The sequence below is a fragment of the Saccoglossus kowalevskii genome, chromosome 3 (assembly GCF_978046115.1).
Source record: "Saccoglossus kowalevskii chromosome 3, keSacKowa6.1, whole genome shotgun sequence".
In the NCBI taxonomy this organism is placed as follows: domain Eukaryota; kingdom Metazoa; phylum Hemichordata; class Enteropneusta; family Harrimaniidae; genus Saccoglossus; species Saccoglossus kowalevskii.
The window spans coordinates 39,922,639-40,413,500 of NC_140643.1; the positions used below are offsets into that span (position 1 = coordinate 39,922,639).

The 490,862-nt window shown below is 35.9% G+C and overlaps 27 protein-coding genes, 3 long non-coding RNA genes and 1 pseudogene across 42 annotated transcripts; 14 read left to right on the forward strand and 17 right to left on the reverse strand.

The window, feature by feature from the left end:
* Nucleotides 1–304: 304 nt before the first annotated feature.
* Nucleotides 305–42,137, reverse strand: LOC100369209 (dorsal-ventral patterning tolloid-like protein 1). 2 transcript variants are annotated; one of them, XM_085497193.1, is made up of 11 exons: nt 41,884–42,137; nt 40,713–40,770; nt 35,612–35,820; nt 33,816–34,070; nt 22,106–22,245; nt 9,032–9,323; nt 8,057–8,227; nt 6,837–7,055; nt 4,056–4,175; nt 3,064–3,283; nt 305–2,352 (listed from the first exon to the last, which is right to left on the reverse strand). In XM_085497193.1, the coding sequence occupies exons 3-11, from the start codon at nt 35,796–35,798 to the stop codon at nt 1,851–1,853; spliced, it is 2,106 nt and encodes a 701-aa protein (XP_085353319.1). In that variant the 5' UTR covers nt 35,799–35,820; nt 40,713–40,770; nt 41,884–42,137; the 3' UTR covers nt 305–1,850. The 2 variants fall into 2 exon arrangements, with proteins under 2 accessions (XP_085353319.1, XP_085353318.1); XM_085497192.1 differs by lacking the exon at nt 40,713–40,770.
* LOC146747975 (uncharacterized) lies at nt 15,243–16,468 on the forward strand. The gene has a single exon (XM_085496627.1). It carries the CDS (start codon nt 15,431–15,433, stop codon nt 16,466–16,468), a length of 1,038 nt encoding a protein of 345 aa, XP_085352753.1. The 5' UTR covers nt 15,243–15,430.
* Nucleotides 27,325–28,314, forward strand: LOC146747976 (uncharacterized). The gene is made up of 2 exons (XR_014928899.1): nt 27,325–27,425; nt 28,061–28,314. It is a non-coding gene; the product is annotated as an uncharacterized LOC146747976 (long non-coding RNA).
* A 2,068-nt stretch (nt 42,138–44,205) lies between the features above and the next one.
* Nucleotides 44,206–67,336, reverse strand: LOC100369065 (uncharacterized). 5 transcript variants are annotated; one of them, XM_006811671.3, is made up of 32 exons: nt 67,025–67,336; nt 65,972–66,087; nt 58,843–58,944; nt 56,743–56,811; nt 56,529–56,606; nt 56,332–56,407; nt 55,919–56,128; nt 55,698–55,788; nt 55,393–55,532; nt 54,940–55,210; nt 54,685–54,803; nt 53,872–54,164; nt 53,454–53,703; nt 53,188–53,262; nt 52,901–52,975; nt 52,619–52,714; nt 52,267–52,305; nt 51,628–51,652; nt 51,185–51,466; nt 50,610–50,852; nt 50,176–50,400; nt 48,935–49,084; nt 48,751–48,812; nt 48,203–48,520; nt 47,961–48,092; nt 47,651–47,766; nt 47,440–47,514; nt 46,773–46,858; nt 46,315–46,384; nt 46,045–46,191; nt 45,474–45,739; nt 44,206–45,083 (listed from the first exon to the last, which is right to left on the reverse strand). In XM_006811671.3, exons 1-32 carry the CDS (start codon nt 67,164–67,166, stop codon nt 45,011–45,013), a joined length of 4,512 nt encoding a protein of 1,503 aa, XP_006811734.2. In that variant the 5' UTR covers nt 67,167–67,336; the 3' UTR covers nt 44,206–45,010. The 5 variants fall into 5 exon arrangements, with proteins under 5 accessions (XP_006811734.2, XP_085353320.1, XP_085353321.1 ...); XM_085497194.1 differs by lacking the exon at nt 52,267–52,305; XM_085497195.1 differs by lacking the exons at nt 52,267–52,305; nt 52,901–52,975.
* Nucleotides 67,337–72,065: 4,729 nt separating this feature from the next.
* On the reverse strand, nt 72,066–72,831 carry LOC146747977 (uncharacterized). Its single transcript, XR_014928900.1, has 2 exons — nt 72,735–72,831; nt 72,066–72,240 (listed from the first exon to the last, which is right to left on the reverse strand). It is a non-coding gene; the product is annotated as an uncharacterized LOC146747977 (long non-coding RNA).
* A 6,169-nt stretch (nt 72,832–79,000) lies between these two features.
* Nucleotides 79,001–84,216, reverse strand: LOC100368920 (uncharacterized). 2 transcript variants are annotated; one of them, XR_014928995.1, is made up of 6 exons: nt 83,998–84,216; nt 83,108–83,238; nt 82,125–82,504; nt 80,596–81,123; nt 79,443–80,375; nt 79,001–79,300 (listed from the first exon to the last, which is right to left on the reverse strand). XR_014928995.1 is itself a non-coding variant. In XM_002730870.4 (5 exons), the coding sequence occupies exons 1-5, from the start codon at nt 84,132–84,134 to the stop codon at nt 80,313–80,315; spliced, it is 1,239 nt and encodes a 412-aa protein (XP_002730916.3). In that variant the 5' UTR covers nt 84,135–84,216; the 3' UTR covers nt 79,001–80,312. The 2 variants fall into 2 exon arrangements, 1 of the variants encoding a protein (XP_002730916.3); XM_002730870.4 differs by having other exon boundaries at nt 79,001–80,375.
* LOC102810030 (mitochondrial S-adenosylmethionine carrier protein-like) lies at nt 84,202–110,307 on the forward strand. Its single transcript, XM_085497198.1, has 10 exons — nt 84,202–84,380; nt 87,128–87,284; nt 88,943–89,052; nt 89,597–89,701; nt 96,583–96,630; nt 97,752–97,796; nt 98,937–99,006; nt 106,997–107,061; nt 108,155–108,228; nt 109,512–110,307. The coding sequence occupies exons 1-10, from the start codon at nt 84,315–84,317 to the stop codon at nt 109,606–109,608; spliced, it is 837 nt and encodes a 278-aa protein (XP_085353324.1). The 5' UTR covers nt 84,202–84,314; the 3' UTR covers nt 109,609–110,307.
* Nucleotides 110,308–117,810: 7,503 nt separating this feature from the next.
* LOC144352341 (mitochondrial S-adenosylmethionine carrier protein-like) lies at nt 117,811–123,446 on the forward strand. 2 transcript variants are annotated; one of them, XM_085496600.1, is made up of 10 exons: nt 117,811–117,967; nt 119,409–119,565; nt 119,760–119,869; nt 120,067–120,171; nt 121,047–121,094; nt 121,664–121,708; nt 121,797–121,866; nt 122,091–122,155; nt 123,139–123,212; nt 123,315–123,446. In XM_085496600.1, exons 1-10 carry the CDS (start codon nt 117,908–117,910, stop codon nt 123,415–123,417), a joined length of 837 nt encoding a protein of 278 aa, XP_085352726.1. In that variant the 5' UTR covers nt 117,811–117,907; the 3' UTR covers nt 123,418–123,446. The 2 variants fall into 2 exon arrangements, with proteins under 2 accessions (XP_085352726.1, XP_085352727.1); XM_085496601.1 differs by having other exon boundaries at nt 117,833–117,967; nt 119,409–119,597.
* Nucleotides 123,447–132,548: 9,102 nt separating this feature from the next.
* On the forward strand, nt 132,549–151,415 carry LOC102809927 (mitochondrial S-adenosylmethionine carrier protein-like). Of its 2 annotated transcripts, none has more exons than XM_085496603.1 (10): nt 132,549–132,788; nt 146,833–146,989; nt 147,161–147,270; nt 147,406–147,510; nt 147,805–147,852; nt 148,880–148,924; nt 149,196–149,265; nt 149,452–149,516; nt 150,091–150,155; nt 150,238–151,415. In XM_085496603.1, the coding sequence occupies exons 1-10, from the start codon at nt 132,681–132,683 to the stop codon at nt 150,338–150,340; spliced, it is 876 nt and encodes a 291-aa protein (XP_085352729.1). In that variant the 5' UTR covers nt 132,549–132,680; the 3' UTR covers nt 150,341–151,415. The 2 variants fall into 2 exon arrangements, with proteins under 2 accessions (XP_085352729.1, XP_085352728.1); XM_085496602.1 differs by having other exon boundaries at nt 150,091–150,145.
* Nucleotides 151,416–155,133: 3,718 nt separating this feature from the next.
* LOC102809815 (actin nucleation-promoting factor WASL-like) lies at nt 155,134–170,167 on the reverse strand. Of its 2 annotated transcripts, XR_014928996.1 has the most exons (12): nt 170,012–170,167; nt 168,813–168,950; nt 166,449–166,535; nt 165,957–166,056; nt 164,487–164,561; nt 161,703–161,814; nt 161,169–161,211; nt 160,688–160,859; nt 158,146–158,699; nt 156,682–156,784; nt 156,363–156,513; nt 155,134–155,685 (listed from the first exon to the last, which is right to left on the reverse strand). XR_014928996.1 is itself a non-coding variant. In XM_085497199.1 (11 exons), exons 1-11 carry the CDS (start codon nt 170,123–170,125, stop codon nt 156,461–156,463), a joined length of 1,551 nt encoding a protein of 516 aa, XP_085353325.1. In that variant the 5' UTR covers nt 170,126–170,167; the 3' UTR covers nt 155,134–156,460. The 2 variants fall into 2 exon arrangements, 1 of the variants encoding a protein (XP_085353325.1); XM_085497199.1 differs by having other exon boundaries at nt 155,134–156,513.
* Nucleotides 170,168–175,227: 5,060 nt separating this feature from the next.
* On the reverse strand, nt 175,228–178,961 carry LOC146747978 (creatine kinase M-type pseudogene; annotated as a pseudogene). The gene has a single exon (XR_014928997.1). The product of XR_014928997.1 is annotated as a creatine kinase M-type pseudogene (transcript).
* On the reverse strand, nt 178,888–182,918 carry LOC100368765 (creatine kinase, flagellar-like). The gene is made up of 3 exons (XM_085497497.1): nt 182,900–182,918; nt 178,916–181,149; nt 178,888–178,892 (listed from the first exon to the last, which is right to left on the reverse strand). Exons 2-3 carry the CDS (start codon nt 181,104–181,106, stop codon nt 178,888–178,890), a joined length of 2,196 nt encoding a protein of 731 aa, XP_085353623.1. The 5' UTR covers nt 181,107–181,149; nt 182,900–182,918.
* A 16,620-nt stretch (nt 182,919–199,538) lies between these two features.
* LOC100367401 (non-structural maintenance of chromosomes element 3 homolog) lies at nt 199,539–239,263 on the reverse strand. The gene is made up of 10 exons (XM_002730860.4): nt 239,122–239,263; nt 235,990–236,088; nt 235,835–235,898; nt 233,133–233,215; nt 232,869–232,969; nt 207,651–207,730; nt 206,805–206,847; nt 205,999–206,061; nt 203,715–203,829; nt 199,539–199,712 (listed from the first exon to the last, which is right to left on the reverse strand). The coding sequence occupies exons 1-10, from the start codon at nt 239,170–239,172 to the stop codon at nt 199,608–199,610; spliced, it is 804 nt and encodes a 267-aa protein (XP_002730906.2). The 5' UTR covers nt 239,173–239,263; the 3' UTR covers nt 199,539–199,607.
* Nucleotides 239,264–242,893: 3,630 nt separating this feature from the next.
* On the forward strand, nt 242,894–254,946 carry LOC100368611 (sodium- and chloride-dependent glycine transporter 1-like). Its single transcript, XM_002730868.4, has 14 exons — nt 242,894–243,028; nt 246,268–246,430; nt 246,809–246,940; nt 247,305–247,527; nt 247,775–247,907; nt 249,637–249,771; nt 250,475–250,578; nt 251,737–251,861; nt 252,303–252,415; nt 252,720–252,851; nt 253,124–253,223; nt 253,350–253,450; nt 254,119–254,292; nt 254,580–254,946. Exons 1-14 carry the CDS (start codon nt 242,975–242,977, stop codon nt 254,769–254,771), a joined length of 1,881 nt encoding a protein of 626 aa, XP_002730914.1. The 5' UTR covers nt 242,894–242,974; the 3' UTR covers nt 254,772–254,946.
* Nucleotides 254,947–258,823: 3,877 nt separating this feature from the next.
* Nucleotides 258,824–269,195, reverse strand: LOC100368456 (calcium-activated chloride channel regulator 1-like). Its single transcript, XM_085497200.1, has 11 exons — nt 268,881–269,195; nt 268,012–268,303; nt 267,565–267,839; nt 267,008–267,250; nt 263,980–264,201; nt 263,542–263,832; nt 262,574–262,798; nt 262,083–262,356; nt 261,821–261,991; nt 261,485–261,709; nt 258,824–260,955 (listed from the first exon to the last, which is right to left on the reverse strand). The coding sequence occupies exons 1-11, from the start codon at nt 269,055–269,057 to the stop codon at nt 259,994–259,996; spliced, it is 3,357 nt and encodes a 1,118-aa protein (XP_085353326.1). The 5' UTR covers nt 269,058–269,195; the 3' UTR covers nt 258,824–259,993.
* An 8,900-nt stretch (nt 269,196–278,095) lies between these two features.
* Nucleotides 278,096–284,558, forward strand: LOC100368313 (Y+L amino acid transporter 2-like). The gene is made up of 10 exons (XM_006811676.2): nt 278,096–278,561; nt 278,671–278,796; nt 280,409–280,502; nt 280,891–280,935; nt 281,117–281,240; nt 281,955–282,058; nt 282,324–282,420; nt 283,489–283,638; nt 284,039–284,216; nt 284,415–284,558. The coding sequence occupies exons 1-10, from the start codon at nt 278,096–278,098 to the stop codon at nt 284,477–284,479; spliced, it is 1,449 nt and encodes a 482-aa protein (XP_006811739.1). The 3' UTR covers nt 284,480–284,558.
* Nucleotides 284,559–285,927: 1,369 nt separating this feature from the next.
* LOC100368164 (Y+L amino acid transporter 2-like) lies at nt 285,928–291,427 on the reverse strand. Its single transcript, XM_078009392.1, has 10 exons — nt 290,908–291,427; nt 290,318–290,443; nt 289,461–289,554; nt 288,047–288,091; nt 287,514–287,637; nt 287,308–287,411; nt 286,938–287,034; nt 286,639–286,788; nt 286,185–286,377; nt 285,928–285,974 (listed from the first exon to the last, which is right to left on the reverse strand). The coding sequence occupies exons 1-10, from the start codon at nt 291,425–291,427 to the stop codon at nt 285,928–285,930; spliced, it is 1,500 nt and encodes a 499-aa protein (XP_077865518.1).
* Nucleotides 291,428–292,797: 1,370 nt separating this feature from the next.
* Nucleotides 292,798–299,770, reverse strand: LOC100368014 (Y+L amino acid transporter 2-like). Its single transcript, XM_006811675.3, has 10 exons — nt 299,305–299,770; nt 298,680–298,805; nt 296,682–296,775; nt 295,790–295,834; nt 295,438–295,561; nt 294,785–294,888; nt 294,547–294,643; nt 294,013–294,162; nt 293,591–293,768; nt 292,798–293,293 (listed from the first exon to the last, which is right to left on the reverse strand). Exons 1-10 carry the CDS (start codon nt 299,768–299,770, stop codon nt 293,229–293,231), a joined length of 1,449 nt encoding a protein of 482 aa, XP_006811738.1. The 3' UTR covers nt 292,798–293,228.
* A 2,926-nt stretch (nt 299,771–302,696) lies between these two features.
* Nucleotides 302,697–312,834, forward strand: LOC102808156 (uncharacterized). Of its 2 annotated transcripts, none has more exons than XM_085497202.1 (9): nt 302,697–302,808; nt 303,984–304,087; nt 304,403–304,662; nt 306,598–306,661; nt 307,323–307,453; nt 308,810–308,928; nt 310,543–310,675; nt 311,272–311,368; nt 311,653–312,834. In XM_085497202.1, the coding sequence occupies exons 2-9, from the start codon at nt 303,997–303,999 to the stop codon at nt 311,703–311,705; spliced, it is 948 nt and encodes a 315-aa protein (XP_085353328.1). In that variant the 5' UTR covers nt 302,697–302,808; nt 303,984–303,996; the 3' UTR covers nt 311,706–312,834. The 2 variants fall into 2 exon arrangements, with proteins under 2 accessions (XP_085353328.1, XP_085353329.1); XM_085497203.1 differs by having other exon boundaries at nt 303,987–304,087.
* LOC102809105 (uncharacterized) lies at nt 312,129–337,561 on the reverse strand. Of its 2 annotated transcripts, none has more exons than XM_006811673.3 (8): nt 337,322–337,561; nt 335,126–335,361; nt 319,085–320,164; nt 317,979–318,124; nt 315,333–315,413; nt 314,725–314,826; nt 314,315–314,451; nt 312,129–313,772 (listed from the first exon to the last, which is right to left on the reverse strand). In XM_006811673.3, exons 2-8 carry the CDS (start codon nt 335,340–335,342, stop codon nt 313,685–313,687), a joined length of 1,851 nt encoding a protein of 616 aa, XP_006811736.2. In that variant the 5' UTR covers nt 335,343–335,361; nt 337,322–337,561; the 3' UTR covers nt 312,129–313,684. The 2 variants fall into 2 exon arrangements, with proteins under 2 accessions (XP_006811736.2, XP_085353327.1); XM_085497201.1 differs by lacking the exon at nt 337,322–337,561 and adding an exon at nt 336,719–336,854.
* LOC146747979 (uncharacterized) lies at nt 323,813–327,997 on the forward strand. The gene is made up of 3 exons (XR_014928901.1): nt 323,813–324,097; nt 325,759–325,854; nt 327,687–327,997. It is a non-coding gene; the product is annotated as an uncharacterized LOC146747979 (long non-coding RNA).
* Nucleotides 337,562–342,866: 5,305 nt separating the features above from the next.
* LOC100367859 (mucin-5AC-like) lies at nt 342,867–350,887 on the forward strand. Its single transcript, XM_002730863.4, has 8 exons — nt 342,867–342,949; nt 343,364–343,686; nt 344,437–344,709; nt 345,778–346,068; nt 346,269–346,544; nt 348,225–348,459; nt 350,261–350,307; nt 350,648–350,887. Exons 2-8 carry the CDS (start codon nt 343,377–343,379, stop codon nt 350,698–350,700), a joined length of 1,485 nt encoding a protein of 494 aa, XP_002730909.1. The 5' UTR covers nt 342,867–342,949; nt 343,364–343,376; the 3' UTR covers nt 350,701–350,887.
* Nucleotides 350,888–352,895: 2,008 nt separating this feature from the next.
* LOC100367706 (man(5)GlcNAc(2)-PP-dolichol translocation protein RFT1-like) lies at nt 352,896–365,169 on the forward strand. Its single transcript, XM_002730862.4, has 13 exons — nt 352,896–353,077; nt 354,999–355,084; nt 355,639–355,755; nt 356,149–356,338; nt 356,823–356,924; nt 357,175–357,303; nt 357,820–357,898; nt 358,510–358,691; nt 359,988–360,132; nt 361,509–361,614; nt 362,738–362,866; nt 363,844–363,964; nt 364,689–365,169. The coding sequence occupies exons 1-13, from the start codon at nt 353,009–353,011 to the stop codon at nt 364,863–364,865; spliced, it is 1,632 nt and encodes a 543-aa protein (XP_002730908.1). The 5' UTR covers nt 352,896–353,008; the 3' UTR covers nt 364,866–365,169.
* A 1,431-nt stretch (nt 365,170–366,600) lies between these two features.
* LOC100367556 (uncharacterized) lies at nt 366,601–393,245 on the reverse strand. Its single transcript, XM_085497499.1, has 19 exons — nt 393,110–393,245; nt 388,960–389,074; nt 384,223–386,637; nt 383,787–383,881; nt 383,074–383,326; nt 380,547–380,635; nt 380,019–380,274; nt 379,400–379,503; nt 378,695–378,944; nt 378,087–378,169; nt 376,253–376,487; nt 375,982–376,024; nt 373,452–373,546; nt 372,049–372,298; nt 371,648–371,823; nt 371,074–371,417; nt 370,767–370,916; nt 370,469–370,591; nt 366,601–370,357 (listed from the first exon to the last, which is right to left on the reverse strand). Exons 1-19 carry the CDS (start codon nt 393,128–393,130, stop codon nt 370,217–370,219), a joined length of 5,238 nt encoding a protein of 1,745 aa, XP_085353625.1. The 5' UTR covers nt 393,131–393,245; the 3' UTR covers nt 366,601–370,216.
* A 521-nt stretch (nt 393,246–393,766) lies between these two features.
* On the forward strand, nt 393,767–427,237 carry LOC100371786 (store-operated calcium entry regulator STIMATE-like). The gene is made up of 6 exons (XM_078012562.2): nt 393,767–394,073; nt 411,919–411,967; nt 414,329–414,424; nt 421,644–421,878; nt 423,221–423,304; nt 423,532–427,237. The coding sequence occupies exons 1-6, from the start codon at nt 393,926–393,928 to the stop codon at nt 423,763–423,765; spliced, it is 846 nt and encodes a 281-aa protein (XP_077868688.1). The 5' UTR covers nt 393,767–393,925; the 3' UTR covers nt 423,766–427,237.
* Nucleotides 427,238–429,819: 2,582 nt separating this feature from the next.
* Nucleotides 429,820–437,112, reverse strand: LOC100371634 (NADH dehydrogenase [ubiquinone] 1 alpha subcomplex assembly factor 3-like). The gene is made up of 5 exons (XM_002738633.4): nt 437,004–437,112; nt 431,867–432,065; nt 431,502–431,568; nt 431,231–431,331; nt 429,820–430,434 (listed from the first exon to the last, which is right to left on the reverse strand). Exons 1-5 carry the CDS (start codon nt 437,063–437,065, stop codon nt 430,342–430,344), a joined length of 522 nt encoding a protein of 173 aa, XP_002738679.3. The 5' UTR covers nt 437,066–437,112; the 3' UTR covers nt 429,820–430,341.
* A 1,124-nt stretch (nt 437,113–438,236) lies between these two features.
* LOC100371479 (heparan sulfate glucosamine 3-O-sulfotransferase 1-like) lies at nt 438,237–440,191 on the reverse strand. Its single transcript, XM_002738632.3, has one exon. The coding sequence runs from the start codon at nt 440,138–440,140 to the stop codon at nt 438,995–438,997; it is 1,146 nt and encodes a 381-aa protein (XP_002738678.1). The 5' UTR covers nt 440,141–440,191; the 3' UTR covers nt 438,237–438,994.
* A 2,811-nt stretch (nt 440,192–443,002) lies between these two features.
* On the forward strand, nt 443,003–451,723 carry LOC144359418 (uncharacterized). Its single transcript, XM_078012571.2, has 4 exons — nt 443,003–443,214; nt 445,649–446,060; nt 446,440–446,644; nt 448,870–451,723. Exons 2-4 carry the CDS (start codon nt 445,657–445,659, stop codon nt 450,616–450,618), a joined length of 2,358 nt encoding a protein of 785 aa, XP_077868697.2. The 5' UTR covers nt 443,003–443,214; nt 445,649–445,656; the 3' UTR covers nt 450,619–451,723.
* Nucleotides 451,724–452,683: 960 nt separating this feature from the next.
* On the forward strand, nt 452,684–460,221 carry LOC100371171 (ileal sodium/bile acid cotransporter-like). Its single transcript, XM_002738630.3, has 4 exons — nt 452,684–452,767; nt 456,006–456,392; nt 456,902–457,106; nt 458,598–460,221. Exons 2-4 carry the CDS (start codon nt 456,019–456,021, stop codon nt 459,489–459,491), a joined length of 1,473 nt encoding a protein of 490 aa, XP_002738676.2. The 5' UTR covers nt 452,684–452,767; nt 456,006–456,018; the 3' UTR covers nt 459,492–460,221.
* A 1,671-nt stretch (nt 460,222–461,892) lies between these two features.
* LOC100371020 (ileal sodium/bile acid cotransporter-like) lies at nt 461,893–468,924 on the reverse strand. The gene is made up of 4 exons (XM_002738629.3): nt 468,822–468,924; nt 464,896–465,357; nt 463,902–464,112; nt 461,893–463,706 (listed from the first exon to the last, which is right to left on the reverse strand). Exons 2-4 carry the CDS (start codon nt 465,342–465,344, stop codon nt 463,212–463,214), a joined length of 1,155 nt encoding a protein of 384 aa, XP_002738675.2. The 5' UTR covers nt 465,345–465,357; nt 468,822–468,924; the 3' UTR covers nt 461,893–463,211.
* Nucleotides 468,925–481,098: 12,174 nt separating this feature from the next.
* Nucleotides 481,099–485,228, reverse strand: LOC100370865 (ileal sodium/bile acid cotransporter-like). The gene is made up of 4 exons (XM_002738628.4): nt 485,105–485,228; nt 483,374–483,774; nt 482,650–482,854; nt 481,099–482,309 (listed from the first exon to the last, which is right to left on the reverse strand). The coding sequence occupies exons 2-4, from the start codon at nt 483,748–483,750 to the stop codon at nt 481,443–481,445; spliced, it is 1,449 nt and encodes a 482-aa protein (XP_002738674.4). The 5' UTR covers nt 483,751–483,774; nt 485,105–485,228; the 3' UTR covers nt 481,099–481,442.
* Between the last annotated feature and the right edge of the window lie 5,634 nt (nt 485,229–490,862).

Consider the following 490,862-nt stretch of genomic DNA (forward strand, 5'->3'; position numbering starts at 1 on the left):
AATAACTGCTACAGATAAATAAACCAGGTCAGCAAATATTCACTATTTCGATTGGCAGCCGTAGAATACTAGAATAAACACAGTAGTCCTAACACCGTATTTGTACCACCCCTGAAATATACACAGTAATTTGCATATGAGGAACTACCTGGGTGCCTAGGCAACCAGAGGGTGGGAGAATGTCATAATAATTTAGCACACAATCTTTTGGACCTTAGGTATCACTTTGCAGAAGATAATTCTCACTCAGGGTTGAGTTGTGAGTTTTAAATAATAATAAAAATGAAACAAACATCACACAGCATAGAATATAGATAGATGTATTATTGTAAGAAAGATATTCTTTCAGTAGTAAATAGAATGACATAATATACAAGCAATATATATATATATATATATATACATATTAAACACTGTACACAACCACACAAAGATAGAAAAATTTGTTATAAATTAGTTACATATTTCACACAGATATGGTATTTGTTCTATTGAAAGCAATTCTCTCGCACACATAAACCAAAAATCACATTTGTTGTATACTCAATCAATTTGATATTACTTTTTTTGAAAAGAGAAACACATCTGTAATTTTAAAATATTACGGTACTGAGGTTTACTAAATCATATTAACACAAAACTCTGTGTTGCATTCTGAAATATCTACATAATACCTTATAAACGCAAAATGTAAATGAGTACAACTTGTATGCATGTCATTGACATTATGTCTGAATTAGTTTAGACTTTCAGTACTAATGAAACCATTGAAATACTATTAATGATTCCCATTCCCAAACATTTCTTAACCCTAACTGATTCACTGATTCATCTATGCATTAGAATTGTCTTGTTTTTATTAAAAGCATACAAGAAACCAGTGTTGTAAAAAACAAAAGGTTTTAACCAATTACACTAGAGGGCAGTGTCATAAGTTAGACATTCAACTTAAAAGCAAGCCCTTGTACATATTTTACAATAAATTCTTTTTTACGTAACCAAACATCGTGATCAGAAATTATCTTTTTTTAAAAATCTACATGTATATCTTTTAAAAAGTGAACACAGATGATTTAAAGAAGTACGTAACCATAGACCTTTGAGGTCTATGATGTAACAAAGATTATATACACACAAAACAGAACTATATACACAAATATAATAAGCCAGTAATAATTTGTAAATATGTAAATTAAAGGAAATCAAAAAATAACCAGTACCTCGTGCTGCCTGATATGTTTTATGAGTCAATTCGTGCATAGGAACGTTCATGTTTGTTTTATTCAGAAGTATAAAAGAACTACTTCACCAAAGGATTGTGTTCTTGTCCCAAAACAAGAAATTATATCATCATATTGCTTAAGCAGACTTTGATAATCAAACCAACATATTGGTTATTCCACACTTATTTTATATAACCTGTTATTCCCCTCAAATTAACTGATTTCATTTAACATCACCAATAGCATCCCACTGTACATTTCATTTCAATATATGTATAATTACTTATACATACAACTTGTAATGTCAAGTGTTTCATTTCGTTTCATCTGTAAATATCGCACCATCAATGTGTCAAATAGAAAAAACAAAATTATGTCACGAAATCATGGTCAGAAGCATATACAAAACAAATAAGTAGATAATATGTAAACCATTCCTAACAGAGATAACAATAGTAAATTTTCTTGAGATATTTATCCAACAATAACTGCTTTTTTTTTAGTGTAAACTATTGGAAACAAATTTTAACCTTCAAGCATATTAGTACTTAACCTAACTTGGGAATAACATCCAATTCTGCAGATAAGATTAAGACATATAAAAAATATACAAATGAGAACTCAAAATCATGCATCAGAATGTGGGAGGGGAGGAATATTTCCAAGTGGTGGTAACCTTCCTGGTCCCCTCAATGGGGGTAGGTTCTCCGCCCCATGAATCGTAGCAATGTTATTATTATACAATACCTCACGAGAGGGCAAGTCAACACTTAAAGGGGCACCCCCAAGTGGTGGTAAAGGCTGGTTAGCACCTCTCAACGAGGGCTGAGTAACAGTGCTGTCACCCAAGGATGGTAATGGTTGACTTGGTGGAGACAAAGGAACATGATCACTCTGCAGTAAAGATGCATCTTTTTGTTCAAGTGGAGGAGCTGAAGTATCATTTCCTGTAGCACTGAATGGTTCGATTGGAGACAATGGTGCTGGACTGAAAAAGTTGTTAGCAGGTTGTTGTATCGGCGGTGACATGTCAATTTCAGAGTATTTTGGTGGAACTGGTGGTGCTTGTTCTCCTTCTCTTTGATACAATGGGTTGTCATGTCCCATCGTTGGTTCTGATATTTCCGGGCTGGGAAGAAAATGAGAACCATGCATAATAGCAATTACAATAACTTATTTCATAACTTACAAATTTATGTTACTGTATAGAAATATTAGCTGGGTTTTATTTTTCCTTAATTTAATCATATAGCTACATTTCTTTTTGTACTATGCAGTGAAACTATACAAAGTTAATATTAAGAATTTTTGCTCTAAAACCAATGAACTTTAACATAAAGGATATCCGAAAAAAACATCACATGTGCAAATTAAAAACTGTGAATATTGTACAAGTAACATTTGTATTAACAGTGTTGTTATAGACCTTGGCATGGGCATCAGGATGCATATCATTTTCCAGACAAAGTCACTTTCAATGAAATTAAGAGTAGGGGGTTATTTAGTACCTATATATTTTTTATCATTATTCCTAAAATAAACTTTATTAATATTTCAAAATAACTAATAACAGGAATCAACACTTAAGGTTAAGTATTTAAAAACATATTTTAACATCAAAGACTGATAACAGATTATACATTTGCATTAGTACACTACTCTATCTTTTGTTTGATAATTTTTTGCTCACTTTTGTGTGCTTGTTGAAATCAACATGAAATTTTTGGTTTATTTTTGACTGTGCAAACTGTGAATGAACAATCTTAAAACAATAATCCATACTTCCACTGGATAATAAATAAAGTTGCAGAATTCAAATACAGCTGTTCCATATACTCACCACTCAGTTACAGCGATGTTTGTTAACCGAGACGTAGACAGTGTACGTTGAGATTTCTTGGAGTAACATTTGATAGCAACAAGACAGGATGACGCCATGATAATAGCCCCAACAGCTACGCTTATTCCAACGGTTAAACCAACTTTCAAACCTCCCTTGCTATCTTTATGATTACTTTGACGATTCCGGTCATAATCTGGATCATCTGTCTCTGCAAGTCCTGAAAAAAGGTTCATAAATAATACATCTGAGTTTTAAGAATAGGTTATAAAATGACACGCCCTTTATACATGGTTTTGAAGTCACAAGTGCGAAGCGCCAGTTCAATTCTAACATGGCAACAATTTGCAACAATTTATTTAATTTTATTTTTGTTTTACGCAGTACAGTCAATCTAGATCAGCTGACAAAGCCATGTTCTAACTAACTTCTCTCAATTTATACAGAGAATATAAATCATGAATCCAGCGATCTGATTGGTGGAATAGCACATAGCCATGTTAAAAACCACTGAAAAGCTCTTACCCTGGCTGCATGACCATAACAAATTTTTGTGATTGTCCTTTTGCATGGAGCAACAATATGTATAGTAATTTGGTAAATATATAATTGTATATACATGTATATATCTCATTCAATTTGATGTTTATTGTTGGAAATTATACTAACTTGGTTGAAAACAATGGTGACAGGGTTCTCTGACTCACATATTCACAGCACTGAGAACTACCATGGGACTGGTAAATTTTTCTTTTGACCAATCAGAAACCTGTACTTTGTACTAACTCCTAGACATATTGGCAGGAAAGGGAAATCATTGAAAATATGCTAGCTATATATATGTACAGGTTTACAAACAAAGTCAATACCAATGAAGGCATATTCATACATTGTACTAATGGTTTGGCCTCATAATTAGCATTCAGGTCAAAATAAAAGAATAAACAAAATTCTGGCTTCTTTTTTTCAAGTGTTTTTTTTTTTAAACTTACCACATCCTGTATCTTCATCTGTGTTGTCACCACAATGGTTGTAACCATCACACACCAAGTAATCAGCAATACAACGATCATTTCGACATTGAAAATCACCAGTCTCACAGCCAAATGTATCTAAGATATAATCAAAGGTCTTTTATATGGTCTATATATTATATATATTATTATAGTCTTTATGCAGATGAATTGTTTGAAAGTACAAAACAGCGTTGAGGATCAAAAAGAAATGTTCATTGCAACATTTTTGCAGTTTTCCTTGACGAATGTTTCAAAAATGTGCCGCTCCCTCGCAAATTAAATCAAATTACAATACCATGCACTGCCCAATAATTGAAATGCTGTGTTCTCATTGGTTGATCATTCCTGTCATCAGACAATAATTGAAATGCTGTGTTCTCATTGGTTGATCATTCCTGTCATCAGACAATAACTGGGCAGTACTTGAGGTCAATGCATGAACACACAGATACAAACAAGATTGAGTTTGCCTTAGTTTTTAAACAACAAGTCCTCCATGACTCATTCACATTAGGAAATCATCTAGAAATTACCAGTGTGTTTAGTATGTTGTTAGCTTGTAAACTTATCATACATAAACTGAAATACAAGCGTCTATGACACACTTACAACACTGGTGAATTCTTCCTTCCACCACTGCATGTGTATTAATTTCTTTTTACATTTTGGGTTATTATAATTGAAATAAGGACCCCCCCAGTATTAGGTGTTTTAAATCATCACTATCAAAATTAGAGGTGTTTGTGACATCATAGCTTTAGATTAACACACAATAATGTAAATCTCTATTCATTTCAAGAAACAAGCCATCAATAATGAATCCCCAACAGTGTCATATCTAGATGAGATAATGTGTTAGACTTCACCTCACACATTATTGTGCCATAGACCCTTCTTCTCATTCAATATGGCATTGTGGGGAATTCATTATTGTTTAAATAACAGGGCCTGGATGGAAAAGTTCTCCTACATAATAGACTCAACTGAGTCTCACCCATAATTGTGCATATCCTGTCCTTGCCATGTTTTCATGAAATAATGGACAGCACATTGTCCTTTTTTCTTTAATTGCACTAATTCAGTAACATTGATATAATTTACAGGTAAGGGTAATTTTGGACGTTTTTGTGTGGCCAGCATAAAATTCCATGTGACTATGAAAGGAATGTCAGCTTTTAAATTTGAATAATCAAGTGTAAACAATATAAACAAATAACTTAAGTGAACAATGTCTCATATATGCCAAGTATTCATTACAAATGTGGAATGAAAATAAATGAAGAACAAAATTAATATTGTTGATTAGTTTACAAAAATGATCAAAAATTACCAAATTATATGATTTATTTATATGATATATGCACAGAATGATGTAATAATGGCTTACTGTTAACACAGATCCTCAAATTACGTTTTTATTGATAACATTATGTCTGCATTGCTAAAATGTAGCAAATTTCATTCAATTCATTCAGCTGTAGAAAATGCGTAGTATGCCCCTAGTGGTCAAAATGCAAAGACTTTTTGTTTTCAAATGAAATACATTTCACACTCTCTTTCACACACCTGCTAACATAATAACTTTAACATCCCATATGTCATTCAGAAATATTTAAAATATTAATTTTATCTCACACATTGATATGACTGACACAATTCTAAATCTGACAAAATATTACCAGCATACCAAAACAGTGGACACAAGGTTAACCATATAGACTCAAAAGTCAAAATGACATTATTTTTTTATACCAATTTGGTCAAAACACAACAGCTCAATCACTAGCACTAACATTCAAAACAAAACTGCTCATTTAAGTTTACAGAAGACCATTATGCTATCACAAAGCACAAAACTATGTTGAGAAGATTTACAATAAAGATTAATTGATTAGCACTACAACATAAAACCAACAGAGCAACATTCTAATCTTGGATAACTCGATAACATTATTTCAGTTCACATCTGAAATTTTTTACATGGGAACACTACTGTAACAACATAAAACCACGGAGCAACAATCTGATCATGGACAACTCAATAACATTATTTCAGTTCACATGTGAATTTTTTTACATGGGAATACAGTGTTTGTCAGCCATATGATTTGATAATTGTTAAAAGACACATCCCAATATGAATACAATTCCTATCAGCACAGCTGATTTGATCCATACATTGGTGGATAGAGCACAATGAATGTAACGCATTGTTGGAATACTGAAAACAGCTGTATAATTTGAAAGTGACAATATTTCTTAGTGTTTGACTGTTTTCAAGTTGAATACTAAATAAAGTAGTCATTGTTCTTTGAAAACAAAGGTGAGTACAGCCAACTTTTATTTGCTTTTTGTCATGTACTTGATGGGAACTTTAAGTAGAGCCTCAAACTATCCACATATTTATCCAGAAATTGAGCAGGATATAAAGTTAATAGTTTTGTTTATTATGTACAATGACAAAACCTTTCTAAGCAACATGTTTACAAACATCTTTGGTCACAGTGCCATGACCAATGAAATTTAAAAACAAAAACAAATTCATGATTTTCATTCATAAATTGCTCACGGTCATTTCCAACCTCTCACGTTTGCTGCACAACCGTATTTCAGATATCTGGGATCAAAACTGTATTGTCAAAATAATAATTTCAGTATTTTGACAATATCAACACATGACAAAGGGTTGGCAGCTCAAACAAACAGATGGGAGCTCTGCATGTATATGAGAATAAGGTTATTGTTAAATAGGTTTACCTTCATAAAATACAGTAAAGACAGCTTCAAATCCAGTATGATCCTCTGTCGCTGCCCGGTCAGTAACAAAGTTTAACTGTAAATACATAAATCCAGACACAAACGATTCTTCTTGTCCAGCACAAAGTCTTCCAAGCAAGGTTGGATTGAAGAGACTACGATCACCATCCACTATTTCTATGTAGTCACCTGTCCCTGGCTGACAAGCCCCATCTTGTGCTAAGATGAATAAATTAAATAATTTAGACTATTGGAAAAAATGCAATTTACAGAAAAAAATAAACTAATATAATTTAACAACAATTGGTTACAATCTTCTAAACAAACACCTAAATTCATACAATACTGTAAATACAACAAAGCCAAACCCTTTCATTGGTCGATAAAATAACAATAGAACAATTTATAAATTGTATTCAAATTAAACTTTATAAATATGTATAAAAATGAAATAAACGAGTTTGTTCTGTAAATAATAGGTACAAATTAATGTAATCTTTGAATATTATATTATTTCAATAATATATATTTTAATAATAATGAACCACATATTTTATTTTATTTTTTATTTCCACTAGAGACACAATATGAGCATGTTACAAAATTTAATTATATTTCAGTACAGCCATATATGTAGCTATGAGTACAGGTCTATTACATGTGCTGAAACTAGTCTTCAGTTTACAGTAAAAGTCTAAAGAAACATGTTGTTGGTGCTTTAATTTGTTATTTTTATTTACATTCTATACAGTTTTAAAGTTATTGAATCAGGCACTTTAAATTAATAATTGGTATTGTGCTTAATATAGTTCTATGGTTAAGTTTACAATTAATTTTCTTTTACTGACCAATTACATCACTCGCTGTTTGTCAGTTGTAATTTATACAATAGAGACGAGGTGATGATAGTTTTATTGTACAGTCATTAGAGGCATTTTTTAATCCAAAGTTATTTATACGGTTTGAGAGAGTTCAGCTCCTGTGTTTTTCAACAGTATGTTTTAATTACTTCAGGTCAGGACTTGTGTTTAAGATAATTGATACATAATGTTCTAAGTGAATAATTTATTGAGTAATTTCATAGTCTCATAAAGACTGTTTACATAACAATAAAAATGCCCAGGCAGTTAAATAAGTTTAAAACCAACAATTAACTTTGTTCACCTTATGCGTTTATTAGTTCTAAAAGAGCATATTATATGGTAACATAGTAAACTTACTTGGTTGAAGATCTACAGTCTTAAATGACAAGTAGACTTTCTCAAACATTCTACTGCCAATAATGACCATTATGCACTGAGCAAAGTTTGGATACTGCCCATCGGGGTAATTCTCATGGGATACAATAACACCGCCTCGGTCGGTTACAATAGCTCGGGATATATCACAAACTATAGAGGAGAAAAAAGGTATGCACTTAGAAGGAATACACTTAATAGCGCACACTTTGTAAAATCAATCAGAGGATCGTGTGGAACTTACAATTAATTATCATTTGTATGGGCCATTGTTACTCAGCAACTAGACATTCAAAATGGCGGCCATTGTCAAAGTTTGTCATAACTTATTGTAGGCTGTGATTGTTTTGGAGAGTTTCATGGTTCATCGTTTGAATGGCATTTAATAATTACTGTTACAGACTAAATATAGGTATTTGTACATTTTTGATAGAAGAACATTTTTTTCTTATGTTGGGCAAACAATTTTCCATGGTTAGTAATTTATAATGATGAAAACTTTTGATTTTTCAAAGCCTATACAAATGAAAAAAGATACCTTTTTAATTATATTGAAAAAAATATGGAATATGAAAGCTAAATATAGACTAAATATTGATAATAATCAGTCTGATATGGATATATTGGTTTCACATCAGCTGTACATGTATGTCTCACTCTGAAAAGGATTAAGTTCCATTGAATACATATCACCTCAAGCATTATGATAAGTTCAACACAGAATGATGCACAGAGATAAAATCTACAACGCTGACTAATTTTACTATTGCACAACCAGAACTATACTGATGGAGGCAGAATGCTTGAAAAATCACAGTGGTAGATAAACTGAGAAAGTATGTTAGTTCAGTCAAAAATAGTCAATTCATAGATAACAAGCCATGCACATGCCAAAAGTGACAACATGCCATAAACTAATATTACTGTAACCTACATGTAGATATATAAATATTTTACCTGAGATCTTTTGCGATGATGGCGAAGCACCAGGAGGTGGCAAATCTGGAAATCCGATTTCACTGATTGCATATTCTGCATAGAAACCTTCATAGTGCAAAGATATATCTGAACTGAACAGGACCATCATGGAGTTGCCGGTGGATGACATAATCTGGGGAGGTTTATTTGACGAACCACCACAATATGTACCAATAACAGGTGAATTTACGATATCTCTACCATCAATTACCTCAATAAAGTCAAACTCACAGTAAGGATGGCTCTCAATGTCAAAGGTCGTGAAGTGGAGCTATAAAAGGGGATAAACATAGAGGAAAAAAATAGGATTAATGCATAGCAGTTATTGTTCTGTGTACTGTGTAATCTGGTAATTAGTCAATATTTTGTGTTTTATATTTTCATATTAAACAGAGTTTATATGTTATGGGCAACCTTCTTCTAATATAATATGATAATGTGCTTAGGACAGAGAATTATTGTTGTATTGAAGCCCACAATTTCAAATAATTTAAATGAGATCCATGTTGCATATTTGCAGGTAGCAACAGAAGAAAAATGAGTTTAAAATTGATCTGAGATTTATTCTCAAAAAGTTATGCATATAATTTAATTTATACTATAAATATCTATGCATGTACATCATCAGAAAGTTTAGATATAGACAATACAGTAGTGTATATGCCGTACCAATGTTTGTCTGAGGAATTATGTATACCGATGTATGGCCAATTTCATTGGTCAAAGAATTCTTTATGAGGTTTCCTGCTCCACATTCATGCTAATATATTTATGAGTGGTCATTTCTCTGACATTATTATATGTATCACCCAACTTAGAATTTATTCTAAGGTTGGTAATGAGAAGTAATATAATATGATGTGCTGAAACTAATCTTGTTTATAGCTCCAGAGGTTGCAACAATAGAACTATAAAAAAGCACAGAGTTATACAGTTTTATAAAGCCATTATTAGCCTGAACAATTGGCCCCATGCCCATATTTATTTTAAAATAACTCCCATACTACAATGTTCCGAATTTACATGAGTCCAACGCTTTTCAATCTTTTCATAAATGATTTAAGTACATCATTCAATTCCAGTCATGAACAACTCAATCCAGCCATACTGAATGATAAAACTGTATCATCATTATTATATGCAGATGATTTAGTTCTTATGTCTCAAACAGCACCCGGTTTGCAAAATTTAATAAATATTTTGGAGACATATTGTTCTGAATGGAACCTAGAAATAAATTTATCTAAAACAAAAATCTTAATTTTTAGGAATAAATCATTAAAAACATCTGAATACTTCTATTACAAAAATACAATTATTTGCTGTGTGTCAAGTTATACTTATCTTGGGATAATAATCTCATCATCTGGAAATTTTATAGAAGCAAAGAAAACATTAGCAGAGAAAGCATGCAAAGCTATGTTTATACTGAATAAAACATTGGAAGGGAACACTGACATCAAACTCTTTCTGAAATTATTTCATTCAAACATTAAACCCATTTTACTCTATGGTGCAGATGTCTGGGGATCAGACATTTTAGATTTTGGAAAATGGGAGAAATGTCCAATTGAGAAAACCCACTTAAAATTTTGTAAGAGAACACTTTGTTTAAACAGATATACAAGCAATGCAGCATGTAGGAGCGAAATAGGCGAACTACCACTATTAATAGAAATTAAAAAAATGCTAATAAAATACTGGTTAAGACTAAAAGATATGCCAGAGGATAACCTTGCAAAACAAGCATACTATGAACAACGAAAATCACAGCAACATACATGGTTATCATCAGTAAATAAAATATTAAAAGATAATTATTACACATCATTAATAAATTTTACAACAGGTATTCCAAAAAGAAACATTCATAAGATTATAAATAACATTGAAGCAAATATAAAACAAACATATGTAAACCAGTGGAAGTAACAAATCTCAAATGATAATAGTAAACTTAGAACATTTGCAAAAATCAAATTTAAATACTCTTTTGAGCCGTATTTGACACTACAAAACATTAACCATAGAAATGCATTTAAAATTGAGAACAAGCACACACAAACTTGAAATTGAAAAGGGCAGGTACACACACCCTAAAACACCAGTAAATGAAAGAAAATGCAAACAGTGCAACATGAATGTGATTGAGGATGAATTTCACTTTCTCATGATCTGTCCAAAATATGGAAACTTGCGCCAACAACTTATGTCTGAATTTAATTTTCTATCACATGATGCACACAATACATTCATTCGATTGCTCAGTGCAGATGATTGTGAAATTATAAAAAAGGTTTCACAGTTTATTTACAAAGCCTTTCAAGAAAGAATAGATAGTTGATAGCTTTGAATTATTATTAGTCTTAGTTTTATTATTATTAAACTTATTAGTATTAGTAAAAAATTTAACACATTACATTTTACTTTTATACTTAACATTATAATATTTTCTCTTTCTTTATTATTTCATTATTATTATACTTTTATTGCTACTGTACTGATAGAAATACTGTATTTCTAAAGATGCAATAAATATTATTATTATTATTATTATTGTAACATTCATATCAGAGTTCTGCAAATAATGAACTACATGTACATGTAGAGCTTATTCTTAGGCCAGACTTTTTTTATTCCTCGTTTTGCGAGTTTTTATCAGGCAATTTTTTTGAGGAGGGCGGAAAAAAATTAAATTAATTCTTTTTTTCCCATTAGATTTGTGTGATTCTCAAAGAATTGTAAGTGAGATCATTGATATGAGAAAAGAAATGAAATAAAATTTTATTCCATCATTCCATGTATAACCTTGTTTCTCATCTGCGCGAGACTTTGGTATTTTGATCATGATACTCCCACGAAAATGCAACTTGGATTTGTTATGCGGCAGGCGGCAGGTTCGCGAAACAAGGGATAATAAAAGTCTGGCCTTAATTGAAAAAACTGTGTTACCATATTGTGATTTGTTAGCTGGTGATGTCAACAATTACGTTGACAGTAACTCATTGCTGAGCTGCTTGCTCATAAAATGTGATATTAGAATGAATTTTTAAGCACATACTTCAGGAATATTTTGAATATTGTATCTTTCATTACAGAAAACCTTGTTTCTAATCTTGAGGCTATTCTAAGTTATTTATTCATTGTCACTGACAATACAAACCTTGTTTACAAGACAATATATTTATCAAAGGATAACAGCTTGAGCTGAGTACAGGCTTCTAGATTGCAACCATTTTAGTCGCCATGACAATTAATTTTAATCTATAGGGATTTAAAAATATATTTAGGTCGCCAATTGGTGACTGAAACAAATTCGGACTGGCAACAAAGTCTCTAACAAGCAGATTATACAGATTGTGAACTTTAAATATACACATTTCATTATAAGGCATATTATTGTTATGTAGTTACATATTTTGCAAGTCCATTGATAAACAACACAGTTTGCAGGAGGTGGATATGATTGAAAAAAAGATCTCATCCTGGCAGTGAATCAGTGTTGGCCGCTAATTATACAAGATCTGAATTTTAACATAATTGGTGTTTTTGTGTAGTTTATTTTTAAAACATAATATATTCTGTCAACCAACAATTTTATACCAGGCTACTAAATTTTTTTTCAGTTGGCCACCAACAATATGAATATGCCAATGGCCACTAGAAAAAACAATTAAACTTTGTGGACTGTGTTCTTCACAGAATTTCATGTTTTAATAAAAATCTATGCACTCATTTTAATTTATAACCTTTAAAATAAGTAAAATAACAATTATAGATTTATATGCATAATATATATTCTACATAAGCTAGGGTACTGCACCTTACAAATTTGTAAGCTATTATTGGCATATTGCCAAAATCTCAATACAAAAGTACATTCTTTGTAGTAATAATTGTTCTTCATAGATTAGTTCTGATGGATAGAAGTTGTGCCTTTCACAATATAAATTTTCAGCCACTTACAAATGTGTTTCATGATATGAGTTAAAAACTGCCTGAGAGATTGTGCAGTAATACCTGTGATATCGTATGACAAGATGGTTTCTGCTGAGAAAATTACTCCCAGGATTAAAAAGTTTATACAAGATGGCATAAAAAACTGACTTATATTATTAGCTTTCACAATAGTACCGGTACATACAGGAAGAACTTCTATGTGCTATAGGTATTTATGGAAATGAAAAACTGTGACTAAATATCCCAAAGTAATAGCAAATTCAATTCAAGCTATTAAATAAATTAAAACTTCATATAATCATCCTTCACTATGGCAACATGTACCGTAAAATCTGTATTAGAAGCCGCATCCCTAATAGAAGTCGCACCCATTTTTTTTGAATAATTGAGAACCAAAAATTCATCATTTCTCATATGTGTAGATGCTCTATTAGAAGCCGCATCCCCTCTGTTGCATTGTACCATTTTAATAGAAGCCACGATTTCTAATACAGATTTTACAGTACATGTTTTTGTATTAAGTTGCTTTATCCAAGTTCAAAAGTCAAGAGAATTTAAATACGAAACAAACAGACATGGTAACAATGCACATGTGAATAGAAGACAAGATAGAGATCCATAGTTATACACACAACAGTCTTGCGGCTAAGTCCACAGCTCATGCGAAAAGGAAATACATATTAACCGGTATCCAGGAGTCTTTCAGTTTATATAAATAATGAACATATGTTACATGCAAAAAAGTTGAGGTCTTCAATATTGCATAGTATGTCCCTTTCAATATTGCATAGTATGTCCCTTTCAATATTGCATAGTATGTCCCTTTCAATATTGCATAGTATGTCCCTTTCAATATTGCATAGTATGTCCCTTTCAATATTGCATAGTATGTCCCTTTCAATATTGCATAGTATGTCCCTTTCAATATTGCATAGTATGTCCCTTTCAATATTGCATAGTATGTCCCTTTCAATATTGTGAGGACAAACAATTAAGATATGAATTAAGGTATTTGTGATCATTTGATATTAAAACAGTCATTCTTCAGACACAAGTGTGATGAACAGAGAAGAACTGATTAAGAATTAGAATTGGTATTTGTAAGGATAAGCTCTGTGATGATGATGAGCACATGCAGACATTGCCCATCAGGTTACATTCACAGCTGCAACTGAAATTATCTTTATCAAACATTACCATGGAAACACAAAATAAATAAATAAATAAATAATGAATGAACTGAAAAACGCCTGAACTTTAAGGAGATTAGTGAGATATTGAAATGTTTGATCAATTCAACCGTAGTTTTCCACACAAAAGTGCAGATAATTTTACCTTAAAGTTCAAAAGTGATAATTTTAAAATAAGAACTTTTAGCATATACATGTACAGATATAATTTTGTAATAATGTCAAAGTGTACATCAATTCAGAGTTCTTTCAATGCAGTATTTACAAGTCAACAGTAGCAATAATGCATACAGAATGAAACTGTGAGACATGAAATTGAACACAGCGCCCTCTTGAGACGATTTTTGGTAATTTTGAGATTTTTCTGTGAAATGATTTTTCTGACATTGTAAAGTGCCCTATTGTTGTAATTTCATATCTTTGATAATGCAATGCTTGGATTTAATACTATTTTTATCGGAGAACAATTTCTTTATTTACTTTCTTTTGACCGGTCAAAGGTCATGTTTCAGCATCCGTCCATTTTTAATGTTGTCTTCTGCTAGGTTCGCGGAAGATTCTTCTTCTTTTCTGAGTTAATTTTGGCCATCAATCATTCATTTTGATGCCAATGTCACTGACTGTTAGCTGAAACTGAACTACACTATTTGATTGAAGCTGTTTACAGTGGCGGTTGTCTAGACTGAGTCAGGGTTTTTTTGTTTTTGCTTTTGTTTACACTGGTCCAGAAATAAAAAGAACAGGACATTGCATTAAACTCTACCATCTTGTTTGTGTAATATTCTTGGCGTTACATCATGGCGTAGTCGGCAGGATTTCTGCACCGTGTTATTAAAAACCCTGACTGTTGACGTGAGGACTAACTGTGAAGATCGCAACTGTGTTTCTACTAATGTGAAGTAAGAAAATATACTTACCGTCCATTTCACCGTTGAATGGTGTGAATTATCCAAGAGTACGGAAGATCAACATTGACACTTGTCAGAATTATTTTGTTTTAGTAACAGTGTGATACTCACATGCGTAGTTGTATGTAAACAGGTCTTATATTTTATATTGTACATGTATTTCACTTGTATCTCTGTGATTTTTGTCTAAAATCATTTGCATGGTCCACATATTGAACTGTTATTGTATGATCAATTCTGAGTGTACAGCAATTTTCTTATTGATTGTATTGTATACTGATGCATGCTTGTAAACTGTGTTGATTATTATATGAATTAACATGTCTGACTCAGACACCGAGCAGGAGGTACAAGCTTTAAAGTTGAAGATCCAACAGCTGGAGTCAGTTGTGATGGAAAGAGATGAAGCAGCTGCCCGTGCGATTGCTGAAGCTGAAGTGTCAGATAGAGAAGTGAAACGTCTGGTTGCAGAACTGAGATTGAAACCCAATGTAGAGGTCAGTTCTCCCCCTGTGAATAGTAGTAGTACTGGTCGCATGGTGTATGTTGCCCCCAGCAGGAAACTTGACCGCTTCAGAGGCAAACCAGAAACAGATAGTGATCTGACGGTAAATGACTGGATCGAGGATGCCCAAGCTACTATTACATCCAGAGGTCTTAATGCAAGTGAAAGTGCGAGTTTCCTTATCGAACATCTAGGTGGTAAGGCCAGACACGAAATACTGGGAAGAAATGAAATACAGTACGATGCCCAAAAGATATTTGCTGTACTGTCAAGAGTCTTTGGTGATGGAGATAGTTTGCCCCAGCTTCAACAACGATTTTATTCTTACAAGCAAACCGATGGCGAAGATCTCATTTCCTGTTCCCTAGAATTGGTTAATTTGTATGACCGTATGGTACAACTTGATCCATCCTTTAAATTTGGCAGAGATATTCAGCTGAAAAACCGTCTGTCTGAAGCTGTGTCTGATGAGAGCCTGAAAATGGAGTTGCGTAGACTGAATAGTAACCAGCCTGAGCTTAGTTACTTTGACACACGTGACCGTGTTATGGAGCTGATGGGACAGCGAGGCAAATTTAAAGTAAAGCACAGTGCTGCTGTTCGAGAGGTCAAAGTTGAAGATGACTACCGTGAATTGATCTTGAAGCAGGGTGAACAAATAGCTGCATTACAGAAACAGTTAGAGTCACACATATCCTCGCAGACCAAGCCTGTAAATAGAAAACCTGTTGTTGCACCAGATGGTAAGAGGCACTGTTGGACTTGCGGATCCACAAACCACTTACGCTGTGATTGTCCAGATAAGAAGCCACGCCGCAGAGAGAATGTACCTAAGTCACCAAGTTTAAACTAGTTAAACCTACTGCTGAGAGCCGTGTGGTGGGTGAAACAATTGATGGAGGCTCAGTTATAAGCAAGATTGTTGGAGATTGTCCAGAAGTTGTTGCCAAGTTTGCAGGGACAGCAATAGCATGTTTGATTGACACTGGTGCTGAGGTGTCTACAGTGACTGAACAATTTTTCAGTGAGCACCTCGCTCACGGGGAAAAACTACAGGATGTCACTGCATACATCAAGATTACTGGTTCCCAGGGCCTGGAAATCCCATACTCCGGCTATGTAGAACTTCCTGTGACATTGTTTAACCACACTTTCCATAAATTAGGTTTCTTAGTTGTGCGTGATCCAATAAATACTCCTATTGAATCACGCAAGCGTAGGATACCAGGTGTTTTAGGTTCTAATGTTTTCAGAGATATGAGAATGGTACTTGTAGATAAGCATGGTGAGCAGTTTGTTGAGAAATTAAGTGAGAAGCTGAGACCTGATGAAGTTAAACTTTTGCATATATTGGAGGCTTACAAAACTACAGTCGTGAATCAGGAGACTTGTGTTGTGGAGCCTGAAGTTAGACATGTCAGAGTTGCTGGAAAAAAATCGGTGTTACTGCCTGCTAGATCATTAAGCGTCATTGAAGGGTCAGTTCAACCCAGCCCAAAAGGTTGTGTGCATTATGCAATGCTTGAGAGACATACAGCCCATGCTACAGAACTGCAAAATGGAGTGACTGTTGCTACAGCTTATGTCACAATTGATGATAGTGGTAGAATTCCCATGCAGGTAGCAAATTTCAGCGATAATGATGTTTACTTACTCCCTCGTACTCCAGTTGGTGTGATTGAAACTGCTTCTGTGGAACCATCTATACAATTTCATACAGTAAATGTGAATGAAGTTCAAGTGTCAGAAGCTAATGTGAACACATCATTAGTGAACGAACTTGTTTCAAGAATGAAGGTTGACAAGATTAGTGATGCTGAACAGGTCAGATTAAACAGTCTAATTGTCAAACACTATGACAAATTTAGTAAGGATGAAGATGATATCGGTTACTGTGACCTGGTGAAACACAGAATAATAACCACTGACAACATACCAGTAAAGGTGCCGCATCGCAGAGTATCTCCACATCATTGGGAGGAAGTTCGAGAATACATACGCAAGTCATTGGACAGAGGCATCATACGTGAATCATGCAGTCCCTATGCTTCACCAATAGTTCTTGTGAGGAAAAAGAATGGTAAGATGAGACTCTGTGTCGATTACCGTTCTTTAAATATGAAGACACACAAGGATGCATATCCACTCCCCAGAATAGAAGAGGCATTAGAGGCTCTAGGTGGTGCGAAGTATTTCTGCAGTTTAGATCTTGCCCATGGATTCAACCAACTTCCTGTTGCAGAAGAAGACATTGAAAAAACTGCTTTCCGTACTGGTACAGGTGGTTTATACGAGTATACTAGAATGCCCTTTGGCTTATGCAATGCCCCTGCCACCTTCATGAGACTAATGGACAAGGCTTTTGGTGACCTAAACTTTCAAACTCTTCTGGTGTACTTGGATGATATTCTTGTATTCGGGTCAACATTCGATGAAACTCTTACCAGACTAGATACTGTGCTCACTCGTTTAGGTGAACTGAATCTTAAGGTTAAACCAGAGAAGTGCCATCTCTTTGGTACTAAAGTTCATTACTTGGGTCACATGGTTTCCAGTGAAGGTGTAGCCCCAGATCCTGAGAAGATCCGTGCTGTTCAAGAGTGGTCTAGACCTGAAACTGAACGAGAACTGAGAGGATTCCTTGGACTGAGTGGTTACTATCGAAGGTTTGTTCCAGGGTATGCCAAAATAGCTGCCCCGCTTCATAACTTACTGAAGAAGCCTGATGAATCTGAGAAAGTCTCAAAGACAAAAAGAAAGAGAAAGAAAAGTGCCAAGAACCATTTGTCAGTTGATGTCAAACAACATTGGGATGAATCCTGTGATGTAGCTTTCAATAATTTGAAAAAAGCACTAATTTCCCCTCCAGTCTTAGGTTATCCAGATTTCACTCTACCTTTGATACTTGAGACTGATGCAAGTTTCTTGGGCCTAGGTGCTGTACTTTCACAAAAACAAGGTGACCAGATAGTTGTACTGGCCTACGCTAGTAGAAGTCTAAAGCCAAATGAGAGGAATATGCAGAACTATTCAAGCATGAAGCTTGAATTGTTAGCACTTAAATGGGCAGTGACAGAAAAATTTAGGGATCTGTTGATTGGTGCAGAGTTTGTGATTTATACGGATAACAATCCCCTGAGTTACTTACAAACAACTGCTAGGTTGGGAGCGACTGAGACGCGTTGGGCAGCAGAACTTGCACAGTTCCGGTTTACTACAAAATACCGCTCTGGTAAAAGTAACCAGAATGCTGATTCCCTGAGTAGAAAAACTAGCCATGGTAGCGAACCTCATACAATGTCTGTTAGACTGGAAGAGGTGAGAAGTAGCTGTTTTGCTGAATGTGCTCCAGACGTTAGTTTATCTACTGCACTACCTAACTCTCTCCGTATGAAGGTTCAAAGTATGACTGCTACTGTGTTGCTCAATGAAATACGTGTGAAATCCAAGAAGGTCGAACCAAAAACCATCTCCACTTTACCATCCATATCAAAGGTCGACTTAGCCCAGATGCAGAAAGCAGATAATAACATCTCTAGATTGTGGTTTTATTGGCAGTCAAAACATCCACCCACAACACGTCAGCTGATGAAAGAGTCCAAACCAGTGAGAAAACTACTACGTTCTTGGAAACGCATCAGAGAAGACAATGGTGTACTCTATCGTATAGTACATGCTGATGGCACAGAAGTTAAACAACTGGTTTTGCCAGAGACTCTCCAGGACAAAGTGTTAAGTGCAATCCATGATGAGGCTGGACATCAGGCAGCTGAGAAAACAACAGCTTTAGCACGAACTAGATGTTATTGGCCAGAAATGGTTGTTCAAATTGCAGAGTATTGTCGTAAATGCTCACGATGTACTTTTGCCAAAGCAGGGAAAAGCCTTCACCCCACAATGGGATCCCTGACTGCAACTAAACCGCTAGAGGTACTTGCTATGGATTATACCGTCTTGGAGCCAAGTTCCACAGGTATCGAGAATGTACTTGTATTCACAGATGTATTCACTAAGTTTACACAAGCTATACCAACGCGAGACCAGAAAGCTACAACTGTGGCACGAGTGTTAGTTCGTGATTGGTTTGTCAGATTCGGTGTCCCACGAAGACTACACAGTGACCAAGGACGTAATTTTGAAAGTCAAATAGTGAGAGAACTTTGCAAGGTATATGGCATTACTAAAAGTCGAACCACTGCGTACCACCCAGAAGGGAACGGCCAATGTGAGCGCTTTAATCGGACCCTACACAATCGTTTACGTACCCTCTCTCCTGCCAAGAAACGCAGATGGCCAGATCAGTTACCTGAATTAGTCTATGCATATAATAGCACTCCTCATTCGTCTACTGGTTATACACCTCACTACTTGTTCTTTGGTAGGGAACCAGTACTCCCTATTGATTACCTACTCGGTAATGACACTGTAACGGAAGGTGATGCACAGATGGATGAATGGATTTCTGACCATCATAAGAAACTGACTGAAGCTTTCAAAATGGCCTCACTGAAGACAGAGAAGGAAGCTCTCAGAAGAAGAGTAGCAAATGACCGTAAAGCTGATAAAACTGATCTACAGCTTGGTGCCCGTGTATTCCTGAAGAATAGAAGTGTGAAAGGCCGTAACAAAATCCAGGACAAATGGGACCCAGAACCGTACAGAGTGGTTGATCGGCTTGACACTGGAGGAAACACGTATGTAGTTGAACCTGTTAATGGAGACCTGCCAAGGAAGACGGTACATCGAGCAGAATTGTTAGACTCCAGAATCCTTGCAAAAGGCATGGAGATCAACGATGTTCCTGACAATATTGAGTCTTATGAGCTGTCTAGCAATAACTCTGATGACGAAGAGTACGATATTGGTGTGGATAGTAGGCAGTGGAACGAAATGTGCACCCTAAGTCCACAAGCTGTGTCCTTTACACCAAGGGAATCCACAGGAAATAGACAGGAACCTAGCGATTCAGAAAATGATCAACTGAGGTCTTCAGACAAAGCAGGGAAGCATCCATTTGAACAAACTGCAGGACATACCCATCCTGTAGAAACTCCTGTAGATTCACAACCATTGGTGACAGACGATGCTCCTGTCGTCCCCAGACGCACTACTCGTGCAGCTGCAGGACAACATTCTAACCCCCACCATTTGCCAAAATCTGCCATACAGGAAGCTACTGCCAACATACAACTTGACCCGACAGTGTTAGCTAGCCTTATACAGAGTAACAATAATATTACTCAGACTAATCTTTTGATGATGCAACTGTTTGCCCGAGATACCTAGTTCACTGATAGACCCAAACATTGTATTTGTGATCTTTTGAATATTGTATTTGATAGTATTCAAACATTGTATTTGTGATCTTTTGAATATTGTATTTGATAGTATTCAAACATTGTATTTGTGATCTTACAAGTGTTGTATTTTGAGTTCATTTTTCTGTCATATGACACCGTTTGTATTTCAAGATTGTATTTTGTTTTCATTTGCATAGTTGTTGAGACAACAACTTTAAGCAGGGAAGTGTGTGAGACATGAAATTGAACACAGCGCCCTCTTGAGACGATTTTTGGTAATTTTGAGATTTTTCTGTGAAATGATTTTTCTGACATTGTAAAGTGCCCTATTGTTGTAATTTCATATCTTTGATAATGCAATGCTTGGATTTAATACTATTTTTATCGGAGAACAATTTCTTTATTTACTTTCTTTTGACCGGTCAAAGGTCATGTTTCAGCATCCGTCCATTTTTAATGTTGTCTTCTGCTAGGTTCGCGGAAGATTCTTCTTCTTTTCTGAGTTAATTTTGGCCATCAATCATTCATTTTGATGCCAATGTCACTGACTGTTAGCTGAAACTGAACTACACTATTTGATTGAAGCTGTTTACAGTGGCGGTTGTCTAGACTGAGTCAGGGTTTTTTTGTTTTTGCTTTTGTTTACACTGGTCCAGAAATAAAAAGAACAGGACATTGCATTAAACTCTACCATCTTGTTTGTGTAATATTCTTGGCGTTACAAAACATAGACAACATGATACATATTGTAAGTGTAAGGTTGGTTTTGTCTTTAAAACTTTGTAATAATGAAATATATTGAACTATTTCATTTAGAATACTATAAATTTTTGAAATTTGATATATGGAAATTCATGACTCAATCACTGTCTTAAGAATTCTAAATAAAATATGTTCCCTTGCTGCTACTTCTGTGGCTAATGTAAATAATCTTTACTATTAAATAATAAAAATATATATAATTATGTAGTTTAATTTTTTAATACAGGAAAATATCAACTGACATAATGCTGTAAATAAGGAAAGGCTGTGTGTGCGTCAATTAAGTGACAAGTGTTGAAACCTTTGTCAACGTGCATTACAGTGCGATAAATGAACAGAGAAAGTGACAAAGGAAGTCATTGTATAGAAAAAAAAATTTCAGTTAATTGATTTTTAAACATGCAGTCTTATAATAGAATCCGTCTCACCTCTATTGTTTTTCCAGTATCCACGGTGATTGTAAATATGCAAAATTCATTTTCTTCATAACCATAGGGATACCCGGGTGAACTGAAGACGCCCTGCGTGTCTGTTAATAATCCGCCACACTCACCAATCTCATAGGGTTCTGTGAAAGATTATGAATTAAATGCGTCTTAGCTGGGGTCTACAGGAAATAATAGATTTATTTTTCATAGGGTTAACTATTCAAAGTACAATTTAAATGCACTGAGCAACACAGGACAACAGAATTTAATTGGAACCTTTAGCACCTTTTGTATCGTTAAAATTAGCTCAATTTGCTCCTAAGGTAAATAAGCCACGTTATAATTTATTTAGTTTTGAAAAAATAAAATGTTTTAGTACATGAATGTGATATAAGGTGTATCAAAAAGAAATAAATAGAAAAATATAACTTAACCATGAATTTAAGTGAACCGAGAATCAATGATGCATCACATTTCATTGTTGTACAAGTCAGTATCCTAGTGATTGATGAAAGACAAATGAATGCTCTCTAAAAATAGATAGTTGCTGATACCATGCTTCAATGATAATAGTCTCACAATATTGTAGCATACAAAATGAAGCCACGTGTGTGGAGGGCAACACAATATTGTAGCATACAAAATGAAGCCACCTGTGTGGAGGGCAACACACTATTGTAGCATACAAAATGAAGCCACCTGTGTGGAGGGCAACACAATACTGCGGTATACAGAATGAAGCCAGCGTGGAGGGCAACACAATACTGTAGTATACAAAACAAGTCATTGAAAATGACACAGTCCCCGTTAAGTTCTCTTTGTGCTCGTCATATTAAAGCGGAGGGGTTGTCGCGAGCGTGTCCTTGAAACTTGAGTTCCAAGTGGCGTATACAACAGATTGTTTATTTACATCAAAACACGTGTTCCATGTAGTAGTAATATGGCCAAAAATAAAAACAGTCGTTATTCGACCATCTTTGATCTGATTAAGAAACACACTGATATGTATGATGTATGTGCCAAATACGAATGAAAATGGTACATAAATTGTGGAAATATAAGAGTAAGGCCAAAAAGTCAGATGGCTGTCAATCGGCCATCCTTGACCAGGTTTTGAAACAAATTGTCATGGACATGCATCCTAACATGTATGAAGTACATGTACATTGTATGTGCCAAATTTGAATGAAAACTGACAGAGTACGTCCAAGATACCGCATAAAAAAACAAAAACAAGATGCCTGCCAGTCGACCATCTTTGATCCAATTGCGAAATAAATCATCATGGACATGTATCCTAACATGTATAATCTATGTACCAAGTTTGAATGACAACTGGCAAAGCATGTCCAAAATACAACATTTTCAAAAAACAAGATGGCTGCCAGTCGGCCATTTTGAATCGAATCGCTAAACCACTGCATGTGCATATGTCCCACATAAAGTACTAGGCACATGCAAAGAATGAAAGGAATCGGTCCACAGGATTCTGAAATATGACTCTGGACATACTGACGCACGGACGGACGGACACACAGATGGACAGACTCAGGAACTCACGGATGGTCGGGGACATGTATCCTAACATGTATGATCTATGTACTAAATTTGAATGAAAACTGACAAAGCATGTCCAAAATACGACATTTTTTAAAAAACAAGATGGCTGCCAGTCGGCCATCTTTAATCCAATTCTGAAATAAATTGTCATGGACATGTATTCTAACATGTATAATCTATGTACCAAGTTTGAATGAAAACTGACAAAGCATGTCCAAAATACAACATTTTCAAAAAACAAGATGGCTGCCAGTCGGCCATTTTGAATCGAATCGCTAAACCACTGCATGTGCATATGTCCCACATAAAGTACTAGGCACATGCAAAGAATGAACGAAATCGGTCTAATATTCTGAGATATGACTCCAGACGGACGCACAGATGCACGGACGGAGACCGAATTATAAGTCCCCGTTTTCGGACTTCGTCCGAACGGGGACTAATGAAGCAGTGTGAAGGGCATCACAATACTGTAGCATACAAAATGAAGCCACCTGTGTGGAGTGCAACACAATACTGTGGTATACAGAATGAAGCCAGCGTGGAGGGCAACACAATACAGTAGTATACAGAATGAAGCCAGCGTGGAGGGCAACACAATACTGTGGTATACGGAATGAAGCCAGCGTGGAGGCCAACACAATACTGTGGTATACAGAATGAAGCCAGCGTGGAGGGCAACACAATACTGTGGTATACGGAATGAAGCCAGTGTGGATGGCAACACAATACTGTGGTTTACGGAATGAAGCCAGTGTGGAGGGCAACACAATATTGTAGCATACAAAATGAAGCAGTGTGGAGGGTATCACAATACAGTAGTATACAAAATGAAGCCAGCGTGGAGGGCAACACAATACTGTGGTATACAGAATGAAGCCAGCGTGGAGGGCAACACAATACTGTGGTATACAGAATGAAGCCAGCGTGGAGGGCAACACAATACTGTAGTATACAAAATTAAGCAGTGTGGGGGGCAGCACAATACTGTAGTATACAAAATGAAGCCAGCGTGGAGGGCAACACAATACTGTGGTATACAGAATGAAGCCAGCGTGGAGGGCAACACAATACTGTAGTATACAAAATGAAGCAGTGTGGAGGGCGGCACAATACTGTAGTATACAAAATTAAGCAGTGTTGAGGGCAGCACAATACTGTAGTATACAAAATGAAGCAGTGTGGAGGGCAACACAATATTGTAGTATACAGAATGAAACCAGTGTGGAGGGCAACACAATACTGCAGTATACAGAATGAAGCCAGTGTGGAGGGCAACACAATACTGTAGTATATGTAAAATGAAGCAGTGTCAAGGGCAACACAACACAGTAATATACAAAATGAAGCCAGTTTGGAGGGCAACACAATACTGTAGTATACAATGTACAGAATGAAACCAGTGTGGAGGGCAACACAATACTGTGTTATACGAAATGATGTCAGTGTGGAGGGCAACACAATACTGTGTTATACGAAATGATGTCAGTGTGGAGGGCAACACAATACTGTGTTATACGAAATGAAGTCAGTGTGGAGGGCAACACAATACTGTAGCATACAAAATGAAGCCACCTGTGTGGAGGGCAACACAATACTGTGGTATACAGAATGAAGCCAGCGTGGAGGGCAACACAATACTGTGGTATACGAATTGAAGCAAGTGTGGAGGGCAATACAATACTGTGTTATACGGAATGAAGTCAGTGTGGAGGGCAACACAATACTGTAGTATATGGAATGAAGTCAGTGTGGAGGGCAACACAATACTGTGGTATACGGAATGAAACCAGTGTGGAGGGCAACACAATACTGTAGTATATGGAATGAAGTCAGTGTGGAGGGCAACACAATACTGTGGTATACGGAATGAAACCAGTGTGGAGGGCAACACAACACAGTAATATACAAAATGAAGCCAGTTTGGAGGGCAACACAATACTGTAGTATACAATGTACAGAATGAAACCAGTGTGGAGGGCAACACAATACTGTAGTATACAGAATGAAGCCAGTGTGGAGCGCAACACAATACTGTGTTATACGAAATGAAGTCAGTGTGGAGGGCAACACAATACTGTGTTATACGAAATGAAGTCAGTGTGGAGGGCAACACAATACTGTAGCATACAAAATGAAGCCACCTGTGTGGAGGGCAACACAATACTGTGGTATACAGAATGAAGCCAGCGTGGAGGGCAACACAATACTGTGGTATACGAATTGAAGCAAGTGTGGAGGGCAATACAATACTGTGTTATACGGAATGAAGTCAGTGTGGAGGGCAACACAATACTGTAGTATATGGAATGAAGTCAGTGTGGAGGGCAACACAATACTGTGGTATACTGAATGAAACCAGTGTGGAGGGCAACACAATACTGTAGTATATGGAATGAAGTCAGTGTGGAGGGCAACACAATACTGTGGTATACGGAATGAAACCAGTGTGGAGGCCCTTACCAAACTGTTTTTTTGTGGCAACTAGTTCGCACGCTTGTGGCAAGCATAGCGCAAGCATATTTGATTGCCAGAACATTCTGGCAACTAGTTGCCGATCATTGCCAGTAGTGGCAATCATTCTGGCAACTACTTAGTTATTTGTGGCAACATTGCCACAACACAGAGTAAACATAATTTTGTGGCAACTATGCGGCAAAAGTGGTAATTTATAGAGTGGGCATAAGTGTATGTATATCTTAGCCATAAGTAAAAAAAGTTGTGTGACGTCAACATTGAATATGTATTTAAAATCTTTCTTTATTACGCATCACATTTGACTTACAAATTACAAACTTATACTGAATTCAAAAAATATATTGTCAGAAATTAAATGAATGAAAAATGTACTAGCCCAATATTGTATAAGCATGCAGCCTGTCGGCTGATATAGCTCCACTGCATACTCTGAAAGTAATTTGATCCAAACTGAAGACACTGTTGCAAAATCTTATGGTGGTAAACCCAAGGAATGCACTTACATTAATAAACTATTCAGTTAAGCTGTTTTCAAGAAAATGTGACAAAATTATTCACAAAAATTAAAAAATTCAAGATATTGTCATGAAATGAATTGGTGTGGTTTTATCAATAAGGAAATTATGTGCTAAATTTAAAACCTTGGATGATCTTTATCAACTTGGTTTTAAATTTAATCACCTACTTTTGTGGCAGGGAATTATCGCTGCTCTCCCAGATAATTGTAAAACGTCGGCAATTTGATGTTTTAAAAGCTGGTGCAACTTTTCATGTGAAAACAAAAGTATGCAATTTTTTTTTTCTTGTCAATGTAAGAACATTATATTGTATTGTATTATAAAAAACAAGATTACAGAACAGAAATTAAAGAAAAGCAATCAAAACACAACGTATATCTCCGCTTGCCACGTTCTGTATAATTTTTTTTTTTCAATTTTACGTACGTGCCAAAATCACGGAGTACATTTTTACATCCATAGGCTGTAGATTGAAATATTTTTTTTACCGAAGCATCATACCAGTCGTTATTTTTTCCATGGTCTCAGCATTTTGAATGTCCGAACGGAACAACGGAACACCGTGCAGGCGAACGATGTGGTCTCAGTAACCGCTTTTACTAATCGTTGCAAAATGTTACGACTTTATGTGGAGAAATGAAATTCGCACAAATACAAAAAGGTCAAAGTGCATGGACTGTCTGACTTCGCGCGCGAACTTGTATCGTCTCCTCGCGCACCGGGCCTTGTCAAACGCACGTTGAAAGAGCTGTCACTTTTCACAGGTAAGAATATAATATAAATATATATTAATTTTACTGAGCTAAATATGTTTTGTTTGTGTGAGTCTATGCTGGCCGTAATCGCAATGTCGATTTTGCGTATTTTATTCAGAATGACACAAACGCTGTAATCCAAGGTCATCTGCTGCTTGCATGTCATGATGCGTTACCGATTCGATCGATCTTTTATAAATTAACATTACAATCTTGTTGAATATTGAGTCAATATTTTGACCAATGTTCAGTTTAATTTCCGTGATTTTGGCGAACAATTCAGTTGAATACAGTAGGAATAATGTAGCCAAACAATATCCGAATACACGTCGTCAAAACGAAATTTACAAATTCAAGAACACAAAACAAATGACTGACAAACAAGAAGGTCAAATCCGGGAAATTATATCTATCCCACAGCTCATATCTTGTCTCTTGTTCACACTAACTCATTTCTCACCGTGTGTTGTGTGTCTAAACATCAAGAGTGGCAAAACAGGTCATTTTTTTGTCTCTTCAAAAGTTGTCATTTTCTCCTGTGTACAACAATGTACACCTAATTGCAATTGATTATAGAATATTTATAAGTGACTTTTGTCTTGAACCACAACCAATTGATTAATTTTTGTTTCTTTCTTTTTCAGTGTTTGGCATAAACAAATTACACATGTCAATGTCGTACACATGTCAACGTGTAAGCGAACAGTGTCTTTGGGCCGTGTAATGAGAGAATTCAACCAATCTATATTTTCAAGCTCTGCCGATGTGGAATGTTATGATGGTCATCCAGTGTTATCTTGCAGTGTTTGTATGGTCCTGGAAAATCTTTCTAAATTCACAGCAATGTCATAATTTTTCTGATTTTTAACTGGATGGTTAAAAATAGGTTGCAGAGAAAGTCCTGGATTTTTTTTTGAGGGTTAAGTGTATGAAACTTCGTCTTGTATTCCAATTGCTTTGTTAGTCCCTTTTCAGACATACCACCGGTACTTGTAGACTAAAACAGACCTTACATATTTATGGTTTCTCAATGTTAATGTCACAGAGCTTGAATGTGTCTTGACAGTGATTTGTTCATGATTGGACCTCTCGCATTTTGTAAAGTTAACTTCAGTTTTCTTATTTTAAACTTTATGTTTAAAAATGACAATATCTACTTATTTTTCAAAATTATTAGACTTTAGTATAAAAAAATAATGTCTTGTATTCCAATTGCTTTGTTAAGCCTCGTTCAGACATACTTGTAGGGTGAAACAGACCTGACATATTTATGGTTCCTCAGTGTTTATGTCACAGAGTGGGGATGTGTCATGTGTATTCACTGAGTGGACCTCTCACATTTTGTGAAGTTACCTTCAGTTCTGTTATTTTATATTTTATGTTTAAAAATGATATTATTTATCATTATTTTTCAAAATTATTATTAGACTTTACTATCAAAAATAATATTTTGCACTTTGCAAATCCTGTAAATCACCACTAGTTTAATAAGGCAATTAAAATTTGTTGCTTCACTCAGAATAAATCCATTGTTTGATTTTGTGTTTGTGTTGGTGGGGTTTTGTGCGTGGTGGTAGTGCATGGTGGTTGTGGGGGTGGGGGGATGTGCCTACCTATATTTCCTTACCACAAGCGGTTTTCTGGCAACTGTGCCACAAGCTGGATTCTGGCAGTTTACAAGAAATTGTGGCATACATGCCGCAAACTTTGTGGCAACCTTGCCACATTAGTTGCCACAAGTGCTAATTTGCATGCGAAAATATGCATATGCTGCAAGTGTGCTGCAAATCACTTGTGGTACACACGCCACAAAGTTGTGGCAAGCTTGCCACAAGTATGTGCCAGAAGCCTTGTATTTCCGTAAGGGGGGGCAACACAATACTGTAGTATACAAAATGAAGCAGTGTGGAGGGCAACACAATACTGTGTTATACGAATTGAAGCAGTGTGGAGGGCAACACAATACTGTGGTATGCGAATTGAAGCAGTGTGGAGGGCAACACAAGACTGTAGTATATGGAATGAAGTCAGTGTGGAGGGCAACACAATACTGTGGTATACAGAATGAAGCTACCTGTGTGGAGGGCAACACAATACTGTAGTATACAAAATGAAACAGTGTGGAGGGCAACACAATACTGTGTTATACGAATTGAAGCAGTGTGGAGGGCAACACAATACTGTGGTATACGAATTGAAGCAGTGTGGAGGGCAACACAATACTGTGGTATGCGAATTGAAGCAGTGTGGAGGGCAACACAATACTGTGGTATACGAATTGAAGCAGTGTGGAGGGCAACACAATACTGTGGTATACGAATTGAAGCCAGCGTGGAGGGCAACACAATACTGTGGTATGCGAATTGAAGCAGTGTGGAGGGCAACACAATACTGTGTTATACGGAATGAAGTCAGTGTGGAGGGCAACACAATACTGTGGTATACGGAATGAAGCCAGTGTGGAGGGCAACACAATACTGTGGTATACAAAATGAAGCAGTGTGGAGGGCAACACAATACTGTAGTATACAGAATGAAGTCAGTGTGGAAATTGAAAGTAAAGGAAAATACTTCAAATGATCGAAATAAAGCACCAATATTTTCGCAGGAAGAAGTATGGTATGATTGAGCATGAATTTGAGAATATCGTATTTTGTTTGTCATTATTCTGTACCTTTAACCACTATATACATTGCACCCTTTATATTTTATTTTATCATTTATTTTATAAGATGTCAACTAACAAATGAAAATTTAAGAATTAATTTGAGCAATCTGCATGCGTGCAACCAATCCTAAATATTAGTAGACTGATTATAGTTAAATAAAAATATATTATTCCCACCTGGAAATTAGTATCCGCAATGGAAAATGACAACTAGTGCATCATTAATACTCATTAATTGTTTAAGCCGCAATAACCACAAGCATTTATAACAGTGAATGTACTGTTGTCATGGTTACATAGAAGTGATGGATGTCTGAAACCTTTAGCTACTGATGCAGCATACTGGATTATAATAGTGCTAACAGAATCGTCTGATTAATAACTTAATGTTCCTTAAAAGCTACGTTAGTGAAACAATATCTTGTTTTCCATTGGATTTTTTTCCAAGACGTTTAGGTAATGGTTAATTATGTGTATCTTATCTAAATTTAACAAAGAAAATAAAGAAAATGCATGACAATGTTGAAAATGAGAGTCTGCCACATTTAAAGGAACATGAGCCACATTTAAAGGGACATCAGCCACATTTAAAGGGACATGAGCCACATTTAAAAGGACATGAACCACACTTAAAGGGACATGAGCCACATTTAAAGGGACATGAGCCACATTTAAAGGGACATGAGCAACATTTAAAGGGACATGAGCCACATTTAAAGGGCATGGGCTGCATTTAAAGGGGCATCAGCTACATTTAAAAGGACATGAGCCACATTTAAAAGGACATGAGCCACATTTAAAAGGACATAAGCCACATTTAAAAGGACATGAACCACATTTAAAGGGCATGGGCTGCATTTAAAGGGGCATCAGCTACATTTAAAAGGACATGAGCCACATTTAAAGGGACATTAACCACATTTAAAGGGACATGAGCAACATTTAAAGGGCATGGGCTGCATTTAAAGGGACATGAACCACATTTAAAGGGACATGGGCCACATTTAAAGGGGTATCAGCTACATTTAAAAGGACATGAGCCACATTTAAAGGACATGGGCCACATTTAAAGGGGTATCAGCTACATTTAAAAGGACATGAGCCACATTTAAAAGGACATGAGCCACATTTAAAAGGACATGAGCCACATTTAAAGGGACATGGGCCACATTTAAAGGGGTATCAGCTACATTTAAAGGACATGAGCCACATTTAAAAGGACATGAGCCACATTTAAAGGACATGGGCCACATTTAAAGGGGTATCAGCTACATTTAAAGGACATGAGCCACATTTAAAAGGACATGAGCCACATTTAAAAGGACATGAGCCACATTTAAAGGGACATGAGCCACATTTAAAGGGACATTAACCACATTTAAAGGGACATGAGCAACATTTAAAGGGCATGGGCTGCATTTAAAGGGACATGAACCACATTTAAAGGGGCATCAGCTACATTTAAAAGGACATGAGCCACATTTAAAAGGACATGAGCCACATTTAAAGGGACATTAACCACATTTAAAGGGACATGAGCAACATTTAAAGGGCATGGGCTGTATTTAAAGGGACATGAGCCACATTAAAAGAGGCATCAGCTACATTTAAAGGGACATGAGCCACATTTAAAGGGCATGGGCTGCATTTAAAGAGGGCTTGGACTGCATTTAAAGAGGACATGAGCTACATTTAAAGGGGCATCAGCTACATTTTATGGGGCATGGGCTGCATTTAAAGAGGGCATGAGCCACATTTAAAGAGGCATCAGCTACATTTAAAGGGACATGAGCCACATTTAAAGGGACATGAGCCACATTTAAAGGGCATGGGCTGTATTTAAAGAGGGCATGAGCTACATTTAAAGAGGCATCAGCTACATTTAAAGGGACATGAGCCACATTTAAAGGGCATGGGCTGCATTTGAAGGTACATGAGCCACATTTTGGTGGCCTACCACAGCCAAGATTCTTTCAATATGCAAATTATAGTTGACGACTGTTCACCTTGGCATACATACTGGCAAGTTCTATCAAGGTACCCATGGCATAGAATTTCAAATAATTGTAATGTGAGGCCTGGAGTTCATTTCATTGCAGATTAATGAGATTACTGTGTTTTACAAAAGTGGTTCTGACACGTTAAAAGTTTTCAACCAGCTATTTTGGAGAGGTGCGTCACATCTGTAGGGTTTCAATGACATGCAAGTTCTTAATACTGTAAAACACTTTATCATCGCATGGATATAATTTTCGAGGAAGGTCATTTTGTGTGGAATAAAATTCCAAATGAACAACTAATCAAATGAACGAATGGATGTAGACCAAATATAAGTCCCTGTTTTGAACAGAGACTAATAACAATTTGACATACTTGAACACTTGTTAATATTTACATGTATATTAGTATTCCATTTTATAGTTGTTGTGTGTGTTCATATGTTCTACCGATACATTTAAACATTTTCTTTTATGCTATTGATAAAGAGCCATTGCTCGAAGCGTCTAGCTATTTATAAAAGTTACTTAGGACTACGATTACCAAATATTATCTACTGTACATCATATTTATTGGTTCTAGTGATGATTATTTATTTACTGCTTTTACAATCAAGTCACTGTCAAGTTTACATCTATATTTGTATGCATAAGGACACAAAAGCAGAATGAATGATGTCAAGAAAATGTTTGAAACAAACAAAAATGTATATGTCTCGCCTTTGTACCAAATTTAAACAAAAAAGGGTAGCAGAATAGAAAAATACAACAGAGTGGCTGCAGGGCAGTTGAATTTCATTGAAACTCAAAAATTTGTCAAAAAAACTAATAATTTCCGACTTTAATCATACAATAATAGCTGTGTATCGATTGATTGTTTAGATATCTGTATAGAAACATCTATAAAGCGCGCACACACACAATTATGCATGCAAATACACACAGAGAAAAATATTGACACAATCTACCTTATTTGTAGTCTGCAAACAAAGGCTCCAACTATATTTACACATTGAAAATAAGTCCAAAAATAATTCAGTTGATTCAGCTTTCTCATTATTTTACTTTTAAATTAAACAATAATATTTATATTTCATTAAATTTGTCACTTTTGCATATTCATATTTTAAATTTGTAAGTTTGTTGCATTCGAAGCAATCAAATTGGCAAAAATTCATTTCACCATATACATGTATGCATATTTTAAAACTAACGACTGAAAAAGAGTCATTAGTTTATTAAAATTAAAAGTGATTTTTATATTCAAGGCAAAAACATGTAACTATACAATGAGAAATAGGAATTGTAAAGAATGCACTATGCATACCAAATAGATCCTGTATATACCATATACTGTAAATACATTAATTATTCACTGGGTTTTAATTTCACTATTTTCGCTGATAAGTAAAATCCGCTAATTAAATCTACATGAACTCGTGCTCAAAACATCAAAATCATGAAAATGAATGTCAGTGAAAATTAATAAATATAATATAATAAGTATTCAAGTTTAAATCAACCATGTTCGGATTGCAAAAAAGTAATAAAAAATTAACTCTAGAATATGAATTTAAAATATTCTCATAAATTAAGGTATATTTGTAAACATTAGACATTAATCACTGAGTTAGGAGTCTTTGTTTGTCTATTAAGGTCAGTTACATTGTAGATACATTGTATGTTCATGTAAAAGATAAGTGGTAATGCAACCCAACATAGTGAGCAACTTACCTTGATAAGTTAATGGAACATTCTCTATTCTGGCCACGAATGTCCCTGGTTCAATTGCATCATCACTCACGAATATTATCAGCATTTTATTTGTTGTAGAAACCACCGGCGATGGGAATGTTTGATCACAGAAACGACCAAGATGATGATCCTCCTCGGAGGCTCCATCAAAAAATTCTACATAGTCATAGAAACAAATACTATTCGAACGCCGTTCCAGATAGAACTCTTCAAACTCAACTCGAACCTTGTAACCTTCAAATCCAAAAAAAAAATGTTAATTTTAGTATACATTAATTAATTGGCAATAATGAGTTTGGGGTTCGTAGCTATAGACTGGCACAATTTTACAGCATGAAATTCCATAGACTATTTTTTCATACCGAAAGTATACCATCTTTGCACATTGTTCAATATGTAAATGCCTTCTTAACACATTGCCTGCTACACTGTTTTCATCCATTCATTTTTTGAATACAATTTCCCGAATATGGGTAGTTTAATTGAAATGGATATGCAAGAGTTTTCATCCATATATTAACATAGGGACAAATTATTGAAACTTATCATATCTTTACAAATAATTCTTTACATTCCATATTAATGTTTCTGTAAACAAATTGAATAGTTACATATTTAGATAGAATTGGATAGTTCAACCAAAAAATAGGCCACTAGGCTCAACGGTTTTTGTCAAAAAAAATGGCATTTAATTTAGGAGTAGGGTAGTAATATAATTTATTATTATACATCTGTCACCGTAATGCCATAAGTTACAGCGTGCCGTAATTTTGTGGTATGTTACGGGGTAATTTCATCCTACCATATAAGGAAATTTGAACAAATATGGAATGATTGTGCGCGTAAGCGTCCTCTAATAATAAAAACAAACATGGCTGCCACCAGGGTTTGACCGGACTCCACACAAAGAAGTTCGCTAAATCTGTTTTGGATTTGGGCATTCCCATGATGTACTCCTGGGAGGAAAAGATGTGTTATAAAAATGTTATTACAAGGAGACTGCAAAGTATGCACTCAGACAGTATGCAGATACATCGACCTCCACTGTGCATCGATCGATACTCCTGCTGTACTGTCTTTGTATTTTTCAAGAAGAAGTAGATAAAAAAAGTCGAAAATATCACTTTTTACCAAAAATGAAAAAATTTTCGTCAAAATTAGAGAATTGAAAATATCATCATGATATGAACAAATCTTAGAGAGGTCCACCTGTAATGCCTATATGCGGAGCTAATAAAAAATAGTGTCATGAGATAATCAGATTGAGGTCCACTTGATGTAACCACATACAAGTATCAAAGTAATTGAATTTTTACCAAAATTGACAAAAATATTCACTAAAAATAGAGAATTAAATGTATCTTCACAAAGTGATCAAATCTGAAAGAGAACTACTCAAGATACATTTGTAGTGAGTATGAAAGTTTTAAAGAAGAAGTCCAAATTGTAAAGTTGAGGCTGACAGATGCCAGACGTTGCTGGACAATCACTAATATAATACAGTAGCTTTACTTGAATTAAAAATAAAGTGGATTAAAGAGAAGTGGGCTGGTTTACACAAATATTGCAAATTTATACAACTGAAAGATAAATATTTGTTTCTCCAAAAATTGATTTCTACTCATTTGCATAGACCATAGGAACTGACCATATTTCCCCTTCTTTACTTATTTGAAACCATATAGAGTATTTGAGTGTTATTAAAAAAAATGAATAAATTTGCCAAAGGTTAGCTCATATGTAATCACTGAAAATTTTGAACTGAACTTGCATACCTTCTTTTCCTATAATAGAATATTTACATTCTTGTAATGGTGGATAGTTTTCAGGATATCCAGGAGCTTGTATGTGTTCAACATCATCTCTGCCCGGTATTTCCACCAATTGATCTTCACATCCTGCTATCTCCAATGGTAAAATTGTCAGTAGTATAAACAGGCAACAAATGAATACATTAGCCATACTGTTCAAGGTGCTTTAATATCTGAAATTAAACATAACATTGGGTACGTAACAGGTCCTGTAATTTACAGGTAGAAAATTGACTCCGATTGTACAACAAATAGCCAGTTTGCAAAATACAGTGTTGATGTTTCGTCCCATTATGAAGCAGTGATAAATACAGTGCAACACAAGTAAACATCACAGTGAGGGTGCAGTGGACAGTGCATTAAGGTAATCAGAAGATCTCCAAGGCCAAATAAAAATATGTGTGGTTCTCATAACCTTACGCTACCTAAAATTTATTGCATACCATCAACTTTTATTGGCCAAACATGAACAGGGCAACATCGCTAAGATTTCAGTGAAAATTGAATGAACTAAATTTATATCCAGAATGTTGGTCAAATTGAAAAGACTACTGTAAACACATATCATTAAACACAGATTTTATTAAACAATCAGCAAGCTAAAATAAATGATGTCCAATGAAAGAAATTTAATAACAAAAACAAAATCCCCACCTGTTTATGATTTTTTGGTCCGACAATATGTACAAATGAGCCAGGGATGTGACCGACCATTGGTGTACCACACATGAGGCAAAAGAATAAAATTGAGCCACAGGTTTTCATTTGTACCACAGGTAAGGTTTACCACATGTGAGCCATAGGTTTACCACAGGCGAGCCATAGGTTTACCACAGGCGAGCCATAGGTTTACCACAGGCGAGCCATAGGTTTACCACAGGCGAGCCATAGGTTTACCACAGGCGAGCCATAGGTTTACCACAGGCGAGCCATAGGTTTACCACAGGCGAGCCATAGGTTTACCACAGGCGAGCCATAGGTTTACCACAGGCGAGCCATAGGTTTACCACAGGCGAGCTATAGGTTTACCACAGGCGAGCCATAGGTTTACCACAGGCGAGCCATAGGTTTACCACAGGCGAGCCATAGGTTTACCACAGGCGAGCCATAGGTTTACCACAGGCGAGCCATAGGTTTACCACAGGCGAGCCATAGGTTTACCACATGTGAGCCATAGGTTTACCACATGTGAGCCATAGGTTTACCACAGGCGAGCCATAGGTTTACCACAGGCGAGCCATAGGTTTACCACAGGCGAGCCATAGGTTTACCACATGTGAGCCATAGGTTTACCACAGGTGAGCCATAGGTTTACCACATGTGAGCCATAGGTTTACCACAGGCAAGCCATAGGTTTACCACAGGTGAGCCATAGGTTTACCACATGTGAGCCATAGGTTTACCACATGTGAGCCATAGGTTTACCACAGGTGAGCCATAGGTTTACCACAGGCAAGCCATAGGTTTACCACAGGTGAGCCATAGGTTTACCACAGGCGAGCCATAGGTTTACCACAGGCGAGCCATAGGTTTACCACAGGCGAGCCATAGGTTTACCACAGGCGAGCCATAGGTTTACCACATGTGAGCCATAGGTTTACCACAGGTGAGCCATAGGTTTACCACATGTGAGCCATAGGTTTACCACAGGTGAGCCATAGGTTTACCACAGGTGAGCCATAGGTTTACCACAGGTGAGCCATAGGTTTACCACAGGTGAGCCATAGGTTTACCACAGGTGAGCCATAGGTTTACCACATGTGAGCCTATCTTGATGTTACATGTAACCAATAATGTGAGTTTGAAAATTATTACTTATTATTCAGGTAGCACAAATTATTTACAATTATGTTGACAAGCACATAACTAATTCCTTTCAGTTTATTAGGCAAAGCAACAAGCAGACATTATGTTCAATATATTAAAGTATATGAGTTGTAGGAAGGAAGTGTTTATACTAACCAGTATGTAATTTATATGAACATATATGCGTGATTGCAGGATTGTAATGTCCATTGCATTTACTATTGGTACTAGCATGCGCAGAGTTCAGAGTTCCCTCTACAAGTGTTCAGTCTATTTTGAATGCATTGTACACACAAAGGAATTAAAGTCGTTATTGAACAATAGATACTCTATTCTCTTGGACTCAGACTACTATAGACAAACTAACAATGCCTATTGTTGTAGGTTTTAATTGGGGATTGTGCCTGTAAGATGTGTGCCTTGGCAGACATTGCTGGTAGTTTTCTGACAATCGCATTTACCTGCTTCATGTGTTTTGGTAATGTCATTCTATTGCCAAACGCACAGACGTATACTTTTTGATCTAACCGCAAATGAAATTTGTGCGTTTTGACTATTTTTAATATCTTCTACTTTCGTCTACTATATTTAAGAATATATAATGAGCAAATTTATATTATTATTTCTCATTATTACAATTTTCCCAGAAGATGTGAAAAGGTCAAATGGTGATGTTGACGTTGACATTGTTCCTTTGTGTGGATGCTTTGTAGTTTTTGTGGACAATGCGTTTAAAAACTTGATATGCTCACGCAACTAAGGGATTAAAGTCATTTAATATTCAGTAGGAAGCTGATATTTTAATGGTGCATAAATTTTAGCTATCTCTATGCTTGTTTGGTTCATGGTTACAGAAACATGGAGAATAAACACAAATAACTTACACATGTTTTGTCACATTTGGGAGATTATTTATAAGGATATCGCGTTATTACGTTATAAATGCGTTAGTTGGATTGTTTATTGGATTAAAAAGTTAAGCCCAAAACAAACGTGGCACGCATCTGACCAAAGGAAAAGCTACACTACTAGTCTGTCTGTAGTAGTCTGAGTCTTGGACAAGTAGCAGTTCGATTGAAATGGCTCTAATGTTTGTTATACAAAGTTTCATATTTTGTTTACAACTCATTATGAATGGTCAGTATATGAATTATCAATAACTTAAAGGGACAAAATTATTGCATCCCTAAGTGTTTAATGTGAGACTGTATACAATGTTAACACACAATTTTAGCTAATGTCTGTCTCTGATTAAAACTACTAGCTCCATTTTGTCACCTCTATGCTAATAAAAATAGCTATCATATTTCCTTCACTAAGTGTATTTCTCATATATAGCATGTTTTGAATTGTAAACAAACAGTTGCATTTATTTGTGTATTCGATTATCAAAACATGACTCGTACATGTATAATAATGAGTCTGACACTCAACAATATTCAATAGAAACAACCATCATAGTCATAATACAAAGGGTCAAATGTTTTTTATTTTTTATATTACCATGGTGTACATTCAAGTTATTGTTAGAATACCTGTACAACTCATAAGCCTGTTGTTTTTCTCAAAAATATGAATAGGGAAAGTGAATTAATTTTAATTTGGAATTATTATTTCATAATTTCCTGTAAAGCAATAATCAGGTCAAAATTAATATATTTATGCATGGAACTCTGTGATTCCAGAGAATGAAGTTTTGAGACTCAATACAAGTACATATGCTCTAATGTCAGCAACATACCATAAAAATGACATAACATTAGTAAATCAAATATTCTAAAACGATTATATATACATTTATATTGCAAGAAATCAGATATCCAGGTAACAGCAGTGAGTTGTGGGAGAATAGTTGTTGCTAAAATTTTGAATTTCCAGTTCAAACTTCTGAATGCCAAAGTCAAATTTTGTCTCCAAAATCTTCAAAAATTGGGACTACATGTAGCAACCAATACATGGATGCTGTAAAATATTTTATTTTCGCTTGGAATTAATTTTCGCTATTTTCGCTGAAGCAATGATTCAGTGAAAATAAAATCCAGCAAATATACCTTTTTTCCTATATCTTACATTCAACTCGTCACAAATCAGTGAAAATAAATTCCATACAAAATACCCAAAAAGTCTTTTCAGCAAAAATTAATTCCAGGCTAAAATAAAGTATTTCACAGTATTCATTTTAATAACCCAACCAAGGCAACAAACTGCAATTTTATTGGTCATTCCCAGGTACTCACATATTGCAACAGACAACTGCAGTTTTATTGGTCATTCCCAGGTACTCACATATTGCAACAGACAACTGCAGTTTTATTGGTCATTCCCAGGTACTCACATATTGCAACAGACAACTGCAGTTTTATTGGTCATTCCCAGGTACTCACATATTGCAACAGACAACTGCAGTTTTATTGGTCATTCCCAGGTACTCACATATTGCAACAGACAACTGCAGTTTTATTGGTCATTCCCAGGTACTCACATATTGCAACAGACAACTGCAGTTTTATTGGTCATTCCCAGATTCTCACATATTGCAACAGACAACTGCAGTTTTATTGGTCATTCCCAGGTACTCACATATTGCAACAGACAACTACAGTTTTATTGGTTATTTCCAGGTACTCACATATTGCAACAGACAACTGCAGTTTTATTGGTCATTCCCAGGTACTCACATATTGCAACAGACAACTGCAGTTTTATTGGTCATTCCCAGGTACTCACATATTGCAACAGACAACTGCAGTTTTATTGGTCATTCCCAGGTACTCACATATTGCAACAGACAACTGCAGTTTTATTGGTCATTCCCAGGTACTCACATATTGCAACAGACAACTGCAGTTTTATTGGTCATTCTCAGGTACTCACATATTGCAACAGACAACTGCAGTTTTTTACCATCTTTTTATTTACAATCTGATCTGAAATTTTTAAATTTGGTCAGAAATTGTAGTTCATGACTATATCTATACTATATCTTGTTTGAAGTTTAAAGGAGGGGTTTAAGGCCAACTCAAGACAACGTCACCCAACACTCTCCAACAAAGATGCAACATCACATTGCTTCATCGTAAGCACAAGGCAAACCAATGACAGAGAGCATCAGTGACAGTCTTAGAAAATTAATTTCGTTTAATATTTCAATCCATCAATCAATAGTAGTTTTAGAAATCTTATGTTTTGTGTCACATTGATCATCTAAATTTTGTGATTGAGTGAATGGAATAAATGGAATGCATACGTGCCTACATACCTCATCAAACCATCTTTTCATCAAACTTGCAGAAACCTGAGTTTACCATTAGGCTAATCTATAAATTAGAGTTTAGCAACAATAACAAGGAATAGAAAAAAAATCTCTATGAGCACATACTATATTGAAAACAACTTTCAAATTGGATTGGATTGTGTGGGGCTTGACTGACTGCACATGCCACAAGTAAATATTTTTTCAAAATCATATCTTGTAAAATACTTTTTATTTTAGCTGGAATTAATTTTCACTGAAACGACTTTTTTGGAGTTATGTATGGAATTTATTTTCACTGATTTTTGAAAAGTTAAATGTAAAATATAGTAAAAAAAGTATATTTGCTGGATTTAATTTTCACTGAATCATTCCTTCAGTGAAAATAGTGAAATTGTGCTGTAAATATATGCACTCATTGCCAAAGTTTCTTTATTGTAACTAGTTTTTCATTGTAAGTAGTTTTTCAGACAAAGACCCTAGGAAATGTGTCAAAATGAGAAAACTGAAACCACGTAAAAGGCAGGTTCATGTTGAATTTTCAGTAAATTCAGCAACCATGAATTTTGATTGATGTAAATATTGTAGTTGCCCAACTATTGTGGACTCTGAGTCATATAACTTTAAATGATACAAGGTGAACGAAATAAATATGTTTATAATAATAATGATAGTTAAAAAGACAACCATGCATACTCGCATGTGTACATAACATTTCTGCCCAGAATTTAAAAGCATTATTTGCGTTTTCTCCCCATGTTGTCTATATAAATGTTCACGTGACTTAAACACCTTGACAACAAGTCTTTTCAATATGAGACGTCAGTCTCGGATGACGCGTCGGGTTTTCTGCTATTACCGGACGATCATTATTCAAGAATTATCGTCGGACGACGGTGTCTGAGTTCGTCTTTAGTGTCATAATAAGGACAGGTGACCCCTAAGGACACTGTCCATTCTTTCGCCCCAAACATGGATCTTTTTTAGTTCCATGCCCCAGTCAACACAGAGTAGTATCATAAGACTAGGAGTTTCCTAAACGAAACCACGGATCTCCAGCAGATAGACTGTAACCCGCGTAGTACGATTGCCCGTATGCTATAAAAGCACTTGCGTATAACTACAAAGCTTTGTATAGTAGTGCGACGGTAGAATTTGTTTGTTTACGTTTACTCACCTTTTAGATTTTGCTATTGATATCTGCGAGTCTTGTGGGAAAAACCGAGAGTAAATATACGTACTATCCGTCTTCGTCTTGTCTTAGCGCGTAATGTGACTGTCACCGAATATGTCCATTGTATAATACGTTGGTTACCTCATGTTTTGCAGACAATAACACATTTACGTGGTGGACGGAGAAAGTGTATGTTCTTAATAGGTGACAAGGGTGACAAGCACGACAGTACACTCGCCATTCAACGTTCGCTGTCATATGCAAATTAGAAAATATTGAGGGCGGTATTGCGCGTTGCACTACACTGTCGATTTCGATGAATCGATAGACTGGCAAAGTCGGGACTTCTTTTATGTTTTACAAAAATAAATATAATTAATTGTCAATTTGGCCCATTTAGCGTGATCGCGAAAACTAGCGGCGAGTGGGGAACACATTTATTTTAATTAAAAATTACACCTATGTTTGAAAAAATCGCCCGACTGTGGCCAGTCTAGTGAATCGACAGCGTTAACACAAAATAAACTAACGTACTATTGTGTAATTCCGATTAACACTATCGTTTTTATGAAATATATTCATATAAAAATTGTTTCAATAATGTTATTTTTTGACAGTTTTCTTCCGAAAAATAATTCCTACTTGGAAAATCTGAAACCTCTAGCTCATTGCTGAAGCGCCGCAATTGTGTTTGCCAAACTTTTACCTTGAACCAATATTTTGTTGGGGAGCCTGAGACACACTATTTCCTGGCATAATTGTTCAACAGCGAGCTGTTGACATTAACGGTCAGGGAGCATTAATTCAACAACATAGGCCTGTATATGTAAACGAAATGAGAAAATGAAAATTATTGATTTTGTAACGCGGTCTCGCGTTCACTTTTATTTCTCAGGGCTATATTTTGATAACAATACAACATATTTGGTTACAGAATACGACATTGATGTACTGTAATTTTCCCGTCATGGTGGGGGGGGGGCAATTCAATCGTGACGACTGCAATAATTTCCATTACTATGTTTGGGTATATGGTTTGGGGGAAAATTAGCATTAGGCTTGGGTTTATGCATAGGACTCATACACACATTTCAATAGTTTGGATTAAGTTTCGCCATGGTTTGGGGTTTAACGATGACGATGGTTATTGTTATGATGACTTTTAAACTACGAAGTAACGACTCACATATGTATACATGTATTTACTAAAAGTTTGTTACAAAACAAATTGAAATCAATGAATTAATATAAACCCAGAGACAGCTCTTTAAATTAACTTTACATTTCGCTATAATCCAAATCCCCTCTTGGAAAAGTTGTAACTAGAAATGTTCATATGTACGATGTTTTATAACTTGATTCTATCTAGAACTCAAGTATCAATCTGATCCAGGCATATGTGCGGTTCTGATATATGACAATTGAGGTTCTATCATTGCTTCAGATATCCAAATTACAGGATTACTTTGTGTGTGTCTTTGAGTCAGTGGTTATTACACTTCACATGGAAATCTTTTAATCCAAATAGCGTTGAATGAATTCTTTTTTACAAAACGCTCATTTCACAAAAGTGTCGGAATCATAAACTTCTGATCAAACACAATGTGTAGTATACTCCGACACAGCGCATATTATGCTGGATAAAAATATGAACCATTCCAAACTTCTTTAATTACTGTCCTGCTACGGGACGTGTGGTCGTACCTACCTGAAACTTACGTGTATTTCTTGGTACATATATACTTAGTATACACTTCTTGATTGTGAGATATTTTTAAAACAAATTTCGAGCCTTACAGTTATTGTTCAACTAACCGGGAAGTTGGTGAATTGACGGTGGAAAGGGGACTTGAGTGTTCTGCAAAATTAAAAACACCCCTATTCACTGAATTCTGAATACAAATTTACCTAAATCGTGGTTGGCATCTCAACACATTTCTGCTGAAACCACCGGAATCTAGTAAGATCGAAAGTTTGGTTATGGGTTGGGTCATATGCTCGACAGAACGTAATTTGTAATAGTCGCGTGAAACCTACATAACAGACTGGAGAGTACGTGGAAAATGGCGACAATTACTAAAATAAACGAGCTCTTTCACATTTTTAGAATTAGAATATCTATATTTATATATGTATATTTTTTTCCAAGTTGTACAAGGTAATAGAATAAACAAGGGAACCTGTGTTGTTTGTTATGCATGTCAACTGAGTTCACAGCAGTATTATGATAAATATGTTGATTCCTATCATCAACCAGATTCCATGAAGGGAACCGGGAGGCCACTGCTAAAAAGAATATTAAAAGATGGAAATAAAATATCAACATTAAAATTGAATAAAATGTGTATATTTTTTATTGTAGCACCCGTTACAACGACTTCATGATCATAACGACTTTAGTAAGGACGCTGATTTGTGAATCGTTTTTGCATTATATTTACAAATATATAATAACGTCTGTGAAAACAATTTATTCTTGGCGATAAAATATATTGAATCCGCAAAATCGAACAAAATCATGTACCCCTGTCCAACCCGTCATTTACTGAAGTCAGCTTTAGCTAAACACACTCAAGGGATATTAGTAGAAAACATTGTACAAATTGATATGAAGCTAAACTGTAATACTTCAGACTTCATCACTGGCGAATAATCCCTCAGAACATCAACTATCGATAGCCACATTCATTTTAACCAATTTACGAGGGCAACATTTATAACAAGCTACAAAACAAGATGAAAACTGAAAGAATGTAGTGTTCGTAAATATAATACAAATTAATATAAATTATAAACGTAAGTAAAAGTGGAGGGGTCGCAGTCAATTCGAATAAAACACACACGTATTCTGTATATTACCCTTGCTCTATGAATAGAAAATACAAATTATGACGAAACAAAACTGATTTTCGGGAATATACTGATCGTATTACCAGATTTAATCAGTCACACGTATGAAAAGTGTTAGCATCAATGTGTCTTCTGTCACGTTTTGGCAAATTTAATCCTTATCAACAGAAATATGCAAATAAAATCTCGGCTCTTGCATAGCACCTTTTATTTATAGACATGGACGGAAAGGTGAATTGCACACTGGCCAATCTCCGAGTCAGTTTAAAACTTTACATTTTCAGTCCAGTGACAGAAACATCCGCGACTTCTTTCGTTTTGGTGATCCCTGACGAGAACGTATACTGGGAAGCCTGCAAAGAAACAATGTGATATTCACGTGGTAAAAATGTGGGTTGTGTCGAATTTGTAAATAGCTTGAAATTTTGAATGTATAAATGAAATTTAATTCAAGTACAACAAATTTTTAAAATTATAACACCATGCGAGCATATATAGACGCGATTTACCCGTATATATCACGATATAAGTAAAGTTGTATCTCTTTCATGAATGAGTGTATATGGCAGAATTTTGCATAGTACAAGTCCTAAATGATGACCATAATATTAACTGAAATTGTGCTGTATATGGAATTTTAAATGCACAAGCATAGACCCCGTGTCCATGACACAATACGATGTCGTTTATAATTCGTACTGAATACAGATGTCCGAGAAGAAGACGAAAGTGACCTAGCTTACTTTTTGACCGGCTTTCCGATGAGTTCACCACTTTCTACAAAATCTCTGTTCTGGGCACTTTCTGTGGCACCACCGACAGGGAATACGTTTCGTGGCAATGCTAAGAATTCTCTTTTCATTGGCAATCCTAACGGTACCTGGTCGCGTTGTAAATAATCATCCCGTTTGTGAAGATATTTGAAGGATCGGTCTAGTGGGTTATTCATAATGTTTTCATGCATGGACATAAATAGTGGGATATACGTCATATAGTCGATGAAATTAATCTGAAACAAAACAAAATAATATAGTAATACACTTGACTAATGAATCAATATTGACGAACCTGGGAGTGAGCATCATTATCGGAAAAACACTGAGACAAGACTGTGAACGAATTATATTGAGTATGGTCGACGGAGCGGCACATAATGGAGTGCCTCGCAACCAGACCAGTAGTCCATCATTCTGGAGGGGTCCTACCACGGAATGTAGCCAGATTACCAGGGTATGCCTTGGTCGTATATACAGCTTGGACTGTACCAAACACCACCACGCATACACATAAACTAAATTACCTTCTCACACTTACCTCCCTAAATTCATTGGGTTTCATTTTTGACATAATGTACTCTTCTTGTGCACGATTCAGTCCACCTGCTATTAACTCTATGCGCAAGGATTCGGCTGTGATATAGTTTGGACTTCTGTCAGAATTTACATTGCAGTAAAACATGGCCTGGTGTTGAAGAACAAAAATGCGACACATTAACATGGACATCATCATGTTTCAATGCCACAATTACAAATTTTTTCTTCACCCATATTATAACAATGACGTCCCACCATTATAATTCCTTACCTTGTATAGCGCCATCTTTCGTTCAATATCCATTAGGTTTGTTTGATCTATCAGATTCTTGTCATATGGTCTGGAAAGCAAGTGGATAAATATTATAAAAAATATCTGGTATTTTATGTTCTTTATAATACGGGTATTATAATTATATACACCATGTCTCAAATCGACCTCATTAATTCAAGTGTCAATAATAAACCCTTTAAAATATGTGTTATTTGTTTACTCGTTATTAGAACCATTATAATGACGATCTTGCATAGAGCTGCCAATTACCCCGGTAATGTTTCGAACTCACGTCTTTTTTCAGATGACGGTGCGACATATCCAACTCGGCTAGCCATAAGAAATTCAACTTCACGGAAAGGTACCGGTTTGATGTAATAATATTTGAAACCGAGCAAGAGACACTGAAACGTGTGGTTTTTGATGTTTTGCTCGTTTGTTCATAATTTACTTACTCCATGTTACATATTCGTTCCATTACTGCAGCTACAATTGCAAACATTTTAAATGATATTTTACTGTGTCCATCGATATCGAGTACCTACATGAATATAAACACATGTATTTAATGCTTGGAGAGAGAAAGGGTCAACTTTTATCACGTGTTACCAAATAAACACAACAAACACATGTTTTCCATTTTGTTTATATACAAATTGTTACAAATACCTGTAGGCAACATAACAGACGTGTAAATGATCCAACTTTAAAAACGAAAAATACATCAAAATGTTTTCACTAACATTTTAGCCGTGAAGGGTTGATTTATATATCCTAGGCCAAATTTAAATCCGCATTTAAAATACACTAAATATCATCACTATATTATACCACGTGTCGTGTACACATACACTAATCGATTTAATGCGGCAGCGTCCTATCCCCCGATTCGTCCATCAATACGCCGTTCAACGATAAAAACTGTGTTGTTATAATGATAGTAGAAAAACTGTGCCTGGTTGTGTAGTCGTTAGGTATTTAAAATATCGCAAATCCCTAAAAATGATGTGTGACTATAAACTCTGTGGTAGATCTGTCACCCCATTTATGCCATAGAAGTGCTTCGGCCGCCAGAGAGCGCACCGCACATGGAATGTGTATTGTTGCTGTGTTATCTCTTACTTTTAATGCATAGTCTATCTGTTTCTCTTTGACGTCCTGTGTGGATGGAATGCCATCTAAAGCAATTTTCAGTTCCTAGAGATGTGAAATAAAAATAATGAAATCCGGAATAGGAATTGTGTAATAATAAGCTTAGAGCTATCCGGCTACTTTTAGATATACGTGAAATGCGCCATGTCACAGCGCCCTCCCTGAAAATTAGTTTACCTACCGATGTATCCAAGATCAGATCTTCATTGCTATCTTCAATCACAAACGCTCTAGCAAATGGTTCAACTTTGAACTCCTCTATGAGGCGATAATGTGAAAGAAAATCGATGGAGGAATCTGAAAAAATAAAATAAAAAAATAACTGACCATTTATGAATCAGCTCGTCAGTAGCAAAACTGGTTTTATTTGAACTATGAACTGCTGAATTGCTTGTTTGATATTGTTTACCGTGGTACTGTGCTTCGAATTATTATAATGGACGACACAATTGTGACGTGACAGTCTGCAAATAAACCATTAACTTCCTCACCTTTCTCGTCCACTGCTCCCCTTGTGTCGGTGTCCCGTAAATCTGAGGCAGATTCTAAAACTTTTTGTAAGTGTGTTTGTAAACGTCCTTGGTCCTTGCGGAACGCGGCTTGAACTTTGCGGATCCCAGTAACTAAAAACGAGAAACGACACAAGATAGTCATATAACTCAAAACTGGTATGGTGAACTATACTATTATTTTAGATTGGCCAGTCCTGGCATGTGCGCGCATGCGTACTTACGTTTAATTTTTCCTCCATCGGTAGGCGTCTTAGGTGGTTCAGGTGTCTTGGCAAATCCACTCCATTCATTGTTAAGTAACGTCTTAATTTTAAATGGCCCACTTTGGCTTTGTATCTTTGTCACTGTCTCTGCATCCAGGGTCACGCTTTCAGCATCGCTATCACTGTCTCTTGCCAACGTTCCATCGGCTTTCAGTCGTATCTTGTGTTTTATCTTTCCCTTCGCGTCTAATTTCCCCTCCCGTGTTAGTTTCTTGATTAGACCTTTCTTCATTTTTATTTTCTTTCCATCTGATGTAGTTACCTCAACCTCGGTTCCTAAAATACAGATCAAGACAAATTTATCTGATCGAACGTTACATTTAGAAAAAGATACCCTCGCGATAACATAGCGATAAAACAAAGATAACAAGAATACAGACACATTTGCTAGCCTTAACCCCTCATTCCCAACTCAAAGCAATTAGCACATTTTTGTTTGCATTTTTCAAATAATTCCTTGTTAATTTTGAATCCAATAGAAATAATTGATCCATTTTAGTACTTACCCGAGTCATCAGAATCATCTTCCTCAATCCCTCCCTTTCCTTTCTTCTTTCCTCTTCGTTTACTTTAAAAAGTGTGCATGTAAGATAATTGTTAGACACCACGATGTAGTAAAAAACTTGAAAGTATCACGGCTCTTTCTTCATTTATTTACATAGTAAACATACCGTAGTAATCCGTACTTACCCGTCCTTCATGTCGATTGGACTCAGTCCACGACTACTTCCTTTACCATACTTCACCATGGAGCGTCGTTTCTCCTCGGGAAGGTCATAAAAATCCTGTTTCCCACGTGCGTATGAATCATCACTAGAATAATCATCACCTTCCCGTCTCCTGTGGAAATTAAAACATAATTTAATGTATAATTGTAGTTCGGGGCATGTGGTTCAAAAATAGAGAATGTATGAACAAACGAATGAAACATGTGATAATATCACACCAGGGTTTGGGGAATTTCACATCTTAGTTTTTATTATATTGTGCTATAACACTTAGTAATCCCTCAGTCAAGAATTAATTTAAAACGTAATGTTGGTATAAGAGTATCTTAAATTGTACCAAAAATATAAATCTTCGAATATCAAGAAAGATGTGCTTTGAGGAATTTGAATAATAAAAGGCGGCAGATCAGCCAATCTGATTAAAATAAGATCCTGGTTGGCTTAATTTTTTTTAATTTTTTTTTATATAATTATTATTATTTATTTTAATTATTTACTATAATTATTATTATTATTATTTATTTTAACTATTTTTTAACGTTACAATTATTTTGCTGCAAGAATGGTTTTGTTCGTGAAAGCCACCTGGATCTCCCGGTGGCTTTCACGAACAAAACCATTCTTGCAGCAAAATAATTGTAACGTCAAAAATAATTTAAATAAATAATAATAATAGTAAATAAATAAAATAAAAAATAATTATAGTATTTATATAAAAAAAAAATTAAAAAAAAAAATTAAAAAAAAAATTAAGTCAACCAGGATCTTATTTTAATCAGATTGCAGATCAGCATGACCAGAATACATAAAAGATGTTATTAGGTCGAAAACGTATTTTAACTATATACTTCTGTGTAGACCCAATTGAATTAGTATGATTTATCATAAACTGAAAGTTGTTATTTTTGCAGCACACAACAGTATTCGTTGTATGAAAAATTAAATACACTAATACGCATGTGCAGTGATTGTTATTGTACATGTTAAAACAAAAACAATCAGTGCGCACGCGTATTAGACATTCCAACAAAACTCGGATATGAGCTACTGAAACAGTGTTTCCGGGTCACATGATAAATCATAGCCCAATGTATTCAAATAACAAACACCAATAATCAAAATTACATGTTTTACATCTTTAATGTATATTCTGTGGGGTTTAGAGGCAGAAAATGGTTTATGTAATGGTTTAATATTAGTTACCTCCGCTCTTTCCGCTCTCTTCTCCTTTCTTCTTTTTTCTGTTGTACCTTTTTCTCTTGTTTCACTTTTTGTTTCTCTTCCTTCTTTCGTTGTTTCTTTTTTTCTATCCGTTTTGCCCTTTCACCTTCGCTGTATTCACCATCATCAGTTAAATCAGACAACTCACTGCTGTGGACGCTGCTAACTTCACTGGCGGCGCTCACAGTACTAACGTAACTACGACGCCTACGAAACAAACACATCAAGGTTTGTAATTATTTTATTATGGTATGATGGGATGTATCGGAGTGTTTGGCGACAATTTATTTCATATACATTCAGTATAAAACGAATATAAAGAATACGACTTAAAAAAGACTCATTTATACGCTGTTTTAAAATTCAAGCAACCCAAAACCGAAACATCTCAGGCTCACACAATACAACTGATTTACCTTCTTCGTTCCCGCCTCCTTTCTCGTTTTTCTTGTTTCCGTTTCTGCTCTTTTTGTTCCATTTTTATCTCTTTCTTTTGTTCTTTCAACTTCTTTTTCTTTTCTTCCTTTCGTTTGCGCCTTTCGCCTTCGCTGAAATCGCCAGAAACACTGGACACATCGCTGCTATGCACGCTTGAAACGTCTTCACTTCGGACCGCGCTGACTGGTCTCTCCGAACTACTGCTACTGTAATACCGCCCTCTAAGTACAATAAACACATCACTTTAGACAATATGACGATTCATAATATAATGATTTTTTTCTAATGGTACTGGTAATTATACTAGTTACTAGTATTCTCAGAGAAATTTGTCTTTTCCGTGTTCTCTTCCCTCACACTCATGTTATGCGTTTTGCTCACATTTAGGCTGAGCGCTTAATAGACCTCGATGAGTAAACTTTCACCTCAAGTTAATTAACTTTTAACCTTTCAAGGACAACTTTTCTATAAATAATCACCGTTAACAAAATAAAAATGTTGATCAAGAAAACGCAAAATGTATATAAAAAAAGGAAAAAAAATATGGCATTACCGTCGTCGCTCTCTATCTTTCCGCCGTTCTCTCTTACGTTCCCTTTTCTCCTGCTTCTCTTTGCGTTTCTCCGCTCTCTTTACTTCCCGTATCTCCCTGCGCTGTTCTATTTTCTGCTCTTGTTTCTTCTCCATTTTCTCCTGCATCTTCTTCAGCTTTTTTTCCTGTTTCATGCGTTTGATCTCACTTTCGCTAAAATCGCCATGGATACTTGACAACTCGCTGCTATGGACGCTACTAGCTGCACTGGCAAGGCTTACAACCGAACTTCTTGAGGACGAACTGTATTGATAGGAAGTTACGTAATGTGTTAATATAACTCGTAATATATTTATAATGCCACACGATTGAGTGGATTGAATCGTATTTGGTTTATATAATTTGACACACACGATTTTATTGTTATGACACTTTAATATTTTTTTGTAAAACTATATCCTTACCTGTACGAATCACTGCTATAATAGTCTACAAAATAATTATGAAAACAAGTTTAATTATATAACGCACAGAATGAAATATCACTGCACAAAAAAACTCAAATTGACGTAGGAATAAAATAATTCAACGTTTTCATTGACAATACCACGAGAGGGCGTACGCACAGATCTTATAGATCAATTTTAAATTTTGAACTTAGAAAACTATTCATCGTAACAATATTCAATTTCAATTTGACTAATGTGATAAATGCATATTATATTGGACATACAATTGCGATAAATCATACAAAATATGAAAATATATAAAAACAAGATGAATTCGTCGTGCAACAGCAAAGTGCGCCACCACAGTTAGTGTACAATAGTGCGAAAACTGCAATACCACATTATAAACAGTTAAAGCAACCACCTGTGAAAACGAAAGGTGAATGTTAATTGTGTTAGTTACCACCGATGGCGTAACAACTGAAAATGTAGAATGATGTGTTGATGTATTTCATACTCTGTGATTTCAATTGCTTTGACATGTAGTGAAATGACGCTGTTAAAACTTGAAAAACAAGATGGTCCCTTTTTTTGAAAATGAGAAAAATTAGATTGATGTGACTGCCGCCACCAACGGCATGTTTATGATCGAACCTCTCATGGAAAACGATGTGGATGATTCTCGTGTCAAACCTGCAAATAAAAAACCCAAAATGGCATTATACGAAATTCCATGGTATATAGTCCGCTGTCGCTTTACACGCCCATTAGTTTTTTTTAATATTGTATCTGAGATTAGAATATTACAATGTTCAAGCATGGAATAGGAGCCAACTGCATGCATTACAATGGTTATTGAAAGTTGTTAAAATAACGAAGATATGACCCTGCTACCGAAGCGCATACGAGCATCTAATATTGACGTTTTCAAGGGTTATATTTTTGGGCAATAACATTTATTAAATTTTGAATGATTGAAATGTTGTGTACGCATATAAGTATGTACCATGCCGCCGGCCTCTGCCTCGGCCTCTGCCTCGGCCTCTTCGACGTCGCCCCCGTCTACTGTGGTCGCTATCGTCATCACTGCTACTGTGATCGTCTGAAAATTGAAATATATTATTTTTGGGGGTTAGTGAAACAGATCGATGGATAGTTCAATACCTTTAGGTGGCATGCGATAAGAGACGATCAGAAATAGTATAGTATCAAGATACGTAATAATAAAAGTATAGTCATTTGAAAATATAAGGGAAAATGGTATGCTTAATCAAGCATGTACATATACCATGTCGTCGTCGACCTTTTCGCCTTCGCCCCCGTCTACTCTGGTCACTATCGTCATTACTGCTACTGTAATCGTCTGAAAATTTAAATATATCATTTCGGGGAGATGTGAAACAGATAGATAAATATTTTAGGTAGATATATTACCTTATAAGGTGGCATGCGATAGGAGACGATGAGAAACAGTATAGCATCAAAACACGTAATAATAAAAGTATAGTAATTTAAAAATTAGGAATAAAGAGGACATGCTTAATCTAACATGTATATATGTTTTTTTTTATTTACCATGCCGTCGTCGACCTTTTCGCCTTCGCCTCCGTCTACTGTGGTCACTATCGTCATCACTGCTACTATAATCGTCTGAAAATTGAAATATTCTATTTTTGAGATATAGTTTAGGTGCATGGTTCAAGGGGCCATGCGATTCGATAGGGTATTAGATAATTAAAAGTACAATTTCGAGGAAATAATAAAATTATAGTAGTATATTTAATCATTTAAATTGGAAAATTGGCATGCTTAATCAGATGCTTATACATATATTTACATACCATCGCGTCGCCGACCTCTCCGCCCTCGCCTCCGTCTGCCGTGGTCACTATAATCATCACTGTAGCTGCCTTCACCATCGCTGTAGCTATCTCGACGCCTGCCTCGTCGGCGACGCCTCCCACCTTTACCACCTCGTCGTCTTCCACCATGACGTGAACTCGAAGCATCGCTGAAATCATCTTCATCGTCACTGTAGCGTCGGCGCCGACGACCTTTCCGTCTACCACCACCACCACCATCGCGACTGTCCTGTTTATATACGTAAATCAATAGATTTAATATAGTACACGATGCAAACTGCCACTCCTACATTGAATACAGGAAGTGTCACTACTGACCAAAAGACTCGACATTCAGTAATTAGTTTTAATTACATTGGAACTAAACCACTAAAACGCTGAGTCAAAAATAACTTACATCTGAATAATCGTCAGACGAGTAACTGTGACGTCGACGACGGCGGCCGCCTTTACCACCACGTTTTCCGCCACGTCGTCTCCTGCCACCACCTTCACCATCACTGCCATTATCGCTATAACTGTCGCTGTAACTATCGTAGCTTCTACGTCGATGCCGTCTCCGCCGCCTTCCTTCACCACGGCCTCTTCTGGAATCTCCAGAATATGCACTACCTTCGTCATCACTGTAACTGTAATCACGACGACGCCTACCATGGCGGCGCCTTCCAGAATGTCGGCGCCGTGAATGTCCTAAACAGTAGTTATGTCAATTATTGATGACATTGATATGATATTATACCGTACATACTCAATCGGAAATCGTCAAAGTTAAAGCGACTATTTCACCAAGCTGCGCATGCGTATTTAATACCCTGATGAAGACATTAAAACTCTGACAGTTATTCCTACTTGCCCTAGGTATGTTATAAGTCAGCGCTTGACGCTCGCCATCACCGATGTTCAGCCAACAATCCTGTAATCATGCGATTAATGAGTGAGTAAAACAAGTTAGTACACTATGTTGGAATGAATTGACAATGGGGTGACAACGTGACTCCCAATAAAGGTCTAAAGAATTGTGATCAACATGAAATTGACACCGCATGTTTCATTCCTGACAGCTCCTAATGCTTCCATGAAAAATTAGAAGTTATAATGTTATTAGTGTGGTGAAATTTTATGTTAGTCGTAAGTGCGTGGTTATTTCACTTCAAAACACACACACACACACACACACACACATGCATATAATAATAAATCCAATGCTTACTTCTACTATCCGCGCTTCCTGAGTCACTATCGTATGATCGTCGTCGTCGACGCCGTCCACCCCCACGCCGTCTACGCCCACCACTTCTGCTTCGACTGCTGTAGTCGGATGAGTCGTCCCTGGTGAAAAAATAATTAATATGATCCGACACATTCGTTTGTGGAGTCTATAGTTTTTAAAATATTCTCGTAATAATAATACAAATAACTAATAATATAAACACAATGATATACTAGTGCGTCACTGGCTTTGTACCTGTGTCTACGGTGTCTGCGTCTTGTAGATCTCTCCCTTGATCGATCACTACCCGAACCAGACGAATAACTCCTTCGACGACGTCTCCGACGCCTTCGCCTATCCCGACTATCATGACTATCGTAACTAGAATCTCGACTACCCCCTCTACTGCCGCTACGTCTTCGGCGATGATGGCGACGTCTTCTGTGGTGGCGATCTCCGCTTCCGACGTCTGTGCCACTGTCGTCGCTAGAGTGGTGTCGACGCCCTCTACGCCTATGTCTTCGACCTATAAGACAGTTGAGGAAGCATGAGCATATACTAGTAGAAATACACGGATCAAAAAAGCCAATGATTTCCGGTCCGTGACTTGAAAGGAGCGAGAGTTAATAGAGTTAATAATAATGGGAAGACGCTGTATAAGAGTGGAGTCATGCCCCACAAACCGTCCCCCGTGTTATGTTAACTTACCGCCACGTGACCCATCTCTACTGTCTTCTGAGTCACTAAAAGACCGCGAGCGACGCCGATGGCGACGATGGCGGCGATGCTGGCGTTCCCCGCTGACGATACTACCACCCATACCACTCTCCAGGCTATCATCACTGTATCTGAAAAGTAAATAACGGAGATCGACAAAATACACTTAGTAGATGTATTGTATTGCATTCTCTTCCGATATTCGCATTGTAACAATATGTTTTCTCCTTATCTGGTAAATATGATACTTTGTGAATTACTCAAATTACTTAAAAGTCTCAAAATGAAACAAGTACCTTCGTCGTCTGTGCCGGACGTGCCTGTCTGAGTCATTATCACCATAATCTTCATAAGCACTGTCTTTAACATCGCCTCGACGTTTTCTTGCTGTGAATAACAAGATTTGTTATAAACAACAAAACTTCCAGCGAACAGTTCACATGGTACTGTACTCACACGCCCGCTAGAGTCAATAGACGTAATGTTTGATGACAACGTGACGTCATCGATTACTCACATTTTTTAAATTCACCGGTATCGCTCTGTACATAAACACCCCTAGAAGTACTATAATCTTCCAATTCTTCGCCTTCGCTGAGACCCAACATTTTTCGCGCAGTTTTGTCGTCTTTTTTAAAATCCTTGTATTCATCTTCAGTAAAGTAGTGATACTTCTTGACGACTTTGCCGCTCTTAGTTCGCACGTACGTCTTGACCCGTCGTTTCGCTGTGAATACAATTACATGATGATAGCTCAGTTATAGTAGCTCATTTGCTGATAGCCAGATCCTGATTTTTTTGGCAAAATATAGTATGAACCTGTGCATAGTTTCATATTGTATATTTGGTATTTGGAGAGGGAAACTAATAATATTAAAACAAACAGAAGCAGGATGTATTTTTTTAATGTTACTCCGAATACGAACTTACGTTCTGCTTTTCGGCGACGTTCTTCTTCTTCTTCCTGTAGTTTTTTCATCGCTGCCTGTGCAATGATTCTTTGTTCCTAGATCGTAAGATTAATTCGCATTATATATTCATCGCAAGTTGGCGTGGGACATTGAAAACGGAAAATTGACAATGGTTAGTATACGCACATGATCGTGTAATTATATAACAGCACTTACCTCCTCGATGACATCTAGAATTCCCCGTATGTACCAGTAACTGTGACGAAATCCGCCGCCGATGCGGAGGTACTTGTGCTGATGCAAATATAAGTAGGCATTGTTAGTAAAAATAATAATATCGATGATAAGTATAAAATTATCAGTTTTCAAAGCTACTTTACATGGCCAGGGTTTTGAGTCGGCAAAATACGGATTATAATATACTGAATACCTTCTCGCACTCTACATGTTCTGTATGTAGTTGACATCTGTAACATTCTTCTGGTCCAAGACGCTCTGTCTGTAATAAATATGTGGCGATTAGTGCAGGGAAGGTTTTATGGGAAAATACGTTAGATCATTATTTACCAGCATACACTCTTGGTATGCAGGCGGGCAGCAAGATGATTGTTGTTTGATGATTTGTCTTCCCTCTGTTTATTCTGTGTTGTAAAATATTTGCATCTACGTAGACTCTTTTCATAGGTCGTCGCCCTCACAGTTTTACGTGGGAGAGCCTTAGTAACTCAGAAAGAGGTTCCTGGGCGATTAACTTGTTTTGCTGCATGTACAGGTAAAGGAAACCAATCTTTAGATAGGGAACATTTTATATTTTTTGTTTCTTTTTAATTTAACCCATCAGTGGGTTCATTTATGATATTGTCAATATACTAAAGTTTTCTTTAGAAGCCTCTTTCTGAGTTCCTCTCCCACAGAACACTGGGTATAATGCTGTGACCTTTCCATGCATATTTTCATAAAAGCATGGATATACTAATTCGAAAATCCTCAGATTCTAACTTCACAGAAACCCCCATCCCAAATACTAATCAGAGAAAGCTTAGAAATGAGTCCGGTGTGTTGAGAGTATTGTAAACATTAAAAATGTATTAGCCTCCCAAAGAAGAATCTTGGTAACTGATATTTGTCTGCTATTTGAGATGTACAATGGGAAAACAATGTGATCCACATTATTGAAGTTTATAATACTTACAGAAAATACATTTGATCTGTGGTTTTCATTCTAATTTATTCCAGGGCACCTTTACCACAAGGTCAATTTAAATCTGATTTTTTGAGATACCATCAGCATCCATGTAACCAAGTTTCATTGAAATGATATGATTAGTACTAATTATGCAAATTAGGTATTAATATGCACGGATATTAACCCAAAACTTATCAGGTCTGCGCATTGTCATATGACATTTATGTATAAGGTTCCATTGAAATGTGATGTTTGGTACTTGAGATATTAGTGGAAAAGCCAAAACTAGAGTAATCTTTATGCAAATTAGGTGATTAATATGCATCGATTTTTATTCAAAACTAATTAGGCATGTGCATATAAAATTTATGTACCAAGTTTCATTGAAATGCAATAAATAGAACTTGAAATAGCGGAAAAGCCAAAATTTCACTAATTATGCAAATTAGGTAATTAATAAGAACGGATATTAACCCAAAACTTATCAGGTCTGTGCATTGTCCTATGACATCTATGTACCAGATTTCATTGAAATATGACGATTAATACTTGAGATATCAGTGGAAAGGCCAAAAAAGACTAATGTTCATGCAAATTAGGTGATAAATATGCACAGGTTTGTATTCAAAACTAGTTAGGCATGTGCATAGTTCTGGAAAATCTATGTACCAAGTTTCATTGAAATGCAAATTATGTAATTAATATACATGGATATTATCCCAGAACTTATAAGATCTGTGCATTGTCCTATGACATCTATGTACCAGGTTTCATTGAGATATCAGTTGAAAAGCCAAAAATGACTAATCATTATCAGTTGAAAAACTACAAATTGACTAATCATTATGCAAATTAGGTAATTTATAGACATGAATGTTTCCAAAAAGTAACCAGTTTTATCAAAATCTGATGAGTAGTTCTTTAAATAGTATCAGTGGAACAGCTAATTGAGCTAATCATGTAAATAAGGTAAATAATAAGCATGGATTTAATCCAAATCATAATAAAATCTGTGCATTAGCTTATAGCATTTAAACATTTCATAACAAACAACACATGGTTCTTAAGATATTAGTAGAACAGTCGGACACACGGACACACACATACAAACACGCATACAGACAATCTAACTGCAAAAACTCCCATTGTGTGCTTCGCATGTATGAATACTCGCCAGAGGACACTTAGAACACTTCAACTTTCAAACTGAATTATAATAAAATTTCGTTAAATTAAAACAGTGTCATTTCTCTCTCGGCATTCCTTATTTGAAGAGTCATGGCTTGAAGTCATTATGATTCGATACAAGTATGTGCATAGGTCTAAATAAGATGGTACTTATACCTTTCTAGGTGTATGTTTTGGTCTCTTGCCAGGAGGTCGTCTCTCGATTGGCGGCTGTGAAACGAAGGTTATATACCTCGTGACTTGTTCACCCCGGGAACTCTAAAAGAAAGCAACACAAAATACAAGTTTATTAGAGATCTCCCTCACCTACAATCGGTTAACACACATACCTAAGGGGGACGATGCAAATACATGTATTTAATCACGTGTTGTATATCATTTATAAACTAGACACGTAGTATGTATACATGATGATGTCATTGTGAGGCAAATAGCTAAATATTAGTCGAGTTCACAAGTAGCATGAACAGACAACAATGAATGTGGTTGTTTGTAATTGAAGGAGATACTAACCATACTATACCACAATTATCAGTGTAGTTTTACATTTTGTCTTTCTCGGGTAACCACACAAAGCCATTAATTCAGGTTGAAGAACTGGCTTCGTAATTTAATAGTGAAGAATGCCATTCTGTTGTAGGTTATGACATTCTAGCTTGGAATCATTATTACGTCTGCCAATCGGCGCGACTAATGGCCCGTCTAATCTCAGACATAATAATGGGTTAACACTTGTAACTATGACAACCACTTTAAAAAACATTATCAAGCAAAAACGGCGTTTAAAAATGGCCGACAACAAGTATGGGTGTTATTATGTGTTGCAAACGATTTGGCAATCTAGTTCGACGCGAATTATATTTTGACGGAGCCATGTTTACTTTTTTAGCAAAATTGTCGAATTTTATCTCAAATCACTTGTATGTTATACTTGCGTGATCAGGCTATTAATGTACTAGTATAATGTTTGAAGATTTGTTTCGTCTTATTCGTGCGTCACATTTAAGTACGTACTTGGAAATTCAACACAATACACGCAATACGTGATACTCCAAATATGACAACCGTGCAGCAGACGTCGCCGGGCTTTAACGTCTCCTAGGGCCAATAGTTCACGCAATATTGCAACACCTGGCTTTACTAAAAGCCGCGTGTTTGACTTGGATGTGTTTGTAGATCCGTCGACAACTGTAAATTAGAATGAATTGCAGCAGCATCGTTGATGTTAAAGTTACTACTGTGTATGCTATATGGTGATCTATCATGACGTTGTTGGGTTTTTTGACGCAAGTAAAATCGGTGTTGTCTTCGCTGGGGAGAATTTTGGTCACTGTCAGTCGATGATTTTAATCCTTATTTACCTATTTGCATTTAATTTTAACTTCTGCTGTTAGCGTAATTTTATTGAAGTGATTGTATACTAGGTAATATGTCTTCAATCTGGCTGGTCGTACCGTGTACTCGTGTACAATTATAGTTAACTTGTAGTGAGTTGCATACACCCCGGGGGATCAAAATGCAGGATAAAACGCATTCTAGTCACGATTACAATAATAAACAAGCAACACTGAATTTATAATTAAATACTAGAAGAAAAATAAATACTGATATAGAAAAGTCGAACTGAGCAGAGATTCTCTAATGTTTGCAGGGTTTCTTCATACACAAAACGTCAATGTGAGTCGATCGTATTGGCCGATAAAATAGGTCTATGGAAATCAAATGTGCCCTCTACCTACTACGTATCAACTATTGCGATTGACATCCATTGCATAATGGGGTTTCATAATTGGTAGTCAAATGTACGTATTTTGTAAAATAGATAACTATTATTTAATCTGCAATTGAGCTATGTATATTGTGGTCATTTCAGCTTAATTTGGGCAACGAATTGAATATGACTTGGAAAGAAAGCACTATGGTTGCATTGATACATCCCACAATTTGGTATATACGGCTCCAACCTACTAACTTATGTCTGCGTCAGTCCGCGTTATTCAATATTCGATACACGATGCATAGATACATCATTCATTGTAATCAACTTAATTAACAATTTTCGTGTTTTCTGTCAACAACCAGCCTACAGTACGGGTCATGGGGCAGACATCGATACCCAAGTACCAACCAATATGTCGTCGGTAAAGACGCTTTGAGTGACTTGCTTGAACGCACATTGAATGTGGTAAACATACCAATGTATTGTTAGCCGTTTGACACGAATGACCTTTGTAAGTGCAATCATTACATTCTGCTAACATTTTACTAGGGAGTAGTCAACCGACGAAAACCGGTAGCAAGAAAATAAACAAAGTTGCGGCAAATTGAGTAAAATGTACACGCTAAGGTAATAATAATCCCCATGAACACAATAACCGCGGACACACCGCCGACTTTCAGCCACGGGATACCAAGTGCTCACAACAATTAAAGCCAGCAGGTACTACCCCAAACCTTTGCACATTAAACTTGAAATAATAGAGAATGACTTTTCCCATTGAGACACACGGATTAGGAAAGGTTAAAGGATAGAAAGTATGTTTTTGTGTAAAACCTTAGATACAAGATATTAATGGTGGAACCGGAGGCGATGTCAATACTTGAAAACAACAAGTAACCGTATATTGTTGTTTTCACGAAATCATGTACGGTGTTGGGGGTTTAGGCTGTCAACAATTGGTTGACGTGAATATCAGCACGTTCAAGTTCAGATTTGTTTCAGTGAAGGTATCGTCCCTTTCGTGTGATATCATGGTGGATTCATCTTTAATATCACTATCAGTATTGCCATGCACGTCAAATGATCGTGAATCACAGTTTTGGTTATCTAACAGAATTTCGCAAATAAAACACATACATTATAATTGTATTGAGAGTGAGAAATCCTTCTGGCAGTACCACTCCCACAGCGATTTATTGATTATATCGACATGAATATAAAATAAAACATTATAGTCACTAACCTAAAGAATCATTTTACGAGGAGCGTGTCAAACAAGCAACAGGTGGTTCACAAACACACAGCGGATGTGAGTAAAACACAAACGTTTCAATTATTATCGCAGACTCCTCATTTAAAAGCAAGGGTAGGAATCTGACTTTAAATGTGTACCTTGAATAAATATATTGACATTTGACAAAGGGAACTGGGCTACTTATGGGCCCACTTATGTCAAATTATAAGTAACTTTAGTATGTGTTTATTTGTTATGTGCTGAAGTTGCAGTACCTTGAACTCTCGTCTTTCATGACTCAACTCGACAACTAAATCTATGCGTGATTTGATGTACGCCACCCTCTCGTAATCTTCAGTCCAGTTCAACCAGACTTGGTGTTTGACCAGTATAATATACTGTGCGGTGAATTTTGTTTGGGGCCGCAAAGAGTGAATTTCAAACTAAAAACAAAATTCTTTGGGGGGGGGGGGATGACAGAATATATTTTCAAAAACCCATACATTTAATAGAGGGGTGCAAGAATAATATACAGCGACATATCGTAAAACAAATCTAGCACAGTTGTTCTACCATCTTGTCTCCCCATAAGCCATACTGTCCAACCCCTCTAAATGAAGTCATTCGCCGTAAATCTTTACAATTCAATAAGATCGTGACGTGATATGTTATCTCGCGAGAGCTATAACCGTCGCCTATGATTAGAAATCAAACACGGCATCAGTGTTGTGACAAGTTGTTGCCATGGTTGTTTAAATATGTTATCATTAGCCAGTAAGTAGAATCGAGATGGATAGTTAATATTTATAACAGCAGCGTACAAGTAATAATTTTAAAGATATCAGGACAGCCGTGTAATTAAATTACCCGAGTACAATCTGGTGATTATGTGTTAAATTTCTCGTAATTGTTTTATTTCTATGGACAACCGAATTTCGTGATTGACACCCATTGCACCATGGGTTTGCTTTGATAATGTATAGATTGAAGTGTATTCTTGCTGAAATTGCCGGATACTTTCCTTGGTTATATAAAAGTTCAGATTCAATTTGGTGAACCAAATTACCAACTGAATGACTTGGCTATTTCAGCTACAGTATACTAAGTCAGTTCCCAAAGATTCATAATCACAAAACTTATGGTTTTACAGTGAGTAATAACCGATATTGCCCATCATTACTGATAAATTATAATCCATACGTTGAACAACATAGAATTTTACAACTATGTTATATACCATGATACATACAAGCATCATGTTTATATCTCGGACAATCGAGCAGCGCATAGGAGATTACAAGTAATCTGCGTAACCGATTACAGCCGAGTAGTTCTATGCGCACGACATTTGACAATGGCACAGGAAAACATTAAATAAACATTACATTTTTTCAGTTTAGTGGATTTGAGCATCCGGTTGTAGAATAGTTCCGATTGTAAAGTGTAAACACATAGTTTAAACTTGATCGACATGTACGGTGACTTGAAAAAGGCGTTTTTTCGCCATATTCTTTCATATTTTTCAATCCATGCAATACTAAGCCAACATTGCCCTCGTTGCACAAAATGAATACACACGCCACGTGAAAAAACCTACTATTAAGCTGGGAAATGGATTTTCTTTCCAACTAAAATTAATTGTCAATCTGTCTAAATGTTGGTTATGTCTGCTTAACATGAAAAAAGATGGCGCTGAACTAAATATAGTTTGATTTGATATCACAAAAATCATGTTTGGGCTCATTACATGGATTATACAATTATGAAAAAAGGTAGTTGGTGACCTTTTAAACACTACACGTAGCTGACGTCCACACGTAAACATTCTGACAGCACTGGTAACACCCGATGGCTGGAATTACCGTGCATTGTATTTGTTTACACCACTAAACTACACACAGTACCTCTCGAGTATTTTCACAGATTTCACTGGAAGCGAAACGTGTTTTTCTTTCAGCGTGGCCGTGTAGACGGTGGTGATGGTGGTATGGCAGGCACGGAGCTATGAATTTATTGCAATGCTGTCGCATTATCCAAATCTGGTTGGTTATTTATTACATTTTAGAATCGAACAAATATCGGCAGACTACATTATTTGGACAACCCACTACAATTTATAAACTGCCGATACGCCCTTCTTGTCGCCTTGGTAACTAACGATAATGTCCCTTTTCCGAAACGAAGATCACGTGACGAATGGACTCATTTCTTATACAAAGGTCGTATAACATGAATGACGAGAACTCCTTTAAGAATTACAAATTAATACATCAAACCCACCAGCAAAAGAACTAACTCGCCTTCCGAATTCAACTTGAAAGAATCTCGGTCAATTTAAGCTACACGTGAGTTTCCGCGTCTCTGTGTCTCTATGGTTACGCGCGTTATAAAACATCAATATCATCAAATTATCTGTCGTGACGTAAATGACAGAGTAACCTAGCTGTTTAGAATACTTTCTTTTTGACGCAGTATCATATTAGAGTGATTTATGACGAACTTAAACGTCACTTTTGCTGTGTGCACGTATAAAATAAACATGCTGGATGGTTGATCGACAAAATCATGTCTCCCATTGAAGAATTGTATTGTTAATTAGTTGATTGCATTCGTTATATCAGTATTGTTGTGAGTAGTTAAGCGAGCACACGTGAATCAAGAAGTAGTTATTTTGGTAGTTTTCACATTGATTGAAATCCGGACTAAATGATTGCGATTTAGAAATTGAATACAATGATTCATATAAATTTGTAATTGATTCAATCGATATAAATAATATATACGAGTTCAGCGTTCAAATTACAGGACAACTAATTGTCCTCTATTCATAAACATTTACGTTTTCCTCCCTTTTTCTAGGACTCTCTCACTGCTCGTAACCACTAAACTATTCCGTGACAGAGAACAAAATCGTTGTTTAAATTTAACTACCTATGTACAAAAGGATGATTTATGTTGAACATACAAGTAGTCGATGATTGCATAATTCATGACATTAATTCAGGCACAGGGATAGAGAGACTGTGATTCAGGCAATAGTTGAGACGTTACCGTGGACGTTGGAAATAAATAGGAAGTTTGTTTTCTTTCTTTATACTACCTAGAGTTTTTTTCCTCTCTAGGCTGTCTGCGGTTTCATCCCCTCCCATCTCCTTTCCTCCCCAATATAAATAATTGTGCAAAATTATCATTGGTGAGATTTACTTGATGACTTCCAATCAATTTCCACACAGATGGCTACCAACATTAATATGGCTATGTAAACACATTCTTTTTCTTTCAGGGCGAAAACCCAATGTTCAGCAAGTTCAGTACACGACCCTAACATTCGTAACCGCACACTGTTTTGACGGCGATACCATATGAAAGTCGGCACTATGAATACATACTCTTGGTTTAACCATACATTGTTTCACTCGTTCCTTTTCCCACCACAGAAATGCGAGCACCCCTATCGAGTAACTCGCCTGGTATTATCTTTGCAACCCGACGCCATGATGGACAGCATGGCCGGTTGCCAGGCTCGAATTCTTCAACATGCCATGGTATGTTGTCATATAGGAAAAACGCCGTAATCCATGTAAACTACGTAATGTCGACAAATCAACCTAAAAGTCGTAATTCCCATCAGTAAATCAGCGAATGATATATGTTGCCTTTGTGTGTATGTGTAAGAAAGAACACCATTTGGGAGATGCCCCACGGTAACCTCGAATTGAATGTACTCGCGGGATTTGCATCATTTGCGTCATTAGATAGCCGCAACGTATTGTTTGGTGGTAGTCCTTCTATTGCTACGGCCTTGAATAGAAACAACACTACAGGCACGCTGGGGTAAAACATGTATAGCCAACTTTGTTATTATCACAAACCTTGTTAATCACGGATACACATAAAGCTTCTTTTAACGAGCGAGAATAAAACTACTAGTGGACAAAGTGTGAAATAAAACTTGGGCGTTCGCCCTTTATGGTTTGTGATTTAAACTTCCTCGGGGGACATCTACGTACAACACGGTACGGATTTGCGTGGCCATGTCAGCTTATTGGGTCAGACGGAGACTACACAATTCCATATATTTTTACAACAATATGATTACAGCACATGCATTCAGAGTAAGAAGAATTGAAAAGCACAGTGTCCTATTCTAATTTAAAATAAAGTACCAGTGTAATAACCTTTGAAAATAAATCTAATAATACATAAACAATACACACTCTTTCCCATAAAAAGTGAGAATTCTTTATTTAAAGAGAATAAGCTAATCCCCTTGGTTGAATCGTTTCAATGTCATGGCATTATTGTTTTAAAGGGGGTTTTCAAACACTTACCGCAACTGAGGGATGTATGGGAGGTAGTCGTTCTACGTCGTTCAGTGACGTTCGCAGTAACAAATCGGTTAGCGAGTTAGTGCTGCCATAATGGCTATGTGAGCGGCGTAAAATATCTGCGAAGACAAAACAATATTGTATTGCTAATAATATCGGTAATACAACACAATCTGGTTAGTTATGTCTGTCGATCAGTTGAAACGAATGTGCTATTCGATATTTGGAGGTGACCCCCTGTGGGGTTAGAGATAACAAAGTTATCTGTCGCAATCACTAAAGGGTATCGTAAACAACAAGGTGTTTGTGCATTGTCATCGATCTATTCATCTGTCAATTGACAGGGGCGACGGTATCAAACAATGTCATCAGGTATGGGGGAGCAAAATAAGCCCCATTTTGCATGCATGTGTCAATTAATGTTGATATTCATTTAATGGCATGTCCCGATATCTACGAATAAAATGTCTTTCCCATCAACTATTTTCTCCCGTCTCTGTTTTGTTTATTTCACTGCTAACATGATGTTATATACTAAAGTTTGCAGTGAATATCACATCGACGTTACAAGGTTAATAAAAGCGAGGCACAAAATTACGCGCCATTGTAGTATATTGTGTTCCCTCTAAGAATTACAGAACATAAACATCGTCACAAAATGCCATGTTAGATTCGTAGTTGCTGCGTCAAAATGCTCAAAATAAAAACGGTTTCCCTGAACAAAATGTGTTGACATGGCACGGTCATTTCTGCTCAAATCCACATTATTTTCTCTTCGAAATTTCATATCGTGACATAGTTCTAACCATTACAGTTATTTTCAATTTGATCGTACATACAGTGATTTAAAAAGAAAACAATAAAGGACCAACTATGATCATCGCCACGACTCGATGCGTCCACTACTCAAGATTAATGTACCGAATACAGCAATTCAGAGTTATCAGACTTTGGACGCAAGGTGCTCTAATCTTAAAATGGTGGCGGCGTGAGCTGTAAACCAGGTGAGGTCGTGTTTCGCTGTATCTATGGAGTACAGTAACAGTTCTGACTAACCTGCTATTTCAGGTAGCTGAGAAACGACGGCATCTACGATGTGTTGGTGTTCACGGTTAACTACGGGAACCAGAGCTGAAGCCGAGTCATACCGAGGTTTGGAAGCAATAGGTGGTAAAACAAGTGTGCCAGAATCAGCCATTTTCGTCGTCGGCAATATTATAGTCCATTCTACAGGGCAAGAACAGGTATGTCCATTGCGACTACCTAGGGGTAGAACACTATCTACTGTGATCAAGTGTCTACTATCGTTACGTCTGAATCAGTTTACATTCGCCTTTTGTTTGTCCACCACACTCTCTTCTACACACATATCCAAGACAGTATTGTGTGGCCGTCACGTGACTGATAATGAACAATTGTAGTCAAGAGGGCTTTTGTATTCATTAAGGGGTATGCCAGAAGACGAGTTATAGTTGCCGGAGGGCATTTGGTAACAATCAACGTTTTTCTTCATCTTAATAGTCCTTTAATGCTTGGAACGTAAGCGATGTTCAGTTGAACTCCGACTTCCTGACACTTTAAAACGCACCCCGATGCAGTGTATGGGAATATTGATACATATTAAGCTCACATAGACGGGATGACATGGACATCGGTGATTGAGCCACCTTCCCATGCGACAGAATGGAATGATCCGCTATCCGGATGCAAAGCTATCGATCGCGTGTGCTATGAAACCAAGTCAGTATTCTAAATAGTATGACAGTAGCTTTACCAAATGACTAATAACACATTATATAATAGTTTTTTTTTCTAATATAACTAAATCAATCTTTTTTTTTCAAATTAATATCCTGAGTGCAACTATACTGGTATCACAGTTAATCGCACGTTACAAAGGCACCAGTATTAAACTGATTTACTCTCAAAATGAAATATTGATGAATTCCGTGTTGCCGCAAGCCACTAGTTGCTGATCGTAATTCAGCGGTAATATCGCTCTATGAGGCCAAATTTCCACGTTTAAATCGATGATTTAACTTCGCTCCTGGGCTTCGCTTGCAACTCAAAACAACATATCGTATTGTTAGCGTGTTCAGATCTGTTTTCTGTACCCATTTACGCCGGCGTAAGAGGACAACCGGCGTTTTCAAGTTACGCCATCAAAAATGGACATAAAAAGCAGAGCTGAAAGCCGCATGGAGTTCAGCACTGGCGCAACTATTATGCAACACTTACGTTGACATAAAAACAGATGTGAGCACCGTGACAAAACCGGCCATCACTCGGCGAACATCCGCTGTAGCCTTGTAAGTGAGTGTAAGTCATTGTATTTTGGTGCTATGGTCAGCTGTATTCACCTATGCTTAATTTAAAAGTCGGTACTCACCATAAGTGTCGATTTTTAAGAAAATTTTTGGTTATTTGGATCTGTGTATAATTGTTGAATTTTCTGCTTGGTTTGAACAAATTTATACGTAAGGCGTTTATTATAATGAGATTTAAAATGGACAATAGTTGTGAACCATTGATACTCAATTGCGTCAAAGACATAAATATTAAAAATGCGGGTCAGCACCAGTGTGCATCGGCGGACACCACATTTACATCACTTGTAATAATAATACAAAGAGATTACGAGATCTTATCTTACGCACCGGGTGCAACTTACGCCGGTGAAACTCAAGGCTGTCTATTAAGGACATACTATATACTAGTATTAGATTAAAGTATTTTATTTTAATGGAAGAGAAGTGAAATTAATATTCTATATACGTCAATATTGATAAGTGAGGTTTTATAACGGGTGTACTATTTCACTGAATGTCTCTTAACACACATAAGTCGAATTTAGTAATACAGCTGTGTATATACATAATACTATGATCTACTATAATGGTGGTGGGTGTTTTGATATTTATAAAACTCTGCATGTTATCAAAACAGGGGGTAAATTTGTATTTCAAAATCAGTAGAAAGGGGCTGCATTTGATTTACTCGTATGGCTAACTATATCCGGGCATGCACACATACAGCGGGTGCGTATGTGTAAGTACCTTTAATGTCCGATTCAAACGACCTGTTGCCAGGGTCTAGTATACAACTTGACATGGCCGTCACTGGTTGCACAGACAAGACAGTTGAGGGGTAATCGTACGTAGCGTGTGTAGTCAGGCGACGACGTAATTACTCCTTTGTGTTAAGTTGTGAATCGAACAACACACTATGCGATTAACGCTTTATAGAAAGCCTGGTCAGGGAATATGCCGCATTTAGGCCCACACGATTTATAGGCATATCGACTAGGCGGTCAACCTCGTCTGCGTATTGTAGTGCGTACCGCGATTCAATAGTTTATTGACACTGCGTTGATACAAGTGCACTGAAGCTGTCTTATATTGGATTAATTTCCATGTTCACTGTTTGTACCATTAACCCTACCCTTGACCAGTCTTAGCGCCAGGAGAAGATAATGCATCACGATTCCTTGGAGAGATTGTATTCATTATTTCAAAGATCTTGTTAATAAATTGAAAGTAGAGAGATTGTAAACTGGTGTACGTCTAGAGATGTACTTAAAGAGACCGATAACACGAATCTGTTAGAATATGTCAATACTGAGGGCAGTGGTAATAATGTGCATTTTAGAAATCACCCCAATAATGCTAGAGCGCATAAAGTCACTTTTGTACTATAAACTCAATTGGACACTGGCCGTTTCCCCGTTATCTAAAATATCGGTAATCGACAAGAAACATCCTCTAGTTAATATCGATGACAATAATTATACCATTCAATCGATCAGTTAATTAATTAAAATGAAACGCACACAAAAAATACGACTAAACCTAGCCGCGAAGTCTCAATCGTCACTACTAGACTGAGCAATAGTCTATTCTCAGCTGAGAAAACACAATGGATCACATACCCGACTATTTGCGCATGTTCCTATGTCATTACTAAATTCAAAAGGAATTCAGAAACAGTGGCTTGAGTACAAGGGATATCACTGAATAGAATGATGCATTTAATTCAGGCTAGCATACGTGAAAAATGACCTTAAAATAAGAAACACTTCTGCTCAATGGATACTTTAAATAAAAATGGACAATGAATTAAAGCAAACAGATCATGAAATGATTGAAATGCATTCCGATCACACCATGTAAGGTACAAGATAATCTTATCTATACGCCAAGTTCCAAACTCATTAGTCGATAGGTACCATGTGACCTCCAACGAGACACATTTAAATAAGGTTTATATGTGACCTGTAATATTTTGTATAATTGTGTTCAACAGAATCAAAGAATAGCATTCAACAAACTGTCTCGTATGTGTGGAAATTCTATCACTTCCAAATCATACAACAATGGTCAACATAGATTTCCAGTCCGTGTTGTTATACCGTCCTCAACGGTAGTCATTTCACACAGGTACACAAATTGCAGCGGCTCACTGGGCACTCGATGCTGCCAGTGAGTCACAGTAGCGTAGCGGGAATAAACTGAAACATAATCCATGGTCAATGTAATCAAGTATTATTTCAAAACAAGGTATTGCTAAGCGTCAACAAATTAAACAAACTATAAGTTGTCGTATTCATCGTATATTAGATACTTTATTACTGTGGACACGTTACTAGTAAATCATTATTGCTACATATGCTGAAAGTAAAAAGCAGGGTCCCCAAAGTAGCTTGTTTACTTACTCTTGTCATAGAAAGCAATAGGCAAATGATAAAATATTGGATAAGGTAAGGGATATGCCAGAAAATATACTAATGAGTGAAGCAACTTTAGGTACACAGAATTAGGTATCTAGTGTGATTCAAATATTAAATGAATTGAAACTCAATATTTGGAAAAACAATGAATTAAAACACAGCGAAGCCTTTATAAAAGAAGGTTGTGAAAGACATGAAACTCAATGCCAAAAAGGATGTAACGAATTTATGCACAATGACGACAAAGGCACGAACCATAAAAACAAACTGAGAACGTACAGAAAATTAAAAACAGATTTTTCACTTAGAGAAATAGTACAAAATGTACCTGCATATAATAAAAAAAACTCTATATCGCACTGCAATAACCAAACTGAGGATACGTGCCCATCGCTAACAGATTGAACTTGAACGGTTATAAAGAAAAAGAAAAAAAATGTTCAAGAAACACAACATCTTTCATGACAACGAAACCAATGAACAATTATTAATTAATATTTTAAACAATAAAGACGAAAAACATTATTATAAATGATGTGGTGAAACACATCCATAACTGTTTTAATATATACGAGAAAATTCAATTAAAAGTGAAATGCTTAAACCAGCTGTTTTAGAAAATATAAATTAACTAGTTTTTCTATGTTTTAGCGTCTTATTTGATTTTTTTCCTGTATTGTTAGTTATTTTTTATGTTTTCAAATTTATTACTTTATTGTACTTTTCATCAAAACCTCAAATATGGGGTACGATATCAATAGAGATTCTATTCTATGATCACCTGATAGAGTATTACCCTGTCGTTTGGCCCTGGACATGCATATTAATGTTAATTTAAATTCGTAAAAAAGGTATAATATAAATGTATTGTAAGGGTACGTATAACGCCCAATAGTTAACGGGATTAATGACATAATTCCTGACCAAAGAGTATCAACTTTCAGGTGGCGGGAGTCTCAATCTGATTAAAATCTGATGTAGTGTACGGGCTTTAATTATTTTGGCTATAAACTTATTTTAATTTTATTTTTTATTACTTTTGTTATTAATGCTCTTTTATTTTATTATTTTACTTTGATTTTGTGATTTTTTTTTATTCCGCCCTACCTACATCTGATCCGACGCCTATGTAAGTCCCGTTCAAATCTCGCGTAAGTAACAACCAATCACAGCCCCCCTTTTATACAGGCGATATATAGAAGATAATATTTGATAATATTTGGTATCATATTTATCAGTCCGAGCAGCGTTTATTTATTTATAAACTTTTATACAGGCTGTCGGTTGCTTACTTTTCAGTGTAGCGATACTCTACGGGCAATCTTTCTGTACATTATATTTTGACCACTTGAATAAACCATTAATAGAAAATTGCTAGTATATTTTTTATTTGCAAAAGAAATTCCACAGCATTTTACAATTATTGTCATTACATTGAATATTTTGTTCACTTCCAACAAATGTGTACACTTCCAGATACATCTTCGCCAGCCAAGGTTCGTTCATTCAGTCATCGCTTCAATTTTACATCACTGAGCATAATTATCTAGAATGGAAGCAAAAAAATAAGTAAATCGTAATGATTAGAGCACTGTAAACAGCTATAGTAAACAATGCAAACTGATTTTAAATTGTATAACGGTCACCGGCCCACGGCATCGACGCAGAAAATTGGAGCAAAAAAAAATTTCCTGATCAATTGCGATGTGTTCCAATAAAAAATATTTTATTCCAGTCCAAATCAGCTCAATTACTTTAAAATAGAGTTATTGTATAATGTACAAAATGTTGATACAATTTGATGAATATTTACAGCTACGGCTTCAATACCGTAGACGATGTTGGCCCGATCGTCAACAAAACATCACCCGTCTCCAGGGCAGGCGACTGGAAAAAGACACTGGTGTTCGGTCGAAACGGTGGAAACAAAATCGTCACTCCCAGAATAACTATGCAAAATAACGATCTAAAGTCGAACCATTCGAGCCACAATATTAACATAAAAATGACTTTCGTTGCATTTGACAATGATAAACTTACCGAAAAGCCGTGTTATTCTCGGTCGCTAACGTCGGTATAATCACAGGGAGCCCAGGAACTATAATCAACTGTAATACGCAGTCTCTATGAGCGGGGGGGGGGGGGGTATCGGCTGGTTTCTAGTGTAAGAAATAGACAAGGGATGAAGGCTCCAGCCAGCTCACATTGTTTAAACTCGAAAAAACAGACGAAACAAATAAAAAATAAAATCTAAAAAAAATACCAGGTTGAAGAATATTAGTTGCTCCTTCGAATTTCGCCAAAGCCTTACCTACATTTTACCGATATCTGCAGAATAAATCAAGAAAACTACACAAATTGACTCCATTTAGGAATTCAGATTGCGGGAGTCTAGTAGGCGTTTTTGAAGGTGAAATTCGAATTCAAAATACCGTCAACCTACTGGCGTGGTGGTTCGCCACTACTCACCGACACCGTGATTAGCAGTAATTAAATTTCAGCTGAATTACATTGTGTAATATAAAAATGAAACAAAAATTTGAACTTTTCAGAAATAGTAACTGCAGTGTAACTGCAGGCACATTGCTCTTGGTTTAACTATATATATACAATAATAATTAACAGGTCAATGCAAATGACATTGTCCCCGTCAATAATGATTAGTGGGGTGGCAAAATAAAAAAAAAAATCTGTTGGCATTTTTTAGTACAATATGGCATCCATGCTGAAGTTGTCCCTATTATAGTAGGGAACACTTTTATGGTGGATGCCACATTGGTAACAGCTGTTAAGGGCAGGTACAAAGCTTCTTTGGGGGGGGGGGCGAAAAGACAAAAAAAATCCTTAGATTCGTGAAAAAAAATATTTTAAATTTATTATTTTGCACATCCATGGTAATGAATATTATACAGTGTTTGCTATAATATTTTTAAAAATTCCTGTATAATTAATTTAACCTATTTTTGCTATATTTGTCAATCCAGGTAACTTGGGGAGGGGGTTAATACCTGAACTATATTGGGAATATTAACAAAATATGTAACAAATCAGACTATGTCTCTAAAACCAGAACTTGAATAAGCACATAGCAGAGTATTTTCCGAACGAAAATCAATGTTGAATGTGTAGTGAACGTGTATCATACCTTTTTAGAACCCCCCCCCCCCAGAATACTACATCATAATGGTTTGAAATGAGCATTTGAAGGTGGGCGTCAATTTTACAGAAAAACAATAAATATGAACATAAAGGTTGTACAGACGGGTTATCAAAGTTACATCTTAAAATATATATTTGAATAAGCTATTATATATATAATAGTATAGTTATTTTTTGATAGGTGAACCTTCTTCATAACCAAGGATTTTTTTCATGGTCATTACAGGAATTGAACCAATTGCAATAGAACCTACAACAAGTTTAAAAAGAAAAACGCCAGATTTAAGTACTGTCATTTCAAGATGTTTATTCTGCAAATCTTCTGAAAAGCTAGGGCTAAGGAGTGGAAAAAGTGAAAGTGTTTGTAGAGTTCAAGATATTATTACTCTCAGAAGGAAATATGATGACCCAAATAGAGATTTACTTGATCGTTTAGAGACCATAACTGATTGGAACCAAACATTTGTCTGGCACAAAGATTGTTACTCGTCTTTCACATCATCTAATAAAATAGGTAGATTAAAGCAACACCATGAAGGTCAAAGTAACTCATCAACTGCAATTGATGAGAAAGAAACAACAGAACGACCACGGTCAAGAAGTTCTCTTCCATCAGTAAACTGGGAATTGTGTATATTTTGTCAAGATTTACTACAAGCTGAAGAACATGGTAGACGACTGGTCAAGCGTTTTGTGGAAGACAGATTAACCAATAAGATGGTGTCTCTTTATTCTCCACTTCATCGCAACAATTCTCAAACATTTGGGTCACTCTTGAAAGTAACAGTTCAAAGAAAAGATGAAAGCAAAGTTGTCAAAGCTGACAGAAATTTATTTCATAGATTGCTTGTAGCAACAGATGCAGGGAGGAAGGTTGATCTATCAGCAGTTTTCCAACACGAATTATCGCATGTTCCTCTTTCCTTAGCAGATATAGGCGGAAATCTCCGTTCAACAACAAAATCAAGTCTCTCAGATATCCTTCAAGCTGATATTGATATTAGAATGTCCCTCCCAGAGAATGAGAAGAAGACATGTTTACTTATCGATGGAGCAGCCTTGATACAGGCAATAGGGAAACCATCTGGTGCCAAGAACTTTGGTGACTTGGCTGATCTTTTCTGTGACAGAGTAATCAGACACCTAGGATCAATATACAAAAGAGTTGATGTTTGTTTTGATTGTTATGAAGAATATTCTATAAAGAATGCTACAAGATATAAAAGAGGTGGAAAATCCCGTCATGCGATTAGGAAAGTTATTGATAGCAGAGAAGTACCATTGCCCCAAGTATGGAAGAATTTCTTGGACATGCCTCTGAATAAGGCAAATTTGGCCAGATTTCTTTCCTTACAACTAATTGAACGAATGAATGACCTTCCCGAAGAATGTGAGCTTCTGACAGCAGGTGGATTGTCTGACGGAACACTTGCAGTATCATCAAGTGAATGTGATATTTCAAGCCTTAATGCCAACCATGAAGAAGCAGATACCAGATTGGTTCTACATGCTAAAGATGCTAGATCACAAGATTTTGAAAGAACAGTAATTGAATGCTCTGATACAGATGTAATGGTGCTTCTTATTCATTTCAAAGATAGCCTGACAAAAGAAATATGGTTCAAGAGGGGTAACAAATATATTCCTATACATGACATTGTAATATCACCAATGGTACGAGGGAATATTGTTGCATTCCATGCATTAACAGGTTGCGACACAACCTCAAGCTTCTCTGGAATTGGTAAGAAAACTGCATGGAAAATGTTCATCAAGAATCCACAACATCTAAATGGTCTTGGCTATGGTAATTTGGATCAACATATATCAGGAAGAGTTGAAAGGTTCGTGTGTCTCTTGTATGGATGTGATTGCTCACTGGTGAATGAAGCCCGGCTCACACTGTTTCTTCGTGCAAAGAAAGTTCCTGAAGGATTACCTCCAACTAATGATTCACTTGAGTATCATATGAAACGTGTTCATCATCAGACGACTGTGTGGGTGCAAGAATTAACTACTACCCAGAAAGTTCCTGATCCAGTTGACTCTGGTGGGTGGAGAAAGGATGAGTGTCAGTCATGTCTTCTTCCTGTTCTGATGTCAAAGGAGCCTGTACCAGCAGTTTGTCTCGAAATTATCGCCTGTGGCTGCCGAACAAAGTGTTCTACTTCAAGGTGTAAATGTTATGTTAAAAAACTCATTTGTACAGGGGCGTGTTGATGTGGGGCAGAAGATTACAATAACCCAACTGCAGAATAAGAAGAAAAAGAGCATACAGAGTATCACCCGAAGTACTTAATTTGATGTAGTGTTTCATAGTGTAATTATTTGTAGCATAGTAAAAAATATATACTAGATCTTGCACAATTTATTATTATTGATCAAGGACATATATGACTAACCATTCAATTGTCATAATAGGCAAGGATTTGCAAATGCATCTGTTCGTTGTTATTTCTACGATTATTTATTCAGAAATGTTGCTTTTCATGTTTATTGATGATACTGATGGCGAATTAGGACTCTTAGTATTTTGTAGTTGATTAACTACGAGAAGTCGAACATTAATGATGTATTGCACTAAATCATTTCATCTTCTCAGCCCAATCTAGCGAGCTCCATAGTTAGTTATACAAGGTGACTATATTCGGTGATATTTCCTCATTAGTATATTGAGTGCTAAAGGATAATAAACAATTTCTGAACAAGCAATGTATGTTAAGATGTTTTTTTTAGTATAAGTAATGTTAATGCCAACATGTATTTATAGGAACCTGCATTTGATTGTGATTTCTTGTATCATGCTATCATCTTGACCCCCCTGCAACATGCAAGTACACATTTGTTGCCCAAGTGTTAAGAGGATTTGACCCTCCCCCTCCAGAATATGACATCACCTTGAAATTGTTTGGTTTTATCAAGACAGAATTTATAGCACTCCGTGTTGGACTCAAAAGTTACCTCCATGCATAATATCAACAAAATGTGCTATTACAACAAATTTCCTGGATGTATAATCCTAGTTTTTACTCCTGTAAATTTCGAGCCAAACCACTGGTCTTTCCAATACTAGTATAGAAAATGCCTCTAATTATGGGTGGTTCTAATAAATATTCCGAGCATTTCTACATTGGATAAGCATCCTAATCTCAAAGCATCATTTATTATTTATTTCTAGAGACTTTATTAGTATGCCTGTATTCCCAATTCCTACAATGTAGAGAAGCCCCCCCCCCCTCGAGCTAGCAATGAACCCTTAAAATCCAACTATATGTGTAGTAAACACTCCGAAAATTGTCTCACTGCACTAGCAAAACACATTTCCAGAATATAAATACCATTTGTAACTAAACAGTTCCATTAAATTATTTGTAGAAACTAGCAACCTATATTAGTATGTGCGTTTTCTTATTTCTTACTGATTTTGAGCCCCCCCCCACTTTAGCCAGGTTTATACCCTTAATATGCAGATACATGAGTTGGCATCCACCCTTGTGTTGTTCTACTATATCATGACAACATTTCTAGCATGGATGCCATATTGTACTAAAGAATGCCATCGGAAGTTATTTCCAGCATCTTTTTCAGTTTTTGCCACCCCACTAGATCACGCCTTTGACATTTCGAAATAACAATGGGATAACAATGATTGAGACCCCTTGATATAAAAAGAAAAAGAAATAATTGGAAAACAATGACTAACTTGAACTGGATCTCGAATAAACTAATGTGCACTTTTAAAGCAATTTTTGGCATCACACCAAGTTTTACGATTCAACCAGTTGATCGAACACGCTTAGAGCACACAGCAATATAAATTATATATGCATTTTGTGATGTATTGTTTGTGAAACAGCCATCGACAGAGTGAAACAAAATGATTCATAGTCTGCAATGTTGAATACGATTTCGAAAAAAAATAACATACCACGACCTAATACTAATTGTTATTATACATACTTTGATTTAAATTAGCGCTGTCATCTCTGAAACAATTGTGAACACATTGAAGCAGTGTTAAGATTAAAGACACAATAATGAATGTGCTTACAAAATTAACATGCATACGCATGAAATCGTTTATTCACATGTTTTGTGTCAATTTGGGGAGATAGTGGCCAATGGATTTTAAACTCCACATCTCTAATATACTATCTTACGTTTGAACGGCGTCTGCTAAATCAAAGTTCAGTACTGGCAAATTAAGATAGTTCATTTGAAGTCATTGACATGTTTTTTCCCGTCGAAGCACCCCATATACGGCATTGACGGCATCATTCGGTATAACGACCAATAATGATTGCTACTAAAAATTATATATAAATTATGGTTTTTCAATATTTAACTAATGCATCATAATTAATGTTGTATAAATTTGGTGAACCTCCACGATATTTACAATAACGGCATTTTAATGAGGCGCTATAGTCGTAAATTATGTTGTGCGTCGGCTAGGCCACAATTTGAGGTTAATGCATATTGAAAGTTATTTTACCGCCCGTCAACATAATTACTATTGATAATGGACGATGTTGACGGTCACCAGTGACAGTTACTAGAAGAATTGTAACCGTGGCCAAGTCATACTGATGTATGCCCATATATCGTGTGGGCCTAAATACGGCTTATTCCCCTGATAGACTTTCTATAAAGCGTTAATCGCACAGTGAATTGTTCGATCCAAAAATGAACAAAGGATATAATTATGTTGTCGCATGAGTACACACGCTACGTTAGAATACACCTCAACAGTCTTGACCGTGCAACCAGTGACGGCCATGACAACTTGTATACTTGGCAACAGGTTGATCAGTGACACACACCCGCTATATGACCCTTTCCACTGCCCCATTTTTTGACAATATGCGGACTTTTAGAAAAATCAAAACAAAACTGACAGATACGCTGTCTTTCTGTTGTTGTTTTTTTCTGTGCATTTGATGCGTTTGGTTCAGGTGGAACGTTCAAAACACCAACTTGAAGGTCCACTGACAAAATACTATCTCGTCTTGCCCACCTGCTTGACCTTCGATTAGCTGACAGTCTTTTATAAGATACGGTTTGCAAAATTCGGGATTTCGTTCGAGCGATGTTTGACCTACGAACAAATCCGAACAAATAAAGTAAAGTGACCAAAACACAGTAACTTGAAGTTGAGTGGAAAGTTTTATTTCGCTGAATATTGTTAACAATGAAAAAATATACCATATTTGGCACAGAATTCATGTAGTTAATAAGTATATAACATATAAAAGTAATTTCTTAGACTTAGCTTAGTTTAGTTGCGAACTTGAACAGTAAAATTGACCCATGAGTATGCCCTCTAGTGGTTAAAGTGGCAGATTCTTTCGTAATAAAGTTAATGCTTGTTGTGAACTGTGGGCACAGTGTTCCCCCTTTATCAGTTAACCACATCTATGGTTAATATGAGGTTATTACGAGGATACCTCAACGTATACACGAACAGAGTACAGTGAAAGGATCAACCGACGTGCAGCGGAGGTCAATGCGACGGCATATTGTCTGAGAGCATACTTTGAGGTATCCTCATAATAACCTTATTATTGTACATTTTTTTTTCAAGGATACATCATAGGAATACCGAAATCCAAAAAGTTTATCATCTTGTTCCAAACCCTACCAAGTATCAAAATAATTTAGCTGGTAGTTTTCAAGAAGAACTTGTAAAAGAACAAACACAAGGACAATGTATTCTGAACTGAAAATATTTACACGAAAATAAACAAACCTGTCAAAAGTTAACTCATGGAACATACAAAAAAGTATAGCAATTGAGCTGGTAGTTTTCAATAAGAAGTCAGAAATAACATTTTTTACCAAAGATTATTCAATAAAAATAGAGAATTGAAGATATTGTCATGAAATGAACAATCTAACAGAGGTTTACCAAGTATAAAAGTAATTGAGCTGCTAGTTTTCAAGGAGAAGATGAAAATTTAATTGTTGATGGACATTACCAAAGTGTCATCTATTTTCTGTTTTTTTTTCCGGGGATTATGGGAAAATTCCCTGACACCTTTTTCTTCCTATGGTTCAGATTTACAGCCCATAATATGTGACATTTGAATACATTTGCATGGCTAATAAGCTAAACTGACCAACGAACAAAGAGTATTTTACTTCCCATGGTTTAGGTTTGACAGCCGATGATACGTGAATACATTTGTATTGCTAATAAGACAAACTGAGCATCCGTGCTACATGTAGATGTTTAATGTACACATTCTGCAGATCTCAACAAATGCAGAAATTATAAGCATCGTTTTTAAATTAAAGTGTAATCTTTAAATGTATCCAAATATTCACATGTAATACAACAAAGAACAAAACGATAATACAAGAATTTATTGTTTATTTTTAAGAGCTAGACAGCAGAAAAAATGAAATATACAAAAAATCCTCTAAAAGTAAACAATAAATAATGTCTATCAGAATGTGTTAATCTTTGATTCCAAGAACAGGAAATCTTGTTTCAGTGATTACTCGCAGATGAGGTGGTTTCTGTAACAAAAACAAAGAAATTATTGAAATAAATTACAGTTTTTGAATTTTATCAATTACATGACATTCCACAGTCATGGCAAATAAAACATATCACACCTATTACAATCTTGCTCTAATGAATTCAATAATTTGCTATGCATGACTGAATTGTATTCATGTGTACAGTAATTGTTATTAAATAAGTTTATCAAAATTCATATTAGAAATCTGTACTCACAAGATGATCAGGTCTGTTGTCTTTTCTGATGTTCTTCAGTTTACTTCTAATTTTCTTTCTTTTTGGTTTCATTCTTTCATTACATTTCGGTTGATAATTGGATTGCTGGACGTCATTCACTACTGATAGTTGTTGTTGTTGTGCATTTGTACGAGACTTTTGTTGTTCTGTATCACCCCTAGACAACTGTTTGTCTGGTAATGGATTAGTTAATCCAGTGGATGGTACAACTAAATCAACATGTTTCCTTTTTTTGCTATGCACTTTTGTTTTAGTATGTTTATCTGATTGTTGATGTGTTTTGAGGGCTTTACCAGAATCTCTTGTTCTAAATAATAAAAATTTTCTTTTTCTCTTAAATTTCCTTGTGAGTTGGTGCGTCTTCTCCACGCTAAGTTTTGTTGACTTTAAACTTGTTTCCTCTTTCTTATGTTTTTTCTTCTGAGTTTTAGTCTTGTTCAAGTGACTTGAAGTGACAGCATCCTGAGAAGTCTTAGTGGAGAGAATGAAACCTCTTGACGATGTCATCTAAAAAATAGAAACGAAAAAAAATGAATCTTTGTCCTTCAATAGTAACTAGAGAGACAAAATATTCAATGTTTATTCTGAATTTCTTAGGTGCCAATAAAGAAAAAAATAAATGCTGAAAAAGAACTTGATGCGGTATTGGCTGCATTGATTGTATGCAAATAGATATAGAAATTCTTGAAGAGGTAAGTTGGATGACAATCCCACTGGTCTTGAGATATCAGTAGAAATCTAAAAATTGTCTAATTATTAAGCAAAATAAATAATTTATATGCACACATTCCAATCCCAAACCAATGAAGCTAAGATTATGTAATGTCGTTTTGATTTTTTTGTTTAAATATAACCACATAAAGATCGCTAAATCTTACTGAAATTTTGTTTTAGACACAAATGCATGGGCACAGTAAGCCTACACTAGGCTAATGTAACATAAAATGTGATGCAAAAACTAAGAGTTGAGTAGTTGCCATTTCTTTGAAATTGGTTGTGTGATAAAGTTTGTAAAAAATTGTGATGCGTGACACACACTATTATTGGAAATGACTCATAAAATCTTCAATGGAGAGACCATCAGTGATGTATTGGGAGGTTTTGCCCAGGGTCTTTGTTAGCTTGTCATTCCAAGGATTGCTTGACAAAACTGGATTTCAATAGACAATGCCCTCTGAAGACCTGGACACAATCACATGGCCATATTTTTTCACTTGCAAGTAACTTAATATACAACGTTGATATATAGCATATAGCTTCCATTGTCACATTTAGACATTTTTACCAAAATTCATTCAGTTGAAAATAATAATGCAAATTAACTAGGTGATTAATATGCATAGATTTACTAATTGTCATTGAAATCAAACAATTGGTCCTAGAGATATCAGTGGAACTGACACACATATTTTCACACATATTCTACACACATATACAGAGTAACCACAAAGACTCCCATTGTGTGTTTCGCATACAGAAGACAAAAACAAACCATTAGCATATCATACCTGTTTAGAAATAATTTTCTTGTCTGTTTTCAATTTCTTCTTATTTGATCTTTGTTGGTGTTTCATTTTCTCAGTAATGTCATCCCTGTTTTTCTTCTGTAATTCTTCATTCATGTTATTATAAGCATCGTTGTTCTCACCAGACTTTTTCCCTTTCTCTTCTTCGTGAGAGATTCTTATTGGGTTATGGCCACAACTTTTCTGATCTTTTTGTTGTTTATCAATTCCATCAGTGTTCAATCTTCCTCTTTTTCTATTTCTTTTCCTTCTCTTTTTCTTTACAGTACTTGCTTCCCATGAATCATGCAGCTTTTGTTTCTTAGCAACGATTGCAGTTTTGCTCTCTTCATCCTCATCAGTATTCGTTTGCTGGACTTCTTCTGCAAACAATATAATAAGATACAAGATTTCATTCCAATATTGAGATTTTCACGGATCAAAATTCATGTGTTGCTGTAAGACTCACCCACATGAAGCTATACATTACATCTTAGTAGAAAACTCATTTATGTGTTATGTTGTTCTCAGAGTAGTGTGAGTCAAGTGAGTATTGGTCACCAAATCCATGTAAGCTGAGTCTATTTCTCAGAGTAGTGTGAGTCAAGTGAGTATTGGTCACCAAATCCAGGTAAGCTGAGAGCGTATTTCTCAGAGTAGTGCGAGTCAAGTGAGTATTGGTCACCAAATCCAGGTAATCTGAGAGCGTATTTCTCAGAATAGTGTGAGTCAAGTGAAAATTGGTCACCAAATCCATGTAAGCCGAGAGTCTATTTCTCAGAGTAGTGCGAGTCAAGTGAGTATTGGTCACCAAATCCAGGTAAGCTGAGAGTCTATTTCTCAGAGTAGTGCGAGTCAAGTGAGTCAAATCATCACACGTGGGTTACATTGAGGCTCGTGTATGTACTGCTGGGTCAGGTACATGTATGTGATGTAGGATTAGTTTTGACAATGATGTAAACATTGACCTATAATTCAGTACCTACCATGTTTGTCTTCATGTTGTTTTCTCTTTTTCAGTTTCTTCCTAATAACTGATTCCAAACTGTTTCTAGATTTTACTGTGATCACTGATTGCATAGGTTGTGATTGTTCATCGTTTTGCTGACCACATGACCTATATAGTTGGTAGATTTATTTTATTGCAAAAAGTATAAAAGCCATTTGCCCAAAGATCAAGTACAATTTCACTTAATTATTCTGAGTTTATAAACAAAGGAAAAAAGGAAATAAATTTACTTTTCATTTGTTGTATGAGGAATTACACCAGGTTTCGCGATAGCGTAAAAATTTGTTTTATGGACATTTATAAATATTTATAAAACATACATTCTGAAATACCCTTGCACTGCATTTAACTCCAGAGAAGATGCTTTCAGTGGCGGTAATGCCAATTACCAGCAAGTTTTTTTTTTTTTTTTTTTTTTTCAATCATTGGCCAATTTACTGTAAAACATTGTGATTGGTCGATCTGTCAATTGTTAATTGAATATATATGAAACAAATTCATGCCTTCATGAAACCCGATGTAGTGCACAGCCACTTAGGTAAAAATTTTGTAATACGGCTATGTTGGTAGACCTGGTTGGGGCAGATAGCAATATTTAAATTGAACTGCTGAGGGCAGTATTTGAAGAGAATTCACATATCTCTTTCAACACATGTTAACGTGTATTTTTGTATTTCATAAGAAACTGGCCATGGTAGCAGCCTTTGGTATATTTCAATTAATTGGTAGGTACAACACTTACGGTTTTTTATCTATCAACAACAGCCATTTCACTGTACATAATCGAGTGATTGGTCAACTTTCAAGGTTGCTTTTGTCTGAAAACTGCAAACATAAGTTATTATAGCCCCCAATGAGTGTACCTACCTTATAGGATTTGACTTCTTGGATTTCTCGATATTCCTTGAATTGTCATTTTCAATTTCTGTAGATGACAACTCTGGGAACCAGTCTAAAACAACGCTTCTATAGCTTGGATCGACCTCAAGCAAGCTATCCTCCATACCTTCAACACACTCCAAGCTGACCTCAACTCAATCCGGAAGTGAGTTAAATAACCCGGAAGTAAAACCGTTCGAGCAGGCATATCGGTACACGTGAGATGTCGACTGCTGCTGCATTGCCAGTATAATCATTCAAAATAATGTACATGATACAGCTCCGTTCATTTGACGACGCGAATAATGGAGATAGAAGAAATTGAAGTCCGGCAAGTTGAAGAACCAGTGCCGAGTCACGTCGCATTAATGGTATGTCCTTATTTTTGTATTTGTAGGAGTAACTAAACTAGTATATTTAAAGGTTTATTATAGCACTCCACCTGGCTATATATCATTAGTACAATATAGAGAAAACACTTTGATTACATTTTGTAAAGGACTATTCTCGTCCGCGAACTGACGTCTCATTTTGCCGCAGAAGCATATGACCTTTCACGCGGTAATGATGAAAGCGCGGTGAAACCCTGTGTGCGAAACACGACTGCATGCTGCATGGCTTCACACGCTGATACACTATAAATACACATTCACATTTTAGCAGATTAACATAGACTGTTGTGATCTGAAATAAACACAAATTGCTGCAAGAAATATCATCAATAATCCTATATAGTAATGCAATTTAATTAAAGTTTGTTTAATTGAACTCAAATGAATTGCAATCCTATATAGTAATGCAATTTAATTAAAGTTTGTTTAATTGAACTCAAATGAATTGCAATCCTATATAGTAATGCAATTTAATTAAAGTTTGTTTAATTGAACTCAAATGAATTGCAATCCTATATAGTAATGCAATTTAATTAAAGTTTGTTTAATTGAACTCAAATGAATTGCAATCCTATATAGTAATGCAATTTAATTAAAGTTTGATTAATTGAACTCAAATGAATTGCAATCCTATATAGTAATGCAATTTTATTAAAGTTTGTTTAATTGAACTCAAATGAATTGCAATCCTATATAGTAATGCAATTTAATTAAAGTTTGTTTAATTGAACTCAAATGAATTGCAATCCTATATATAGTAATGCAATTTAATTAAAGTTTGTTTAATTGAACTCAAATGAATTGCAATCCTATATAGTAATGCAATTTAATTAAAGTTTGTTTAATTGAACTCAAATGAATTGCAATCCTATATAGTAATGCAATTTAATTAAAGTTTGTTTAATTGAACTCAAATGAATTGCAATCCTATATAGTAATGCAATTTAATTAAAGTTTGTTTAAATGAACTCAAATGAATTGCAATCCTATATAGTAATGCAATTTAATTAAAGTTTGTTTAATTGAACTCAAATGAATTGCAATCCTATATAGTAATGCAATTTAATTAAGTTTGATTAATTGAACTCAAATGAATTGCAATCCTATATAGTAATGCAATTTTATTAAAGTTTGTTTAATTGAACTCAAATGAATTGCAATCCTATATAGTAATGCAATTTAATTAAAGTTTGTTTAATTGAACTCAAATGAATTGCAATCCTATATAGTAATGCAATTTAATTAAAGTTTGTTTAATTGAACTCAAATGAATTGCAATCCTATATAGTAATGCAATTTAATTAAAGTTTGTTTAATTGAACTCAAATGAATTGCAATCCTATATAGTAATGCAATTTAATTAAAGTTTGTTTAAATGAACTCAATTATATCGCAATCCCTTAAAGTACCTTATGCAATTTAATTAAAAGTTTAATTAAACTCAAATAAATTGCAATCCAATATAGTAATGCAATTTAATTAAAGTTTGTTTAAATGAACTCAATTATATTGCAATCCTATATAGTACCTTATGCAATTTAATTAAAAGTTTAATTAAACTCAAATAAATTGCAAATCTATATAGTAATGAAATTTAATTAAAGTTTGTTTAATTTAACTCAAATAAATTGCAATCCTATATAGTAATGCAATTTAATTAAAGTTTAATTAAACTCAATTAAATTACAATCCTATATATTTCATTACAGTTTAATTAACTTGTCTCACAGTATTCTGGGTTTATGAAGTTGCTAATGTTATCAGTAAAATTGGGACCACTTTGATTGAAACAGTAGATTATAGCAAGCGCAATGAGAACAATCAAAGTCTGCTCATGAAGCAAGCCCTACAAATAATATGTGTATATGGAAGTAATCTATATGCCCTACGAGTTTGAAAATGGTGCACTTTAGGTCAATTTTATTCTCTGCTTGAACTGATTTTGGTATGAACAACACACCTGATGTTTTGTTTTGTTATTTAATATTTTTAGAGCACTTAATAACCCCCCTCCAACATTTGACTTATAATCTATATCTTTCATCATATGTAATTGATACTGTTACAAAAATATTATTAGGGGCTATGTCATTGACAATGACTTGTTTTCATTAAAGGAAATGTAAATCTATAACATATTCAAGGTTGTTTAAAACTATTGATGTTCAATTGCATCAAAAATGACAATAAGGAGAGTGTGCATATTAAGTAGTATGATTTATGAGTGTTTTATAAACTAAATACTGTACAAATGACGGATACCGTGATGGGCGACATTGTTGTACAAAACAACGCCCTTATAAAGAAGTATGAGGTTATGAAGCAAGGGATTGTGGGAGAAGTGATTGATTTCCCTGATATAATTGTGGCTTAACTAAAGCTCAAATACATAAAAATACATACTTCTCCGTAAGTTGTGGATATATACACAACATTCGGAAAATTGCAAGTACTAACTTCACACACGTTTGTTCACAAGGGTCTCTCGTTCACACAACATGTGCAATGATGATAACAATCTACTACAGAATCATAAATGTGGGATAGGTTTACCTTTTCTTTAAATAATAGGAATCACAGTAAAAAACTCTGGATTCGATTCCATGTCAATATTGATGGTATTCTTTGACCTACATGTAGTTCAAAAGAGATTTTGACAATTGCAATTGTCTAATTTTGACAAAATGTCACTTGAGTTATGTTTATTATGTACTTTTGTTCTGCAGGCTGGTGGAGTTGCTGGTACTTCTGTTGACATAGCTTTGTTTCCCATTGATACAATCAAAACACGCTTGCAAAGTGAAGCTGGTTTCTTTAAATCTGGAGGATTTCGAGGAATTTATTCTGGTTTAGGTTCAGCTGCCCTTGGATCAGCTCCTACTGGTAATATTTTTTATGTATACATTGAGACTAATTAATACCACATGGATATAATAGTGCAATATATCATTCACAGTAGTGCATGGTGTTTAATGCAAACAGAGTAACTTATATTATCTGTGTATTGTGGGCTTTGATATGTCTTTGTCATCAAAATTTGAATTCTTTGCTTTGTGAAAACGAAATGTTCTTTTTAAAAGGAGGTGGTCATTACAATGTAAACAAACTTTTTATTTTACGCAGTATATTATATTTGATTAATTTTTATCTGTAATATTCTTTTGTAACCTTTAACCTCCTTTAGTAGGTTGTTATGAGTTAATAAAAAATACTAGTTACTATACAGTTCTCCTAACAACTATAGATTTACAGGGCAATGTTTACGAGCTCAATACGGCGCTAAACTGAGAAGTGAAGAATTGCGGCTTACCAGATTTCCTTCAATAACAGCCAAACAAGGAAACGTCAAATCTTGTCTTGGCTTGTTTATTCTGACAACACAGCTCGTTCATTCATCTGTATTCGTAAAGTACAGTAACTTGCACAAAACACGCTCATAAAAAACTGTGTTGGGCTATGCAGTATCTTCACAAAACAGTTCCCTTTGCGGTTCCAATGGCTTCTAGCTAAAACAAACGATTAACAACTCTGAACTCTAGGTGGCACTCACAAAAAATCTGCAAAAAACCTCAACAGTAGTAAACTCAAAAGTTGTTTATTAGCTCCACTGTCGACAAATTCGACACAGCGGAGCTGTTCATATTACTGATTGTTCGTCTCCGTCTTCATCAACTTTACAATTTCAACTTCTTCTTCGAAACCGCAAGTCAGAATGTTTTCAAATTTGATATGCAAGTACCTTGGATGATTCTTTCTCAGATTTGTTCATTTCATGATGATATCTTCAATTCTCTAATTTTGGTGAATATTTTTGTAATTTTTGGTAAAAAGTGATATTTTTGACTTCTTGTTAAAAACCACAAGTCTGATTGCTTTGATATTACATATATAGGTACTACATGTGGATCTCTCTCAGATTTGTTCATTTTGTGATGATATCGTAAATTTTCTAATTTTGATGAATATTTTTGTCATTTTTGGTAAAAAGTTATATTTTTGACTTCAGGTTAAAAACCACAAGTTTAATTGCTTTGATATTATATATATATATGTACTACATGTGGGCCTCTCTCAGATTTGTTCATTTCATGATGATACCTTCAATTCTCTAATTTTGATGAATATTTTTGTAATTTTTGGTAAAAAGTGATATTTTCGAATTCCTGTAAAAAACCCCAAGTCTTATTGCTTTGATACTATACATATTGTTCATTTTCTAATGATATCTTCAGTTCTTTAATTGAAATGTGCATTGCTAACAGCGGAGCTATCTCAGCCTACAGGTTGCTTGTTTAAGTTTTATAGTATGTTTTTCGGAAAATTTTGTTTGAGACTGACATGTCTTGTTTGCCATGTATGCTACAGTTACAACACTTTGATTGTGTTCAAAATATATATGGAGAAAAATAATTTTTGAATTATAGTGTAAGAAGTTTATTGTTTGCATGATTTGTAGACATTTACTTCTGAATCACTTAATTTTATACACATTCAACTTACGGGAACCAAAAATAACATGTTCTTGGTTGTGTTCCCATCAGCTGCCATATTCTTCTATACTTATGAAGGACTGAAGAAGACCATTGGTGGGGTTGTTTCTGAAAAATACCACCCGTTTGTCCATATGCTAGCTGCATCAGCTAGTGAAGTGGTGAGTATAGTAAATATATTGGTTAAATTATTTATTGTGGACAGAGGTGAGACTATAACATATAGAAAATATTGCTTTCATTTTTGGTGGTATATACCAGTAATCCCACACTGGATTCACATTAAACTCATCCAAGATTCCACCAAATGTGCATCATTGCAAGTCACAACAACCTTATCGTGACAACTAAATTAATTTGCCGGGGCAGGTAGAAATAAACCTCATATATTCAAGGGTCAAAATTAAAAAAAAAATACAAAATTGCTCACATGAACATATGGTTGTCCGATAAAGGTTTTGTGTTTACCTGTTTGAATGTTAATAAATTCAAATATTGTCATCTTTCAAAAAAATCACTTTTTACCTATTTGTTTAACCCTTGCCAAAGTCGGTTTTAATCACATCTAGCCAATGAGAAATTATATCTGTATGGTCCAAAATTAATAAAATATGCAAATGTGATGGTGGTAATATCCATGATGATCAAGTCACAAATAGATGTCTTACCTAATTCTTTGATTTGTTTATTTTCTTAATCTATAAGACAGCATGTGGTATACGAGTGCCTGTGGAAGTGATAAAACAAAGAGCACAGACAAATATACAGTTATCAAGTGTACAAGTACTTAGAATGACCATACGTCAAGAGGTAAAAACTTGTTATGTGCTTTCTAATGCATTGTTCAGCATCAACCTTATAGATAGTACCGTAGTTTCTTTTACACATGTTTTCAAAATGAACTTTTTATATTTTATAGACTCCATAGGTATACCTTATTAGACAATTTCAGAGCTCTATCATGAATGGAACATACATACCTAAAACGGTGAATAAATTTGCATATCTGGATGTATAATTAAATAATTAATAAATTGTACAATCAAACATAAAATAATTTTAAAATATCTTTTGATGCTTATTAACATCTACAATTCACTGAACATTTGTACTTATCAAAGGTTTCATATCCATTTAAAAATCAATGCAACAACTTCACTATTTATCTATTGATGTGAAAATCAGTATATATCTTTGTTTTAATTTAACATCAAAATGATCGATCAAATGAGTTTGATCAGAGGTACATTACTTGGGGTTTGCAACTGGCATAGTACTGTATGGTGACATCATGTCAAGATCCCATTCAAGTCTCTTCTCGTAGATAGCGAGACTGAGGCTACGACCTTCTGACATGACGCATATCAATGTTCAAGGTTTGTAATGAAAAAAATAAACTTTTCTTGTCACTATCATAGTGAAAAATGTAATACATCGAAAATGTACAGAAAATATAGTTCTCGTAATCCGTCATATCGTGGGCAGCTATTTTGCTCCACCTGGACATCCCAGTATCCTAGTTACCTCGGGCATGCGCATTCGCATTTTTTCTGAGTTGGAACGTTTATGCGAGAGCGAGATTGTGACGGGATCTTGGTATCATGTCACCGTAGTTACAAACCCCAAGTAATGTACCTCTGGTTTGATTATAATCAGATTTTTCACAACATTTCAATGCTTGGTTATATTTCAGTGTCAACCCATGCATCATCTTGTGTGTCTTAGCATCTCAATACTTGGTTATATTTCAGTGTCAACCCATGCATCATCTTGTGTGTCTTAGCATCTCAATGCTTGGTTGTATTTCAGTGTCAACCCATGCATCATCTTGTGTGTCTTAGCATCTCAATGCTTGGTTATATTTCAGTGTCAACCCATGCATCATCTTGTGTGTCTTAGCATCTCAATGCTTGGTTGTATTTCAGTGTCAACCCATGCATCATCTTGTGTGTCTTAGCATCTCAATGCTTGGTTATATTTCAGTGTCAACCCATGCATCACCTTGTGTGTCTTAGCATCTCAATGCTTTGTTATATTTCAGTGTTAACCCATGCATCATCTTGTGTGTCTCAGCATCTCAATGCTTGGTTATATTTCAGTGTTAACCCATGCATCATCTTGTGTGTCTTAGCATCTCAATACTTGGTTATATTTCAGTGTTAACCCATGCATCATCTTGTGTGTCTTAGCATCTCAATGCTTGGTTGTATTTCAGTGTCAACCCATGTATCATCTGGTGTGTCTTAGCATCTCAATGCTTGGTTGTATTTCAGTGTCAACCCATGCATCATCTTGTGTGTCTTAGCATCTCAATGCTTGGTTATATTTCAGTGTCAACCCATGCATCATCTTGTGTGTCTTAGCATCTCAATACTTGGTTATATTTCAGTGTCAACCCATGCATCATCTTGTGTGTCTTAGCATCTCAATGCTTGGTTGTATTTCAGTGTCAACCCATGCATCATCTTGTGTGTCTTAGCATCTCAATGCTTGGTTATATTTCAGTGTCAACCCATGCATCATCTTGTGTGTCTTAGCATCTCAATGCTTGGTTGTATTTCAGTGTCAACCCATGCATCATCTTGTGTGTCTTAGCATCTCAATGCTTGGTTGTATTTCAGTGTCAACCCATGTATCATATTGTGTGTCTCAGCATCTCAATGCTTGGTTATATTTCAGTGTCAACCCATGCATCACTCTGTGTGTCTCAGCATCTCAATGCTTGGTTATATTTCAGTGTCAACCCATGTATCATATTGTGTGTCTTAGCATATCAATGCTTGGTTGTATTTCAGTGTCAACCCATGCATCATCTTGTGTGTCTTAGCATCTCAATGCTTGGTTATATTTCAGTGTCAACCCATGCATCACCTTGTGTGTCTTAGCATCTCAATGCTTGGTTATATTTCAGTGTCAACCCATGCATCACCTTGTGTGTCTTAGCATCTCAATGCTTGGTTATATTTCAGTGTTAACCCATGCATCATCTTGTGTGTCTTAGCATCTCAATACTTGGTTATATTTCAGTGTTAACCCATGCATCATCTTGTGTGTCTTAGCATCTCAATGCTTGGTTGTATTTCAGTGTCAACCCATGCATCATCTTGTGTGTCTTAGCATCTCAATGCTTGGTTATATTTCAGTGTCAACCCATGCATCACCTTGTGTGTCTTAGCATCTCAATGCTTGGTTATATTTCAGTGTTAACCCATGCATCATCTTGTGTGTCTTAGCATCTCAATACTTGGTTATATTTCAGTGTTAACCCATGCATCATCTTGTGTGTCTTAGTATCTCAATGCTTGGTTGTATTTCAGTGTCAACCCATGCATCATCTTGTGTGTCTTAGCATCTCAATGCTTGGTTATATTTCAGTGTTAACCCATGTATCATATTGTGTGTCTCAGCATCTCAATGCTTTGTTATATTTCAGTGTCAACCCATGTATCATATTGTGTGTCTTAGCATCTCAATGCTTGGTTATATTTCAGTGTTAACCCATGTATCATATTGTGTGTCTCAGCATCTCAATGCTTTGTTATATTTCAGTGTCAACCCATGTATCATATTGTGTGTCTCAGCATCTCAATGCTTTGTTATATTTCAGTGTCAACCCATGTATCATATTGTGTGTCTCAGCATCTCAATGCTTGGTTATATTTCAGTGTCAACCCATGTATCATATTGTGTGTCTCAGCATCTCAATGCTTGGTTATATTTCAGTGTTAACTCATGTATCATATTGTGTGTCTCAGCATCTCAATGCTTTGTTATATTTCAGTGTCAACGCATGTATCATATTGTGTGTCTCAGCATCTCAATGCTTGGTTATATTTCAGTGTTAACCCATGTATCATATTGTGTGTCTCAGCATCTCAATGCTTTGTTATATTTCAGTGTCAACCCATGTATCATATTGTGTGTCTTAGCATCTCAATGCTTGGTTATATTTCAGTGTCAACCCATGTATCATATTGTGTGTCTTAGCATCTCAATGCTTGGTTGTATTTCAGTGTCAACCCATGTATCATATTGTGTGTCTTAGCATCTCAATGCTTGGTTATATTTCAGTGTCAACCCATGTATCATATTGTGTGTCTTAGCATCTCAATGCTTGGTTGTATTTCAGTGTCAACCCATGCATAATCTTGTGTGTCTTAGCATCTCAATGCTTGGTTGTATTTCAGTGTTAACCCATGTATCATATTGTGTGTCTTAGCATCTCAATGCTTGGTTATATTTCAGTGTTAACCCATGTATCATATTGTGTGTCTCAGCATCTCAATGCTTTGTTATATTTCAGTGTCAACCCATGTATCATATTGTGTGTCTTAGCATCTCAATGCTTGGTTGTATTTCAGTGTCAACCCATGTATCATCTTGTGTGTCTCAGCATTTCAATGCTTGGTTATATTTCAGTGTTAACCCATGTATCATATTGTGTGTCTCAGCATCTCAATGCTTGGTTATATTTCAGGGTCAACCCATGTATCATATTGTGTGTCTCAGCATCTCAATGCTTGGTTATATTTCAGTGTTAACTCATGTATCATATTGTGTGTCTCAGCATCTCAATGCTTTGTTATATTTCAGTGTCAACGCATGTATCATATTGTGTGTCTCAGCATCTCAATGCTTGGTTATATTTCAGTGTTAACCCATGTATCATATTGTGTGTCTCAGCATCTCAATGCTTTGTTATATTTCAGTGTCAACCCATGTATCATATTGTGTGTCTTAGCATCTCAATGCTTGGTTATATTTCAGTGTCAACCCATGTATCATATTGTGTGTCTTAGCATCTCAATGCTTGGTTGTATTTCAGTGTCAACCCATGTATCATATTGTGTGTCTTAGCATCTCAATGCTTGGTTATATTTCAGTGTCAACCCATGTATCATATTGTGTGTCTTAGCATCTCAATGCTTGGTTGTATTTCAGTGTCAACCCATGCATAATCTTGTGTGTCTTAGCATCTCAATGCTTGGTTGTATTTCAGTGTTAACCCATGTATCATATTGTGTGTCTTAGCATCTCAATGCTTGGTTATATTTCAGTGTTAACCCATGTATCATATTGTGTGTCTCAGCATCTCAATGCTTGGTTGTATTTCAGTGTCAACCCATGTATCATCTTGTGTGTCTCAGCATTTCAATGCTTGGTTATATTTCAGTGTTAACCCATGCATCATCTTGTGTGTCTTAGCATCTCAATACTTGGTTATATTTCAGTGCCAACCCATGCATCATCTTGTGTGTCTTAGCATCTCAATACTTGGTTATATTTCAGTGCCAACCCATGCATCATCTTGTGTGTCTCAGCATCTCAATGCTTGGTTATATTTCAGTGTCAACCCATGTATCATATTGTGTGTCTTAGCATCTCAATGCTTGGTTATATTTCAGTGTCAACCCATGTATCATATTGTGTGTCTTAGCATCTCAATGCTTGGTTATATTTCAGTGTCAACCCATGTATCATATTGTGTGTCTTAGCATTTCAATGCCTGGTTATATTTCAGTGTTAACCCATGCATCATCTTGTGTGTCTTAGCATCTCAATGCTTGGTTATATTTCAGTGTCAACCCGTGCATCATCTTGTGTGTCTTAGCATCTCAATGCTTGGTTGTATTTCAGTGTCAACCCATGCATCATCTTGTGTGTCTTAGCATCTCAATGCTTGGTTATATTTCAGTGTCAACCCATGCATCATCTTGTGTGTCTTAGCATCTCAATGCTTGGTTGTATTTCAGTGTCAACCCATGCATCATCTTGTGTGTCTTAGCATCTCAATGCTTGGTTATATTTCAGTGTCAACCCATGTATCATATTGTGTGTCTTAGCATCTCAATGCTTGGTTATATTTCAGTGTCAACCCATGCATCATCTTGTGTGTCTTAGCATCTCAATGCTTGGTTATATTTCAGTGTTAACCCATGTATCATCTTGTGTGTCTCAGCATTTCAATGCTTGGTTATATTTCAGTGTTAACCCATGCATCATATTGTGTGTCTTAGCATCTCAATGCTTGGTTGTATTTCAGTGTCAACCCATGCATCATCTTGTGTGTCTCAGTATCTCAATGCTTGGTTATATTTCAGTGTCAACCCATGTATCATATTGTGTGTCTCAGCATCTCAATGCTTGGTTATATTTCAGTGTTAACCCATGCATCATCTTGTGTGTCTTAGCATCTCAATGCTTGGTTATATTTCAGTGTCAACCCATGTATCATATTGTGTGTCTCAGCATCTCAATGCTTGGTTATATTTCAGTGTCAACCCATGCATCATCTTGTGTGTCTTAGCATCTCAATGCTTGGTTATATTTCAGTGTCAACCCATGTATCATATTGTGTGTCTCAGCATCTCAATGCTTGGTTATATTTCAGTGTTAACCCATGTATCATATTGTGTGTCTCAGCATCTCAATGCTTTGTTATATTTCAGTGTCAACCCATGTATCATATTGTGTGTCTTAGCACCTCAATGCTTGGTTGTATTTCAGTGTCAACCCATGCATCACTCTGTGTGTCTCAGCATCTCAATACTTGGTTATATTTCAGTGTCAACCCATGCATCATCTTGTGTGTCTCAGCATCTCAATGCTTGGTTATATTTCAGTGTCAACCCATGCATAATCTTGTGTGTCTTAGCATCTCAATGCTTGGTTGTATTTCAGTGTTAACCCATGTATCATATTGTGTGTCTTAGCATCTCAATGCTTGGTTATATTTCAGTGTTAACCCATGTATCATATTGTGTGTCTCAGCATCTCAATGCTTTGTTATATTTCAGTGTCAACCCATGTATCATATTGTGTGTCTTAGCATCTCAATGCTTGGTTGTATTTCAGTGTCAACCCATGTATCATATTGTGTGTCTTAGCACCTCAATGCTTGGTTGTATTTCAGTGTCAACCCATGCATCATCTTGTGTGTCTCAGTATCTCAATGCTTGGTTATATTTCAGTGTCAACCCATGTATCATATTGTGTGTCTCAGCATCTCAATGCTTGGTTATATTTCAGTGTTAACCCATGCATCATCTTGTGTGTCTTAGCATCTCAATGCTTGGTTATATTTCAGTGTCAACCCATGTATCATATTGTGTGTCTCAGCATCTCAATGCTTGGTTATATTTCAGTGTCAACCCATGCATCATCTTGTGTGTCTTAGCATCTCAATGCTTGGTTATATTTCAGTGTCAACCCATGTATCATATTGTGTGTCTCAGCATCTCAATGCTTGGTTATATTTCAGTGTCAACCCATGTATCATATTGTGTGTCTTAGCATCTCAATGCTTGGTTGTATTTCAGTGTCAACCCATGTATCATATTGTGTGTCTTAGCATCTCAATGCTTGGTTATATTTCAGTGTCAACCCATGTATCATATTGTGTGTCTTAGCATCTCAATGCTTGGTTGTATTTCAGTGTCAACCCATGCATAATCTTGTGTGTCTTAGCATCTCAATGCTTGGTTATATTTCAGTGTCAACCCATGCATCACCTTGTGTGTCTCAGCATTTCAATGCTTGGTTATATTTCAGTGTCAACCCATGTATCACCTTGTGTGTCTTAGCATCTCAATGCTTGGTTATATTTCAGTGTCAACCCATGCATCATCTTGTGTGTCTCAGTATCTTTACACTTGGTTTCATATTGTCATCACGTATATTACTTTTCCTAGGGATTTTCTGGTTTATACAGAGGATATCTTAGCACTGTGTTGCGAGAGGTAAGAAAATAATAATTATACTTTCTGTTCATCCAATGCCATACTAATCTCCAAATACATCATATGTAATGCAAACATTTGTCTGGTGTTCTGTATTGCCAACGCAACTGATTCCTGTTGAAAAGGTCAAAGGTCATTAGGGGGTTAAATGTCAACCGTTTTTTTAACTGGATTTATTTGATGTATTTTATGTAATGGTCTGGTTGACTGCAGGGTACAGAAATAAGCTTTCTATTTAAAGTTTTACACAAAACATTGTGAAAACCTCATCGCCAACAATACAGGATACTTTGCTGAGCAAATCAAACTCCTATACAGATAACCATCTTGAAAAATATGTGTTGACGAAATGAAATAAATGGCAGAAAAAATATTGTACATAACTAAAAAAAAGTAATACTGTTTCAGCACCAACCTATTTGGTAGAAATGTTCTTGAATCGTGTGTTATTTTTGGTTTGCAGTATTAAAAACACAATTGCCATTACCAGATTTGATTATTTAATAGTAGTGTGTTTTATTTATTTCAGTCAGCTGATGAATATGTAATTTTACTAAAAACAGCATTGAAGTAACTATAAAATGTTGTGAAAAAGATTTGAACAATGTGTTCAGACGATAAAGATATGTTCAATCCAACTCAACTTTGTTGCTGCATTTCCGTAAATTGTTATGAAGGAAGTTTACTGCCTGAACATACCATTACAAAATTATTTTAATAATATATAAATACCATTCTAGTTTTCGATATTGGTGTATTTGTTTTAGTCAAACCACCTCGTTGTACTGTAAAATACTTTTCTTCGCTTAGAATTAAGTTTTCGCTATTTTTGCTGAAGGAATGATTCAGTGAAAATAAAATCCAGCGAATATACCTTTTTTCCTATATTTTACCTTCCAACTCGCCAAAAATCAGTGAAAATAAATCTCATACAAAACACCCAATTTTCAGTGCAAAATTAATTCCAGCTAAAATAAAGTATATTACAGTATATTCAACAGGTGATATTAGTCAATGCTATTAGTATAGCTTTTTGCATTTCTATGTACCAGTGATGAGGATTGTAACTTATTAAGACAGTACATCGCAAGTTGTTGATGTCAAACAGATTTTTTTTTCAGATTCCATTCTCTTTTATCCAAATGCCTGCTTGGGAGATTTTAAAAGTGAGTCTGTATTTACTCTAGATAATTTTAATGACAGTTGTATGATGATCTGCATATTAAATTAATATAGTCAACTTTGCAAAATTGTTGACTCTCATGTGTGAAGCACACAATAGGAGTCTTTGCTGTTCATGCTTCTGTGTGTGTGTCTGTTTCACTTGTATCTCAAGAACCAATTATCAGATTTGAATGAAATGTGGTACATAGAAGTTCTGAGATAATTCTTAGACCTGATTAATTAGTTGCTGGTTGAAATCGGTGCATATTAATTACCTATTTTGCATATTAATTAGCCAATTTTGAGCATTTTTTACATGTTTCTGGAGTACATTTCAACAGATTTTAATGCAATGTCCAAAAGATATATTGTATAAATTTTATTTCGAAAAATTCTTAAAACACAGAACAGATCGGCCCACAGTTGCACATGATTCAGAATAGAATTGAATGCAGGATTAACCAAAATTTAAAATAGGTCAAATATAGGAAAGTAGTTAAAACTTTCCTGACAGTTTTCGTTAAGCCTGCGAGCATATGTAATATTAACAGAACACCTTAATCGAGACATATTTCCTAGTTTTAACTGGGTAATTTCCTTGGTGATTGGAAGACATCAAAGGTGTTGCTGACAGTAATTAGTGCATATTCATTCAGGTCAAAACTTCAATGTTCAACATTCGCAGGACTGTCACCCCCATGGATCGAATGGTATTGTCCTACTGTTAAACGCTAACCAAAATTAGTAAACAACATGGCGGACTCGACTCACTGGAATGCCCGGGCGTCGATCATATAAAGTGCGGATAGCTGCTCGAATTCGCCACTGTTTCAAATTTTGATCATAAACAAATATTATACAGTACAAGGATTGCTGCCGCTGCCCCGCGCGTTAGGTATTCCCCCCTGTTCGCTTCCGCGTGTGCCCGGACACTCCCTCGCGCATCCGCGCGTTAAGTACTAGGACCGTTCAACATACACAACAAATCCCCATTTCACTAAAATCATTATGCTTGACTTGCCGTTATTGCACTGATGACACACCCACTTCCCATGGGGGGATAAATTGAATAACCATGGAAGAATGGTTTTTAGAATATATTTACATTTTGTGCTTTATATTGGTATTAATTGATATTTCAGAAATATTGGTCAAGAAAGAGAGGAAGACTAGTTACCCCATGGGAGTCTGCAGTATGTGGTGCTATAGCAGGTATTATCATACATAGATTGCATAGTCCATTTTGATCCTATAGTAAAAAATAACCTTCATATTTGTCAACACATAAAATATAAAAATATGTGTTTTACTATTTATTTTTTATCTGTTTTATCTGAGTCTCTTCTAGTATTATCTAGGTATTTGTGATTGTTATACAGATCTCTGCTGGTGTTATTCGGACCTCTATGCTAGTATATCCTAGTCTACAATTTTTTGTTGATGTTATTTTGGTCTTTAAAGTCAATGCCAGTGTTTAGTTTGATCTCCAGGTCTCTGCCAGTGTTACCTGGGTCTCCAGGTCTCTGTCTGTGTTATCTGGGTCTCCAGGTCTCTGCCAGTGTTACCTGGGTCTCCAGGCCTCTGCATGTGTTGTTTGGGTCTCCAGGTTTCTGCCTGTGTTATCTGGGTTTCCAGGTCTCTGCCAGTGTTACCTGGGTCTCCAGGTCTCTGCATGTGTTGTTTGGGTCTCCAGGTCTCTGCCAGTGTTATCTGGGTCTCCAGGTCTCTGCCTGTGTTACCTGGGTCTCCAGATCTCTGCATGTGTTGTTTGGGTCTCCAGGTCTCTGCCTGTGTTATCTGGGTCTCCAGGTCTCTGCCAGTGTTACCGGGTCTCTAGGTCTCTGCATGTGTTGTTTGGATCTCAAGGTCTCTGCATGTGTTATCTGGGTTTCTGTGTCTCTGTCAGTGTTATCTGGGTCTCCAGGTCTCTGCATGTGTTATCTGGGTCTCCAGGTTTCTGCCAGTGTTACCTGGGTGTCAGGTCTCTGCATGTGTTGTTTGGGTCTCCAGGTTTCTGCCAGTGTTATCTGGGTCTCCAGGTCTCTGCATGTGTTATCTGGGTCTCCAGGTTTCTGCCAGTGTTACCTGGGTGTCAGGTCTCTGCCTGTGTTATCTGGGTCTCCAGGTCTCTGCCTGCGTTATCTGGGTCTCCAGATTTCTGCCAGTGTTACCTGGGTCTCCAGGTCTCCAGGCCTGTGTTATCTGGGTCTCCAGGTTTCTGCCAGTGTTACCTGGGTGTCAGGTCTCTGCATGTGTTGTTTGGGTCTCCAGGTTTCTGCCAGTGTTACCTGGGTGTCAGGTCTCTGCATGTGTTGTTTGGGTCTCCAGGTCTCTGCCAGTGTTATCTGGGTCTCCAGGTTTCTGCCAGTGTTACCTGGGTGTCAGGTCTCTGCATGTGTTGTTTGGGTCTCCAGGTCTCTGCATGTATTGTTTGGGTCTCCAGGTTTCTGCCAGTGTTACCTGGGTCTCCAGGTCTCTGCCTGTGTTATCTGGGTCTCCAGGTTTCTGCCAGTGTTACCTGGGTGTCAGGTCTCTGCATGTGTTGTTTGGGTCTCCAGGTTTCTGCCAGTGTTACCTGGGTGTCAGGTCTCTGCATGTGTTGTTTGGGTCTCCAGGTCTCTGCCAGTGTTATCTGGGTCTCCAGGTTTCTGCCAGTGTTACCTGGGTGTCAGGTCTCTGCATGTGTTGTTTGGGTCTCCAGGTCTCTGCATGTGTTGTTTGGGTCTCCAGGTTTCTGCCTGTGTTATCTGCGTGTCAGGTCTCTGCATGTGTTGTTTGGGTCTCCAGGTCTCTGCCTGTGTTATCTGGGTCTCCAGGTCTCTGCCTGTGTTACCTGGGTCTCCAGGTCTCTGCCTGTGTTATCTGGGTCTCCAGGTTTCTGCCAGTGTTACCTGGGTGTCAGGTCTCTGCATGTGTTGTTTGGGTCTCCAGGTTTCTGCCAGTGTTACCTGGGTGTCAGGTCTCTGCATGTGTTGTTTGGGTCTCCAGGTTTCTGCCAGTGTTACCTGGGTGTCAGGTCTCTGCCTGTGTTATCTGGGTGTCAGGTCTCTGCCTGTGTTATCTGGGTCTCCATGTTTCTGCCAGTGTTACCTGGGTGTCAGGTCTTTGCATGTGTTGTTTGGGTCTCCAGGTTTCTGCCAGTGTTACCTGGGTGTCAGGTCTCTGCATGTGTTGTTTGGGTCTCCAGGTCTCTGCCAGTGTTATCTGGGTCTCCAGGTTTCTGCCAGTGGTACCTGGGTGTCAGGTCTCTGCATGTGTTGTTTGGGTCTCCAGGTTTCTGCCAGTGTTACCTGGGTGTCAGGTCTCTGCATGTGTTGTTTGGGTCTCCAGGTCTCTGCCAGTGTTATCTGGGTCTCCAGGTTTCTGCCAGTGTTACCTGGGTGTCAGGTCTCTGCATGTGTTGTTTGGGTCTCCAGGTCTCTGCATGTGTTGTTTGGGTCTCCAGGTTTCTGCCAGTGTTACCTGGGTCTCCAGGTCTCTGCCTGTGTTATCTGGGTCTCCAGGTTTCTGCCAGTGTTACCTGGGTGTCAGGTCTCTGCATGTGTTGTTTGGGTCTCTAGGTTTCTGCCAGTGTTACCTGGGTGTCAGGTCTCTGCATGTGTTGTTTGGGTCTCCAGGTCTCTGCCAGTGTTATCTGGGTCTCCAGGTTTCTGCCAGTGTTACCTGGGTGTCAGGTCTCTGCATGTGTTGTTTGGGTCTCCAGGTTTCTGCCTGTGTTATCTGCGTGTCAGGTCTCTGCATGTGTTGTTTGGGTCTCCAGGTCTCTGCCTGTGTTATCTGGGTCTCCAGGTCTCTGCCTGTGTTACCTGGGTCTCCAGGTCTCTGCCTGTGTTACCTGGGTCTCCAGGTCTCTGCCTGTGTTATCTGGGTCTCCAGGTTTCTGCCAGTGTTACCTGGGTGTCAGGTCTCTGCATGTGTTGTTTGGGTCTCCAGGTCTCTGCCAGTGTTACCTGGGTGTCAGGTCTCTGCATGTGTTGTTTGGGTCTCCAGGTTTCTGCCAGTGTTACCTGGGTGTCAGGTCTCTGCATGTGTTGTTTGGGTCTCCAGGTTTCTGCCAGTGTTACCTGGGTGTCAGGTCTCTGCCTGTGTTATCTGGGTGTCAGGTCTCTGCCTGTGTTATCTGGGTCTCCAGGTCTCTGCCTGTGTTATCTGGGTCTCCATGTTTCTGCCAGTGTTACCTGGGTGTCAGGTCTCTGCATGTGTTGTTTGGGTCTCCAGGTTTCTGCCAGTGTTACCTGGGTGTCAGGTCTCTGCATGTGTTGTTTGGGTCTCCAGGTCTCTGCCAGTGTTATCTGGGTCTCCAGGTTTCTGCCAGTGGTACCTGGGTGTCAGGTCTCTGCATGTGTTGTTTGGGTCTCCAGGTCTCTGCATGTGTTGTTTGGGTCTCCAGGTTTCTGCCTGTGTTATCTGGGTGTCAGGTCTCTGCATGTGTTGTTTGGGTCTCCAGGTCTCTGCCTGTGTTATCTGGGTCTCCAGGTCTCTGCCTGTGTTATCTGGGTCTCCAGGTCTCTGCCTGTGTTATCTGGGTCTCCAGGTCTCTACCTGTGTTATCTGGGTCTCCAGGTCTCTGCCTGTGTTATCTGGGTCTCCAGGTTTCTGCCTGTGTTATCTGGGTCTCCAGGTTTCTGCCTGTGTTATCTGGGTCTCCAGGTATCTGCCTGTGTTATCTGGGTCTCCAGGTATCTGCCTGTGTTATCTGGGTCTCCAGGTCTCTGCCTGTGTTATCTGGGTCTCCAGGTCTCTGCCTGTGTTATCTGGATCTCCAGGTTTCTGCCAGTGTTACCTGGGTGTCAGGTCTCTGCATGTGTTGTTTGGGTCTCCAGGTCTCTGCATGTGTTATCTGGGTCTCCAGGTCTCTGCCAGTGTTACCTGGGTGTCAGGTCTCTGCATGTGTTGTTTGGGTCTCCAGGTCTCTGCCAGTGTTATCTGGGTCTCCAGGTTTCTGCCAGTGTTACCTGGGTCTCCAGGTCTCTGCCTGTGTTATCTGGGTCTCCAGGTCTCTGCCTGTGTTATCTGGGTCTCAAGGTCTCTGCCTGTGTTATCTGGGTCTCCAGGTCTCTGCCTGTGTTATCTGGGTCTCCAGGTCTCTGCCTGTGTTATCTGGGTCTCCAGGTTTCTGCCAGTGTTACCTGGGTCTCCAGGTCTCTGCCTGTGTTATCTGGGTCTCCAAGTCTCTGCATGTGTTGTTTGGGTCTCCAGGTTTCTGCCTGTGTTGTTTGGGTCTCCAGGTCTCTGCCTGTGTTATCTGGGTCTCCAGGTTTCTGCCAGTGTTACCTGGGTCTCCAGGTCTCTGCCTGTGTTATCTGGGTCTCCAGGTCTCTGCCTGTGTTATCTGGGTCTCCAGGTCTCTGCCTGTGTTATCTGGGTCTCCAGGTCTCTGCCTGTGTTATCTGGGTCTCCAGGTTTCTGCCTGTGTTATCTGGGTCTCCAGGTCTCTGCCTGTGTTATCTGGGTCTCCAGGTCTCTGCCAGTGTTATCGGGGTCTCCAGGTCTCTGCCTGTGTTATCTGGGTCTCCAGGTCTCTGCCTGTGTTATCTGGATCTCCAGGTTTCTGCCAGTGTTACCTGGGTGTCAGGTCTCTGCATGTGTTGTTTGGGTCTCCAGGTCTCTGCATGTGTTATCTGGGTCTCCAGGTCTCTGCCAGTGTTACCTGGGTGTCAGGTCTCTGCATGTGTTGTTTGGGTCTCCAGGTCTCTGCCTGTGTTATCTGGGTCTCCAGGTCTCTGCCTGTGTTATCTGGATCTCCAGGTTTCTGCCAGTGTTACTTGGGTGTCAGGTCTCTGCATGTGTTGTTTGGGTCTCCAGGTCTCTGCCTGTGTTATCTGGATCTCCAGGTTTCTGCCAGTGTTACCTGGGTGTCAGGTCTCTGCATGTGTTGTTTGGGTCTCCAGGTTTCTGCCAGTGTTACCTGGGTCTCCAGGTCTCTGCCTGTGTTATCTGGATCTCCAGGTTTCTGCCAGTGTTATCTGGGTCTCCAGGTCTCTGCATGTGTTATTTGGGTCTCCAGGTTTCTGCCTGTGTTACCTGGGTCTCCAGGTCTCTGCCTGTGTTACCTGGGTCTCCAGGTCGCTGCCTGTGTTATCTGGGTCTCCAGGTCTCTGCCTGTGTTATCTGGGTCTCCAGGTCTCTGCATGTGTTGTTTTGGTCTCCAGGTCTCTGCCTGTGTTATCTGGGTCTCCAGGTCTCTGCCTGTGTTATCTGGGTCTCCAGGTCTCTGCCTGTGTTATCTGGGTCTCCAGGTCTCTGCCTGTGTTACCTGGGTCTCCAGGTCTCTGCCTGTGTTACCTGGGTCTCCAGGTCTCTGCCTGTGTTATCTGGGTCTCCAGGTTTCTGCCAGTGTTACCTGGGTGTCAGGTCTCTGCATGTGTTGTTTGGGTCTCCAGGTCTCTGCCAGTGTTACCTGGGTGTCAGGTCTCTGCATGTGTTGTTTGGGTCTCCAGGTTTCTGCCAGTGTTACCTGGGTGTCAGGTCTCTGCATGTGTTGTTTGGGTCTCCAGGTTTCTGCCAGTGTTACCTGGGTGTCAGGTCTCTGCCTGTGTTATCTGGGTGTCAGGTCTCTGCCTGTGTTATCTGGGTCTCCAGGTCTCTGCCTGTGTTATCTGGGTCTCCATGTTTCTGCCAGTGTTACCTGGGTGTCAGGTCTCTGCATGTGTTGTTTGGGTCTCCAGGTTTCTGCCAGTGTTACCTGGGTGTCAGGTCTCTGCATGTGTTGTTTGGGTCTCCAGGTCTCTGCCAGTGTTATCTGGGTCTCCAGGTTTCTGCCAGTGGTACCTGGGTGTCAGGTCTCTGCATGTGTTGTTTGGGTCTCCAGGTCTCTGCATGTGTTGTTTGGGTCTCCAGGTTTCTGCCTGTGTTATCTGGGTGTCAGGTCTCTGCATGTGTTGTTTGGGTCTCCAGGTCTCTGCCTGTGTTATCTGGGTCTCCAGGTCTCTACCTGTGTTATCTGGGTCTCCAGGTCTCTGCCTGTGTTATCTGGGTCTCCAGGTTTCTGCCTGTGTTATCTGGGTCTCCAGGTTTCTGCCTGTGTTATCTGGGTCTCCAGGTATCTGCCTGTGTTATCTGGGTCTCCAGGTATCTGCCTGTGTTATCTGGGTCTCCAGGTCTCTGCCTGTGTTATCTGGGTCTCCAGGTCTCTGCCTGTGTTATCTGGATCTCCAGGTTTCTGCCAGTGTTACCTGGGTGTCAGGTCTCTGCATGTGTTGTTTGGGTCTCCAGGTCTCTGCATGTGTTATCTGGGTCTCCAGGTCTCTGCCAGTGTTACCTGGGTGTCAGGTCTCTGCATGTGTTGTTTGGGTCTCCAGGTCTCTGCCAGTGTTATCTGGGTCTCCAGGTTTCTGCCAGTGTTACCTGGGTCTCCAGGTCTCTGCCTGTGTTATCTGGGTCTCCAGGTCTCTGCCTGTGTTATCTGGGTCTCAAGGTCTCTGCCTGTGTTATCTGGGTCTCCAGGTCTCTGCCTGTGTTATCTGGGTCTCCAGGTCTCTGCCTGTGTTATCTGGGTCTCCAGGTTTCTGCCAGTGTTACCTGGGTCTCCAGGTCTCTGCCTGTGTTATCTGGGTCTCCAAGTCTCTGCATGTGTTGTTTGGGTCTCCAGGTTTCTGCCTGTGTTGTTTGGGTCTCCAGGTCTCTGCCTGTGTTATCTGGGTCTCCAGGTTTCTGCCAGTGTTACCTGGGTCTCCAGGTCTCTGCCTGTGTTATCTGGGTCTCCAGGTCTCTGCCTGTGTTATCTGGGTCTCCAGGTCTCTGCCTGTGTTATCTGGGTCTCCAGGTCTCTGCCTGTGTTATCTGGGTCTCCAGGTTTCTGCCTGTGTTATCTGGGTCTCCAGGTCTCTGCCTGTGTTATCTGGGTCTCCAGGTCTCTGCCAGTGTTATCGGGGTCTCCAGGTCTCTGCCTGTGTTATCTGGGTCTCCAGGTCTCTGCCTGTGTTATCTGGATCTCCAGGTTTCTGCCAGTGTTACCTGGGTGTCAGGTCTCTGCATGTGTTGTTTGGGTCTCCAGGTCTCTGCATGTGTTATCTGGGTCTCCAGGTCTCTGCCAGTGTTACCTGGGTGTCAGGTCTCTGCATGTGTTGTTTGGGTCTCCAGGTCTCTGCCTGTGTTATCTGGGTCTCCAGGTCTCTGCCTGTGTTATCTGGATCTCCAGGTTTCTGCCAGTGTTACTTGGGTGTCAGGTCTCTGCATGTGTTGTTTGGGTCTCCAGGTCTCTGCCTGTGTTATCTGGATCTCCAGGTTTCTGCCAGTGTTACCTGGGTGTCAGGTCTATGCATGTGTTGTTTGGGTCTCCAGGTTTCTGCCAGTGTTACCTGGGTCTCCAGGTCTCTGCCTGTGTTATCTGGATCTCCAGGTTTCTGCCAGTGTTATCTGGGTCTCCAGGTCTCTGCATGTGTTATTTGGGTCTCCAGGTTTCTGCCTGTGTTACCTGGGTCTCCAGGTCTCTGCCTGTGTTACCTGGGTCTCCAGGTCGCTGCCTGTGTTATCTGGGTCTCCAGGTCTCTGCCTGTGTTATCTGGGTCTCCAGGTCTCTGCATGTGTTGTTTTGGTCTCCAGGTCTCTGCCTGTGTTATCTGGGTCTCCAGGTCTCTGCCTGTGTTATCTGGGTCTCCAGGTCTCTGCCTGTGTTATCTGGGTCTCCAGGTTTCTGCCAGTGTTACCAGGTCGCTAGGTCTCTGCATGTATTGTTTGGATCTCCAGGTTTCTGCCAGTGTTACCTGGGTTTCAGGTCTCTGCATGTGTTGTTTGGGTCTCCAGGTCTCTGCCTGTGTTATCTGGGTCTCCAGGTTTCTGCCAGTGTTACCTGGGTCTCAAGGTCTCTGTCAGTGTTATCTGGGTCTCCAGGGTTCCGTCTCTGTTATTTGGGTCTCCAGGTCTCTGCCAGTGTTACCAGGTCCTTGGGTCTCTGCCAGTGTTACTGGTCACAAGGTCTCCAGGTCTCACAGTCTGTATTATCTGTTATCTGGGTCTCTAGGTTTCTGCCTGTGTTACCATGGTTTCTAGGGTTCTTTCAGTGCGAAAAATAGCCATGAAGATCAATGCACATGCAAATTTTAAATAAATGAACGAAGAATGACAATATTTGTTCTCAAATATAAGTATTGAAAAATAGAATAACCTTGAATACAAAATGTTTCTTACCTTTTTGCTCTTTTACCAACATAATTTAATTTAATTTAAATTCTTGATAATTTTCACATTTTCTTTATTGTAGGAGGATTTTCTGCAGCCTTGACTACCCCATTTGATGTAGCAAAAACAAGAATAATGTTAGCAGAGGTGAGATAATAATTCATAGCATAATTTTTTTTATTATAGATTAATTAAAGTGCCTGTGATTAAAACACAAATTGGCTTTGTTCTCCCATTCCCTCAGTTGTGGGCCACAAATTTCATTCTGACCCCCATTCACTTTCTGGTAGCCACTTTCAGGCTACCTCTACTCCATGGCACCCCACAGGGTTACCTTCACTCCAAGGTTTGTGGTCTTAACCTTGGCCTGGGATGCCTGACCGAAGGGCCCCCTGTCCATATTAAAGTATTTTAATTTTTATGCTATCTTTAGTTTGTAATTTACTTAAGCTTAGCTATTTTTGACTTTGTTTAATGTTCTTGTTGATTTCTAGTTTTATTGTTTTTAGAACAACCATATGCAAATCAACTGATGGACAACATAATGTTCACCAGAAAACATGTTTAAAAAAAATAGTATGACACAAATACCATAACTACATAACCCAAATGCAATCAGTTGGTAACTCAATACCAGTGATAAGTGATATAATCAATGTTTCGTTAGAGGCACATCTCCAATAGAAGTGTATATGATCAAAAAATTGCATTGGCTAGCTGTTTACTATATTATCAAAATATTACTTACTTTGACTATAGAAAAATCTCTTGTGTATAAGTGCATGCACTACTAATAGAGCAAATACGGTATGAGATAAATACCATAATTGAATGATGCTAATGCATTGCATATGCTAATATATTGATGAGTTGTGTAATAATAATTATCTTTATTGTGGGTTGTATCCCTATTAGGATTTTGAATAAAATGTAATATAGATGTGAATAAAGACAACAAACAATTAAAGTGAGAATAAAATACACACAGGAAAATAAAAAAAAAAATGACAAGCAAATAAAAGTAGAAAAAAAATAATGGTAAAGTAAATTGGATTGTTTTCCATATTTGTGTGAAAAGTGTACTACACATTTCCTTAATTAATTAATCATCAAATTGTCATCATATCTCTATCCCAATTATTTTCCAGCTAAAAGATCTATGCAGTTTACACTTACACTGTTAATAAAATTGAGAATGAGTGAGAATCATTGCATTATAAGTATTTTTTGTCCATTTCAGCAAGGTTCCACAACTGCCAAGAGTAATATATTTCAAGTGCTTCAAAAGGTGGGTCAGCGTGACGGTGTTCGTGGGTAAGTTCAACATTGTAAGTTATTTATGTCATATCTGTATTGTGTTTATACATGTACCCACATGCTGATAGATTCACATAACATCAGGAAGAAACTGAACTTGGATAAGATATAAATAAAAAAAAAATAAGATAATTTAATGAATATTTTATTGTTTTGTAATAAAAATATCTGTGGTGGATGGTTTGTATTAAAGTATGATATAAATAGAAGTAAGCATACCATCACAAGTACCTACTTTAGTATGCAGATACATTTTTTTAAATCCATTCCCTTCATCAAATTCTGTTTTTCTCTGTTAATTACAACAGAAATTGTGAATATGGTATGGTATAGATTACCATCAACCATTGTGAAAATATTAAGGAATGGTAGTGTTATTTCTGATATTTCATAGCGGGATTAAAGTTGTTCACAAACTCAATGAACTGTAATAATTCATCACACTGCTGGAAATAACACCATAACCATCATCAATATACCTCACATTCTGGTTTATTACGCTGAAAAATGAGAAATTCCCTGTTTCAGTAAAAAATATTTAGAATTAAAAGAGAAACAATTGTCATTCAAAACCAATTACGCTAGGCACACCAAAACGTATGTGGGAGGATCCAATTAAACTGCCCTGTTATTAAGAAAATGTTGTTTAGCCAATAACCCATTAGTGTGCGTGATAGATGTACACAGTGATTTTACATCCATAGAAAATACAAATCCTGGAGTAAAATTAAATAACTTTTTTTAGCGTATTAGTAGTGTCACAAACGTATGCAGGCTGTGACAACACAGTAGGTCTCAATATCGAATCTAAATATCGAGCTATGTGCTCAGTCGGGCAATTACCTTGTGAATCTTGGGTAAAAGATAGAAAACCGGTGTTGGATGTGTACTCAATGTAAGAATTTACTTTGGGTAAAACACCATTAGCTGTAAAACCATTAACCACGTCACCTATTTCCTGTTGTATTTCGATGGTGATATCCACATCAAATGGCTGGTAGGAGTTCGTAACTGCCGCTAGGAGTTCGTAAAGTCTCTATGCCAAACTATCACTGCTCCACCTTTAGCAGCTGGCTTTATAACAATGTCATTATGTCGTTACTTTAGAGAATCGAGTATTACATTCCAGATTTGTAATATTTATATAATTTATTTATTTATTTGTTTGTTTGTTTGTTTGTTTGTTTGTTTGTTTGTTTGTTTGTTTGTTCGTTTGTTCGTTCGTTCGTTCATTCATTCATTCATTATTTTATTTATTTATTTGTTTATCCCTATTTCAGACTATTTGCTGGCATAGTGCCAAGAACTATATGGATCAGCGTCGGTGGATGCATATTCTTTGGAATTTATGAAAAGTCAAAATCACTTTTACAGTAAATAGGGTTTGGCTCATTTGTCTTAGTTTAACTACAGCCTTATTCATACTACCGGTAACTTAATTCTTTGTCAATTACCTCTATTTCAATTTTAATGGATCCAATTTTATCTAATTTTTATTACCATACTAGAATTGTGCAATACAAATAACTTAAAAACACTGCATATACATAAAGGGCGGCAGTCGTCGTACCGCGTTCTGTTCGTTATGGGACTCATAGCGATGTATACATTGCGTGTAAAATACATTGTTTGTTTACATGAAATTTGAACACGCGCGACAACCACCGCACTTTAATATCTTTCCTCCCATAATGAAAAATGGTAATTTAATTTTTACTTTTGAATAGATTTTTTGAAAATGTGTTTGAAACGCCCAGTCTCGCCTACATTCAATTGAAATCAATATGAATATATAATGGTTCAAATATTGTATGGAAGAATGCTAATTTTATATTTTGTAAGTTCAAATGTCTAGCTTTACATTGTTATATATTATTCCGTTATTGCATGAAGACCAGTTATTCATTATGTAATATTTTTTTTAAAACAATGTTATTCCTGAGCTTTCTAATTTGAACTATGACATTCTAAAAATTCCATTTGAACATGCTGTCTCTGATTCAACAACCAATTTATTAATAAACACTGATTGTAATGGTACAATAGTATGGCTCTAATATAGCTACAGATAATAAACTGTAAACTATTTTTAATAAGCAATAGATAAATAATTCAATGATTGTATCTATTGGCTACATCATAATGTAATGATCCTTATCACAAATTTAGCATACCTTTTCTATGAGCAAATTGTGACCAAAAACTTTCATTATCTTTATTTTATGTTTTTAGTTTGTTTTTGGTGTCTGGTATATTATTTTAGCTCAGGTATCGTCAAAGATAGAGCAGAGCTATTCATATTTGTGATTGTTCAGCCTAAATACTTTGATACACCTACCTTGGGTGTCCAGATTTGTTCATTTCATGAGGAAGTCATTATTGCTCTATTTTTATATTTATTTTTGTATTGTATTTTGGGGTAAAAATTGATATTTTTAATTTTTCCCTGAAAACTACTTATCTTATGGGTGTACATCACTTGACTTGGCTACCTCAATGTTGTAGGACAGCAGAGCTATTTGGATTGTCAAGTCGCTTGTTTTGTATTTTCTCTGCCCATTCTCAATAGCAAATGTCTTCTATGTTTTACTGATTGTAAAGCTCATACATAATTTTTAGCTCCGCTGTCATCGCAGATGACCCAGCGGAGCTGTTGGTATGTGGGTTACTCCGGCGTTGTCCCTCCTGCATCCCGCATGAAGTTTTCCTTCAAACGACTTCTTCTTCAAAAGTATTTGACCAATTACATTCATATTTGTATTTGTATTTGTTAAATTCGTCTCAAAATATGCAAATTTAGATTTTTAGTGAATATTTTTGTCATTTTTTGGTAAAAAATGTTATTTTCGACAACTAGTCCAAAACCGTAATTCCAAATACTTTTATATTTGCAGCAATGGTACTTAGGGTGGTCCTCTGACCGATTTGTTAAATTTGTGTCAAAATATGCAAATTTGGATTTTTAGTGAATAAATTTTTCATTTTTGGTAAAAAATGTTATTTTCGACAACTACCGCGTAGTCTGAAACCAAAAGTCAAAATGCTTTCATATTTCCAGAAATGATACGTGGGGTGGTTCTCTGTCAGATTTGTTAAAATATGCAAATTTGGATTTTTAGTGAACCTTTTTCTCATATTCTTGTTCCATGATAATGAAGACAGTGGAGCTATTTCGACAGTCAGGTCGATTGTTTTCTTTGTCCATTGATTGTTTTTGTTTTTGTACCCAGACATACACTCTAGAGTATATTAAGTATACTTTTCTGGTTTATAGAATTGTAATCTACAAACAAACAAACAAACAAAATGTAAATAATACATCACAGTTATCACAAGAATTAAACACCTGTTATGGTATGTTATTTATTATAACATTAATAGGATTTAGAGAATGTTCTGACTAATTGTAGTGGCAGTCTTCTTGGGAGTTTTCTGGTGTTTTGTTCTTTATTTCGCTATGTACCATACTATCGAATATAATAAAGCTGTAAACCATTCTTGTATATTATTTTATTTTGTGAAGAAAATGAATTAATGCACTGTTGTGACCTAAAATATCAAATGTATTGAAACATATGCTAGTAGAAATGGGACTTTTCTTGATTGGCTAAATCGTAAATTATATCATTTATACATGACAACACATTGTAGATGTCTGGTCAATATATGTAGATGAAATTTTACTAATACCGGTACAAGAATGAAAGGGTAACGTCATGCAGCTAAACAACTAGCATAATTATAAAGCTTGTGTCCTTGCATTTAATTTTGAACTTGCAATATGTACATTATGTATATGTAAATTGTATAGCTTTATAGAGATTTCAACAAAATACGGTTGACATCAAGCAATAACAATATACATGGGACATAGTAAATTTACACACGCACAAACGCATAATGTGTACAGTTGTACATAAATTACACAAATTGAAATGGTCAGCCTCAGAAAATGAATATATAGACAAAAATGATATATAGACATCAAGGTTAAAGCCAAGAAGTGTGAAAGAAAGTATACCTGTGCTATCGGTAGCATCCACCAATCTAAGTAGTCAATTCATGATGAGATATTTTACTTAGGTCAATTGATGTTAAAACAATCAAAGATTATCAGCGTAAGTGACCTGTCATCTGTTGTCACTAATTCATGACATATGCAATAGAAACACTAGAATGTTAAGATAGGATATTCTCTGAAAAGATCTTGACTTGCTTGGTGGAGGGAGTATATTGAATTGGGAAATGTATACGACCATATGCAGAAGAAAGGAGGTTATTGCTACACAAAATGGGGATAATTGTAAAATCAAAAGTTATCTCCCCTGTCGCACAGTAGGTGTTTAGATATGAGGCAGAATAACTTGATTCTGCAGTTTATTGGATTACAAGTTCAGACGGAGATATGGAAAGACAATTGTTAATGGAAAGTGCTTCAACATACATAAAGGAGAAGTTAAATGATTTGACATTTTGTCTTATGCGATGTCATCTTTTGTATAAAACAGTATCGTTATGGGTAGGGGAATATCTCCCATTTGGCTAGTAGGAACCATACCTGTGCTTGTATTGCGTTTCCTTACACAATGTATCTTAGCAATGTTCTGTGAAGGGAGTCATTATCAGGAATGTTAATACACTGTGTTGCTGAGTTGGAATGACAATTTTTGGTTTCAAATACCCCAGGAAAGTGTTCTATGTTCTTCGAGTAATCGGTTTTATGCCGCATTCAAGATGGCAGCCCCCATATAGTAAATATCGCATTTATTTTATTATCACGTATGCGCCAGCTGACTATGAGCTCATCCATGGGCAATTTATCATAAAGTAAACTTTCGTATTTTAATGGATTCAAAAGATGTTACTTTGGTATTTATTAATGTGCTGTTGAATACACTCGTTACAGTAATGTATTTAATATACTCTCTCTAGTTGGAAAACTGTCCAATCTCACTTGTCACAAACATAACTGTACAATTTATATATTCCTGGCACTGATTGCCAGTGTTTTTCTTTATCCCAAAAAGCAAATTCAGAATATTGATGTATTTCACGTTAAAACAGTAACATGTTCATCAAATGTATCTGATTGATTTTTAATTGGTTGTATACTTCTGTGTTTATGAAAGTGTGAAGAACAATCTTGGCCCATATGTCCATAATAAGTATCATCATTCACATTGGTGTTGAGTTAGCATATTATGTATTGTATGCAATAGTGTACGTATATAACGTATATATGACTTTATTAATCTCGGCCTGTACAGTGGATGTACTAGCCGAGCTTGTAACAAGATCACAAGCTAATATACAAATGTCCGGTATGCAAATATTACGAAAGACATTATAGCAATAGGTTTGTATGTATATGGAGTTTCGGTTTCAACACTTCGGCCTTGTGGTTAGGAGATTGGCAACAAATATCTTGTTTATGGCTAATGTTATAGATGCGGAATAGCTAGTTTTGTATAACGTGAATAAACAACATGATTGTCGTATATTGTCAGTGATGGATTGATTATACGGTCACTAAAACTATTATGAGATCACAGAAACTCTAATAGCCATACAATTCCATTTTACTTTCTGTGACAGTATTACATAACATAAAGTTACAACTTGACAAATTGTTTATAGTTGAATCAGAGAGTATTCTCCGCGTTATTTTAAAAGCAAAGGCAATTTAAGACTCCTTTACTCAAGTCTTCTGTACACTATAAAACACCGCTGTTTGAAACGCAAAGAAAGTGTGTGCATGTATACACAATTCGGCCAATAATATAAAGACAACCCAAAAAGCGATGGAGCGTGAAACGTAATGATATTGAACTTTGGCCAAAATATCAAATCATCTACATAGGTTCTTCACAAAAATGTTTACTATAGCCAATTATTATTATAAAACATATAATTATATAATAATGACTAGTCATATTTGTTTGTAGGGAGTTTTATATAGAGGGTATACGAGTACAGTACTAAAAGTCGTATAGAACTAAATACAGTTTCAAATTTAACTTAAGTATGTATGTATGTGTGTTTGCTTCTTTTTAATGCATGCCGATCTTGTATCACACTATAGGCCAATCAAATACGGCGCTATACGCAATTGGACATTAAACTGATAAGGCATTGACGCTGCAGGTCAACGACACAACGCTGATAGGGTGACAATTACCAATCTCCTTCCCAGAGGCCTTTGCGCTTTACGCAATAGTGCCTCTGCCACAGGCAGCCTTCAATTTTGTGGTCAATCACCTCACTACGCACGGCCATTTTTCCGCGGTTGTTTCATTTGAAACCGAACTACAAAAAGTGGGAAAAAACGTACGTGACATTCGAACTATTTATTAATGTCAGACTTAAGTAAAAACGTAAATACGAACCATTTTATCGCGGATTATGTTTTGCAAGGTAATGTTACTGTAGTGAAATGGCGCACGTGATACACTAAAACTGGGGAGAAAACACGTTCTGTTAACGTATATAGTTGGAAAAGAAACATTAAAGACTAATTTCACTGAAAGGAGTTTCCTAGCCTTTCCGTTTATCTTGTATTCTGGTGAATATTTCAATACTATTTCTGGCTTGAACGGGTTCGATTTTGCGCGTCTAACAGCCATAGAACACAAAGGTTCTAGTACGTTTATAAAGTTAGTCATTTATAGTAGAAACTAATGCTTTGGCATGTGGGACAGGATCGTACTTTTCTAACGCAAGTCTTGTATATTTTAATCTAATTAACTGAACATTTTATTCGGCGTCGGGCGTGAAACGTCTTATTAAAATGATTAAAGTAACCAAGTGATTTACGCCTAACTTTGTTAACCGACTGGGTCTTATAGTTCGAACATATTCGAATATGCAAATGAGTTCTATGCAAATCTGCTTTGTGCAGTGATGATAAGTAACGCGTGTCGAACTGTGCGGAGTTCGGATAATTACTACACTTACTATTTGCATAATATCCGGAACTACTTTCACTCTTGAGATCCATATAACTTTCTCTTAGTGATTAGTTTCTTGTTATAATGCCAAATTCGATTCTTCCATATTTCATTTTTGCCGGATCCCGGTATTGAAATGCTGATTCGAATACGGTAGTGTATTACCTAGTGTTTTTCGTTGTTAGACGTTTTGGGTCCAGAAAAAAGTTAGACCCATTTAAATCAGCCTTGTGTGGTGCTATAGCAGATAATTTTAATAATTTGCATCCCGAAAATAAGTTCAAATGTTCATGATGTCATGAACTTTTGCGATGATAAAATAAAGGTTCCTGGTAAATCATCTTCTGTAAATATCATATCCAATGCTAATATTACTGTGGTATTGTAGGACATGTAATAAAACCATTGGACGTGGAAAAAACGAGAATAATGTTAGCCGAGGTAAGACTGAATATATAAAGTAGTTTTGCTATCACAAATAAAACACAGAAAGATTGGATACAGTTTTTGTGTAACTATGATTGTTAATGTAAATAATACAATTAGTTTCATTGAGCCGAATTGTACAAGCCCTATATTTTGTACTATTATGGATAACAGTGCTTTACTTTAGACCATGATAGATTTTGCATTCTTTCTCGCCAATAATGTACGCCGTCGTTGGTGACCTTCTTAAATCATAGTCATACATGATGTTCAACAACTTACTATAATGCTCTTTTGTGTGACTATCATAAATTATGATATTAAGTAGGCTACCAACATTCTACTTCCGATTTATCAATTATTCCTCAAGCTATAATTGAATACACAAAGTGGGCTATGATGAAATAACGTTCTTCGAATATATACTGGAACAAGGTAGTTACACCACATTATACCAATATTATATATTTTTTTTAAATTTGAAATCGTCGAAGAATTTTTTTATGAGTGTATTTTATTGTTTTATATCTTCTACAAAAATGTACATTCGCAACAACCTCCAAAACACTACTTGTAAAACGCATGGTATGGCGGGAAAGGGATATTCAAGGGTTGAGAAACAATATTAGACATATTTAAGCAATATATTACAATAAGCATTTTTACTGAATATTAAATGGTTTACATTTCAGACTATTTGCTAAAATGGTCCTAAGATTTGTTCGTATTAGTTTGGAATCCTAATTTTTTTTACTGTAATATATGAAACATTTAAATCGACACTCCATACAAGTAACATTTAAAGCAAATACAATTGTTATTTATTATTTTAAACGAATCGCCAGTAACGCTGGCGTTAGCGTTGCTACTAGACTAATACATTGGTTCAAATCAAGCCAAGTATTTTCATATGTAAGTTCTTGCGAATGTGAAGATACATGCGTGGTACAAGTATAAGTAGCGATATTTTCTTGTGCACAGGTATGATTGCATATATACGGATTATGTGGTAAAACGTATCTAGTGTACAACAAAACTATTGTATATAGTGTTCTGTACAACAACATTTGGTGGCATCCATACGTAATGTTTCTCTACTAGATTCAGGTCTAGTTGCCATCCTGGAAATGAATAGAGATTTCAAATAAAGAAGTAAGCAGTATAATTCTCGTAAAATGTCAAAAGACCAAAATAATACAAATCAGTAGGCTCGAATGGACTACTAAAAACAAAACAAAAATAGCTCAATACAACAAAATTTGATTTGATCTGATTTGATTTAAGATGCATAATACCCACTCGTACAATCATTTTTGGTCAACAGGGTGGACCAATAACAGGCTCGGTATGAGAAACGGCACAACTCTAGCATACACGAAAGAAATGCATCGGTTGTACAGCGGAAACAACTACTCATTGCAACAAGAACAACTGGATTGTTTTAGCAGCACTGAAGGTATGAACAGTAAACGGGATAGCTTTAGCATGGCAAGTGGTAGCACTGTTGTGTGTGCAGTCAACCATGATGTGATAGGATGCTCGCAAAATATGCTGAATATTACTAATGTTGTGACTAAACGGTAAGAAATTCCAAATTATTAGACATAACATAATGTATTGCTGGAAATATAACGGCAAACTCTGAATCCTCAGATCCAAACACTCACAATGTTCGCCTCTATAGACTTTAGAACTGTAACGGCAATAAATATAACAGTGTGAGAATTACATGTTACATCATGGTGAATATGTGTATTCTAGTCATGTCAAATCAGTCTGTTATTTCTGTTCCTCAGTCTAAATATATGCTCATATGGACTACTAGTACGTAAATCATCTGTCTTTTTGGCACAATATATATATATCCTGGGTTATATATGCTTTGATCTTTACCAAAATAGATGTAGTAAACATACATATTACAAGCATGTATAATATAATTTTGATAACACATTTCTATTTTGGTTGATAGGTAGTTCACGTGAATGAACAGCACAATGACATACTCTCACTATATTGTAGTATCATAATAAACATATTCGTGGTATGCTTGTGAATAAAAAATGTAAATATTCACAGTGGATGCGTCATCTGCGCATGTGTATCTACATTATTCAAATGAAAGCTAACGTGTTTGTCGGGAATTAAAATAACTGAACCGAGCCTTGTGGCCGGTGTTATTTCAGTTCCCGACAAACACGTACGTTTATTGTTTAATAATTCATCCTAGTTGGCATTTTATCGCAACACAACATTCTGACTACGCAATCACCCATTGACGACTTCTGTGACTTTGATTAGATATGGCTTCAGAATTCCAAGATGGCAATGACAAATCTCCGACGTTCTATGTTGCATTGACGGTAATTATTATTTATTTATTTTGACGAATAGTCATATATGCAATTTTTAGATCTTAAAGCAGATATTTTGTTTCAGTGGCTGTGCGGGAACGAGACATTTTAAGCAGATATTTTATAACCAAGTGACCATTTTAAAATAGTTTAAGTTAAAAAATATTTGGTCTCTTTGTCGTAACCTATCGGTGTTGATGGATTAGAAGTGTGAAAAATAAAATTGTCACCATTGTCTATGGGTGTTAGTGTGAATCTGTTTTGTTGAACGTATTTAGCTGGTACGCACGTGATAATAAAATAAATGCGATTTTTACTACCGGGAAAGTGTTCTATGTTCTTTGTGTAATTAGGTGTTCGTATTTAAGGGATTTTTCCACACAAAAACGACGAATTTTGTTATCGGTTGGCTCAATATTACCCCCCAATGGATCGTATTTCTGTGAAAGATAGGTATTTTGTGTCCTGATTCGTGGGAATCTGAAAAACACGTTTCACAACTTGTCTCTTATTTAGTTTTATGCTGCATTCAAGATGGCCGCCCCCATATAGTAAATATCGCATTTATTTTATTACCACGCGTGCGCTAGCTGACTGTGACTAATAACGGTTCGTGAGCTAAGTACATTTTGTGTTTGCTGATTTACTACTAACTGTGTGGATAATAAGTAATTATCGGACAGGTTTTGTATAAATGTATGGTTGGTTGATTTAAATGAAAAACCTTATCAAACAGTGACGCATGGGTCAACGTAACCTGCTATTATGAATTGTAACGTTATCTATTGTGCACACATGTATGTAGATACATTTACTTACACCACTAAAGTCAACACACATTTTAAAACTGATTCTTTGATTAAAGCACAATATGTTATAAGAATATATTCAAAGTGGCTTACAATTAAGATTCGATCACACGGGCGATATTTTTGTAAATAGTATGTAAATATACAGTGAAAAATGATGAGCACAAAATTGTTGAACTTATAAGCAATAAATTTGATCATTGGTTTTGTCACCTGTATTCGTTATATTGCCATTTAACAACACAAACATGGTTTTACGCCGTCTATATCCATGCTGTAATATAACGTATATCAATATAATTCAGATAATTCATGCTTTAAATTGAAACTTATTTAATCTAGTAGCAGTAACTAATATTTACAACGTAGTTTGTCTTCGTTATGCACTATTATATTCTGGTAAATGTACTTTTCGCAAAAATTCTTCATACGATATCTTAAATGTAGATGAAAATGTACACCTTTATACATAGTAAATGAAGGTGGAAGCTATATACCTTTATTTCTAAATATAATATATAGAAGTGAAAGTGATATACCTTTATCTCTATATATCATGCATGGAAGTGAAAATTGTATATGAATCATACATTCTAGCATAAGTATTGTAATGTTTTTATTTATGCATTTATGCATTTCAGGCTGGTGCATTTGGGGGCATTATAGAATCAGTACTCTTGTTTCCTCTGGACACTTTAAAGACTCGTTTACAGAGTGAAGCTGGATTTTCGAAATCTGGAGGATTCAAAAGATGTTACTCTGGTATTTATCCATGTGTGATTGGATATACTCCGTACAGTACGTGTTTGATATGCTATCTGAGCAAACTGGTCAGTCTCACATAATATGGTTTCACATCTTACAAATCATGTATTCTTGTGTCTGACTACCAGTGTTTCTCGCAATCTTTAGCAATTAATTGTAAATATTAATGTTTCTTATCTGAACACAGTGATATATTTATCAAATGTATTTGATTACATTTTTTTAAGTTGGTGTATACTTCTCTATTTATGAAAGTGTGAAAAACAACCTTGGTGCATGTGTCCATAATAAGTATCACCCTCTGTTACACGCTGGAGCTGGATGTTTAGCTGAAGTAGTAAGTTGATCAGAGTAGTAAATACGAGTGTATATATCGAAAACTATTCGTTAATTTTGCGCACTCTAATATGAATACATACTGAATCAATCAAATGATAATCAGATGAAATAAATGCCTTTTCTACGACTAAATTGTATTAGTTTGTATAATTCATTCATTCATTCGAAGATGACTTCAATTATTTATAATTCCAGATAGCCTGTACAGTGGGTGTGCCAGCCGAGGTTGTAAAGCAAAGAACACAAGCAAATATACAAATGTCCGGTATGCAAATATTGCGAAAGACTTTACAGAAAGAGGTCTGTATGTATATGGAGTGTCGGTTTCAACACTCCACTCTAATATACTGATTTATCAGCAGTCGGCATTTGAGGCAATTTAAGACGTTTTTTCCCCTTTCTGTGTCCATAAACAAATTTTAAGCAAAATATGACTATGGACATAGAAAGGGAAAAATCGTCCTTTTCCCCAAGGGAGATATTAAACATACTTAAATGACATGAACACGACAATACATTTCAATTAGGCAACTAAATATTCGGCATTGTGGTTACGATATCGGCAAGAAATTGCATTTAATGTTTGAGGCGAATATTACAGATGAGGAATAGCTAATTTTGTACAGTTGAATATAAACCATGATTGTCTTATATTGAAAGTGATGACAAATACTGTCATCAATTAGTAAAAATATAATGGGATCACAGAAACACGAATAGCCATACAATTTCATTTCAGTTTGTGTGAATATTATTACATAATATAAAGTTACAATTTGACCAAAACAAATTGTTGATAGTTGCATCTGAGAGTATTCTGCGCATTATCTTAAAAGAAAAGAAAATGTTGCTCACTTACTTAAGATTCTTAGAGACTTACAATATAAAACACACCGTTGTTTGAAAGGCGAAAAGTGTATGCATGTATATGTATGTACATTTCGGTCAATATAATTTAATAAGGAAAAATATGATTTGATGAATTAACACAAACAAACATTGGAAAAGTTGGCGAGTAAAACGTGATGACAATGTCGTTGTCCACCATTTAATCAAAATGTCAAATCGTCTGCACATGTTCTTCACCAACATACGTACAGTTTATTTTTTTACTTTAGCCAGTTATTATTATAAAAAAATATTATCTGATAATAACTCGTCCTATATGTCTATAGGGAGTAAGTGGTTTATATAGAGGGTATACAAGTACAGTACTAAGAGAGGTAACTATCTTCAATTAAAATGTTGCTTGTAGTATTAAACTAAACACAATTTCCAGCTTTATTTTACATACACTCGTTTTTCAACATCTCTATTTACGCTCGTTAGTATAATAAATTGCACTCATTTCAGCATCTTCTTTAGGGTTAGTAAATGGGTGAAGTGTGGTACTTTTTATATTAAATTTGATATAACGCAATTCTATATAGAAATGCAATGTAATGGAGTTTAATTACGCTCCAATTAAATCGCAACCCTATAATGAGTCGCGTCTCAATCTAAAACTTAGCGCAACTATATTAAAAGTAAATTCAACTATATTAAAAGCTAATCCAACTGAGTCCTAGCAATACAAGAATGTGCGTGCGTGTGTGCGTGCGGATGGGTGTTGTATCATAATATAACCCAATACGCCCGGCCCTATACCTAATTGTGTATTGAACTGATGCGACGGACTATACGAGTAAAACAATTTGCGTAATATTTGGTACTAATTCCACTCTAATCTTGAGCTCCATATAAAATTCTCTTTCTTCTTGTTAATATGCCAAATATATTTCACCTTTTCCAGATGCCAGGGTCATGTATTGAAATGCCCATTTGGGAGTTGTTAAAAGTAAGTTATACATAATATTCGCGTTCATTTCAATATGTCAGTGTATTACATTCGTCATAATAATCCTTGGCTTTTTTGCTGATCTTAGACGTTTTGGTCCAGAAGAAAAAGGAGAAAAATCGGTCCATTTGAATCAGCTATGTGTGGTGCCATCTCAGGTAATTATAATAATTTACATTTCTGCCACGTCAAAATAAATTCTAAAATAAATATTGGACAATTTCAATTGTTTGTGATGATAGAAACACCTGGAATAAATGCATTTGTTTGCCTAACTTTCTATAATTAGTTCACTATTTTTCATTATGAAGTAAACTTTCCTGGTCAGTTAACTCGTTCTGCAGATATCGTATCTAATGATAATATTACTGTAATATGACAGGTGCTATTGTAGGTTGCTTAACGACACCATTGGATGTGGCAAAAACAAGAATAATGTTAGCCGAGGTAAGACTGAATATATGTAGTAATTTTGATATAACAAACATATGCATGAAAAGATTTGAATACATTTCTATGTGTGATTTCCCGTCTGTATATTTCAACACTGGTAAGTGACTTTGTAATCTACATAGCTAACGTCAGTTCTTGAGTACCATGGATTCATATATAATATTTAACTGTGTGTTGTGGCTGTGTAGTTATCAGTTGTTTATTGTGGATTGTCTGTCAGACATTTGTTTTGCGAGACTGGACACTTTTACGACAATGGATATCATTTGGGTGTGTTATCACTAATTTACACCTACATAAATACACCGAAATGCAAACATTAATGATCCAAAGAAATTCAATGTCTTGTAAAATCGGTTGTTTCATTAACCCAGATTGTACAAGTCATATAAGTTTTTTTTAATGAATACAGAGCATTACAAGATTGAAAATATGATAAAATAGCATCTTTGAAAATATACTGAAATATTAAACGATGCTATAATACTACATTATACCAATATTAGAATAACAATAGCTGTGATTTTGATAATTTTTTTTAATATAACCACATAAAGATGACCAAATCTTGCCGAAATCAGCGAAATACAAAACACAATTACAAGGTTCACATAAAATGAGATGTGAAAACTAAGGATCGAGTAGTCGCCATTTCTTTGAAATCGGTTCGTGATGGGAGCCATAGAAAATTAGGACGTACGATATAGACACTATGGAAAGTGACTCATACAACCGTCAGAAAGGCTTAGCCTCTTAAGAAAGCGACGTATTTGACATTTCGTTTTGGGCTCCCGGTATAGCATCTTGTACCGTAATCTTACAGGCTCGCTTAAAAAACCTGGATTTCAATAGAAAAAGAAAAATCGGAGAAAACTGAAATATCGATAGTTTAAGCTATTGGAACTGTATATCAATTTTGGAATTATTGCATTATAGGTGTATTTTTATTATTATTCTTTTTCAATGTTGTTCTTCAGAAAGGTACATTCGCTGCAACTTCCAACATACTACTTGTAAAACGCATGGTATGGCGGGAAAAAGGTATTCAAGGGTTAGTATATGCAAATGATTTGTCAGAGAAACAATATTAGACATTTTAAGCAATATATTACAATAAGCATTTTTACTGAATATTAAATGGTTTTCATTTCAGACTTTTTGCTGGGATGGTTCCAAGAGTTGTGCGCATTAGTTTAGGGTCCTACATCTTTTTTGCTGTATATGAAATATTTATATCGGATACATTGTACAACTAACAATTATAATAAATACAAATTTTAATTTATTCATATGATCCATATTTTATTTTGATGAATGGCCAGTAACGCCGAATATTAAACAACCTGTGCCATTAGACATAGCTACTTAATACATTGATTGCCATGGTTACATGATTAAGAATTGGGTTATTTCTCAAATCAAGCCCTATATGAGTGATTAAATATCACCACATATCAAATTTGTTGCAAAGGTAAGTATGTAGTATTTTAATAAACAAAGAAACTGTCAGTGTTTTGTACAGCATTTGCACAATTATTTTATAATGTATGTCGTAACCTACAAACTATCCTGGGCAACATCAAACATTCAATGTAAAATAAACAAAAACAATATTTTCTTTAGTGCCAAGAAAAGAAATTTCACCCTACAAAACGATTTCATTTTTCTTCAGGTGATACATTAATGGAGCATACGTATATACGATTAATTTGACAAAATAAATGGGAGCAGACTTCCCAAATAATTTCACCTTCTACTCAGAACACATATAAATTCTGGTATGTTTTATTTTGGCTTTTTTTTTTATATACAACATAAATTAAATATTCCACCAGTGTTATACACTTATGTTAATTTATAGTAATTAGGGGGAAACTTACGAATATGTTTAATGGTAGTCAATATTTAATCAAGTTTTCAAACAGGCCACATGAACAACAGTGACTACATTTACGATCACGTGGCTGGCTTCAACAAGGAAAAACACTTACAAACCGGAGACTTCCTACACGGTATTTTTGCTTAGGCCAATCAAATAGTTTGCCTTCTTGGAAACTGCACTTTACACATGATGAATACAAACTGTGAACTGTGTTTATCCTTTTATTAGTAGATATCTGACTCTTTGAGATTATAAATTAAATGAATGATATGATATGCATTGTACTTTTACCTTTAATAATACATGTACTACATTAATCTGAATGTTCAGTATAAATAAAGTGCATAACAGTTCCAAAATTGTACAGTAGTATATCTATTAAGCAACATTTTGGTGAGAAAATACGAGAAATGGGAGAAACAACTGTTCATTTTTCTCAACAAAAACATATCTGGTTACTGTGCTATCTATGTAACATTTCTTTAATATGTACTACCGATATTTTGGTCAGCGGAGCAAATTTTCTTTTTTTTATATTTGAAATTTAGACATGCTAGTCACTGTGACAAAGATGAACTTGGTTCATATTCCAATGTTTAATTTTCATTTTAAATTGATCTTAGATACTTATTTTTATGTTATTTTAACAAGGTAGAAAAAACTTTGCTTGTCAAATGCAAATCTGTCTTTATGTGCGTAATGTTGTGAAAATAATAATTACCAGTGTAACGTACAATATATACAGAGAACTAAAGTGAAAACACATACAAAGCTAATGGTTGTAGTAAGTTTCATCCATCTACTTGTTTCGAAAAAAAACGAACAACGTCCAAAGCAGTTCATCCTGTGGCATAAGCAGGAAAAGGTGACGAATACATCCGTAAAATGAGGCTGGAAAAAAGCAATGTAAGTGAATAAGAAGACGCTATTTTATATTCACATATTTCATATCTAAGATAATATATGAGACAAGGAACTGAATATAAACTGTAATTATATATATATAGTTACTCATGGTCAATGAAATGCTAACTTTGCAGTAGTGAGAAAAACAAACGACAGATGAATTCAGATTAAATTAAGCGTATTATAAAGGACAAAGACTAAGACCAGTGTTACACTACAAAGACATGGATATTTGTAGTTTATTTGTGAAAACTCAGCTTATTGTGTTTCATCCAAATACGTTATGCCAAATGAAATGGAAGACTGTTTTCAACTTCACAGGATATTACCTGATTTGGGGAAACATGCAAAGAGTAAGACGATTAAAGGTTTGGGAATGTATGGATGACCATGCATTCCTTATGCTGAACGGTTATGCTGTTTTCTGAACAAGAAGAGGTGTAGCAATAACATATATTAGATATATACTGTATAATTGATTAAACTTGGATTGACCTAATTTATTCTGAGATTTCATGAATTTGGAATAGAACACACTTTCAAAAGGACTGTTCACAGTGGCACAGAGGCTGACACAATTAATATACTATAAGTAATATTTAATCTTGTGCTTGCTTTCATCATAATGTTGTTAATCAACTTACTGACAATGTAAGTAAGATATAAACTTACGTACATCACAATAAGGTGGGGATTGGTAATTAGCGGGCAATTGATTTATTTTTTATACACAAAATATTTCTATGCTATTAAAATCAGGTCATCTACTGAGAAATCTCGTCCTCCCCAAGGACGCACTAAGCTGTTGTAACCCGAACTGTATTAATGACAACCATACTGAGGAGTTGTGTAAATTATATACTAATATAGTGACATCGTTGGTGCAATCGGCCCAGCATTGTATACCAAAATCTAAAATTAGGAAGGATAAAGTAGTTCCGGGGTGGAATGACCAAGTTCGTGATTGTCACCATATTGCGAGAGATTCGTTCAGATTATGGGTGTCGAATGGCAAACCGCGCACTGGTGTAATATATGAACTAATGCGTAAAACACGTGCGCATTTAGGATGTGCAGGAGGAATGATGATCAAATTAAAGCAAACAAAATGGCTAGTAAATTATATCATGATGACACACGTACATTCTGGGATTCGGTCCGAACGGTTACTAATAGATCATGCCCACTACCTACCACTGTAGACGGATGTAATGGCGATTTGTGCTTATCGAGCATGTGGAAACAGCATTATTCATCCCTTCTTAACTGTGTAAATGATTGTGCTAAGAAAAATAACGTGATGACAGCATTACACGACATTGAATTTGACAATGACATGATAGTCACGTCACAGGAAATCGCGCAGGGGGTGAACAGGTTAGAGAAAGGTAAAGCCATGGGTATGGACAATCTGGTCTCTGAACACGTGATACATGCCAATTTAAGCCTTTATTCAATTCTTAGTTTGTGTTTTACTGCATTTCTTGTGCACGGGAAACTGCCTGGTAGTTTGACAAATGCACTTATTGTTCCTATCGTCAAAGACAAGTCCATAGATGTATCGTCAAAAGAAAATTATAGACCAGTGGCAATTGTGTCCGTTTTATCTAAAGTTTTAGAATCGTGTTTGCTAACGCGCCTCGAGAAGTATATTCATACCAGTGACTATCAATTTGGCTTTAAGAAGAGGCACTCCACAGATATGTGTATTTTTGTACTTAAGGAAATTATAGAATTTTATAAGTGCCACCAGTCGCCGGTATTCGCTTGTTTTATGGACGCATCTAAAGCGTTCGATCGGGTGAATCATTGGACATTGTTCAGTAAGTTAATTAATAGAGGTGTTCCATTGTTTATTGTGCGTTTTCTAATGGTTTGGTATAGCAGCCAGCTTTTCTGTGTACGGTGGGCTACGGTGGTTACAAGTAGCTTTAATGTGACTAACGGTGTCCGCCAGGGAAGTATTCTGTCACCAAAATTATTTGCGTTGCATGTAGACGAGCTTAGTGATAAGCTACGTTTGGCAAAAGTGGGATGCCATTTAGCAGGTGTGCCTATAAATCATTTACTTTACGCCGATGACTTGGTGTTAATGTCTCCGTCGGTGAAGGCACTTCGTAAATTGGTTGAAATATGTCAAGAGTATGGTACACGCAATAATATTATATTTCACCCAATAAAAACAAAATGTATGGCTTTTTTCGCAAAATATTGGAAACAAGCCAGAGTTCCTTCTGTATATTTGTATAACAAACCATTACAATTTGTTGATGATATAAAGTACCTTGGATACATAGTGTCAGCCTCTGGAGATGATGCTAGAGACATGCGTAGACAATTCAGGTCAATTCATGCGAGAGCAAATCTTCTTTTGAGGAACTTTGGGAAGTGTTCGGAACATGTGAAATGTACTCTTTTTCGCTCATTTTTATATAGTAACTATTGCTTAAATGTATGGAGCAATTATACTGTTATGCAGATGCGTGCTCTGCATGTAGCGTACAAAATGCACTTCGGTTGATTTTTAAATTAGAGAGGTCGAGTAGTGCAAGTGGTAATTGTGTCAGAAGAAATATTTTCAATTGTTCAACACTTCACAGAAAATCATTGTACAATTTTAAACAGCGATTGTTTCAGAGTGACAATAGTATAATTGATATTTGTATAAATAGTGATTTATTCCTAAGGTCTAGTTTTTGGCGCAATTATAGACGCCTTCTTTATAAATAATGTTATTTCTGTTGTAATTTCTCTATGGACCTTTGAGTCTGAAATACAGTATAATAATAATAATAAAACACTCAACTACAAAACCAACACGCATAGACTAAGTTTCAATGTATAATTAGGCATGGATTAATTATCAGTATTCGTGTAAGTTTCAGTTTATTTGTTGACAGATTGTTGATATGTTGAAGAATTCTAACTACTAGCTACTTTCTCTAAGCATCAAGTAATTCAAAATAATCCGACATAACATAATGTTTATATATATAGCTCGAAATATAACGGCAAACTATGAAACCTTAGATCCAGACACTTACAATGCTCGCCGCTACAGAGAGAATATAGACTCCAAAACTATAAAAAAAATTGTGTGAAGGATTCAAAACTCAAGATGTATGACTGAATATATATATACTACAGCATTGTGAATGTGTGAATTCTAGTCATGTCAAATAAGTTAATTTTAGATCTGCCATCACACATTTTGTTTCAGTGTCCTTATGGGAACGAGACGTGTTAAGCGGATATTTTAACAAGTGAGGAAAGGGGTGAGGTAATTCTGCTTATAGTGACCATTTACAGACAGTTTATTTTAATATTGTTACCATTCTGTCTGCGTATTATTATAAATTAAATACCATAGGAATTGCCATCTACTGTCACTCATACTGTTATTCAAATCTCTAAACAAATCATGTTAGTGATCTAGATCTGTTTCTTCTTGTTTTTCTATCCATGTGGGAATAAAGTATACTAATAACAGTCCATGAGTTAGGTTTTGAGTTTGAGTTTTATGATTTGGTGCTAACTGTGTGTATCATGATGTGTGTTATCACTGGAAAGTTTTGATGGTTGGTTTATATGAGAAGCCTTATTAACTTCAAAGTTTACGCATTCTATTTTTTATCACAAAAAGTTGTTTTACACATTCGGCTATATCTATTAGTAGTATAACGTATATAATTATAATTTAGGGAATTCATACTTCAGACAATTCAGCAAAATATCAGTCCTAAGAATATCAGTTTATCAATATGGCGTACACATCGTACTTATGAAACCTCAGATCATTACACTCGCAATGTTCGTCAGGGAGGATATAGGCTTCACAAATTATATAACAGTGTGGGGATTCAAAACTGACGACTATATATATATACTACAACATGCTGAATGTGCGTATTCATGTAGTGGTCAGTTTTTTTCCCCGGTTCATGTGTAAAAATAAATGTTTATAATTAACAAGAATAATAGCTGTTTTTCAGGGTCATATATACATGCACTAAATTGTGTATGTTTCGATTCCCATAAAAAATAATTATACCCAATAACATGCATACATGCATACATGCATAAAAGATTGTATACTATACTATATGTTTGGTTGGTTGATTGTATGGTCCGTTGGTGTACGTAAAATAACAATACAAAAACATACACTCACTGGTATCGTACTATCACAATGAACACATTTTAATTAGGGATATGCTTGGGAACACAAATGTAAGTATTCAAGGTTGATTTGTTTTCTGCGCATGTGCTTCCGCATTATTCAAATGACTACATGCAAAAACCTGAACCATTCATCGTGGCCGGTGTTATTTTAGTTCTCGACTAACACCTAATCATTTATTTTTTTATTTATTTATCCTCGGAATTTGACAAACCCAATAGTCGTATTAATTTAATTACGCAATTATATATGCACAGTCACGCGTTGGCGAACGTCTTACTTTTCATTGAAATCATGGCAAATACTGGATTTCAAGAAATTAGTGAAAAACTACCAACGTTCTCTGTTGCATTGACTGTAAGTATTAATTATTTATTTCGACAGGTATATGCAATTTTCAGATCTGCCATCACACATTTTGTTTCAGCGGCCATGTGAGAACAAGACGTTTTAAGCGGATATTTCAACACGAAAGGAAAGGGGATATTTCTGCGTGAAGTGATCATTTCAAAAAATTGTTTTGTCATCTATCAGTGGTAAGAACGTCACCAATCAATGGATTAAAAATATTGTGGCCATTTTGTATGTGTATTATTATAGACTGAATACCACAGGAATAATCATCCACAGTCACTCGTACTGGTATGCAATTCTCTGAACAAATCATGTTAGTGATCTGTTTCTTATTGTTTTATCGGACGCATTTCTATCCACGATCTAAAAGAAGACATAACCAAGTGATCATTTCTAAATAGTTTAACTTAATGAGTATTTGGTCTCATTGTTGTAACCTACCGGTGGCAAGAACGCTATCAATGGATTAGAATTGTAGACAATAATATTGTCACCCTTTTGTATGGGTATTAGTGTGAATTACTATAATCTGTTTTGGTGGACATATCTACGTAGAAATGAGGTATACTAATAACTGTCCACGAGTTATGTACATTTAGTGTTTTCTGATTTGGTGCAAACTGTGTGGATAATTACGTGTCTTATCCTTAGAAATGTTATTTTTCAGAAATGTGTGATAGCTGGTTTATATCAGAAGCCTTATTAACATATTTAGGGGTCAAAGTTTACGCATTACCATTTATTGTCACAAAAAGTATACAAACAAGTAGACTGGCAAAATTGTAATCTATAGATGTATTAGAAACACAACGAGAAAGTGTGAGTTTACAAATATACACCCACTGTTTTGGTTAGAGTAAATGGCACGACGGCAATTCACAATATTTGACAATGACCTTTCTAATACTCATTCTCCACAAAACCACCACTAGAAATCCAATAGCTCAATCATTAGAAACTCTATCTGCTATGGTTTATGTTTTGGGTTCGAACACCTTTTTCTTTTCAACATTGTACAAGCTGCTCATTCCAATCCAGGTACAAGGTCTTATTTACAATAGCGGTTTACAAAATATGCCACAGTTACATAACTAAGACAATGGTGGGTTACAAAATATGCCACAGTTACATAACTAAGACAATGTTGGTTTACAAAATATGCCACAGTTACATAACTAAGACAATGTTGGGTTACAAAATATGCCACAGTTACATAACTAAGACAATGGTGGGTTACAAAATATGCAACAGTTACATAACTAAGACAATGGTGGTTTACAAAATATGCCAAAGTTACATAACTAAGACAATGGTGGTTTACAAAATATGCCACAATTACATAGCTTAGACAATGATGGTTTACAAAATATACCACAGTTACGTAGCTAAGACAATGGTGGTTTACAAAATATGCCACAGTTACGTAGCTAAGACAATGGTGGTTTACAAAATATGCCACAATTACATAGCTAAGACAATGGTGGTTTACAAAATATGCCACAGTTACATAACTAAGACAATGGTGGGTTACAAAATATGCAACAGTTACATAACTAAGACAACGATGGTTTACAAAATATTCCAACACGCATAGACTAAGTTTCAATGTATAATTAGGCATGGATTAATTATCAGTATTCGTGTAAGTTTCAGTTTATTTGTTGACAGATTGTTGATATGTTGAAGAATTCTAACTACTAGCTACTTTCTCTAAGCATCAAGTAATTCAAAATAATCCGACATAACATAATGTTTATATATATAGCTCGAAATATAACGGCAAACTATGAAACCTTAGATCCAGACACTTACAATGCTCGCCGCTACAGAGAGAATATAGACTCCAAAACTATAAAAAAAATTGTGTGAAGGATTCAAAACTCAAGATGTATGACTGAATATATATATACTACAGCATTGTGAATGTGTGAATTCTAGTCATGTCAAATAAGTTAATTTTAGATCTGCCATCACACATTTTGTTTCAGTGTCCTTATGGGAACGAGACGTGTTAAGCGGATATTTTAACAAGTGAGGAAAGGGGTGAGGTAATTCTGCTTATAGTGACCATTTACAGACAGTTTATTTTAATATTGTTACCATTCTGTCTGCGTATTATTATAAATTAAATACCATAGGAATTGCCATCTACTGTCACTCATACTGTTATTCAAATCTCCAAACAAATCATGTTAGTGATCTAGATCTGTTTCTTCTTGTTTTTCTATCCATGTGGGAATAAAGTATACTAATAACAGTCCATGAGTTAGGTTTTGAGTTTGAGTTTTATGATTTGGTGCTAACTGTGTGTATCATGATGTGTGTTATCACTGGAAAGTTTTGATGGTTGGTTTATATGAGAAGCCTTATTAACTTCAAAGTTTACGCATTCTATTTTTTATCACAAAAAGTTGTTTTACACATTCGGCTATATCTATTAGTAGTATAACGTATATAATTATAATTTAGGGAATTCATACTTCAGACAATTCAGCAAAATATCAGTCCTAAGAATATCAGTTTATCAATATGGCGTACACATCGTACTTATGAAACCTCAGATCATTACACTCGCAATGTTCGTCAGGGAGGATATAGGCTTCACAAATTATATAACAGTGTGGGGATTCAAAACTGACGACTATATATATATACTACAACATGCTGAATGTGCGTATTCATGTAGTGGTCAGTTTTTTTCCCCGGTTCATGTGTAAAAATAAATGTTTATAATTAACAAGAATAATAGCTGTTTTTCAGGGTCATATATACATGCACTAAATTGTGTATGTTTCGATTCCCATAAAAAATAATTATACCCAATAACATGCATACATGCATACATGCATAAAAGATTGTATACTATACTATATGTTTGGTTGGTTGATTGTATGGTCCGTTGGTGTACGTAAAATAACAATACAAAAACATACACTCACTGGTATCGTACTATCACAATGAACACATTTTAATTAGGGATATGCTTGGGAACACAAATGTAAGTATTCAAGGTTGATTTGTTTTCTGCGCATGTGCTTCCGCATTATTCAAATGACTACATGCAAAAACCTGAACCATTCATCGTGGCCGGTGTTATTTTAGTTCTCGACTAACACCTAATCATTTATTTTTTTATTTATTTATCCTCGGAATTTGACAAACCCAATAGTCGTATTAATTTAATTACGCAATTATATATGCACAGTCACGCGTTGGCGAACGTCTTACTTTTCATTGAAATCATGGCAAATACTGGATTTCAAGAAATTAGTGAAAAACTACCAACGTTCTCTGTTGCATTGACTGTAAGTATTAATTATTTATTTCGACAGGTATATGCAATTTTCAGATCTGCCATCACACATTTTGTTTCAGCGGCCATGTGAGAACAAGACGTTTTAAGCGGATATTTCAACACGAAAGGAAAGGGGATATTTCTGCGTGAAGTGATCATTTCAAAAAATTGTTTTGTCATCTATCAGTGGTAAGAACGTCACCAATCAATGGATTAAAAATATTGTGGCCATTTTGTATGTGTATTATTATAGACTGAATACCACAGGAATAATCATCCACAGTCACTCGTACTGGTATGCAATTCTCTGAACAAATCATGTTAGTGATCTGTTTCTTATTGTTTTATCGGACGCATTTCTATCCACGATCTAAAAGAAGACATAACCAAGTGATCATTTCTAAATAGTTTAACTTAATGAGTATTTGGTCTCATTGTTGTAACCTACCGGTGGCAAGAACGCTATCAATGGATTAGAATTGTAGACAATAATATTGTCACCCTTTTGTATGGGTATTAGTGTGAATTACTATAATCTGTTTTGGTGGACATATCTACGTAGAAATGAGGTATACTAATAACTGTCCACGAGTTATGTACATTTAGTGTTTTCTGATTTGGTGCAAACTGTGTGGATAATTACGTGTCTTATCCTTAGAAATGTTATTTTTCAGAAATGTGTGATAGCTGGTTTATATCAGAAGCCTTATTAACATATTTAGGGGTCAAAGTTTACGCATTACCATTTATTGTCACAAAAAGTATACAAACAAGTAGACTGGCAAAATTGTAATCTATAGATGTATTAGAAACACAACGAGAAAGTGTGAGTTTACAAATATACACCCACTGTTTTGGTTAGAGTAAATGGCACGACGGCAATTCACAATATTTGACAATGACCTTTCTAATACTCATTCTCCACAAAACCACCACTAGAAATCCAATAGCTCAATCATTAGAAACTCTATCTGCTATGGTTTATGTTTTGGGTTCGAACACCTTTTTCTTTTCAACATTGTACAAGCTGCTCATTCCAATCCAGGTACAAGGTCTTATTTACAATAGCGGTTTACAAAATATGCCACAGTTACATAACTAAGACAATGGTGGGTTACAAAATATGCCACAGTTACATAACTAAGACAATGTTGGTTTACAAAATATGCCACAGTTACATAACTAAGACAATGTTGGGTTACAAAATATGCCACAGTTACATAACTAAGACAATGGTGGGTTACAAAATATGCAACAGTTACATAACTAAGACAATGGTGGTTTACAAAATATGCCAAAGTTACATAACTAAGACAATGGTGGTTTACAAAATATGCCACAATTACATAGCTTAGACAATGATGGTTTACAAAATATACCACAGTTACGTAGCTAAGACAATGGTGGTTTACAAAATATGCCACAGTTACGTAGCTAAGACAATGGTGGTTTACAAAATATGCCACAATTACATAGCTAAGACAATGGTGGTTTACAAAATATGCCACAGTTACATAACTAAGACAATGGTGGGTTACAAAATATGCAACAGTTACATAACTAAGACAACGATGGTTTACAAAATATTCCAAAGCTACATAGCTAAGAAAATTGTGGTTTACAAAATATGCTACAGTTACATAACAAAGACAATGTTGGTTTACAAAATATGCCACAGTTACGTAGCTAAGAAAATTGTGGTTTACAAAATATGCTACAGTTACATAACTAAGACAATGGTGGTTTACAAAATATGCCAAAGTTACATAACTAAGACAATGGTGGTTTACAAAATATGCCACAATTACATAGCTTAGACAATGGTGGTTTACAAAATATGCCACAGTTACGTAGCTAAGACAATGGTGGTTTACAAAATATGCCACAGTTACGTAGCTAAGACAATGGTGGTTTACAAAATATGCCACAATTACATAACTAAGACAATGGTGGTTTACAAAATATGCCACAATTACATAGCTAAGACTATGGTGGCTTACAAAATATGCCACAGTTACGTAGCTAAGACAATGGTGGTTTACAAAATATGTCACAGTTACATAGCTAAGACAATGGTGGTTTACAAAATATGCCACAGTTACATAGCTCAGACAATGGTGGTTTACAAAATATGCCACAGTTACATAACTAAGACAATGGTGGTTTACAAAAACATGCCACAGTTACATAGCTAAGACAATGGTGGTTTACAAAATATGCCACAGTTACATAGCTAAGACAATGGTGGTTTACAAAATATGCCACAGTTACGTAGCTAAGACAATAGTGGTTTACAAAATATGCCACAGTTACATAACTAAGACAATGGTGGTTTACAAAATATGCCACAGTTACATAGCTAAGACAATGGTGGCTTACAAAATATGCCACAGTTACGTAGCTAAGACAATGGTGGTTTACAAAATATGCCACAGTTACATAGCTAAGACAATGGTGGTTTACAAAATATGCCACAGTTACATAGCTCAGACAATAGTGGTTTACAAAATATGCCACAGTTACATAACTAAGACAATGGTGGTTTACAAAATATGCCACAGTTACATAACTAAGACAATGGTGGTTTACAAAATATGCCACAGTTACGTAGCTAAGATAATGGTGGTTTACAAAATATGCCACAGTTACATAGCTAAGACAATGGTGGTTTACAAAATATGCCACAGTTGCATAACTAAGACAATGGTGGTTTACAAAACATGCCACAGTTACATAGCTAAGACAATGGTGGGTTACAAAATATGCCACAGTTACATAGCTAAGACAATGGTGGTTTACAAAATATGCTACAGTTACGTTGCTAAGACAATGGTGGTTTACAAAATATGCCACAATTACATAGCTAAGACAATGGTGGTTTACAAAATATGCCACAGTTACATAACTAAGACAATGGTGGTTTACAAAATATGCCACAGTTACGTAGCTAAGACAATGGTGATTTACAAAATATGCCACAGTTACATAGCTAAGACAATGGTGATTTACAAAATGTGCCACAGTTACATAACTAAGACAACGATGGTTTACAAAATATGCCAAAGCTACATAGCTAAGAAAATTGTGGTTTACAAAATATGCTACAGTTACATAACAAAGACAATGTTGGTTTACAAAATATGCCACAGTTACGTAGCTAAGAAAATTGTGGTTTACACAATATGCTACAGTTACATAACTAAGACAATGGTGGTTTACAAAATATGCCAAAGTTACATAACTAAGACAATGGTGGTTTACAAAATATACCACAATTACATAGCTTAGACAATGGTGGTTTACAAAATATGCCACAGTTACGTAGCTAAGACAATGGTGGTTTACAAAATATGCCACAGATACATAACTAAGACAATGGTGGTTTACAAAATATGCCACAATTACATAGCTAAGACAATGGTGGTTTACAAAATATGCCACAGTTACGTAGCTAAGACAATGGTGGTTTACAAAATATGCCACAGTTACATAGCTAAGACAATGGTGGTTTACAAAATATGCCACAGTTACATAGCTAAGACAATGGTGGTTTACAAAATATGCCACAGTTACATAACTAAGACAATGGTGGTTTACAAAAACATGCCACAGTTACATAGCTAAGACAATGGTGGTTTACAAAATATGCCACAGTTACATAGCTAAGATAATGGTGGTTTATAAAATATGCCACAGTTACGTAGCTAAGACAATGGTGGTTTACAAAATATGCCACAGTTACATAACTAAGACAATGGTGGTTTACAAAATATGCCACAGTTACATAACTAAGACAATGGTGGTTTACAAAATATGCCACAGTTACATAGCTAAGACAATGGTGGTTTACAAAATATGCCACAGTTACATAGCTAAGACAATGGTGGTTTACAAAATATGCCACAGTTACATAGCTAAGACAATGGTGGTTTACAAAATATGCCACAGTTACATGACTAAGACAATGGTGGTTTACAAAATATGCCACAATTACATAGCTAAGACAATGGTGGTTTACAAAATATGCCACAGTTACGTAGCTAAGAAAATTGTGGTTTACAAAATATGCTACAGTTACATAACTAAGACAATGGTGGTTTACAAAATATGCCAAAGTTACATAACTAAGACAATGGTGGTTTACAAAATATACCACAATTACATAGCTTAGACAATGGTGGTTTACAAAATATGCCACAGTTACGTAGCTAAGACAATGGTGGTTTACAAAATATGCCACAGTTACGTAGCTAAGACAATGGTGGTTTACAAAATATGCCACAGATACATAACTAAGACAATGGTGGTTTACAAAATATGCCACAATTACATAGCTAAGACAATGGTGGTTTACAAAATATGCCACAGTTACGTAGCTAAGACAATGGTGGTTTACAAAATATGCCACAGTTACATAGCTAAGACAATGGTGGTTTACAAAATATGCCACAGTTACATAGCTAAGACAATGGTGGTTTACAAAATATGCCACAGTTACATAACTAAGACAATGGTGGTTTACAAAAACATGCCACAGTTACATAGCTAAGACAATGGTGGTTTACAAAATATGCCACAGTTACATAGCTAAGACAATGGTGGTTTACAAAATATGCCACAGTTACGTAGCAAAGACAATAGTGGTTTACAAAATATGCCACAGTTACATAACTAAGACAATGGTGGTTTTCAAAATATACCACAGTTACATAACTAAGACAATGGTGGTTTACAAAATATGCCACAGTTACATAGCTAAGACAATGGTGGTTTACAAAATATGCCACAGTTACGTAGCTAAGACAATGGTGGTTTACAAAATATGCCACAGTTACATAGCTAAGACAATGGTGGTTTACAAAATATGCCACAGTTACATAACTAAGACAATGGTGGTTTACAAAATATGCCACAGTTACGTAGCTTAGACAATGTTGGTTTACAATATATGCCACTGTTACGTAGCTAAGACAATGGTGGTTTACAAAATATGCCACAGTTACATAACTAAGACAATGGTGGTTTACAAAATATGCCACAATTACATAGATAAGACAATGGTGGTTTACAAAATATGCCACAGTTACATAACTAAGACAATGGTGGTTTACAAAATATGTCACAGTTACATAGCTAAGACAATGGTGGTTTACAAAATATGCCACAGTACGTAGCTAAGACAATGGTGTTTTACAAAATATGCCACAGTTACATAGCTAAGACAATGGTGATTTACAAAATATGCCACAGTTACATAGCTAAGACAATGGTGGTTTACAAAATATGCCACAGTTACATAGCTTAGACAATGGTGGTTTACAAAATATGCCACAGTTACGTAGCTAAGACAATGGTGGTTTACACAATATGCCACAGATACATAACTAAGACAATGGTGGTTTACAAAATATGCCACAATTACATAGCTAAGACAATGGTGGTTTACAAAATATGCCACAGTTACGTAGCTAAGACAATGGTGGTTTACAAAATATGCCACAGTTACATAGCTAAGACAATGGTGGTTTACAAAATATGCCACAGTTACATAGCTAAGACAATGGTGGTTTACAAAATATGCCACAGTTACATAACTAAGACAATGGTGGTTTACAAAAACATGCCACAGTTACATAGCTAAGACAATGGTGGTTTACAAAATATGCCACAGTTACATAGCTAAGACAATGGTGGTTTACAAAATATGCCACAGTTACGTAGCAAAGACAATAGTGGTTTACAAAATATGCCACAGTTACATAACTAAGACAATGGTGGTTTTCAAAATATACCACAGTTACATAACTAAGACAATGGTGGTTTACAAAATATGCCACAGTTACATAGCTAAGACAATGGTGGTTTACAAAATATGCCACAGTTACGTAGCTAAGACAATGGTGGTTTACAAAATATGCCACAGTTACATAGCTAAGACAATGGTGGTTTACAAAATATGCCACAGTTACATAACTAAGACAATGGTGGTTTACAAAATATGCCACAGTTACGTAGCTTAAACAATGTTGGTTTACAATATATGCCACTGTTACGTAGCTAAGACAATGGTGGTTTACAAAATATGCCACAGTTACATAACTAAGACAATGGTGGTTTACAAAATATGCCACAATTACATAGATAAGACAATGGTGGTTTACAAAATATGCCACAGTTACATAACTAAGACAATGGTGGTTTACAAAATATGTCACAGTTACATAGCTAAGACAATGGTGGTTTACAAAATATGCCACAGTACGTAGCTAAGACAATGGTGATTTACAAAATATGCCACAGTTACATAGCTAAGACAATGGTGATTTACAAAATATGCCACAGTTACATAGCTAAGACAATGGTGGTTTACAAAATATGCCACAGTTACATAGCTAAGACAATGGTGGTTTACAAAATATGCCACAGTTATGTAGCTAAGACAATGGTGATTTACAAAATATGCCACAGTTACACAGCAAAGACAATGGTGGTTTACAAAATATGCCACAGTTACATAGCTAAGACAATGGTGGTTTACAAAATATGCCACAGTTACGTAGCTAAGACAATGGTGCTTTACAAAATATGCCACAGTTACATAGCTAAGACAATGGTGGTTTACAAAATATACCACAGTTACATAGCTAAGACAATGGTGGTTTACAAAATATGCCACAGTTACGTAGCTAAGACAATGGTGGTTTACAAAATATGCCACAGTTACATAACTAAGACAATGGTGGTTTACAAAATATGCCACAGTTACATAGCTAAGACAATGGTGGTTTGCAAAATATGCCACAGTTACGAAGCTAAGACAATGGTGATTTACAAAATATGCCACAGTTACATAGCTAAGACAATGGTGGTTTACAAAATATGCCACAGTTATGTAGCTAAGACAATGGTGATTTACAAAATATGCCACAGTTACATAGCAAAGACAATGGTGGTTTACAAAATATGCCACAGTTACATAGCTAAGACAATGGTGGTTTACAAAATATGCCACAGTTACATAACAAAGACAATGGTGGTTTACAAAATATGCCACAATTACATAGCTAAGACAATGGTGGTTTACGAAATATGCCACAGTTACATAACTAAGACAATGGTGGTTTACAAAATATGCCACAGTTACATAGCTAAGGCAATGGTGGTTTACAAAATATGCCACAGTTACGTAGCTAAGACAATCGTGATTTACAAAATATGCCACAGTTACATAGCTAAGACAATGGTGGTTTACAAAATATGCCACAGTTACATAGCTAAGACAACGGTGGTTTACAAAATATCCCACAGTTACATAACTAAGACAATGGTGGTTTACAAAATATGCCACAGTTACGTAGCTAAGACAATGGTGATTTACAAAATATGCCACAGTTACATAGCTAAGACAAAGGTGATTTACAAAATATGCCACAGTTACATAACTACGACAATGGTTGTTTACAAAATATGCCACAGTTACATAACTAAGACAATGGTGGTTTACAAAATATGCCACAGTTTCATAACTAAGACAATGTTGGTTTACAAAATATGCCACAATTACATATCTAAGACAATGGTGATTTACAAAATATGCCACAATTACATAGCTAAGACAATTGTGGTTTACAAAATATGCCACAGTTACATAACTAAGACAATGGTGGTTTACAAAACATGCCACAGTTACATAACTAAGACAATGGTGGTTTACAAAATATGCCACAGTTACATAGCTAAGACAATGGTGGTTTACAAAATATGCCACAGTTACATAGCTAAGACAATGGTGGTTTACAAAATATGCCACAGTTACATAGCTAAGACAATGGTGGTTTACAAAATATGCCACAGTTACATAACTAAGACAATGGTGGTTTACAAAATATGCCACAATTACATAGCTAAGACAATGATGGTTTACAAAATATGCCACAGTTACGTAGCTAAGAAAATTGTGGTTTACAAAATATGCTACAGTTACATAACTAAGACAATGGTGGTTTACAAAATATGCCAAAGTTACATAACTAAGACAATGGTGGTTTACAAAATATACCACAATTACATAGCTTAGACAATGGTGGTTTACAAAATATGCCACAGTTACGTAGCTAAGACAATGGTGGTTTACAAAATATGCCACAGTTACGTAGCTAAGACAATGGTGGTTTACAAAATATGCCACAGATACATAACTAAGACAATGGTGGTTTACAAAATATGCCACAATTACATAGCTAAGACAATGGTGGTTTACAAAATATGCCACAGTTACGTAGCTAAGACAATGGTGGTTTACAAAATATGCCACAGTTACATAGCTAAGACAATGGTGGTTTACAAAATATGCCACAGTTACATAGCTAAGACAATGGTGGTTTACAAAATATGCCACAGTTACATAACTAAGACAATGGTGGTTTACAAAAACATGCCACAGTTACATAGCTAAGACAATGGTGGTTTACAAAATATGCCACAGTTACATAGCTAAGACAATGGTGGCTTACAAAATATGCCACAGTTACGTAGCAAAGACAATAGTGGTTTACAAAATATGCCACAGTTACATAACTAAGACAATGGTGGTTTTCAAAATATACCACAGTTACATAACTAAGACAATGGTGGTTTACAAAATATGCCACAGTTACATAGCTAAGACAATGGTGGTTTACAAAATATGCCACAGTTACGTAGCTAAGACAATGGTGGTTTACAAAATATGCCACAGTTACATAGCTAAGACAATGGTGGTTTACAAAATATGCCACAGTTACATAACTAAGACAATGGTGGTTTACAAAATATGCCACAGTTACGTAGCTTAGACAATGTTGGTTTACAATATATGCCACTGTTACGTAGCTAAGACAATGGTGGTTTACAAAATATGCCACAGTTACATAACTAAGACAATGGTGGTTTACAAAATATGCCACAATTACATAGATAAGACAATGGTGGTTTACAAAATATGCCACAGTTACATAACTAAGACAATGGTGGTTTACAAAATATGTCACAGTTACATAGCTAAGACAATGGTGGTTTACAAAATATGCCACAGTACGTAGCTAAGACAATGGTGATTTACAAAATATGCCACAGTTACATAGCTAAGACAATGGTGATTTACAAAATATGCCACAGTTACATAGCTAAGACAATGGTGGTTTACAAAATATGCCACAGTTACATAGCTTAGACAATGGTGGTTTACAAAATATGCCACAGTTACGTAGCTAAGACAATGGTGGTTTACAAAATATGCCACAGTTACGTAGCTAAGACAATGGTGGTTTACAAAATATGCCACAGATACATAACTAAGACAATGGTGGTTTACAAAATATGCCACAATTACATAGCTAAGACAATGGTGGTTTACAAAATATGCCACAGTTACGTAGCTAAGACAATGGTGGTTTACAAAATATGCCACAGTTACATAGCTAAGACAATGGTGGTTTACAAAATATGCCACAGTTACATAGCTAAGACAATGGTGGTTTACAAAATATGCCACAGTTACATAACTAAGACAATGGTGGTTTACAAAAACATGCCACAGTTACATAGCTAAGACAATGGTGGTTTACAAAATATGCCACAGTTACATAGCTAAGACAATGGTGGTTTACAAAATATGCCACAGTTACGTAGCAAAGACAATAGTGGTTTACAAAATATGCCACAGTTACATAACTAAGACAATGGTGGTTTTCAAAATATACCACAGTTACATAACTAAGACAATGGTGGTTTACAAAATATGCCACAGTTACATAGCTAAGACAATGGTGGTTTACAAAATATACCACAGTTATGTAGCTAAGACAATGGTGATTTACAAAATATGCCACAGTTACACAGCAAAGACAATGGTGGTTTACAAAATATGCCACAGTTACATAGCTAAGACAATGGTGGTTTACAAAATATGCCACAGTTACGTAGCTAAGACAATGGTGGTTTACAAAATATGCCACAGTTACATAGCTAAGACAATGGTGGTTTACAAAATATACCACAGTTACATAGCTAAGACAATGGTGGTTTACAAAATATGCCACAGTTACGTAGCTAAGACAATGGTGGTTTACAAAATATGCCACAGTTACATAACTAAGACAATGGTGGTTTACAAAATATGCCACAGTTACATAGCTAAGACAATGGTGGTTTGCAAAATATGCCACAGTTACGTAGCTAAGACAATGGTGATTTACAAAATATGCCACAGTTACATAGCTAAGACAATGGTGGTTTACAAAATATGCCACAGTTATGTAGCTAAGACAATGGTGATTTACAAAATATGCCACAGTTACATAGCAAAGACAATGGTGGTTTACAAAATATGCCACAGTTACATAGCTAAGACAATGGTGGTTTACAAAATATGCCACAGTTACATAACAAAGACAATGGTGGTTTACAAAATATGCCACAATTACATAGCTAAGACAATGGTGGTTTACGAAATATGCCACAGTTACATAACTAAGACAATGGTGGTTTACAAAATATGCCACAGTTACATAGCTAAGGCAATGGTGGTTTACAAAATATGCCACAGTTACGTAGCTAAGACAATCGTGATTTACAAAATATGCCACAGTTACATAGCTAAGACAATGGTGGTTTACAAAATATGCCACAGTTACATAGCTAAGACAACGGTGGTTTACAAAATATCCCATAGTTACATAACTAAGACAATGGTGGTTTACAAAATATGCCACAGTTACGTAGCTAAGACAATGGTGATTTACAAAATATGCCACAGTTACATAGCTAAGACAATGGTGATTTACAAAATATGCCACAGTTACATAACTACGACAATGGTTGTTTACAAAATATGCCACAGTTACATAACTAAGACAATGGTGGTTTACAAAATATGCCACAGTTTCATAACTAAGACAATGTTGGTTTACAAAATATGCCACAATTACATATCTAAGACAATGGTGATTTACAAAATATGCCACAATTACATAGCTAAGACAATTGTGGTTTACAAAATATGCCACAGTTACATAACTAAGACAATGGTGGTTTACAAAACATGCCACAGTTACATAGCTAAGACAATGTTGGTTTACAAAATATGCCACAGTTACATAGCTAAGACAATGGTGGTTTACAAAATATGCCACAGTTACATAACTAAGACAACGGTGGTTTACAAAATATGCTACAGTTACATAACTAAGACAATGGTGATTTACAAAATATGCCACAGTTACATAGCTAAGACATTGGTGGTTTACAAAATATGCCACAGTTACATAGCAAAGACAATGGTGGTTTACAAAATATGCCACAGTTACGTAGCTAAGACAATGGTGGTTTATAAAATATGCCACAGTTATGTAGCTAAGACAATGGTGATTTACAAAATATGCCACAGTTACATAGCAAAGACAATGGTGGTTTACAAAATATGCCACAGTTACATAGCTAAGACAATGGTGGTTTACAAAATATGCCACAGTTACATAACAAAGACAATGGTGGTTTACAAAATATGCCACAATTACATAGCTAAGACAATGGCGGTTTACAAAATATGCCACAGTTACATGACTAAGACAATGGTGGTTTACAAAATATGCCACAGTTACATAGCTAAGGCAATGGTGGTTTACAAAATATGCCACAGTTACGTAGCTAAGACAATCGTGATTTACAAAATATGCCACAGTTACATAGCTAAGACAATGGTGGTTTACAAAATATGCCACAGTTACATAGCTAAGACAATGGTGGTTTACAAAATATCCCACAGTTACATAACTAAGACAATGGTGGTTTACAAAATATGCCTCAGTTACGTAGCTAAGACAATGGTGATTTACAAAATATGCCACAGTTACATAGCTAAGACAATGGTGATTTACAAAATATGCCACAGTTACATAACTAAGACAATGGTTGTTTACAAAATATGCCACAGTTACGTAGCTAAGACAATGGTGATTTACAAAATATGCCACAGTTACATAGCTAAGACAATGGTGATTTACAAAATATGCCACAGTTACATAACTACGACAATGGTTGTTTACAAAATATGCCACAGTTACATAACTAAGACAATGGTGGTTTACAAAATATGCCACAGTTTCATAACTAAGACAATGTTGGTTTACAAAATATGCCACAATTACATATCTAAGACAATGGTGATTTACAAAATATGCCACAATTACATAGCTAAGACAATGGTGATTTACAAAATATGCCACAGTTACATAACTAAGACAATGGTGGTTTACAAAACATGCCACAGTTACATAGCTAAGACAATGTTGGTTTACAAAATATGCCACAGTTACATAGCTAAGACAATGGTGGTTTACAAAATATGCCACAGTTACATAACTAAGACAACGGTGGTTTACAAAATATGCTACAGTTACATAACTAAGACAATGGTGATTTACAAAATATGCCACAGTTACATAGCTAAGACATTGGTGGTTTACAAAATATGCCACAGTTACGTAGCTAAGACAATGGTGGTTTATAAAATATGCCACAGTTATGTAGCTAAGACAATGGTGATTTACAAAATATGCCACAGTTACATAGCAAAGACAATGGTGGTTTACAAAATATGCCACAGTTACATAGCTAAGACAATGGTGGTTTACAAAATATGCCACAGTTACATAACAAAGACAATGGTGGTTTACAAAATATGCCACAATTACATAGCTAAGACAATGGCGGTTTACAAAATATGCCACAGTTACATGACTAAGACAATGGTGGTTTACAAAATATGCCACAGTTACATAGCTAAGGCAATGGTGGTTTACAAAATATGCCACAGTTACGTAGCTAAGACAATCGTGATTTACAAAATATGCCACAGTTACATAGCTAAGACAATGGTGGTTTACAAAATATGCCACAGTTACATAGCTAAGACAATGGTGGTTTACAAAATATCCCACAGTTACATAACTAAGACAATGGTGGTTTACAAAATATGCCTCAGTTACGTAGCTAAGACAATGGTGATTTACAAAATATGCCACAGTTACATAGCTAAGACAATGGTGATTTACAAAATATGCCACAGTTACATAACTAAGACAATGGTTGTTTACAAAATATGCCACAGTTACATAACTAAGACAATGGTGGTTTACAAAATATGCCACAGTTTCATAACTAAGACAATGTTGGTTTACAAAATATGCCACAATTACATATCTAAGACAATGGTGATTTACAATATATGCCACAATTACATAGCTAAGACAATGGTGGTTTACAAAATATGCCACAGTTACATAACTAAGGCAATGGTGGTTTACAAAACATGCCACAGTTACATAGCTAAGACAATGTTGGTTTACAAAATATGCCACAGTTACATAGCTAAGACAATGGTGGTTTACAAAATATGCCACAGTTACATAACTAAGACAATGGTGGTTTACAAAATATGCTACAGTTACATAACTAAGACAATGGTGATTTACAAAATATGCCACAGTTACATAGCTAAGACATTGGTGGTTTACAAAATATGCCACAGTTACATAACTAAGACAATGGTGGTTTACAAAATATGCTACAGTTACATAACTAAGACAATGGTGGTTTACTCAATATGCCACAGTTACATATCTAAGACAATGGTGGTTTACAAAATATGCTACAGTTACATAACTAAGACAATGGTGGTTTACAAAATATGCCACAGTTACGTAGCTAAGACAATGGTGATTTACAAAATATGCCACAGTTACATAACTAAGACAATGGTGGTTTACAAAATATGTCACAGTTACATATCTAAGACAATGGTGGTTTACACAATATGCTACATTTACATAACTAAGACAATGGTGGTTTTTCAAAATATGCCACTGTTACATAGCTAAGACAATGGTGGTTTACAAAATATGCCACAGTTACATAGCTAAGACAATGGTGATTTACAAAACATGCCACAGTTACATAATTAAGACAATGTATATTTATTAACACTTTAAAGTGTTTCTTATAATGATATATTTCAGGCTGGTGCATTTGGCGGCATTATAGAATCAGTACTCTTGTTTCCACTGGACACTTTGAAGACTCGTTTACAGAGTGAAGCTGGATTTTCGAAATCTGGGGGATTCAAAAGATGTTACTCTGGTATTTATCCATGTGTGATTGGATATACTCCGTACGGTAATGTGTTTGATATGCTCTCTCAGCAAACTGGTCTGCTCACATAATATGGTTTGACATCTTACAATTCATATATTCTTGGGACTAATTACTGTGTTTCTCGCAATTTTCAACATCTAGTTCTGAATACAGTAACATATTTATTAAATGTATCTGATTATATTATTTAAGTTGGTGTATTCTTCTGTGTTTACGAAAGTGTGAAGAACAAATTTAGTGGATTTGAGCATAATAAGTATCACCCTCTGATACACGCTGGAGCTGGATGTTTAGCTGAAGTAGTAAGTTGATCGGAGTAGTAAATACAAGTGTACATATAGAACAATGATTTCGTTTTGCGCTTATGTCATTTCATCATAAATTCATTCGTAATATACGTATATAACGAAGATGACTTTACTTATTTATAATTCCAGATAGCCTGTACAGTGGGTGTGCCAGCCGAGGTTGTAAAGCAAAGAACACAAGCAAATATACAATTGTCCGGTATGCAAATATTGAGGAAGACTTTACAGAAAGAGGTCTGTATGTATATGGAGTGTCGGTTTCAATTCAGACACTGGTATAATATATTGGACTAGTTTCAGGAAGTACCATTTAAAGTAATTTAGGAAGTTAGTTGATGTACATTACAATACTCGTTTATTAGGACATGGAAAAGGGAAACAATTTGTTTTTCTATTCTCACAACTATACATGCAACTAAATATTCGGCCTTGTGGTTATCGGCAAGAAATATCATTTAATGTTCGCGGCTTGTAAAAATATATAAAACACATCATTATATAATAATAACTCGTTATATCTGTCTATAGGGAGTAAGTGGTTTATATAGAGGATATACAAGTACAGTACTAAGAGAGGTAACTATCTTAAATCAATGGAAAAACAGTTTGCAGCTCTTTTTCTTGTTCGGCAATGTAATTTCACACACAGATTTTGTCTATATTAAATGCTAAATGTAACTAGCCACATCTCTAATTATCTTCGACAATATAGTACAATACATTGCTTCCACGAATTGAAAACCGATATGACTGTTCAACACACGTATTTACTATTGTCAATTTAACTCCATTTACATTTAAAATATTGAACCGTAGCGAATTAAAGAGTCATAATTTTAATAACTGTATTCTGCATTCTCGGTGCTTACAATCTACCGCCATATTATGCATGTCAAGTCAACACTGTGGTAATATACACCTTGGCAATCACTTATATATGTTAAGTTATAATTAACTCAAAGTCGGATTATATCGCACAATAAACATTAGTTATATTTGCGTGATGCGTTGATATACTCACATCGTACATTTATACATCGTTTTAGATTTAATAATAGCAACTTTCTAGTAGACTAACTAAAGTTCAATTGATTGAACCTTATATTGGTGATTGAACAAATACAAATAGAAATATCACCAATGCCTAGTTGATGGTCGAATTCATGAGGAAACTTACAAACCCAAGACCAAAAACAGTAAACAAGAAACATGAGACACACATATATATTTGACAGAGTAATTCTGTAATATAGCCACATGACTACCATTATGTATTTTTAATTCGCGCCACAATATATACGATTCTAAATTATTCCTAAGTACTTGTACTGGAACGATTACCATTAATGCCTTGTGAATTATACATATGTGTTCGCTAGAATTTTAGATCTGTGGGTAATCAAAATCCCGTGATATTTTAAAATGTTTTTATCAAGGAGATGAATGACGTATCTAGAGTTTATCGACAAAACGTCATAATATCAGTTTATTATTTAATAGTATATGGGCCTGTTCATACAACTTTTTCAGTTACTTTTTATTTCGTATACTATCTAATATTTTTGTTATGACGTCATTCTTACACATAGTGCACTCTTTCCAGGTACCAAAGTCATTTATTGAAATGCCAATTTGGGAAATGTTGAAAGTAAGTTATACATTATATTAGCTTTCGTTCCATTGTGATTTATGTTAGCGTTTTACCCCCGCCATTTATTAAACTGTGGGAGTTGATGAAAATACGTTATCCCGGTATACATTATATTAGCTTTCATTCTATCATGTTAGTGTTTCACCCCCGGCAAAATAACACTTATTTAACATTTATTGAAATGCTAATTTGTAAGTAAGTTATACATTATATTTGCTTTCATTTTACCCCGTCATAATAACCCTTTAAATTTTTTTGCTGATCTCAGACGTGTTGGTCTAGAAGAAAGTGTAGAAAGGTCCACTCATTTGAATCAGCAATGTGTGGTGCTATCGCGGGTAATTATAATTATTTTGCATTTCCATGACAGTAATTGAATTCAAATATTAGGTGATTTCAAAATGTGACAATGGAAACATCACACATAAATGAATTCATTTTTCATGATGAAATAAAAACTTCCTAGTCAATCAACTTGTTTCGCTGATATCATATATAATTCTTATACTACTTTAATATGATAGGTGCTATTGTAGGTTGCGTAACGACGCCATTAGATGTGGCAAAAACAAGAATAATGTTAGCCAAGGTGAGATTAGATATAATTTATTTATACATACATAACGTTCTATGCGTACTATGGTGGTGTATTTGTAAGTTGTTTCTCAGCTATCTGTGACGTGCTTGCAGTTACCCTTTACATAAGCTTAGTTATACCAGCCATAGGGATTTTAAGGATTTGGTGTTTAGTCTATATTGTATGTCGTCTTATGCGGCTTAAATCACATACTATATTCATACTTGAACGTCATTAAATACAAGTTTTAATATATCATATTGTACATTTAAGTAGTCCTACATTCCACCTCAATACTTAAATATACATAATTACAAGAGTGAGAATATAGAAAAATAGCATTCTTTAAATAGCAGTGGCGGATCCAGCAAAATGTATTGGGGGGGTCCAAGCTTCGGTTAAGATATACGGAGCGTAAATCGCAGAGAAGCTATGCGTAATCCGGATGATATGAATCGTCATGCGTTGGGGGGAGGGACGTGACACCCCCCCTCTGAATTCGCCACTGCTAAATAGATAGTGAGAAGAAATTGTAACACTAGATCATACTAATAGTAATATTTTCTGCGATTATTTCTTTTTCCAGAACGGTACATTCACTGCAACCTCTACCATATTACACATGGTATGGCGAGAGAAAGGTATCCAAGGGTTAGTATATCAAAGCGATTTTGTGAAACATAACAATGTGAAATATCTGTATTTACTGAATATTAAATTGTTTTCATTTCAGACTCTTTGCTGGAATGCTCCCGAGAGTTTTACGTGTTAGTTTGGGAAACTACATTTTTTTTGCTGCATATGAAACCTTTATATCGAAGGCCATGTACAACTAATACCAGTATTTTGTCAGGGGCGAGATTGTGGGAAATAAAAATGATGTGCGATTTCCAGTAACACATGATTTAATACACCATCACAATATTCTAAAAAAGGTCGTATATTTGTTCTGTGTGTGGAGCCACGGCATTCTCTGTCAATCTGGCAGTCTGGCACAGCTCACAGGAGTTTTACGTTTTCCTTCAAAACGGAACATGAATGAATTTATGTCTCTGAATGATGAACATACCATTGATTGACATGGCATGTTACGATGTAATTGGTCCATAAGCTGCCTTAGCAGCATTTACACCGAATGATGACACCTGCAGCTTGCTATACCAATGTTCTCATTGACCTTGGTTCCATGGACTTTACGATTTGCAGTTTTTGGGTAATATATATTCTGGGATGGCGAGTCATTGTATTATTCAAAACTATGTCCTACAATTGGAAATGCCTGCGTGCAAATACGTACAAAATATATAGCATTCATTGTCGAAACCATTGTTCGTAGTTGGTGCTAGAAGGACCCGGACAATATAATAACATGGGGAATATATATGGTAGCTGTATGGGTAAATATATTATTAAACCTACGAAAGACATATATATATATATATTGGAAGAGGCCACTGATTGGATGTATCTTGAACTGCAACACTTTATATAGGCTACTGATTGGTAGATTGGAACAATACCTGGTGTGCATATTATGGTGTATAATAATATACCGGTAATATAAACATTGGTCTGATGTTACACGTTCCTGATTTGACATTTTGTGTTGTGGACCAATCTTCGGCGGAAGTGCGTGTTTATGCAAGTGAGTCTGTGTGCAGCACTACCATTTGAGGGGAGTCTACCGTGCTAACTACGTCGCCGCCCGTCTATATATACATGAATCCCAACGGTGAATAGTTGAAAGACGTACTGAAGACACCCGGTAACGTGGCAATTAATACACATACACACAGTACTCCACCAGGGTTGCGTTTATTGTAATAAATTGTATTATTTTGAGAGAACTATTTATATTGTAACTTACCATTATTTTGATTTATCCATTAAAATACGTTGTCAGTCAGCATAGTTATCATGTCGTTTAATGTTTGTTTATTTTATGTATACTTGATTGTGTATCCTTGTTCATAATAAATATTCAAATAATTTATGCGGTAACCAAACCAGACACACAACGGTGGACATGCGGTAACCAAACCAGACACACAACGGTGGACATGCGGTAACCAAACCAGACACACAACGGTGGACATGCGGTAACCAAACCAGACACAACGGTGGACATGCGGTAACCAAACCAGACACACAACGGTGGACATGCGGTAACCAAACCAGACACACAACGGTGGACATGCGGTAACCAAACCAGACACACAACGGTGGACATGCGGTAACCAAACCAGACACACAACGGTGGACATGCGGTAACCAAACCAGACACACAACGGTGGACATGCGGTAACCAAACCAGACACACAACGGTGGACATGCGGTAACCAAACCAGACACACAACGGTGGACATGCGGTAACCAAACCAGACACACAACGGTGGACATGCGGTAACCAAACCAGACACACAACGGTGGACATGCGGTAACCAAACCAGACACACAACGGAGAACGTGTATTTCGGTGTCTTTATATTTTCTAACCTCTTTACACCGGGATTCAGTAACAGAATGAGATTTGGGTTTGTTATTTCCCTATGTTGATCAAAAATTCTTTTGGAAAAGGAAAAAGAAAGATAATGGGAAGAGTGGCGAGACATTTTTTTAGAATGATTGTGTTTAACACAATTCGCAAGTCATTTGGTGCAGGAGTGTATATACATGTAAATCTATGTGCTAACCAGGAAGTAAACTTTGTTTAAAAATCACATATGCTTGAAAAAAAGGGTAAATTGTACCCGTGATTGTACATGTACGTCTGGGATTCTTCTCCATTAGTCCCCACAATACCATTACGGGATGTGTGAAAGTGATGGAGAAGCAGACTAGGGTTCAATCTCATTACAAACTGTACCAAAGGGTTATTAACCGCCTGAAAAATACACAACTAAACAGTATTGTTCCCTTGAAAGGTATGTCGTTGTCCTGTGAGAACAAAAGCTGAGCTGTCATGTATTTTTTTTATTCAAAATCACTGTACAAGCTCTTTGAGGTGGCACTGAACACATATTATTCATATTTGAATCTGTCCTGCCCACTGTTCAGAATCAAAAACTGTGGCAAGGTCCATCAAATAGCTCATCGACCAATCAGCATGTCTATAAGCCATGCTATTTGCTGGTACTCAAACATTAGGTTAGATGACGGTTTCCTTTAACAGACCCATGCAAAAAACAGTTTCAAAAATGGTGACTCCACTATTGATCACTTATTATGGTGATTGCAACCAACATGGGTAAGTGATACATCATCCAGTTGTAGGTTTCATGTGATATCTATGTAAGGATAGACGTGCTACTGATGAGCAATTACCAAACCTGGCAGAAAAACACAAAACAATGTTAGTGCTTTGGTGGTGTCAGTGTATGTTTAGTGGTAGTGCCAATCCATTAGAGTGCGAAGAGTGCAGGTAACATATGTGGTCCAAGCAGACAAGCTCTGGATGTTTGCATACAATACCAAGACCCAGTTTTTCCATATACTGAGAAAGCATCTCCAGCAAGGACCAGAATTTGTCTGTTAAACAATATGTTTACTGTATCCAAATAGTGCAAGTAATTGGTAGTGACCAATAAGCAACTGACTAAATCAGTTCCTTCTAATACTAATTGTTACTTGAATCAATATAACTCTTGTATATGCAATTTTTTTTTCATAAAAAATACAGTCATTGATTTTGCTTACACATGATGAAATTAAACAATATATACAAATTATATCTGCACATTACCCAAATGTACCAAGTTTGATCAAAATCTTGTACGTTTTAGATTTTGTATACAGATTGATAGATAATTATGCAAATTAGCTCTTTAATATGCACGGTCATGGTCCAAAAACTAACTATGTCTGAACATTACTCCAAGGTACTTCTGTACAAAGTTTGATTAAAATCCGCTTAGTAGAAATTTTGCTTACACAGGCTATACAAAATGCAAATTAGCTACTTAATACATAGACATGGTCCCAATCATGTATGCACATCACCCCAAAGTACACATGTACCGAATTTGATCGAAACCTGCTCAGCTTTGCTTACACATACTTAGTATTGGAGTTTAATTAAATGCAATGCAATTCAAAATAGAATAGCGTTTTAATTCAAGTTTAATATCCTGTGACTTAACGAGAAATGTTTGTAGGTTTTAGTAAAGGGGGTATATTAGTATAAACAGTACCATACATTTTCCTTTACTAAGCCTAAAACATTAATAATCAAACAAGTCATTGAAAATGACACAGTCCCCGTTAAGTTCTCTTTGTGCTCGTCATATTAAAGCGGAGGGGTTGTCGCGAGCATGTCCTTGAAACTTGAGTTCCAAGTGGCGTATACAACAGATTGTTTATTTACATCAAAACACGTGTTTCGTGTCATAGTAATATGGCCAAAATAAAAACAGTCGTTATTCAGCCATCTTTGATCTGATTATGAAACACACTGATATGTATGATGTGTGTGCCAAATACGAATCAATGAAAATAGTACATAAATTGTGGAAATATAGTAGTAAGGCCAAAAAGTCAGATGGCTGTCAATCGGCCATCCTTGACCAGATTTTGAAACGAATTGTCATGGACATGCATTCTAACATGTATAAAGTACATGTATGTGCCAAATTTGAATGAAAACTGACAGAGCACGTCCAACAAGATACTGCATAAAAAAACAAAAACAAGATGCCTGCCAGTCGACCATCTTTGATCCAATTGCAAAATAAATCGTCATGGACATGTATTCTAACATGTATAATCTATGTACCAAGTTTGAATGACAACTGACAAAGCATGTCCAAAATACAACATTTTCAAAAAACAAGATGGCTGCCAGTCGGCCATTTTGAATTGAATCGCTAAACCACTGCATGTGCATATGTCCCACATAAGGTACTACGCACATGCAAAGAATGAACGGAATCGGTCCACAGGATTCTGAAATATGACGTTGGATAGACTGACACACGGACAGACGGACACACAGACGGTTGGACAGACAAACTCAGGAACTCACGGACGGTCGGGGACATGTATCCTAACATGTATGATCTATGTACTAAATTTGAATGAAAACTGACAAAGCATGTCCAAAATACGACATTTTCAAAACATAAGATGGCTGCCAGTCGGCCATCTTTGATCCAATTGTGAAATAAATCATCATGGACATGTATACTAACATGTATAATCTATGTACCAAGTTTGAATGAAAACTGACAAAGCATGTCCAAAATACAACATTTTTAAAAAACTTGATGGCTGCCAGTCGGCCATTTTGAATCGGATCGCTAAACCACTGCATGTGCATATGTCCCACATAAAGTACTAGACACATGCAAAGAATGAACAGAATCGGTCCAAGGGATTCTGAGATATGACTCCGGACGGACGCACGGACGCACAGACGCACAGACGCACAGACACACGAACGGACGGACGGACGGATGGAGACCGAATTATAAGTCCCCGTTTTCGGACTTCGTCCGAACGGGGACTAATTAACTATTAATATAGCTCATGTTTTCCGAGGACTATGAAAAACATCTTAGGAAGGTGTTATGTCCTCAAAAGTTGATATATATATATATATATATATGCAAGTTTAAGGTAAAACATACAACCCTTGCATGTTAATTGGTATTTTAATCAATTGTCTTACAAATTGTGTACAAATATTTGTCCATTATATAACTTGCAGAACTAAAATTCTGAATTCAAGAGGTAACAATGAATCAAACGAGTCTCACAAATATTACAATATTGCCCAATTGTGTGTTAAATATACTTACATATATACTAACTTTAATAAATTGATTTTAAACTTGAAACTCAAGCAACAGATTTGAACATTTTCCATTTCAAAATATATACAAATGTTAAAATATATCACTTGTCTGTTCATATCTCAAGATTGGGTTGTAACTTTATTCCCAAAGTACTTACAATTTAATGTACTTTGGATTGTACATGTTTATAAACTAAAGTAAGTGTGGACACAAATATTGCACTAAGTTGATCAGAAGTATGCTGCCATACACATTTTGTTACTGTGATTTTGCACATTAAACCTTGAAGCTACAAGTTCACCAATATTCTCTAAAATGGCATGTCGTCTATAGACAAGTCAGTAACTTGGTCATCAGTTGCGTCCTATCTCAGAGTTAAACAAGTATTGCTATGACAAGAAAATAAACAAAAATTGATATCATTTAAATGAACATATAAAAACAGAATGAAAATTAGCCAGTTATAGTAGATAAACAATGATTCATACCAATAAACAGTGCCAAGACCATTACTAGAAATCATAATTAGCAAATTCAATCATGTAAAAATCTGTTAGTGATCAATAATCTCCCTGATAATACATGCAACTGACTAAGAAGTCAAACAATGCTATGGCTACTTCTATGTGACTTATTTCAATATTGAACAAAAATTTAATCATATAACGAAATAAATTAGGAAGGGCCACTGCACATGATTTAACTACAGGATGAACCAGAATCTCCGATGGTGGAAAATGTAAAGTTATCATATATGGTACATGTAATATTGCATTATCTGTAATAATTCAATTCAAAAAGTATGTCAATACATTTACTAAATTGTTCCTGAGATTAAAGTGGTTTGGTCCAAACTGAGTGAACATGTTCATGATGCTATTATTATCACCATCAATCATCTGAAACACTTGGTTAATTTGTTGGAAATGTATCTGGTATAGTGGTTTAGAGAGCTATTACCGGTACAAGTTATTATACAAATCCTGTAAGTGGCCCCATCAAATTTTCTTACTCACCCAGTCAGTATGGTAAGTGCATTTATATAAAATTTTTAACTCAAACTCACATCCGCACTCCCCTCAACCCAATACATGCATGTTATTTATATAGTATTCACAAAAATATGTCAGTAGTTTTAGAGAAGTCACACAGAGATTCAGACATCTAATCACTCCAATCATCATCATCAGTAAACTCATCATCATCGTCATCATCATCTGCATAAGAAGAAAAAAACATCTTCAGTGAAATTTTATAAAATACATGGTGCCCAACACTACAGTGAATCAACTCTTGTGCACAAAGAATAAATAGCTTATTTGCAGGAAAAAACAGAATACTGTTTATTTTTTATCAAGCCACAAACTTTTGGAGGATGTACTTACCCGATGAATGAATGACATCATGTCGCAGTGAGAGGGCAGCAGCTAGAGCAGCAGCCATACCAGTCTGTGGCTCCACTGGGGCTGGGGTATCATCATACTCAACCTGTAAGATCAAAATCAATGATATCAGTGACAGAATTTTAAAATGCAATATTTTTTAAGGAAGCATCTCTCAGTGTATTTTTCAAGACAAACTAGACATGGTTATCCTATGATCCATCTCTTGAAATTGCAAATGTATGATTGCTTTTGGGGGAAATCAGGTCTACCAATCACAAGTCTGTTGCCACTATAATACCATACCAGAGTCAATCTTCCAAAGCACTAATTTATATGCTATAAACAATAAATTTACTGAAGGTATAAAATGAAATACAAGTACAATAAACTATGCCAGCATATTGACATGTTTTCATATAGCTTATACAGAGAAACATAACGTTATTTCCTCCATGATTGCATATTATATTCCCAACACTAAATACTGCAAGCCTGTCAAGTGGGCAGTATATACTCTAGATTTTTCTTTCAATGACTGAGTCTGCATCTGACCTTGGGAGTCAAACCCACAATCTCCCTGATGCTGGGCGGACAGACAATCCATTAAAGAAAAAGTCAACAACATTATACAACAACATAATACTCCCAAACGAAAGAGCTCGGCAAATGTAAGAACATGTAATTTACAGTTTTTTTATATCACTTTTTATCCAGTCCGCTATCCTGATTCTTCAGCAAAGTATTATTATTATAAGCTCCTACATTTGTGGAGCTCTTGCTTTAGGGAGCATTATGTTATTTGGCTTGACTTTTTTCCCTTAAGCAACACATCAAGTCATTATTTTGTGAACAGTGAAGAAATTGAAAACACAGAATGAACATACAGTGAGGAACAGTCAGTCCCATGAAAAAAAAAAAAGGCAGGACAGAAAAATGTTTAAACAAAAATTACATGATTGTATCTTCTAGACCTCAGTTCCCTGAAAAATATCTACATTGCCATAGTAACATGCTTAGTAACTGGTAGAAAATGCCCTAATCACAATTGAATTGTTACTAATCAATGTCACTACCTTGAAGTGAGAGTCAATAACGAGTATTTTTGTGGGTTGTATGAATGAAAGTTGTCAATTTAACAGGTTATATTGTTTACCTACTATTTATGATTGAAACTAATAAATTCTAATTTGATGATTAATAGTGTTTCACCAAAATGAGAACCACATAGACATTGATTGGAATACAAAAAAAATGTCAATTTCAGATTCAATTTTAAACCAGTAGATGGCTAACTTACAAAATCAAACCAACCATATTTGATTGAATTGTGATATGCACACATGTATGCAGACTTTTTCTAATTCTTGTAATTTTAGAGTGATCACTTAATAATGAATGTTGTTCTTGTTGTGCAGACATTGAATTTTAGAAACTATGTGTCATCAGAATTCAATAGAACCTTACAGGTTTGAGTGAGCGTCCCTGTCTTATCTGTGATAATAGATCTCCTCTGGTATCTGAAGGTGCTGCCGCTTTCTGTTCTGAAGGATCCACATGCTTTAGTGATGCACCTAGCTGAATCTGCCCAAGTAGTGCTGATCTCCCAGAAGACGGAGCTGGAGCATCGGGTTCTGAAGGGGGCATAGGAGGTGGCGGTGGTGGTGGGGGTCCACTTGAAGGTGGTGGTGGGGGTCCAGGTGGTGGTGGAGGTGGAGGTCCACCAGGAGGAGGTGGAGGAGCACCATAGGAAGAAGGCGGTGGAGGAGGGCAAGTAGGTGGTGGTGCCCGAGATGACATATTAGGGGGAGGAGGAGGAGGGGCTTGTGAAGGTCCTCGAGAGGGTGGTGGTGGTGGAGGGGCTCCATTCATTCTAGATGGGGGAGGGGGAGGAGGTGGTCCTGTTGCACGTCCAGGTGGAGGGGGTGGAGGTGGGCCACTACGTGATGGAGCTGGAGGGCCTGGACCTCGGGAAGGTGGCAATGGTGGAGGTGGTCCAGCTAATCGTGCAGGACGTTCACCTGTATATTGAAAAAAGAACAACAAAAAAACATTTTTATTTTGTATATGTAATATATGGTATAAAAGTCACAGGGCAATTTATGAGAGCAAAGAGATTTCCTTTGAGAAATTGAGAAATAGAGCAATCTGAGAAGCAGTAGGTAAATTTTATTAAATTTTTTTCAAAAAAAAAAGATAGTTGCATGATGATCTATGGACCATAATAAGTATAACAAGCCATGCATGGCACAGTCCCCGTTAGTTATTTTGTTTATAGTAATATAGTTGCACCATGAACATGTCAGATATAGATCCAGAAGCTGATGCTTGATGATCAAGTCATCTTGTATCTGATCATTAAACAAGTACTTTTCCATATTGAGATAATGCTCAAATAACAGCAAAAATTAAAACGATGGCTACTAAAACAGCATTTAGCAAAAACAAAATGGCACTGAAAAGACCATTATTGGCCATCTTGAATTGGATCATGAAATAAATGCATGTGCATATATATGATATGATGTGAAGTTTGAATGAAATCAGCCCAGGCATGTCTGAGGTACAGGTGCAGAAGTGAAATATTATTACGAGTCATCCTTTTTGGACCATATATGAACAGGAACTAAAAATGCAAGTGAGCAGTGGTTTATCTTAAATGTGTTTTCATAACACAAATACATATTTTCTGTTGGATTCCAATTATTTTTTACATCTTAATAAAATTATTAATATCATAAAATCATCGAGTGAGAAAAAGTTATTTTTGCTTGGACTGTATAATAGTTACTTCATTGATTAATTTGGTTGATGACAAATATTACAGAGACGTCTTAAAACCCTTTCACAAGGTTCATCATGACATATATTACAAGTACCGTAAAATCTGTATTAGAAGCCGCATCCCTAATAGAAGTCGCACCCATTCTTTTTGAACAATTTAGAACCAAACATTCATCATTTCTCATATGTGTAGATGCTCTAATAGAAGCCGCATCCTCTCTGTTGCATTGTACCATTTTAATAGAAGCCGCGGTTTCTAATACAGATTTTACAGTAGTTGTTTTTCACAGCATAAATAGTTGTTTTGACATGCTTACATTCTTGTTTGGTAAGCTGCGTAGACTGACATGACATGATCTCGGCATGACAGTATGTGATGTCTCATTAGCCTGCATATCAAATAGAGAGGCTAAGCTACCATAATGAGTTTGTAGGGTACATTTAATTAGGAGGGAAATGCAATTGGTTGATGTGTACACTGCAGAAGGAATAGCGAGGTTCAGCGAGCGAGACTTTATTGGCTTTTCAGTGGTCAGCCAAGTTGAGGCCAAACAAACATAGTGTTATACTGTTATTATATTCATTGTTGCTACACTTTTATGTAGTTTTATTTGTCAAGCATATTTCTAGCATGAATTGTTACTTAGCCTATTATCTTATATTCCAAAGACATGAACGTCTCCTCCCCTTTTTTAAAGCTAATGTTGTCAGTATCACTGCAGTTACACTTTTACAAACATTTGATTTGTGTGAGTAAGAATCTTTTCAATATATTAATGTGTGAGGCCCATCATTCTCTGTAATATTAAATGGCTTATTTTTGAATTACTGGTATTTGTTTAATGTACTTGAAAAGTACAATTGCAAAGAACAGGGCGACTCGGGCTTGCATTTCATCATTGTTCGTATGCTTATTGCCAGTTGAAAATAAAAATATATAATTATAAAATAAAGTCAAATGGCCAACTCATACACTGGAATAAGATGAATTGTGAAATACTTTATTTTAGCTGGAATTAATTTTCACTTTTTGGGTGTTTTGTATGGAACTGATTTTCACTGATTTTTGACGGGTTGAATGTAAAATACAGAAAAAAAGGTACATTTGATGTATTTTATTTTTACTGAATCATTCTTTTGGCGAAAATAGCAAAAATTAATTCCAAGCTAAAATATAGTATTTTACAGTACGCTAAAAGATACTAACAAAAAAACATTAACTCACCACTTATAGTTCCTTGCCTAATTCTTTCTTGGTCTCTCTTAACAGCCTCCACACCGCCTTGACTCTCAATGAAATCATATATGAATTTAGACATCTCTTTGTCTTTCAATTGCGATTCGGAAATACCAACAGTGTCAAACAAATTCTTCAAATCTGGGTCAAGATTGTCAGTCTGTAATACAGAATAATTATGATAAACTCACAAATCAATGCAGACAGTGTGTTATAGGCAAGGATTTGCATCACAGGTAGAACATTTGAGAAGAAAGACAGATAATAGTTCACTAGAGGGCTAGGAGACAACTGAGTACTGATGAGGGAGTGCGTTACTGGGGAAGGTACGAAAACTGTTGAAAGAAAGATATGTATAAATAAATTATTACTAAGAGGAGTAGACAAAACAAACACACATATGAATATCTACTTTGGGTTAGCTCTTTAAGTAGTTTTACCGGTAATATATTGTAAACGAGAAACTTACATCAAATCCTTTGTCTGGATCCCATCCAACATGCCCTACATGTCTGTGGAAAAATATAAATTCAAGATCAGCTGAGAAAAGAACACTACCGGTACTTTAAAGCACAGGCCATCTGCACACATACAATAATTGAGCCCTAATTGATGATTACAATAAAAACACAAAGGCTCATGGGCAGAAGTTTGTTTGTAAACAAAGACACGCTATGGCTGTCTGTCACATGCGCATACGATGACACCCATGCTTCAATAAAATACATAATAATATAACAGTATACGAAATAAAAATTCTGCATTCGAAAAGCTCATTTAACACATTTATGCTACATGTATTATATGCCATTTGTAGCGACTGTCTGTTGAGGTATTTAGCAGGTGAGGTATTAATCATTCATACGGGCTATGAATGATTTGGTTTACATTCATATCATCAATCATATCATTCAACTGATTTAATGATTTGGTTTACATTTATTTGATTCATTTCAAACAGCATACATACAATCATATTACAGATGAAACAATAACTGCTTGCCTGAAATCACTTGGTAATCCAATATCAGCTTTTGTCAACTTTTTTCCTTTCTCCTTCCCCTTTTTCTTCTTCCTTAAGGTACTGGATTCTGGTTGAGCAGTAGCTATAGAGGCTGAAAAGAAGTACATGTAGTCTGTTAAGTGTTGAGTAAAAATGGCCATCATAACTAGACCAAATATATTCTTGTTTTAATTTTGTTTTTCTGGTAACAGACTAAAAACATAATTTCCAGCTTTATTCAAAGTAATTCAGATATTTTAGTATAAAAACAAATGCCTCATCGCAAAAAAAAAAGTGCTGCATTTAGACGTGAATAGATTCATAAAACATGCAAGATAACAGAAAATTTTAGCTGGCTTTAGTCCAAGTATTTTGTACAGGTGTCTGTCAAAAATTAATGATTTACTGAGACAAATATGAACTGCCTCATTGTGTGACTGCTGTATTATATGAAAAGTAAAAAAAAAACACCCTTTATGAATAGTTATCATGTTGCAAGCTCTGCTTTGTATGCAAATCAACTTAAATAGTTAGTTGGTGTCCAGTGAAGGGAGAAGTCAACAGTACTGTTGCCTCCTGAGAATCTACATCTTCAAACACTGCAATCTTTGAAGTGCGTTTTTAAACCAGTATTATAAAAACTCTATCATTCTGTTCTAATAGCTGAAACATATTCCTGTGAGTTTTCATTTGTCAAATGAACTGTTTGTCAAATACAGAATACATATATTTTAGAACAATTTTCTTTTTAAAATGTGGATGAAATGTTTTGCTTTTTATGTATTTTTAATAATTTTACAATATTTACCATATGATAGTACGACTAAAACATAAAAGAACTATCTAAGTCTTGTCTATTTGTGGCAAGGCAAGTCTGATTTGTAAAGTGAGGTATGTTTAACATCTGTGCTATTTGATATGGTCAGTATGAGCAAGTTGTACAGAAATGTGGCGCACAGTGTTTATTGAATAATATGGATGATTGCTATTTTTAGCAAATTCACGACTACATTTAAAACAATGTGTTCTATTTCAATTTTAAATATGGATTTAATTTAGCAGAATCCTCTTAACAATATGCATGGCTTAAACTATTAAACTCTGTTGATTACCCCAGAGCATCTATGTACCAAGTTTCAATGAAATGTGATGAGATTGTACATAATTTGCAAAATGCAAATCAGGTAATTAGTATGATCAGATTTCAATTCAAAATTATTTAGGTAACTAGCATTTTGCCCAAGCACTTATGTGTTAAGTATTATTGAAATGCAATAATCAGTTTCTAAAACGTCACTGGAAAAGGTAAAAATTGGTTAATTATTATGAAAATTAGATCATTAGTATGCTTAGATTTCAACCCCAAACTAATAAAGATTGTGTATTGTTCCTGGGCACCCATGTACCAAGTTTCATTGAAATGTTCTTGAGATATTGACGCAAGCAAAAACTTGACTTATTTAGAAAATTACCAGTAGGTATTTTTAACCCCAAACTAATCATGTTATTGCATTATCTTAGAGAATTTATGTACCAAGATTCAAACTAATATGTCTGTGCTGTGTTTCATTGAAGTCTGATGATTAGTACTGATTAGTAGATAATAAAATTTGAGCATTAAGAATAATTATACATCTTACAGCATACTTCACAGTTGGTATAAAAGAGAATGCTTGTCTCAATGTCATTAAAATCCTATCAGTTAAGGAACAAAAAAAAGATCATCAACATTTACTTACAAAATTCATACTCTTATTCAAATTGTTTTCCAAAAGAATAATGTATGCAAGCAAAATTTGACATGGAAAAAATTAGCGAAATGTATTACTGACCAAAATTTGGCTGGACAATCAATTCATAAAACATATTTGTTAATGCACTAAATAACAGATCTTTGAGAGTAATGTTCCATTATGAACAATATATGGGTACATGATGAGTTGATGCATTTCAAAGTTGTTACTAAAGTTTTGTCAAAGTGACATGCTATGCTAAGCTAATGCAGATTTTGAAGACACATTTTCACCAATATCTCCAAAAATATAAAAAGCAACATACAAGAATTGAACTGATCTGAGATTATACATTGATTAATGATATACCCAATTTTCAGAACAATCAAAAAAGAATTACTTAAGTTATCAGAGACACAAGTAATTATTACTGATAGACAGGGTAAATCCATATACATCAACAAAAAGACTCAATGGTGAACACTGTCATGTGGTCTGTTTCTGGAGTTGTTAACATAAATATCTGGTGCACATGTTTCTCCATGGAGCTTTTTAGCTCCATGGAGCATCATAGCATTTGTCATCATAGCATCCAAATGGGAAATCTGTCATCTAAGCGTTAGGCCGTCGCTGATTGGCTGCTGTGCTGGAATGCCAATTTTTAGTTTCAAATACCCCGGCTTAGTGTTCCAGGTTCTTCGCGTAATTAGGTGTTCGTATGCAAGAGATTTTTCCACACAAAAACGACGAATTCGGCTGAATTTTGTTATCGGTTGGCTTAATATAACACCAACGGACCGTATTTTTGTGAAATATTGATATTTTTGTCCTGATTTGTACGAATCTGAAAAACGCGTTTCACAACTTGTCTCTTATTTAGTTTTATGCGTCATTCAAGATGGCGCCCCCCCCATATAGTAAATATCGTATTTATTTTATTATCACGTGTGCGCCAGCTGACTGTGATATGTACATACATGGCTATTAACACAGGTCAGAAAGTATCAACTAATACACAAAAACAGAATATAAATATGAGACAGGTACTTACTAGGAATTATTGGTGAAGGCATGGGGGCTGGAGGAGGGGCACCTCGAGGTCTTGCTGGTGCTTGTTTCTTTTTTTCTGTAAAAACAATATTAATAGCAAATTATGTTTACATCATTGGATGGTTATTATCGGTATGTTAGACATATGTGCTGATACTTCTTTCATGTTGCCTTGGTTACCATGGCCTTCTATTCAGTCGCATTAGAGTCTACCAGAGTGAGATCGCACCCAAAAGCTGTTGTTGATGAAGTGACATGAGTTGAATCACAACATTTGCTTTGTACACAGTGTCGCATACGACTTGTTTACCACTTCCGTGTGACTGAGAATGTTCTAGAACCGTACTGTGTCTGGGTGGAATTTTTAGAAGTTGGTTGAATAGGTAATAGGGCACTGTAGAAGGCAATAGAAGGTAATGGAACATTCTAGAAATTTGTAGTAAGTTCCAGACTCATTATGTATGCTGATGTAATGGTCTATTTATAGACAGTGTGGGTATATGTAAGGGAGTTGTTCAGCACTGAGTTCAGATCGGAGATCTCGTTGAATTGTATTGGAGTTTAAGTATCTAGTTATTGGAGTAGTGGAGTTTTACCGCGTTATTGTACTTGATGTTTGCAGAGTATAATAATACCAGTACCAGTTGAAACCTCATCTGTTGGCTCCGTATTCGTATTTTATCATCGCCGCCAGGGAAGTCTTTCTGTTACTGTTGCCATTTTGGTATTTGAACCATCACACCTGTACTATACCAATTACGGTAATATTACGTTGCGTGTGACACACAGTATCATTGTCTGGTGTGCAAATTGGAAGTGTATGTACATTACATATAGATACGGTATTCCATGTTTGGGACTATATATCAGGACTGTGCAAGTGATGAGCATACTACATTTTGCCATATGAACACTTATGTTGGGCTGTATGACCACCTCCCTATCATAATAGCATGGTTTATTCCAATGTCAACCAGAACACCAAAAGTACCAAAGTACCTTAAGCAGAGTCCCACTAAAGTTAAACACTTGTTAGTGAATGAATCTTGATTAGTGACTTAGTGTTCAACCCCATTAGTAGTCCATATAGATGTATATACTGTGGAATACTTTATTTTCGCTGGAATTTATTTTCGCTGAAAAGGCTTTTTGGGCGTTTTGCTTGGAATTTATTTTCACTGATTTTTGATGAGATTAATGTAAAATATAGGAAAAAATGTATATTCACTGGATTTATTTTCACGGAATCATCCCTTTAGCGAAAATAGCGAAAATAAATTCCAAGCAAAAATAAAGTATTCTACAGTATGTTAATGATCAATCAATGTGTCTATGATCATATTTTAAACATTCAGTATATAATAAATGCCTTTTGGGATTTATGTGTGCTTCTCTTGAAATATGCTTTAATAGAATAAATGCAACATACGCTACTAATGATCAGTAGTTATTACTATTCAATTCAGCTTACCTTGCTTTCTTTGCTGCTTCTGTCTGATTTTCTCATTAATTACAGTTTTGAAACCATTGGCCTCGACTTCGTTGGCAAAGTTGAGAGCAACTTGAAAATTCTAAATCACCAATAAAGCACAATAATTATTGAATAATGCATAATATATCAAACTTACTATCCCAAATATAGCACTAAGCATTAGGTTAATTTCACAATATAAATTTATCAATCCGTATTACAGAAATGCATCCTCATTGTCATTGGGTGCAAATAAAGGTGTGGTTACTAGAATCTGGCAAAATACATTGCAGATGCAATAATAGACACAACTGTGGGAATAAATTTGAGAACTGCGAAAAAGAGATATCATACAAAACCATTTGGAAAACAATAGTTTATCAGTATTGCCAGAAATTGGGCTTTGTGTAAACAACCTGTAGATTTTTTCACATGCAGATCCTACAGTTCAGTACAAATTTGCCTTGAAGAAGAACTTGAACTGCAACTTACATCTGTAGCAAAGGTGTGGAAAAAAGATTTAGGTGTACCATACTTAAACTGGTTGTACAACTCTTGTTCCCATACTACATAGCCTTTCTGTAAAACATAAAAGAAAACAACACCTGCCTCAAACCTTTGAATTATCCCAAGATAAAATTTGACAAACATAATAATGATTATCAAGACACTTGCGTAAAAATACAATGCTAACAAGGAAAATATTGATGTGGTTTCTTTCATAAAATGATAATGCCAAAGCCAAATCGGTTTGGTAAGATTTTACTTCAAAATAAAGTCATGATCAGTGGCTGCATGGGCTTGTTCTATGTGAGACAGGACTACCTACTGTGACGTCAATATCGAGAACAAACATTTTCTGATAAAAATGAGCCAGATTCCCTGGAAAAACTCAACAGAGCATAGATAAAGATTAGTTTAAATTTAGTTTTGGTTGTGAATTACAGTGATGTACTTTGAAAGTCTAACAATCACACTGCATTTGTGTTAAAATGGGAAGATTTCATGCATATACCGGATTCTGCCGTGAATTCGCCCAGGGCCGTTAAACGACAGTTCAGGTTTTTAAAAAAACAAGTCATTGTCAATGACACGTCCCTGTTCCGTTCATATTTGAGACAGAGTGACATATACATTCAAAGCAGATCATGACCGAAATGCACCGGCATATGTACAACACATTGTACTAAATCTGAACAAAATCCATCCATGCATGACTGAGATCTGGTTCCGGAATTGTGAAAATACGTGATTTTAATGCATTTTCGGTCTTAAAATGGCCATTCAGCTATTGTTAAGCGGATCATGAAACAAATGCACATATCTATTTGTGACATGATGCACCATGTGTGTGTGAAGTTTGAACTTGATCAATCCAGACATGTCTTGGATACGGATCCAGAACTGAATTCTTTAAGAAAATGGCCGCCAGTCGGCCATTTCGAACTTGATCCGGGAAAAAAAAATGACGTGCATCAAGATCCTATTATGTTTAATGTAAGTACCAAATTTGAACGAAATCTGTCCATGCAGAACTGAGATCCGGGTTCGGAATGGTGAAAATGTGCGATTTCAATGCATTTTCGGCCTTAAAGCGGCCGCCATTTGGCTATCGTTAATGGGATCATGAAACAAATGCACATACATATTTGTGACATGATGTACCTTGTGTGTGTGAAGTTTGAACTTGATCAATCCAGACATGTCTCGGATACGGATCCAGAACTGAATTCTTTAAAACAAAATGGCCGCCAGTCGGCCATTTCAAACTTGATCCGAAAAAAAAAATGACGTGCATCAAGGTCCTATTATGTTTAATGTATGTACCAAATTTGAACGAAATCCGTCCATGCATAACTGAGATCCGGGTCCGGAATGGTGAAAATGTGCGATTTTGATGCATTTTCGGCCTTAAAATGGCCGCTATTCGGCTATTGTTAATCGGATCATGAAAAAAATGCATGTGCATATGTCCCATATAATGTGTGATGTATGAGTGAAGTTTGAACATAATCGGTCCATGCATGTTCGAGATACAGGTGATCATGGACGCACACAGGGCAAAACATAAGTCCCCGTTTTTGGACTCCGTCCGAACGGGGACTACCGTAATAAAAAGGGACCAAGAAACCACCCAGGGCGATTTTTCAGCAGTTTTTTAAGGTGTTATTTTAATCTTTTCTGATGCCTAAAAGTTTCGCCGTAGTCATTGACGCCTATTCAAGAGTATTGATGTTTATTGCGACTAGCATGAATGGGTTAGCTTCTTTTCGACGATGAGCTGTTATCGCTGTAAACAATGTTAAATTATTCTTCAAATGCTCAGTTTCTCTTTTGAAAACAACTATTTTTTTTATTTAAAAACAAATCATGCCGCTCTCCCATCAAAATCCAAGCCAAAAGATTGTACTACAACATCGGCAAATCTCTTCCGCATTGCGTTCAATAACATTAACATATTTAAATGAGCTATGGTAATTTTAACACGTTGGCATCATCCATCGTTTTCATTGGTTAATTATCAATTTGACTTATCAGGTCAAAGAACACCATTTTAGGTCGAAACATGGCGGACATTCATTTCTACAGCATCGAGCGTTGAAAATTTGCATTTCATAACAGATGGGCGAATTTACGGCAGAATCCGGTAATTATAGGCAATATCTCTGAAAATCAGAAAGACCACTAGTGAGGTGGACAGACGGTCAATATTTCTCCGATTGCGTGGCTGGAAATAAAATGGAAATTATCCAGGCAAATTAAACAAGTGGTTGCAAAAGCGAGTGAAAAAAAAATTGAAAAGCGAAAGCAAGCTGGCGGAATAAGTAGTGTATATCATCTGACATTAGTACTTACATGGATATCAAAGATACGTATAAAGTAAGAGCGTTTGGGGTTGTCTTTTACAAAACATGCAACCCCACAGTGTTTTCTGCTCCATCTGTCTCTGTCTGGATGAGCAACATAAAGTTGCACTATTGCTGTTGCTAAAGTCTGTGAACAAAAAAAAAAGTTACTTTGTATAAATCATGGCACACTATGTTCAAAAACGTGAAATTCAAAGATTCATAAAAACCAAAGGAATGCAACCATTAATTATTAAAACTCCTAAGACATAACATCTAATTAATCTAACCAATTTGTGGGTTGTTTTGCAAGGAAAGATGTGTAAGATATAATACTATAATCTGCATATTGAGGTTAATGACTAAGTGCATTAAAATACTTTTATTCAAAGAAAGAATTAAATGTACATATATTTGTACTCATGTGTGTGAACAGGAATAAACATGGCATTAGAAGTCGAAACTCGGTAGATAGAAGTCGAAACTCAAGTTACAAGTCGAAACTCAGAAGTTAGAAGTCGAAACTCGGAAGTTAGATGTCGAAACTCGGAAGTTAGAAGTCGGAAGTTGGAACTGTGAAGTAGGAAGGCCCCTCTCGGCTTTTGTACTAATGCCATGTTTATTCCTGTTCACACACATGAGTACAAATATATGTACATTTAATTCTTTCTTTGAATAAAAGTATTTTAATGCACTTAGTCATTAACCTCAATATGCAGATTATAGTATTATATCTTACACATCTTTCCTTGCAAAACAACCCACAAATTGGTTAGATTAATTAGATGCTATGTCTACATGCATAATTATAGATCAAAAATACAACCTAAAATTGATTGTGTGTGTTTCTGTGTATGCATCATGCTAGCCATACACAGAAACTTTTTCAGATAAATATATTTGGGAATGTATACTATAGAAAATACACCCTTCCACGAACGAAACAATCGAGCCGTTTCTAAATCAATGACACTTTCAACAACGTGTTCATACGTCCGTAGAGAAAAAGAGCCATAAAGTTGTCGGAAAAATACACGTCTGAGCATAGCATGCACTGTATTTACGTCATTTTATCTCAGTTGAATTTCAATACGAGCATGGAGCTAAAAAATAGCTCCATGATACGAGTGAGTCACCCAGAGGAAATAGTGTCAGAACTCACGCCATGGGATATCAGATTCATTTACCCATAAAACCATGGGAACTCACCACACATCTCTTGCCAAGAATATTGAAAAGTTGTTCATTCTCTTGGTGTGTAAGTAGACTCGATGCAACGTTGGTGGGTGCTGACTTCTTAGATTGATTTTGTGAGTTCGACATATTATCAACACTATCAAAATTGTTCCAGCGTTGGTTTGAGTTGAATTCATACTCATTTCGAATACTCGTTTTGATTCCCTGTTTATTTTTAATATCAATAGTGCTCCTCGATTGAAAATAAGTGCTCAAAAAACCAAACATTTCATAAAAGTACTACAATATCGTCAAAATAATAATGAATATGGAGAGAATATGAACTGAAACCGTGAAAATATTTTCGAATTCGAGGTTAATGCGAATCCGAAGCTAACAGTAGCATCGGCGCTTCCGGTAAAGAATGTTTGTTGTCGGTCAGCTTCTCCAGCCTAGTCGACCTTGCGAACCCTGGCATGTTGTGAACCCTTCAACTGTAAATGCGAACGTGGCGATGTGAGGGACATCTCATTTAAAAGTTATGTAAAAGTTATTAAAAAACAATAATAATAATAATAATAATAATTATTGGGTTCAGAATATATAAGTATTCTTCAAAATTGTGTTTATTATTATTTTTTAATATGTTATTGTGTAATTTTATTTTGTGATTTTGTTGATATACCTGGGTTAATTAATATACTTTTCATACAAGATTCCCATTGTAATTTGGACAGACACTTCCAGAAATAGTTGTTTTGTATTGTTATTTATTACCAGATCTTTAACACGAATCCAGTATTTTATCATTTTTTATATCTATTATTATTTGTTGGATATATATTTAGACCAAGCAATTATATTATGAATTTTAGATGATTTTTTTTCTATACTTACCTGGATTATCAACTTCACGTTCCTTAAAAATATGTGACAATAATGTGAAGATAATGAAAACATCTTCCTTGATACTTTAGTATTAAAAATCTTCAATGATTTACTGTATATCAACTGATGTAGGGGTCGACCATTTGAAATCATGAGGGAAGGCTGAAAGATTTGTTTTTTTTTAAAATTGTGGCACATCAAAGGGAAATAAAACATGTACAGATAAGACAGCGTGAAAAAAATAAAACAATGAGTAGTCCAAATTGAATATAGAAAAATAATTACAATATGTAATTATAACTGTCTAATAAAATGGAGCAAAAATCAATTTATTCTCGCAAAACAAAACATATACATTTTTTTAGAAAAGGGCAAGTTTCATAATATTGCAAATATTTTTAAAAACATTATTAACGATGATGAGCTCCGCGTTAATTTACGGTATTTATAATGAATTCGTCATCTGGAATTTTCAATGTATAATGTATTAAAGTAAGTTTATTGCTTCCACACACCAAAGGAATGAACGTGCACGAAACCTTGTGATATAAATTAGGTTTCGTTTTTCTGTAAAATCTTGGAAACTCATGTATCTTTAAAATGTTGAGCTTCATCATCAATTCCATTATATTTAAAAAAAAAAAACATATAACTTTTACTTCATTCCATGATTGTTTCTGTAGAATAATCATTATACAATTGCTTTCCAGATTCTGCTGTGATTTTTTAGAGGGGCTCTCCTTTGTGATACACAAAGAGGCTCGAACCAAAATTGATTAATCAAAGAGTCTGGAACCAACACTCCCGGACCAGTACGCTGTGGGTTTCGTCGCAGTTTATGATCCCGCCCTCAGCGGTGCTTTTTATAGCATATAGAAACGCTTTTTTGAGGCATCTTGCAAAATCACTATATAGCTCAGCAGATCACTATCTGTGTATCTGTGTATCTGTGTATCACAGCTTGGTGTGTGTCACTTTCCGTATTGTGTCCATGTAAGAGAAACACATCCGTCTATCTATAACTGTGGGATGGCGACATAAATCCCATCTGAGTGTTAATATTGCATACTGCATTGAATGAAATGAACAATTTTTATGAAGCAACATCTTCGCCAGCCGAGGTTCATTTATTCGGACGTCTCACCTGGTCTCACTGTAGGGACTGCCAAAGAATTTTGTATTAAATATGAATGTCATTAGTTCCGTTCGGAAGTAGCCCGAAAACCGGGACTTATAATTTCACCCCTGTGCGTTTGTGCGCCCGTCCGCATCTGTAAGTCAGACATACCTGGGCACGTACAATTGCTCTGAAGGAATTAATAATAATAATAATAATAATAATAACAACAATAACAGCGGTAGTATCGACCGACGTGAATGGTGGTCGAATGATAACAAATTTAGTGCTAAAAATCATCAAAGTCACCCCGGGGCAGTTGATACATAGCTGGGTAGGAAGGTGCCCCTAAGTGCTCAAAAGTGTGACCATTTTTATACCTGGCAAAATCTATACCCATATTTATACCAAAGTCACTCAGAGGCTGTTTATTACAAATAAAACAGTTACCGTATTTGCTCTATTAGAAGAGCATCTCCAATAGAAGCACATGTTTCACTGAGAAATGTGCGCCTTTATTTCGTGTTAAATCTCCGTTTAAATGTTGATTGCCTTGTTTAATTTCTGGGATGATGGATATGGTGGAGATATTCGCTCATATAAGTATAATTGACACATTTGTTTCCTTCATAATCCATTCTAATTTTTGTCAACAAATATTGACATTCCAAGCCAGTTTCTATTCAATGAAATTACCTCTTCTGTTTACCGGTAATCTTAATAGTATATACCAGTAGATGCCATATCAAGGGAAACATTCTTTCCAGTATTTGTGTTGTGATCGTCATTTTTGAGAGTCCCAAGCCATTTCTTGGAGATGACTAGGCCAATTTGGATCAAAGTTGGTTGAACATAATACACATCTCCTTTTTTTCAGTGATTCGTCCAAATATGGTTGATTTTCTATTTTAGGGTGTACATGCCAGTTTCCTTTTTAATGCAATGACTGTCTCTATTCTATATTTATAAAAACATCATGCACTTCAAGTTTCTTTACTTTCATTTGTGGTCTTTGTTTTTCTTGTTGTTGAGCACATAGACAATGACGGGGACTATGTCATTATCAATGATTTTTTTTTAATTGATTTCAATAAATATATTTTTAGGTAACAGTATAATTTTGTGTTTATATTCATTTAACACTTTTTATTTTATTTTTAGGATATTTTGATTCACCAATGTAAAACATCTCTGATAAAATAAAAAGCGAGTGTTTACAATTTGCATTGACAGGCAAGTTGCTTTATTACCATGATATAAGTGATATAGATGTTTGTAAAGTGCATCGAATTACTTACATGGTATGAGAGATCGTCACCAACGCAGTCCTTGCAGCACATCATGTGGTGGTGTGAAGTGAAAATGCATCATGCAATACATATACAACAATTAAATAAAACTAATTAAATTAAATAACTGATGCATTTCTCGTTGGTATCAATCAAGCATAACTAAATAGTCCCAGGAGCATACTAAATGTGCATTGTCTGCGTTGAGGTCTCTGAGCATTGACACATGCATCCACACTTTGTGTTGAATTTAAATTAAGAAATGTAATTGTAATATATGATTAAAATCAGATATAAGTATAGGCTTAAATTTTTGTTTATTTATCTATAATTTTCATATTTATTGTTATTTCAGTTTCTTTATAATTATTTTTTTAGTTTTACCTAATTTTTATATTGTATCTAAGGCAGCAAGTAACACCAAAAAAAAAAATCCTAAAAAAAATAACAGTAACTTACTTGCGAACACATATATTTTATTTCCAGTCTTTAGTTTTCTTGTTCATTTGCATAAAAAAGGAACATTTTTTTGACTCAATTACTGCACTTCAATACTTGGAATTATGGACATGTAGAAATTAAATTTGTCTTGCCCAAAACAAGCCCAAGATGTAGACCCTTAGGCACAAGTCTTTACTTGTTCATAGAAATTTAGGACAACCTCATTGGGAAAAAAGTTCTTGGTATTTGGCCGATGATGGAAAAAGAAATACATCATACAACATATACTACTGTAACATTCCACGAACATAACAGTATATATATTTACCAGTTTTGAATATACATTACATTGTATTTGATTTGTTCCCTCAATATTATTGTGATCATCCTGTTCAATATGGGACTCATAGTAATATATACAACTTGTATGTAAAAAATATTGTTTCCATGGAAATTCAAACACACACTGCGTGACAACCACCACCCTTATGCATTATAATTTTCTGTGTTATTTATAGCACAGATATGTCATGTATTTCCACGCTTAACTTACTCACAATACAGTGTGGTTAAAAACAATTTGACAATTACTAATAATTTAACCAGTGTTATGTTATTTTGTCAAATATTTTGTATTTAGGTATTATTAAGTGATGCTGTTCACTATTGAGGAAAATAAGGGCAAGAAATGAACATGTTTGTAGTATTGGCTGAAACATTTGTCAAGCATCTTTAGCAAAAATTTCATCGTATTACATCATTTGCAAGTTTTACAATTGTTGAGTATTACTGTTTGACAATTTCCAAATTGTGTTAATACGATTCACCAGCATCCAAAACAAAAAAATACTGTAATGTTTTTACACAAATGTTGGCACAATATTTATCCTGTACAAATCTGACTGGCTAAGAGTATGGAAATATGCAGTGTTCATACACACCTTTTTTAATGAATCATCTTGTCACCCCAGGATTCTATCTATGTCGTTTTTGGTCTGGCAACACTAGGTTTTTGTAACCGCACCATTTTGTATATTTTGGCCAAATAATTGTCAGGAATTATTAAGTGAATGTTATTTACAAAATAACTGGTTATGAATTGTCTATTTTGGAAAAATGTTTTGTACTCAATGTAGAACCAACTTGTGACCATATCGGTAATTATAACTTAAAATCTCAGTTTTCTACCTTCCCAAATCTCCTTTTACATACATGTAAAAAACATGTCAAATACAGGGGAAGAGGAATTGATGACTTTACACAAATTCCTCATGCTAGGAATATCTAAGCTATGCACTTCTTCTAATTGAACAAATATGGCATGTCAGGAATATTTTAAAAACACAGTAAAATGTTACTGGTCAATTTGTTCCCAAATCAATGTGCACACATTTTATGATTGAGTTTTCGAAAATTTTGACAAAATCTTGTGAAATGCATATTTTTGACTTTTACTATTTTTTGCCTGGGCATCAGATGATCAAGAGTTGAAAAGAAGGAACAGGAGAATGCTATAAATTGTTCAAGAACACTAAGCATTTTATTGCATTCATTTCTCCAAATTTAAATAACATTTTTTTAAAGAATGAATAAAGGTTATTTAAAAACGTTTTCGCAAACATTATGTACAATCAAGCTCAAAATGTATGTAGAAAGACACTTCATGAAGCTAAAAAAAGTGGACGGGATCAGTCAGTTCCGTGGAACTCCTCATCAGTCCTGCAACAAACAGGACTGTACAATGTATAAAAATAGACGTCTCCACAAGATGGGATAAAGAGAAATTTGACCTTAAAATATGAACATTAAATGATTATTTTATCTGAAAATTCTTAAAGCTACAGTAGCACGCTTTTATGAAATGCGTAGTAAAACGAGGTGAATTACATAAGGATACTGATTTTGGAAAAAATTTTATACACCCAAATATTAACAGAGAAATGGTAATACAAATAATTTTCACAATATATACGAGCACAGTCGTGTGTGTATTCAAATTTTGTGTAAATAAACACATTTCTTAAGCTACAAGACAGACCAATAGTTTCATTTTTGCACATGACAAAATGTAAAGATGGGTCACCGACTTTGTTAGTATAAAAATGCTCATTACGAATTTCAAAATATGTTGCAATGAAAAAAGTAAACGACTAAATCACAAACATTTAATCTCCTGATACAAGAGTAAACAGTGAGTCGTACTGAACATTTAGTTCAATTAAATGAGTTTAATAGAACAGCACAAACAGCTTTGCAGAGCATAAATAAAGGTAATGGTCAATCTTGAAACTTTTTCTAAAACTAATAACATTTCAACAGTGCATTGAAATCCAAAACTAATAGTACTAGTGGAAGGGTTCTGTATTTGGTACTGTAAATTTAAACTAGTGAACTGCCTACATAATGAAATATTGTAAATATAATATTGAGATACCACTGTACGACAACAATGAAATATCGTGGGTCACCATTTGACATTCCCATCCAGTCCCTTCATCACATCACTACATTGAGTTTGATGTGAGGCACCACATACAACATGTACTATACAGCAACTGTGTGTTTTAGTTCAATTATCTATTATAATGTACAAAATAATTGAACAGTCGCATTAAGCAGTTAGGATGTTTTATATTACAGACTTACAGCGTACTAATGATTGGTTGGCTGTACACAAGTTGTGAGTGTAGTAAAAATGTATTCAGACATAATTACAGATTTGTTCAAATATAAACTAGGGAGGTAAATAACGTCCCTGTATAAACTCTCCTGAACAAAACATGCATTTTGCATGTGGTAGAAAAAGTACATTTCTTGAAATGTAACCTAGGTCAAATGACCAAATCAGTACAAATTGTAAAGTCATTACCTACTTATGACATGTGTAATCCACCTCAACACTTTCACCACTCTAATTGTTGGGTTCAAAAATTATTCTGAATTTATGAATTAGTCTGCTATAGACAGACTGTTCAACAATGTTTATAAACATTTAAAAAAAGTCAAAGTTGATAATGCTGGCTAATGTTGAAATGGCTTAAGAAAGCATAGTACATGTAAAAACAAATTTTCAAACCACAAAAATTACTTTTACAAACCTCAAAAAATTAGGGTATGCAAGATTTGCAAACAAACTTGTTAGGAAATGGATTTACAACTTACTTGATGAAATTCAAATAACTTTGACAATCGTAAGAATTTAGTGTGTTTTCTTTGTTTTGTCACACCAATGCCATAGAACTGTTTTTTCTTGACATGTTTATGATTTGATGGCAATACAATCATAGAGCTTTAAAGAAGCAATGAATAGAAAATATCTTTTCAAAACAAGTTTGCTGTCAAATTATGTACAATTTATTTGGTAAAATTTAAGTCAACTATGCACAACGCCTTTTTAGTACTTGGAAAGCCTTATCCTTTTAGATTTTCAAACTGAATAATAGTACTCTCAAGATACTAAACTCTATGTAGGTACATTATTTACATAATACAATATATTTAATCTCTAGAACTTACACAAGTTACTACACTTTGGCAAAATCCAAAAAGTGAGGTGTTTTTATCATTTTTTTCAAAAGAATGAAAAAAGGAAATGCAAAAAACTGCAATCTTAAAATAAATGGCAGTCGCTATAATGTCATGGCTAGATTCTAGAAGTATTAGATACTGTAAGCATTTATTCTTTAACTGGTGTAAATTACTTTCAAGAATAGAAATATAGCACCACAAAATCTATGGTTTTAAAAGTACATAAAAGGATGAACCAAACAACTGAACATACACACTTCTGAAGAATTGGCAATGAGTTAAATATAGCACCACACAATCTATGCTAAGTGTAATAAATCTTTTTGATGAAAATGGCATCAATGTTAGTCCTTAAATTAATTAAAACTAAACATTCATAATTATAATTACAATATGTACATTCTATTTATTCATGTTTAGACTGACCACAACATACAGATGTTACATGCTTTCAAATTGGTGACTCAATACTGATCAGCAACAGTTAAAGAAAAAAAATCTTTTATTCAGCAGCCTGCTCTGTTGCTGGTGCCTCTGTAGCTGCAGGTTCATCTTCTAGTTTAACATCATCTGCATTCTTTATCTTCTCTGTTGGAATCAAATCATCAATGGCTTCACCAGCAATCAGCTTCTTCTCCATCTTTATCAATAGATTGACCCCGTTGAGGACCATTTGTACTAGTTCAACTTCAGAGTAGCCAAGACGATCTGCATTTGAAACATCAAAGATACCATTGGTAGAAGCTGTATCAACACCACCAGTGCCACGTTTCTGTAGACGGAGGTTATCCAGCATGTCATTGAACTTCTCATGCTTGCACAGATTTTCCAGTTTAACATGTACCCCTGCACGAAGACCCGTACCCAAGTTAGATGGGCAAGTCAGCACGTAGCCCAAATGCTCATTCCACATGAATTCTTTACCAGATTTCTTTATGGAAGTTTCCACTTTTTGGAGGCCTTCACAGAATCGAGTAAACACACTACGCATATTTCCACCAGTTTCCATTGAAATGACACGAGTGTGGTCTTCTTCATTGACCCAGACAAGAAAGTTCTTGTTATTGTTGTGCCAGATACCACGTGCATCAGGCCAATCACGTGCCATATTTGAGGATAGAAGAAGAGGAGATACTGGTTTATCAAACAAAAAGTGATCTTCAATAAGCTTTTCTTGATCTTTGACAGACATGTTATTCAAAGGATAATATTTTCCCTTGAGTGGACCATCCAGGGTTGCTAATGCAGTGGTAACCAACTTTTCAACAGCTCTGCGCTCTGCCCTGTTATTATGGGGTGGCAAAGGATAACCTCTAATGCAACGACCAGTGCGGACACGAGTCGACAAAACGAATGCTTCATCAAAGACACCATCACCTTTGAGATTGTCAGGATTCAGATCAGTCTTGTGTTTAGCATCTTTTCCATAACCACCATGTCGGGCATCAATGATTGGGTCAAAGAAATCAGCAAACACATCATAACTTTCTTCATCACCTGCAACACAGCCCACAGTCATAATGAATGGATGACCAGGGTTGTCCACACCAGTTTGAATGCAGTCGTCCAATGTAAAACCGGAACTAGTCTTCTTATCTTTCAGGGAGTTGTACATTTCCTCAGTCAGACACTTGGACATGAAGTTATTATGCTTGGAGAGATCTGGGAAGTTACTACTGAAGACCTCTACTTTCTTCTTGGGTTTTGCAGCTTCTGGCAGGAGCTCATCAATAGATTCATCTTTCTCAAGTTTCTTCTCCATTGCAACCAATAGATTGACACCATCAACAACCATCTGTACCAATTCTACCTCAGAGTAACCAAGACGATCAGAGTTTGAGATGTCAAAGGTACCATCAGTAGAAGCAGTATCTACACCACCAGTACCGCGCTTCTGAAGGCGCAATGCATCCAATATGGTGTCAAACTGCTCATGTTTGCTAAGTTTCGGTAATTTGACATGAACACCTGCACGCAGACCTGTACCAAGGTTAGAAGGACAGGTCAATACAAAACCTAAGTGTTCATTCCACATGAATTCTTTGCCTTGATCTTTAATGGCTGCTTCTACTTTGTTTAGACCCTCACAGAAACGAGTGAAGACTTCTTTCATGTTTCCATTACTTTGCATGGAAATGACACGTGTGTGGTCTTCCTCATTGACCCAAAGTAGAAAGTTTTTCTCGTCATTGTGAAAGATACCACGTGCATCAGGCCAATCACGATCCATATTTGATGCAGTTAGCAAAGGTGAGACTGGTTTATCGAACAAAAAGTGGTCTTCAATCAGTTTGTCTTGTGTTTCAGAAGTCATACCCTCTAATGGATAATAAGTGCCTTTGTATGCACCATCTAACTTGGCCAAAGCTTCGGTTGTGATCTTCTCTACTTCCTTTCTCTCTTCTTTAGTGCAATGGGGTGGTAGACTGTATCCTCTTATACTACGACCAGTACGTACACGACAAGACAACACGTATGCTTCATCAAAGGCCTCACCCTTGAGGTTTTCTGCATTTAGATCGGTTTTATGTTTGGCATCTTTTCCATACCCGTTGTGGCGACTATCTATAATTGGATCGAAAAGGTCAGCAAACACCTCATAACTCTCTTCATCACCGGCAACACACCCAACAGTCATAATGAATGGATGACCGGGGTTCTCAACTCCAGTACGAATAACCTGCTCCAAAGTAAATCCACTAGGTGTTTTCAGATCTTTCAGCTTCTTGTATATCTGAGGTGTCAGGCAATTAGCCATATGATTGTTGTGCTTAGATAAATCTGGGTAACCAGCAAGATCAGGATCACGTTTGGCACCAGGAACAAGATCATCTATTGCTTCACCTTTCTCTAACTTCTTTTCCATTTCAACAAGTAATTTGATACCATCAACAACAAGCTGTACTAGTTGGACTTCAGATTTTCCTAAACGATCAAGGTTAGACATATCAAAGATACCATCAGTTGACTCAGTATCAACACCACCAGTACCACGTTTTTGTAAACGAAGCTTCAACAGAATATCATCAAACTTTTTATGCTTGCAGAGGTTGGGCAGCTTGACATGTACACCAGCACGAAGACCAGTACCCAAGTTGGATGGGCAGGTAAGCACATAGCCAAGATGAGGATTCCACATGAACTCGTATCCCTTCTCCTTGATTGAAGCCTCCACTTTGTTGAGCCCATCACAGAAGCGAGTGAAAACTGCTTTCATGTTACCACCCTTTTCCATGGAAATGACACGAGTGTGGTCTTCTTCATTGATCCATACAAGGAAATTCTTTTCGTCATTGTGAAAGATACCACGTGCATCAGGCCAATCACGTGCCATTCTTGATGCAAGGAGTAAAGGAGATACTGGTTTATCAAACAAAAAGTGTTCTTCAATCAGCTTTTCTTGTTCTTCATCTGACATACTATTGAGAGGAAAGTATTTACCTTTCAGTGAACCATCAAGTTTACCTAGTGCATCTACACAGATCTTCTCCACATCTCGTCTCTCTGCACGTGAGCATTGTGGAGGTAAAGCATATCCACGGATACTACGCCCAGTACGCACTCTTGAAGACAAAACATAATTGGGATCCAAATCATCTCCACCACACAAATGATCAGGATTGAGATCAGTTTTGTGCTTAGCATCTTTCCCATAACCATTGAAACGACCATCGATGACTGGGTCAAGTAAATCAGCAAATGTCTTGTAGCTTTCTTCATCACCTGCTACACACCCAACAGTCATGATAAATGGATGACCAGGATTGTCCACACCAGTTTGAATCAACTTGTCTAAAGTAAATCCAGATTCTGTCTTGAGATCTTTCAACTTTGCATAGATGGCAGGTGTCATGCATTTAGACATCCAGTTGTTATGCTTTGATAGATCAGGATAGTTGGGACCAGCTCTGCAATCAAAAAAATAATAAAAATTTAGTGACACAATGAAAATTTAAGTTTATATTGTATATATCTTATTTGCTCTTTATTACTAGCACATATCATTATGTAAATAACAGAGAATGTCTATGGTCAAAACAAAATTGTATTTGTATTCTAAACACAGTTTTTTTCTTATCAGGTATCAGGATTTATAACATTTGTGAAGACAAATTCTGTGAAAATTTGACTCTCACAAAATCCAAACAGTTTACAGTATACTAAAATCATTTGCTTAACATGCTATCATCTACTTGTAAATAGTTAAAGTTACTAAGCTTAATAGGTTTAAATTTGTGACAAAATGTTATTTTATTCAATATTGTGAAACTGCTCCAATAATAGCACACATAAACATAACATTTCTATGGTCAAAACTTGTGACATGCAAAAATTTGCTGTCTGAACGCTCAAAAATACACCCTCAATTTGAGAGAACATATACTGATTCATATGATATGACATGGCGATGGAGGGAACGGCAGCTAGCTTGTCAAGAAAGATATGGTCAGATGATGAAGTAATGAATGAAATGAATGCAGAACATTGTCAGCGACATAAATTTATTTGCTGTTGCAACTGGTTTCTTCTTACAGTGCTAAATCAACATGAAAATACAACTGTTCTTCGAATCATCCTTTGCCGTGCATCAGACACATCGTAAAATAACAAAATCACAAATGAGGGAACAATGAGCATGATCGAGTGGGTCCCAACTAACATGAACTGTATTTGGTGTATTTGCTAACAGTGTTTGTTTGTGACATCATTGACAATAATATTGACTACAACTAATTGTACCAAATGCTATGATAATTATACAGTACATGCATGTAGTAGTGCATTATGGAAACATGCACCAAGAACCAGCCACAATGTCAGAGTGATATATATACATGACATAAACATGCATACAATCTCTGGTTGTTAATAATTATGTTAACCCTATTAGTTTACCAGTATCTGTCAATTTAACAGTGATTATCAGAACTTGATAACAAAAAGTACTCCTCAAAACAAACTATTCAGCTATTTGAGGAACAAAAAAATATCACAAAATTACATTTTCAGATTTTACTGAAAAAACTTTAAGTAACGTGTATTGTTGACATTTACTAAACAAAAGAAATACACATACATGTATCACATATGATTAAAAGTATGGGCAATAAAAGGAATACCTGTTACATTTACACAACAGTATTCTATCAGAGCCAAACTACTACTCTTCCGACCGATTAACAGGAGATTATCTCCAATGAGTTTACATGGTCGGGCCAAACGAGAGCTAAGATCCACTGGAGTTCAATCGTTGGCCTGATGCTTTTACATGGTTGGAGCCGTGTCAGGGTCCAAACATATTAGAGCTCAACCCAGAGGGAGTCGAACTTGACTCAAGTTGAACGTGTATACACAGCCATTTTTGCTGGCTCGAGACATAGGGCTCCGATAAAATACTGTCGTTTAAACGCAGCAATAGGGGGGAACAAAACATTCACAACACAAAAAAAATTTGCGTACTGCCAACAACAAAATTACAATACAATAGTGCCTGCCACATGAACAATACAAATATGTAATTATATTAAAATATACATAATATTGTTGATTAGAAACTGCTTACACTATATATACATGTATATATCATGCTGCATGTACAAAAGATACTGAGATTTACAGTAGCATGCAAATTTACATATAGCAGTTAGCAATACCTACCCCTGTGTGACATCACTATCACCTGTTTTACTAGCATTATTAGAAGCTGGTTTAACATCCCTGTGGCAATACAATGTATTTTGGTTAGGACTAAAGATTAACATTCATACAAATTTTCAGTGTTAAATCAATAACAGTGCTTCCTCTACATATAAACCAAATGGCTAAAGGGGAATCCACCTAATTAGCCATTTGGCTTGACTGCATTTCTACGGTATACACAATTCTTGTCAACCCATAGAATGTCTTGTTTTTAGTTTAAATATTTTAGTCTTTCAAACATAAACTTTGAGAAGATCAAGTCATTATTGTCAGTGAAACAAAAAAACATGTCTGAGTAACAGCTGACATACGTTTTTTGGATGCAAATACTAATTTCGTCAAAACCCCAAAACAGTTTTAAAGAAAATGCAAACACTAACCCTAACAAATTTGAACATATCTGTCTTGGGGGAGAAAGGTAAGAACAGAGAGCGGCCAGTCATACAATTTAAATAAAATCACAAAACAAAATGATGAGCATCAGTAACTCATCATGAGTGATACCAATACCAAATTTGAAATGGTTTATAACATGTTGAAATTTTGTGATCAAGTTTTCTGGTCGATTAAATTTTATTAAAACATACAAACAATAGAAGAGCATAAAGAAACAAATTTCTTTGTCTTGGCGAGAGTGTAAATGAGAAATACAAAATGAAGTGCATCAGTAACCCACCACAATGTTTATACTAAATTTTAAATTGGCTTGGGCATTACAGTGGAACAGTTGACGACATGTTGATGCTTTTTTTTACAAAAATGGCTGCAAGTCAAATGCCAACAAAATGAGAAACAAATTAAAGTACAACGTACAATGCCTATGTATACCATTTTGTCTTGGTCTTGTACCAAGAAATGATGTCTGTCTGACTGTATGGTTTTTGAGACTTCAATAGTGTTACAAGCAGAAATAGAAGTATAGAGGAAACACTGTTATTAATATTACTGACACCAAAAGAATAAAAACAATGCATTCTTACTACATGTACTAACCTGGAGGTTCATTCATGTGAAATGGAGAACTGGTTAGGATTTGAATTGTAAATATTTTGTTAGAAGTACCTAGACAGTCAGTTATGCTATGCTATGAAGAATGCACTTGTTGACAATTTTTTTGGTATCAATACAGTTCAACATAATGTTGTATTTAACCTGTAAAATGCTTACACTTGGTATATTAACAAATGAGTTATAAAATATTCTAGAAATGACTAGCATTCTCTTAAGTAACATGCATAATAAACTGAACTCACAAAAAAGTGCCAATAAAACAAACATATTGAAATAAAATTCTGATCAAGGAAAATCACATATCATTAGGGAATGCAGACAAATTTGACTGCTCTTACTATTGGGACCGTGACATTAGTAGAAAAAAATTGCCTGTGGGGCGGCTTATTAAATTTTATGTGCGAAACTAAGTTTGGAAAGTGCATACTAGCAAACTATTCTAAGCATAGAGCAAAAGTAACAGAAAACAAGAACTTTATATATAACAGAACCAATCCAAAATATTTAAAAATAATTAGTTTTATGCATTTTTTGGAGGAAAGTAGGGTATTTAGGTTTAAAATACAAAACAGTTAAATGATAGAACAAGATGCAAGAAGACTGAGAACTTAAAAGGAAGCACCTACCCAACACCAGATTGAGTGACAGCAGGCTGAAGTGGTTTGTCAGTTTTAGCTGGGGGGTCATGCTTAGATTTTGGTACAATTTTGGATTCTGGTTCAGATTTAGGTTTAGGCACAGGTTCTGGTTTAGGGGGTGGTTTTGGTTGGGATTCGGGTTTAGGACTAGGTTCAGCCTTGGATTTGGGTATAGGCTCTGGCTTCACACTACCAGAAACTGCTTTATTAGTCATTTGTGGTGTAGTGGTTTTCTCTCTGCAATAAGCAATGGTTAACAAATAAAATAGGATAGCTGACAAGAACAAGCCAGAGAAGTTATTGAGTTTCATAGATAGAAGAAATATATAAAAATTAGAAGAAAAATAATGTTAAGAAGTCAGAGAACTGAAATTGCATGGATTATCTGGTAAGAAAAAATAATACTGATTATGCCCTGTATAAAACAGAACATTATAGCTACAATGAAAATAAATACCAAAGTTAACAGCAAAATGATATAAAAAGCAGATATGTATTAGTACACACCTACAGCATAAATAAGCTAATTTGTTATAATTTGTGATTTACAGTAAAATTCTTGAATGTTATCACGATATTTCATATATTTATTCTTTGACATGTTAATCTATATATTTGTTTACTTAGCAAAGTTTATTGTAAATTTTATTTTAAAGACGAAATTAAAAATGTAAAACTTTCTACATGATCGGAATACATTTTTTTTTTATCAATGGTACCTTTTTAAGTGTTGATGAAAACGTATCAAAATATGATTTTCGTAATAAGTTACAACTGAAACATATCTCATATTATTCAAATTATATCAAAGTTCACGAATCATAGAATACACATTTAGGGCTTGAACTTCAGAGTTGAGAAGGTGTCCATTTACAAAGTAAAAATTGATAAAAGTGCCATGATGTATACAAATACTATAGGGAAAATCATAATTTTTCGAATGGCAATATGGCAAACTCTTAGAGCATAGAAGTAATTGCATTTGTTACCTCAATGAAGTTCAAACACTGAACATTCAAAAATATGCATTGCACATATTAGTTGATAAATTCTAGTAAATAGATAGCTTAGTTTTTCTATTAAAAAATTAGATTTTTAAACCAGTATTGTCATGATTCAATACAAATAATAACCATCTCTGAAACCTTCGAAATCATGTGTAGCAGATAGCAGTGTCAAATTAATTAAAATTATTGATTTATCTCTTACAAGAAGGTTTTATTAAAACTTGATTCATGGGCAAAATCTTGGCAATAAACATACAACAGGGATGATGCATGATCCCAAAAAAGTGCTACATCCGGAAATTTTCACTCACAAAAATAACCAACATTTATGTATAATATAGGAAATTATTGCTGCTCTAGGAAGTACCAGGATGTGACCTTTTTGGGAGGTCATGCATGAGGCTTATTCAGCGCAAGTTAATATCAGATTACAAAGACAGCTGTTCATAAAAAAAGGCACATTTTCAAATAAACCCCACTACTTCTAATACATGTCATTGTGTATATAATTTTTAATTGCTTTGTCAGTTCAGTGATTTAGGATTTATTATGACGTACATACATACATCATGCATGATAAAAAAGGAAAATGTGTGAAAAGATCACTGACTCCTTTTCTTTTCTTCAATATTTTGTGTATATTATACAAAATTGCTTAATACATACATACATGCATTACAACTAGTATACAAGGTTTTCCACCAGAAGTAAAGTAAAATGAATATTAATATACAACCCAACATACGCACAAAAAATATTTATCTGTTATTCATTGTACTAAACAGAAATGAAATTCTACCAATAAAAGTAGGAATGCCTTTCTGGATTATGTGATGTCTTTTGGGAGAGAACCTTGTACAGTTATACTGTTACTGTATTTCCTCTATTAGTAGCACATGATCTTATGTATATTACAGTGGTATTTCTATGGTCAAAATAAGTAATAGTTTAATGATTCAAAAACAACAAATGCAATTTTTGGTTTGTATGCGCTTCTGATAGAACAAATACGGTAATTGACATGCAGTACCTTATACAACAACCAGCCAGTTTCAGTTAATTTTTCAAAATCAATCTTGTTAAAAATGTATTCTCTCCCACATGTATACGAGTTTTTGACATACAGGTACTAAGAAACTTTGGTCATAAACCCAAATCAAAGGTTATGGTGTTCACAAGATAGATTGTATATGCAACATCGAATGATTGATTTTGCCATTACCCCCAGTAAGATTTAAAGTACTACCTATTCATGTAAAATCCCAGCATGCATTGCTGTTTAAAATTCTGCGTTTGGTGCTCACTCAATGAGTCTACCAACTCAGAAAGCTTCTGTGTGTGTGTGGGTGTTTGATTAGTTTTGACATAGTGGCAACATTGAAAAGCAAGGAAGATTAATACTATTATTTGTACAGAAAACCGTTGATCGTTGATTGTGCATCATCTTAACAGAAAATACTTCACACAGAATTTTTTATTTGGTGATAAGGCCATCTTCAGATTTCGAGACATAACGACACCCACGAAATACTGAAAATTCATATAAGAATCTTCAGAAAATATGCTTAGTAATTTTGGCCAGAGGCATGAAGCTTTTGACCTAGATATTATCTTGTGAATACCATAACAGAGGCATTTGTAATACAATAGTGACTACTTCATACATGCATGTCAAAGACTTAAATTAAATATATGAGACAATACAGATTTAAAATTTAAATAGAAACTACCGATAGTTTACCTAATTCTTAAGAGGAAATCAATATGAAATTGTAGGATTATGATTTTTACATTATTACAAAACCTACAAACTTTGAAAAATTCAAACTGAATTTTTAATTAAATGTGGAGGCAAGCCTGACATCGGTAGGTATAAGCTAGAGCTACACTATTCAGCCTGCATTGGCAGCCATGCACTCATATCATTATCACATCCATGAATCATTTCCATGTTATACTGGCTGGCAAGCAGATATATGTATGATACTATATTGTATAAACAATAATATGCCACAGACAAATATATTGATTCTCTTATTGTAAGAATAAAAAAAAATCTTAGAAAAAATAATTGATTAAATTTAAATAATTGTGATATTAAAATTGCACATACCCAGCAAGCTCTGAAGTTCTGAAAGAAATTAGGGGAAGCAGATGGAAAAACAGTGGTTAGTACTGAAGGTACGAGTCAAAAGATTACCAGAAACAAGACCAATAGTTTTATTCTTTGTACGTTTGTTAAACATTCACAGAGCCAAATGCAAAAATATACAAGAATTTTTATACAAGGTGGTAAGTATACAAGTAGGTGGTATGCAATCTCACATTTTCCATAGATTTGCCACTTTCTTGCATGTATACAGATATCCATTCAGATATACAGCATGTAGTTGACGAGTGTGAGCTACCAGAAGTATGGTAATTACAGCAGTGAGGATACATTGTAAAAGTAGTTAAAATGTTAGAAGAATTTTAACAGAATTAAGTTAAGACAACAGCACAGATATCACTGATTTTTGGAATGCATATATAGTATATGTTCTCAGAAGAAATATTTATGATTTTTACCATTATCTTTGTCTTTCAAAATAAATGGCTGGAGTAATTCTGAGTGACCAGTTTTCTACCAAATTGTTATAATCCTTAATCAGATTTAGAGGTTATATTATTTTCAGAATTTGTTTAAAAAGTTTTTTCAGTAAACATAAAATAACAAAAAATGTATATTCAATGTAATCTTGAAATAACATAGAAGCTATTGAATGTTCCAGGTTGGGCAAAATTTAGCAGGATTTCCTATTTTGAGGACCAACTGCACATCATTTATTTTTTCCCCAATTGCAATTTCTAAGCAAACACAGAAAAAAAGAATCCACTATATTAAAGGAAGTGCAAATGGGCAAAATCCTGTTTTTTTATATGGGTGGATTAGCATGGTTAATTTGCAAGAAAAGAAATAATATAAGTAGAACAATTTAATTAGCCTAAATTTGGGCAGGCAATGTTACCAGAAACATTGTCTCTCTTTTTTTTCTTGGCTTTACACAACACAAAATGTTCAGTGAAAATAAATTTCAGTTCAACCAATAAGTACACTACGGTTTTTACAATAACTTTATCCACCTAGTACAGTTTATATAATGTTAATTTCATGAAGGCACGACTGTTTACCTAGAAATAAAATATTTATAAAAATATCTTTATTTGAATCAAAAAACATATTTTCATTGGCTATTGATAACTCTCATTTAATTTGAAATTTATAAAACATTTAGAAATATTTTATATAAAAAACAATAGACTATAGGTCTATGAAAAAGCAATTATGCCTTCATAAAATTCAATGCAATAAGTCATACATATTTATAAACACATATCTTATGCATATAAATAAAGTTACAGGGAATTAAATACAATAACAACCCAAAGCGACAAGCTGTAAAAATGTCATGACCTCCAATGTGTTTAATTGTACCCCCTCTACAAAGTTGTACATTACTGTACACTAAACCATACCATACATGTACAAATAACATTACAAATACTGGTAACATTGAATGTTGTTTGGAGATCATGAATGTTATTTCAATTCTTTTATCAGTTAATCAGTATGTTAAAGTGCCTGTGCAATACCCACCCTCACGTTTCCCATTTTAGATCTGTGTCCCACTGAAAAAGGTAGTTATTGATTTTTTTGCTGAAAATGATTACTCGTATCCAAGTAAATTTGGGATATTTCTCGTGTTGTAGCCACGCCCACCTATCGTGAAACGGTCGACTGTTTCCGGATTTCCAACTCTCGCCGAAAGTGCACCACCAAATGACAAAATGTGAGAGGAAGTCATACCCCTGAGCCGTAATAACACTGGTCGTTCAGTGTACTTTTAAACGATATACATTTTTCGGTCGGAGTCTTTTCTTTTTTGTCTATTTTATTTTTTTTGAGAGAGAGAGGTTTTAGATGTTGTGTTGTGGGCAGTTGCAGTGAAACGTATAGCCATAGTGTATGTATTCACACGTTTCTAATCGATCCAAAGGTGCGACATCACTTAACCTTAGATTCATTCAACCACAGTCACTGTACTAGTAGAGTGACTGTGATTCAACTGTCCTCGTTCATAAAAAAAACGTCTAGGTTTAAAGAGAAACGCCGACAACGTAAACCTGGCGCAACACTTTTGAAAGAAATAGATTCCGGACCAGCCCATGATCACCGAGACAAATTTCAGAAGAGAGAGAGACGTCCGGCAAGTGTTTCAAATCAGTTGACTTTTTTTGCGATTCTGATTATCGTTTTATAGAGACCATTTAGTCCCTGTTAAGTAAAAGGTAGCAATAATTTTGACAGTGACACGAAAACAAAGCGTCGGACAAACAGGAAATTACATAGCCCTTACACACTAACTGTTTTCATTTTCGAAGGCTAAAAGTTTCTGAATTGTTTGATGATTGGTGTTGAATGTCGAATTCACACCTCTGTTCTTTTTTACCTCCATGCTTGCAGCTTGATCTGCGTAATAATTTATGAAATAAGAATCCGGGCTTGGTCAATGTGTTTCCACCAAATAAAGTTTTAATACGATGTTATAATTATGACAATCACGCCATGGATCAAGCTAACTCAAATCCACTCTGAATTTATCTGTATGTGTGTCGATCTCGATTATTTTTGTTATCCAATTAAGCGCCGCTTTCAACACACTTGCCCTCGTCGTGATCCGACGCGTTCACCTATTTCAACAAAATGTCAATTTATTTCCACGCGACTGTCATTTATTTAGTAACTGTGATTTGTCGTTTTTTTTAATTATTTTATAGTGATCACTATAGTCTAATGTTTAGAATGTCAAAATATGTTCTCTTTTATTTTAATTTTGAAAGTTTTACTCGGACGATCGATGAAATAAAACAGTGTAGTGACATGCCTAGTAACCTGCTAAATAACGATATAATTCCGACGTCAAATTCTATTTTGTCCAGCAACAGTGTACAAACGTGCGCCGGTGTCGGTGACGATCATGGTGACCAGCTACACCAGAACGGACATATTTCCCATCTAACTCAACCCCATGCAACAAAAATTTATACTATGTGTTCATTATGGTCCATTCTTCCTCGACGAACAAGTACATAAGTGACAATATAGTCAAAGACGAGAAAACTGCACAAGAAATTTGCCTTATTTACACGTATCGGCAATGCAAGCTGCCATGCGACTTCCCCTTCTGACGTCACAAGGGGAATTTCTGTATGCAAATGAGAAGCTAATGAGGAGCCTCGTTTTAAAATACACAAAAATAAAGTTGCCGTAGACTGAGTTTAAAACACATTTTTTCACTTAAAAAAAATAATTCATGCTTAGAAACTTAAAATTAATAATATTTATTTATCAATTGATAATTTTAGGCGTGAAAATAGCAGCCATTTCACAGGCACTTTAAATGAACACAATTCATGGACACTACTGTACTAGTTGTATTGTAGTTCATTACTACAATACAACAAATGACAATAGTACAAGTCACTACAAGTTCAACAGTCATTGTCAATACTGGTTAGGATCTCACAACAGACATGAGTTGTTACATCCTCCCCAATGACAAAGCTTTTATCTGCAGGTAAAATACCTGCAGATAAAAGCCTCATTGAGGGACTATGACTCGATGTAGACAGAATTCAGGCACAACAAACATTTGTTTTAACTCTTGGGGGAAGGGGGCATTATACAGTACACATGACTGGTAAAATATTAAACAAAATCCACGAAAGTGATAGTATTTCATCGTAAATGGAATCGTGGGGGAAGTCAAGGTTACCCCAAAACACCATGATGTTACTGTATCCGCGGAAGCAACTGCTTTACTGGACCGCATTTTGAACCTGCCAAAAGCTTTATAAACGATTGTTATCATTTCTTCCTTGTACATGTACACATGAAGATTCAATTCTACATATATCGATCATTACTCAATGATGACAAAATATTAAAACCTTAAATATGACCGGACTCTGGATCATCGTGGCTCGAAGATTGGTCCAGACACTAAACTTGTAAATATTACAGTATCACAAACTGTCGTTGTATACTTACTTTGCAAGCTCTGCAATTCAAAAGAGAATAAAGACATTGTATTATTCACATGTTGGTTGCATAATAAGACGTTTAATCGCTTGAAAATGTGTGAATCGAAATGGTACGACTTCGTTACATCAATGATATGACATAAAATCAAGTCCACATTGTGATCACGTAGGTATGGTACCAACCGATAAAATGGCGAAGCGCGAACAGGCAGCTGATTATTTGGTTTTGAAAAAAGTTGTGAAAATCATAACATTATGATCACGAGAGAACACTTACCGGACGCAGTATCTGCTTTGGATCCACCGCAACCCATATTTCACAATTACTGACAAATTCTAAGCAAAAAATAAACAGAATGTTCCTTGGACGAGTGCTGCCGACAGTAATGAAACGCTACAACTTGGCATGTAATGAGTTCGGTCGCCTTTCTGCTGTCATAACAACGACTATCGACGCATGCGCGTAGATTGTCTGAGTAAACCACGTGATATTCATGATTGACTCCATTGGTTGTTTCTGTCCTGTTTGTGCAAGTGTATAACAATTGGCGCTAGTTGTGAAGGTGTTTGTCGATTATACTCGGTATTACAGACATGACACGTACACGGCAACACACTTGATGTATCCATTTTATATATATATACACACAAGTACACTTCACAATGTCATTTTACACTGTCATGTTAACAGGAAAAATAGCACAAATAATACGTACAGTAAATATGGCAACATTTTTATTATGAATATTATAAATTAAATTGTATTTGGTAAAGCACGTAGCGTTTGATCGATAATTTTTACTTCAGTGTTTATTTACTGGGCAACGGTAAGCAGTAACCACAACAGAGTGGACACAGCTATTGTCTCTTAATCACCGACATTGTTCTCAAGTGAACTGTGATCCCAGGGAAACCATGTGAAGTGTAGTTAAGTTACTCCTCCCAATTTTAACAGCACGTTCGAGATTTTTGTGTCGGTCAAACAGGAGTCCCGGAACATGTTCAATACTTTTTTCCCATCCACTCTCTTACATCGTGTACATTTTTCGACTACGAGTACTAGAGTGATAATAATATGGCAAATTCTCGAATTGTTTTGGTCAATCCAATTTGACAGACCGTTTATTGTTTTTTCACCATAGTTACAGTAGTTACAACACAACTACCAATCCCCCCATAATAATATCATTTACCTATCTTGTTTTGCAAGATTTAAGCATTCATCTGCCGCTACAAATAAATCGTTTATTATAACACGAAAGATAGTACTGAAGTTAGTTAAGACTACTATTATAATAATGCAATGGCCGATTCTACTGTCTCGGTATGGGACTCGCCAATTTACGGTTGAAGGTTACGATGAACATAATCAAACAAATTCATATATTCGTGTGATAAGAATAACGTTATAAGTCGACTGAATGTTTAATGGTATCTCACAATATAGCAACATGACGTTTAATGCCTGGGCGGGGGCTGCAGCCATACAATGATTTATAAGTTAGATATGACGATTATAATTCACATAAATTGTCATTAATTTTTAATATTTCAGTCATGCAATGTTCTTCTTAGTATTGTGACCGCAATCTATAAAAGTGTGTTTTCAGTTTTTGCAACATGAGAGGCATTGCCTTTAATCTACCCATTCGGAAATTTACGAGATGCATCAACGTTGCCACCACTGCAAAGCATCTTGGTCAGGTCCAACTCAACGTTCCAGTGACTAGTTTTTACATCTTTGTCACATTATACATGGAGTATTTTTTTATCTGAATTTGTTTTCAACACATAACATTGCGCATATTACAAACCTCGAAACCAAACTTGAACGCGACAAAAATGGCCAAAACAAAAAGTGTTTTATATCAAAAAGTATACGTGGTACACATTCCATGGCGATCTTTGTCCCAATTGGGTTGCTGACAACACAGTCAATGAAGCATATTTGATATTTGATGGTTCGCCGTACCGTGACTGCAACCCCTGGGGACAAAAATATGCATTGGGAACATACACACTATTACATAGTCTATGGTTATTCAAACATTATTTAAATTACATAAAACTGATAAAGTTGTCTAAAATCGGGTTTTATTTTTACAACTTAGAATTGAGCTTTGAAAGAAATTATAGTCTATTTACAATTAAGAAAGCAAATATCATGATTTATATTTCAGTCAGTTTGACAGTGGTTGCCATGACATATACTGATAAAGGTTAATGACAAGACCAGATGGCGAGCTGGTCGAAATCAACCAAAAACATCTTATGACTCTGCAGTTTTTAAGATACAATACAGTAGCTGTAATTCTAAACCAATTTTGTTTGCGATTTTAACTAAGGTGGTATCTTTGTGGAATGTTAGTGCGAGACTATTACCCCATCAATATTAGTTAGTGTTGACAATATATAGAAGTGTTTTTTCTAGACAGCTTGACGAGTAATTAATTGATTATGATGTGTAAAACTTTCATGTGATTGGTTGTTTGTTGGAAGGCAAGGCCTTGGAGTCTCTTATACTGATTGTAATTGGTTAAGGGGTGACAAGAAATAAAGATGGATTTAATGCTGTCTCGGGTGAAAACCAGGGACTTGGCAGAGAATCGTTTTGGGAACATGAACGAAGCTTGTGTGTGTCTTTGGTCAGCCTAGCGTGGAAACGACCGAATCCTGGTTACCTAAGTGAAAGGTTTTTAACCATCAAAAATACCTATCACACAAATACAATCGTTGAATGCCAATGAGCTGCTTGTCACGGTTGACAGATGTTTTGAATTCATCACACGCACTGTAGAGAAAACAGAAAAATAAAATGAGAACCTCGTTTTCCGTTAAAACTAACTGTATTTCTACTAGTTGTCTGAGCGACATTGGTACAGGTCATGTGACTCGCCATAATACCCTGTATTACGGTGAAAATAAGTACACCTACTGTACCAATAAACCAACACTGTATAAGATATTCACCCCTCCCGTCCCGATAATTATGAACCACTAGTATTGAACACTGTCTGCTTTTTTCTTTTATCACACTATGAATTCCAAAATCATAAATACCATTTTTGCAAAATATATTTTCTATATTCTTGATTTGTTTTGTTATTATTGGACATAACTCAAGGTTACTTTGGTTCGTTCCAAATAACATTATTATACATCTGTCACCGTTACGCCATAAGTTACATCATTTACCTCGATGGTTACATCGTGCCGTAATTCCCATGATGTATCGTTAGATGGAAAAGATGTATAATAATAAGGTTATTACGAGGATACATCAAAGTATGCACTCAGTACACTGTCGCATGGACCTCCGCTGTGCGTCGGTCGATACTCCTGCCGTACTGTCTTCGTGCATATTTTGAGGTATCCTCGTAATAACCTTATATTATTTGATTAGTAAAGTATTATTGCCGCTACTGTGATACAGTAGGTCAGTAACAATGCCGCGAAGAGAGTACGCAGGGGACCAGTTATTACAATGGCAACCGGCATTCCACAATACCATTCTCGATCAACTAAACATCACATCCGTGCTGGCGGCATGACAACCGTGCCGGGAGCCAACAAGCTGTGTAATACAAGCGCCCAACTGAACGCGGGACTTTGAAAGGCATTTCCATATTAATGAATTGGGGGGGGGGGCAACCCTTGACTTCAGGTACTACAACTTTTCACTGGACAAAAAGATGGTCCCGATACTAGGAAACAACGTGGTCTGATCCCCAAGGATCTGGTATGCAAGTTTATAGGCACTCGTTCAAAACTTGAGTGTACGGGGAAAGTACTTTATTACCACTTTTTATTTTCTTTATTATTATACTTGATAAAGAATGTAGCTCGTGATCTAGTTTGCTAAAAAAAATGTTCAAATACCAGGTTATATTCAGTGTAGAAATAGCCAAAGAAGGAGTAAATCTACTAAGTTATTTAGGAATAAATCGAAATGTTCCAAATCAACTGTTAAATGATTAATAGTAAACACATTGTCACTACAGACACCTATGAATCTAACTAAATCAGGTAAAGCTACTGGTTCAGAAGATATTCCTAATGAATTTCTCAAACAGTGGTCAAGCTTTTGCTCATGAGTCTCTAGCTTCACTTTTCTGGAAATCAATGAAATCCCACAGGCGTGGAAGCAAGTAATAAAACCTATTCATAAAAATTACCCCAAAGCCCTAAATAACAAGCCATTTATGGCACAGTCCCTGTTAGTTATCAAATTTAAGATATATAGTTTTGTTTTGAACATAAACATGTCAGAGACATGGATCCAGAAGGCGATGCTTGATTATGATTTTTTAACATTAAAATGATTGACATTCAGATATCTTGTATCTGATCGTACTTGTTCATATTGAGAGATGTTGCTCTGAAACAGCATTTATTAAAACAAAATGGCCACCGGTCGGCCATTTTGAATCAGATTGTCAAACCCATATATCTGTACATTTATGACTAGATGTATAATGAAAGTTAGCAGAAAACAAAGCACCGGGCCCAGATGGATTTATTCCACAATTCTTTAATCGTTCACTAACTTTTATATCTCCTTATCTATGTAGTCTCTTTAATGCTATTATGAATTCCAAGGTGTACCCGAGTGAATGGTGCAAGGGTATTATCCAACCTATTTATAAAAAGGGTTCTCGTTTCGATGTTAATAATTACAGAGACATCTCACTATTACCTATTGTAAGCAAAACTTTTACCAGTATTTTTGAACAATCGTTTTTATGATTGGGCCACTGAAAATGCTATTATTATTGAAGAAGGGGGGACGCATGTATATAATATTTTCGATAGGATAAATCATAATAAATTGTGGCACAGATTGATTACAAAAGGCATACGTGGTAGCATTTTGAGGGTTCTTCGCTCAATGTACTCCCAATAAAGTCTTGTGTTCGTTTTAATGGTTCCCTTACTGAATATTTATAGTTGAACTGTGGGAACAAGGCAAGGATGTATTTTAAGCCCCTTTCTTTTTTTCTCTATTTTTATTAACGAGTTGGCTAATTGTATGGATTTAGAACCAGGGGGTGGTTTTTATGTTACCGAGGACTGTCCATCAGTCAGTATACTTTTATATGAAGATTACGTAGCAGATGGAGCTGACATGCCAATTTATTTACAAAGTAAATTAAATAAGTTAGAGTTATTCTGTCAACACTTGGATATGCAGGTGAACCTTGATAAGACAAAAATAATAGTATTTCGTAATGGCGGGTTCCTCTAGACTGGTATGGACTCTAGCTAAAAAAAATCTAGCTGTGCGGGGTGGCAATGCATGGCCACCATTCGACCATTTTGAATCATATTGTCAAACTAATAGATCTGTATATCTATAAAATGATGTATAATGATTATATAAAATTTGAACATAATCAGTCAAAGCATGTCAGAGATATGGCCTTAGAACCACATTCATTAAAACAAAATGACCGCCAGTCAGCCATTTTGAAACAGATCAGAATAAAAAAATCACATGCATCAGGGACCCATGTCTAATGTATTGACCGAGACATGTCTAAGATACAAATCCGCACGCATAGAGGTCAATTATAAGTCCCTGTTTTTGGACGTCATCCGAACGAGGACTAATTATAGAAGCAGAACTCTAACTCGTGTATATCAAAATTTTAAGGGATAGGGGGTCATTTGTAGAACATAATTGAAAATGTATATAATAAGGTTAACTTTAATGAACTTGAAACATTTTGAAATCATTGAAAGAGTTAAGTAGGGATATGTCTCGAGTCCATTACTTTTCTCAATATACATTACTGAGTTTGCAAAATGTTATTGAATTCACAGTTAGGTGCTATGATAAGTAAAAAAAAAAAACAATTCCAGGACTATTATGGGCAGATGATGTAGCATTGATTGCCAACAACTTAGAAAGCATGCTAAATGTAGCAGCTAATTTTGGACTCTTAAAAGACTTAGATTTTTCTTTCTATTTAGTGATAAATTATGGGCACTGAACAATACTCTTTGCAGAGAAACATCAGAAAATTCATCAAGACAATTTGGGTCTCAAATAGTTTTGTTCAAATAATGTTATTATTTTCTTATTGTTTATGTTGTTATGTTTCTTGTATTTGTAAGCATCTTCCATATCAAAGGCAAATAGTTTTATTACTTTACTTGTCTACCCATATATCACAGTAAAGTACAAACATTTCCACTTAAAGGGGAAGGCCGTGCAAACAGCATACTGCTCCCAGAAGAAAGAGCTCCACAAATTGTACAATCACTAAAGTCAGACCACAGCTTTCTCATACCACTTTGCTACATTTTATAGGCTAGTGTATTGTGACGTCATTTCTGAGAACAAAATCTTGCGCACAGATCAGAATTAGCTTGCGATCTGCTGTGATAGTGTCAATAATTTGTTTTATAAACCGGGACACTTGCATATATATAACAGCATTCTTTTACCTTCAGATGTGAATGACTGATTCTAATTGGCAACATGAAAAAGGAGAGACAGTAAAAATTTCAGGTAATTGAAATGAAATTAAACACAGCAGAATACCATATCACTCCCTCATGACAACTGAGGAATTATTAGTGTTCATAGCAACCATATGCATGCTCTAAAAATTATAGACACACAGACACAAAACTACTAGTATAAAAGCCTGTTTCCTAACAGGAAGCTAAAAAGTGAGTAGTTGATTCTTTTTATTTAACAAACATGAAAAATTCAATATGTAAATATTATCAAGAGAACATCATTTCTTTGATGAAAACTGAGAATAATGTTTGTAACACATGGTATTGCTGTGTACAGTGCAAATAGTATGCATTTATAATATTTCTACTTCCATATAGGATGTGCAATATACTACAGTCAGATATGTGTATAGCAACCACCCAAGAAACAAGGAAATTGTCTGGAGGTTGGATTATTTTTTTTATGAATCACAAACTAGTAGATTTGACATACCATTTGTCCAGAAAATAATTAGATGATACTGTTGCACCAAAAACACAAATAAGTTTGACTTGAGAAAATGAAAAATTGTTCTATAAAGATTGCTAATTCTTATTTTGGTCATTAAACAAAGACAAACTACAAATTATTGCTGAAAGAGAGGTCACATAAGACATAAGGTGTCTTTCTACACAGGTTGTTCATACGTTATCAATCAATCTAATATTTGTATTCACCTGGAGTGCTATGTGATGCATAACCAACTTGAAGTTGCATGAATTGAGAGGTTATCATCAATGCAAAACAAACATACATGTCTACAAATATTAAATTGCAAATGAGTGACTGGTTGGTGTTCATCTCAAGTCCTTAGTGCTCTTGTGTATTCACAAACTCTTTTTTAACCGAGATGTGTTTTTGAACAATAAACTTGTTCTGTTCTGTTTCCACAATCAAATCTTTTTAAGCATTTCATTCTGTGATGGCTATTGGTCAGAAGGATTTTGAATGCCCTTGGAACATTTGCATATCACCATACATGTGTCATCAAGATTGTATACTCTTATCTTATGAATCCTTGGTAGCACATATCTTTGAACTGCAGCATCTTTCACCTTGACGTTTTTTTGGTAAACACATAATAACATGCAAATAGCTGGAAAAGTAATTTTTTACCAACCAGCATTTTTTTTCAGCTTTCTATGTGGGAGATATTTGCAGATGTGTGACTTAAACATAGTTGTAACATTAGGATACAATGTATAACTCTTTGTTTATAATATGAAGGTTCAGTACCTAAATATCCGCTAATCATTTTGACGTCATTGGCTAACTTGGAAGTCATTACCAGGTATTCACGCAGTTTATACATGTCATCTTGCTCTTCTTTCACTTCCAAAAAAATGAGATGCCTCAAACAAAATTTATTCTGTTGTAATGTATCAAAAGCGAGTAGAAATTCAATAGATACGATGTTTCTAAATTCCATTTTTCGCTACACCAGGTGTTAGTTTTCCTTCTGATCTTAAAACTTCTTTATATTGTGATTTCCATGAATCTACTTGCATTTCTTTACCATACATCTATAATAAGAACAAAGAACTATCATCAGAACAAGACTTGTCATTTGAAAATAATGGAAGGAGAGTTAATATCTCGCATGAATACAGTAATTAAGGTGAGTGATTAGGAAAACCATGCTATTAAATCTTTTGAAAATGGGCTAAATTGCGAGTGATACTATTATTAGCTATCATGGGTCTTGGTTTGCTCAAGTGACAGGCGGGTGAAGGAATCACTCTTCTCAAATGATATGCTCTGTATGAAGTAATAAACAAAATGACGTACAATGTATATACCAAGTTTGAACAAAATCTGTGCATGCATAATAATCGGAATTGCAGAAGTGCATGATTTTGATGAATTTTTAACATTTATTTATTTATTTATTTATTTATTTATTTATTTATTTATTTGTTTACTTATTGACTCTTACACAATCCCCGAAGGGAAAGAAAATGGTTACAAAGTACAAGGAGAAAAATATATATAAAAATAAAACAAAAACACAATATACTAAATAACAAATACAATCACTAAATTACTAAATAATACAAAATCTCTAAATTACTAACTATAAATATAAAATTACAAAATTGACAGCAGGCATTAAGACCCTGCTTCCTGACTTCGAAGCTTTTACTTATGAACTGTGCTACTGGTATAAATAACCTTTTCATTCTGTAACAATTCCATGAATTTTTTCTCTGCAAGTTTATTTTCAAATGCTGGGATCATATTCTTAGCTTTATTGAAAAGATTGGTACGCAACTCATTATATTTGTTGCATTCCAGCAGAAAATGCATTTCATTATCAATTAGACCTTTGTTACACATGTCACAAACCCTGTTGTTTAATGGGATTTTTTTATGACAACCCATTTCAATTTTGAGACTATGGTCACTAAGACGAAATTTGGTAAGCACACTATGCAGTTCAAAGTTTTTTAGCTTGACTAAATATGGCTCAAGTTTTAAATCTGATTTGATTAGCCGATATGTTCTTAGTTTGTTTTTCTCATTTGCTTTGGTGCGGTTATCATTATAGACCTCACCTTTCCATCTTGTTAGAAATAAATCCTTGATGCCCAAATCAATTTGTTTCATTTGTGCCGAGGTTAATTTATCACAGTTGTTAACTGAATGATATAGTTGGATATTGTTTAATAATGATGTCACTTCTAGATACCATTTACTTTTAATGTTTTGGTTAACCACAAAAGCTTCCTTGAGTAACGCATTATTAGAATTCATGGCCCGACTGTAATATTTAATTATTTGTTTTTTTATAATTACGTCTAGGGGGTATCTGCCTAACTCGCTATACATGGCCATAATTGGTGTGTGTTGTGACACCCCCAGTAGATACAGACAATAACTTAATTGAACGTCTTCAATAGGTGATTTAGTGGAGAACTCATCACCCCAAACATCACAACCATAAATGAGGATAGGTCTGATAAGTTTGTCAAAAAGGGAAATTGAAACTTTATTTATACTTATGTTTTGAATTGAGCCAAGCTTTGCTTTCATTGAAAACAGAGCTTCTTGAGCCTTACGTTTAAGGTTTTTTAGGCCATCCTTAAACCTACCATTGGCACTAATGACTAGTCCCAGATAGTTATAAGATTTAACTGTATCAAGTTCGATACCTCCAAGAAAAAATGTATCATAATTCAAACGTCTGTTTGATTTATTGAAAATTAAAATTTTGGTTTTGTCAGTGTTGACAGAGAGCTTCCACGTTTTAGCATACAATGCCAAACTATCAAGACATGTCTGTAATCCCTGTTTAGTTTTAGAAAGTATCACAATATCATCGGCATAGAGTAGACAGCTGACATGCGAGTTTTCTAAATAAGGAGGATCACAGATATTAGGATTGAAAATAGTGGGCAGGTCATTTAAACAAGCAGCCTATCGGCTGAGATAGCTCCGCTGTTAGCAATGCACATTTCAATTAAAGAACTGAAGACATCATTAGAAAATGAACAATATGAATAGTATCAAAGCAATCGGACTTACAGTTTTTAACAAGAAGTCGAAAATATCACTTTTTACCAAAAATTACAAAAATATTCACCAAAATAAATTAATTAGAGAATTGAAGATATCATCACGAAATAAACAAATCTGAGAGAGGTCCACATGTAGTACCTATATATGTAATATCAAAGCAATTGGACTTGCGGTTTTTAACAAGAAGTCGAAAATATCACTTTTCACCAAAAAATGACAAAAATATTCACCAAAATTAGAGAATTAAAGATATCATTACAAAATGAACAAATCTGAAAGAGGTCCACATGTAGTACCTATATATGTAATATCAAAGCATTTGCACTTGCGGTTTTTAACAAGAAGTCGAAAATATCAGTTTTTACCAAAAATGACAAAAATATTCACCAAAATTAGAAAATTAAAGATACCATTACAAAATGAACAAATCTGAGAGAGGTCCACATGTAGTACCTATATATGTAATATCAAAGCAATTGCACTTGTGGTTTTTAACAAGAAGTCGAAAATATCAGTGTTTACCAAAAATGACAAAAATATTCACCAAAATTAGAGAATTAAAGATATCATTACAAAATGAACAAATCTGAGAGAGGTCCACATGTAGTACCTATATATGTAATATCAAAGCAATTGCACTTGCGGTTTTTAACAAGAAGTCGAAAATATCAGTTTTTACCAAAAATATTCACCAAAATTAGAGAATTGAAGATATCATCACGAAATGAACAAATCTGAGAGAGGTCCACATGTAGTACCTATATATGTAGTATCAAAGCAATTGGACTTGCGGTTTTTAACAAGAAGTCGAAAATATCAGTTTTTACCAAAAATGACAAAAATATTCACCAAAATTAAAGAATTAAAGATATCATTACAAAATTAACAAATCTGAGAGAGGTCCACATGTAGTACCTATAGATGTAATATCAAAGCAATTGCGCTTGCGGTTTTTAACAAGAAGTCGAAAATATCAGTTTTTACCAAAAATGACAAAAATATTCACCAAAATTAGAGAATTAAAGATATCAACATGAAATGAACAAATCTAAGAGAGGTCTACCCAAGGTACATATACACCAAGTATCAAAGCATTTAGGCTTGTAGTTTTCAAGAAGAAGTCGAAAAAGTAAAACATTGACACGGACGACGACGACGGACAATCACTCATATGATAAGCTCCGCTCGACAAAGTCGACAGCGGAGCTAAAAAAGATTGAAGAGAGTTGGACTAAGATTACATCCCTGTTCAACACCAATATTGAACTGAAATTGTTTTGTTAAGCCTTCTTTATATTTTACTTTACTGTACATGTTTTTGATAGTTTTATACATTTTCCCTGTTATACCATATTTGATTAACTTTTTGAATAGACCATCATGCCAGACACTGTCAAAGGCCTTTCTAAGGTCAATAAAGCAGGCATATAATTTTTTTGATTTTTTAATATTTGTGTTATTTTGTTTATTGGCGCTCTCTGACTTACCACTGTAGAGATATTTATTTACCAGGGTTTTTAGTATGAAAAGATTGTCTGTAGTTCGACAATCATGCCTGAATCCGAACCGTTGACCGGAAAGAATGTTATTAGAGTCTAAAAATGATGTCAGCCTAATATTGAAATGGCCACAATTCAGCAATCTTGTATCACATTGAAAAAACAAATAAATGTGCATATATGTGACATGATGTATGACGTAAATATATAGTTCAAACGTGATCAAGGCATGTCAGAGATATAGATCTGGAACAGCATTCTTTAAAACAAAATGGCCACCAGTCTACCATTTTGAATCTTAGCAAAATGCATGCATGATTTGGGTCCCATAATGTCCAAAGTAAGTATCAAGTTTGAAGGAAGTCTGTCCATACACAACTAAAATCCGGTTTTTAACATTAAAATGACTGCCATTCAGCTAAATCTGTGATTAAAACAATATGACATGCTTCAAGACTCAATGAAATGATCAACGCTGTTCAATCCTTTGATTGATATGTGTGGTACCTTTGTGACAAATTCTAAAACACTTCTTTTTGATATTTCTTTATGAGCCCTTGAACCCCATTGAAACTGATAAGATGGTGGGTCCGAGTTCAGAACTCTGTTATAGTCCAAGTACCTGGAAATAATGAAAGAGTGAATAACAACTGTTAGATACAATACAATCACTTTCACAAAGACCTTTTAATTTATACATTTAGAATGATGATCAAATAAAAATACCATTGACCAATCAGAGCCTTATCAGCCCATTATTGCGAGATAAGTGAGTCACCCGGCGATTCCAGCTTCAATAAACAGGTTTAGACTACTGTCATCTGCTGTTTATTATGGCCCGAGCAGCTGATCGCATACATTCAATGAACCCTGTCGCATATCGCGTGAGATACTCCTTCACGTTTGACAAATCAGAACGTGCCATTTCAATATACGGCAATGCACGGCATTATAATACCAACCAAAATTATTATTATATAATACAAACCGCCATTTTGACTTCTGACCTAAAAATATAATCTCCCAGAAACTCAAAATAAATTTGTTTATTAATTTTAAGGTTCTGCCCCCAAGCAGTTGTGTTGATAGTAATTATTCTATTCAAAATATATATATCTGCGAACAATTAAATTAAAGAGTTATGAAAGTATTTTCTGTGTCAGTCATGATTGGAGGAATGACAAAGATATTTACAGGTAATATGACAAAATGCCCAGGCCTCAGCCTCATGTTTGTTGGGTAAGCAATGCAGTGTATTCATGAGTGATGCAGTGTATCCTGTGGTCATATATTCATGAGTGATGCAGCGTATTCTGTGGTCATATATTCATGAGTGATGCAGTGTATTCTGTGGTCATATATTCATGAGTGATGCAGTGTATTCTGTGGTCATATATTCATGAGTGATGCAGTGTATCCTGTGGTCATATATTCATGAGTGATGCAGTGTATTCTGTGGTCATATATTCATGAGTGACGCAGTGTATTCTGTGGTCATATATTCATGAGTGATGCAGTGTATTCTGTGGTCATATATTCATGAGTGATGCAGTGTATCCTGTGGTCATATATTCATGAGTGATGCAGTGTATTCTGTGGTCATATATTCATGAGTGATGCAGTGTATCCTGTGGTCATATATTCATGAGTGATGCAGTGTATTCTGTGGTCATATATTCATGAGTGATGCAGTGTATCCTGTGGTCATATATTCATGAGTGATGCAGTGTATTCTGTGGTCATATATTCATGTGTGATACAGTGTATCCTGTGGTCATATATTCATGAGTGATGCAGTGTATTATGTGGTCATATATTCATGAGTGATGCAATGTATCCAGTGGTCATATATTCATGAGTGATGCAGTGTATTCTGTGGTCATATATTCATGAGTGATGCAGTGTATCCTGTGGTCATATATTCATGTGTGATACAGTGTATCCTGTGGTCATATATTCATGAGTGATGCAGTGTATCCTGTGGTCATATATTCATGAGTGATGCAGTGTATTCTGTGGTCATATATTCATGTGTGATACAGTGTATTCTGTGGTTATATATTCATGTGTGATACAGTGTATCCTGTGGTCATATATTCATGAGTGATGCAGTGTATCCTGTGGTCATATATTCATGAGTGATGCAGTGTATTCTGTGGTCATATATTCATGTGTGATACAGTGTATTCTGTGGTCATATATTCATGAGTGATGCAGTGTATTCTGTGGTCATATATTCATGAGTGATGCAGTGTATTCTGTAGTCATATATTCATGAGTGATGCAGTGTATTCTGTGGTCATATATTCATGAGTGATGCAGTGTATTCTGTGGTCATATATTCATGAGTGATGCAATGTATCCAGTGGTCATATATTCATGAGTGATGCAGTGTATTCTGTGGTCATATATTCATGAGTGATGCAGTGTATCCTGTGGTCATATATTCATGTGTGATACAGTGTATCTTGTGGTCATATATTCATGAGTGATGCAGTGTATTCTGTAGTCATATATTCATGAGTGATGCAGTGAGTGAAAGTAAAGCATGTATACACTGCATATGAGTGTTCTACATGAAAAATATAAATGAATAATTGAACACATTGCAAAATCAAAGTCATTATTTTTAACAAAACGGAAAAAAACATTAAACCATTTGTCATGGTCCTCCTGAATCTAAATTCACAGAAATTCACATCCAGTATGGCAGCTGAAAATATCGTCCTCCCTGTGTACATAGCAAGAATCATATCTTGTACATAAAATATGATGACAACTATTTACTCACGTTTGTCTGGTAAATTCCTGAGTCAACAATTTCTTCACATCTCCAAATACTTCATGACTTTTACTGGATGCAATTAGAAATAAACAAATTTATGGGTATAATACTGTCATATGAATACAATACCGGTACTCAATCATAGATACAATACTCATCCACATGGATACAATACTCAATCACATGGATAAAATACTCACATGGATAAAATACTCACTCACATAGATACAATACTCAATCACATGGATAAAATACTCACTCACATGAATACACTACTCACTCACATGAATACACTACTCACTCACATGAATACAAAACTCACTAACATGGATACAATACTCACTCATATGGATACAATACTCACTCACTTGGATACATTACTTACTCACATGAATACAAAACTCACTCACATGGACACAAACTCACTCACATAGATACAATACTCACCCACATAAATACAAAACCTACCCACATGAGTACAAAATTCACTCACATGGATACAATACTCATTTCACATGGATACACAACTCACTCACATGGACACAAAACTCACTCACATAGATACAATACTCACTCACGAAAATACAAAACTCATTCACATAGATACAAAATTCACACTCACATCGGTACATTACTCTCACATGAGTACAATATTCACAAACATGATTACAAAATTCAATACTCACCAACACAGGTACAAAACTCACTTACATGGTTACAATACTCACTCACATGGGTACAATATTCACTCACATGGATACAATACTCACTCACATGAATACAATATTCACTCACATAGATACAATACTCACTCTTTATAAATTCCAAGTTTCTTTAATGAATGCCAAAGTGAAACTGCGAAAAAAAGAACAATATTACCACCATTTTGTTGACATAAGAAAGCAAACATGTTGGCTTTATGTATGCATGTATAAATTTAGCTAAGCTGGAATTCTGTGCTCTGTTTAAGAAGCCAAAAAACTACATTCTATGTTTTGGTAACCCTAAAAGTTTATTATGCAAATGAGATCAACCAATATTTATTTATAGGCAAGAACATACTAGAACAAAACAGGCCTTTCTTTTTGAAAATGGCTGCGGAGTGAAAAATAGCTTTCCTAAAAGCACTGAAGTTATAGAAGTAACTCCAATGTGCTGAGAAATAATGTGTTCTTTTTTCAATTTTTTAGCTTCCTTTGGTGAAATGTTGTGCAAGCGATCACTCAACATGGAAAAGGAAATGTTCCGACATAATTTAATAACTTACACAACATTATGATCAGGAACAGTATGGTCAGATAAAAAAACACTCAAAACTGCAACAATCAAAAGACTACATCCTTTTCACACTCTTGACTTGGTGCTTATTTATAAACACTAGCATTCAGGTAAACTTCCATCTGTTCATTATAATTTTTCAATTTCAAGTTTTTAGAATACAATGTTATGTTGATATTTTAAACAAGTAATCAATGCACTGCACTGCAACACTGCAATCTCATTTGTTTGGTAGCATTCATCATCTAATGCTATTTCGAGATTCTTGAGTACATTTGGCATTATGATTGGTGAACAACCAGTTTGACCTATGAGGTCAAATGGTGCAGGGATTGATACATAATCCAAAACACAGCTTTTATTGAATGTTATTTACTTACATTCTGTTATTACACTGCCACTCATAAATATTATACTCAATACGACCATTAATAAACCCATTTTTGGCTCATCAGGGGAACTGTAATATTATAAGAATACATATATCTATTAACATAAAGTGAAAACAATAGAATGCATGCCTTCCTTGAATGCGTGTCACATTCAAACATGTTTATTTGTTTACATTAAAGCGTGGCTCTGCAATCCCAGGGATTGCACGACTGCGTCATGGGAAATTTAATTTGCATGGTCCGCCCAGTTGTTTACTTGGTAGACAGCTGTTATCATTTCAACTGAAGGCATTAATTCTGTAAGCTAACAATCATGCACTACGCTATTATCTGATTTGAAAGAACTTATTAAATCGCATTTTTCAGCGCTCACCAGGCCCACGCAATCTTTTGGGACCAATTTTCTGCATTTCTACAGGTACATCGTACTTGTAACATGTGACTCATGAGGAAAATTGTTTTAAATAAACCTTCGGCAAAAATCCTTTGCCGAAAAAATCCGGTGGTAAACGGTGACCGAAACATACAATCACCGCTTCTAACTTGAAAAGATCAAAACGACATGGTAATTGTTGTCAATGCTTCCACAAAATGACTGACACAATAAAAACAATGGAATACCCTGTTACTGTACATATTGTCAATTACTTGCATCATGGAGCTCTTTAACTAGTTCCGTGCTTTATTTCAATGACCTAAACAATGCAGTTATAGCACAGTACAACGTTTGCCATAATGTGTCTTGTCGGCTAGGCAATAATGACGTTAAGCAACATGAAACAAGACATGAAATGTCACAGTCCCCGTTATTTGATTATAAAGTACAGGTAGTACAAGGAACATCTGCAAACAGGTGAATAAATATGTACTCTTTGTGGGTACAACTCATCATAAAGTGATTTCCCATAATCTACTTTTGTACAACTAAAAACTTCCACTGACCCATGTTCAGAATCTCAGAGTACATAAGTGCAACAAAACTATTTGTCATACATGTATACTTGCTCAAGAAACTGCATTCATAAATCTGAGTGAACCTTGATGTACATGACTTCTTTGTTAATCAAGTCTTAGTATATTACCAGGACATGGGTTTGTTTCAACATCACCACTGGGCATCAGATTCATTCTCATGTTGTCAAATACAATTTGTTAACACAGTAAGGTTTATTATTTAAAATGTATTCATTGTACATAGAACAACATCTGTTAATTTAAACAATTGTAAAAGCTATGTTTTCAGAGCAAGTACATGTAATAATTAAGAAAGCCAGTAGTGATAAAGGTTGGTCTGCTCATAACCTTCAATAGAGAAGTAACAATAATTGTTCGAAGTCTTTTTAGTGCAGTGATATTATTGCATTTCAATCATTATTAATGGGTATAAAATACTGTAAACCATTTAATTTTCACTTCTAGATATATTCAGGATTTTATGAAATTTGTGTACAACATTTCAATAAAGTCCCTGACACTCCATGTTGTAGGAACCCAGAAAAAATTGCCTTGCGAAATTGAAGCAGTTCACAGCATCACTGTAAAAAAAAAAAAAGTATAAAATGAGTATTGTCCAAGATATACACATGTGGGTTCATAAGACATATGTACCAATCTGAGTGGTTAGTAGATTAGTATCACAAGATTTTACTCTCCGTGATTCAATATCAGCCCTATGTATAATGCTGTGTTGATCAGGCGAACTAATTGACAATGGCCCTACAGGTATCGCTATGCAATCACAGTAGTTTTGTATTCTTCTTGCATTTCGACCATGGAAAAATATTTGTTTTTGAGAGTGGCCGAATTATTAGAAGAAAAACAGAAACTATTTTTTTTTAGTATAAATTCTAGTAACTGAAATGTAGGATTGAAAAAGAACAAGACAATACGCAAGATTGATAAACCTTCAGCGAGCACTCCTGAAATTTCAGATCATTGGTACATTTGTACCATGTTTTTTATTGCTCAATCACTTGACCCTGTATGGCAAGCTTCTATCATAAAATTGGGTTATTTATTTGATGCAACGAAACATGCATTCACAGCAGACGGAAATTCGTTTGAGATGTTACTGGATTTTTGTATTCAGTTTTCCATTTCAACCACCGTCATCACTTAGTAAGCTGAGATCGCGCATTGGGATACTGACTGTGCATAAATGTGCAGTGTAGTGCCACCAGAAGACCGATTGTTCGAGAATATTTTGCACCATTACGCCATTTCAAATATTATATTAATTCACAGACAACAAAATAAAGATTTTCAATAACAAACAAGTTTTCCCACAATTGATGATTGTATGGCAATTACATGCCTTCGCTAGTTTTACTTTGGAAGAAATTGGAAACATAACAGAAAAGTGGCTACATGGCTACATCTTGTTTTTTTTGAATTTTAATCAAGCATGATTTTTTAATTTTTTTTTACAAATGTCTATTTCAGAAACAAAAACAATAAATGTGTAGGTAGGTATTTTAACAATTGCACAATTAATATTGGATGAAAACGTCATTACCGATATAAATCATTCTGTTCAAACAATTAAAAATAAGATCACATTTAATTTAGTCAGTTTTCATAATGAAATGCATAATAACATGTACTTATAAATTTGAATAAGGTTCAACGGACTTTTCATTTAGTGCCAGTTTATACACCATAAAACCTCTGGTTTAGGTGTCACACTCAAAAAGTGAAAGGCCTTTGGTTCATAGGCACCGCGAAATGTTGGAATTGAACCCCCCCCCCCCAAAAAAAAAAATCACATAATGTAATATGCATTATTTTTTTATAATTTTGTTGATAACGAAAAGTAAAGTATGTTCTAAAAGAAGTTTCGAATAAATACAAACATGAATACATTGCTTAGTGGTTAGTACCGGTAGCAAATGATCACGGTAGCACAATCTGTCATTCTCGGTTTCACAAGTGAATAACTTACTTGTTTTCGAAGTATTGCAATTGTTGATTATTATTCAGTAATGATTACAATAACGCACAAAAAATTAATTCGTTGAATTTTTATGAATTGGAAGTAATATTCAACTTAGTTTCATTGTAAACAAATGATTTCGGTTGAATGTAAATGCTCGATACCGCCATGTTTCCATTTACACGTGGCTCATTTAAATATGTTAATGACGATTCAGTGACCTCGTGGTGAACGCAACGCGGTACTGCAGAGATTCACCGATGTTGTAGCAAGATTTTTATGCTTTGATTTTGACGGGAAAAACGGCATGATTTTTATTTTAATCCAAAAATAAGTTGTTTTCAAAAAATAAACTGAGCATTCAAAGAATAATTTAACATTGTTCACAGAAATAACAGCTCATTGTCGAAACAAAGCTTACCCATTCAGGCTATTCACAATAAACATCATACTCTTGAATAGGTGTCGATGACTACGGTAAAATATAAATTAGACTCTTTCAGGCGTCAGGAGTGAATGAAATATCCAAAATATTAAAAAAAAAAACTGACGAAAAAACGCCGGGCGATTTCATGGTCCATTGCAGACTACTCGACCGACCGTCCATACACGTGTTGTCACTGCACATCAGCCATGTTGAATCGCAGGAGATCGGCAAAATCTTCATTACAACTAACAGTTTAATGCTCACAACATAAAAAATACGAATATAATCATAGGCAACCTACTATTATATAATGAATAAATTGATCGACACAGGGACCCCCCCCCCAAGTTGTGGATATTTCGGAAATCGCGACACAAGCAAAAGACCGGATAACGATTTAGTTGAAAACTATGTCCCCATGTACAATAATTTGACAGTTTACGAACTAGTTTCGTAGATTGGAGACAATTGTTTGCTTTTTTGGCTTTTCACAAGAATATAAAGCTGGCAATCATCATAATATTCACGTCCAAACGTCACGGAATGTACACCAATCGTACCCCAATATACATTCAATTTTGTTGAAACTGGAGAACTTACCTTTGCAAACACGTCTCTTATGCTGCCTTCTTGAAGTTCTTGAAATCAAATAAAGTTACTAGTTCTTCTAGTAACTAGTGAATGAGACCACTGAGCCGAACAGAACACATGTATAAACAGTACTATAATAAATTGTACACAATGGAGAAATCACGTGCCGTAATAACAGCAGCGTTACTCACAGATCTAATCTACTGTAAAATATTTCATTTCAGCTGGATTATCATTCGTTGAAAAGACTTTTTCTGGGTGTTTTGTATTGAATTTATTTTCATTGATTTTTGACAAGTTGACTGTAAAGTATAAGAAAGGGGTATATTCGCTGGATTTTATTTTAACTGAAACACTCCTTCAGCGAAAATAGCAAAAAAATGTTGCAAGCAAAAATAAAGTATTTTACAGTAATTAATTTATTCTGAGCATGTGCAGACGTTCTGTCAATGTTGCCGGGAGAGGTAATTTTTGATGAAAATCGTGAAAAAGACCCACTTGGGATTTTCAGATCTGGAAAAAAATTACGTGCATACTCAGCAGAGACTTGTTCATCAACCTGCCAAGTTTCACTGATATCTGCTGTAGAATTTCTGAGAAAATGTTGGAGACAGGAAAAATGGACATAGCCTGAATTATAAAGTCCCCTTTTCAGGCTGCGCCTGAACGGGGACTAAAAAGGACACACATTATGCCATGTTGTTGGTCACCAATCATTTCACTGTGGGAATATATTTCAAGGAGCACTTTTCGCAACATCTTTCAATTTATTTATTTATTTATTTATTTATTTTCAAGACACATTTGTAATTTTTATATTGTCAGGAACGTCATATATTACATTCGGGAAGCATACGCGACATATTTTCGGGACGTATATGTTGGCAAGCCCCTCGAATGAACATTTTTTATTAGATCCATGATATTACATCATCAACTCCGTAATTACATGAACATATCTAAGGATTGAACAAATGAGTCATTTCTAGCAGTCAAAATGACTGTTTGAATCATGGTTTCCTGTCATTTTTACACAGAAATCACACTGACGTCACTCCGAACTTGTAAATTAACATCAATATTGCACCCGCTGATATATTCATGTTTGTGTACGACATGAAAATAATGCACCACGACGTTAAGATTGTTGTATTTCTTAAATGACTCGCAAAAACCATAACACTGATGTCTGCGTGTTGATCTACGTGTTGCTTCTGCAAGCACGCAGATGCTGTTTTGATCAAGTCTGCATGTGCTACCGATTCTTTTGTTTTAATACGATAAATGCAATCCATTGAGCTAGCAATAAATAATGTTTTCAGTGCTGAATCTATGGAGGTGATGAAAGAAAGAATTTAAGCAAGAAGCAAGGCTCATGTTCAAAGTTAACCAAGTCATTATTTATTCTTTCCTTCTTATGAACGGTACGGGTATACCGACTATTCAATAGTTTGAATGTCGAACATACTCAATTTACCATGGTGCGATGGGAAATGACTCAATAGTTAATTTTATAATCATTTAATATAGACTGGCCAAGAGAAAATTAGAAAAGTGGAAATTTTATATATATATTTTGTTAAATCGTGGTCAATGAGAGAGGTTCTATAAAATCCGAAGGAATTATCGTATAAAACAAAAAATGCCACGTCAGTCAACTGGACCAGTCTACGTTTAATGCTGAGTATATAAATCTAAACAAGTTCGATTGTAATCGGTATTTTACAAACCCAAACCATTTCTTTGCATGATTCAGGTGTTAATTATTGCCTTTGGAAGACCACAATCTTGAGTTCGCATGTTGAACAAGTTGGCTATTTTTGATCTCAGACTAGTAATACAAGTACAATGTATTAGTTTTAGTTTTGATTGACAGGCACGGGTGTCAACAACACGTTGACACTTTCATTCATCGACTAATTTGCATATCTGAATTGTAAAGTGACAGGTGATGTAATGGTCACCGGCGTAATAGATACCAGTTTTAGTGTACGCCATAATAAACACTGACTAGACAACTAGACATTTTTTTTTACAAATATTTGAGTTACAAACCGCATTCACATGCTTTTTCAACAGATTATTTAAAATGAAAAAAAGTTTAAATGATGCAAATTTGTCTATAAACAGTGCATTTATTGTATGAACGAATATACAACATTTAAAACAGTATCGCAGTATGAAAATCACAGGCACTCGCTTTCACATGGTTGCAGGGTTTCATAATTTCAACATAATCGACTTGTTCTGTTATCTCCACTTGTTGTGTTTACCAGGGAAGTTCAAATCTAAATACACGGTAGCTCTCACAATTCTTGTTTATTTCAAGTGAAACTTTCACACAACGTTTATCAGTTGTTTATTAATTTAACAAATGGGTGTCCAGGCATATATATAGTATGTTTTGTTTTCATATTACAAAGTTGTCAAGCAGGATGTGTGCTATTTATTCAATCCCAGTCAGTATTTCACACTTCGAATGTCATTTTGTTCATAGAGACGTTGTCAAATTGACAAAAACTGTGGGAGCTAATTAATTTTCAATCTGTCTGACCAACCAGAAAACACGAACGAAGATAATGCCTGTTTTTATGAAAGTGATGTTAATTAAAATGCCTTTGGGAAAAAAAATGGGTGAAAAAAAACAGTAAAACACTAGTAGAAGAAGCCAGGCTGGCAGTTGTTGACATGTTGTGAGATAAGGGTGAAACAGTTTACTTATCATTTACAACTGTATGTTTTTTTATTCCGCTTGCATGCTGGAAGCGTCTACGTCTTGTATGTTGTTTAGTTTGCGAGGCTAGTTGATAGCGCTTGAGGCCAGTTAAACTGGATTGAGGACAGGAAGCCACACATCGCCGCACCGTAACTGAGGCCAGCAACTCATTTGCACATAACATCAACAGTCAATCAAACAAAGAGAACCGTATACAAACTTTCAGGACCTTTAATCACATACGCATGCCTCGGTTTCCTATATTTTAAAATTGACTTTTGAGTTTGTTCCAGCATTGACAATGCTTCGAAATTTTAACACTCTCTAGCCAAGACTGTCTGGTAAGAAAAAGCAAAAGAAATCAAAGAAAGCTTAGAAAGAACTCCCATGTGCTGAGAGTATTGGAGACACATTAAATATAATTTGAAATTACTTAGCTGAAACTAATTATGCAAATCAGAAAATTAACATGAACAGTTTTGATTGTAAAACTAATGAGGTCTGCGCAATGCAACAAAAACTCTATGTACCAAGTTTAACAAGTCATTGTCAATGACACGTCCCCGTTCCGTTCATATTTGAGTGACATATACATTCAAAGCAGATCATGACCGAAATGCACCTGCATATGTACAACACATTGTGCTAAATCTGAACAAAATCCATCCATGCATGACTGAGATCCGGTTCTGAAATTGTGAAAATATGTGATTTTGATGCATTTTCGGCCTTAAAATGGCCATCATTCCGCTATTGTTAAGCAGATCATGAAACAAATGCACATATCTATTTGTGACATGATGTACCATGTGTGTGTGAAGTTTGAACTTGATCAATCCAGACATGTCTTGGATACGGATCCAGAACTGAATTCTTTAACAAAATGGCCGCCAGTCGGCCATTTCGAACTTGATCCGAAAAGAAAAAAAAGACGTGCATCAAGGTCCTATTATGTTTAATGTATGTACCAAATTTGAACAAAATCCATCCATGCATAACTGAGATACGGGTCCGGAATGGTGAAAATGTGCGATTTCAATGCATTTTCGGCCTTAAAGCGGCCCCCATTTGGCTATCGTTAATGAGATCATGAAACAAATGCACATACATATTTGTGACATGATGTACCTTGTGTGTGTGAAGTTTGAACTTGATCAATCCAGACATGTCTCGGATACGAATCCAGAACTGAATTCTTTAAAACAAAATGGCCGCCAGTCGGCCATTTCGAACTTGATCCGAAAAAAAAAATGACGTGCATCAAGGTCCTATTATGTTTAATGTATGTACCAAATTTGAATGAAATCCGTCCATGCATAACTGAGATCCGGGTCCGGAATGGTGAAAATGTGCGATTTCAATGCATTTTCGGCCTTAAAGCGGCCGCCATTTGGCTATCGTTAATGAGATCATGAAACAAATGCACATACATATTTGTGACATGATGTACCTTGTGTGTGTGAAGTTTGAACTCGATCAATCCAAGCATGTCTCAGATACGGATCCAGAACTGAATTCTTTAAAACAAAATGGCCGCCAGTCGGCCATTTCGAACTTGATCCGAAAAAAAAAATGACATGCATCAAGGTCCTATTATGTTTAATGTATGTACCAAATTTGAATGAAATCCGTCCATGCATAACTGAGATCCGGGTTCGGAATGGTGAAAATGTGCGATTTCAATGCATTTTCGGCCTTAAAGCGGCCGCCATTTGGCTATCGTTAATGAGATCATGAAACAAATGCACATACATATTTGTGACATGATGTACCTTGTGTGTGTGAAGTTTGAACTCGATCAATCCAAGCATGTCTCAGATACGGATCCAGAACTGAATTCTTTAAAACAAAATGGCCGCCAGTCGGCCATTTCGAACCCGATCCCAAAAAAAAAATGACGTGCATCAAGGTCCTATTATGTTTAATGTACGTACCAAATTTGAACAAAATCCGTCCATGCATAACTGAGATCCGGGTCCGGAATGGTGAAAATGTGCGATTTTGATGCATTTTCGGCCTTAAAATGGCCGCTATTTGGCTATCGTTAATCGGATCATGAAAAAAATGCATGTGCATATGTCCCATATAATGTGTGATGTATGAGTGAAGTTTGAACTTAATCGGTCCATGCATGTTCGAGATACAGGTGATCACGGACGGACGGACGGACGCACACAGGGCAAAACACAAGTCCCCGTTTTCGGACTGCGTCCGAACGGGGACTAATTAAAATGTGATTAGAACCAAAAAATTATGAATTATTATGCTAATTAGGGAAATAATATGAACAGAGTTTTACCCCAAACTAATTAGGTTTGTACATTGTCCTAGAGCATCTTTGTACTAAGTTTCATTAAAATGGAAATTAGTACTTTAGATATCAGTGTGAAAGCTTAAAATTGGTTAATTATGCAAATTGGGTGATTAATATGCACAAATATTTACCAAAAACTAATTGGGTCTCTGCATAATTTTAGATTCATTGAAATGTGATGATTAGTACTTTAGATATCAGTAGAAAAGCTGAAAATTAATTATGCAAATTAGGTAATTAATGTGCACAATTATTTACCCTGAAACTAAACAGGTCTCTGCATAGTCCTAAAGGATCTATGTACCAAGTTTCATTGAAATGTGATGATTAGTACTTGAGATATCCATGGAAAAGCTGAAAATTAACTAATTATGCAAATTAGGTGATTAATATGCACAACTATTTATCCGAAACAATCAATCTCTGCATAGTCCTCGAGTATGAAAGTACCAACTTTTATTGAAATGTAATGCTCACTACTTATATCAAAAGCTGAAACTTAATTAATTATGCAAATTAGGTAATTATATGTACTGATATTACCATAAAAACTATCAGATCTGTGCAGTGTCATATGACATCTATGTACCAAGTTTCATTGAAATGTGATGATTAGTACTTGAGATATCAGTGGAAAAACCGAAAATTGACTAATCATTATGCAAATTAGGTAATTAGTATCCACGGATTATTACCAAAAACTAATCAAAACCTAGCATTAGTTCAGAGCATCTATGTACCAAGTTTCATCAAAATCCAATGAGTGGTTGTTTAGATATCAGTGGAACAGTCATGGGAACCACTAAAGAATAGCTAATTATCATGCAAATTAGGTAATTAATATGCACAGATTTTTACCAAAAACTAATCAAATCTGCGCATATGTTCAGAGCATCTATGTACCAAGTTTCATCAAAATCCAATGAGTGGTTCTTTAGATATCAGTGGAACAGTCATAGAACAGCTAAAATTAGGCGAGGGTTCTTCGAACCCGCCTATTCACATAGTTCATACCCACCATAGACTCCGGTCAGTCAAAATGACTATTTTGAACTGTAGGCATTAATCAGCGATCCTGCCGGTGACGGAGAGATAGAATCCAGGTCAGGGGAAGCCCCATGACCTCAAGATTCTTTTACCCCTTACGTCACGAACCCATGTGACCGAGGCCACATGGCAACGCCATAGGCAGCCGTCCATCACTCTGGTTCCTTTCTCTCCACCTCGAGGACTTAGACCAACGCGACGGAAAGAGTGGGGAGGTTGGGGGGACCCGGAGTCTATGGTGGGGATGAACTATGTGAATAGGCGGGTTCGAAGAACCCTCGCCTAAATTCACTACGTTCAATTACCCACCATAGACTCCGGTCAGTCAAAATGACTATTTTGAACTGTAGGCAGAGTCAGACACCGATAGGTGGCGGGTTTTTCCGAGCAAACAGAAAAAAAAAGGAGAATGATGAAAGACTTTCCCCCAGTCCGGGATGAAAAACAAACCCAAAAACCTAAGTTAAGACCCAAGAAGGGTGGTGTCTTACCTTGCCTGTGCTGTCCCAGAAGCAAGAAGCCAATGCTGCTGTGGTGACAGGGTTCGGTGTGCCCGAGAAAGCTAGACCCAAGCCGAATTCGGGGGTGATAAGCTTGAAGTAGGACCGAAACAGTTCGCATGAGGGCGTAGGTCGACAGAAGCGAAACCTGGGAGCTTCCAGGAAGTGCTAGTGGAACAGACAATCTGCCCGCAAAAATGCAGAGACTGACTTATCGCCTATGCGCAGAGGCCCCTGCAGTCGTTCGGGCTGGGTCAGCAAACAAGGCCTGACCCGCTACGACGGGGCCTAACCTGAAGAGACCCTGCTCAATAGATTGGGTGTCTCCTAGGTAGTAGTTGATGAAGACATTCTGCGTTCTCCAGAAGCCTGCCCTCAGAATGTGTTTGAGGGGGGCACCTGACGCTAGCGCTAGTGAGTTAGCAATCGCACAGACCTCATGTTCTTGTACTTGTACTTGGTGTCTCTGCAAGGTCTGTGTTGAGAATAGTGTATTATAGACCTCCAGTACAGTTGCAGTAATCCACCTGGGGATGGAAGTCGGGGAAACCGGCTTATCCCGCTTGTCAGGGCCGTAACACAAAAACATGTGTTTGGGTCCCCGTCTAGAAAACCTGGTACGGTTCTCGTAGCAACTCAGCGCTCGGACCGGGCAGAGAAGCAACTCCTCCTGATCTTCCAGACTGACAATATTTGCCAGCCGGGGGATGACGATCGGTTGAGGATCGTGTCCTGGGATTTGGTTCTTGGCGAGAACCCGATTCGTGTCTTAGTACAACTTGATCGCCCATAAAAGCGGCACAACCGTCCGCAAAGGATAGTGCGCGCCTAGCTTTGACCGGCGCCTACCTGAGGCGAGGGCCAGTAGGAAGACTATTTTCCACATCAAAAAATTGAGTGGTGCTGATTGGAGAGGCTCAAAAGGCGGTCTGCTTAGAGCGGACAACACAGCCGACAAGTGCCAGTTGGGCAGTTCCCTTGCATGGGGTCTCAGCGTCTGGAAAGCAGTAAATAGTCTCAGGGCTCGAAATTAACTTTTAACCCTTTTCCGGTCAGGGGAGTTTCACGCTATCAGGTTAAGTCGTTGAAAAACGGTCATGATTCAATGCACTCCAGTAGCCAGCATCTGTGCATGCTATCCTGCCAGACATTTTTGCAAAAATAGGCCATAGTTAACAGACTGTATCAACCACAGTTTTCACATTTTTTGCAATCTGTTTGCATACACACTTCATTACCACCATGGACAACAATTTCTCGTATAAAAAAAATCACCGTTTTATTTCAATACACATTTTTTACTGTCGTTAAGTAACGATGTTTTGCCCTTTGTACAGTCTCAATAAACACGTGTTAAACATTGAAATAAATATTGCTTAATTGAAAACACATTACAAGCAAGTACAAGGTCACTACATGAATGCAAGTTCGAAGTAAGAAGAAAAAAACGCGCGAGTATGGGGATATTTGGGACATGTACGGGGGAAAACGTGTTTGACGTACTGGACCCGTTAGCGTACATTTCAAATTGCAACGTATATTCAACGACTTGAACTACATGTGTAACGTATTACAACGTACTTTCCGTGACTTAACTGATGTTATATTCAAGCTCTAACGTATATTAACCGACTTGACCGTATGAGTAAGTCCACACTTACAACGTATATTTAACGACTCAAACTGAGACTGAAACGAACGAGAACGTAACTGCAACGACTTGATCGGAGTTACCTTCACACGGCAACGTATATTCACCGACATGACCACATTAACCAACTAAATATTTCAACGTATATTTAACGACTTGAAATAAAACGAACTAGCGAGAACGTAACTGCAGGGACTTGGCGTGTATATATACTCACGCAGAAACGTATTTTCACCGACTAGACCCGATGAACTATCCTGACATTAAAACGTATAAATACCGACTGAGCATGAAACTAAATTAACGATAACGTATTTTCACCAACTCAAACTATTGTACAGTTCGTGACGCTGTAATAAGTCCCAAATTTATTTGTTGTACGCCTTTCTTAGTCGTCCACCCCGGCGGGCTGCTCCCATGCGTCTGCCTGATGTCGAGGGCTGCTCTTCTGTACTTCGCGTTTGTGTTCCCACGGTGCGTTTTCCCCTCAGTGCCATGTTGTGATGAAAAGCAGCGAAACATTCGCCCGCGTGAAGGTGAACTTTACAAATTGGGCATCCTTTTGATGTTTCTGATAATCGGCCACTCGCAGTTTTTCTCCCGTCCTTGCTGCACTGCTTACACGATTTTTGACGCCCGGATAGTCTGCATATTTCGTGCGAATCCATGTTTTCACTACGAATAAATGACGTGTTACTTGGAAGAGAGCCAACTTCTCTTATGGATTTTTGAATTCTACTCGAGTGTCCACCAATCAGTTGTTTACCTGTGCGGATATTGAAGAATTTGTGCGTTACTTTAGTCGTGCGATTCAATGCCTTGAAACATTCATAAGCATTGACCAATGCAACATCTATGAGGTAACAGGCCATGTAGATCCACCAACGATTGTTTTTTCTGCCCGTGTGATAGTATTTTCGCCTTTGGTTAGAACGATCCACGCCACCCATGTGATGTCTGTAACATTGTAACGATACAGGCACGTGTCTCTCGTCATCTACTGCTTCTGCCGACGTAGCCAGTGGGGGATAGACTGTATTTAAAATCAATATTTGCGCGCTGTCATCCTGGTATGCAGTAATATTGATAGTGTCGTCCGGTCTAGTTGCTGCTTTCATTTCACCAATTTTCAATTTCAGCTTCTTGCTTTTCCCTTCAGGAATTAATTGCGGCGGCATGGTTTTCCGATTTCGTCTGCTAAAACTACCGACCATGTACACTTTCTTGTCTTGTAATTCAAGGGCTGTGTTAACTGACGTAAAAAGCGAATCACAGAAAAGAATATGGTTTTTTTCTGTGAAGGGCTGTAGCAACCGGTGTGTTGTCTTCTTGATTGTCCCAGTTTCTTTCTTTCTCCCCTCAATTGTAGTTTTATATTTCACCCCCAAATATGGTTCAAAGTTTGCAATGTAAGACGTTGTCGAGTCGCACACCTGCCATATTTTGAAGCCATCACGGTCGGGTTTGTGGGGCAATCTCTGCTTAAACTTGGACCGTCCCTTGAATCTAATCATACCCTCATCAATCGAAATTTCCTGTCCCATCTGGTAGTATCGCCGACAATTTTCGAGTACGGGTTTCAGCCACGGGTTGATTTTATACAACGGGTCGGCCTCTGATCGTTGACGGCGACGTTCAATGTCAGGATCCCGCCGTGGGTCATTTACTGGATCAGCTAAATGAAAATAACGCATTAGCATTTGAAATCTGGCCCGAGTCATTACTGATGCAATTCCCATGTTCTGCAGAAAGGGGTCACTCGACCAATAATCGTCGATTGCTGATTTGTGATCAACACCCATACATATCATCACACCAAAGAATGCTTGCATTTCAATGAAATTTGTATTACGCCAGCGGGCATTTAATTTTTTTGCAATGCATTTTTGATGATATTTGGCGTATTTATTAGTCTCGGTAGAAGCCAGTTCTATCAGTTCTGGTGGGATAAATTTGTAGAAATATTCCACCTCACGAGCATATGAAGGCAGTTCGAAAGTTGGTCCAGGTTCGGGTTCAAAAACTGGAATAGTAAATATATCGCCGTCTTCCTCCGTGGCCATTCTCCATTCACCAGTGCCGGAGGCAACATAATCGAATGTAGCACCAATTTCTGTGTCGGATTCAATTTCAATGTCGCTATCGAGTACAGGTGGGTAACGTTGCTCTAAAAAATCGTCATTCTCAGCACGATCTTCATCGATTTCTGAATCTGTATCGTCGTCAGTTGCAACTATGAAATCATCTGGTATTTTGTGTCGTAGCTCACCCGTTTTTTCGTCCAATACAAGTTCATCATCACGCGTGTCCATTGGCGATGCGTGTGCATACACAACACGTTTTTTAATAGTTTGTTTTTCGGGGAAACTCGCAAGTGTTGATTGTTCTGTACCGCATACATTTTCTTGTACCATTTCTTTGGTGACATCGACGTTTTGTTGCGTACTCGCTGGGTCGATATGTTCAGGCCCCTGCTTTTCTGCGTTGGCAGTTGTGGCGGATGTCGACGGTTCCGAATCGCAAACATTGTCTTGCAAAAATTGTATCACATCTTCGACGGCACGTTGTATTTCAGCGTGACCAACTTCCGTTTCTTCGGCATCTGCTTTGTCGGCAGCTGGCGATTCAACCACTTTACGGTTCGTCTTCGATTTACGTTTGCCTCCTGGTTTGCCCCTGCAGTCCTTCAAACGGTTTTCTTCTGTAATCGCATGTTCATTGACAGAGGAGACAGTCTCCGACTTGCGTTTGTTCTTATTCTTTTTACGCCTTTTCTTGAGTGGACTATTATCACTGGTGTCCGTGGTACGCTCGGCTGGTAACTCACCGACGTCAAAAGTTTCCTTTGCTTTGGATTTCTTTCTTTTTCCACGCTTTGCTGGTGAAAAATCTGTCGTGTCAATGTCAAACTTATCACTCCCCGTGCCACTGCACGATTGACGCGTTTTCTTCAGTTTCCTTCTTGCCTTCATAAAACACTTTCTATCTGTATAGGACGGCATATTAACGTATGTGTCGGAAAGGAGGCACACAGCGAGTCTGGGCTTTATCTCACTTTCTTCGGCCATATTTATACTGAACGACCAGATGTCCACAAGACTGCATCTCCCCACAATTTGAATATTTATTGTTATGTAAATAAATATGTTATTTTTTTGAACACAGATTGGTTACAATTTGCATACACATAAATTGCATATGCTAGCTCAGACGGTGAAATCACGTGGACTTTAATATTTCCCACCAGCTGTCCCGGTCATTTTACGTTGGTGATTGCCGACATTCCAAGCTCAGCTGTTGGAATCCGTTATGCTATTCATTCTAAGTGCCGGGACTATTTGCCAAGCTGGTCAAAATACGTTACTACCGTTATAACCGTGAATCGTGTCGTTCAAATACGGTTGTAATGCTGCAGTTTGCAATGTGGTCAAGGCGGTTTTTTTACGTCGTCGCAAACGTCGCGTTGTGACGGTAAAATAGTGAAATGAGCAGACAAGAGTATAGAATTACATTCTTTATTACTTGATTAATTTATTTGACTTGGCGTAATCGAAAAAAAATTCTCTCCCTCCATAATTTCGCAAGTGTAAAATATCAGGTTCCGTACAACATATTATAAACGCTTGACCGTCTGAGCAACCTAAATAACAGGCCGTTTTTCAACGACTTAACCAGTTAGCTAGCTGGAGTGGGAAATTCTAGCATACCCATATTGACGGCGGTTTTTCACCGACTTGACCGGAAAAGGGTTAAATCTGGTGGTCCATATGGACCACCACCCCTATTTTTTGGTGGTCCAAACCAGGATGTATTTGGTCCAGTATAACATTAATAAAATGAGTCAATACTTTGGGGTATGTCATTTATTAAGTAAAAATGTAATGTTACAAATCAGTGTCAGTATCACTTTCATTTTGTGCACGTGGTCCATATGGCCTAATATCTGGTCTTCGTGTACGCCTACCTGCATTCCACCAAGTCATAATAGCAGGTTGTGGGTTAAATTTATGCAATGGTTGCCCTAACAGTTTTATTCTTAATAGTTCATTCAGTTTTTCTGTTGTGAGACTGGATCTCCAGTCAGTTTTAATTTTACCCATTATTGAAAACCCTCGCTCACACTCACTAGTGTGAATTGGAATAAGAAGCACAATCTTCACAAGGGTGAGTATATTAACAAACTCTTCTGGTATGTGTCTAAGAAGTCTCTGCCAGAAGTCTAGGTAAGTTAAATGTGGCTGTGTTATTGCAGTGTCTCTGAGAATCAGTTTCAGTTGCCTCCATTCCAATGGGATATCATTTATTTTACAATTCCGCCTAATGAGCAAATCCTGGAAATGTGTTGTGAGTTGATGTATTTCTATTTGGCCATACTCCAGGAGATCACCAACGTTATCAATGGGCCAATTTCTCTGATTAATTACTTTGCAGCCATTTAACACCTGGTTGTCACTGAAAGATGTAAACCTAACTTCCAGTTGATCAATAGTGTTTTGTATTAATGTCATCTTATCTCTGTTCACCATTTCATCATATTCTTGCTGAGTTAGTGTTCCACCTCGTTCAGCTCTACATGTTACATCCAAAAACTTTATATCATCATTGTCAATTGTGATATGATTATTAAATTCCATTTCCCGTGGCCCAGGGTTTTCTCGCAGCTCCCTTAAGTTGCTTAGTGCAGCTTGAAAACAAGTATCCACTGTTTCAACTGAACTGTCATTCTTTTGAAACATTAATGACAAACGTGATAATACAGTGTATATGTCCATCATCACATAAAGAGATTTAATAAATCTGTAAGACTGTAATTTCCTGCAAAATCCCTTTGCTTTATTTTTTGCATCACTTGACTGCCCTGTGATCGTAACCTGGTCGAGGTGAGTGAACATAGCTGAATAGTTCTTAGTAATATTTATAATTGCACGTTCATGGTGACCAATCCATCTTGTGCCCAGGACGTTAGAAGGTTTGTATACTTTCACATTCGTGGTTTCTCCAGCTAACTGTAAATTTGACCAATTTAATGGCAAGTTCTTATAAAACTTGAAAATATTTACGAGAAAATCCTCAATTTCTTTGAAATATTTACATTGTTTAAGTGCGTGTTTAATAGCCAGTTCCAATCTGTGGGCTACACAATGGACTGATACAAGATGAGGGATATCCGCACGTAATTTCGCACTAACACCCTGCCTCTGACCAAAATTGACGGCAGCCCCGTCTGCACCGAAGCCCACAAGTTTTTCTTTCCAGGTCTGTGCGTCTATTTGAAACTCTTTGTCAAAAGCCGCGTCTATTGACGTTAAAATTCCTTTACTATCAGCACGCTCCAGTGCTTGCAAAGAGAAATATTTTGTTGTGGGTCTTCCATCGTCAAACATGCGTAGATACATTATTTCCTCGTCAATAGTTGCCACATCTGTGGCAGAGTCAATTAAAATAGAAAATATCTCGTTATTAATCACACGTTTCAGTTCTTCTCTGTGGACTTCTGAAATATAGTGAATAAAAGTAGACGCCTGTTTGTCGTTTTTGTAGGCAACCCCAAGATCCACTCCATTTAATTCTTGTAATTCACAAAGTCCGGCAAAATCGGTAAAAGGTCGTTCAGCAACTGCTAAATAATAACAAATGCGGAATAGTTTTTCTAATTTAGACACTTGCTCCTCTTCTGCATTAATTATACTTTGTTCTAATGGGGCATTTTCACTCGCTGACAGATTATTTACCACATACGCACCACTTGCCTTCTTATGTGGTTCACTTTTCTCGTGCGATGTGACAGATGACAGACGAAAGTTACTGCTTCCCCGGCGAAATGCATTTTCAATGTTATCTCGGCCAAAATCCCGGCACCATTGACAGAACATAACGTTATTTCCATTATCAAAAATAAGCCATGGTCGCCCAGTTTTCCAAATAGGAACAAATTTCTTCACAACTTTTTTCTTCTTTGCCGGGGGTGTTGCTGACGCATCCCCGGTAAGTAGAATTTCACTAGTGGTTTGAGTTTCACTTACAGCGTCAAGATCACGATCATTTGCCTCCTTTGAGCTGATATCTGATTCGACACCTTGTTCAGTACGATCCTGTTGGTCTTGTCTGGATGCTGTCCCAGCTCTAGTAAAACCGAACTTGAATAACCCACTCATAATAACAAATTTAAATGTCAAAGAAACGAGCAGACGATCACAAACACATGCTTCGTCTTTGCCCTGATCAACAACCACATGGCCATTAGCATAAGTTTTTGTTTCAAGTTCAGTTGATTCCATGGTGTGCAGTGGTTGCTAGGCCACCATCCTTCGGTTCTCATGAAACTGTTTCAGCGAATCATAAAACATAACGTCACTGCATCTCATTATATATTTAAATACATCGTGAATCGTCACTGCATATGATTAAATATTTAAATGTGTCAGTTTCATGGCTGACGCACTGTGTCTGCAGTCTTGAATACGCGTTGTCACCGGGGAATGTGAAACCGTTTTAACAAGTCTATTTTAGTTGTGTTTTTTATTCCCGGAAACTGTGATCGAACACAAATGATTTATTTTGCGAATGTCAAAGTGGTGGTCCAAATGGACCACTGAGAATTAAATTTCGTGGTCCAAAACGAGAATTGGGTGGTCTCTGGACGCAAGACCACCGCTAATTTCGAGCCCTGTAGTCTCCTAATAGTAGGACAATCGGTTAGTCTTGTTCCCGTACGTTTGAATGGTGGGGCACAAGGCCGACCTGTAGCCAACGATCGCTGCGTAGGACAAACCCACTTCGTCAAACAGGTGGACGAAGGAGCCTGCTACCTGGCCAATAGAGGGATGGTATCGATCAATCTCCCTTCCGCTACACTAACCAGTGTATGCTCGCAGCCTAGAAATGTAGGCTGCATTGGTGGAATCCCAGTTCGCCCTGGCCAGGACGTTGGCAGCCCGCTCAGATAAAGCTTTCGTATGGGCGGGTCTAATGAGAGCCTCTATGCGGGTAAGTGATACCCACTGGGCTCGTGGTAGTGCGCCGTCTGGTTGGGACGACATGTCCGGTAAGTCTGGAAGCACTGCTGGTGTTTCGACTATCGTTTCCGACAGAAGTGGAAACTAGGCCCTGTTCGGCCAATTGGGTGCGACCAATGATAATATGCAGGTGTGCACCTGTCGAAGTCTTCTCCGGTGCCCGGTGGACTAGCGGGAAGGGAGGAAAAGCGTACACAACTAAGTGGATCCGCGGGGTAGCAAAGCGACCCTGGCCCAGGCTCCTGGAGTCAGCAGGAGTGTTACGTACGTCGGGAGCTTGGTGTTCCGGGGTGCGGCAAACGGTCTAACCTTGGACCGTCCACAGCCGAAACAGCCTGGAGGCTACCCACTGGGGTATCAGCCACTCCGTGTTCTGGAGACGGAGTCGCCCTGAAAGGGCGTCGCCAGACTGTTCCTCACCCCTGGAAGGTGGTGTGCGGTTAGCTCCCCATTGTATTCCAGGCACCAAAGGAGGATTTTGCCCCGCTAGGACTGACAACGATGGGGAAAGCGTCCCCCCCTCCTTCTTGAAGGAGACCACCGCTGCGTTGTCTGTGCGGAGCAGGGCTCTGTGGTCTCGAACTACGGGTAGAAAGCGTGGTAGTGCTAAGTACACTGCTCACAGTTCGAGCCGGTTGATATGGTGGTCCCAAAACTATGCGGGAGCCATATCCTTGGGCTTGTTCGTCCAATAGATGCGCTCCCCAACCCTGGGGGAGGCATTTGTTACCAGAGTCATACCTGCGGCGAGCGGGTCCAAGGGGGCCCCTCTGCCCGAGGTTGGTCAGTGACGACCACCAGGGCAGGGCTTCCTTCACTTGGTCCAAGCTCAATACCCGCCTGTCTAGTTCCCATAGAAGAGCTCGGCGTTATAACAAGTGTTATACCGGGCGGCTGCGTAGTGCGGCCTGGGGAACGACCCTTCGAACCGAGGTCATCATTCCGATGATCCGCATTAGTTCACGGAGGGACACCGAGGGAACGCTGACTAGGCATTCGGCTAGGCTGCTTAGCGCTAAGCAATATGCTTGAAATAGCTAAGCCAAGCTTACCTCTGTGTCAAAACTCCATGCCCAGGGACACCAACTGCGCGTTGGCTCGAGGTGGGACTTGTCGATTTACTAACGAGCCCAACTGGTGAAGTAAATCCTGTGTTAGCCTGATGCGTTTGGCTATTACCCCTTGCCCGGGTTGTTGGTAACCAGTAGTCTGGGTACGGATTGAGGTGTACCGACATCTGGTGAAGCAGCAGCACTACCTGTTTCATCCCTCTGGTGAACATGTAGGGCGCTGTGCCTAACCCGAACGGAGGGGGGCACCGAAGTTCGAATACTTGGCCCAGCTGGGCGATTCGAAGGAGATGGCAACTCGCTAGGTGCATCAGTACGTGCAGGTAGGCCCCGCTTAAATCTAGCGGGGCTAGCCAGTCAAAACGGTGGATGGAGAGAAGAACCCTGAATGGTGTCTCCATGTGGAACCGATCGAGGGGCACGTACTGATTCAGTCTGTCTAGGTCCAAAACTGGACGCCTGCCACTTGTAGATTTGGTACTACGAACACATTTGGGTAGAAGCCTGGACTTAGTTCCGGCTGATGTACCCTGTGTATGGTGTCTTTCCCCAGCAAACTGCTACTTCCTGTCTGATTGCTTCCGCCTTGCGGGAGTCCCCTGGCAGTGCCCAACAGGGGAGACACTGACGGGGGGAAGTGGAGATTTCAGCGGTATGCCGTAAACGAATGTCACCACCTGGGAAGGTCCAGGGGTCGGTCACCCGCCGTCTCCAAACCGGGCTACACCGGCGCAATCTGTGTACGACAGGGATGTGTGGCCATGTGTTCGGCAGTTGCAAGGGGGGAGGGTGCTCCCTTCCCCCATGAGGCGAGTTCCCCAAGGCCTGAAGTAGTCACTAAGTTGTGACCTGGCCACTCACCGAACACGTGCCTGTCTCCCCCGGTTGCAGAAGTGAGCGTCAAACATGCTTCCCCTGCTGCCGGGTAGACATCCGCCCAGAGAGGGTGAGGAGCCACCACCTGGCTCTTACCTCCCTGGGGGCACGCCACTACTCTTCCCTCCCATGGAAGGGTATAAGCGCTTGCCTCCTGGCTGACTCTGGCTAGCGGGCAACGCCCTAGGGCGTTGTGTTTTCTGTGCTTGGGGTGCCCTCCGCTTGCCCATGGCAGGACCAGCTGGCTAGCGGATTCAATCTGAACCCTCTGATTCATTGCACTCCGAAGCTCCGAGACTGTACCCACCATTCCCTGAACAAAGAGGGTGGAGGGTGTCCAGTCTGCGTCACTGAGGTGGGGGACGTACCCCAGCTCAGCTTGTCGGCGAAAACACGTGCGTCTAAGGCCGCGTCTCGTAGCCCAGTAGTGGCCCTGGCCAAGCGAGCCAGGCAACACTAGGGGGTGTCGCACGTAGAGGTGCGGTGGCCCACCAGTAAAAATGTCGCCTGGTCTAGGAGGCTGGTGCGTTCTGCCTCCAAGGTCACCAGAGTGCTGGGCACGCATAATAATACGCTCAAGCAACTCTGCCCTCAGGGCTAGATGGGTCGTCCTCAATTGGCAAAGACACCCATGGAACGCAGCTATCCCCCTTTGCCCGGTTTTGCCAAATTCGTGGTACCGGGGTGTGGGGAAGGAGCCTTGGAATCCTGTTGGGGGCGTTTTGGTCTCATCCCACGCTATGGGGTCTGATCCCGAAACACACCGACTGGGTAGCGTTTGGTCCAGTGGGAAGTGTTGCCTAACGTTATCCCCACCCGGGGGACTTAAGCATTACATCCGGCTGACCAACGCCGCCCATCAACACCGTTTGCGTGCTCTGCGCCCCACTCCGCACTCAGACGGACAGGGGAGAGATGTGCCGACGGGGTTGCTTTGGATCCCGACGCCCGTGATCCCATAAGCATTGAAGCAACCTTAGGTGGTCGCTTTAGGATCAAGGGTGGGGGTATATACATCGTATCACTGGGAACGATGATACTCCGCCTCACCCCAAAAGCGTGGCTCACCGAGTCATACAGATGGAAGACTCTGAGGGACCGCCCGGAGTACCGGCTGTATCCAACACGAGCGAACGCGTCTCCTTTAACTTAAAATATGTGAGAGGGAGCGTGTTCGACTGTGCGTCTCATGACAGGGTCGGTTCCCTCTGGGGACGCCCGTGGGTCGGTAAGAAAGGAGTCAAAACCCACAGCGGGGACCGGACACAAGGATAAATTCGTTACCGTTGTACCGTTACCACGTGACGAACCCTAGCTGGCTGAAAGTGGGGGGGGTCAACGCGTGCCCTGCCCTGAAAGCCCTGCCCCGAGATCGGAGACTTGGCTGCCAGCACCCCGTTGGCATTCAGTGCCCGCGGATCCAGAGAAGGACCGATGTAATTAGCCTGAGCCTCGGCCACCCCCCAAAATAGTGGGAGAGCTGTGACTGAAAACGGGGGTTCCCCGGAAGAGACGTGTTTGAATGCAAACATGCTTTCGTGTCTCTTCCTGCTTGCCCACCGAGGGGACACAGTGGAGACAGCTCGCTCCGACTGCGTCTGATCTACCCGGCCTGCCAGGGACGCAATTGCCCCGACAGTCCTTCGACCAAAGCCCTCAACTCGGAGGCAAACTCGGCGTGGTGCGAGGAAGGGTCCACGAAGAGACCCGCAACGGGCCCCATAGGAGGAAAGCCTCCAGGGGCACAGCCTCGCTGCAGCCGGTAAAATCAGGTAAAAAACACCGCCTGAAAAAACAGACTGTGAGGATGCCCTCCGATCAGCGGGGGAGACCGAGAAAATATCGGTATCTCCGCCATTGGGCCTCTTACTCGACGTCCCGGTACATGAAGTACCGGTAGCCAAGCGTGAGGACTTTCCACTCATGCAAAACACGCAACTCACTTTAACCGATTTGTTTACTGGACGCGTGACCTTGCTGTGACGCGGTCAGTGTCAGCGATTTTGATGGCTCTGAAAGAAAATCTCAGGCCTCAGAACTCCAGTGAAAAAACCACGCTTTCATGCAAAAAAAACCCGGAACCCACACGTAGCCACGACAAAGCATCTCGGATGCAGGTTCTATGCTGGTAGATTCTGAATAAACCACTGTACGGTCGGTTCGAAAGACGAGGAGACCGGAAGAAAAAGGCAGCGAGCCTTGGAGCTGTCATTACATCGATATATTGCTAAATACATTAAAAATAAAAGACGACATGCATGAGGGAGACGAATTACAGTTGTAAAAGGTGCCGCCATGAAATCAACATGTGACTACGTAGTGGCGCGGGATTTTGACTTCTTTGCTGTGAAAAATACTACACACAAAGGGGAAAACGACACGAGGGTAAAAAAAGACAAGGAAAACTTATCCTACCAGCTACCATGTCGGATGCCGAGCAGCGGCAACAACCCAAGCTATAAATCCGAACAGGAAAAAAAACAGGCGATCCAGCAGAGCTCGCTAAATTTCATCTCCACCGAGGCGGAGAGAAATTAAGAGTGATGGACGGCTGCCTATGGCGTTGCCATGTGGCCTCGGTCACGTGGGTTCGTGACGTAAGGGGTAAAAAAATCTTGAGGTCATGGGGCTTCCCCTGACCTGGATTCTATCTCTCCGTCACCGGCAGGATCGCTGATTAATGCCTACAGTTCAAAATAGTCATTTTGACTGACCGGAGTCTATGGTGGGTAATTGAACGTAGTGAATATTAGCTAATTATCATGCAAATTAGGTAATTAACGAGCATGGATTTTTACCAAAACCTAATCAAATCTGCGCATTGGCCCAGAGCATCTATGCACCAAGTTTCATCAAAAACCGATGTATGGTTCTTGAGATAGCAGTGGAACAGTCGGACACACATACACACATACACACACACACACACATACACACACCCACACACACACATACAGACACACTAACTGCAAAGACTCCCATTTTGTGCTTCGCACATGGGAGTCAAAAATCACTTTGAGTGCCAATGAACCTGCATCTATACCCTAACTAACTATTGAGTCATTTGTAAATTGAGTATGTTCGACATTCAAACTATTGAATAGTCGGTATACCCGTACCGTTCATAAGAAGGAAAGAATAAATAATGGCTCGGTTAACTTTGAACATGAGCCTTGCTTCTTGCTTAAATTCTTCCTGTCATTACCTCCATATATTCAGCACTGAAAACATTATTTATTGCTAGGTTAATGGACTGCATTTATTGTTTTAAAACAGAACCTGTAGCACACACAGACTTGATCAAAACTGCATCTGCGGGCCCGCAGAACCAATATGCAGATCAACACGCAGACATTAGTGTTATGGTTTCTGCATGCCTGCAAAACTCACCCGCAGATATGCTTTTGAGGAACCTGTAAATAAACGAAATGGAGGCACATTTCCCAAATGGAAATGGATAATGTTTACAGAGTAATCATGTGAAAAGAGAACATTCTCAAAATATCAAGATAAAAAGAATATCATGAGATATGGATAGGTCTGGGCCACTTTATTTGTATTTTGCCAAAATTATGGTACAACATTTCTCCAATTTTTCTGTATTTTATGTGTTTTCATTTAACTAGACGTACATTTTTATTGGCTACTGATCTAAAGGGTGTTGATCAAGAGTTTTGGGGAATATTAAAAAAAAGTTTACAAATTTTTAATGTTGTTGAAAGGCTGACTTAAAATACGTGACCATCAGTTCAGGAGAGTTTGGACTATGGTTTTGTTATTCAACATTCACACACCTACATAGAGCGACTGTATAGAAAACATGTATTTAGAGTAAACTCACATGGTGCCCTGTAAAAAAGATCTATCATACCTGAACCTAAATCCATAAAACACTGTGACATGTCTTTGTGATGTGATGTACGTCATCTAGAGGTTAAAGTGACATTAACACAATACAGCATTCATAGAGAGCAGACGTATTCAATTGTCACATCATTGACAACATATCAACAAGGCTCACAGACAACCTCTCCTAAATGACCTCACTAACACTAACTTAAATTACCTATCAATATAATCCTCTGTTCCAGTCATATCAAGGTTGTTCAATAGAATATAAGCTTTTTGTTTTCCATGTTGTACTTCAGCCATTTCCATACCATATACCTATACACGAAAAAGCGGACAATCTTGTATTTTCCAAATTTGCAAAAAAAGCATCACACTTAAAATAAATAAATTGATTAATTTCCACTAAATTACCTAATAAAGGCCAACTCAAACTAAAGTCAAAACTCTGATATTTTTTTATTATATTATTGATACAAACCTGTTTCAGCTTCGTTTTTGCTCGTTCCATTGCAACAGCATAAATGCTTTTATAAGAATCTTTTAACACATGTTTATTAATATCTGGAAAAACGCAAGAACAAGGTGATGAATAAAAACATTGCATATACCAAAGAGTTGTTGCACAGTGTCATGTTTGGTATGGATACCATGTGACATACGCAATGCATGCAAAGTACATTGAAATGCATGCAACATGGCAACTGTTGTCATGTCATATTCAACTGACAAGTTACAAAGGTTAACAAAAACATCAAATAAGACTCCGGGAATAGCATCAAATGTATTACTTCTGAGAATCCAGTTTAGTATGTTGATAGGCTTATCAATGCAAGTGATTTGAGAATACTGACATATCTGATACAACATTGATTTTTCTAACATGAATATAGATAATTAAGGTAGAGATGCAGGTTGGGAGACTATATTTCTAATTGCCTCTAATCACTGTAATTACACAAGTAGAATATAACTTTTACCAATCAAGTTATATATCATTTGAAAGAGTTATATTTAAACTTTTGAGTTTTATGGTTTACAATAATGTACAATGATACCATATTAAGTGGTGTTGATTTGGGGTTAAAATCATGCATTTTAGGTGAAAGTGCACTTAAAACTATTTAACTTTTGAATGCATACCCTGATTTTAATTTAAGAACACTTATTTAAAACTTCTGTTTACTAGGAACATAATGGCTTATTTATTAGTGCTTTCATTGAAAAGTTTTTACACAGTGCTCTTTGAAACATTCACATTTTATAAATCGTTCACAGTTAACAGAGCCGCTAATTGGCAGCTCTATTGTTTCTATTCCAGTAAAGACAATAAAACCATATGAAGCCATTTACTTAGGATAGACCTGAATAATTACCCCTGAAAATTTCATTGAAAACAAATGAACCGTCTAGAAGTTAAATAGTTTTAAAGTTGAAATTTTGAGTAAAAAATGAAACTGAGATAATCACCATTTTGTAAAAAAAGTTTTAAAACGAATCATTCGCTTCATATGTGTAACAGAAACTCCTAGAAATACACCATACACCGTAATTTGCCGATGTTAAATCGTCAGGTAAAAAAATAAAATAAAAATATTTACAATTCGAAGGAAGGGGACGAAAAATCGTCTGCGAAGTCTCAACCTTGCGTGAAAACTGTCATGGCGTCGTGTTGTCAATTCCACTGAGGGAGGGACACAATGGATTACGTAAATCCGATGACATATTCATACAGTTATATAAACATAGCGATCGCCATTGGGTGGGTTGTGTCTAAATTTACCTTCCCTCAAACCTTTAAAAAATACTTTGTAACACGCAGTTTCCGTGGACCGTGCGAAGTTAGAAGACCAGGTTGAAATGGGCCCTAATATTTTACTACACAACGGCTATTCGCAAACGCCGGTGAAACAAATTCGAAATAAAGTCACATTGGAAAGGGAACTATTGTAAATCGATGCAGGTTTCATTCAACTACAGACGAGACAGGTCGATGCAAATTAAACGAACTCTGACCTCTGGAAATACCTCATTCATAGAGTTCCTTAGTACCAGAGGTCGCCGATCACGACCATACAACGTAGTTTGCGACATCGCTACCGGTGCATGCTAGCTGACAAGGGCGTTTCCGATTAAGGTAACCAAGATGGCATCGCAGAGTGCATGGTTTTTCCACGGTGTTTAAAAACAGCATCTCATTGCCGATTTTTCGGTAATTTCAGGGGTATTTTTTTTATTTTTAATTAACCGAGCATTTTATGTTTGTGTATTTTGACACTGAAAAGTTAGCGATGACAGCAACAGCAGTGTTGTTGTCAATTGCATCGCAATTCTATCAGCACGATAATCATTACATCGAAACGAAAAAAGTTTACTTCAGTGTTAAAATGCCGTTGGAGTACAAATTTCGCCCACAATGCGAAAAAGCTTGAAGTCTATGCATCAAGAAAACAAAAGAAATTGTGGCCTTGTTTTGCGCGAAAATTAAATCGCCCTATCGACGCTACCTCCTACATGAAAATAAATGAAAAAAACAATTTATTTAAGGGTGAAAAAGTTTACTTATCAGTTACAAGTGTATGTTTTGTTTCATTCCACTTGCATGCTGGAAGCGTCTACGTCTTGTCTGTTTTTTGTAGTTTGCTAGTTGGTCAGCTTGAGGTAAGTAAACAGAGAGCCAGGACAGGAAGACGCACACCGGCTGCTACGTAACTTGGGCCAGCAATCATTTGCATATAACATCAACAGTGACTTGTCAATCAAAGAGCAACGCAAACAAACTTTCGAGACTTTTAATCACATACGCGTGCCTCGGTTCCCTATATTTTAAAATTCATTTTTGAGTATGTTCCAACAATGACAATGCTCCGAAATTTTAACACTATCTAGCCAAGACTGTCTGGGTGAGAAAAAGCAAAAAAAAAAAAAATTCACGAAAAGTGCCCACAAACCTGCATCTCTACCTTAATTAAAGAAATAAAGACATTTACATGAAATTAACAAATCTAAGTAAGGTCTACCAATAGTACATATACAACAAGTATCAAACTAATCAGGCTTGTAGTTTTCAAGATGAAGTCAAAAAAGTAAAAAGTTGACGTGGGCCGATGATGACGAACAATCATTCATATGATAAGCTCTGCTCGACAAAGTGAACAGCGGAGCTAATAAAAAGTTACTTACCAATTCTTTTTATTGGCATTTTTTTTTGTTCCATAATCAACATAAACTGAACGATCTCATTAACCTAAAACAACAACAAATTCATTTCAAGATTTTGTTCATAGCAATACTGCTGAATCCAAAAAAACTCAGCTATACAATGGTTTCCTTCTCACCTTGGAATCAATTAAACCAGGAGCAATACTTGAAGCATTTCTTTCTGCCTGTGACAATGATTGTGTCTGAGAGGCTTGTGTCATTGGAGATTCATCGTCCTGTAACATTTAATAATAAGTGTTAATAAGTTATTAGTGTTCTCCCCAGTAATACAATGCCATGCAATGTAAAAAAACAACAACAAATAATTACATTAAAGTTTAAGAAAACAGTCATGGCATGTCAGTGATATGACTCTAGAACAGCATTCATTAAACAAAATGGCCGCCAGATGACCAATTAAACAAATGGCCGCTAGATGGTCATTATGAATTTGATAAGAAAAAAAAAATTATGTGCATCAAGGGTGATATATGTATCAAGTTTTAATGCAACCCATCCATACATGGCCATAATTGCTGGGTTACAAAATGGCAGAAATGAATGAATGAATTTTACCACAAAAATGGCAGCTGCTTGGCCATCTTAAATTGAATCATGAAATGAATTGACGTGAATATGTATGATTTGTACATTTCCCTAATGCGATTACGTGAATAAGTATACAGCATTTAGTTCAGAGAAAAATTTATATTAAAATCACACAACATTACCAAATCACAGATCCTTGTAAAACAAGCCATGCATGGCACAGTCCCTGTTAGTTATCGAATTTAAGATATATAGTTTTGTTTATAGTAATATAGCTGGAATATATGTCAGGAATATGATTATGATGATTGTTTAACATTTAAATGATTGACATTTGTATCTGATCGTCAAACAAGTATTGAGAGATATTGCTCTGGAACAGCATTAATTAAAACAAAATCAGCCATTTTATTTTGAATACATGTATAATGAATATATAAAATTTGAACATAGTCAAAGCATGTCAGAGATATGGCTCTAGAAGCCCATTCATTAAAACAAAATGGCCACTAGTCAGCCATTCTGAATCCGATCTAAAAAATAAAATAACCAGCATCAGGAACCCGTAATGTCTAATGTATGTACCAAGTTTGAACAAAATCCATCCATAAATGCTTGATATTTGATGATTTTTTAGCACAAAAATGGCCACCATTCGGCCATTTTTAATAGGATCGTCAAACCAATGTATCTGTATATCTATGACATGATGTATAATGAATATTTAAAATTTGAACATAATCAGTCACAGCAAGTCAGAGATATGGCACTAGAACCACATTCATTAAAACAAAATGGTCGCCAGTCGGCCATTTTGAATCTTATCTGAAAAACAAAATGATGTGCATCAAGGTCCTATAATGATCAATGTATATACCAAGTTTGAACAAAATCCATCTGTAAACAGCCGTGAAATGCTTGATTTTGATGATTTTTTAGCACAAAAATGGCCACCATTCGGCCATTTTTAATAGGATCGTCAAACCAATAAATCTGTATATCTATGACATGATGTATAATGAATATTTAAAATTTGAACATAATCAGTCACAGCAAGTCGGAGATATGGCACTAGAACCACATTCATTAAAACAAAATGGTCGCCAGTCGGCCATTTTGAATCTTATCTGAAAAACAAAATGATGTGCATCAAGGTCCCATAATGTCCAACGTATATACCAAGTTTGAACAAAATCCATCTGCAAACAGCTGTGAAATGCTTGATTTTAATGATTTTTAGAACAAAAATGGCCGCCATTCAGCCATCATGAATCAGATCGTGAAACAAATTGATGTATAATATCATGTATGATGTATGTGTGAAGTTTGATTGTGATTGGTCCAGGCATTTCTAAGATACAGGTCCGGATGCATAGACGCACGGAAGCATGGACGCACAGAGTCAAAAAATAAGTCCCCGTTTTCGGACTGCGTCCGAACGGAGACTAATGAAGATATTCTATCCTAATAACAAGTTTCCAGGTTCCTACCATGGTTCTAGCACCATATTTCACACACACAACTTATTTAAAAGTCAGTTTGTCATGAATAGACCGCAAACAATATTGCGAAATTATTACTTAACACTTTTTTTCAACATTACACATCACAGCATATGTAATTGACTGAGCTAAGCTGAAAGTGTCTGATACGAAGCCCCAGTTAGACCTTTTAAATACTAGTACTTCAGGAGACAACAGAATGTGCTTTATTCAGTTTTCAAACTGAAACAATTTTACTACAGGAATTTAGGAGCAGTCCATCATCCACTGGTGCTGAAAAACAACTAACAAGTTTTTTGTTTCCATTGGCATGTGAACTATTCTGCACATATATACTGTCAAACCCTTTTCTCATACATGTACAGAATGTGTGTGTTACCATTACTTTCGGCTGTACATATTTTTTGGGCTTAAAAAATCTAAATATAATGGTATATTTTGAATCTAGAACATTGGTGCATTAAGGTAGAGAGACTATTATTTGCATACTTGTTTTCATCTTCTAATTGTGACTAAATGGCTACAAAAAGATCCAGTAAAGTATATATTTTTAGAATCGACAAGGTTCAAGCTTTTTAAAAATTATTTATGTCTATGACATGCTTCCATATAAAATATTACTTTTTCTGAAAAAAAATTACACAATTATGCTTGTGCTAAAAAAGTGCTTTTTTTCATGTTTCCTACTAGTTCGGTAGTCTGTTAAATGAATGCATCTTAGCAGTTGTTGTTTATAAAAGTGAATTAAACTTGTGTTGTTCATTTTTGCAGATACTATTGAGGTTGCCTTGTCTCTCAGAAAAGCTGACATTATATGTTATTTCGACTTCAGCATTTGACAGTTTATTGTGCACTTCCATAAATTTAGAAATAAATTTGAAAAAAAACGTTATTTTCAACGCAAATAATTTATACTCTCGCTACCTTAATATAACACTTCCGAGTTTATTAGTCTAGTTTTGTTTAGTGTAAATGTAACCATTTTAATTCCTCCTGGGGAATTTTATGTGTTTAATAAAGTATAAGTACTTCCGAGTATCACGCTGAGTCACCTTCTTCGAGGGCTCAAATTAGTTTGAGGATCTATGAATGGTTAATATTATCATGATACTAGTAGTTATTATGTACTAGTTTTCGATGAAACTGATGAACAAGCAAACATATTACAGTCTACAAATCGAATTCCGGAAACAACCTTTAAACGAGAATCTACTTTACCGAATCTGCATCTACTTGCGATTGCCTTTGACTGGATTTCACCTTCGGCATCTTCGTTCACTGAGATGTAATTAAGCGTATTTTTAAGTAGCCCTAGTAACAGGAGCAGATCGAAGCAAAACGGAAGTAGCTGCTATTTCGCGGCAAGAACCAGCTGTATGCGCAGATAATGAATATTTGATTCTGGGCATGTATAGAAGAAATAACAACGGCTCACCGGCGAGGGCGTCATTACATTCCCTCGTGTAAACCTTTGGCGAACATTTCAATTTCTGTACGATTGCAAGAAGTTATCTGAACAATAAGTACACAAACACCAACACTCACGAGGTAACTCAAAATATGACAAAAGTTCAAATTTTAAAGATAGATAACATGACCAACATCAAATATTTTTTTTGTATTGTCTCTATCATGCATACACTAATCAATAAGTATAAATAATATAAACACTACACATAGTTCTTGTTTTACAAGTTACCCGTATTAAATCACAATTACAGGGATTATTATTTTATTTATTTTTGAAGCCAGGGGAATCACTATTAAATAAATAGGAGCTGCAAAAATTATAAACCAAATGGGCGTATTTCATAACAAATTAAACAACAATAACAAACTGGACAAAATATTACAAGTTAGTTAGTCTTAAATCTTTTGTCTTGGCTCCATGTTACTGTTAAGGAATTGTTTGTCGATGTTTGTGTTCAAGTAATAGGCATATTATTTGTTCAAAATTAGAGTACAGGTTTTCTCCCATACTCGGTAAGATATATTTGACCCCCTTTCCTGTTAGCTTGACTCTCTGCAAAATAGTTGCAACGAAGGACAAGATGCCCACAGAATTTCATCTTTCTCTTCACAACATGTGCAGTTTTCAAGAATGTTAATTTTTCTATTTCTCGGTCTATTCTACAAGCCAAATCAAGCGTTAATTTTTTGTTGGATTATCTTAAAATCTGTCATTGAATCCATATATGACTCACGGTTCCTATATGACTAAGATCAATTTATTTTTTCATATTTTTCCTTCACTTAGCTTCACCGTGGTTCAGAGCAGTCTTGTCTCATAATCAGTGATATTTTCAAAATGTTTCAGTATAATTTAACAATTGTTATTATATTATTTATGATACAAAGTGTTTGTGTTTGTAGAAGCTATAAAACGTTAACAACATGTTATTACCAATGGTTTACATATACAATGGTAATTAAGGCCGCGTGTCATCGCGCCCGGTTAGGGTAGATTTTGATAAAACAAATCCAAATTTAATTTATTAAAACTTCCATCAATATTTATGAAAGTTGACCCAAACCACGCCGTCAACGGCAGTAACCAGTCTAGGCTTGATGTATGGAATTATTTGCATATTGTCAATTTGAGAAGTCAGATACATTGGGATTGAATGTTTACAAGTATTAGCAATTGTGTTTCTATCTCATGAATACCTGGTTGAATACATATTCCCATATAGTCCATATGTAAACTAACGCCCTAGTGAACAAATTCCTTGAAACGGTTGGCAGTAAACAAAAACCCCGGACAAAACCCCATAAATTGGAGAAATTGTCGTCGCTGTGGATACAAGTATGTGAATAACAGATTCCATTATACTGACACGAGTAATACCAAGCAGTAGAGTGAGGGCAAATTTATTTGTTGATAATCTAGATCACTGAAAATCAATGAAAATTACCTGTCTAAAATAAATAAGTTGTCACTAGAGGGTGCTTAGTGTTTGGTGTTCACACGGTGTGTCGTACAAGACGTCGCACAACGTTCGATCTGGTGTGACAACGACGTTTAGGATATGAGTAATCCTTACAAGGCATCAAACTTCGCTGTATATACGGCCAGATTTTGAATGATAGCCGCCATTTTGTTTCATTTAGGCCGGATGTTTAGGGTGCACCGAGGAATTCGAAACAGTAGTACATAACAGAATTTGAGTTTGCCCAGATATAAATTACTTAGTCTAATGAATCCGACACAACACAACATAACTATTGAATGTCAAGGATAATTGCTCGTATCGTTATTATTCTTATTGCATACAAACAATTTACGTTTTTAAATGTTCCAAAGTATCCATGTTTTCTGACGATTCAAAATTGTACAGAACCATTCATGTACCTGTCACAAATTACTAGAGATCTTGGTCGAATTATATTAGTGTTCTAGTTGGCATCTTGAAATTATTATTGCTAAATGAAATGTAATTACTTTTCTATGAAGTTTTATCGCTTATAAGTAATAGAGTTAGTGATATTAGAGTTCTTGGCGTTACTTAACAGTAATCCCCATTACGAGGCTCATATAATTAGGTATACGTAAACAGAGATATATAGAATGCTATTGAACTCGTTAAATCTCTGTAAGTCACAATAGTAAAGAGTCACCTAGAATATTATTCAGCAGAAATTTATAAGGATTTTATGCACTATAAATATAAATTTATAAGTATTATTTACTTATCACATGACCAGTCATTTGTGTGTCCATTTCAATTTGTCATCATTAAAAACTGCCAGAGATGTTCTTCACTTATTTCGTTTCTTGCATATCTCACCTCAGTCTACCAAGTTGCGCTTGCCTTTTTTTAGCCGTAGTATAATAAAATAAAATAAACTTATTAACTAGATGTTAAAGAGGTTAAAATATATACGACAATAATTGGTCATGATGCAGGACACTTGGGGAGTGCGGTCCATTCTGGCATCGTCAGTCGTGTAATTGCGATCATGAATTGGCATTCTTGTTGACGAAGTGCAATATGGTCAAACACATTTTGATACTGTAAACCAAGTCGGGTTATGCTTTATTATGAAATAAAACTGTTGATTTTGCGAGACACAAAACAGTATTCGTTAAATGAAAAAATGCCATGTGCGTGCGTGATTGTTATTGTGCGTACAAAAACACAAGTACACATCTTTTACGTCCTCTCCGAAAGGTAGCAATGGTCACTCAAATACGAACAGCGCCAGTTGTAATAATTATTCCCATGAATTCAGTAATATTTCAGTCTATAATTCGATAAAAAAATATATAGTACGACATTCTAATGCCTTGGAAAGAAGTCAAGATAAATAAATACCAAATAAAAACGCATACAACTTGAATGATAAGAGGTTTCAAACAATATTCCAGAAGTTGTGGTTAAACAGAACACAGAGCACACTCGGTGTAAAAGGTCAGCTTTGCCATGGTCGAGTGACCAAGCTGAATGCAAATGCATAGAATGTCCTTGAGTATTGAATGGTGCATATAGGGCTCAGTGATGTCGTGCACTGATCACGGGGTGTTTAGTTTATAACCAACCAACACGCACGTATAATAGTGATGCAGATGTACTTGATGCGGTCAAACTACGAATCCAGGGGCCCATTGGTTTGATAATGAAATGGGCCCAGAAGAATGTAGTTATTTGTAAATTAATTAATTATAATTTCTAGAACTAATGTGTGTGTTTGGTGTTGATGAAACTGGACATAATAGAAAACAAGAGTGTAAGACTAAATATATATTTTGTTATGTGGGAAGGGGTGTCACATATCACGAAGCTAATATTATCGGCTCTTAACGATTCGCACTTTCAACACCGCACTATCACTGTTGTAGGTGTTAATCGATGGTTTCTGTGTTCTCAACTTATGTTCAATGACTTTAATATCACCCACCCCAAGAAATAATGGCGCACCCTTTACGCCCATTGTGTTTCTATTTGAATACATTACAGGCTGTAAAACATTCCACCTTACTACAGAATCGTAACATACAGTGTAGAAAGTAACCCCACATGCGCTAAAGCCTTCTCCGTCAGCTGAATTTCGCCGGTGTGGAACAACAGTTATGAAACTAAAACGAAGTAAACGAAAAAATGCCGAGCCGGCTGACTCTGAGAAGGTAAGTTCCGTCGTCAATTGTTGAACTACTTGCATTCAACCAGGCATTATTTTAGCTTCTTGCCAGTAAAAAGTAGGTCGATTAGTTCCTTCTATGCAGTAAACACGAATTGAATTACAGGCCACCAATAATCTCTAACTGTTGGGACACGTTCATTTATATCACAGTCACTTGTGAGTCTCTACCTACATGTAATGAAAAGTTTGTGTGGACCAAACCTACTAGATATACCGATACTACGGGCAGGTATCACATCGGACCCTTATTAATCGTCATAATTAAATGTCTATTGACGCTGATATATTGAATGAAATCTCCACACAACTCTCACAACAACACAAAGCATAGTATAGCGAGGTCAACGGTGTCTTTACAAGTTCGGTGTTCTATACATTCTCTTATCGTGAAGGTAGTAGTTTATTTCATAAACCATAGTTGCGAACTTTTTTATCCGACCTTCCACAGCACAAAGTCATTCGTGATATGTACTAAATACTCGTTTGTCTCTGCTCCGGTTGGTTGATTCTCAGAGAACTAACTTGATTGTTGTTTCAGATTGATTGGGGGATTGAGAGTTTGTTTGTGTTAGGTCACCTTAAGGTTTGTAGGTCATAGCTATCTCCTTTCAAACGACACGCAAAACCGGGACTCACTTAAAAACAATACTGTAAAATGACTAATTTTCTCTGGGTTTATATTTCACTGATTTACCATTTCAGACATATTCAGTGGGTTTTAAATTCACGGTTTTATCATTTAGACAATGTGTTCTATGCTAAATTTTACATATTCACTGGGTTTTAATTTAGCGCCTTTTCCCAGTCAGCGAAATAAGCCAAATTAAAACCCAGTGAATAATTAACCCCTTTACAGTAAATCACGTTAGTGAAAATGCCTACTCTGACTATACGTAAACACATCTCAGCAGCCATGTACACTACACGCCAAATCAAAGATTCACAAAACTCACTGGCAGCAGCCATGTACACTACATGCCAAATCAAAGATTCACAAAACTCACTGGCAGCAGCCATGTAAACTACATGCCAACACAAAGATTCACAAAACTCAGCAGTCATGTACACTACATGCCAAATCAAAGATTCACAAAACTCAGCAGCCACGTACACTACATGCCAACACAAAGATTCACAAAACTCAGCAGCCATGTACACTACATGCCAAATCAAAGATTCACAAAACTCAGCAGCCATGTACACTACATGCCAAATCAAAGATTCACAAAACTCAGCAGTCACGTACACTACATGCCAAATCAAAGATTCACAAAACTCAGCAGCCATGTACACTACGTACCAAATCAAAGATTCACAAAACTCAGCAGTCACGTACACTACATGCCAAATCAAAGATTCACAAAACTCAGCAGCCATGTACACTACATGCCAAATCAAAGATTCACAAAACTCAGCAGTCACGTACACTACATGCCAAATCAAAGATTCACAAAACTCAGCAGTCACGTACACTACATGCCAAATCAAAGATTCACAAAACTCAGCAGTCACGTACACTACATGCCAAATCAAAGATTCACAAAACTCAGCAGTCACGTACACTACATGCCAACACAAAGATTCACAAAACTCAGCAGTCACGTACACTACATGCCAAATCAAAGATTCACAAAACTCAGCAGCCACGTACACTACTTGCCAAATCAAAGATTCACAAAACTCAGCAGCCACGTACACTACATGCCAACACAAAGATTCACAAAACTCAGCAGTCACGTACACTACATGCCAAATCAAAGATTCACAAAACTCAGCAGCCACGTACACTACATGCCAAATCAAAGATTCACAAAACTCAGCAGTCACGTACACTACATGCCAAATCAAAGATTCACAAAACTCAGCAGTCACGTACACTACATGCCAAATCAAAGATTCACAAAACTCAGCAGTCACGTACACTACATGCCAAATCAAAGATTCACAAAACTCAGCAGTCACGTACACTACATGCCAAATCAAAGATTCACAAAACTCAGCAGTCACGTACACTACATGCCAAATCAAAGATTCACAAAACTCAGCAGTCACGTACACTACATGCCAAATCAAAGATTCACAAAACTCAGCAGTCACGTACACTACATGCCAAATCAAAGATTCACAAAACTCAGCAGTCACGTACACTACATGCCAAATCAAAGATTCACAAAACTCAGCAGTCACGTACACTACATGCCAACACAAAGATTCACAAAACTCAGCAGTCACGTATACTACATGCCAAATCAAAGATTCACAAAACTCAGCAGCCATGTACACTACTTGCCAAATCAAAGATTCACAAAACTCAGCAGCCATGTACACTACATGCCAAATCAAAGATTCACAAAACTCAGCAGTCACGTACACTACATGCCAAATCAAAGATTCACAAAACTCAGCAGCCATGTACACTACATGCCAAATCAAAGATTCACAAAACTCAGCAGTCACGTACACTACATGCCAACTCACAAAATACAAATGCATAACATACGAAAAGACTAGGTCATGTTCAGAGTTACCCTCACTTCATCACACAGTGGGTCTCAATACTGCCACTTGCATCTGAATAGGGCAGAAATTGTACTACACTTCTAATTGTCAGAGATCAATTTGACTTTCCATGTTTAGAGAATTTTAAAGAAACGTCACGCCCGACGAAAACACCACGGCCTCTGGTAATGACAAGTAGAATGATGCCGGACAATTATGATATTCACAACAACAAAATGATGTCATGTTTCAGCTTTAAGGAGTATTATGAAGATCGTTGAAACGTTGTGGTATCATTTACTCTAATAGCTTGACCACCCTCTGTTAAACTGATGATTTCACGGTGAAATAACACACAATATGTAAATAAGGTTTTATCATACCTAATTGGACGGGTGAACACATCACGTGACACAATCTACATAATATTATAAATGTTGTCACATCATACAATAAACTTGAAAGAAATTTAAAACACACTGTCACTAAACACAATCGACTTGGACTAATGCATGCCGACAACGTAGTGTATAAAACGTCTGGGCAAGGACCAGGGGCGGGTTTGGTGCAGGGACTCCCATTGTTGGTGTTTTAAACGTACAGATATGTCATATAGGTTTTTATGATCTCCAGACACTCCTACAGAGAGAACTTTTTTGTAACTTTTACTTCGGGATATTGCACGTGCGCACAGTAATTGCAGCGTGTTCGTATACTAAATAGGTGGACACAGAAATGTACGATTCCATGGGAACTGAAGGAGCCGAAAACACAGAGCGTGGTAATTGGACAGGAAAGTTGGATTTTATATTGTCCTTGATAGGATATGCTGTTGGTTTGGGCAATTTGTGGCGGTTTCCTGCACTGTGTTACCGGAATGGCGGGGGTCAGTATAGTGATTTATATTGCAACACTTGATTTTCTTATGTCAATATGAATACCGACGATACAATATTATTATGATTACATTGATTAGCCAGTTATAATTTTGTGTTTAGGCAGCGTAATGATTATAATTGTTTTTCTAGGTATTTCGTACTAACTTGTATCCTGAGTTAAGTGGCATAATGGACTGTAATTTGGTGTTATAATATACACTTGTTCAAGTTGGACTGTACGATTTACTTTACAGTTGAAACGTAAAGCTTATCGACAGGAAACCACCTGTTGAATCACGTGACCATGGTACGTGTACCACAGTTCGTATGACATTTCATCAAATAACTCATACTTATATATATATACATGTTTTGTGTATTGATAGGTGCATTTCTCATCCCGTATCTTACCGCCATGTTGCTTTGTGGCATGACATTATTTTTCATGGAGGTAGCATGGGGACAGTTTTGCAGTGAGGGACCAATAACAGCCTGGAAACTGTGTCCTTTGTTTAAAGGTAAGCTGCTAGCTTCAGCGTAAATATGGTTTTATGACCACCAGTTTAGGAACGGAAGTACTTTTAAAAGATTCGTGTCTTAACGATGCAAATGACATTTGTCTTGCTTACGAACAAATGTTAATCAGGACAGTGCCGTGCGATACTTATTGAAAATGCGCGTTAGCATTGGTTGATCTGTAATGATTTTCAGTTGGCTGTCATTGTAAAACACAAGTTTATGCGAGAAAGTTCCAATTTCATGATATTATACGTCACTCACCTGTCGGTCATTGACACTATGGCTATTTGTTTATTTAATTTAGCTACCGATATTCATCCAATACTGTTTACATGTAACAGACCATATTTGTATTTATTACAGGTGCCGGCGCTGCCATGGTTGTAATATCATTTATAACCACTATTTACTATAATGTTATTATCTGCTACACGGTGTACTATCTTTTTTCTTCATTCACGTCCACCGTGCCTTGGGCAGGATGTGACAACTGGTGGAATACCGATGCTTGCTCTACGCTCGGCAGCACTATCAACGATACGATAAACAATATAACACGGGTTAGTCCTGCCCAGGAATTCTGGTCGTAAGTCGTGTTCATCACATAAACTGACTATTAAATATTATGTTTTAATGTTTTATATCAAATAATAATATATCAATTATGTATTATCATCGAGCCAGATTATTATATCAATGAATATTTCTTTGTTTTCTATTGTTAGTCTGGCAAAAGTTACATTTAATATCCAATTCTGTCTGAGCGTTCATACACACAATATTACATAATATTAATAATGATTATCATGAACACATCGCTTGTTTTTTGATAGGAACAACGTTCTTAATATCAGCGATGGGATCGACAATTTGGGCAATATACAATGGAAACTAGCACTATGTTTGTTGTTTTCGTGGATTGTAGTATTCTTGTGTCTTATGAAAGGAGTGAAGTCTTCTGGACGGGTAAGTCGTACATCACATGACCGACCAACACCAAATAAGGATAGGCCTATTTCGTCACATGACCCGTCTTCACCATATATTCACAAGTTATATCGTCCGTTATCGCAATATATTAGTGTCGTATCCCACTGTGCGAATTGGTACACCGTATTTAATTGTTAGGTGTGACATTTGCTATTCCAAAAATGTATGTTGTGGAACGAGGTTGATGGCGGAAATCAACGTATTGGCAAATGACCAAATTATTTTACCAAAAATACGTGATATATCAAGGTATTTTAATGTGAAAGTCAAATTTGAAAACACCGATCAGGGAAATAGCTTTCTTATGTTATTGCAGAATATAATTCTACATTAAAATACTTTTCATTTGATATTATATGATGTTAATATTTTCATACGTATTTCTATTTAAAATGAATATACGTGAAAATACCAAAATCAAAATAAGAAGGAGAGACTTATTGCAACTTTGAGTAATCCTTTGACCATTGCTTGCGCTAAAGCATCTCATATGGAACCATATTAACATGTACTTATATAATTACTACGCCAAAATAAAATATTCCTGCAAAAATTATCTTTATTTTGATGTATAACATGATGGTGCTAGAAATAGTGTGAATATATTACATAAATTTGCCTTTTTAATAATTTATGAAAAAGTTTTTTAACAAATCAACAAACTTTATTACAAAAACAATGATATCTCAAAAAGGATTAGGTAACGAGTCTCTGGGCTTTAAAATTAATGCATAATGTAAATAGGCAATATAAAGTGACAACAATGAACTAAATAACAAATTATATTGTTTTCTAAAATTGTTATCGTTCAGTCGTCGTCTTGAAATGTGTGATCTCGAGGCGATGGTAACATATTATTAATAAAATGGTATAAATTGTCGTTTTAAAAAAACATTATTTGTGGTATGCATCTGTAAAGGCCATGTATTAACAAGCTGCAGCTTTTGTTTAAAAAAAATAATCTGCGTATGATGACCTTTACAGTGATTTTCGTTCGTCTGTTTTGATGACCTGACATGTAAAACGACATGTTTTTAGAGAGACGACTACCCACGATCTGTCAAAAACAAAACTGCACGATCTAAGGACAGTTTATATCGTGAACAAAACCATGTGAACTTTTTATCTGGCAAACAAAATACTATTTTAACTTGAGTGACTCTACTGTGCTATTCCGTACAAAAGTAGAAAATCTGAAAAAAAAATTGTTCGCGGCTTCCCCAAGTCTCGTGTTGCTTCTATGACGACACACGACTTGTGCCCGGAAGTTGAAGAATGTGCTCGTTGGGGGGGGGGAGTGGGGGGGGTAACCTGGTAAAGTGGTAGCGATGGGAAACCAAATAAGGCCCCTATTGGGGCAAATGTATCTGGAAAGAAGTCTAGAATGTTAGCATGCATTACGTTAATAATAATATAATGCAAAAAGAAAAAAACGCGTATAAGAACCGCTCTAGCAATATAATCGTTAATTCTGGCTACACAATGACAACATCAACATTGTCCAGAAAGTGTATATTTTGGCTGTCTGGTAAGGAGGTCTAGAGAAAGAAACTTCATACAACTTTTAAGTGTAGTCAGCGACTCGCTGAGATGCGCCTATCGATTACAAAATTTCGATTTTCTTGTATTATTTTTTTCACCACTTTCCTTTCAAAAAATGTTCCCTCGATAAATAACGATTCTCGGTTTCTTTATATGTCTATAGGTGGTATATTTCACGGCAACGTTCCCGTATGTAGTGATTACCATTTTGCTGATTCGTGGAGTCACCCTACCAGGTTCATTGAATGGATTAAAGTTTTTCCTGATTCCAAAATGGGAGGCGTTATTAATACCAAAGGTAAATATATAAAATAACGGTATTTTATTTGTTGTTGTGAACATGTACTACGCAAGGCGTTGTCAGAACCATGGCTATGTCAGAGGAATTTCACACAAATAACCCTATACCAAACAACAATCTAGACGAGATAACAAATGAAATACATTATCTTATGATTTGAATACAATAATATACTTACGTAGATTCTTAGTATACATAATTATGTAGATATACATATGTGTTGTACAATTGTTATTTCAGCGGATGATCTCAGGTTGCGTCAATGCCACGTGTCTGACGTAGACCTCGTGTTTCAAACATAAACCATTTGATTATTGACTCAGATTGATATATGGCGAGTTCACATATGGAGAGGAATGCGTTCACAGCTGACATCACTTCCTGTAATCACAGAGTCCATATATATTACTCTTACTATTTAGTATATTGTACTTATCAGTTATTTTGTTTTGTTATTGTGGATTGTTTTGTTAATTCATGTCAGTCGTTTGTTTTGTGCTCTTTGAAATGTGTCTATATGAGTTTTGTATGAAGATCTACGGTTGGTTACTTGATTTATACTGCTGTAATCTATTATTGAAGATGAACGTCACTGCGCCCTCAAACACAGAATATCTTCTGCGTTGTATTTGGTTCAACACACAATCACACAAAGACGAATATAAAATTGTGAATAGACATTTAGAAATGTTATTTTCAGGTATGGGGAGATGCGTTTTCCCAAATTTTCTACTCACTGGGACCAGCTTGGGGAGGCTTACTCACTATGGCAAGTTACAATCGATTCCACCATAACTGTTTCCGGTGAGTGCATACGTAAATGATTGTGTTACCAGAAATGTGTCTGTCTGTCTGTCTGTTTGTCTGTCTGTCTAGATATACAAGTCATAATGTCGTAGCGCTCAACAAGCCTTGAAATAACATTGTTGCTTTCAGGCACAGACTGGAATGCGATATATGAAATCAGACAATTTTTTAAAAAGGTATACAACATCTTTCGGTATTTTACTGCTCTGCTGTGACTTGAGTGGTGATATTTTACTTCATGCACATGGTTTTCAGTGATTTTCCACCTTTCATTGGTGACATGTGGTTTGACCTTGACTTAGATCACACAAATCAGTGTTCTCCACGAGGGGTTTTAGCAGGGCGCAGCGCCCTGCATAGGAAGTCGTGCGCCCTGCATCGGTCAACAAGCGCCCTGCATCGGTCAATAAGCGCCCTGCATTCACATTTCCCGTTCCGATCAAATACATTGTATTGTTAGTTGAGTATAAATGAAAACGAATATGGCAATAAATGTTTTGGCATACTTAGTTTTGATATTGATGACACTTGACTATACTTTGTGCGTCAAATATTGTTCCGATGAGGAAGAATCGTTAGCGCCACTGGCAGAAACAATTATGTCGTGGTATACATGGAAGGAAGACAATATAATTACAAATACAAAACGTTGGTTTGTAACTTTTAAATAAAAATGTATTGACGCAATTGCTAATAGTACATGTTTCAGAGCATAGGTGCTGTTTAATCAAATGCACAGTGTCTTTCCTCAGACTTGCATACAACAGGAAGTAACGAAAGATGAAACCTCAACATAGCACACGACGAAAATAGTCCAACCAAGTGAAATTACCTTCAAGCCACCAGTCAAACCTTGTACAGCAAACGCCATTTAAAGCATTAGAGACATTAGAAATGTATAACGTCTTATAAATGCTGGACGTTCCGGCCTGGATTTTTCGGCTCTGGACGTTTCGGCCTGTCCGGTTCGATCTCATTGGAATTCAATGTTTAAATGATCTTAGCCACAGGGCCGAAACGTCCTTCTACCGACGTCTTATAACTCCTCGTTATCGTATGCGACGAATTTACAAAAACTGATAATGGTATTCTGATAATCTACTCTGAATGAATCTATGTGAATCAATCAACATTGAATATTGTCTTACCACACAGGGATGCCCTCATTGTACCGCTTGTGAATTCTGGTACTAGTATCTATGGAGGATTGGCGATATTTTCAATCGTTGGTTTTATGTCACATGAGTTGGATCAACCAATTGACTCGGTCGTTACATCAGGTAAGAAATGTCGGATTGCATTTAATGTTGGTATGGACCCCTCATTCTTTAAGTAGGAAAGCAAAGTAAATTAATTAAGGAAATATTGTAATGAAAATTTAGCGGGGTATGTTCCCGACCCAACATATATGATCATTTGCAGCCATCTTGAAACATTTCATAGCAACGACCCAAACGTGCTTCACTCGGTCACAAAATATCCCGGATGTTTCTATTATGAGTCTTTTATCTTATTTGTGTGAATATGTTTAATTTCATAATATTTCAATATAATGTCTACTCCAGTCGTTGCCTCAGACCTGTGACTTTGTCAAGAAAAAACTTTCAGTTAACGGTTTTATTTTCAATTTCCAGCTTCTCAGCCCAATCACGCGACAGCGATATATAATTGTGCTGGCAAAATGGTGTGTGTGTTTGCTTATTGTTCATTTCTCCCCACAGGTCCCGGTTTGGCGTTTGTAGCATACCCAGAGGCCTTGGCTCGTATACCGCTAGCTCCGTTATGGTCAATTCTTTTCTTCTTTATGTTGTTTACGTTAGGACTTGACAGCCAGGTAACTGTACTCCTCTGTACTCAGCTGTATGTGTCATGTATTATATGTATGTGTCATGTATTACATGCCGAATCATTGATTCAATATAGCAGCGCTTTATTTCAGACAAATGAAGACCAATCGTCACGTGGCCTGTGGGTTACAGCACAGTACAGCGCCATAGTGTAATTGTAACGTCGACATTACATGTTTTTTTCAGTGGCTGATAGAAGTCTGATTTCATCCGGCGTTCGTTATAAAAATGCCCTGTAAAGGATAAGAAATGACAGCTACTGTAATCACTTTATTAAACTTACATTTGTAGTTCGGTATGGTAGAAGGTGTGTGCAGCGCCCTCACCGATATGTTCCCCGGTTTGCTCAGAAAAAGAAAGACTATCTTCATGTTATGTCTCAGTATCGGATGTTTTCTTTTAGGATTACCACTTGTCACTAAGGTAGGTCACGATTCGACAAATTCTACAGTCCTGTTTATCAAAGATCGTTCTCGAGATAGGTCAGTCCACGAGTGCTGTAATCACGTGATTATAAGGGGAAAATTCATTCGATTGTCATGCATTTAATAATCTTCTAACCATGATTTCACTACATTCCCACGATAAATCATTGTCATGGATACATGTTGTCAATATCCATATCATGACATAAAAAATGTATTTTTTTATTGTCGACTGCGTTTTTTTTAATTGACGTCATGTTATGTTTGCAGGGAGGTATATATCTACTTACAATCATGGATTGGTACACCGGAGTAATCTCTCTTTTTGTCGTATCGCTCGTAGAATGCCTGGTGATTGGCTGGATATACGGTAAGTCGTAAACCAGCTACAATATAATGATGGTGGGGGACACTGGGGAATATAACATTTACAATATGTATATTTTTTCTATCATGTATTTATTGTTTGACGGTATTTATACTTTATTATTGACAGGTGGCAGTCAGTTCTATGATGACATTGCTATGATGTTAGGATCACGACCTAATCTGTGGTGGAGATTGTGTTGGCAAGGTATCACTCCGCTCTCCATATGTGTAAGTAACCATTACATACGAAACACCACACAACTATAAGTAATACGTATTTTACATTATATAGACACAACAATATAATATAAGGTTACTACAAAGATACTTCAGGATAATAATTATGCACAGTATCGACAGACGCGCATCGGAGGTCGATGCGACCACAGTCAGCTGGCATCGGTGTCGCTGGATGTATATGCCCTCTATCATATACACCCAGCGACACCGATGCCAGCTGACTATGGATGCGACTGCTACTGTCTGAGTGCATATCTTGAGGTATCTTCGTAATAACCTTATTTTTATACGTCTTTTTCTTTCAAGGATAAATCATGGGAATACCGTTTTCCAAAAAGTTTAGAACAGAATCAGCGAAATTCTTTGTGTGGAGTCCGGTCAATCCATGGTGGCAGTCATGTTTGTTTTTATTATTAGAGGACGCTTGCGCGCGTAATTATTCCATATTTGGAATTCGCATTTCCTTATATGGTAGGATAAAAATACCCCGTAAAATACCGCGTTACGTATAATAAGTCGTATTAATATCATTTTATTGATTGTTTTGATTTGATTTAACGATCCATTTACTTTGCATTATGTAACAGGGTACATACGAGTGAATAATGTCATGTGAATAATGCCCTGTGAATAACATTGATTTGGTTTTATTACAGTTTATCATCATAATGACCTATATTGACTACGTACCTGTGTACTATAATGATTACGTATACCCACCAGCGGGTGAAGTGATTGGATGGCTGTGTGCATCTGCATCGTTGATAATGATACCCTTATTCATGGTTATCGAATACTATGTTAATGGAACAGGGGACGGATTTATCGAGGTATGATTGATGACACGAATTTAGATATTTTTTCTACATCGTTACTAAAATAATGGCAAGATTGATTCGTGTTGACGACAACTATTTTTATGTAACATTGTTGCAACTTCAGTCGGGGAAGACCATTGATCCGACACGAAGGGGTGTGCTGCTTATGTTCATTATCATATTTCAATTTAGGATTTCAACAAAAAGAACGACCTTCAGTGTAAAAACATATTTAATTGTATATTGTTGATTTTCCCCACACATTTTAATAATGAGAAAATGATTTCTTTTTTCTAAAGCGTTTGGCGTCACGTCTGAAACCCACAGAGGACTGGGGTCCTTCGCTAGCTGTATATCGCACCGGCAAATACGCTCCAGAGAAAGAGATACTGGAAAATGGTCACGTGATTTCAACTGTATCTGAAATTTGTGACATCAAGTATTCTCCGAACGGTTATTACAACCCAATTTCACTTGAGACGTGTGTATGAATGTTGAATTGTACTAATTTGCATATATATTTGTACGTCAGGACATTTTGAACCAGCGCCCTAATACCATCATTGATTATTTGTCTATCTAATTGAATATTCATTCTGGTCATTCAATACCGACGTTGTTATATATCAGTATATCGTGTATTTGGCTTCATATATGTTTAAAGTTCTAATTAATTATCGCTGCCATTTGATTCGTTCTTTTTAACGTAATAACAAGTTCAAACTTTTATCCAGTAGAGAAACATTACACAACACAACACTACACTACACTACACTTTACTACACTGCACTACACTGCACTACACTGCACTACACTACACTACACTACACTACACTACACTACACTACACTACACTACACTACACTACACTACACTACACTACACTGAAAGTTTGTAACCTTCGAAAGGTTTAAGTACACAGTTTAATCAACTTGTCAGATTGAAGGTGGCGTTTCGATGCCATGAATGTTGTAGCAACTGTGGTAACATATTAACAATAAAGGAAACAATTAAGTAGTACAAATGAAATTAAATTCTAGTTTCGAATATTATCATCATACGTATACACCACATACATTTTACGTGTTTTGTTATTTAGTCTCAGCATAAAATGGAATTGAAACAATTTATTGATGATGCATTAACGCATTTCACATTTCACGAATACTAATTGTCAAAATTTCAAGAAAAACTGGTTTTGCTAATTGTGCAAGATTATTGTGAATTTCCCTTAACACCAATTAAATATACAAACACATATACAAACGTTGCGACTCTAACGAACAATGTTGCACTTTTCTGATGTTTCAATTGTGAAATGATTGTTACTTGAATAAAATAATTTAAGTTTATATTCTCAACAAAATGTTGTTTGTATCCTTTGACATTTTGAGTAATATGTATACTGTGGTGAATGTTGCAGCTTCGACATTTGCAAGATATCAGCTCTGCTAACAGCTGAACGTCACCGAGCATTTCCGTGGATTCGATTATGTCTCTTACTTCCGAATTTATAGGAATATTTTACTAGTGTTACCACTGTGTGTAGCAAACATAGAACATCGATCATTAAGTACTTTCTAGGTTATTCCTCAGCTCCTGAGAGCGAGGTTATTTGTAGATATGCTGGCGATCGCCTCTGTGTCTGCGGAAGTACTATGGGAGATTGCATGATGGGAGTGAAAATTCTTTTGATCAATAAAATAATTTTAGAAAAGTGAAAATTAGAGTGACTGTGAAATAAAGGTTGGTTTTAAATGTTAAATGTCATGGAATCTAGATGAAATAATGAAAGGAAATTGAACTGGTATGAAAGGGAGGTAAATGTAGCTAGAATGCAAGGTCAAATTCCGGGGGTCAAAATACGTCACAATGCATTCATCATTGCGGCTGCAAAGTGACAACAACTATGGATGCAGTAAAAGACTTTATTTGCAGTTTGCGTGAATGGCCGGGAAAAAAACATGCAAATTCTGTGCTTCAGTAACAGTATCTGCTGCTTTTTTTGTTCAAAATTAACACAAGAAATGCTGCCAAAAGGCATTTCCTTCTAGTAAACAAAACGTTTATCTTGTAAATGTTATGGTTCTGTTACAGCAAATCTCAGAAGTATTGGGGCATCCAATTTGCAAACTCGCTAGCGAATTGGCTAACTGCTTGGCTTTCGAATCTCGCTGGCGCCGATTTGTGGTCGCGTCTACTCGGGGCGAGTCCATATTGCTTAGGTGATATGAAATGCTTTTACGCGGTTTGAATAAAGAGACAAGTTGAGAAACAGTTTCCTACAAAGGAGGAGAAAATAAATTTTCACATCCAACTGCTAATAATATTCGACCCCATTCGTCGTTTTGGAGGTAGCCATCAGGACATCGATTACGAACAGTGAGTTACGAAAACATTGAGTTACAGAAATGACCACGCCCATGTTTTTGAAACCACGCCCACTTTTGTGAAACCACGTCTAAATTGTAACTCGATGTTCAAGGGTGACAGTCGTCGTGTTGCGTCCTGTTCGATATGGGACTCATAGCGACGTATACAACGCGTGTAAAATACGACCACCACGCTTTCAATTAACAGTTAACAGAACTTCGAGTTACGGGCACCATACATTTCGAACTTTAAATAACAGTTAATCAAACTTCGAGTAACGGGCAACATATATTTTTTGTTTTGTTTAACTTTCTAATTATTTAACTCGAATTGTAATTAACAGTAAGCAACGTAGATTGTAGTTATTGTTCATCCAGATACTGTCTTTCATTTTTTACCACGCAATGAGATTGCTTGTTTCAACTTTGGGCTTAGTCCCTGTACATCTTCACAACTTTACAGAGGCCAGAGTCGTGATACTTCCTCATCGGCGTCATTCCATATTTTCATCATCTCAGACTCTCTCCCTCTTTTATTATATAACAATTCATTGTAAATTAAAAAAAACCACGAATGTCTTCCGTGTCACTAGTTCAACGTGTGAAATCAGGCAAACATATTTTCAAATCTTCACATTACTCGATTTTGGTGCGTTTTGTTGCAATAATAACAGTAACATTGTTGCGACATTACAGACACGCACATGAGTTACCAACTCGAATTTGAATAACTGCTAATTAAAGTTACAAAATTTGAAAGTTACTGAATGTGGACGTGCAACACAAACCAAAATGTATGTTGCCCGTAACTCGAAGTTCTGTTAATATAGTTTGAATATCGAGTTACAATTTGGGCGTGGTTCAAAAATATGGGCGTGGTCATTTCTGTAACACGATGTTTTCGTAACTCGATGTCCGTAACTCGAACAATTCAGCATCTCGAGCAGTTTGCCAATTCGCTAGCGAGCTTGCAAATTGACTGTCCAAATACTTCTGAGACTTGTAATAATTTTCTAGAAACTGTACAGCAAATCACAGATTTTCATTATTTATTTATTGTCCATAGTTTTTCTAAATTTCAGGTTTTATTTTTCATAATTATTTACAGTAATAAAGCAGTTTTCCGTTCTGAAACCATTTCCAGTTATTATGATTGTGTACATGTCCCCCCCCCCCCACATACACACATTAAGACAGGGTGATATGTACGGATATGCACGAGTATGTTTCATGGGATAATAGGCCACTCCCTTGCTTCAATTCCAACTATATCTCTAGAAATATCATTTGCCGTTTATCATCCATATTTCGATATCAATGTGTCGATTGCGTGCCTGGTAATTCTAACTAACTACTTTTTTTGCAAAATTTGCCCAGCCTTGCTTCTACCAGTCATTTAAGTGAACTCCACATTGTCCTTAACAGTAAAGGGTAATGCAGATATATTGTAAATTACACAGAGGTAACACTACAATACATTTCCCTTTACATCCATTATATTACATAACAGTCTTTGAGCTGAGGCAGTTATGGTTCTACAACCATCGCCAGTTCTCTTGTTTCCAACTGAATGTACTGTGGTGAAGTGAACACATAACGCAGTCGATTACCAGCGTCAGCTTCCGATCATAGGTCAGATGACGTCAGATGACGTCACGTGACACCCCTTAGGTCAAGTAGAGGTCACGGGGTCAAATACAGAACAATATGGCCGCTCAGAGAACAATAGAAGCCGCAATAGAAAACCGGAGTCAAATTAGACCAGAAATGACCTCACATGGGACTTTTAAAAAAACAAGGGGCGCCCTCAGAGAACGAATGGAGGTTACGAGGTCAAATCGTGGTCACGGCGTCAAATAGAGGTCACAAGTTCAACCAAAGATTTGATTCTTAGCCAAGCTAATCACAATTTAAAGGGCTTTCAATTATGTATTGCTCACATGACAGTTTAAAGATACTTCAAAATATACAGAAACACGTTTTGCCCTGAAATCATATAATACATCGACCCCTCAAGAGATAATTATTTAATTGTGGAATACCATTATCAGTGAACACAAATTTGTATATTTCATGTATATTTAAGTTTATCAAAATGATTGCCTTTACTTGTCTAAACGAAATAGAAATTACCTGTAGTAAGTATTTTGAATCAATGCACTAATGACAAGTTTTGTTTTTTGAAGTATTTATTTTTTTGATTACATTTTTCTGCCACCTCGGTATCGCCGAAGTTGATGTGTTTTGATGTGTCCTGTTTCTTAATAAAAGCATGCGAAGAGTTGTGATTATGCTTGTGAAAGTATCAACGCATTCTCAGACTGTATGTTTATCATCTCGATCCCAGACAAAGTGACATCATCAGATGATATTCATGAACAAAAAACAAATACTTTTAAATCATTTTTTCATAAATTGTATTACGCATCACATTACCTGTATATGCATTCTGCTTAAATTCGATACAATCGCATCTCGATATAAACTATTATTATTAACAAGCAACATGGAGTTTCACAATCAGTCGATTAGCCCCGTATTGTAGAAGTCAGCTGCAAAAGCGTAATCTTCTCTACATTTTTTGCACAAAATATTTCTTTCAAAATTTAGCACGGAATTTCTCACTCGTGTGACGTCTTCTTAGACTCCGTATAGCTGTCTATATATTGAATTACTTGTTCTCGATTATATCATACTCATTCAAAAACACCAGTAATATAGTAGAAAAGTACTTTGCCTATAGCTCCAAATCGCAGGGTCATCCCAAATTAGGCCGTGCTTCATTATAATTGTGCTTTACAATTTCGTCCCTGGCATACCATGTTTTGAAGCACTACAACAATTCGCCAATGATGTATTATGTAAATTGTAAGTAGCCAAAGAAGTATGAAGACCGTGAATTATGGAATACAGCAAAACAGCATTCAAAGTACAATCTGCATGTTAATTTGATGCGTGATGAACAATCAGCATATTAATACGAACATACAATGAAAAAAATTTATAACATAAAAGTTGAAAGATAATATTAATATATATAGTACAAAACCTGTAGTACAAATGGTAATAACCTCACACTGGGAGTGTATTAGTGGGTAAATTTTGCTAATCTTCTTTAACTGCAAAAGGATAACATATATATGAATAGAAACATGAATATTCATGAATGACGATATAGAATAACCAATACAAACTCGTCCCGAGAGGCAGTATAGCTAAAATAACCATGTAGATAATACAATAACTCTAAAAGAAATCACTTTTCTTTCTCGCCTCACGAATGTTGTTTTATGTCTTGGAATGTTCACTTACTAAGTCAATCACTAAGTATTAATATGCCATTACTGATCTTCACCGCGTGAATCTGGCGAAATAGCTTCTATGTCAATATAGTCATGTGATATCACAAGACTATCGTAATCTGTTGGAGGAAGATAAATATTCTTAGGACGAGGAAACTTGGAAAAGTTATCGTTATTGTGTGATCCACCTGACGTTTTCCCATTTACTGAATGCGGTTGTTTGCATCGCGATGCCCATAAAGCTGCACAGATTATGAGGATTATAGCCATTGATCCACAAGAAGCAATTATTATCTTCAGTCTTAATGAGGTTTGCGACTCATTGACAGACACTGTGATAGCTTGAGATTGAGTTGTCCCTGTGTATTCTGTTCCCACTGTCGTTTCTGTTTCTTCTGTAGAGAATATTACATCTGTGGATCCTATTGCTTCTGTGGACGCCTTTACTTCCGTAGACGCCATTACTTCCGTAGACGCCATTACTTCTGTGGACGCCCTTACGTTTGTGGACGCCATTACGTTTGTGGACGCCATTACATCTGTGGACGCTGTTACTTCTGTGGATGCGATTACTTCTGTGGACGCCCTTACGTTTGTGGACGCCATTACGTTTGTGGACGCCATTACATCTGTGGACGCTGTTACTTCTGTAGATGCGATTACTTCTGTGGACACCATTATTTCTGTCACAACTGTGACCTCTGTGAACACGTCAGCTACAGTTGTAAGTGTTATTAACCGTGGTTTTACAAGATTTGCTTGAACTACATTTGACTTGTCTCCCTTATTACCAGAATCATCAATAGCACGAAGAGCAAAAGCGTAAGTGGAATTCCCATCAGTTGAATTCACCACTACGGTCACTGACTCTGATAACCCGGACATTCTAGGAGATGTTAGATTCCCAAATGATATGTCGTTCATGGTCAAACGGGTTGTACTTCCAAAGTTGTCATACAGGTTTATAACGTCGTCACTGATTCTCAAATCATACTCCATGGCTGAAATGAAATATATACAATTTTGTGGTAACTATCTTCTCACTCACTAATGAATTTTTCTAATCAACACAATTTAATGTAATTAAGCGACACTTGCAACATTTTGATGCTTGATGAATTCGCTTGACTAAATATTGGGCAAAAACATATTGGGCAATATTAAGTTAATTAACCATTCATGGCACTTTCAAAAGTTGACCTTCACTTGACCAGGAGCAGAGCTGTCCACGCTCTTACTTATTATAACCAACAAAAGGTGTGCTCATTGTATTGAAATTGTTGCTAAGGTCAACATTTCTAATTGATGAGCTACCTGCTGAAACCAACAACCTGCTGGTTGGTCTTCTGTATCACTGCTTAAGTTTTCATGTGTATTAGTCCATCATCAATGTTATAATGAAAGCTTAAATATCATAAAGCACTGGTTCAGGTCTTAAAATAGTACTATGTACTCGTTAATACAATGCAAATTAACTATATAAACCATCTTTTCTGCTGTATTTGCCAATATTAATATCAAAGTGTGTACCTTTTCCCTGATCACGATCGTCACCAACAGCAGTCCAAGTGAGAACAATTGAACTATTTTCATAGGATGTTTCTTGTACCTTCAAGTCATGAATGCGTGATGGCGGATGTACATCTAGGATATCACCCTCGTTCTGCGGCGAATCTTGTACATCAAACGCGCCGCCAGATGCAACTCTGCTGAATAGATCTGCACTAACAGTCGTGACGTTTTCGAGGGTGTTTTCTACAGTGTAAAATATACCATTTAAATAACAGGTTATGTGGATGTTAGCAATAAATATATTATTGGTTGTTTTTATTACTAATTGTATTTAACTAAAAATATTCAGTTTACCTGGGTTGATTGGAAAAGCTGAACTAAATATTCCATATTGGTTAATCGTAGCTTTGTCGTTGTAATTTGTAGCTGTTATTTTCACTCCATATGTACAAACATCGTATGAACAAATGGAAAAGTCTACAAAGAAAGCACTGTAAATGCCGTCACCATTAACAATATCGCCACCTGCAATATAAACGTAAATAACATACTATGTAAAACAACACAATTCAGTCTTACGATTGAAGATAATAAGATAATTAAAGTTTACTCTCACCTGATCCACTGTCACGCAGAACGAGGTCCTTTGGCCCCCCTGTTGGTCTGTTCACTGTAGCTAACACGTCAGCATTCATGACTGGTATACCACCTTTCGTAACCTCGGCATATATTACCAGAGTTGGGTCCTCCATGTAATTAAGATACGATCTCCCGAGAATCCCTCTAACTTTGATTGGTTCATTGGTGACGTCTGTGATTCGAGACTTCAGTGTGATGGTCACTAATTGGTTGGAATTTGTCACATAGATATAGTAGTTCCATGAACCAGCCTTGAATGATAAGGTAAACAGTAACCTGTGTCAGTAGCAATTACACCACATACATATACAACTATTTCAATGTCGTTGTTATTGTATTTGGCCAAATATTGATATTGTAATATAATTATATCAACATAGACGTTGTACATTCTAAAACATATAATTGTATGACCAAAGTGTTATGATATACTGTTGAGAAGTACACTAAGGCTCAAATGTGGCTTACCTCTGCGATGCCTTGTATAGTAATACAAACTTGTTTCAATTCTTCGTACAGCACGTATTCATTAGCGTTTGAATCTATAATATCACCACTCGGTGATGTGAGTCGAACCTCTTGAAGTATTACAGAATATGTAAAGGTGAAGACGGTATGATTACCAACACTTGAATCAACAAAGAGACTCCCAGTTTCATTATTATTGCTCAAATCGAGTACAAAATCTGCTATCTGAAGAGAATGAAGGCACAGGTTTTGTTATTCACTACCATCCATGTATCTTACTTGACCTAGGTCCGTTTTAGTGAAAAATAATATTAACATGAAGTCTTTAGATAACGCTCACTAAGGAATGTTAAGAAAATATAGATTATTTAGTGGGCTCAAATATTCAAATATCATTATCAGCCAAGAAGAAATTTTGGGGTGGGATTCATTATTATTTATGAGAGGAGAAGACTGTGAGAGAATTGTGTTTTGCTATGGCCCTAACAGATGTTGGAAATTGTGTAATTATTGTAATGCTTTTCTTTGTGAAACATTGTTGAATATAATGCAACAAAAAGGAAACGAATTGTAAACACTCTTACAGATTAGACATTCCTGTTCACAACTAATGATCATTTTCACTTTTACCTTTGTACTTATACCTTGTCGTCGTTCGAGCATGGGATACGTGTGAATAGTGTTTGTAATTGAACATAACTTACTCAGTTTGCATTGTTTAACTACTCAATAAACTAACTTATCAAATGCCTTGTATGGGTGATTTCGTTGGGATGGAGTAGGGAGATTGGATAATTTCGATATATTATTTCCGAAATACTGCTGATATACGTATCAAAGGGCAAACATACTCATTACCACATTGCACTTTATAACAGTGTTCGCTAACAGTAACCGACATAACTAGTCAACTAATGTATGATGTATGCCCAATTTGCATTTATTTCAGAAGTGTTGGACATACTCACATTTATAGGAATCTGTTCATAATTGTCCACTGGTCTGTCTGTGATGGTTGATGTTAGGGAGTCCAGTAACTCTGTAGAAGTTTCATCGTCTGATACATAGTAATATGACCCGCCAGTCCTATCAGACAAGACACGCAAACTATCTTCAGCTGCCTGTGTATATGCAATGGTATCCACTCTAACACCACTAGCATACACCTCATCAGTCACATCGCTGGTGTAAGAGAATTGACCATCTGTTATTATCAACAACGATGCTCCCTTCAATGACAACTGGCTTTCCTTAAGTTCCTGATATAAGTAACAATTGTGTCAGCAGTTGTAAATAATGAACAAATATGTCACAGTATCCAAGAAAATACATTTAAAATTAAATTTAATTAATTTTTTTAAAAATTACATCAAATAAATAACACACATGTGACTACTTGTGTTTACCTGTAAGGCAGCTCTTATTCCAGCACCGAAATTGGTGCCACCATTAGCACTGTATGGTACAGACGCAGCTATCTGCGGTCGAGATGCGTAATCAATCTTTTTCATTTCAGAAAGAACAGTGGCATCAGATGAAAACTGAATTATGCCAACAAAGCTGTCATCGTCAATTACATTTAGAATGAAATGCGTTGTATCTCTGTGCAATCTTTCTATGCGATTACCCTACAGGAAACATACAGGTTATATACTAGTAGCTTATATATAATTAATAATAATAATAATAATAATAATAATAATAATAATAATAATAATAATAATAATAATAATAATAATAATAATAATAATAATCGTAGTATATCATATAAATTATGTATTATAATTGTATTGTATTAATTCAGCGGATTGTTGGAACACATATTGGTAAAAGAGTTATAAGTACAACGAATGATATTTGAAGTCGACTTTATGATGGTAGTTCATAACATTATAATCGTCGTTAAATATGAATAGATTTGAATACTAATTTCCCATATACTAATGGCGTCTCTCATTCCTATATGTCTATTCATGTTATGATACCAAATCCAAATATATCGCATTCACTGTCGAACAAATTGCGCCTAATTTAAGCTAGAAAAATACAAACAATGTAATAAAACAAAGAATATATGGAAATGCTTGGATATTTTCACTAAACATGTGGATGATGGCAGCTTTGTAGTGTGTTACGCCTGGCACACGACCCGATTAATTAATTAAGTTTACACAGGAAGCTGTAATGCTAACTGCATCGCCACCAGTCTATGCTGACGTAAATCACGACAGTTAATCACTGAAAGACAAGCTTATTTGTTATGAAGTTACCCAATGCCACCCTTTCTAGCATCCAGTGTCAGAAAATATATCACAATTAGTCTGTTACGTTTACCTATATATGTCCAGCCTCTAGACAATGTGATTATACAGCCAGGCAAGAAGATTATTGTGTATACGTACGCCACGATGCCACCTATGCATGCTCCTGATAAAACATTGTAGTTTATAAACACGAGCTTATAGAAATTGTCGTATTCGCAAAATAGAGAGAGTCACTACCAAATTGTATAAAAATTGGCTGAAGGACATTGAGAATCATTGCAAAATTGTATAGGAAACCAACTTGGCTGAATCATTGCCTAACTGGCGAGACAAGGTCATTGATCTGATTACTAGCACAAAAGTTTGATATAACCTTTGTCGCCACTTTTGCATTCCTCCTGTAGAAACGTCAGTGGAATTGGGAGCACATGCAGATGCAGTCTTTTCTTGGTAACTGATGTATTAGAGGTCATGGGCTATCCCTGCTAATTATGAAGAAACTCTGGCCATGTTGTATACAGGCTGATCTGAGAGTTTTACCGGGCCAATTATGGAAGCCAATAACATGCGATGTGAACATATCAAGCCAATAAGCAGCGTGCTGTTTGATGACCTTTTTGGGAGTCAGATAATCTTGATGGAGAACGCTGCTGACTGACTACAAAGACCATGGAACTTATCCTAATATCGTGTTCTTTACATGACGTTACATCCTGTATCTACTATATTATGACTGTTGTGAATTCCAATCAGGTTATTATTATTGAGAGGTTCATTGTGGCTCTGTTTTGACAGGCAAAAAGAAAGTACAGTCACAAGTATAATTGAGTGTCTTTCACAGAGATGATTTTTCGAGCAAAATAACATTCAACTTCGTGTCAATACCACATTTTCAAAAAACAAAATTGCTTCAAGTCGGCTATATTCGAATCGCTAAACAACTGCACGTGCATATGCCGCAAATAAAATATAAGGATAAATACAAAGAGTGAAAGAATTCGGCCCTTGGGGGAAAGCAAACAAAATAAAATTACTATGTACAATGGCAGGACCTGTTCAGTTCATTTCAAAGGCTTGTGGGTGACAACAAGTACCACTGAAAGTAGTGGGTAATAAATATCCATACCAATGCCCAACAATAGAAACAGTTTGAATCCTGACCTTGGGTCGTATGTCATAAAGGCGCCTATTTAACTACACGATGATGATCGTACATGCTAAAGTAACTAGCGTCATGGATGATTGGATTTTGAATATTATATTAGGTGAAACTTGTTATCAATGTATATATAACTCTGATAACTGTATAACAGTCCGCTAACCTTCGTTAGTACTTTCTTATAGTTAAAGGGCAGTGGTCGTCGCACCGCGCATGTGCGGCATTTGTGTTGATAAACATTAATTTTCCCACAATTCAATGCGCTCTACTAATGGAAATCACAAGTACGAGTTTTGACCTGGTCAGGACTTGAACTAATTAAAGCCGGTGATTCCTTCAATGCATTTAAATCACCTGAAACAATAGTAGTTTAAAGCTTGGTAACGTCTCAGTTTGTACTCTTTGATCTGCGCAATAGTCAAAGTCGCCATCTCACGCATGCGTGGCGCAGCGACCACCGCTCTTTGAGTTTACTGTTTGTTTGTTTTTTGTTCTCAAAAATACTCATTTACATGCATGGTCTCAATAACATGAATAAGCTGAGCAGGTGATTTGTGATAGAATGCATCATTCAACATTGTATTAATGAAAACTATAACTTGAAACTGGGAATCCTTAGGTAGACATACGTACAAAACATACATGTATATCGCATTCATTGTGGAATTGATATAGGAATATATGGGAACAGTATTAGGTATAAACACACATAACCAAACATTCTCAGTACGGATGAGGGTTTATTCGCAACGTATTGCATTGCTGTGAATTTGAATCAAGGGTGTTACTACTCAAACCAATTTCCTATTTTTTTAAAGTGAGAGAATGTTTGTAATGTTTGTAAGAACAAATTAGATTTGAAACAGTCCGCTTACTAGTAAATGCGGCCAAAGAATCGTTTAATGCCGACAAAGTAATAAACACCATACTTATAATAATAGACACAATTAAAAGAGTGGTATATAATTGATTCATCAGTATATCATAAGTACGTTTTCCATGACAACCTACCGCCATGCTTCCGGAAGTATCCAGTACAAGAACAACTCTTCTCCTACCAGTTTTGACAATGTTAAAAGTAGGCGTGGTGTCTATCATCAGTCTTGGTAGGTTGACATTGTTCTTGAAATCCTCGTGCTGTAGCATAACTTCCCATGAGCTTTGACCTTGACATAGTCTGTTCTGTCTGTTCTCAGGAATCTTATTGTGATAATTGTGCGGCTCCGAAGAATTGTTATTGCAGAAGCTTGCGATCTTGTATAATGACAAAAATTATCGTATAACTTAACGATTACAACACGGTATGAAATACAATCTGTTCGACCAAACTTGAATTTTGTAAAGAGTGAGCTATTGTGTTGTTCCCGCATGTATCTACTTTATAATATTCAGCTAGGGTACTTGCTCTAATTGTTTTGTTTATGACTACCTTGATTTTGATTTATTTGACGGTTGACAGCACTTTGCGTCAGACTTTGTAGAGAATAACGATGTATGTATCACATGTTTTCTTTACGACTGTGATGCCAGAAATCTCCCCCTTACCCCGAGGAATACATCGTACTCACCGTGTTAATCCATTGGGCGTACATTATAGATGCAGTTACCTGCTGCGATTGGTCTTGATTTGGTATGAATTTACATTCTGGTGGCGGCAGACCTGTGACGTCATCACGTCTCTCACAGGCAGCAGACGGTGACCATTCTCCTTGTATTTCTGAATTGCACGCAACTGGGTGAATTTCTCCATTGTGCATATAAAACCAGCTTTGATTGACGTCAGTAACGTATTCGTCGAAAAGTCCCCATCGTAGATGACCCCACTCATGCACTATAACTCTGTCTGATAGAGCAAACAAAGATGGTGTGAAACGTCATTAAACAAACATACACACATGTACACATGACGCAATTATTTTAAAACAGGAATGTAATAACGAAACATAAATTATTTGAATCTGATGATAATATTAGAGACACACAAATAATCTCTCAACACAAATATAAGTATTCACCAAGCGGCCCTTGATTATCTGGAATAGTTAGATCATTGAAGAAAGCCGGCGTCAAGTGCATCTGTTCACCACCCACACCACAATCGCCGTACTGCTTGACGTATGGTACGTTGCCGTGCAGGGGATTTGGTTTCTGAACAACAATAGGAGCCTTCTCAAATGTCTCGAATGTTGCCATTTCATATTCAGGTTTGTTCGACCAGCTCAGAGGAATAAGTAGTGTGATATTTCGGAAATAAGTACGGTAATTGGTAGCAGTGTATAGAAATGCCGACGCCGCAGTGAAAGTGTCCTGTGTGGTATGGTGACGAAAAAAAAAAATGAACAAGGTTAAATAAAATATTATCGTGATATAGGTTTGATAAGTGTGATACGATTGACCGATACTGAGGTACTAGTAATTATACGTTTTGTAAACACATAAATCTAACATTGGAGTCTCAGATGCCATTTCAAAACCGAAATTGAGGCGACTAGGTTTTCATTATTGACTCGAAAATGTGATTTATTGACCGTCACACGTCCGTCTTCTGTCCAATCAACGCGATGATCTTGCACATGGGGTATAATAAAGTGTATTCTTTATCTAATCTATTGTAATTTATGCATAGAATGAAACGTAACCTAGATTGGAACTCTCCATTACAAAAAATATCAACATAACAGTTACAAAAGCTGCATTGTATTCATAAGAACACACATTTTTCAATGGAAGGCTATCGTATTACGGAAATAAGAAACGTTGTGTAATATGTGCGACCGAAAACACTTACATAACTTGTTATTGCGCGTAATTAATTTCACCTTTGTAGATTGAGTAGTATAAGTGACTATAAATTATGTATTACAAATTATTGTAAAATACATACTTGTATCTTTTGTATCAGCTGTGTATCTTCTTTGACATAGTTGTGTATTGCGATTACAATGCCTTCATATCCATTGTCACGAAGTACGATTTCAACAGTTGGGCTCCCATCGCTTTCCCGGACAAATTGGCTTGCGAGGATTAATATAACAAATACGCTCGGGTTACGAGGCTTCATGATCTGGCCAGAATTCGCTTGGACATAGATAAACTCAGCATACGAATCAAAACTATCAGCCGTATTATGCACGATGTAAAAAAGGCGGAATGATATTCACCTGTGTGCAACACCTGCAAAAATACACTTTGAAACAGCCTTTTTGCGCTTGTATCATTCAACAAGGAAGTAGTTTGAAGCGTTCTGTATAAAATAGTCCCTCAGCTTAACGGTATCCGTATATATACTATTTACTACATTTAAGGTAGCGAGAAGGGAAATTTTCACTTTTTTCTTGATTTTTCAAAAATTGATAAAACGGTTACTTTAGACCTTGATACATCACCCCAAGTTTACAAAAGATCGAAATTACGAAATAACGTTGCTCAAATTAGTGTTTTAAAACACTAGCAGAAAAGACTACAACTGCCGTTTCGTGGATATTTGCATAGTGTTTATCTTTGGAAGGAATTAAATGATAACATCTTATCTGTATACTCTGTTGTTGACGATTCTGATATAACGGGTGATAAGCTTCCAGTCGCAAACAATGTCAGTCGAGACTTCGTCGGAGAAACATGGTCATACAGTACTCATTTCGCCCAACCTTCCGCTTTTACATCGACCGCTTATCGCTTAATTTCCGACCACGCGGTCTTGTCCGACCGGAAACCGACCGCATTTTAATCGCGTTTTTTTTTTCGCTCGCTCGCTCATTGAAAACATTGACCGCTCGCCCAAACACTGAAAACTGGCACATGGGTGGTCGAAATGGTGGTTTTGATAGTAAAGTGTGAACATACAACTAGTTTTAACTATTATTACATTCTGAACGACACTTCAAATCTAATAGCTGTATTACACTTGTATCGTGAAAGCAACTGAACTGGGACTTCTTGTTACGTGTTTTGGGTGCTTGTTCTAGATGTAATATTTTTATTTTTATTTTAATGAGACAGTTACGTGAAAAAAGCCTAGGTAACTCCTTTTGACAGAGCAGAGAAACGAGGAAATGTTAGTGATTAATTCCAAAAATAACGATATCGAATCCACATCGGTCCACGTCTGGTAAAATTTGACATTCAATTTTTAAAATTAAGTCACGATCATTGAATGAGCTCGGTCTATACCGTATACGTACCGCAAAAGTGTTCCCACACAAAATATTTTCGACTAAAAACGGCCACATGCCCTGAAAAAATCGAACAGAGCTTGACATGTATGAATAATTTATTGGGCTTAAATGAAAAACGTGTCAAATTTAGTTATAGCCATAACTATTTGGTGGCCAGTCGATGAACAATTCAAAGTCCTTCAGGACTGAAAATCATCGACGCTACTCTGGTTTACTTTATTTCACAACTTGCAGAGAAAACTGATTCGCGTGAGCTCTAATGTATCTTAGCCTAGTATTTTCTTTTTGAACTAAGGTCAAATTCCATCAGTTTGTCAAAATATATGTTTTTCAGCGAATAATTTTGAAGCCTGTCACAGCACAAACAACTATGTGAATCGACGCCGGTGATTGGATTGTACGACGACCCTTCAATTAGCGTCAAATATGCTTTGTTACAACATCATTGATTGGCTGAGAGTCACCTGATCGGAGCACGAACTGGGTCACAGAACCATATTTGTCCGTATTATCAACAGGACTTTGCAAAATAACCACACCCACATTTTCAATCATTTTTAGCGCGGAAGTTGCCAACAAATGTAAAAAAAATCGTGAATTTCATGGATTCGAATAAAATAAAGCAAGCGATTGATAAGGATGATTATTAATATTTTCCCCGATGCTCTTCGAATTTTTATTTTTTTTATTTCAAGGTAAGAAATGGCTAGCTGAAGTTGCATCGTCTTCAATGCGGTTGTTTCACCGCGAACAACTCTAGCTCTGTTTTGGGCATGGTTTAGTTTTGCGATGTAAAATAAAATATATATTAAAATAATAATACTTGATTAATTATTTGGGGTTTCAGCCCACAAATTACGGACATGATCTCCATGAATTACGGTCAATGTTTGTCTTCTCTCGGCTGATTGTCACGGTGTTGATCGACGCCCTTCCTAAACTCAGTATGGAAAAACCAACGGGGATCGACATTCCAAACAAACAATCGAAATTATCAACGAAAGACGAGATTTTTCTAGATATTTACAAACATACTGTCATGACAAACATATGTAAAATTAACAAATACACAAAGAGGTGTAATATTAGGTTTTATTTTAGGCTTAGAAATATTTTCTTTCACTCAGCCCATGCATGTAACTGCCATTTAGCTTTACGGTCCTTCAGCATCGGGGGAAAACAACAATAATTATACAAAACACATTGCGAAGACTCAACAATCAGGAAAGAAACCCCAGACAACCCTGTCGTACTTGTGTTGAAATACATTTTGTATTTCACGTCAGAATATTGTTTAAAATAAAATATTCAGTCCAAGCCAAATCGAGGTCAAAGGGTCAGGTTGCGTGCATATAATTATATATAGTTAAAACAAAAAGTATTTGATAGTATAGGTAATGTGATGCGTAATACAATTTATGAAAAAATGATTTAAAAGTATTTGTTTTTTGTTCATGAATATCATCTGATGATGTCACTTTGTCTGGGATCGAGATGATAAACATACAGTCTGAGAATTCGTTGATACTGTCATGAATTTGTTTTTGCGTATCTGTTGACCGACTTAATTAGTTGATTATTAGCGAATTGCTGTGTTATGTCTGTCATCGTTTAGACCTATTTGAAGTTTTGGACGGAACTTGGCTCAGTGATTTGGAACTAATTACGAGATAACCGTCGCTATTCTGACAGTTGGTATCCGTAGTTATTAATGTAGTGAACGATTAATCAAAAGATATGACGTATTCAGTACTTGGTGTGATTGGCTTTATGATTGAAGGTTACGCCCTAGAGTCTTTTTACTGCTTTGTAATTGGTTAGAGTTTTGAAAATGAATAAAGAGAGTTTGAGTTGGTCTTGGCGAATACTCCACGAGAGAAGCAGTCGAGAGTCCAGTCCTGGGGCGAGCCTTGAGGCAGTCCAGTTTTGGGCTAGTCTTGGGTCAGCCTTGCGATAGTCTTGGGGATTTTTCCCCAGGGCGCTGTGTCTTGGAGAGTGCAAAAAAGACCGACTAAGACGAGTGTTGAAACGTATTTCGCTGTGTGCGTCTTATTTGACTGTAAAGTATAAGTGACTTTCCCGATCCCGCACCTCAAGGGGACGAGATATAGAGACGAGACGAGATTCCCCCCTGACAAGTGTGGAGAACCCAGAGAGAAGAATTTTCCCCCTGATATATGTTTGTCCTTGCGTTTTCTTTTGTGTGTTTCTGTAGCCGTGTTTCTGGTCCTTGTTTTCTTTGTACTATCCATTTCTATCTTCTTATCTATTACAACCAATTTTCCACTCTTGTAATAAGCAATTTTACCTTGCTTCTTATAATCCGTAACGGTTTTTCGTTGTCGCTTTGTAAAGTCATTGCCAATGCCGATACCAACCTTCTTAAGTTCCGATCTGGCCGCCAACTCAAGCATTTTATCGTCCCAGTGGTGAAACTTTACGATAACAGGACGCGCACTATTTGTTCTACTACCTGGTGCTCGATGTGCTCTAACTATATCACGAGGTACCCACTGCTTTTTGTTCACATGCATATTCAAAATATTCACCCGGTATCTCCTCAATTCCGTACAGCCGAACATTTTCCCTCCGCAAGATCGATTCCGATTTATCTGCATCATTTTCGACGGTTTCTATGCGATCACATAATTCATCCAGCTTCATAGATATAGAGGCCAAGTCTAAATTTACTGCATGCTTACTTTCCTTCAGTTCACGAACGTCCACTTCAACTTTGTCAAACGATTTTTTAAGTTGAAAAAACTCGTGGCTTATCACTGAACACGTTTCACGTAACTCATGATGTATGTCTTCCCTCATCTTTTTCATTTCGTTTAATAGTTCTGACTTCATGGACGACACGACTTCAATGACATCATTATCACGGGGACCGGGGTTGAGTTCAATATCACCAGCTAAATGTAACAAGTGTGCAATAAATGGGTTTGTAAACTCACGTGTTACATAATCAGTCAAAGTAGATGAATGTATAATAACACTGCCTGATTGGCATACCTTGAAGCAGCTTGTCAACGGCCATTGTTCTTGGTTCAACGAACATAAAAGAATTTCGGCTTTCTGATTTAAAAAATTCGAATGCAACAAGATTTGTCTTCTAGGAAGCATAATTGCCCAGTTTCTTCTAACCATTTATGACTAGAATCAATACCAAACTTGAATAGTAACACATTTGCTCCACCAACCGTCAGGACAAGCACCGCAATACAAACAGTCAACCGATATGATAGCTCATTCGCATAGGACCATCTCGTTGTTGGACAGTAGAACTCAAGACGAATGTCTCTCCAGAATTTAAAATTTAATTTGAAGCCTTTGACATATTAGGTAATATGCGCACTATAATAAACAGCCACGGTATTCGCAATGTATCTGCCTTACCAACATCATCGAGCAGTTCCCTACATTCGATTGTGATCGAACTTTCAGCATCTTATGGTGTCACTAAGCCATCGAATCACACACGGTAAATCTCTGTATCGATGATCACAGATACAAAATAAATATCCAATATGAAGCATTTTCCAGAATTTTCTGTACTTCGAATGCAGCGCGTATATATCGAATTCGAATGGCGCACTTACAGAGAACTGAAAACAGACTTTGGCTTTGGAAAATACTTACACGTAGTCAAAAATACTCATCACAGATCATCAATGACAAAATTGAGGATTAGTGCTCACAGACTACAAATAGAGACTGGGAGATATAACAACACAGATATATCTGACAAAAAATGTCTATGTTGTGAAAAGAGCGCCATGGAGGACGAAGAACAATATAGTCAGCTATCTCAAGATAAGGTCATGTACATGCATTAGTAAACCAAATATTCACCATCACAAATATGGAAAACAATCCAATTTATTTTACCTTTTTTTTCTACTTTAATTTGCTTGTCAGTTTTTTTTATTTTCTGTCTGGTGTTTGAACATCTGATGTTCTTGAAGACGCAGAATATGTGAATGTCAATACAGAATCATGGGCCAAGTGGCAACAATAACGTCACGATACATTCAAAAATTTGCAAGCATAGTGGCACATTGGAAAACATAAAATTGAAGTGTTGTCACAGGACTATTTCAAAAGAAGACCGGGCACAGAAAGCGATAGCTCACATTCAGCGGGAAAATTGCAGGCTAGCTGACGATCCTTGTGAGATACACGCCTTTACACATCACACACAAAATATTATTTAAGTGAAGCTGATCGTGAATATCTAGATGAAACCATTTTTTTGAAGAAGTTACGAAAATAGTTAAGGTTCTTGCCAGTGGGTGCACTCCCATATAACTTTTTCGGAGCATCATTCGTAGAGACTTCTGCTAAGTTTTTGCCTGTTTTATTCTGCACATGGGCTGTCGTGACATTCCTCCACAAAAAAGGAAGATCACTTGTCTTGAAAACTTATATGTTAGCCTCCTTAAAAACTTATATGTTAGCGATATGTTAGCCTCCTGTGCAGTGATTATAAGATCTTCACGAAAACACTCTCACTCCGTCTTCGATCTGTCATTGGTTCCATCATTCATCCTGATCAGAGCTGCAGATCACATTCACGACAACATCAATAGACCACTTTCCCGGAAGTAGCAAAACTGGTGTGCAAAAATACTTCTGCTTTGTCATAGCTGAAAATACAAACATGTCAGTTTGCTGATAGTCGATAGATGGAAATTTTGGAATTTTATTTTTGTGACAACGATTAGTGTACCAAGAAGCATAATATCACGCATGCAAGTTTACGTAACACCCCAAAACGACATGCGCGCGCGTGCGAAACGCCGTATCTTTGGGAAAGTCGTCTATCTACTGCGATATTGTATCCGATTACTGTAATACCACAAACACTCCATTGAGTATTGTAGCTCTTGGTCAGGAAACAGCCTTTGACAGAATCAACCACATCTTCTTGTTCAATACATCATGTGCATTTGGTTTTGAACAAAATGTTATTCATTATATTTTTCTTTTGTACAAAAATGCTAATCAGAGTAAACAGTGCCCTCACAACAGCGTAGCTGATGACATAGAAATATTCATTACACGCAAACAAGATTTTAATAAATTGGCACAATAGTTGAAAATCCATGAGAGCGAATCCAATTTCAAAATCAACTTTCAAAAGTCAGAGGAACTGTGGGTTGGCAGCTGGCAAAACATTTGCAGCTCGCCTTTAGGTATTAGGTGGAACTGAACTTACCTAAAACATGTGGGTGTGTGTTTGGGGAACACCAAAACATTCACGAACAGAAACTAGACTGAAATAGAACAAAATGAGTTTTTGGCGCCTTTTACAACTGCAATCATGTCCTGCAGAGGACGTGCGCTTGTAATACATAATTTGCTTACATCACAGTTATTTTATCGCTTTTATAGTTTTTTTCCCTACTCCGGTAATATCTCCTTACTCCGAAGGTTCTTTATAGAAAAGGGTGGACAAAATGTCAGCCATTTGCCGTGTCGAATTGACAGCATGCATGCACTTGAAGTGCACGTATTTAAACTCATGACCATCCATTTTTTTAAAGTTACTGATTATTTTTTTCAATCTAACTGGTAAATTATCGTATAGAAAACACTACATTATGTACTACACTGAATATTAATTGTGTTCATCTTCCTGCATTTTACTTTGACTCGTTACGTTGTTCAAAGTCACGTGACGATATACACGTGAGGAGCATACGTGACATGGATGCTACTCACGGGGCAATTCCTGGTAAATGGAATACAACCATCAATCCTCGGGGGCGGAGCTACGTCACAGACGTTCCACGTTGCTAAGACGCGCACCACTGTACCATGCATTTCTATGGGCTCTTTGCGCGCTGCTGTGGAACGTCGGTCGAGCCGGTGAAAATTCGAGAAAACAATACAAACTCAACTTTTAAGTAATTTATATATGTTACACACGTAGGGCTAATCTTGTTGCACTGTTCAGAGGAGTCTCAACAATCACCCCAAAGTACCGTTTTCTGCGAGTTTTGGGCCTTTGTTTTCACCGCCGCGGGTTGCCAGGCGGTGAAAATGCCCGGATGTCCGCCCCCGAGGATACCAAATTAAGAGACAGGAACCGTCAGTAAATTAACCAGTATCCAGTCACTTCAGTGTCAATATGCTTACCTATTACAATATAAAAATTACTCGATATTTATAATCAAATCCAGGTTTGCTAGACACATCTTCAGATTTTACAATCCATATTCTTATATTTCAAGACATTTTAAAAATGTATTTTAGAAGCATAACAATACAACGTATAGATTTTGTATCACAGTTTGCCAGCATTAATTAATACATCTTGTTCGGCATACCTTTTTTTTTTGACATATTATATACAAACTCATAAAAAACACTATTTTCAGAAGGGGTCATAGCGAATTTTGATTAGGACCATACCATTTCAAGCTGCATGATGTCTAAACTAATGACCCAACAACCAATCAACACATCTTTCACCCATCACAAAAATTACAATCAGACATGCAAACACGAATTTCTGCATTCCTCTCAATATACATTGCGGCATCAATGGTTCCTACACTCATTTGAAGTTTAGCCAATAGGTGTAAGCGACTCATCTGACTCTGATTTTATTTACGTTTAGTATGGGCGCCATTTGCTAGAGAAGAGGATTATTCGAAGAAATTAAACATTAAAATATATATATTCACTGGGTCAGAGGTTCTTCTCACACCAGAAATTTGTTTTAAAATAATTTCGTAGGAAAATGGATTATTTTATATATATAGTAGACAATCGAACAATATCGAAGATTGAGCCTGATGTGAACCCTATGGATGTGAACAGCCTTCGCCGCAAGAGGGCGTGACTTAAAGGAAAGCTTTTAGACGACAGCTGCCATAATCATCATAGGAACATGGTGCACACAAATAAAACATTCGTTCAATTTTCATTTTCTTCACACTCCACAAATGCTTCACAGTGTATTCACGATACCATAAAAATCAACATTGCATTATTATGATGTATTATTTGCAGTGCATTTGTTAATACCAAGTATTATTTTAATACATTTTACGTGATTTGTTTTCTGTTCCTGCTATGAAAATTCACCTCACCTGTGAGTTTGCAGATTATATTGGGGGGTCGTAAACCCTTGAGTTCAGAGGCCAATGGTCTCTCGTTCAACACGCCATTTAGGCCGACACAACATGAAGGTGCTATTAACTTTTGATCGATAACACCAAACACGTGTTCGGAAGAGGCACACAGTTATCCCAGCTTTCTCCGTCTGTTTCTCTGCTTCACTAGAAAAATGGACTCCAGCACATTTGATATACGATTCTTGTTGCACCTAGATTTTTGCATATCTCCAAAAAAAACAAAAAAACAATCATGTAAGACATGGTGTCCGCACTAAAAGTCGCTCACTTTAATAATTAATAAATTACATGCCCATTTTTGTCAATTGGCGCGTGATTCCAATGCCACAGAATCATATAGGCGTTTGCTGTATTGGTATTTCTTGATGTAAAATTTTCGCAGTCGCAGTAAATCAATGTGCATACGTACAATTGTGTCGATTGAATGATTACATCTTGAAACCGGATTCTGTTCGTTGTTTCGAGAAAAATATCATTCACGTGTACCCTTATTGTTGATGGATATTTTCTCATTGGAAGGTGAATGGGTTTGATGTGTGGTACGTTGTCACATCAAAGAAAAATGATAAAATGATGCATTGTAATTTTGATGCGATCGCAGAAGAAATGTACACTTATGCAAATAAGGGCGTTTGAATGACGCGAATAAATAATTTATTCATTAAAAATGCGACCAATCAACGCGCCATGACCAATTTCGAAGCATAGGCGAATCGTATAGCAATTGTAGTGAAGTCTATTTTTGGTAGTGAAGAACGCAGTGAACAGACCTGAAGATGGAACAAATGGAGGAATTTCCACAGGATCCCGACGTCAAAGGAGAAAATGACGCTGTTGCCATGAAAAAAGAGTTCAGACTATTCAGTAGTATATGTATAATCGTGGGCTCAATTGTTGGTTCTGGAATCTTTATATCACCTAAGGGTGTGTTATACTACAGCGGCTCGGTAGGCACAGCGTTGATTGTTTGGGCGGCGTGCGGCATCATCGCTTTACTTGGTGCACTTTGCTATGCAGAGCTCGGGTCTTCTTTCCCCAAGTCCGGTGCCGATTATACCTATATGAACGAGGCCTTTGGTCCGTTTGTGGCTTATCTTGAATTATGGGTCAGTGTTATCATTGTATCACCAGCAACAATAGCGATCGTTTCACAGACCTTCGCCGTCTACGTCATCGTACCATTTTATCCAGATTGTGTGCCACCGAGCTGGGTCGTGATTTTGGTATCAGAGGCTTGTATTAGTAAGTTGATATACTTCTTGGAGACTTCGAGTAATGGCTGGTCCACAAATATTGAAAACAAAACCTTTTAAACAAATTTGCCAATTTATATATATTTTCTATTTAATAGTTTGTGTCTACACGTATAACTGTGTGACTGTGCGCGGTGCAGCATGGGTACAGAATATATGCACGGTGTTTAAAGTCTTGGGATTAGGAATTATCATATTGGTTGGTGTAGTACGGCTCTGTCAAGGTAAGAAAACAACATGTTTTGTCTTGTAACGGCATGTACTCAACCTTATAGACGAGAAGGACAAGAGAGGTCTCATCCGTTGGGGGAAATTTGCCAGGTCAACCATTTTGGTCACTTTGGGAGTACGGATTCTATGAAACCATGTTTATGACATCATAAACTAGTTTTATGTGAATGACTCTGATATCGATTTGGTAAACGTTGGTTGTAAATAACCGAGGTATAATCCTGTAGAGTTTGTTATATGAGGAACGATGATGTAGGGTTATACGCCATAAACTCCGGGACTGAAGTGTCGTTATTTCCAATAAATTTCGATATTAACTAAAACGTAAATCATTCTTGGTAAGATTAAAACCTTAGTGGTTTGTTTAATACAATTTTGAAATCAGCTTTTCAAAATTGACCTGAAAAGTTTTGTCTAGGAAAATTCGTGATACTGTCATGAATTTGTTTTCGCGTATCTGTTAACCGACTTAATTAGCTGATTATTAGCGAATTGCTGTGTTATGTCTGTCATCGTTTAGGTCTATTTGAAGTTTTGGACGGAACTTGGCTCAGTGGTTTGGAACTAATTACCAGATAACCGTCGCGATTTTGACAGTTTATATCCGTAGTTATTAATGTAGTGAACGATTAATCAAAAGATATGACGTATTCAGTACTTAGTTTGATTGGCTTTATGATTGAAGTTTACGCCTTAGAGTCTTTTTACTGCTTTGTAATTGGTTAGAGTTTTGAAAATGAATAAAGAGAGTTTGAGTTGGTCTTGGCAAATACTCCACGATAGACGCAGTAGAGTAGAGAGAGGCAGTCTGAGAGTCGAGAGTCCAGTCTTGGGCGAGTCTTGGTTCAGCCTTGTGAGAGTCTTGGGGACTTTTCCCCAAGGCGCTGTGTCTGGTAGAGTGCTCGATTGACCGACTAAGACGAGAGCTGAAACGTATTTCGTTGTGTGTGCCTTATTTGACTGTAAAGTTAAAGTGACTTTCCCGATCCCGTACCTCAAGGGGACGAGATAGAGAGACGAGACGAGTTTCCCCCCTGACAGTGTGGAGAACCCCGAGAGAACGAAGTTTTACCCCTGACAATACCGCGCTCGTTTCTGTTCTGTTTACGTTAATTTGTCGAAATAAGGCTTTCGACTGAAAAATAAGCTTCGCGAACCCCCGAACGTTATTATTTGTAGATTTATTTTTCCTAAATGGACCAGAAAAACTTGGTCTGGCATATTTCTTCTCTAGATGACCTCTTCATTACTTGAGGGAGATGTTTTACAGTGATTGAAACAAAATAAAGCTTTAGACTGAAATCATGAATGAACGCATCCGTAAACGCTGTGTAGCATGCATTATCGCACCTCCAAATTGGCCAGGAAATGTTCTCCATAGTGTCGCTCTATCGACGCTAATGTTTCAACATTTACATTTAAATAATGGGTATACACATAGACACATACGTAACACAGTAAATTTCAGTGAATTCGTTGTCTTCAGATCTCGGACTGTCATACCAGAATCTTGTGTCAGGCACAGTTTCCAACGACAAATCTAGTATAACTATATATTGCTGCGCCCTCATATGACGATACCATATATTTGTTTGTTTGTATTAGGTGAAACTCAATATTTGAACTTTGAAGGACCTGGTACAAATGTATTCAGATTATCACTGGCTTTTTTCAATGGTCTTTACTCATATATGGGATGGTGAGTATTGTATATCTAAAGATGATATTCATGTTCGTTGACACTTATAGTTAAACTTATGTTTCTCATTGAAGATTATATGTTACCGCCTACATTCTGTATAATTTGTATATGTATAAGTTATAAAATTGTATTTATTTTCGAATAAAAGTGGGCACTGCCTATCAAAATCAATACTAGATTTCAGTAATAACCACTCAAAGTAGCAAATTTCAAAATATTAAAAAAAAATCTTGATTTTGTCACTGAAAGCGCGAATTCTTCTATTCTAGAAGCTTTATCCTATCATATGAGACACATTATGCTAAATATGTATGAGGAGAATGTCCGACAATTTCAAACAAATTTATTGAGGCAATGCTGGCTTATACTATTTGTTCTGTTACAGGTCGATATTAAATGCTGTAACGGAAGAGATGAATAACCCCAAAAGGTAGGTAAGAGATTTACTACATCATGGTATTATGCATAATTCCACCACGACCCCGTACCTATATATTATAACATGTTTTTAAAGCACTGATGCGCGCACATTAAATCACTAGCTGCTTGATTGAATGACTGAATAAATTAAATAATGAATTTTAATTCCTACATTTTCTCTTCTTTTAAAGAGATTTTCCGATAGCAGTATCTTTTTCTATGATAACCATTACTATTATTTACGTGATGGCAAATATATCCTACTTTACCGTAATGTCACCAATGGAGGTACTTCAGTCACCGGCAGTAGCTGTAGTGAGTATCGTTATTAAACGTCATGCAAATGATGAAGGCACATGGGCTTGTCACTATATGTACATGGTTCTATAACTAACACATAGTACGAGAATTATTCGGACCCTGTATATAAAAACGAGCGCCTATTGAGGTAATAAAGTCACCGAGTTTAGCGTAAGCAACGGCTAAGTTGACCAGGGGTGGCCGGTTAATTTGTTATAAAGTTGTAATGAAAAATAATTACCCGGTCATTTGTTCAATAAATTGATGATCTACTCTAGGAGAAGGGGAATACCAAAAATAGAATATATATTATTGAATGAAAAGTAGTGCTTTCTCAATTTTGACAGAAAAAAAATATCATTTTCCTTATGAACACCTACGTATATGTATAAGCACTGTTTCTACATCGTATACTTTTTTAACGTAATTTAAACGCTATGGGAAATCACAAATCATTATTTTTATTCAGTCAGCTACCAGTTCATGGTGATACATTTAAGAATTCGTGAATCCCGTTTTGTATTGTTAAAATTAAAGTGACTGCCTCGGTTTTTGCTGACCAACCCTGATTGTAAAAACTGAACTGTTCGATTAACTGTATATGTGGAGTGTCATTAGAGTGGAGTGTCGTTTTGTTGACTGTTTTGGTCATTCTTATGATTGTATTTAGACGTATAGTTTGGGAATATGTAACTGCATGTTGATATAACATATTGTTCAATCTCTTAGACTTTTGGCGATCAAGTACTGGGCAACTTTGCATGGCTTATGCCTGTGACGGTGGCTTTATCAACGTTTGGTTCGAATAATGGAAGCGTGCTCGGATTTTCAAGGTACTGTTAAAGCGCGGTGGTCGTCGCGCAGCGTGTGTTTGAATTTCATGTAAATAAACAATGTATTTTACAAGCGTTGTATACGTCGCTATGAGTCCCATATCGAACAGGACGCGACACGATGACTGCCACCCTTTAAGCATTTGAATTGTCGCAATGGAATCTTATCAATTACTATAATGTATTCGTCCTCTAAGCAAATCATCTTTAATTTCTCTTACAAAACAAACACGTTTTACTCAGTATTCAATTAATACGTTGATAGGTTAGTATTCGTAGCAGCGAGAGATGGAATGCTACCGGATCTACTTTCTATGGTGAACATCAGATATAACACTCCTATGCCTGCCATTATTTCAGGGGTGAGTGTGTCCTACATATCTATCGTTATCGACATGTTTCTGATCTTTATCAAAATATTTCACATTATTTATTAATTTATTTTTAATATTAGTAAGTTTTAACAGCGCTTCACACGATAGGAATCATGTCAGAAAGCAAGTTATGAAACGTTATCAATAACTATCGTAATAATGTCATATCTGTGTTTGGTATAAGGCGCCCTCTGACGGTAATTGGTACGAATCAGTAACTTCCGTTTTGTGAACATTTATGTATATTTTTCGCGTTTTGTAATGGGTTTACTGAATACCACTTTTACATCTTTACTCTATTAGAGCGGCATGTATATTATATGTATCCGTTTTTTTAAATTGTTTATACAAACATTTCCTAAATAATTATAGTGTCAATTTGTAAGGGCCATCGCCGAAAAAGCATATCCTATACGCTATATAATGACGTTGTACATTAAATAACTTGCAAGTGGAAAAAGATGACTACAGGGTTGCGTCTAACTGAGGACGCCATCATTCGAAATCTAATTTTGTCGAGCAAACTTCAGGGGTTACGCTACAAGAGGGTAATTTTACCAGGCCCTGGGCGTAATGTCAAATACGTCTCCATCTCTGACGGCCCCTTACTGAAGATTTTATGCGTAATTTACCATAATAGTGTGTGTCATCACATGGTTCTGCGGTTCTCGTCACGTGGCTATTTTTCAACCAAATGGGGACCACTCGACGATCAGCTGACGTTGCATTTTATGTGACTTTTGTGTAGGTTCACTTCGACGTACAATTGTGTCAAAAACAATATTTCGGCAAGATTTGGTCATATTTATGTCATTACATTTTTTTTAAATCACAACTATTGCAGCTATATGTCATGTATACCATAGCTTAAATTCTCAAATTATCAATTAAATTTTACAGAAAATATGTTACGTACTGACATGTCCATGGTTAAACGTTACATCAACGTTAACCGGAACAAGTTTTAGTGTTTAAAGTTCTGGTCACGGTCAGTTAAAACAGCACTATAGACATGCACATTTAATATTAATATATTTTTCTACTACTACGCTTCAGATGATACTGTCAATAATATATGGTTTGTACCCGGATGTAGGTGTTCTCGTTAATTACACGGGCTTTGCATATTGGTTATTTGTTGGTATTGTTGTAACCGGTCTTCTTTGGTTACGTTACAAACAACCAAATAGGGAACGTCCTTTTAAGGTTAGTGTCGTGATATTTGATAGACATTTGATTTTCCCAACCATAACGGTTCTCAAGTGGCTCGCGACTTGTGGTGGTACAGTAGTTTTTCGGTACACGGTTCTATCTAGATACTGGCAATCTACTATTGGTCACTTAAACCTTAAAACATTGTGCATGGTAACTCTGAGTTGATTATTGTACGTAGCAGTCTGAGATAAGCTAACTAATAGTCCATCCATGGACAAATACGATTTGCGATATCCACGTTATCAAATAGATGCACAATTTCAAAAGGTAATTCGTGTACTTAAACGAGATCCCCTGGAGATGCAGAAATTTGCAAAAAGGCGAAATTCAATGAAATAAAAAAATATTGTGTTCAGTTCTAGGAATAATTTGTTATTCATTTTTTTTTCAGGTTCCTATTGGAATAGCAATTTTCTTTGCATTGTTTTGTTACTTCTTAGTGTTTTTATCCATATTTATTGCCACAATGGAAGCAGTCATTGGTACGGTTATCTTTTTAACTGGCATACCTGTTTATTTTTATGGTGTTGTGTGGAAATCTAAGCCAAGGTGGTTAAAAAATATACTTGGTGAGTATAGATATTTCTTATCACGACTGTCTCATAACTCCGGTAAAATACTATCAATCAATAAATCAATCAAACGCACGTCATATATAGGACATGATATATGAATTCAAGATTATAAAAATACACAGAAATAAATGATCAATACAAAATGTGAGTACACGGTACATTTCTATTTATTTATCGTTTTTTCTCTTTTAGATACCGGACTACGGTGTGGCCAGAAGATAATGCTTGTCGTTCGTCAAGAGAAAAAAACGTACTGATTGAGACTTTAATCAAGAATCTTTGTTAATGTTACGCACTATGCAAGCATTCTTTGTATATGTATGATTGTGTTAATCTGCGTAATCTTGTAGTCTAAAAAATGTGTGTTCTTTTCTTCATCATTATGGTCGTTTAGTTTGGTTGTATGTTGTCTATCATCATACAGCGTAATATTAAAATAATCGCTGTATACAAGCGGGACAACGAGATTAAATAAAACCACATTTATTTATTGTTTGAGTATCACCTATCCAAGTGATTAGTGACACCGCAGTTGGTTGGCATTCTAAATGCTAAATGTTGTACTACTTACAACACTATAACATGATTAATTGACTGTTTTGATTTTATTTTTATTTAAAGCAAAACAAAGTACAAAATATACAAACACACATGGACATATGAAATACAGGACATAAATGAACATGGTTATAATACATAGTTCCATATGACCAAACAATTCATTCTAAACTAAAACTACTAAAACTTCGATCAGTGCACAACGCCCAAAATGTTTATTCCACCAAAGAACACGAACAATTATACCTACGGGCAATGTTAGATTTTTGTGGATATGTAGCAGAAAAAGTCACATACAACAGCGAGTTATTCCGAAATGTGAAACAAAATGTTTTATTAGTCAAAGAAAACTAAAATTCAGTCTTCAATTACACCCAACATTTTTATCAAAATACTTAAGAATTGTGAGTAAAAGTATTTACTTTGTATTATGTGTGTCTTATAGTTATGTTTAGGTTTATGTTGAATGGTCGATGGAAGTGGGTTAACCACTCGTCATTTTGTGTACAGTACAGTTGTGTGTCAGAAAATAGAAATATTTTTTTCTTATACTATGATTACGCTTGGCTAGGATGTAAGATGGTCTCATTTAGATTAGTTCTTTTATAAATGTTCTATGGTGTGCATTCTTGATTTGAAACCATTATCTATATATATGAACGGGGTTTCATTGTCGTTTTGATCTTAGATTGAATACACAGAGTAATACTATGGTCGTCATGTCTCTAAGTATTGTGTTTGTTGTTTTAGAAATATTTCACGTCTTTAAGTATCACTGAAAGAGTTGGTGTAAGTAATACAAGTATAGTGTGCTAAATATGAAAACTAAACGTCAGAAGACTCATGTAAATAGGGATTATTTTATAAATGTTCTCTGGTGTGCATTCTTAAATTGAGTACACAGAGTAATACTATGGTAGTCATGTCTCCAAGTATTGTGTTTGATATTTAAGTATTACTAAAAGAGTTGGTGTAATTGATACCAGTATAATGTGCTAAATAAGAAAGCTGAACGTCAAAAGACTCATGTAAATATGGATTATTTCTTCTCGGTGCCTCTTGTCACCGTTGTCTAGTACGAATGTGACTCATATCGTATACAGGGAGTCGTCTGTTTGTACTCGTATAGTCCACGTCTAAGGTCACGTCAGTATGTTTCAATTTCTTGTTTCATGACAAGCATCAATTTTTGAAGTGAATATTTGCTTCTACCTGTTAGAAAACAATGATAACAGGATAACTGTGATTTGTGACATTGACATTGACATACATTAACACACATGATAAAATTGTAATAACGTAGTCGAAATATATTTATCAAAATTATACTATATTATAATACACGATATAACCTTGTGTGGGAATGCCAGTGTAGGAATTCTGAATCACACAAAATATTTATACAAATAACTGAACACTTACTGAACATCCTTGATAACCATCGTGGTTTATTAGTCCACACTGAATAAAAATATACTGGTACACCAGTTAATATAATGATAAGTCCGATTACAGCCTCCATTGTTGCGGAAAATATTGAAACAAAAACCAGAAAATATGCGAACATCGCAAAAAATATAGGAATGATAATTGGAATCTGAATAAAAAAAATATTATCAAATCTATGATTACAAATATATATATATACATCTATTTGTTGGGCGACATTAGATATAATGTTTGTAGGTTTGTTGTAATTTTATCTCCCTATAAGAATAAAGAACGTGACGTAATATGTGCTTCTTATTAATTACAGATTTGTCATATTTCTGTCATATTGTCCTTGCGCACAAACATGAACAATTATCAATGTTTTATTAAATCGATCACTGTAAAGGCAATATGCGACATGCGTTACCTTGAATGGACGCTGTAGATACGGCTTCCGGAATCGTAAATATATTTGACCCGTGATAACGATACCAACAAATAACCAGTAAGCAAACGCTGTATAGTTTATCAAGCTTCCAATGTACGGGTACAAGCCATATATGGCGGACAATATCCACTGTAACTCAATGCATACAAATCCACACATCAAGAAATGGAGAAACTATTTTGAGAATGTTATATAGTGGGTCGTATTGACGTAACTGACTAAAGCGTGGCAAAATTTGTTGGAATATACAATTTCATTTTGTCTTAACGACGGCTTACCATTATGATCAATGATGGCATAGGTGAGTTGTATTTCATTTGTACCATGCTTAGTAAATCTGGAAGATAACCATCCCTTGCACAAGCAAATATAATTCTGTGTCAAATAAAAAAAAATGTTTATTTTATCTAAAATATTACTGTCCGTAAAAATTATTTTTGTCGCATGTTTTGTGTTTTAGATATCGATAACAATAGACATGTCTAAATAACACACACACAGACGTACATTCTGACTGACTTTTTTATTTCGAAACAATTGTAGTGATGATATATCAGTATTTAAGGCCGGCCTAAGAGAATGATAAGGATTTGCGGAAGTAACTGTTCAAGCATGACTTTTAATGTCAAAAGATCGTATCTATGTTACCTGGATGATGTGAGGATGCTTCCATTTGTTGTTCCAAATGTGGAAATTGCAACAACTACCGGCATTGTCCACGCCCAGTCACCAAGAAGCTTGTCTCCAAATGTCTGTAATATAATATTCAAATTATAATGAATTTCTAATTACAACAACACAATATTTGAGCATTTAGAATATTTCCATTCAATGATTGGAAGAAATGTGATTACCACAGCGACTGCTGGTGATCTCAGAAGTTCCGTGGGTGACATGGCGGTGAAGTAGGCGATGTTAGTCATTACATATATAGCGGTGATCAACAACATCGACACAGAAGCTGCCACTGGAAAATCCCTGCATTTAGAATGATTTAAAACACGTTTCAAAAACGATTACAAGTACGATGCATCCCTTTTAAGTACAGGATAAACATTGCATGTATGTTGATGTATGCTAAAATGACTTCAAACGTGCGTTCTCACTTTGTATTATCTGTACAAAACCTCCCACTAACATCTATAAGCGCCTTTTGATTTCCTACACTTTATGCTAAATTTTTACTTTAGTGTTTAGATACCATGACCATGTTTCTCTCAATTACCAAGCTAGTTTCGCTGCTCAACTTTGTTTTTATTTAACAAAGTGGATGCAACTTTGAGTGGAAATATATCTCCTTTATAGTATCATTTTATTTGTATATAAAAGTATAATAGTTTAAATTGTCAATGACAACGGGTAATCTTATTCTCTAAAACATAATGACCTGTTTGGTTTGTTCAGCTCCTCTGTAATCGCATTCAGTGCAGTCCTGTTAAAAAAAAACATGAACAAACATCATCAACAATTGCATTTAATTAAACACTGTCCTAGGTACATATAATTCGATTCGTGATTTTCCGTTCCCTGTGAGATCTTTCTGCGAGATTATTATTTGTGGAAATATTCCGAAATACAAGTACACTCGAGTTTGTAGAATCCCAGGCGACGTGTTGACACCGCTATGACGCTACGACCGTTTTTTCTTCGTTTCGTACATACTGATGCTTACAGTTTTCATTCAGAGCACAAAGGAACGGTGTGTGTATAATAACCTAACTCATAACAGTTCAGTGTGATAAAGGGACAACATTTCCATAGTATTTACACTGTAACCTTTTTCTAACGACATCTTAAGGGAAATACTATTAGTTAGTTATAGTGAAGTGTACAGTTCACTATAATGAAACACGTAATATAATGAGTTTGTTGTCATGAATTTGTTTTTGCGTATCTGTTAATCGACTTAATTAGTTGATTATTAGCTGAATTGCTGTGTTATGTCTGTCATCGTTTAGGCCTATTTGAAGTTTTGGACGGAACTTGGCTCAGTGGTTTGGAACTAATTACCAGATAACCGCCGCTATTCAGACTACTCATTCTGACAGTTTATATTCATAGTTATTAATGTAGTGAACGATTAATCAAAAGATATGACGTATTCAGTACATAGTGTGATTGGCTTTATGATTGAAAGTTACGCCCTAGAGTCTTTTTTCTGTTTTGTAATTGGTTAGAGTTTTGAAAATGAATAAAGAAAGTTTGAGTTGGTCTTGGGGAGCACAGCACGATAGACGCAGTCGAGAGTGCAGTCCTGGAGAGCCTTGGGGCGAGTGTTGACGCAGTCTAAAAGAGTCTTGAGTCAGCCTTGCGATAGTCTTGGGGATTTTTCCCCAGGGCGCTGTGTCTGATAGAGTGCTCGATTGACCGACTAAGACGAGAGCTGAAACGTATTTCGTTGTGTGTGTCTTATTTGACTGTAAGGCGTAAAGTGACTTTCCCGATCCCATACCTCCAGGGGACGCGATATAGAGACGAGACGAGTTTCCCCCCTGACACGTGTGGAGAACCCAGAGAGAAAAGAATTTTCCCCGTGATATTGTTATGAGACGGAGACATGCTTTCATTGTGGCGACCATAAGTCAATTGTTCCGCGTTTTTAAAGCTGCTATGAGATGCTATGAGATAAACAGGATAACAAATTAGCGAACTACAATATCACATTTGTTGAAGAAGTTCAGTAAGTCTCGTAGAACTCGTTCAATACATGTGTATTGTCGGGTCACTCTACCCATGACTCGCTGTCCAATTCATATATATTTAGTTTTTTAGAAACACATTACGTTATACTGTATACTCACCAGCCGCCGTACGAAAATAGACCGGCATATAAAGCTAATGAAATACGAGTGATAGATGTTCCGGGTCCATCAAAATTTAAATATTCAGTTTGCCCTGGAATTGAAGCAATAGTGGCGATATTTGTTATTACCGTAAAACCATTGTTGCGGGACGATTGCAAGACATGTGGTGTATGTATTATAATAGATTGCATTTTATAGTAATACATTTCATATAATAATAATACATGCCATATAAAGCTATAGATGAACATCCACACAGTGTTGTGTTGTGCCAATATGTACAATGCATCATACATGAGATAATTGTGTATAATGGACATGATAAGACATAATTATGTTATTTTCTTGAAATGTATGAGCGAATACAGAATATATTATAAACTGTTCTCCTAATGTCACCAAGACACAGTATATGAAAAATTAGAAAAACTTCTATTTTCAATAACATTTCTTGTTTCTTGAAAAATTGTCATGTGATCCAAATTCCCAATGACATTAATCCATAAAAATGGAAACATCAAGAAGGTGATATGTAAAGTTCAATAAGATCGAACTTCTTCAAAATTACGAAATGAAATAACAACGCTTTGTACATACAGTAATACGATCCATATAACGTATTACAACCATATAGCGTAATACAAACAATAACGATTTAACATGAATCACGTAACGTAATACAAGCTTTATACCGCAGTGCAATTCAAATAACAAGCCATGTAACGTAACGCAAACAATATGGCGTAACGCAAACAATATGGCGTAATACTATAATAAAGTTGACACCATACCATACCATATAGTTTTTATGTCAAACTTTACTCAACTCAATTATTTATATAGATAGCACTTACCTTGAAATAACTGTACAATTCCAACCACAATTATAATGAGTAACCCGAATACTTTAGCGATTGTCGTTACAATCTGAACCCATGCTGTTCCACGCACTGTGATACAGTTGTAGAAATATATCAAAACTGTAAGGAATAATGACATTGACATTGATTTATCATTCACTAAATTTTTATACACAAAAAGTTTCACAATTAAACAGCGTTAAAGCAAGTTTATGGTCATACGACGGGACATGTTTACAAAATGATCATGATCAAACCAGATCGACCCTCATGTCCGATATAGTCCCTGGTACTAGGTTACTATTTTTTCTAATGGCGCTTACGGAAATCGTTTGTGTGTGTGTGTGTGTGTGTTTTTTTATTTGTTATTGTCAACGTTGTCAGAATAGTCAGTCTAGCTTGTTTGTGAAATATACTAGCATCTTATCATTTGACGACAAGATATCAAATGTACAGATAACATCACGTCTGCATTAGTTTATTATAGTGATAGAATGTTTTGCACACGACACAAATACCCAAGACAATCGATTAATTCGATCATATCAAAGTCGTTTATTTCAACAACCCAAGTGTATACTTACATATGCATGATTCAGACACAAGTACCACAGCGAGTTGGGGTGGATCGCAGTCAGGATAGAACGGTGCAATTGCATATACTGCAAATGTCTGTGAAATTATTGAAATGTTACCAGGCCCAATAATTGCCAAATAAACCCATATCATCAAGAAAGCCATAAACGAACCGTATACCTCATAGAGATACGTATAGTCTCCTCCCGATTTCTTGATTGTGGTTCCCAACTCCGCGTAACACAAAGCACCGAGAAACGCAACAATACCACATACACCCCATACGATCAAGGCAGTACCAACCGAGCCACTATACAGTAAGACACCCTTGGGAGATATGAATATACCAGATCCTATTATACAACCCATTATAATGGAAATAGCCGTTGGCAGACCGATATTCCTCTCCAATGCGACCGGCGCTCCATTCGTACGAGATATAGATGCTTCACGCTCATCGTTTATGCCACTGACAATATCCGATGGGTTCTTTCGAACAAGACGCCGTGCATGCAACTCGTTCGCCATGACGATAACTAAATCTGGTCAATAGGCCACAACAAATACACTGATACGCAATTGATCACTGATCATAAAGATCAATAAACAGCACACGGGTCAATGTGCAGATTTGATGATATCATAATATCCATCATGATATAGATCAAATTGTATTGAGCAATTACTATTTATAAGACAAATCCCTACAATTGTAAAATTACAGCAGAGGGACACGCTGTGAAATGATATGTTCAAATTGCGTTTAAAATATTATTCTGCTTTTCAAAGCATCATCAACAAATAAACAAAGTTTTCAATAAAATCAATCATAGTATAAGAAAATTGAATTGGTGAAGTTTGTCTATCGTATACATGGGACCAATTAGGGCGTTGTAATAAATGTAAGCAACACGTGATTATCAATACAGCGAATACTACCTCTATTGTAGTATTCGTGAATGGACATCTGTTATAACTATTTTTTAAAATCATACAATCAAATGTACTTTAAATTTCGTTAACTTTATAATTAAATAGTTATAGTTTATAATTATAGTTAAAAATACCACAGTTAGTGCTTTATTTTCCCGGTCAGATGCTTCAGACCGCCATTTTTTTATAAGAAATCTCACAAATTATTCTCTTGCAATATCTTACTGATTATGCTTGCCGGCCCTAAAAACATCTTTCACGAAAAATCAGGATTTTTTGTTTCTAGAGTAGCTTTCATGCACTTCCTCGTTTAAAATATTAATACATCTCTGTGAAGTTGAAAATAAATAACTTAATAACAAATCATCAGCACAGAAAATAGCAAAGAAAACAGATTGCATGGATCTTGTGTTTCTGTGGCGCCATGGCAAGAGCGTCATAGGGCTCTTCAATAAAACAAAATGCGGAACTCAACTTGACATATACCTTCAATTCACCTAATAGAACGGAGTGTTATTTAGTTATTGCCAACAATTTTGTTAGCTCATATAATATAAAAAATATTCTTTCAATTTTTATGTTACAGTGAAACCTCATACGCCATAAATAATTTATAAATAGCGACCATGATTGTTGTTTTACTTTGTAGAAATATGCTATAGTGACAAACGACGAACATATTTGCATTTTTTTTGCTTTTAGACTTAGAGGGCCCGATGTATAAAAACGATGTATTATAACCATGTTCATTTATGTACTGTATTTCATATGTCCATGTATGTTTGTATATTTTGTACTTTATTTTTCTTTAGATAAAATCAAATCATTCAATCTTATAGTGTTACCACATTGCGTTATATTACCAACTGTAGTATAACATTTAGCATTGACTTTGTTTCCATGCCAACCGACTGCTGTGCCTCTAACTACTTAGGTGATAATCTCCAAAAAATAAAAAAACATAGTTTTATTTGATCTCGTTGTCGTGCTTGTAAACAACGAGTATTTTAATATTAGGCTGTATGGTAGTAGACAATACACAATCAAACTGACTCGTGATAATGAAGAAAAGAACACATTTTTATTTACAGATTACGTAGATTAACACAACCATAAATATACACATAGGATACTTGTATAGTTGGCCACGTTAACCCGGGGGGGGGGGGGCAACGAGTGAGGCAGTTTGTCTCACATGAGGATGTACTAGAATAATGAGCGTATTTTCTTTGTGTGTTTTTGGATTACTCCTTTTCTCAACGTAACCATCCAACTTCCGACTAACTCGAGATTGGATAATAACAAAGACCCTTTACGAATAAAATATATAAATTATAAATGCTCTCCAAAAATCGTTCTCTTGACAAAATATACTAAAACGAGTACAAGCACTAAATCAGTACGTTTTTTTCTCTTGACGAACGACGAGCATCATCTTCTGACCACACCGTAGTCCGGTATCTAAAAGAGAAAAAAGATAAATAAATAGAAAAATGTTGATGGTGATTCTCAGATTACATTGTTTGCATAGCCATATATCGAGTATTTTTATATTCCTTAATTCATATATTCTGTCTTATATATGACGTGCGTGTGATTGATTGATTGATCGATTGATTGATCGATTGATTGATTGATCGATTGATTGATTGATTGATTGATTGATTGATTGATTGATTGATTGATTGATTGATTGATTGATTGATACTATATCACCGGAGTTATGCGACAGTCGTAATAAGGAATATGTAAACTCACCAAGTATATTTTTTAACCACCTTGGCTTAGATTTCCATACAACACCATAAAAATAAACAGGTATGCCAGTCAATATGATGACTGTACCAATGACTGCTTCCATTGTGGCAATAAATATGGATAAAAACACTAAAAAGTAACAAAACAATGCAAAGAAAATTGCTATCCCAATAGGAACCTGTAAAAAAGAATTGAATAAAATATTATTCTTAGAACTGAAAAAATAATTATTTACTTTAATAAATTTCGCTATTTGGCAAATTTCAAATACACGAATTACCTTTTAAACTTAGTCAAAAAAGGAAATTTCGTATTTGTTCATTAGTATGGGTATAGAAAACCGCAAGTATGAAAAGCGTGGATCAATGTGTGTTGTTAAGGGAAAGTCAAATATCTATCAAATATCATGCTACGACACTGACCTTGAAAGGACGTTCCCTATTTGGTTGTTTGTAACGTAACCAGAGGAGACCGGTTACAACAATACCAACAAATAACCAATATGAGAAGCCCGTGTAATTAATGAGAACACCTACATCCGGGTACAAACCATATATTACTGACAGTATCATCTGAAGCGTAGTAGTAGAAAAATATATTAATATTAAATGTGCATGTCTATAGTGCTGTTTTAACTGACCGTGACCAGAACTTTAAACACTTACACTTGTTCCGGTAAATTGTTTCTATATTCTTTAAAAAGTTCTATATTTCTATATATTGTATGATATCTTTGGAAATGTATGATCATTTGGGGTATAATGTTGTGTAAAAATTGCTATATACATTACATTTATTAGCTGTGTGAGTTTATAAAGGTGTAAGTTTGTAAAGGTGGCGTTCCGTATATCCATTACAAAACGGGAGAAACTTAAATAAATGTTCACAAAATTTATTAGAATAAATAAATAATGTGAAATATTTTGGCAAAGATCTGGAAAATGTCGCTAACTCACCCCTGAAATAATGGCAGGCATTGGAGTGTTATATCTGATGTTCACCATAGAAAGTAGATCCGGTAGCATCCCATCTCTCGCTGCTACGAATACTAACCTATTAACGTATAAACGTATTAATTGAATACTGAGTAAAACGTGTTTGTTTTGTAAGAGAAGTTACAGATGATTTGCTTGAAATAAAAATATATTAAAGTAATCGATGATATTCCATTAAGACAAACAAGATTAACAGTACCTCGAAACTCCGAGCACGCTTCCATTAGTTGTACCAAACGTTGATAAAGCCACCGTCACAGGCATAAGCCATGCAAAGTTGCCCAGTACTTGATCGCCAAAAGTCTAAGAGATTTAAAAATATGTCATATCAACATGCAGTGACATACTCCCAAACTATACGTGTATATAAATACGCCACGAATTATATATCCGGTGTGTTTTTTGAGATATCTGAAAATTGATTGAATTGTGGTAATTTTAGGTAATTAAACCGCAAGAATCCCAATACTAAACTATCAGCGGAACATACATATATACACACCATTTCTGTCGAAATTCAGAAAGTACTACTTTTCATTTAATAATATATATTTTATTCTTGATAATTTGTTTCCTCCTTCTCATGGACTAGATAATGACAGGGGTCATTATTTTTCGTACAGCCTCATAACGATTTTGCCGGCTATCCCAGGTTAGCTGAGCCGTTACTTAGTACGGTACTCGTTATAACTACAACAGGTGACTGAATCACCTCAATAGGAATTCGTTATTATTATAGCGAGCACGTAGTGCTAGAATTCTCGTACTACGTGTTAGCTATACGACCATGTACATATAGTGACAAGTCCGTGTGCCTCCATCAGTTACATGACGTTTACTGACGATACTCACTACAGCTACTGCCGGTGACTGAAGTACCTCCATCGGTGACATTACGGTAAAGTAGGATATATTTGCCATCACGTAAATAATAGTAATGGTTATCATAGAAAAAGATGCTGCTATCGGAAAATCTCTTTAAAAAAGAGAAAATGTAGGAATTAAAATTCATTCGTTCGTTCATTTATTTAGTCAGTTAGCCTCAGTTAGTTAGTCTTTCAGAGCGCGCGCATCAGTGCTTCCGTCCTGATTCCTACCTGATTCGAGAAAAATGTGATTTAAAAAAATAAATGTTTCAATATATAGGTACAGGGTAGTGGTGTAATTATGCAGATTACCACGACGTAGTAAATCCCTCACTTACCTTTTGGGGTTATTCATCTCTTCCGTTACAGCATTTAATATCGACCTGTAACAGACAAGATTGAAACATACCTATATAACTGTAGTTTTAGTCCCGACATAAGAATGAATTTTAATATTTGTGATGGGTGTGTTTGACACCTCCTCAATATATTGCTTCAAAGTTCAACATATTGGAAACCTGAATGCAGAGAATTGCCACACAAATGATTCCGAAGATAAACGCAGGTAGTGGATAGCCATGCAAAGTTAACGAAAAAGTACGTAAGGACCCTTTTGTGAGATGACTTAATTTTTGCATTGGTATCACAGTGTGTAATAGAGCAGTCTGTGCATACGAGTTTTACAGAATATTGAACCACTGTATCTATTGTCGTTTGGAAACACAATATGCAATAAATGGCATAAACAGATTGATTATGTAAATTAGCATTTATTGACCTTTCTGACCTCCAATAATTAAGAAAATTCAACATAGTATAAGTCAACATTGTCTCAAACAATTTGTCTGTCATTGTCGGACATTCTTCTTATGCATATTGGCTATATTGTGTCTCAGATTGTAGGATAAGGTTTCTGAAATGAAAACAAATCGCGCTTTCAGCGACAAAGATCAGTATTTTATTAAACAATTTGGAAATCGATACTGATAATGATTATTACTGAACAAATTCACCAAGTATTGATTTTGATAGGCAGTACTCACTTCTTATTCTATTAAGTGAAACTTTAATTTCTTTAAGCGAAAAAATCTAAACATGGACATTTTATTCGAAAATAAATATAATTTTATAATTTACACATATTATACAAAATGTAGGCGGTAAAATATAATCTTCAATAAGAAAGTTTGAATAGTGTCAACGAACATATATTAAATATATAATACTCACCATCCCATATATGAGTAAAGACCATTGAAAAAAGCCAGTGATAATCTGAATACATTTGTGCCAGGTCCATCAAAGTTCAAATATTGAGTTTCACCTGATACAAACAAACAAATGTAGGATATTGTCATATGAGGGCGCAGCAATATAATACTAGATTTGTCGTTGGAAATTGTGTCCGAGATATGCAAAGAAATCTGGCGATTCTGATATGAATGTCCGAGATCGGAAGACAGAGAATTTACTGAAATATTATCGTGTTTTTGCTTTTTACGCGTATCCCATACCCTCTCTTATGTTCCATTTGTGTCTATACGAATGCCCCCTATTTGGATGTTAAAACATGGGCGGCTAGGAAGCGACGCGATGAAGAAAATTGTAGGACCTACTTGTGATTTGGTACAAACATGTATGTTACACAGTGTTTACGACTGCGTTTGGTCACGATTTCAGTCTAAAGCCTTATTTTGCTCAATTACTTCTCAAGTGATGAAGGGGTCATCTAGAGAAGAAATATGCCAGACCAACGTTTTCTGGTCTATTTAGGGATAACATGCAAAACAAGGGTTTGCGTGGCCTATTTTTCAACCAAAAGCCTTGTTGCGACAAATTAGCGTAAACCAGTACCAGAACCAGTAAGAGACAAGATGTCACGCAGGAGAGAGATTTTCCAGACGAAGCTTTTCAGGTAAAAAAAATGATATCAAAAATTGTTAATTTTATTTGCTAACATTGCAAACAGTTTTTAGTTAATGTCGGCATCAAAGCTTGTGAGTAGGTAAAATTTATTAGAAATACAAGCACTTCAGTCTTGGAGTTTATGAATTTAAAAGCCTGCCTTGTTCTGCAATTCATCGTAGTCAAGTCAACCCGGTGGGGATTATTTGCCAAATGTATCATAAAATGTTTTTATGAGCAAATTCTAAAAGCTTATACCTCGGTTATTTACAGTCATAGTTTGCCAAATTTGTATCAGAGTCATTCAAACTAAACTAGTTTATGATGTCATAAACATGGTGTCATAGATTACATCGTACTTAAGTCGATACATTGCATACTGACTCTAATCACAAAACATTAATGTTACCATTCTGACTATGATACACTTGTTATTATGTGAATAATGCTGTCATTACTATATTCATATACAACATTGTCTCGAAAAATAGCGTAGCCATTCCCAATTTTGTCTACGTCATCATCCTTATAACATGATAATACTTTACATAAGTACAATATAATAAGAATTGAAGGAATTCTGGCTATTTTCATTTATGAATAACTTAAAACAATGATCGGAAGATAACATTTAAATCGTTTTTAGGATATATTTGTTATATTTCGGCAAAATTAATCAATTCACTGAAATGCTTATGTAGTTGTCACCAGTAGTTGGCTTCTCGACACTCTCATCGTCTAAATCGGCATTTTCATTTCTGTCAAAAATGGATCCTGGATTACAGACGACATTACCTTCTCATCCCATCATGATTAGTAATGTCGTCGACGTAATTAACGAGTGTCAACAGAAAGCGTCATGAAACGTATAAGCAATACGTTGAATTATACGACACTTTGTATTCATATTCTTCGGAAAACTAAAGATTCAGAACTATTTTCATTTTGATGAATAAATACACCTTAGACACATGTTTATCAAGAATTTTGAAATCGTCTTCTTGAAACTGACCAGAAAATATTTGTTTAGAAATTTTACCTCCGCATGAAACCTCAGCCCTTACTGTTTTTTTGGATAAAGTTTGGGGAGGTTTTAAGTTCAAATCTAGGCTAAGTGCATCCCTGAATAACATACATTTTCGAATCAGCGCCCCTCTCAAACTGACCGAAAAAGGTTGGTCTGGTATTACTGTAACAATAATTTGACGAAAACGAGGCTTTAAACTAAAAACATTTTTATAACATGTATTTTCGGAATCGGTAGCCACAAATTGACCAGGTTGGGTACATATAATTACAAGACAAAACATGTTGTTTTCTTACCTTGACAGAGCCGTACTACACCAACCAATATGATAATTCCTAATCCCAAGACTTTAAACACCGTGCATATATTCTGTACCCATGCTGCACCGCGCACAGTCACACAGTTATACGTGTAGACACAAACTATTAAATAGAAAATATATGTAAATTGGCAAATATGTTTATAAATTTTGTTTTTAATATTTTTATATACTTCCTTCGGGATTGTTTCTAAAGTTTCACAAAAGATTTGAATTTCAGTCAACACATCTAATCAGCTGCATAAGATGGGAACTTAATTAATTAGATTAAAAAACTCCTTCATGCAATGTTCATTATTTGTTACGAAAACTATAAATAACTGAATATAAAAGGGTCTGTGATAGAGAGTAAATTGCGTGATTATAATATTAAATGAATAACTATTTCCAAAATCCAAGTACACTAAAAAAAATAAGGGTATCCATTTGGGATTTTTAAGCTATGAGTGAGGCCGGAAATATATACAAATCTGCCATTTTCTCTCACATTTAAAAAAAAAAATCTTTTACCTATAAATTACCAAATCATAATTGGAAGAGACAAAATTCTATTGACGAGGATCAACCATTAAGACAGATTCTCCAAAGAGTATATAACTTACTAATACAAGCCTCTGATACCAAAATCACGACCCAGCTCGGTGGCACACAATCTGGATAAAATGGTACGATGACGTAGACGGCGAAGGTCTGTGAAACGATCGCTATTGTTGCTGGTGATACAATGATAACACTGACCCATAATTGAAGATAAGCCACAAACGGACCAAAGGCCTCGTTCATATAGGTATACTCAGCACCGGATTTAGGAATCGACGACCCGAGCTCTGCGTAGCAAAGTCCACCGAGTAACGCGATGATGCCGCACGCCGCCCAAACAATCAACGCTGTGCCTACCGAGCCGCTGTAATATAACACACCCTTAGGTGATATAAAGATTCCAGAACCAACAATTGAGCCCACGATTATACATATACTACTGAATAGTCTGAACTCTTTTTTCATGGCAACAGCGTCATTTTCTCCTTTGACGTCGGGATCCTGTGGAAATTCCTCCATTTGTTCCATCTTCAGGTCTGTACACTGTGTTCGTAATTGAAGAACGGCAGGATAAGTCAACTGCCTTTTCCAAACACGTGTTTGGCGTTATCAGTCCAAGGTTAATACAACATCCACATTCTTCTCTGACTTAATGGCGTGCTGAACGAGAGGCCATTTGCCTCTGTGTTCAAGGGGTACGCCCCCCCCTTATAATCTGTAATCACATACTCAATCTTAGGGTGAATTTTTATAGCAGGAACAGAAAACAAATAATGCAAAATTTATTTAAATTGTGCTTGGTATTTACAAATGCACTGCAAATAATGCAACTCTCATTGACTGTAGATGTAAAAATAAATAAAGCACTGGATCTGAGTTATTGCACAAATTATGTGATTACGTGAAGCACAGTGAGAAACTATCGTGATTAATATTTTAAAAGTTGAAAACGACTGATTTTGAGATATTTTCTGTATTTCCAAGTGATAAACGTCTATGCAGACAAACAGTTGTAAGTTTTAACTATCTGCGTCCTTGCTATGTCACTAGAAGGCATGGTTCAAATGTGTTTTCGATATTGTCATTTATTTGTCAGCAAATGGACATCATCACAGGTTCTATTATTTTCTAATAATCAGAAAGTTGTGCTACAGCGCTAAAATATGCTTAAACCTGGCACTTTGTATATAAATCATCGGTATTTATTAGGAAATAATTTCATATAATATTGTAGAATGTTATTCGTAAGTTTATGAAGTGACAATACTTCGTGTAAAAATCTACTTATAATGAATCGTTTTAATATTTGTCAGTACTTGATTTTTTTTAACCTATTCCCGGTCTATTTTTACCATATGTAATCTACAAAAATAATGAGATATTTTCGCCATCGGAAAAAATGAAAATTCCCTAAAGTAAACAAAACATGTTTTACATCATTTTTTACATTGGCTCAATATTTTTATTTTAGTTTTTTTTAATTATTATTGTGACATGAAACTCTCCTATGTAAAACAATATAGATCTTGGCATCATTTTTACTATTAAATAACATTCTATCTTAATTCGCAGTAGTCAGCGTGCAAGTGCGTATAAAGTGTACCATGTGACGGTTCTTATAGTATTTCACTCACATTGTTGTGGTATTTTCTAATATGTTCTTGATAGATGCAATGGGAACGAATATTTATGTATTTAGAAGATGTGGAGATGAGTCAATGGTTCGATCCAGCGAATATATACCGTAGCGGTCAGGGACGTCGAATTGTTGAATCGAATAGCATTGGTCTGACTAGCCCTGCGTACAGTGCTGTGTGTACGGGGACGCGTTCGGTTGATAGATGTCCCCACTACAGCTCTGCGTACCTCCATAGACAAAGTCCGGGAGCGCACCGTAATTGATGCGCAAGTTAAAAATAAGTAGTTTCCCAGTCGAAATCGATTGAAATGACGATAGTTATCCGTAACAACCATTACAAAGTTATCTGAAACCGAAATGTCTTTAAAAATACTAGTGTAAAGACGGACAAAATGTAAACGCGTTGGTACCGGAGTAATAGTCCACCAAACGCCGCCATTTTTAATTTCATTCACGCAAGAGAATGTGTTTGTTTTTAGGGCAAAGTAGCCGATTCCATCCACAATTGGATTCCGAACTGATAGTTCTGTATATACATGTATCTGGTAATCGATCATCATTTTTGGTACCTGGGCATGTTATTTCATTAAAAAAGATATTTTTTTCAAAGTCCCGGACTTTGTCTATGAAGGTTCGCTGGGCTGTGGTGGGGACATCTATCAACCGAACGCGTCCCCGTACACACATCACTGTACGCAGGGCTATGGTCTGACGTGACGTCACGTGGTTATAATTAGCATTACACATTGTGAATTGTAATTGTGGTTGTGGTTCGATGTAAACAGTTTTTGAAATAAATAATATACTTTCACCAAGAAGCTACTATTACACTAATAGTTCAGAACACCAACTCCATCAGTGTTTTGTCCAGAGTAATAGACATATCCAACACCGTTCACCATTTTCATTAAACTTTTTTAAAAAGTCGCTCCCGTAACTTACAATTAATGAAACAGACTACTAGTATATATCAAATAATCTTGTATCATGATGTCAACAATTTTCCTGTGAAATTATTTTGGCAAAAATAAAAACGAACAGAAGAAAATTCTCATCTCTGGTGAGTACAAACAACCAAATCAAAGCCTCGTGGGCATGCAGTCATGGGTGACAGCGTCGATGGAGATATTCATGAATGTTGGAGAGATTGGCGTATTGAGCGGTCATATTGGATATGCTTGGGTCAGTGTCCGCAACTGCGCCCGTCCGAAAACATGGCCAGAGTATATTGATTGGACTGGGGAACTAATTCACATTGTAAGATACATTCAGAGTGCAACACTAGTAAGTAAGCATTATTTCACACACTGGGTCAGTTATCCTCGGGGGCGGACATCCGGGCATTTTCACCGCCTGGCAACCCGCGGCGGTGAAAACAAAGACCCAAAACTCGCATAAAACGGTACTTTGAGATGATTGTTGAGACTCCTCTGAACAGTGCAACAAAATTAGCCCTACGTGTGTATTAAAAACATATATAAATTTGGTTGTTCGCGATTACTTTAAAGTTGAGTTTGTTTTGTTTTCTCGAATTTTCACCGGCTCGACCGGCGTTTCATAGCAGAGCGCACAGAGCCCATAGAAATGCATGGTACAGTGGTGCGCGTCTTAGCAACGTGGAACGTCTGTGACGTAGCTCCGCCCCCGAGGATAAGACATTCCTATGTGAATAAGGTCTCATGCCACTAATTAACCAATGGCTGCTCGTAAATGCCCAGCAAGAACCAATGAAATTTTTTAAATATTATTTTTCTCAGGTGCTCCCTGTTTGAGGGCGTAATCACCTGGGTCAGAGGTGAGACCAACATGTGGTCTTTTGTTTACTACTTAGCGGCTGTGTACCTGTGGGTTTATTCTGTGTGTTAATGGATGTTCTAATCTTGGTGTTTTTCCAGTGATTTCTCTTGGTGCAATCCAAATACAGTAGGTGTGTCTTGTTTACCTGAGATTTGCAAGAGTTTGAGCTGGCCAACATGTTAGTTTTTTTCATATGGTTGATTACTGGCATGTTGATTTCCCATTTTTGAGCCATATTTTCAACTTTCTTCGTCATTTTCATATAGCAATCTCGTCATATGTTAACATTGTCGTCTATGGAAATTCAATTAGTGGTATGAGCCCTAATAGAGAGACCATGAAATCCCAATGAAACAGTTACACCTCTCTGACCTCTTCCGGAGTGCATAAAGCATCGCATAATTTGCTTTTCTGATTGCCTGACTGGTTCACCGCCACAGTCTATACTCACAACTTGTATTTCTTGTGTGTTCTCAAGTGACAGTGTTGTGGGCCAGGAGCACAGTCACTTGGGGGCTGAAAATCAATAAATACTAATTTTCAAAAAAAAAATCATCCGCTATACGTATATAAATAAACAAGTTGTGAAACATGGCACCTAGTAAATCGACACCCTGTCGGTTTCAAATGTTGATTTCTTACCTTAAAATGCGAAACAAAAAGTGCAGAGGGGGTCAGGTGTTATGTTAATAACCATTGTTCATAATCGCTAACTAGGTTTTATTCAAAACTGCACAAATCGCGCGTTTTCTGGTGATATCCGACAATTTCATGATCGAAAATGGCCAGCAGCCAGAATCAAGGGGGATTCGCACAGAGATCTGGTTAAATCAAGTGCGCATACTCATTTTCAGCCAATCAGGCGTGCCGTAACAGCGAGTATTTCCTTCATTTACCCAGAACTCTGTGCGAATCCCCCTTGATTCTGGCTGCTGGCCATTTTCGTTCATGAAATCGTCGGATATCATCAGAAAACGCGGGATTTGTGCAGTTTTGAATAAAACCAAGTTAGCGATTATGAACAATGGTTATTAACGTAACACCTGACCCCCCCCTAAAATTTTTGTTTCGCATTTTAAGGTAAGAAATCGACATTTGAAACCGACAGGGTGTCGATTTACTAGGTGCCGTGTTTCACAACTTGTTTATTTATATACGTATAGCGGATCATTTTTTTTGAAAATTAGTATTTATTGATTTTCAGCCCCCAAGTGACTGTGGCCAGGAGTGACATTCTCAGCTAGATGGCAGCACCACCATGAGGCCATAGTAAAGACATAACCCGGAAGTATTTCTTTTTCGTAGCAGACTAAAAAGAATGGAGTCAGAGAATAAAAATATTTCATCGGATTCTTGGTCTGAACGGATGTTAAAAGTTGTACAATGGTGTAATTCATACGATTTGCCAGGTAAGATAAAGTAGAGGGATTCTTGCAATAATGAATTTGTTCTCTTGTGCTCTTGGCGGTCTATAAATTGTTATAATTATTGTATTTTTTTAAATTTTACATGGAATCAAGTTGAAAAGTTGATACAGACAACTAATATTTGTTATTATCATGAGTTCAAGATATAAGGGGTTGCTTCTGGCCTTTTCTTTTTTAAAATGATCTGGGAGTTTCTCTGTAAACATCATCAGTAACTATAAAACAGACATCCTTCAATTACAAATCTGCTATACAGATTATCGTTTCATTCACACAGGATTTTCGTTTTCTGCTCAGGGTCACCAAAAGCAGTCTGTAAAGCATTTGTGATAGATGGAAAGCAAGTGGGAATTTTGCTACCTGATGTCATAGAACAATTGAAAAAATATCCTGATGTTTTTCATATGGTAACCAATAGCAACAATCAAGTAGAGAAAATCTGTCTTGCATCACAACTTAAAACTTATGAAGAACGAACTGAAAAAGTGAACAAAGTACTTGAAGAATTTCGAGATCAGAATTTGTTTCCTGTAGCACTCAAAGGTTGGCGTCATGAAGTAGGTCTTTATAGCATTGCACGGTTACACCACAGGGAGCCCAGGAACTATAATCAACTGTACTACGCAGTCTCTATGAGCGGGGGTGGGGGGGGGGGTATCGGCTGGTATCTAGTGCAAGAAATAGACAAGAGATGAAGGCTCCAGCCAGCTCACATTTTTTAAACTCAAAAAAAACAGAAGAAAAGAATGAAATATAAAATCTAAAAAAAATACCAGGTTGAAGAATATTAGTTGCTCCTTCAAATTTCGCCAAAGCTTTACCTACATTTTACGCAGAATAAATCAAGAAAATTACACAAATTGACTCCATTTAGGAATTCCTAACGGTTTGCTCGAACGCATGGCACAGTTGGAGGCATGGCCTGTTCAGCATTTTGTCAACAACCAATCACAAGACTGGTTAAAAACCACATCGAGGTCACGACTCGGTTAGCCTTGCTCAACTGGTTCGTAAAAAATGTGAGCTGGCTGGAGCCTTCATCTCTTGTCTATTTCTTACACTAGATACCAGCCGATTGCCCCCCCCCCCTCATAGAGACTCCATACTACAGTTGATTATCGTTCCTGGACTCCCTGTGGTTACGCAATTAAATTAAATTAAATTAAACTAAATTAAATAAATGCACCTGGTGATGAAGATTTAATTTAATATTCGAAAACCAACCGTTTAGTCAAAACCCAAGTAGTTAGCCAATTCGCTAGCGAGTTTGCAAATTGGCTGCCCCAATACTTCTGAGACTTGCTGTAACTTGTTCTGAACAATGGCCTCATTGAATTTTTATCTCCAACACAGTACATTTTACTTATATTCACTATGTATTTACATATAATAAAACAAACAATTCATTAGTTATTGGTTCATATATAAACCCTGAAGCTCCAAGAACCTCCTGTTAACATGTACAATGAAAACATTATGTTGTTCGACAGTATGTGATCTGCATTATTTATGGGTTCTGTATTAAAGGATAATACACACACTGTATGCATATGATTAAAAAAATAATATTAATTTATTTGACAATGATAAGAACTCAGTGGAGCATATGAAACTTTCTCCTGGGCAAATTAACTGCTGTGAGAAGAAAACGGTTTAATTTTCCTGCATGATGAAAAACTACTGCAGATTGTAGGATTCAAACCCCCACACTTCCTTATAAGATTCCTGCTTTCTGGTCACATCCAATCACTTGCCACAGTGGCTATTAGACGGTTGAGCAAGAATCAATGACTAAAATCAGATGTACATGTAGGAGCTATGATCATTCATTTTCTGACCAAATGGCAAATCTCAGTCAGGCAGCTTTTCCTTGTATAGAATTTATCAACCTCAATTTTTTGTTGACAAAATAAGTAATAGTTTAATGAATGATTCAGTATACAACTAATGACCTTCAAAATTCTTTGATTTTCTGCTATTTTCATTTTTAATTGTTTTTTCTGTGTATGTGTATTTGCATGTCACTTTTTGTGTTTTTTGTGTGAATTGTATTCATTATCATTCATTCCAATGAATGTTAAGTGATTAAATAAATAAATGAACTAATGCAAATTTTGGTTTAAATAATCGTTTATTGGAGATGTGCTTTAGAGCAAATACAGTATTATTAATTGTCATGTAACATGATTGATTGCTATTTCCACTACAACACAATTTGCATCTTTATTTTAATAGTCAGATGTCGTTGAAGGCAGTGTACACCATCGGCAAACAAAAGTGACCAGAACTGCATGCAGTCAATGTGTGGAGTTGCTTCCTACACCAGATTATTAGTATATTCAGATCGAATCTGAATATAAATATAAATAGACTGGACTTGTATGAAATACTGATGCAGTGATAGTTAGACTAAATGCATGTCAAGCATGTTTGCATTGTTCATTATACGTGCTGTTCATTTATAGCAATATTGTATGTTATTATTCTATTAGAATTATTTTGTTCGTACATCCTTTCAAGAACAACCTTTGATGGAAATGGAACGAGCTGCAACGTGTAGGTACATGTATTTTTTATAAATACCATATATTCCATTCACAGCAATTGATGGGAGCAACTTGAGAATTAAATGATTGAATCAGTAGTTAATATTTTAGGATATCATCTTCACATTCTTATAACCTTGAGCCGATATGTACATGATTATGTGAGCCTGATGTACAATAGGGTGAAAATTTTATCACAATTTTTTGTTTCAAAAGTGCTACAGTAATTTAATTATAGATTTAGATATATGCCATAGCTTTTTGAGTGTTCTTACACAGTTTAGAGGAAATCAGGTGGCAAAGTGCAAACAAATTGTCATTTTTGGAACTATTTCCTAACGTGGAGTAAAGAAAATAACAGCATTCTTCGGAATAACCCCTGAATCAGAATTACTCATAACAACATACTATTTTTTCATTATATTTGACTAAAAGATTTTTCAAAATAGCAACCAATGTTAAATGACTGAAACATCAGTGTTTTCATAAATTTTAAGTCACTTTTTTCACATGAAAAGTATTTCCATGACCATATCTTTTTAAGTGGGTTTTATGAGCAACAACATAAAATCAAACCATAGTGTAAAAATCATAGAAATCTGAATATCTGTTCTAATACCTATGTACGACCATAAATAATGAATCATCAATATACTACATATATCCTATAGCACTTTTTGGTACCATCCAGTATGGTGTTCACATCAATGGATACTGCGTTGATCCTGATAAAGGCATGTGTATGTGGTTGGCAAGAAGATCTCAAACTAAACAAACCTATCCAGGAATGCTGGATAATGTGGTAAGGTAACCATGAATAGCTTGCGTAGACAAACACTGTATTTTTAACTCATTTTATCCAGTATACTGACTACTGGTTTACTGATTACCCACTTTTTATTATAGACTTGCTACTAAGACTTTGTGCATTAATCATGTCAATTTATTTGCAATGCCATGAAGAGTGGAGTGATCACACTTTCATTGCTATTGCAGTTTTGGAAAACTTTGTAAATGCATTAATTATTCAAATTAAAACGTGTGAAATAACGATAGAACTCATTGTTTTACTGGCAAAAACATGATCTTAATCAAAACCTGACAATTGTGCTCAAAATATTGAACTAGTGAAAATATAATTGTTTTTTATAGTAACTCATTAATTGCAAATTAGCATATACAGATTACACAACATGCTGTCAGCCAATCAACTGATCAGGAGGTGAAATCTTAGTAGTAAGTGTGTGACCAGTGTAATGGCAGTTGGTACCCAGGCTAACATGCATGTGTCACATAAGACCATATCAAATACAACACAGTTATAACTGTTTTGTTTTAACATTTGAGGCATATACACAACTGCCGGTAGTGACATACTGTGTGACTTTAAAAAGGCGAGACAAGAATCTTGGATTTGATGCTCTATGTTGATGTGTAAATCTGATCATAATGTGTTGTATGTACATTATTTGAAGTCAACAAATTTCATTTCAAATCAGTCTTATTCAAATCCAAATAAGACAATTTGATTGGCCTTCATTCCTTTGTTCCTTGTATAAATTAGAGTAGCCAATTTACACACTAAAGTAGACTCTACTATATAACAATAACGGACAAACATCCTATGGTTATACTAGTATGTTTAAATTATGGCTGAATAATCCTAACTTAATAGTTAATTCTAAAATACAAAGGCATAATGTTGCATTGTTCTCAAAATCATTTGCAGTGCTTTTTTTACTGTTCACACATCCATACGGTTCAAACTGAGTTGATTCAGATCTCGATCCAGTAATTCCGACGTCAGTGACAACTAGCATCTGCTTCTAGTTTAACGGTTAAGAAGTACCATGCTTATGTAAATACGACGTTGTGTATTTCATTCATATGGCAAAATTAAAATGCATTCAGTCGTTTCAAAAGAAATGTACAACTGATATGCAACCGCAGTAATTTGTAATTAATTGAGTTTCTACTCATCCATAATCTGCTGTATTTGCCAGATATCAATGTACAACCTTATATGAGTTTAGGCATGTTTGGCTATATAAATATTCATGGCTTTGTTGACTTCAGTGTATAATGACACACAAAATATGAAAACATTTCCCAATTACTGTCATGAAAGGTGTATCAGTGCTGTCAATTTTTTTTTCAGGCTGCAGGGGGTCTCCCAGCTGGTGTTAAAATAAAAGATTGTATGTTGAATGAATGCTTGGAAGAGGCATGTATACCAGAGAGTATTGCAAAGAAAGCTATTCCAGCAGGCACTATCAGGTAATACACACCACTGATCAAGATTGTTATTGCGATGAATTAAATGTATGAATGGGAGTATATTTTGAATGAAATAGCTCTGTGGTCCTCTGTGCTGGACTGAACTGGTGGGGTCTCATTGATGACTGGTTCTGTGGACCTCGGTACCAGACTGGCACTGTGGTTTTTCAGTGCTGAATGAGTCTGTACCATACACGATCTGTGGTTCTTTGTACCAGCTGGCTCTGTGGTTTTCCAGTGGTGAATGAGTCTGTACAAGACTGGCTCTGTTTATTCACCGATGACTGGCTCTGTGGTTTCTCACAGGTGACTGGCTTTGTGGTTCTCTGTACCATACTATATAGCATCTTGTATAGGACTAGCTCTGTGATACCTTACTTGGGATTAATTCTGTGGTTTCTCACTGCTGACAGCCTTTGTGCTATCCTGAATGGGACTAACTGTGGTTTCAACTGATTTTATGGTCTTCTGTACCAGACTACGTTGGGGCTCCTTAAGGTAGAGATGCAGTTTACCTGACAGATATTTTAATTAGTTAATTAGGAAACCAAGATGACCTCCCTTGTCCACAAAACTACATTTTCGGAAAGCTTATTGTATGAATTTTAAAATTTTGTTAGTTTTTTTTTTTTTTTTTTTGGTCATTGTAGTTTGAAATATGCAAAAAAATGTGCTTTTTTGGTCAAAAGTGATTTAAAAAAAATTAGCTCCTAAACCATGCTTCAGTTTCCTGTCAAAATTGGTTTATGGGTACATCTGTTTACTATGAAGAAAGTGCCGTCTTGAAAACTGTCTACCAGTTGTCAATTTTGCAGGGCAGCAGCCCAAATTTCACTACATCAAGTTTATGCATATATTAACATCCAGGCTAGTTGTCTGTACGATTGTTGTAACACTGCTCAACCAAAAACAATGCCCCGACGGCGTTTTGAAGATAAATACATTGTCAATCATTTGTGAAAATTTCAAAACGAAAGGTCAAAGCGACTAGGAGCTATTTATTTTAAAGTTCTGGGATGTGCACGAAAAGAAACTGAGATCATTGCTAATTTGCATAACAATTCACTCAGTAAGAAGTTTGCTAATGCTCATAATTAAAATGGCTGTTACAGTTCCAAATTTAAATGTATTATTATTATTATGTATTATTATTTTGTTAAAAGTTAATATAGTGCATACCGGTAATATGGAGATCCCGTCATTTCTTTTTTTCTTCATGTTTCATGTTTTCTTTCTACAGCCTTGCTAAATCTTGCTAAGCATTCAAAAAAGAGAATGTTTGCACCTGTCATCTATATTTTAAAATGTTTTTTTGAGAATGTTCCACTATTCACAATTCTACAAAATTTTAACAGTCTATAGCCAAGACTGTTTGAATAATGAAAAGCAAAAAAAAAGAAATTCACTCCCAAGTGCCCACGAATCTGCATCTCTACCTTAAATGTATTAAACTGGCTCTGTGGTTTCTGTACCAGACTGGTGATGTGGTTTCCTACATGCAACTGGCTCTGTAGTCTCTATACCAGACGTGTGATGAAGTACTCTGCATAAGTCTAGCTCTGGGGTTTCATTCACTACTTTTTGATTAATAATATCAATTTCATTGTCCCTCAGTTATTGTTTTGTAAATGAAAGAGGTATCAGTCCTGAAGTTGAATTTGTTTATGATTTACAATTGCCGTTGGAATTTCAACCCCAAGTTGGTGATGGAGAAGTCAGTAATTTCTATTTTTACACCATACAAGAAGTGAGTATTCAATAAAACAAAACGTTAAAAAGATTTCACAGGAAATACATCTTGTCAAATGACATCAACGCTATACACATTCACAAAACTCATAAAAATTGATTTTAGATCAAGCTAGAGTGATATGTTGAATCAGAGGTATTGATGGCCATTTAACTGAAGTAACCATGACAACTCATCATCTAATATGGGTAATGGATAATATTTTCAGCTATTTCTGCTTGTTAGTGTCAGTCATTTTGTTTGAAATAACACATACAAATTAAAACCATTGGAACATGAACCTTTAATAGATTGATAGATCTACATTGATGCGCAATCCTGGGGAGTTTAAGGAATATTTGAATATACTACCAATACAGTAAAGCTGTGCTAATTTATGTACTTGACAGAACTATTTCATATTACTGGGGTATTTGAAAAAATAAAATAAATTACCGACACATTACAAACGTATGAACACACATGATTAAAACTCATGACCTCAGCAAAGGCATCTCGTCACTTTAGCAGAAATCCTCCTTTTATGCTACAATGTACGTACTGCCTCCAGTGATTATAAACAATTATATAACAAGAAAATGGTCTCTTTTTAGGTTAAAGAGAAGTTGGTAAGTGGTGATTTCAAGCCTAACTCTGCTTTAGTGACTTTGAACTTTATAATAAGAAAAGGACTAATACATCCAGACTCAGGTAGAACGTCTGTACTTGATCAAAAGAATTCAACATGTCATATATAATAGTCACAAATTGAGTCTTCCCTTTTACACACAAATCTGAAGACCAGCTTGTTTTCCTTCACAAACTAAATTTGAATCACAAGTTATTTTCTGGACTGGATAACAAATAACAGCTTTATTAGAAGCAGATGAACTTCATTTATTGTTTTCAAGATCATTAAAATATTAATTAATTTGAAAATAGACACCTCTGTCATTTATTTACAAGTATATTTGCATGTTTTATTTCTCCCACAGAACCATACTACCAGTCATTTATGGAAGGAATGCATAGGATAATGAAGTTCTGATATAAAGATATGCATCTTTACCAACAAATTGAACGAGTCATGTACCAGCGATGAAAAAGAAAACTAAAAAAATCATACAATGAGGCAAAAGATATTATTAATATTCTGAGAATGTGACTACAGTGGTAATTAATTTGACAAAACATCCATAACATTTTACACACACAAGATAGACTTGCCCAGTGTTATATTGGACTATTCTTCTCGCATGTATATGTTTCCATACGTCTACCTCAGTTGACTTCTCAGGGCTCAGAAAGGTAGTTGTTTAACTTTGCATCACATATTTGTCAGCAGAAGCTTGAGAATTTATGAATCAATTTTATCCAGCATACAGAGCAAGTAGGGATTCAATCTTGAATAAGCAAGTAAAGTCGAAAGAGAATGTTAGTGAGTAAAGCATAGTGAAAAGACAACAGGGCATCCAATGGAAGAGCACATTACTAGTAAATAGTAACCACAATTTATTGATAATAAATTCTCAGTTCTAATATGTTGACTCACAGTCAACTTCGTTGGGTATATAAAAAACAATATAATGTTATAAGCCTACACATTGAAAACTAAAATTACAAATAGTTTTCTGATTGGAAAAATAATGAATGTCACAGTCCCAGTAATTTAATTATAAAATACTCTTGTTAAAATAATACATGGAACATCTGCAAACAGTTGTACTTTATGTACTCGTCATAAAGTGATTTCCCTTAATCTGATAACTGAAAACTTTCATTGACCCAGGTCCAAAATCTTAGAGTACACAAGTTCAACCAAACTATGTCTCATACATGCTCAAGAAACTGCATTCATAAATCTGAGTAAACCTTGATGTACCTTTAATAACAACTTGACTTCTTTGTTAATTCTGGTCTTTGTACATGTATATTACCAGGACCTGGGTTTGTTTCAGTATTACCACTATAATTCCCATCAAAATGTAGCCCTGACACCCCACTACAGTTTCCACTGAGATTTGTAATGGTACGGCCCATTTATCCACTAGCCCTGACAACTGCCTGTGTTTTCACTGATCTTCAACTTTGTGACCCGGTATTTCAGTGATGGCTCTTTATAATGGAATGCAATTTTTACAGTTTAAAGATATAATATACAACAACATTTCTGACCACTTTTTTCAAGATTTCAGTGTTAATATTTCATAAAAAAACAAAAACCAGACTGTGGTTCATTTCTGTAACTGATTCAGATCAAGGTCATGACGTCACTGAAAACCGTAGAATTACAATCTAAGCTAATTATTTATTCTGAGCATGCTCAGTTGTTCTCTCAGTGTTGTTGGGAATAGTAATTTTGGATGAAAATCATGAAAAATACCCACTTAGGATATTATGCATATTCAACAGAGACTTGTTCATCAACCTGCCAAGTTTCATCGATATCTGCTGCAGAATTTGTTAGAGAAAATGTTAGAGATGTAAAGGAAACGTCACAGACGGAAACCAGAAATAAAGAAACGCAGCCTGAAAAGGGGACTAAAAATGTAGCACTGTACAAATGTAATGACAAAAATCAGACTTGAAATTTTCGGAAGATGAAAAATACATCTTTTTTGAGCAAAAGATCTTGCTAACAGATATTCTCATGCAATGTAACACAGACAACCACCATGTCTGGTTTTGAAGAGGTCAAAGAAATTGAAAAGTTAGTGATGGCAGATAATAAGTAAGCTGTGCTCGGTTATTTTATTTTTCACACACTTTGATCTATCAAAGATTTATAATATAAGCTATGCAACTGATGTGATACATAAAAAAATGTTCATAGTGTATTACTGAGAACTTTTTTTTCACAATAAAAATGTCCCTTGTTTTATGTAATGCTAACAAAAAGGTTTGATACATGTATGGAATTCAAACATGGATATCATAGTTGCATACATGTATCTTATAAGTAAGTGATTTTTTCTATTACATATGTGTATACAATGTCTTAGTACACGCTAGATTTAGTGCAAAACATTACACAAGTCCTTCTTTCTTGAGATGACAGTCTATATTTTCTTGACAGAGATGCATAAACATAGATTCCCAGCGTGGGTCCAATTCTCTGTAGACAGAAAAAAACATACTTATAAATGAAATTATGGAAAAATAAATAAATAAATCTTTTTAATAATAATGTAATGACTGCAATAAACCATGGTTATAAAACTCCAGATGATATGATATACGATACGAATGAGAGAATCTGTGGCAAGAGACAAAACTCTAGGTGTGCAATGAGTTAAGCTATATGTAATTCTGTGGCAAGAGACAAAACTCTAGGTGTTCAATGAGTTAAGCTATATGTAATTCTGTGGCAAGAGACAAAACTCTAGGTGTGCAATGAGTTAAGCTATATGTAATTCTGTGGCAAGAGACAAAACTCTAGGTGTGCAATGAGTTAAGCTATATGTAATTCTTGGCTTAACCATTATGGTTGGTTCAGCTTTTCAGTCAGGGCTTTTTATCAATATGTAAACTTTTCCAGTCATGCACAGTTTCCATACCAACCACACTCCAATATTTAGTGTTTTTGTAACCAATTGGGGATGACACTTCCTGTAATGCACTTCAATGTTTTCATAACCGATTGAGGATGATACTTACCGTCTCATGTTGTGGTACACTTGAGGAAGTAAAGCAAAGACATCAGCAGCGGCATACTCAATCATTTGTTTGCTCATTGGTCGATAACTCCAATAATAGTTATCATGCACCATCTTCCACTTAATGTCTTCATTTACCTTTCATCAAAATAATAACAATTGTTTTATTGTTTGCTCTGCTCCCAGGTTTCTCTAAATACAGTGTGGTCGAGTCTTGCACAGTGACTTTATGTCAGCCCTCGAAAATTGTACATAAAAAAACAAGTTGCTAGAGACAACATAAAACTGCCACAAAAAAGTTAGAAAAAAAAATTCTGATATTTCCGCATGGCATTTACGTATTAAGTATAATAGAGAAAATTGATTTAGGGAGGAAAATGAACTGATGAGTAGAAACACGTGTCTATTTACCTGATTGAAGTGTCCTCCAAACAGCTCGCATATAAGATTGATACCAGGATTGTTTTGTCTCTTATTGATGTTATGCTGTTCCAATATAACAGTATATGCACACTGTAATTTATTAGATATATTGAATAACTTAGCATTAATCACGATTACAAGGTATGAACTGGTGTAACCATAAAATATTTCATTAGTGCATAAAACAGATTAAGTAAGGACATTTAAAATGTGCAGATAACAATTATGAGTGATTTGTTGTGAATATTAATGACATTTACTGCCTGAACTGAAGAAATTATTATTTCAATGCTTCAATGATTATGGAAAACAATGTAGGATACACTACTCTATAAATGTTAAAGGATTTTGACCCAATCCATATTTTGTATCTACTCAGTATATGTGCAATACATTGTGGGAGAGTAATGTACTGTAAATATATTCACACTGAAAAATGACTAAATCTTTAACAACATTAGGATCCATATCAATATACACAGAGCAAAATTTTGAGATATAAAAAAAATACTTTTACCACAGAAACCAATAAAAAGAACATGTCAACACCACATTTAAAAGGTAAAAACAAAATAACTCAATATTATATTTCATACCTCGGTGTCGAAAACATTACGTAGAGTGACACCAAATTGGCAATAGAGTGCTGCACTGTCTGATCTGCAGTTGTGCATAACCTGCAAATAAGAACAAATATGGTACACAATCAGTTTTCAGAGAAATAGTCTTACAGTTTATGATTTATCAAAGCATCACACCATTCTAGCCTAGCACACATTTTTAACCTATATCCTGCCAGCTCCATGTACTTTTACATTGACTTGAGCAGAAAAGGGTTAAACAAAATGTACATATGCATTATGCAGATCACTGTATTTTTTAGTTGGTGTTATATTGGCGGGTTTCACATTCATCAATCCAGACTGTTCAGGTGATTTGTATTGACGGGTTTCACATTCATAAATCCAGACTGTTCAGGTGATTTGCGGGTTTCACATTCATCAATCCAGACTGTTCAGGTGATTTGTATTGACGGGTTTCACATTCATCAATCCACACTGTTCAGGTGATTTGCGGGTTTCACATTCATCAATCCAGACTGTTCAGGTGATTTGTATTTGACTGAGCTTGGTTGCCTTGATAGTGAATTAAATTGTTATGATGTCATAATAATAAGAGTTATGTAGTCCTAAACATGGAATATGGTTTTTGTAGCAAAATGCACTATATGTACCACCATCAATACTTGGTCACAAACATGGAATATGGTTTTTGTAGCAAAATGTACTATATGTACCACCGTCAGCATAGTCCTAAACATGAAATATGGTTTCTGTGGCAAAATGTACTATATGTACCACCATCAATACTTGGTCCCAAACATGGAATATGGTTTTTGTAGCAAAATGTACTATATGTACCACCGTCAGCATAGTCCTAAACATGAAATACGGTTTCTGTGGCAAAATGTACTATATGTACCACCATCAGCATAGTCCTAAACATGAAATGCGGTTTCTGTGGCAAAATGTACTATATGTACCACCATCAGCATAGTCCTAAACATGAAATATGGTTTCTGTGGCAAAATGCACTATATGTACCACCATCAATACTTGGTCCCAAACATGGAATATGGTTTTTGTAGCAAAATGTACTATATGTACCACCGTCAGCATAGTCCTAAACATGAAATATGGTTTCTGTGGCAAAATGCACTATATGTACCACTGCCAGCATAGTCCTAAACATGAAATACGGTTTCTGTGGCAAAATGTACTATATGTACCACCATCAATACTTGGTCCCAAACATGGAATATGGTTTTTGTAGCAAAATGTACTATATGTACCACCGTCAGCATAGTCCTAAACATGAAATATGGTTTCTGTGGCAAAATGCACTATATGTACCACTGCCAGCATAGTCCTAAACATGAAATACGGTTTCTGTGGCAAAATGTACTATATGTACCACCATCAATACTTGGTCCCAAACATGGAATATGGTTTTTGTAGCAAAATGTACTATATGTACCACCGTCAGCATAGTCCTAAACATGAAATATGGTTTCTGTGGCAAAATGCACTATATGTACCACTGCCAGCATAGTCCTAAACATGAAATACGGTTTCTGTGGCAAAATGTACTATATGTACCACCATCAATACTTGGTCCCAAACATGGAATATGGTTTTTGTAGCAAAATGTACTATATGTACCACCGTCAGCATAGTCTTAAACATGGAATATGGTTTCTGTGGCAAAATGTACTATATGTACCACCATCAGCATAGTCCTAAACATGGAATATGGTTTCTGTGGCAAAATGTACTATATGTACCACCATCAATACTTGGTCCCAAACATGGAATATGGTTTTTGTAGCAAAATGTACTATATGTACCACCGTCAGCATAGTCCTAACATGGAATATGGTTTCTGTGGAAAAATGTACTATATGTACCACTGCCAGCATAGTCCTAAACATGAAATACGGTTTCTGTGGCAAAATGTACTATATGTACCACCGTCAGCATAGTCCTAAACATGGAATATGGTTTCTGTGGAAAAATGTATTATATGTACCACCGTCAGCATAGTCCTAAACATGAAATATGGTTTCTGTGGAAAAATGTATTATATGTACCACTGTCAGCAAAGTCCTAAACATGAAATACGGTTTCTGTGGCAAAATGTACTATATGTACCACCGTCAGCATAGTCCTAAACATGAAATACGGTTTCTGTGGCAAAATGTACTACATGTACCACCGTCAGCATAGTCCTAAACATGAAATACGGTTTCTGTGCAAAAGGTACTATATGTACCACCGTCAGCATAGTCCTAAACATGAAATACGGTTTCTGTGGCAAAATGTACTATATGTACCACCATCAGCATAGTCCTAAACATGAAATGCGGTTTCTGTGGCAAAATGTACTATATGTACCACCATCAGCATAGTCCTAAACATGAAATACAGTTTCTGTGGCAAAATGTACTATATGTACCACCATCAGCATAGTCCTAAACATGAAATACGGTTTCTGTGGCAAAATGTACTATATGTACCACCATCAGCATAGTCCTAAACATGAAATATGGTTTCTGTGGCAAAATGTACTATATGTACCACCATCAGCATAGTCCTAAACATGAAATACGGTTTCTGTGGCAAAATGTACTATATGTACCACCATTTTTTTTTGGCACATAAAAACAATAAGTCATTTTTTACCTTAACTACATGTACATCTTCCAGCAATTCCTTCAATCTTCCTGCATGAAATAGTTGATCCTTGTTACTACCAGACAAGATATCAACCAAATACACTTGGCCTCTGACTGTAGACAACTGTACTAAAGTCAACTTACCATTCACACCTGGCAGGTAAAAATACAGTAAATCAAAATGTTTTGGGTAACCTTGTTGCTAGGATACCATGTATATACATTAGTGTATTTTTTGACAATTGGAAAGAGACTTTGGATGCATTTACTGAATTACTGTATTACACACATGACATGCCAAATACAATGCTGCGAACAATATAACAAATTAATATTAGAAACTATGCAAATTAATCTTTGGTTTGTGACAATATATTGACTTGATTTCAACACTTTATGATTGACACATTTGATTCAACAATTTGTAGAACTCAATTACAATCTACAGTACGGTACTCAATCCATGTAACCGCAGGCTTGCTTCCGCTTTTAGGTAATTTGTTCTGCTCACTTTTACAATGTAGGAAACTAATATACATGGATTGCAGTCCTGAAGCAATCTAAAAGCACTTATGTACCTAGTTTCATTAAAATTTGATCATTGATACTCAAGATATCTGTGGAGCACATATAAATTGGTTAAATTTATGCAAATTAGGTAACTAGTAAGCACAACATTTAACCCTGAACTAAACATGTATATGGATTATCTCTGAGCATTTACATGTATGTACCAAGTTTCACTGAATCTAATGAGTGGTTGAGATATTGAAGGAAAAGTTAAATATTGGCTAATTAATATGCATAAATTTCAGCCAAAAAACTAATCAGATTTCACATTATCCCAAAGCATTTATGTACCAAGCTTCATTGAAATCTGTTTAATCGCACATGAGGAACAAGTGAAAATGTTTTGGTTAGTTCATATGAAAATTAATATGCACAGATTTCAGCCAAAAACTATTCAGGTCTGAGCATTATCCCAGAGCATCTATGTACTAAGTTTCATTAAAATCTTATATAAATTGGTTCTTGAGATATCAGTGGAACAAACACACACACACACAGACAGATGCATTAACCACAGGAGTCAAAAACTTGTTTGGGCATTACCTAGACATTCCCCTTCACAGTCGACTGCCACCACTTCCTGTGATAACAATTCATGCATGAGACAGGCACATCTTCTGACATCATTAATAACTTCTATTTGATGTGGATAGATGTTTCCTGTAGGTCTTGGATGTCGAATAATATCATGTATTTCAGCTTTCGTCTTATAAGGCATCAAAGATACAACTCCGTTCTGTTCTCTGAAGTATTCACACTGGTCTGAGATAAAACTCTTCAAAGTTTTCAAACTGGAACCCAGGTAGTTCTTTATCTCAGGTCTGCATTTTGATTCTGGAATCTGGCGGATCAGGGTAAACAGGGAATTAAGTGTTCGATTGTTTTTTCTGATGAGGTAGACACGGAGAAATGACACTGCTTCACCAATATAACCTTCAGACAGTTCAGTTACAGGTTGAGCTATGACTGCTTCATCAATCACACTCTGTCCATGTCTGTGTGCTAATGATCCCATTGCTCCTTTACCTGAACCCCGTTTGCATCTTAGGGGTGGTGATGTTGTCATTCCTCCTCGAAATGAATCCTGTCCATGTCTGTGTACTGAAGATGGCATTGCTCCATTCTTACAACCCCGTCCATGTCCGTGTGCTGATCTCATTGTTCCTCTACCCGAACCCCGTTTGCATTTTAGGGGTGGTGATGTTGTCATTCCTTCTCGAAACGAATATTGTCCATGTCTGTGTATTGAAGATGGCATTGCTCCATTCATACAACCCTGTCCATGTCTGTGTGCTGATCTCATTGTTCCTCTACCTGAACCCTGTTTGCATCTTAGGGGTGGTGATGTTGTCATTCCTTCTCGAAACGAATCTTGTCCATGTCTGTGTACTGAAGATGGCATTGCTCCATTCATACAACCCTGTCCATGTCTGGGGTGTGCAGATGATGTTAATGTTCCTCTATTAGAACTAAATCCTTGTCTGTGCGATTGTGATATCCTCCTTGCTCCCCTAAGTGAACCATGTCCAGGCCTAAGTCGTGTTGACGATGTCATTGTTCCTTGAATCACACCCCATACATGTTTTGCTCCAGGTGTTGACGATCTACTATTTTCAGCTTTTCCTGGAACACAACAAAATTATTTATATAGGAAAAATACTGCAATGATAGATGACTTAATGCATCTTGTATAATTCATAATCAAGAAAAACAAACCATGCATGGCACAGTCCCCGTTAGTTACCAAATTTAAGATATATAGTTTTGTTTATAGTAATATTGTTGGAGCATAAACATGTCAGAAGTATGGATCCAGAAAATGATGCTTAATTATGATGATTTTTTAACATTACAATGATTGACATCTTGTATCTGATTGTCAAACGTGTACTTGTCCATATTGAGAAATATTGCTCTGGAACAGCATTAATTAAAACAAAATGGCCACCAGTCGGCCATTTTGAATACCACAATGAATATATAAAATTTGAACAAAATCAGTCAAAGCATAACAGAGATATGGCTCTAGAAGCGCATTCATTAAAACAAAATGGCCACCAGTCAGCTATATTGAATTTGATATTCTCTAATGTATGTACCAAGTTTGAACAAAATCCATCCATAAATGCTTGATTTTGATGATTTTTTAGCATAAAAATGGTCACCATTCGGTCATCTTAAATCTGATCGTGAAACAAATTGATGTACATATGTATAATATTATGTATGATGTATGTGTGAAGTTTGATTGTGATTGGTCCAGGCATGTCTAAGATACAGGTCCGGAGGCACGCACGGGTACACAAAGGTCAATCCAAAAGTCCCGGTTTTAGGCGAGGGTTCTCCGAACCCGCCTATTCACATAGTTCATACCCACCATAGACTCCGGTCAGTCAAAATGACTATTTTGAACTGTAGGTATTAATCAGCAATTCTGCCGGTGACGGAGAGATAGAATCTAGGTCAGGGGAATCCCCATGACCTCAAGATTCTTTTACCCCTTACTTCACGAACCCACGTGACCGAGGCCACATGGCAGCGCCATAGGTAGCCGTCAATCACTCTGGTTCCTTTCTCTCTGCCTCGAGGACTTAGACCAACGCGACGGAAAGAGTGGGGAGGTTGGGGGGGACCCGGAGTCCATGGTGGGTATGAACTATGTGAATAGGCGGGTTCGGAGAACCCTCGCCTATATTCACTACCTTCAATTACCCACCATAGACTCCGGTCAGTCAAAATGACTATTTTGAACTGTAGGCAGAGTCAGACACCGATAGGTGGCGGGTTTTTCCGAGCAAACAGAAAAAATTATGAAAGTCTTTTCCCAGTCCGGGATGAAAACTGACTTATTGCCTATGCGCAGGGACCCTAGCAGTCGTTCGGGCTGGGTCAGCAAACCAAGACTGACCCGCTACAACGGGACCCAACATAGAGAGAGACTTATCAATGGATTCGGTGTCTCTTAGATGGTAGTTGATAAAGACGTTCTGCGTTCTCCAGAAGCCTGCCCTCCATGTGTGCTCGAGGGGGGGGGGGGCTGACGCTAGCATTAGCGAGTTAGCCATCGCACAGACTTCATGCGCTCATACTTGGTGTCTCTGCGAGCTCTGTGTCGAGGAATATAAAGTATTAGACCTCTAATACAGTCGCAGTAAACCACCTGGTTATGGAAGTTGGGGAGGCCGGCCTATCCTGCCTGCCTGGGCCATAACACAAAGATGTGTGCCTGGCACCCCATTCCAAATCCTAGTACGGTTTGGTGGCAACTCCGTGCTCGAACCGGGTAGAGAAGCAATTCCTCCTGACCCTCCGGGCAGACAAAATTTGACAGCCGGGGGATGACGATCGGGTGAGGATCGTGTCCTGGGATTTGGTTCTAGGCGAGAAACCCGATTCGTGTCTTTAGCACAACTTGATTGTCCATAACGGTGGTCCATCATCCGAGAAGGACAATGCCCCCCCCAGCTCTGGCAGACGCTTCCCTTACGAAAAAGTTCTATAGAATTCTATAGAACTGTATAGAATTCTATAGAAATTCAATAGAATGTAATTCTATAGAATATTATTCTATAGAATTCAATAGAAATCTATAGAATATTATTCTATAGAATTCAATAGAGTTCTATAGAATGGTATTCTTCTCTAGAATGGTATTCTATTGAATTCTATAGAAATCCAATACTTTATTACACTATGCAGAAACACGCAAGATATTTTATATTTTACGAAAAACTTCTATAAAATGCTATAGTTTTTTTTCAATTCTATTTAAATTCCATAGAAAATCTGTACAATGTTATAGAATTGTATATGTAATGTTGAATGTTATAGAATTGTGTAGAATCATATCAAGCACATGACTATCTACTTCACACTTTTTTCCCTCATTAGTTTATACAACTGGTGACATTCACTTTAAATAATAATTCCTGTATATTTCTGTAATGATGTACATGTACATACTAAAAAAACTGCATGGAATTAATAAAAATTCACCCTTATAACAAAAATATTGAAAATATATGTAACACTCAATTTCTATAGAATTTCTGCGGAACTCTACGTAATTCTATAGAATTTTAGAGATTAAAATAATGGAATGGAGAGAGAGCAGCATTTACACATCACTAAATTGCTGATATATTATAAATTTACAAAAAAGTTAGGTTTTGATGTATTCTAATTTTAATGTCAAAGGATAATGACTCTCGGTGACATACTAGATTGCTAGATTCACATTACACACATTTGGAACATGATTATAAACATTCTCAAATCTATTAGGCACAACCAAAATTGTTTTTAGAGAAACCAAAAATATGAGGTAAGATTTTATTAAAAATGTCAAATTATATTTATTAACTCCACTGTTGATTGGAACTTATCATATTAGTCTCTCGCGTCCTCGCAAACTTTTTACTTTCTCAATTACTTTGATAACTTGGGGTATATGTACCTTGAGTAGACCCCTATTAGATTAGTTTATTTTGTGATATCTTCAATTCTTTAATTTTGATGAATATTTTTGTCATTTTTTGGTAAAAAGTGATATTTTTGACTTCTTTGTTTTGAAACTATACATATAGGTACCTATAGTGGACCTCTCTCAGCTTTGTTCATTTTGTGATGATAACTTCAGTTCCCAAATTCTAATGAATATTTTTCTCATTTTTAGTAAAAGGTTATGTTTTTGATGTCCGGTTGCTTTGAAACTATACATGTTTTTGTAAACAGTGATATTTTTTACATCTCGTTGAAAGTTTGATTGCTTTTATATATCGAACATATATGAACCTTAAATGGATATCTTCAATTCTCTAATTGAAATGTGCATAAATTGTTAATGTCTTAGTTGAGAGGCTGCTTGTGTTATTTTATTTTTTATCTTCATTTTTATTATTCATAATATTTACACAAAAAAACACGTCAGAAATGAATACATTAGCAAATACAAAATTCAGCAGTAGGTGTTCTTGTGTTTATTTGTTCCACTTATCTGTCTAGCCATCTGTTTGCTGTTCCCCATTGATTTTTTTGAAAGTTCTTTTGTTCTTGGTTTGTTTATTTATTTAATATCTAATCTAATTTATACCAAGAGAGCACAAATAATGTTTTTGTTGGTGTGTAAAATGATACATTGACAAATATAATTAGATCAAAATTAATATAATAATATTGAAAACAAACATATTGCAACCATCCCTCAGAAAGTATTCTCTTTGTTCGCCCACAATGCATTGCATTGTACTTGAGGACGCTTCACACAAACAACCAAACAAGATGGCTGCTGTCATTCAACAACATTCACAGAGAAGGCACAGTTTGAAGGAATATCTGGTGACTTTCAAGCTGTTGAACATAATACTATTGGAACCTAGTGACCAACGAATGACAGGGAACACATGGGTAACAAAATCATAGTACATCAACTTGTAGTTTTCATGCAGTGGTGATCTGATTGTCTGACTCAGCCAACAGCTTAATTGACTAACAAAGAACAATGACAATTAATGATAATTGTTGGATAAAAGATTGCTATAAAGACAACATAGATAGGTAAGTGAAACATGTGTTATTTTCTTTCTGTATTAAGTGTTATTGTGAGACAATGTAATTGAGTCAGACATGGACACCAGTAATTTTTTTGACTGTTTTGATTCAACTACCCCAGACCATTCGTCCCGGTGCTATCGCTATCGCCACACGAGGCTCCAGCTTGTCTCCTATACAATTTTCCTTCCGCCCACTTAATTTTAATATTCATATGACCTTTACACTGACATCGATAGCCAATCGCATTCGACCGCGGACATCACTCTAAATAAACAACTGAATAAATTAATATACCATATTTGGAAGATAGCGGGTAAATTCAACGTTGTTGGTGTGTTCCTTCGGGTTCCGAAGTCGCACGAAACGAGTTCATGTTCCGTTATCTTTCGCAAGTAAAACAGGTCGATATGTATTAAACATGGCATTTGTTTTCTTGTTTTAACCCCCTTATTACGCAAGCTTCCGTCGAAGTGGTGTTTTTTTCGACGATTTGTGGCATGTTGCAAAACGAACGAAACATTGCGGCATTCTTAGCGGTGGATAAGGGATCGACTATGTCGTCACATTTATGTCTCGTTTGAAAGAGAATAAACAACCGCTCAGAAAAATATGTTGCTAATATTTAAGTGCGGTGCCTTGAAATCGTTCATATGTACTAGGCGACGTTACTAATTACTACTAGGGTCGGTGTTTGCATTAAGAATTATAGAACAAAAGATCAGCAAAGCGGTGCTTTTGTCGGCGATTTTGTCAAAGGGAATATTGATAAAATGTTGCAAAACAGAATCGCGAGTTGGGTGAAAAATTGCGCCGGCGGCATTCTCAGCGATGTCAGTGTACTGGAACTAACTCCAAGTTTCGTTGCCGCATTCACCTGATCCTCAATTAGCGCAACTAGCGGTGAAATTACCAGTATTATTGGGTTTGGATCTAACCCTAGTTCTTTGATGACAAGTGGAAGAATTTGGAAAATAAGCGATTTTCCGAAACCAGTCGGCAAAAAAGCGACAGTATCTTTCCTGTTACATATAGCTTCAATTGCGGACAATTGTTCTTCTTTGATAGAGTTGATACCATCGATGTGTTTTAAGACACTGTCCACTGCTGACGCGACAATTTCCTTAGAAATCATTTTGATTTGATTTATGGATGGCGAGCACCGACACTCCGATCCGATGAACTAATCAAAACTAAAATGACGCGTGTCATGTGACTTTGTTTACTAAAGATAGCGTGGGCGTTTGATTGACACTCAACTCATTAGTATTCCACCAATCACAGCTACATCTACTTTCTGGATGTGCGCAGTCAAATTGTATAGGAGACAAGCTGGAGTCTCGTGTGGCGATAGCGATAACACTGGGACGAATGGTCTGGGGTATGATTCAACTGACTTTGTTTCTTTGTTTACTGATTTTCAAATATGGCGCCTTGAATAAATTATGCAAATTAACTTGTATTCAATTAACATTACAATGAATAGATTCACCGAGTTTATTCTTCTCTTTCCTTAATGATATTCAATTTATATTTAGGACATATTTTTTTTAAGATTCATTCTCACAGATTTATTAAAATTAATTTGCAGTTGTTTAACTATTTTTTTACTGTAAAACAGGATAATTAATTAATTTCTATGATTATACTTTCATCTTTTATTCTAGTGCTGCCATAAATGGGAAACTATAATATATCCATTTATTGACTTAGTACAACACATCAAAATATACAACAATTTTCTGGAACAATTAATGTACAAGGTCAGTATCGTATTATGAAATTTTGTATGACTTTTACATTAATATAATATAATTAATATAATATAATATAATGAGATTAAAAAATAGTTTAATGCAAGCTAGATGTTATCAGCTGCTGTACATGTAATGTAGAAAAACCTACATTGTATTTTTTGTGTTATGAAAAACTGGTGAAATCAGCTATTTGCATATAAACCGAATTATTTGAATGATATAATATTATTTTTGAAAGTGTTTTTGCAAATAACATTGTAAAAGGAAAACAGCTGTGAATATGAAACATCTAGCATCAAGCAAGAGGCTCAACAATGACAAAATTTAAACTGTTATCTACCTGAAAGGGAGGTATCTGCTCTAGTGTAACTCCCTCATAAAACTGTTTTAGCCCAAATTATGTTTTAACCCAAATTACCTGTTAATGGACAATTTTGAATATGATTTATTGTTCAATATGAACATTACATAAGTTTTCATTCAGAGACAAGCTTTAGTATAGTAACAGTAATTGCTCTATAAGAAGTGCATCTCTATAGGATGAACAAAAATTATACAGTATACTGGATTACAATTTTGATCATAGACACACTTCATTGAAAACAAGTTTCAGTTAATGTTAATTTATAATTCAATGAGTTCATCAACATGCAGTATAAAACATTATTACAATCGATACCACTCGGGTATTAATTTTGAATTTGGTAAGCTGGATGCTCAAAGCAAAGAGTTAATCTGTGGCATCCATTTTTGTGCAAAATCTAGACTGTTACTAGTAGAAAGTGTGCAAACATTCTGATGGCACATGACTAGTATGTATTTCAATAAGGCTGGTAGAGAATACCAAAAAGAATAAGTGACAACTCTGTGTGCTAGATGGAAATGTTTATAATGTGTATATTTCCAGATGTTGTGGTTTCAATTTTATTTCTTCATTGCCAAATGCAATGGAAATGAAACTGTGATATTTTGTTTGCTTTATTTTGCTTTGGGCACAGAATTCTTGTTAAGGGTATTTCTATTGATTTATGTTGTGAGATGCAACTTTGATCTACATGTATGTACAGTATAATACCCATAGGTGGTAAGCAATGTAGATCAGCATTGGCCAGAGTTCATGTCATTAGCATTTCCAATTCAGATGAAGAATAAGTAGTCAAAAACTAAAATAGCAACAAACATAGAATTATTATCATTCTGGGGTTGAAATATTGCCAGGAAATCATATAAAATCACTGAAAAGCCACAACAAAGCAACACAGGGTTAAAATTTTAAGACCTCTATTGTCTGCAAATGTCTTTTTTTTTGCAAATACTGCATAACATACATAAGAACTTAATTTGATACTATTAGTCACACAGATTATTGATATAAACATTACATGTTTCCAACTTATAAAGTGGTAAAAATATGGAACCTTTTTTTGTTGCTTACTGTATTAAAAAGTGATTTTGTAGCTTAAAAATATATTTTAAATACATTTAAAGCACACTTTTAAATGTATTACGGTATGTATATCGTTGATAGTGATTAGAATGGAATAAAAAATTACAGAAACATCAAACACCTAGCCTGTATGGGGGGGGGGGGGGTCTCTTGTAGGGCCGTAGTGCATTAAACACCCAATTTTCTCTCAAAACACACCCTTGCACTTGTATAAAAAGGTTAAATGGTACAGTGTAGCATCTAAATTCCGCTATCTCCTGTCCAGTGAATACATGATTAGAGGGAAAACCATTGTTCCACATGACATGATGTAAAACAACCTAATTATTTTCTTTTCTTAAATCATTCGAAAACATTGCGCTAATATCTTAATATTCATATTCACTTTTAGGGACTGCATCAAAGCAATTTGGCTGAGACTGAAGAGGACTCATCAAGAATAAATTATGTGTACAAACTAGAAAGTGGAATCTGATTTTTTTTCATTTCACCCTACCAGTATTTACAACCAGAGTAATACATGTATATAGCTATGATTTTTTTTAGATTTTCCTTAATTGTACTGATTGAATACAATTTTTTTATATAACTAAATGTATTTATGGACAGTCTGACTAATTTTGTCATTTAAAGTTTCAGTTACACGGCTGTGTCAATGTTTAACTTTTCTGTGAATTAATAAAGTTTTCTCATTTTTCTTCACATATTTGGCAATGTTGCTTTGCTCAGCCTTGGGTGGAAACTTGAATACTGCCTAATTAAAATCTTTAAATGACCAGTAGAATTCTATATGAAAGGGTCCAAATTTCTTGGTACCTTTTTCTTTACAAATTCTATAGAACTCTGTAGAATTTCTATAGAAAATGGGCCAAATGTCTGTTAAATTCCATAGCATTTCTATAGAATTCTGTAGAATTTCTATAGAATTCCGTGGAATTTCTAGAAAATTCTGTAGAATTTCTATAGAATTCTGTAGAATTTCTATAGAAAATGGGCCAAATGTCTGTTAAATTCCATAGAATTTCTATAGAATTCTGTGGAATTTCTAGAAAATTCCGTAGAATTTCTATAAAATTCTGTAGAATTTCTATAGAATTCCGTAAAATTTCTACAGAATTCTATAGAAAATGGGCCAAATGTCTGTTAAATTCTATAGAATTTCTATAGAATTCTATAGAATAATCAATAAAATTTCTATAGAATTCTATAGAATTTTTTCGTAAGGGTTACCTGAGGCAATGAGGCAAGGGCCAGTAGGTAGACTATTTTCCACGTCCAAAATTTGAGTGGTGCTGATTGGAGAGACTCAATGGGCGGTCTGCTTAGAGCAGACAACACAGCCGACGAGTCCCAGTTGGGCGGCTCCCTTGTATGGGGTCTTGGCGTCTGGAAAGCAGTAAATAGTCTCCTAATAATAGGACAATCGGCTAGTCTTGTTCCCGTACATTTAGAGTGGCGGGGACAAGACCGACCTGTAGCCAACGATCGCTGTGTATGACAAACCCACTTCGTCAAACAGGTGGACGAAGGAGACTGCTACCTGGCCAATAGAGGGATGGTATGGATCAATCTCCCTTCCGCTACACCAATCAGTGCATGCTTGCAGCCTAGAAATGTAGGCTACGTTGGTGGAATCCCTGTTCGCCCTGGCCAGGATGTTGGCAGCCCGCTCAGATAAGGCTTTCGTATCAGTGTTCTCCCCAGAAAAATGTATCAGAGTGGCGGCTAATTTGCATATAATTTACATATCATTAGCATTTGTCTGAAGATAAAGAAAACAATAATGACAGGCTTGCATGGATGAAAATGTGTCTTTATTTTTTAACAAATTTATGTAGAAGATTAAATGAATCTGCTGCTGTGTGATTTCTATGTAATGTTGATTCTTCAGACTTTCATGGAAGCCCAGTGATCTGCAGCTTTTGAGAACGCCGTGATTTTCTTTGCTTCCCACTTCTATTAAATGACATGGCCTTCTTGTGCATCTCCGAGTGTGCGTGTTTATCGATAGCATATTTCGTAATAGTTGCACATGGCATAGAATTCCATACCAAAGAACTATTTCTGGATGTTTTTAAGTTGAATTTTCCACATATGTGTCACAGCATTCCTAAAAGATAAGAAATAGGAGCGAATCAATACTTGTATTTAAAAAATATCGTCACGATCAACACGAAAATAAACAAATTGCCGCCATTTTGAAAAGTCGCTAAACTTAAAAATTGCCACGATAAACTTTACCCAACTATTTCAAAACACAATACTAGTATTAGTTACTTTGATAAATCGTAGCCAACAATTTTTGAACTTCCAGAAAGAAGGTCGTTTCCAAAAAAATGTTTCGACGATCGGCAAAAAATGAAGCCATACAAAAATTTACTAAACTAGGTCAAAACTCGCTTCCAAGTAAAACGCTACAAATAAATACTTTTTTTACCTTTGCCATCGGATGTTTCTCTCAGCCACGTATATTTTGTTGTCCATTGTGCATCAAATCTAGAGTTTATTTTTTGCACTTTTCGTTGTAACATCATCTTGGACACGTTTAGTACTACTGCCGACAGGGGTACCGGTGACCGCGTTGCTGGTGGGTTTATCGCTCACAACCAGGGGCCCAGCAGGGCGTTCTACGCGGAACCACAACGTAATATTTCTGCTGTTTGACATCGTTGCTTCTTCCAGCCAAATATGCTACTGAGAAAATACTCGCTATTACCCCAATTAAATAGGGCGAAAGTGTTTATTGTCGAAGTACGAAGCTGTATTAGTCCATTGTCTTTGCGTAATCACTGACATGTTTCCATTCACACCTGATTTGGCTCACAGTACCGGACGCTGATGACGCTGACTAACAGATTCGCACGTGTATTAACAAGCTAAAAGAAAGAGTAACAGGAAATGCCACAGAGTAGCGGGCAATCTCTCAGAGTAGCGGCATAAATAATGGAGTAGCGGCCCCGCTACGCTAAAACACTTTGGGGAGAACACTGCGTATGTGCGGGTCTACTGAGAGCCTGCTGGGCTCGTTGGCAGTGTGCCTTCTGGTTGGGACGGCAGGTCCGGTAAGTCCGGAAGCACTGCTGGTGTTTCGACTAGCATTTCCAACAGAAGTGGAAACTAGGCCTTGCTTGGCCAATTGGGTGCAACCCATGATAATATGCGGGTGTGCACCTGTCAAAGTTTTCTCAGGTGCCCGGTGAACGAGAAGGGAGGAAAGGCGTACACAACTAAGTGGGTCCACGGGGTTAGCAAAGTGACCCTGGCCAGGCTCCTGGAGTCAGCAGGAGTGTTACGTACGTCGGGAGCTTGGCATTCCGGGGTGCGGCAAACCGGTCCAACCTTGGACCGTCCCACAGCCAAAACAGCCTGGAGGCTACCCACTGGGGTATCAGCCACTCCGTGTTCCGAAGACGGAAACACCCTGAAAGGGCGTCGCCAGACTGTTCCTTACCCCTGGAAGGTGGTGTGCGGTTAGCTCCACATTGAATTCCAGGCACCAAAGGAGGATTTGCTCCACCAGGACTGACAACGATGGGGAAAGCGTCCCTCCTCCTTCTTGAAGGAGACCACCGCTGCGTTGCCTGTGCGGAGCAGGACTCTGTGGTCTCAAACTACGAGTAGCAAGCGTGGTAGTGCCAAGTACACTGTTCTCAGTTCGAGCCAGTTGATATGGTAGTCCCGAAACTAATGCGGGGGCCATATCCTTGGGCTTGTTGGTCCAATAGATGTGCTTCCCAACCCTGGGGGAGGCATCTGTTAGCAGAGTCATACCTGCGGCGAGCGGGTCCAAGGGGCACTCCGTCCGAGGTTGGCCAGTGACGACCACCAGGGCAGGGCTTCCTTCACTTGGTCCAAGAACAAAACCCGCCTATCTAGTTCCCATAAGAGAACTCTGTGTTATAACAAGCGTTATACCGGGCGGCTGAGTAGTGCGGCCTGGGGAACACCCTTTGAACTGAGGTCATCATTCCGATGATCTGTATTAGTTCTCGGAGGGACACTGAGGGAACGCCGACTAGGCATTCGACTAGGCTGCTTAGCGCTAAGCAACACGCTCGATAAGCCAAGCTTACCTCTGTGTCAAAACTCCATGCCCAGGGACACCAACTGCGTGTTGGGTCGAGGTGGGACTTGTCGATTTACTAATGAGCCCAACTGGTGAAGTAAATCCTGTGTTAGCCTGACGTGTTTGGCTATTAACCCCTTGCCATGGTTGTTAGTAACCAGTAGTCTGGGTACGGGTTGAGGTGTACCGACATCTGGTGAAGCAGCAGTACTACCTGTTTCATCACTCGGGTGAACATGTAGGGCGCTGTGCCTAACCCGAATGGGGGGGCACCCAAAAATTTGAATACTTGGCCCAGCTGGGCAATTTGAAGGAGATGGCAACTTGCTGGGTGCATCGGTATGTGCCGGTAGGCCCTGCTTAAGTCTAGTGAGGCTAGCCAGTCGAAACAGTGGATGGAGAGGAGAACTCTGAATGGTGTCTCCATGTGGAACCGATCGAGGAGCACGTACTGATTCAGTCTGCCTAGGTCCAGAACCGGACGCCCGCCACTTGTAGATTTGGTACTACGAACACATTTGGGTAAAGCCTGGACTTGGTTCCGGCTGATGTATGGCACCTTTTCCCAGCAAACTACTACTTCCTGTCTGATTGAGTCAGTGCAGTGCCCAACAGGGGAGACACTGACGGGGGGAAATGGAGATTTCAGCGGTATCCCGTAACAGGATGTCACCACCTGGAAAGGTCCAGGGATCGGTCACTCGCTGTCTCAAAACCGGACTACACCGGCGCAATCTGTGTACAACAGGGATATGTGGCCATGTGTTCGGCAGTTGCAAGGGGGTGGTGGTGCTCCCTTCCCCCATGAGGTGAGTTCCCCAAGGCCTGAAGTAGTCACTAAGTTGTGACCTGGCCACTCACACGTGCCTGTCCCCACCGCTTGCAGAGGTGAGCGTCAAACATGCTTCCCCTGCTGCCAAGTAGACGTCCACCCAGAGAGGGTGAGGAGCCACCACCTGGCTCTTTCCTCCCTGGGGGCGTGCCACTACTCTTCCCTCCCATGGAAGGGTATGAGCGCTTGCCTCCTGGCTGACTCTGGCTAGCGGACGACGCCCTAGGGCTTTCTGTGCTTGGGGTGCCCTCCGCTTGCCCTTGGCAGGGATAACTGGCTAGCGGATTCGATCTGAACCCTCTGGTTCATTGCACTCCGAAGCTCCGAGACTGTACCCACCATTCCCTGAACAAAGAGGGTGGAGGATGTCCAGTCTGCATCACTGAGGTGGGGACATACCCCAGCTCAGCTTGTCGGCGAAAACACGTGCGTCTAAGGCCGCGTCTCGTAGCACAGTAGTGGCCCCGGCCAAGAGAGTCAGGTGACACTAGGGGGTGATGCATGTAGATGTGCGGTGACCCACCAGTAAAATGTCGCCTGGTCTAGGAGGCTGGTGCGTTCTGCCTCCAAGGTCTCCAGAGTCCTACACATGCACAATAATGCGCTCAAGCAACTCTGCCCTCAGGGCAAAGACACCCATGGAACGCGGCTATCCCCCTTTGCCCGGTTTGCCAAATTTGTGGTACCGGTCTGGGGAAGAGGCCTTGGAATCCGGTTGGGGGCGTTTTGGTCTCATCCCACGTTATGGGGTCTGATCCCGAAACCACACCAATCGGGTAGCATTTGGTCCAGTGGGAAGTGTTGCCTAATGTTATTCTCACCCGGGGCCTTAAGCATTACATCCTCCGCGGCTGACGAACGCTGCCCATCAACACCGTTTGCGTGCTCTGCGCCCCACTCCGCACTCAGGCGGACAGGGAGAGACTTGCTGACGGGGTTGCTTTGGATCCCGATGCCCGTGATCCCATAACCGTTGAAGCAACCTTAGGTGGTCGCTTTAAGATCAAGGGTGGGGGTATCTACATTGTATCACTGGGATCGATGATACTCCACCTCACCCCAAAAGCGTGGCTCACCGAGTCATACAGATGGAAGACTCTGAGGGACCGCCCGGAGTACCGGCTGTATCCGACGTGAGCGAACTGCGTCCTCTTTCACTTTAAATATGTGAGAGGGAGCGTGTTTGACTGTGTGTCTCATGACAGGGTCGGTTCCCTCTGGGGACGCCTGTGGGTCAGTAAGAAAGGAGTCAGAACCCACAGCAGAGACCGGACACAAGGATAAATTCGTTACCGTTGTACCGTTACCGCATGACGAACCCTAGGTGGCTGAAAGTAGGGGGGGCAATGTGTGCCCTGACCTGAAAGCCCTGCCCCAAGATCGGAGGCTTGACTGCCAGCACCCCGTTGGCATTCAGTGCCCGAGGCTCAAGAGAAGGCCCGGTGCAATTAGCCTGAGCCTCGGCCTCCCCCCAAAAATAGTGGGAGAGCCGCGGCTGGGAACGGGGGTTCCCCGGAAGAGATGTGTTTGAATGCAAACATGCTTTCATGTCCCTTCCTGCTTGCCCACCGAGGGGACACAGTGGAGACAGCTCGCTCCGACTGCGTCTGATCTACCCGGCCTGCCAGGGACGCAATTGCCCCGACAGTCCTTCGACCAAAGCCCCGACAGTCCTTCGACCAAAGCCCTCAATTCGGAGGCAAACCCGGCGCCGTGCAAGGAAGGGTCCTCAAAGGGACCCGCAACAGGCCCCATAGGAGGAAAGCCTCTAGGGGCACAGCCTCGCTGCAGCCGGTAAAATCGGGTAAACCACCGCCTGAAAAAACAGACTGTGAGGATACCCTCCGATCAGTGGGGGAGACAGAGAAAAATATCGGTACCTCCACCGTCAGGCCTGTTACTCGACGTCCCGGTATGCGAAGTACTGGTATCATGCAAAACGTGCAACTCACTTTAACCGATTTGTTTACTAGACGTGGGACCTTGCTGTGACGCGGTCAGTCTCAGCGATTTTGATGGCTCTGAAAGAAAATCTCAGGCCTCAGAACTCCAGTGAAAAAACACACACCTTCACGCAAAAAACCCCGAACCCCGCACGAAGCTACGACAAAGTATATTGGATGTGGGTTCTATGCTGGTAAATTCTGAATATAACCACTGCACGGTCGACTCGAAACACAAGGAGACCGGAAAGAAAACGGCAGCGAGCCCTGGTGCTGTCATTACATCTATATATTGCTAAATACATTGTAAATAAAAACGACATGCATGAGGGAAACGAATTACAGTTGTAAAAGGTGCCGCCATGAAACCAACATGTGGTTACGTAGTGGCGCCGGGTTTTAATTTCTTTGTTGTGGAAAAGCATAACACACAAAGGGGAAAACGACACGAGGGTAAAAAGACAAGAAAAACTTATCCTACCAGCTAGAATGTCGGATGCCGCAGCTGCGGCGACGACCCACGCTAGAAACCCGGACAGGAAAAAGCAACAGAGCCAGGCAGAGTCACTCAGAATCATTCCCCGACAAGGCAGAGAAAAATGAAGAGTGATTGACGGCTACCTATGGCGCTGTCATGTGGCCTCGGTCACGTGGGTTTGTGACGTAAGGGGTAAAAGAATCTTGGCGTCATGGGGCTTCCCCTGACCTAGATTCTATCTCTCCGTCACCGACAGAATCGCTGATTAGTACCTACAGTTCAAAATAATCATTTTGACTGACCGGAGTCTATGGTGGGTAATTGAACGTAGTGAATTTCAGACTGCATCAGGATGGGGACTATGTCTAGTTTGTGTAATAAGACAATATCATAGAAGAAAAATAATAATTGCTGATTCTGGTAAAACAGTCATCAATTAATATTTTTACAGTGTCATGAGACTCAAACAAGACATTGTAACAAGATCAAATATTTGATTTATTGTTATTACCAGTCGTTTCTTGAGAATATTCTTGGTACACAAGCCCATTTCTGACTTTATAAGACAACCCACCAGTTGTGATATCATTATATGGCAAACCCATTTCTTCTAAATTCTGTCTATCCTTGGTTTCTCGTTCTTCAATCCATAACTTCACTGCATATTCATCTGCTAGTTCTTGCCAAATTGTCTCTTCCTCATCTTCGTCTTGTTCCCAGGATGCCATTATTAGTATATAAGTATGCCTAGAACAAATCACAATATTCCAATACAGTTTTTGGTTAACTGCATCAAGTTAAATAGCTAGAGCTGTTATAATGAATCATGTTTGATATATGCATCTCATGCAAACTAATGTATATAAAATGAAATTTGAACTATAAAACTACGCATTTTATAGCATATTCCACTCACATAGAAACGATGGACAATTTATTAACCCTATCACCGAAACTATCAAACAGTAGAGTCAAATACAAAACCTCACTGTGGGGAGTGGTTTTCAACCCAAATCTACAAATTTAATTTGGTATGTATACATTGACATCTATTTTAGGAACTCCAGACACAAGAGTGCCGCATACAGAAATGCACAGTCATGACACAAGGGCACACCTGTCACATAATTGCATCCAGATGCTATGTCACTTTTTCTAGCTTTGTTCATCACAACAGTATAACATGTATTGGTCACAGTCAGCTGGCGCACACCTGATATAATAAAATAAATGCGATATTTACTATATGGGGGCCGCCATCTTGAATGACGCATAAAACTAAATAATAGAGAAGTTGTAAAACGTGTATTTCAGATTCCTACTAATCAGGACAAAAGTACCAATCTTTCACAAAAATACGGCCCGTTGGAGTTATATTAAGCCAATCGATAACAAAATTCGACCAAATTCGTCGTTTTTATGTGGAAAATCCTATGTATACGAACACCTAATTACACGAAGAACCTAGAACACTAAGCCGGGGTATTTAAAACCGAAATTGTCATCTAAGTGTAAGGCCGTCGCTGATTGGCTGCTGAGCTGGAATGCCAATTTTTAGTTTCAAATACCCCAGGAAAGTGTTATTTTATTATATCAGATGTGCGCCAGCTGACTGTGGTATTGGTATATGTACAGGATACTAGTAATTACAAGTAACATATTAGACTTTAATAAATGCAAAGTTAGTTCCAGGACAGGTTTGTAGAATATTACACCAAATATGGTTGATATGCAAATGCAAATGCAAAGAACTTCCATATTTAGTCGTTTTTACATGCATTTTGACTTAATCTATCACCTGCATATGCGTCAGATGGACATAGTGTGTCATTGTTTACAAACAATTGTCTACCCATGAGCCTTTGCGTTTTTCAACATGTGTTGTTATCGTCGCTTGGGACTCAATTCTCGCACGTCTGCAGGTGATGGATGACCATCTCGCTTTAACATAATCTGTTGTTTTTGTGTCTTACAAATCTTTGATTGTTGCACACTAAATAAAGTATGGAAGATTGGTTATGAATTGAGGTTCATACAGAAGATATACCTATAGATTACACTTATTCAACAAAAATAATGAAACTAGTTTTTGATATATCATTACCTTCACCTCAAGACAAGCCTTGAATAGATAATATAAGAATCTCGTCTGATCTGGGTCCGACAGCTAAGAGTCAAAGGTCACAACATTGTAGGGAAAGCATTCCTCTTATAAGGCCCTCTCACCCCTTGACCTGAAGCCTATAAGCCTACCCACCCCTCATTTTAATTCAATACCCCCCTCCAAATATGACAAGAAGAGGCCCTCGCAGAGTTGAACGCCTGCAGTTGCAATTCGCCAATCAGAGCTTCACAAGTCTTGACAACTTAATAGTTGTTGTGTTGGCTGATGGTCAATTCCGAATAAAACGTGAAAATGACAACTTCTATTATATTTATAAATAAATATAAAAAAATCTATAACATTTTCATTTTAGTTCCACGGTTACGGCGAAGGCAACTGTGGAACTGGTAAAGTGTAAATTACTACAGACTTCAGTCGAATGTTGATGACGCGAGTTCAGCGCCCCTTTTGTTTTACCATCTTGCGTAAACAACTGCAGAGCCATCACTCATCAGTGCAGTTTGATCTGAGAGGCTGTGGTGTCTGAAACACAACTGTATTTTCTTCAAAAGTTCAGTGGATTTACCAAACCTAATACATTACCGTATCTTTACTTTGATGTATTTACGGATGAAAGTCAGTCGTTAATGCCAGCGATGCCCTAAAACAAGATGGAGACGCAAGCAGCAACAGTAAAAAGAAGGTGGATCACATACCAAGTTGACCGTCAACTGTATTGAAGGGGTGGCCGGTCATAAACGAGACGCTTAAATGTGAGGGGCCCTGGCGACCGACGCAGTTGTACCATTTCAAAAGCGTGAAGCATTATCACGATCGAAACAGTCCGCCGCTCAATACAATGTTTGCTATGTTGCGTAAATATTCTGAAAATTACGTACAAATACAAATATGGCGGCACCGTAACTTAGAGAAACTTACGACCTAAGGAGAATAGCATAGGACAGTGTGGTAATTAATCCCTGCTGTTCATAATGTACATATTGATATCAAAATGAAATCAAAAATGAATAAACAGAAAAAGATTGATAGATTGCAATTGACAAGGATTTTTTTTTTCATTCTCAATTTCCTGTTGGTCACACACTAGGCAGATCCTAAACTTATCATGCATGTGTATATAACTAATAATAATAACTTTATTGACATTATTTATTTTGAATAGAACATAGTCAAATACTATAACAAAACAAGTAACCTGTAGAATACTGTGTGGGTAATATTTTTTATATTGATTTTTGTTGCATTTGCAGCAAATAGTTACCAAACAATGAGAAATCTATAGGATTGAATATACCACACAGCTGGCTTCACATGCATTGTTCATAGTTCATATGGTGCTTACACCAGGATTTAATTACAGCACCTAGGCGGTATGTGGTTACAGCTTAATATTCCGAGTAATCGCAAGAAATTGACGTGACAATAGAAATTCATTAAAGACTGGCTCTCCCATGCAATTAACAGCGAGTGAAATTCCTGGGATTGAAACATATATTTTGAAGTCACTGATGTAGGCAACGAATAACTGCAAGTTGACATAAAGACGAGGTAGTTTATTTAATCAGTGGTCAACTAGAGGCTGAAATTATAATTAATTTGTTTATTTCAATTTCTCCTGACGTTAAACACGGTAGTAACTGTGGGTGAAAGGATGTTTTGGGGTGTAGTTTACATTGTATATGAAGTGGTAGGGTCGGGTGTAATGTGTTCATTTCCAACTATTATGAAGTCACGTTGAATTTCACTTAATTTATTTTTGCTGACATGTTTTCAAGCATCACATGTGAATCCAATTTTCACTGCGCTGTGTCTCAATAGAGTATGAGGGAAATGGCATATTCACTGGAATTTATTTCAGGGGAAAAATGTTTTCAGTGATAATGAAGTATTATGACAGATACCCTCCCCGTGGCTTTCATTGCGTATGGAAGTTATTTTCACGAGTGATGCGGTGTATCCTGCTGCCGTACTTTCACGAGCGAAGCCACTGGGAGGGTATGGGGTTCTGTTATTGTACATATGTCCCATATTTGATTATTTCATATTAAAAAAAGAACGTGCAACAAACCGGGATAGAAATTTAGATCGGGGAACCCAATTGCCCATTAATATGCTCCAAGACAGTGCTGCGACCTAGCAACGCTTGTCAGTGTAGAACGCGTGTCGCTGTACGTGTGAAAATAAAATAATCAGACGTCTAATTTGAGTCATTGTCCGAATAAATTACTCGTGGATGTTTAAGCGCGGTGGTCGTAGCGCAGCGCGTGTTCGAATATCATGTAAATAAACAATGTATTTTACACGCGTTGTACATGTATACGTCGCTATGAGTCCCATATCGAACAGGACGCGACACGACGACTGTCGCCCTTTAGTTGGGACCACGACAGAACCAGAACTTAAACAGGGCGACTACGATACACGGTTGATGTTGAAGTTAAAAGTTCCTCCACAGATCTGTGCATTGGCAAACATGTCGTGCAACTGCGGTACTCCACTGACGGAATGACTTTCGTTGAAATCGGTCGTCGCTGGTTACCGGTTAAATTGTGCTAATTTGGCGTTGGTAATCTTTATTTGGAACTGAGTAACGCCGCAATGTCGCCAGCAGAAACCTCATGGTACATGTATGTTGATGGTTGCGGCTCCATATTAATCGGAGATTTTACTGGGGGTCCAGGCAGCGGGTGGATCTTCCGAGAGCCCTTCAAGATTTATAAAACTCAGTTTCCAGGTGGTCAACAAACATTAAGTTCTCCCAATCCTAGTATTCTGTGTGATGTACATCTAACATGCCAAAAATGCTGGTGAACGATTTGAACCTGACAAAAATACTTGAAATAGATACCAGGAAGGGGGGGGGTAAACGAAAAGTTATATACATTTTATTATTCAATAATTTATTAAAATACATAGTTATAAGTTTGTCCAACTCCCTGTGATACAACACCTCAGACATAGCTCATTGTACTCGGCTTGAGTGTGGGCAAAAAGTTACTATTTGAATTTTTGATATCTTTTTTCATTAATGAGAAAGTTGACCCCGAATTTAGAGTAACTGTTCAGCAGGAATGGCTTTTTAACTCTTCTGTGATTTTTTTTGGCTTGGTTGATTTTGTTCATACTTGACAGGCAGGTCGTACCATCACTAATTGGAAAAACAATCCTGACCAACCGCTACCATGGCAACAGCCAAAATCTGTTTTTTGAATACTTTCGCCAAATTTATTGCCTCCTACCAGTCTTGTAATAGCAGTGCCCAAATGATGATGCCTTTTATTTTGGCTACGTTGCGCACTGGTAAGAGATCACTGGCGCCGACATTGTTACCACTGTCAACGTAATCCCAACGCAGCTTTGAACTTTGAATAAAATGTAAATGCTGCCTCAAATCTAGAAAATACTATCGCAAAACGGTTGGAAATAATACATTTAACGGCTGAATACGTCCTAACAATAAAATAAAGTGACTTCTAATGACTGCCATGTTATTTTGCGAACCTCGTATAAGGTGTCCGGTTTTAGTTATAAATAGACGTTAGCTTCACGTTCATGTCCTTCCATAATAACAACCGAAAACATATTGCTTGTTTTTTACCGGTTTTCATTGGCAACCGAAGTATTTTTATTTTGTAAACAAATTTTCGTCTGCTATTTTTATTCAGTTCAAATCGTTCAGCAACATTTTTGGCATATTAGGTGTACATCACATGGAATACTACGATTGAGAGAACTTGATGTATGTTGACTGATTTTTATCATAGTACGAAGTACCAGGAAGTTACTCAGTTCCAAATAAAGATTACCAACATCAAATGAGCAACATTTGACTGGTAATCAAGATTCATGTAATCCATGGCTAACAAGCAACATCACAAGCGAAGTTGTAGCATGCAGTAGTAGTAAGTCATCCTGTCAGTGGAGTACCGCAGTAACACGGCATGTTTGCCATCAGCATTGTATTCAAACGAATCACGTGGTGTGCCGTTCTCGTTCAAACCCGGGATTCGATCAATAGGGGAGTCACTGTAAAAAAAACACATTGCAAATCATGCAAGTTCAACATTTTCAAACCAATATACTAAAACAGAAATGCTCAGAGATGCAAATGAAGGATAAATATTACTTTTCACTATACACATCTCTGTTGATACTATCCCTCACATATTCTACTCCCAATTACTCCTGCGTAAAATGGACTATCCTCTTTTCATGTTGACATTCTGAGTAAAATCATGTGACAGGCTGTTAAAATTGGCTGTTGCATACTATTTCGCCGGTCTGGAAAATGTGTTTAATTAGCTCACATTCAAGCAACAATGCAGATTTCCCAGTGGGAGTGAGACTATTCGACTCTGCCACTAAAAAATAGGGGTGTTTTCAGCAAAAAACGAATAACCCTGGAATACACACAATATACTGAATTTCGGAACAAATCGTGCATTACTTACAGCAGCAGAATACCACAGAAATATCAGACGAAACATGAAAACACTATATATTGTATTTCAGCCTGAACCCTCTATATTGCAATTCAAGGAATTAACCCCATATGTGCATCCATTTCCCACCTTGGTATCACCCACCCCTGAAAACAAACTCTTAATACCACGCTGAAGCGTTTGGTAAAAAGAAATGATGAAAATAAACATACTGTAGATGTATGTTCCATTCAATTTGAAGGAAATAAGCATTATTCTGTGTTTCGTCATTGTGATGCTAATGTTTGATATTTTTTTATATATGTGGATTCTGTTCATGTTTTCCGTTGGTATGTGACTTGTTTTCATGGTTTGTACCCTTATTGTCATCATGTGACAATATTTATTTATTTATTGCCGCGCTGTGAATTTACGTGTTACTGTTCCAAGAAGGTATTTTGTCATCTGAGATGTATAATTTTGCCCATACACATACCCATATTAACATTTTCTAAAATGGATATCGTATGTGACAATTCACCGATATGAATGATTTTCTCCGTACCCGCATTCAGTATGTATTCCCAGCAAAATATGTTTTCATACAGTAATTATTTCCAGCAAAACACATGGTTCGTTAAACAAATAGCAGTCTTGTTTGTGTGTTTTTGTATTCGTGCGGTTCTGAATGGTAAAATACCCGAAAAGCACATGTCACATTCAGAGAAACATGACTGGGAATATTTTTAATTACCTGAACAATAATTACTTTTCCACATGTGATGAAAATGCATTGTAATGTATGTGACGGACATCTGTACACCGTGAAGACCATATTTGAAAATTTAACTCTACGTCCAGCCATTATTATAATGATTTGTTTTATATTAAGACACGCTAAAATTGATATTAATTATAAGTTATTAGTGAGATGAAATTCATCCACCGTAACGTGTACTTCAATGTTGTTGTTTTGTTTTCTATTTTATTTGCGCATTTATGCGTGAAATTGCCATGTGATTGTTCGGAGTAGTGTGATTTTTTACGCATAACAGTTGCAGAATGTGGCATGTTTCCCAAATGCATCTGTCGTTGGCAGACCAAAGAGACGCCGATAATGTTAAAGGGTGGCAATCGTCGTGTCGCGTCCTGTTCGATATGGGACTCATAGCGACGTATACAACGCGTGTAAATTACATTGTTTATTTACATGAAATTCGAACACGCGCTGCGCGACGATCGCCCTTTAAACTCACGAAAACACGTTCTTTATCAACGACATACCATAGTATTAATAGAAGTCATACACTTACCATAGACGACAATGTAAACCCTTGAAAAGCAGGGATGTTTGACATTGTTACACATAGAAACAATGCGTACCCATAATTTAAAAAAGAGTGATTTGTAATTATGTTTGCCGTAAAAAAAAAAAAATGTTTTACAACAAACCATGCTCTCTTGTTTGTATCCATTCACAATATCAACCGCATCATTTTACAATAGTCAATCAAACTCGAATTCAAGGCAACACAACAAACTTATACGACGAAACCGGATGGATCATATTTATAGCAATCAAAACTCTTTACTTTCAGTCCACACTTAGCGTAATTACATCTAGTCACACCATATGATATGACGTGCATATGACGTTTAATAATACCAATCACAAACTGTATTAACATTATGATTGCTATAGCAAAAAACTCGGTGACTTTCTGTCGCTTCTATATATACCCGATATTACAGACCACGTGTCAGTTGGACGAGTGTGACAGTCACAAGCGTAAGTATTGTAGTGTACTCTATTGCTTGCTGTATCCAAAAGGGGTCTGTAATCCTATATTTTTCCACTTGACCAGAACCTTCCAAAATCTATATATACTTCATCATGGCTCGAATATTGACGACCAAAGCCCCTCCCCGTTATGTGTGTTTTTATTTTTTCAGGGAAGTTTTATACTAATCCAACAATTCCAATTCCAAGACACTTTGATCGGAAATTTCGCACCACTTGTTTAATAAGGATTTGTGTTTTTGTATTGTTTGATAAGCTACCATTATCAATGATACTAGTAGAAACCAACCCAGGCATGACAACTCTTATCCTAACCATCTCCATCTGGTCCAATCATTATTTTGAGATATGTTGAACATTGGTTTTGTTGACAGTTTCTCAATCTCTGAATTCCATACATAGTTTGAAGAACGCGATGGTTGCCAATAACGTTCATCGGTTTGTGGCATGTGTATTATTATTAACACCAAATGTAATCAGTCAAATTGAGATTTCCAGCCCAGAAGCAGCCAAGCTAACCACAGGGCATAAATACCAAGAAGTAAATTTGGAAATTAATGAAACAGATGAATTTGAGATCACACAACCGGAAATTGTGAACAACATGAGCTGCCCAGAAGGTTTGCCGCTACTTGGCTCCGATGGAAACGTACTACAATGTGAAGCCAATAACACGTGTTCTCATGGATTCACATGTAACGATGGCATATGCTGCCCTAGAACAGGTATGATAATTGGACACAGGTATCTTGAATCCTTGTACGATAGCGCTTTGTAAAATTGGTTTATTGAACATATCAGTCGATAAGTGAGAGTGTCATTATTACAATGTCGTTTGTAGGGGGCAGGGGGATAGCTGGTACAGTTTTGCGGGAACAAAAGGGCTTTTTACAATTTACAAGGAAAAAAGACGTTTTTACAGTTTACAGTGAAAATTGAATTTTGTAGTGAATCTAGTCGTTTACAGTTTCGAAAACGTAATTTCCCTGGATTATTCTTTACGACTTTTTTATTTGGAAGTAGATTCTTGTACGTACCGAGAAAAATGACACATTTTTACAGTGTACGAACAAAATATTTGATTGATTACGTTGTACGTCTAGCCTATGATTACAGAATTACGGAATTTATTTTATCAACTTACGTTGTACGAACAAAAAAATATTGCAATTACGTTGAGCGAAAATAACCCTTGCCCCCTCCCCCCTCTGTAGCGTTAGTCGTTTTAATTGTCCTAGGGATGGGTTCAGTTTCTTTGGTAAAGAATGTATTCTCAGAAAATTACATTTTTAAATATCGAGATATATTGTAGTACAAGAGTCTGTGTCTGGGACTAATTAAACATTTGAAAAATATCACAATTAAAGCCAAAATTTTAACTTGATTTTAATTTGCCTCAAAATTATTTGGTTCATACCAATGTGAAAAATTGTGCACAAAAACTTAGCTTTAACGCACATCGTTATTTATTACAGAATGTCCAGATGACTGGACTCAGTGGTTCGATCGTGACAATCCATCTGGCACTGGTGACTGGGAGATGTTAACTGATCTAATCAGTCAATATCCAAACAGCGCCCTCTGCCCACGACCTTATGCTTTGGAGGTACAGACTCTTGATGATAACCCCGCATCGAGCACCGGTGACATATTTTCACAGTATAGCCCATTGGTGGGATTCGTGTGTAGAAATAGTCAACAAGCGGAAGGATATTGTGAAGATTACAAAGTCAGGTTTTGTTGCCATGGTAACTCTTAATTATACGATGTCATGTTTTAACAGTTTACTTTAATTTACCAAAAACTGAAATGTCCCTCAAACTGGCTTCTAATAATGCAATTTAAATTCTACTTTAAAATATACATCGAGATATTTAGTTTCGGTGGCTGTATTTAGTTTACTTTGCACTACTAATACACGCATGCTCAGTATCATGCGCTGTATCAAACCTTTTGCTTTCTCGCGAGATCGCCGAAAATGACTCGGAGTTGTACTGTAAATGTTTTATTTTCACTCGATTTTCATGTATATCATCTTGCGAAGTTTTTTTTTTTTTTTCGTTTTGTGTATTCCACATGTAATAAATTGACATTTTTACACACATATATATATATAGATATAGATAGATAGATAGATAGATAGATAGATAGATAGATAGATAGATAGATACGAAATATATGTAAATACGAAAGTCGATTATTCCAAAACAAAAGTGCTCAATACAAAGTATATGTAGAGCGGGTGAATACGGTGACAGAGGAATTAATACACAACTACATGAATATTGAAACTCGACAGCACTGTTTCGTAAGGTACAAGTACCTCACTCATCAGGAGCTTTATGTTTAATAATTCACTGCACCAAAGAGCATGCATTATAAGCTTCGCAAATTAACATATTAATTAAAATTAAATAGAAAGTTTAATTGTTACATATTAGAGCTTATATATATAGTATTATTATGAATCAATTATGTAGCGAACCGTTGCTGAAAAACAACATAAATCATGTTTTAAACAAACTAATTTAGTAAAATACGTAGTAATATTTCATATGTGGCGTCTAATGGCCAATGGCTCAATTTATAGATACCACTACCAACAACTACCATTATCTTTTTGCCTATTGCAGTGTTATATCTTGAATTCTGCATTTTATAATTGTATTTTTTGTAATTATTTTTCGTATATTTTGTGAGTTTTGTTTTGTATGTGTTTTCTTTGTTTTAATTCCTTCCGAGGAGTTTTAAGCGTTCTATTCGTAAATTGGTGTGTTAAATTACTAGTAAGTGTTGCTTTTTATTTATTTATATAGACGAGATTGAACCTCCGCCCTGTGACGGTGAATGGACAGAGTGGATTAACGTGGATGACCCTACAGTCGATGAGCTAGGCGACATTGAAACTTTGTCGCGTTTATGTGACGAGTACGAAATATGTGAACGTCCGAGTAAAATCCAAGCTGTTTCAATAACGAGCGGACTACCAGCTGATATGACCAGTGACGTAATCTTCAGCTATGACGTAATCAACGGATTTGCTTGCCTGAACGCCGATCAAGATGACGATTTGTGTGACAACTACAAAGTGAGGTTCTGTTGCCCAGGTAACCATTATTACACACAGTATTTAAATTCATTAATATATCATTTCATTCCATGTTTTACTAGATTACGCATATTTTTTGTTAAATCATACTTTTACATTGAATTGTTATGTTCAATTCAACTTCTTGTGGAGCGTGTATACTAAATGCAATGTCGGTTAGTCATAGTACATGCGTAAACGCATACCATATTTCAACAGAAATCATCGAATGTGAACACTGGACCAAATGGATGGACAAAGACGATTCTAGTAAGACAGGTGACTGGGAGACATTACCTGATTTGGAAGATGCGTTTCCTGGTACAATGTGTGATAACCCAGTTAGCATTGATGTAGTCACGTTGGATGGAACTCCGGCTGACCAGACTGGTGAAGTATTTCTGTTCATGAGTCCAACTCGCGGTTTTGCTTGTATTAATGACGATCAACCCGACGGCGTTTGCCAAGACTACAAAGTACGATTCTGCTGTGATGGTTTGTACAATTATATTTTACCACGTATTTTACTCCCTGACTGAACTAAAAGTACTTGATTTTCCCAATAGTTAGCGACACCGTGGCCTAAATAATTTATTGGCGATTTAACAAAGTGCCAATTTTCTTCATAGTGTATAATATATAAACCAATAATTTCCCCAGACATAATGCATACAATGATTTGCTGTTGCCCACCAATATAAGTCGTGTACTAATATTGCAATGCGTTTCAGTGTATAACTGTCAGATTGACAGATTACTATTATCATTATTATAATATGATTATCGCCATTCCATAATTTAGTTTTGTATGTATATGTTTTTTTTGTTTTGTTTTGTTTTGTTTTTTTTTGGGAGGGGGGGGGGGCTTTTCAGTTAGTGTGTCTATATTTATGTGTGCAAGTTTGAGTGACTGTTCACTGATATCTCAAGAACCACTTATTTTACCTTAATGTATAATTATTATATCGGAAAATTACCGAGCTTTATAACAATTTAGGATTCTGACTGAGAATTATCCAGCCAATGAGGTTGATTTAATTTCAACCAAATGTCAAGCTCGTTAAAATCATCATGACCAATCAACTCGTTTATTTTTCGTCAATATGTACAAGGCCATATCCATTGTAACCAGTCATGTTCAAGGGCAAGTAGGAAACGAACCTCTCTTCTTCAGTTCGTTCAATAAAGTCATCTTGCAGTTCATCTTGCAGTTGCAGTTCATACGCGGTTTATTCTTCCCTTCTTGAACATGGACCTACTCTTTTTAACAATTCCCGCAGTACAGAGGCTCTTGAATAATTCGGAGAACCGAGTAATTTTGGTAGCAAGCTGTAAAGTAAATATTAATTACCTAATTTGCATATTAATTTACCAATTTTAAGCTTTTTCGCTTGTTTCTCGGAAATCGCTTAATAACATATTACAATGACACACAGATTCTCGGATGATCCACAGGTCTGATTAGTTTTGGGTTGCACGATGTGCATATTAATTATCTAATTTGCATACTAATTATTCAGTTTTTAGCGTTTTCATCTGTTTTTTCAAAAGCCTGCATGTGACCAGTGCAACAATCAAGGCATCGGACAAGACATATGGCTAACATATCAACTGACCATTTATGTCACATGATCTAATTCATTATGTCAGCATATCTAATTCACTGAATTCAACTGTAAACTGTAAATTAACATTATAATATATGATGTATATGATGTATAGCTCTTACACCACGTGGCATTAGACCCAAACCCTGGTTACTGCTATGTATTTAATAATCTAATTTACATAAGTTAGCCTATCTTTAGCTTTTCCACAGATACATGTTTAGTCGAATTTCTCTAAAACAAGTATAATATCGATTCAAATGAAACATGGAATAAATCACAGTTAGTAGTCGCCAGGTTTCTTGTTTGAAGAGCTAATTTTTAGATATTTAAAAATATACCCTATTTTTACCTATTTCTAAACTTTCTTGCTTTTTTTTTAAACTAAAAAAAATAATTATTATAATTCTGTGGTTAAGCTATTTTATAATACTAGGTAATGTAAATAATTTAAATTCGGCAATATTTATTCAACAATCAATTCAGTTTCATCTGGGGTTGGGTGAGGAAGGGCTTCACATTATAAATGAATAATTATATTCGACGAGCTTCGTGTTTTTTTTTTCAGATGCTACCGAGAAATCCGGCGAGTGTCCCTTAGTACCCGGCTATCAACTGGAAACCAATCCAAAAGGATTTTGCTTTTACAAATGTCAAACTGACTTTGATTGTCCAGGAAGTGAGAAATGTTGTCCAAGTGGCAGTAACTGTGGAACAGCGTGCATGGAGCCTGTACACCTGTGTGTGCATGATGGGAAGCAATATCAGTACGGTGAAACTCGCAAAGAAGATTGTAACACGTGGTGAGTGTAATATACCAATATAACGATGCTACCTGGATATACCTTGCACCTCTTCTGAACTTTATAACATATCACCTCATCTTATATAACGTATGGTTAAATAATATGTTACATCTGGCAGGTAACTTCAATTATCGTCAGGTTACTGTATTTAGTCACATGCACGTGCACATTTCAATTACAACCTGTCAAATTACTATCTGGTCACTGGAAAGTTTAGATGAAATTCATCAGACACTACAGTTATAACAACTTATTCAATTAATATGAGCAATAACCAGATATCAGTCTCATACACAGTACAGCCTGTATAATGGTTTACTTCACGTATCAAGTACAATCGATGTTTTCCAATTGGGATTTTTACGGTCACACCAAAACCGAATTTAAGATAGATCTTAGACTAATTAATAATTTAATTATATATATTATATTCAATAATATAGTTTGAGAAAGAGTTGTTGCCGATACATAAATTAAATAATAAATAAATAAACAGAAATGGTGTCCGCTTTTACCTGCATGTTTCATTATTAGAATTACAACAAGTAATAATACAACTTTCGAATCAATATATCACCATTCGCCTTCAACAAGAAATAGTCTGTAATTTCTGTTCTTCGCCAATATTTGTTTCGTTACATAATTATTGATTTTGACACGTCATCAACTATTCGAATTTGTTTCCATTATAAAGTATTTTTTTGAGAAAAACTGCATAAAATGAGTCAAAATAGACATTTAAAAAAATTAATAGAAAGCCATGTTAAACTGAAATATTATAATTTCAGACAAAATAATAGTAATCATAAGAATGGTCTAATAATTACTGACATACATCTTGTCATTACACACGATTTTTCACCACATGTAACCAAATGAAATTTTGAGATATGGTAAGAGCTTTAGGCTATGTAGATTTATATATTCACAGTAACACGTCATTAATATCAATTAACATTGCCATAAGGCAAATACATTTGATAAGAAATATACCTCACATACCTATCGAAATAAGCTACCAAATTATAATTCATCATCAGTGAGTACATATTAAAACGCAAATATTAGACCATTACTTGTAAAAGAAAAAAATTCAAGTTTCACTGGAAAGCGTGGTGTTGACACAGGTGTGTCCATTTATTAATAATCGGACATTTGGAATATGGTAAAACACATCCTTACAAGTCTTCGGTTTATCTGAGTTTGAATGTGAAATAAACAAATCTCACGTGACTTTGTAATCATGTGATCCCTACAATGCAGTCATTATACACGTCCATACGAAATTAACATAAATGAGAACGATTTATCTTGAAATTTGGCAGTGTAGCTTTTGGCGTTAGATTTATGGTGTCTGCGAGTGAATACCACCTATATCAAATATACATATTGCAGCACGTTTACCCGGCAGGGAACACTTCCTTCTGTACACTCACTCTAGATTTGACCTCGAAGGTCTATGGTTGTTTTGTGGGACACAACATGAGTTTAATACGTTTCGGATCAAATCACGAATGATGTGTACCAGTAATTCAACAAGTCTCCCAAAATAATTCACACTGATTCCCTGTATCACGTTTGCGGTGGATGTAAGTCGTAAACTTTTAAAATCTAAAGGATCCCTTATCATGAAAATCATCCCTTATCTTGCAAATTAATATCTAGTTTTTCTGTGTTTATCTAAAACATATTGGACAGAGGGGATGGTGATCTGATTGAAACGTGAGACCAACAATCTCGCCATTCGCTATATTGTCATAACATGATAATGTATCATTGATATACGTTTTATTTGCAGTTATTGCCAGGAAGACGGAAAGTGGGCGTGTACAATTATGAACTGCGGTGAGATAATCAATTACAAATACACTTGTAACCACCTCAAATGTAGAAATAACAATACTAAATTTATTTCTTAACGATGTTATTGGCCTATCAAATAAATTGCGCTATCTAGCGATTATACGCTTTAGTGACGTGGCGGGTGTGTGTAGCAGGGTGTAAAAGAGACACTGTAAATAAATAAAAAATGTGATTTTGAAAAAAATTTTAAATTCTAAATGACCACACAACGAAGTATATTTTATGGGACGACATTGATTTGAAGCGCTCTGTCACTAGAGGGCGCCGTTGATAGGGCGGTATTGATCATAACCTATTTTTCTTCATGTAACTATATTTTCAGATCCTATAATAATGAAAAGGCCAATTATCGAAGAAGAGGAAGTTCAATCATAGTCAGAACTAAGTCAATTTAAGTTTACGAGTCAACTGGAAGTGCACATATGTTTCAATATTCGCCGCAACTATCTGACTGTATTTATTTCAGAGTGGTATCCGGTAATCAGTATGAATGAAAAATCTCATATGTGTAAATTTGTTATAAGTCAAAGGCTCATTAAAATATTGTTCAATTAGACAACAATTTGGCATTTATGATAACACTCAGATTAAAACGTTTTGCACTTTGTTTGAGATTGCTCAACTAAACAAAGATGTCTATACGGCAATGAAGTCTGTAAAGCTTACACACTCACATTTTGTAAACATTCTTTGGGTTCAACAGAAGAAACCTCAATATTGCATCACGAGGCGAATTTGAACGTTATCTCTTGCAGTTAGAGGTTATCAGTAGCGTATTTGCATGCACAAAGCAATGTTTCCACTGCTCCTATGAAAGGGCGGTGTTCGTCGCAACACGCATGCGCGAGACATGGACTCATATGAACAAACATGGCGAAAACGATTTACACAATAAGCAAAATAAGCAGTTGTAACCGTCATCAACCAATGACTACACACACTTGAATAAAATAAACTCAGCACACTGGTGAAAGTAATTTCAAAACATGGCAGTTTACACTTAAAATATTTATATAGTCAAGAATAGCAAAACAATTAAATAAGGATGACAACTAAAACATCAATACAAAACTAAGTACATACAAACAGGCGAAACATATGGGGTGAGAGCAGTACCAAAAACATTTCTCTTAGCATTTTACCATTATGTTCACAATCTTTTTTTTTAATTATTTCATTATTATGTTCACATTTTTATCGTTATTTTATCATTATGTTTTCGTTTAGCTAGCATTTTTACATTATTTCATCATTTTGTTCACATTTATATATTATTTTGTCTTTATGTTAGCATTATGTTAGCATTATTTGACATGTTTATCTGTCTAATTATGATAATTTATGCAAGGTGAACAAACTCCCTAGATCAGCGGAGGCGCGAGTAGTTGTCCTTGGTTTGAAACTACGCGTTTGTGGCATGAATATATCTTGTATTTATGTCCCAGTGTACTAATGCGGCATAAACATGAGCTTTATTTTATCTACTGTCAAGTATTCATAGCGAATTTACCAAAAAAAGTCGAAGCTAATTATAGTAGATGGTGGTAGGTGGTATTACCTTCGGTAAAAGTGACCAAAATTGGGGGAGCATGTCATACTTTGCGCGATGCAAGATTGTTGTTATAGCAAGCTGTTTCAGCGACCGATGCTGGAACAGCGTCACGATCGCCGCTGCCGGTTGAAACAAATCCCGGTCAGAATGTTCAAGTTGCTTCAAATGGGAGCTCCTCGTCGCGTGCGGTGACTTCGGCGCATACACTCTCCGCACGGCGTTCTCGAGAGATCAGAGATGAATTGAGTCGGTGTTTCCGTTCGGAAGAGGAAGGGGTCGCCGTGGGAATCATTGGGGGAATATGCCAGCAAGTTCTCGACCGACATGGCCTCATGCTTTGATAGCATTGGCCACCACAGGCCAGGATTAGGTACCGTCGACTTATTGTAATTGAAGAAACGAAACGAAATGGGTTTTATACGCACAATATTTACAAATTAATTGCCGAAAATAATAATATTTAATACGTATATGGCTCGTTTCGCTAATTACAGATAATCAAAAATCTGTAATCAGTAAAACAAGGGTTTTACAATAGTACTATTGTAGGACGAAACTTGTCCAGTACACCATTCAGTCGTGTAACTACTCAACCACTGGAAACATTAACGTCGCGAAATTATAGTAAAAGCAACAGATTTGAATTAACTTTTTCGACCAATAAGAAAAATATCATCTATACATTCTATAAAGTCCCAGTGACCTTCTTTTTTTTTGCATTTATTCGTTTGTTTGAAACACGGTTAGTGTTTGAAATATGCGGAATAAAATGTATTTGCCGTGTTTTAAAAAATTAAAAAGCCATTTCCTTTTCAAATTATTGTATTGCTCATTGTGAATTATTTTATTCGGTTTCGTCATTACACTTTTTACGCTATATAATGAATATATCATCTTCGCGTTTGACGGAGCAAGCCACGCTGCAGTGAGAACAACGCACAACAATATAACAAGCATGACCTTTCAACTCAAATCAGGTGGGACGTACACGTGATTGCACTAGCTTATAGATGGCAGTTTGATCGCTGATTTGTTTTCGTTTGTTCACAGTCCCTCTGGACTGTGGTTTGTTCTATGTGATATTTCTCCAGTTTAGACTTACTACACGAGGTTGATTGTAACTGCCTAAACATGGCGGCAGATAGTAGTAAGACACTGGCGAGTGCAGCTCGATCGGCAACTTATAACATGGTTTTGCAGGTACGTATCTATTATCGCAGTCCTCTGTATCAGATCATGGATCTCCGAGTTCGTGTACGGTGTATCACAGTCCCGCAATCTGGACCCATTGTACACCAATGTAAAGCACCGTTACTTTGTGAGTAAAGCTATGACAATGAATGTACATGAATGTACAGGTACTAAAGCCATAAACGCACCCATCTAGAACTGCAGCTAACCCATCTATAGAATACTAGTACGTGCTAAAAAGACAGTCAAATATGTACAGTTAATAAAGCGAAGGAAGGGGGGGGGGACAACACGTCGAAGTACTGTAATTTAATACAACTCAAACGGGTTGTTATATATTGTGGATATCCATATGGTGTGACCATGTCATCACAATTGAACATATGTAATTGTCTATATGATTCCAGCTGCATCACTTAGATGAGGACAGGGTGGCACACAATTGTGACTGCCATTTGCTTGTGGTTTGTAGGTTCATGGAGTACAGATGGGTACTGAAATGGTTTCTGCTATAGTTCTAAACATCAGATTCAAATGCTATTCTCTCGAACCAAATCTTTGTTGTGTGTTAATCAAATTCTTGGAAAAAAAAGAAAGCGTTCTCGCCCTTTCATTTCACAATGGCCCTTGAATGGCTTGCATAGTAGATGTTTCCAAGCCCCATTGAATAACGATTCATACCGTAACTAAAACAATGAAAACCATTTCTGTACAATAGACATCTATGCACCTCGTCTGTACACTTTATTTTTGGTGGACGTGCAATTTGGTGTACGAATGTGATTTGTTCTCAAAATTATTATCCAAAAACCTGACTATGGTGTTTATGGTCTGCCTGTACTCCAATGTGTACTCTAATGCTCACTAAAATTAGTTTCATACGTTCATGCAGTTAGATTTTATTGGATGCAGCCACATTTTACGTAATAATGAGTGTAGATGGTATGTTTACATATGCAAGGTTTTTCGACAATCATGCAAAGGAGTAGATCTTCACAATGTGTAGATTTTTTGAATTACTTAAATAGCAGTTAAGCATGAAAGCTGAGGGAGGATTGTATAATAATTAACACACACAACCTACATGTACAGTCATAAAATCTCACACATTTATCTGAATGGTTGCCTTGTTTGTTTTAAAGAACACATTTTATAAGGCTGGTTCTGATTGGCTGTCAATATAGAAGAATATATGTAAGAATTAAACCATTCACAAGCCATGTTTCAAGACATTTATTTTGGGTATGCAAAAAACAATGAACAGACAATAAAATTGGACATACCAAATAAAGTGAAAAATTAGAAGTGAATGATTTTTTTGTAAATTCTAATATTTTTATCATACATGTTTCTACATGTTTACAAGCTTAAATTTATTGTCTCGTCATAGCGTTTATTTGTTCACATTTCATGAGTCACAGCTTGTAATATACAGGACTCTATATCTTTCAATGCAAGGATATTCAGGCATGGATGTCAGCTGATGACATTCCTAAATACTTCTTTGAATTCTCTGCCTCCAAATAATCCAATGTCAGTCTCTGCATATGTTATGTTGATGGTATGCATCTAGGATTTGAAAATGAACAGTTTTTAAGAGTGAATTCTCTAATGTCAGGAGATAATTACTCAATATGGAAACATTTTGTGATGACTCCAGGTTGCAAAATTTATGAGGTCTATGTGCTTTTAGAACATTCAAAATTACAATTCTTTTAAGTGTGGGTTACCAATGTTCATATGGGATAATGAAGAGTAAATGTGATTGGGAGATATTCTCTCGATAATTTACAGTGTTACAGTAATGGGAGAATGTCTTTATTTAAGGAAAAAGTGCCTTGCTGACAGTGAAATCAGAAACCAAATTTAAATATAATGTTACATTGTATCTGTTCATCCATACATGCTAGTAATGTAGTCTGTTTTACAGGTGATATTTCGCATGACAACATTTGCTTTGAATGCATTTGTTGTAAGATACATCTCAAAAGAAATGCTTGGGGTTGTCAATGTCAGGTGAGATGGAAATCTTGTTATGGGGGGATAGGGATCTTGTGTTGGGGAGGGGGAAGGGTCTAGTTATTGGATGATGGGGATCTTGTGTTGGGAAGGGTAAGTTATGGGGTGATATGGATCTGGATGATGGGGAGGGGCAAGTTATGGATGATGGGGGAGTGTCTTGTCAAAGTTGATACTTCTTCCATATTAAATTTAAGACACTTATTCACAAGTTATAATTTGAAATCCAGTACAGCTACTGTATCAAAACAAAGACACATAAATATGTATCCTGCATTGATCATTGATCTGCCTTTACTTGCCCTATTCCAAATATGTCAACCAATTTATTCATGTGTTTGCATCATGTGCATCTACTGGGGGTTTGTGATTGGCTGCTGTTCACAGTACAAAGGTCATACATATTCTGATCTGTTCATGGAGAACAGTGTAGCAACAGTGTAGTGTAAACACAAGTATATGTTCTGAAGTTATATAATTCTAGGAATCTGATTCAACATATATTTTTATAATCTATTGATTTCATTATGTTTTCTGAATTATTTCAACAGATTAACTTTACTCTATTCAACAACTTTGTTTGTTGCCCGAGAAGCATTCCGTAAAGCTTGTTTTAGTAAAACATCTAATGCTAAGTGGATGCAAATAATTAATTTGCTCTGGTGCACGTAAGTTTTGCTCTCAATTCTTTGAACCAATCAGGACTGCTCTTTCATTTAAGCATGTTCGTGAGTTGCCAACAAAAAAATATTTATTTTGTCAATTTCTTCTAAAATATTGAAAAATAATACTATTCTCAGGACCAGAATTCTTTTTCCCTTAGTGGATTTAACAAAATATTTAAATTTATTTATACATTTTTAATTAACCTTAATATTTTTTTCATCTCATTCTATAAACATTTGTAGTTCAATAAATTGTATACAATTAAGATCTAAAGGAGAATAAAATTACAATAAGGTTTCTTTTAATGGTAGATGTCATCACACAGAAAAACAAATAAATGTGTAGCATGGTATTTACCATAGCCCTAATAATATTCCTAACTTATTTGTTTCCAGAGTACTACTGGGATTGGCATGTGGTTTATCGCTGGCGTATTTCTGGGTGTATTTCCTGGAAGTTCCAAATCCTGAAACAATACCTAATTATTCTGTAGGCGTTGTAGTTTACACTTTATCAGCTGTCTTGGAACTGTTAGCAGAACCACTCTATGTGATAGCACAGGTGCTGTTGTTTGTGAAACTTAAGGTAGGTAAACATGACTTGAAGTAAATGAAAAAATAGCAGGATATGCATCAACTATCAAGTATTCACTGATGTTGTAAATGTTAGTGAAATTTACTGCAAAATGGAGTGAAACTAAAAATGAGATTTATTAAAGGACTTAAGCAGGTCAAAAGTCTATTCTGGGATATGTGGTATTCCACTCGCAGGAATTCTAACACAACCCTTTATGTGTATGGATACATGGAAGTATCAGCCATTTGCTGTGCAGACTTGTTGGTCATGTCACAGTCCCTCTATCTATGATAGAGGGACTGTGGTCATGTGTATGCTTTATAACAGACATAACATTGTCTTCTCTCTTTAACTTAGATATTGTGTATTTGTTTGTTTTTTAGAATAACTTGTGCATTACAAGCATGGCATATTAATATTTGTGTACTGAAAACTGTATGTACAATATGTTATTACAAAATCTATAACATGCACGTTTTCTCTTTCATACCAGGTTATTGTTGAAGGCTTGGCTGTATTCTTTAGATCAGTGTTAACAGTAATATTAGTATTATTCTTCCCACACTGGGGTATCATTACCTTCTGTTGGGCACAGGTAAGAGGTTGTATATGGTAAAACTAATATAGTAAAAGCACTAACTATGATTTCTTGTATAAATTCTCAATCAATAAGAAATTTGTATAATAGTATTTGAACAGATTTGCTTTATATGGTTCATAAAACTGCATATAATTGTCTACTTGTGTACTTATCTCACTGCTTGAGGTTTTTCCCTTACAAAATCACTACAAATAGATATTGATGCATATATACGAGTACTATGATATCATCTGATCTGTTTCAGCTCGCCTTCACCATTCTGTATGTTGTATTATACTATGCATATTTTATAAACTATATCAAAACATCAGGGGATAAATCTTTTCCACTCAAGAACACTAGAGATATTTTTCCAAAAAGGAACCCAGGTCATGTGAGTACAGATACAGCAATTCATCTCATTTTACATTTGAGCAGTGTTTTGAATGATATTTGAATATACCGTAGTGAATAAGGTTATCTGCTTGACCAGAAGCGGAGTTGACTCCAATGTTGGCTGCCCAACGTTAAAAACCATATTGCTTTCGTGCCAGGCTGGTGGCATTCAAGGTGGAGAATGAAACGTAAAAATGCCTGTTCTGAGTGCTGTCAATGTACCCAGGGCAAGAAAAAAATTACAGCATTCATGTTGCAGTGATCGGCTTTAGTTCGTTGAAATATATAACAAAACAATTATGTTTGATTAAACTATTAGTTGATAGTGTTTTCATCTATAATGGAAAAAATAATTGCATACTTTCATAGTGTATTATTTAAAACATCTGTAACACTTTTCAATACTGGTTTTATCTATTACTTGGATTCTAATCACTAACATGGATAATATATATCCATATACCCGTATATCTAGAAGGTTTATTTCTTATTGTATTTTTTTTCCTTTTCAAAGAAATGGACTGATCATACTCTAGCAAAGTTAACTTGGAGCTTTTTCAAACAAGGTTTTATGAAACAGATTTTAACAGAAGGTAAGACAAGAGCACTTACTGATTTACTATCATCATGTGGTGCATGCTCAACTATGATACAAAATGTATTTCTTCAAATTGAATTGCGCTAAGTCTTAATGCCTGAACATGCTCACAATCAGTTGTAACAGACGACTTGGCCAATTCCAATCAAACTTGATAGAATGACAAGATATATTTGGTTGCAGGTTATTAGATTGGAGATCTGATTTAAGATGGCCAACCAATGACCATTTTGTTTTTTCATTATTTTCCTGCCTGCCTGCCTGCTTGCCTGCTGCCTGCCTGCCTGCATGCCTGCCTCCCTGGCATGTTATGATTAATTATGTTCAAACTTGGTTATATCACATGATATGTTTGCATCTGACTGTTATTATTTTTGTACGGTAATACATTACATTTTAATACTTATTTGCAGCCTGTTCTCGGAGATGACTGGGGCGATTTGAATATTTTTATTTGTTGTGATTCTATTCAAGATGGCAGAAGTTCCTGTTTCTCTGGACCAATGTTACTGTCTCTTACCTTCACTTTAGGCTTATTTTTTAAAGACATAAAAATTATTGACTGTGACTCTTTTATTAATATGATTAATTTTACATTTTTTACAGGTGAAAGATACATCATGACATTTTTTGGGACAATAAATTTCAGTGAGCAGGGAGTCTATGACATTATCAGTAACTTGGGATCCCTCGCCGCTAGATTCATATTTTTTCCTCTGGAGGATAGCGCATATTTGTTCTTTGCACAAACTCTTGAACGTGGTATTCCAGTGAAAGATCAACCAAAAGTACGTAGCTTATTCAAAATGTTCTACATCAAATTTGGGATAAATTAGGTACTAATTTCAATGAGATTTCAATTTAAAATCTAATGTTTTCAGCATTTTTGAAATAGACACACATATTTTTTCCATATTCTTTCAAAAATGTTGACCTGTATTCATTGGGTGACAAAGGTCATGGAGAAAAGTTTTTCTAACTAACAGTTTAAATTCACTTAACTGAATCCAAATAATGTGAATGACTGCTGCATTGTGATGCACCAGTGTTAATATTATGAAAGTATGCATGAAGACAGTACAGTGGGAGTATCGCTCGATGCGCAATGGAGGTCGATGTGACAGCGTACTGTCTGAGTGCATACTTTGCGGTATCCTCGTAATAACCTTATTTTTATACATCTTTTCCTCACAATGATACATCATGGGAATGCCGAAATCCAAAAAGTTCAGAATAGATTTAGCGAACCTTTTTGTATGGGGTCTGGCCACCATATTTGTTTTTATTATTAGAGGGCGCTTACCGGTACCTGTGTAATTGTTCCATATTTGGAACTCTCATTTCCTAATATGGTAGGATGAAAATACCCTGTAAAATGCCGCAAAATTACAGCTGTAACTTATGGCGTTACGTTGACAGATGTATTTTAATAGTTATTAATTGTTGCAGCAATAAAATACAAAATTATATATGCATAAAAAAAGTGGTTTTGGTATTTTATCATGGAGGACAAACTTATATTAGAAATTAAAATGCCAATAAAAAAAAATTATATGCTAACAATTTGCTTATGTGCATGAACACCAGAAACACAAATCTGTTGTTTGTTATGCCTCTACATAGGAATAACTGAAACATACTGGTACTGTTATTAGTGTGTCATGGTGTATTTTTAGAAGCAGATATTTTTTTCATTGTGGAGGGGGTGTGTCATTTTCATTCTGATGTTCTAGTGCTTTTTTTATATGCTACAACTTTTACTTGCAATGGAAAAACAGATGTCTTGATTATTAATTTTCTGATGACTACGAAATGAAAAAAAATACTGTAGAATACTATATTTTTGCTTGGAATTTATTTTCGCTATTTTCACTGAAGGGATGATTTCGTGAAAATAAAATCCAGCAAATATACTTTTTTTCCTATATTTCGCATTAAACTCATCAAAAATCAGGGAAAATAAATTCCATATAAAACGCCCAAAGAGCCTTTTCAGCGAAAATAAAGTATTTTACAGTAGTTATTATTTGTAGATGGTGTGTCAGCCTTCCTGGCTTAATGATATTTTGTTTTAATTTGATTAGAAATCGATGGATTTAGCAAGCAAAGTGTTGGAGTATTTACTTGGGTTTGTATTTATTATTGGTCTAACAATAGCAGTGTTTGGATATTCCTACTCACATCTACTCTTACACCTTTATGGTGGTGATGATTTAAGTAATGGACCAGGTGAGAATAAACAAAGAGTTCATGTATCATGTTTTTACTGTCACAGTATTAATATTATTTTCCACTGTATGCCCTGAAATAAATTTTTAAAGTTATTTTTGAATTATAATTCTAGGGTATTATTATCATTCCTGGTACTGTAAAGTTTAGGGTTAATTATGTTAACTCAAGCATGTATAAAATGAACTCTCATTTTGGGGCATCTATGCCAATCTTTGTGAATATTTACACAATGATTTGAATTTAAATCTGCAAAATCACCGTGGATGTGATTGTTCGAATAGTTTTCAACTGCAATTTTGTGTTTCTAAATATTATATTATTTTAATAATTATATACTGATTGTAAACCGTATCCATGGGAATCCACTATTACCTCACAATATTTTAATGGTCCCCGTTTACACCTTGGTATATACATTGAACATAATGGGACCTTGATGCACGTCATTTTATTTTATGCATAAGGGTTCAAAATGGCTAACTGGTGGCCATTTTTCATATAAAGCTATTTATGATACATATATTCGACATGCCTGGATCGTTCAAAAATTCAAACTTCACACATACATCAGACAACACATCAAACAAACACATGTGCATTCTTGTCACTATTAAATCCAATTAGCTGCAATCTTGTTTAAAACGAATGCTGTTCCACAAAGCCATACCTTATTCATACCCGCGCCAATGACGATTAAATTTCACACATACATCAGGTCATATTAAATATCTCACTTCTGTATTAGAGGGACTTTGACAATGACTTGTCTCCTTTTATTTTAGATTTCAGTCCCTTTTGTGTCCTGTTTAGAAAGTTTTTAGTGTCTTTAGTGTTCAGTTTCGAAAGATATCAGTCTCTTTGGTGTTCAGTTTAGACAGTTTTCTGTTGCTTTAATGAACAGTTCGAGAGATTTCAGTTGCTTTGGTGTTTAGTTTAGAAAAATTTCGACCTTAATGGTGTTCAGTTTAGATAGATTTCAGTCCCTTTGGTGTTCAGTCTAGAGATTTTCATTTTGTTGTTGTTAGTGTACAAAGATTTTAGTCTTTCTTGATGTTCAGTTTAGAGAAACTTTAGTCTCTTTGGTGTTCTGTTTATACAGATTTTATTCTTTGGTGTTCTGCTTGTACAGATTTCAGTCTCCTTGTTGTTGAGTTTATATTTCATTTCCTTGTTTTCTGCTTCTCTGTTTTTCTGTGATGCAATATGCAAAATAGTGGAAACATGTATTTTTATTTGTGAGTGTTTGTATTTGTGCAATCAAAAACAAGAAGCATTACATGAAAACAGATAGATCCTGCAATTCTTATCTCTAGACTTATAAATCCTTTATACAAAATATGTATGTAAACTCACTATGTTATGTTGTTTTACAGGACCAACACTATTACGATGGTATTGTGTGTATGTGCTTCTGTTGTCTGTTAATGGTGTTACTGAAGCATTTGTTTTTGCTGCCATGACAACCGCAGATGTAGACAGGTGAGATATTCTAGCATGTGTAAAATTATTGGTGCATCATTGTGGATTCCATTGGAAATAAGTTGCTATCCTGGTGGAAGCATTAATGTTCATTCTCACATTTTCCTAAATTCCTAAAGTTTTTATCTTGTGGCTGTGATTTGGCTCGAAGTATAGCCACTGTACACTATTGGTCGGAACAATTCATGAAGTTTGAAAGTCTCATGTCAGGATTGACATTTATTTAATAATGATAACAATGGCGCGAGGACCTCAAGTGTCACATGACACAAAACTCAAGTTGTGATAGATCGGTTCTAAACCAATCACTGATCGCGGTAATAACATCATAGGTCAAATACAACTTGTATGATATAATAGTAATACGAATAATCGAATTTAAACGTCAAAGCTATTGCTGAACAGAAATAATACAGCGAATTGAATATTAATTATAGAAAACATTTTGAAGTCTAACTAGACAATTCAAACTTAATTAACAAACACACCTATGATTTGCATCTCGCCCCGACACATCTCTAGTTTTGGTACATATGGTAGTTGATATAGAATGAAATACATGTGCTCCTGATTGTTTTTGTACATCAAAAATACTTATTTTTGGTAATTCAGATGCAATCACTAAGTTCATTCAGAATTGCTACAGAGGCAATGTATTCATTCAAAAAGATGCAAGCTGATTTTTGCCGCAATCCTATCTAATTTGTTTGTCAAATATCAATAAATGTCATCTTTTTTGCACAACTCTGTTGTATCTCAAATTTGTCAAAAGTTCAAGCTTGGTAAACAGAAAATTTGCTACATTCGTATCCAATCCAGAATGGTCAACTGGCAGCAATTGTCAATTTTTTTTTTTTTTCAGTTTTGCTTATATGTATTTGCTTATATCTCAAAATATGGTACAAAGACAATTATGTTCTAACTGATCAATGAAAGTTAATCTGTGTATGGTTTTGCTTTACCTTTTGCCAACCTAGATATTATAGATTCACACATAAGTTGTCTTGCAGTCCTGGACATTTTGTTCAAAAAGCAGGAAATAACATGCACTTGTATAAATTCTGACTATTTCAGTCACAACAGGTGTCATGCTGCATGTCAATTTTTTCTATTCTATTTTCAGATTCAACCATAAATTGCTGGTATTTTCTGGCATATTCATGTTCTTTTCGTGGTATTTTGCAAAGGTATTGGGTTCAGTTGGATTCATATTGGCAAACTGTATCAATATAGCTGTTAGAATCCTACACAGGTATGTTTAATCTATTGTGGTATCTAGGGAGAAATAAGAATGTCTGACATGAATGGTTGTTTTCCTTGAACTACCACCTGCCTTGGTTATTAATGCTTATTACACTTAGTCAGTTATGTTAAGTGTAAATTGTATGTTAGTCTTAAATGAATATATTTTATGTACAGTGAATACCGTCATATTCAATCGTACGGAATTCAGGTCAATGAAAATAAAAGTGGTTTCTCTCAGTGCATCAATGTAATTGGTTGGCACAACAGTGACATGGATATACTCACAGATTATTGTTCAGGGTACATATGCTTTCCATAAAGCAGTGTTTGAAATTACTGGCCACCCATATGCCCTGGCTGGTTAACAATCAAGTTGGTCTTATAAAAATTACAATTTTCATGCCTAGTGGTCTGGTGAAAGGTTTTTCATGGTCTGCTTGAATTCAAACTATGGAAATTCATTATTTTAGATTCTTATATACATCCGACTTCTCAGATGTAAATACAAGTGATGAATAAAGAAACGCTGACATCATTTAGTTCATTATAGTCACTGTCTACTGCTAAATAATGTGACTTGGTATGCTGGCTTGGAATTATGTGCAAATAATCTTTAATCCAGGGCTCGTTATTTTCTGGCAGGGATGATAAAATTTGAAAGTTACCAGCCCTGTTCTCTGTTAAACAGTTTTGATAAATTTCAAACACTGCTTAAATCCAAGACATGGTTCCTATCATACATGTATACGTATCCAGATAATTTATTTTTGTCAAATTGGTTGGGAGAAATTTTATTTTGTTCTAATTCTAGCTTCAGTTAAGTTTATTATGTGCATATAACTGCAACACTAAACTCTGATTCTGAGTATCTGTTTTATAACTTGTAGTGAAAAGGCACACTCAAGTTCAATGACAAAAATTTAATATTAAACAAAACACCTCTGAGATAAGAGATTAAGAAATACTTGTCATTTCCTTTTTCAGTATCTACTATACACTTAATTATTATAAAGATACAGAATATAGACCACTAAAAGGAATCATACCATCCCTTATGGTACTGGTTGTCTATTCATTAGCACTTGTTATCACAGCAGTTTCTGAGGTAAGCAAAAAAATTGACCTTCTTTTCCACTCCTGATCTTTGCTCTGGTTCTGTCTGGTTCAAAACAAATGTTGTCCACACTACGCTCTGTTCTTGCTCAAAATTCAAACAACTATATGAAAGGGTGTACAACTTTGCACTTACCGTAATTGCTCTATTAGTAGCACATATGCTTATTATGTAAATGATAGAGGTGTGACACAAATAGTCGTATTCTAACGATCCAGTGAACAGTATAAACAATTCTTTGATCATGTGCGTTTCCAATAGAGGAAATACAATATTTCACTTCAAGTCAATCAAAACATAACTAATTTACTGTGAAATGGTATTCTTTTCAGAAAATTTCTTTAATAAGTAAAATACTGGCAGAATGTTTGAATGATAATTAATTTAATTTGCATACTAGGTTGTGCTGCACCCATTATACATCAGATTTCATTGATTTTTGAATCAGTGAAAATAGTTTGCAATTTGTGCCATAAATAGTTGAATGCCATTTATTATATCATTACTGCTAGGTAGATATAGTAGAAACCATCAATATTTCTTATTATTCATATTTTGTTATTGAATCTGTACTTAATGGCTTTAACCCATATAATAATGAAAGCATAAATAAAAAATTACAATCTTAAATTTGGGCAGAACTTTCCTAATTTCCTGCAATGGTAGTCAGTATGCATTTCTTCTAATTCTGACCATATAATTGTATTTCTTTCAGACCAAACTCTGCTGCGATAAAGGAATATTATTTCGGCTACTACATATTGCAATAGGTGGTATATGTTGTGTAGTTATATCAATAACTGTATATTTTTCAGAGTACGATATGATTGAATTCATAGCACAACAATTTATAACAAGAAGAAAAGCTACAAGCGAGAAGAAAATAAAATAATAAAAATAGAATTTTTTTTTATAAATTTATCTTAAAGAGAAATCTTATTCATTTTGACTGTATATGAATTTTAAATATCATTTATAAATATATAAGTCTGTCTTTTGTAGTGTTCATTAATTCCACATACAGGTAACTAACTCCGTCAGTTGTACAATAGTGCAATGTTATCATAGGACACTGTTCAGGGTGTGAAATGTTTAAAGCTATTCAACACCAAGCTATGGCTTTTCAGTGATTTGTTGTGAATGCCAAGGAAAGTTTATTGTCCTTATTAAATTATTTCAACATCATAAGTTACAAATATGTGTGTCGCTATTTTTTTTTCATGTACCTATTTCTTTGAGTTGTACATCTTCAGGAATAACTAATCATGAAATTTAGGAACTACCTTATCTGATTATAATTATCGTTCATGGCTTGAGGGATATCTTGTGAAAATCATCAGTATAACAGGTTCTTGAGATCTGAGATAAATAGATGTGTTTTCTATCACTCATGGTCATGTGACCAATTGTCCTGGCCGTGTATTTATTTCAGTAACTCCACATTTAGAATTTGGTAATTAGTAATCGCCATTTTTTTTATCAGGTCCATATTAGTTTTTCATATACATATATTTAACACCCTAAGATTTGGTTCATACATATGTAGATTATTAGTTCACATACTTTATCCATGTTTGATTAGTGAATACATGTAGTACGGCATTCCAGAACCTAAAGCTTAAAGGGTAAAAAACTTGGCCAAGCTTGGTTTCAACCATGCCATGCTTTGGCACTCTGTACCAATACTCATATTCTGAAGGATTTGGTCGAGATAGGTATACAAATAAAAACATTTGAAAAATACATTCACCATCACATGATGCGAGTGTACAACAAAGCACTGAATTCAACCTTTTGTGTTGACTATTCCACTTCCATTTATGAAGCAAAGTAAATTGCATTAATTTCTCGTTTATGGAGTTAGTTTCCATTAATCACAACCTGTTAATGAGCAATTTAAAATAACTGCATTTTAATTTTTTCTAAACCAAGAATAAGACTAGGAGAAAGGGGCAGGCTGGTTATAACTAACTGGACACTATTTTCTAGTGTCTTTATTATAATGCAGTTTCTGTGCAGAACCTTTCTGTATTGTAGACATCAATGTTTATGAAATTTCTGTAAAGTACTTAATTTGTGCACCGACAAAGTTGATTTTCTTGGCTGTTGCCCCTCTAATGAATACCAAGAGACAAACTTGTAAACTGTTCTATATCCTCCACCACAACAGAATTTGCTATTGTCATGCCACTGCCGACTATGTTCCAATTTCAGACTCACTGCATTGATTCTCCACAGATATGTTCCATCAATTTGAAAGTGAGGGTTTGAATGCAAATAGTCAGCGATAACTGCAGCATCTTAAATGTGAATAGACGACTTTCCTGGAAGTCGAAGAACTGACTTTTTGCATGGGTGCGCATGCGAAATTGGGGTGTAACGTAAACTTGCACGCGTGATATTGTGCTCCTGTGTGTACCAATCGACGTAACAAAAATAAAATTCTTTTCTATCGACTATCAGTAAACTGACATGGTTGTATTTTCCGCCATGACAAAGCAGGAGTATTTTTGCACCCCAGTTTTGCTACTTCCGGGAAAGTGGTCTATTGACTCATCGGCAGTAAATAGTTCCTGCCATTGTTTGTCACTAGAGGGCAGTATCACACAATAAAGAAATACAAAGACTTGTGGCAAAATTAATTTTTATTTAGCTGCATACAGGCATGTTTACCATCCCAGAATCTCATCTTTACAAAAACAATGCAATTTCTCTTGAAACTTACAAATTCAAAAATATACTTTATATTCCCCCCTCAATGGAAATATTTATTGGAAAACTTTTTTGCAAAATAAAGCTAATGAATTATTTCTAAACATTTATGTAGTAGCATTGTTCTATTCACACTAAGCATCTATATCTAAACTGTAATTTTGATTATTGGTAGTTTTTTGTTGTTGTAATCTGGCACTATAACTTGAAAACCCACACTGCAAAGTAGAATTTAAGTTTATCAATATAGTGTCACAAATATGGGTGAGTAAATGCACACATATTCTCACATCAGAATACTTTCTATCTTCCATGTATTAACTACTGTAACTGTCATATATTTACATAGTTCTGTACTACCTTTTGATGTTGTCAGCGACCCAATTTTTTGTTCACATGCCACCAAATTTCAGAGGTTAGGAACCCCCCCCCCCAATCATTTTAGGCTATCTAAATACTGAAAGTAATGAAAAGTGAACAGAAATAACAAATCAGCAGGATATCTTAAAAAAACAGTTATTGTTCACTTGACTTAAAAAGTTACAACACAGAATGGTCAAAGCAAAACTCCCCTCTGATATTTTAACTGTGACCGTAAATGTTTCATAAACCAAGCCAGCAATATAGTAAGCTAATTGGCAGCGATGTTGCAAGCAATGTTGCCTCCAAATCTGATAATCATCTCTTGGCTTCCTGAAAGCAGCTCAGCTATATTGTCGGCCAATTAGTCTAAGATATTCATGGCTATGCACACAAAACATATTCAGATCCACATTAATACTAATATGGCACTGGTGTAGTAATTATTGTCATAGAAACACAATTTTTGATTAAATGCTTCTGGAAAAAAATTAAAGTTTGGGTAGATTAGAGTCAATATTGTACAAGGGCTTACTTAGGTTTGGGGTTAGAAATATTGTTATAATTATTAGGGAGATATCCAAAACGACGGCACATATCAAACTACCCACCCTTTTACTTAAGATACACCAATGCTATCTTACTCAACACATATATGGTTCTTTCTTTCTGAAAAGCATGAATCATAAAGGCACTAACATTTCATTAATAACTGTACAAAACAGACTCATCTCTATCAATGAGTCGCCTTCTGTAAGCAGTTTCTGAATCATTTCATAAACCAACTACAAGTTGAGTTCATTAAAAAAAAAAAAAGATTCTGAGAAACAGATGTACAGCCAGTTGCAACCATTGACCCTTTTTCCTTGCCTTAATTCTCAGTATGTTCTGAATCTATTCAATAATCTAATTCAATCAGGACTTGCAACCACAACCTGTACACAAAGTTCCTTGGGTCACAATTAAAAGACAACTAAGGAACTGCAAAAATGTTTGCACTAAAATTTTGCATGGAAAGCAAAAGGGTCAAAGGTTGTACCTAACTACACATGACCTCAATTCACTTGCATAGAATCCTCTATTCCAACATGCCATGTTTATGTCATGTACTCTTTTAAAATTTTGATGAAACGAAAAGATATTTACCCATTTCATTGACAAATAACACAAGAATAAAAACAATCCCTTTTCAATCGGGACAGTTCTCAATGAAAATTACATTTATCCTATTTTATTTTCAAATGAAAACTATTTTTATTTAAAGTTGCTGTAATATTTACAGCACTTGTATAGTCAGTTCATGGATTAAGTCCAGGCTAACAATGCTCCCAGATGAAAGAGCTCTACAAATGTGGGGAAAGGCAATTTACAGTTTTTTATATAATTTTTCATCAGTATTATGTAGTCAACTATCTTGATTCTCCAACAAATAATTATGGGTAAAGTATAGGACATCATATTCCCTCTTGAGAAATTGAAAAAAGATTTCATGTCTAACTTCAAATTGTTTGAAAGTTCACAACATAGTAGCAATATACACGTGTCCTTCCCAACCATACATACAAAATAGTTGGCATGGCAACAGAACTGAAGATATTCATTTTTTACCAATGAGAGGGGGTTATCCAGGTTATATATAAACCGTTGATGACAAAAAAAGGAACAATAAAGTGTTATTCTACTTTTAATGACCAAAATGATTATTTTACATGTTTATGGCAACACCTTTACTTTTTGTGTATTTGTAACATTCTAATTTCTATTGTTATAATTTTGAACTAATTTGCATTAGTAAGTTATAGATGAAATAAATTTCTTAATTTTTCACAACAGTGACTATGATGTCACACTTTACCCATAATCCTCTCCTGGAGAATCAAGGTGGTGGATTACACAATATTGAATAAAAGTTGAACATCTAGAGAATGAAAAATTATATTAACATAACTGTAAATTGCATTCTCCTTAATTTGTGGAGCATTTTCATGTTGTTTGCCTAGACTTCCACTTTAATAAAATCATAATACCGGTATCCGATCAACCAATATGTGGTTTTCATTACATCTAATATACAAATTTATGAAATATGGCAGTGGCTGTTTTATTATTAAAGTTTTAAATTCAAGTTAAATCCACTTCTTGAAATAAACATTTTTAAATACACTATCAATTCTAGAGTTAATAGTACTTAGTCACATTATTTTTTGTAGACAATTTTTTTTTTTTTACTTGGAACTAAAGTAGTTTCTTTTCTGTACTGCGTGTAAAAAAATGCACGACACACCAGTGAAAATATCACAATGGACTAATATACAGTTTTCATAAAAATAAAACAATTCCAATTATAAATAGACGTATTTCTTCTTCATTAAGCATTGTTGAAGCAAGACCTTGTGATGTGACGTTAAAAGAACTCTAAGTAGATTGTTCAGTTACCAATGCACTCCTGATTACAAAAACAATAGTTCATTCAAAACAGATTAAGTAATCATAGTTTTGCAAATAATTGTTTAAATCATGATGTGACTATAATTCTCCCCTTCTCATATATTGTTTGGTTGTTTCTGAAAAATAAGCCGTTAACTAACAAAGTGTCCAGTGTATTTTGGATACTAGTAATAAAATACAAATACACCACACAATTCAAGCAGATACTGGATTAATAGGTTTTCCTAACTACCTGTACATTAATTTATATTACAAAATTACATTTATTTTATAGTCCATGAGGAAACTGGTTACTTTTATTTTAACCGATCTTGTCATTAGTAAACTATGCATCATTTCTATTTTATAGAGTCACTCCATCAACATGCATAACAGCTTGCTGTCATGGCAACTAATAACTGCAAATTGCATTAAATTAGTGCATTTTACCAAACCATTTCATGGTGGTGTAATATTTTTTTACAATTTGATATTTCCTTGTTACAACATATTGGCTAAGCCCAGTCTGTTTGCAATTTTGCAATTAATGTAATGTTACATTAGTATATTTTTAATGCCATGCTGCATAAACAATGTACTCAACATGTTACATGTGCTTTCTAACTAACTTCTACGTTACAAAACCCATAACCGCAGTATTAATCCAAAACACTTTGATATAGATGTTTTAAAATATAATTGTAGTCTACGTCAAACACATGGCTTGACAGTCGAAATTTCCATTTATTTTGCATACTGTTCATAAAATGCAATCTTGACCCTTTCAATGTGGTGACATAATTTTATAGCTGGTCCCAGTTTTAACTCCATACACTCCTGAACTGTGGGTAATGTAAGTAAAAGTAAAGCTTGGCCATCGATCTCCTGAAAATCAAATCAAAACAAAAAACTTAAATTAACCAGAAGACTTAATGGAGCAAAGATCAATAGACATTCTGTGACAGCAGGCCTTAATGAGACAAATAACTTCCTCACCTGCTCTTTAAATATTTTAGCCAACGGGGCACAGTCTGTACTTTTGATGAAATCCACCACAACTTGTACACTCCAATGAAGTGGATTGCTGTCTAACTGCAAGAAATCTTCGTTATTTCTATCCTGAAATCAGAAAATCATCAACAAACAGGTTGTTATAAAATTATACTGAGCTTGCTTGGTAGAACACACTAGTTCAACACTGAATATTTTTAACACTATGGATGTTCTTACATTGAAATTATCGAAAATTATGTTAAATTAGATTCAAAATGTAATTAACTGAGTTACAACTTACTCTAGTTTCACTTTTGATTTTATGAGTGACATTGCTACTGCCTGCATGGTGATGGTGATGATGATGATGATGACTTTTATGAATGTGTCCAAACCGAGTTTTCATCTTCTTTCCACGTTCTCTATCAGGTAAAACCATCTTGTGTGGAAGCTGAATTCAAAATAAAATTAGAATGCATGTTTGATTAATATCCTATGATGGATATTTAAAGTTACAGACAGATGGGCAATGTAGATATCTTCCTCTATCTGATTAGTATGATCTATTTTACCTTGGCCCTCTATCTGATTAGTATGATCTATTTTACCTTGGCCCTCTTTGCTGATTCCAACAGAGCTTTGGCTCTTGTCATGATTAGTGGTCTTTTCAATCCCATCCTCTTTTCTTTTTCTTTCCTGCGTTCTTCCTTCTTTCTCCTCTTTATGGCTAATGCCTCTTCATCTTCTTCCTCATTTTCACTAACTTCCTCTTCTTCACCATTTTCCAAACCTCCTCCAGCTTCCTCATTGGATGATGTTCTTTTCTTTCTGTGTACAAACGGCTTTCTCTTTTTCCTTCTCTTGCCTGGTTTCTTTGGTCCATGTTCAAGGTTGCTGTGTCCGCCCGGAGGTCTACCAACCCTGCTTCTCTTTTTCTTCCCATAATAGTGTGCTGGATGAAATTAGTTAGAAACGTTATAGGCACTTGATTTATGACAATATTTTCCTTGTGCTTTAATATACCAACAATGACAAATGAGTTAAAAACCTGTGATTCAGATATTCTCTAAAGCTCACTAAGCATACTACTACAACCACCTATACATCAGGTGATAGCTTAGATAGACCGGTATAGTAGTCAAATATTCATATTTATTAAATAAATAATTAAGCATTACTCACTGTATTTTGTCTTTGTGAGTGTTGAACAGTTTTCTGGGCAGTTGTCTTCTATCTGGTCCAATGCAACCAAATTGGGACAACATTCTAACTTTATACACATATCTCTACAGAAACTCTCAACCTCGCCAGCATTTTTACAGATTTCAACCATTGCTCTGTAACTTTTACTTTTATATCTGTAAAAATGTACATTCTTTAATTACAAACACATAGTTTGCAATTGTACAAGTGTTCTCAGAAATTTTGTACATTAACAAAGATTTAAATTTAGATTTGATCATAACCAACTGGTTTTCAAGATCAATAGCAATTGTTTTTTGTGAAATATTATGTAAAACAAGTCATTGAGCACTATCAATTGCTTGCATCTTGAGATATTTAAGAAAGAAATTAAAACATACTTTGCTTTCATGACTTGTAAATGTCCATTCATTCCAGCAGTTTCTTCATGTTGTACTTGTAACTCTCTAAGAACCCTGGGTGGTTTATATGCTGCATTGATAAGCAGTGATATTACTTCCTTTAGCACTAAGGTAACAATACCAGGACCCACAGCCCGTGGTAATTCAGCAATACGGCCTTTATTAAGGTATGGCCCAGAAAAACATTTATGATTGAAGTAAATCTTGGGACTCCAATGCGAGGCTTTACCTAATAAATATACAACACAAAAAAAAGGAACTGATAATGTTGAATGACAAATTGAATGAAGATGCAACTTCACAGGATGCACAGGTTTAAGACACTGGGCGACAACGCTTGGGAATATTTTTCAGGTTCTCTAAAATCTGTCACATTTAGCCATGATTATGATTAACTTGATGACACTAAACACATATTAATGAGAGATCTATTACGAACATTTTCACCTATTAGCAACTAAATATTTCCACATAGAAGTAGAAATTGTTCAGTTGACTACATACTCTTCTAAAATAATATTCTAAAAATAATACTCTACTCGTTACTTGAGTTCATTCCTCGCCTGTTACATATTCCTGAAAATCAAGACCTAGAGACTGACTTAAGATTTTCAACTTCGGTAATTGAGAGAAATTCAACATACAACAAGCCATGCACGGCACAGTCCCCGTTAGTTATCAAATTTAAGATATATAGTTTTGTTTATAGTAATATAGGTGGAATATAAACATGTCAGGAATATGATTATGATGATGGTTTAACATTTAAATGATTGACATTTGTATCTGATCGTCAAACGAGTATTGAGAGATATTGCTCTGGAACAGCATTAATTAAAACAAAATCAGCCATTTTGAATACATGTATAATGAATATATAAAATTTGAACAGTCAGTCAAAGCATGTCAAAGATATGGCTCTAGAAGTCCATTCATTAAAACAAAATCGCCACTAGTCAGCCATTTTGAATCTGATCTGAAAAATATAATGACGTGCATCAGGAACCTGTAATGTCGAATGTATGTACCAAGTTTGAACAAAATCCATCCATAAATCCCAGAAATGCTTGATATTTGATGATTTTTTAGCACAAAAAAGGCCACCATTCGGCCCATTTTTAATAGGATCGTCAAACCAATATATCTGTATATCTATGACATGATGTATAATGAATATTTAAAATTTTTTACATAATCAGTCACAGCAAGTCAGAGATATGGCACGAGAACCACATTTATGGTTCAGGCATTTCTAAGATACAGGTCTGGACGCATGCACGCACGGAAGCACAGAGGTCAAAGCAGACTGCGTTCGAACGGGGACTAATCATGGTTGGTTAACCACAATAATGGCTGCATGAAACCAATGTGCCCTTGCTCACCTTCTTCTCCAGATTCATCAGTTCTTGGTGGCCCTTCTTTCATCTTCTGATACAAGTCTCTACCAGGGCTGAGAGGTGTCGATTTACCTGATACTCTGTGAACAGAATAATTAACATTGTGATAAATCATGATAACCACAAGCACTTGTAAATTCATAAAAGTCAGATTGTATACATTGATTGTTGAGTATACAAAATGATTTGTAGTTATTTATGCCAACTAATAAAATCTGCATGTAGGCAGGTATTATAGGACTAAAATGGCAGCCAGTCGGCCATGTCACATTGTTATAAGACATAATATATGCATGAAATCAATACTGTAAAGTGGTTATATTTGACGGGGTTAAATTTTAGCGCATTCGTGATTTTGACAATTTAACGGTGTTTAAATTTCACGCACTGAGTACAAAATCAAAACAATGTCCAGCTACGTAAATGTTCATCTGTTTCACGTCCTGTCTGCTCAGTTGTTTGGCCTTTTGTTTATTGTTGCGATTTTCACACTTTTTTGATGAAAATAAATGTGCTAATGTTTTTTGTAAACAACCAACCACAAGCAGGAAGTTTAGCTTAAATCGGTATAAAGTAGAGTGTCTGTGAAAGACGCATCGCTTTACTTTTAGGAGATCGCTCTACGCATTACGTTCGCTACTCACTAATAGTTATACTAGTACTACAATTCAATTAATCATGGCTGGCAGCCTGATGCATTGGTTAAAAAAAGCACCATTGCCTGCTCAAACTGAACCAGGTTTGCTCGATCCGAACGACACACAAGACATCGAAAAAAGCAAGCTGCCTCAGGATGCCATTTCCGTGATAAACGAAGAAATCACCGTAGCAAGTAGGAAACGAAAACGTGGTAATTATGAGCACTACGATGACACAACCAGAGCAAAAATTGCAAAGTTTGCAATCAACAATGGAGTGATGAATGCCACGAGAAAATTCAGTAAGGAATTTGGAAAGCCGATCAGCGAAAGTACCGTTCGTGGTATGAAGAGGTCTTACCTAAAAGAGGCCCGCTACGGAACCGAGAACATCAACAAACTACCAGCAAAGCGTGGGCGTCCTGTAATGTTAGGTGATGAACTCGACTCTAAAGTGCAATCCTATGTACGTCAACTTCGCATCAAAGGTGGTGTTGTAAATTCGTCAGTTAGTATCGCTATTGCAAGAGGTGTATTGCTACATGAAAACCGAAGTTTGCTGGGTGAATATGGAGGCCATGTGAGTTTAAGCGTGGACTGGGCAAAGTCATTGCTACATCGTATGGGGTACGTCAAGAGAAAAGGGACAAAGGCAGTGACAAAAGTGGTTAATGATTTTCCAGCTGTTAAAGAAAAGTTTCTGAACCGTATAAAAGAGACTGTCGAAAAATACAACGTTCCCCAAGAGCTTGTCATCAATTGGGACCAGACTGGTGTTGCCATTATTCCCGCGGGAGAATGGACCATGGAAGCAGAGGGGAGTCGCCAAGTGTCAATAACCGGCCTCGATGACAAGCGTCAAATAACAGCTGTATTTGCCGCGTCTGCTACGGGAGAATTTTTACCACCACAGCTACTCTATCAGGGAAAAACCGATCGCTGTCATGCTAACTACAAATTTCCCGAGTCTTGGGACATTTTCCACACTGAAAGCCACTGGTCTAATCACGATTCTATGATGCGATACATCGACAAGGTGTTTATCCCCTACGTTAAGGCGACGAGAGCGAGGCTGCAGTTACCGCCCACACAACAAGCCGTCGCCATTTTTGATGTGTACAAGGCACATCGGGGTGAAGAACTGCTGAATAAATTCCGTGAAAGTAACATCTCTGTCGTATTTGTTCCAGCATGCTGTACAGATCGCCTGCAGCCCTTGGATTTAGCAGCAAACAAAGTCTTCAAGGACAAGATGAAGCGAGAATTTCAGCTATGGTACGGAGATCGCGTATGCTCTGCATTGGGCAATTCTGTTGATGATCCAACATCAACGTTAGATCTACGGCTAAGTTCAATGAAACCACTTCATGCAAAATGGTTGGTCAGTGCAGTACAGCAAGTTTCCCAACAGCGTGAACAACTTGTAGAAGGCTTTGCACAAGCTGGAATTCTGAATTGTTTTCAGTAAGAGAACTGAATTTTCTCGTACTAGTATTGTATTTACAGTGACGTCCTCGCCATTATTTACATTTTAAAAATACTACTACTAGTATTTAACATTGTTATAATTTATTTCTGTATGTACAATAAAGCAAGATGAATAGTAATATTTCTTATTTTACTAGTATTATAATGTGTGGATGAATGAAAATTGGTCACGCAATACCCTATACTAGTACTAGTACCTACATGTACTGGTGCATTCGACTTCCTGTCCCAATGACGACAATGATAAATGGCGGTGTTTTAATTTCACGCACTTCTAGTTTGCGTTAAATACGCGAAAATTAAACCCCGTCAATAATTACCCATTTTACAGTATGTATTGTCATTGTGCCAAATTAGAATCATACTTGATTGTCCAATAATATACTTACTGTTTTTCTGGCCATACAACAGCAACTTTTTTAGTCTTCTTGACTGATACAACAAAAACATAAAACAAATATTTAATAACTGCAAATACATGTAACCATATTGAACAATATACATTATTAACCCACCAAGTGCTAATTACCTTGTGCAACATAAAAGTTTATACTTTATTAACCTAGCGAAATATTAACCTCAAACAAACTAGTAACACACAAAGCAACATATACATTTATTAACCTTCTAAGGTGAGAGGTGTTAAACAATTCTACTTACTCATCAGCTTTTTGGGTTGTTTCAGTAGTAAACCTGCAGATTCACACCAACCAACTGGAAATATGTCATGTGACTCCACATCAACGATATGATTGGGTAGTTTCCAGCCATCAAAATTCAACCACATATGTCTATCAATTATCTTTGTTACTGTGGCAACACAGATTTGATTAAGGTTGAATGGATTTACAGCCTCTAGTTTCATACCACGTTGAAATTCATGATCAGGTGATACCTAGAACCAACAAAAAAAATCTGTGAACTAGCTGCACTTTTACTTAATACTGCATGAGCTGTAATTTATTTGTTGTCCTGTTAATATTTCATGTCTACACACAGGGATTGCAAATTTTCGGCGAATAACTAAAGGATAACATCAAAAGTTCAATGTAGGATAAAAAACTTAATTCCTTTAGTCCCCCCCCCCTCGAAACTTAATTGATAAATATTGATCATGGTGTCAGACTACATTCCTCATTAAATACAAATTGATAATCGGACAGTTGTATAACATAGCAGTTGACTGTCGGGTGGGTGTAAAAAGCCCTGAAATTGACCTCATTTGACACACATATTTACACTTGGACTAAACCATTTTCTGGTTATTTTTTGATTTTTTTGACTTCATTAAAAAATAAAATCGTATTTTGTAGGATGGAAACTTTTTGAGGTCACCCCACCCCCACCCCAAACTAAAGCAAATAAGTTTTTTATCTGACATCGATCTTTTGACGTCGTCACTAACACTATAAAGCAATGCCAAGTAGTATAAGCATTTATAAGAATTTAAATGTTTTTTGGTATTAATAAACAACATGTGATTCTCTGAAAATGAAATATCATTATCTTAACCAGCTGCACATGAACATGTGAATATCAAAATACTTGAGCTAAGCGTGAACTTGTAAAAGCGAGTTAGAACCATTGTAAGTTTGAATTTGGACTAGTAAGACAAGTTTTGTTACTTATACTGGACTAGTGAACATTGTTCAGAAATCTCAGCATCTGCTACATACAAATCTGGGGAGGGAATATACACTGCCCTCTATGGCAAAAACTATTGTTTTTTAAAGAAGATCAGATTCATTGCCGAGCTATTACAATCAAAACCAGGAGTAGTCAACACCAATAACAACATATTTATGTTAAGAATGATACATTTGTAGTAGTTTTTTTTGACCAGTAACAGAGTGATGGCAGATGATACTAGGTTTTACTTATACTGTATGAACAAGACAAAGTACAGCCAGTATTTTTATCAACAGTGTAGCAACATCGCCCAGTTTCAGAGACTGTAAAGCTGGTCTTTGCAATGTGGATCTTAGGCTTTAATGTAAGCATGATACTGAACCAACAGTTGTAATCATCCTTATCTGACAGGACAAAATTCTTCCAAGCCAAATACAGACAATGTATACTGCTGTCAGTTGGGATAGAACCCACAATGTCTGTGATTTATTGATATAAACTCATCCCCACTGATGGAAGTTACATTTAGCTGCACTATGACTTCACACTGTAACTTTAAACTTATTCCAGATTCAAGACTTTGTGACAATGCAGGGATGTCTATGAATCATGTTATTTTATAGATTATTTCAATTTAATACATTATATGTATCAACCACATAACCCACCACCACATAACAATGACACAGGCTTTCCTTCTGACCCACCACATAACAATGACACAGGCTTTCCTTCTGACCCACCACATCACAATGACACAGGCTTTCCTTCTGACCCACCACATCACAATGACACAGGCTTTCTTTCTGACCCACTACATAACAGGCTTTCCCCTTGTGACAAATAAAAGGTAATGGTTACTTACAGTTCTGAATAAATTCTTTGAAGCAGCCTGTGAATTACAATGTTTGAGGTATGCATTCCAGTCAAAGCTTGTACAATCATATCCTAGGATAGAACACAATAATATATCAGGGGATTTTCTAGAAAAAAACTATAAGAGGAGGCACTGCAATTCAGCAGAGCCACCAAGTGGGGGAGATAGGGTTCTCCCTACCAGGGTGTGGAGTTTTTGATAATTCTAAGTTAAAATGGAGCATTCTATGACTTCCTTCCAGACAGGTCACAGTTGAAGACTGTGGCCACATGTGATCCCTGGTCATTCAGAATTTTATGGTTGCAGAGGATCTGCTCCCCAGGGTAAGGGGGCACATGGCCATGACATGAGGACGCTGCGCCCCTGTTTCCCTTGTTTAAAAAAATCCCTGATATATAATACAAGAACAATATGAACTTAAGTATTCCATGCAAATTATGTATTAAATTTGATGTTGTATTATGTGGTACGATAAGTGACCACAGATTACAATGTGATATCTAGATAAGTGCCACAGGATCATGATGATGTACCTGGATATGAGGAATGGGATTATAATGTGTTACCTGGATATAATACAGCTGGGTGAAACTCACCATTAGGAATTTTAATCTGTACATTATGCTGCTTACACCATTCTACATAGAACAATCCACCACATTCACCATAACCAACAAACTGTATTGGAGTCTTATCAGCACTTAAGTCATCAATTTCCACCAAGAAATAATTACTATTGAAAATTTTTGTGATGGTTGCTGGACAGATCTGTGATGGTTCTTTAGGGTTAATGGCTTCCAATTTCATACCAACACGGAAATAGTGTTCTCTAACGGTTTCCTGATGCTGCGAAATAAAATTTTAAGAACGATAAATGCTGTATCAAATAATAGTAGATACTTGACAATGTGGCAATAACAATAGGGGAACTAATTGATGTAGAGATCAAAATTAAACCCCTAACTGGCACATTTAACATGGGACAGATATTGTTTGTTCTTGTAGACACATTGTTATCAGTTTCTTGCTAACATGGAAGGCAAAGCAGCAAGTAGAAAATTTTGAGAACAAACACTTGTTTTCAGAATAAATCTATGCAATTTTCACTGAAAATCACAAGAAATTCTTTGGTAATTATGATGAGTATTTTATTCCTATCAGAAGAACATGCAAGACAATTCATAATACTAGATGCACATCTTCAATGTCAATGTTATCTCAGATCTGATAATCATAATAAGCTACAAAATGAACACACATTTTTGATAATTGAATTAATTAATATTAATTAAGTATTTTACCTTGAAGAATCCTTTTGGTAGTGGTTTTGTGCTTGCAGCAAGTCCAGCTTTCTGATGAATATATGACCATTCTGGGGTAGAATATGGTAATCCTGCAACTAGAACTGGTTTAAAAAGTAGAAATTACTAACATGGATAAAAAGCTATCTAAAGCAAAGTATAGAGAGAGTTGGGAGTAAAAATGACCAAATCTATCCAAGTCCAGCCAAGGTATACACATAACAACTAGGTTTGTTGTATTCAAGAAGATAACAAAAATAGCACTTTTTTTAACCATAAGTGACAAAAATATTCACATAATTTAAATGACAACAGACAATCAGTAATATGTATAGTTTCGCAAGACATTTGTCGACAGTGAAATGTGTTATATTAGTATTTACTGAAATCTAGTAGGCAATGTGTGTTGTTCACATTCTCTACTAGTATAACGTTTGTTTCATTTACTCTGAGATGGTAGAGCTATTGTATGACATATCTGGTGGCACGATTTTCTACTAATTTTTGAAAATATGTAATTAAGCTTCAAACGTTGTATCTGAATGTTGTTGATCAGTTCTGATTCCTATTTTGGGCTCAAATTTAAGTACTTCTACAAATTCCTAGGAACAAGACTTACCTGCTGGGGGTTTGAGAACTATACCCTTATCTTGATTCTTAGCAGCCCACCCCATGGGATGTATTCGGTGTGACTGGTAGAATAACCAAAAATCATGTGCATCTGTATTTGCTTGGGATCCTTCCCATCTAAGTAGTAATCTACCACTGTGGTTTTCTTTTACTGTAGCTATCCAGACTTCAAGTGGATTTAACACATCTGTCACTTCAACTCTCATACCAGCTTTGATTTGCTCAGCAAGAACTTTACCAGCATCCTAATTAAATAAACACAAAAATAATCGCATATTTTACCACTACTATATTAATCTTCTTTTAATTCGTTTTTGTGATAACTTTCTCAATGAACCGTTCGCAAACACATAAGCTGTCTTTCACTGCACAATAAATGGTGATAATGTCAATTGTAAAGATAGAAAAGTAAGTAAGTTTTAAGACAGGTACAGTAATATCACACTATTACACTCGAGCACGTTTTTATGGCGGGTGAGTCATGTGTATAGAAAGAATAGATACCAGTTAAGCTTACCCCTTCTAATAAGAATACAGGAGCTGTAATTGCACCAGTCAAGTCTTGAATGAGAAAATCACTCCAATTATCACATCTATATTTTATTTCTGTAAAACAATAATTTGCATTTAAGTCTTCACCTCAATATTGGAGCTAATATTGACTGTTGTTTCATGAAACACTGACATCAAAATAAACATATTCTTATATGACTCTATAGAAAAGGGATAGGAAAAAAATTATCCACAGGCATACAATTCCAATGCCTTTTGTACCCTCAAGCACAGAGAAGTACTAGGGGGTGATCTCATATTCAAACATGAGGGTCAAACCTACGAAAACCCAAACCGCCCTAAACCGCCCGTACAAAACCCAGTTTCGCGGTTCGTAAGTTTAAACAATAGACAGTGCGGTTCAGAACGACTGCACGAATTTGCATAAAAACTGCGGTTCAAACCGATCTCATTCACACCTCATTCAAGCTGTTGTTTATTTTTAAGATTGACAAAGTTTACATTGTTTTTTGAAGACTAGATAGTTGTCTCTAAAATGTGTCGATTTATTGGTGTACAGTAGTCATTTTACCGTGTGCCTTGCCTAAAAAAACACTCTTGTATATCGGTGAACAGCGTGCTGAATAAATTGTTTTGTTTTGATAAACTGTTATGCCCGAGTCGCAAGTTGAGCAGAGGACGTGAATCAGACTTTTCATTGGGCTGGACAATAGATATGTGTCTCTGACAGCTAATAAGTATCAAAAGACGAACATTTGTTGATACAAAGTTGCACTTGAGACTTACGCTACTGCGTTTAAGCCTTTACTACTGTTGCGCGTTCAATTTTCAAACAGTTCATTCAGGAGTGCGGCATCGCAAAATCCGGAAAAACAAATGCAGCGAACGCCATGAAAATTTATTTTGATTTGCTGCACATCGGTTATTTGCAGTTTTTCTTATTCCATTTCCAGTGACACGAAGTATCAAAACAGTAAATTAAATTAAATGGACTCGCACTGATTATTTACGGCTATTCATCTGCAGACGAGACTGCTTATAAAAAACGAACTCCGACCTCTGAAAATACCTTATTCATAGAGTGCCTTGTACCTAAGACCGTCGCCCAAGGCGACACAGTGCACGTTGCGATATCGCAATCGATGCATGCTGGGTGACAAGGGGGAATTCTGATTGAGGTAACCAAAGATGGCCGAGTTGAGTGCATGATTTTCTGCGGTGTTTAAAACAATATCTCGCTGCCTACTTCGCCCACAGTCCCTCAAGGCACTGTGCTTTGATGTATTTTCTAAAATAATCGTTTATTTTTAATTAACCGGGGGTTCGAAATGTGTGCATTTTGTCACAAAAAAGTAAGATATCGGCAGCGGTAAATACCCGTGTTATGGTGGTCGTAGCGCCGGAGTCGTAGCATTAGCCCCGACTTTAGTTTTGACACAGTGATAGAGGGACTGTGGTTTTCAGATGCCTTCGTAGAAAACAATGTTGCCATTATCGATTTAATACTTTCATCATATTTTGATAACTCGTAGTCTCACAGTCTTTACAAACTTAACCAAAAAATGTGTTCTATGAATTTATGAACTGACATGGACACAAAACTGACTGTACTTGTTGCGGACAAAATGTACAAGTTCGCTCCATGGATAAACATATTTTACTGACTATGCCAAATATATATATAACGTAAGTAATTTATCCTAAGAAGCTGCTCATTAAAATTCTAGTGCATCTTTTCCCTGTTCTGTTTCAAACATTAATTTACCATATATATCACAATAGAGAGGGTTTATGGTATCACTTGATTCACATTTAATGACAAAATATAACAAACCATCACGTCTGTAATTAATTCCAGATAAATTGAATAACAATAACAATTGTATTGACTTGTACCAAAATGTAAGTTGTGGAAAACTGATTATTATTACCAATCACAGAAATAAATGAATATAATTTTCATCACACTTATAAATGACATGATGTAAATAGATTTGTGAAACAAATGCAAGTTTGTTTTTATTAGCATTTACATGTACAAGTATTGCAAAGAAAAAAAAAATCGCTGCTCTAATTCTTAACACTTCACCATAGTATACATCTTATTTTTTTTCCTATTGAAACCAGGCTGAAACAGTATTGTAAGAAAAACCTAGGTTTCCCTAGGTCTGTCTTCTTTGTTCTCTATTGTTTGTTTTCAGTGGGGGCGTTAATAGGCAGTTAATCCGGAGGTTAGGTTCAAACCTACTACTAATTTGCATATTTTAGGTCTAGTAGGTCTGAATAGGGCAGGTCGGGTAAACCCAGGTTAACCCAGGTTTGACCGAGGTGTTTGAATATGAGATCACCCCTAAGCTTTCTATGATATTTAATTGTATTGACAATAATGTATGGTACAAGTAAGTCTTTCAAACATGCAAGTAAAATGTACAGTACATTTGCACCAAGTTAAACAAGTTAGAGAGATTTTGCTCAACTTACATTTTGCTTTTTGACATTTATGTTATCACACAAAGGATATTCAAACTTACCTTCAGGAGGTGAAAGTTGTTGACTGTTCTGAGCACACCAGCCGATAGGATGTAGATCACCTGATGTAATATCACACCAAAAATCAGAATGTCTTGCTTCTTCATAACCATCGTATCTCAGAAGTAATAGCTGCCCACATGTAGCAATCACAGTCGCAACCCAAAATGTTTTTGTTTGGCCAGCTTGAATATTTCTATTCACCACTTCTAGTTTCATCCCAGCCACAAAGGGACTTTCCAAACTATGTTCAACCTGAATACAGGAACACAAACTACATTTTGTATGTGTATATATGGACAGCAAGATGACAAAGATCGGTTTGATTTAGTATGTACTTAAAATAATATTAGATTTATACACAATAAAACCTAACAAATGGAGCTAATACGAATGAACAAAAACGCCCACAGAGAACATGAAATGGAAAAAAATGATGTCAACAAAATTATCATACTACATGTATGTGCAATGATATATTCATATTTAGTATTATTTCAACAAAACTTTCTGCATATTTTCAGGCTCTGGAAATTGCATGTGATAAATGACACTCTTATAGGTTGACATCAGCTGACATGGGTGAATGCTCTTAGAGTTTTGCAACAATCCTAGCCATAAACCAATGTCTAAATATATTACATGCATAATCTCCTCTATAGTCTGCACATCAATACCTTACCAAAGATACAAGTCATTGTAACACAATACTCACATGTTTAAAAGCAGAATGTGGTGAAGACATGGCACCAGTTACTTCTAGATATTCTTCCCAAGTAAATTCTGGTGACTCCTCAGTGAGTGCATCAGCTACATAAAAAAACATGCATACGCATTGAAAACCATTTAAATTCGCAAGAAAATTTGTTTGTCAGATCATGAAAATTTGTAGCACTATTCAGTCTGCGACATTCATTTAAAGTAGGGGAGTCGTCACCTGCACCTGCATCAGATGGCCATAGTGTGTCATTGTTTACAAACAGGCGTCTACCCATGAGCCTTTACACTTTTAGCGTGTGTTGTTATCGTCGCTTGGGACTCAATTTTCACGCGTGCCAGGGGACGACCCTCTCGCTTTAACTTATTCCTTTTAAATACTATAAATTTATAAAATATCTAGCTGGCATATACAAAGTATATGATATTATTACCATGTTCAGTTTCTTCATTTTGTGGCTTGTTTTCAGATTCTATTTTCTTCTTCTTCTCCATTGGTGCTTGAGGGTACAGTAAATTTTTCATGATTGCCAAATCGATTGCCGAGATAGGTTCCCTTTCTTCCTCTTCTTCTAGAAGAAGAAATTCTTCTTCAGGTTCATCTACAGTTTCAGGAACAGACTCTGGTTTTATGGCCATATCATGAGACTTCACTGGCTGCTGTGGTTGTTGCTGTGCTACCATCTGTGTTTGTTGTAATGGTACTTGCTGAAATTGTTGAAATGGCAACTGTGTAGATTGCTGTAAATGTAACTGGGGTTGTGGAGAAGTTTGTTGTACCTGGACTTGTTGATTTGGTAACTGTATTTGTGCTAGTTGAGGATGTTGGGTTGCCTGTAGCTGTATTGTTGCAGGTTGAATTTGGGTTAATTTGGGAAGGGACGGTTGTTTGACAAAAGTTGTTTGCGCGATTGGTTGCAAGTGTACCTGTTGTCCGAGAGTTACCATGTGGGTTGAATTTAATGGAGTTCCTGCTCTAAGAACAGCCTGATGAACAAGAGGATGAGCACCTGCCTGTGTAAACACTGGTTTTGTTAACAAATGTGATGTAGGAGTAACTGTACTGACTATTTGCTGCTGTAATTGTCTAGAAGCCTGCATTCCTTGCTGTGCTGCATGTGCAGCTACTGCTGCTGCAGCTGCAGCTCCCGGTTGCTGAATTATTTGAGTCTGTACTCCACTAGGTTGGTGCACAATCGTTGTTTGTATAACAGGTGAAGCCATCGAGGTACTTGTTGCTGGTAGTAAAGTAGGTGGCCCAAGCTGCTGTGGGGATTTCACTATAGTTTGCGGCAGAACAGTTGATGGCATAATTGTTTTTTGTGAAGCACTTGTCTGAATCATTTGTTGCACTGTGCTTGCTTGCAGGAGGCGTGGAGGTATTGCTTTTTGAAGTGTTATCTGTTGTGCTCCCCCAACAGCAGTTTTCATTAGTTGTGACTGAGCTAAACTAGCTTGAACCACCTGGTTCGGAGTGTTTGCTGCTGCCTGAACAACAGCTTTTTGTAAAATATGTCCAGACTGCAATGCTGGGTGAGCTACAGTGATATTTGGTGGTATTTGTCTTTGCTGCCGAGGTACTCCAACTTGAGCAAGAATTTGTGTTGGTGCTCCCGTTGAACCAGCTTGTACAATGGCTTGCGGTTGCGTAATCAGAGTGGCTCTTTGATTTGTTGTAAAGATAGCATGGCGATGTTGATGTCCAGCTATTGTAACAATCGGTTGCCCAATTTGATGTGGCTGTAATGTCATAGCAGTATGAGGTTGAATGTGTAACTGTCTTGGTAGGGTAATCGTAGCTGTCATTACAGTGGCAGGGACTGTAATAGTTCCTGTAGTCATTGAATTCCCCATAGTAGCAATACTTTGCACAGGAGCTATATTTTGTGAAGTTGCTCGTAGTATACTCTGTATTGAAGCCTGTGAAAACATTGGTGATTGTGGCTTTCCCTGTATACTATTAGATATTGATGCTAAAGTTGGAATACAAGTGGTACTTCCAGTTACGACTTGAGAAATAGCCTGTAGTGATGTCTGTGTCAGATTCTTAACAGAGACTGGGATATGAGTAGTTGCCATCGCTGCTTGTGGTGATTGCACTGTATGTAACATAGGAGACTTCACAGGATTCACTGTCTGTGCCAGGTTTTGTACAGAGACTGGGATCTGAGTAGTTGCCATCGCTGCTTGTGGTGATTGCACTGTATGTAACATAGGAGACTTCACAGGATTCACTGTCTGTGCCAGGTTTTGTACAGAGACTGGGATCTGAGTAGTTGCCATCGCTGCTTGTGGTGATTGCACTGTATGTAACATAGGAGACTTCACAGGATTCACTGTCTGTGCCAGGTTTTGTACAGAGACTGGGATCTGAGTAGTTGCCATCGCTGCTTGTGGTGATTGCACTGTATGTAACATAGGAGACTTCACAGGATTCACTGTCTGTGCCAGGTTTTGTACAGAGACTGGGATCTGAGTAGTTGCCATCGCTGCTTGTGGTGATTGCACTGTATGTAACATAGGAGACTTCACAGGATTCACTGTCTGTGCCAGGTTTTGTACAGAGACTGGGATCTGAGTAGTTGCCATCGCTGCTTGTGGTGATTGCACTGTATGTAACATAGGAGACTTCACAGGATTCACTGTCTGTGCCAGGTTTTGTACAGAAACTGGAATTGGCGTTGGCGTTGGTGTAGTCGCAGCATGTGGTGATGGCACTGTATGTAGCATAGGAGACTTTACAGTATTCACTGTCTGTGCCAGGTTTTGTACAGATGCTGGAATCTGAGTTATTATCGCTGCTTGTGGTGATGGCACTGTATGTACCAAAGAAGACTTGACAGCATTCACTGTACAAAAAGAAAAAATGTATCAGAATTAAAACAAGCAGCCTCTTGGCTGAGATAGCTTCGCTGTTAGCAATACACATTTCAATTTAAGAATTGAAGATATCATCATGAAATAAACAAATATATGTCCACCTGAGGCACCTATCTGTATAATATCAAAGCAACTGAACTTGCAGTTTTCAAGAAGTCAAAAAAAGTAAAACATTGACACGGATGACGACGGACAATCACTCGTATGCCAATTATACCCATTGTTATGTAAATTAGCTGTGATGCTCGAAATGGAGTCTGGGGAGAACATTACATTGTGTGCCTAGATAGTAACACATTACATGTGATAGTCCTAGTGTTTACCTCTACATTGTGTACCTAGTTAGTTACAGTAATACATTACAGGTGATAGTCCTAGTGTTTACCTCTACATTGCGTAACTAGTTAGTTACTGTAATACATTACAGGTGATAGTCCTAGGAAATACCTCAACATTGTTTGCCCAATTAGACACAGAAATATATTACAGGAGAGAGTCCCAGTAAATACCTCAACATTGTTTGCCTAATTAGACACAGAAATATATTACAGGAGAGAGTCCCAGTTAATACCTCAACATTGTTTGCCCAATTAGACACAGAAATATATTACAGGAGAGAGTCCCAGTTAATACCTCAACATTGTTTGCCTAATTAGACACAGAAATATATTACAGGAGAGAGTCCCAGTTAATACCTCAACATTGTTTGCCTAATTAGACACAGAAATATATTACAGGAGAGAGTCCCAGTTAATACCTCAACATTGTTTGCCTAATTAGACACAGAAATATATTACAGGAGAGAGTCCCAGTGAATACCTCAACATTGTTTGCCTAGTTTGTTACAGTAATACATTACAGGTGATAGTCCTAGGAAATACCTCAACATTGTTTGCCCAATTAGACACAGAAATATATTACAGGAGAGAGTCCCAGTAAATACCTCAACATTGTTTGCCTAATTAGACACAGAAATATATTACAGGAGAGAGTCCCAGTTAATACCTCAACATTGTTTGCCCAATTAGACACAGAAATATATTACAGGAGAGAGTCCCAGTTAATACCTCAACATTGTTTGCCTAATTAGACACAGAAATATATTACAGGAGAGAGTCCCAGTTAATACCTCAACATTGTTTGCCTAATTAGACACAGAAATATATTACAGGAGAGAGTCCCAGTTAATACCTCAACATTGTTTGCCTAATTAGACACAGAAATATATTACAGGAGAGAGTCCCAGTGAATACCTCAACATTGTTTGCCTAGTTTGTTACAGTAATACATTACAGGTGAGAGTCCTAGTGAATACCTCAACATTGTTTGCCTAATTAGACACAGAAATATATTACAGGAGAGAGTCCCAGTGAATACCTCAACATTGTTTGCCTAATTAGACACAGAAATATATTACAGGAGAGAGTCCCAGTTAATACCTCAACATTGTTTGCCTAATTAGACACAGAAATATATTACAGGAGAGAGTCTCAGTTAATACCTCAACATTGTTTGCCTAATTAGACACAGAAATATATTACAGGTAAGAGTCCCAGTTAATACCTCAACATTGTTTGCCTAATTAGACACAGAAATATATTACAGGAGAGAGTCCCAGTGAATACCTCAACATTGTTTGCCTAGTTTGTTACAGTAATACATTACAGGTGAGAGTCCTAGTGAATACCTCAACATTGTTTGCCTAATTAGACACAGAAATATATTGCAGGTGAGAGTCCCAGTGAATACCTCAACATTGTTTGACTAGTTAGATACAGGAATACATTACAGTTCACAGACCCAGAGATTACCTGCACATCTTTTGCATAAATGGCTACAGATAGCTATAGACAAAATAATCTATTAGTTTGAATTCTCTTAGTTGGAACGCCTTATTTTTTGTTTTCTATTTTTCTTTAGTAATTCAACCACATTTATATGTTATTACCTTCATAAGAAATAAAACCAATTCTATCTTTAAGGCTTTCTGACTTTTGTTTCACAATTTTGTGTTTTGAAAATTACCTCCACTGACAACCTTAACCAACCACTCAAAAATATTTTTGTTTAAATAATTCAGTCACAGGAAACAATAATTAATTTTTGCCATACATGAATCAATAAAATCTAATGTTATACCACAAGATTTGCATGTTGTCATTTTTGACTTTAAATAACTGCTTACATTGCCAGGGGTTGGAGAAAATAATTGAAAAATGTTCACTGAAAGTAAATTGCCACCATTCCCAGTAAAAAAAACAGGATATGTGAACTTTAAGGATTTTACTCACCTTCAGTAATCATGCCTGGAGTAGCAGCTCTGATTGTCAAAACAGGCGTGCTTGTTCTTGTTGCCTCAACAGCTGGCTGTATTAGAATTGTTTTCTTGGCATTCAAATCTTCCAACTAGGAAATAATGGAAACATACAAACTATCATTTCCAATCATTCGAAACAAAATATAACAAGAAACAAATCAGTACTTATTAGTTTTTTTCTAACATTTCATTATAACAATTATTTTGCTCACAAATATATGAGGTAACAGCAAACGTTTCAATAATATGGTCTAAAAACAAAACAATCACAGAACATTGAAATTCACAAGTATAAGCCAAAAATTACATGTGTTAAAGTTGAATCATTTGATATTATTACGAGTAGATGTAGATGCATGCAGGGTTCTACCCAGGGCTTTTTAGCGCTGCGCTGCGTGGTGCTATATTTGTGAATCTCGGCGCTTTACTTGGTACCTCGGTGCTATGTGTTCTGACCTCGGCGCTTGATTTCATATTTGACATTGCCAATATCAGATGAGCAAAAGGTTTGTTCGTCACACTGGTCGGCCCCGACCGGCACTCAAAATTAGTGACCACCATGGAAACTATTGTCCGATTGTTATTACGTACGTACCGACCGACACGCATCCTGCCAGTCATGGATTACAATTTGTAAACAATAGACCTAGTCGCACGATACGTAGTGGCCAGTCAATTTTGTGAAATTAGCACCTCTTTGTTTGTAAGTAAATACTTTCTGCGATAGACAGTCTTTAGATTGAAAGCTAAAATTCTTTCAAAATCAATTCCACCTCGATATAACATGGTCAAAGCGGAGTTCACGGTCAGTTTACGCTACTCAAGAAAGAAAAAAACGTGTTTATTGCGTGATTTGGTAAAATTGGTTGGTTTTGGTTATCACGAATCATGTAAAAACTCTTCTTTCAAGACCTATTTTACCTTTTAAAAATTGCTAATCACCTCTTTCAAAACCCATCATGCAGTTTTCAACTGAAATCTATGCTAACACATTGTGCTACAACTTCGCTTTACTTCTGCAACATAATTTTTATGATCACTATCATTCAGAAATCTTTGGATTCTACCGGCATGGCATTTTGATTGATTAATGGCATTCTTGACCCATCGGGTCAAAGAACACATGCCGGTCAACTAATATGTCACAATTATCATGGCGGGTCTGTATTTTTTTACCAAAGCGATCGATCACTCAATAAATAAGTCAGATTTTACTTTCATTTTATATAAAAACAAGCAGCCTTTCGGCTGAGATAGCTCCGTTGTTAGCAATGCACATTTCAATTAAGAACTAGAGATATCATTAGAAAATTAACAATATGTATAGTATCAAAGCAATCAGACTTGTGGTTTTTAACAAGAAGTCGAAAATATAACTTTTTACCAAAAATTACAAAAAAATTAAGCAAAATTAGAGAATTGAAGATATCATCACAAAATGAACAAATCTGAGAGAGGTCCTCATGTAGTACCTATATATGTAATATCAAAGCAATCAGACTAGCGGTTTTTAACAAGAAGTCAAAAATATCAGTTTCTACCAAAAATGACAAAAATATTCATCAAAATTAGAGAATTGGAGATTTTGACATGAAATGAACAAATCTGAGAAAGAACCATCCAAACTACTTGCATATCAAAGTTGAAAAAATTCTGACCTGTGGTTTCGAAGAAGAAGTTGAAATTTAAATTAAAGTTGACGACGACGGACAATCAGTAATATGAACAGCTCCGCTGTGTCGACAGTGGAGCTAAAAAAAACATGTAACATTTTTTGCATGGCATCATGACTGAGTAAGAGGAATTATTGGTATAACCGGTGTATAACATAGCAAAGTAAGTTATGTCACCTCGTAACTTTTATCGTTTTGAAGTTTTATTTGTTTGTTTGAAGTTGATGGTACGAATATTAATAATTAAATTACAACAATACGCCAATTAATTATGTGGTCGATTTTTTGAAGGAGAATATTTTTGGAGTAAATAAAATCATGAAATTCTTGAACATATTTCTGGCTTAACATTTCAAATGCGACATTAATATTGCAACAATAATTTATTTATTTTTGTTTTTTTAGTCTGCAGCATTTGTATTTCGAGAATGTTTCATTTTTAAATTCAAACACTTCTAAATTGTGAAACATAATGTGTTGATTCCATTAAAAAAAATATTTGCACTGTGACCGAGTTCATTAATATTCATAATTGTAAATGAGTTCTGTTAATTAATGAATGAAAGGTATGTAAATGATACGCAAATTATTAATTATACAAATGACTATGCAAATTAGTTACAACACTATGCATTTTTTCTGGGAAGAACCCTGGATGCATGTTAATTAATTCTTAGAGCTACCTCTACCCATACCTAATCTTCCAGCCCACAATTTCATTGTATAGATAAATAACTAAAGGTGTCCTCAATAGGAACAAATACCATTAAATTGGTTGGGTGCTGGTGTCTTGAGGAAAATCACCAAAATTGACTAAAACATTAGAAGAATTTTTTTTTTAATTTGAAATTAAATCTGTCACAAAACTGCATTGGGTGATGTTATTCACAATTCTTTCATTTAAAAAATGAAAATTCACTTAATTTGTGATTTTAAATATTTTTCTTTTCATTTACATAGATGTCAGTATAAACAAATAGAAAAATATAATTTTAAGGACGACATAAAGATACAATTCATTATTATTATTTGGATTACTCAGCTTGATTGGACTGAGTATTCAAAATCAGGGATATCCATCAAACACACAGTTATCATACCATAAAGGAGGGCCACATTAGTGTTGAAACTACGCCACCCCTATACTTTTAAAGAAAACAGAGTGAAATGGTCATAAAGTGATTCAATACAACAATGGACAATATTGCTAATTTGTTTGGATATATCAAATGGACATTCAATGAGTTGGCTAAAATTACTTGAGCATCACTGTTGATATCCCCAAATAGGAAAACGTAAATCAGGGCTTTCCTTCTAAAGTAAAAATGGCCTACATGTACTTAGATAACAATAATGGAAACAGTGATGACTTTATTCCAAGTCTACAGCATGGTTTAACCATTTCATTTTAGCTGTATGATTTAACCAACAAGATGCATAGCTTTCATTTTATTTTGTGACTGACAACAGATAAGAACATTATTATCAGAATAATTCTGACATGTTGAAAAAACAGGGAAGTGTAAGTTTCTCCACCAAGTTCCCCAAAACCCTCATAAAATTGCGTTGCTTGGGTGTTGTTGGCAAAGGCGTCAATTGCCAGGATTGATTATCATGTAGGCCCCGCCCCTTCTGCATTGCTAATGAGGTCTGAAAGGTCATTATGTAGCGAGAATCTACATTCACGCAAATTTTTCCACATCTAGAAAAACTTAGAAAAATCACTATAACTCATTTACAAAATCATGATTCGTTTGAAAAATAAATCAAAATTGTACTTAAGTAAAAGAAAATACTGTGAACGTTTTTTTAAAGAAGAAATAGGCTTGAGACACGAACGATGTGTGGTTAGATTTCACGGCAGTCGCCATCTTGTTCACTAAATTCCGGGCCTCCATACAGTTTTATTTCTCGTTTGGAAAAAATATAACGGGCAAAAATTAGCCTTTAAAAATATCACTATGACAGTGAAAGAAGTCGAAAGTAGTGACGAATGGTGTTCCTTTTTGCATCCCCTAAATTATAATTGAGAATAAATCGTCAAATGATCAGCTATGCCCGGGACACTGTATGGGAGACTACCACGTCGAATGAATTACAGTGACTGAGTGAGTTCATGGTGCCAACATTGGAACATATTAAAAGTAAATATAGCTTAGACTCAAGGCGAAAAACAATTCGACACATTCATAAACATATTCACAATAGGTATACACCTTGCAAAGAGCACCATATAGTGTTTTCTCGATGCAAAACATCTAAAAAGTTAACGCCCCCAAATAGGACTGACGACACTGCGTCGATGTCGCTGAATAAACAAGCCAACTGCGAACATACATGGGTTGAAAAAGTTGCTAGAAAAACCGCAAAAACACACGTTAGAAAATGGGAAAAAAATTAAACAAGGTAAAAGATATTCTTAGCAACTGCATGATATAAAACAATTTGTACCTTATCTTCTTTTTCTGCCATTTTTGGTGGTACTCTCGTAGCCACTTTGCAGGAATACCTCAGTAAATTTTCGGAAAATTTCAAGATGGCACCTGTAAAGTGATCTGCGCATGCCCATGACTTTAAAAACCCACACATTCATGGGTGAAGACAATTTCAATGAACGAGGATAGTGTAGCTATCTTTTGAGGCACATCTATATTATGGGTTTTACGAAACTCGAGAATTTACTTTTAATTTATAAACCATTACAATAAATACATTACAGTGACAACAGTATAATTAATCGCATATACATGGCAAAGCTTTCACAACGTAAGAAGTAGGTAAACAAAATCTACCCTTTGGAAAAATAGAATGTCCAGACAAGATAAGCCGTTTTTGACTGCCCCCAAAAATGGGAAAATACGGAGAAAAACACATTTCTAAGCAAAGATAATAATTTTAATTGTGTTTTTCTTTCTTTCCACCCCCTTTTGGCTGATTTTGGTAGTTTATTTTTCGCTCAAATCTGACTAAATGATACAGCAGGAAATAATCAGCACGCTCTAAACGGCGGGTTATGACGTCATTGGAATTGCGCATGCGTTGTTTAGAAAGGTAAACACCTAAACATGGCGGAAGTTTGACAACGAAGCAGAAGATATGACACCAAAATATTTTGCAAATTTAGTTCGTTTGGCCAGATTAACTTTTTAATTATACATATTATATCGCGTATGTGTATATCTTGTAGTCACTAACTACCAGACTATTCATGTCTCGATAGCAGTCACTGAATCACGAAACCAAGAGTGCACCAGAGCAGCGTTCACAATGAACCGTACACTGGGGGTAGATGACATTACGGTAAATGTGGCTGATGTGCGGCTTCATCCCCACTGCGACCACGGGGCTTTAACAGATCCATTTGGCATTTTCATTCAAGGGATATTGGCTGTCGTTGCATTCAGTACTCTTATGTGTAAGTATTAAAGCGTAGTGGATACCGTAAGCAGGGACACTTCTTTGGATAATGCTATAGCCAGTATATGGTTATATTAAACTGTTATATATACCCATGGATGTACATCCATGATATACCCAACCACAAACCCCTGTTAGAAGTGACCGTGGGCGTAGTTGACAACATAGTTCTATCTGTTACACACTATTTCGGGGACGGTGACACGTACGATGAGATCACATACAGCTGGTTAATATTATAAATATGTAAATTACGGTGCCCATTCAACTATCAATAACAGTGTGATATTATTATATTACTGTATTTCAGTAAATGTTTTTTGCACATAGGCTGTGTGATTAATCTTTATTTTGCGTCGGAATAATTCGAGGATAGTATTTTTTACTCAATTTCACCATAGAACATTAAGCCCCTCAGTGAACAGTTGCTTTGAAGAATCTTTTGTTTACCCCCACATGTAAATTTGCAGGAATTTGACTGACTGACTGACTTCCTGTTTTAATTTTGATCCTGTACTGTCATGTAAATTAGGTGTATAAGTGCTGCAAAGTTGTAGTTTGCACCTTAGTCTCTATAGATGCATACATAGAAGATGTACCGTATTATATACTGTATTTACTCTAAATGCACAAGTGTCAACTATGTTTATCCATTCTTTTTTAGCTCCGCTGTCGACTTTGACGAGCAGAGCTTATCATACGAGTGATTGTTAGTCGTCTATCGTCCGTGTCAATATTTTACTTTTTTGACTTCTTCTTGAAAACTGCAAGCCGAAATGCTTTGATACTTGGTGTATATGTACCTTGAGTAGACCTCTCTTAGATTTGTTCATTTCATGATGATATCTTCAAATCTCTAATTTTGACGAATATTTTTGTAATTTTGGGTCCGATTGCTTTGATACTATACATATTGTTCATTTTCTAATGATATCTTCTGTTCTTTAATTGAAACGTGCATTGCTAACAGTGGAATTATGGTTATCTTATTTCAAAATAGAAAGCTGACAATGTGTGTCAAATTTTAAGGCAGCTGAGGAGATTATATTGACCTGTATATGGTCTTGAACTTGAAATATTTCAAATGGGAATTAAAAACAATGTCACAGTCATATTTTTCTCAGCTAAACACACACATGTGTGCCATCTGTTTTTCACTTCATTTTCTCTGGAAAAAAATCATTTTTTTTTAACTGCTAATCCACTTTTCGCAGCTGTTTTTATAGTTCTCCTAGCTACCCAAATATGGGCTTTTAAAAACTGTTGATATGTCAATAACTTCTTCTGGGGTTGCATGTCTATTGTTCTTTTTCAACTTTTTATATTTTCTGTCGGGCTGGTAGGTTACATATGCGCAAATAGAATTATCTCACACCCAAATTTGTCTTCAGAATTTAAAGGCATTGTTTACAAATTGAGCAATGGCATATACATGCTCACTAGTGGCATGCTGTAGAAGATCTCAAGTCCATTTGACTACCACCTTTTCAAAGCCCTTGCCCTTGACTACCATATTGTATAACAACTACAAATATGTGATCCATGTATTTTAGAATAATGAATTATTATTCAGTTGCCAAATGCCTTGAGCAGAACTATGGAGGTGTGGCTATTTAAATTCAGCTGTCTGTTAAAACAGTGCACAAGTACAGAAATACAGAAATTACAGAATACAGAAAGCCTGCTCTATAAATAGATAGAAAGGAGCTGCTTATTTACCATCACTGTTACATAACAGTGATTGACAAGAGTTTATTCACTAGGGGGACTTCCACTTTCTCTCCTCTGGCCTTGAATCTATCTAGGTTTTCAAGAAAATCTTTACAAATATTCAAGGAATCATTATAAATTTTGCATGACTATGATATTCATAGTTGTAAATTGCTAAATAGGCAGGAATTGATTTTGTAACAGTGAAATATGCAGGTTTATTGGAGCTCTTGTGTTGCTTGTGCATTAATTAGAGACATTATGATTGCCTTTGTTTTAGGTTCATTCACAGTTCGAGAGAGACTGTGGTTCATTATATACATGTACTGTAGAATTCTTTATTTTCGCTTGGAATTTTATTTTTCGCTATTTTCGCAGATGAAATGATTCAGTGAAAATAAAATCTTGCGAATATACCTTTTTTCCTATATTTTTATTATCATATGAGTGATTGTCGTCGTCTGGTGTCCGTGTCAATCTTTTACTTTTTTGACTTCTTCTTGGCAACTACAAGTCTGAATGCTTTGATACTTGGTGTATATGTACCTTGTGAGACTTCTCTTAGATTTGTTCATTTCATGATGATATCTTCCATTCTCTAATTTTGGTGAATATTTTTGTAATTTTTGGTGAAAAGTGATATTTTTGACTTCTTGTTAAAAACCGCTAGTCCGATTGCTTTGATATTACATATATAGATACTACATGTGGACCTCTCTTAAATTTGTTTATTTCATGATGATATCTTCAATTCTCTAATTTTGGTGAATATTTTTGTCATTTTTGGTAAAAAGTTATATTTCCGACTTCTTGTTAAAAAACGCTAGTCCTATTGCTTTCATATTACATATATAGGTACTACATGTGGACCTTTCTCAGATTTGTTCATTTTGTGATAATATCTTCAATTCTCTAATTTGGTGAATTCTTTTGTAATTTTTGGTAAAAAGTGATATTTTTGACTTCTTGTTAAAAACCGCAAGTCTGATTACTATGATACTACACATATAGGTACCACATGTAAAGCTCTCCCAGATTTGTTCATTTCGTGATGATATCTTCAATTATCTAATTTTAATGATAATTTTTGTCATTTTTGGTAAAAAGTAATATTTTTGAATTCTTGTTGAAAACAGCAAGTCTGATTGCTTTGATACTATACATATTGTTCATTTTCTAATGATATCTTCAGTTCTTTAATTGAAATGTGTATTGCTAACAGCGGAGCTATCTCAGCCAACAGGCTGCTTGGACATTAAAATTGTCAAAAATCAGTGAAAAGAAACTACATACAAAACACCCAAAAAGTTTTTCAGCGAAGATTAATTCCAGCTAAAATAAAGTATTTTACAGTAGTTGGAATGGGGATTTACCCTTTGAAAAACAAAGTTGACTTTTTCCATCTTTCACAAAATTTATAGGCAAACTGAAATTTAGACCAAAATATATAAGGAAATAATAGAAAAGTACATCAAAATACAGCACCAAAATATTGGCAAGAAAAATTATAGAGATTGCAAAATGTTTGAGCAGAAATTCTGAATCATGAGCTTTTACTCTTGTGAAAACAAGATTTATGTTTGTAATGAATTTGTACCAGGATGTGGGGCTTTTATGGGTCACATAGCCAATTAATTAAATTATTTTGCTTGGTGTTTGACCAAAACCATCAAGGGTATATACATGTGTGAATCAACCTCCATGCCTTGTATGTGCATGTCTGGTGAAACATCTTCCATAATGCAGTTTGATAAATTCTGAGAATTATCTTCTTGATAGATGAGGATGGTAATAGTTTCAGTAGGGAAATCCAATCATGGTCTGAACTCTAATATAGTTAAAGTCATACAGTTATGAATACATGTATGTATACTGAATCTATTTCATACTCTCCAATTATGTATACTGTATTATCCAGGTAATGACTTCATGTACTGTTTTAGCATGTTTTTTGAAGCCAATTATGATCTGCCTGTACATGTATGTACTGGTAATTTCTTGAGAATTTTCTAAAAACATGTTAATACATGTAATTTACCATATAGAAAAAGGACCCGAAGCATGCGCACTGCGTACTCAATGTGCTAATAACTTTAACAAGGTTATGTCATAGACATATCTCATGTATATTATTTTAAACTGATTACCAGTTTTAACAAGTGTCTGGAAAACATGCTTTTTACACTGCACGCATTGGCAAGCCTACTAGTAAATATGTTTCAATTGTATACAGCGCCACCAGTGGCTGTTCCTGGCTTAATGCGATTATTGATTAATGTGATTAATAAAGTAATTATGCAAATTGCACCTAAAGGCCTGCAGAAATTTTTACAATGAAATCAGGGAGGGTGTCGCATGACGTGATTGGTCTTTTTCCGACGTCATTAACATACATGAATAATTTGTCAGGTAGAGAAAACACGAATTTCGGCATTTAAAGTTGTTAGTACTGGCAAAAACATGTTCTGTTTTATTTTAAATGCTTAAAGGGGCACCTTCCAGTTAAGATTAATTTCACAACAAATTTACTTTCTGGATTAAAATAACAATGGATAACAAAAGATAGATTAACATTGTAAACAACATAAACAATAGTGTCCCATGATTCTTTGGTGCAATCCATGGGATTGAGCGGTTCCCCTTTAAAGGGGCACCTTCCAGTTAAGCCTAATCTCACAACAAATTTACTTTCTGGATTAAAATAACAATGGATAACAAAAGATAGATTAACATTGTAAACAACATAAACAATAGTGTCCCATGATTCTTTAGTGCAATCCATGGGATTGAGCGGTTCCCCTTTAATAAATGTTGCAAATGTAAAAAATATACAGGTCTGTGTTTGATAACCCACTTTTTTCGGTAGGAATAATCACCAATTATGGCGGGCATCGTGACGAGACTCGGCAATTCCTTGACTCTCTAGCATTTTGATATTGTTATTTCTGAAGCCACATTTGGCCAACATAGTCGTCATACATTCAGAACGCCAGTCCATGCTATACGCGTGTACCGGAAGTGATCAGAACAGAGATCTATTCAGAAATGAGCAGCTCCGACTGAGGTCTTTTTGAACAGCGACCTCACATGCAATTCCCCTCTGAATGAAATGGTGTTGGTAGATTTATGTAATTTAATTACATGTATGTATTGAATATGCGTGTACTGGGAATGTATTACCGGTAGTTGCATGTTTGTACATAATTTAAGCTTTAAATTTGGAATGGTGCATGTCCAGTCGAGTTCCAAGGTGCACCACTGTAACATCTCTCGTTAATTTGAAGCATCTATTGCTACGTTTACACAACAGCATTTTGTCCAATCTCTACGACTCGAGCCAGCAAAAATGGCCGTGTATATGCGCTTGGCTCAAACCAAGTTTGGCTGCAACAAACCAGGTAACTGTAATGAGCTCATTACAGCTCTCTGAATAAACCCTCAGAATTGAACTCTGACAGGGTTGGGCTCTGACATAGCTTTGACTGTGTATAGGTATCAGGCCCTATCTGGCCGGAATCACGCCCTTAATTGTCTTCTTCAAGTAACCTCTCATTTTATTTATGGTGGAGACAACATTCTTTGTAATTTCACGTAATTTCTGGCTTGACGAAGAGGTACGCACCCTTATATCTATTAAAGTAAAGAAATACTGGGATAGATTGATAGCTCAACAGGAAACAAAAGCGGTCATGGTACGGTGATGTGTTCCTATGAGGTTTAGGTTGACAACTTTTACACATATCACATCAATTACAAGACAGTAGGCTGTAACACATTTAGCGTATTTTAGCTGCTGTGTATAAGATACCTAAATCAGAACACCAGTGCGTTGTCAGACTCATGACTGTTTATTTTTTCTCCCAGCTCACCAGCATCATGCCATGCCATGTAAAGAAACAACATCACAAGCATGACACCAAAATCGTTTTCAGCCATGTTGTTTTCATACTAAGTATTTGAGGTCGCTCTTCCGTTCGGTTCTGATTGAACTGAATTGAATTCTGGCAAATCTCGGCTCTCCTTTGGCCCTGACCATCTAAATGTATTGGAGATAAACTCCTGTTAATCAATGGGAGGAGCAGTAGTTTGGGTCTGATAGAATGCTAGCTGCCGTGGAAACAGAGCATATGTGATTCTGTTTGCATTTTTAAGTACATACATACATTTTTCATCTTTATTCCAATAATTGTTTCTGTATCTTGTGATCTCTGTAATGTCATACCTAGTATATATTTCTTATTGAAGCTTACCAATATCACTAGACTAGCAATCATGGCAATTGTATTGTTTTATTATATGATAATTCCTTAAAGAATCACTCTCTTTGACTGGAAACTGCTGAGTCAACATTTTTATCATTATGCTGTGGTTGATATACTGCACAGTGCCTGTCATCACCTTGTAATCATACATGTATGTAACTGTGGAACTATAAACCACAGGAAGAACAACCACTTCATTTCCTTTGAACTATGATAGTTGCCGTGATGTCGAATGTTTGTTTTGATTGTTTATTACGTCGCATTAAAAAATAAGCCAATATACGCAAATGAAGGTTAATCTCCGACTATCGATCATTTTCGGAGTCAATCGGACGACTTCAGGAGATCACGTGATCAAGTTGATTGGTTATAGGATAGAAAAACAATGGCATCAAGACAAAAACACTGATAAATGAGCGACATTCAATGGGAAAAAAAACACATTGTAACTTCTGGCGATCAAAGGAAAACACAGAATAAGTCGGGATATCTCGACAACATACCAAACCCCATGTTTCGCAAACTTTCGCAACCTTATTACCGGTAGTCCCCGTTCGGATGCAGTCCGAAAACGGGTACTTGTGTTTTGACCTCTGTGCGTGCGTCCGGACCTGTATCTTAAAAATGCCTGGACCAATCACAATCAAACTTCACACATACATCATACATGATATCATACATATACACGTCAATTTGTTTCATGATCTGATTCAAGATGGCCGAATGGCAGCCATTTTTGTGCTAAAAATCATCAAAATCGAGCATTTCCCGGTTGTTTACAAATGGATTTTGTTCAAACCTTGTATATACGTTGCACATTATAGGACCTTGATGCACATCATTTTGTTTTACAATCTGATTCAAGATGGCCGAATGGCGGCCATTTTTGTGCTAAAAAATCATAAAAAGCAACCATTTCTCGGCCGTTTACAGATGGATTTTGTTCAAACTTGGTATATACATTAAACATTATGGGACCTTGATGCAAATAATTTTGTTTTTCAGATAACATTTAAAATGATTTTGTATTAATCAATGTGGTTCTTGTGCCATATCTCCAGCTTGTTTTGACTGATTATGTTCAAATTTTAAATATTCATTATACATCATGTCATAGATATATTGGTTTGATGATCCTATTCAAAATGCCCGAATGGTGGTCATTTTTGTGCTAAAAAATCATCAAATATCAAGCATTCTGGCATTTATGGATGGATTTCGTTCAAACTTGGTACATACATTAGACATTACGGGTTCCTGATGCACGTCATTTTATTTTTCAGATCAGATTCAAAATGGCTGTCTGGCGGCCATTTTGTTTTAATGAATGGGTTTCCAGACCCATATGTCTGACTTGTTTTGTCTGATTATGTTCAAATTTTTAATATTTATTATACATCATGTCACAGATATACGGATATATTGGTTTGATCATCTTTTTAAAGTGTGCTATTTTTGTGCTGAAAAAATCCTCGAATATCAAACATTTCTTGCATTTATGGATGGATTTTGTTCAAACTTATAACACAGGTTAGACATTACAGGTTCCTGATGCATGTCATTTTATTTTTCAGATTGGATTCAAAATAGCTGACTGGCGGCCATTTTGTTTTTGGGCTTCTAGAGCCATATCTCTTAAATGCTTTGACTGATTATATTCAAATTTTATATATTCGTTATACAACATGTTATGTATATATATATATATATATATATATACATGTATTCAAAATGGCTGATTTTGAATGCTGTTCCAGAGCAATATCTCTCAATATGGACAAGTACTTGTTTGACGATCAGATACAAATGTCAATTATTTTAATGTTAAAATAATCATATTCCTGACATAGTTATATTCCAGCTATATTACTATAAACATAACTATATATCTTAAATTTGATACCTAACGTGGACTGTGCCATGCATGGCTTGTTTTTTTTGAGGGTTGAAAAAAACAAGAAGTATGGTAATCCAAAAACCGACATTGAAAATGATGAAAACTCGCTAAACTCCAACCCGTTGCATGACTTCCGGTACACTGAAGGTCACTCTGCAGACCGACTTGTTTGCGCATGCGTAGTGAACAAAATAGTTTACTGCGCAGATATGAAATTTTTTTTTTCAAGTTTTCTGTTTCCAGCAAAGCGGTTGATACGGGCGTATTGGCAGCAACTAACATGGAGTATGACTAATGTTGTAGAAACAAAAGCGAAAGCACTGTAAGATAAACTAAGACAAAGGTTTTTTTAATCCTCTTAGTTTCGTTGTTCTTCCTGTGGTTTAAAGTTCCATGATGTAACATATTTACTGCTCCCCCCTAATTTCAACTGATTACAATCAATAGAAATCATTAGCATAGTAAACAGTCAATATGGATACTTAATACTGTCATTGATATGCAAATTAGCAGATACTATAGTTTAATTTCCTCTATATCCAATGTTACACTGCTGTCTGGTGAGGCAAAAACTAAATTTACATTAGTTCAAGCTAAGCTGCCACACACACACACACACTTTGTTAGTTCACACACTGTTAATTAACATACTGTTAATTAACACAAGCTGTTTCTTAGTCTGTAGTTTTCAACTTCTTGTTGTGTTTATTGGAGGTGTGGCTATGCTAATGAGTCCTGTTAATCACTTGCCTAGCCTATGTTTACAGAAATTCATAGTTTATTTACAAGCTGATAGCTCTCATACCCATAAGCATCAAAGTATATAAGTCAGATTCGCTTTCATAGAGCACAGACCTGAGCTGCATAGACATTTCATAATGACAAGTTAATATCTGAAATGCAGAATTAACACATAACATAAGTCTGGAAATAACACATCAAAATGTAGGAGAGGTGGAGTTGCTGTTTTGTTCAAGGACAAATTTAAACATTTCATCACTAGAATTAACACAGAAAATAATATGAATGATATTCTCTGGTGTAAAATTGATAAAAAGCTATTTAACCGTAGCAGTGATTTATATATTGGCTACATATATATACGTCCAGAAAACTCTTCTATTTATAAAAATAATGAAAGTGATAAATTCTTACTGCTTGAGAGGGATATAGCACGTGTCTCTGCTAAAGGAGATGTTATCCTGTTAGGTGATTTCAACTCTAGAGTTGGCTTAATTAATGATTTAGTAAATGAAGAAAATAATAAACATATTCCCCTCCCTCTTAACTATATTGCTGACAACTTTAGAGAAAGACGTAGCATGGATAACAAAGCAAAAACAAACACTAACAAATTTGGTAGAAAATTAATTGAGCTTTGCATGGACAGTAACTTGATTATTCTCAATGGGCGCACCATTGGTGATTCATCTGGTAAATACACCTGCTACACAGCAAATGGGTGCAGTACCGTTGATTATGCAATCACATCTACTTTTATTTTTGAAAATGTTCAGTATCTCAAAGTGCATGACCTATTAAACCTGCATCTCAGACCACTGCCCCATATCACTGTCTCTGTCTTTTAAAATTGATATTAACAATATTAACATAAAAAAATGTGAAGTCAAAATGGACATGAAACCACTACCAGCAAAATACATCTGGGACAGTGAAGCAAAACTAAAATATAGGCAACTTCTTGAAATTGCTAAAGAAAACAAAATTAGCGACATTATAAACAAAATTGATTCAAACAATTGTGATGATGTTGTTACAGAATTTAGTGCTTTGCTGTCATCAGTCGCGGACAAAACTGTCAAAAAAATAACACCCAAAATTAGAAAAAAGAAAAAAAGAGAAACCAAATTATGGTTTGATAGAGAATGCTGGGAAATTCGAAATGAACTTAAATCTGCTAGCAAATTGTTTCAGCAATATCCCCTTGATCCGTTCACCAGGGGAAAATACTTTGTCATAAAAAAAAAATATAAAAAATTAATTAAAAGGAAAAAATATGACTTAAAACAGCACCAGTTATCAAAGCTAAGTGATTCGGAAGGTGAACCATCAAAATTTTGGAAGCTGTTACGAGACTTAAACTCAGATTGTTTAGATAACAACAACAATTCAATTGAGCCCAATGAATGGCTGTCTTACTTTAAAAAGCTTTTAAACAATAACAGTCTATCAACTGATTTAGAAACAAATTGCCTTAATAAAAACAATTTAAATGAAATTAGTCAAACTGATTGGACTGTTGAAAACAAAACAAACAGCAAAAATGATTTAAATGCCCAAATCACTATACCTGAAATCAAAAAAGCAATTAATCAACTTAAACTAAATAAAACATCAGGGGATGACGAGCTCTGTAATGAAATGTTTAAATATGGTGAATTCTACATTCTTGAAGGGCTTCAAAAATTGTTTAGTCATATATATAATTCAGGCATTTTTCCAGCCAGTTGGAACACAAGCTTAGTCGTTCCTATTCACAAGTCAGGGTCCAAGACAATTCCTAATAACTACAGAGGGATTGCAGTATCTAGCTGCTTAGGAAAACTGTTTACCAGTTTCCTGAACACTAGGCTAATAGCATACTTGGATAAACAAAATATTATTTCAAAGCATCAATTCGGTTTTAGGAAAAACTGCTGGACCACAGACAATCTCTTTATATTAAAAACAATTGTACAAAAATATCTCTATAATAATAGCCATTCAAAAGATATCATAACCTCAAAGTCTAACAAAATCTATGCTTGCTTCATAGATTTTAGAAAGGCGTTTGACAGTGTGTGTGGCATAATGGTCTATTTCAAACTCCATAAAAATGGCATATCAGGTAAAATGTTTGATATAATAAAAAACATGTACGAAAACAACAGGTACAGAATTAAAATAAAAGAGCTTTAAATCAACAGTTGGAGTCAGACAAGGGTGCAATCTTAGCCCTACTCTTTTTAACATTTTCTTAAATGATCTACCTGACTGTTTCAACTCTGAAAACTGTGACTCCCCGGTTCTTAATAATTTAAAAGTAAGTTGTCTCCTATATGCAGATGATGTTGTCATTTTATCTAAATCTGCTGGGGGGCTACAAAACTGTTTAGACAACTTAACAATATATATGTCAAAATGGTGGCTGGATGTTAATACAGAGAAAACAAAGGTTATTGTATTCAATAAATCAAAGGTTTTTTAGCCCTGAGCAATAATATATTCTTCTTCGCTGAAAAAGAAATTGCCATAGTTAAGCAAATTAATTACCTGGGTATAACTATAAGTGCTAATGGCAAACATAAAGAGGGTATCAATAATTTAAAAAATAACGGGATGAAAGCTCTCTTTGCTTTGAAATGCAAACTCGGTTATGACAACTCACTAAACATACCCCTCCAACTATCTTTATTTGACAAACTGATAAGACCAATTATTGTATATGGTAGTGATGTTTGGGGTGATGAAAGCACAACTAAGTCTGCAATTGAGGATGTCCATCTTTATTTTGTCGGTTCATTCTTGGTCTCTCAAAATTCACACCAAAAATGGCTGTTTATGGTGAGCTAGGAAGGTACCCATTGACTGTTTTATCAAGAAACAACAACTTAAATATTTCAACCGGGTAACAAACTCTGATAACACATTACTAAGAGAAGCCTACTTAGTAAATAAGAATGTAAAAAGTAAATGGTTTACAAGTGTAGAAACCCTCATTCAAGATTTAGATGTTGTCACCATTGTAAACTCAAGTGAAAAAATAATTAAGAAAAATTTAGACTTTATTCATAAAAAAAATAAACAAATCATTTGAGAACCAATGGATCTTAGACATGCATAATGATAATAGAAAACAAACCTTGGCTAAAAACAAACTAAGAACATACAGACTTTTCAAACAAGATTTAAAAATTGAAAATTACCTAATTAATATGCAGAACCATGGTCTTAGAAGGTTAATTGCAAAATTCAGGACAAGCAACCATGACCTTAAAATTGATAAAGGCAGACATAATAATGTGCCGCTGGATAAAAGAACATGTGATATGTGCAGCCAAAATATAGTTGAGGATGAGCATCATTTTGTAATGAAATGTCCAGCTTACAGTCACCATAGGGACAAATTATTCCTGACTGCACAAAATAAAATTCCAAATTTTGATAAAGAAAATAGTCAGAATAAATTCATTTTGATTATGGCAAACCATACTCTAGCACCAGCCTTAGCTGTCTTCTTAAAAAACAGCTATGGAACAAAACAGCAACAACTATCAGTGTAATAGGCCACATGTTGTGTTCATTCCATATTCTGTATTCACCATTGGCTGCAAATTGTCTTTTTTGTTTTTGACTTGTTTTATTTTTTTTAGAAAAGTTTTTATTTTTTGTTTTATTTTTTAGATTGTAGTTTGTTTGTTTTTAATTTCTTTCTGTATGACCCTTTTTATCCTTTCCTAAGGATTTTATGCGTCTAATAAAAAAAATATATACAAAATATATACATCATATCCATTTGCCACTGCACGGTGTTCACACTTTCATGCGCATAAATGCTGCTACTGGTACATGGCTATAGTAAAAATAATAAATTTGAGACAATGCATCACTGCATGCAAAAACATGCTGTAACGCAAAATAGAATGCTGTATGCCAACTCGTGTACTAATGTGCACAAGGCCAGTTAGACAAAAAAAATCAAAACTTGTATTATCTAAAATAAAATTTGTTCACCTACTGTTAGCGTGACTGTAAAGGTTAGATTTAGTACTTAAGTTAAAAAAATAATTTTAGACAAAATGATTTAGTTATGGGTCGGTGCGTGGGCATTTGCCATTTTCTTGAACAACTGTAAAAAAACATGAAGAAGCCAGCAAATTAATTCGTACTGAGTCACATGTAACATTATTGGTCCACCATCGCCAACTCTAGAGATTGTCTGGTCCGAGTCTCATTCCTGTTCCTGTCTAGTATGCTGTGCTGTTTCCGGAATACACTCTTTATTACTAAGTAACAGTAAACAATACTAAACACAGTATTCATTTTATTAAAAGACGACTAGGGGTATTTCTGGCTAGTACTGTGGCGACTTTTTAAATTTGCGAACACAATTTTCATTGTCTTTTATGTGATAATAAGAAAAGCATTAGTAACTATGTACATGTTTTTGGAGATTAGATGACGCAACCTGTTTCAGTGGCCCAACGTCATGTGACATTGATTGACAGCAGTTAATTATTCAAGCTTAGTAGCACGTCCTTTTTTCTGGTTTGTGTTTTTAACGTTTATCTGACAAAATCTCAACTCGTAAACTATTTATTGTTATAAATATTATATATAATCAGTGCTATGATATTCATAGTCACATACATACACTAATGCAAAACATGTAAATTGTGTACTTAAGGTAGCGGGACTATTATTTGCATACTTGTTTTCATCTTCTAATTGTGACTGAATGACTACAAATAGATCCGGGAAAGTATATATTTTTAGAATCGCCAGACTTCAAGCTTTTCACAAGTGTATTTTGCATGCCCGTATCTGCATTCTACGACGCGTTACTCAATCAAAGGTGAAAAATTACTTTTTCTGTAAAAAAAATAATTACGCATTTATGCTGGCGGTAAGAAGTATTTTTTTCACTTTTCCTAGTTGTTCAATAGTCTGGTAAATTGAATGTGTCTGGTCAGTTTTATTCAAGCAACGCGTTTTAAAAAATAGTGTGCTGAATTTCAATTACTGTTTTAGTCGCATTGCCACCAACTCAAACCACAACTCGTTGGTAAATAATCGATGAAATAGTTTGTCTGGACACATTCAAGTTCCTCTCATTGTCACCTTAAAGCTGTGAAAATTTGGTGTTAATCCGACGACAATAAGTATACGTTATTTTTTGTTAAAGACCTTGTATTTTGAAAAACATAAACTCCTAGAAAACGTCGATGAAGTCACAGCAAAGATTTTCAAGCTTGTTTATCGGCACAATCAATTTGTTTTTCCATCAAGGTCTGTTTTAACATGTGTAGGGACATCCAAATGTGTAAGGCTATTGGAAACCAAAAAAATAAAGGAATGGGATAGCTATATTTGGATAAATTCGGCATATGAAAACACTAAAATCAATGATTTTTTTCAGTGGCTGTGTGACCTTGTGTCTGACACATTCATATGCAAATGACTAATCTGTGAAACAAACAGGGGCGGAGACAAACCACTCAAATGTTTGGAAACACTCATTGTGTGTCAGATAGCTACTGATAACACATCCTAACATTGCTTTGTCTTGAGTTTATCTTAGAAACTTATAGGCACACAGATTAAACCTGTGTTGTTGATTTTGGAAAACACTACTGAGGCTGCCTTGCTTTCCTTCAGAAAATCTACATTTTAACCAACTTACATGACATTCTATGTAATGTTGACTTTATCATATGAAAGTTTATAGTGCATTTCATCAATTAATAAATAAATGTGAAAATCGTAATTTTCAACACAAATAATAGTCTCGCTACCTTAACTGCATTTTAAATTCTTATTTTTAGTCCCTGTTCAGACGCAGTTCGAAAACGAGGACTTATATTTTGACCTCCGTATGTACGTGCGTCCGTCCGGACCTGTATCTTAGAAATACCTGGACCAATCACAATCAAACTACACACATACATCATACATGATATTATACATATGCACATCAATTTGTTCCACGATCTGATTCAAGATGGCCGAATGGCGGCCTTTTTTGTGCTAAAAATCATCAAAATCAAGCATTTCCCGGCTGTTTACAGATGGATTTTGTTCAAACCTTGTATATACGTTGGACATTGTAGAACCTTGATGCACATCATTTTGTTTTACGATCTGATTCAAGATGGCCAAATGGCAGCCATTTTTGTGCTAAAAAATTCTAAAAATCAATTATTTCTCGGCTGTTTACAGATGGATTCTGTTCAAACTTGGTATATACATTAGACATTATGAGACCTTGATGCAAATAATTTTGTTTTTCAGATAAGATTCACAATGGCCGACTGGCGGCCATTTGGTTTTAATGAATGTGGTTCTCGTGCCATATCTCTGACTTGCTTTCACTGATTACGTTCAAATTTTAAATGTTCATTATACATCGTGTCATAGATAGACAGATACCGGTATATTGGTTTGTTGATCCTATTCAAAATGGCCGAATGGTGGTCATTTTTGTGCTAAAAAATCATCAAATATCAAGCATTTCTGGCATTTATGGATGAATTTCGTTCAAACTTGGTACATACATTAGACATTACAGGTTCCTGATGCACATCATTTTATTTTTCAGATTGTATTCAAAATGGCTGATTTTGTTTTAATGATTGGGCTTCTAGAGCCATATCTCTTAAATGCTTTGACTGATAAGTGATTATATTCAAATTATATATATTCATTATACATCATGTTATATATATATATACATGTATTCGAAATGGCTGATTTTGAATGCTGTTCCGGAGCAATATCTCTCAATATGGACAAGTACTTGTTTGACGATCAGATACAAATGTCAATCATTTTAATGTTAAAAAATCATTTTCCTAACATGGTTATATTCCAGCTATATTACTATAAACAAAACTATATATCTTAAATTTGATAACTAACGGGGACTGTGCCATGCATGTGCATATAGTGTTTTCTATTGGTTTTATACCCCAGCTTTGAAATGAACTAATGTACATTATTAGGGGCCCAAGCCTGTAGGGCGTGGCCCCTATTCTTATTGTTCGGTTTTTTCTTCTTTCTTTCTTCTTTCTTTCTTCTTTCTTCTTTCTTCCGTAACTTTTTTCGTCAAGCCGTTTGAGAAAACCGCTGAACGGAATGGTCTGATAATGCTCTATACTGATAGTCCCTAATGTGAACTGGTGCAACATGCTTTCAGAATTTAGATTGGTCAATTAGTTTGGCAGCCATATTGGATTGAAATAAAACCGGAAGTGGCTGTTTGACCACTTTCTGAGGGTCTAGGCGTCTAGATTTTTTTATGGTATATAGTACAACTCATGTGTAATAGATATCAGCAATAAAAACTTTAGCGGTCATGTGACTTTTCCCGCCATTTTGTTTTTCCTAAAAACGGCAAAAAACACTTGAAAATCTTCTTCTTCAGAACCACCTAGCAGAATGCTCTCATATGTTGTATTTAGCTTCTATATATGAATCCCATTTACGTTTGAAAAAAATATTACGATTGGTCACGTGGTTTGGCCACCATTTTGGATTTCTTCTAAACAGGAAGTAGTTTTTTACTCTGGCAACCCTTGAGGGATTATTTTCAACTTTGCTTCATGGCATCTGTATATCAAACCCTTTCAGAAACCTAAAAAAGATTTCAGATCAGTCACATGGTTTGGCCGCCATCTTGGATTTTAAGCAAAATTGATCAAAAGTTTGGGCATTTGTTTCTTAGAGGTTTTTCAACCAATCTACTAGATGTTTTTATATTTACAATGCCTGGCCTTAGCTCCATATGAGAAAAATAATATTGTTTTGATCAGTCACGAGGTTTGGCCGCCATCTTGGATTTTGTCAAAATAGAAATTATGCAACTGCATGTTTTGTATTAGTCTGATCTCTTTCAAATTTTGTATGTGCATTTGTGTCATCAGATGCATCATTTTGCCCCAATAGCACACTGCTAGGTCATGTGGCTACGTGCCCATGGGGTGGGGGGCTTCTAACCTCATTAATATGCATAGCTGCTATATCTCAAGCACTGTTGCAGTTAGGAAGATGATTCCTGTGTTATCATGACAACAGTGAACCGGAGATTTGATTAAAATAACAGATGACCATATATGGTCATGTGAACTCATTAATATTCATAACTGTTATATCTCAAGCACTGTTGCAGGTAGGAAGATGATTCCTGTGTTATCATGACAACAGTGAACCGGAGATTTGAATAAAATAACAGATGACCATATATGGTCATGTGAGCTCATTAATATGCATAGCAGTCATATCTCAAACACTGTTGCAGTTAGGAAGTGGAATCCTGTGTTATTATGACAACATTGAACAAAAGATTTGATTGAAATAACAGATGACCATATACAGTCACGTGAGCTCATTAATATGCATAATCGTTATATCTCAAACACTGTTGCAGTTAGGAAGATGAATCCTGTGTCATTATGACAACAGTGAACAAGAGATTTGATTAAAATAACAGATAACCATATATGGTCATGTGAACTCATTAATATGCATAACCATTTTATCTTAAACACTGTCGCAGTTAGGAAGATAAATCCTGTGTCATTATGACAACAGTGAACAAGAGATTTGATTAAAATAACAGATAACCATATATGGTCATGTGAACTCATTAATATGCATAGCAGTCATATCTAAAACACTGTCGCAGTTAGGAAGATGAATCCTGTGTTATTATGACAACAGTGAACAAGAGATGTGATTAAAATAACAGATGACCATATATGGTCATGTGAACTCATTAATATGCATAACCATTATATCTTAAACACTGTTGCAGTTAGGAAGATGAATCCTGTGTTATTATGACAACAGTGAACAAGAGATTTGATTAAAATAACAGATGACCATATATGGTCATGTGAACTCATTAATATGCAAAGCAGTCATATCTAAAACACAGTCGCAGAGCAGGACATGTAACTCGTGTCATTATGAAGACATTGAATGAAAGATGTAACTGACATTAGAAATGGCTATATATGATTATGTAATCTCATTATTGTGCATAAGAACATGGCTTATTATATATCCTGAAAACCATATTTCGATAACCAAACCAGGTAAATACATGGTACCAACTTCATTTCGACCTCATGTTACTGATAATTCAAGCTACCTGATTGTCTAACATGTGACCACATTAATTATGAAACAGAATCTTATCAGCTTGGGCCCCGGTGACGCCGCTTGCGGCTTTAATTTTGTATTTATCTTTGCAGTGAAACGTCTTCGAGAACCTAAAATTGAAAGAAGACCCTGGAGAATTTGGTAAGGTTTCATTTTTACTTGGCTGGTAAACAGTTTTAATTTCACAAGAGATGATTTTTATTGAATATCTCTACTCAGGAAAAGTTAAATACACATGTAAATGTTGTCATAAACGCCATATTACAGGCATTTATGATGCATATACCTAGTAAATACACCGTATTACCCCGGGCACGCGCCCAGGGGCCTGAACATACAAAATCGGGGGAAAATGGGGGTGGGCGCTTACCCGAGAACCACCCCAAAAAATATTTTAAAAAGTTGTTTTTGTGATCGTATGATAAGGTCAAATAAAGGAATGCTTTCGTACACTTTGTACACGTACTTATTTCTTAATTTATGCGAGGTTTCAATAAACATGAGCACTCGGTCAAGAACTGTGAGAACACTAAGACACGGGGTCGAATTTCAAGAATAAAACTTGTTTTATGTTAGCGAATGAAGTTGTATTACTGTAGAATACTTTATTTTCACTTGGAATTTATTTTCGCTATTTTCGCTGAAGAGATGATTCCGTGAAAATAAAATCCAGCGAATATACTTTTTTTCCTATATTTCACATTGAACTCACCCAAAATCAGTGAAAATAAATTCCAAGCAAAAGGCCCAAAAAGCCTTTTCAGCGAAAATTAATTCCAGCGAAAATAAAGTATTTCACAGTACTCACTGAAATTGGCTACAAAGTATGGTAAGTATTGTAATCAATGCACGGTTACTTTTTTAGTAACCGTGATCAGTGCATGCAAGTCGAAACGGCCGGGAAAAACTACCGCTTGTAATCCAAGATGGCGATGACCTCATTAGTATAATTTTGTTCACGCACGTATTGATACATCGCATCGTAATTACTGAAGAATAGCAGACAGGGTTATGAAACAAATAAACCTTTTATTACTGATGTGAAATGTTTACAAACTATTGCGAATACATAAACATATCCAAATGGCGATACATAAAAAACAGACTGAAAATAAACTCTGGTCGACCTCATTAACATGATTTATTCACGCACCCACACACGTGACAAAATTACAAAAATAACGATGATGCAACAAGTTCCCATCGTCGGCATGCCTCATTATGGTTATCGTAATGGACTTGAGGTCGGCAAAATGTTTTTTCTTCAACGACAGAAAAATAATCCACATGACCGTAATGCCATAGCTGTGATGAAGGATGGAAAGAAAGTAGCAAGTTTACGACGTGATGTCTCAAACGTACTAGCTCCCGTTATGGATTCACAGTCAGCGAAATACTACGTTTTGAAACCAAGGCTAAGTGCTTCAAACCACTCACCAAGGTATGGATCGTTGCAATATTGGATTCATCGTAAATGAAGAGAAAGCAGAACGTGTGCGCCACATGCTGCGTGGTTCATCTTACGTCGTTAAGTTCCAATGAGTTTTTACGTAAAAACACAAATAAAGTGGCCCTTTTCAGGGCCACCACACATTCCAAAAAGAGAACTACCGTAACAAACACACTATTTAAATAAATCGAACACGTTCGTTTTTGACAAATAAAACTTTATTGTTGACCCCTTTCTTGGCTAAAGATGATGATTCCCTGGCATTTAACCGAGGATGTCCCCAACACGTAACTTTTGTGAAAACAGGGGGTGGGCACTTGCCCAGGGAGGGGCGCGTACCCAGGGTAATACGGTAGTAGTAGTCCTGTACTGTGTCATTATACTGACAAATGGAATGTTGTCAACTGATTTTGCTTGGAATAAATATAAGTTAATGACATTGCAATTACTCTCTCATTGTTGTCTCCAGGATTTTGGTAAAAGATGGTGGCTAATTTTCTTACAAATTAGCATGTAATTTTGTTAATTTGTTCATATTATTTGTACATTTGTTTCACTTTTCACAAAATTTATATGGCTGTGATTACTCTTAGTATTACCGGCATTATTGTAGTGGACAAGAAATAATTGTTATGTATTTTAGAATGAAAAATCAAAGCACAAATATTTTTTTACATCAGTATTATTAGCCTGCTGATATAAATATTAGATATGACGTCTGTACTGTAATACGGTCACTATTTTATTTTACCAGGATTATTAGAGCTAAACTACTACATTGACTGTTTGTTGTGCAAAAATAATGCCAAAATATACAATAGAGATTTCTCAGTTAATTATTAGTTAGTGATGTACTGACATGACATGACAGACTGCATGCAATGACACTTTTTGAGATCAAGTGTTTTTTTTAGTGTACTTGGGTCTGCAACAGTTTTTCAATTTCTATTAATTGTATTATTTCAAGCATGGTAGTCAATGAATGGACTGGTTGCTAAGCATGGTGGTGCATTTGTAATGTTAATTAAGAAAATATGTTGTATTTTTTTTAGGTTTTATGACACATCAAAACAAGCCTTGGGTGCATTAGTTATACATTTTGCCAATGTGTTCCTTGCTGATATATTCCATGGTGATCCATGTACATGGTAAGTGAAATAAGACAATGTGTTCCTTGCTGATATATTCCATGGTGATCCATGTACATGGTAAGTGAAATAAGACAATGTGTTCCTTGCTAATATATTCCATGGTGATCCATGTACATGGTAAGTGAAATAAGACAATGTATTCTCTGCTGATATATTCCATGGTGATCCATGTACATGGTAAGTGAAATAAGACAATGTGTTCCTTGCTGATATATTCCATGGTGATCCATGTACATGGTAAGTGAAATAAGACAATGTGTTCCTTGCTGATATATTCCATGGTGATCCATGTACATGGTAAGTGAAATAAGACAATGTGTTCCTTGCTGATATATTCCATGGTGATCCATGTACATGGTAAGTGAAATAAGACAATGTATTCTCTGCTGATATATTCCATGGTGATCCATGTACATGGTAAGTGAAATAAGACAGTATGTTTCTTGCTGATATATTCCTGATATGTGAAATAAGAAGTGTTCTTGAGTTCTTTGCTGATGTACTGTAAAATATAATGAAATAACTACACACTGTTTGAGTGAATTTGACTTAATATATGAATGAACAGAATCCTAATTTAGCTAAAATGCCAACAATCTCATTTGTGAGAATATACTTTATTTTAATTTAGTGACATCTCGAAATAGGGACTAGCTAAAACAATATGCTAGCTAGATAGATGTGTTTCACAGTATTCCATACATGTCACACGCAACGTAATATTACCGTAATTGGTATAGTACAGGTGTGATGGTTCAAATACCAAAATGGCAACAGTAACAGAAAGACTTCCCTGGCGGCGATGATAAAATACGAACACGGAGCCAACAGATGAGGTTTCAACTGCTACTGGTATTATTATACTCTGCAAACATCAAGTACCGGTACAATAACGCGGTAAAACTCCACTACTCCAATAACTAGATACTTAAACTCCAATACAATTCAACGAGATCTCCGATCTGATCTCAGTGCTGAACAACTCCCCTATATATACCCACGCTGTCTATAAAGTGGAGATTTGCAGTGTCAAATCTATTTTTGTAAATGCACTAAGCAACATGCCCCTCGATTTCAGTCACCTTTGACCTTTGTCCACCAGGGAGTTGTTCCTTTGGTCAACATTGTTCAGCCAATCAGTCTTTATTTTGCACTCGACACGTAGCGTCACTTCTTTTCTTAGATTTTCTTTGTTCCCCATTCATTCATAGTTTGCTACGCTTCGCTGGCTCTATTTCGCTATTACTCTATTCAGTCTGCGTCAATTTAAATCAAATCTTTTGTCTCCCGCTCGAGATCAATTTCTTTCATAATGCCTAGAAGAGGTCGTCCCAGCAAGAAATCAGCTACTTCACACATCGCACCGTACGTTCGGCCAGTAACGCGTTCAGCAACAAGAACTCCGGATCAATTAGCAACGGAACAAAGGAATAATACTGCAAGCGTTATTACTCAACTTCGCCCAAATGTGGACAGTTCTACTGCCCAGAATGTTCAAGCCTCGGCTCCCGGTGCGGCAGTTGTTACTAAGGATATGTTTGCTGAATTTCAGGCCCAAGTGCAGTCATCTATTTCTAATTTGACGCGAATGTTTCAACAACAGACTCAATCTACGGCACCCCAAAATACCGCGGTACGTAACCTATCGCCCGAAAATCCAGTAACGCATTACCACCATAATCACTCTCATGGAAATAATCCTATAGTTGAAAGCAACGCCACAAATGACATCGTTTCTGCCGATCACGCTTTAAATCACCCGCCACGCAACATCGGACAGGCTCCCGCAATAATTAATGAGGAGACGCACAGACAACAATGGCACGATAGCAGCCCCATCGACGCACATCCCACTGAGAACTTTTCATCTCACAGCAATGTGTTCGGATCTCGCGGAGTAGCGTCAGATCAACTACCTCGTATTGAACTGGTGTCGCCATCTATCCGCCGTGATATTTTGGCAGGTAAGGACATTAATCTTGCTTGTCTACTCGTTCCAGGCTACACTCAAACTGACGGTCACCGTCACATAGTCGTGGGCGATGAGGCTTATACTTTGAAACCGATTCAAGACAGCAGGCTAACTCGCGCTCTGACAATTCAAGAATTCATTCTTGCATTTTCGATTTATAAAAATGTAATCTGCGATGTTTATGCAGATCGCCGTATCGAACTTGACATTTACCAACGAGACATTATTGATATGTCTAGAGGTTTTAAAGGACTGGCGTTTTACGAATACCATCGTGCATTCTCGGCAAGGGCTGCTGCGCTGCTTTTGAACCACAATGTGAAAGTCGATTGGTCACGTCGAGACACTACTTTGTTCACCTCTATTTTCGCGGGGGATTCAGGCAAATACGTGTAATATTTGTAACAGCGTGACTCATACTACGGAGGCTTGTCGTCAGTTGTCTTCTACAGGCAAAAAACCAAACTTTAACGGCAACAATGCACAGCCTTCCCAAACTCATGACAGGAATGGAAGAAAGCGAGTTTCATATCAAGGAAAAGAGATTTGCAACAATTTTAATTCTTTGACTGGTTGTAAACGCAATAATTGTTCTTACGTACATGTGTGCCTCGTTTGCCATTCTCCCGACCACAATGCAACACACAGAACATGCCAGTCACTGAACAATCAAACTAAAGCCTGACTGCCTACATCTGTGTCTACACCTATAAATGTTGATATTCTTGCCCAAGAATTATTATCTCACCCAGATCAGTCTTTTGTGGAATACCTCATTAGTGGCTTAAAAGATGGTTTTGATACAGGAATCAGGGACCTACCAAAAACCTCATTTATATGTCCCAACCTTCTTTCTGCACGCAGTCAGCCTGAAGTGGTCTCTAAACATCTTGCATCAGAAGTCAAGAAAGGCTACCTAATGGGACCTTTTTCCACACCACCATTTGCGGTATATCGTTGTAGCCCTATTGGTGTCGTGAAAAATAAATACTCAAACAAACAACGATTAATTGTTGACCTTTCATCACCACGTGACAATATTGATACACCAAGCATCAATGATTTAATTGATAAAGATGATTTTTCATTGTCATATGTTAAAATCGACGATGCCATTTCTGCTATTCAAAGGAAAGGGAAAGGTGCATGGCTATGTAAAACCGATATTGTGGATGCATTCAAACTGATTCCTATCAACCCTTCACTTTGGCACCTTTATGGAATTTCTTGGAAAAAACATTTCTACTTTTTTGTTCGTCTTCCCTTTGGATCACGTTCTAGCCCCAAGATCTTCGACAACCTTTCTTCTGCTATATGCTGGATTGCGCATAACAACTATCACATTGACACTATCTTCCATCTCTTAGATGATTTCCTCACAGTTGATGCACCTACCTTTGACGCAGACCGCACCATGGCGGTCTTGACACTTATATTTCGTCGCCTAGGGGTCCCTTTAGCACCACACAAGACAGTCGGTCCATCAACAGTTCTTGAATATCTTGGTATCACTCTGGATACTGTTGAAATGCAAGCTCGCTTACCCGAGGATAAACTTGTTCGTATTCGCAAATTGCTCGATACTTTTCTCACTCGCAAAACCTGTACCAAGCGTGAACTTTTGAGTCTTCTTGGCCACCTTAATTTTGCTTGTCGAGTCATCATACCAGGATGTACTTTCATTTCTCGCCTAATCGAATTGTCAAAAGGGGTCAAAAAATTACACCACCATGTCACAATATCGTCTGAGAGTAAACAAGATATCTTGATGTGGCGCAGTTTCCTCTCTGAATGGAACGGGGTTTCCATGTTTCTTGAGGCCAATTTGACACCAGCAACAGGCTTGCAACTATATACGGACGCCAGTGGCATCGGTCATGGTGGTTTTTTCCGCGGCCTTTGGTTTCATGAACGCTGGTCCCCAGAGCTAACACTCGACGACCCCAAACTATCAATTGCATTCCAAGAACTCTACCCAATCGTCGTTGCCTCTATTTTGTGGGGCCACTACTGGTGTCGTAAACGAATTTTGTTCAATTGCGACAACATGGCAACAGTTCATATCATCAACAAGGGTCGATCAAAATCACCAGCCATCATGAAACTTATGCGACGCCTCGTTATCACTGCAGCTTCATTCGATTTTATGTTTCATGCAGAGCATATTCCAGGGAAAATTAATACGATTGCTGATTCTCTTTCTCGTTTCCAGGCCCAACGATTTCGAGAGGCAGCCCCAACAGCCAGTGCAACTCCATGCCAAATTCCCTCCGTGGTAATGTTCGGCTAAATCAAGCAGTGGCGGCTTGTCAACATGCATCACTCAGCACAAGGACTCTCGGAACATATTCTACTGGAGTACGTACATGGTTCCGATTCACTGCCATGTTTGGCATCCAGGGTCGGTCCTCTACACACCCACCAATTTCCGAGGACATTCTGATCTACTTTGTCGCTCACTGTGCGACATTTCTCCATCTCAAATTCATGACAATCAAAGTCTACCTGGCGGGAATCAGAAATCACTATATTGTGGGAGGCCTCCCAAACCCATTGACAACATCTCAAGGTCAACCATACCTCCGTCTCCAACACGTGCTTCGAGGGATTCACCGCCTGCAAGGTTCCACAACTCGGCCACGCTTGCCAATAACTGGAGATATCTTAAAGAGCTTATGCGCCCTACTTCGTAATGGCGTTTTCGGGCCTTATTTTGACCTGTTGCTCGAAACAGCTTTCCTGCTCGCCTTCTTTGGCTTTCTTCGCTGCAGCGAACTGACATGCAATGCAAGAACCTTCAATCCCAAACTTAACCTTTGCGTTGGTGACGTCAATTTTATCATGGTTGCAGGACAGGTTGATTGTGCATCAGTTCGTATAAAAACTTCAAAGACCGACCAGTTTCGACGAGGGTTCGAACTTCGTTTGTTCCCTACACACAACCAGTCATGTCCAGCATCTACACTTCATCAATTCTTCTCTGTTCGCAAAAGTATGAATGCTACACCTAATGACCCATTGTTCTTGCTGCCTGAAAGAACTCCGCTTAACCGTGATGTGTTTACGACTTCATTGCGCACTCTCCTCGCCAGACTGGGCCTGCAACCCCAGCTTTTTGCCGGCCATTCATTTCGCATCGGAGCAGCTACGACTGCAGCAAGTGTCCATCTGCCCGACCACCTCATTCAAACGCTTGGTAGATGGTCTAGTAATTGCTACCGTGTTTACATTCAAACACCTGAACAGCTTTTGAGACAGGCATTCCAAGCATTGTCAATCGTGTAACTCATCTATTTTCGGCCAAACACCTGTTTGGCTTTTGTGGCTCGCTTTTAAAAAACATTAACAATCACGATATGATTCAGTACATTGTTTTCATAACTTGCGTTGTGTATTCTTGTGTTTATTCACCTTGTGCCTGTTCTGCATTGGACCGCAGTCCATTCTCATCATCCACCTGGGCTGCACAGCTGCCTGGCACCCAGGACCCCAACTCCCCCAGGTCGCCATTTAGATGTCCCCTGGGCCGAGTGTTCCTCCTTTCCCACTTACATTTACAGCGTAGGTCGAGAGTACAGCGTATTCCTCCCTACAAACATTCCCTTCACCATGCTCTTAACTGGACCGCAGTCCATTCCCATTTTCCACCTGGTCTGCACAGCTGCCTGGCACCCAGGACCCCAACTCCCCCAGGTCGCCATTTACATGTCCCCTGGGCCGAGTGTTCCTTCCTCCTTTCCCACATACATTGACAGCGTAGGTCGAGAGCACAGTGTATTCCTCCCTACAAACATTCCCCTGTCACCATGTTCATGCTCTTAACTGGACCGCAGTCCATTCCCATCATCCACCTGGGTTGCACAGCTGCCTGGCACCCAGGACCCCAACTCCCCCAGGTCGCCATTTGCATGTCCCCTGGGCCGAGTGTTCCTTCCTACCTACTAATACTTACTTCATGGGGGTCTCTTCGGTCACTCTCATTCTTCATGCCCTTCGCTTGGGCTAAGGATTCCATCCTGCCCCCCATTAAAGGGCGCGGCGGCCATTTTCATGGCCACCCCCCAAATTTTCGGCTCTTGCAGGAAATCCTTGACCTTGTGTGACCCTGGTCCTGCGTGACCTTGGTACCCACCGACCGAAGGGGCCCCCTGCCCAGCCTTTTTACAGTCTTGTATTTTTATAGTTTTGTATTTTGTAGTTAGTGCAATTTTATTCAGTTTTCTGTTTGCAATAAAAATATGTGTTTTTTACTCTACTTTTGTTGTGGTGTGCATTTACAAAGTGGAGATTTGCAGTGTCAAATCTATTTTTGTAAATGCACTAAGCAACATGCCCCTCGATTTCAGTCACCTTTGACCTTTGTCCACCAGGGAGTTGTTCCTTTGGTCAACATTGTTCAGCCAATCAGTCTTTATTTTGCACTCGACACGTAGCGTCACTTCTTTTCTTAGATTTTCTTTGTTCCCCATTCATTCATAGTTTGCTACGCTTCGCTGGCTCTATTTCGCTATCCCACCACCTACCCCTTCATCCTACCTGTGTGGCTCCTTTTGTCGAGTGGCTGGGCTAAGGATTCCATCCTGCCCCCCATTAAAGGGCGCGGCGGCCATTTTCATGGCCACCCCCCAAATTTTCGGCTCTTGCAGGAAATCCTTGACCTTGTGTGACCCTGGTCCTGCGTGACCTTGGTACCCACCGACCGAAGGGGCCCCCTGCCCAGCCTTTTTACAGTCTTGTATTTTTATAGTTTTGTATTTTGTAGTTAGTGCAATTTTATTCAGTTTTCTGTTTGCAATAAAAATATGTGTTTTTTACTCTACTTTTGTTGTGGTGTGCATTTACAAATAGACCATTACATCAGCATACATAATGAGTTTGGAATTTACTATAAATTTCTAGAATGTTCCATTACCTTCTATTGCCTCCTACAGTGTTCTATTACCTATCTAAAAAATCTAGAATATTCCACCCAGACACAGTACGTTTCTAGAACATTCTCAGTGACACGGAAGTGGTAAATAAGTCGTATGCGACAATACATATCCATGATAATGTGTTCTATGTTGATATTACTATTGAATTAAATAAGACAATTGTTTATTAAATATATCCAAGGGCATACAAATGCACTGGTAATTATCCGTAACAATTTTGATCAAAATTATACATACATGATACCTTTAGTGTCAGCTTTATCTCAGTGATTACAACATGGTAATATTATTCTGTATTTTGTCTGTACAGGTACATCATCAACTTTTTACTGGATTCCACTGTAGGTCTTTTTTTTATTTATGCTGGTTTAACAATCACCCAGGTTATTGTGAGAAGTCAACATTGCTATTCATTGAGATTTGGTGAATATGGTGAACCACCTTCTTGTAATGCCTGGATTGGGCAATGTGGACTCTATATTCTTGTGGTCATCATAGAAAAAGTACTTATTACATTATTAGTGCAGTTTAAATTCTGGGATGAGGTGAGTGTTTATATTGTTAAAATAATATCTTTGTACATGTACTAGAGGCACATTGCTAATATAGTTTAGTACAATGTATATATGTTCAAAGCTTTCATTTTTGTTTTACCAGAATGTACACACTAAACCATAGTATTTCAACAATCATACAAAATGTACAGTTCTAATATATCAGCTTTTCACAAATATATGCATACTGTACTAGACAGACTTTAATAACGCCCATGCTCGACCAAGCGCCCAACCCCTAATTTTCTATTTCTGGAGTCCAGTTCAAATTAGCGCTGTCCCTCCCAAAATACTCCAAAAAGACAATCAAGTAATGGAACCTGGTCATTGGACATCATTTTACTTTTTTCAAATAATTACAACATTCATAGTGTCTGTCTTGAAATGATTATGAACTGGTAAACTACCATTCGACAATGACCTGTTGACATCTGTCAAAGGTGAACTAAGTCTTCTACACTGAGTTTACTTTTTGAATCATAACGTTTTTGGCCAAAATCAGTGCCAACAGATTGTACTTCATCATTAGTAATTCATTTCCGCATTGCATTAAAAAGAATGCATTGCCAATATTCAGGAATTCCCAGAAAATTGCTTATGACACAGCATTCTGATTGGTTATTACATGTATTAGATTGAGCTATTAGACGTTGTTGCAGGGTGGAAATTGCTTGCATTGAGAGTTTGCATATGATTAAAAACATTTGACCACGAAGTTAAGGATAATTTTAACATCATAAATTCTGATAACACGTACAAAATATTGTAATAAAATGTGTACGACATTGTAAAAATGTAGAAATTTTAGCTTTATGTGGAAAAATCAATCACGATGCAACTCAAATTATAAAACAATGTTTTATTTCCTCCAAAGATGTAAACAGCCACAAGTTGAATGAAAATTGTCATTTTGATAATTTTTTGAGAGGGAGGGGGTGCCCAACTAAGTGTCCACCCTTTAGGGAGCCAAGTACTCTGGGTGCAAAGTTGTTTGAGTATGGTAGATAGAATGTTCTAGGTTTATGTAAAGAACAGATTACTTTATTACCCAGTGTTAATCATTTTATTTTGTCTTGTGTTTTGTCATTGTTGTCTTGTGCTTCAACTCTTAATAAAGAGGCATCTCCAGTTAAGCCTAATCTCACAACAGATTACTTTCTGGATTAAAATTACAATGGATAAAAAAAGATAGACTTACATTGTAAACAACATAAACAATAGTGTCCCATGATTCTTTGGTGCAATCCCAGGGTTTAGAAGGTTCCCCTCTAAAGCATTGTGTAATAGACCTTAAAGGTGTATACAATTTTAAGGTTTCTCTGTTTATTTTCAGGTGCGACAGTTTATACTATCTCCTATTCGTGATCCTCGGTTAGAGGTGGCCATTGTTATGTTAATTATTCCATTTGTCGTCAATGTAAGTACTGAATTGTGAAATACAATACAATATGCATATTATCTATTAGTTTTCCTGCAATATTCATTGTACAAATGCTAAACGAAAACCCCAATTTTTGTTGCTGCAGCTTGAATTCTTTCCCTCGTCACTTGTTTCATTCTTAATAAAAAGATGTACCGGTAGGTTTTGTATATGTATTACAAGATTTTCTAACCGTGTTTGTATATGAATTATATCTTTGTTAGGCCATCATGTTTTGGGTAGTGGATAATATCCTAATGAGAAAGAGAAGAAAGAAAACAATTGAGTTTGAACTTATTCCACAAAGCAGCTCAAAATCGGTAAAATATTCACGTCAAGTCCATGAAAAAGACAGTGAGAATGGGTCAGAGTCTGAGGTTTTGATCACTGTAGATGACGACAAGTACGCCAGCAGTGATGATGTGAAAAATAAACTAATACCACAGAAAACTGGCTAATGGAAAGCTAGTGTGAATCAAACATTTTTATTGCGAGAAGTGTACTTACATTAAATTCAGTGGATGCCATCAATATAGGTTCAACCACAGAACGAGTTAAAAAAATATGTCTGGGTACTCACTAAAGTTTCAGTATATATGCAGGATAGACTTTATTTCTATTGGTTCATTGAAATACTCAGATCTGTATTTTCAAAGCTGGTGATAGATGTAGCAGTACTATTGTTTCATGCCTGATCCATTTAACTTTATTTACATGATAGTCTTTTACATAGAATCCTGCGTTACTAGTAGATTGTCTGAAGTCTACACTTTATAATTGAGGATTCATTCTGAATACACTTTCTCAGTTTTAGTTTACATTTTTACTGATTATGAAAACAGCAACAAAATTACTATTTAAATGCCATGGTCAACTTTTGTCACCTTTCAGCTCTGTAGCCAAGAAGAAATTATGTCTATTTAGTTAAAAATTTACAACAAAAATTGGTATGAAAATTTATGGCAAACGAAATGATAAACGTAATTATATCGGGATAATTTCATGGAAATGTTTGTATTAGAGCATGGAGCTTAAAAAAAGACGAGTGTAGCCAAACAAATTTACAGAAGGCCAACACATTTAATTGATCTGTTCCTGGGTTGTAAGCATGACATTTCAAAACACGATTTGATTTGATCAAGTTCCTTTCAAAATACTGAAAAATGAAAAAAGACAGACTTAGAAGCAAACTTTTTTGACTCCTACAGCAAATCACATAATAAGAGTCTTTGCAGTTAGTGTGCCTGTGTGTGTGTGTGTGTGTATGCATCTTTGTTCCACTGATATCTCAAGAATCTATCATCAGATTTTAATGAAACTTTGTACATAGATGATCTGGAATACTAGTAATGTGCAGACCTTATTTTTTTTATAGTTGCCATCCATGCTTATTAATTATCTAATTTTCATATTAATTAGCCAATTTTAGCCATTTTCACTTGTTTCAAGAACCATCCAACAGATTTCAATGAAACTTGGTACATAGATACTCTGGGCTATTAAACATACAAGATTTAAATTTTTCCATGAATTAGACAATTTTTTAATATCTCTGATTTAAATTAAACTTGTTGCATAAATGCTCTGTTGTACATTAAATCACTTGTAGGTGAAAAAAGATGACACCTGGGTTACGTCGCCAGGTCTCCAGAGGGCGCCAGTTTTGTCAAGCAAACCTCAGGGATTAGGGAAGATGACAAATTACCAGATGGACTGGGTGAAATCATGTTGTAATCTTGAGATGCTAAGCTTTTCCCTAACAGTCTCTCACTGATGATTTTATGTGTCACTTCAAATAATAGTGTGCGCAGTGTCACAATTTTCTACAGTGCCCCCTCTCACATGACCAATTTCACTAATGGTTTTCACATGGCATTTTATGTGTCACTTCAAATAATAGTGTGCGCAGTGTCACAATTTTCTACAGTGGCCCCTCTCACATGACCAATTTCACTAATGGTTTTCACATGGCATTTTATGTGATATAGCCTTGTGTAGGGATACTTTTGTGCATGCAATTTTATCTAAAGCATTATTTTTAGATTTGGTCTTCCCCTTATGGTTATAATAATTTTTAACAAACAATGTTCACTGCTATTGTTTCTTTAATAGTACCAGTATTATAAACTGTGTGTCACATTGCAGAGTTATTTTAGTCACCAGGCTTCTTGTTTGAAAAGTAATTTTGAATGTACCCTATTTCTGATTCATGTACCTCCAATTCTCAGAGCACACAAGAGTTCTAAGCTTTGATTTTTTTTTTTGATTTTTTGCCTAATTATAAACATTTTAGTTTTTTTAAATAAAATAGAATAAAGTCATTCAGTCTGAATATATATTTATAAGAAAGTCAAAAAGATTGTCTATCTTTAGTTTAACACCAGTACAAAACTATGATAATAAATCTAAATCTGAGGCTGTTCCCAATCAGGAAATGACTATTTGCCATTTATGCTATTTCAAATAACTTTAAAACAATATTTTGTTTATTTACGCTATTTTTAAATGCGAGAAATAAATTTCTCGTTAGCTTTAAGGATATACTAGAGGCTTCTTGTAACATTTACATTTGTATAATTTTTTTGTCTATATTATAAGTTATACTAGAGTACAATATGCTCATCAGTAATTCTGAGATACCATTTCATGTCTAAGTGAAATAATTTATTTCTGAGCTTAGTCAGTGATTACAGTACAGATTCAGGTGGTGCTACTTTTTGCTCGTTTCAGGTGCCATCAGTACGAGCTTGTTCATCACAATCCCTTTTTGTTATAGCTTAATTACTCTTCTAATTACACTTCTTGCGCCATTGTAATTGATCCAAAGTACCTTCTCATGATTGTGCATGTCCAATATAGTGTATTCACCCTTTTTCTCAATTTATGCCATATATAATCCTTTGTATTCACTATTTATTTTAGCATGTTACTTATTTGATTTAAAGTGAGCACACTGGATTTGTGTTATAGCTAGTGTACAATTTGAAATCTATGTTAACAAGTATATATGGACTTTTTAGTCCCTGTTGACCTGATTGACCTCCATTCTACCGTCCATATCCAACAGTATCTAACACAAGCTTGGATTGATTAAATTCAAACTTCACACAACATCAGGCATTTTATCCATTATATATCATGATTCAATTCAAGATTGCTGAATGGCAGCCATTTTAAGGCCACAATAAACACAATGGGGCTGTGATGTACTTCATTTTATTTTTTCGAATTGGTTTCAACATGGCCGACTATTAGCCATTTTTTTTCAAACAGTCCCAGATCCACATCTATGACATGCTTGGACTGATCAAGGTTAAAGACTTACACTGTACAAATGCATGTGCATTTTTGTCACCATCAAATTCAAGATGTTGTCTGGCAGTCATCTTGTTCAAATGAATGCAGTTCTACATATCTCATACATGCCTCGACCAGTCAAGTATAAACTTAACACATACATCACACATCAGGTCATATCTTGTGCCCATAATATAAACAGGGACTATTTTATTGACAACATGTAACTTTTTTCAAATTTAGCCAAAGTTGATTAAATGTCAATTTCACTATCAAAACTAGCACTGACATCACAGTAGCAGTGGTGAAACTGATAGAGGAATTAACATGTGATTGACAAAAATAGACTGATACACACTACTGCGAGTACAACCATGTGCCCTATGCAGATTTTTTATAAACTATACATTGTACTTATTGGAATAGATATTGTAATACAAAATACCCCGAGGGCGCAGTTATGTATTCTTAAGTTAGAACTATTTGCTTGATATATGCAATTTATTTTTACCTTGCCAAGTGCATGTGCAATTAAACCTATTCTATTTTGTCCCATTTTAGTTTTCCTCATAATACTTAATGAAACTATGGGATTGTATAAGCTGTTAAACAGTCTACATGACATATTTTAAATATGTGCAAGTCATTGCCAACATTTTACAATTCTTATTTCCTTATATTAATTTGTATTGTTTTTTAGTTAAGTGAAAATTGCCCCTACCACTATTTCATGCATCTTCCCTCCCTACTTCGCAAAAATTACTTCAGATGATGGAAACTACTATTTTATTGAATAGATATTTTAATTTCAAGATGGAAAATGTTATCTCCATTTGCTGTAAGAAAACAAATGAAAATCAAATCTATGCATTTTCAGTATATACAGTTTTTTTTGTCTGATCGTCCAACACCCTCAGAATTGCATGACTTTACCACAGAAATTATTTATTCACATACATGTAGTATTATTTATAAAGACTATTATTTCGTTCATTCTCAGAAATTTGTTTTGTAACACTTGTGCATCAGTAGCTCACATTCTATGGTTCTGAAGGTCATAGAATTTTATTAGCCATTGATTTGACACAGTCGAGTGACTAATTGATCGGGTTACTTTCCATGTGTTCATTACTTCTTCAGAACTTCATGGATTTATTTTTCAAACTGCATAATTGAAACATGATGGATGTTCAATAAGATTCAATGTGACTGCTAGTACCTTTTTGTGTGCAGAGCACACTAAGGCAGATCCATTATTTTTGGGGTGTTTATTCAAAATTATTTCATTTTTGGTAACTTAATGTAATCCTTATTCACTTGAAATAGAGGCAGTGCATTGTTTCACACAAATGCAATTTTATTTGTGTTGCAATTCTAACAAAGATGGCCGACTGTCAGTCATTTTGTCAACATAAGCATTGCATCTTCTGTGATTACATGCTTACAGTTAGAAAGTATGTAATATCATTAAAGAGTGGTAACATTGATTTCACAAATTTGTCCAGAAATGACCTGCTTTACCACTCTTTACAATACTGTGAAGTGAAAAATACATCCAACTGAATTGTTTTTCTAAATTACCAGTATTTCTCAAAACAAATATGGGCTTGCATTAGTAGAAACTAATTTAATGGTAAATATATCGCTATAGAAATAGCTCTAAGCTGTACATCATGTATTGTAGTTTATATTTTGTTCAATAAATCATTTATAAATATATTGCTTCAGTTTATATTAATATCTCTGATTAAATAGGAAAAAATATTTGCTACGTTTACACGACAGCATTTTATGGGAGCCAAGTTCGGCTCCACTAAACCCTTGGGGTTGAACTCCGATAGGGTTGTGTCCCGACATGGCTCTGATCGTGTAAACGCATCGGGCCCAACTATCAGAGCCGAAATCACGCCCTCAATCGTCTTCTTTGAGTAACCTCTCATTTCAATTATGGCGGAGACAACATTTCACACAATTTCCGGCTTGAATAAGAGGTACGCGTCCTAATATATAGTAACGAATTATTGCAATAGATTGATAGCTCAACGGTAAACAAAAAATGGCGTACGAAATTATGCGACAAAAACTTGAAAGAACGACTGAACGAAAACTTTTTAAAGACACTAAAGATAAAAATCATAGAAGCGATCGCGGTGACTTGTTCCTGAGATTCTTCCATAGTTTCTCTATGATTCTTCCTAGTAGTTTGGATATCACTACAGTTGAATAGTTACAAAATGGTAACGAATAGGCTGTATTAAACTCATTTTAGCTGCCGTGTTTCCTGTTTATTCGAGATACTAGTACCTAAATCATAATACCAGTCATTGTCTTTTACCTCCATGCTCGGGCTCTTTTTTCTCCTAGCTCAACAGCATCATGCCATGTAAAGAAAAAACACAAGCATGACACTAAAATCGCTTTCAGTCACTAATTATTCAAGGGCACTGTTCTGTTCGACTCTGATCGAACTCTGGCAGATCTTGGCTCTTCGGCTCCCGACCGCATGAACGCATTGGAGATAATCCCCTGTTAATACGTGGGAGGAGAAGTAGTTTGGCTTCGATAGAATGCTGCCGTGTGAACATAGCAATTGTGTTGTAGTATAATCATAGAACTAGCGATTGTGGGGGTAGTCGTAAAAGATGCGCGTCGTAAAATGTATGGTTTTACACACACTGCACTCTATCAGACTAAATAGCCATTTAGTACAAAATTCTCATTGATTTGTTGAAATTCACATATGCAGGAATAAGTTTCCACAACTGGCGTTAAAACTAGAATTGGAATTTGAATGTTACACTGATCCACAAAGGGGGCCAGGTTTTTTACTCCAATACCAAACCAGTAGTGGTTCAACTAATTCACACTAGTGGGATACAAAAAAAAGGGGGGGGAGCCAAAATTATCGCAAAACGTTTGTAAAAATAAAAATGGAAGGTTCAGTACACATTTTACACAATTCAATCTATCAAATATTTTCACCCAATGAAGATTTACAGATGATTTCAGAATGCAACATTTTACTGGCCGATACTGGTACAATCTTGATGACCCCTTACATGGTACTTAAGTGTAATTAAAATCTTGGTGACCCCTTACATGGTACTTAAGTGTAATTAAAATCTTGGTGACCCCTTACATGGTACTTAAGTGTAATTAAAATCTTGGTGACCCCTTACATGATACTTAAGTGTAATTAAAATCTTGGTGACCCCTTAAATGGTAATTAAGTGTAATTAAAATATACAAACAATCTCAACAACAATGCAAAACATTTTTTAAAAAATGTCACAATTTATCGTTTTCTAGCACTTCAATACAAAATAAATACATTTCATTAAAAGTGTTGGTATTGATTACAGGCAAGCATACATGCATCAATTATTACAAAGATAGATAAAAGGAATCCATCGCTAACATCACTTTTGATGTATCAAGAGTTCTCATTCATCACACCACATCACTTCAAGCCACTAAATTAATCATAATGCATTTCTCATGAAAGCGTTCCAAGGATTCAACTCCAAAGAGGCCAAGGCGGCCATTGTTGACAGCTCTGCGTTGAGGATAAAAAATTGAATCATTTTTTTTGCCAATTTTTTGCCATGACAACGGTGCTTTTAAAATAAAGGTTCAAGCACTAGTTTAAATCCTAATATATGTGTGCACTGTATATCTAGTATATTAGACACAAAATGTTGCATTGATTTGGTGTAGTCCACAAAATACACATGTCTTCAGGAGAAGTATACTTTTTCTGGTGGTATGAGACCAGCTGCAATAATTCTAGATTCACTGACAAGGTAGTTGAATGTAGCACATGCATGGGCCTGAAAACAATAAAAAACAGTAAATACATCATTTATATGAATGACCACGTCTAATAAGATTTATTAGTTAAATTAAACAAATGCAGTAAGTTGCTAATATTCCAAGTCATTCTTGTGGCACATAGGAAAATCAGAATGCAAGTTTGATGAAACATATCACAAATTGGAGATGTATCAACTTTTCTTAGCTAAAGCTTAACATCGTAATAATAATTTGTATGTGTGTTTCCATGACCTCTTAGCATATTCCATCTCACTTGCATATCTGAATCCCTTTCCTTAAAAACAGTATACTGATACTTTATCGATTAAAAATGTATTTTTTCTGGGGGTTATAAATGTATTTACAGTTTCGGAGACACATTGGGAACACTTTTGAGCTACTGTTGGAAGAAACATTTGTGTTAAAAACTCAATTTGGTAAATGTCTGAAGCAGTCAGTATATTGCGGAAATAAAACAATTATTACAAAAATATATTGAATGTTTGTCATATATTGCACCAAAAGCACTATATAGATAGAATTCAGTCCTGATTTGAATGTTTCATTTATCTTGCTTTATTTTACAAAAACGATGAAAAAAACAAACATTTGCATTTCACCAACCATGAATTCACCTTGCAAGCTTCAGTATGGACATTGAGGGCACAATGATTGTAAACTTACACCTTAAAAAAAATCAAGCACAAAGCAATATTGATGTATATTCTCTGACTACCTCATAATAGCTCTAAATATCAGAATTGTATCATGATAGGACCTACCCCTGTCAGTTACAATAACATGTATACTTACCGTATCTTGTATTTCTAATGCTATGCCCTTTGACCTCATAAATTTATGTAATTTAGGATCTAATCTGAGAATTTTAGATCCAATTCCTAAAACTAAAACTTCTGCAAAAGACAAATAATAAAATTCACATAAATTTGACTCTCATAAAATCAAAGCATTTATTATCAATATATTAAACGTCAACAATGTATCATTGAATAATCACTTGTATGTAAATGAGTTAAATCTGGAATGAATTGCATCTTTATATTTTACATGTTGCATTTCTTACCTATTTTCGGTTCTATTACATGAAAAAGAGAAAGACTTTCTTCAGTTATATCCTGAACTCCGGCCACCTAATACAAAGAGCATGCAGATATATATAATTAATTAAGGTATAACTTTTTATCACTTTTTAATATACCGATATATCTTGAAATTGTTGTGCAAAATCGGGTCATAACCATCAAAATTATGGCGCTGTACATGTTGATTTATCTTGCAAAGAATTGGACCAGCATGCAACTTTAGCCTCTTTCCTGATTGACCATATAAAGTTACAGGGTTAGAACACCATTAGAAAGTAATTTATCAGAAACACATAATTTATTTTATTTTTCTCAACCCAAACCATATACATATATACATACTTACAGCCCAATGTACAAGCGTTTTGGGTAAAATAGCGACAGGTCCAATAATTTTATCACCATTGATTGTAAAACCATGTGTACTATATGACGATATATTGGGTAAACCTTCAGACTCTTTTGAAAGTAATGATATTGTAGTTCTGTCATATTTTTCATCATCTGTGGGATACATTTTACTCATACTGCGTATAACATTGAGTCTGAAAGAATTAAAATGTCAAATTATCATTATTAAAGACATTGTGTACAGTAGTGAGTGGATCACGACTGATCAACAGTTTAAACATGGCTTGAAATTATCTAAATGTTCGGAAACCTAAGAGGCTATTGATTTTAAAAGCAGGGAGGCCCCTAGTATCAAGAATAGCCTATCAGATAGCGCTTACATAGATCACGGCAATAAATTGTGAATATAAATAAATGTCACATTCATTTATGCTTAGTTGCCTCCGTCAATACACAGTTTTATTGATTGGAAATTAATATGTGCAAATTTCAACCAGAAATTGTTCACCCAAGATACTGTGGAAAGCATGAAAGTGTAAAATGTTGATAACATCCTCAAGTTTATGCCAGGAGGGAATTCAAAAATAGTATGATGATCTGAGCTGTATAAATATTATGTATTATGTATAAATATTATTACAAATACAATAACTATGACATAGTAAAAATTATAAACTGCAAAGAGATTTGTCTCAAAGAAGATTTGTCTCAAAATGACACTTATTAACTAAGGTGCAGTAGAGGTGAGTAATTGCCACATGGTCTCAGCGGCAAGCATTGCCATGTGGCATTCAAACACCTGGCACAACAGTCCTGTACAAGAAGGTATTTATCCTTTATTTGGGATGTCATATAATCATCTGCCAACCCTGCTGCAGGTCCAGTTGTTTATGTATTTTGATATTTTTTTATTAGACGCATAAAATCCTTAGGAAAGGATAAAAAGGGTCTTACAGAAAGAAATTAAAAAAAAAACTACAATCTAAAAAATAAAACAAAAAATAAAAACTTTTCTAAAAAAAAAAAATAAAACAAGTCAAAAACAAAAAAAGACAATTTGCAGCCAATGGTGAATACAGAATATAGAATGAACACAAAATGTGGCCTAATACACTGATAGTTGTTGCTGTTTTGTTCCATAGCTGTTTTTTAAGAAGACAGCTAAGGCTGGTGCTAGAGTATGGTTTGCCATAATCAAAATGAATTTATTCTGACTATTTTCTTTATCAAAATTTGGAATTTTATTTTGTGCAGTCAGGAATAATTTGTCCCTATGGTGACTGTAAGCTGGACATTTCATTACAAAATGTTGCTCATCCTCAACTATATTTTGGCTGCACATATCACATGTTCTTTTATCCAGCGGCACATTATTATGTCTGCCTTTATCAATTTTAAGGTCATGGTTGCTTGTCCTGAATTTTGCAATTAACCTTCTAAGACCATGGTTCTGCATATTAATTAGGTAATTTTCAATTTTTAAATCTTGTTTGAAAAGTCTGTATGTTCTTAGTTTGTTTTTAGCCAAGGTTTGTTTTCTATTATCATTATGCATGTCTAAGATCCATTGGTTCTCAAATGATTTGTTTATTTTTTTTATGAATAAAGTCAAAATTTTTCTTAATTATTTTTTCACTTGAGTTTACAATGGTGACAACATCTAAATCTTGCATGAGGGTTTCTACACTTGTAAACCATTTCCTTTTTACATTCTTGTTTACTAAGTAGGCTTCTCTTAGTAATGTGTTATCAGAGTTTGTTACCCGGTTGAAATATTTAAGTTGTTGTTTCTTGATAAAACAGTCAATGGGGTACCTTCCTAGCTCACCATAAACAGCCATTTTTGGTGTGAATTTTGAGAGACCAAGAATGAACCGACAAAATGAAAGATGGACATCCTCAATTGCAGACTTAGTTGTGCTTTCATCACCCCAAACATCACTACCATATACAATAATTGGTCTTATCAGTTTGTCAAATAAAGATAGTTGGAGGGGTATGTTTAGTGAGTTGTCATAACCGAGTTTGCATTTCAAAGCAAAGAGAGCTTTCATCCCTTTATTTTTTAAATTATTGATACCCTCTTTATGTTTGCCATTAGCACTTATAGTTATACCCAGGTAATTAATTTGCTTAACTATGGCAATTTCTTTTTCAGCGAAGAAGAATATATTATTGCTCAGGGCTCTGTTTGATTTATTGAATACAATAACCTTTGTTTTCTCTGTATTAACAGCCAGGCGCCATTTTGACGCATATATTTTTAAGTTGTCTAAACAGTTTTGTAGCCCCCCAGCAGATTTAGATAAAATGACAACATCATCTGCATATAGGAGACAACTTACTTTTAAATTATCAAGAACCGGGGAGTCACAGTTTTCAGAGTTGAAACAGTCAGGTAGATCATTTAAGAAAATGTTAAAAAGAGTAGGGCTAAGATTACACCCTTGTCTGACTCCAACTGTTGATTTAAAGCTCTCAGTTAAACCCTCTTTTGTTTTAATTCTGTACCTGTTGTTTTCGTACATGTTTTTTATTATATCAAACATTTTACCTGATATGCCATTTTTATGGAGTTTGAAATAGAGACCATTATGCCACACACTGTCAAACGCCTTTCTAAAATCTATGAAGCAAGCATAGATTTTGTTAGACTTTGAGGTTATGATATCTTTTGAATGGCTATTATTATAGAGATATTTTTGTACAATTGTTTTTAATATAAAGAGATTGTCTGTGGTCCTGCAGTTTTTCCTAAACCCGAATTGATGCTTTGAAATAATATTTTGTTTGTCAAAGTATGCTATTAGCCTAGTGTTCAGGATACTGGTAAACAGTTTTCCTAAGCAGCTAGATACTGCAATCCCTCTGTAGTTATTAGGAATTGTCTTGGACCCTGACTTGTGAATAGGAACGACTAAGCTCGTGTTCCAACTGGCTGGAAAAATGCCTGAATTATATATACATTACAGAGCTCGTCCTCCCCTGATGTTTTATTTAGTTTAAGTTGATTAATTGCTTTTTTGATTTCAGGTATAGTGATTTGGGCATTTAAATCATTTTTGCTGTTTTGTTTTCAACAGTCCAATCAGTTTGACTAGTTTCATTTAAATTGTTTTTATTAAGGCGATTTGTTTCTAAATCAGTTGATAGACTGTTATTGTTTAAAAGCTTTTTAAAGTAAGACAGCCATTCATTGGGCTCAATTGAATTGTTGTTGTTATCTAAACAATCTGAGTTTAAGTCTCGTAACAGCTTTCAAAATGTTGATGGTTCACCTTCCAAATCACTTAGCTTTGATAACTGGTGCTGTTTTAAGTCATATTTTTTCCTTTTAATTAATTTTTTATATTTTTTTTTTATGACAAAGTATTTTCCCCTGGTGAACGGATCAAGGGGATATTGCTGAAACAATTTGCTAGCAGATTTAAGTTCATTTCGAATTTCCCAGCATTCTCTATCAAACCATAATTTGGTTTCTCTTTTTTTCTTTTTTCTAATTTTGGGTGTTATTTTTTTGACAGTTTTGTCCGCGACTGATGACAGCAAAGCACTAAATTCTGTAACAACATCATCACAATTGTTTGAATCAATTTTGTTTATAATGTCGCTAATTTCGTTTTCTTTAGCAATTTCAAGAAGTTGCCTATATTTTAGTTTTGCTTCACTGTCCCAGATGTATTTTGCTGGTAGTGGTTTCATGTTCATTTTGACTTCACGTTTTTTTATGTTAATATTGTTAATATCAATTTTAAAAGACAGAGACAGTGATATGGGGCAGTGGTCTGAGATGCAGGTTAGGTCATGCACTTTGAGATACTGAACATTTTCAAAAATAAAAGTAGATGTGATTGCATAATCAACGGTACTGCACCCATTTGCTGTGTAGCAGGTGTATTTACCAGATGAATCACCAATGGTGCGCCCATTGAGAATAATCAAGTTACTGTCCATGCAAAGCTCAATTAATTTTCTACCAAATTTGTTAGTGTTTGTTTTTGCTTTGTTATCCATGCTACGTCTTTCTCTAAAGTTGTCAGCGATATAGTTAAGAGGGAGGGGAATATGTTTATTATTTTCTTCATTTACTAAATCATTAATTAAGCCAACTCTAGAGTTGAAATCACCTAACAGGATAACATCTCCTTTAGCAGAGACATGTGCTATATCCCTCTCAAGCAGTAAGAATTTATCACTTTCATTATTTTTATAAATAGAAGAGTTTATAAAAAAGTTTTTTTTTTACATAAAGTTTTATGTATTTAAATTGTGCACTGAATGTGTAATGTATACTGGCAATTAAATTAGACATAGCTCACATAGCACAAGTGATATATGGTTGCGGTTTTCAGCATATGTATTGACAATAATGTTTCCATTGTCACAGTAATCAAGTTTGCCAAATCTTTCTGTACTTAGACTTTCAACATTTTGTATTTCAATATCCAAGACTGGCAGGCAGACAATGTAGCTGCATGGTTCGTCCTACCTACCTTAACAAATTTGTTAAATACTGATGATAAGTATCACAACAAATTTTGTGCACACGCGCATATGAACTGCGCTTGACAAGATTACATCATTGTCAGGAATGAGTGTCAGGAATTAATAAAATGGCCGCTACCAAGAGTTGTTACCTCGTCGGATTTCGTGACATTTTCACCAAAATATACAGGATAAAGATAAGCAAAGGTAAATAAAGATTGATCGATCGATCGACTAGAAATGAATTTGTTGTCATTCGTTGCGAGTTTGAATGGTAATGATTGATGGGAACATTTTTTTTTTAAATTGTATTTATTTATTTTGACGGACGAAGGTTTCCTACCTTGACTATTTCTTTAGTTCTAGGAGTGTATAACTTAGGACGATTTTGGTTCTAGGGGCGATTTATCTCATGAACCAAGCAACGTAAAGACTGCCTGTGATACAGACAACTTGATTCCTGACAATATAAACGTGACAAGCGCCTATGGTCTGAAGAGGGTTGCAGAGTTCGACACGTGTGTCGTGTTGTCATCGACACGACTTTCTTATTAATGCCTATCAGCAGTTTTATTCGACTTGACGTATATTGTGATTGCGCAATGCGATAACTATCATTCCCCATGCAACGCAGCACCGAGTCATACCTTATTTTCCAAGTGGTCGCAGGAAAACAGACAGCAGACCGAAATACCCTGGACGCCGCCATGTTGAATGAAGCTTGATTACACCGACTGTGAGGGCGCTTTTTAACCAGATTATGCTCGCCGACGAGCCTTGTAAATGTTTTAGTATGGTATATTCAGATAAAGAATATGATAGACATATTCAATGTAAGTGTCTTCGTTGGATTTCAATGAAACGCAAAGGTTTTTCTGGATAAATGTTATATAACTATTTTTTGGAATTTACATATAAATGCCAACTGGCCATGCCTGAATTATTTATTTATTTGTTCGTTGTTTGTTTTGTTTCTTTGTCTGTTATTTTTTTATCAAACATATCTCCGTGAAATTACCTACTAGTATTAGGTATCGCGTCTATTCGCCCATGGACCTTAGAAAGAGAGGTTTATGTTTCGCCAAACCTCTAATAAATACCTTCCATAAATAAATCAAATTACATTAAATTTTATTGTGGGCCATATGTTGCTTAACAATTATGAGGATCACCAGACATGTTACAAATATTAAATTAAGTGATGACGACCATTTTATTAAGTTGGGACTCTTTCATCATTGGTTTGTATGGTAATGACATGTCATATTTCCCGATACAAATATGTGGCACCACGTGGGGAACAATCATATATCGCGACTGGCAGGTATGCTGTTTTCCCCTGAATTATTTTAAAATAATTTTGATGTTAATGATATGATGTTACGAAGTTATGATTGACTCAGAAGAAAACCAAAGACACTAGTGTCTTTGAGAAAACCTTCACCTGGTTAATTATGTTTTCAAACTGCCCGATTCATTACTGTCTTCTCCTATCCTGGTAAGATATCATTAAACAGTAGTACTGGATTGTTTTCACTCTGTGAATGGTGAAATATAAAATTCTCAAACTTAAAGTCGTATACATCACTTGGTGCAATCTGATTAAAACCCAAAGTAGTTCAACGTGTCGGCTCTATTTTTTTTAATTTCTATATTTGTTATTGTATTTATACATGTTTTTGTTTTACTTACCGGCGACCGAGATACGAGACACTTAATAACGGCAAGTAATACCAACAAAATGTTAGTATCTACATCGGATTTTAATCAGATCGCACTTAGTGGAACTTGTTAACGGGTCGGCCAATAATTAAAACTCATTGGCGTTATCAAATTAATTATATATACACTTAACGCAGATTTGAATGAAGCCGAGGGTATTCCGTGGTAATTTTTAATAAATATTTTATAAATTTCCATAACAATATTCATGGCTTCATGAAATTCACTGTAATACTTACACGCAATATTCATATTAAATATATTGTAATACTTTATTGACATTATTTTCTTTCTTTTCAGAGTAAAATTACTGAGAAATAAAATGAAATGACAATGAATGAAAATAAAATAACAAAAAACGCTTACTTAGTATTAAAAATTAATCATGAAATGTAATTCCCTTACATAGGGATTGACTTCTGTGACTATTTCATCAGCAGTCATCATGATTTAATGATCGTTTTGTTTGATGAAACCATCTGTCAGCGTCTCTAATCTCTTATGAAGCGTACTAGCGTTATTAAATAATGCACAATCGTCAATAAAATATTGTACATGTAAAATTAACAGCTGCCGATTCACCAAATCATTCAACAAATAACAAATACAATAATGACGTACGCTACGTCAGGTATACTAGCGTTCAGTAAATTATCAATTCTATAAATCACACAAAATGAAGAAATTGTGACGTCACAAAATGATTTTTTTCAAAAATACATTACGGAAAAGTTACTTTTCCTCAAATCTAATAATTATTTATATTCGTTTGTAAAAACATCAGTTCAATCAAACAATTAAAATAAACCGAAATAAAAACTAGTTGTCACGTGTTGTGTTTGATTATAATAATCATATTTTACAAAAAAACAAAAAACAAACACGAAATCATTACCAAAAATGTGTGTATAGTGGGCTAACATTTCCCCAGCCAAGAGAATGTCATATCTGTCATTTTGGAAAGGGTGATGTCGTATGGCCTGTAATATTCACACAGTGTTTTCAGTATGCGTTCACTAATATCCGGGTGCGTTCGACCTTTGCTGCTACCCAGGCATCGTTTCTCTGGGAACGCCATACAAAAGAAGTTCTTGGTGCTGTCGTAGTAAAAATGCTCAGTCTGAAAAAAAGGGCGGATTCCCAAGAAATCCTCAAGTCGCTGTAATTCTTGAACTGGGTTGAGTTTGAAGGTTTCCCCATCTATTATCATGATTTGTCCCGGGGGAAAATACTCAAACCAGCGAATCATATGTTTCACGTATACACCAAGATCAACTATCTCATTGAACATGTTGACCGTCCCGAATCGATCGCCTTCTATGACGGATTTCTCAAACGTCTCCGCGATGAACTTGTGTCGCATTCCAAGAGAAAATTTTGGCTGCTTCATCGTCCATTCCAAGTAATCAGACACAAGGCGGTGGACAGGGTCGCACAGAATAAGTATGATTTTGGTATTTAAGGACACATCCATGCGTATTTTTGGGGGTACATCGTGAGGGTGGATGAAGTAAGTCGGTGTTTTCTCGATGGTGATTTGGTGCGGGGCAGAATATGGCATCTGGTTCCTGTACCAGTCGATACCTTTGTCGTACTGCGCATCAAAATAATGCGGCTCGGGACCTGGTCCAACGATAGATGGATGTAGCAGGAGGAAGTTCATCAATGGAGTCGTCCCACACTTCCGAACACCAGCGATGATTGCGCTCGGAAGTCTTCGTTCGCAGCCCCGTTGTTTCAACACGGATTCCTTGACTGGCGTTTTCAGTAAATACGGCGGCATGTTTGGCATATAGCACGAGCGGTTAAACTTCTGATAAACGTACTCATCTCTGTCATATTTTGCTTTCCATTCAACAATTCTTCCTGACTCGTGATCGTATTCATCATCGTCGGTAGCGCCCATCGCCATAATTCTTTGCTGGCGCTCTATCTCCTTCAGCCGCACGGACGCCGTGTAGTAGAGGTAGCCCAATAACGACAGAAGAACCAGTAGGGATATCAAACTATTTTGTCGGAATCCTCGCCTTGGATACGCCACATAACGGAAAACATAGGACATATTGCGCTACGGAGACGGACGGATAATGTGGCTGTATACGTCATCAACCAATCCGGATTATAAATACGAGTCAAAATATTGAAAAAAATGAGGGCTCGTAATTTGCATTTTTCGTCACAGCTGTATGACTGTTACCGTCGATGAAACGCGTGTCATCTGGTACGACGAATGTCGATGTAATATTGATGCGAACACTATACAACGATGCGGAACGATCACGGATAGGGACGAGTCGCGTGTTTGTGGGTGTAGGGGAGGGCTGGTATAATACACTGTACCCTGTCTGCAAAAAAAGTGTTATAGTCATGTATTGAAGACTATTGTAACGAAAATATACAGGAAGAATTATTACATATTTAATTGATACTTTTTTTAAAACAAAAAATCTTCTAGTCATACTGTCAAATTTATATATACATATATTTATCCATGTAAAATAGAGGTGAAACCCTAAAAACAGAAAAGTTATCCTAGTTTTTCTCTTGTTTCACTGCCAATGTCGAATTAATTAAATGTTTGTTAAATGACATTAAAGTTAGTGAGATTCATTAATTTATTGGATACTGTAGCTGAGAACTGGTTCATATTAAACGAATAATAGAAACAAAAACATAGAAGGTGAAGACCATTTTATTTCACCACGGAAATGCCTACAATGATATCAGTTATTGGTTGTTAATAAAATTATATGCGAATTAAAAATTAAAATGAATTCTTCGATAAAGTGAATGTAGTTTAAAACCAAGTCAATTTAAAGTCAACTCATCATCCAACCTAACCTGACGGCGATACATTTGAATCCGTCGGCGAAGACGTAATAACTGCAACTAACCTCGGCCATGTCAGGCTCGTTACGCTACAGTTTTTATTTTTAAACCAACGCGCATGCGTCATACGTACCGTGGACACAGAATTCGCGCCCTGGTTTTGTAGATGCATAAATTTTGACAACATGGATAATTTATGAAATAATAAAATATACAAATGTACATTGAATCAATGTTACGTACGTACGAACTCATGTGTGTGTGTGTGCGATCGAAACAACGTTTTATTTCACGATAAATAATACTAAGCAATTTTTATATTCACAGTAGTACTCATTTTCAATAATATGTCTTCGAGTGTATGAGAAAAAATCATTTTTTCTTACCAGAGTTTATAGTACAGTACGTTATTTCGTGGGCTCCCGGCGTCCTCTGCGCGAAACGACACCGGAAGCCAGCCGAAGTACGTTCAGGGTAGTTTGACATATAGGCGTGAGTAGGCCTTCGCCGACCGAACGGCATCATGCTGGGTTTGGAGCACCGCGGAGGGCGCAACTCACGCGACCTCGTCAGGCTACGTTAAAGCTTTCACACTACAATTATAATGTGTATCAAAACGCTTTAATAAACCAAAAACCCAGATAATGTATTTGGGGGGGGGGGATTTGGAAGTTAGAAATTTGACACTTAAAGAAAGTAACACAAGCGATCAATTAGGCATCTCAAAATCATTGAAGGATCATTCACATTTTATGGAAACTTATAAAAAAGCAATGAAAATATTAGCATATTGTAAACAGTTACAATAAGGTTGAATGTGGTGATGTCATGTGGCAAAATATAATCATGCCATCAATTAACTATGGATTTAGTATATGGCTCACAGGCTGTCAGAAAGTACAGTGAATAAAAAAATACTTGTATCACTTTGGCAAGATTCTGAAATCAATGTACTATGTCCACCAGTATTGCAAGATTTAGGATCACGTCTATGGTCTAAAAAGACCACAAAATTGTAGTTGTTTTAAAAATTTCTTTAAAGTCAGCGAAGAAAAGGAAATAAAGCGTTTTGATGTAAGCTTCCATGATATAAAATTTGTAATGCACTATGGCTGAGTAAAACACAACAATAAAAAGGAAATTATATAAATAATCATCATGACATCACGCTCTACAATAGATAGAATGCTGAAACTATAAGTGTGACAGGGTATGTAAAGGTATGTTGTGATAAAGGAAATGAAGATATTTATCGCATTCTATTTTTTTTAAGAAGGAAATTCTATTCAGCTCCCAGGCTGACCAACTTGAATATAATAGTGGAAAGTGCTGAAGAACTTGTATATTTTCTTGTAAGCCGTTTAAGATTAATAATTCATTATTATTATATATTTGTATTGTTTTGCAATAGGAGGTAACACTATGGGTTGTATATGTTCCTATAGAAGATCGAGACAAAGAGGCACCTTTCACCGTCTATAGCTCAACTCTCGTACACCATTTTCGACAAAGGTCAAAGGTTCCAATTTGCTTCATAAATTAATACACCTACTTTATTCTCTTCATTGGGTAAACAATGTTCCGAAGATTAGCGAGGTGTTATTATCTCACTAGAAGAACTGTGGGTGGACGTAATGACTGCCTCGCAATCCATCTTTGTCACACGCCATCCTCAGCGCCACAGCTCACTGCAGAACCCATTATTCCGCCGTTGATGGCGTTCAATGATTCGAGGACCGCATTTCTATCTCTGCGACAATAATCACTGATTTTATACATTACTATATCGTCGTTTCTTGTCAAATCGTCGATTACTTAGCGACAATACGACGCTTAACAATTAGGTAACTTGTTATCAGAAGTAAAGTAAATATTTTCCGAATGCAGGGGAAAGGTGAATGTTTCGCCTGGTTGCGCCCCTCTCTGATAATAAAACCCGTATGTGGGTAAAAAGTGAATGTGTCTTTTCATTGTTCCCCATGATTTGTAGCCAAGGCATAAAGGAGATACTTATACACTTACTAAATATGCAAATTTCCACTCCGTTCAACGGAGGTGCTAGCTACCGTATATAAACACAGGCACGGTACGTAGGATGGAATAGGCCGAGGGTCCTAGGAAAGTGACACAAGTCACTCTCACTCTAAACTCATGATTTTTCGAAGCATTTAGTGACAGTCTGTTTAAATCAATTTATCGGCGTATGCAAGCTGCTGTCGAACTATCTAACACAGTCAGATCGACCGAGGTCAAGTTTGTTTTTAAGCGTTGTTCAACACGTGTTTTATCCGAGTCTAGAGTTAATCGGTAGGTAACACGATTATTTTTTTTCATTTTTGCTCGTTTATTGTATTATTATATAATCAGGTTTTAATCTTAATAATGTTGATCGCTACTTTTCGCCATGAGTACAATTGTATCAAACAAAAACACGCTACAAATTGCTGCCGCTGCTATTTAAAACTTCGTGTTAGTAGTATTTCGTTTTACTTATAAAACAGCGCATTAATACTTGCTTAACTTGGAGGAGAAAGATTTGTTTATCCAATTCGTATCGTGTACAGTATTATTAGGGCAACACCGTTGATTCTATAACATCAAGTAGTCATGAAAGACGCCTTATGCACACAGAAGTGAACAATTACAATAATTACTGACTATTGTGCCATATGAACGGTGGAAACCGTTGTACGTAGCTGCACATAAAAATAAAAGTAGTTTCAGACTTTGTTAATAAGTTACTTATGGACATATTACAATACATGTTGAGCTACAAATGTACCTACTACACTACGATTGAGGATTCCGACCTTTATTCCGTCGCATTTATGTTTTCTCTTCTCAAGTAGGACCTCAATGGCGATAGTTCATCAGACGGTTCTGTCAATAGTATTACGATCTCTTAAGTATTTATTGCATTCTTTTAACGTAATTCAAACAGCCCCCGGGCTTAACAGCAGAAAACGTAAATTTAATGCCCACAGTTGAAACCCGTAATGGCGGACCGTGAACGGCTTATTCTTTTCAGCCCCAGTTTTGAAGGGATACACACTGTTTTCATGTTTTAATAATGCATCAACAGGTGGTGTCAGTATGCACGCATACCTTAATTCATCGGCCCAGCTATTTAGGTCATGATCACAAGGTCAAGATTATGTTCTTTTGTGTACATATTCGCATACTTATTAATAATTATTTGATTTTTATGAAAGTGAACATTTATACACGGTGTTAGTGTTTACTGTGTTGTCACGCCAGACTTGCGTATGGTGGCCGTTACTGGCTTATATTTTCAGTATGTCAACTCGATAATAAAACAAAGGTAACATGATCAATTCAAATTCAGCTTCCTGCTGGTAGTCGTATCAAAGTTCACCTGAAATTAAAAGCTGAACCCGGTTATTTGGTTAGAGTTTCTCCGTATGATAAACTTGATATAACAATAATATAGACATGAGATTAATTTGACGAAGTTTACAACGACTTCATCTCTCCTTTTTTTAGCTAAAAATGATAAAAAAGTATCCACTTTTGGAGGAAAGTCCGTGTACCGGTGTTTATTCAGTCGTAAAGAGTTGTACTGATCTCTCTGTTTACTGATGAATGTGGTTACTACCGTGACGGCTTGTACATTCCTGTTCGAGAGAAGTGCGTCACCGTGTCCGATTCTACGATTTCACTGGAATGAAATCGTAACGAGCGATAGGGTGTCAAAAATAATGTTTGGAGTTTTTAAACGCCTACTTTCAAATGGGTATATTTTAGACGAAATTGTCACTAATTCCCTCAATTCACAAATATGTTTTAAAAAGTCGCGATTTCTAACTAGAATTGAGGTTTCTGGAAATTCAACCGAAAGGAAGATTTGACGAAAAAGGATCCCATACATATGCTATATACACACACATAAAGAAAACAATGAAATAGTCGATGTATTGCACCCTGGAAAAGTGAATTATTGCTTTTGGGGGAAAATGAACACCAAACTCTCTCTCTGCGTTACAAAAGTCGAAATGTATATTCAAAAATTTTGGCATTTGCATTTTTCAAATAAGGCAACTGAGAACATAACAGTTTCAAATAATAGCTACAATTTCTATTCAGGGTGTAATGGCGTAAATTGTTTTCGGTGTCAATTAAATCCATGAAGCGTATGTACCACACAACAAGATCACTTGCCAGTGCTCAATGTCACACATTTTCAAGTTCACGGCCCAGTTTTTATTTCAAGCCAAGCGCCCCTAACAAGTCATGTTTTGTGGGGACGCACATGATACAGTAAGAAATCCCAAACACACCTTCATTTTATTTTCTATTTGATACACGGCATTATGTTTGTTTATAGACAATGAGACCCCACCATAATCATGCATTCAGTTTGGCACTCCCGTGCTAAAACCATCAGGTTAACGAGCTGTATTAGCGGTCTTGTGAAATACATTCAAAGCCTCATGCTTTCAATGCACTAAATGGAACCCGTGACATAGATTAAATTGTCCTAAAGACATCAATATACACAATTAATGTATGGAAATGCCATTTCAACTAAAAAAAATATGGTACAAACATATATTAGTTGTCCAACTTCCGTCCAAGTAAGTTGGGCAGCTTGCTTGCTTGTAAGCTGGAATTTGCATTTATGAACGTACGCTTTGAAGTTCCAAATTTTAATGTTTATTTTTTCTCAGTAAGTTTTTTTGTTTTCTTTTGTTTTGAATCTACTATTTGTGTTTTACAACAGTTTGAAACATGGACGTGAATAACCATATAGACATACTTGAGCATACTACCGATGTAATGGTAAACATTTCAATGAATACTTCGAATATCACCAACGTGATGGCCGGCGGGCCGTCCCAAGCTCTCGTCACAGCAAACCAAGTTACCATCACCATAACGCTCGTGGTTCTGATGATCGGCATGGGAGCTACTATCACCGTAGGCGAGATATGGAAAAACTTTCGCCGACCTATTGGTATAACCATCGGTTTAGGCTGTCAATTTATACTTATGCCTTTTCTAGGCTGGTCCTTGGCACATATTTTTCAGTTGTCACCAGGCATGGCGTTGGGTACCCTGGCAATAGCTACGTGCCCAGGCGGGGCAATGTCGAATATACTGACGTTCTTCACTGAGTCGGACACCTGCCTCAGGTGAGTTACAGTTCTCATACTATGAATATCCAAAACTATTGCCTAGACGATTATTTCTAGAAAAGAGTCAGAGTTGAAATTTGCAGAAAAATACTGAGAAATCAATGAAGATTAACAAAACTTATCTAAACATGAGACACAGTAACTACACATGTCTGTGTTTTTTTTTCCATTTTTCCATTATCTCAAAAAAATGGATTGGAATGTGATAGATACATAACCACAAAACAGAAAAGTGGTCATTTAATTTCTATCAAGTCACAGCGATTGAGATATATTTCTATACGCACGCTGAATCATTTACCCAGCGAAATGGTGCCCTCTATCAACACTAATCAAGGCATTTGTTTTTATGGTAATTTCATTTCATTGTTTACAGTATTTGCATGACGACGGTGTCCACTGTGGTCGGGATTGGAATGATGCCGCTGAATCTATTCATCTACAGTCGTAGCTGGGCGACCTCGGAGACTGTCATACCATACGTAGACATTGTAGTAGCATTAGTCATTATACTAATTCCCGGGACCATCGGCATGTTTATAAATTGGAAATGGCCAAAGAAAGCTGAAGTTATCGCCCAAGTATGTCATTATATCACGTGATTATAGCTGCTCTTTTTATTGTTGTCATTCATGACGCCACTAACATATCCACTTCCTTGCTCACATTGTTCGAAGAGACATGTCAGAAAGGAGAAGTTTACGATGTGATCTTATTTTCTCTTGGTAAACATACATATTCAAGAAAGATTCTGTATGTGGAGAATAAAACTAAAAATAAATTAAATAAACTTTATACAACAAATTCAAATACTCTTTTGAACAATATTAGGAATATGAAGGAAGCATGAAAATTATACCAACAGCAAAGTGACACGAGTATTATGAAGAACAAAATATGAATACTACAAATGACAGTTTTCCTAATAATTATAAAAATATAACTGTGACTCACAATTACCGAGATAAACATATTAGTTTGGAATAAAGAACGCCCTCAGATCTCTCGATCAGTTACAAGTTTATTTCCAGCTATGTGGAATATGAGCATTATTACCAATATTTATAAAAATGGGACATATAGATGCTTTTTTGTTTCAAGTTGTATGGGTAAATTGTATTGCACTATTTTAAATAAACGCTTGCATAATTACATGGAAGAATATATGATTTCCAATAACCAAGCTGGTTTCAGAAAATATCCTAGTACCAACAAACAAATTATTACTATTTTGGGGACTTTAACCCCAAAGATAATGTTGATACAATGTGAAGAGAAGGTCTCCTCCATAAATCACTAAATAAATAAATAAATAAATAAATACATAAATGGTAAATCGTATAAATGCATATTCAATGACAGCGACTATTTTACGCCGGAGATTTCTACAGTTATGGAAGTTCAGTGAGGATGTGTAGCTAGCTCCACGATCTTCAACATATGAATTGAATGACTAAAAGTTTATCTTGACAAAGAAAATACTGATACACCGGTACCAAGCAATACTCCAATAAACTCACTCTTAAATTCAGATAATCTCGAACTCATTTCCACTTTTGAAACATTGAACATGTACTGCTCACAGTGGAAATTGGCACTGAATGAAACCAAGACTAAAATGTGTATCTTTATTCGGTCAATATTAAAAAGCGACACATATATTACAACTGAAAATATTTAATACTAGTCCATTTAAGTCTGATGAATGTTTCATTGATGCTATCAAAAACCTGTCAGACAATACTTCTGAAGTATTAAATTTGTTATAAAATATTAAAAGTGACAATTAAATTGTGATTTTTTTTCGATATCACTTAAATATCAATAAACAAGCAAAAATGCGGAAAGTAGAGGTGAACTTGGAATTTTTGAATATTCTTGCCAGGCAAGCATTTGAAAAAGAAAATTGTATTTCACTAAACTGTTATATTTCTTTGAGCAAAATGTTAAAAGAATATGACCTAGGCTTTATATCAATTAAAATGAAACAGAGCCCAAACACATAACAAATGTAGATTTTGGTCAAAAAGCAAATAAGTTAATAATTGTAGATTAAAATTTGTAATTACAAATAACTGTAAACTTAGAACAATTTCAAATTAGAATCATATATAAATTATCTACCAAAAATTTATATAAGGTGACACAGTATTTAGAATCAGTAATTACGAGCTAGTCATAGGCATCGATAGGTACGCAAGACCTAACACACCAATAGTAATCTTTGCTCTTTGCTAAGACGAGGTTTATGTTCTTTTAGAAGACACCAAATGTGATACTGAAAGAAATCAGCTGCTAAACAAAATCAAACTTCTCGAAAATACATACAACAATGAAAATCACATATTTAGTTTTCAGTACAGATAATTTTACAATAAATGAAATCAGTAATTTTATTAACCAGTCATGTAATTTATTATTATACAATTGAATACTTTTTACTTATTTATAATACATCTTGTTTAAAATTGTGTATATATATTTATTATTAATTATTGTAAACACACTTATAAAGTGATCATTATTATTAGGCCAATTCCGCGACATGAATGACGATTCATTTTGTGATGTGATGTGATGTGATGTGATGTGATGTGATGTGATGTGATGTGATGTGATGTGATGTGATGTGATGTGATGTGATGTGATGTGATGTGATGTGATGTGATGCGATGCGATGCGATGCGATGTGATGTGATGTGATGTGATGTAATACACACACTTTAAATGTTTCTATGAATCATAGAAGTTGGTGATGTTGATGGTACATGTAATTAACATTGTATTTTGTATTATTGCTTTGTAGGTATGTGGTATATCGTCAATCGTTGGAATAATCATCGTCATATGTTTGATATCAGCTATGAATCCATTGTTATTCTCACTATCTTGGAAACCCTACATCGTTGCATTTTTCTACCCTATCTTAGCATTCGTATTGGGGTACCTCATCCCATGGATGTGTCGTCAAAAGCCCCCTCAACGGCGTACAATCGCTTTCGAGACAGGAGTTCAGAACGGCGCCTTGGCATTGACGATCATCAACTTGATGTTCTCACGAGGTCAAGGGGCAAATGCACTCGAGATGATGATTGTGCCGTCGTTACACAGCATCTTCGTAGTAGTGGAAGGTTTAGCTCTAGTCGGTGTGTATCGTCTTTGGATAAGATACCGAGACAATCTGACCAAGAAATCAGACGTGGAGATGAAATCTCTAGACGAGAAAAAGGAAAAACCGACCGATGATTGGGGACGGCCTCAGGATACTAAATATGGTCTTGACAACCCGGCACTAACATATGAAAATGGCATTCCTCGTCAATTTACGAACGGATACGATGTGGATGTACAGCGAGAAAACCAGTGGAGGAGGAAGTGGGAAGATGATCAACGAATGAATGAGTCTCCGGTGCAGTCATACAACCCTGATCAATACAATGTATGGCGTTGGACCGTTTCAGCTCTCGATAACAGCCCACCTGGTGCCCCACTCTCCACACAGGCACCAATGCAACCGCATCATGACCCAACGGCAAGAAAATCAAGAAACTTAAACCCATCAAGTAATACACAAAACTCTTACAATCATTACAAATATCACCCTTCTGCTGTGAGAGATGTGCCCCCAGATACAAATGATAACAGACAGCCGCGTAACCAAGGATACCAACCACGGAACTACCGACAACGATTTTATTCAGCGCCTAATCTTAGAGAGGTGAATGGGCGTAAATACCAACCTGAAAGTGATCAATGGTCGAATAAATACGGTTACGAGAGTCGCGACCGTGAGGTACATCCACATAATCAAACATATAGAAGTAGAGAACATAACAGAGAAGGTGGTGGCTACAGACGATATCCCGACCAACCTGAACGAAATTCCAACGGACCTCGGGATTGGGATGAGAATTATTCCAATCCAAACAGAAACATTACATATCCACCCAGGGTACTGACAAAAGTACCAGATGACACACGTGTGCAGAGATATCCGGGACAATTCGACAACTATTACGAAGACATGGAAGAAGCAGTGCTCAATCACGAACAGTATCTAAAACAGCAGAGAAGAAGTCGTCGCATTCAGAATGTAGATCCTCAGCAGCTGAATCCACAAAATCTTGACGACTTGAATTATGTAAATGGATATTTAGGACAATCTGAACCGGTCTACTCCCCAGTAGAAAGCTCTGCACCAGGAACCCATTCGACCAAACATTCCATTCGTTCCAACAGACCAAATGACGCCACGGCGTATAACTCACAGGCAGTCAACCAAAGACCCATGAGTCCACGGCACGCAGATGAGCCACTTCGCCAAGAAGGTGAGACAACCTTGTATCCAAGACAACCACGCCATTCACTCAGCAACAATTCAGCTTATGACGATGGAAAAAGCGCGTTCAGGACATTACCTCCGTTACCGTCAAGCCTGTTTCATGCACACGAGAACGACAATTACGAACGCCATAATCGGTACGACGAGACAACTGGTCCGAAACAGTACACATTCAATATCCCAAACAATCTGAATAATGAATCGTCAATATGAGCCACCAGCTGACAAAACATAATTTTACTGTTATCTGTATATAAATATACGATAGTTGAAAATACTGAAGTGTCAGTTTTAAACACTATATGATTGATCCGTATTATTAGTGGCATTCCAATATTTAATTTGCGACCTGGCAGAGATGTTGTGACCAACGCAACATGAACTTTAACTCGTTTTTGTTCACTTCAACTTTTATCCATAATCTCTAAAAGTTAAATTCAAATAAAATTGTTTGAAATACTCACAGTTCTTCAAGATTTCGAAAATAAAATTATGGATACACTTTGTAATTGCGAAGTGTGACTTATAATAACAGTATGAAGAAAACAAATGTGACGAAGTGTTATATATTGCCGCTGGTGGCGCTAGATTACCGCTGCACTCCAATCACATAGATAATATTAACATCACTATAATCACCGCCGTGGCAATAATTGTGAAATGATTTATAATACAATATTTTTTTATAATAATTATTAATAATCGACTGCGACATAGATTCATATAAGTATTAAGCGTCATGTTTTTTAATAAATAAGAGCAGGGGGTGACATTTATTTGATATGTTAAAATACATGGTATATATTTATAACTATATTAGATATAGTTAATAGTCGCCTGCATATTCAGTCGTGACGAGGTACAATAGTTGGTTATTGCCATTCGCCCTTCCCCGGCATCTTTTTGAGTTACTCGACTAATTCCAGCGCAGAATAGCCGGATGCCAGTAACCGCTGATAGCAGAATAACCGGATGCCAGTAACCGCTGATAGCAGAATACCCGGATGTCAGTAACCGCTGATAGCAGAATACCCGGATGTCAGTAACCGCTGATAGCAGAATACCCGGATGTCAGTAACCGCTGATAGCAGAATACCCAGATGTCAGTAATCACTGGTAGCAGAATACTGAAATGCAAATATAACTTATAGTCGAGAATTATTTTGAGCTTTTTTTTTATATGAGTAACATTTTATTGTAAAAGCTTTTCTTGTGTGTTTGTTTCAACTTTATTATTTATATCTAACTTGTATATATCACCTGGATTCAATAACACAATTTTTCACTTTTTTCAATAAATATATTAACATCAAAATAAGTGCCTTGTAATAAATAATGTTGACATTTACCAAGTCGATCGACCGGTCGGTTAACCGGTCGGTATGCCAGCCAGCCAGCCAGCCAGTCACTCACTCGGTCATATAGTCAATCAGTCAGTCAGCATTACAGTTAGCCAATATTAACCAAACACTGACGGACTGAGACAAACAAAGACATTACAAATGCATAATTTTTCAATAGAAAACGAGATGATCTATTTCTAAAATGAACATTGACTCCTGTAAAAATAAAAGAATTGAACTTACACCCTTTAGGAAATTCAAAAACAATTTCAAATTCGAAAAAGCCTTAGCAAGATATAACAACACCCCCCCCCCCCGAGGAAGAAAGGATATAAAGTGGAAGATGAACACAATTATATAATATAGATTTATTACACACTACAACTCTATTGAAAATATAAATTAAAATTTACAATGATAAAAAATATAATATGTCATTAAGACAGCAATATCTCGCAATTTCAACATTCGTTTTATTTATCTTTTTTAAGATTGAAATTATTTAATTATACACTTAATATTGAAACGCTTTAGATGTTATTTTCTTAATTGGATATCTAGTTTGTTTAATGTTGTTGTATTTTAGTCCCTGAGATTCTTGGCGTGGTTTTAGGCATCGGAATTTGAATGTAATTCGTATTATATATTCTTTGTTTACTTTTTTTGTTATTTACGCAATTAAAATTCTTTGAGGGTTTGTTACGTGTTTCAGAAAACAATAAACCTAAAACAATATTAATCATAATTCGACCTCCCACAATTCCATATCTGAGACAAGTGCTTTGTATTAGGAAATCATTGCGTGGAGCACAATCTAATGTCCATGAAAAAGTAACTTTTCCCTTACTTTTGCCTTTTATATTGTTATGCAAAATAAGTTATTCGTTGAAGTGAATAGTTGTATAGGTAGCATTGTGTTCTCACATACCATGACTGTGTCTTATAACCAACACGCGTGCTGACCCACTGTGAAATAATCTGTTTTTTAAAGGAGCGACACGGATAAAATAGTTTTAAAGGTAAGAACTACACACTGAGGCCTGACTAGTTGTGGTCTTTCAGTCGGCATGGTGAAATGTGCGGCCATTCTTCAAACTAAACGTACATATCAAGCTCCTTGAAACACATATTTCACCATGTTACATAGCAGGCTGATAATAACAAAGCGATAACGTCTGGTACATATGCATATATGACATTGACTTGAGACGTCCAGTGTAATTTTTAAAACTTGTATTGTCGTTTTTAAGGTGGTTCTATCTGTGTTGCATACTACCAGTACCGTCGCCGTACCTGTGGTTAACCTCAGAGTCGCTGCCCTATGCTGACTTATCGTACATTTGTTGTATTATTACCTGTATTATGTACACTGACGTAAACTGACTACTCGCTAGATTGTGGTGCTCGTGTTATATACAATGTGTTGTCAATATCTTAAGAATGTAACGAGTATATCGGACCAGCGTGGATTATATAGGGACAAGATGACAATACCCACAATAGAAAACGAAGATGAGTTTTATTAAAGCTTTTGTAACCTTCACCCACGCCCGGTCAAATAATTCTTGGTCACATCAAGGTCGGGTGTACAATTGGCTTTAATAACTTACAAGAAAACTGTGAATATTGACTGTATATAACATTTTAAATAACTTTGCTCCTATTTATTTATGCACCGGGTCATAGTGGCTGATCTTTTTCCACTGAAAAGTCGAGGTTTAAAATGTAGCACGAAAATGAACGGTTGGCGTTTTTCAGCAACTATGGAATGAGTTCTATTCGCCAGTCTAACAATATTGATGGTTTGAAGAGAAGCTCGAAAAACTCGAACTTTTATTATTATTTGTTATAATTAGGTGTAGGTGTATAGTCATAATTTAGGTTACGGGGCTGGGTGAAAACGAGTCTTTAGCTAATAGCCGTGTTTGCGATTTTACGTCTGCTCAGTCATCGTTGCTTCACTTAGAAAACAAATATGTGTACTGAGGCCACACCTCGGAAACATCCCACATGGTAGTGCTGTGTCTTACACACATCACTACCATGTGGGAACTTTTTACAGTTTCGTATTAACAATGATCTTGTTTTATTACTTACTTTAATGATCTAATTGCTATGCATGCCAAGCGAGTGGGAACGTCCAGTGAACCATGAATTCAGCTGTACTGCTGACAAAAGACAGCCTCGGGCCATTTTAAGTGCAATTGTTTAGCATATAATCTGTGTTGCGCGCTAAAAGAACTTCGCAGTCTAGTCAATTAAGAGGTGGCATATCAATTCCAGTTATATAATGATATTTTGACATGTTTTCCTGACATGTTTTCTGGTTTTACACCAGACCAGTTTTCACATTATCAACAATTTGTTATATTACAGGACATTTTGTTTGAAAATACTTCATTATAGCATGTTTTGGTGTTTCTTCGCATATACTGCATTTCTTTTGTCTTCCACTCTGCATCACACATTTGGCGCAAATTTTGTTTCTCGGTTTTCGTCATTAGGATTGTATAAATACAAGTAATATGACCTTTGACACACTGGCCCAATTCCCAAGTATTTTGTTTACTTGTGAGGGTAAATCTTTTAATGCTTACTATTTTTGACTCCCGTGTGCGAAGCACAAAAAGGGAGTCTTTGCAGTTAGTGTGTCTGTCTGTGTGTGTGTGTGTGTGTGTGTGTGTGTCTGGGTGTGTGGGTGTGTGTGTGTGTGTGTCTGTTCCACTGATATCTCAAGAACCATACATTGATTTTTGATGAAATTAATTATTAATTACCTAATTTGCATGATAATTAGCTGATTTTAAGCTGTTCCATGACTGTTCCACTGATATCTAAACAACCACTCATTTGATTTTGATGAAACTTGGCACATAGATGCTCCAAACTAATGCGCAGATTTGATTAGTTTTGCATAATGATTAATCAATTTTCGGCTTTTCCACTGATGTCTCAAGTACTAATCATCACATTTCAATAAAACTTGGTACATAGATGTCATAGGACACTGCACAAACCTGATAGTTTTTAGGGTAATATCAGTACATATTAATTACCTTATTTGCATAATTAATTAATTTTCAGCTTTTGATATTTCAAGTAGTAATCATCACATTTCAATAAACTTGGTACATAGATGTCATAGGACACTGCACAGACCTGATAGGTTTTAGAGTAATATCAGTATATATTAATTACCTAATTTACATAATTAATTAATTTTCAGCTTTTGATATTTCAAGTAGTAATCATCACATTGCAATGACACTTGGTACATAGATGTCATAGGACACTGCACAGACCTGATAGTTTTTAGGGTAATATCAGTACATATTAATTACCTAATTTGCATAATTAATTAATTTTGAATGAGACTTGCTACATAGATCTTCTAGGATTATGCAAATACCTGATTAGTTTTAATTGGATAATAATTACTTAATTTGCATAATGTTCCACTGATATATAAAGAACCATAAATTGGATTTTAATGAAACTTTTAAAGAGAACTATGCAGAAACCCAATTAGTTTTTGGTAAATATTTATGCTTATTAAACACCTAATTAACATAATTAATTAACACTGATATCTCAATTACTGATCATCACATTTGAATAAAATTTGGTACATAAATGCTCTAGGACAATATACAGGCCTGATTAATTTTGGGTTAAAATTTGTTCATATTAATTTTCTAATTAACATAATAATTCATATTTTTTTTGTTCTGTTCTGTTCATATTAGTTACCTGATTTACATAATTAGTTTTCAGCTTTTCCATCAATATCTCATGTACAAGTAATTTTGAATTAATTTTTAATGTGTCTTCAATACTCTCAGCACACGGGAGTTCTTTCTAAGCTTTCTTTGATTTTCGATTTAATTGCACTGCAATTGCAATATTTCAGCGATGAATGTGAACAGAATGGATTACATCGTCTGCTACTACTAAAAATGGCACACTGCTTCTTAAAATCAGATAACATTATTCTTGTCTATAAGTTGAAAGATTGTAATATTCAATATTGTTGGAATATTGGAATAACTACAAAATATCTATATATTTGGAATCATGTGAGAACAAACGATCAACGCAAATTTGAATAATTCTCTGGATATAAACTAACCTAATAAATAGGCCTAACTCTTGGAGATAGCGCTCATTGAAAATGAGGATACGTTTCGTGGTCTGGTATGCCGTAGCGCCATCTATGTTATTTATATATTATTATAATCCGTAAGGTTTCCTTTACAGGCGTCCAGCTACCATGGAAACCGATGATACGGAATCTTTGAGTAGCGCCGGGTTGGAGGAAAACGACTTGGACGCTGGACAAAGTCCTCGGCGTGAGTTAGTGCTTGCCAATCAAGTGGTGATCACAACTGCATTGATATTACTAATGACAGGGATGGGATGTACTATGACGATCAAAGACGTGTTGGGAAACCTACGAAAGCCAGTCTGTATCTTCATTGGTGCTGGATGCCAGTTCATTCTCATGCCATTCCTCGGATGGTGTATGGCTCATTTATTTGACCTTTCACCTGAAATGGCTCTTGGCACTCTTTCAATTGCTACTTGTCCCGGTGGTACATTTTCCAATATCCTCGCCTACTGGACACATGGGGATACTTGTCTCAGGTAAAAGAATGAAAGAAAATAGCAGTCTTTGAATATACTTACAGTCAAACGTGTGTATGGAAAACTCTATCCATGATATTGAAAAAAGAATTCCATTATATTTATCCGTTTGTGAATGAAAGTATGACAATAATTCCTCAGTTTACTTGGCGACAGAAATCTGTAAGAATGGGAATAAATAACAAATATGCTTGTTTTCTTTGTACAAAAGGGTCATTTTTGACCAGTCTCAAAATAATAATCACTGTTCACAGTCCCTCTATTTTAGAGGGACTGTGCACTGTTATTGCATGTATGGACCACTGTGTATGGACCACTGTGTATGGACATATTATCCAGGCCACCCTACACTTTAGATCAAAGGTGGTCGGCCACTAAGACAACTTACATTGTACCTGGTGTTAGTTCTAATAACTATCCCATATGAACTGAACAACAATTACCAGAAAACTGTACTGCGTAGTTTTATGACAAGGGAATGATTTACTTCATCTTTCTTCTTCCTACAGTGTGTGTATGACCACGTGTTCTACTGTACTTGGTATCGGCATGATGCCGTTGAATTTATTCATTTACAGTCGTAGTTGGGCTGAAGCGGCAGCAATCATACCATATGTAGACATCGCAATAGCTTTGGTTATCATACTCTGTCCCTGTGCATTTGGTATGGTAATAAATTGGAAATTTCCTAATGTAGCAAACTGGATAGCAAAGGTATGTATAATAGTGACGTGTTTACTTATAAGTGTTATGAATGAAACACGAATCGCCATTTTTTGCTTTTTCTGAATATATTATTATTTAAAGGGCGGCAGTCATCGTGTCGCGTCCTGTTCGATATGGGACTCATAGAGACGTATACAACGCGTGTAAAATAAATTGTTTATTTACATGAAAATCGAACACGCGCTGAGCGACGACCACCGCGCTTTAAATGATATGTAAATGTCTTATCTGCAGCGGCAATGATGAAATATCCCAAGTGTAGTTTTTGATAGTGTACTGAGAAGGCCAGCAACTGAATTTCAAATTGTTTTAACACCAACGATTATGTATAAGAAGTGAGATTCTTATTTAAGAATGTACGAGTGAGATCACCTAAGCACCTAATACATGGCATTTCGCACGTATTCTCAATCATTTTGGAAATTTGCCAGTCTTCGCAAATGTCAATTGTCTGGATATTTTACTATTTTGGTATTTAGGTAATGGTTTGCTACTAAACTACAGTATGTCAATTACACTTATATTAGCATAATACGGACTACTGAACCAATCAAATAAGAGTATGACTACTACGTTGTCCATGAACTAGTCCTCCTGCCTTCTAAAAGATTGGAGTAATATAGCTTTAGATTGTTTTTGTAATTGTTATACTTATACAAGCATGGATAAATTTACTATATTGTACCATAACTACCACCCCGAGGTGTTCAAATTAAATATGTGATCCTCCAACAGCCACTTATCGAATTAAACAGAGTATGTTTTCCGTTTTAAAAATATATTTACGTAATTTTCGGGAGCGAACATCTGGGTATTTTCTCCGCCTGGCAACCACGAGATATGAAAACTACGGTCGAAAACACCCAGAAAACTGTTCTTTGGGCTAACTATTGGGACGCCCCTGAACAGTGTGACAAACATGTGCAAACTATATAAATGTGGTTGTTCGGGGTTGTCTCAAAGCTGTTTTCTCGACTTTAGTTTTTTCTACCGGGCCATCGACCGGTATTCCACATCAGCTCGCACAGAGCTCACGTAAATACTAGATACACTTGTGCGCTTCTTAGCAACATAGAACGTTCTGTGATGTAGGTCCGCCCGAGAATACAGATGGATTTTCAAAAAAATTTATGCCTTCCCGATTCAAACTGAATTCTTCCTCTCTCAAAATGATTCAATACAAAAATGCTAAGTTTAAAATATTACAGAAAGCAAAAATAAAATAAAATAACGTATTTATCATGTTTTGCTAGAACATAAAAACAGCAGTAAAGCGTTTGCTCCTAAATTGAATATTTATTGAAATAAGTGACATTCGTCACACATGACATGCGCAATATAATGAACTCCAGCTATGCATGAATCACTGAGTTCAAGATATATCTTAAGAACAGTTTTATCGTTGGGGCGAATGCCTTTAAATGTTATGTTTTTACCACATTAAATGGGTCCTCAAATATTCATTGTTTTACTTTGCAGATTTCCAGTGTATTATCGCTGCTGGGAATTATATGTGTAATTGGACTGATTGCCGCCATCAATCCCTCCGTATACCTTGAAAGTTGGCGTCCATATATGGTCGCAATTTCCTACCCGCTAGTTGCCTTCGGCTTGGGATACATAATACCGTACTGTTTAAGGCAACCTACCACAAAGTGTCGTACAATCGCCTTCGAAACGGGTGTGCAAAACACTGCACTAGCCATGACAATTATTAATCTTCTCTTTACAAAGGGTTTTAATGTTTTAGACATAATGGTTATACCTGCCCTTCACGGTACAACTACTGTCATAGAATTTGTGACATTGAGCTTGGTATACAGGTGGTATGTTCTGCGTAAAAATAAAGCTAAACTAGCCAAGGGAAAGGCGGCAGTCGAGAAGAAGATACAAGACTGGGTCTGGTCACCAGACTCAGTCCCAGATGACTTCTCCAAATTTGTGTATGATAATCCCGCTCTCAGGGAAAATAGCGACTCGCGAACAAGTAGCCTCGACAGGGACGATTTTTTGGATGACACGTCATGGCCAGCCAATTATTGGGACGGTCAATCAGCCTGGGGTTCGTCATCTGCCAATGAACAAGAACCGTGGAAGAGCGCCATCTGTTACGCCAACTCCGTCAGAAAGAGCAAATCATCATACCAGCAAGATCAAGGAATACAGACAGGGAGAAAGGCAAATAGGACATTAGAAGAAGAATCAGTAGTTACTAATGGTAACCTAGGTTTATCTGGGTGGCGAGGAGTGATTAGTGGGATACCGGAAGAAGACGAGGAGAGTTCCTGGGATAGCGATTCAGACGACAGTTGCCCCGTGCAACGATTTCACTTCACAATTGCCGCTGTTCCCCCAACAGAAACCGAACTTTAACGACGCTGTCATATTGCCCAGTAATTTGAAATACAAAGTATCCATCTATTTTTAGTAGTAGAAATTACAATTTTGATTCTATATTTAAAATATATGTCAACCACGGGTTACAAGTATAATTTAAAGTACAGAATTTTCGAGTGACATTAATGTTTTATCGTGGTTGTATGTCTATATATATACTAGTATATATCGCGTGAGGAATTATCATTCATTAGCCTAGCTCAGTATTTTTGTCTACAGACTTCGTTCGTGTTCAAGATGCCGGGAAATTAGTCTCCAGTTCACAAGTAACAAGTCAGGGCGGTTCTACAAAGCAGGATTTTCCCAGTTTTCTCAGGTTATTATTGCATTAAAATTTAGTGATATCCTACAGTTCATACCTATATTTGTTTGTTCCACAACTAAACTGAACATATTACAATCGTAAGTACAAAATCATGTTTAGGAACATAATACATAGTTCTATTGGGCTAATGTCAAATTATGTCCCACAATTATAATAACATGAAATTGTTCTCAAAGTATTACATTTTCATTTTGTTGTATATTATTTGTAATAACTTTTCCATAGGCCACCTCCTGAACTAGCAAATTGGTTGGTGCACCGTCAGGGCATTTTTTCAAAAGAAAAGTACACTATATATTAAACCATGTTGACTTGAGAACTGATCTTGTGTTATATGAATGTAAAATCAGAATGGAGTATTAAATTTATTTTTCGCTTTAATTGTCATGTTTTAAATCGAATATCAAGAGGCGAGTTTGCAATTTACATAAATTATATATATCCAAAATGTCAAGCATTTTAATAGTGTGGATATGAATGTGCAATATTGTTGGCAAATTTTATCAGTCTGACATTCTTCCTCTGCAATATGAAAATAAGTTTCAAGATTGACTCGTATGTATGTATAACTCCCAATACAACACAATACGTAATATGAGACTAAATGAGACAGACATATAATATCATTAATATATACCTTGATATATTTTGACGTAATTTCCTATCACGCCTGGGGTATTTCTTTTTCAATTTTCCAATTCAATTTCATCATCAATATATGTTAAAGAATCAACCCTGTTGATTCAATCCGGCGTAATATCTAACTGTAAATCAAAATCCTAGATGTTTAAAAAAAATTGAAATTGGTTTTGTCAACATTAAGGTTTAATTTCCCCCAGGAAATGTTCTTGTGGAAGGTCTATATGGTTCGAATCGACAAATTGAAACATGCTTGTTTCACCTGCAAATAACATAAAATTAAATAAATCTAACAAATTACAGATATAATATATGCAGAAAAAGAACCTTGACGGACTTCAGGGTATACTGGTATTCGATTTTTTCAGACACTGTTTCGTTTACTCTAACAAACTGTTTTTTTTATTAAAAATGTTACTTAAAACTATTTGAAAGCTACTCCCCGAAATTCAATTTATTTATGAGGATCTAGTGGTCAATTTTGTCCATGCTTTCCTAAAATCAATAATTATACCCAGTTCAGATAACCCTTTATCGAGATGGTTATTGATCGGTGTTGTTAAGTCAAGTATAGATAATTTTGTCTAACGTTTGTTCCTGAAGCGCAATTAGAAATCATTCAATATTTTAAACTTCTCAAGGTAAGATATTTGTTTGTTTATATTTTGTTAATTATGGGTTATCTAAGCCTATAATTGCCAACCTTGTCAAAGGATAATTTTTATAGAGCGGAGTAAGTTTAACAATTTAAAGTGATTGTGGGAAGATACCAGTAATCTACTATAAGTTAAGTATGCATAATGTCAAATCCACATGAATTTCTTGGATCAAGTAGTTAAATCTAATGAAAATGAATTTGTTACTTCATTTGACAGATAAAAACTAGTTTTGGGCTAACAATCGCAAAAAATTGAAAGGTTGAATTCATAAACTATATCTTAGTATTGAGTAACATTATTGACGCTGTCTTCTGGTTCACTTTCTAATAGTTTTGTTGTATTTAATTTATGATACTTTCTATTCATAATTTCCTTTTTCGTTTTGTGGATTTTATTATTATTTCCCTACCATCTGAATATAACAACAATATCGCCCATTTCAGAAGTTACCACAATTTGTATTTTCATATTATGAAAACAGAATTTTCATTGGATTGAATTCGGTAATCTGTTTTTTGTTTCCTCATTTATAACCTACTTCAATCAAATACAAATTGACAACATTATTAAAATTGTTGACATTATAAATGAATGAATGTATAATATCAGAAAAAGTACGCGTTGGGGAGGAGGTACGCGTGTTGATTGCCATGGAAACATCATTTTCGTAACGATACTACTAACACGTACATTTTAAAACACATTCTGACCTATGGTCGCCTCAATTTGTTACACACGAGACTGAAATCGCATACAAAATAAATGTAATGCATTTAATTCTAATGAAGCATGGTATCATCCCTTGCAAATTACATATATTATGTTAGAGTGACGAAATAGGAAATAAAGTCTCGAGACAAAAAATATATATCAAAAATTCACAAAGTGTGTTATATTTTGCACCACATTGGTGGCGATGACACGTGACTAAACATAATCGGGTAACAAGACACTCAGACATCTTTAATGTAATTACGTACGTTTACTTATTAATACGATAATAAAAGCCTGAATGTAGACTCATTCACAGGTTCTTTTTAGAATAACGCACACTATTATAGGAAATGACATATAAAATAGTCAGCGCGAGGCTGCCATGGAGATTTCAATTGATGGCGCCCTGGGTGTAACCCTGTGGTACTTGTTTTCTCTTGAAAGTGATTTAATGTACAACGTCAGTATATAGCGTATGCTTTCAATGTCCACATTTCGGCAATGGCCGTTACAAATTGATACTAATGACACAGGAAATGTTTTTATTAAAATACCAATCAGAGAAAAAAATCATCAGTTACAGCTAAATTGATTGATTTATAAATACCAATTAAAAAGAATATGTTACCTATTTTTTACAGTAAGGGTTACGCTCACAATAATGTCTCCGTGTTCTTTTACACTACCCGAGCCGCCGACAATCACGTGACTACCCGATGTAAATTAGTTAAATATGTAACTCGAATTTACTAACTTGGAATTTGGAAGTGTCTCTTGAAAACAATACAAAATGGCTTTTTAAATACAACTGCAACAAACATAGTTAAAATGTTCAATTCACATGTACATATTTGTTGGCACTGTACAACGTCACATATGGCAAAGTTGTCACACCATCATGAATAATTGCAAGGTTTTGCGAGTAGTGCTTCTTGGTCTTTTGACTTTTTCGCTTTGGAAGAATATTACAAAACAGAAAATATAGTTCAGGTTTAAAATGAATGTATTATTGACCGATTATATTCAGTCTTATTATTATTGTTAGTAAAACAAAACATCATTATGATAATGATTATATTTCAAAGACACTAGTCCCTTTATATTCAGGCAGTGAAATGAATTAATGAAGTAATAGTGCTTGCGATTCTAAATTTTAGTAATAAGTTAGTTAACTGTATATATAATTGTATATATATGCTTATTTGGTATCAATCATTATCAAGACTGGGTGTCGGTCCAAGAAATAGCAACATGGAGATTCAAATTTCGCACAAATTATTTGTACATCTTTTGAGTCTACATCACATCTGTGATACAGTTGTCAGTTAATATATTCCAACATATTAAATAATAATAATTTCACATGCCAGTCTGTATCCCTACATCAACCATACTGACAAATGAATCTTTTTGTTCTTCGTCATCTTTCTTATCTTTATTTTTCTCTGTAGTTTTCATCCGGTTACTTAATAGTCCACCCTTTTCCTTCAAGATGCACCTCTTGTAAATCCAATATGCGATAACAAGCATGTATCCATCTACGAGGGCGAAAATGGTGTGGAACATTGGAACGATCAGCATACCTGCCACGTTGTGTCCTTGAAGTATTTGGTAATTTATCAAACTCAGGGCAAGTGCCCCATTTTGGACTCCAGTCTCAAAAGCAACAGTTCTGGCTTGCCTGGGCTCAAGTTTGAAAAATCTTGATACGAGATACCCAACCACAAATGCAGTGAAAGGATAAATGATTCCAATGGCATATGGCTTGACACCCGATTTGAATACAGGGGGGAATGTAATTATATTAAGTATGACGAGCATACAGATTTGAAGGTTGACGATGATGTTCAACACCTAGAAAAAATCATGAAAGTGAATTTCAAATTAAGTAATGTAATTTGTCTGGTGGTTATCCAAATAGATTAGAGCACAGTAATTATGTATTTCGTAACATTAATTTGTTATCTCGTTGATTCAATTATTTTTGATTACACAATCACGCGAGATAAACATATTTTGTTTGATTCTTTTGAATTATGGTGAACTTACAAAGGCTAGTTTCTCAGCAAATCGTGCCCACTTCCATCTTATTAACATGCCAATGGCGGTTGGTATGAGAAGAACAACCAATGTAACCACTATTTCTGTAGTTCCTGGTATGAGTACTTCCGATTCAGCAACCCAGTAACGAGTATAGAGAAACAATATCCACGGCATCATACCAATAGCTAACACGTTAGACACAGTTGTCATACAGACACTTCAATGAAAAGAAAACAGTAGAATTTTGTTATATAGAATTTGACACATTTTTATGTTCTGCAATATATTTTCAGTATGTTTCCCCTATTATATTATTATATTTAAAAATAACATATTTCGTTATAGATAACCAAACACTTCGAGGCGATGCTTAATAGAGCCCAGTGCATAATTGTAGGAATTACAGAGCTTTGCTTCAACTCAAATCTCAGGGAGCTGTTTTCCTTCTCGAGAGCCGCTTTATATCACATGTAACATGATGAATGGCATTCGAAATCTCTAAAAGCGAGTAAGCATAGAGATTTATATTTGCCCCTAAAAATGTTCAATCATGTTCCGGTATCGCGTTCACCGTTCCCCTGTCCTATATAACCATGTCATTCGTCCGATGGATGGGAAAAAATTAATCTCAATTGGATATATCAAATGTACCAAGAATGGTCATACATCATGAATCCCTGATTTGTGGTGAATGGTGAGGTATCATGTTTACGAGATAAGTTGCTGATTAAACTTCAGGAAACAATTATGTCAATAAATTATATTTTATTCGACCTTTTTGATCTATTAACGGAAATTTGATGCGTTTTATGGCTGATTTACGTTTCCTCTCTTTTTTGTGTTAAATATGACAGATATACCAACCATCTATTGTTGGATATTTTATGAGTCGTATTACCCAGCTTCATCCCACTGACCAGTTTATTTATTGTATGTATAAACGTATAGCTCATACTACCACTAGTTGATATAGACACATTTCACATGATAATAATATTACCTTAGTGTTATGTCACCTTCCGACCAATATGTCATTGCGTTTGAAGCTGATCCTCCCGGACAACACGCAATAAGGATGGTTCCTATAGCAATGTTGGCTGGTAAATCGAACGCTACCGCCAGTGCGAACCCAATTAACGGCATAAAACCAAACTGACATAGTGCACCCACAGTTACTGGAATTGGTCTTATGAATACTGTTTTAATTTCTTTCCAAACCATAGTACATCCGAGTGCAATCATAAGCAGCACCAACAACAGGTTGAGATTGATTTGAGCAGCAAGTACCAAAGTTTGTGATGGTTGAAATCCCGCTGCGGCAGTCATTGTCACGTTTGTTGTGTTTGGCAATAAGGTGTATGACGCCGTGGTGTTTGGCAACATGGTGTATGACATCGTGTTGTTAAGAGTTATAGTGTACGTGCTGTTCGATAATATAGTGGATGTCATCTTGCGCTAAAACCTGTAACAAAACATGTAATTGTAACAACATATTAGCTTTCCAGTAACACAACTGTTGGTATTCCGAGTTTTGACAAAATGTGTTTTATTTAAAATAAATATATCAAATATTTTTTTCATTCAGTGCTAAAATCTTTTTAAAATGTTAAAATAATGAAAAAGTAGATACTGCGGTAGAATACGTAGATGTAAACCGTCGGTGCGTTCGCGTCGTTGCCTCGGGTGACGCGGGCGCCTCGCGCCTGCCCAGTTTTGGTTCGACTGTTATATGACGTCATAACTGGGCGATGTTGGGGAAAAGATAGCGAACTACGAAATCAATAGGTAAAATGTGTTTAGGTAATTTTCTCAAACATAAAATGCTAGTGGGCGTGATTTCAAAATAAAGTCTATACAATTTATACGAGTTTCGCTCACATAGAAACAGACCAATACATCTACTTCCCACCATGTCGTTTGGAGCACCCCCAGGGAGAGACGCGAACGCACTCATGGCAAAGCAAAAAGTAGGTCCGGTCATTAATATTTAAATTAGTTTGTGGCAGAGACTAGTGGGACCATTCTCTACCATCAGTCACAGTTACCGCTGATAATGATTTTGATTTGATTTGATTTGATTTATTTATTTCACCATAAAATATACAACAACAGAAAAAACAATGTGAGAAAGAAGAAAACAAAGGATGTTCGAAATTTTCTTTTTTGGTCTAGAGAAAATAGTTCTTCCCCCGAATTTGAATGCAGTAAGTTAAATGTGGCAGAATTAGTGTGTTATATAGAAGGATTAGTATTAATTTAGGGACATAGTGGCGAATGCGAGAATTTGTGCCTACTTTGGAGCTGATAATTTTCTTAACCTTTTCAATGTGAGTTTTCCATGTCATTGATGGATCAATGCTAACCCTTAAGTAGGTGACTGAAGGTACGCCCTCTATAGGCTAATCGTCAACGTCTAGACAACCTTGCAACTGGGTAGGTTTTTGTGGAGTTTTTATGATCATATAGTTAGTTTTTTTCTACTCTTATCACTGTCTTATTGTAAGTTTGTTAGCTTGACTACATCTAACGACTTCACTGTGATCTTTAGTAATATCAGGCTTATTTTATTAGTGTTCAGAAATTTAAATAAGTTTGTGTCATCTGCAAATAGACGGAAATCAAAACGGTTAGATGCATGGTTAATGTCGTTAATGTAGAGAAGAAAAAGAAGAGAACTTAAAATTGACCAGTGGGGAATTCCACAACCGACCCGCTTTAGTGATGACAAAGTCCCATTGATGTTAACAGTTTGGTACCTATTGCTTAGGTAATTCTGACACCAAAGCAGTGGAAGACCCCTAATCCGATCCCATAGTGTTCCATATTAAATGTGAAATTTTCCCCTGACGTGGTTGTCGTCTGCCCCCTGATAATGTGAAATGTTTACCTGACTGAGTTGTCGTCTGCCCACTGATAGTGTGAAATGTTCACCTAACTGGATTGTCGTCTGCCCCCTGATAATGTGAAATGTTCACCTGACTGAGTTGTCGTCTGCCCCCTGATAATGTGAAATGTTTACTAGACTGGGTTGTCGTCTGCTCCATGATATTGTGAATGTTCACCTGACTGGGTTGTCGTCTGCCCCCTGATAATGTGAAATGTTCACCTGACTGAGTTGTCGTCTGCCCACTGATAGTGTGAAATGTTCACCTAACTGGATTGTCGTCTGCCCCCTGATAATGTTAAATGTTCACCTGACTGGGTTGTTGTCTGCTCTATGATAATGTGAAATGTTAACCTGACTGGGTTGTCATCTGCCCCCTGATAATGTGAAATGTTTACTAGACTGGGTTGTCGTCTGCTCCATGATATTGTGAATGTTCACCTGACTGGGTTGTCGTCTACCCCTTGATAATGGGAAATGTTCACCTGACTGGGTTGTCGTCTACCCCTTGATAATGGGAAATGTTCACCTGACTGGGTTGATGAGTAATTAATTTACTAGTTATTATTCATTTAGATTTTCTTCAGTGTCGTCCTTTTATAATTTGTATGTATTAGCCATCATCAAATGCGATTTTATTTTTAGGGTGTCTTGGCTCCCATTATGTACACATTATTGGTTCTGACACTGGTCTTTTTAGGATTTGTCCTAAAAACGTTCTCGTCACTTCTGTAACACATATCTGGCATGAAGGTTTACCTATTTGAAATTAGAATCTGGATTTTTTTCTGTTGATTTTCACTATTCCTCTTGCCTACCCCCAGTTTTTAAGTGGGAACTTCTCAGGCTCACCCCAGTTTTCAAATGAAAACCCCTCCCGCCTATCCCCATTTTTTAAATGAGAACCCGTGCCTATCACCAGATTTTTTAAATATTTGAAAGAATTAACAATAACAATATAACTAATCATAATGCAAGAAATAAGCTAAAGAACGTCAACTTTATTGTGAACCTCTTACTCCGATTAAGTAACCACTCAATGAATATATGAGGAGGGCACATATACGAACGTCTACTTGGCAGGTGACACCAATAGAAAGCCAATCGTGGAGACTGTCCTTGACCTGTTTCTTCGTTTCACATGTGCCGCGCATTATTAGTGGGGCAGACGACACGTCACATAATTTCGACAGTGGACAGAAGTGCTGACTGGTCTAGCAACGGACCGTGAAAAGATCACATGGGTACAAACAATAAGATAATTCGTTGTTTTATTCTTCATTAGTGATTTTGAAGCATCGCAGGCGGTCAGACATTAATAAATAGTTATTCCGTACATTGTTTTGACTGTTTGTAGTTCGGTTTCAGGTGATATAATTGCTAAACAATTACCGTGCGTAGTGAGGTGATTGACCACGAAATTGAAGGTTGCCTGTGACAAAGTTACTATTGCATAAAGCGCAAAGACCTATGGAAAGGAGATTGGTACCAAAGGTAATGCTGGACATTGTCTTTAACATTTCGCCCATAGAATCCTAGGTATTAACTCCGTAGTAAGAGTTTATAGCACATTCATCTAAAAATTATTCTGGTACCCAAATTTGTTTTTATAAAACACAAAACATAGCGGTCATTGTACACTCAACTATTGAATAGACATTGGTACTAACATTTATATCATTCTAATCTAAGAAAAAATGTTCCAAATAGTAGATTCACAACTTAAATAATACCACACAATGCAGTAATACAGAAAACAATCCACAAGCTCAATGTTCAAGCATAGTGAATGCAATAACCCACCATGTGCCTGATCTCATCAACAATATCTGGTTACACCAACAAGGTAAGCAACGAAAATGTTAAGAGGTGGTATTTAGGTGAGGTTACAAAATTGCGAAAATGTTAATAAAAGAACAAAGGAAAGAAAGGTAGCTCAAGATTTTTAAGGAGAAAATTCAAAATGCAAAAGTTGCCGGCACGGACGACAAACGATGAGCGAATAACAAACTAAATGTACAAGTTAAATAAACCATCCTTACCCTAGGTTATGATGTCAGGAGAGTATATAATGCGAAGGTGCTTTTACCACTACTGGGCGTGCTATGTGTTAAGATTTACAATCATTGTTTAGTTGCGTCAATTCACATTGAGATATGTCGTAAAATTCGAAGGACGTCTACGTCATTGTTTATTAACTTGGTGCCATGCGGTGCCCCTAAACCCAAGAGTTTACATTGTTATGTAAAGTAAAGTATCCCATAATATGTAATAGATGTACATATAAGCTTGGATGAGCTTCGTGAGTTTTAACGTCGTGGTTTACTGTGTCAAAGTGCAACAACAGGCATTAATAATAATTTGTTATCTATCGCCAATTAAAACACTCTCAGATAAGCTTATTTTACTGATGTATTTACACGGAGCAACAAAATACAATAAAGAGAGTATACCATACGGATAAAGTATGGTTATTAATCAGGACGAACAGCTTAATATTTTATGAACGCAGCATACAAGATGGTAAGCATGTTATTTTTAGCATTGCTGTACACATACACATACACATACACATACACTATTCATATGCAAATATTGTCTCTTTATGAAGTGGTCGTGTTTCTGCTGCTATGTCAGGTATTATGTGTTGGAATGCGAACTCAAAGAGCAGCACCGGACAAACAACTTAATGCGCCCAGATCAAAAGGCTCTACAAATATAGGAGAACGCAATTTATAGTTCCTTCTCTAGACATTCAACTTTTCGTAAGTTTTATGTAGTCCACCTTCTTGATTCCCCAGCATTGTGGTAAAGTATGACATCATAGTAACTTTTGTGAAAAAGTTGTGAAAATATTGAGAAATGCTAATGCAAATTAGTTCAAATGTTCAGTGTGCATATTACTAATGCATATAATAATAATGAAAATTAAAATGTCGCAAAGAGAAAAAAAGTAAAAATATTGCCATAAAGGTAAAATAAATAATAAAAAAACGATCAACTGTATATTAACTAGAAAACTGTTAAAATGCAAAAACAAATATTTTCAGCTCTGTTGCCATATGTAGCATTGCTATATTATCATTTTCTAAGCTTTCTACCAGTTCGGAGTCCTACTTTTTAAACTTACAGATGACATAATATTCTCAGTGGCTATGATGTCTCACTTACCCATAATGCTTTGCAGGAAAATAAAGATGGTGGACTACAAAGTACTGATGTACTGATGTAAGTTCTATATCTAGTGATTGAAAAGTGCTATAAAATATATTCATTATATTATTTGAGCCCCCCACGTCTGGTAGCATTAAGATTTTTGGATGGTCTTCTTTAAATATAGCAAAACAAATCTGGTCAATTACTCACAACACACTTTACAACCAATGGCGGCGGCACCGTGGGGGGCAGTGGGGGCCGCCCCGACGAAAAAAAACGTAAGAGAAATATACCTAAGTGTACCATCAAAATTTGCACCCCAAAATGCAGGAAACAGCGTTTCAGAGGGTTTAGATTTCAAAATTTTCATGGGGGAGCATGTCCCCTGAACCCCCCGGAAAGGTCGAGCCTTCGGCGCGAGATTTGTTGACATTCATATAAAATCTTCGCCTCACAGTCAAAGAAAGCTGTCGCCGCCTCTGACAATAGACTAAGGAGTTTCAATACTCAAAGCTGTAAGGTTGTTAGTGTTTTCATGGAACTATGTGTGTTTTACACAGCACATTGCCTATTACCTAATTTACCAACAGATTATGTATAATGCTTTGATTTACCAATAGATAATGCATTGATTTACCAATAGATAATGTATTGATTTACCATTAGATAATGTAATGATTTACCAATAGATAATGTATTGATTTACCATTAGATAATGTATTGATTTACCAATAGATAATGTATTGATTTACCATTAGATAATGTATTGATTTACCAATAGATAATGTATTGATTTACCATTAGATAATGTATTGATTTACCAATAGATAATGTATTGATTTACCAACAGATTATGTATAATGCTTTGATTTACCAATAGATAATGCATTGATTTACCAATAGATAATGTATTGATTTACCATTAGATAATGTATTGATTTACCAACAGATAATGTACTGATTTACCATTAGATAATGTATTGATTTACCAATAGATAATGTATTGATTTACCATTAGATAATGTGTTGATTTACCAATAGATAATGTATTGATTTACCAATAGATAATGCATTGATTTACCAATAGATAATGTATTGATTTACCAATAGATAATGTATTGAATTACCAATAGATAATGTATTGATTTACCATTAGATAATGCATTGATTTACCAATAGATAATGCATTGATTTACCAATAGACATTGCATTGATTTACCAATACATAATGTATTGATTTACCATTAGATAATGTATTGATTTACCATTAGGCAATGTATTAATTTACCAATAGATAATGTATTGATTTACCAATAGATAATGCATTGATTTACCAATAGATAATGTATTGATTTACCAATAGATAATGCATTGATTTACCAATAGATAATGTATTGATTTACCATTAGATAATGTATTGATTTACCAATAGATAATGCATTGATTTACCAATAGATAATGTATTGATTTACCATTAGATAATGTATTGATTTACCAATAGATAATGTATTGATTTACCATTAGGTAATGTATTGATTTACCAATAGATAATGTATTGATTTACCAATAGATAATGTATTGATTTACCATTAGATAATGTATTGATTTACCAATAGACATTGCATTGATTTACCATTAGATAATGTATTGATTTACCAATAGATAATGTATTGATTTACCATTAGATAATGTATTGATTTACCAATAGACATTACATTGATTTACAAATAGATAATGTATTGAGTTACCATTAGATAATGTATTGATTTACCAATAGATAATGTATTGATTTACCATTAGATAATGCATTGATTTACCAATCGATAATGCATTGATTTACCAATAGACATTGCATTGATTTACCAATAGATAATGTATTAATTTACCATTAGATAATGTATTGATTTACCAATAGATAATGTATTGATTTACCATTAGATAATGTATTGATTTACCAATAGATAATGCATTGATTTACCATTAGATAATGTATTGATTTACCAATAGACATTGCATTGATTTACCAATAGATAATATATTGATTTACCATTAGATAATGCATTGGTTTACCAATAGACATTGCATTGATTTACCAATAAATAATGTATTGATTTACCATTAGATAATGTATTGATTTACCATTAGATAATGTATTGATTTACCATTAGACAATGTATTGATTTACCAATAGATAATGTATTGATTTACCATCAGATAATGTATTGATTTACCAATAGATAATGCATTGATTTACCAATAGATAATGTATTGATTTACCATTAGATAATGTATTGATTTACCACTAGATAATGTCTTGATTTACCAACAGATAATGTATTGATTTACCATTAGATAATGTATTGATTTACCAATAGATAATGTATTGACTTACCAATAGATAATGTATTGATTTACCAATAGATAATGTATTGATTTACCATTAGATAATGTATTGATTTACCAATAGATAATATATTGATTTACAAATAGATAATGTATTGAATTACCATTAGATAATGTATTGATTTACCAATAGATAATGTATTGATTTACCATTAGGCAATGTATTAATTTACCAATAGATAATGTATTGATTTACCAATAGATAATGCATTGATTTACCAATAGATAATGTATTGATTTACCAATAGATAATGCATTGATTTACCAATAGATAATGTATTGATTTACCATTAGATAATGTATTGATTTACCAATAGATAATGCATTGATTTACCAATAGATAATGTATTGATTTACCATTAGATAATGTATTGATTTACCAATAGATAATGTATTGATTTACCATTAGGTAATGTATTGATTTACCAATAGATAATGTATTGATTTACCAATAGATAATGTATTGATTTACCATTAGATAATGTATTGATTTACCAATAGACATTGCATTGATTTACCATTAGATAATGTATTGATTTACCAATAGATAATGTATTGATTTACCATTAGATAATGTATTGATTTACCAATAGACATTACATTGATTTACAAATAGATAATGTATTGAGTTACCATTAGATAATGTATTGATTTACCAATAGATAATGTATTGATTTACCATTAGATAATGCATTGATTTACCAATCGATAATGCATTGATTTACCAATAGACATTGCATTGATTTACCAATAGATAATGTATTAATTTACCATTAGATAATGTATTGATTTACCAATAGATAATGTATTGATTTACCATTCGATAATGTATTGATTTACCAATAGATAATGCATTGATTTACCATTAGATAATGTATTGATTTACCAATAGACATTGCATTGATTTACCAATAGATAATATATTGATTTACCATTAGATAATGCATTGGTTTACCAATAGACATTGCATTGATTTACCAATAAATAATGTATTGATTTACCATTAGATAATGTATTGATTTACCATTAGATAATGTATTGATTTACCAATAGATAATGTATTGATTTACCATTAGACAATGTATTGATTTACCAATAGATAATGTATTGATTTACCATCAGATAATGTATTGATTTACCAATAGATAATGCATTGATTTACCAATAGATAATGTATTGATTTACCATTAGATAATGTATTGATTTACCACTAGATAATGTCTTGATTTACCAACAGATAATGTATTGATTTACCATTAGATAATGTATTGATTTACCAATAGATAATGTATTGACTTACCAATAGATAATGTATTGATTTACCAATAGATAATGTATTGATTTACCATTAGATAATGTATTGATTTACCAATAGATAATATATTGATTTACAAATAGATAATGTATTGAATTACCATTAGATAATGTATTGATTTACCAATAGATAATGTATTGATTTACCATTAGATAATGCATTGATTTACCAATCGATAATACATTGATTTACCAATAGACATTGCATTGATTTACCAATAGATAATGTATTGATTTACCATTAGATAATGTATTGATTTACCAATAGATAATGTATTGATTTACCATTAGATAATGTATTGATTTACCAATAGATAATGCATTGATTTACCATTAGATAATGTATTGATTTACCAATAGACATTGCATTGATTTACCAATAGATAATATATTGATTTACCATTAGATAATGCATTGGTTTACCAATAGACATTGCATTGATTTACCAATAAATAATGTATTGATTTACCATTAGATAATGTATTGATTTACCATTAGATAATGTATTGATTTACCAATAGATAATGTATTGATTTACCATTAGACAATGTATTGATTTACCAATAGATAATGTATTGATTTACCATTAGATAATGTATTGATTTACCAATAGACATTACATTGATTTACAAATAGATAATGTATTGAATTACCATTAGATAATGTATTGATTTACCAATAGATAATGTATTGATTTACCATTAGATAATACATTGATTTACCAATCGATAATGCATTGATTTACCAATAGACATTGCATTGATTTACCAATAGATTTTGTATTGATTTACCATTAGATAATGTATTGATTTACCAATAGATAATGTATTGATTTACCATTAGATAATGTATTGATTTACCAATAGATAATGCATTGATTTACCATTAGATAATGTATTGATTTACCAATAGACATTGCATTGATTTACCAATAGATAATATATTGATTTACCATTAGATAATGCATTGGTTTACCAATAGACATTGCATTGATTTACCAATAAATAATGTATTGATTTACCATTAGATAATGTATTGATTTACCATTAGATAATGTATTGATTTACCAATAGATAATGTATTGATTTACCATTAGACAATGTATTGATTTACCAATAGATAATGTATTGATTTACCATTAGACAATGTATTGATTTACCAATAGATAATGTATTGATTTACCATTAGACAATGTATTGATTTACCAATAGATAATGTATTGATTTACCAATAGATAATGTATTGATTTACCATTAGATAATGTATTGATTTACCATTAGACAATGTATTGATTTACCAATAGATAATGTATTGATTTACCAATAGATAATGTATTGATTTACCATTAGATAATGTATTGATTTACCATTAGATAATGTATTGATTTACCAATAGATAATGTATTGATTTACCATTAGACAATGTATTGATTTACCAATAGATAATGTATTGATTTACCATTAGACAATGTATTGATTTACCAATAGATAATGTATTGATTTACCAATAGATAATGTATTGATTTACCATTAGATAATGTATTGATTTACCAATAGATAATGCATTGATTTACCAATAGATAATGTATTGATTTACCATTAGATAATGTATTGATTTACCACTAGATAATGTATTGATTTACCACTAGATAATGTATTGATTTACCATTAGATAATGTATTGATTTATCAATAGATAATGTATTGACTTACCAATAGATAATGTATTGATTTACCAATAGATAATGTATTGATTTACCATTAGACAATGTATTGATTTACCAATAGATAATATATTGATTTACAAATAGATAATGTATTGAATTACCATTAGATAATGTATTGATTTACCAATAGATAATACATTGATTTACCAATAGACATTGCATTGATTTACCAATAGATAATGTATTGATTTACCATTAGATAATGTATTGATTTACCAATAGATAATGTATTGATTTACCATTAGATAATGTATTGATTTACCAATAGATAATGCATTGATTTACCATTAGATAATGTATTGATTTACCAATAGACATTGCATTGATTTACCAATAGATAATATATTGATTTACCATTAGATAATGCATTGGTTTACCAATAGACATTGCATTGATTTACCAATAAATAATGTATTGATTTACCATTAGATAATGTATTGATTTACCATTAGATAATGTATTGATTTACCAATAGATAATGTATTGATTTACCATTAGACAATGTATTGATTTACCAATAGATAATGTATTGATTTACCATTAGATAATGTATTGATTTACCAATAGATAATGCATTGATTTACCAATAGATAATGTATTGATTTACCATTAGATAATGTATTGATTTACCATTAGATAATGTCTTGATTTACCAATAGATAATGTATTGATTTACCATTAGATAATGTATTGATTTACCAATAGATAATGTATTGAATTACCATTAGATAATGTATTGATTTACCATTAGATAATGTATTGATTTACCAATAGACATTGCATTGATTTACCAATAGATAATATATTGATTTACCATTAGATAATGCATTGGTTTACCAATAGACATTGCATTGATTTACCAATAAATAATGTATTGATTTACCATTAGATAATTATTGATTTACCATTAGATAATGTATTGATTTACCAATAGATAATGTATTGATTTACCATTAGACAATGTATTGATTTACCAATAGATAATGTATTGATTTACCATTAGATAATGTATTGATTTACCAACAGATAATGCATTGATTTACCAATAGATAATGTATTGATTTACCATTAGATAATGTATTGATTTACCACTAGATAATGTCTTGATTTACCAATAGATAATGTATTGATTTACCATTAGATAATGTATTGATTTACCAATAGATAATGTATTGACTTACCAATAGATAATGTATTGATTTACCAATAGATAATGTATTGATTTACCATTAGATAATGTATTGATTTACCAATAGATAATATATTGATTTACAAATAGATAATGTATTGAATTACCATTAGATAATGTATTGATTTACCAATAGATAATGTATTGATTTACCATTAGATAATGCATTGATTTACCAATCGATAATACATTGATTTACCAATAGACATTGCATTGATTTACCAATAGATAATGTATTGATTTACCATTAGATAATGTATTGATTTACCAATAGATAATGTATTGATTTACCATTAGATAATGTATTGATTTACCAATAGATAATGCATTGATTTACCATTAGATAATGTATTGATTTACCAATAGACATTGCATTGATTTACCAATAGATAATATATTGATTTACCATTAGATAATGCATTGGTTTACCAATAGACATTGCATTGATTTACCAATAAATAATGTATTGATTTACCATTAGATAATGTATTGATTTACCATTAGATAATGTATTGATTTACCAATAGATAATGTATTGATTTACCATTAGACAATGTATTGATTTACCAATAGATAATGTATTGATTTACCATTAGATAATGTATTGATTTACCAATAGACATTACATTGATTTACAAATAGATAATGTATTGAATTACCATTAGATAATGTATTGATTTACCAATAGATAATGTATTGATTTACCATTAGATAATACATTGATTTACCAATCGATAATGCATTGATTTACCAATAGACATTGCATTGATTTACCAATAGATAATGTATTGATTTACCATTAGACAATGTATTGATTTACCAATAGATAATGTATTGATTTACCATTAGATAATGTATTGATTTACCAATAGATAATGCATTGATTTACCAATAGATAATGTATTGATTTACCATTAGATAATGTATTGATTTACCATTAGATAATGTCTTGATTTACCAATAGATAATGTATTGATTTACCATTAGATAATGTATTGATTTACCAATAGATAATGTCTTGAGTTACCAATAGATAATGTATTGATTTACCAATAGATAATATATTGATTTACCATTAGATAATGTATTGATTTACCAATAGACATTACATTGATTTACAAATAGATAATGTATTGAATTACCATTAGATAATGTAGTGATTTACCAATAGATAATGTATTGATTTACCATTAGATAATGTATTGATTTACCAATAGACATTACATTGATTGACAAATAGATAATGTATTGAATTACCATTAGATAATGTATTGATTTACCAATAGATAATGTATTGAATTACCATTAGATAATGTATTGATTTACCAATAGATAATGTATTGATTTACCAATAGATAATGTATTGATTTACCATTAGATAATGTATTGATTTACCAATAGATAATGCATTGATTTACCAATAGATAATGTATTGATTTACCATTAGATAATGTATTGATTTACCATTAGATAATGTCTTGATTTACCAATAGATAATGTATTGATTTACCATTAGATAATGTATTGATTTACCAATAGATAATGTCTTGAGTTACCAATAGATAATGTATTGATTTACCAATAGATAATGTATTGATTTACCAATAGATAATATATTGATTTACCATTAGATAATGTATTGATTTACCAATAGACATTACATTGATTTACAAATAGATAATGTATTGAATTACCATTAGATAATGTATTGATTTACCAATAGATAATGTATTGATTTACCATTAGATAATGTATTGATTTACCAATAGATAATATATTGATTTACCATTAGATAATGTATTGATTTACCAATAGACATTACATTGATTTACAAATAGATAATGTATTGAATTACCATTAGATAATGTATTGATTTACCAATAGATAATGTATTGATTTACCATTAGATAATGTATTGATTTACCAATAGACATTACATTGATTGACAAATAGATAATGTATTGAATTACCATTAGATAATGTATTGATTTACCAATAGATAATGTCTTGAGTTACCAATAGATAATGTATTGATTTGCCAATAGATAATGTATTGATTTACCAATAGATAATATATTGATTTACCATTAGATAATGCATTGATTTACCAATAGACATTACATTGATTTACAAATAGATAATGTATTGAATTACCATTAGATAATGTATTGATTTACCAATAGATAATGTCTTGAGTTACCAATAGATAATGTCTTGATTTACCAATAGATAATGTATTGATTTACCATTAGATAATGTATTGATTTACCAATAGATAATGTCTTGAGTTACCAATAGATAATGTATTGATTTACCAATAGATAATGTATTGATTTACCAATAGATAATATATTGATTTACCATTAGATAATGCATTGATTTACCAATAGACATTACATTGATTTACAAATAGATAATGTATTGAATTACCATTAGATAATGTATTGATTTACCAATAGATAATGTATTGATTTACCATTAGATAATGTATTGATTTACCAATAGACATTACATTGATTGACAAATAGATAATGTATTGAATTACCATTAGATAATGTATTGATTTACCAATAGATAATGTATTGAATTACCATTAGATAATGTATTGATTTACCAACAGTTTGATATGCGACTTGTTTGTTGTGTTACCAGTTTGATATATGACTGGTTTGATGTGTGACCAGTTTGATATGTGACTGGCTTGGTGTGTAAACAGTTTGATATGTGACTGGTTTGATGTGTAACCAGTTTGATATGTGACTGGTTTGATGTGTAAGCAGTTTGATATGTGACTGCTTTGATGTGTTACCAGTTTGATATGTAACTGGCTTCATGTGTAACCAGTTTGATATGTGACCTGTTTGTCGTGTAACTAGTTTTATATGTGTCTTCTTTGATGTGTTACCAGTTTGATATGTGACTGGCTTCATGTGTAGCCAGTTTGATATGTGACTGGTTTGATATGTAACCAGTTTGTTGTGTGCCTGGTTTGATGTGTAACCAGATTGATGTGTAACTGGTTTGATGTGTAACCAGTTTGATATGTGACTGGTTTGATGTGTAACCAGTTTGATATGTGACTGGCTTGATCTGTAACCAGTTTGATGTGTGACTGGTTTGATGTGTAACGAGTTTGATATGTGACAGGTTTGATGTGTAACCAGTTTGATATGTGACTGGCTTGATCTGTAACCAGTTTGATGTGTGACCGGTTTGATGTGTAACCAGTTTGATGTGTGACTGGTTTGATGTGTAACCAGTTTGATGTGCGACTGGTTTGATGTGTAACCAGTTTGATATGTGACTGGCTTGTGTAACCAGTTTGATGTGTAACCAGTTTCATATGTGACTGCTTTGCTGTGTTACCAGTTTGATATATAACTGGCTTCATGTGTAACCAGTTTGATGTGTGACTGGTTTGATGTGTAACCAGTTTGATGTGTGACTGGTTTGATGTGTAACCAGTTTGATGTGTGACTGGTTTAATGTGTATCCAGTTTGATATGTGACTGGCTTGATGTGTTCCCAGTTTGATATGTGACTTGCTTGATGTGTAGCCAGTTTGATATGTGATTGGCTTGATGTGTAACCAGTTTGATGTGTGACTGGTTTGATGTGTAATCAGTTTGATATGCGACTGGTTTGTTGTGTTACCAGTTTGATATGTGACTGGTTTGATGTGTGACCAGTTTGATATGTGACTGGCTTGGTGTGTGAATAGTTTAATATGTGACTGGCTTGATGTGTATCCAGTTTGATATGTGACTGGCTTGATGTGTAACCAGTTTGATATGTGACTGGTTTGATGTGTATGCAGTTTGATATGTGACTGCTTTGATGTGTTATCACTTTGATATGTAACTGACTTCATGTGTAACCAGTTTGATATGTGACTAGTTTGATATGTAACCAGTTTGATGTGTGACTGGTTTGATGTGTAACCAGTTTGATGTGCGACTGGTTTGATGTGTAACCAGTTTGATATGTGACTGGCTTGATGTGTAACCAGTTTGATGTGTGACTGGTTTGATGTGTAACCAGTTTGATATGTGACTGGCTTGATGTGTTCCCAGTTTGATATGTGACTTGGTTGATGTGTAGCCATTTTTATATGTGATTGGCTTGATGTGCAACCACTTTGATGTGTGACTGGACTTGATGTGTAACCAGTTTGATATGTGTCTGGTTTGATGTGTCCCCAGGTGATGTGTGACTGGTTTGACGTGTAGCCAGTTTGATATGTTACCGGTCTGTTGTGTAACCAGTTTGATATGTGACCGGTCTGATGTGTAACCAGTTTGATATGTGACCGGTCTGATGTGTTCCCAGTTTGATATATATGACTGGCTTGAAGTGTTACAAGTTTCACATGTGACTAGTTTCATATTTCACCAGTTTGATATGTGACCAGTTGACCAATATGATGTGTAACCAGTTTAATATGTGACCGTTTTGGTAAGTTTACTGAGGGGTTCCTATACCTTTCTCATACCGATTTGAAATTCGTGGTAAATGAACAAGTTCAGAAACTGTTTATGTGCAACTTGATATTATTTATATGACATCATTTGTTCGACATTTTTTTAAATATTTGATAGCAAAACATTGTTCTTTTGGTTGTCGTATACATTTTGCTAATACATCGTTCAATAAAAAAATAATAATATAATACAATTCTCGAAATGTTGCTAGAAATACTGTGAATGAAAATGATGTTGTTATTTGAAAACGTCATAATAAGTAATTACTGCCTTTATATCTGCATTATTTAATAACGCTATATCGCTATAACGTTAACTCATTTTGGTTATAATAATATGTTTGGATCGACTTTATAACGATATAATTACGTTTTCAGTCTGTAGCCGCGTTTACATTACACATTAGATTCAAAGCAAACAACGTCTCCAGGTCCTAGAATGAACGTTGGGTTGTAATATGCATTTGCCATGCAATCCTGTGGGAGTCTCAGAGGCGTGACGTCACCGTTGGCTTGATCACTTCTTGACGAATTAACGTCACCGTTGGAGTAATGAGTAATGTTACCGTTTGCGTGATGTCTTGGTGGAATGGTGTGGCCATTAATAGGGCTGGGTATCGTGTAGAAAACATCATCTGTGACTGTCTCTCGTGAGTCGTACATACAATTATGGTAGTATTCAGTTTGTATTTCGCTGTCACTCTTCTCTCGGTTTCCATTCTTTCTAACCGAGGCAGCATACACTAGTGCAGACTTCCATGTTTCCTCTTGTTTTGGTTTTGCCGCTGTACTCCATTCGGCCTGCTTCATTTCACTTGATATAGATTTCTGGTCAACTGTCAAATCAGCAAGTATATCGTTCATCTTTAGTTTTGCTTGTTCCTGGTCCTTCTTCTTATCTTGTGTGTGGAAGTAGTATCTAAAAGCCAGCATTACGATTATAAACTCGATTACTAAATAGATCGCGTGAAGACTTGGTATTACCATCATAGCAAGAACATTTTTTCCTCTGCTCAGCATCAGGTTAATGATGGTCAACGCCAATGCAGAGTTCTGTACTCCTGTCTCGAAAGCAATAGTGCGACATCTTGGACCTCTTTGGCGGAATATAAATGGAATCAGGTAACCGAACCCAAAAGCGACAAGTGGATAAACGGCTGATACAACGTGTGGTTTCCAATCAGCGTAAAATATGGTGGGATTGATGGCAGAGATCAGTCCTAAGACGGTGAGTATAGCAGCCATCATCAGAACGCTTGACGCCTGTGTAAAAAGAAGGAATATGCCAAAAACTTATTTATTCAAAACAAAACCGAAAAATATCATCTCTCATAAAGCGAGCGAGCCACTTGACGTGTTTCTTAACCTCTCGAATAAATCTTGCTTCATTCACTCTTTCTATCGCATTCACTGTTGCAAACACCGAGGTTAGATATCAGGCGAACAACGGAGGCGATGGTGCCAGATATTGGAACACTATTTGGAAGCAACAACAAGTCTGAAATATTAGCACATTTATTACGATCACATTTATACATAACTAAACAGTTGATCTATGCCACTCGTCAGCCCAGTATCATGAAAATCGGAACATAATTCTTACTTGTGCGATATATCCAGCGACTTTCGGCCACTTCCACAATATAAACATTCCAATACTACATGGAACTAGGAGAACAGTTAAAGAAATGATGATGTCTATATATGGGATAGCTGCTGCGGCATCTGACCAGCTACGACTATAGATGTAAAGATTCAGTGGCATCATACCAATACCAATCATAGTCGAACAGGTAGTCATGCAGATGCTAGGGTATATAATATAAAATATTCATTTAGTGGGTATAGGCTCTCAAGGTAGAAGCCTACTCACAATGTTTGAGAAAGTTACCTCCCTGTATCACCAGGCTACCAGTTGAGATATGACATATTGTCTTTGCCATAGAAACACAATAGCCACTAACCCCTGAAATATTCCCATCATTTTCTCGACAACTCGGCTGATGGAATACCCAACATTTGTAAGTCAAAATTATTATTATTATATTGCCCAAAAGTTGCAAAATGAATGAACTGTGTATTTTCATTTCTGAGAAGGCTTCTATCTTAAGATAATCAACGAAATCTGCTACACAGTCCCAGCGGAACATAACATGCACAGTGAAATGGATAAATATCGAGATAAATCATTCTTCAGATTTTTATAGTAAACCAAAAATTATTACATATATATCAACCCATTCTGACACACATTCCTCTACAAATTGAAGTAAAAAAACAAAGCAAATTACAGGTGTTTGCTCCGTAGCTATGTATGAATAACGTACCTTAGACATGTGTCACCCCTCGTCCAGTAAGTCAAAACATTTGAGAATGCTCCACCCGGACATGTTGCTATGGAAATCAATCCTAGAGAATGTTCAGGGCTTAGTTGAAACATATGAGCTATAGACCAGCCCAGCAGCGGCATGAGTATGAACTGGCAGCACGCACCAATGATTATAGCTACTGGTCGTCTTAGATTCTTCCAGACATCTTTCAATGTCATGGTACATCCCATACCAATCATCAAAATCACCAAAGCTGTTGTTATCACAGCCTGATTAGCGACGACCAGTGCCAATGGAGGACCACCACCTTTTGTAGCATTCCCAGTAGTGTTCACAAAACTATTGTTGACAATAGATATGTTCAGTCTGTCCATGTTGTTTATTTTCCAAATTAATCTCTAGAAAATTAATAACAAATATATACATATTTAATTCGTCAGTTACTAGTATCTGTTGCAGAATGAGGGGCGAAGTGAAAACTATGCGGAAACAAAATGATGACAAAGATAATAGGGACCGTAGGTGTAATCTCATATTCCGTGGAATAGAACAAAAGAATTCGTCTGAAGATTGGGATGCGACTGAGAATATAATCAAGGATTTGATTAGGGATAAACTTGGCATAGTCAAGGAAGTTATATTTGAACGTGTGCACAGACTTGCCGGAACCCCGTTCTCTCGTGCTGGACGTCCAATCATTGCAAGATTCTCATTTTTCAAAGACAAAGAACATGTCCTACGTAAAGGCCTTTAATTTGAAGGGATCCGAAATTTCCATTGATGAAGACTTCTCTCCAAGAATGAGAGGAATTCGCAGTAAATTACTAGCAAAGAGACGTCAAATTCTAGCTTGTGATAGCACCGCCAAAGTTAGACTCAGGTTTGATAAGCTTTTTGTAAATTCGGAGTTGGGTAAACGCGTTTATATCTATGACGACGAGTTAAACGTCGTCAAAGAGTTAATAAGCATTAACCAACCACAAAGCTAGGGGAACGGCCGGCCCCGACAGAGTGACAAGCCACTGTCAATATTTTCATGAAATTTTCGCCATGAAAAGCAGAACTTAAATGATTTTTGTTTTCTCTATTGTTACAATTATTAAGTGAAACTGTATTTGCTCTTTGGGCCAATGGCCTTTTGCTTTGTAATAAATATATATATACTGTTGCAGAATGAGACAAATCTGACGCCAGTCGTCAGAAACAGCCTTGTATAGTACGCCACGCTTCAGACACCGGGAGTGGCTGGTTATTGTACCACTAAATGCATTTCTATACGTGATTCTTTTGTGTCACAACTAAAGCACATGCATCTGTAGCTAGAAGTTGTTTTATTAATAATAACCAAGATTATCTTCTATGAACCATTATGTCAATGATCACGAACTTATTTGACAGTGAACTTGTATCGGTTGAAAATGAATTTGCGTATGAATCGTATGGTCAGACAAACAAATGACAAAGCAGCCGGCTTCCATCTTGAATGTTGACGTTCTAATTACATAAATAAACTATAATCCAAGTAACTATTATCAGACGTTAAACTTCATAACAACCATGTTTTGTTATGTCCACTTACGTACAGTGTTATATTGTTATGCACAGTTGTTACAGCTTATGACATTTTCACAGCAGATTTCGATTGTTTTTATTTTACATGCTGTGGCAGTAGTACCACCAAGATTGTTTTTTTTAAAAATCCACATACTTCCCGGTGACCATACTTACCTGATTGGTTCTTGACAATCTTCGTTTTGATCAGAAACTTTGTAGCAATCTTGGTAGGAATCTCTGTTGAAACTACGCAAGATCGTGCAAGACCAAATCATACTCTTACTTTTCTTATAGTCCAGACAATTTGAATATCAATGGGGTCGGGGACTTGATTGTGTTGGGGTCATAACAAGGTCACCATCGGTATGTTGTTCAATAATCCTTTGGCAGTCAACGAATTTTCAAAGTAATAATGGCTGTTGTATAGCTCTATAAGCACATATACGAAATGCATAATACATACTTAAAAAGTAAATCATATTAAATTGGGCAATAGATGATATAGTGACTATATACACACTATATTTATATCAATGAAATCTAAGTAGAGTGTGGGCCTGCCATACTGTGACGTTTACGGTTGTAGGTTCGTATATGATTTCGGCCTCGATTCGTATGATTTCGGACTCGGTTCGTATGAGTTCGGCCTCGCAAATTGAACGATGTTAAACTACCAACTACGTTACCACGTAACCAGCATTTTTTCAATGTTCGTGAGAATTTCAAATCAATCAATCAAGTTCGATTATGCTATCATTTCAATGTAATGTATTTATCTTTAACTGTTTCGTAATGTGTTGTCTGTGTAATTTGCGCGTAGTTTCATAGTGTTCATGAACCTGTATTGTTTCCTATGCGTATTTATTTATTAATAGAATGTGCCGCATCTGAGAATTTCCCAAGACATTTTCAATATTATAGTTGCCATATAGAGGACGCTTTATAGCCTAGGGTGGTCAAAGGTTAATTTATACATATAAATTTACGGAGTGACATACAACTTGATTTTTTAGGCATATTTATTCATTTTGATTGAGATTACATTGTGAAAATAATGTTTTGCCTGTGACTACAGACATTGAAGTAAGCTGAGTTTTGTTGAAAGACTGAAAATAATAAACACCCATTAATTGCAACTGAAAAGAATATGAAAATTTGCCTTTTGGATTCGAATAGGCGGCTGGAAGATTTGTTGACAAAATAAATAGCAAGGTAGACACCGAGAGGAAAAGTACATGGAAAGTGTTGCAGGAACAAAGTGATGACACATTCAAGAAAAAATAAAAATGTACAGATAAGACACTGGATACACTGCTAACACACTTCCAGCCACCCCCATGATATCAAATGGTCAATCCCTTATTTACCGAGACGCATTCAGAAGTCTACTGCGATGATTTGAATGTCAATGGTCTCGAGCACCACAGCGCGGCATCCGACAATCTGGTACCTATCGTTGTGCTTTTCTGCATCTGCAGTGAAAACCTTGTCTTTAAATCATGTCCGAATTTAAATCCAATTTTCCGACCGGTAGAGATGTAATTAACTTATCATAACATAGCGTACGATATAAATAAACAACCATTAAAGACTCGGTCGCCTGCCATTGCCTGTATTTGTAAATGACAACACTATTCTGAAACAGTTATGCCAATTAACGAAACATGTATTTGGACATGTAGTTGTGGAATTTATTTAATTTGTTATCTAAGAGAAGGGTTCTTATTCCCAGAAGCCCTATATCCGCCACTGCATGTGAAAAATGAAAGTACAATGTATATTAGAAATCTGAGTGTAATCTACCTTGGGGTCTAATACAAAGACAAAGTATATAACACGCATGATAAAAAATGAAAAATTAATTCATTCACAATAAACCTGCTTCTTGATAACATCAAGTAAAGGATGCTCAGATATACTAATAGAAGTAAAAGATCTGGATTTGTTCTACAAATGAAAACCTCAAAAAACAAAAACATCTCCCCGACCGTTACTGGAAATGAATTTTGGAATAAGGAGATTTAAAGTGAGGGAGTCGTCGTCTGCGCATGCGTCATATGTCTTTGTTTACAAACGAGCGTCTACCCATGAACCTCTGCGTTTTTAGCATGTGTTGTTATAGTCGCTTAACATTTGTGGGCGCACGTGTATGATGGTTGTGAATGTGATTTGTAGGAGTGAATTTGCTAATCAAATCACGTAGTGCTGATCCTTTCAGAGTTTTACATACCAAGATACGTGTAAGGGGAGCGATGCGTTGACTAACAAATACACGTCCATTTTCTCGAAAATTAGTCGGAGCATCACATGGAACACTGATGTTTACGAAAGTCATGTTTAAATGTATGTATTTTCTTAATTCCTATGTTGAATGATTTTGTCTTGACATTTACATTCCTTTTAAACCTGATTATTATTTTCAAGATTGAACTCTCCTCACGGCTATACTTGTTCAAATTCAGTAATGTTATCTTACTATAATAATGTTAATGGTCAAGGTGGTTAGTGATTGATAGTCGTAGAAATTACAGTAATGGAGTGTAATTGGCGATTACAGAAACATAAATACATACTGTATTTACCAACCAAGGTACATAAGTTCGGCCGTCGCCTGACCACAGGGAACCCTGGAACTATGATCAACTGTAGTACGCAGTCTCTATGAGCGCGCGGGGGGGGGGGGTATCGGCTGGTATCTAGTGTAAGAAATAGTGTTCAGCATTTTGTCAACAACCAATCACAAGACTGGTTACGAACCACATCGAGGTCACGACTCGATTAGCCTTGCTCAACTGGTTCGTAACCAGTCTTGTGATTAGTTGACAAAATGCTGAACAGGCAACGCCTCCAACTGTGCCGTGCGTTCGGGCAAATCGTTAGGAATTCCTAAATGGAGTAAATTTGTGTAGTTTTCTCGATTTATTCTGCAGATATCGGTAAAATGTAGGTAAGGCTTTGGCGAAATTTGAAGGAGCAACAAATATTCTTCAACCTGGTATTTTTTTTCGATTTTATTTTTCATTTTTTTCGTCTGTTTTTTCGAGTTTAAAAAATGTGAGCTGGCTGGAGCCTTCATCCCTTGTCTATTTCTTACACTAGATACCAGCCGATACCCCCCCCCCCCCGCGCGCTCATAGAGACTGCGTACTACAGTTGATCATAGTTCCTGGGCTCCCTGTGGCCTGACCAGTCATTGGAACGACTATGAATGGTCGGTTTCAGCGAAACTGTGAGAATCGGACGATGTTCAAATATTACATATGTTTAACATAAATCCAAGGCTCTTAAGTGCTCTATATGGGTTCGCAATTATGCACATGTAATAAATTACACCCATGTAATAAATAAAAACATCACATAAATCATACGTTACTACTGTACTGTTTGGCAGTAAACACAACGAGACAGAGAAAATAAAAACTGAACTGTTTGGTTAACATTTAACATGTCGTTTATCATTACTCGGTTCCTGAGAGCGAGTAGTTTATTTTAAGGGGTCATTGTTGGCATATTTTTATGGTGATTGATCTGTACAGGTATCCTGAACACTAGCATTTTGTAGAAGGGATGTTAGCTGTTATTTTGATGGTTGATAAGTAAATGTGTTTGCAACGCATTATGGGATGTCTGATGAGATGTAGATGGGGGTGTTGTTGTTGGTGTTGGAATATACCTCATTAATTATGCACAGATCTATTACTAACTGGTTATTGTCTATGTGTGTAATCATTTGGATAAACTATTAACTAGTCACATGACAGAACTAATTATACACATATTTAATTCAAACTGGATATTGCCGATATGGATATAAAGAGATTTTCCTACACTACATAATCCTGTACACATCTAATTTTCAAATACTTGTTGCAGGTATTGTCAGGTGACATCATTGACTATGTGCTTATCTTAACTTCCAGAGATATATTGCCAATATGTACTTGTACTTGTTACAAACGGGATTGTCCACAACAACCGTTTAATATACCCATATCTACTATTTTTGACTCCCATGTGCGAAGCACAAAATGGGAGTCTTTGCAGTTAGTGTGTCTGGGTGTGTGTGTGTGTGTGTGTGGGTGTATGTGTGTATGTGTGTATGTGTGTCCGACTGTTCCACTGCTATCTCAAGAACCATACATCGGTTTTTGATGAAACTTGGTGCATAGATGCTCTGGGCCAATGCGCAGATTTGATTAGGTTTTGGTAAAATTCCATGCTCGTTAATTACCTAATTTGCATGATAATTAGCTAATTTTTAGCTGTTCTATGACTGTTCCACTGATACCTAAAGAACCACTCATTGGATTTTGATGAAACTTGGTACATAGATGCTCTGAACATATGCGCAGATTTGATTAGTTTTTGGTAAAAATCCGTGCATATTAATTACCTAATTTGCATGATAATTAGCTATTTTTTAGTGGTTCCATGACTGTTCCACTGATATCTAAACAACCACTCATTGGATTTTGATGAAACTTGGTACATAGATGCTCTGAACTAATGCTAGGTTTTGATTAGGTTTTGGTAAAAATCCATGCTCGTTAATTACCTAATTTGCATGATAATTAGCTAATTTTTAGCTGCTCTATGACTGTTCCACTGATATCTAAAGAACCACTCATTGGATTTTGATGAAACTTGGTACATAGATGCTCTGAACATATGCGCAGATTTGATTAGTTTTTGGTAAAAATCCGTGCATATTAATTAACTAATTTGCATGATAATTAGCTATTTTTTAGTGGTTCCATGACTGTTCCACTGATATCTAAACAACCACTCATTGGATTTTGATGAAACTTGGTACATAGATGCTCTGAACTAATGCTAGGTTTTGATTAGTTTTTGGTAATAATCCGTGCATATTAATTACCTAATTTACATGATAATTAGCTATTTTTTAGTGGTTCCATGACTGTTCCACTGATATCTAAACAACCACTCATTGGATTTTGATGAAACTTGGTACATAGATGCTCTGAACTAATGCTAGGTTTTGATTAGTTTTTGGTAATAATCCGTGGATACTAATTACCTAATTTGCATAATGATTAGTCAATTTTCGGTTTTTCCACTGATATCTCAAGTAGTAATCATCACATTTCAATGAAACTTGGTACATAGATGTCATATGACACTGCACAGACCTGATAATTTTTTATGGTAATATCAGTACATATAATTACCTAATTTACATAATTAATTAATTTTCAGCTTTTGATATAAGTAGTGAGCATTACATTTCAATGAAACTTGGTACTTACATTCTCAAGGACTATGCAGAGATTGATTGTTTCGGATAAATATTTGTGCATATTAATCACCTAATTTGCATAATTAGTTAATTTTCAGCTTTTCCACAGGTATCTCAAGTACTAATCATCGCATTTCAATGAAACTTGGTACATAGATCCTTTAGGACTATGCAGAGACCTGATTAGTTTCAGGGTAAATAATTGTGCATATTAATTACCTAATTTGCATAATTAATTTTCAGCTTTTCTACTGATATCTAAAGTACTAATCATCACATTTCAATGAATCTAGAATTATGCAGAGACCCAATTAGTTTTTGGTAAATATTTGTGCATATTAATTACCTAATTTGCATAATTAACCAATTTCCAACTTTCACACTGATATCTCAGGTACTAATCATCACATATCAATGAATGTTTATACATGGATGCTGTAGGACAATAGACAGACCTGGATAATTGTGGGTTAAAATCTGTACATATTAATTACCCAATTTGCATAATTAACCAATTTTAAGCTTTCACACTGATATCTAAAGTACTAATTTCAATTTTAATGAAACTTAGTACAAAGATGCTCTAGGACAATGTACAAACCTAATTAGTTTGGGGTAAAACTCTGTTCATATTATTTCCCTAATTAGCATAATAATTCATAACTTTTTGGT

Coding starts and splice junctions, on each gene's coding strand:
- LOC102809815 (XM_085497199.1), bottom strand. CDS start 170,125: ATGTCGAACTCACAAAATCAATCTAAGAAGTCAGCACCCACCAACGTT. Junction 166,057..166,448: donor TCCACACCTTTGCTACAGAT/GTAAGTTGCAGT, acceptor TTGGTGATTTAG/AATTTTCAAGTTGCTCTCAA. Junction 158,700..160,687: donor TAGGCAAGGAACTATAAGTG/GTGAGTTAATGT, acceptor TTCAATATACAG/GTGAACGTCCTGCACGATTA.
- LOC100367556 (XM_085497499.1), bottom strand. CDS start 393,130: ATGGCAGAAAAAGAAGATAAG. Junction 386,638..388,959: donor TCCAGGCATGATTACTGAAG/GTGAGTAAAATC, acceptor CTTTTTGTACAG/TGAATGCTGTCAAGTCTTCT. Junction 379,504..380,018: donor AGTTCTCAAACCCCCAGCAG/GTAAGTCTTGTT, acceptor TTTTTAAACCAG/TTCTAGTTGCAGGATTACCA.
- LOC100369209 (XM_085497192.1), bottom strand. CDS start 35,798: ATGGCTAATGTATTCATTTGTTGCCTGTTTATACTACTGACAATTTTA. Junction 9,324..22,105: donor ATACTGGAAAAACAATAGAG/GTGAGACGGATT, acceptor CCCCTTTTATAG/CTCCACTTCACGACCTTTGA. Junction 4,176..6,836: donor CTTTACTGTATTTTATGAAG/GTAAACCTATTT, acceptor ATTATATCTTAG/ATACATTTGGCTGTGAGACT.
- LOC100368014 (XM_006811675.3), bottom strand. CDS start 299,770: ATGGAACAAATGGAGGAATTTCCACAGGATCCCGACGTCAAAGGAGAA. Junction 294,644..294,784: donor AGCGTGCTCGGAGTTTCGAG/GTACTGTTAATC, acceptor ATACGTTAATAG/GTTAGTATTCGTAGCAGCGA. Junction 293,769..294,012: donor ATAGGGAACGTCCTTTCAAG/GTCAGTGTCGTA, acceptor TCTTTTTTACAG/GTTCCTATTGGGATAGCAAT.
- LOC100371020 (XM_002738629.3), bottom strand. CDS start 465,344: ATGACATCCACTATATTATCGAACAGCACGTACACTATAACTCTTAAC. Junction 464,113..464,895: donor GAAGGTGACATAACACTAAG/GTAATATTATTA, acceptor TTTTCATTGAAG/TGTCTGTATGACAACTGTGT. Junction 463,707..463,901: donor TTGCTGAGAAACTAGCCTTT/GTAAGTTCACCA, acceptor GATTTTTTCTAG/GTGTTGAACATCATCGTCAA.
- LOC102810030 (XM_085497198.1), top strand. CDS start 84,315: ATGGAGATAGAAGAAATTGAAGTCCGGCAAGTTGAAGAACCAGTGCCG. Junction 84,381..87,127: donor CGAGTCACGTCGCATTAATG/GTATGTCCTTAT, acceptor TTTGTTCTGCAG/GCTGGTGGAGTTGCTGGTAC. Junction 89,702..96,582: donor GAATGACCATACGTCAAGAG/GTAAAAACTTGT, acceptor TACTTTTCCTAG/GGATTTTCTGGTTTATACAG.
- LOC100370865 (XM_002738628.4), bottom strand. CDS start 483,750: ATGGACAGACTGAACATATCTATTGTCAACAATAGTTTTGTGAACACT. Junction 482,855..483,373: donor AGGGGTGACACATGTCTAAG/GTACGTTATTCA, acceptor TATATACCCTAG/CATCTGCATGACTACCTGTT. Junction 482,310..482,649: donor TCGCTGGATATATCGCACAA/GTAAGAATTATG, acceptor CTTTTTACACAG/GCGTCAAGCGTTCTGATGAT.
- LOC100371171 (XM_002738630.3), top strand. CDS start 456,019: ATGGAAACCGATGATACGGAATCTTTGAGTAGCGCCGGGTTGGAGGAA. Junction 456,393..456,901: donor CATGGGGATACTTGTCTCAG/GTAAAAGAATGA, acceptor TTCTTCCTACAG/TGTGTGTATGACCACGTGTT. Junction 457,107..458,597: donor TAGCAAACTGGATAGCAAAG/GTATGTATAATA, acceptor TTTACTTTGCAG/ATTTCCAGTGTATTATCGCT.
- LOC144359418 (XM_078012571.2), top strand. CDS start 445,657: ATGGACGTGAATAACCATATAGACATACTTGAGCATACTACCGATGTA. Junction 446,061..446,439: donor GAGTCGGACACCTGCCTCAG/GTGAGTTACAGT, acceptor CATTGTTTACAG/TATTTGCATGACGACGGTGT. Junction 446,645..448,869: donor AAGCTGAAGTTATCGCCCAA/GTATGTCATTAT, acceptor ATTGCTTTGTAG/GTATGTGGTATATCGTCAAT.
- LOC100369065 (XM_006811671.3), bottom strand. CDS start 67,166: ATGGCTGATTCTGGCACACTTGTTTTACCACCTATTGCTTCCAAACCT. Junction 52,715..52,900: donor AAAAGGTCGACGACGACATG/GTATATGTACAT, acceptor TTCAATTTTCAG/ACGATCACAGTAGCAGTGAT. Junction 50,401..50,609: donor AGGAGGCGGGAACGAAGAAG/GTAAATCAGTTG, acceptor TTTGTTTCGTAG/GCGTCGTAGTTACGTTAGTA.
- LOC100371786 (XM_078012562.2), top strand. CDS start 393,926: ATGAACCGTACACTGGGGGTAGATGACATTACGGTAAATGTGGCTGAT. Junction 414,425..421,643: donor CATGGTGATCCATGTACATG/GTAAGTGAAATA, acceptor TTGTCTGTACAG/GTACATCATCAACTTTTTAC. Junction 423,305..423,531: donor TTATTCCATTTGTCGTCAAT/GTAAGTACTGAA, acceptor TATCTTTGTTAG/GCCATCATGTTTTGGGTAGT.
- LOC100368164 (XM_078009392.1), bottom strand. CDS start 291,427: ATGGCGAACGAGTTGCATGCACGGCGTCTTGTTCGAAAGAACCCATCG. Junction 290,444..290,907: donor TGTGTCTGAATCATGCATAT/GTAAGTATACAC, acceptor TATTCCTTACAG/TTTTGATATATTTCTACAAC. Junction 288,092..289,460: donor CTATTTTCGTACGGCGGCTG/GTGAGTATACAG, acceptor TTTTTTTAACAG/GACTGCACTGAATGCGATTA.
- LOC100368920 (XM_002730870.4), bottom strand. CDS start 84,134: ATGGAGGATAGCTTGCTTGAGGTCGATCCAAGCTATAGAAGCGTTGTT. Junction 83,239..83,997: donor AAGAAGTCAAATCCTATAAG/GTAGGTACACTC, acceptor CCAACTATATAG/GTCATGTGGTCAGCAAAACG. Junction 80,376..80,595: donor ACAACAGACCTGATCATCTT/GTGAGTACAGAT, acceptor TTTTTGTTACAG/AAACCACCTCATCTGCGAGT.
- LOC100368456 (XM_085497200.1), bottom strand. CDS start 269,057: ATGAAGCCTCGTAACCCGAGCGTATTTGTTATATTAATCCTCGCAAGC. Junction 264,202..267,007: donor ATACTTCCGGAAGCATGGCG/GTAGGTTGTCAT, acceptor TGTTTCCTGTAG/GGTAATCGCATAGAAAGATT. Junction 263,833..263,979: donor GAATAAGAGCTGCCTTACAG/GTAAACACAAGT, acceptor TACTTATATCAG/GAACTTAAGGAAAGCCAGTT.
- LOC100367859 (XM_002730863.4), top strand. CDS start 343,377: ATGGTTGCCAATAACGTTCATCGGTTTGTGGCATGTGTATTATTATTA. Junction 344,710..345,777: donor AGTCAGGTTTTGTTGCCATG/GTAACTCTTAAT, acceptor TTATTTATATAG/ACGAGATTGAACCTCCGCCC. Junction 346,545..348,224: donor AGTACGATTCTGCTGTGATG/GTTTGTACAATT, acceptor TTTTTTTTTCAG/ATGCTACCGAGAAATCCGGC.
- LOC100367706 (XM_002730862.4), top strand. CDS start 353,009: ATGGCGGCAGATAGTAGTAAGACACTGGCGAGTGCAGCTCGATCGGCA. Junction 356,925..357,174: donor TTACCTTCTGTTGGGCACAG/GTAAGAGGTTGT, acceptor GATCTGTTTCAG/CTCGCCTTCACCATTCTGTA. Junction 362,867..363,843: donor GCTGTTAGAATCCTACACAG/GTATGTTTAATC, acceptor TTCCTTTTTCAG/TATCTACTATACACTTAATT.
- LOC144352341 (XM_085496600.1), top strand. CDS start 117,908: ATGGCTTCAGAATTCCAAGATGGCAATGACAAATCTCCGACGTTCTAT. Junction 119,566..119,759: donor GATTGGATATACTCCGTACA/GTACGTGTTTGA, acceptor CATTTTTTTAAG/TTGGTGTATACTTCTCTATT. Junction 123,213..123,314: donor CGGGAAAAAGGTATTCAAGG/GTTAGTATATGC, acceptor TTTTCATTTCAG/ACTTTTTGCTGGGATGGTTC.
- LOC102809105 (XM_006811673.3), bottom strand. CDS start 335,342: ATGGCATCCTGGGAACAAGACGAAGATGAGGAAGAGACAATTTGGCAA. Junction 320,165..335,125: donor ATATTCTCAAGAAACGACTG/GTAATAACAATA, acceptor GTTGTGTTCCAG/GAAAAGCTGAAAATAGTAGA. Junction 318,125..319,084: donor CTGTGAAGGGGAATGTCTAG/GTAATGCCCAAA, acceptor TTTACCTGCCAG/GTGTGAATGGTAAGTTGACT.
- LOC100368765 (XM_085497497.1), bottom strand. CDS start 181,106: ATGTCTAAATGCATGACACCTGCCATCTATGCAAAGTTGAAAGATCTC.
- LOC100371634 (XM_002738633.4), bottom strand. CDS start 437,065: ATGGCGGCGTCCAGGGTATTTCGGTCTGCTGTCTGTTTTCCTGCGACC. Junction 432,066..437,003: donor GCGACCACTTGGAAAATAAG/GTATGACTCGGT, acceptor TAATTCTTTCAG/ACTCAATGTTATACGCAGTA. Junction 431,332..431,501: donor TGTAATAGAACCGAAAATAG/GTAAGAAATGCA, acceptor TGTCTTTTGCAG/AAGTTTTAGTTTTAGGAATT.
- LOC146747975 (XM_085496627.1), top strand. CDS start 15,431: ATGTCTGACTCAGACACCGAGCAGGAGGTACAAGCTTTAAAGTTGAAG.
- LOC100371479 (XM_002738632.3), bottom strand. CDS start 440,140: ATGTCCTATGTTTTCCGTTATGTGGCGTATCCAAGGCGAGGATTCCGA.
- LOC100368611 (XM_002730868.4), top strand. CDS start 242,975: ATGAAACTAAAACGAAGTAAACGAAAAAATGCCGAGCCGGCTGACTCT. Junction 253,224..253,349: donor GGTGATTGGCTGGATATACG/GTAAGTCGTAAA, acceptor TATTATTGACAG/GTGGCAGTCAGTTCTATGAT. Junction 253,451..254,118: donor TCACTCCGCTCTCCATATGT/GTAAGTAACCAT, acceptor GTTTTATTACAG/TTTATCATCATAATGACCTA.
- LOC102808156 (XM_085497202.1), top strand. CDS start 303,997: ATGGAGTCAGAGAATAAAAATATTTCATCGGATTCTTGGTCTGAACGG. Junction 304,663..306,597: donor TCAAAGGTTGGCGTCATGAA/GTAGGTCTTTAT, acceptor TTATTCTATTAG/AATTATTTTGTTCGTACATC. Junction 311,369..311,652: donor ACTAATACATCCAGACTCAG/GTAGAACGTCTG, acceptor TTTCTCCCACAG/AACCATACTACCAGTCATTT.
- LOC102809927 (XM_085496602.1), top strand. CDS start 132,681: ATGCACAGTCACGCGTTGGCGAACGTCTTACTTTTCATTGAAATCATG. Junction 132,789..146,832: donor CGTTCTCTGTTGCATTGACT/GTAAGTATTAAT, acceptor GATATATTTCAG/GCTGGTGCATTTGGCGGCAT. Junction 149,517..150,090: donor CAAGAATAATGTTAGCCAAG/GTGAGATTAGAT, acceptor TTCTTTTTCCAG/AACGGTACATTCACTGCAAC.
- LOC100368313 (XM_006811676.2), top strand. CDS start 278,096: ATGGAACAAATGGAGGAATTTCCACAGGATCCCGACGTCAAAGGAGAA. Junction 280,503..280,890: donor CTTTACTCATATATGGGATG/GTGAGTATTGTA, acceptor GTTCTGTTACAG/GTCGATATTAAATGCTGTAA. Junction 281,241..281,954: donor AGTCACCGGCAGTAGCTGTA/GTGAGTATCGTT, acceptor TCAATCTCTTAG/ACTTTTGGCGATCAAGTACT.
- LOC100367401 (XM_002730860.4), bottom strand. CDS start 239,172: ATGCCGAAGGTGAAATCCAGTCAAAGGCAATCGCAAGTAGATGCAGAT. Junction 233,216..235,834: donor AATGCCAATAAAAAGAATTG/GTAAGTAACTTT, acceptor GCGTTTTTCCAG/ATATTAATAAACATGTGTTA. Junction 206,062..206,804: donor AAACTTGGAATTTATAAAGA/GTGAGTATTGTA, acceptor AATTGCATCCAG/TAAAAGTCATGAAGTATTTG.